The following is a 576,716-nucleotide window of genomic DNA, read 5'->3' as shown; positions in this document are numbered from 1 at the left end:
AAGAGAAGCCTTGGTGAAAAGACAGCTCTATCACACACAAAAAACATGAAAAGCAGCTGGAGGAACTGTATTTTAATATTTAAAAGGTTCCTCCTCTGAATGAAGATTAATTACAAGGCAACATCACACACACACATTGAGACAAAGTCACTTTAGTAAGAGATGGCCTGTTCTTACCCTTGATCTCCATCAGCCATCGTGTTCCCATCAGAAACGCTCTTTATATGATAAGAAGTTCAAAAAATGCAAAGAATTAGATGCAAATCTTCAACCAAATGACAGGCTGTGCTCCTTACACTGGGTTTAACAGAAAATGAATGATAAGGGTTTGAAATACTGTAAGCATAGCCAGGGGAAAGATGCATGAGAAGCACTCTCAGAAATATGAACAGCCTTCATGTTAAGGCTCTCTTTATTCACCTCTGCAGGGAAGAATTGTATGGCTGTCACACCATTTATGGTGTTTTATCCAAACAGCCTGATGTGAATGGCCTGTGTGTAAATTGTCATCAAGTTGCAGCTTTTCATTACCTAAGCAGACAGGATCCTATTACCCTGGACTCTGGAAACACAGGAGCTCTCCCAGCAAAAAGTGACTGCAGCAGGTGCTTGAAATAAAGAGGCAAAGGCAACCAGGCAGGGTGGTGGACACCTTGAGTTCTTGTAGAGCAGAAACAACTCATCTACAGAAATTCACTGATTTAACCTTGGGTTTGGTTTGATATTTTCAATCTAATTTATGGCATTACATACATGGGTTATTATCAAATGTTAAATGCGGTATTAAAATCATTCCTTGTGAGGAAGCAGCAGTGAATTTGGGATATTTATGCTACACCTGTGAAACCTTAGTGTATAAAGTCACCTCCTCTACTATGTGACCTGTTCCTGTGAAGGGTCAGATAAGGGAAGCTTACAGTCAGTTAGAAAGGATGAGGTCGAGCTGCAAGTTTAGATTGGACATTAGGATACATTTCTTCTAAAAAGCAGGTAGATCAGGTGCTTGGGGACATGATTTAGTAGTAGACAGCCACGGCTGGAGTTGATGATCTCTAAGATCTTTTCCAACCTAAAGATTCCATGATTCTATGATAGTGATTATTGAGGTCTGATGGCACTGTCCTCCTGGATGAAAAATATAGTAATCAAGTTTTCTTTCAGAAAGCAAAACCTGTAGAGGTCTCACCATAGTCACACATTTTTTCAGAACTTCTCAGAGTGAATCTGGGCTATAGATCACAGCTGAGACCTCCCCAGCTCCCTGCACAAGGGCTGCAGGATCAGGTCAGGATTTCTGAATTTGAAACTGGTCCAAAACTGCATTTATCAGTTTACATGGCTAATAGTACCATGAGAACTTATGCCTCAGAATATTAAGTATTCTTCAAAGAGAAGTTAGTTAGAACATGTCAGAACTGTTATCTTTCCTCAGTCTTACCCTGATCAGTCAAAATGTAGACTGTCTAAAAAAAAAAAACTTTCGAGTTATTTCCTTAATTTTATGCATTTTGATCATTTTGATTGCAATTATTTTACTGGATTAAAAACCAAATGTGAGTTACTAGCTTAAGTGAAGTTTTGCGCTACCACATCTGAAATGCTTTTCCATTCACGCTACGCAGATTATTAGCAACCATATATTTGACTAGAGTGTATACATACACAAAACCACTTAGCTTTTAACCCCAGCAGTAAGACTGTCTCAGCAGGAAGCTGGGAGGATGGAAACACTGCAGATCTGCAGCATCCATATATTATAGCAGCAAGAGTAATACAAGATTTTTAATAGAGTTTGCTGCCTAGCACCAATATATTTAGCCATTAACTCTGGGAATGCAGTGAGCCCCACAGGTACAGGGCAATGTTTTCAAACCCCTCAAAGTGGTTTAGGAATTCCCACAGGATTTAGGCTGAGTCATTAAGGAGTGTTAAAAATGGCATAAAAAAAAATCAGCCCAGGAGCTTGTTTCCCACACAAAGGTCTTCATCTGGGTTCCAGCCCAGAAAAGACAGAGACAGGAATACAACTTCCAGGAGGAAAGGAACATCTCTCAGAGGAGAAGTGCTTAGATTAACAGAAAGATACTTTTCCCCATCTCAGGAATGAAAAGAGAGACAGTTGGTATATTCAGCTGCATTGTTCACCTTGGTTAATGCAGTTCTTGCTGCAGTGGCCCCAGCGCTCATTGGTTTTCAGTGCCTAGAGGCAAAATCAGCTCTTTTTACAGCTCTTTTAAATGGGTCTGTTATTTTGTTGGTACAAATACCACCATCATGAATATGCATCATGACTCTAGGTGTGCTAATGATCATCTAGGTACTAATAACTGTGATCAGTCGCAGGTGGAATAGAAATCTAGATCTAGATGGTGGAATTCACAGTTAAAAGTGAATATCTGAACAAGGATTTTTTACTTTGATTTGATATTTTGCTTAATCTTAACAGATTAGTGTACCCTTCTGTGAACTGGAGATGTTCTGGGATATCTCTGTGATGTTTGTTATTACCTGCTCTACGGGAGAACTGTCAGTTTTAATCAGTTTATACTTAAATGTTCTGGAGATGTAAATTCTATGTCCAGCCAAAGTACTACTGTTGCTTAACTATTGTAAAGTAGGTGCAGCATTTCAAATCACAGGTGACTAGAAAAGAGCCACTGTATAAAGAAGAACACAAACATTTCATGGTTGGGGCTTCTGCTGCTACACTGTTGTTATCTTCTTCTATTATTTAAATTCAGTGTTGATAAAAAATCGGCTCACATGGGAAATTACTGCTTAATATTTTAGGAACTTCACTTTTTTTCTCTTCTTTTGCTCCTTTGTTTATGTACTTGGAGTAACTGGTTGCTTTTCAAAAGGATGAATTCTTTTAAAATATGAATCATACAGTAATCTTACAAGGAAGGAGAAGAATTAGTCATAAAAACAATTGTGTATTTAAGCACAGAAGAATGCATAGAGCATGACAGTGGGGGGCGGGAGGCTGAGATAGACACAAAGCTGCCATAGCTATTTTAATCAGCAAAAATAATACCGTAGTGGGAAAAAAAAAAAAGCAAAAAAAAAGCTAAGCGATCTTCATAGCCAGCAGAGGGAGCCAGGAAAAACCCTTCGTATGCAATTAGAGACAAACTAAAACGGATGCCCTTTTTTTTCCACATCTTTTCTTCCATCTTCATCTCTTTGTGTTGGAAGTGACACATTCTAGCATTCCCAATACATACTATCAACTTCCACCTCTGAAGAAGCATTCTAAATGCAATGAAGTAGCTTTAAATGTTTCAGCCTTGCTTTCAATTAGAGACCAACAGGATTTACACAATTTTTTGAGAAAATGGAGACCTCTGTGTGGACCTCAATGACTTGGCTGCTGTGTGCTTCAATCCTGATACCAGAGACAAAAGTTCTCCTGCAATATTCTGCAGAGCTGAGCCACCATGAGGATGCATGCACTGATCTATGCCTTGTGCTTCTCCCAAAATACCCATCCACAGATCATTACCTATGAATCAAATAACCGAGACTCAGCACCTGAGCAGAGAAATGACTAATACTGGATCAGCAGTGGACTTGGACATTGCTGTTATTCATCAAATAGGACAGCAGACAATTTGAAGCTTTATTCAGCCAGCAACATAAATGACTGAAAAGTTACTGGATAGATTAATAATATCACATAAATCAACTCTTTTTCTAAGCAAGCAGACTAGATCACCATGAGCTGTAGGAAAACCCAGCCACACTTCTTTCACTGCAAGTTGTCTTGTTTACACAGCCCTGAAAAATCTGACCCAGAACTGGGAAAATGCTGCTTTACAATACAACCCCGAAAACTGGGTGGAGGGGAGGTTCCTTAAACTGAGTCACTTCAACATTTCTTGGGCGCTCATTTTGGTCCCTGCACTTCAGCTACAAAATCACACCGGTACCTTTATTGGAGTATTCCAGAATCTGTATAGTCTGGTCTTTCCAAGAGGTGCATCAGCACTCTTTGCAAGTAGGAAGCAGGACTGACTTTGGGCAAATGGTGCGTATCATCTTTTTTCCACATAAGCAAAATACTTGTTCAGAACATATTAATTTCCATTTAGACCATCAGAATAGCACCACTAGTTCCAGTTTGACTATTGTTTTATCTTGGTTGGTCAAAGATGTAAGGTTTTGCAGGGAACAAGTGATGTCACAGGCATTCTTCAAATCAACTTTTCCAAGGTTTATAAAAACAAGTCTTTGATACTGACAGAAAGCTACATTCACATTCAAAACCCTACAAGCTTACATAAAGTCTTTAGGATGGCATCACTTGAACTATCCCATCTGAAGGACTTGACTGACATTAGGGACTCACAATGCCTTGGCTACACGGAGCCACAGACCAGGATTTTTTTTGGAAACTATTATCTTGTAAACAATCCTGAAGTGCACCTAATATCAAGGAAATGTCAGTCTATTCATGAACAGGCTGTTAACAGAAAAAAAGAAAAAAGTTAAAATATGATAAAGAAAACCCAGCTCTTCCTAAACTAACTATTCTTCTGTGTCCTTCGGACTGCCAGAAAGGAGCAGAAACAGGCATTTCAAAAGTCCATAACTTGGTTATGAGTGCACTTAGGACAAAAATGATTTACTGAAACTTACATCATGTGCTATTATTTTCCACTATGACACAGAATCATAGTTGTTCGTCCCATAACAGTGATATGCAAACATCTTCTGTCCCAAGTATTTGCTCTGTGGCAAGGAATACAGAGCACGTTATGTTCTCAACTCTCACAGTAACGATAGGGGAGTGTTTGACTGGCTGAGCAGAAAAGAAAGGAAGAAATTTATCTTCACCAGCTTATATTTATACAGAGTCTTCTGTAATTTTATAGAAGTTGCATGTTCGGCTGCACACTTTGGACTGCAAATGCTGCTTGACCTACCATATGTATCCTTAATGCAAATGTATTTCACTTGGCCCTTGCTATCACATATTATTATTTCCCTTTGTTGGTTATTTTTTCCTGAATATTACCTGAAAGTCTTGTGAGAATATTTTACAATGCTATAAAAATGGTGATAAAATTAAATTACAAGAAAATACTTAGCAAACAGGTCTGAACTTTCTTTTACAAATTCACTGTTTATAACAGGTCTGGCAGTTTTCCCCTTTGCAAAGTGTGTACCTGTTCCTAAGAGATACTGAGATGTGTGCCTTACCAATGTCTTTATCTTAAAAATAGCATTAGTAACAGACAATATAGCAGTTGCTTTGGTAACTGATTTTTCCCTTTTTAAAGGCTGAATAAATAGTTGTGTAAGACACATGTAAATTATCAGTGGGTATGTGACTGCATTGGGTCTGAAGCAACTTTTAGACTGCAATCTTTTCTGCATTTCCATGAATATGCATAAATGTTGAGGTATGACAAGCTTACTAAGTAAATAACTTGTGTTAACATGGCATGTTGTGATTAAAGGAGAGGATATGGAAACTATAATTTCAAGCAGAAACTGCAAAATTAACAAGTATTATGGGAAATAAAACCTCAGCTATTTTCACTTTATTGGTAATCTTCACCTTAATGAGAGTCCCAACTTGGGGAATGAAATCATTACATCATATGTATTTTGAGCTGATTTCAGTAGCAGAATCCAAGCCTACTGCTTTGTGATTCTGGGGCAAAGCAACAAAAAGAGCCAAGCTTCTTAAACTGCACAAACTATATGTCTGGCCTGCAGTTCACTTGTCTTGCAGACTACTTCTTTTTCAGAGCAGCCATAGTTCCTAGCAGAGCAATCCTGCACTGCACCAGGGCTATGGGACATTTACACTGCAATATCCCAAGAAAGGAGACAAATCTCCCTGCAGTCATAAGACCTGGTGCAAATATAGGGAGCAACTAATGAGGGGCCAAGTAATTCCAACTGACTTCATTACCGAAGTCCAACTGATCTTGGTGGAAGGAAGGAAGACACTGTATGACTCTTGGCAACACGACACACATGACACTAAGCAACAATTCTTCAACTGAGAAAGCATTTGTGACTAATTTAGGAATGTAAATTATTGTTACATGTGTATGGACATAGTTTGACACAGTACAGAAAAACTGAAAAACTGTGCCACTGTGTTACACCTGGAAACAAGATCATTTCTTCCCCCAGGAATAAGTGCAAATATATTTGACCTCAACTATGATAATGATACCTGTTGGATGGACAACACAGCAGGGCATAAGCAACCCATGAGGTTCCTGGAGTGCACTGATGATAACTTCCTTCTCTAAGTGACAGAAGACCCAATGCTGGACTTGTTCTAATCAACAAGGAAGGGCTGGCAGGGAATGTAAAGCTCAAGGAAAGCCTTGGCTGTAGTTCAAGATCCTTAGGGCATCGAGGAGGTCATGCAGCAAACACACTACGCTGGACTTCAGGAGATCAGACTGTGGCCTCTTTGGGATCTGCTTGGAAGAGTACCATGGGATAAAGCCCTGGGGGTGAGAGGGGCACAAGAAAGCTGGTTACTATTCAAGGATCACCTCCTCCAAGCTCAGGAGACAGGTGTCCCAACAAAGAGGAAGTCAGGCAGAAACACCAGGAGACCTGCATATATGGACAAGGAACTCCTGGACAAACGTAAATAGAAAAAGGAAGCCTACAGAGGGTGGAAGCACGGGCAAGTAGCCTGAGAGGAATGCAGATAAATTGTCCAAGCAGCCAGGGATCAGGTTAGGAAAGCTAAAGCCCAGATAGAACTAAATCTGGCCAAGGATTTCAAGGGCAACAAGAAAAGCTTCTATAGGTGTGTCGGTGATAAAAGGAAGATTAGGGAGAATGTGGGCCATGTCCAGAAGGAAATGGGAGACTTGGTTACCAAGGATATGCAGAAAGCTGAGGTACTCAACCACTTTTTTTGCCTCAGACTTCACTGGCAAGGGCTCAAGCCACACCGCCCACATTGCAGAAGAAAAAGGAAGTGACTGGAAAGATGAAGAACCACTCACTGTGGGAGAGGATCATATGCGAGACAATCTAAAGAACCTGAAGTTGCACAAGACCATGATACTTTATAGGATGCATCACAGGTCCTGAGGGAACTGGCAGATAAAGTTGCTAAGACACTATCCATCACATCTGAGAAGTCATGGCAGTCTGGTGAAGCTCCCACTGACTGGAAAAGGGAAAACAGAACGCCCATTTTTAAAAAAGGAAAAAAGGAACTCCAGGCTGGTCAGTCTCACACCTGTGCCCAGCAAGATCATGGAACAGATCGTCCTGGAAACTGTGCTGAGGCACATGGAAAATAAGGAGGTGATTTGTGACAGCCAACATGGCTTCACTAGGGGCAAATCAGGCCCGAATAGATTTGGTGGCCTTTTACAGCAGGACTAGACCATGGGTGGATAAGGGAAGAGTAATTGACATAATCTACCTGGACTTGTACAACGCATTTGACACCGTCCTGCACAACATTGTTGCCTCTGAATTGGAAATACATGGATTTGATGGATGGACCACTTGGTGGATAAGGAATTGGCTGGATGGCCACATTCAAAAGAGTTGTGGTCAATGATACAGTGTTTACGTGGAGAACAGAAAGCTCCAGGGAGCCCTTATAGCAGCCTTCCACTAGTTAAAGGGACCTACAGAAAAGCTGGGGAGGGGCTCTTTATCAGGAAGTGCAGGTACAGGACAAGGAGAAATGGTTTTAAGCTGAAAGAGGGGAGAGTGAGCTTAGATACTAGGAAGAATTTTTTTCCGGTGAGGGTGGGCAGGCACTGGCCCAGGTTGCCCAGGGAAGCTGTGGCTGCCCCATCCCTGGAGATGTTCAAGGCCAGGTCGGATGATGCTTTGTATTTTATAAGAAAAATGTCTGGCAAAGAAGTACTCAATGGATCTTAAGTTTCTAAAACTAGGAGCAAGGACTACCAGCATCAACTGAATGGCTCCCACTATTTTTTGCATTAGGCCCTAAGAAAAGAGGTCACTTTGGAAAAGCAGTGTTCCTGTCTTAAGTATTTCAGAATAGAAGGGCAGTAGTTGAAGCAGCAGCTTCAAAGTTTCAGAGGTCCTTCAAGGGTGACAGCATGGTAAAACAAAAGCATAAAATGGGCACAAAATCAAATATAGAGTTATATAAAAATACTCTGCCTTATCAAAGTCACTAGCAAATTGGACAAAGGTAGTAGCTGATACAGCTGACAGGAGTGACTTTGTGCAGTAGCTCCAGAAAACATTTAATCCTTCTGCATAGTCCAGTATTAAGAATTTACTTTTTTCCTCAACTTCTGAAGAAGATTGCTCCGTTGCCATCTGAAAAGGCAATACTTCAGAATGAAAAATAGCATGCTTTACTGTCTTCAAGTGCATAATCAGATACCGTCAAACTTCATCCTTCCCATGGTCACTTCAGCGGAAATATGCAAATTGGTTTTCAAGGTGCTTAATTTTCGACTTACAGGTCCATGCTGACACCTTGGCCTGCATAAGAATTTAGAAAGAATGTTATTCACTGTCATCAATTATTTCTCTGTGTGTGACAGTGTAGAGATCTAAAACATCTTTCTTTAATTGGTTTCACACTTCCAGGCACCTCCGATAAAGATTTTTATGTTTTCAAACAGCCATTTCATGTCATCTGATGTCTGGTGGGACCTGTGCTCATTTAATGCTTGTTACATGTGACTGTCATGTCTTCTTTACTCCTATTTCTAGCATTCCAAACTAATTTAAAACACACAGTGTCATTAAACTGCTCTGATGCCTCCACGTTAACTAGCAGTTTTACCAAGTGAAGCACTTCCCTTTTATCACTATAGGCAGTGAGTTTCATGTGATCTTATTTTCAACAGCAAATTACTTCCTGTTGTGAGTTCAACTGTTTGAAACACTCTGCAAAGAATCCTACACTGCAGGAAATAGTCCTGTTCTATTTAAATATTTGCTGGTTATATAAATTACTTCCTTTCCAAATTGCATTGCTTTTTTTTACTTTTTAAATTGTTCAGTTTAATTACCAAACTGCTTTCAAGTACAGGGTAGCTTGGATTTTTTTCAGAATACTATTAGTTTTAAGTTATTTCTGTACCTAATACATGTTTTCATTACACGGTTTTCAACTCCCACAAAAGTAATTTGAAAATAACTACAGCATCAGAAGAAGCAACACTGGGATATTTAAAAGATAGTTTAAGTGACAACTAAGCAGTGATATTTCCATTCTGATAAAGAGACCTTATCATTTCAACCCTTAAAAAAATCGAAAGAGCTAAACATTTCTTTTCTTTTTTTTCATGCCAAAACCAAAACATAGTATGCTTTAATTTTAAATCAGAGAGGAGATCATCTCATGTTAGATTCAGAGCATCAAATTAGTACTGGGGATATCTGATCAAGTGTTTTGGAGGCAAATGCACAGGGACATGAGCCTAATGAACTACCAACAGCTCCGATTTGATCCAAATGACCCCACTTTCAGGTTATTTAGACAGGTCATCATAAAAATAACAGTGCATTTTTAGGATTAGCTCTGATACCTGCTTGCTCAGTAGACCAGCACACATCAAGCAATGATAAAACCAGTTTTATGAAAGTTGAGTACTTGTGGCTTAACTCCGTCGTTTACATCAGGATCTAATTATAGAAGGCTGGGTCACGCCGCTGGCTCTGCCTGCTTCCGCCAGCACACCAGCCCGTGCGGCTGAGTCAGTGCGGTGAAGAGGAAGGGAAATCTACCACCGATACACCTGGCAGAGGCTTTGACTCCACTCCTGATCAGAAAACGAGGTCCCTTCATCTCTGACTGCAACCGTTAACATTTCTAATACACCCCTGCTTCAAAAAATGGAAAATAAGGATGGGAAGTGTAACGATCACTCTGCATTATTTTAGTCTTTACCTATTCAAAGCCCTAAACACACTTTGCTCACAAATATCTTTAAAGAAATGCAACTGAATGTGTGAAATAAACTATTTCCATGGTTGCTGCTTTTTTAACATCATCTACTTGATCATTTCATTGCCAAAAAAAAAAAGGAAAAGTCCATGAACAATTTTCATCCACAAAATGTGAATTCTTCGTAGGGGCTAAAAGTTCAGACATCAAGGATGCTTTCTAAATTACACTAAAGTCCTGCATTATTTGTCAACTTACAGGAAATTTGTCTGCTGTGCCATACAATTGAGAAACAACAGAATTGTGTAGGAGGACAGCAGTTTGTAAAAGAGGGGTCTGGCTCTCAGAATTAATATAGAAACCTGCATTTAAGAATGCAGGAAACTCCTTAAGTTTCTTCTGCATAAATTGAAATAATGAATTACAGCTTCTTTAGCAGCCAGCGCCCAAAACGTTGTTGTTAGTAGTGTCAGTACAATTCGCTGACTATTTTTTTATTTGCTAAGCTTCGAAAATTTTGTCTACTCCTGTTAGCTGATCTTTTAACTTCAGTGTATTTACCCTGTTTCAATATTACAAAGAAAGGCTCATAACTTTTGATCGCCAAAGCACTGTGCAGTTTTGGTATCTTTTTTGTAGACATTGCTACTAACCTTTCCCAAGACTATTTGTTCTGGACTTTTGGTATTTCAGTCCTGGGACTTTTACAGTCATGCTAAATGTTGCTTTTTGTATAGCTGTCAGTTACAGATTACAACTGAAACAGTTTCTATAGATGGAACTTGAAGCCAATTCTTCCTTAAGAAAGGCATTTGCAATCCCATCTAGAGGAACGAAGTGTAATGAATTTATAAAATCCATGTTTACTGATGAGTGAGCTCTAGTTCTCACTGTAATGAATAATTCCAGTTTGAAGGAATGGGAAGGGTTACTGAACAGCATAGGTTGCAGGGTGAAAGAAAACACAGTATCTTCATTTTACAAAGGAAAGGGTCCTGAAATTTAAACAGAAGGCCAAGTGCTTACAGTTTTCCTTTTAATTAAGGTGGTAATTTTATATGACTATACAAAAAAACAAAAGAAGGTGCCCAGTCATGGCTGAGAAAATACTGCTTGAAGGTCAAACACCTCTGCAGCTGCATAGAGGTCGCTTGCATCTCACATAAAGGGCAGAACTGGCCCTGTGGTAGGAAAATATGTCTAACATTTAATCTGATTTTTCCTCAGCTTCTAGAAACTTGGTACACGTTTATACTGAAGTTATAATGAAGTTATTCCATAGGTTTATAAATCTGAAGGGCTCAGTCCTCCGGGAGAACTAATATTAAATATAAAAGACAGCAGGCATTTAGAAACCGTAGCAAGGTTTGTCCATACAGATATTTTCTGTCAAGTGAAATTATTTCATTATTTTAAAGTTTGATGAAGTTAAATGATGGCAAAAGCCATGAGATACCTCAAATACATGATTATTCTCCATATGTTTAGTGCAGGATATCATCCCTGCATCAGTCAGGTCTCACAGTGCTGCCAAATTCTTGCAGGTTAACATTTACAACAGCAAAGAGCCATGCAAAAGTATACATCTTCTATTGGTATAAATGATGAGACTGACTCCAAACAAGTCAGTCCTTCAAATGGAGTCATCTCAGTCTGTCGATACCAGGCTGAAATTAAGTCCAACATTTCTTTTTTATGAAGGATATTAAGGCAAGCTTTGCGTCTTTCCCATGTTAATAGTGCAGTAAGAAATCTTAAAGCATGAAGAAACTGGCAGCTTAATACAGGTTGGAAGATTCACATTAATGCTGCTGTTCACAAAATGAGTTCCAGAGAACTTATACCAGTGAAGGAAGGACTTTTTATCTGCTTTAAAAAATACAATAACTAAGTATTTAATAACTAATTACTCTTTAGTTCTATGGGCTGCTAGGTATCTAGCTGAGGGACAGCTTAAAAACAATCCTACCTTGCTGCTTACAATTAACTACTATCCAAAAAATTCTCCAAAAAATACTACGTTGCTTCAGCTTTCTGGGAAGCTGACTGGACATCAATGTCATTAACAGATAATGCAATCTCTCTCATTTATCCAAAAAGCTGCTGAAATGAAATATTTAGACAAACAACTCCATCACTAGTACAAACAGCAGAAACTAGTCTTGCTTCAGTATTTCTAGACATCAGTTTTCATGCACTGAATATAAAGTTTACCTTTGGGGCTTTGTCTCATGCTTCCATATTGCAACTTCACCTCTACACTTTCAGGTCAACATCACTGCCCCTTCCCTGCTCGAGGATCCCATAAATCACCCACAGACAGCTGGATCCCTTTTCTTTTGTTAGCAGCTGCATCCAGTTTATGGGATTCTGGAGCAGGAGGGTGGCCAGAGCAGCACACCCAGGCAGAGTATCGTACCACCTAGCAGTGATGCTGCTGGGATCGTCCTTCCTCGCCGTGCCACCCGGCACAGCCAGGGTTGGTCATGATGTGAGTAAGCGTTGCTGTCACATTATCCAGTGGACTGACACCCTGGGATCCACAACTGCTACATGGTCTGACATGTGAATTGCCATCATTCCAGTGGGGACACTGAATTCTGGTTCCTTAACAGATCTGGGCTTCATTCCAAGTTCTTAATAAATCATAATTAGGAGCTCAGATGTCAGGAATTGGTATGATGATCAGATCCAAGGAGGGAATTTCCTTCCAATCCCCTCACTTCACTGTGCAACTAGAAGAATGACTACCCAGCACTGAGAAAAGCTCTACTTAGCAATGCATATTGCTCAGTTTAACAAAGTGAATTGCACTTAATAATCTTCCACTCTCAGAGCAATCTGTCTGCCGAACAATTCTACTTCATCACAGCGACCTAGTTCAAGAAGAAATTATTTTAACCTTGGCATTAGAATTCTGGATAAGATATTTAATCCTCACAACTGGACAAAGAAATAAGGTCATAGAAGACATACTGTTCTGAACCCTGCTCTTCCCTTTTTATAGATTTGCAGTCGTACTGGAGACCTAGAAACACAGTAAGGAAACTATTAGACAGAAACAGATCCTCTCCTTCATTAGAGCTCTACTTGGTGCAGAAGACAGAGCAGATATTAGTAAGGATAGAGCTCCTGGGCTGAGGTCCAGCTTTGAAGCGCCAGCAGGGAGTACTTCCACAGAACAGGATTTCTCTGCCATCCGGCTGTGGTCAAACCCCGCGCCCTGTGTACAATGGAACACAGAGACCAGAATGTCAGAATCCACTCCAAGAATTGTGCCAGATACCAGTTAACAAGGAGGCTCATTTTTACATGTTTTATAATGCTGATGGCATTTATATGAAGCTTTGGGATTTGCTGGAGAGTACGTATGAAAAAACTCACTTTACTTCCTCCACTGAGGTTGCTTTTCTAGTTCCAAGCAGCAGGACAAAAGAGACGGTCACGCATAGTTAAATATTAATTTCTATCAAGTTTCTAGAAATGACAATAATATTACTCTCAATACGTGTGAGACCACTTCTCTCGAGTGCTTTAGTTATACAAACCCATTAGTGACATATTCAATAATTTAACTTTATTTTCACCTTTTATAATTAAAAGACCATCTACCCAAGATATGATTTTTATTAAGCTAAATATTTTTGCTCACAAAGTTAGCCTAAAATTAAAAGTAATTTTAGACTGGCTGCATATTTTGGGGGAATTGACATTTTCTCTTGGTAACTTTTTTAACAGAATTCCATGTTTGGATGCATTCTGCTAACACTGAAGTCAGTCTGTGTTCTAACACTGACTTAGATGGAGAAAATGAAACCAACCCCAGTATTTTTTGCAAATGCCATCCTCTGTGCTTGGTTTTGAGCAGGCATCTCATTTTGTTATTGGTTATAAACAGCTGTCATATCCAGCAGAATCACATTCCTTGTTGTTAGCCAGCTCTTTAACAGCAAAATATTTGACCACTGCAACATTTTTGTACTGGAGTAGTTCATGGAAACCTTAGTATAGTTCCTATTATGTATTCAAACTGTTTGCCAATTTCCTCTCAGCATGTGAAAACCCTTATTTGTGAGCAATGTCCTTCATATACTGGGAGTATCCCAAGGAAGGCAATTACTGTATAAACTGTGGTTACGGTGTAACGTTCTCCAAAGTATAAAGGCATTAGGCAAACCAGATGAGAACAGCTTTTATTGCTACCAGCGTCTGCAAAGTGAGAGCTGCCCTCGACAAACAACTGTACCAGTGGGTGACCCTTCTTGCAGTAACTCACATTCCAGTTGGCAACACAGAGATTTTATCAAAACACCTTCTGATTTCATAATGAACATCATGTTTTTTTCTGAATTTGCGTGAAGATAAACTCTAAATGCAGGTGTAACATCTCTTTTAGGACATACAGAATGTGGAATGACTTGTTCTTTAAGGTAGAAAAGTAAAGGAACAGATCTGCACATCAGTGATGCCTCCCTAAGTTTTATGGACATCTATTTTTCAAAATACCTAGCAGATGGATCATAAGTTTCCAGAAATGATCATAAAAGTCAAGCTTAGAGGTCAAATCATCTTCTCTGAATATTAATAACAGAAGTAGCTGTTATTAAAAAAAAACCAAAAACCAGCACAGCCCTATTGAAGCACTACAATATAAAAATAACATGGGCAAATTAAAATGCACAAACACCTCCTCAGAATTCAAACTGTTCAGAGAAAGAGTGGAAAAATCCAAACATCATACTAAGGGAAAGGAGATTAGGATTATACAAAAAGGAGTTCAAGAACATTGTTCAAACACCCTTCAAAGTAGGACATGGAACAAAATGGGAAATAAAATGTCCTAGAACACAGTATGATCACCTTGCAAGCTAAAAACATGATGGAAAAATCCGTCTCATATGAGCAATGTTTGTGTGCAAAACCCAGGAGATGACGCTTAAAAAAACTGCATTTATGAATCCTCTAGCACCAAAACTGCACTTTAAATCAAGCCCCAAAACATACTAACAATCATTCCCATCAAACATTGAAAGCAAGATTTTAGAACTCAAGATGAAAATGACCCTTGATGTTTCAAAAGTGTTCTGGATGACCAAACTCTGTAATTCTCTTATAGAAACAACTTCACAAAGCTTCTCAGTTCACCAAAAATCATGCTTGGGTGTAAGGTCAGAGGCAGTTTTCCACACCCAGCTGTGTGATTCATCCCAGCTCCACCAGGCAATAGAAAGTTTTTTGTTTTGCTTTCTTATTCACGTCTTCAGTCCCTCTCATACCACAATGTGCAATATATGGTCAGTAGGAGAGAAGAGATTCTTTATTGTATTAGACTTCAGCTGAGGGGTGGAACACTGATGACTAAACATCACTTTACTGGTAGTCTGCAACATCAAATCCCCCAGCAAAGGAAGACACAGAAGTTTTTCCATCCTTCTTTGGAGCTGACCCTTTCTAGGTAAGTGATTTCCTCACGGTACAGCTCTTTCTTTTCCTATGAAAACCTTACTCCATGAGCAGCTTCTAAGTTATTGCCCCAGTCGTATGTAAAGGTCAGACTGGGTAATGGAATCTTCCTGCGTAGCGGGAAATATCTCAAACAGAAGTGATAAGCATCAAAACGTTTTTCTGAGGGCTCAACTGAAGCCAGAAGTTCGCTCAGCCTTTCAAGCTGGCCACAAGGTGTGGCACCCATTCTGAACTAGCCGGCAATGCTTGGAATGTAAAACTAACTGCGGCAGCCTAAGAGACGCTGTGCGCTACCTGAGTTTTTTTCTATTATAGATCTGACATCTTAATGATAGGTTAGACTCAGATATTCCTGTATGGAAACATTCTTTTGGAAATTAAGAAATGATAGTCTTCTGATGCTCTGAGAGTCTTTTCCACCAAAATCCTACATAATTTTCTAGAAAGTTATATTGTGGCTATACAATTTTATGAGCTATCTCAAACATCTATCTAAGGTATCACTTACTATTTGGTTCGAGGGGTAATTTTAAAAGTTTCCATGGGACTTTATTAAATTCTTGTAGAATCCTACCATTCTTGTTCCCATTAAATTTCATAGCATTTTTCCACAGGGGCTTGCACAGTCTGTTAAAGCAAAAGCCTGGAGTCAGTATAATCTAATTTGGACACCCTGATGAATGAATTTAAAGGGAAAAATTGAGTCATCATTAATTTATAACACATTGCCAGACTTAACGGTAAATACTGATCACGACAGTTCTGGAAATACCTATCACAAGGCTTATGCTCCAAGTCTTTCACTCACCGGTTTGCTAACACAAACAAGCAATCTCAACAATTCTGTGCTGATGTCAGCTAGGTTTTCACTAGATCCTTATTCTTGAAAAGATAATTTTAGAAGTCCAAATAATTTAACTTCTGCCCTCAAATATTCTTATTAAAAAAAACAACAAAAAACCACAAGCAAAGAGAAAACAGTTTACTGTTACAGAATTGGAAATACTTTAGCCTGAAACAAATACATTTTATGACTATCCAGGATGAACAAACAAATTGGGGCAGGGAGCTAATAACTTACGCCAGCATTGCTGCACGCATCAAGGATCTTATATGCTCATGGGAGGGCATTACAAAAATTAGCCTAATGTAGCAGAAAGAATGAGTTTGATCTTCCGTTACAGCATTATTGTATCACCATTGCTTTGCATTTCAGGCAACTTCACAACAAACATCTTCTTAAAGAGTGAAAAAACCCCATACCTACTGATTGGAATTCATTGAGCTTATGTGGGACTGTGGGACTTAAGAAAACTATGTAGCAGGTGAGAAAAGCCTTATTTCCTCTGTGCTTGCTTTCTTTCATGCTGTCTATTTGATGTATTTAAAATCTTCTCCAGCCTCCAATGGTTTTCATCCTATGTTAGTCAGTTTTGCTATGACTCTTTTCAATCCAAAAAGAAAAGCATTGTTTAAAAGTTCATTAAATACTGTATTTTCCATTCAAGCTCCTGTACACAAAAGGAAGGGATTCACAGTAAGGGGAGGAGAACTCCAGCACCTAAGGGATCCTTGTCTCTGGCTGTTTTGCTGTCATTCTACGGGGACTGTATTTACACCACCACCTGCTCTGGGCAACAAACTGCTACTGCTTACTGAGGCCCTAAAAAGCATCTTCCAGCAACACTGGTTGTTTCTTTAGGTTGTAACACAGCTGAAAATACAAATATTTACTGCCAAAAAATAAGTAATTGCAAAAGCACCAAAAATACTAGCAAGTTTTGTTACTATCCAGCTACTGTAGGTAAAACAGCGCTAATTTCTTTTATCAATTAGCCCACATGTTGCAATATCTGATTCTACCACATCCAGTGGCGCAATCTTACTAGAAGGACGAGAACTGAGGTGAGTCATTACAGCGAGATGGGACATGCAGGGGCACTGATGCAACAACAGGGGTTTGTTGTTTTTTTAATTAATGCCGGAGTACCAGAACAGGTCTCAATACTGTCAGCTTTGGTAAATAAGACTCAAAGATATGAGCCTCTCACTCTGAAGAGGCAGTGCTCATCCAGACCCACTGATTAGTGATGCTTCTTCCTCCCTATTCTGGTTTTAAGAATTCCTGGTTTCAAGAAATAGTGATGAGCAGAGCAACATCCTACTGTTTCCTTCCTCCCAATGACACAAAACAGCAGGAAAGCTCAGTCACACAATAGGCAACTGCTGGGTCCTGGGGATCCACATTTTGGTATGAATTCTCTTTCTCTTAAGACTGGAGAGAAGGGTCATGAACTATAATATACACAACCAGATACATAATTGTACATGCATATTACATATTTATTAGACAAAGGGGTAAAAAATCATCAAAATTACAAAATTATCATATATTACAACTACGCTGGAAGTAAAAACAGTAACGGAAAGCACCACTACTCAGACACTCCAGTTTAAAACGTATGCAACAACTACACACAATCATTCATGCAGACTGACATGGGAATCTACATAAAAAATCATTTGAAGAGGATTTTAAAAACTGTAACCCAAGAACTGCTGGAGAGGAAACAATTTCTCTTTTACATATATCTCCAGGAAGATACCTGGCTTGTTAAAAAAAATCTTATGCTTATGGAAGTGTGGGAATGCAAGTGGAAGTCTGGAACATCACCACAATTGAGTTCTTGTGCTTGTTCTGCATGTTGGACAGCAGATACACAAATACAAAGATCTTCTCACACATAAATTCTAGTTTTCTCTCTCTCCTTCCATTTTCATTTGTACGTGGAATTTAAACCTTCAACAGTAAAAAAAACCCACAAAAAACCAAAAATATTGTGTCTAGTGAAACACAAAATCACAGCAAGCATCAAGAGTAATAACATCTTTTTTTCCTATTAATAAAGAAATATAAACTGCTGTTTCTCCTTAATTTATTAATTTATTTAAATGTCTTTTATTCCCAGCACTGGATATAAACTGTAGATTAAAGTTTTCATGCTATTTCAGTACCTATCTCTTTCACTATTTTACAGACTCAGAATTAGTCAAGTTCAGCTATTCCATGATGGACTGTGCAATTTAATATCAGGTGGTTTGGTACAAAGTAAGCACTTCTCATCTGTTTACTTATAGTGGCTTTCTAACAGGCTGTGGAAATGAGATTGATATTGCATTTTTGTGTCATCAAGGAAGCATGAATAAATTAGCTCACAATAAAAATTATATTTAACAATCACATGTTGCTTCTGAATGCAAGGTCACAGCATTTGAAAGCTTTGGCTTCACACTAAGGCAGATGTGTTCGTTAGGGTATCTTCTGTGATTCATTATCAATTCTAGAAAACAGTTTTGTTTCCTGAACAGAACAACATCATTATTCTTTGCTTTTTGCTTCAAAGCACCTTGCTGCTGTTTGCATATGACTGAGTCCTGCTTTGTAATCAAAGGAAAGAAGCAAAAAAGTCATGCAGCATTGTTATTTATGAACACCAGCTCCAACCTTCTCTGCTGAGTACCAAGGCCTTGTAAAAGAGATCTTGGAAAGCTGAGCTGTTCTTTGTGTTCTTCCGCACAGGTAAGACCACGCATCAAAGACAGTCCCATGTCCCAGTGTCTTCTGCTGGAAGAAAAAAATCCTTTCCACACAGAAAAGAACATGGGGAAACTTAAAGCTCAATCATAAAGATGAAAAATCTTCAAGTCAAAGAAGAAGCAAATGCAAGCCTCTGCATCCTCTAAACTCTCCAGCAAAGCTCTGTTCTAACAGCATGAATGGAAGAAGAGGAGGAGTAGACAAATGATGGTAAATCAAATGAAGCAGGAGATTAGAGGGGAATCAAAAAGGTAGTACGTCCCCTGGAAGTAAAATTGCAGGAAAACACCAGAAAGCTGGAAACTGAAAACAGAAGTGGAATGCAACCTTTATACGCTGTGTGAATCACTGTTTGGCTGGAAACCAGGAAATAATTGCTGGAACAGGCAAACAGTGAAAAGCCATTATAAGACCCTCTGCAGGAAACAAGCAAGATGACTTGGGAGAAGCTGCTGGACTGGCTCCGGACAGTTTCCATTGATGATGCAGGTTAACAGAAAACAGCGAAAGCAGGAATTAAGGAGCAGAACCCTGCTGAAGGAGAGACGTAATACTACAACGGTCTGATGAGATCAGCTACAGGAAACACTGCACCTAAGAATCACAAATTAACTTGGTAAGAATGCATCTGCCTAAGTTAAGGGGTGACATTAAAATAACTAGAATGGAAGCAAAAGATTTCTTTCCTCCATCCCTCCATAAAGTGGATGGCTGCATCTGGTTTTAAAAGAAGGGGTTTTTTTTCTGCTAAAAAAAGGTTTTCCGTGAAGTGCTGGCTTTCCTTGGAAAAGTGTTGATTCATATAAACAAAAAAACCCAAAAAACTTATCACTGAGAAATACCCAGAGGGCTTTAAGTTTTATTATGGTTCTGGATCAGAGCTGTAGTCTGAGAGTCTTGTACTTCTGAGAGAGGAAAACTGAAGCGTAATTCAAAGAAGACAATTGCAGAAATAAGGTAACCTGAAAGCATTTCCAAATTCAGAACTTCAGATTTTAAAACAAAGACTTTTGACTGAACGTTTTTGGGTTTTCACTGTTTACGTATTTTTACAAAATAAAATCAAAAAGTATTCCCATTAGCTTTAAAGGCAAACTTTTAGAATAGCTGTCTTCAAACCTAAGTAGATAATTAGCTGGATAATTATGAATACAGTTGAGTAGGACATTTCTTTGGGAAAGAGCAGGAGGATGATTGAATTATACTGAGTTTAGTCAAATAAATGCCATTCCCTCCCACCAGATTATCAGCAGGCTAAAGCTGAATACATTACTCCTCTATATTTACAGAAGTATAAGGGTTAAACATTTGCTGAAAGTATAATTTTTCTGAGGTCAGACAGTAAGTTAGTAGTAGGAAAATGATGCAATTAAGAGCTAGTGCAATGTGAACAAGCAAGCCAGTGCTTCTGCACAGCCTGAGAGCATGCTTCGAGTGAAAAGACAGAGTGACCAAAGGTACATCTGACCCCCTGTGACGATCACCCTAACAGATCCATGACCTTCCTGCGCTGAGCACTCCAGAACAGAACACGGGACTACAGGTGGGGTCTCACAAGAGTTGAGTAGAGGAGCAGAATCCCCTCCCTCGTCCTGCTGGTCACACTTCTGATGCAGCCCAGGACAGGGTTGGCTTTCTGGGCTGCATGCGTACATTGTTGGCTCGTGTTGAGTTTCTCTTCCACCAGCACTCCCAAGCCCTTCTCATCAGGGCTACTCTCGATCCTGCTTCCCTGGGTCCAGTCCTACTCTTCATTCATTCTCCAAGAAAAAGCAGTCTCATTCTTTGATTTGGCGTGCTGTTTCCATGATTTTCCAGCTTCTGGAGTTCTGCATTTCATTTGAAGCCTACAATCAAAACTTTTTATTGAAGTGCATAACATGCAGTGACATTACAGTGCTTTCTGTTTTGTTTATTGTTTTTCCTGATTTTTCTCAATATCTAATTTTCTTTCTTTGTTTTGGACCACTGCTGAGTATTAAGCTGACACAGAGCTGACTGATATTCAGCCGAGCGATATTCTGACCCTGCTTCGAGCAAAGGGATTGGAGCATAATTTCTCCAGACATCTCTTCCAATTTCAACAATTCAGTGAGTCTGTGATTCAGCTTAGAGGACAGCAGATGAAATATTTCTATTTTGCCACTGTACAAGATTCTGGAATCACTCCTGTCCCAGTGTTATGCACAGTCTCCCCAACCCCCATTCAAGAAAAATGAAGGTAAACTGGATCAAGCACAAAAAAAATCATTACTAAGATGAATGGGAAAGGCAGAGCTTATCTTCCACAAGAAAACTAAATGAACTTAGGTTCAGCCTAGCAGACTGAAGCCTGAAATGGTTTATGATTGATGTCTGAACTACATTAGAGAGCTAAATACAGTGAATGTCTATTTAAGCTATATGACAGCACTGAATTAACAACAGACTGTCCAGGTGTATTAACCATTCTTGAAAAAATTCAAGTTAGAAAATAGAAGAAAGATTCTATGAAGGTTTTAAACAACATTTCCATCTGCCAGTGATTCTGGCAGTACCAAAGCCAAAAGCTCATTATATTTCACATGGAGTTCGCTGAGTTTTGACATTTCTGTGAGGTTTTTCTTTCTTGAAACTAAATGATGGGGAAGACAATGCAATTTTTCAGTGTGCTTTACCCTTCATGGAATTTCACACTGTAATGGAATATCACGCTTTAGAAATTCCTCTATCCACGTCTATCTCAAACGCAATATATGCAGTTTGGAACTATTAGCTATAGCAACAAGTAAGAGATAGGCTTTCCACCAATTCTGGATAAAACTCTTCAGAATTTAATGAGGAGAAACTTCAAAACTCTCAGAATCAGAACTCTCAGACCTGTCTATCCTGAAAAAGAAAAGCAAGCCCAGAGAAATACAGCTCTTGGAAAAAGCGATTAATGACTTAGAAATTACAGTTGCTGCAATTTTCCTAAGGAGATGTGACAAAGGTTTACAACGTTACAAGCAGTGGTTGCTGTATTACCTCAAATAAAGTCCCCTATTAATGACTGGAAACACCAACAAATTGCTTGTTTACAGGGTTAGAAAAGTCAAGACAAAAGCTTATCTATTTTGTGATCAAATTAATCAACCTAAACAGGCTTCTAAATTTGCTTTTTAAAACTTAGTGTTCCCTGACCTCTCTGTTCATTACGCATTTAATCTACACAAAGGTTGGGCAAAGTTTGGAAACCTCCTGGTCTCAGCCCTGGATAGATGTTCAGCTGCTGATAGTCAGAAGAACCAGCATGTCAGATTGGATTTGAGCTGCAAAGGGCAATGTGGTAGTTAGAAAGTACAGAGCCTGAGACATTAGACATCTCATAAACTCTTTTAGTCAGAGTATTCTACACAAAAGATCGGAGTCACTGACTTTTTCAGGACTGATTAAAAACACAAAAGCACGCCCAGTGGATTGCTGCTGCAGTGAAAGCTCTGCTGCTCCACTCAGGTGGCTTGTGCCCACTCATAAACAGCTCTGTGTGAGAGCTCCTCTTCGTCTCAGGCACAGGGTCCATTTGGACACGTAAGTACATGACGTTTTGTGGACCATCAAGAGCCATGTAGATTAAAGCAGGAGAGTTGTTGCTTTTCTGCAGAAAAAGCAAGGGAGTCTCTCCAACATTTCACAACTGAAAAAAAGTTCTTTAATTTTAAACAGAGGGAAAGAAATGGTTACTTCTACTTCCAAGAAAGTATCAGTGCCTCTGAAGATCATTTTACTCTACCTTTCCCAGAGCAACGGTTACTACATCATCTCTGGAGAGGACACACACCTCCCTACAATTCACATGTTAATTCTGACTTTAATCACTCTCTCTCACCAGGTCTTCACCTCACTAAGGTTATGAGATTACATCACTGGCCTCAGGGGAGTCAGTTTAAGACACTTTTTTTATACATAAATTATTGCTAGAATATGTATGTAAGACATATAAAAGTGTGTAACAGCTAAATCTTTAATTACTCTTCTTCCAGATTACAGGAATCTCCCTCTTATTAAAATGCTTTAAACAAAATACTCTTGTGTGGTGGAACAGATCACATCTAGCAACAGCCAGTCCACAAATCACCACTCTACTCAGGGAGCAACAGCAATGGCAGCTGCTGGGGAACAGAAAATGTATGAATGGGTTCAAGGTAGGCTCTGCTGTCAGTGTTTGCTTATGGGTCTTTTTTACTGTTTTAATTTTATTGCTCAATAGATTTTTGTTTGAGTGCCTTTTGGATATCTGAACTGATTTAACAGGATAATTTACTTATTTAGACTTTAGTTTTCTGATCAAAGATTTTAATTTGAAGGTGAATACATTTATCCGCCCAAGTATATTTCCATGCCTTTTTCCTGTCTAATTCTCCTGTCACTTACTGAAATTCACTGCTTGAAAAATACACTTAAATATTTCAGCCAAAGGACCTGGCTCAATCTCACCTCATTTGATGGGAAGTCTTTCAAACACCTTCCTGGAAGTGGATGTTTTCCTAACAGTTCCTTGCACCAAGTCTAAGGGGCAGCCTCAGGAATGCCGACAGGCTGGCATTTCACTTTTTTTCACAAATATTTAGCCAAGTACCACTAAATGTTTTATATCCTTCCTCACTGTCAGCAGACCCTGAATAAACAATAACTTTCTACAAACATATATAAGTCTTATACAAGTTAAAGAAAACTTCCTTGCAGTTTCCTGGCATTCTGGATGGAGTGCAGCAGAAGACCTCAGCTCCAGCTTTGTTACGCTGCCACTTTAGCCATTCGTTTTCTTTAACTCAAAGATTTATGATGATCAGAAATTATTCAAAGACCAGAGCTATAATGCACACATAATTCTCAGTAACATATATCTAATAATATAAATATGATTAATCTTAATTAACTTAGATTCTGCAATTTTAATATTCTGCAGCTTAGATTTACTGACATCTTGCAACCATTAACTAGTACTGCTTGTACTAGCCTGTAAGGAACAACGAAGACAAATGACATATTAGCCTTGCCTCTGCAATGTACAAGAACTTCCCATTATACATAAATGAAATCAGCTGGGACTGCATCATCCTCAATACTAAAATAAATGTGGAACTAACACTAGCATCAACATGTAACTCTACATTTGGTTGTATCAATATGTGCCATACACTACTTGGAATAAATAGCTCTTCTCTTTTCATGTGCCACACCTAGAAAGTTCTGGTCTTAGATGAAAAAGCTTATTTAAAAGCTACCAGTTACAGAATATTACTTTACAAAATTAGGTTTTCAGGTTTTGTGTAACTTCCCAAGTTGACTTAAGCATTAATGTATTAAAATGCGACTATGGCAAGATAATTGATCAAAATCTACTTTACCTAAAGATTACTTCCATATAACACAGAATTTTAACTAAGTTTTCATTCAGGTGATCAGAAGTCACAGGACCATAGCTGATGCTGCATCACTCACCTATTTCAGCATCATCGTTTATACCACCAGTCACACCACTTAAGGTCAAACTCTATTAAACATGACAGAGGATCCATTCTGCATAATACAGATCTCTGTAACATAATTTAGACTTACTCTGATACAATATGGTAAATTACTTTCATTTTGTATGTTCAAATAGTAAAATTCATGTAGCTTATAATAGGGTTTGAAATTATTACTCTTATGTTAATATAATATTGAACACATTAAAACACAACAGGAAGCAAAGGCTCAAACTTGTACCACTTCACTTCAGTGGAATTAAGATCTTTGTAACCAACAGGCAGATCAAACTCAAAACATAAATTTTTCTATCTACATAGTTTACATTGTGTAAGACAGGAATAAGCTCAGTAGGGCAAAACAGTATAAAGTAAATTTAGTACTGAAATACGTCTTCCATAGCACAGAGTGACATTTCTTTGAAGATTTGCAAAAGGCACTTTATGACCCATTAGGAATCAAATGTAATATCTGTGGCACAAGTGCATATACTTTAACATTTATTGAGCCTATTTATCTGAGATAAAACACATAGGATACAAAATGTGAAAGCCATTGCAATATTTTGTCCCCATTTATTTACCTGGCCAGGATACACGATTGAATTTCGCAATTCATTTATGACGGAGTCATGGGAATATGGCAATTGCGTAAATAACACCCCAAGTCAAAATGCAAAGCTGTAACCATTGAAAACCTACAATTGCTTTTTATAGCAGTTCTTAATCTGCTCCTTCCTCACGTGGAAATACAACACATTAACCACTTATTGATCTTTCATGTCATCATGTGACCTTTAAAAAGAAAAGGCGTGGACTTAAACAAAAACTCTGTTCCATAACAGATTAATGCACATGGCCTTTCTTGTGACATTGTTATAGCTTCCAGAGCAAGTGTTTATGATGTTGGATGTCAAGCACTATAATTGCAGCATCGCTAAAGGAAAGAAAGGCACCATGGATCCGAATCATTGGTTTAGCCTGCATAATGAGAAGTAACCCTAAACAGAAAATAATAGAATAGATCTGAAATAAATTCTGCCTTTGTTGGAATCAATGATTAAAATACATGAAATTATTCATGAAATTAGTTTTTAACTTCCGACTCGGCCATACTCGTATATACCACATACAAATATATGGCAGTGCACACACATTTCATAGCCAAATCACTTCGAACTCACAGCGCTGGAACCTCCACACACAAGTGGTTAAACTGACAGGCGTGAAATCCATTTGGGTGCACGGGTCTTCCCGTCTCATGCAAACAAATGAACGATGATGCTCACAAATACAGGACTGATATCAGTTTATGAGAAATTGTGTGCGCGAAGGGGGTTGAGCTGTACGGCAGAAATCCGTGCTGCAGGAGGTGTCACTAGAGACTCCAATCACAGATTCAGTGTGGCGAGATCGGAGCCAGGAACATCGAAATAACTGATACCTCTCGGTATTTTGTGAATGCAGAGGAGCTAACAACTTATAGATGACATTTTGCCTGCACTGAGGAAATGAGTACTAATAATGAAGCCATACACTCTCATTTCTGATGCCTTTTCTTGTTAATTGCACCAGTTATGCTAGAATACCCCTAACCAGACAAACTGCTGAGTCATTCAGGATTCACTGCTGACTCATGGCTCTCTCCATTTAGTTCTATGAAAGACAAGCCTGAGAGAAATTGCTTTGGTTAGGTAGCTGCAGTTGAATTAAAATTGTTTATCCCAGTACTACTCACATAAAAATAATGATAATATTTAAGTGTGTAACTTCTTGTCTGGCCAAAAGCTCAATGAGAGATTTACTTGCTAACAGGAAAAAAAAAAAAAAGGAAAGGTATACAGTGTATTCTCAAACAATAGTCTTCTAAACCAGAAAAGGTCAGACAACTAACACTTCCCTTTCTGAAACTGTGAGAAGTTTTGTATCAGGAAACAACCAACGTCTATGATGTATTTGGTCTCAGAACTTTACCACCATGTGGAAGGCTGGAGCAAGTGATGTGGAGAGCTGTTCTTCGGGCTTTAGCATTGCTTCCAGAGGCCTCCCCGGCCTTTACGCTCTCCCCCAACAACTGTACTTGACGTTCTACCTCTTACTTGATATTTCCATGACAGAAGTAACAGGACATATTTTTGCCAGTTAAAATAAGAATAATGTGTGGAGAGACGAGACTCTCAGACAATACAGTGTCAAGTACTTTTCTGCTGCAACGACGTGACCCCACTGTGGCTTTGGGGATAAAAGAAAGGATGGAAATGCAACTACATCATAGGGCAGTTTTTGAATTAAAAGAATACAGTGGAGTACAAGTAACATTATGAGTAACATGTAATTACATTTTAAGGCAGAACTATGAATCAAAATATTAATGGAACCCCTGAATTTATTAGTTTTGCTAAAGAGGTAAGCCACTAAACTGTCTTTGAAGTGGTGTTAATATAAAGGTCAGTCAGTCATTAGCAGCATAAAGCATCCTCCTGCACTTTGGAGAATTCAAACATTTAGTAATGGATGTTAAAAGACAAGCACATTCTTTCAGCACATTTTAGTTGAAAATTGGAATGTTCTTCACATAGAAACATAACATACAAAATCCGTAACCTTTTTAGTGTAGTAAATGCCAGTACTACACTGCAGAACAACATAAACATTAAATTTCTATTGCCTTCTTTAAAATGTGACTTTGTGTTGGCTAACACTGAGCAAGTGTAGACACTCACTACATATTACAAGTACTTTTTACCCTATTTGCTGCAGCTGTAAGGGATTGAAAACTCTCCCAGACAAACTCCACCCGTGAAAACCCAAACAGGAGAGAGCAGAGGCAGGTGGGAAGCCGTATTTTTTCTCTCATGGAAAGTTTTAATTAGACAAAAATATTTTCTGAAAATTGGGAAGGGGGTCTGTATGAAACATGGTTTTGATTAGCAGAATTGAGAACATTTCTATGTTTTTAGATTTTAAGAAGGAAATGTACCAACAAAAGTTCTTCCATCCCAAAGGTGCTATTTAATTGAAAAGCCATTTTCTTTCCAGCAAAACAGAAAAAGTTTCCATGAAAAATGTCCTACTCGCACCTACTGGTTTTAATGTTCAGACCAAGAGTCGGGAAACCATTGACACTGATAAATTTGCTAGCAGTAGCAGAGCAATGCTGCAAGCTTCCTGCAATCTCCAACTCCCTTCAGGGACCCAGAAATAGCTGCTGAAGCCCCAAAGTGGGTTTAGCTGATTCAAGAGAAATGCAATTAGGCCAGGAAGAAAATGCACTGATTAGATATTTCTCAGGTACATTTTGCTGCTAAGATCACAGGTTGGAACAGCAGTCTTGGAGTGGCTTTGGCTTCTAAGAAACTCGGCCAAACTGAAGAGGCAAAACCAACTGTCCTCATTAACTGACTCCTAATCCACAAATATAAAGTAATTTCTATTCTGCTTGAGGGGATTAATCTAGGCCAAAGCCACGGTTTCTAGTGAGCCTAGTGCACAAGAAAATCCCCAATACTGCAAGAGCAACTTGCAAACAGGAACACAGTTTAATACATATCTCCCAGTTTCTGCAGTCTTACTATAGAGTTCTACAGCATTTCCAATCCATAACAAACTGTATGTGCCAATAAAAGAAGTCGGAGCATGGAGAATTTAGATCCTGAACCAATGGTCTGGACCCAGTAATCATAACAAAATTTCTCTGTAAAATATATGCCACATTTTACCAATGAATTAATTTCTTGTCCAATTATGTGTCTCTACAACACTCATGTACCGCACGCGTAACTGCTACAGACCAGTCTTGGTACAAATAATTCACATTAGCACAATAGTTTTCTCTTAAATACATATATATATATTTATATACATATATATACACGCACACATACACCAACCCTTCTCTCCAGACTTGACCAAAATGGAACTTGTGCTTCCTACTCCATCAGGTTTGGGGGAGGATTCAGAAAGTTTTAAAAAGACATTAGTACTAGTGGCCGTTCCCAGGTTTCTAATGTCTAAAACCTCGTATCTTAAAACATTCTTATGACTACTTTGACAACAAACCATGGTTGCTACTGGCTTTTGAAGTGCAGAAGGCAGAATGCTGTTAAGCTAAAAATGTGCCCTTTCTTTATCCTGTTTAATTGTACTCCGGCTGAGCCAAGTTACAAATTGTTTTAAATTGCCATTTTCTTCTTTTCCTTGAATTGCTTAGGAAAATTTAGGAAGACAGGACTGGAAGAGATCTCCTGAGTCACCAGGTGAAGTCTGTAGGCACCTTGTTATACGATCCTTTTCACAGAAATATTCCACCCCACCTTAAAATCAGATGCTCTTTTCCTGAACCTGTCACCTTATTTGTAGGCTTTTCTAGAACCTCACCTAATTAAAATACCTTCTTCTGATTTCAAGCCAGAATATAGTCACAGCCACTTTAGATACATTTTTTTTCTGTCATAAACAAATACTGCCCTTTATCTTAAATAACTCTTTTCATGTCTTGTATTTATTCCCTCATCTATTCATATTGTCTCTCAGTTTTTCTCTTCCTATGCTGAACAAGCCAAGTCTTTTTTAGTTCTTTATCCTAAATTAGGTCCCCCACTCCCTTAATGAACTTAATAAACAAACTGAAAATTGTCCATGGGCGTTGTAAAGGGCCAGGTTTGCATCGCTGCAATAACAAAGTAAAGGCATATGACACACTGGGAACTCCTGGAACCTACTGGGGACGCATGACTAACCTAGAGCTGCCACACCGCTCTTTCCTAATCCACAGCATCCAGCACTTATCAATTATTTCAGTTAAGATAAGGACAAAGCAGAAGTCCTGCAGACACACCTGGTTCTGGAGCTAATGCACCTGGAGGACAGCATTACTGCAAGCTTTGATTTTTATTTTTTCTCATATATTTTTGGAATTGATAACTCTTGAGGTATCAGATCTAAGAACAAAACCAGAAAACATCAGGAAAGGTTCATAAATGTCCAACAAAAAGCCGCTGAGAACAGACTGATTTTTTCAGCAGCTCGCAAAAGACTTTTAACCAAGTCCAATGGGGGTTTAGGCTTTAAAAGTTTAGTGACAGCCTATACAACAGAAGTAATGGGACACATATATTTACAACAACATACATCACAAAGATTGGTGTAATTATACAGCCATGGCCTTCATGATGGATACAATAAACAGACTTCTGCAAAAAGAAGTGGAAAAAATGCAGCATCAATGATGTGAAAGGAAAAAAAACAGAGTATATGATCACATTTCGTGAGTCGATGTTGATTTCGATGCAAAAATCCCACACAAGGAACATTAGCTTGAGTATTAGAGAAAGCTCCTTATTTGCTAGAGCCTGGAAACTGCAAAACAGTGAGTGTGTGAAAGTTAGAAGCACAAAGCATTGGATGAATAAACTAGTGTTGATTTGAGAGAGGGAATTCTAATTCTATACCTTTTCCATGTTTTATTTCTTAGGGTTTGGGGTTGGCTAGGTATTTTTTTGTATTCTACACAATAAATTTCCTTACAAATTCTACCCTGAATTTCTCTCTGTAAAGGAATTTCAGGATGACAGATCAGAAAGGCGCCACATCTTTCTCAAATAGTGAACATATCTGATGCCCTGGAGCAGGGAGAGGAGCCTCAGCACTATTCCACCATTTCTCATCTAAGTCCATTGCTGAGAAGCACTGGAGAAAGACATTAGATGAAGGGAATCTGTGCATTTGCCAACCTGAATGGTGAATACACATCAATAGCATTTATGAACGATTTAGTATTCAGACTGCACTTGGGACTTTCTTGTCATGTCATCTATCATGGACACACACAAAAAAAGACATCTAAAATTGAAAATTAATCCTTTATATCTAGGTTTATCAAGTACAACGTGTCACTGCTGCGGTTCAGCCTAACCTTACAAAATACTTCCTGAACACACCACAGCAGGACAACAGCAATACGTTTTACCTAGGAAGAGACTTGTTGCTTGACAAGTTATGTTCCAGAACCTGACCTAAGTGAAGGATAAGCTTGCTACATCTGTTCAACACATACTCACTTTTCTTCCCTCCTTGGGTAGTTCTGAAATCTGCAGCAATCAACTAATTCTTAATAAAAAAAAAAATAGAAAAAGAGTAATTTCTAATGAAAAGAGAGCTGAGTGTATATAATGAAAATCTTTAAGGCCACTGGGTGTTGCACTGCTTTCAAGACCAATCACAGGTCAAAGGAATAGCTGCTAATGTAGCTGATTAGTCATTTGGTTTAGAAGTCCTCCTGAGTTAGAAGTTTCATCTGTTACTGCTCAATTTTGCTGTAGGCTTTGCTGCTGGTATCTGTAGTCTGTCCTCTGACAAGAAAGAGTTTCTTTTTGTAACTTTACATGTTCTCTGTCCATACATGACATTTCCTCCATGTCTGCCTTCACTCATGCGATACTATTGAGAGAAAAGATTCTTTGATTTTCTAAAGGGAAATTGCTCAATACACCTACTACATTTGAAATTACTCTTCCTCATGTTTTTGCAGAAATAAGTTTTCTAAGTGTCAAGCGGCAACAAGGGTGCCACCTTCCAACACAGTTAAAATCCACAGCATGTCTTCACTGTTCTGTTAAAGCCAGCTCATGAACCGAGTTACTTCTATTAATCCTGTGAAAGTAGGGGCAAGATTTGCCCTGTTAGGAATTTTAGTGTTTGAGAAAAGTGACAGCTAACAACCGTAAGGACTGAGGCATACTCTTGGATTTCTCAAGACCAGACAGCTGATACATGTAACCTTTGGGGTAAGCAGACCACCACTTAAGATGACACAGAAGATTGGGGTTTATATCCACCAGTGTTAGTCTTCTGAGACTGCCAGAAAGAGTGGCTGGCTTTGTGACATGAGTAACACTTCATTTTGACTTGAAACTCAAGACTCCAAACGTATTTCACAGGCATATTTTCCTTTTCTAGTTGGAAGCAAATTACTTTTTTATGAGTCTTCCTCCACATTAACTGCTTTTTCAGTCTTTCAACTGATTGCATCAATAGAGTCAGCAACGAGACAAGCTACTGAGCACGATGGGTTGGACCAGCAGGACGCAAAGGCAGTTTTGTCTCTGCTGCTGTCACCGCCATGTGACATCAGAACCACTGAAGCAATCACATGAGTTAAGAGGAGTCCATGGCCCAGCTTGTCCATGACCTCCAAGAAATATGTCACAGCAGCCAGCACTACGCCCACAGGCATGGTGAGACATACCGGGTGGGTCAGCACAGGATTTACAGAGAGCAGCAAAAGGACGCTACATGTGGACAGAAAATGAGGTGGCTTCAGGTAGATGGTAAGTGCATGAAGAGACAACCAAGTTCTGGCCACGGCTGCTGGACACTGCACAGCTGTGGCCCTGAGCCAGAAGCAAAGCGGCACTTTTGCCATAGGTATGGCTGAATCGGTTCTGGCTCTTGGCATCTGACTACACTCAAACCTTGTGCAGGTGCATGGGAAGGTGGCACACAGTGCAGCACAGGTTGTGTGGAACAGTAAGTCCAGGTCTCAGTTCAAGCACAGTGTCTGCTGCTATGAGGGACCAAGGAAACCACCCCCCCATAACAGGCCTTGAAGACACTTTTGTTCACACTGCAGCTTCTGCTACCCAAACAGCATCACAATTGCTACAGCTGAAAGACTGAGCAGGCATGTTAGCCAACTCCCCCACCTTCTGAATGTCAAATGTTGACAGGTACACACAAGAACCATCAAGCAGCCATCAAACAATCATTTCCTTGGGTTACATCGCCCTGTAATGGATTTGTACTGCTAACGTTCCAGAAAAGTTCAAGAGTCAGACTTTGAAATAGCCAGAAACCTAAATATAAAGGCACGTGGATAAACACAAAGATGTAGAAAACAGACTCTGTCCTCTTAGAAATGACAAATGCCCAACTGCAGGTGTGTTTTACTAGCTGAAAATCCCACTTGAGCAGTACATCAGTATCCCAACAACCACAGGCAGTTCAAGCTTGTCTCTAAGTTGACTTGCTTCCTGCCTTCTTTCAGCTGAAGCTGCAGTGGTACTTGTACACGACACAGTGAAGGAAATGCAGACAGCAATGCAGACAGCAGGAGCTCTAGCACAGGATACATTCTGCTACCACCCTTTTTAATTACTATTTGCAGTTCAAGGCTGCTCAGACTACCTCCACCCACACAAGGTAATTTGAACACTTTGATTTCCTCTAACTGTGTACTGACACGATGTTAACAGTTGCAATATCAAGGAGTAAAATCCTTAGAACTGTAGTAACAGATCAAGCAGAAAAATCTTGGATCCTTCCCTCTGGTTTCATAGAATTACAGCAGAGCAGGAAGAGGACCTCTGGAGGTCATGCAGTCCAACCTCTTTCTCAAAGAAGGGCTAATTTCAAAGTTTCATAAGGCAGCCCAGAACCTTATCCAGTTGAGGCTTGAAAAGCTCTGAAGGTGGAGATTCCACAGCCTCTCTGGGCATCTATTCCAGCGCAGAATTCCTCATTTTAATTTCTTCCCTTCTTTCCAGTCAAAGTTCCCCTTCTTGCAACATGGGACCCCTCATCCTTTTGCTGTGCAAATCTCAGAAAAGTCTGTCTTGTATTCCCTATTACCATGATTATTAGATCCACCTTACACTCTTCTCTGGACTAAATAAACCTTTGGCCCTCAGTGCCTTCTTCCACAAGGTTCTCAGTCCCCCAGCCACCTTAATGGCCCAACTACTATCACACTGTACCCCTTAGCAGTACATACAATGTACTGCTTTGCATCCATGAGGATGAAAGGGCTGAAAATTATCCCTACATAAAGTAGTGACATCAGTTGCGAGGTCCCAGGCTCTAAGTAAAGTCAATTTAAAACCTGCACCAGCCTCAGCAAGGCCAGGTGCTCACCTGCCTTTGCTGCCAGAACAGAACTTGCACTCAGTTCAGGGGACTGACAGAGTAGAGTACACGTGTCAAAGATTTCTGTGCTCGAGAGGAAAAACGAACAGCAACAGTGATAAGGAATTGGATAGTCATTTTCACAGCAATATTTACTTGACACATGCTCTGAAACTGTGTTATTAAAACTAGAACAGAAAATTATATGTTTCGTTACACAGAATTAGAATGAGAATGGACTGGTTTGAGCACAAAAAAAAAGCGTAACTGAGAGGCTGTCCATGATAACAAAAAACAAACCAAGATTGTTATCTGATGATATCAGTACCAACACTCTGCGCTGTGTCTTGTATGAAATATTATCTGCATCCTGTACTCACAAACAATAAACAACACTCAGCTCTTACTTCCATACAGTAAGTTTAGACGGGCTTATATGGTTCGATCCAACTGTTCAACAACAGAAGGGACACAGTAACGCAAGTCAATGAGAATTACAACTACAACTGACCAGAACGTCAAGCTGAAAACAAAAACACAACTTCTGCTTTCAGAAAACTCTGAACCATAAATAACATGTTGCAAAGAGAGCAGATGAAGAAGTAGAATTAATGCATTATTGTAGAACCAAAATAACACAGAGTAAGACTAAGAGGTGAAAGGTGAGCTGGGAGTGAGTCCTTTGGTTCCTGCCAATATGTGATTTACCTGCAGTTAAAGACTCCGGGCCAAAGATTCAGGGAAGGTGAATTGCTGTTGCTATACTGAAGTCATTACTTTAAATTCACTCTAAGTCCAGCTTTCAGGCTGTGGCTTTTCATATGCTCCAATCTGCTTTGTTCTAACTGGACTGTGTAGGAAATTTGAGTTTGAGGGTAGTGGTAGAGACCTCTCTACTTAGGTTTTACATTCCCCGATTTTTCAAGAGCCACTCTCAAATCAGACAGATAAATGAATCAGACTTTCAAATTCATACTAGGCTTTCTCATTTACTTCTTTTAACTCTCAAACTGAGTTGGTCCATTTCTGTTTAAGAAAGCCCTACAACAGAGACTGGGGAGCAGCCCACATCTAACCACACACCGTCTGGTTGTCATCTCTTCTATACTGATACACCCTGTTACAAACACTAAAGAGAAGTTAAATGGTTCATTATTTGTAAATCAGTATTGCAAATGGATTCAAAGTTTTTGAAAGTCACTCTGGTGCAAAACCTAAACAGAGTCAAACTCTTGACAGTTCTAAAGTTGGGAATGTTTTATGTCTACAGTTAAAAACAAGAACATAAAAAACAGTAATACCTAAGGACAAGGCATCACCATTTCACAAGTTCTTTGTTAAAAACCACATATGTCTGCTTTTGAAGCATATTTTTCCCACAAATAAATGCAATGCAAATACTAAGTCCCATAAGGCCTGGTTTATAGCCCTTCCCCTAAAAAGTAGTCCTAAGGATTAGCATAGTTAAGTACGTACTGTAATGTAGAGCCTGTTGTATATTCATTCACCGCGGGTATAATTCTCTTCTTAGAGACATTACCCAGCCCAGCAACAGCCCTTTTATGTTAATGGAGAGAACCACTAGCTTGTATTTGAAGGCATCTATAATAACAAATAATTAACATGCATGACATATTTACATATTTTTTAAAGGGCAGGCTGTACAATATAGCACCACATAACATAAATTATTTCAAAATATAAAACATTTTAGCAAAATAAAATAAGGAAAAATATTCCTTTAAAATGTAGCTTACGTGCTGGTAGACAAACTCCCTATAAACACATAACATCTTTTAACTGTGTGCCATTAGTAACTCCAGCTAACTGGGTGCAGAAGGAACTTCTGAATGCCCACCAGACAAAATTAATGCTACCTCTCCTTGGACTACAATGGGCTTTTGCCATTTTGTCAAGGTCTACAAGGTCTTTGTTTTAAAAGAGGCAAAGAGTAGCTAGTTCATAATACTATTTTGAGCTGTGTTACAATACTCAAATACCATATATGTGCGTTTTATTGAGTGAAACCTAACAGAATTTCCGAGCACCCGAGAATCCTGTAACTACAAAAAGAAGTCTCTCCCTAAAGAATATAATCAGAAACAAAGCCACACATAATCCAACCAATCACTGGAGCAAGGGCCTGAGTGTTGGGATATGGATTTCATCCCTGACTACACAACTCACCATGATTTTGAGAATCATCAAGTCACAACACATTTCAGTTTTTGGATAATCACGCTTAAGATCCTAACATAGTTCTACCAAGCATTTTGAAAATCTCATTAAAAACGAACTGGTTAAATTTAGCTTTGTGAAATCTAATTTAAATATCCATTTAAATGTAAGGAAAGCTTTTTTCACTGTGAGGGTGGTTGAACATTGGAACAGGTTGCTCAGACAGGTTGTGCAATCTCCATCTTCGGAGATAGTCAAAACCAGCTGGAGATGCTCATGAGCAAATATGCTCTCAATGACTTTGCTTTGAGCTGCAGGGCTGGACTAGATGATCTAGAGAGGTCTTCTCCAGCCACCGCTATTCTGTGCTTTTCTCGTTGTATGTATTTCAAAACACTTCCAGTGTGTTACAGGGTTTTTGCCTGTAAGCCCAGTAAAAAGCACTGGGAAGCACCTGCTGGCTTCAGGCTCTCCATCCTCCCAAGTATTGTAAACGTTCTCATAAATAGATCGGCCTCCATATTGTCTCTCACAAGCAAGGAATGGTTCTTTAGTTTTCTGATATGTTCTGTGTCGTTGCATAGTTTCAGAGTTGCTTTTATAATCATGAAGAAACTCCTTTTCAGTGTGCGACCCTCGAAAGGAGCTGAGCTATACAGAGGGTGTTTTGTGAATGGTAAATACAGAGATCCAAGCTGAGCCCATGATTAAGAATCACAAAACACAGTACTGCTCAACACATAAAATTATACATCTAGATGTTAAAACCCTGCATGTTTGTGTATTAGTCGATATCTCTAGTTCAGTGCAGTTTTTATAGAGCAAAGTTTCAGGAAAAAATTCCATTACCTTACTAATGTGCTGTAACACAGTATGATCACTCTGAATATTACATACATTCTATGTGTACACTGTACTTAATTAGTCAGATGTCTTCCCTTAAGTGAATCTTTCAGTTAGGCAAATCTAGTAGTATCATATTGTTATTCTTTACAATGATTCTAATACATCTTGTCTAGATAGTACTAATAAACTTATCCCAACTTCCTTTAATTGGCACTGTGCAAGTTTCAAATCGCGCACTGCATTACAACTTATAACATTTTTAGATGTTTACGCACCGTCATTTATTGCTTAACAGAAGAAAACCACTTGAGCTACCCACTTCACACTTCTATTTCTACCCACATAGAAATAAGGCCATAAACCGAAGTCTCTGATACACAACTCTTACTAGATGTTCAGGTTATGCAGGAATACAAAAAAATAATGCGTGTCATTTGCTTCTGCTTGATGCATATCATGACTTGCTAAATCTGTTGAAAATTCAACTGTTGAGCCATCAATTTTGAAAGCTCTGTATACACAAGAGTTCCCATGTGAAATTAGCTTCCATTTGGTCTACGCTTTCCCCTTTTCATTGCTTTAGTAGGAAAGTCAGCAAATCCTTCAACATGAATGTTTTGGCACCTTTCTATTATCTATGACAACATGTCAGGTGGAAAAACGGCATTTGCAAACAAGAGTGAGCAGAATATGGAAAGATGTTATTTTTGGTGTCATTGGGAGGTACTGGCAAAAGAATCGATATGTTCAGACAAAGACAAAGCTATCTTAATTTTTGACATAAGACAAGACACAATGATTAGCTTCAATCCTTGTTGCCAGACACGGTTCTAGTTTCATAAAATAAGATGGTGAATGATATAACCCTATAGCAAGAGGAACCAGGAAACGCAGAGCTGAACAGGTGTGGAAGGCACTGAAATTCACAGAGGTTAAAAGAACACTTCCACTCATGTCCAAGATTTTTGCATGAGGCTCTACATGACCATTTGTATTCCAGAACAAGCGTGCACCCTGCTAAAGCATCTTCTACAATGGCTGTTATACGGCTGTGAAAATAATCCATGGAAAACATACCTTGGCTGACTCACAGCAGAAACCAATTCTGAGCCACTTCTGTTGGATGCAAAGTCTTACTCACTACCAGGTTTTCTTTGCGGAACACTGCTTGTGCTGGTTTAGGGAAACATCGCTTTGACAGTGAAGCCTCCTCAAGCAAGATAATTCCTGTACTCGCCTTTTTTCTTGCAATGGTGCACACAATCTCTGTTTCCTTCTCCTATGACACACCATTCCATGCTTTAATTAAGGCAGTTTTTTCCTCCATCTCCCTTTCCCATGCAACATCAGTCTGTTAAAATGACTGCAATGAGTTGATCCTAATACTTGCATGGAGATCTGTTAAAATGAATAGATCACATAAATCAGCTCACAGAATGAGGGCACGCATTATAGGTAATGTGAAATATTTCCCATTGACAGTAACTGACAAGCAAATATGCTTGTCTTGGGATTTCCTTATTTTCCAAGTCTAGATGGATAGTGGTAAGTCTACACAACTGCATCATACAGATTCCCACCTGAAATATTACCATAATAATATCTTCCATATATCTTCGCTGGTATCCACATTTTCATGTATCCTTGGTGAAAGTTTCACTTTTCCCCTTCCCAAAATAAGGCAAAATTATACTGGCCATACTTAATAGAACAGCACAGAGTCACAAAGTTGTACGAAGTAAAGACACTTTTCAGAACAGCTGTCATTTAAATATACTTTCAACCCCAGAAGTCTCCTTTTGTGGCATATGCTGTACACCAACAAATAAACATTGCTCTGCTTTCTATACGTTTTTGTTTGTTTCACTACACTGTGGTATTTCCAACTCTATTTCAAATGCTTCCTCTTGATGATATGTAATTGCACGTTAAAACATCCAAAGAAGGGTTTGGAGGAAGACATTAATTTAGCATTAGAATCAAACGATCACAACTCCTTGTTTGCTTTCAAAGACAGCATGGCACAGGGCAAAGTATGCTGGGCTTCTCCCAAGTCTACCTCTTCTTGTCACAAAATAAGGTAAGTCAATTATGTAAAAAAAAATGCGGCAGCTTCCTACTTCCTTTCACGTTCATCTGCTCTCTGATGTTTAGATGCTGTATGTATGCTAAGGACATGCTCATCTTGTTTTGCAACTCCTAATTTACCTTGCATCTTGGATAATTTTTCTGACAAGATTCCCGGGGTACTTTAGCTCTCTCAGCCCTATCAGGTGAGGATACAGCCATCACGGCACCAACCCCTCATCCTGCCTATCATCCAGCCAAGAACAGAGACATCATATGTGACTCTCCTCTTCCTGTTGTAGCTAGTCATCATTTCCTCTCAACTCTTATGAACTCACCTAAGCACTTTCTTTCGTTTTCACACTCTGACTTTTTCCGTGTCCTGGTCATCCTCCTTTCTTTGGTTAGACAAACACCTTGTTCCCTGCTTTCTCTTCCAGTTGCTGCTGCTACATGACTCCCTTTTCGCTCCCATTTATTTCACGCAGCCAAGGCTTTGTACAGCTTTCTCGGTGCATTCACTTTTGGTTCCTTGTCTTTCTCTCCTTCATCTTACTCATGCCTTGTTTTCACCCTTTTCTCATTTAATTTTCATACCTTACTACGGCAATTCTCTCAATTTCTCTATTTACCAAATTATCCTCGCCCATCATCCAGCTTCCTCCCCAAGAGACAACACAGTCCTTCACAGCCACTTTTCACAGAGTTTGCTGCCAAAATGCACTATCTGACTGTACGCTCCTTGGAGGAACCATGTCATTGACTGTACAGTATCTACAGTATTTGCATAGCACTGGACGGACTGACTAAACAATCAATAATGAACCAATGACACAGCTATGACAACTGTATTTTAGCTTTCTGAAATATAATTGTTTCATTTATTCAGTTTATTCAGCCTGAGAGGTAATTCCTATAACTAAGGTACTGGAAACCAGAGCATCCACCAAATCAGAAGAAGTGTTCGAATGTGACGTATTGCACTTGGAATGCCTCCCTTGCTTGCACTGCTCTCTTGGGATGAGAAATAGGAGAAGGTGGCGAAACAATAAGAGTAATGAATAATTACAGATTTAGCAAAAACCTTCAGTTCAGAGTTTGTAATCTGTACAAAAATCTAGATTTCGCAGCAATTTCCTTTCAGAGTGAAGATATTTCCATTTAAAGGCAATTAAAATTGGGAAAATATGTGTTTCCAGAAAAATCTGTTACCAGAAAGTTTTTTTAAAAATGGTAGTAAGTTTAAATAATTCTGGTTTTTCCAAAAGACTCAGCAGTATGACCTGACTAGTTACAACAGACACCTGCTGGGAAAATGAAGGTCACTTGGACTTTTGGAGTACTTCAAACCTTGTTTTGTGCTAAATGACAGGGAAATACATTGAAACCACAATCAACTTTTTCTGGGTTTGACAATTGCAGAAGTCCTCTTTCTGCTCCTCACCATTGACTCACACACCACTGCCTCCCATGGGACCGTGTACTCTAAAACAAGGAATTAGTAATCAGGAAAAAGATGTTTCCCCTCTTCAAAGTATTCACTGAAGCATTCATCCTTTCAGAACTGCTAAACTAATATTTGTTTGGGTTGTAAATCTTACAGCAACAATATTGACAGTGTTAATGTGATCTAAACACTGTACAATGTAAACGGAATTTTCTAAAACATAGACCAGCTCATGGAGATTTCTCTCAACGTGGTGCAGGGTGGGTTGCTCTAATTTAAGCTGCCTCAGAGCAGAACAACAGTGGAGACAAGAAAGAACAGTCTGATTATCAGACCTGTCTCGAAAGAAAAGACGTGTTCTTCTACAGCTTGGGAAGGGACATTTTTTAATTCATTCAAGGCACCTTTGGAGCAACTTGCTACTATGGAGAAAGCCACCAGTGTCAGAGAAGGAATATTTTACAATGCATCTGAAGAATGACTCACTGGATTTGACTGCCATTTTGTTTACTGCTGTGGAAAGCAGCAAAGTAGTAGGTGTAATAAAGCAGACTTTGAAGAGAACTGCATTAAAATGTCTACTTATCGATGGAATATTCTGCTCAATGAGCACTCCAAAGAGCTGATTTGCTACTGTAAACAATAAATGTCACTTTACAATAAGAGAAAGCAGTTGATTTATCAAGAAAAAAATACAGGGTGTGATTATTAAGTAATGCATTTCTTGGGAATGTAAAAATTTTTGCTGCACTAATTACTAAAATTGCTTAAGGCACGGGTAGTTTACAGTATTTCTTAATCCTTTCAATACTTTACTCTTCAAATATCAAATCCCCTCCAGTTGCTTCAGCTAAGATAAAAAAAAAAGCAGTTGTATTTTACGTAAGCAGAGCGGCTTGTCCTTAGGAATTCAACATTATCGCACCACCCAGCAGACCACACAAACCATAAACATCTTTGCACTCCAAACTACCATAAGATAGTTTTTATTGAGCTGTAAGTCAATACTAAGCTGGTTAGCTGGCAAATTCATAATCACCACAGGTAATATTCACAGTTAGGAGATGGGGTCAATCAAGAGCTGGATATGCATGTGTTATTTCCCACTTCCATGATAAAAGGTGAAAATGTTCGAAATACCCGATATTGATGTCTCAAATGGGAATCCTTTCAGTCAGAAAAGTCTTCGGCTTCACCCCACCTGGTCTGTGTCAGGTTTTTCAGTCATAAATGAAAGTTGAGAAATAATTCAGCACTCGGTATCAGTGACATTTATAAACCATGCCTGGACTTACTCTATCACGCTCAATAACCAGCTCCGATCTGCTGCTCAGATAATAGCCTGGGCAGTGCCAAGTCCCACATTAATGTGGAGAGCAGCAGTACACGAAGGACTGAAATCAAGAGATGAAAAATGCCAACACAAGGAAGACGAACAAACGCCACGACCTCAGCACAGCCAAATCGCGCAGCACTCGGTGTCACTCCCAGATTCCAGGGGGATGACTACCAGAGGTTGGTTCTGAGGTGAGAACACGGAGTCTAAAAGCCAGTACTGAGTGCGGCAGGCGGGACACGAAGCCAAGGCATGAAGAGCGCATCTGAGCAAACCCTAATAGCAACCTTCTGTGTCAAGAAAGACAATATCAAGAGGACGCTCAACACTTTACCTGGAGAAAGAAATCCTTCATGGTATGAAGCTGCAGGATCGCTGCTCGAGCCCTTTGCTTTGTGGAGGGTGTGGCATCACGCTAAGGACCCTTTGCCACACAGCAGCTCCTGTCTCCTCAAGATTCCATTGTGGCTGGTGGAACACGTGGCTTCCTCTTGTGATGACTCAGTTCATCTTCACTGAGCTGGTGTAAGGAAACCTCCTTGACCTGGGTACGGCCAAGCAGGAGGTGGGCATGGGCGGGCAGGAGGTGAAAATGCTGCCTGGCATCATCTTCACCAGCAGATGAACTTTACTCATTCAGTGCAGAGGATGCAGTGGCTTCGGGACAACCCTTAGAATCATAGAATCACCAGGCTGGAAAAGACCTCATGGACCGTCGAGTCCAACTGTTCCCATCTGCCACTAAACCATGTCCCAGAGCACCTCACCCGCCCAGCTTTTAAACTCCTCCAGGGATGGTGACTCCACCACCTCCCTGGGCAGCCTCTGCCAGTGCCCCATGACCATTTTGGTGAAAAATTTTTTCCTGATGTTAAGTTTGAACCTCCCCTGGTGGAGCTTGAGGCCATTCCCTCTCGTCCTGTCCCCTGTCCCTTGGGAGAAGAGCCCAGCTCCCTCTTCTCCACAACCTCCTTTCAGGTAGTTCGAGAGAGCAATGAGGTCTCCCCTCAGCCTCCTCTCCTCTAGGCTGAACACCCCCAGCTCCCTCGGCCGCTCCTCGTACAACTTGTTCTCGTCGGAAACACCCAGAAGGCCCCAACCCCTCTGGCGTCGTGCGGCCCCGTGTCCGGCAGCCGCTGCCGGCGGCACGTGGGGACCAGGTGGCCCGTGGGTTCCATTTCCCGGCGAGGGCCGATAATTTGCAAAATGGCTGCAGGGGAGGGGGGCGAGGGGCGAGCGGAGCCCTCAGCCCGAGCCCCGTGCTGCCCGCGGGGACCCGCGCCTCGGCCGGCCGGGCCTCCAACGCCGACCACGCCTCTTTCGTTATTATTGTTGTTATTAATAATTTTTTTTTTAATCTATTTGTATTTATTTATTTAGGCTGCGAAAATTAAAAAAAAAAAAATAGTTTGAAGCGCTGCCGGCTCAGGGCGAGATGGAAGGAGGAGGAGGAGGAAGGGGGTGCGAAGGGGCCGCCCCGGGCTCGGGGGTCCCGTCCCGCTGCCCCCGCGGCGGGCGGGGTCGGGGAGGGGCAGGGGGCGCCGTCCCCGCCGCCGAGGGGAGACGCGGCTCCCGCCGCCGCCGCCGCCGCTGCTGCTGGTGGTGGTTACGCCAGCCCCGCCGCCTGCCTCTCTGCCTCTCCTCGCCTCTGATTCTGCGCACAGGCAGCCCCGGAGCCTGTCATTCTGCAAAACACAGTTTACTCAACAGAGAGGAGCGAGTGGAGCGGGAGTTGGGGGGGGGGGGGTGGGGGGAAAGCGGGAGAGGTGGAGAGAGAGCGAGAGAGCCGGCGCGGTCCCGCACCCCGGCATGGCTTCGGGGGACCTTTACGAGGTAACGGGGGTCGGCGGCGAGGGGGGCGCGGGGGGAGCCGCTCCGGAGCCCCGGCGGTCGCGGGAGAGCGGGCGGAGAGCGGCGAGGGAAGGGCTGCGGCGGGGGGGAGAGGGCTGGCGCGGGGATGGAGCGGCTCCCGTCCCTGCCCGCCGCCCGCCCTCCTTCCCCGGCTGCCCTCGACTTTCCCCGGGGCTCGGGCTCGGCAGGCCTTGCGGGAGAGGGGGGAGGAGAGCGAGAGTTAGCGGTAGGATGGGGAGGCGATCGCGGCGCGAGGAGCCCGGAGAGTGCAGAAAGTCCAGGTAAAGTCACGGGCGCTCTGGGCGGTGCTGAACGTGCAGATTTAGTGCGGAAAAATGCGCCCCGGCGCTGCCGGCAGCCGCAGGGATGGAGGCGGCTCCGCGCCCGCTGTGCAAAGTGCAGGAGCCGGCGCCAGGTTGCTTCACCTCGCCCCGAGCGGCGGGGGGGGGGGGGGGGGCGGCCAACTTCGGCGGGGCCCCCCTTGTCTCCTTGTCCCCTGGCCCCTCACAGTCCCCCGTTCCCGCATCGTCTGCCCCCCTTGTCCTCCAGCCTCCCGTGGGGGGTCCCCTTGCTCCCCAGCACCACATGCTGTGCCCCTCCTTGTCCCCCTGCTCCCCAACACCACATGCTGTGCCCTCCCTTGTCCTCGAGCCCCCCATGCGGGTCCCCCCATGCCCGGCTGCGATGCCCAAGCTGGGACTGAGCGTGGCCACTCGAGCCAGAGAAAGGGGAGGGGGACAGCGGGAGGTGAAAATCGGAAGGACTGGAGCTGAGTGTTGTGAAGTGTCCAGCTCCAGTAAGCGGAACCAGGATGGCAGTCTGCCATCCAAACCAGAGTGGGCATCCAGTGCTCGTTGGGTGGGAGCCGCTCCTCAGGTTCTGCGTTTCCTGGAGAAATGGCCATTTGTGTTGCTGTCGTCCAGTTTCAGGGCTAGGACGGGAACGATCCCTTTGCCAGTTGGAACCTTGTGTCGATGGTTAGACTCTGCTCAACCATCAGGGTGTGCCTGGGTGTGGAATTACTGCTGCGGTTGGTTGGACGTGGTTGGATTTGGTGTCCGATTGATCTTGATGATCAGCTTTAGGGTCTTGACTGCAAGAAGCGGAGGACCTGGCAGGTTTCATGTAGACCGTATTTACTTTGTCGTGGTCTTCAAAGTCTTTAACCAAAGTCGTAGTTAAGAGGTGACATTGCTCTATTAGGACTTTATTTTGCAGAGTGGGACACAGACTGCCTTTCAGGTGAACTGCAGTTACGGTCTCCTACATGGTATCAAATTATGAGAAATATATGATCATTGACCTTTTCTCCACCATTTTGCAATCTCTGTCATATTAGTTTGCGATTTCAAGGATGTTTCATTCAGCTCTATTGCTGTTGTGACTCCAGCATAGCCAGTGGGAGTTCTGTGGAGAACAACTTTGACCCAATAAAGTTAGTGATATGTTTTTGTGTTGGTAACTTCTAGGATGTGTAGAGGATCTTTGTCTGGGCTTGTCTGAGTTTTCTGTAGATATTTGGAGTGGTTCTAAAGAGAAAGAAAACTACTACCTCTTGTGCTAATGGTAGCTATGTTGGTTTAGCTCTTGCTAATCATTAAGAAATTCTGGGGGTTTTTATGATCTTTGCATTGTAAGAAGATGGCATTTGGCAGTTGGACGTGGGCTGGGCATTGAGTCCTGCCGCACAGCATACAAATGATGCCACTCAAGTAGGAACCTGGCATGGAGGTGTCCTGTGAGAGAGCAGACTTATGAACTCGTTTGCAGTCAGATTTAGGCCCAGTCACATTTGTATGGAGGGATGTGAACTGTTGGTACTGTGGCTCGGAGCCTCTGAATCACTTCCTTTCTTTGTTACTCCATTTGAACTACTTTTGCTTATCTTTGTATAATATGGAAGAGCTGTATCTACCCAAACAGGTAAGTGGAATTCTGGCTATTCATTCCTTGGTGTGTGAGGCATTTGGAGTATGACCTTCTCAGCTGGGTATGGTGTAAAGTCTTCATCTACATGTTGGACATTTGGGATGGTCTTTTGTACATGCAGGGTTTTCGTTATCAGTCCATTTACGATGTGCGTCTCCACCATGAAGTTCTCCATGATGGAGGACAGACAAAATGTCCAGAAGGCTGAAGAGTTTGTATGTCTAAGAGGTAGCAAGGGTGTACATAGTAGTAGTTTTATTTATAAAACAACTTGGCTTTGCCTCCATGCTCCTTCCTGTCGCAGAAAACCAACCACATCAAAGGGACTGATCAGAAAGAGGTTCTTACAGGCGTGATACCCCACACCAGTTAGCACATGGGATGAAGGTCTTTGTGCCTTCAGAGGCAACACCTCTGTTCTTGCTTGGATACATCGTTTTTTTCTGTCCTCTGGAACAAGTAACACATTATGAGGATGGCAGGGTGACCGTTAAGCAGTTTCGGGATTTTGGTGTAAATAAATAATTTGGGGCTTGTGGTGACATTCCAAAGGTGCGCTACGTTCCTCATTCCCGTTTGACTCCATTAGTAATGTCCATGTCCTTCAAGGATTCTTACTGAGCTTAGCAAATAAGACAGTAATTACCTCTGCAACTGAGCATGTTTAATTCTGGCTGCTAAATTATTTTTGTTAAAGCCAGTCATGATCAGCACAGCCATGATGAAGCACATTAAGAAGTACAGGGCGTATTACCTATACTAGCTCTCATATTTTGGTGGCACTCATGAAATTTAAGATTGTAAGTTTTGGAAATAGATGCGCATATTTATCCTGTCAGTTCATTCAGTTTTCTATAGTTGTGTTATTTTAAAAGGTTTTGAACCTTTTGAGCATCAAGAAAATTTTAATTAATATCTTAAAAGCAAAATAAGATCACAGTTAAAATGACCTCAGTGTTTGGTTAACTGAGTGTCCTTTTCCAGTTAGAAATGGATTCAATCTCCTGTTATGTTTCTTTGAGGGCTATGAATCAAGTACCAATTTATTCTAGAAGCTAAAGAACCCCCTTTGGGAATTCTGTGTTTACTGGTTGTCAGTTCTAGATTTGTGTATTACAACCAAGACACTTTACATCAAGAGAGCTCCTTCCATTATATGATCAAGGCAGGTGTTAAATTTTGAAGTTTTATTTTTAATATTTTTTTCCTAGAAGAATAGGGAATGCTGTATATATTTTAGTGTAATTCTCAGGCTGTATGAAATACTGGTTTGGTTTTGCTTGACTGGCACGTGCTTATGACTTCAAGCGTTTCTTAGTGGGTGATAGAGTCGTGGTTGGTTTGGGTGTATCTTTTTGCTATTTCGCATAAAAGGTAACCTGTTAAATGTTAAAGAACTGTGTTGCACATTCCTTGGAAATAACAAACTGAAAATAAACAACTTGACAAAAGGGTGTTCACAGTGGCCATCAGTAAGGCAGCCCTATTTTGCTTTATGATTCAAATCCACTGTTGGATGCGATAGGAAATTCTTATTAATTTTGGTAACAAACAAAGGGTATTTACTCCTAAATACCGAGTTTGTTGATTCACATTACAGTTGTTTTCAGTAATTTGAAGTAATATTTTGTAATTTCCTTGTACAATTTTGTTCTCACCTTATCTGAAGCCAAACAGTTCTTTCACAAAGGCTCTCATATTACAAGTATATGAGATGGCTTTAGAGGAGAAAAAAAATCATTGAGAAGAGTGCACCTAACTTTATTTTTTGTAGCACAGAGCATCCAGTTTGCTACAATAAATTCCACTTCGATGATTATAAGATTCCATTATCAGTATCACAGAGATGCAGACTTTGATGCTTTATTTCTTTTTTTATTTAATATTTTGCGGGTTTATGTGCAGTGGTCACAATTAGATGGTCAGGGATGCTGACATTGGAATCTAAAGTCTTATTTTAACATCGTGTCAGATTATATTACACCACCTTAGGTAAGTGATCTAAAGATTATAGCTAAATCTTTGAAGGGGAATTTCACATTCATATATTTCTGGATCACTACAGGAAACTCAGCGGTTTTTGCATTAAAGTGTTGTTCTTTGTGGAACAGTGGCATTTTCAAGAATGGCTTCTTCTCACTTAAGTGATACGGTACGCATGGACAGGAGGCTTGTCCACCATAGTGACAGGTTTCTATTAAAACTTAGCCTGTTTGTGCAGCTGGGTAAGAATGAGCTGCAGTTTATTTTAGCTCATGTGATCCTCCAGAAAGATAATGTATTGCCAGATGAGTTACAACATCTCCCATTTATACCAGCACTCAGGTACCAGCGAAGTCAAAACTTGAAGATAATAATGGCACAGTTTAGCCTGCTGAATCCTTATTGCATGTGGAGACATGCAGATGGAAGAGAACATGGCTCAACTTTTGGATGCTGAGTTTGGTTTGCAGATGCAGAGTTTAGAAAATAAATGTTCTTTTACAAAGTGAGTGGATGCAAGTTTTTGAGCATTGTGGCTGTCCATCCTGCATCACTTTCAACGGAGTCCCTTCTGGGGAGAGATATGTACTTAAAGCTGCTTATTGAACCGGAAAGCAGAAATCTGGTTTTAAAGTGTTTCACACATGTATCTTCTAAGACAGAGGTGACTTGGAAAAGGATGGTGTATTTAAGTAAATGTTTTTATTTCCCAACTTAAATCAGTCTCTTTATTGATATAGCAGTTTCATGGCAAAGAAACAAGGCTTGGTTTCATAAGCAGAAAACTGTGACTTAAATAGGATCAGGGGAATATAGAACAGAGTTAAGCACCTATTCCTTCTGTAGAAAGGTAAGTTAGGGGTTCAGTGCTGATTTCACTAATACCAGGCTTGTTCCCACCAGCTAGGCATCTGGTCATCTGTAAGTGATGCCTTATTTTTTTAGTGGAAAAGTGTTAGTAGCAACTAATTTGAAGAATCAGCTATTTACCTATACGTTATCATTGATCTGTTATCAAAATCAGTATTTAGAAGACAGCTGTCTTCAAAATAAGGTAACTTGCAAGTAGTATAACCCTCAGTCGATAGAAGCCTAGAAGTCTTGTTGCGTGATGGAAGTTAGCAGGACTCTGTTCCAAATTGGATGTGATTTGCAGCGCAGTGTTCTTCAATCCTAAGCTGGGCAATCATCTGGACAGTAGATTAAGCTCAGCTATAAAGCCCACAGCAAAGAGTTAACCTGAGTTCCCTTCTGCCCAGATCTTGTAGTTCTCTAAAGATACCGAGTGAGTTTCAAAAGCGTAACTGGGTAACTCTGGCAATATTCACCATCCTACTGAGTAATTCCAGTGTCAAGACGCACATGGAACATCACAACGCACATAATGACTGTCTTGTTTACCTACAGCGTCACACTTTTACCACGACTCCCAACTTCCTCGTTGCATTGTAAACGGCTCGGCATATCTTGGGATACTGAAAATCAATTGATTTCTTATGCATGTTCAGTTTTGTCACAATATCAATTAATTGTTTTCTCTGGATCAAGTGTAGTTTATCTTAAGGTGCATGTCGTAAGCATACCCCTGGTTGGAAAGACTAGTGAAAACACACTCTATATCACCCTGGAAAGCCTAAACATATGCAGTGAAGATTCTCCCACCACCAAAGATACCGAGCCGAACGTGCATCCCTTAATTATCTAGATTCAATGTTCATACCTCTCCAAACAGTAAAATGACATAAATTTTTGTTATGCTTTCTGAATGACAAATCCAGTGTCTTACTCAGGGTTGGTCTTTGATACAAAATTAAAATCCAGCAATAAACTCTTTGTTTAGTAATTGTTTCTGAAAGTTTAAATGTTTAGAGAGAGACAGTTCAACTAATGGCAAACTTTAAATGTGATCTAATATTGAAAGAAATTGGCTGATTTTTTTTTTAATCAATGGAGTAATTGTGATGGCCAGCTATGCTGTAAATAGCATTTCTTTGTCCATTCATTTGACTTTTAGCAGTATTACAGTTTCTTGGCTCTGTACATTTTCATCAGTGCATTCCTGGTTTGTTGTTCCTCCTCACCCATATATTTTTCAGACAATTTTTGTAGCATGTTTTATCACACTGGCATCTTGACCGTAGGAAAAAAAAATTCATTAAATAGTTAACTGTTACTGGTGTCTGAGCAATATAATACATCAAACACTTTAAAGTGAAATATTTGCAATTTAGGGCAGCTAGTAGTGGGGTTTGTGAATGCTGGCTTGCATTACATTCATGCAAATAAAAATACACTGGTTTTGACAAAAGGAAAATCATCCTTTTGGCCTGTTGAATAATAGTGTCACACTCATTGTTTCTTTGTTTATTGTCAAAACTTCAGACTGCTAAATTGCAAAACTGAGGGGAAATACACTTCAGTCTGGTTTTTTCTATTACACAGAGAAAATGTAGACTCCAATACTATTTCAATACCATCTCATTATCAGCCATAATATAAAATATTGTTGCAAATCTATTAAGTATCTAAAAACTTTCACAATAGGTTGATATGAGTGACTTGTGTTGGAAAAAAATATTCTTGTTGTGGCTTACCAGAGGAGGGAAAATAGGTTGACTCTTGCAGAATCATAAACGGTAGCAGCTTGGTCGGTAGACTACTCAACAAAACACTAAAGCAAAAACAGTACTGAAAACATCTGTCGGAAGGACACTTCTCTTTGAAAATAGCAGTTGAGTTGCTCCACTTGGGCTTCACTGAATTTCTCACAGACCACCCACAAAACTTGCAGCCCATTCCTTCAGAGGGGCTAAACAGGAACAATGAGGATATTTTCTTCCATAAGGTACTTGGCTGCATCTATTTAGATTTTGTGGGGTTTATTTGAAATCATCTTATAATGAGGTAATCCCTTACATCTACTCAGCACCCAATGGATTCAGAAGGGATACAAGGGTCTGCACACCACTAAGGCTGAGCTCCATTGCACGGAGATTAGTAGCACCTATAAAAAGAAATAGAATCAGCAGATAAATGTGAATGTGTCTTGGTTTGGAGAAGAGTTAATATGACTTTTTAGAGGAAAGTCACATCTTGCAGAACTCTTGGTCAGTATGTGGATGAGAATGGTTCTGGCTGGTGTAAATGGATTTTGAAATAACTTTCTGGCAAGATCGGCTGCTACTGAAACGAAGCTGTGGTCCAGAAGGGTTGGACATCTCTTAGACTACTGGGTTGACACAGATGAAGCAATGAAGGGTAAGTTACGGTAGAGTGTCCAGACATCAATACTGGGATCATGTTGTACAATAGAATAATTGATTTGAAAAGAATCGCATTTACTGCTGATAACTAACAGATTATTATTAGCATTGTTAAGAGAAAGGTTGACAGTGATGAGCTGTATGAGAGTAACTGAAATACAGTGTTTATAAATTCAAGTTAATCATCAAAGGAAAGATAATTCTGACTATACATGCATAACAATGAGCCCTGAAGAACCTGTTACTATTCAGGAGAGATCTTGGAATCATTGTGGAAAGATTTTGGGTGTGTCTGCATTGGTATTTTAATTTGGATCAGGTGTGTGCTCTTGAAGTGAATCTCCCTGTAATCCCCATTTATCTCACCTCCATTTACATCACAGAACTGTCTTGGAGAGCAGTGATGCCCTCCTTTTGGATGAGAAAAAAACCCCCCAAGAGAGTGTGTTCCTGCTCCTAATGGGTGTATGGTCCACGGGACCAGACTACTGCTTGGCAGAGGTAAACCTTAGGCAAAGAGAATGTTAAGTGTTAATAAAAAAACAGTTGAGGACAAAACAGAAGACGATCACCATCATGTCACTGGAGAAGATGACCGTCCTTCCACATCTGCAGTACTGCAAGAACAGCACAGACAGAACTAGAAATAATGCAGAGGAAGTGCAGCAGGGTGTTGTGTGGTACAGAAAGGCCATCAGTGAAAAGACACCTTCTGACAACTTTATGGCTGGCAGAAGAAGTGATTGAGGAAGATATGAATGGTATGGAAAAGACAAATGGGAATGATTAGTTAATCCACTGATGAATGCTATTTCTCATTGCACAAGAAAAGGCATGCAGCAAATAAAATGATTAGGCAAATAACAGAGACAAAGGAAGCACTTCACAGTATTTAAATCTTGGAACTCATTGCCGTGGGATATTGTGGAAGTCAGAACTGTAAATGGTTTCAAAGAGCGGTAAACCAGCTTCTTGTAGGATAGATCCTTTTATATCTTTTAGCAGAAAAAAAAATCTTTTAACTGCTAATCACCAGCAGCTCGGCGGGAAGACCTAGGGCAGCACTCACTCAGCAGATGCCTTTTCCTAAGTATCCAGTACTAATTTCTGTCTATTCTGTTAGAATAGACAACATGTTGAGCTACATGGACCTTCAGTCTGACCTCACGTGGCAGTTCTTAGTTTTGTACTTACTACAGTCATTAAACAAACATAGGTATTGACTAAGATGTTGATACGGTCTGCAGAGATCACAAGCATACTTGCCTTACAACTTGTATTCTGTTATTCTAATTGCTAATCATTGTCATTTAGTATCTCTGCAAATTAAAGGACAAATCAGAATAGTGGGTTTAGTTTGCAACAGAGAAAAAGTCAGCCTCTGTTTTAGAGACCTCAGTCCAGAGTCCAGCAAGATGCAACAGGTGGTAGATGCAAACAAAATAGTAGAAGAAGGGAGGAGGCAATGAAGCAACATTGACTCAGACATGCATAATAATGACGTGTTGGCTCATTGCCATAGCTCTGGCTCATAACTGGGGTAAGGGGATAAAGATAAACAATGAAACATTTGAGTAAATGCATGGAATGAGGCAAATGGTGGAGTCCGTATTATTAGAAAGATATATGAGTATAATAAAATGTTTCTAATGAACTAAACCAGCTTTCTCCTGCTTCTAGGAGAAAAGTATTTGAGCATCTAAAAGGTTTTCTCCACAACGTTTCTGTATTAACATTTCTGGATGGTCTAGGTAGGCTTCCTTAATGCTGCACAGGGCTGGTAATCCACATGTATCAATCTTTAAAGGCCTTACCTGAACATACATAAAAATGCTACTAACTTTAGCAAACACATCAGGTTGATACTGTGTTGGGGTTTTTTTCCCATAAATGGTCGTTAATAACATACTGAAATATAAACAGTCAGATTTCTGACTGACCAGCTCATCAATTCTTTTGCAGATACAAAATCAACTTTTTTTGACGTCACTTCACAGTCACTGCGATGAGTAGTGGTTTCATAAGCTATTCTCAGATGTGAGGCTAACTACGAAGGAGAGAGCTTTGCTTATGTATCATCTTATTAGTCTTAGTAGTGAGAGATTACAAAATAAAGTATGATGTTACATAGTTTTTTTGAAGACTACTTAGTAACATTTGTTTGACTATGCTAATGGACTTTCCATTAAATATTATGCAGTTGAAATTTGCTTTAATAGTATTGTCAAAACCATTATAGTGTTTCCCTTTTTTTTGGAGAAGGGACTGTTTTGAAAATGACAAAATCACATTAATACACCTGATGACTTTGTCTTTTAGAAATCTTTCTGTGACAGGTTTCAGGTGGTTTAGCTCAAGAAATCTGACTAGAAAAATACTGGGGAATTCCTGCTAAATACGGCTTATGTGGAAAGAAAACGTGCAGTAATGTTTACTGGGCTCATTAAAGGAATCTGAGACTCTTGGATTGCAAAGTTGTTGAAATAAAGTTTTTTTGTGATTTATGTAAGGAAGCAATAGCGGACCCCAGAGCAAACGTGAATGCGTAAATTTTGGATGACGCAGCATGAGACCTTCTTTGATGAAAAGTGGTTGAACTTACCTTGGAAGAAATAGCAACCTTTTAGGTTCAGCAATGGCATGACATAACAGCATAGCCTCAGATTAAATAGGAACATGTCTCAGAGTCCATACAGGGAGGAGAGTGGAGACTTTCTGGATCCCAAATGAAGTACTAGGAATTACAGGGAAAACTACATTTATGTGCTAAAATGCCTTCACGTGACTCCAGGAGAAATAACCTGCAAGTTCTTGAAGGAATAAATACTCGCTGATGAGGGGCAATTAAAACTTTGTGATTTGACTGCTGTAACTGGAAGTGAGAGTGGAGTAGAGTCTGGGTGCGCAAACAAAGCTTTTCACACTCCAAAGATGTGAAAAGTTGAAAAGCAGCTTCCACTCTTGTGTCATTAGACATTTCTGCTGGTTCATAATTTTCTTCTGTGTTGGAATGTCAGAACCGATGTACTGTAACAGTCAGAAAGGAGATGGTAGAGGCAATGAGGAGTTTGACAATGTTTTTTTCCAAGTAGTCACTATTCTATGCCTAATACTGCTGTGAGCTGCAGATTAATACACAGTAGTCTATGGTACTTGTGTAGTCAGCAAAATACACCATGGAATGGGAACAGCGATAAAAGTAACAGGAAACCGAAAGAAGCAGTAGATGTCAGCTTCAGCAGTTTGGCAGCAGTGGAGGTGATTTTTTTTTTTTTTTACAGTAGAAATGCAAAATGACTGCTTTTCTGTCATATTTAAAAACAAAGTGTGTGACACACATTTAAATAAAAAGTAAACAATTGAGAATGCAGAACTTAGTAACACTGAACGGTCCCATTACTCACCTTTATGGCCTGATAATGCCTGATGTACAACAGAAACCCTGATGGTCTGTGCGCTCATGGTACACAAAAGATGCAACAGAAACCCTGGAGAAAGCCGTGTTTGATAATGTGTTTTTACATATTCCGGGGAAATAGTGGCTCTTTTATTCTACACCCAAGGGAATGCTCATGTTTCTTTATAAAATAAAAAGGGTGAGGCTCTTGGCCAGCTTTTATGGCCTTCTCACTGCTGCATTTTATTTACCTCTGGGTGTCAAGAATGGCAATCATCAATTCATTGCGGGAATGGTGGGTGTTTCGGAGCAGAACTGCTCAGCATTATAGGGGTGAGCAGTGCCTTCAGAGCACAGGTGATCTGGATCAGTTCCCTCCTCTGATTTTCATTTGGCTTAGAACTTGCTGTTTTGTGATGTGAGGGTACCTTTAGGGATGCTGAAGTATAAATACACCATCAGACTATGCAGCAGGCAGGCTGCCCGTGTGACCTGACAGCAGCTAGGGAGCATCGGAGTGCTCTAACCCTCCTGTCTCTTCGGTCAGCAAAGACCATCCAGAAGCCTTTGGACGGAGACTCATCCACTGCCTTCCTGCCATCTTCCCCGCTGTCTTCCCACCAACAGGGAATAACTTCCAGTACCTTCCCCAAGCACTGGCACACGCTTCCATCACAGGACAGATCAAAGCAGGATCAACACGTGGCCTGTTGTAGTTCATAATCTTGTATGAACTGTTGTTCTTGCTGCCTCAGAAAGCTTCAAGGAATTGCCTGAAGAATTGATGGAAGACTGCTGTTTCTACCAGCTGAATAACATGTCCCCTAGCTTCATTGTGAGCACCACAAAGGATGCCGCATCTTTTTCCTGCATTGTTTCACCATCCTACACTTTGACTTTCTACCATGACATTGTTTATAGTCTTTCTAGTGAGTGCCAGTGGTACCACATTTCTTACTCTTAGAAATGGCACCAAATTCTGCAGTGTGTGCATGGTTACCACTTATTGACAAGCTACTGTGGGGTGTGATTTGAAACGTTCTGCAACTGTGCTGCTGTTATGTTTTTGTGCTTCATCCACTCATACCACTGACAGCCTGTCAGGTTTAGAAGGCAAAGGCAGGTCTCCTTTTAATGGGAGCCAGGCCTTCTGTGTGTACCAGGAGTGATGGCATTTTCCTCTCCTGCTGTCAACGGCTGCTCTTGTGCCTATTTAGTATACAGGGAAAAAAGTCTTGCCTATTGATCAATTAGGGCGTATAAACTACTCTTTTACTTTGAGTATGCAGTCTGCAGAATAGACACCCTTTGATTCTCTGCAGACTGTCTCAAGATGTGTCCAAAGTACAGTTCACAAACTGAAGAACATTCTTTAATGCTCTTTTATCCCCAAGCCACAAGGCAAAATTCCTTAGGTAACTGGAATAATTTCTGCCTTAATGTAACACCTCTAGATTCCCTTATTAATTCTAGGCTTTTGTTCAGCTTGGAAGAGCTCTAACAGAACTTTCCCTAAACACCTTTCTTACTTCGTGTCCAGCTGCTTTTGCTCCTATCCTCACCAGAAGGCAGGCATTCCAAGATCACAAACATCTCAAGTAATCAAAAGCTGCAGTCTAATGACAGTTGATCTTTCGCAGTGCAGGGTCGTGCACCGAGGAAGGAGAATAACAGAGATATGGTTTGGATGTGTATTTAAATGAATTCACTTTTACTGGCATCGAGGGTGTATCTGGGGATTGCCTACAGATACTTAGTATTTGATATATCACTTATTCAAGATTTGGAAAGTACCAGAGTAGTAAGCCTCAGGGTTAGCAGAGGAACTGCGTGATCAGCTTTAGATCTCACAGAAAAGCTGATAGCAAGACCCACCTTTTCATTCCCCTTATGATTATACAGTAGCGTAACAGGGCTTTGCAGTGACAAATGCAAGTAACAGAGGGAAGCAACAAGTAACAGGGTGAACCAAGGCTGTTTCACAATCAGTTTGGGGTTTCTTTCCTTTTGAAGTGATTAGTCTTCAGCTCCATTTCTGAGAAGGTTACTTGAACCTCTGACTCAAACAGAGACACCTCTGAATGGGGTAAACGAGTAGCTGCAGTGCTTCTGGGACAGAAACTGCAGACTGTTAGGAGCATGTTCCCCTCTGCAAACATGGTGGCAGCTGCTTTTGATCTGTGGCTTCTCGCTGCTATTGTGTGAGGGAATCACACTCTGAGTTTCAAGAGCCACAACAGAGAGTAAGTAAAGCTGTGGCTCATTTAGGACTGGGTGTTATTTTAATGAGCTTAATAAATCCTGTATAGGACTAAGAGTTTCTTTGGAGTTTTGAGTCCTGCAAAGCAGGGCTCTCAGTCTGACCTTAGAGCCTTGTAGAGCCATTGTAGAGCTCCAAGAACTGCAGCAGTTCTGTGCTACACCAATTTCAGCAACATCAGCAGCCCTGGTTTAAGTAGCTCACCCGCTTTAGCAGCTGTTCTCAGCATCAAGTTGATCAGATTTCTCTGAATGGAGCTTAAATGACATTGTACCACAAATGGCTTCCACTGCCCCGGGTCACCATGTTCGCAGATGTCCAGGAGATCCATAGTCACATTGAAACAAGCTGATTTGCTTCATGAAATAAGTACCCACAGAAGATACGGAGTTGGCATTTTTGTTAAACGAACTCATCATGTGGTTGAAGCTGAAGCTTTAATGAATGTTAATATTGTTCTTGTAAAACATGAATGGCAAGGATTTGTTTAATGTGCTGGATGGACAGTGACCTTCAAAGGGCAAAATTATTTGCAGCGTAATTTATCTCACTTTTAGCAAAGCAAGGTGGAAGGAGGTCTCCTGAGTTACTGACTCTACAGTCATGGTTATCAAGTCCACATCACAGTCAGCCATGTCATATAATCACTGTCGTGAAAAGAAATGGATCACACTGTCTTGCAATGAGCAGGGTTCTCGCCCTCTCCTCCTGAAGTTAAAGGTTGCTTCTGGAAAGGATTTCTAACACCTATCTTCCGTAGTGGTTAGGACTGAAAATGGACTGGAAGAAAGACTCAGCCAGCCAGCAAACTCTCAGGCCTCTGCTGCAGAAAAAACATTCACCATAGAAACCTAAAAATGATTCAGGGTGATGAACTGGTACCATTTTAAAGGAAAAGTACTATCACATCTATTTTCTGGCTACAGTACAGTTTTATTAATGGACATATATTGTAAATTATATATTCTTGGACAGTCAACTCAGGAACACTCAAAAACTGAAAAATTACTTCTATAATATTATTCCAGTGTGCTTTAATACCAAAAGCTAAGAAATATGGTAGACAGACCAAGAAAATGAAAAGCCCTGCAGCTAAATATTTTTACAGAAGTCATTTAAAAAACATAACTTCAACTAACCAAGTTGACCTTGCTCATTACGGTGCTAGAGAGATTTGGTTTTGCATAAATATGAGTATAGCACTGTTTAAATAACATATCAGAATCTACAGTGATGTAATGCTTTGTGACTTCTCCTAAGACATAATCTATGGCTTTTGACTCAGATGATTAGGGGAATGTCCGATATGCTAGGTTCTACCATCACTTACAGGAACATAATTTAAGTATGTTAAAAAAAATAATGCTATGCTACTATTCAGTGAAGCTGTCTTTCCCTTCTTTTTTTTTTATGAAACCTTTTGAAAAGGCTTTCAGGCATCTAAAACCAAAAAATACCTTAGAGTCTGGCCCTTAAGTGAAAATATTCGCAATTTTCTAGAATGTTCATGGTGCGAAAGTCCGTGGCTCTCTTCCAGGAAAGTAAAGGCATCCTAAAGCACAACAGGACTGCTGTACCGTTCTTTGTGATAGACCTGTGCTGCTCTTTTGTGTGTGTGTTAGCTTAAGAAAGGAGTAAATCTTCCATGTGACATGGGGATAAAGGCAGTTGTTCACCAGCATGGACAGTTTAGGCAGTATGTGCAGTGACTTCAAGATCATTCCTAATCCCAAACCACTTGTACTCTGAAAGCTCTAAGGCACTTCCTCTGTGCTTTTCCCGTCCCATCCCATCCTTAGTGGAATTTCCCTGGATGTTTCTGGCCTCATCTTTAGGAAGTCATCTGGCCGCCAACCCATCTCCAGTGCTCTGGCCTCCCACTGCCTCCATCCATAGGAAAGCCTGGAAAGTATGATAGGTTGGCCACAGCCGAGTGCACAGAAAATTTGGCTTCAAAATTAAGCTCAATATGTACAGCTTCTGTGTAGGCTACAAAAGTCCTATAAGGATAGGGAAGTGTGGCTTATATACTTTAATCAGTGAATGAAAATCTCATTCTTACTGGGCTGCCCTGGACCTGTGAGCTCGTGTACCACTGATGTAAAGTACTGGCTGAGTTTTACCCTGTGGAGTTCCCTGCTCTCTGAAATGCAGAACTGGGTTATTTTAGTAGAAATTGATTCACTGGTCATGAATTTCATTTGAGAAAATCATGTACTTTTTGGTTCAGTGTCTGCTCTTTTACATACCCCAACAGTCTCAGCATACGATTCAATCTGTTTGAGGTTGAGAAGAAAATGCTGTTACTTCTTCATTTCTCACCACATGTTTTCTGTGTCTGGTGAATGGTTTCTCAAGGCAGCAAAACCAGCTCCTTCCTTATTTTCGGGCACACATATCCAAAGGATACTAATCCTATCTGAATGCACATTACTATGGTAAAAATATATACAAACTAGCAAACTCAAAAGTATTTAAACTCTTTCCTTACATTTGATTTGTGCTTTACATGCCTGCTTTCAGAATGTTCCTAAAGTATTCTTTTTTAATTAGTTTAATTAGTACTTTTTAATTCATAGTATGTGGTTTTAAAAAACAGAACACTGTAAAATAGTTTCTAAAGGTAGATCATTAATTTTTTAAAGCACGTGTAACTTCCACACCTGACTTCTTTTTAAGATGTTGCATTTGTGTAGTATTATGATTCTAAATAAATTTAAATAAATATTTAGCACTTGAGTTTCCCACAAATGGATGAGAAGAGCGCTGTCCCGTTTCAGAAGGAGCAAGGGGCAGACTTACATGGATGTAAAGCAGTTCGTAGACAGATGTGGGTAATTACAGAGTTGTATGCAATGATCTAGTATAGCACAGAAAACTGTTCGCTGTCCATATGGCTGAACACTTGGGTGCAGTTTTAAAACAATAAGTAGTAAACTTTTTGCATAGCAGTAAGGAAGCTGGGGCACAGAACTGAACACTGCACATCCTCTGTACATTTAATCTCTCCTTTCTCTTTAGTCATCTTTAAGAGATGCATTATTTTTCTAAGTAATAAAACAAGGAAAATAAGTGACTTGTATTGATCCAGTGAATGCTGTTATTACAGTCCTGCACTTCATAAAATTGTTCTCCCTCAAAATTATATGAAATAACGTGAATTTGAACTTTAAACACAAGTGATGAATCCTAACGCTTGTGATGAAGTTTTAGAATACAGCTTCTGAAACAGCTACAGAATTTTAGACAGAGCCATCCATCACATTAGCACCCAAATTTTACGAAATTTAAAGAAATATGGAGACCATCTGTTCAGTTCACTGCAAACCACTTTGCAGGATTTAAGGTTTGGAAAATGAAATAGCTAACAGATATAAAAGGCACCAGTGGCTGAAAATTTACCCTTCATAAATTAGAAATGAGGCGCACTTTTAAACATTAAGGCCGTAGCATTTTATTTATAGCACTTAAAAAGATTCACTAACGGCAATGGTTTACTTGCTGTGAATCACTTCAAATTAAGATGCGATGATTTCCTAATAGATGTAGTTTAACTAAATCAGAATTTGGGTCCTGAAGCAGAACTGCTGAATGAGAAACATTCCCATGTGACCCAAGACAGACAAGATGGGTACAATTGTCCCTCCTGGCCTTCAGATCTGTCAATCTGTGAGCCTGTAAGTAATGCCATGACAGATAAATAACCAAGTCTGGGCCATCATACTGAAAAGGAAGACAGGCTCCTCTTAAATGGAAGTAGCATTGGTACCTCTTCGGTGCCATGGTATAAAAAACTCAATCTAGGTCTGTATTCTACGTTTTTCAATAAGTTATCAGGATGCCACATCCTCAAAAGTTGTATGGCCACAGAATAATCATTTGTCAAAAAAAAAACAACCCAATTGTGACGGCATTGAAAAAAATATTTTGGTGTCACATGTCATTCACTCTGGAAGGCCACTGTTATTGTAAGAATTTTGTATTTTTCGTTTTTAGACTGTAGTACATAATAAACATTTAAAATGTTAGAAAGCTGAAGCTCAAATGTGGAGTCTCTTTCACCGTTATTATTAAAACATCGGATGAACAGGATATTATTAACTTTTTGGTTTAAACCATGGTTAAAACCCTATAATTTTAAGAAAGTCACAGTGAGCAACTGTTTGAGAACAAGTCTTAGTGTCTGAGTAAACTATGGAGTGCATATCAGTCATGTAGCAGAAAATTTCAGAACTTTATACTGTTACAAATAACAAACTATTTCCTCAGTGTACATGCAGCGTATGTAGATTATCACAGGGTGCCATTCATTGAACAGCGCCCATGTAATTAGACTTCATGTGTCTGACTCACGAGTTCTGTAACTAGTTACAGGCACTAGACAGGGGAAACAACCTGGATCCTCATATACAAACTCTGGGGTACAAGAAAGCCTGGAAAATCTCTTTGCTCTCTAAATACCTACCATAAAAAACCTGAAGCCAAATAGATTTTTGTGTTGAAGAAGAAATGCAATCATGTTCCTTACGTAACACTGAAGTGGCTTATCGATTACCTTGGACAGACTCTCCCCTGTTAATACGTATAGTGTTATGAAGGGTTTAAAGAAATAAGGAAGTACGTAACCAAAAAAAATTTCCAACAAGATGTAAGAGATGTACGGGTGGTTCCTATGCTTTGTTCTCCCCGTCTGTCACCATAAGAAGACTCTCCAGCCATTCAGTGAAATTGAAGAACATTCCCCACTCATTTTTCCCCAGTGGCTGTCTTCTAACTAGCATATCCTTACACATGCTATAAAATATCTCAGATTCCCTTTGAAAGTAATTCACAGGTGTAAACTTGCCTTTTGAAATCTGCACTGACTGTTTGTAATTGTGTGCATTAACAGAATCAACAAGGCAGAAATCGTAAAGATAGTGTAGCATACGGTACTGCGTGTGTTGTATTTGCCCTGCACTGCAATGTGCATATTCCAAATGCTGCATGTGACACTCAACAGCCGAGGGCAAGGTCTTTTCCAGAATAACACTGATTTTTTATATTGCAAATCTAACATCTTTGTCTTTGGGGCACGCTGAGCTATCGGTAGCACTGATCTGACAGACACTCCACGCTAGGTTCTGTGATTAACGTATTCTGACCATTTAATTTTAAGAACAAGTAAAACATTATGGCACACCACATATTAAAGACAAGTGCTCACTGCTCCCCGCTCCACCTGTTATGCTGTTAAATAATAGTAATGATCGTTAGTATCCATTGAGTAGGATAGATTTGCATGACGCTTTGTAACTGTGAAAATAATATTTCAGGCTAGTAATTGAGGAAATACATACTCTCCAGGGAAATTCTCTGATTATTTAAAGACACACTGTCAGTTTTTTTCAAATCCTTCATCCATGAGCACCTTGTCTTGTTTCCTTGGAACTGAACTAAAAACTTCAGCCATGCACATATCATCTTGAAATCTTCAAAACCTCAAAACATGAAATACTTTCTTCTTCTTATCTAGAAAGCAAATTTAGTTGTGTTCTATATACCTCATCGAGTTTAGTTAATATCCCTAAAAATATTCTAAAAGGATGAGGTCTATATTCCTTCATTAGGCTACAGGTGACAAGCATAATAAAAGCAATACCTTCCCCAATATTTATCAGTATTTCTGTTGAAGTAGTAAGCTTATCAATACTTGCTCCATCACCTGTGTTACTGTTAATTCTCTATTTTTTTCTTTATGTATACCTTAGTATACAGCCGCTCTTTGGAGAAAAAGACAGGTTGAGGCATAATCAGAAATTCCTGATGTAATTCCAGAGCCATCTAACCCAAATGTATTCTTTTTCCCAGCAATGGGAAGTGTGTATTCATCGTACAAGTGTCTTAAACTTCCCGAATAAGCAAGGAACCCCTTTTCAGGACATTACACAGCATAAGCTACTACAAAACTGCTGAACACAAGCAGCAGCTAGCACAAATACTGAATGCAGATATTCAGCACAAGTTAATCTTGGGGCTTTTTTCCTATTTTTATATTGCTCACTAGGCTTCAAAACAGATTTGCTTCATCAAAATTTTGATTTTGTAGACTGCCGTACATAAAAAATTTCAATGCACCCTTCCCATTCTCAGCACCTGGTTCAAAATCACTTTACAGAGAGGGTGTTCTTTTCAGATAAGGCATATAAAAATGAAGAGAAAGCTGAGGTGGTTGTGAAGAATAGAAACAGGGATTCAGACTTTGAATCCCCACCTAAGCACCCTGTCTTGCAGAGCACTGTAATGATCTCTGCACCTCAGAATAGGTACAAGAACTACAAGTGTAGTTTTATTAGCATGTTTCCTCTTTTATCTTTGTGGTAAATGTATAGTAACTTATTCCTCTTGAATTCAGGCTTTAATTCCTTCATATTGGATGAAGAACAGATATGTAGCTGCTATCATGGAGCATGTTGTATGTTCACACCCCAGCTTAGCACACTCCCTGTTCTGCATATACCATAAATACTGAAAGTTCATACAAACATTGAAAATACACTCACTGATTAGTTCACTGTGTATCTCAGTATTAAAAAATGTTCATTTGTGACCAGCTGACCTTGGTCCTCCAGCCCATCTCTCCCTTGTACATCTCGGAGGGTAGATCGCTCTTGCTATATGACCTGAAAGTCAACAAACCCTGATGGTATCAGGTCAAGGAAAGAAGGAAGTTCAGAGCTGCTTGTGGGAAACTCCTTTCTAGATGCCTAGTAAATCTAAACTGAGCTTAACTGAGTTAGGCCATACACCCAGTTCTACAGACTGTGTAGAACTTCGTTTTCCAAATAGACCTGCTTTTCCAAGTGGAAAAGAATTAATGAAAGATTAGTAAATTATTTATGCGTTGTAGAACCATGGAGTAGTGTAGGTTGGAAGAGACTTTTGGAAATCATCTGATCCAATGTCTTGCTTAAAGGAGCACCAGGTTTATTAGGTTGCTCAGGGTCTTTTTCATCTCCAAGGATGGATATGCCACAGCCTCTCGGAACGTCTGTGCCAGCGTTTGACTGCATGTATAGTTTGTGCCAAGGATGATGGCAAGGACATCAGAAGATTATCATAGACTCATTATAAGACTAATTAGGTGCAAGATTCATAAGAGTCTCTAACAACTTATTAATCATTTGTTAAAATTCATTTTTGTCATTTCATAAATTGCTTGCAAGTGAGATCTTAGTATTAAATGTGACTCAGAGGTTTCTTATACTAAAGTGTAAATTTAAGCTTCCATTCATAAAGTATCTGGAAAAGAGTATGGATGTTGGAGCACCAGCGTGTGTTGATCTCTGCACCAACCCTCAGTTAACAGCGAGCAGACAGCTGCAGCCTTCCACAGCTTCAGCTTGTGACTGGCACAGTGCCACAGGGAGAACATACACTGCTTAATTCCAGTGAGACAAACGTAGGGAATAGATCTCCGAAACCCTACATTTATAAAAATATAGTACCCTGTTCTACAGAGGCACGTGGAATAAAGCCCTTTGCCACATCATTGCTGTAAATGCATCCAGGAGCAGACGAGGTATTAACACATCCACCAAGTCAGGAATCTGACTAACAAATACATGGAAAATTTCCTTAGTAATGTATTCGCTACTTACATATTCAATACTGCTTCGAGCACAGACATTTCTAAATGATTCCTCAGCTTCATCAGAGTTCCAGTCTCACGCTGCCACTGGAGATGTCTGCATCATCCGTATCAACAGAAAGAGAAGGTAGCCGTCAGCACAGAGACGTGGCACGTGCCTCCACATAACCCTTGGCATGATCCAGCAGGCATTTTGAGCAAGATGGCAAGATCTGTACCTCTCCACCAGAGAAACCCCAGTGGTGTTCCTGGGGAACTCCCTGAAAGGAGTAAAGGATTTCAGTCTGTAGCTACCCCTACAGTTGGAAGTACAATCTAAAAGAACTCATCAGTTAACACTTCCTCAGCTTGTGTGAATTGCCAAGGCTGATACAGGACTCAGAGGGGTCAAAGAATGGTAACCACCTGTTGCCAAAGAGCTTTTGAGAGGATCTAGGGACCGAGGACAGCAGAAGAGTAACCTGTGATTGTCTCCTCCACAGCATGCGGCTCTGGTAGCAGCTCCCAGGGAACTCTGCCATCACCAGAGGAGTTTCACGGTAGCGCGCAGCCAGAGCCTGCCAGGCAGTGTGGTGCAGTCACTCTGACTCACTGCAGACATTTGTACATGCACAGATGTGTTAGTGCCTTTCATCCACACTGTAAGCAAACGTCCTCCTCACAGAGTTCATGTAATTGCTCCAAAACACACTCTTAAATTAGTGCGTATGCTTTTATGCCTTTGCATCTCCACGTCTGGAGTGCCATCCCCTCTTTTTAGATGCAGAGATCTAACTAGCTGCACTCAGACCATTTAAAGTGCCTGGAGGAGAGGGACCTGGGGGTGTTGGTTGGCAGCCGACTGAACATGAGCCAGCAGTGGCCCAGGTGGCCAAGAAGGCCAATGGCATCTTGGCTTGTATCAGAAACAGTGTGACCAGCAGGTCCAGGGAGGTTCTTCTCCTCTGGACTCGGCACTGGTGAGACCGCTCCTCGAATCCTGTGTTCAGTTCTGGGCCCCTCACCACAAGAAGGATGTTGAGGCTCTGGAGCGAGTCCAGAGAAGAGCAACGAAGCTGGTGAAGGGGCTGGAGAACAGGCCTTATGAGGAGCGGCTGAGAGAGCTGGGGGTGTTTAGCCTGGAGAAGAGGAGGCTGAGGGGTGACCTCATTGCTCTCTCCAACTACCTGAAAGGAGGTTGTGGAGAGGAGGGTGCTGGCCTCTTCTCCCAAGTGACAGGGTACAGGACAAGAGGGAATGGCCTCAAGCTCCACCAGGGGAGATTTAGGCTGGACATGAGGAAAAAATTCTTCACAGAAAGGGTCATTGGGCACTGGAACAGGCTGCCCAGGGAGGTGCTTGATTCACCTTCCTTGGAGGTGTTTAAGGGACGGGTGGACGAGGTGCTAAGGGACATGGTTTAGTGTTTGATAGGAATGGTTGGACTCGATGATCTGGTGGGTCTCTTCCAATCTGGTTATTCTATGATTCTATATGATGAACACTGACAGCTTTCTTAACTGCCTTTACTACTGTCCTCAAGATGGTTCGTTCCTTCCCAGCACCAGTGGCAAGTTGGTTTTACACTGGACAGAGTTCAAATCTCAAACACAAATTAAATCTGCAGTGAAAACCAATGCAATAATTGAGGACAGAACCTGGCCTACTGACCTTGTTCATCTGAATGCTCTTTCTGAGGGGATAAAGATGTATTATTCTTCCTTTTTTTGACAATTACTCTTTTTACAGATAATTTTTGAGATTTTATGTGCCATTTTTCTGTATTATTGCAGTGGTATCCTGGATACTTACTTAAAAATTCTGTGCTCCTATCATGCCATTATAGTTGCCTAAAGCATGTTTCTTTATTCCTTTTTTCTACTCTACCTTTCTTTTCAGCTTGTTTCTGTATTCTGCCATCACATTAGCTTCATTTGTGTAACCAAGAAAATGGAGAATTCAACTGAATTCTGAAAGAAACCTTTGTGTTCCATGACTTTCCTTCTCTTATCCCCCTACTTTACCAACTGCTACCTCAGCTTCTTATTCAAAGGATCGCCTCTCAACCTTCTGTAATGTACAAAGTTATCTATTCTTAGCCCTTTCCTTCTATTCCTAGTCCTGCACGGTATTATTCACAAATTTGACTGTTACTACCTTTGCTGTGTAGATGCTCAGAACCAATTGCCTCCCATTCTAATTTGGATAGAAAGCATGAAGTGGATATTTGATTTGCCTTTCTGACATTTCCTTGCCCCTGTCCAGCCATTAATATGACATGGACAGAGTTCTTCATTTTCCTTTCATAGAATCATAAAATCATAGAATCATAGAATAACCAGGTTGGAAGAGACCCACCGGATCATTGAGTCCAACCATTCCTATCAATTTCTATCAGAAGTCCTATCTATTTCCCACCTGTCTCCGTGGTGGGGAGACATTACTGCCCTCCTTTACGTTCAGACCCGTGGGCTGGGAGTTCTTTTTGCCTTGTTGCTCTGTCAAGTATGTATTGATCATTGCAGAAATACTTGTCTTTCCCTGTGTACAGCAGCTAGAAAACAGATCTCGTCACTGGATATTCTGTACATCGTACTTAAAAATTGCTGTTCCACATTCCGTATCTTGGAGTGACTACCCAGTACATGCTCTAATTGTCCATTTATCGCATTTTCCAGCACAGAGATTTGATTTCAACCAAGCCATCATTTCAGTGGAGGTTGTGTTCCTTCAGATTCTCTGCAAAGCTGTTACATTGTCCTCTTCCAAAGATCACTAAAATTCACTTCAAAAGCTTTGATAAGGGGAAGATGTGGTACTGTGGCCCCTTAGCTTGACCAGTATTACCTGGTAACCCCTGCAATATCTTGTGTTACCCTATACCCCCCTGTGGTCTCTTATCTTTTCACCTTGCAAATAAGCTTTGTAAAGCCAGCAGGCTGCCCTCGGAAAATTCTCAGTTGTCACCTGATGTTGGTAAAGCCTCTCTGAACTGCTGAAGCTCATGCTCACATTGAAATCCTAAGTCCTCAGCACCTATGGAAACCACCAAGTGACGAACAGCTCTCCAAAAGCTCGCCTTTCACTTCTTTGTGCTCACATTTACCACTTTGCTGTAAAAAGAGCTAAGAAAATATTTTTCTACCTACCACACAAGAACATGTGGTGTGTTTTATGACAGTCGCACCAGTAGCATTTGTAAAGCAATGAGTCACTGAGTGGTAGTGCAGCAGGGTAATTCAAATGTTTATTTATACTGTATCATAGCTGAACCTTTGTGTTTTTTTCATGTGGAATCTTCACTTCTGGCTAAGCTTTGGCGTGGATGTAGAAGTGTTGAAGTGAAGTCCTGGCCTTGCATTGAATCTCAGTGAAGTCAATATGGTGGAGAAAAAGACTGAGTGAATTGTAGAACAGAACACTAAAATAAGCTTGAACTCAAGAAGATAAAGGAGCACAAACTGCAAATGAACATGAAAGAAAAACAACATTATTTTTCCTAATGATTTCAGTTGCCACTTTTATGTAAATTAATAATTACTTCCCGCATTTCTGGACTTGTTTAGTGGTGGTGAAAAGCACCTTTTGTGATAGTCTATTTCTTCTTTTTAAACTACTCCTTAAACATTTCCATCTCTGCTTGGAAATGAGTATTTTTAAGAAATTTCAGGCAGTTTTACTGAAAGAACCGCAATATGTCACATAAACACTGGTTTGTTTAGAAGTCCTTCTCCTGTTCCTATAAACTGCTTTTAAAATAAATGCAGAAAACCTCATGGATTCAATCACAGAGAATCCTACTTTGATTTTACTTGCGTCTAAGTAAACTGGTAACAACTCTGTTGACTTGCAGTACTGTGAAGGAAGTATAAGCAAAATGAGGTCCTTACTCTGTTGTGCTGAACTCTTCCTTTCTGATAAACACACACATTTCCCGTACACCTACTTTTGGATGATATAAAACTTAAGAATCCCGTTGAATTCAGCAGAGAAACATTGGAGGGAATAATCCACAGTATTAGAAAGCAGAGAGCCATACATGTGTCCAAAACTGCCAGCTCTTGGTAGAACTTAGCAAAATATTTTGTCTCTTTGAATTTCGATCTCTCATTCATCTTTTAGTCATCTGTGCTGGTCACAGAAATAGACTCTGCAAGAGCAATTCTGCTTAAAGTAAGCTTCATCCATGTCTCAGTTCTCTTAGATTCACAGCCTACACTAACTGTTTTTAAATCTCTCCTATGATAGTGGAGAGGAACAGCATTTTTGTTTTACTTTGTTGATCTACAAACCAGGAAAATATCTGTTGTTTCTAAATTTAAACTGTGCACTCTAATGTACAAAACAAATTTAGCAGTATAGTAAAAATTACCAGCTGTATTTTAGTACCGAAATAAAAGTAAGCATTTATCATCAAATACAAAAGTTTGTATTTCTTCTGACGAGAAAGCTGCCATAAAGAAATCAAGAGATACGACAAGGGCAGGAAAATGGGTTCTTGTTAGTAGGATCAGCAATGGGAACCGATGGCATCAAGAGGGGAAACACAGCCCTCGTGTGGAACTGGAGATTGGGCAACAGGGCAGTTTTCAAAAGAGCCAGAAATGAGCTGAGAGATCAGACCAGAATTTCAGTTTCTGTGAGACTGAATTTCAGAGAAAGGTGGGACTTCCAAGAAAAACTGCGTGAGGTCATTAGAGATAGGACTCTGCATGGGTGCCGTGTTTGGCTGGTTTTCTGTGAGCTTATCAACCAGGGCTTCATTTGATGTAAACTGGTAGTAAAGGCAAACTCCTTCTGCCAGAAGAACCCTTACACAAAGAGGAAATCATCTGGCTTGCATAAGCACGGATGCCAGGGAAGGTCACTGAAAGGATGTATTTATGGAGGCAAAACACGGGGTCCAGAAAATCCTTAGGAAAGTGAAAACAGAACTTTGAGCAGCAATTTCTAATTGCCACATGACTGCTGTAAAATACAACTGATTTGCAGGGCACTTCTGGCTTTCTGTTCAGACCTGGAACATGGAATCACACAGCAAGAAGCTTCTTCAGTGTTACTGTGTCAGGAGAGGAAGATCAAAGTTGCACGCTTGCATTCAGGGAGCAGCAGCCGTTTTTACAGCCTTTATTTGGTCTGTCATTATATTTTCATATGTGTATGTGGGAGGACACCTATAGCTAATGCAGTGGTTTGCAACCGTTTGTAATGTGAGGCTGATAGGCTTTTTCTAGTGGAAACAGAACTTTTACGATCTCCCTAGCAAGTTTAACACCTCTTCCAAATCTGAGAAGATGGTAGAAAATAAAAAATCCATATGCTTAAAAAGAGAAAAGGGGAAGAGAATAAAAAACAGTGTCTTCCTGGTATTAACAGGATCTTCACTGAATTTCCTGGGAAGATGTCACTTGATGTTTGCCTGTGAATAATTCAGATGAGGAGTATCTTCCCTTTCATTTTATGACTGTTGAGCCCTTTCACTTTCATTTTGACCTTCTGGGTGACTACATAGATTTATTACTGGGGGGTTCATAGCTGGCACATTGATTAGACCTACTCTGGCTTTAAACTGGGGGTCAGATTCTGAAGAGAGACCCAGTATCCATTCCACTATTATTTCTCTAGTGTGAATACTGGCTGCTTCAGAAGATACGGTGCCATTGGTTTTGTACATCTGGAACACAGGCTCCAGTTACCAGATTTTGAGAAACTAAATATAAATACAAGAGAAACAAATAAGTTAAAGATGAAAGCAGAAGTTTTACAACTAATGACATACATTATTTCTTAAAGCAAATATAAATATAGTTCTGTAGTAACATATCCGAACTTCAATTCATCCAGAATTAGCTGGGACAGGGAGTAAGAGAGAGAGAGAGAGAGAGAGAGAGAGAGAGAGTCCAGGCAAGTAGTGGTGTATGTGAGTTCTAGCACTCTCTTAACTGTGATACCCCTGCAGACTTTGTTTAAAGTCATTTCAGTTTTATTAGATCTAACTACTTGGTTTTCCAAACTGATTTCAAGGATTTGACAAATGATAACTCTCAAGGTCACTTTTGGGAAGATGTTATTCAGTTTTCATTAAAGACAGAACTGAGGGGGGAAACGGAAAATCAGACATTGAAGCCGTTGATATTTTCTGCGTATTCTCAGAGCTGTGTAGTGCTTATTGCAGGGAAGGAATGGAAGTGTTATTTCTGTTAATCACTCGCTGTCACAGAATTATTTCTCATTAAGAAAACTAATACGAATTTTTCAAACCTTAAGGAAATGCAGAAATATTTTACATTATATACTACCTATTAAACAATTATACATCATTAAAAAAACCCAAATTTTTGGTGTTTGTTATTACTGTGGACTGTGAATAGAAGGAAAACAGGACCAATAGTACCAAGTGTGGGTAAAACCCTGATATTTATGCCTGCACTGAAGCACTTCACTGTATGCAGGGAAGAATCACAGTGGCACTCTGAAGAAGATAAATATCAATGAAGGCCCAAGAAGAAACGGGACCACATTGAGAAGTCAAGTATGTTTGATGCTACCCTCAAATGCATTCAGTAATGAACTGCATTCAGTACTGAACACTGAGGCAGTAATGAGGATGAGGAAAATACTTACTCAGACTTTTTGTGCATCATTAGTCAAGCCAGTGGGTATGAGGGCTGATCCAAAAAACTCCAGGAAAACAACTAATTTTGCATCAGCCCACATTTTTTCATTCTCTCCTCCACAAAATAATAAATTGAGAAGAGGGTTTAGCAGAAACAAAACATTTTGTCTTCACTTTATTTAGACCCTCTTCATTTTAGTTTTGTTAGTTCAATTGAAGTGAATCATTAATAGTTTTTTTCTGAAAATGCGGTAGTGAAATGATTAATCTTTCCCAAATATATTTGCTTTCTGAATATTTTTTTGAAACCATTTATTAAATTTGACCCAATTTCATAAATTCTCCCTTGATGATGTGTTGAACTGGTTAATCACATTCTTTATTGCTAGTATCATGTTACCCAGGAACAAAAACCACTAATGTTTTTTCCTTTTACCTTCTTAATTGAAATCTATAATGCCTCATTGCCAAAATACTTGATTGTTTCCCATATTTGAAAACACTGTCCAAGAAACCTCTTCCCTTCCCTTCTCCTTCTTGTAGTACAGAAAAGTTGTGAAAATGAGAAATTGGTATAGTTAAATTTAAAGATATGTGCATGATTTTAAAGAAAACCTTTGTTTGTATGTAATTCTGACAACAGCCATAGTCTCTGAGGTTCTTCCTTCAGTGAGCAAGTAGGGGAATGCAAGTGGTGTAATTCCTGAAGAGACAGGCAGAAGTTACTCCAAGGTGGCACCAACCTGACACAGAGTTGGTGTTCCAAAACTGAACTCCTGAAAAAAGAGAGGAGGAATGCATGTATTGTTTAGCTCCTACAGGACAGAATAGCACTAAACCAAATTCTCTGAAGTAATGATAGCTGTGGTCTACTGAGTTTAGCGGCAAGTTAATGTTTTCCCCAGGACATATTTATATATGTGTTTCGCTCTTTGGTACAGGGAGCCACGGTAGTTAAAGTAACAAATCCACAGACATCCCACAGGCCACTCCGGAGTCCCACGGCTCAATGTTCAGTCTTTCTGGCGAGTCCTACATAGGAGGATGAGAAGTATTTTAGAGCCAGGGATAATTTGGGCAACTGCTCTCTACAACAAGATCATAGGAAGTCTGTTAGTTTGACAGTTGAAAGCTTCACATCACAAGTGAGGACAAAAAAAATGACAGTTCATGTTTTTTGTGAGAATTTTTCCTCTTCTGAGACAAATGGTCTCCGGCTTGTGTACACTGAGCTTCCGTTGACTGTTTGGCTGAGCAATCCTGTGGGGACTGTGCTAGATCCAGAGTAAAGAGGATGCCTTGCTTTGTTCCTGCAGTGTCTCAGTGCAAATACTGGATGAGACAGGGCTCAGGAATGAGATTTGGGGACACTGCAGCTGAGTGCCCTGGAGATGGAGGAATGATGTCCACTATGACTCAGACGCAGATATCTTAGCACACTTCCCATGTAAATTAACTGAGATAGAAGTATAATGTTTAGTTGCTAATTGCATTTAGACTCCTTTGGGGAACCCACCAAGATTTCTATGAATGTACAGTTCCAGCCAGTGAGCAGCCAGAATTAATCCATTGGTTTGCTCTAACGGGATCTAAAAAGAACAATTACTAACGCTGCTGTGATTGCCCTTCTTCAAGGGCAAATTCCCAGTACAGATTGCACTGCTTTTCTTCACAAGAGATATTTTTCGTAGAAGAGCAATGAAAACATTAGCTGGGAACTGATTTATTTTTCTAAATAAAAAATAGTGCTTTTGGTTAACAAATACAATATTTTTTTCCATTGATGATGTCTTTATCCCTGAGAAGCCACATTTTTAAAAAATAAAGGAATTACAGAATCAGAAGATAAAACTTAGGAGAGACTTCAGAAGGTTATCTCATCATAACCCGATTTTCCAGCAGTGACTTTTCATGGCAGATGCTTGTTCAACAGAAACCATTTGCTCTAAAAACCCTCCGTACTTTCCCAATGTTACATATTCTAGTGCTTAGTTCTTGCTACCAATGGAACATCTTTCCTAGTGACTTGATCTGAATTTCACTTGATGCAGTTTAAACCCATGACTTGCTGTCCACTGACTGTGCTTGGATTTTCATATGCACTCTCCCTCTAGTTGAGTCCTTGCCAGTGCTGACATAGCACAAAGATTTCTTCAGCTGTACAGCCCATTTTCCACAACAGCACGATACTGTTAATTCACATTCAGCTTCAGTCCCAATACAGTCCTTTATCCCTTGGTGCAGAAACGTCCCTCAGACTGACATTCTCTCACATAGATTCATGAAATTAATTACTTCTATGTAGGAATCCTGCCTTTAAGTCTTTCATTTGCCTTTTTTTAGCTTTAATTGGTGCAGTCACAAATTTTGCATGTTTACTCAAATATTGCGTTTATAAAAAATACAGTTTTTCTATGACAGAAGTAGCAAAGTGGATGTACATTACTGCAAATATTTCTTTGGTATAAAATATTTTAATTTGTTACAATTAATTCTCTGTTGAAGATAGTTTCAAGACATGAAGATGTGTGGGGATGTTTATAGGGACATAATGCGTGTACGGTTTCAGGAGAATGATCAGTAACTGACATATAGCAAAATATGCTTTAGTTAGCTCTTCCAAACAAGAGGCAGCTGAGGAATGTAACAATAGTTGACTCATTTTACAACCAGATTTCCAAAGAATTCATTAACAATATTCTTATTTCTTCACACTGTGGCTGTTGCAGGTTCCCAGATCAGGTTTGGTCAGGTCTACATCTCTTAATGTTTTCAGAAGGGGAAATGGCCTTCCTGTCCTCTGTTGCCAAGGCTGTTCACGGGAATTGTTTTTCGAACAGAAATGTCTAACACTGATTCCTAAATGTACTGTCAAGCGGTTTATACTCACACCGAGTAGGTTCTTATCAGCAGTCAGCGTGGTCTGTATAGGATCCAATGGGAATATAATGTTGGACTGCATGCTATGAAAATAAGGTAAATTTAAAGCTATAATACAGGTTGCTACATTTTGACTGGTTTGGTGGCTTTTTGTATCAAAGTCAGTTCATTAAACACTACATTTTAGGAAAATCTCATTAATACTTACGTGCTTTACAGCATCAAAGAGGCTTTCCTAGCTGTAAACGAAGAACATCATTTTCATGAACAAACTATTTTTCTTTCTAATATGAAACTTTTTTGTTTTTCTTTTAGGTGGAGAGGATTGTTGACAAAAGGAAGAACAAGAAGGGCAAATGGGAGTATCTCATCAGGTGGAAAGGCTACGGAAGCAATGAAGACACCTGGGAACCTGAACATCATCTACTACATTGTGAGGAGTTTATTGATGAGTTCAATGGACTACACATTTCTAGAGAAAAGCGATCAAGACATGGGAAACAGGCCAGCGCTCCAAAATTTTTACGGGAAAGCCGAGGGTCATCTATTGAGAAAATATCACATAGACCTTCTGAATCTGGGAAGTCTAAAGGGTCAACACACAAAAGGAGGAGAATTAATCCATCTCTTCAAAAACAGAAAAGAGGATACACAGCAAAGACAGCAGCTGCTAATGACAGGGCTGCTAAAACTGTGACTTACCGAACTACTCCCAGCGGTTTACAGATTATGCCACTGAAAAAGCCACATAATGGCCTGCAGAATGGAGATGGCAGTCATGAAAAGGATTCTAGACATTTTGGGAATGGCTCACAACAGCAAAATATGGATTTAAATGATCATGAAGGAGAACAAAATTTGCCCAGCATGTTGGAAGTTAGTAATGATTCACCTGTTGTGAATGGAATTGGTATGTGATTTAAACTATAGTCTTTTGAGGGGGGTGGGGTGGTAATTGCAGCAACTGCAGACAGAAGAGTCCACTCATTCAAAAATCATTGTTATGCCACACAAGTGATCTGGTGAGAAGCACGTAAACGTGTTTCATGTTCTTTCCCCGTATCTTATACCATTATTTTGTCAGTTGGCTTCTCTCCTTCTGTTTCCCACGGAGTGAGGCAGTGTGGGCTTTGTTACATGGCTTTGCAGTGTAAAGTTCTTGTGGGGAAATGATGACAAGGCACAGAGTGGGAATGACAGCAGAGGTGTGGATGATGCTGCAGCTCTGGGTTTGTGTATCACCAAGTAACAAGTCACTTCTCAGTTATGTGTGCACAGCCCCAGTGGTCTAGAAAGATTAGGATTGTTTTAGAAACAGAATTAATACCACTTTTGCTAAAGTATCGTGGTAAGCGTGACTGAATAGCGTTCAAGTTTCTCAGTATTAGTGCTCATCATATTCAGGAGTACCCAGAGCTGCCAGGCCTTTGTCTCTGACAGTGACTGGAGGCATCAGAAGTTGGAAGGCACACTTGGCGGGAAGGTACAAACACCCTCGGGAAGAAATAGGAGACATTTTTTTCTAATCCTCATAGTTACTGACCAACTTAGTTCTCAAAGAATAAAGTTTCTGTTCCTTGCAAATACAAAGCTGTTTAATGCAACTGAGTAGGTTCACAGCTATACAGGTCCAATCTTTTCTTATTTTTAAATTCCTATCAAACTTAATGCCTCGATGATGCTTTGTAATATCCAGGAGTTAATAATGAGATGCCCATTTTACTTGATCATTTGGGGGTTTGTTTAGGTGGGGTTTTTTACCTATACTTTCATGGAATAACCTCTGGTCCTTATATTAAATAATAAAGGGGAATATGTCCTGTCAATACGTAGGCAGCCCCAGCCTTTCTAGCCTTCCTTCCACGTGGAAGTCTTTCCATATTTCTGGTAGTTTTCAGTATCCTCTTGTGCCTTTGGTGTGTGGGGTTTTTTTAATACCTTTTGAAAACAGCAGGAGCTGTTCCAAATGATTTCCTACTGCTTACTGATACAGTGGCGATACAACCTTTTGAGAATTATTTTTTCTGCTGTTACACACTGCATAAAGGCTTTCACTGAGTGATACGCAGTTGGTTTTAGTTTTTTTCCCCTTGCTGGTTACACTCAATTTAGAACACAGCTATACGTACAATTCTTTTCATTATGCATTTAATCTGCTTTACTGTTGCCAATTCACCCTTTTCTTACGACTCAGTGAAGCTCCTCAAATTCTTTCCTAGATTTTACTTTACTTATTTTGTATTGTCTTCAAATTTTCCTCTCGCACTTCTCTTCTGAGTTCATTAATACATACATTAAATAAACTAATCCTTCTGCAGGTCCTTGGGGCAGCCAGCTACTAATCATTTGATGTGATGAAAAGTAATCATTTGTTCCAATTATTTCTTTTTATTAGCCACTTTCCGTAGCCCATGATAGCACTCGTTTCCTTAACAGCTTCTTATGAATTGCCCTGCCAAAAACTTTTCAAAAGTCGACGTAAATTGTACCACCCCGCTTTCCATTTTCCACCCTACTGGCAACCTAGCAAATGCTACCTGGCTAGGAGTGTGGAACTGCCCTTGCCTGCTCTTACTAGTTACGTCCTGCAGCTGCTGGGATCGTTCAATCCAGGCATCAAAAATCTTGTTAAAGACTCACAGACCGTCAAAGTGTGTGGTCGGCTTCACATGCGTAGTAGCCCAGATGATGTCAGTGACACTTAAAATTGAGAGTGTAGGCTTCTGTGTTTTGATGAATTTGAGGTCATATAAGACTGCTTCAAAAGTTACCTGCTTCTTTTAATAAGTGTCGCATATCTAATTACATATGCATATAAAGTTATTTTTCTTTGTTTTCTTGATGTTTCTAATGAAGGTTTTTAAGTATTTGCTATATGTTATACATTGAGGAAGTTGTGATATAAAATGAAGAACTAAAGGGCCACAGAGAACTGTAAGGTCAAATAAACCTTTCATTCGTCCCCACAAGAGCTAATGAATGCCATCCACCAGCCTCTGTTTAAGTAATCCCTGTAAGAGGGCTCTATTTCAGTAGAAAGCTGCTTTGCCTAAGCAGCCAGGTGTTCTGCCACGTACAGAGGGCTCCTGGCCTAACATATGCAGCTCCTTTAAAGCATGTCTTTATGGTTTTTTTTCATTCTCCAAATCCATCATTCCTGTTCTGTAATTTGTTCTCTTTTCTCTCTTGCATTGTGACCTTCATGTAGGCAAAAGCATCTTTAAATCTTTAAATCTGTACCTGATTCTCATCTGAAAAACCCATACTCAGCAGAACTCCCAAGGTCAGAAATTCCTCCAGTCTTGTTTTGTGAAACTCAGCGCGTGCATAGTGTAAAAAACTACAAAGGGCGGAGATGAGACTATCAAAGCAGGAGCAGACAAAAACTAGCAAAGAAGGGTCAAAATAAAAATACTAGTTTGTTTTTTCCTAATACCGCCCTACAAGTTTGAGAGAAGCCACATTTCCTGCTACAGTATTTTGCATCATGTGTAATGTTGACTTGAGGAAGCTTACACTACTCTTCAACACGTCCAACACTCTGCTGAACTCGCTCCCTCACTGTTCACTTCCACAGGGAAGCAGCACAGGAGATGCTAGTATGATTCTGTCCTCTTAGTATCACAAACTCATTTTAAACAGGATAGATGTCTACTAAAAAGTGGTCTGAAATTTTACAAATTGCAAAAGAAGAACATTTCAGAGGAAAATGCCAGTTTGTTGAATAACAGAAGTTTTGTTCCAAACATCTTGAGTTTCAAAACTTTCTCCAAATCTGAGCCAACCTCCCAAGGCTTTGTCCCCTGAGACCAGGAGCAATGTGGCAGTGTGCTTGGCAGGACTCCCACGTTTAGCTCGGAGGCAGCCAGCTGTGCCAGAGGTTTCAGGCAGTCTGCCACAGAGTCTGCAAGCCAGGAGCCCAGCGTGCCCCATTAGCGCCCACAGGGCTCCCGGGCACTGTGTGTAGGAAGAGAGGGAGCCTGGAGGGACCTGGGTTTGGCTCCCAGAAGCTGTGGCTCCCAGGCAGCCCTGTGTGGAATCGAATGAAGTAGATATTTGCGTCAGCTTTGAGATTGCCTAATTGAGCTCACCTGAATGTCAGAGTCATTTCATAGCTACACGTAAGAGTGTACAGAAAATGTATATAGAAACTCTAACTTGGTATTGATGTGAAACCTAAATGTAGAAAACTCAAAAGTTCCCCACAGTTTGAAAACCCAGCTCTGCTACCAGTGTTGGCCTATGGTTGAAGGCCTCTAAAACCCATCAACTTGAGCGAGCATTAACTACAGATGTACTGAACCACAGAATATAATTAGTAATTTATATACTACAACTAATGAAAAAATATCTATTTTGTTTGTCTCTAGTATGCCAGTTCTGTTTTAACAATAGGTATTTGAGAACTAGCTTTTGATGATTCTTTGAATGGACTTCCACCAGTGTGTTTGGTTTTGTGTATACAAACACTTGGGTACAAGTGTTTCCTGCCTAACCTATAGATAAAAGCAGTAAGTTATTTATCCCAGAAAGATGACTGTATGTATACACAAAAGATGGCAATGCATGCACAAAGTCATATATGTACCACAGCAGAGGCCTGGAACCTTACTGATGTTGGGACAAACCTTTCTTATCTAAACCTCTCTTCTACCTTCCACACATTCTGTCATAAGGAGAGGAGAACTTTTGTAACTAAGCAACTATTGACAGTTACTTGAGGGTCTACACATTGGAAATGTTGAAAACCTCTATGGGAGAACACCTACTGATGATTCCAGAAGCTAACTATACCGTTCTTTCTGATGACGCTTGTTGTCTTCTGTTATCACATTTCTGTTTCTTTCCAGATATTGCAATTGAAAGTGATTGTTTTGTCAAGTTTCTTGACAGCATCTAAAAACATCCCCTTTTCATTTTCTCTTTCCTTTTTCTACATTGCTGTATTTCTGTACCATCTGCTTAAGAATTTTTGCTTGTCATGTATCACTAACCACTGTTTTTCTCCATTATGAAAATCTTAGTAGTCTCATGGTGCCCTTAATTTAAATACTCTCTATGAACTTAGTCACTGCTTCCTCTTGGTTTTTTTAGCTTGTTCTGTTTTATTTATTCTGGAGCAATACTGGCAGTAAAAGACAACCAAATATGCTTGCTTTCTCAGTTTGGGTTTCTCATTGCTTTTAGATATCTTACAGATGCTCCCTTTGCTGGAGAAGTCTGAAATTATTAGTAAATTATCAACAGAACACTGCTTTAAAGTATGTACAGTATTAACCATTACCCACAAGAAAGACAGAAAGGAGACAGAGAAAGATTGTTGGGAAGACTGAGGAATGCCAGGCTGTTTTACCAGGGAGAATAAGGGAGCATGGTTTATTTCACCTAGAAAAATAAAAGCCCTAGCTCTATGATCCTTGTCATTCAGCACAAATGCATGCTCCTAACAAAAAGAACAGTCCAGCCTTCCTTCCCATGATATCCTGATCACTATTCCCATCCCTTCCCCTACACTGGTTTTGATACTTTTGAGGCTACAAGGTGAACCTGGTCTGTTTGAAAATTAACCATTGTTTTGCTGGATAAGTTTCCAGCCACAACAGTTCACCGGGTTGCATCACAGTATGGCTCCTACCTGCACACTAGCACCAGCACAAGGACCACTTCGGAGGGCAGTGGCATAGAGATGGCGGCATTAAACCAGCTGTAATTAAACATGAAGAAAAGATATATCTGAAAATAACAGTAGCTTGAGGTGTTCTCTTCTACCGGATAGAAGCAGGGGAAGGAGATGGGAAGATCCAAGTCCCCTAAAGCATCAAGTGATCTGAGGCTCATTGCAATATTTTATCTCTTTCTTCTCCTACTCTTTGTCTGCCTCATCTTTTTGGACTATAAATTTCTAATCTGTTTTCTGCTGTGACTCATGTGACGGAGCCCCAGTCTCAGACTCAGTCTGAAGTCATAGGCAGTTTCTAGTACCAACAGCAGCAGCAACATCTTTACATGTTGTTCCCTGTGACAGCAGTGGAGTACCAGAGAAGATGCAGACACAGGCAACTAAAATGAAGAGGATTACAAGAATAAGAGTCTTCAGTTAGGAGAGGGTAAGACTGAGGAGGAATATGATCAAAGTTTACAGAATCATCCAGTCCTCAGATAAAGTAAATGCAGAACTGTTGTTCACTAAATTCTTCAACAGCAGAACTAGGGACTGCTCACTGAAATTGGTGGAACATGAGATAAAAGCACAGATGAAAGAAAATTCTTCTCTGTTAGTGGCTACAAAACTTCTCGTACTCATACCATAGGAGGCTATGAAGACAGCATCAATAGGCTCAAAAGAGGATTAGAGAAATCCATGAAAATGTTCATGAACAAATACTGAAGGAAACAGGAAGGGTTTTCTCATATTGCTATACAAGACTTAGAGATGATACTAGGGGAAAGGACTGCAGAAAGTGGCCAGGCTTGTGTTTTCTCCTTAAATATAGCAGCACTTTTTACTGCCATTCTTGGAGCAGGATTACTTGATGACCAGCGGTCTGGAAATAACTGTAGTTCCCTTAAAAAATATTGAAAGTTCTAAACATCAGTATGTTTTTAGGTATCCACATTTTCTACTACTGATTAAAGACTAGGTAATAGTTAGATCAAACTTCCACTAAAGGAAGGAATATATTCCTCTGTTCAGTTTCCTTTTTGTACTTAGACTGAGCATCAAATACCCACTACCAGTAAACCACATTTAGAGGTACTTAAATCTTTCTTAGTTAATTTGTGACATCCTTAAATCATTTCACACACAGTATAGATTGCTTCGAGAGTTTATCTTTTTTCCTATGTCATGGTCATTTCCTATCATGACACATCAAGGTACTGTTACCCCTGTGTGCATTAAGCAGGTGGTAACTTAACTCTCACGCAGAGGCAGTCAGGATGCTTTAGTGGCTCCAGAACAAACCTTCAGGAGCTCCATCACATCTGTGCAATAGGCCTGCTAAAGTGGCCTGCTTTCACTCGAGGGTTGTCTTTGGATTTTGCTGATCATTTTCCCCAGTTTATCAGATTAAGCAAGATTACAGGGATGCACAGTGTGCGCCGTAACAGCAATTTACTCACTGTATGTTGTTCTATTTCCATTCTTGGAAATGACACTTTTCCATTTATGTTTCAATCCTATTTAACTTAGATCTTTCTTTCCTCTGGTTAAAATTCTGTCAGCTGGCGTGCAGAGAAGTAAAATATTTTAATAAGATTGGTAGTTTCTTATATCATATGTTTAATTTGCAAACTGAATGCATTAGTCAAAGAAGAATACAACAAAAAAAAAAAAATTCTTACTATCAGGCTTTTTGTTGAGCTGGATCATCTGTGTAAATTAATCTTCTACCATTATCTTACCATCTGTATTTAAAATACATGTGGCATAATCTTCAACACTAGATAGGTAATCAGTACAGTTAGTGTGACATGTCTTCCATTCATTTACACCTCTGGTTTTAGAAGTTCTTTACACTTTATTTAGAGATATAACTCTTCTCATCTTAGTGTCCTATTGCTGGGTCAAGCAACATAGTAAGGATTGAATGCAATATTTAGAAGTCTACCTACATCAAATAATTAAGTTGGTTCAGTATGTTATTCCCAGTGCTATTAATTTTCAATCAGTAATTTCACAAGTTGATTTTTGTTTATAAGAATACATGTCAAAATATATGCAGTAGCAAAGCTTTATGAAAAAGAAGAAATACGCCAAAGAAATTATTCATCCCTTTTAAAATTCGAGCACATGGTGATTTCTGCACTTGTAGATAATTCTTGTCAAGAAGACAAATTTCAAATTCTTCTGGTTTCAAATGCTTTTTTTTCAAACTGATAATCAATGTAATTTGTCAGTGTTTGCACTGCATCGTTAAATCCTTTTTGGAGTGCAATACAGGCAATACTTCAGATGGCATCTCTTAATTTAACAATGAAAAAGTTCTATGGTTGACTGAAATAGCAGACTACTTAACAGCTGCGCATTTCTGTGTGCAGATATACATGTGTACACACGGGCACACATTACATGGTGAGCCAAGTGATGCACCAGTTAAATACAATTAAGCACTCTATAGATTTTTAATGTAACATAACCATAACTGCAGGCATTTCACACACTGAACAATTCCACAGGGCACTGACAACTCAGAAGTATCAGACAGTTCAGTCACCTACAGAAATCTCAAGTTGAAACGTAGCTAATCCAAAATGGGGGTGAGTGGCTTTGGTTTTGAGAGTAATATGTCATGAATTCACCACTCAGTTCTGTTCCAAAGGAGTATTTTTATTAGGATAGTGGTTGTTTAAACTATAAATTGTAAATCTGTGCTCTAATATTCACGTCATCTGCTCTTTAAAAATGTCTGGGTATTTTATACCAGAAGCTGAAACAGGTCAGCTTTGGCAGGAGTAAAGAACAGAACAAACAAAGGTGTTTTCATTCAGCTCTTTCTTGGCTTTCCTTAAATATGGCATATTGTGAGCTCGTGTCTGTTTAAACAAAATACACATTTGGAAACTGTTTCAATGAACAGAGTGACTTTAATCTCTGTTCCTCAACAGCCTCTCTCTGCTTTACTTTCGATCATAACAGTGAAATGCCTGCAATTAAAAAAGGAGAATTGCATAAATATCTTGTAAGGATATTTTCAACATTTCGACTCAGCATTTTCACCAATTGTGAGGTTTTGCCCACTGCAGAGCAACTGTACACATAGGCAAAAAGATAGTTTACCATTCATGCACAGTGGAAGGCAGAACAAACTGTCTTTTAAAATTGGCACACTAATACTCTCATCTGTTTTACGGAGAAGCAATAGCTTTCTTGTCATAGTTACGTTTTTTTTCTTACTGCTGGATACCCAAAACCAAAATGTCATCAGCATCAATATTTCCCGTGTATGAATTCAAACATTAATATCATATCTGTTAGTCAAAAGTCAGTAATTATTGTTACTGTAAATGTAGTGAGCAGAAGGTTGGGATCAGAGCAGAGAGGCTGGCTAACCGCTACTTCTAATGCTACCCACAGGGATACACAGAAGACAGTGCCAGTTGTGCCAGCTTAGCAAGTGCTCCTGTAACTTAGAGCCCCATAGAGATGGGCAACAAGTGTCTATTCAGATTGTCATTTGAAACTGGTAATGACTTTTTGGTCACTGTAAAAGCAAGACAACGTAACTTTGAAAGATGAGATTTGGGCTAAACTTGTCCTGTAAGGTTCTTCCAAAGCTGAATTAGAATTTTCCTATGAATTCAAGGAGCACTCCAAATTTATGTGAAAGATTGTGGTACACTAAGTTTCATCTTCAAAGCAGAAATGAATCCCATTAAGGGTACAAGTCCTCCATGCTATATAGTTCTCGGATCTAGACGTTGTCTGGTTAGAGAACAAAAGTACTACATGCTGGAATACAGAATAATGAGAATGGCTTGAGGCCACATTTGACAGGCCAGGCATAGTTTGATTTATCAGATTTACCACGTAGAGGCTACTGTAAATACTGAGGTTTGTTTAAGCTAACAGACAGCATCACTGCATTTCTTTGAAGGCATAGACGTAATTATGCTTTGATTTCTTCCATCTGAAAGGTTCTTCTCTGGCCAATGGAAGCTTGAATCTACACAGCACTGTGAAAAGGAAACTAGATGGAGAGAAAGATTATGTCTTCGATAAGAGACTACGATACAGCGTACGTCAAAATGAAAGTAACTGCCGGTTCAGGGACATTGTAGTCCGAAAAGAAGATGGTTTCACACATATTTTGTTGTCGAGTCAGACCTCAGATAACAATGCACTGACTCCAGAGGTAAGCATGTAGCCTTAAGAGACAAAGAAAGCTATCCTAGTATGTGGGTTATTGTGGAAATGCTGCACTTGAACTGGATTTTATGTATTTTTTAGTATTAATTGATTATCTTAAAAAAGAAATACAGAGTTGAGATATATCTAACTTTTTCACACTTGAGATTCTTATCAAAAAGAGTGCAATGGAAATTAATTTTTAATTTACATGTCTGAAACTGAAAATTAGAAGTAAAGAAAGGAATGGCAGAATCTGCATTTCCTGCATGGAGTTGTAGGAAGCAGTGGTTCCATGTTGAAGCTACTGATACTTACCGTCCTTAGGAGAAATCTGGTCTCTTTCATTTTATTAATTTAAATGGTGCTCCAGTTGTTGCGCACAGAGGAATTTCAGGCTATACCCTGAGATAGTAATTCTAAAAATACACCTTGATCCCTAATTTCTTTTTCTCTAAGTCCTTTTGCGAGTCCTTATTTATGAAATCTTAACCAAATAGGGGCTGTATTGTCAGCTGAATTGCATAAAAACATAGAAATTATTTCAATTAATTCTCTTGTTCCAAACAACTTAGAGTCCAACTTGGACTTGCAGCTTGCACTACTCCAGTACACATACTGGTCACTGGAAGGTCTGAGCTTTTCCTTCCATTCCCCATGGTCCCAGTAGAGTGAGGGGCAGCGACGCCCTGGTTTACCTTTCCCCTGTAAGAACAAAAGGGGTGTCAGTAAATGCCTGCATCAGGATACACGTCCTGGAGGGCAGAGAACGTGCTTGAGCCCTGTTCCAGGCAGGCAATAAAAGCCCAGTGGGAAGGGGTTAGCATAGTTTCCAGAGAAGACAACAGGAGCTGCCTCCCAGCACCACTTTTTGTCATCTGAAGGTTCTAGAACGCAGACAGAGTTCCTCCACGAGGTGCCCACAGTGTGGCAGATCTCTACCTTTTCTGCCCTCCAGACACAGCAGCGCAGCTGTGACAGTATATGAAATACCAGTTTGAACACCATTTGAGAGAAAAGTAGATTGTAGCTTTGAGGTATTATTTTGTTCAATGAGAAACTGAATAACTTTGAAATTCATTACTTGTAAGACATTTCAGATAAAACCACTGGCAGTTACAATGGGCCCTAAATCTGACTCCCCTTCCTTTCTAAAGGCACACTCACATATGGAGATTAATATACAGATACTAAATAGTTAAACCTGTTGGTACATACATTTGTCACTCCTAGATTTTACACTATGTGATATTTTAAAAGACTGTCTTGGTAATTAACACAGAACACCAAACACCTGCTTTTAATATTAATTCCTTAAATAACATTAGTTTGCATCAAATCCATCATCCCATCCATGTATTAATTACCTCTAATTGACACGGCAGGTAGTTTAAACTAATAGCTCAAGGGCCTGAAAAAGTACGAAATCAAGGACTTACTATGTTCATGCTGAACGGATAACACCTTTACAATGCTGGCTGTGCTGTTCCACATCAGCAGTCTTCAAATGCTCCAACCAGTGAATTCATTCAAGCTCTTCAGGTCTGCCAAACCAATCCATTTTATTCTTTGAAGTTTTCACTATGCCAGGAACCCACCTCTGTGGAAAAATAAATAATAAGCATAGGATAATCCTCCTCTTGCATCACCAGCGTAGACTATTTCTGGAACCTTTACTGAAGCTCACTCAAAACCATTTAGAAAACATTTTAGAAAACTACATTACTGGCTAGGATCTGGATGGTCAGGAATTAATCAAGGTAATGAGTTCTCCACATTGAGATTGTCTGTTTAAAACTCATCCAGGCTGAGAGCAATTGAAGGCTCTTGCTCTCTGAAGGCTGCTTGCTGGCAAACATGAAACAACTTGTTTGGCCTCTATCCAGGCTGCAGCCCGTGATCATTCACACCACAAAATCCCGCACCTTCAATATTGGTAATTCCACATCCTTGCCAACAATTACAGCAGAAATCCAAGGAACTGAAAGGAGGAATATGTTGAATGCCCCATCCCTACAGTTTGTTACCCAGAGTCGTAACTGAGACAAACTAACAGGGTATTTTTAGGGATGTTTACAACATCTTGAGTTTTGACTCCTTTTATCACCAGTGAATAAACAGTAAAAACACAAAATACCCACAAAATTAAGAAAGTGTGTTTCACTTTGTCAAAAGAAATGCTAACTTCAGGCTTTATTAGACATTCAGTAAATTATGTTTGTGTAATATCAAATGATTAATTTACTCAGAGCAGGTCTGCTTGATGTGGTCAGAACAGAGCTCTGGATATTCTTAGCCATCCATGTTAGGAAAAAAATAAGGAGTGTGCTGCCCACAGTCATTATAAAATTAAACTTATACAGAACCACTCTCACCCCTCAACAATGCTGCTTCCTTTTTTTTTCTTTATCTTAATCTTCAGATGGTATTTAATAGTCTGTTCAACCATTGGCCTCTGCTACTTATGCCAGTTTACTTAAAATAATGAACTTATCTATACTAAAAAAGAAAACAAAAAGAAAGCACAAGAAAAGCTTGGAGATGTGCTTGTGGTAAGCACATCACACCTGTGGGTTTGTGCAGGTGATTTCAGCACGGAATGTGCCGATGCTTCTTCCAGCAGCATTTGCACTGACTGGTGCCACTCCAGTAACCTGAGTTTTTTCTACAGAAATGTTCAGGGCACTATAGAAATTCCTTGTTATGTTTTACAAGACCTTGCAAAGCCTCCAAGCCAGTGTCATGAAACAGCACAGCTTGTTTGTATTTCTGTGGCTTAGGCTTCCTACTTGTAAAATTCATTTTTACAATAGATATGTAAAATATTTCATCATTATCAATTCCATGTGAGCATTCTCTCATGGGTCTTTTGCTGCTTCTGAAGTTCTTTCTCCAGTGATAATGTTCCTGGTTTAACTCGGCACATTTCAAGGAACCAAATTCTGTGTCAAACAAAATTAAATGGATCCATCTGCCGTTTTAACTCACGCTATTAAACTCCCCTGAATTAAAAGCAAAAATATCCTAAACAGGGGATGTTTTCATTGAAGACTGATAAAATTGCCTCAAGTACCCTTCTCATACAAAAGAACTGGGTTTCAGATTTCTAGGGATGAAAATTACAGGGTTTGAAGTTCTACCAGGTGTGGTTTGGACCACTGGTTTGCCTTCACTTTTCCTCACTTACAGCTTTTTCTAACTTTAAAAGAAAACAGCAGAAAAAGAGGCAGGTACCATTTACTGTTGTCTGTATTTTTTCTCACATGCAAAGACAAACTGTGGGGTTTGGCCAATACTCCTGCCTGAAGCCAGGCCGATAGGTGCTCAAGTCCTTTATTTATCAAAAAGAAAGGACTCAGAATCCATCTGCGCAAGGAGTCAGTCAGTAACAAACCGTGTATTTATGTAAAAACGGTGCAAGCATGGAACAGCTTCTGAGAACAACTCAATGGCTTTAAATTTTGTTTTACTGTAATATTTACAGAATATTTACCTTTAAGAATATCAACAGTGAATCCTTAGAGATTCAGGGAAGTTAACCGTTTAAACTAGCGTTTCTGTTTACGTGAACAAGAGACTTCTGTTCAAGATACTTTCTGCAATTACGGTGATAAATTCTCAGATCTCTGATTTTCCTGGAATGTAAACAATATTGAAAGCAAAGGACAGCCAGTGCCATTCAGAATTTCCTATGTCCAGTGAAAGGCATTAAAATAAGTTCTTAGAAGTTTAATGAAGTTTTCAAACATTTTATGTTTATTTTCCAATAGAAGTTGTCCTAGAAGGTGTCCTGGTAAAGAAGTAACTCACGTTATTTTCTTGACAGGATTAAAAACAGAAGCAACTTCTGAGAAAGAGATAGTTTTATTATATATTTGGGTTTCACTAGAACAGTAAGTGAAGCATCAAGCTGGTCTAAATTTATTATTCAATAGATTAACATAAGCTGAATTACTGGCCTGTGCTGTTTTGTTTATGCTTCCTGAGAAGTTTTAGTCAGATGCGTTCAGGTATACTTGTCCCCACCATGGAAATTAACTAAAAGACCATAGAAAGCAAATTTAAAAAAGCATGGAACCACGCAATACTGCTATAGAGCCCTGAAAATAGCAAGATTAGATCTGGCCCACCAGAGACAGACATTTAAATTTAATTGGAGAAATGCCATAGCTATACCAAAATGAGGGAAGGGTTAAGGACTATGCAAGAGAGGAAAAGAATGTGGAATCTGACAAAGAAATGTAACCAAAGACACCCAGTGTCCTGTATTTGCAAACCGAATCCACTACACCATTAAATGGGAATCTGTGCTTAAAAACAGACAGCAGTTCTCAACTACGATTATATTTACTTCACAGTTCTGCAGCTTAATACACGGTTCTGCAACGCTACAGACAAACCATCTTTTTTATTTATCTTATTGCTAGTAGCTTTCCTATAATCATGTAAACATCTGTAAAGAAATAGGCACACCCTGATAATCAAGGAAAGCCACGATGCCAAGGCACTCAGACATTCAGAAGCAGGAGTAGCAGCTGGCTGGCTGTGACTCGGCCGAGGGAGGAGGTGACCAGGTGAATTTGGACTGAGCCAGCAAAGAAATCACAGCATAGAAGAAGGGAGTGAGAATTTACTTTGCTGGCTTTGGTGTATCCTGGTGTACCTCCAAGCACCTTTTGGTGTAAAATTAATGACAACCTTACAGATACTAAACCTACTTTTTGGAGACTGAAACACCAATACTTTATGGTTTTCTGGTTTCTGATACTGTGGCCTTTTGCTAGAAACCAGTGGAGCTGTGGAATTAAATTTCCATTCCTGCTCAGAAGTACTATCCAAAATGCTGCCAAAGCTTTCCCATTTTCCACTGTACTTGAGAAGTCAGTGCCTAACAGACCTTTAATCACCCTCTCCAGAACATTGAAAAAACAGTGATAGCAGAATATTGTTTTTTATTACAAGTAGGATGACCTCTGCTCAGCCGTTTGGTGTAGTTACGGTTGGGTTTAAGCCATCCAGAGCAGTGAGGGGTGAGGCAAAAAAGAGCGAGGTTTCTAATGGTAATGATGTGTTTGAAGGATGGCAGTGGTAACATCGAAGGGAGGTACAAATGCAAATATCACTGGAGGAAGGGGAATGGTAAAGAAACGTGCTGAATGGAATGTCCTATCACGGCGTCATATTTAAAGCAACACTCCTCATTGTATATAAAAATGCTGGCCTGGTGTTCTGATATTATTTGCATATCCTGCCTAAGAAAGAGCAGATTTTAAGAACGTTTAAAATAAACTAAGAGGACAACCTTGCACTCATATGGAACTAGGAAAGTAAAAATGCATTTCTGTTTTATTCTAACATCTCCCACCTTAAGAAGTTTCTTTTTTAACTTTGAACAGAGGTCTTAGGCATTTTTTTCCTTTGTTTCCCCTTTGCAAAATGTGCAGTTTTGCTGTTTTTACCACCTAAGGGCTGAGGCAGCCTCTGAGACTTTGAGAATGAACAGTACTTGTAAAATCACTGATGACATTTTGTACCTGCACAAGAATTTCCAAGAAGCTTCCAAATTCTGCAGCTTTTAATTACTTCACTTTCATCCACTGTCACATACTAAGTATTACAGGAGTTCTGAAGTGCACTTGTAAAAGTGAAGCACCTAGAAGTTAACCACCTGCTTTCTCGTGTCCCAGTCTCAGTAGCCAGTGAAAATCATTTTCATGCAGACACATGGAAAGCAGGCAGGTAGTGCTGCTCTGCATGGCTTGAATGTACAAGTTCCAGCTTAGTCACACAAGCCGCAGGAGTTCTAATGGTCTGTTCTGTGTTTAGGGACATTTCTTAAGTAAGACACTTCAGAGGTGTAAAGATTTCTTTGAAACAGGAAGCAGTGAATAAAAATAACCAGAAGCTAAAAAACTTGGTTTTCTCTCACATAGAAGCCATATTTAAACCACCAACCACATTTTGCTGTTTATTACCTAAATTTGCACTAACAGCAAATCTTTCAGTTCAAAAGAGAAAAATGTGATGCTATCTGTAGGAAACACTTTGACATGGGATTCTGTTTCAGCAGAGGTGTCATACAATGAAATCATGGGCCTTGAAGTAAGGTACAAATCACTAAAGACGAGTGGGGAATCTGAAATAAATTGCAGCCTGCAAACTACACTGAATTGTGACTAAACATAAAGTTACCCATTATAAGTTTATGAAATAATATTTTCTTTTAAAAGTCATTAGGAAAGCCATTCTGCTCAGATGAAAGGCCATTTTCTTACAATACCAGCTGCTCAATTCTATACAGATTTTTATATGTTTGATTTATGGTGCAATTAATAGCTTGATCCTATTGTAAATTGGTATAAAAATGTCTTTTGACTTTTTTGTTCTAGCTTTTGTAGTCTTTAACAATATCACTGACCGCAGAAAAATGAATAATGTATTTGTCATGTTGATGAGGTTTATGATGTCCTCTTGTCCCTCCTTGTTCCAGTTCAAGTCACATAAACCAGAGAACTTGAAAAACTGAAAACTGGGGTTTATAGATTTTGCTTACAACCTGTTGCAGATAATAGGCTATTGTTGTGATAATCATGTTACTGAGGATACAGTGATGTACGCTGAATATACACAAAGAAAATAAAAAACTGATATTTGAAGTTATTAAATTGGAATCAAATAGCATAAAGCTAGGCTTTCCCATAGAATAAGCAAAGAACAGCCAAGTTCTAAAAAACCTTTGAATTAATAAGCATCTACAAAGCACTTCCAAATATAAAATATTTTGTAAACTCTCAGTGTTATCATTCTAAGTATAGTAAAATCATATTAATATATATAATTGATGTTTAGTATTAATAGTGCCCAAAATGTAAGTCTCTCAAAATCAATAGGTTTGTAAAACTAGGGAAATGATATTGCAACGGCATGCATGTCGAATTGTTTACTTTTCTTTATCCACAGATCATGAAGGAAGTTCGGAGAGCATTGTGCAATGCATCAGCTGATGACAGTAAACTCTTACTTCTCAGCGCAGTGGGAAGTGTATTCTGTAGTGGCCTAGATTACTCATATTTAATTGGCAGGTTATCCAATGACAGAAGAAAGGAAAGCACTAGGATTGCAGAAGCTATAAGGTGACCCAAGCTTACCTATGATCTCTAAATTATGAAATGCAGTGTGTGATTATAACGATATTTATCAGGTCCAAAAATGTTGTATATTTAAGTGTTGATTGCATTCTAATTATAGTCCTACAAATTTGTTTAGTAAGAAGAATGTTGGACCTTAAAAAAGAAGGCACATTTATTCCAGTGCTCATATCCATAGGGATTTATTTTATTCCAATTCTCTGTATTTAATATTTCAAATAATTCCTCCAAATTTAAATACAACTTGTTGTTATTTTTCCAAATTAGCTATCACTTCATGTTCTAAAGTGGTTCCTGAACGGCAGATATTTTACTTGTTTTAATGTTCATCATTGTAATGAATTTCAGTACAAATGGGAATCCATGGCTCACTCTTACTCTGTTGAAATAGCAGTCTGCCGCTGTATTTCAGAACCTTATTAGAAGGGTCTCCACTCTTTTTTCTTACATTTAGATTACTTAATATATATGTAAATGTAATTTTATTTTCATAACTAAAATGTGACTTTCCTTATATATATCACATCACCGTAATAGAAATCCAAGGTTCATAACATGCAGTCCACAAATCAATCTGCACATCACCAAATATTTCGATTATCCACCAGGTACACCTTATACGTATTTGGCAGATCCTTCACTATAAATCAACATTACTCCCCTGAAGCCAATGCTACCTCACCAGTCTGTACTAGGAGAGGGTTTGGTCCCTTTCCACCCCCATCTTCCTAAAAATAAATATTGTTCTTCTGAGAGCTTTAAAACTTTATGCAACAATTCTATGAAGGATTTGTTTTATAACAGATCTTTGGTTTTGATATAGTAGTATAACCTAAGTTCAGGTTTAGTTATTACATGACAAATGTTAAACACCAATTATCTTGGTTAAGACTTCTTCTGATCAGTGTTGATTCTCAGTTTAATACTTTTGAAATTATCATAGTAGTAATTATTTTGAATTTAAAATCTGCTTCTTAAATATAATAAATTATGACCAGTTTTTAAGACCCCAGCTATGCCTGAATATCATGTAGTGATGTTCAGAAAAAGAAAAACCCTTTGGAGGATACATCTTAATTTATTTTTTTAAAATGTGAGGGATTTTTAATAACATGGAACCAAAAAAAAAAAGTCAGGGAGGAAAATCACTGTTCTTGTTTGAAAACACAGGCATGTTTACACCCCATTAGTGGATATAAATTTAGTATTATTCCTGTAAATATTGCGTAGATCAGTATTGTTATATACCTATACATTTATCTACACAGATTTAATATATAGGTATACTTATCAAGTCAACATTTAAATGAGTATAAACCAGACTATGATGCTCAGTTTTTCCATCCTTGGACTCAGAACTCTTGAAATACTGGTACAATGTACCACTCCTTGACAAGAATGTCGACTTCAGGCCCACTGTAAATAGATTTTTATGGTACTTCTGGAAACAATATGCTATGTTTTCCATTTAGCGCTCTCTGTGCTTTCTGTGAACAAAAGACTCAACTCATGGAAAATACACTGAAATAAGAATATACACTTCGCTTTTTCTGTGGTTAGGGTGTCCTGAAACACAGAAATGGATCTCTTCCTCTACTGCTTTACATCAAGTTAGACTTGTACAGAAATGAAATTAAAATCTTGATTACCGTGTGTTTCCACTTTCTAAAATATGGATCTCATACACTGATCACAAGTTAAAACTCAAGTTTAAATGCCGCTTCAGTCTTCTCTCACATGACTTATTTATTTGTTTGGCCCCTGTCCTCATCCACTGTCTTTGGGGCTTGCAACTCAGATCTGTGGCACAGCAGCTTCTCTCCAGGTACTGAACGTAGATCCATCAGCTTGTGCTCCCATCATCCAGACGTGTGTCCAGCATTGCACTCGTGGAGCAGGGAAAAGGCAGACAGACGGACTGCATTGCAACTGTGCCGACAGACCCTGCAATCCAAAGAATCACTGGAAGGCATTCCCAGCATCAGTCTCCTTTGTCACATCGTCAGGCATCGTTATGCGAGCTGATACATAAAATTGTGGGCATGCTCAGAAGAAAACAAAGGACGACTTTACTTGCTCAACGTCTTCATAGCCTTTGACATATTATGACCCTTGATGATGCAGGGGTATCTGAGCATTCCAAAGTGAATTTGATGGTCAACTTGCCAGATCCTCTAGCAAAACTAAGAGTCTTCTACATGTGACACTTTTTCCTCTCTTTTTGCTTCTGGCTCTACTGTGCAGCAACAGTTTGGATTGTAAGTGTTTTTCAAAGCTGTCTTGAACTGGAAACTACATGTGTGAACTTACGGTTCAGAGACATGGAAACATGCCAGGTTCTTGGTACAAAGCTGTCTGAAACAAATATTATACCAGACAGAGAAGACAGATAAGTGGAGTGCTGGACACTGCAGCTTCTATAGACCAATTGCAGACATTTGCTCCACTTGCCAGCTCCCAATATTTTAGCCTTCCAGTTTATCATATAGGTGGGATGTTGCTTACACACCCATTGTACCATCCTCTGTGTTCCTCTTCCTTCCCTCATGACAGAGGCTCATTGTGTCTTCTATGCGTTCTGTTCCACTCTCTCCCCATCTCCAGGTCCTCTATTCCTTGCTCACTCATTTGAAGATTTCACATTTTCTTCAGCCCTTGCCCTCCATTAATGTCTTCTGCTTTGTTCTTTCTCCCCATCTAACCATTTCCTCTACACATCCCTGATAGCTTTTCCATATTTACTTCCAGTCTCGTTTATCAACACATGCTTCCTGCTTTTCCCCACAACACTGTTTTCTTCTGCCTCCACATTATCTTCAGATCTGCTGCCACCATTTATCCACAGTTTTTATCCACAGTCATATCCCCATTCCCATCTGTAGCCCTACTTGGAAGGCTTACTTGCAGAACTCCCTGAGTTCTCAGAATTTTGGAATTAACCACGTGCAGTGACCCACAGTCATTAATCAACCATAAACAGCTAAGAAGTAATGAGACAAGGGAACAGCATTGCTTCTACAAACAAAAATGAACCCCACCTCTCCTTAACCCCTCTATCATCTAGAAATAAATGGTCTTGAACAGACAAATACGATGTTGTTTAGTTCACTGTCTTTGTCTTGCCTCTGATCTAATGCTTTATCGCTCAGTGTGACCAGAGCTGCGTCAATTCCCACAAGTCTCTATTTTCCCATGGCCAAAAATCAACTCCTTGTTTGACAGCCTGAAAAACAGAACTCCTTCATTGAACATCTAATGCTGGGTCACCTTAGACTGTTCGTTTTCATTTAAAATATAGCCAGTGCCCTTGCACTTCAGTGCAATAAAATGCTGATCTTCGGTATGTTTTCCATTTTTTGTCAGATCGGCACTCTGACCCGCGAGGCACAGCTCCTGTTCCTGCATCCAGAAGGCCAGGTCTTTTTGACCTCAGTGGGAGAGCTGTAACTCATCAAAGGGCACATTCAATTAAATGATCTTTCCTAAAATCTGTCAGCAAAGGTGCACCCTGGATCTAATAAACACCCAGTGCAGGAACAGAATCTCTTCTTTTGTTTTGAATTTGATTTATACATGTCTCTTCTCTAATGAAGTAATTGAGCATCTCGTTTGCCTCCATATACCTGCTGTGCACGGAGTTGCTGGAGCCCATAATTTGCTCACAGTTACACTCATGCTTTCACTTAATTGCTGTGTAGACTGTTCCATTCAACAGATGTCTTTCCACAGTTGCTGGCAGGTGACATTTAAAATATCTCCTCATTGCACAGAATTTAACAAGTTCTAGCTCGTTCATCCAGATGAGTCCGATCACATTTACTTGCCCATTACTTCCCATTGCTTCACATTTACTGTTTTAGGCAGGCAAAGGCATCTACTTTATTTTAAAATGTTACTGAAGACGTTTGCAATGAAGACCCAACAGATTGCTCTTCTAATTCTTCCCTGTTCAAAGATTTCTTTCTCTCTCTGACTCCCCTGTGTGGGTCTTGTTCTTTCCACTGGTTTGCCTTAAGCATTTACTGTCTCTCAGCCCGCTGACAGGACTTGCAGCAACCTTTGACATAGGATGTCAAGAGAACTTTTTGAAAAAAATATTCAGCAATCTCCCTATGAGTTTCCTCTCTTTCACACTATAAGGTGTTCATCAGGTTAGCTAAATCAGATCATCAGAATCCATCCTTATCATTGTGGAGCAAACTGAGAAGCACTGTGTGTACAGACTCATGACTTATTGGTCCAGAAGTAAAACTAAACCCAACCAAACCATTCTGCAAAAAGTGCAGCAGTCAGGGGCATTCCAGTTAATCAGTTCACGTACAACATATACAAGACTATTTAGTATCCCAGGTAGTCAGAAAGATTAAATAACAAAATACGAGCAAAATTTTCCAGGTGCAAACTAGAATGTATCTTGCAGTTCTGCCCTCATAGAACTGGGCCATGGCATTTATTGTGTTCATCTTTGGTTATAATTTGTTTTCAGATTAAGTACTTTAGGCTTGGGTATTTATCTAAGTGTTACTTCTGTATTGAAGATCTTTCTTTTATTTTTTATTTTAGGGATTTTGTAAAAGCTTTTATTCAATTTAAGAAACCAATTGTGGTTGCTATCAACGGCCCTGCTCTTGGGTTAGGAGCTTCTATTTTACCACTATGTGATATCGTTTGGGCAAGTGAGAAGGCTTGGTTCCAGACACCGTATGCAACAATCCGACTCACTCCAGCTGGCTGCTCATCATACACATTCCCACAAATTCTGGGTGTTGCACTGGTAAGGTTTTCCACCTCAAACTGCTGAAGAACCTTTCTTAAATTCATGTTCTTCTTTCTCTCTTTAAAAAGTAAAACAGAAAACTGTTTAGTTGTCGTGAATGGAAATTAAATCTGTGGAAAGTTCATCTAATCTAATCCCTACCAATTTCTTACCACAAAATGACCTCAGAATTCAGTATATTACACGTGCTGTACACAAGAAAGATTGAACACAGGTTGAAAACGCAAAGATCATAAGGATTATGGTACGAAGGGGAAGAAATGTTTTAGCAGAATAATATTGCAACATGTTTCTCTGTATTGTGCTAGGATTGTACAGCAGCCGAGCAAGATACTGCTCTCTAAAGACAATCCACAATAATTCCAGTAAGGTTGCTTAGTTTTCACCAGTACAACAAAGTAGAATTTGCCCCTCATATTTCATTTTAGGTTCCACGACTTGGCACAGCATCACTGCATCACTGACAGTTACTCGTGTAAAATCAGCAATACAGATTGATCATGCATGCCAACATGTTTCTCTTAAAAGAAACCTTTGCTGTGCTCTGGCCACCTGCATAATCCTTAAATAGCTACCAAAATTCCTTTTAAAGTATTTTGAATGAAAGATGCAGGAGACCATTTGTAGATTTAAACTTGAAAATGGCAAGCAAGTATAGGAAAATTTTTAAGGGAATGATAACTCAAGGTCACGAGTGATCTTTTGGCTTCACAGGCAAATGAAATGTTGTTCTGTGGGAGAAAGCTGACAGCACAGGAAGCCTGCAGCAGAGGGCTGGTGTCTCAAGTATTTTGGCCAACAACGTTTAGCCAAGAAGTGATGCTGCGAGTGAAAGAAATGGCATCCTGCAGTGCAGTGGTAAGAAATCAACTTATTTGTGATTAAATTATATTTCACAGAGGTTAGGTGTGTTCTTAAGGTTCATCACATGGTGGGTCCTCAGTTGTAAGTAAGTGTAGTAAACACTACCTAGTAATGACTAAAACATGAGTGTGTGATCAACATTATGCTTCTCCTAATTCCAAAGCACAGCACAACACCAGCTACTCGGTAGAAAATTAACTCTATCCCAGCCAAAACCAGGACAAGGGGCCAGTGAGAAAAGATTTGCCGTTGACGTTGTCTTGGCCTACTGTGTTTCAGCTGAGTCTGCCTTCTTTTCTGCACCTGCATAGTTCCTGATTGCTACACAGTGCACCACAAGGGTAGGATGGTGCCAGGTAACCTTTGCTGTAAAGGGGAGGTGAGATCCAGACACAGAGGGATTTGAACACAGTCTGGTCACGATGTGTTGTAACTTTCCTTTTGTGTACATAGAAGTTGAAAGAAAATCTTTGCCTCTTCTTACTTCCTAAGGTTTTTTTCCCTTCAGGCAGATTTATTCCTATTCTGGGCACATCCTTATTTAAAAAAAAAAGTAGTGAAGAAACTGATACTGTCTGCAATAAAATTGCATAAACCAAAGTGTAAATTGTTACAATTTCTTGCTGCGTTTCTTATGCCTGAAACTGTCTTAGTGTCTCTCAGTTTCATTTAAAAGATTCGTTGTAAAAGAGAAGGTAGAGACACGGGAGATTTTTAATTAAATGAATCGTAGATTAGATCTCAGACATTGAGAATGAAACTCTCTGGAAACGTAGCATAAGCTTATTTGATCATGCTGATACAAACTGTATTATATGGGTTGGGAAAAACTCTGGGCTGTATTGTGAATTTTTCCTTCCTCCACGGTTATTGGCTGTCAATGAAATTTTCTCAAGACCTGTTAGAAAGACTGGTGCTATCTTGTGGACAAAGATGAGAGTTAAGACTGTTGAAGGCTAAATTTAATTTCTTGGATCCTAAATGAAAATCAGGCCGAAGTCTCAACAATGAATATGATGAGCTCATCCACGTTCGCTCTGGGTGCTTGTTCATAAACAGTCAAAAAAAACCACACAGGCCCTGCACTTTGCAATTAACACCATATACTTGAGTTAAAGAGAAAAACTACTTTGCAGTAGCAGCGTTGTAACCTAAACCAGATAGGAACTGGGCTTACCATGTAGATGTTGACAAAGCTGAGGGGAGAGTATGCATCTCCCTTAGCATAAACACTGTATTAATAAGTTAAATCTTCTGCCCTCAAAAATGCACAAATGTATGAATTATTAATGGTTTTGTTTGACTCGTTGGGTTCCCTGTGAGACATGTACTGGTGTTAGGTATTTCAAAAAGAAATTTGAAGCATGCAATCTCAATGTTCTTTAAAATTGGTCTGGGGAAAATGAGCTGAACTGTGGGAGCAGCCATGGTCCTGCCATTCCTATCTTTCACAGCTTGCAGCCATTACAGGTAGCCAATATACCATGCCTCAAGTATTTTCATTTCATGGGATCACATTTTCAACAAGAGGGAGCTCAGCTCCCCGTGCTTTGTGACAGACTTTCAATAAACTGAGGTACTTCAAAATCCCTCATTTCTTCTAAAAATGTTGGCTTTAAGGCATAAACCTCAGAAGTCCTAAATTGTTAAAGATGCTGACTATCAGCGAGTGGAGTTACGGCTGTACGTCAAATCTCATCCTGTATCCAAAGGAGTTGTTAAGATTGTAAAATGGAGTCAGTAGAGTAGAAATGCTGTTCATGCCATTATTCAAAATATATTTTTCTGATTCAAAATAAAATACTGAGTGATATTTTGGTTTTAGGTATTAGAAGAGTCCAAATGTCTCGTGCGGAGCTTCCTGAAATCTGGACTTGAAGATGTGAATGAGAAAGAGTGTCAGATGTTAAAGCAGCTGTGGAGTTCTTCCAAAGGATTGGATTCATTATTCAGCTACTTGCAAGACAAAATTTATGAAGTCTGATGTCTTGGCCTGACTTAAAATGAAAATGCTTCACTTGTGAACAGAGTCAAACATTACCTGTGTTTGAAAAGCAGAGGCAATGCATCCTTGAGGAATTTGTGACGGTGTATCCTAATACGTATGGTTGTGTTGATTTCCTTGTGAGCTACACAGCACTGCTTGTAGCTGGTTTGATTTTGTGTAACCGAGACGTAGGCAGGTTTGGTCAGTGCACATAATCTCTACAGAGGGCTGCATCTTTCCCATGCTCATCCAGATAAAAGTATACATTCCATGTGCTGAGAAGCACCACGGAGGCCCAGTGAGGCGCACCATCTGTAACGATTTATTTTGTCTGTCCTTCTTAACTTATTCTTGCTCCTGCAATGCATCTGGGCTGACACGGAGGGCTCAATCTAAAAACTGGGTCAGCACAGTATTTTGTAGACCCAAACACCACACTTTAGAAATATTTTAATTATTTTTTCTAATGGTGTAATAGAAAAATCTGATAATTTATATGTATGATATGTAAAGTTAGTTTTACAAAAACTGCTAGGATTTTTCTCTTTGTTGAATTTATTTAACTTATTTATTTTGTGCTCATATTTAGCTGTTTACGAATCATAGATCTTACTTTCACACTTCCCTTGAATGAATTAATGGCATTGCATGAGAATGCAAACACATTTTTAGCAAGAAAATGTGTAGAAAAATAAAGAATACATAGAAAACAGACAGAATGCTGTGGGCAGTAAAAGAAACAGCCGTGTGCATGCTCCTCTACCATGCAAAATTGTACAAAAGAGTGTATAAAGTAGGTTAATTTGACAGGGTTAAGGATTCTGAAGCAGTGAGTCCCCCTCTAAGTCTCCCTTCACTTTCTGCCTTCCTGAGGAGCACTGAAGGGCTTGCCAATGAGATGCTTTATTTAAGTTTACTATATTCCTGTTAGCCGGATGTCAGTAACAGGGTGCATGGTGCCGTTATGTGGCATCGTACTGTTTTTCAGGTTTAAACATCCCCATTTGGTCTGAAGTCTAAAAGCAAATCCTTTGAGCCTTAGTCTAGTTGCCTGATTCCTCAGGTGTGAGATAATTTCTGCTCTGGAGGCCTTTGGGTGTAGGCCAGCAGTTTATACAAGGTGCTAGGTATTGAACTAAACAGAGGGAGAGGTTTTGTTTTGCCTTTCCCAGCTTTCCACATCTGGCCACCCCACCATCTGTTACAACAACTTATGGCTATCCATAAAAGCAGTCCACAGAAAATGACAAAAATCCAATCTGCTATTTTAGAATGTGATCCTACTACTTTTCAGTGACACTGACCGACTTCTGAACACTGGATCTCCCTCGTTTCTTTCTTGCTAGTAAGGCAATTAATATGGAAATAACACAAGCATGCTCTGTAACGCCACCTGCCATTGTCGTATGCCCAAATTAAAACCTCTTGAAGCAGAAGCTTTGCACATTTGTTTGCTTCGTAATTCATGCACTTGCTCTTCATCCTTGAGCTCAGTGACTTGGTTGTGGTTTAAACCTCTGCAGATGAGGCTGCTAGGTTTTCTCCCTCCTACTGTTTCCATGAAGAGTTTCAACAAAGTCTTTGTAAAGTTAAAGAACAGGTGATTATAGTGTACGGTAGCCTTCAACACATTAATACAACATTGCTTTTCTACAAGTAATTAAAAGTGCTGTTTCTGTGGCTTAATTGTACCAGTGAATTTTAAGAAAATCATTACCCTAAACGAAGAAGTTCTCATCGAAGTTCTTCATTAAAAAGAGAAAATCTAATTTCTCATTAGCCTGTTTAAAATATTTTCAAAAGAAAACTTACCAAGCCAAGTAGCTTATTGTTAAATGTCTGAAACAGAACTCTCTCAGTAACTATTTGCAGTGATAGAAGCACCACTTGTTTTATACCAATACTTGCTTATTTTCAAAACCTGCCAGCAGTGCCGCAGGGCGCGTGTGTCAGGGCTTGGTTGGATCGAGGCTGCAGGAGCCCCGGCTGGGCCAGTGTGCACACGAGCCACCCGTATGGCAGTCCCGGTAGGAGAGGAATTACTCAAGTGTAGACCACTCACATGCAGACATGTTTGCACAATCAGGCATTCTCCATACGGCTTCAGAAAAAAAAAGAAAAGCAATGGAAAGTACCATGATTCCACAATTTTATTTATTTCCTTTATTCCCGTCCAGAGAGCCATAACTCCCAGTCATGTGATAATACAATGTTAGGAAGTTTATTTCAATACTATGCCTGGGTTTTCTAGATAAATATAGAGAAATTGCTCAGCAATGTGAAGGTATGCTTCCCATATGAGATTTTCAAAGAGAAGACTCGTAAGTTGTTAGACCTTTAAATGGCATCATTTCATCTGAATTCTCAGATATCTGTATCTTAGCATTTTTTATGACAAAAGAATGGTTGAAATACATTTTTTCTATACTTATTTTTCCATTAAAGCAAGCACTAACCATAGTTAACATTTTTAATTATTCATATCTATACAGTTAGAATCTAGTTTTCATGGAATCTATTTTCCCTTCAATTAAGAGTAATAACAATGTCAAAAGTTTCTTTTCCAGTATTTAAAGTTCAGAATCAATTTTCTCTTGTGTTTCTGTTCTTACTAGGTATTCAAATATCTAGATGTACTGTACATATTAGTCTGGGTACCTTTACTAATATTCACAGTATTTAAGATTATAAATGCAATTTGTTGTTAAGTATGTTATTTTATTCTTGTGTAAATTGTTTTGTAAAATCTTTAAAAATCTACAGTTTTGCATTTGTAGATATTAAAGGTAAGCGATTTATTTTGTGTTGTCCTGCATGTATATTTTTGCTGTAGATAAGTGTTGCTTAGTTTACTATTTCAGTACATTTCTGTTTAAATGAATAAGCTTACAAACTTTAATACAGTATATATTTTCAAAATATAAACTTTTATATTTCTGTGGTAGGTTAGGGTATGCGTTTTAGGCAATCTTTTTCACTACTATTAACTGTTCTTTTAATCTATAATATAATGGTTTTGTGCCAATAGGTTTTCATTAGAATTAAATGCTCTTTTAATGTTAGGGATAAACAGACAGTTTTGGTTGGGGTTTGTTTTATTTTGTTATTTTTTATTATTATTTGCCAGCCTTTACAGTTTTAAATGTAATTTATAAATGTATTGCATTTGTGAATAAGCCTTACCATTAGGTACAAGAAATCTTTAAAGCTACATGATTTTTTATGTAGTACTAATGACTTCCCCAAATAATTGCTGTAAGAAAGTTAGTAAATCAGAGTGCAAGGCCTTAAGTTTTTCTTGTGAAAAGGATAATACGGGTTGTTTCTTTTGAACAACGTAGGTAGGCTTGTCAGCATGGGCTTTGTTATATATAAACTGTGCATTTGTGCTCCCAACCACAGTAGTTTAATCTCAGGCTTTGTGTGGCTGGGTCTATAAAAGTCAAATCTGGCTAAAGCCAGCGCTCTTTAGGAGACACTAAAGAAGTTTACATAAGAGACTTATAGACAATCTTAATCATAGTACATTTGGGTACTCGGTATCCTAGATGTGTTATCTGTGTCTGCCCAATTAACCATATGTTTTAAGCCATATTAAATCTCTTTACTGCTACTTTAAATACTCCACTGACAGTCATTCACTAGCTTGCTTGCTCACAGACAGGATTTCAATTTTTAGTGAATAAAAATATTTTGCCTTCCATAAAAACAAAGGACCAAAGAGTTGCATGATTCTAACAAAGCATTCGTTCCTTCGCCACTGAACTAGTTTGACATTTGTACCGAAGATCAAATAGTCTCTTTCTGCTTCAAACACTGCATTCTCATCCATGTCAAGTGTAAGGGGAAAAGATGTATCCACTGACCTATTGGGAAAGGAGTGATGTTCAGCCAGGATGGCATGTCTATTGGTAAGGCTTATTACCAAACCTCTGAGATAAAGCAAAGAACCAAAAAAATCACAAGTTATGTCAATGTAAATTTATTTTCAGAACTTGCACAAATAATTAATTGTAGAAGTTTGCAAATTAGGCCCTTAAGTTATTTTATCAGAATGCCATGCAACAGACTAAAACAGTTTCTAATATTTGTACTGATGAGTACATATTATAATATTATAAGGGTACAGGCACCCCTATATCACAGTGTTGTAAATATTTTCTGAAACTGGTACAGTACTGAGGGACTTGTATCTTCTGATATATCAAATATTGACTGTCTAGATCAAAATGTACACAATTTATTTGTTGATGGTCCTGTAACTAGTGTATGGACACATTTCTGGGTGCCTTAGAAGTTGTATTTTTCATGTGTGTTAATATGCAGTATTTATACATTGTGAGAAGCTGCTTTGAATAAAAACATTGAAACTTCATTTCAGCGCAGTGCTTTTCAGTTTTATATAATCAGAACGGATGTGATAAGTAGTAGCCACAGACCCTTGTAATATATGGTAATGTATTATAGATGATAAAGCTATTCATGGACTCCTGCCTTTTAGCAGAAAGCAAGCAGGCATAACGCAGGCTTTTTAAATGAGAAATTAAACTTAAAACTTTTGTTTTCAAATGGCAAAAAACAGAGCACTAGAAGAAACTGCAGTAAGAACTCCCTGCTATCATTCATCATGATCCATCTCATTTATCATTTCATCATCCAGTCCAAAACCACCAAGAACTGTCTTAGAATCACACTTTCAGAATACTTTCTCCACCTTTATCACTCCAGCTGTTTGATATGTGCACGCAGCCTATCTGCCCAGAACCGACTACTGCATACAGTATTTCAGCTCCACATGTGGAAATTTGAAGTGCTATTTGCCAGGGAGGCCAGGATTCATCCCAGCCCTGGTGCTGTGTGAAGCTGGATCACCCTGCAATCTGCCCTCATGGCAGTCCTTCCCTGGGGTCTTTCGTATACAATGTGGTTGTTCAGCTGCAACTTCCATGAATGCTGTTTCCAATCATGTATCTCCCATGATTAGAAAAGCAACTGTAAATTACTTCTGCCTGGAGCAGTGAAGGAAGGATATTTTTACAGGAAGCCAGTGTTACCCAACCCACCTATACAACAAGGTCTGAAAAAATGACCTACACGTGATTCGAAGGACAACAATTGTGTTCTGGCAATTATATTGGTTAGCTTTAAACTGACACACACTGTTAGTAAAAACTGTGGTCAGCTATTTAGAGCAGAGGCTTGAGTAATTTATTCTTGCTTCACCATCAACAAATCCAATTATTTATTACAGTGACTCTTGCAGGAATTAACTTACTGTAGTGTGCACTGGAGTGCAAACAATGTATATTTGATGAACAGAGCGTGACATATTTCTTGTCCAACAGTTCAGCTAAGTTTTGGTTTTAACAAGCTGCCAACATTTGAATTTTATTTTAAATATCTCATTTTTAAAGGAAAGCAAAATAATTTAGAATTTAAAAATCCCTCCAAATATTTTAAGCCAGGGTTTTTTAAAGCAAGATAAATGTTAATCCTTGTTGCTGTAAATGATTATACCAACAAACTATGGAAGAGGAAGCCATTAAGTATATATAAAGAAGGTCTACAAATTTAAGCAGTCAAAAGACTAGTCTATGAATTGCATGTAGAAAGGATGTAACATGTCTATTCCTGACTGATGTCTGACTTATCCTCAGCGCCAGTCAACAGCCATAGCAGGGAGCTTCAAGTTGCTAAGAGAGCCAGAGTAACAACCTACTCTAGAATCCAAACCTTTTGAATTGTGCTAACACCACTTTGCTTCAGTTCATACACTCTCTTTGAATTTACAGAATTTGCTCATTACAGATGTATAGCAAAAACAGAACCATTGACAACTGTGTTGAATTCCAGCTCTTAAGTCCATCTGGCTTGACATAATAATAATCCCCTGGAACTGTTAAAGCTATGGAAGAGAAGGCAATTTTCATTTTCTAAAGGAAAACAGTTCATCATTTAGTAGAGAATAAATTAGTTTACACAGAACATAAACCCAAGACCAGAAATGCACAAGAAACAATGAAGAGGTTTTTCACAAAGCCTACCAGTATAAGAACCAAGTTTCTACTACAACTGGTTACAGAGGAATATCTAAACACATACATAATCTCTAGCCACACATTAGACGGCAGCCCTAATTCTCGGGTGGGGGTGGTATATTTTCATTATCTTAAGCACTACAACAGTTTATTATGACATAATTTACAGAATGTCATCTTTATCAAATTCTTGGCACAAAAATTGTGATGCTACTTAATGAGTCGGGAAGAATCCTAGCAATTAACAATTTCACCTGTCCTTCAGTAAACTTCCATATAATAAGGAAATATTCTCCGTCCAGAAGGGTAAGTCATTAACACCTGTGGTTTGTTCGTGACAGATACAGTCCTGTCAGTGTGACTTCATGTCCCATTCTGAGCAAAAATGGAGTGTCTAGACCCCAAAGAAAACCTGTAACTTAAGCCTCCACAATAAATGAACCACACTTAGCAGAAATCAGTAATGCAGAAGCTAACTTTAAAAGTCCTAAGCTAAACCGTATCACCTTTACTTCATCACTTCCTGGCACTGGTGTCACTGTAACAAAGTGGTTCTAAGTCAAAACTCACTAATGTCAATGGAGATCTTCTTACTGACGACAGTGGCTTCTAGTTCTGTCTCAGTGGGTGACAGATACCACAGCAAACTCCTTCACTGTTATAGTACTGGGAATATCTTGTAGTCACCTTCTTCAAAAAATAATGTAGCACTGATCATAAAGGCATAGTTAGCACAGGAGGCAAGGTTCCATATCTATAGTTCAAAATTTAACAGCACTAAGAAACTTGGAATAAAAGTCAACATTTTCCATATTATCAGTGACTCTTGCTAGCAGAAAGACATGCTCTGCTCTGATTTAGCCTTCCTCTACTCTTCAGTTATGTTTATCAACTGGGATTCTGGGTGGCTATGTAACATCTGTGACATTTATTTTATACACTGGTCATGGACAGCAATATGTTGGCGAGCAACTATAAAGAGAAAAGTGAAAATGCTTTTTGCAACAGAATCATGTTTGAAATGGGCTATTGAACTGCCACTGCCTCCTAAGATGTTAGCTAAAAAGCTGCATCTAACGTTGGAGTTTCTATAGCAAAAAATGATTTAAACACTAAGCGGCAATCTTGACTTGTTAAGATTAAGTTAATTACTATAATCTAGAAATAAGTTATTCACTGTCATCCAGAAATGTGTTTCTGATGTGTCTGTAAATAAGTGCTACAATTTCTATTACTCCAAAAAGATCAGCAACTTCATCCCGCCATCTTCCCAGCCTCTGGTTAGTGACTACATATGCTGCCTACCAGGCTCTAGGGTATTCACTTTCTACAAGAGGTTCATTAAATGGATAAAAGCATTCACATAAAACTCTTCCCATGCCTAATTATTCAAGATCTGCGTTATCTTAGCCTCTCTCTTGTTTATTTTGTATGCAGCTGCAGCAAGTTTTTAGCCAAGGACTCAGACTCCAGCAAACAATTCCCTCCAAGTCCACTTTTTGCCCGTTAGGCTCATTATGAGCAACATCTCAAAACTCCTGCCAGCTGAGCTGCCAAGGGATTCCCTGCTGTTTCAAGGGTAAAGGTCAGATGAGCACGGCTTTGCTGATCATCAGCAGCATGTCCACTGGTTGGAGTGCGGGGTTTGGAGTTGACAATTGCTCAAATCCTCCCTTTATCTCTGAAAGCAAGCCTTAATAATATCAGTGGTCCAGCCTTTTGTGGGTTTTCCTGCCATAATGACCTTTCATCACTCCTTTTCACAGGGTTGCTCCCTCAAATGACATCTGAAGCAGTGTAAGTTATTAACTACAAAGGAACCTGCAAGTTCCTTATGCCAGAGACCAGGCCATTTGAAAAAAAGCAATGGATAAGATGATCATAATCCTCAGACCATCCTTACACCTTCCCCGCACCATGCTGTGCCAAGCTTAATCAGACCAGAAAAACAGGAAATTATATTCCTCATGAATTTACATGTAACAGGATAAAACAGACTTATTTTCCTGGATGCTAATGTGATGCCAATTGGAAAGAAATATCCCAAAACACATTAGAGCTGGTAGGATTCATCTTCCATACACAGCTGTAACTAGTTAGAACACAAAGACACTGTCCCTCTCTAAATGATGTTTCTTAAATAAATTCACTTTCTCTAAAAATCTATTGAAAGATTAAACTGAGCTTTGAATAAACTGAGCTGCAATATAGCTTATGTGAAAGGCTAAAATTTTCCCAACTGTTTGAAGTACACTAAAATCCAGCAGCACTCGGTTTGCGATTCAAGCACTTGGTAAACACTCACAACTGCACCGTGGCTCTGTGCCAACGAAACGGTGAGTCAGCAGGCAGGGTAGGGAATCAAGTGTCAAGAATGCATTTAACCCTCACTCCAAAGAACACTTTTATTATGAACAGAATGAAAACACTCCATAAAAAGAAAAAAACATACTGCATTTTTTTCTCCATTAGTACAGGCAACCATCTCCATTCTCCTTCAATCTACAGAAGCTCTCAAAGTTTAAATTAGGAGAAATGCTTAAGAAAAATAGTAAACTGATGGGAAAGCAGTTCATGAACATGTACGGGTCCAGTCCTATGATCCTTATTCTGACAGAAATCCCACTGACAATCCTGGCAAAGTTGATTGCAGAAGGGTTTCATGAGAGCATTAGAACCAGTAACACCAAGTACTTGCACAGATATAAAAAAAAGAGTATATTTTCCTAATGAAAATACAGTTCAAATGATATTCCCAAAGGAGTATCTGTGCATGCTGCCTTCCTTCACAGTGTTCTTGCAGAGTGTTTGATGAAATCATGAGATTTCCTAAATAATTTTTAAATTAATCCCTCTTAAGAAATTCCCTACCGAAGCATCACTCTGCATGATCACCCTAGATATTCATTTCAGGATAGCTGAAAAGGGTAACGAGATTGAGGATTAAAAAAAATTTAGAAAGATTTGAAAGAGGACCAGTCTTCCACCTGAAAATTTGAACATTAATTTACAAGATCCTTAAAGACTGCCAAACCAGAATGGCAACATTTTATACCTGCTTTCTTACTCACTCTTCACAGGTGTAAATAACCACATTGGACACCTGTGGAGGAGGGAAAAGGAGGGAAAATAAACCAAACAAAGAAGACTAGTTATTATCTTCACAGTGTTAGTTAAGGGTAATTATACACCAGATGTGAACTTACAGCTTACCCCTATTAATGAACAGATACACCTTCCAGCTATGGGGTGAGAACAGCTAGTACTTCCATACTTCCCACTGCTTGATCCTACAAAAGCCTACACAAATGAGTAAATTTTTTTTGGACATCTTGCCCCACTGAACTCTATGGCCTGAGCTGTCTTCTACAGGAACTCAACTTACAACAAGTAACATCCATTTAATGTTAGTTTCCCTACATAGATCTAGGAAAGAATTTTTCTTACATCTAAGAGACCATATGAAGCCTAAGCCCAAAGCTTAGACAAAGTTATCAGCTATGGCATTAAGAGACAAGCCCTGCCAAACGCTGCTGGAGTGGTTGAAAAGACTTCTACCCCAATGTTCAGCACTGTCTTTCTGCCGCATGTTAGCAACTGTAGCAGGGGCTGCATATTAGACAGTGGTATCTGCACCTCATAAAATAAATTAGAGCTGACTATGACCACAAGTGGTTGGCAAAAATCTAGGACCCTTGAAAGGAGGCAACGTCCCACAAAGGAACCCAGCAGCACCAAGGAGGTTATCCCTTCAAACACTTCATTCCCCTCCACCACGTTCTTACACACTGGAAATACAGAAGTATGACCAAAGAGTAACTTTGATGAGAAACCGATGTCACTCACTGTGCACGATGCTGTCATGGTTCGTACTCGGCTTACGCAAGGGTGAGCACAGGATCAAGTCCTGCAGAACTTCAATTTTGAAAGCAAATTTCCATGTATGCTGCTAAATTCCTCCACCTGAAAAGCATAAAGAAAGAGGACTGTCAAAAATTGTCTGCTTGCAGTATTAAGTTTGGTGTTTATGGAAGGAAATCATGACACATTTCCTGTGTGCAGAAAGCTCTAAATAATCTTCCGTCATCATCCCAGCACTAATTCCCAGAAATCTTGCAGTCCCAGAAATCTTCCAGGGCTCCAGAACTCTCTAGAGCTCTGTTTCACACACCCAGCACTCCTCCATCAAAATCAGTCTGGAAAAAAAATTCCAGTTACAAACAGAAAATTATTTGCCCATTCTCGCATTCCCATCCCCAAACATCTTTTTGGTCTTCTGTATGCATGTTGCTGGGAAATGTTAACATCTACAGGTTATACCAGTTACAGTCCTTGCAGCATATGGACAAATTAGGAAAGTAAGCGACCAAACAACATGACACATGCAGTGCACATGCATTGTAACAAAATTATTGCTTTAGCAGCAGAAAAACCTGAAAGCTTTACAACTCCATGGCTCATTGGATATAACCTCTTCATCTATTTGAGAATGTGAATTATTATTGAGAATTTTATTTATATAGTCTGCAATATTTATGCAGAAAGCATAGGCAGAGACTGTTTAATTTCAGATACTCAGCCCTAAATAAGTGGCTCCCTTTCAAGAAACAACCAAGAAAAAACATTCCACAGAATGTCATGTATTCCTTCAAGTGGGGAGTTACATTTCACCAGCGTGGATGCTTAAGTGGAAATAAGTCTCAGTATGGGGACCGTTTTCAGCAATAGTTGTTAATTAAGTAGTAAAGTACTAATAAAATGTTTAATCAGGTTGATAAAATGTTTAATCAGGTTGCGTTTAAATAGCACTATAATGATATATAATTATTAAAAAAGAGTGTAAAACCCATTCTGCAATAGCCTGCATTCAGTTTTCATGAGCTGTGCAAATCCATTTAAAAACAGAAAGGATTCCAATGTCCACTGTACTGGGGCCAGCATACAAGCAAACTATGAAACTTACACTCTAAATCACAGAGGAGGGGCTCTTATTTAAAAACACACTTTAAGTTTCTGTAACAGAAGCTACAGAAGTTAAAATTTAAAAAAAACAAACAACATAATTGAACTATCCAAAGCACAGAAGATCACCACAAGCACAAAACCGTGCCACCATAGTCTGAAATGACATCATAAATAATAATTTTTAAAAATCACATTCTTAACACATAAAAGGCACAAATAAACACAAAGTAGCGGCAACAGCAGCAGCTCTTCTGCACAGTCATAATGAAAAACTACCATGAAAAACAAGGAAGAGCCTGTCAGCAAGCACACAATACACACTGAACACCACGGATGACGGAGCAGAAACCTGCCCCCAACAGGACACAGGAAAGGGTTAGACACTCAATCCAAAAGTCAGCTTGGTGGAAGAGCTACCAAAGTATTTTGCTGCAGCAAGGTACGGTGAAGTGAGTGCAGTTCTGTGTGTGTGTAAGCTAAAAGTGCCATAGGCAAAAGAAACTGAGCATGGCCAGGATGAATTTCAACCAAAAGAAAATGCAAATATTTAAACCTGAAAAATATGTCAATATTAAGATTAAGGGGAAAAAAGCATAATAATGAAGTTGAAATGCAGTCCCACAAAACTACCGTCATAGCAGGAATTAAATAAAATGTACTAGAGAGAAAAATGTTTATAATTTAGATACATTTCTATTATTATCTTTAGAAGATAACAGCCAATAACACCAATTACACACAAATTCTGATTTTCTAACAGCTCCTATTACTAATGACAATTGTTCTCTACTTGTGGTATAAATGCAGCAAGTAGATGACAGCCTAACATGTCCCAAAGTTGCTTGCAGAATTCTTTGTAAATCTTTCTATTCCTCGATCACAGCCATTGGCGTCTTTTAGTCTAAGTAGCGCTCAGCTGCTGTGAACATGAGTCCCAGTTCCAGAAACGGTAACATTCATACAATTACTATAATGACAAATGGTTTATAAATATAAGTAATAATTTTGAAAACTTAATTTAATGCTTACTCTATGTTAAACTAACACCTGGCAGGCCCTTCAAACCTAAATTATTTTATGATTTGCAAACTAACACGATGTACCATTAAAACCCTCAGATTTCCTGAGGCCATAGTCCCACGTGTTTTTAAGATAACTCATGGAATGACTGTACCACACATCACAGCAGCAGCGTGGCTCTTTCCAAGTTAAAGAGAACAGGGCATCTCCTCATGCAATTTTTTCAACATTTGCATCAATGGAAATTGAGTACCACGTTTTACAGAGCTGCTTTGGAGAACCTGTCCTTTGGGTCTTCACTGGCAAGCTTTCTCACAGTACTTAGGCAAAGCCTTCGTCCACTTAGAATTGTGCCAATAATCCATTTTAAAATACAAGAGCCTGCTTTTGTAAGCACTGACTGACTCCAGCGTGGCCACTGAGTAGCATTTTGAGCATGCGCTCAGTAACAGAGCTTTCAGTCATATTCTTCACTTGTGTAACCGTCATAAGTTTAAAAACATTCTTTCTTGAAAATACAGCTTCCTATCACCTTACAAAGCAAAGGTGGGCTGAGATATAGGATTTGCGGAGGCTTAGATTATTTTTGCCTGTGTATTACTTGTATATGTTCTACAACAACACTAAATCACAGTTTTGGTTTTTTAATTAAAGCAGCTGACTACAGGTTATACACATGAAAATAACTGTCTTTTTAAAACAGGAAGGTCTTGTTCATTTGACAAGAAGGGTACATTTTTTAGAGATTTAATTCTTACCACTAGACAAATAGGTCGTCTTCAACTTATATAAAAAGAATTGTAACCAAGAACAAAAAGCCAAACACATCCTTGGGATGAGGTTCTCACCCTAAGTCACTTAATGCTCTAAAATGTTCTCATTTCTATTCTGCAAGGCCTCCCAATTTTTTCTGTGTAAAACCTGTGCTTCAAACATTAAGGAAGATGACATTTATATTATGGGAGCATGATTTGCAGCAGGTTAATGTTCTACTTTCTGAACAGATTACCAAGAAAGAACCTTCCCTTGTCATAAAAGCCACTTTTTTCCTTTGGATTCAGAAAGCTGACTTCACCATGTAACTGAGTCATCAAGGAGACTGCTGAGCAGCAGCACCAGCCAAGAAATAAAGATTAGATGGCATCTGACGCTGCTCAGTTCTGCATCTTGCTTTTGCTCAAAACCATTCGTACTTAGTCACCAGACTAGTCAGGACTCCCCTTGTACAATATGCAAAGCAGCTGGTTTTCCAGACGTTGTGCTGATCTGCAAGGTGACACTGCTGAAGCTGGACAGGAACCTCATTCCCACCCTCCCAAACAAGTGTCCTGACTCACTTATTACAATCAGCACTTTAGAGGGGGGTCTGCGGGATCGATACAAAGCAGGAAGAGACATAGTAAGTTTGTATGAGATTTAGAAGTGGGATTTGAGGCTGGGGATCCAGAGACAATGAGGAAGGACAAGGAGGAAGAAGGACAGGTTAGCAGCTGATATAAATCATTGCAACTCCAAGACAGCTGCGAAACAACTTCATGAACACAGGGCATAGAAACTAACAGTGTAAAGCACAAAAAAAATGAAGAGGATGAAAATACAGCTTTACTACAAGAGAAGAAGATGGCTGAGTGTACTATTTATACAGGTAATTGGAGAAAAAAACATTTGTTTCAAAATTGAGACATGGAATTACTCAATGCAACTATGGATTTGCTGTCAGCCTGCACAGTGAAGGGTATTAGGTAAGAGAGCTTTTAGTGATTTTAGGGAAGTAGGAACTAGTCTAAACACGAGGGATGGAGTAATGCAGTGATTAATTTACACAGAATTTCAAAGTCCATAAACAACAATTGTTAAAATAACCACGGAAATGCAAGGATACCAAGAACTGAGTGTTCTAAGAGCACACAGTGACATTAACAAGGAATCAAACAGTGCATATCACATGACTGATTTTCAAGTTCATTGTCATGAACAATATTTGACTCAAAAAATATAGAGATACTTCCACTGTGACTGATAGCAAGACAAATTAATTAGGGACTGCAAGCCAAAGAGTCTATTTTATCTTAAGAGAAGGGTTGCTTACTCATCTCCAGTCAACAGCCCCTTTCAAAAATACTGGAAGCAATTTTAAAACCCCAAGGAATGATGGTATTTAAATGATTTGTGAGGGTGGAAGACTGAGAGGTTTTCATACATGACCAGTCATTTACCAGAAAAATATCAGATGTTCTACTGTGTTGTTTAATCATGTTTACGAGAAATTTTTTTTTCCCCAAATTAAACTCCAGCCAATACAGCTGAACTCAGATACATCACAGCAGATTGAATTTGGTCTTCCTTCTTTGCAAAGTAAGTTTGTTGCAATTTACTTTTCTCATAGTCATATGTGGATTTCTAAATGAATCAGTACATTCAAATCATTCAAATCAATCAGTTTGTACTTCAAATTAAGTTCAAATGAATTCAAATTAAACAGCCAGCTTAAAGAGAGAAAACAAGAAAACAGGGTGAGGTGGTAGGCTTAACTATATAAAATCCAGGTCAGATTCTCTGCTTCAACAAAACACGCAGTGTGACACAGGTACTGCTTTGGGTCTCAACCTGCAAAGATATTTAGGTACTTTTCACTGAAATCCCCTGAACCAGATTGTACAAATGAAGTACCTGACTCCACCATCTGTTTCCACTTCCATCCAAATAATAACTCCAAAACTCTGCTCAACTGACCAAGTCAATGGAGAGACAATGTAAACATAAACTTCTTTAAAAGCTCAGATAACAGAGGGGAATGGAGATGTATTTTTGCTCTTTACATGCACACCACTCTACACTTTTGTTAAATGTCTTTTTCTGAAACACTAAGGTTCCTCTGAAAAATAAACATTGCACAGACTAACCATTCAGCCATACACAAGGTAAACTCAAATTTCCAGCTCCACGGTTAAGTAAATGTGAAATAAAATCACTACAAAATTAGTCACTGAAGAGGTATTTACATATTTGAAAACAAATAATACCTATTGCACGATTACTGTCAACAAATCTCTCTTTGGAAAGGGCGCAACTCTATATGGGCTGAGGCCAGCGATAAAACACATGCTAATTTCCACAGGTCAGGATTAGAGCCTTGGATCTGCACTTGAGAACCTAGACATGTTAACTTGGACTGGACCAGACTCTCAACGGGTATAGATCATGTAATCTCTACAGGAAAGCTACAAGGATAAGTAGAAAGAAAAATTAGAAAGAAAAGGTACTCCCAAAAGTCTTTTACAGTAAAAGTCAGATCCTATTTGTGGATGGTGAGTGAACCTCAGCATTTAGCTCCAATATAAAGCTGATAGCTGCAAGAGAGTACATACTTCCATCTGGGCACAAGTCCAATTTTATATTAATAAACTGGCTCTTTTTTGTAAACAGAATCAATATCCTGTTTAAAAGTGATTCTCAGAAGAGCAGGAAATTAGGAAATATCAGAACTAAATTAATCAAATTTCTGTTCAAGAAATATTATTAATGTTAATGGATAAATTTATTTTTTTTTTCAACATATATACACATTCACATTGAAAACATTATTGTAAACACATGAATTATGTGCTCATTTGAGATATACAAAAGCTACATATTTTCTTCTTATTAATGGTGATTCCATTAACACTAAATGAGTGGATTTAAAATATGATATAAATTCTTAGGTTGAATCATACAGAACAAGTTTCTTTTTGCTCTTTAGTATTTCTCAACAGTATTGGGTGTGCCTCTAAAAGTAAGGAGAGAACAAAAAAAAAAGCACGAGGAGGCAGAGATTTCCTAAAATGTTTTATTTTATTATTGACATACCAAGTCCCCATTCCCCTTGGGATCAAATGGCATCAGTTACATCATTGAAGACATTCTAGACCTTGGCTTGCATTTTTATATAGCTAAGGAATTTCTCGGCTTTCTACAGTTTTTCTTTTGCAGAAGGGTAAAAACAGTTCCCAGTTCAGAAGAAACTTATCCAAGACAGAAAGAGGCCTCCCTAGGGAAAGAACAAGTAAAGCAGGGACATGGAGGGAGGCCACAAGTGAAAGAGGGTGAAGTCTTGGGGAAAACAATGTCCAAAGAGATCAGTAATGTGGTTTGGCTTGTGACTCTGATGACTATTAAAACCACTCAGAAATTACTACATGGTCTGAATACAGATAAGAAGCATGGATGGTAGAGAGGAAAAGAAAGATTTTGCAGTCTTTCACAGAATCTAAAATCATACACAATCATCTTTGAAGATGAGAAAAAAGAATCTGCGGAAAAGAAATGAGTTTATAAAACAGTCTTAGCGTACAAGTCTAAATTTAGCTATAGTATTCACTACAAAACACACTTTAAAACACAACACAGGCGGGGAAGGTTACTTTTAGAAGAAACTACTTACTCCATCTAGACTGTCATTTTAAACCTCAAAACTGCTTCCTTGTTGCATCAAGCTATTTTAACTCTTGAACTGAAGAGCTTCAGGTTTTTTGGTATGAACTGTGACGGAAGTTACACTTGAGAAGAATAACCTGAAAATATCAGCTGCAGAAAACAAACATTGAATATCTCAACAATTACTTGCAAGACTGAAGGGCCGTTTTATTTACTGAGCTTTCTCCCTTTTGTGTTAGCACATTCCCCATCAGTAACTTTTTATGAGGTCTACTGGAATCCCAGTGCAAGAGTTCACAGTGATGCCTTTGAAGCAACAAGAACATTTTTAACTCTGTGTGCATTAGATTAGCTGTGAACTTCTCATCTACTGCCCTGCAGCTGATATGACTCCTAACGGTCCCTAACACAGGATTCCACATGTTGGAGAGTGGGAGAGAGATATGACAGTTCATTCAGTTACTCATTCATCCCAGCATACACTTGGTCTTTTATTACAACATACATAGTCCACATGGGGGAAATAAAGTAATGCTATTAACATCTTTCAACTTTTCTACCCTTCCAATAACATATTTCAACAACTTCAAATTATCCCTTTTCTCTCTGCTACTTTTAAAAGGTTCAAGTATTCATTACATCAAAGCTGCATGTGTGCCTTCATAACTGGACACACAAATCTTTGAGTTTTAGTTTGCAGCTCCCAACTTACACACACAAGCAGAAATGCCCACAAATTAAAACACAAGGACTACAGATGCTCAACTGTACTTGCACATTTTGCAAGTGCACAAGTAAAGGCGATTTGTTTCAGAAAAGAGAAACAAAAATTGCAGACTGTTTGTTGAATATACTGCAAATGAAACCACAGATCATGGACAAGGTTCTCTTCGACTGTGCTCTACTTTTCATAAGTGTTTTAAAATAAACACTAAATAGTTGCTTAATGCACCTCAAACGTGCCTTTGGGATGCTCTGTGGACAACTGCAGAAAGTCACTTGAGCCACAATACACTCAACATATTTAAAATATTAACTTCCATTAAGACATCATTATTTTCTATTGTTAAATCTGTCAGCAATAATTGGCAAAGGACGTTCATATAGAAAAATTCTCTCTGTGTCACCGATTAAGGCTTCAATACAGCTCCTCAATCGCTGCAATACAGTGGCCGCAGATACACTGTATTTTTTTCTACAGTCACAACCTACAATAATATCTCTGAACGGGTAGAGAACTTGCTGTTAAATAATAAAATTATAGGATGCCTAGTTATTCTTATGCACTGAAGAGAATAGACAGATATAAGCAGAGCCAAAGCTTAAACTAAATTGCCTTATTTTAGACACATATGCAGAGTCAATGTGGTAGCGTATTTTATGTGTATGAGACTATGTACAACAACATATAACCACAGAGACCTGGCAGTGAAGACTGGATTTTTCACATCTTGAAACAAAAATCAAACTTGTCTTCCACACTGTAAGCTACGAGCACCTTTATTTAAGCAGTTAAATGCTCTTGTTCCAGGGCCAGCTGCTAGAACGAGGCATGATCTCACACAGCAAGCCTGTCTGTCAAAGGGGTTTTATCACAAAACATTGTAAGAAGTTACACAAAGCTACTCTGATTCCATTTAGGAACGTCCTCAGACTGATTATTTGCTTTATACTTTAAGTCAACAAATCATTACACATGAAGTCTAACAAAGCCTCTCTCACAAAAACATGTTTGGGCGAAGCATGACAGCAGCTCAGTAAGTTACAGCCATGCTACAGAAATCCTCCTGGCCTTGCATCCCCTCCAAGGTGAAGTCTAGCACAGCAACTCTGCTTCCAGCTGATAATGTCTTTGCCAAACTTTAAACATCCATGCCAGTAGTCTGTCTAGATGCAGGAGAACAGCAGATGAATAGCAAAGAGAAATAAAATACATTTGGCAGTATAAGACTATGCAGGGGGAAGGGAAAGTAAAGAAACTGGGAGGTGCAATGCAAGGTGCCAGCAGAACTAGTATTTGGGGAACATCCCATACATTATGTATCATATGGCCCTTTCCATATTACTCTTTTCCACACTCCCTAGTGCTCAGGACTGATAAATGCTGAAGTTATTGCTCAAGTTCACAAGTACATTTGAAATAAAATGGCAGGCAGTGGGAAGTGAAAGGCAAGACAAAGAAGACACCCTCATGTTACGACACCTGAATATCACATAGTGGAATGGCATTTTATCCCCATCTCTGCTTTGCTTTCTCATAGTTGGAAATTTTTTGAATCAAACTTGTTCCACAATTTCAGAGCTTCTGATTGGAGATCCTTGTGTAGGATGTCTCTGAATACTGACCAGTTGGGATGGAAGCTGTTCCCTGATCACCAAGTGTACGTGCCCAAGTGGTGATTGAAAAGAGGTAACTTAGGCTCTAGGTGTCTCAGTTCAGGCAACCAGCACTAGCATCAACTGCCATTCATTTTCTTTTGCTACAGTTCGTTTTCGGTAAACTGGAGATAACACTCACACAACTCAGACTGTTTTGTAAAAAACTGATGACTACAGAAAAAATATATGATACAAGCAAGTCTCTGAAAGAATTAATGTGCTTGTCTACATGGGTGAGTGTGAATGTTGTCATAAGTCACCTGGAAAAATCAGAAAAGAACACAACACCAAGCTGCTGGCCATGGTAACATACAGGAAGTTCAAACACAAATTTCACTCTTGAAATTGCTGCCTTGCTATCAAGTCTAACAATGCACTTCCAGCAATTTGCATAAAACATTTACAGAAGGGACAGCACACTCAACATTAAACTCAGCTGCCATATAAACCTACAATAAACTAGAAACCAGCAATCAAAATGTCAGCTTTTTGATGGAAGCATGCACATACTAAAATTCACTTATTTTCTGAGCATGGCAAAACAGGCTGCAGAGTATTTTACACAGATCTTCCTCAACGACATTGCTTTTCTTAACACAGCTTATTTTACTATTCCTCTCATTCCGCTACATGGGGAGCAAGAATTACAGATGAATTCTTGATGTTACAGAGAAGACATTAACCATGAAGCAACACTAAAAACTCCAAAAATAACTTGCTCTCTTTGAACTCTGACTCCTTTAGAAAACACACAAACTACCAGATAAGCATGTATTTATTACTGAAAGCGCTAGCTTCCTCACTACAGTCTTCGTACATGGATATTACCAGCATCTGCAAGAATAATTTTGACTACAGCTGAAATGAGGAGAAAGAAGCACAATGTAGAACTGAAAAAGTATGTGCACTTCTTAAGTACATTAAAAACCAGCCATGAATGCATGCATTCATGTGCAAGGATTATGCTAGCAAAGCCTATAACCACAGATAAAATCAAACTGATTTTTCTTTTTAGCCTCTTTCATCCGCATGTAATATAAGTTTTTTACTTTCTGACATGCTCTAAAGATTCCTATATTCTGATCTCATGGTCTTCTCAGCAGCACTTAGAATGAACCCAAAGCCTTTTGTTACAGTCAGTTGCACTTCATCAGATCTACGAGGAGGCACCAATATGCACACGTATTCTGAGAACAATCTAAGCTGTTTGTAGCATTTACAAGATCACAAATGCAGCTCAGTTTACATATGTCGCTTATTTCATTCTTTACTTTTTACCTCATATTTGAGAGGTGGGGTAGATGAGAATGACATTACTGAAGCTGTTCGTATGGTACTTTGACATGACATTTTTTACAACAAAAGCCAAAGCACATCATGTGAAAAAAAAAAACCTGCTAACCCAATTTCTTGTTCCTTACTGATCTGTAAGAAACAACACTAGGTTTTTACCAGTCTGTATCATCAGCCAAAACCAACACTAATCTATCCAACCACACTGACATTTAATATTCTCTTACAGGTGTGAATGAACACAGCAGGAAGCTGAGATCACATCAATATCTCAAACTAGGTTTCTCACTTTTAAAAGCAATACATGATCCCAGCTAAGATTTTTGTCATTTTCATGGTATGAACAAAGCACAAAGCTGAAATACAATACTTGGATTGGCTACTTCTCCTCTCACAAAGTGCTCAAATAATATTTTTCTGGTTGGATTTTTTTAATGTAGATACTTCTGAGTTGTTTCGTTTGCCATGGCTGCAAGAAAGACAAGCATAAATATTCATGGCATCAAATATTGCAAGGAATATTATTCAGAACAAGACCCCCAAGTTGTACATTATATGCCATGATCTACTAAACTCACTGGAACTGTGATAGTTTACATCGATGGAGAATCTTGATCATCATACTTGTACTGAAATATTTTTTCCCTTGGTCGTGACAGAAATATCAAATCTAGGATGTTTTCATTTTAGAAGTCCTCTAGTGTGCATTACACTGCAAAAGGTACCGAACCCTACAAAAACCAAAGCAGATAGATGAATTAGTGTTGCTAATTTCAGAACATGCAGCTGATTTTTATCACACTTCAATAACATTTCTAATCTCCATCGTAAAATATAAACCAGGCTAAATAACCAACTTCAGCTGCTACAATCTGCACAAAAGACTCTAGTAAAATATATTTGCTTCCATAATTCTTAATACTTAAGTTTCTGCTGCACTAGATAATAATTTATCCAAGTTTTCATTTCCAGGCTCTGTGCTGTTGACATTTTACAGTATTTTATGAAAAAGATAATCAAGAAAAAAGCAGTGACAACAAAGAGGACAACAAAGACCTAACAAAATCTGTCAATTTTTTTACCTGCCTTAAGTGTGTTTTACATTGCTTACACTGACCTCTTGCAATGACAATTCTCGTAATAAGAATTTTACAACAGATTGGCTACTGGTTTGCCTTCTAACAGGATCAAGAATTTGAATTTTAAGAAATGCACGCTATATATCCACAGCCCATGTCACACAAAGAAACATGCTTCATTTAGTGCTGTTAAAGGACATTGCTCCCAGTCTTGAAAATGGGAACAGGTGTGTGTGAAAGTGTCACAGGGCTGACAGGGATACCCAGACAGATGTCCAACAACTGCCAATCCAGAGCGGAGGCAAGTGGTAGCTTCACTCAGCTTCTGGTTGAATAGTTCAGTACTGTGGTGGGACTCAGCACTCATTCATACCCAGGTTTTCTCCAAAACTTCATGTGGGAGGACCTGAGAAAAATAAATAAGAGTTCATGCTTGTTATAATTTGAATTCATCTTTCCTGTTAAAACAATGCCGTGGATTCTTAATCAATGATTGATAAAGAATTAAAGACATTGGACTGACAATACGCCAAAACACAACCTCTGCCACCACCTCTTTTCTGCTTTATCTTAGTACAGAGCCTCAGTGGCCTTGATCAAGAGACTGAAAGAGAAGGAAGACGAAGGTCTTCATTCCTGAAGAAATCGGTCCTTCAACTAATGGGAAAACCAGAAAATGGAGAGTAATATATTCTCAAAATTTTCTTGCAACTATAAAGTAAGATCTCTGCCAATCCTTTAGCTGACAGTATGTTCAAATCTATTTTCTTGAGACATATCATAGCAAAACTTCCTTTTGCTCTGTATTTCAATAAACTAAAATTCCGTATCTGCCAAACATTAACAGCTAAGAATTAATAAGAGATAATAAGAAATTAACATGGGGAACTCTCAGCATCAAACGGATATCTAAGGGTTTTACATACAGCCAATCTATTTCACTAGATTCTTAGTTCAGCTCTTGCAGAGAGAAGAAATGAAGGGTGCAGACAAACACCCACCTTGTCAATAACCATGTTGGTGGAAAAGGTTTATTCCCAGATGGCCATGATCAACTCAGCTGCAGAGGGAAATGCTTTCAGAGCAGCTCCCAGCTGTTCACTTTTAACAGGTACCAAAAACACTTCAGCCAAAACAAAATAGATCAGCATAGACCTGCCCTTTTAATGTTATTAGAAAAACGTAGACCAATGAAAGCTGGCAACGTATCCTCTGCCCTTCCCCCTCACATCCACACTTCCTCTCCCTCATGCGAGCAACAACACTTAACTGGCCCCTTTAGGCATCACAGGATACTAAATAGGCAAATAATGACTTTTTATTGAACAGGGGAAAAACCAGGGGAAGGGAGAAGGCCCCCTTCGGCTGCAATCTGGGTTAAAGTAACCAGGAAGCCATGGCTTTACCTTCAGTATATAAATGGGAGAGAGAAGGAAGGTTAATTTATCTCACTTGATGAGAAATAACAGATGAAATACAGAAGTAATAGCCCAGAAAAAAGTAAAGCAAATATATTGTAAGACAGTTTTAAATCATCTCTGATCTTCCTCTTCTTTAGGATCAAGATCTCCTATCCTTCTCATGACAAGAAAATATTTTACTATGCAACCATTTAGAAAGACTACTCAGATTGTTTTACTTTACACTTTGAAACCTGAAATGAATAGTTACAAGAGTGTTCACCCTTCCTATTAGATTTAGAGCCCTCTAGGGCAAGCTGTTTAATTCTTTTCTCCAAGGCTAAAAACTATTTTATCTTCTCAAGAAGCAGCTCAGAGAATGGCATGGGTTTGATCAAGAAAGTCCTGAAATACAGAATAAAAAGAATCCTTCATTATGGGCAGATGCTAGGAATTGCTTCCCCCCACTTCTTTTTGTCTGTCTTTGAGGAAGACAAATTGCTAAAAATTTAGATATATAACAAATACTAGCAGCATCAATGTTGAGGCAATGTATATTTCAACAGCCAACATGTTAGTCAGTTTGGTTTATAGAATCTAAGAAATGATGTTTAACTTTTACTATTGCTTCTGTCAGTGTAGCAAAGATGTAGTTTCTCTGCTTTGAAGAACAACAGATAATACTCTTATGTTCCAAATTACACTTATCGCTTGTGCATTAGATAACTACATTTCTGCTGCATTTAATTTTATATCTGTGTTCCACTGTTAGCTTGGTGGAAGAAAAGGAAGAAAAAACTGTGAGTGTGCATGTGTATTCGTTTATGTAAGAGCATTTAATATGCAACATCTAATTTGTGGAAACAAAACAATGAAAAAAAGGTAGAACAGCTGCATATTTTAGGGAAGGTAATTCAAAAGTACTATAAAACTAATGTAAAAGCTAATTACATCTTAGTTATGGCAGCTGTGTTTCTGCAACACAATGGCAACAAGCTCAGACCAAAACTTTCAGAGCTCTTCACTTTCCTCCTGCCTGCTATGTGGATAACAACCTCACCAAGTGGCACTGGTCTTTTTTTGCAAAACTAACATGTTTTAATGAGTTCTGGGTAACTGTTGCAACGATTAATTTAACCCACTCACTAAAACTGCTCTGTGCAGAACAATTCAAGACTATATTTTATTACAGAAGATGAAGCCTAAGTAATCATCTTTGTCAAAGTCTACAATGGCTAAAGCATCAGGTGTGACATAAGTAGTACTGATGTGAACCGAGAAGGGGTGGCTGATCACTTCCACACTGAGATGTTACATGGAGGTGAATTGCCCCTGCAGCCCATCCCTGTCAGCTCCTTGTACAGCTGTGGTGACTTAGACTAGCAAATAAAGCACTGTATGAAGTCTGTCAAGTGATGTGGTCTACATACAGTGCAAGACGCTCCTTTCCCTCCCGTCGTACCTGGAGTCCAACCTCTTCTCACTCCAGCATAAACATTAATCTTTCCCTTTGGGACCACATACCTAGAATAGCTTAACTTGGTGTCCTAACTCCTGATATACCGTTCCAGAAACATTATTTCATCCACACTCTTTGAAAGTTGGATAGCTAAAAAAATGTTTTAAGTAAGTGCCAAAGCACTACTATTAAGCCAGAAATATATTATTTAGCCAGAAATATATTATTTAGCCAGTCTAACAGTATCTTGAAAGAACATGTACAAGTAGCAGCACAGCAGGATCAATAACATCCAGAGGACAACACATCCCTTAGGCTTAGTTTGCTTGAGCTAACTGGCAATCAACAAAGACTGGATACAACGTGTACCCCTGGCAGTCTAGGCACTTCACAAGCACAGTGCCCTGGAACAACACACGCTTTGACCTTGCTGGAAGTAACCCCTTTAAACAACACTCACTCCCAAAATCCCCACTGCAGATAATCTCACAAATGATTGATCCGATTCCATCTGTTTGAAAAATGATAATAAATACTCATGGGTTCCCATGCTGCCTTATTACTCTGCCTTGTCTACTTCATTGTAAGCTCTCCAGGACAGAAGCTAGTTTTTTTTAATGCCACAGTGAAAAGAACTAAACTAAATACGGCTTTGAGTACTACTTTATTTTCAAAACAATAAAGGTCTATTTTATCCAAACATTGCTTTTTTGGTCAAGAAAAAATAAGCTGTTGAGGACCCTCTCCTTTTCTGCTTCTTTCCTGCAAGATTACTGAAGCTTTCACTGGATTCATCGCTAAAACATGTATTGGATGAAAGCAGGATACCAAATAAAAATTCCTCAAGATGCTACTCTTTCCTACACTTCTATCATTTTCTGTTGCTGACTTTTCCTTGCTTTGCTGACTCCTCCTAATTTCCTTTGTGTGTGTGCATGCTTACGCGTGTGTGTGCGCATTTCCTCCTCTACTCAAGTTCTTCAAAGCCACTGGTGTTTACACCGTACTTCACGATCAACACACAAAAGCAGTAAGAGAAACTAGAAAGACAACCTGACTCAGACTGGTTGTGGAATGATATCAGCTCAGTGGTTCAAATCAGCACCAGCCATTCTCAGTCACTGGCCCCTGCCAGCAGCGAGAGTCATGCTGTAGTTCTACAGAACTAATCGGTCCCTTCCCCCACTGCAAGAAATCCCTCACTAGCCTCCAGCTGCCATATGGAAACGACAGCAAAGGGTCAGATCTTCCTTTGTTACAAACACGCACCTATTGATCTGCATCCCGCCCCCCCCCCCACCTCAGCTCTCAGACCACAAGCTGTTAAAAACTAAAGGTCCTCGAGCAATCAAAACAGTGAAGCCTCATAACTGAGACCACAGTGCATAATACTCCCTTTCCCTTTACTCACCCAGATGTTTTCTTACGTTTACCAATGGATAGCTCTGCACAGCCTTTATACCATGGCTATGAGAGTCAGAGCAAGCTGCGTGGAGGGAAGATGCAAGATGATAAGGTGGCAAAGCATTTCTTAATTTCTTGACAACCTTTCTGATTTAGTGATATTCTACCTGTACTTTGCATAGGTACAACAAATTGACCAAGGTCTTCAACTGCAGCCTAAGCAAGCAGTGCTGCTGCCATGACTCAGTGCCATTCTTTGCCATTCCTTGAAACTACCTAGTCACAAAAACAGTTCATGTGTCTCAAAATCTACTACTTCTGGCTGAAGTAGCTCAATCAGCAGTTATTCTTCTGATTGGACCAGTTATAATGAGAAAGGGTACTCTCAAAAGACCTTTAGGTAGGGATATGTGCTTAACCACTGGCACCTAAGAGAAATTATAAAAAACTTGAAGAATGGTAAGGACTTTGCAGGCATGTGATATCCAATTGTCTCTAAGAAGTAACAACAGCTACAACAGTGAATGCTGAGAAAAATCTACTGTCATTTCAAACATTGTCTTATTTTCATAGAATCATAGAATAACCAGGTTGGAAGAGACCCACCAGATCATCGAGTCCAACCATTCCTATTTTAATACCTTCTTGCTTGTATTTTCACACAGAATCCAGCCTCTTTTCTGCATTGGTAATTTTATGCCTTCCAGAATGCAGTACTGTAAGAAACACTCAACACTGTGATGAACACAAGCCTTGTTCCAAGAACTGGTGATGACATGATATTGTCAGCACCAGTTTTAATACCCATTCAGCCTGGATGCTGAACAGAGCAGGTGACCTTCCTCACAAGACGTACAGAAATAAAAGGCCTCTGTTACTCCTGAAACAACACCAATACACATATTAAAGGAGATTCAAGGAAAAAGTAAGGGGCATTTCAGAAAAGTCAGGTACATTGTTATAACTACCAGGCAGCCTCTTAAACAATACGACAGAAGATGTTGGTGTATCTACGTCCCTCTGACTCCCACCTTTTGTGTATTTCCCATACCGGCAAGCTGCTGCCTTCCAGTCCCACTGTCTTAAACATGAATTCACAGTAATCTGATGACACAGAGAAGTTTTCAGATGGTTTTGGTGGTAAACTTCCTCCCTGAACACCCACATGCAGTGCTTCATGCACATGCTCCTCAGTGCTGTGCACTGCAACCGTCCCCCAAGGAGTGTTCAATGAAAAAGCTGCATGGCAGAATGGCAGCGTATCATGAGGTGACACAGTGAATGCGATTCCTGCCTCTCTCTGTTTTCCTTTTTAAGACTAGAAAATGAGGTTATTATAGACAGCTCAGGTATCTTGTGTCTACAGATGAAGTGGATACTTCTGTGGGGTTTGCACTACCAATTAACTTTCCCAAGTAATGAGGTATAATCCCTCCTGAGAAAGCCTGTTTCATCCATGATATAATCCCTGCAGAAATCTAGCATCCCAGGTTTAGATCCATGAGTTTGTCGGGGTTTTTTTTTAATATTATTTGAGAAGCTATAGGAACAAAAAAACTGATGTGGGAACCCTTCTTCTGTTTCCCTCTCCAGGACAAATACTATATAATCAGTGAAGAATGTTTTAGCATGAAGATAGGTAACAATATTTCATAATCAGTGCCCATATAAAGCTATGTGTATTAAAAATATTCAGCCAACCTCTGTAGAAAACAATGAATATAAACGACTGCTGTGAATTAATTTAGGGCCGATACTATAAGATGTCTCAGTTTCTCACATATTATAGGTAGTAAAATTTATGATTTACTCTGTTTTTTATTCACTGCCACTGTAATAAAAAACTTCAACAATTTGGCAGCAATATAAATGGTTTCCAATCAATATGAATAGTGTCAGTCCATGGACGTGTATGTTTTCACTTGAGCTCAAGTAAATCAGAAGTTAATCACTTCAACGTAAGTCATACTGATACAAGTTTGAGAATGAAGGAATTGGGCCTAGACATCGATTCTGCATGCTCTTTGCTATTGAAACCAGCTCTGCTATTGTTTATACCCTAACCAAATGTGTTCACGATCATTTGGATACAATAAACAGCTCTTGCAGATGGCTGACTGCTAAAGAGGAGAAAAAAAAGAGGTGTATAATGGCCACACTAAAAGGCTTTGATAACAACACATCAACCTCATAAACTTGTGTCCAGCAGTAACACAAGTGAACATTCAGCAGACCACAAGCAACAAAGGAAAATGTGGATGATTTCATCAGCCGTTAAGTCTGCTGTGCCCTGATCTAACAGCATGATTCAAAATTAAAATCAAGGAAATTTGTCAACAAGCATTTCCTCAGCTCAGAAGAATCCTCAATTGTTGTTGCTTTAACTCTGCCATCATTTGAGAGTGTCAAACAGACCATGAATGGGAAGGACACTGGGCAGAACGTCACTGTATTTTACCCATTCCAAATCAACAAAAACAGTCCTTTGAGGCATAGGCTTAGTCTGCAGAAGTTTTACTTTATGCTAGAGACTGAGGATTAGACTGCCTTCACAGTCTAGGAAGGGAAGGAAAATAAGCAGTTTCATCTCTCTCTTCTGCACCCAGACCTCCCAGGCTTGTCCGAAATGAAGCAGAGCAAGCCACTGCAAATCTAAGTCACTTGTCCTAAGGAGTGAAACTCAAAGTGCCTTTTTGCGGCTGCAGAAAGATATTCTTCTGTGATGGGAATTACAATACATAGAGAATCAAGAACAGATTAGATGAATATTCATTATTCAAAAGCAGGATTAAGAAGGAAATGATGGTTTGAGAATCTAATTTATGAGATGGAATGACATAATCCCATACCATTTAAAGAGCAGCTTCTCAAACTGCCCCCATACTTTCACACCCACACTTATTTCCTTCTCTGAAATGTTAAAGCGCTGGGGAACAGGCCTATTGCACAGAAACCACATATGGATATCTACCCATTTTTTCAAGTATTTGTGAAATAAAGCTGAGCTCTGGAATATGCTGAAAAAATATTGCACACACAAAAAATATTACAAGGTATATTTTACCACTCTAGCTGGTAAGAATTTCTAAGTCATACATGGGGCAACATTTGACTTTTTTGATACAGAATCTTCTCATATGAACACAGAAACAGTTATCAATACCAATAAGGGGACTTCATATACATTTTTACCGGCTTCACATTTTGCTTTATCAATGAATTAAATAACTTTTCAGAAATTCATGTGTTGAAATGTTGAATCTCACCAAACAGAGAAGCAAAGAAAGAAGCCAAATTAAAGCACTGAAGTAACTCAAAGCAGTCTACCCATAGCTGGCAACCTCCACTGTACAGATATGGGAAAAGATGCAAAGAAACGGAATTAGTGGATCTAAACGCACATCCAAAGTCAACAGGACAGTCGGGAACAGAATCCTATTTCTACCTCCTAACCTAAGCACCAAGGTACAGTTCTTAGAAATGGCAAAAAAAATACCCCAAAAACATAGTCCTATAAAAGAAAGGGTATAAGAGAACAGTCTCATTGAGGTGAATAGTTGTTCACGGAGATTACTGCCTGTCTCACCAATACCCTGGTGACCACCCTATCTGCACCCATAATTAGGGCAAGCCCCTCTGTAACTGCATGAGGTCATGTTTTTGTTTCAAGCAGCAGTAAATTACCATCCTTGTTATCACTCTTCTATACAGATTCCTTCAAAAATTATATTATCTCCAGGGCATCTTCTGCTTATTTTGTATCACTTTCACTATAGCAGGAAAAAAGGCAAAAAAAACCCCCAAACACCAAACAAAAAAAACTACCAAAAAACCCCCAGCATTTAGAGTTTGAAAAACAAAGATACTGGGGAGGGGTGGGGGTAAGAGTGAAAGAAGATCATCCTGGAACTGCCAATTTTCTGTATCCTTTGAGGATTAGATCCAAGCTTATAATTTCAGTGAGCAATTATCTAGATAGAAATGCTCTAATTGCACTAGGATTGTATTTTCTCTGGAGTGTTATTTCTTTCAAGTATCCTGCTGTTTATTTATATTCAGCTAAATAAAAGGTATGCTGATCTACCCAGCGATTTACACTGCAGTAAGGATGTTACCATTGGTACACAGGAGATTGTCGGTATAGCACAGAAAACCCTCTGGGCAGTTCTAATTTACTAAAACTAAGACCAAACCAGTCTCTGTCTTATAAATTCAGAGTTTAATAAAGAAAACAAAGCAATTCTTCCTGGATGATTGTCAATGAACTGCTTTGTTGCCTCTTGAACCACTGCCAGATCAGGGAGAAATAGGAAAAAAATTAGGAATGATACACAACTATGCATGGCAAACAGTTTACCCAGTTTGGTAGCCCGTGTCTGGAAGCAGCAGATGTGCTAGGGGAGAGATGGTCATGAAGGCAAGACACAGCCACACACATTGTTCCTTCAGTAGCGATGGTAATTTACACAGATCATTTCAACATGCCTCCACGGCTGCTATAATCAATAGGTACACTGGGAAAGAGAACAGCATGAAAACTAACAGCCAAAACACAAAAGACCTAACACATGCTTATTAAAGTTTTGTACCTAGTAAGAGGAGAAATAAGGGTTGGCCTCTATCGTTATGCACCTTACGCACCATTGCACGAGAAAAGTTCTGTCTTAAAGGTTAATAAGCCCCTATGATGTGCACACATTTGAGGGGAAGGCAAAATCTCTTCTTAACAGGAAATAGTGGTGACTAAAAATGGCTCCTATTCCTCCTTCTCCAGAATTATAGCAAAATGCCAGAAGGAAAAGTAGCAAGGGGAAACTCAAAGATTGCGTTCTGCTTGAAAACCAAAATGGATCACATTAGTCTAGAAAGTCTTAGTGGCAACATCACTATGTGGTATATTTTTTTTTAAATGGTTAGGCAGCAGAGGAAGTTTCATATTGCACGTATTAGTATCAAAACCTACTTAATATCTTAATTTGTGTTTGGACACAGTCATAGAGATTCAGAGGAAGGGGAAAGGGCCAAAACTAAAGGAGTTCAGAAAAGCACAAAAATGAGGAGAATGCATGAAAATTAAACAGCTTTAGGGGCACTAAGTATCAAGTCGTGGATAATTCCCTAGAAATGTCACTGCTTTTTCCAAATTCCAATCAAGAGTAATTGCCTTACATTAATAGGAAAGAAACAATTAATGCCATGTTCCTCCTCTTCTTAATGCACCATCACATTAACAGAGAACTTGACAGGAGCAGTAAGTGAAGACAATCTTTGCTTTAATTTTATTTCTGTGTAGAATAAATTGTACAATTCAGTTTAACCATTTTCAAACAGCATGGCAACTTCTAGCATCATAGCTCAGTTAACACAGAAATATGTTAACTAGCTACTAAAACCATAACAGCCAACAAATTCCAGTCATAGACATAGACATATAGCTATTAAATTTATTGCTTTTCTCTACTTATCCAACTTAAGCAAGAACCTTTAGAGCCTGGGACATCCAGCACCAGAACAGACAAGTCCTGCTTAAGCATACAGAGGAAAAAGGGTCTGCAGAAACAGGCCAGATTCAGAACTACTCTTGCGGTAAAAACCCTATGTAACTGACTGGAAGTTTTTCAGGTGCAGTGTTTGTTAACCCATTAAGACCAGGCTTCACTTCAATCATTTAAGAAATATTATTGCCTCAGAATATTACAAAAATTTACACATAAAATGCTCTAAGGATGGTGCATTTTAATGACTAAGCATTTGGGACAAATAAGTCTCTGATGCTTTCTCATTCAAGTTTTCTTCCTTAGCATCATGAACTCAAGAAGGCAAAATCCCCGTGCAGCAGAAGTCCACAATATGAATTAGATATTTTTTCTCCCCAAGAAAGATTAAAGACGGGAAAAAGAGGAAGGGAACACCACGCAGACTGCAAAGGGTCCTGGGCAGCAGAGCACTCAAGAATCCTAGACCATTTTTCAGCTGAAAGGACAAGAATGCACAAGCAAAGAACTCAGTGTCTAGAACACCGCACACATATTTTGGGGCCTACCTTTTTGCAAGTACTGCCTGTTCACCATTGTTTTTCCTCTTGCTCCAGAGGAATTGCAAAACAGTATTCAAAATCAAAGCTTTCCTGGCATTTTAATGATCTGGGAATCCCCAATCGTTTGAAGAAAACCAGAGGTCCATGCATGTCTTTCTTCATGTAGTACTGATGTTTTCTTATTTTCATACAGATATCATAACATTCAGTGGTGGAAAGAAAGCCTTTTTGAAGCATGTGAATTTTTGCCTTGTTCCATCTTCCACAAAATGAATTTTTTACCACCTAGTTTGCAAAATGCAATAACACAATTGTTCTTGCAAATTACAGCAATCACTCAGATTTTCAGAACCCAAGACTATTCAGGAAAAACAGACTTTGAATTGAAAACCTAGAGGATATACAATAAAGCTGTATCTTAAATTCTAAACATAGTTAGTAGCAAACCATAAAACCCAGGCAATATTTTTTCATCATTCGATCTCCACATACAGAAAGACAAAGGACGATTTGTATTTGATTATACAGGGCTCAGTATTTATTATTTATTCTCCATTAAATACAATTATATTGTGATCACTGCCAGTAAGCATTTCTGTGGTAGATTCATTCAGTTAGCCACACTGTTTCAGCAGAGCAAGGATTTTAGGACTGCGTTATTTATCAACTGAATCTGTGAATTTAATATGCTCTAGGATAATTTTACAGTTGGTTACTAACCTCTCTGTTAATATCTTATTGAAAAGATTGAGACAATTGTAACCTATCATAGGCACAATAATGCCAAGTCACCTAATTTCAACAAAAGCATTGGGTTGAACAGTTAGAAATGCCTCCGCACTTCTTTAAGAGAAATTTATTTTTTTCTGAATTAACCTCTCTAGCTCCACTTTCTAAAGGCAAACAGACATTGATATTTCAGCAACTGTTTCTCTGCTTGTCTTCAGACATTCAGTTTGATGCTGTTGCAACAGTTAGGTCACTTTTCACCAAAGAGGAATAAAAAGTGCTTAAATTCTACTTCATCTCTGCTTCATTATCTTCATCTCAGTGGAAGAGTTACATACTGTTTCCTCTGTTCTTACTGGTTGCAGTAGCATTGTATTTCTATTTATTATTAGCATAGTATTCTCTCACCACACATTCTTTTCTAGCTGCTTCAATGCTACTGACTCCCTTAAATATATTCTTTGAACTGTGCTCCCAATTTCCTGTGAATAAGACTCTCTCTTAGCTGCAGCTTGCTTCTAGGATAGGCTTCTCTTTCTCATACATATTCAAATGTCAAATGTATTTCTTCTGCATCTGATTAATTTTTGGATACTAATAAAAAAATCAGGACTTTCAAAGCAAAAACCAAGGCAGTGTTCCAGTCATATTCCTCAAATACACCAGAAGCAGTGGATCAACTGCCTTCCTTGAGGAAATTCACCTTTAATTTGATAACGCTGGTTAATACAACTCAACAGATCAGCACTTGCCACTTTTCACAAAGAACAAAAGCAAATTATTCTGTTTGTTAGTGCTGAAGAAACAGACAAGCTTGAACAGTTATACCACCATAAGAAATTATTCATAGTCTGTGTTTCTAAATATTCCCTCTGCTTATGGAAAAATATTTTCAATCCCATTCAGTGCATTGGCTACCCTAATGAATCAAGGGTACAGGGATGCAAACTGTCTTCACTTTTTTTTCATTATCAGCAATGACTTTTTATCCACGGCAGGCATGTGTGCAAAAGTAAGCAGTGTATTCCCGTTTTATTATTATATATTATACTCTAGAGCAAAAGTAGTTTTTCATTTAATGCAGTGGAAAATATTTGAAGTCTTCACTGTCCTCATGAAGTGTTCCTTTCCAACATAAATGAAGGGAATTATCACGCTGTCCCCAAACTCCATGTCAGTATTACTTGTCTCCTGTCTTAAACCACTCTCTAACTGAAGATGCTTAAGTGCAAATGCAGATTTAGCTATTCTAAGATGGCACTTAAGGCTCTAAAAACATAAAGCACCAGGTATGAAAAATTCACCAGTTTCGAACTGCTAGCAAAGTTTATGAAAAGCAAGCCAAAAAGAGACGCTGAAATTAAATACACAGGAATAACTGAAAGGGTATACTAAATGCATGCACCATGTACCACAAAGCCAAGACGAGTATCAAATGGGTTTGCATTTCAGGAAAAAAAAAACAACAGCATAATTTAGCATATTTGTACTTGGGTCAGATCCAGCTAATTGAATCATAGAATAGTATAAAATCACTTGTTTGGAAAAGACCTTTGAGATCATCAAGTCCAACGGTACCTTTCCACTACTAAACCATATCCCTGAGCACTTCATACATCCATCTTTTAAATACCTCCAAGGATGGTGACTCAACCACCTCCCTGGACAGCCTCTGGCAGTGCCCAATAGCCCTTCTGGTGAAGAAATCTTTTCCTGATGTCCAGTCTGTACCTCCCCTGGCACAACTTGAGGCCATTTCCTCTCATCCTAACACCCATCACTCAAGAGAAGAGACCAGCACCCACCTCACTGCAACCTCTTTTCAAGCAGTTGTAGACAGTGATAAGGTCGCCTTTTCTCTAGGCTAAACAACGCCAGTACCCTCAGCCACTCCTCACAAGACTTGTTCTCCAGCCCCTTCACCAGCTTTGTTGTTCTTCGCTGGATGTGCTCCAGCAACTCAACGTCTTGTAGTGACGGGCCCAAAACTGAACACAGTATTGCACTGGAAAGGATTCTGTTCAAAGGGAAAGGTGTGGAGGAAAGGAGATCAGGAAGGAGGTGGATGTTTGTCATTAAAAAAATAATTTGGGAGACTGCAACGAGTAGCAAATGCATTATCTGGCAGTAAACACTCCAAATATTCAAAAAAACACTATAGCAGTATCTTCATTCCCTTGATTGTTATTAAGTAGAAGGCAAACAAATGTGTTTTTGCAGAAACAGAGTTTGGAGCTCTGCCAGGCACGGTCATATCTAACACACATTACTTATGACTGTATAAAGTGCAAGAATATTAGTCATTTAATGAAGAGCTGAAGGATATCTGTTACAAGACATGAAATTATCACAACTTGTTAAAGTAAAGAACACTAAAAATGGGAATTTCTTCACTTGGGAGCTGTTGTAAGTGCACAACAGTCTCCACCTCACATCTACAAAAACACATGTTCTGGCTTCTTCTACAACAGCCGTCACAGGCATCACTGATGACATTCTTAAATTCAAGACCTAACACTATCTTCTCCTCATCTCTTACAAACCCCCATCAATATCTTTGGCATCACAAATTATCTCTCACTGAAAGTACAGTTTGGTACACAGTTGTAGACTCAGTGGGCTCCCTGCTGTTCTTCTCAGAGCTGCATTCAGCAGCCCTCTCTTCCTTCTCTTCCCTCCATACACTACGGACATTTTCCGAGAGGCTCTTCTCACTCTACCACTGTTTCACATTTCCTACTTTTACACTTTGGTTGATCTCATTCAGTCATGTGATCTCTCCTCAAGCAGGGACTGACAACCCTCTTGCAGATCTCCACCCTGCCACCTTTCTCTCCTCTCACAGATACGACAACACTAAATATAACAATAGAATTACACAGTTATCCCACCTAACCTCATTCCAACCATTGCCCTCCTCTCCAAAATGAATCTTTTGCCCAACCACAGATGAAGGTTTTGAGACAGAGCAGGCATAAGATGTGTGTGTATATATATATAATAATTTATTCTGATATTAAGAAATGCATATTAAAGAAGGGGGAGAAAAGCTCTCTGAGAAGTACAAATTCTCTTTGCATCTGTATTCAAATAAGGAGATGAAACAGGACATAGTGAAACAATAGCTCTTTTGTTATTCAGAAGATACATGAAATTTCATGAATTAGGGAGCTATTTATATACAGAATCTAATTACATAAAGCATTCTCTACCTCTGCCACTGAATTCTGTGAAGCAGCATAGGTTACGGGGTTTGTTGCTTGTATGGTTGAGTTTTTTTATTTAAATTGAGGCTTTACATTATTTTTGCCTCTGTTAAAGTAGCTCCCCGTTTTCCTAAAGATCAGCTGTTTCCAGCCATTGGACTTTGCTACCTCTGTTATAGCAAATTGGCCATGCCTACCTAGCTACTTGCTCAATCTATTTATTCCATTTCCAACACAGCACAGCACAGTATTATCTGGCATCACGTATCATTCATATCGTGCAACAATTCCTCTCAAGCACAATCATGGCTTTTAAAACTCAAACTTTGCCACACAATGACAAGGTCTCCACGTTACCAGATTAACATATCCTCCTCCTCCGCCCTCGCCTCAGCTCCTCATCAGTCTCCAGCATGACTCAACCCAATTGAAAAGCAGTAGGTTTACAAGTCACTTCATTTCTTTTAAGTGAGCTACATCATATGGAGAAAATAAATAAAATGTTCTACAAAAGCTATTTTCAGTGTATGGCCCCGGTGGATAATAGGGTTTATCTGGTTTCATAAGCTGCTTCTAACTGGGAGTTTTTCTACGTTAGTTTTGCCTTAACCATAGTTATATTACCATTCTGAAGCCCACACTATGATGGTGGCAGAACCATGCCCAGTAGCACATCAACATTTCCTTCTAACTCTTTAACATGACAAATGTATTTTGGAATTATTCCTGTTGTTACAATTACTGCCTTATCTCCAAGACTGTGGGCAGGGTAAAAACTGCCTTTGCACAAATGCATTTTTTCTATGATCTTGTGCTGAGGGCCATCTTTTACTTGCCAAAACTCCAGACTTCAGACTCTGAGGTTTTCAACACATTTTTAATGATTTCACTTCAAATAGTAGGCAACTTATTGGCTAGCCATGAGGTGTTTACGTATATGCTCTTCTCTGTCTCTCTCTCACTGGTACATTTTTGGTGTAGCGAGCTGCATTAATGGTTATACAAAACAAAAAGGGGGGAAAAAAAGAAAATTACCATCATCTATCGTTGTGAGGAAAATGAAGTTAAAGTATCTATCTTATTTTCAGTAGTCATGAGGGATTGAAACCAGAAGCAAACGTTTATCTGGATATTGCAGAAACTGATACATCATTATGATTGCAGCTGGTTTTTGTTTTTCCCAGGAGTTCCATGATGTTAAAATTTTGAGTATGAATTATACCAAGTTTTGAGTATCCCCTGCTAGCTGCTACTTGCCCTTACTTCTAGTCAAATTACTTGCACTGATAGCTGTCAGCAGTGTGCAGAATTGAGAGCCCTCTCAGAAAAGCATCCCCAAACCTATAAAAATAACTGCAAAAAAATTAAATGGGGCAGGTGTGAAAAAAGAGCAATGAGGGCTAACAGAGGTGAGATGGTTCATTGAAATGAAAGGGGCCAGGTAGTAGCTGAAATTTCAGTATTATAAATAGGACATTATGTAGCTGAACTAAAAATAGGAGTTTTATTTTTACTTAATGTTCCTCACTGCTGGCTGCTGACCTAGAGAAAAAGGACTCAGAAAGGAGAATTAAACGATTCCCCACAACCATACAAAACAAAACCACTAGTTTGGCTTCAGTATCTATTTGTAAACTAAGAAGAATACCTTTTTTAAAAACAATTTCAAAAGCTGCCTCACTGAAAGAACTCCCTAATGTTGCTGTGAAAAGAATGCAACAGAATACAACAATTTCTGCAAAAATCCAACTCCAATTACAAATTCTCCTCTACATACTTGCTTATAGCAGAAAATCACTGGTGTATCAAATCTGATTCCTTCACACATTTTATATGCATGCAACTATTGTTCTATGCTGTAAGCAGTCTCTGCTCAATAGCAGTAATAGATTATCATTCCACTACTCGGTTTCAAATCAATACTGAGGGGCCTAGCATAGGTTTGGAGGAAAATGCTGTCAACCTGCCACCTGCCAACTGTCTCAGGGCAGCATTTTGTGTTTTTCCCTTTCCTAAGGAGCAATTTTAAACTTAAACTGAGAATCCTAATTTAGCTATGGTAAAACGGCAGCTTATGGGGCCAGCTGCTAAGGTGGCATTCATACTTTTTTCCATTAAAAAAAAAGAAACTAACACAAGCCTAAACCACCAAATCTGGATTTAGTTTCAAGCCCACACATCTAATTCTCAGGACAAAAGAGACTCGAAAGCATGGTTTTGGTTCTGCTTACATAGATAAGAGGAAGCTGTAAAACAAAAACAGATCTGAATCTGAACTAAAGTTCACAGATGTTTAAGTCCACGTCTTTTTTTAGGGGGCTCATCACTAGCTAAAATCTAAATGTCTCAATAGACTTGAAGCTTCCCCATACTATTTTTTGGCTACATCTGCTAACTGGATCTTTGTAATGTACCACAGACCCCAAAGGGCTATGTTGAAGCACTCATTCATCACCACTTTCACAGGATGCTGAAATGAAGATGAGAAAACGGTGATTTAACTTTGGAAAGTTAGCCATAATTACTTAGAAGAGTTGATGGCACCAACAAAACTAACTTGCACTACCTGTTATTGCTGGTCAAGTGGAAATAATGGTATCTATTATAAGATATTATTACCATTGTTTAAGGAAAAACATTTAGCATCTGTGTAGTCTGTATGCAAATCTAATAGCCAGTCCTGCCTTCTCTAGGGTTGAAAAATGGCAGACTCCTTATTTGCTGTGTTTGTACACAATTTGCATCCTTCATTAGTATTAGCAGTGTAATTTGTTTGGGAATGACAAGACTTAGAACATAATTCTGCACTTAGCTTAAATAATTCTAAAATGCAGGTTGCAGAGGCAGATGATAATTCAAAACTTCTTGCTGCTGCTAAGCTATTTTAGCTTCTCTCACTGTCAAAGCGAAGTAAAACACACCAGAAATAAAATGCCTATCTGCAATGTCTCAAAAGACAATAAAAAGATTAATGTATTTTGTTTTCTGTCTTGATTTTAGGTAACATTTTTTCACTTTTCATATTTCAGTACAGCAGGCAGCTTCAGAGGAAAACAAGAATGATGCACCTTCCATATCTGAAACGCTGGCTAAGTTTGCCACTCCTTTTCTTTCACTGTTATACCAATTTTTATACATTTATACATGCACATACATACACACCACTTCAAATGTAGCTTTGGATGCTAATAATAATTTCAACAAACCTATATTGCCGCCTTTACGTTTTTCTCTTCCCTAATAACTCACTCAAATACAATGGGCAAGAATTGCTGTGCAACCTCTAGAACCCTCTTGGCTGCAAGTGGAAGGCAGCACAACCAAGGAAAGGACACACTAGAGACCTAGTTTCAGGTGACCCACGCCTGCCAGGCATGACCTAGGTCTCTAAGCACCATCTTGGATGTTAAGGACATGAGGAAACTTCAATCTAACAGCACCACAACACACTAAAACCAGACAGCTGATCTGTAATCACAAACAATGCAGGCCCTATCACATCACAAATAAAATCCCCCATGAACAGCATCCCAAGCTCTTCCCCGGGTGTTCAACCTACTGAAGCAGAGACATTCTAACAGGGACAAGTTTCCCTTCCTGCTATTCTGCTCCAAGGGAGAATTCTCACTTTGCTTGCAGGCATGGCCTTTCTGATTCCCCAGTATAATGTACAGAACACGACGTCTGTATGAAGCATCTTCCAACATATGGTAAGACCTAATAAGCAATTAAGAGATAATACCATAACACCTCCAGTGAGTACTGGACACCTTCTATTTTATGCACCACTGCCTGCAGTAACATGCAACTTTCCAACTAGGAAATTTAGTTCAACTACGTCATTTGGCCCCTCACCTTGAACACAGACCCAAGTATAGAAAAAGAAGCCCTTGACCAACACAGAAATAAATCAAGGCGGAACGTTTTGTTCTTGTTATACCTAGAAGATTATTTAAGAGCTCCCATTTTGAATACCAAGAGCTCCAGAGGAAAGTTTCAGGTTTCCTTGTTGCTGCCCCCCTTTAGCCCTCATGCTGTCTATTCTTGGCCATCCTGCAAAACAGAACAAACAGCAGCACAGCTGCATCAGAGTAAGGGCAAACTGGTTTTCTGAAGAAAGTTCGAGTATCTAAATATTTTCCTCACACGAAGTATCGTAACTCTATTTTCCAAGTTAAAATAAACTCTCTTATCACAAAAAAGTATCTCAAACCCCAGTCTCCATAGCTGCCATGTGCCGGCTGAATGACGGTGACCAGGTTTTGAACTGTTTGCTGTCATGTACCACACATTTGTATATCCACCTAAATGAAGCCACTGCGGACCAATTATGAAAGATCTGTTATTCCATTTGGAATTACTCATTTGGGAATTTGATTTTTTATTTATTTTCCTCTGAGGTTTTTTAGAAGCACTAGTGGGATGAAGTTTAAATTAAATTGGGACCATCAGCATCCCAAAGACAACTATTCAGTAGCACATATTTAATATTGATTTAATATGACTATGTGGGCTGCTTGTAACCGCAGCTGTCTAACTAACACCATTTATACACAAAGTAGTTTATATATTCATTACCAATAATGTTAGACTACAAAGCAAACCAAAGTACAGCAAAACAATTCACAAAAATATTTAGCTGAGAAAGCTACAGAAAAGCCTAGGAATTAGAAGCTGGAATTTTCAGTTCACAAAGCGAGCTCAGGTGGATTGTTTGATGAATTGCACACAAAAGTCAAAGGTGCCTCTGGATAAATAATTGTAATATTATAGAACATACAAAGCAAGTGACAAACAAAGCACTGTGCTACCCAAAATGAGTCGCTAATAAAATGAAACTGCAACAATGGCAGTTATTTTTGAGGATGACGTCCTACTCCTGGCTGCTTCCAGAGCAAGGCACATCAGACAGTTCAATGTTCTGCTAAATTCTGAGAGAGGAGTTCCTCTATTAGGGCACAGGGTTGCTGTTTCTGAAACACCTATTATAGCAGCAACTTCAAATCTGAGAGTGGGATTGGGAGCGAGATCATCAAATCATAGAATCACTAGACTGGAAAAGATCTTTGAGATCACAAAGCCTAACCATACCTGTTCACTAATATATCGTATCCCTGAGCACTTCATCTACCTGTCTTTTTAATACCTCCAGGGATGGTGACCCAACCACTTCCCTGAGCACCCTCTGTCGGTGCCCGAGAACCTTTTTGGTGAAGGAAGTTTTCCCAATGTCCAATCTGAACCTCCCCCGGTGCAACTTGAAGACACTCCCTCTCATCCTATGACACGGGAGATGTATTCTGTTTTTACAAAACAGCATGGAGAGGTGTATTGACATCAGCATCATTCCCTCCTTGCTTGTGATCACAACTCATTTGGTCATCTTGGGCTCTGCTCAAAGCCGAGCACAGCGAAGTCCAGCCACGTCTGCTGATTTCAACAGCTCTGTTCAGAGTGCAACACTGACTTCATTTACAAAAAAAAAAAAAAAGCGGGCGATAAATAAAGTAGGATTGTGCAAGATAACATGGCATCCACAGGTGATTAGAAGCATCTCTAGGGAGTTTCAGGGCGTGGGGATCATAGATTCTTCGAACGGTTTGGTTTGGAAGGGACCTTAAAAGCCCATCCAGCTCCACCCCCTGCCCTGGGCAGGGACACCTCCCACTGGATCCAATTGCTCAAAGCCCCGTCCAACCTGACCTGGAACACCTCCAGGGATGAGGCAGCCACAGCTTCCCTGGGCAACCTGGGCCAGGGCCTCACCACCCTCATTGTGAAGAATTTATTCCTAATGCCTGATCTAAATCTTCCCCCCTCCATTTTAGACCCGTTCCCCCTTGCCCCATCACTCCATGACCTTGGAAATAAAACCCTCCCCACCTTTCCTGTAGCCCCTTCAGGTACTAGAAGCTGCTCTAAGGTCTCCCCAGAGCCTCCTCCAGGCTGAACAACCCCAACTCTTTCAGCCTGTCCTCACAGCAGAGCTGCTCCGGCCCTCACATCACCTCCTCCTCCTCCTCCCGGCCGGGCTGCAGGACCAGCCCCGTCCAAGATGGCGCCGGGCCCGCAGGGAGCCCCCCCCTCGGCGGGCGGTGCGAGCGGCGCGGGACACCTCCGCGCGCCCAGATGGGCGCCCCGCGGGCTGCGAAGGAGGGGTTTGCGGCCTCAGAGGTCTGGGGTCGCCTCTTGGGCTCGCAAGGCTAAACATCTCTTGGGAAACAGCTCCCAGCTTCATAGAATCATAGAATAGTTTGAGTTGCAAGGGACCTTAAAGCCCACCCAGGTCCAGCCCTCCCTGCCCTGGGCAGGGACACCTCCCACCGGATCAGGCTGCCCAAGGTCCATCCGACCCGGCCTTGGACACTCCCAGGGAGGGGGCAGCCACAGCTCCCCTGGGCAACCGGGGCCAGGGCCTCCCCACCCTCACAGTGAAGAAATTCCTCCTTATGTCCAGTCTAAATCTGCCCTTCTCCGGTTTATTCTCATTGCCCCTCGCCCTATCACTCCAAGCCTTTATGAACAGCCCTTCCTCACCTTTCTTGTGTCCCCTTCAGCTACTGGAAGGTCGCTATAAAGTCCCCTCAGAGCCTTCTCGTCCCCAGGCTGAACAACCCCAACTCTCTCAGCCTGTTCTCATACAAGAGGTCCTCCAGCCCTCGGATCATCTTTGTCACCGGCCATCCTTGTCCAGCAGCTCCATCTCCCTTTTAGCTGAGGATTCCAGAGCCGGACACAATACTCCAGGTGAGGTCTCACAGCGTGCAGTGATGCAAGCATGGGGAATAACCATCTCAGCTAAGTGTTGGACAGACACAGCTTCATGTTTCAGCTTTACTTACAGCCAAACAGTCTAGTATTAGTTACTGGCAATGCCCAAGAACTGCAAATTCATGAAAAGTGAAGCAGTCATTAATAAATAGTTTGTATTTGGAGCACCAATACCATGCTAACAGAACATGTATTTAGTAACCTGTGCCTTCAGCACCTCAATGGCCTCAAGCTCCGCCAGGGGAGATTTATGGCCTCAAGCTCCGCCAGGGGAGATTTATGGCCTCAAGCTCCGCCAGGGGAGATTTAGGCTGGACATTAGAAAAAAATTCTTCACAGAAAGGGCCATTGGGCACTGGCAGAGGCTGAGTGGTTGAGTCACCTTCCCTGGAGGTGTTTAAGGGACGGGTGGACAAGGTGCTAAGGGACATGGTTTAGTGTTTGATAGGAATGGTTGGACTCAATGATCTGCTGGGTCTCTTCCAACCTGGTGATTCTATGATTCTATGATTCAATACTGGGGACGAGATGGTCATGTCTGAGTCCAGTAGTAAACCTGGTTACATACGTCTGTCTTAAGGCATCTGATGTTTTTCCTAAGTCAAACCAAACGCCCAGGTTCTGGATGGTGAGGTCTGTACTGGGGATGAGTCTTGTCAAGCCGTCAGTAAAAATGAATGCTCCAAAACACGTTTCTTTTTAAAATGCATCTTATTTTATCAAGGGTTCTATGTTAAAAAATTGATAGTCTTGCTGGTTAACATGTTGGCTCCATATCAAAGTTCCCAGACTTTAAAACCTCACCAAATAGTTCAAAAGAATAATTAAAAGAATAACCATTCACAAAAACACTTTTAGACTAAATATATGTCATTCCCATTGTGATATTTTTGGTACACAGCAATTTAAATGTGTATGGGGAACCTGATGTGAATTAGTATTCACTTAGAAGTTCTGATTAGTAGACCTTCCTTTGCCATAAAGCACAGTTGATTAGCAGCATGGTTACCACTGAGCCTCAGTTATACCATATGCCTATTTATCTTCAGTAATACAAGCACCTCTATGAAAGAGGACAGACAAGAAGAATTAGAATTGGCAAATTACAAGTGAAAGTCTAGAGAATTTAATGGAAACACTAAAATTTACTTTGTTCATTCACTCCTTCTTAGTGAATGTTAGTAAAATTGAATGCGGAACTCAAGTCTACAGCCCTAAAATCCATTATGTTGTCCGGGAAGAGAATCACCTTTGCTTAAACAGAAGTGTTAATAAATAATTTTCAATTAAACTGTCAGATTCCAATATCATAGTCTTCCTGTTGTTTGTGTCATTTTAGGCATTCCATAAAAATGCGTTTCATCTATATCAGAAGTATTTTATAGTAGATACCATGCATTCTTCTAAAGCACAGGCAACATTAAGGAATGCCTGACTGCTGAAGACAGTTATTCATGTGGTGCAGAGCTGTGGCTAAGTGTATCAACACATGGGAAATATTCATTACAATGATTCACAATTACAGTAGGCACAACTAACTTTTCAGCTGCATATTTCAGTAATAGTTATTCATATTAATCATGCTTGTGGAATGTGTATGAAGACTGCATTTCTGTCTTGGTTTTGGCTGGAATAGAGTTAATATTCTTCCTAACAGAAGAACAAACAAAGCCAAGATGACAACAAATCATTTCCCAGCAAGAGAAAGTACACTACCAATAGTGTAACCAGCTGTTTCTAGTAGAGTTGAAGGGATTTAGCTGGGGATTTCTCACTCCTTGCTCTGTACTCCTCCTGTCTGTCTATTCTACAGACTTTGGTGCGCTTTCATATGGAAAAACCTCACTGTTATGATCAGGTCTGTGTTAGAGCTGCCATTTGCCATTTCTGCTTCTATTTCCCCACTCTTCACTTTCCCATCTGAAGTACCCAGAAGCTTCTCACAAACGAGCTTCTGATACAACAGAAATTTCCATAAAATTTCTTTTTCTCTTCTCTCAAATTTGCTCTTTCAGAAGGAATAATGAGGAAGATGCTTCTTTACACAAATGTTAAATAAAATGTATTCAATGTCATTATAGCTAACGTTTATTTCACCCAACATGTCCCCTACTCACCACTCAGCTCACTTTAGGAAACAAAAAAACCTGCATTCACTATTTGTCCCTTGCCCTCTTTCTCTGTCAGACAAATCTAACTATTATTACACTAGTGTTTCACAGCTTCAAGATCCAATTAGCAAAATGTCCCCTCTCAAAAAACAAAAGGAACAAACCCACAGGAATCAATGGGCAATCTCCTATCACACCACTACCGAGCAATTAGCAAAGAGAAACAGAAGGATGACTGATCATACTTTTGCTAGGTAAACAAAGTTTATCTGTAAATAGATTTATTGCTAAATGTAGTTCAAATTATCAACAGAAATTGTGCATGCCATTTGGTCTTTCATTCATTAAGTACATTGATCTTTGAAAGCACGATTCCGACTAATGAGCTGTGTTGCGTTGCTCTTGGATACTTATTACTATTCCAGTGAAAAACCTGTACTCACTGAGGCTGATGAAAGAAAGAAAAGCTTCAGCTCTTCTGCACTCACATATCAGCTTCTCAACCAAATCTGCAAGACAATTCCCAGTGTATTTACTTAAAGATTACAAGCATCACCAAATCAATCCTATTTAAGAGCTTGCCTGAAGTAGATTTTGTCATCACAGATGGAAGAAGGATCAAGGATGTAGAGTTCCCAGTTAGGGAACTTCACTATAAAGTACTCTTCAGAAGTATTCTGAAGAGTAACAATAAAAAGACTGCACCACTTCTACCCACTCAAGTATTTAATTCAAATAATGCATAATTTACTTGTTCTAAGAAAGCAGAGTGTGTCAAAAGATGCAGAAGCAACTGCTTCAGTTTTTCTCAGAACTTTCACTGAAAACATTTGTGGTTAAGTTTTAACAGTTGAACTGGGTCCATCCAGGCGTTGAAAAATAAGTATAATTATTCTATAATTAATCTTTCAAAATACAGGACAAAACACAGCTTTCTTCCTAAAACATGGCACATGCTGAGTCCTAGTTCCAAGATTCAGTGTTGACGCTGATTCTTACAACAAACTGTAGGATTTGCTGTAAAACAGACACATCATCTTCAAAACGTTTCAAACCAGTTCATATATTTGGCTCAATAAATTATTTTTTTTAATTAGTCTATTGTTGCTAGACAGAACAGAAAAGTCATTTAAAAATAAGGCAAACCCAGCAGACACCCAGAGAAGCAGCTCCATCACTGCACAAACCAACATATGTTTTAAAGTCAAATCTTCTGAATTCAGAGATTCAATGAAGACTTTGGAGTTTCATAGCAAATAAACAGCTCTTGCCAGCTAATAAGGCAGGTTGGTTAACACGATATAAGTTGACTTGCATAAAAGAAAGGCAAGTTACACTTTCTTTCACTTCAACGTGAGTTTTTCCTCCAACAGCAATAGTCATAATTTGACTTCACCAGTGTACCAGCATATGTGGAAGGACTGCTTCACTTGTATTTTTGGCAGCACTCCTCTTCAAAAATCACTCAGCACACATTGATTGTACTCAACAAAAATCAAGGCAATGCTCTGTAAATTCCTGGAAAGTTTCCATTCCGAATTTCTAAAGCTGCCTGCTTTGGGTATGATGAACAAATTGTCTTGCAACAGTCTACACTGTACATATGGTTGGCAGGAAGGATTTTTAATCTTCTTAGTGGAAGATGGAGTTTCATCATTTTAGCTCCAATAAAAATACTAGGACTCCTATTATCACTTGATAGGCAATTTCCAATTTCAAGCCACATCTGTTTAAAGTTTCTTTTTGCTAATTCATTTAAGCAGTGTTATCACAACATTACAAAGGGTGATGGAAAAGCCATTCACCGTTTTGCAAGAAGGAAAAAAACCCAAGAGATGAAAGAAAATCTGCTACACAGAGAGAAATAAATGCAAAACTCAACACGAGGTAGAGAATACAGTGGCCTGGAATACACAATACACACATACGAATTCCTCATTACTTAACAATCATAACAAAACTATGCCAAAACAAAGACTTGCCATAATAAGTTTTCTTTTAGAGGTCAAAAGTTAAGTTGTGAGTGACAATTTATTATATTTATTTTCTTCCACACTGTTTGCCTTGCTGGGAATGATTATGTATTAGTTGCGTTTATTTTTTCACCATTTCACAAACCACAGGCTGAGCATTGGTGATGTGAAATAATTCTGTCAGCTTTCAAGCGAGTGTCCCTATTGAGATGCAGCTGTCCACCTACAGTACAGCTCACTTCTCTGAGTTTTTGCGAGCATTAATTAGCTTCCGTCGAATCTCCTGGTTCCTGACCCTGTTTTCTTCATACTGGAAGACAGATAAGGAAATTAATAGATCAGCTGTTACTATTTAACAGATAAGTAAAATTTAAAAGTGTAGAGAGCATTTATTACTTGGGAACAGAAACAATATCTTTGACAGATGCATTAGAAATGCAGTTCCTGTTAATATCTATATATTGGCTCATTTTTACTTTGAAATTAACATTTATTTGATTAAAATACATGTTTCCAAGTCTGAGGTTATTAAGCTAAAGTGTATTAGAACATTCTAATAAAGAAGATTCAGTTAATCTTATGGAGGAACTTAATTATACAGCCATCTTATGTACAACAGCTGCACTTCACACATGATCGAGGAAAAAGGTAGCATCAGTGCTATTCTGGAGCGCAGGTCAGGCTCTTTTCCTTTTAAAAGATACTGATGAATGTAAGTGTGTCTGCCTTCTGAAACATGAATTTTTCATCATAGACTTGGTCTATTTTTGATCCTGGTCATTAATTATATGCACAGATAAAGTAGTACATCAAGATGAAAAGAATAAAGGCAAGTTTGTGTTGAATGAGGGTAAGGTGTTTGGGGTTTTTTACGGTTTAGAAAAGAAACGCAACACAGATAAGGCTCCAGTTTAAAAAGGAATCAAGAAAGCCTGCATAGTTTAGATACATCCGTAAGACTACCATGCTTTCAAATATACCTCTGCAATAGCAAAAGCCTGAAGACTGAAGAGCTCAGTGTTCTTTCATTGCAGCTGAAAAGGAAATTTTTTCATGGCTCAATGAAATGAAAAATTAAAAATCAATCCCTGATTTGGTATATATTTCATGGGAAGTAAATTATTCTTGGCCTTAAGTTAAAGCATATATTTGTTCAATTTTTTAATAATTGGTACTAAGAATAAAACCCAAGTAACCTACAAATACTCAGTTCTCTACAGACTGTAATAAACTACTAAGATGATTGATTTTGGAAAGGATTTGCAGTTTTTCACTCCTTATGTTGATTGGTTTATAACTGTAATAATGGCCTGCAATTTTACTTAATATTTACAGAATGCTTAACTTTTTCCCATGCCAGTATTTAATTTTTCAATAACCCATTCATGTTTTTACATAGAAGGAGAACAATGGTTCTTGAAAGGTTACATCTGTACCTATTCTATACTTGTGAACAGGCGTTCAGGGTCTTCCTGGTAATGGCTTATCGCTGTTGCCGAATTTTAAGAAGGCAGATAGATACAGCCATCGAGAACTCCCAAGGTTTCAACAGAACAAAGTAAAAGATTACATGGAAAAAAAACTTGTGATGTGTGCTACAATTTTTACAGGAGGTTGAAAAAAATTGGTATTTGACACAGGCAGATGAATTTTTTTTCCCTGTAGACTGACAGAGAGAAGAGAGGGCCCCAGACTGTTCTGGCTGTCATGCACTTGAAGCTTCCTTTTTTTAGACACAATTGTAAAAATTATGTCAAAATCAGTAAGTACGATTTCAAGTTAAAAGGTGTGTGAAAAGTTCATTTATGTGTTCTGCCATGTAGGCATGAAATCACAAATATAAAGACCAGCTGATACTCTTCTGAAAATGTGCCCATTAGGTACTTAATCTACTTCAGCTCCTAGTCTTCCATTCCTGCATATCTGTAGATGTGGTACAGCAATGAGTAGGTCCTAAGCAGCAATATTTTAATTTAGGGCCTAACTAAGCAGCTCATCAAGTAGATTCATTCAGCATAACTGACTGCAGAAATAAGTGTTGCTCATGCAAAAGTGACCATTGCTGCTTTATATTCCATTCTGTGCGTATACCACCACTAAAAAAAAAAGACAAGAAAAAATCAGAAGCAACCTGTGAAGTGTCAGTGTCTATTTGTTTGGTTAAAATGTGTGTTTGCCTGTTTTTGTATATCCAAAAATAGACCTCACCATTTGTTAAAGACAGATTTTACCCAACATATTTATCAAAAAAAGTTTAAATTTCATCTCAAATGCCTACTCCAGAACATGTTTACATTTCAAGGCCTATTTATCAATTTGTACTCTTAGTAAAGAGCAACTTTATTTTTATTTTTTTTTTAAGCATTTAACTTACAGTAAATTCGTCTCTTACCTCTTTCTTCAAGCACTTCCGCATCTCACGGTCAATATCATTGCAATGGCCAAAAAATTTCAAAACGTTGTGCTGATAAGTTAGGGAGAGAAAAAAAAAATAACAATTCAAAGGTTTCTTCCTCTGAAGCTCAAAATTTCTTAGAAGTCACTTGCCTTTTGCAACATTTTCCTTTTCTCTTTTTGAGAAAAGATACTTTGTAACATTTTACTGAGTAGCTGCAAGTTAGAACTACTCCTGAACCTCACTTGAGCCACCCCTGCCTTGCTGAAAGGTGAAGGTACTCCCTGTGTTGTTTATCTAGACTAAAATAGGACACTAAGCTGAGCTATGAAGCCTAAATGTAGAACATATGTGGGGTTTTTTTTGTTCTAGGAATCAGTCTTACAACTTTCACTAACACTAGCTTGAATAATGTACAGAAAAGAGATATTCTGAACTCCAGCTTGTGATACAGAAAGATGTAGGGAGATCTACCAGGTATCCTGGAGGCAGCATCTTCTGTGCTTTAGTTTTCATTACTTTTTCATGACCTAGAGGGGCAAAGGACTTGATGCTACATCATCCCAGCCACATAAAGAATGTAGTATTGGTGCAAAAGCCCAAAATGACTGAAATATCAGAACAAGTATAAAAACCAGGGAATTAAGTTTCTCCAGATCTTGTGGTTAATAAATAACATGCATTTACCATCTTGATAACACAGCACCACTGTGGGCCCTATGCATACTTATGTGTTACTTGGTTTGTGAAAAACTGCAGGTGTTGTCCTTGTGAAGGCATTGCCCAGGTAACCTGATTATCTTCACCATAAAAATCTATCCTCTTAGCCCATATTTCCTGAATATCTTCATATTATCAGCTGTCAAATCACTCTCAGAATGCATTCTTCTAAAAGGACTACTTTTTCAGAATGATGGTTGCTAACATGTCACAGAATCTCTCAGCAGAACCTGGGAGCAGATCATTCCAGCAATTCAGAAGACCTGAAGGAGTACAGGTTTTTAGTAGGTACTTTGCGGTTTACAATCAATAGAGAGAATTCGACCGATCCTGTGAAGAATTAATGAATTTAAAAAAAAAGGCCACGAACAAAGATGTGAATGAAGTCCCTTCTGTATTTCAAAGGGAAATCTATGTGTATTTCTGTAGCTAATAAGCCGCCAGATGGATTTATACAAGTAATACAGGAACTTTATTAAGAATTCAACAGTGGACAAGATTTCAGCCAGTAGAACATGACTGAATGTCAGAGTGGGTTAATAAAGATTATGACAAACACTCAACTACAGCAGTGCTATAATTAGCTTGTTCATACCTCTCTGCTTTATAAAGGGCATCAGATGACACTGAAGTAGTTGCATGTGATAAATGGTCACTTTACTATAAGCTGATGTTGCTTTTACAGCTTTTTCATTGTAGCTAATACATATTCAGTTTTGTATTCTATTTGCACACCTGTATGTTAAATACCAAGCCAAGTGCTCAGATTTCAAGCTAACTCCACTCTTACTAGTGCATAGGGTGAGTTGAATCTGTTTATTTAGCCAGATTCCTAAGCTGTCAACTTTTTGGCTCAGATTCTCAAAAATAGTAATTACCCTTATTACAGTGTCTGTACTGTTGCTGCTCCTAGCCCCTTCAGAAGTCAAACTGGCAATAGATTTCCCTGAATCACCTGCTCCCAAGGAATTCAAGCACACTTCCTAGCTCCAGTTCCCTCTTCAACTCAGGGTACTCTATCAAGCTGCATTACACAACAAGCAGATGATGCTTATCTATTTAGTCAGTTTTACTAAAAAAATAAAAGTTATCAACCATTACACAGAAAACCCAACTATGTTTGTACCAAAAAGCAGGATGAATCTGAGTGTATCTTCTTTCCAGAAGGGTTTTGTTTTCACAATTACAAAAATTAATGAAAACATTTAATTTTATATTGCCTATAGAAGTTACATCCTCCTCTTAACTGACAGTCATTTTATTTAGCAATGCATTTTATACCGTAATAGTTAATGTTCGAAGAGTCTTCCCACTGTAGCTACTGAATGCTTGTAGCTACATTACATAAAGTTGTTTCCAAAAAAACCCCAACCACCACAAGTCAGCAAAAAAAAAGAAAGTCTCTACAATCTCAAATTACCTAAAGCATTCTTAGGCAAATTAAAATCTTAAAACTCAGAAGAAAAGCATAACTCAGACTCAATATGACTTAGTTTTAAAGCTTGGGGATGTTCTGTACAAGAACTTTGTATCTTAGCTTTAAAAAAAATCTAGACATTGCATAGGAACAGACAGGCAATGGTATGGGAAATAACCACATATGAGATGGCATCAACAGATTCCCACGTGCTTACATTTTAGCATATTGCACTGTAAGTGCCGACAAAAACCAATTAAATGTTGCTGAACAAACCCAATACAGTATACACATTGCAAGTGAATTTCGGTATTAAAACTCTGCTCCTTTCATTGCTGTAATTTAGAAATCATAAGAAAGTGTGATATTGCAAAAGTTTTCTTAAGTGTTAGTTTAGCTGCAAAAAAGTTGTTATCCATCCTTCATACAAAACAATCATCTCCGTGTATTATCAGTCCTGGTTTTCTTTCTGTAATGACTTTTGCAAAGAAAAAATTAGAATTCTGCTCAAAGCAGTGAAGTTAACATTTGTATTGTCTTAGAATTTATGGATAACTGCATTACAAAAAATGTATAAACATCACATCTGAACATGGAGATGAAAATATTGTAGACGGCATGTAATAGCGCAAACCATTGTTTTCACATTCATATTCAATATTTAAATATGTTTTTGTCCCAGTGGAAACTTAAACTCAACTTTTAATGCATTAATGCAGAAGTATATCTGTAGAGACCATCTATTTAGTGTATGTGAGAGAACTAGAAAAATAATTAACATTGCAACAATGCTGCAGATGTCATTGCAGGCACTGACTCTACCGCATCTAGGTGTTCACTGCCGAGCAAATAAAAAAAAAAGGTTTTTAAAGGGGTAAGAGAGTAAGATGGAGATTTTATCTTCTTGAAGCCATGAAGGAATCTGAAGACAATTTGGTATTTTACATCCTTGGGTAGGTGCCTATTAAGAAGATGGAATTCTAACAGCAATTTGCATTTAGCTCTTTAAGCATTAAATCTAAGGCACGCTGCATGTCCAGATCCCTGTCAACACATCTGCTTATACAGAGACTGAAACATCTGCCCAGTGGACAGCTGGAATATGAAGATGATGTGAGCATACAAAATTAGGACATTTTAAGTTGCTTCTATTGTTTCTTTTTGGGGGGCACATAGTACTAAAAGGTGCAGAAATGACCTCAAGTCTTAAAATAGGTCCATATTTGTCAAGCTGCAGTACAGAAAATTTTAAGGCATGCTTTATTTCATAATGAAATCATTGGCAAAATATTATACACACTTGTTAGACACCTCCTTGGTGAAAAAGTTCTAGCTACATTCATGTATGTTCTGCCTAGAGGGGCGTTTCCCTCTATGATCACCTAATATTCTCAATAATTCATCTGACACTTATTTTCCCAGCCCACCCACTCTTTTCTATGCTGAAAACTTACCTCCTTGTGACATTTCTTGAGCAGACTGATAATTACGTTACACTCTTCGGTGTGCAGATGAGGAGACAGGTCTGGATGCATCTTTAGTTAGGAGTAAGTTTAGTAATACAAAGACAAGAATCTGAGAAACCTTCCTTCTGCAACATTAAAATATGAAAGTATAACTAAAAGGTTTGAGTTAATCTCTTAAGATACTATCACACAGTATTATTTTAATAAAAAATACTTCAGATCAAAATGCAGATTAATGTGTAATCTATATATAAACACCATTAAAGTACTTTAAAACAGCATGTCTGTTCTACACAGCCCAAATGTTAAGAGTTAACAAGAAGTTTATATTCTTATCTGTTGTATAAGCATGCATTGGGATTTTAATTTTCAGAGACTCCCTAGTAGCATTAATCTTTCTTGAACTGCAGATTATCTTTTCATTTTCCTACCTCAGTTTTCTTCTTTCTAATATTAAAAAAGCTAAGTTTAGGTAATTTTCTCTTTACCTTGTACAAAGATGGATCATAACAGGAAGCACAATGATATTTCATTACAGCACTCTGAGAACTGGAACCTTTTAAAGTCATCTACATGCTTTTTAAAAAATCCAAATTCAAAGCAGAACTTGATGACTGAATCAAAATAGTAATGAGGTTTTCTCATTATGCCCTGTTGGAACATCCCTTCCTGCAGCTTCACATTGTTGCCTCTTACCCTTTCACTGTTCTCCCCTGAAAAGCACCTGAATCTGTCTTCTACATTAATCCCCCACTCCTTCAGGTTGCGGAAGACAGTGTTTATGTTTCCCTCAAGTCTTCTCTTTTGAAGGCTAGAGCAACCTGGCTCCCTTATCTTTGTTGCATATGCCAGCTGTTCCACTCTCCTGACCCTCTTAGTTTCCCCTTTGCTGGGCTTGGTTTTTTATCATCTGTTAGACTGTGAGACCCAAAGATGAACACAGTATTGTAAATGCAGCCTCAAGATTACAAAAAAGAAGGGAATAATAACAGCTTCCCTTGACCACAGCTAAGCTGCTTCTACGGCAGCCCAGTATGCTGTCAGCAATGCAAGGATGTATTGCTAAGTCATATTTTAATTTCATATCAACTAGGACTCCCATGTCCTTTCCTGTAGGATTCTGTGGAGCAGGAGCAAACTTCATTCTAGAAATACATGCTTAGATTACTTCCCCTTAAAAAAAACCCCAAAACTTACAGAAGTAATTTTTTTGAAAAGGATGAAAGCGTCATATGGTAATAGCTGAAATGAGATGATATTTTTGTTGTGGAAGATCACTTCACCAGGGAGGGAAGAAGAAATGTCCAGTTCATACCGCGACAAAATTCTACTTATATGACCCATACTGCCACTGAATTAAAGAAAGACCTTTTTTGTTTGTTTACTTGGTATTTTGTCAATCCCCGTACTCCCAAAAAGATCCCCCTTCTAGCTGCAATCCACCAGGCACTACAACTTGTACTAAGTAGCCATCACTGTTTTACTGTCCAGCTAAACAGACGAGCTAAAATCAGTGGTCAAATTTTGCAAGCATAAAGTCCCAATATCCTGCTGCAGTGCTGGCAGCTACAATATACACTGCTGTTCCTAGAATAGTCAAGTAATATATTCAACTTGAAGAGGGATGTACACTAACTCACCCAGTATTTGCCATCATGTGTTCAGCCTAACAAGTGTTACATTCCCACAAGCAAACAAAATTTTAAAAATCCAAACAGATTTAAAAGCCTCTTGAGACCCACAAGAATACATTCCACATAGCATTGCAAACACGTCGTGATTTCTTTCAAAAATCTCCCCCATACTATCTGGAAGTCTAAGATTACAACATATATACTCTTAGCACAGAAGAAGTTGGAAGCCATACAAATTGTTAAGCATTCTATTCAACAAATTAACAAATGAACCTTTAGAAATATGACAGCAGGAGCACAACTGTAACAGCAAAGTGATTAAGAACCCTGCTGTGTTATTGTCACCAGCTTTTGATTGCATGTCGCACAAAGTCAATATGTTTTAAATTTATCAGCGGATTTTTTTTGATAGCAGTGGAGTTAGTGTTCCCTTGAGAGGGTGACCTTCTCAATGACTGTGAGTTCCTTTAACATGTGTGAACCCAGCTGATTATTAAATCTCTTCATCATTCAGCCTCTGACCGCTCTTCCTAGAGCTGTCATCTGAGCTAGCAGTCTCAGGAGGAGAAAGCAAGACCAGTGCCTTAGTGAAGCAGGCAGCAGGCACGTTGGCACAGCCAGAAAGGCGAAGGGAGCATTTCAAGGAAAGATCCATTCTTTCTAAAGTATGATTTGTAATCACTGCCATTGTTTACAACATTATTCTCAGACGAAGTGGATTAAGCTATCAATGCCACAAATAGACAGGTGACAGTGTACTTCATCAATTAAAAGCCTTCTAACGGCTCAAATGCATTTTCTAGTGGCACCACTTGCAGGACAGATGCTACAAATCAGAGGTCCTAAGCATCAAACCAGCTCATACATCAGTACTCTTGAAATTCAAATAACATTCAATATTAAGATCTTTTGAGTTCAATTACCAGATACAATACTTAGCTCACATTTGCTATGACAGATTAAAGTAACAAAACATCTTACAGTAGTCATGGAAGGCTTAACTGGAGTCTATAAGTGCTCTTGAAGTTCATGACTGTACACTGTTATCAGTGCTCAATATTACAGTTATGTATAAGAGTGTCAGATGAGGCAGTGATCTATAAATGATCAGAGAAAGCTAAATATTTTTGCCAGAGGGGCATGACTGACAGACGAAGGAGTTTCAAGAGTAATAAAAACATGTATGAAAAAAGGACAGGATGAGCTATTGGTTTCCTTAGTTTCTTTTTAATAATATTCTAATCTAAAATAAAGATGAATTCTGGTAAGATGGCAACCTGTTAAATCCACATGGATAGAATTTCATATAGGTGATAGCTGATAAGGAATCTTAAGTATGAAAACATATCAGAAAAAAAATTCACAGAAGAAAATGGGGAATAAGCAATATAAATTGCTCTGAGAAAACCACTAACAAATGCTGGATAAAAAATGTCAAAGTAAACATGCAATTGCAGTGGAAGAAATATTAGCAGTACAATAAAAAAAAAGGATATTAAGAAAATACAGGAATTGCTTTAGGAGGCAAATGGACTGCAAAATGCTAAGCAAACATTAATATCTGAAGAAACTATTTGGAGAGGAATATTTAGATGAACTCTTTACATAAAGGCACTGACATAATTCACTGGGTTGCACAAAAATAGCCTGCCCTTTAATGTGTTCTATATGAGATTCTGAATTCTGTGCAGTTTTTCCTTCCTTGTTAAAAATTACACTACATACGTACCTAAATGATTGGTTGAAATGCCTTAAGAACCAGCTGCAAATTTCTACAAATTATAGCCTCTGAGGGCAGAGGACATGGATAAAGATGACTGATCTTTCAACTTCCTTAACCAGTTTCCAAATCTAAGCTATCCTTCAGGAAAAAAAATAATTTAAAAATTGTCTGGTTCCCATATCAGGTTCCGTTTAGTGTAGCTTAAAGTGGGAAAAACAGAGGATGCTGTAGCTTTATGGTTTCCAACATAAGGCAGATTTAAAAAAAAACCCGAACAACAATTCAGAAATTCTCTGACAATGACACCAAATTCACAATGTTTTTTTTTTAAAAAAACCAAACAAGCCAAACTTAAGATAATCTCTTGCATAAGCAATCCTGGAGGGTAAGCATATAAAATTCCTAAAGATTTCCTTGCAGGAATCAGTATATAAGTTTGATAATTGATATCAAGAAGTGATACTTATCCCTAATCTAAAAACCTATCTAAACACAAGTTCAGTACATTAATTATCTATTACTAATGTGTAAAAGGAACCTACAATTATTATAGAATTCACACTAACACTGCAGATACTTAGCAAGTACACAGAAACAAAAAGGCTGTCCTGAAAGAGCAGGCAAGAACGCTGTACCCATTTCATTCACACTGCTGTCAGACACCAAAATCCAGGATGCAGTGCTTGTTTCTCTCCACGCGCTAGTTTCTCCTCCTGACCTCCTTATAGGAAATAGCAGAAAAAGAACCTAGTTGTGTGGAGAAAGGATTTCATACATTCCCACTTCATTCTTGAATAAAGCATGAGATCAGCATGTCAGGCGTCCAGAGATGTTCCTTATTTTTCTAGAATACCCCATATATACGAACTAAACAGTTCCTTGATGGAGAAGAAAAATAAAATGAGGTTTCTTTAGTCTTGCTGATTAACTTCATGCTTAATATTTCCATGTCTGGGGGACAACAATTGAAGAAAGGTTTAAATCTAGATAACTGTTTTCCTAAGATGCTTTTTTCATACTTCATTAAAACATGTTGGAAGGCTATTCATTAAACCAAGTTTTGCTAGTTTTTACATTTTAAAAAGTTACACAGAAAAGTCTTTTTTTTCCAAGTTTCTAAAGTCAATAGAAAAAGAAAAAATATATATGAATTTGCATAATGACTTCTTGAAGCAAAATTCAAATTCTTGCTTGGCAACCCTGAAAATGAAAAATTGCATCTGAGCATCTACATTGCTAATCATTAAACTTCTTAACCAGCACCAGCTTTCTACAGAAGACACATTTGCTGCAAACACTCAGGTAATGCCCACAAGGCGGCAGTACGGCCACGCAAAGGGGAGCAAGTACGAACAGGAGGAAAGGGCGAATTGATCAGCAAATTCCTATAAAGCCACCGCACCACTCGCCATTCAACATTTTTTTGCACTTCATCTCATTGTCTAATTTTAATAAGACCAGAAAGTTCCGTTTTAAGTTCTCAGTTACATAGTAATGCTCTGTTTGGCTTTGGAGAAAAATAGAATCGTAGAATCACTAGGTTGAAAAGGATTCACTGGATCATCGACTCCAACCATTCCCATCAGTCACTAAACCCTGTCCCTCAGCGCCTCATACACTCGTCCCTTAAACACCACCAGGGAAGGTGACTCAACCACCTCCCTGGGCAGCCTGTTCCAGTGCCCAATGTCCCTTTCTGTGAAATATTTTTTCCTGATGTCCAGCCTGAACCTCCCAAACCAACTAGTTCCTTCTTTACTACTCTGAAGCTTTAACACTAAAAAGGATTAGGCTCCACACCTAACTGGCCGGTATCACCTTCTGATATCATTCATGTCATTTCAGCAGAATTTACACATTCCTAATATCATCTTTCATATACAATTTATAAATATTTTTTATAGCTCAGAAGATCAGTCACTCAGTGGAATGAGAATCACAGTTGATGAACATCATTTCAAAAACCTAGAGAACTCCAAAGACTCCGATTTTAGCTTTCAGTAACATGGTTAACATCTTGTAGAACAGGCTATTTAAAAGTATCATTCTATCCTGTTTTCCTTATGGTTGTGATTAAGCACATTGAGAATGACCTTCAACTTTCCAGCGTTTCCAAGAAATTTAGCCAGAGACCTTCATTTTAATAAACCAAATCTAGCTAATCTTATCAAAATTAGTCACAACTTCTTGAATGCCAATATTGAAAACCCTGCAGTAATTTTCAAATACTACGTATTAGAATGGGGGGAAATAATTTAAATATATATCTATGAAGAATAACGAATAAAGCAAGCTGAATACCAACTTGAATACCAAGTAATTTCTCCATTTATTTCTGACTAAGTAAAGCACAATAGGGCATTTTCTGCCAATTATTTTAGGTTGTAGTCACACAACAAATATCAATAGCTATGGGACAATTAGTGGAATATTTTTATTATAATATGCAGCCCGGTGCACTGCACAATATGACACAGTATCACAAACTGTACTGAGGTACTTTGTTCCTGTGATACCTATGAAGGTGAGAATATAGTCAAGAATGACAGGACTCAGCCAGTTAGGAGCTCACTGAAGGTGAGGCACTATCTTGTTTTGCAAGCTGCTCCTGTACTTCAGCTGCAGCCACCACACCAGGCTGCATTCCATCTCTCTTTCATTAACTTCCCAGTCAAGCAAAGAAGAACACGTTAAAACTAGCACTGCCAGCAGAATGCCCTCACTTACTGTAGAATGGCTTTTCCCCTTCTGAGAGAAGGGGATCAAGAGGATCGCAGTGGAAAACACATGCTCTCCTCCCTGAGCAACAAGACCCCCTGAAGACGTGCACCTGTCAGAAAGCACACACTGTGAGTGTAGCACGGCTTTGCTCTCAGGTGGAAGGAGCTGCTGTGCTGTTACCAGGCCAGGAGAAGAAGCCTGCTGGGCTAAACCTGCGTTGTCTTCAGTCTGTAGCTTCTCCCAGGACTCCTTTATGGAGCGATGGGGCAGATACAGACAGGAGAAAAAGCAAGCTGATGGCATGGAGAAATGGGGCATGGAGAGCCCCGTGGCCACCCTCAGAACAGTCCTTTGCAGACCCTCTGGAGTCCTGCAGAAGGCAAGATCGTAGAATCACCAGGTTGGAAAAGGCCTCTTGGATCATCAAGTCCAACCATTCCCATCTGCCACTAAACCATGTCCCTGAGCACCTCATCCACCCGTCTTTTAAACACCTCCAGGGATGAGGACTCCACCACCTCCCTGGGCAGCCTCTGCCAGTGCCCCATGACCCTTTCTGTGAAAACGTTCTTCCTGATGTCCAGTCTGAACCTCCCCTGGCGCAGCTTGAGGACATTCGCCCTTGTCCCCTGTCACTCAAGGGTCCAGGAGCCGGGCTGGGGCAGCGGGGAGAAGAGGAGGCGACGGGACGGAACGGTTCCCCACACGCCCTTCGGGGCTAGGAAGGAACGGCGCCCCCTCGGGCCTGGCCGAAGCCTCCCCTCTCAACCACTTACGCCAGATCCCGGCCAGGCGAGGCCGGACGGGACGAAGCCCGGTGACCGGGACGGGCCCGACCGGAAGCCGCAGGCAGAGCCCTCAGCGCGCCGGCCCCAGCGCGAGGCGGGGCGGGAGGCGGGGCGCCTTCTGATTGGGCGGCGCGGGGCCACCTCGGCGTCTGATTGGACGGCTCAGGCTCCTCCGCGGCGTCTGATTGGGCGGCTCGGAGACATCGCGGCGTCTGATTGGGCGTTTCGAACGGCGGTTGGCGGGAAGCGGCGGCGGCCAGGGAGGCCACAGGAAGCGTTTGAGCTCGGGGCGCGCCGAGACCCGGGGCCGCGCTGCGCTCGGGAGCGATGGCAGCGTCCCGCTAGCCCGGCCCCGGCTCCCTGCGCCTCCCGCGGCTCCCCTGCCCTGGGCCGAACGGGCTGCCCAGGTGAGAGGGGGCTGCCCCAGCCCCGGGGTTGGGGGGGTGGGGGGGCCGAGGCCGGGTGGGAGGGGGCTCTGAGCGACTGGATCCAGTGGGAGGTGTCCCTGCCCAGGGCAGGGGGCTTGGAACTGGGTGATCTTTAAGGTCCCTTCCAATCCAAACCATTCTGTGATTCTATGATTAGCGGCTTTGTGAGAAACGCTTATTCACTGGTGAAATCCCTGGAGGTGTTCAAGGCCAGGGTGGATGGGGCTTGGGCAGCCTGATCTAGCTAGGAAGTGTCCCTGCCCAGGGCAGGGGGGTTGGAACTAGGTGACCTTTAAGGTTCCTTCCAACCCAAACGATTCTATGATTCTAAACTACTGAAAAGGAGGTTGTGGAGAGGAGGGAGCTGGGCTCTTCTCCCAAGTGACAGGGGACAGGACGAGAGGGAATGGCCTCAAGCTCCGCCAGGAGAGGGTCAGGCTGGACATTAGGAAAAAAATTTCACAGAAAGGGTCATTGGGCACTGGAACAGGCTGCCCAGGGAGGGGGTTGAGTCACCTTCCCTGGAGGGGTTTAAGGCACGGGTGGATGAGGCGCTGAGGGACATGGTTTAGGGTTTGATAGGAATCGTTGGACTCGATCCAGTGAGTCTTTTCCAGCCTAGTGATTCTATGATTCTAAAAGTCTTCAAAGCAAAGACAATAATATTTTTATTTTACAATTAAGCACTGAATCAGATGCCCTTCGAAAAAAGGCATACCAGCTTACAAAAGCAGTGCATGTATAGTTTTAGATAAAGAACTGTGTGAGTCCTCAAAGAATGTTGTGGAGTTTTATAGGTTGCCCAGTCATGTCTGGAGACTTCCTTCAGGTTATTTCCTAATCTAAACCAGCTACATCTTATAAGACAACTAAGCATATCAATACATTTTCACAGCCCTTAGAGAGGTTATCTCTTGACCTAAAACAGCCACATCTTACAAGACAGCTAAGCATACCAATAAATTCTGGCAACTCTAAGAGAGTGTTTATTCTTTCAGGTTATTTATCCGTGTCTGGAGGCTGTGTATTATTTCTTGATGTATGATGGATTTATACAACAAGATATTTAAACATACGAACCAGCTGCAGCAAAACTTATCAATTAATTCTCACACCTTTAATGTTTCAGCTTTTCAGGTGGCTCTGTCATGGATGAATCTGTTGCCGAGTACATCCGGAGAACCGTCCTGAAAATCCCAAGAGATGAAATCAAGATGGTGCTACAGAAATGGGGCTTTCTCTCCGAGGCGCAGCTGCAAACCATAAACTTCCACCAGATAAAGGAAAACATTTCTCTAGAAGTTGTTCAACTCTGTGAGGTAATCCTTTCCCTCAGGAACTGCCTATCAGGGGGGACGCCTGTTGAAGTACCATGAAAAAAACATTCCTGTGAAGAAATAATTTTTTTTTTTTTTTGCCATAACACAGCATCAAATGGCAGATTGTTGTCTGGAAAATGTAAAGCTTAGCTGATAATACTGAGGAGCAGGTCCTGATCTCTTCTCTCTGGTAACCAATGACAGGACCCAAGGGAGTGGCAGGAAGATATGCTGGGAGAAGTTTAGGTTGGACATTAGGGAAAGGTTCCTCACTCAGAGGGCGGTGGAGCACTGGAACAGCTCCCCAGGGAAGCAGTCACGGTGCCAAGCCTGACACTATTCAAGAAGTATTTGGACAATGCCCTCAGACATGGTGCAAATGTTGTCCTGTACAGGGACAGGACTTTGCCTCGATGATTTCTTTAAAATCTTTTCATGCTGTAAAGGTTACATAGGGAGGAACCAAGCATGTTAAAATTCCTGACAGCAAAATATGGGTCAGTGTTGCATGGTGTCACGAATACCCATTAGTTTTATTTTCTGATCGCTTATATGTCATACTGTAAGGACAGCATTCTTGCTGCCTGCGTAGAAACACTTAAACCTTGCTGAAATAGCTTTTGTTGTTGAATTCTCGGAACTGTATTCTGTGCACGTTGGGACTAGGTGTGGTATCTTTGTGGAGAGTTTTCATGCTGTGGACTTTAGTGCAATGTAATTTAAACTACCACTACTGAGATTTTTCACTTACTAAATAGTGTGATGGAGCATTCTGGACCTGCACTTCACCATGCATTGTTATTCTTTCTAGGAGAACTGTGCAAGCATAAAGCAAGCAGCTGTCCTAGACATAATTTGTAAGTAAAAAATTTAAAAAAAAAAACAACCTCTTTTTTTCTGAATAACTTGATAACATCTTTAATTAAATAGCAGTTGCCCTAGTGAGGTACTGATTCATTTGGTATAAACAGATCTCATTTTAGGTGATTAATCTTATTGGATCTGGCCTTTACTAAAAAAAAGCTCAAAATTAACAAAAGCGTGTTTGCTTCTTCTGAGGTCCGAATAGATGTAAGCTGTAGTCAGCCACATCCAGCACATAGTTCTAAATGTAGAGATAAGTTTGTCTTCAGTATGCCTCAAACCCTAAAGTCAGTAATATTGTGCTCCAACAGGGACTGGCATAGGCAGAACTACCGGCAAATAATCCAGGTGGAACTCTGACTCCAAAACTAATTCACAGCTCTATTATATGATAGTTTAAATTCCAAGGTTTCTGTTAACAGTGTACACCTCTTTAGTTGAGTGTAGGCTGAGTTTTGGTCATTTTAGATAAAATCCTTGTTTAAGCATTGCACCTCACAGATACCCTTTATTAGTTGCTTGACTGAATTTAAAAATCTTCCTGTCCTTTAATAAAAAATACTTTGCATTTAGGCTTAAGGTAGTTAAAGAATGCTGAACAAATTATATTGGATTGTCAGGAGTAATCTTTTTGAAATAGCCTGGTCATAAATGTATTGTCAAATTATTTGTTTCTTTAATCACCCCTTGATAATACATGACGTTATTGAGCAATTCCTATTTTTCTCAGACAACCATATCTACCCAAACAAAAGAATGTGGAGCGTTTACCAGATGAGAAAAACAGGTAAAGTGCCTTTCCTCACTGTAACCTCACAGTTCTCAGCAACTTACTGCAGTGCTGCTTCATAAACGTTTTAAACACAAATGTAATCCAGTATGGATTTTTCAACAGAGTTACCTTTGATGTCTTTAGAATACTTTTAATTAACTTCTCAAGCAATCATTAGAAAGTAATAACTACTAATTAAATATTAACCTTTTCTCTATATGGCAATAACGAGGCTCAAATTTAATATACAGCTTTTCCTATAAGGAAGGCTCTGCAACATCAGCTTTTCTGCTTAATTCTCTTTCAGCAAAACTGTAAAAACATCTCTAAACTAGTTTTTGTAAACACAGTTCTCATTTCTTTTTTTTTCTTTCCTATGTAACAGGGGAAGAAATGGAATTTTTTGACTTAGCAGATTTCAAAAGAAAATTTAAGAAACGTCTTCGATCAGCCTTGAACAATGTAAGAGTAAAATCCACTCTAAATTTATTACGCAGCTCTGGTATCAATAGGTTGTTTTCATAACTTCAGCAAGGTATTTTTTTCTTACAGTCTGCATCAAAAATTAAATGGTATTATTCATTTAGGAATGGTAAGAATGGTGTGTGAAATATATCTGTTCTAGCAAATAAAATATAAGTTTGCCTTAAGATATGACAGGCTTCAAGAAAGATAGTATGTTTATGGTTTTGATCAAATTTTTCTGTATTCAAGTGTAGGTAAGTTGATATTGGTTTGTCCTGTTATCCAACAATACACAAACAACAAAAATGTGATCAAATACATTATAGTGGGAATTTTATGTAGCCAGTAAGAAGGACAAGGAGGTTCAGTTATTATTACTTAGATTAGTAGCAATATTGTGTCTGTGTCCATTTTATTCTAGTTTTGGATTTGAAATGATACTTTGATAGCTGTGAGAACTTGGCTCCGGTGTTTCATTACATTATAATAATTGGAAGAGTAATGTCAATAGCAAGAAGCAGTTTTTAGACAGAAATGAGCATGGTAAGAAAAAAATGAAAAGGAAATACAATTGTCTCGCTTTTTAAATTAGTAAGCAATTTTCAGGAGCCTTTTTTTGCTTTGGTTTACCATCCTAACTTTAGGTAATGGAAAATGCTTTTGGCTAGTTAGCTGTGTTACTTTCTGATTCACAAAGGCTTCCCGCTGCCAACAGCAGAGGGCAACAAATACCAATCGGACTAACATGTTAGGCTGTAATTCATACAGCTCCATTATAATAAAGTTTTGCAATATATTCATTTAAAAAAAAAAAAATCCACAAAAGCTTTGAGAAGTGATGTTCATTCATCAATTTAAACAGTTGATGACCTGATTGGACTCAACACTTGACTACATGTGCCTCAGTGAAGAGGAGGGATTTTATTTTTTTTAAGGAATTTTTCCCACTTCTAAGTCATGCAGATTGAGTCAAGGTAAAAAGGAGTAACCAAGGAGCAATCTACAAAAACAGGAGAGGGAATCTTCTTCAAATTTCTGACTGTGTACTCTTGAGCAGTGGTAAATATTATGTTCAGGTGTAAAATCACAAGTTGATGAAAAGTTTAGTTTCTCAAAAATTGGACATATTGGAAATTTTGCTACTAACACTCCATCTGAAGAGACACATTTCTGTTGTGCTCTTATTTTCCCAAAATAGAGAATTAAGTTTTTTTTTTTATAAGCTATTTTTAGTTTTACCCTTCAGAAGAAAATGTTCATCCATAGGAACAAAATGCATAAGTCACATTGGAGTTTGAGAGATGAAATTTTTTTTTTTTTTTAGTTTGTGATGCTATCTTTTTTTCTGTGGAAATTTGATTTAAATGCAATCCTGACCACACTAGTGAGTTTTTTTCTTATTCTACCAGTAGTGTACTAAATTATGTTTGGGTCTAGTGAACACTGGGTTAAGAGATAAAATCTTCCTTGATGCCTGAATGTGCTGATAAATCAAAGCTTTTATTTTCCTATTAGGTCACCATCAACTTTAGAGAATACGAGGATAATGAAATCTGGATTAGAGTTGCCTGGGGAACATCATACACAAAACCAAACCAGTACAAAACCAGCTATGTTGTGTACCGTTCACAGACTTCCTATGTCTTCATTTCTGCCTCAGTGCTGAGGAGCAACTTGCCTCTGCTGTGTCAGGTACAGGATAAATCTGCACAGACCTTGACTTCATCACAGTCGTGTAGAGCTGTAATTGGGTTAGCTTGTAAGAGGATGGGTAAAGATTTGCCACTTAATATAATGTACTCATTTACATAGTTATTTTTTATTTCCTACCTCGTGATAAAAATGGGGCCAAACCAATATCTGACCTTTGGAATGGTGCATTGTAAATAAATTTAGTTTCCTGGGATTTTTGCTCACCTTGAAGTGTTCTAATTTCTTACCCAAGTGTTAGACACTTTTAAGCTAAGTTGAAGAATTGCACATCAACACAGCTAACTTCAAGAACTAAATGTATGAACTCATAAGGGAATGCTATTAATTAGTTTTAAAAGACATTTTCTGTCATCTTGTGGCGATCGGTATTGGGAGTCCTCTACTTTTTTCTCTGTTTAGCAGACTTCTGTACTAGTAATTTAATTATTTTATTAATCTGGGGGGTTTTATTGATTTTTCAGCTGATAAGGCTATAGGGCTGTCAATACTGTGAATGCTTTTACATGTTAATCTAAGCTTAGTAACAGTCTGTTCAAGACTTTTTCAGACATAAAATCCTGCTAGCTAAAGGACAGTTGCTTTTCTTGAAACAAAACCATCTCAATGTCTAGAAATACTGTATTTTTTCCGTATTATAAACACAGTGACAATTAAGACTGATGTTAAAACAATTTCAATTTTTATTTAAAGGCCCTGATTTTTGCTTCCAATTACCATGACATCCGTGAAATGGAGCTTCGAAGTCATTGTTTAAACTCCCTTAAAGATTTTGTGTTTAAGAGATATAGCCAGGTGAGCCACTTCACAAGTACGTCCTAAGATAAGTCTTGCTTTTTGTTTCAGGCCTAGTTCTCACCCCCTAACAAGGGGGAAAATTCACCTCTTCCAAGAGACCATCAAGTTAAAATAATATTGAGCTACTGAGGTGGACAGCCTTTCATTAAGGTAACATTACAATGGGGATGTAATTAATTGGTATCCCACCTACTCTTATGGTTATTCCTAGTGGTTAAATTCAGCCGAGAAATCATATGAACGATTGAGTCCTAGGATTTTTCAGCATCATTTTACTAGGCTTCCTAGAGCAGTGAATTGAAGGCCATTAGAATGGACACTTGGTCTGCTCATCCACATAAAACTTGTGAATAGTGAAATACTCATGAATATCATAAGACAGGAATTCTTTTCTCAAAGTAAAGCTGGACTTTTTGGCTTCTCGCAATTGTCAAAAGTTGGAAGAATACTCACTCTTAGAGTGACAAGTAAAAAGAAATCTGGAAAGTTCTTTTTAGCTGCAGCCTCTATAATTGGATGTGAACTAAAACTCTTTCCCCCCGCCTTTTCTCTCTCTCCATTTAGAACTTCCAAACATATTGTCCAAGACCTCTGCAAGAAAGGAGTGTGGCACCAGAAACTGGTATGTATATTTTAAATTAACAGGCAGTTTGAACGTCATTACCCACTGGCTTATGAAATGAAATTCAAATAGGAAGTGCACAGATGTTACATTCACATTATATTATCCATCCCTGGTGGAGTGCTATAATTCTGGCTGTCACTAGGAGATGTTAACTATTTCCCCATGACTGTCGCTGGACATGGCTTTGAAACCAAAAATACTCAGTACCCAGTACCTTATTTGTTATTAGCTTGAATTTTTCTCGTGGTAAGAACTAAAAATATAAATGATGGAGACAGCTAACCTATGAAAAAAAAAGATCTTGATGAATTCCTTAATATTATTATTTTCAGATTTCTACTGGAATAATCGCCAGATCAGAAAAATAGTATTGTATCAGCTGACAAAGTTGTCTTTCTGTTTGTTTCTCTTCTCTTCCCAACTCCTTTCCCCTGCTTCAGATTTAAGGATAATTCAAGAAAACAGAAGCGAGAAAGAAAGAATACAAAGACTGAATCGGGAAGTTTTTGGTGATGGCCCCCTACCAAAACTTGAATTTGCACAGTATAAGGTAGTAAAACCAATGCATTTTGGAGGAGGCTTATAATTTTAATGTAGTGGTAGCTACATTAAATTGCAAATTGAAGAAATACTAGATTAAAACAAAACAAAAACAACTTTAGGAAGGACTTGTTTAAAATAAATTAGTTAAAAATCTCTTTAAGAAACAGATTTGCATTGAGATGTGGTCATACTACTAGATCGTGTTTCACCCTCGTGAACAAAGCATTTTGACTTGTTTCGGTACTAGAGCTAGACTTACACCAGCAGTGTGTTGAAGCATGAGAATTTAGGGTTATTTGAAGTATACACAAAGCTCAAAAACCAGCATAGTTTAACTTCCTGGATGATGCATGGATTTTATCTGATGAACAAAAATATTGGAAATTCTAAAAGATACTTGATGTCCTACAATATTCCTGAACATGCTGCCTCTTTCGGCAGAAAACTGTTTACCACATGGTGGCACTCTCCAATTTTATTAAATTATTCCTCCAGCTGAAATCATGTTACTATTACAAACAATAGACAAGTAAGATGCAGTCTTATTACGTATTTATTTTTTATTATAATGTTTACATAATAAAATGTAGGTTGAATATATTAATTGCTTATATTCCCCGGTTAAATTTTGTTTTAACAGCTTGAGACAGCATTTAAAAGTGATCCTAAAATGAGTGTTTTGGCTAAAAAAGAACCATTCAGATGTCTGATCAGGTTTTCTAGTCCACATCTTTTAGAATCGCTCAGATCCTTGCCACCGGCAGGTAAGTGTTCCAGCTCTATAAAAAGGAGGGAAAACCTATAGTTAAATATTTTTGTCATCTTACCTTTTGCCTGTGTCTTGCTTAAGGGAGAACCTTCATCATTTACTTAGAAATACATAGAAACTTAGTAGAATAAAAATGTTACCAGTGTAAAATATTATGTCTAAATACATCCCAGTTTGTCCTTGGAATTACCAGTTTGTACAGAGACACTCAAGCTGTGGTTTTATTTTTATAACAGTCATGAAAGTTAAATGTTGATTCAATTAAGCTATAATGATGTGTCTCTCTCTCTCTCTCTCCAGGTATGGCTGATGCACCACTTTCACCACTGCTTACGTGTATCCCACAAAAAGCTAGGAATTATTTTAAAATTAGAGAGAAAAAAGGTATCATTCCAGGAAGCTTTGTAAGCCCTTAATTTAAAACTATTTCATAGAGAAATACACAGCTCATTTATTACTACTATTAATCTTAATCATCATAAATTTTAAAATATATCCTTTGATAATACCTTAAATTTTTTCTAACTTATGGCTTCTTTGAATTATTTTTCCACATTTGCCTTCAACAGAAGAGTTATTTTCATAATTAATAAAAATTATTAGCGGCAAAGTTTAAACCAAGATTGTGGTTATTTTAAATTTAAATGTGATGACTGCTCTTAACTCTATTTTTAAGACTGTTTGTGAGGTTAAACCTAGCTAAAGCTTTGTAAAGATGCAGTAAGATAGCTGTAGCTATTCAGTTTGCTATCACAGCTGTAGATGGGAAAGATATTCCAAATGGCTGCTTTATTTTGGCTCCAGTGCAGCAGTGTCATGGAATATGTGCCCCATTTTGAACACGTGAATAGTCCCGTTCAAGTAAGTGGAACTACCTGTGTCTGCAGGTCAGGCTTGTTTTTATCTTAGATTAAGATTATATTCAAAGACCATTACAGGGCATGGAGAAGAGACTGCAGGACTATAGGCGTCAGTAAGAAGTTTCATCCAGCTTTGGATCTGAATTACATCCACTAAAGTTTTTACTCACAGAGGACAACAGCCGACAACAAATATCGAAATAAAAACAAGAACCATCTGTCTATTGGTATGAATGTCCCATAATATTTTATCTTAGAGGAATGCAATGAAAGAGGTAATAATTCTAAAACATGGACATCCTCAAAGAAGAATATTTCAATTAAGATTTGATCCTTCTGCAGTCCTTGCACATCACCACTTCTTTGTGCAGGGGGACATAAAGACTGGAATTAAGGGGGCAATATTCACTAAAGCAAAAAGATTTGGATTTGCTACATTGTAATTAGCAATTATATAGCTGTTTTATGTAACTTGCTCCATCATTTTTAATTTGAGGTGGATTTGATTTGTAGTTATACTGTACAACTGTTTCTTTTTTTAATTCTGTTACCTGGAAACTTTGTGTTTATGGAATTTCTGATTCCTGTTAGGTATGTCTGCAGAGCTAGTCTTCCTAACTTCATGGCTTGCTGTAGGTATGGGAATGTTTTTGTTTTCAAACTGTAAATAAATGTGTAAAATTTTCTCACAGAAGTTTGTTTGGCCTGACTAGAAACATGATGTAACATATATGGATTTTGTTTAGTTTGTTTTTCAGCATCTCTATGTAACTTGTACATAAATAGAAGTTAGGGAAGATCTGTGTGCTAGTGATATATTATTAGGACTTCCCTCTGCATGATTTAATTTAGTTTGGCAAAATACTTCACATGATGTTAGGATGCTGAAACACTTCTGGAGTTGGTGCGATACCCAAAGTAGGTGACAGACGTGAAGAGCTGGCTCTTGATGCCTCTTGTGCCTTCAGGAGGCTTTCCAGTGGTCAGACCCATCCCCCATGCAGTTCCCTCTCTGCAACTTTTTCTTTCTAATGCTCTCTCCTAAGTAACTTAAATGCCTGAGTGGGGAATGATTTGCCACAAAGGTACAGTTTCAAAATACTCTAAAACGCTGCGAGTATCAGGCCTAGGAGAAGGCAGCCTCCATCTCCTTTTTAACAACCAAAATGTTGCTTTCTTTGGTTTTCAGGTACACATTTCATCTCTAGCCTGTAACTGAGGCTAGGACAGGAACCTCGCAGCAGCTCCAGGCAGGCAGGAGTTGGAGGCTCTCTCAGCTGTTCCTCATAAGGCCTGTTCTCCAGCCCTTTCACCAGCTTTGTTGCTCTTCTCTGGACTCGCTCCAGAGCCTCAACATCCTTCTTGTGGTGAGGGGCCCAGAACTGAAGACGGGATTTGAGGAGCGGTCTCACCAGTGCCGAGTCCAGGGGGAGAATAACCTCTCTGGACCTGCTGGCCACGCCGTTTCTGATCCAAGCCAAGATGCCATTGGCCTTCTTGGCCACCTGGGCTACTGCTGGCTCATGTTCAGTCGCTGTCAACCAACACTCCAAGGTCCTTCTCCTCCAGGCAGCTTTCCAGATGTTTTGTTCAGGGGCTGGACTCGATGATCACAAGGCTCTTTTCCAACCTCAACTATTCAATGATTCTATTTATGAGTAGCGAGCACAGGGGCCGTCCTGGGAGATGCACCCATCACCTCACTGCACAGCGCAGGGTAACGAGCGCTTTTCCCTTTATCCACTCGAGCTATGAGGGAAAAACTCCCGTGTCTGGCCTCGCGGGTGAAGAGGAGGCTGAGGGGAGACCTCATTGCTCTCTATAACTACCTGAAAGGAGGTTGTAGAGAGGAGGGAGCTGGCCTCTTCACCCCAGTGACAGGGGACAGGACGAGAGGGAATGGCCTCAAGCTCCGCCAGGGGAGGTTTAGGCTGGACATTAGGAAAAAATTCTTCACAGAGAGGGTCATTGGGCACTGGAACAGGCTGCCCAGGGAGGGGGTTGAGTCACCTTCCCTGGAGGTGTTTAAGGCACAGGTGGACGAGGTGCTAAGGGGCATGGTTTAGTGTTTGATAGGAACGGTTGGACTCGATGATTTGGTGGGTCTCTTCCAACCTAGTGGTTCTATGATTCTATCATTCCAAGCCCAAGACCCGGGGGGCGCGGCCATGTGGGTGGAGGGGGCGGGGTCAGAGGGAGAAGGGGCGTGTCCTGGCGCGCGGCGCTGAGCGCGCGGCGGCGATTGGTGGCGGCCCCGGAAGCTTCGGCGCGGGCCGCTGACAGCAAGATGGCGGCGGCGGCCGGGCGGCGTGGCGGGGCGCTGGGGCGGCCGCCGGCCCCGCTGCCCGCGGGGGACCCGCCGCCCGCCGGCGAGCTGGTGCGGCCCTCGGTGACGGAGCTGTCGCAAGTGAGGACCAACATCCTGTGCACGGTGCCGGGGTGCGGCAAGGTGCTGCCCAACAGCCCCGCGCTCGACATGCACCTCAGCAAGGCCCACCCGGCGCAGGTACCGCGGGGGCCGCCCCGGCTCCGCGCCCGCCCGGGGCTCGGCGGGGGTGGGGGGGGCCGTGCCCAGGTGGGAATAACGCAGCGTTTCTCGTTGCCTCCTGTTTAAATCTCTCGTGTGAAAAGCGGGTGCGGGTTCCCCTGTGTGATGCTGTGATCGAGAGCAGCCCTGCGGAGAGGGACGTGGGGGGCTGGTGGAGGAGAAGCTCAGCAGGAGCCAGCAATGTGCACTTGTAGCCCAGAAAGGCAGCTCTGCCCTGGGCTGCAGCCAAAGAAATGTGACCAGCAGGGCGAGGGAGGAGATTTCCCCCCTCTACTCCACTCCTATGAGACCTTACCTGGAACCCTGTGTCCCGCTCTGGAATTCTCAGCACAGGAATGACATGGATCTGTTAGAGCGACTTCAGAGGAGGCCATGGAGATGATCAGAAGCTGGAGCACCTCCCCTGTGAGGACAGGCTGGGAGAGTTGGGCTTCTTCAGCCTAGAGAAAAAAAGGCTCTGGGGAGACCTTGTAGCAGCCTCCCAGTACTTAAGGAGGGGCCTACAGGAAGGCTGGGGAGGGGCTTTTCATCAGGGACTTAAGGGGTAGGATGAGGGGGAACAGTTTTAAGCTGAAAGAGGGGAGGTTTAGATTACACACTAGAAAGAAATTTTTTACTGTTAAGGGTGGTGAGGCACTGGCACAGGTTCCCTAGAGAAGTCCTGGAAGCCCCGTCCCTGGAGGCGTCAGTGGGCAAACAGTAAACATCCTTGTTTGGTGAAATGGCTAATTGCTGAATCAAGTGTGTGGTACAGATGATCTTTCATGATGAGCAAAAAGAAGTCTGGAGCGTACGTGTCTCCTATCATTGGTTTATTTCATTTCCTGATACGTGCTAACAACTTGTGTGTGTTATGTATTATCTCCCATGTACGTGTGAGTGGAACTACAACAGAAGCTGAAAATGTTTGTTCAGGCTCAGCAGCCGTTTCAGTTGTGAGCTTGTGCTCTGAGTGTGTGTAGCAGCTGGTAGGGCTGCTGCGAGTGGGTTGTAGAGCTCGTGTTCAGGGTGCGATGTGTGAGGAAATGCTGCTTCCTTTCCAAGAGCCTACACAGCCCTAACTCTTGATGCCTTCTGGAGGTAGAATGTATTTCAGACACCTGATGACTAAATCGTGTCATTGCTCAGATAAATACTGAGACATGGATGGATGCAGATTTTCAGGAACATCTGACTTATTCCAAGGGAGTTGTAACTGAGAATAAAATTATTGAGGATTAAGGGAGCCTAGTTTTTCTGTACTATATCTTAGCTAAAATATTTTTGGTATTATGCACAGCTTGACAATATATCTTGAATGAAAGGAAAAAGAAGTGAAGGTAAAATGATAGAAATCTAGCTGTGTGTTATTCTTCCTTCAGAAAGGAATGGACTAGGACTTGCGTTTTAGTATTACTGTTTCCTTCTAAGGGAGAACTGATTCCCAAGACAAAAAGACTTCAGTAGCTTGCATTTGTTACTGAAACATGAGGAATTAGTGAAGAGGCGGCTTCACAAATGAGATGATGAAAAGCTATTGGGGAAAGAGAGAACAGAGTAGTGCTGAAGAGAAGGGAGATTGACTTTGGAAAATTTTCTTTATTAAAAGTAGCACCAGAAGGATGTTTTGATGCCAAAAACTATGAGGTATCGTTACTTCAGAGGAAGGACGCTTACATAGGAAAGCAAGATTGCCCTGTGAAAGCAGTCGAGTGCAGTAGTATGAGGTTGTAGTTTTGTAGTGAACTGATAACAAAAAATGTGATCGGTCCTGGTTTGTAACAGAAATAACTGAGATGGGAAGTGCTTGGAAAAGCTGCTTGGCCGTACATGTATGAGCATTTAGGGTAATGCTGCTGTGAGAAAGGCAGTTCTGAAGTACGTCAGAAGGATATTCTGTGCCTGGATATACTGCTGCAGAGTCGGAATCTTATTCAAATAATTTCAAATTAACTCAGAAGAGGTGTGGAAAAGAGCTACTAAGGTTGATGAGTGGCTGGTGTGTGTGACAAAGGGAAATTAGAAGAATTTGGCTTGTTTTGCCTAACAAAAGAAAATATCATGAAGTGTTGATATATAAATGTTGATTTTCTGACTCCTGAACTTCACTAAGCCAATAAAAATGAGAACAGGAGGTGTAAACTGGCACAAAATATGTTAGGCTTGATTATTTATTTGTTTTTAAATTCTTTGGTCTTTTGTGTGTATTATTTATGGGGGGGAAGGGGAAGACTTCCATGTAGTTTAAAACTGAAGCTAGAGGAGTTCATGTAAAGGAGAGGGGTGTGTGGTTCCTGTGAGAACGAGGAGGCTGGGTAACTTGCCCAAGTGCAAGTATTACACTGCCACAATAGTCTTTTTAATAAGATTAAATGCAGTTCTCTGTGTTATGTAGTAAAGAAATGCACACTATTCTGGTGCAAAAAATGTTTTAAATAGTTGCTACAGGCTACTGTAACTCATTGTTTGAAATTAATCCTTTGTAGTAAGCTGTTCTGTTGCAGGAAAGCAAGGTGTCACTAGGTTCACTTCGACTAAATCAGTAGCAAGGGTTGTTCCTTCCAATTTTCCATGTTGTTACCACAAGCTCTATCTGAATGTTGGTATTCCCTACAGTGCAGGTGTCTGCACTGTGAGGTGTTAATTGTATAACTATCTGCCAGTAATTGTGGTGGGTGGCTGTTGCAGAAACAGGGAGAGTAAAATCAGCTGTACAAGGAAAGGACTTGTGAGAATGTATAAAATATAACTGGCTACATGGGTTTCTGAGAAGATGTAAGATTAAGCAATTAGAGCCAGGAGGACTTTGAAGATGGTCAAAACAAGATTGCCATCTGGATAGGGCTACTTAAATGTGTAGGATATCTCTCAGCTTGTCATAACTGATCTGTTGTGATCTGTGCCTTGAAAAATCTATGTTCCAGCTGTTAAAAAAGCCTTACCTGTGTTCATATAGCAATTAAACACTTGTTATTCTATACCTTAGTACTTAAGTAGCTTTAAGTAACCTGAGTGTGGTTTACCTGTTAAGTGCCTGAACATAATTCCCATATTGTCTCATCTTTTGTTGGATTGTGACATTAAATATACCACACTGTGAATAACTTCTTACTTAGGAATAAATAACTCTAGTTGATGCTTACTAAGCATATCAATTTTGTCTGCAGTGGAAGAGAACAAAAATAGTTCTGGCTCAACAACAAATCTTTTTTTTCCCTGACGACTTTGAGACTGGCATTTCTTGAAAAGTGTTTCTGGGTAAACTCAGGATTAAAAAGTGTAATTGGTGTAGTGGGGCCGGAACAACAAGATTTCTGAGCTCTGTGGCTGTTTTGGGAAGTGGCTCTAGGAGGTAGTAGAATAATGACAGTAATTATTCAGCAGAGATAAGACACGCCTGTTTATGACTGGTTTGTCTGTGAGGACACTCACAGCTACGCTATCCGTCAAATTTTTAGTAGTTCACTTTTAATTTTTGCTTAGACGCTGAGGCCTGATGTTTCCACTGAGACTCTTTCAGACAGGATATGTCTAGAGGGATATATCTCGTCTGGTTTCCATGGCTGTGTCATCTATAGGAATAGGTTGTGTGGTTGAACAATCTAGTCAATCCCACTGGTGTGTCCTTTTTGTAGTTATTTTTGAGATCCTCTTTTGCTTTCTTCTGTTGTGTAAGTGTGATGGTCAGCAGGGCAGATGATATGGTTCATATGGTTAAGTGAGGCTTGGTTTATGGTCTGAATTAAGCTGGTGGAGTGTTCCTGGCATTTTTCACTCTAAATAGTGCCAACAGAATTCCAGCATCAGGGAAGTGTTGTGTTACACGGTGTGTGACTAATTTTAATGGAGCTTCAAGTGGACTCTGCTGCTAACAAGTAAAGTAACATTGAATTAGCAGTGTAGTGTGGTATCCGTAGGGAAAGCATTTTGGCTCTCATGCAAAAGACGGTTATGATTGGCTTGGGGCAGGGAGTGTCTTGCTAAAAGCAAATAGGACAGCGCTGCAACTCTGTAGATCTTGTTGTAATTTCACTTGGTAATTTTGATTTGCAAAGTAGTATCCACGTAAGTGGAAAAACTGGTTTTGAATTTTCAAATCACTTGGAAAAGTGCCTAAACCCAGTGGGCCAAAGCTGATGTATATTCTGAACGTTGTCTGTGCTGAGCTATAGAACTGTCAACTTCTCAATTGGTTCTTTTTCAGGGCGGAAAACTTAATGCACCAGTAAGGAAGGGTTTGAAAACTTCACAGAAATTCTACTGCTGTCCTATTGAAGGCTGCCCTAGAGGACCAAACAGGCCATTTTCCCAATTTTCTCTTGTAAAACAGGTATTCTTTTTTCCTATGGTACTATTTGCATACTGATATAGTTCTTACCGTCTCTGCTCCAGAGAGTGTACACTTTTGCATTCAGATATGAACAAGGCCTTTCAACCTTATATGCAGAAGCTGGAGAATTGTATGCAGAAATACTCCACATGACCATGTGGTTAATGAATTTGCGTGCTTGCATGTTGATATTAGAGGGCTTGAACCTTTTGATCAGACAGATGCTAGTACGTTCTGCTAAACCAGAAGGTAGCCCCTCTCCGCTAATTAAAAAGATGAAGAAAGATCAAAGTGGGGGGAATCTGAGTAGTAATCAATAAAGGTTTGAAATATGGGTGATGCTTTTAAACTGTTTGTTTAGGTGTTTATGAATTAAGAGATTTTTCTCTGCTTTAGTATCAAAATGTATTTGTTCACTGGTTACTCGTGTAAGAAAACATGTAAGAGTCGCTTCTGCATGAGTGAGTAAAACAAGCGCTCTTCCTCTGTTGGTGACCTGTGATAAGCTGGGGAGAACACAGGAGATGAGAGGCTAGAACTTTGTACCGTAAATGAAAATTAAAAAATCATGTTTGCTCAGAAGTTGACCTGCTTAGATTGAGACTATTTGCTCTACTGTAGACCTTCAGGAGCGTGCACATGTTGCAACATACGTATACTATGTTCTTTGGCAAGACTCACCTGTAGGTTTATTAGTGTCCATAGGAAACAGCCAATAGCATTAGGATACACAAATGTTTAAAATGCCCATAGCACAAGGAGATTTGTAAACTTCAAATTCTTTGTTATTTTATTTAAGCTTATAACTTATTGCTAATGACACTTGTAAAAAAACCAGAAACTTTTAATTCTACTCTTCAGTGCTATTTAACAAATTTAAAAATGCAAATATTAATGTCTCCTCTAAAAATTATTTTCTTTTTTTTCAGTCTTAGCTGAAGGCTAATGGTTACTTTTCATTGTGTGTTCTAGCACTTTATGAAAATGCATGCTGAAAAGAAGCACAAATGTGATAAATGTAGTAACTCCTATGGTACGGAATGGTATTTGAAACGGCATATAGAGGTCTGTGGCAAGACTTTCCAGTGTACTTGTGGGTGCCCTTATGCCAGCAGAACAGCATTACTGTCTCATATTTACAGAACTGGCCATGAAATTCCTGCAGAACACAGGTAAAAGCGAAGCAGTTAAGTAATGATACTTGCATTGATCACTGAGTCCTCTGTTGCCCCTGTACTGCCTTTTTGTCTCCTTTCTGTCGATTAAATTGGAAATAGGCTCACATTGTTCAACTATAAAGCAGTTTGCAGTTTCTTTGTTCTGTTGTTTTTAGTAGTTTCTGTTTTATTGAAGGCACTAATGATTGTCTTATCAATAACATCAGGTTTCCCTGTGTATAAAACAAACTATCCATGATGCTGCACTGCATGGCATAAATGCTAGTGGTTCTTGTTGCCTCTGTTCACAGCTCTGTAAGAGTAGAGATGATTTGGAAATGTTTATAGATGGTGACCGTGGTGTGGAATGCAGTTCAGTTTATTTTCTTTTGTAGCCTAGTTGCCTTCATTAGTCTTAGTGGATTCTATTTATTTTTTTTAAACGCTTGTATATGCATGTTTAGATCTGTAGTAGTCTTAACACGTACGTAGATATGATAGAGGATGATCTGTTTCCTGAGGCCTTGCCGGTCTGTTGGAGATTCAACTGCTGCAAAACTAAGTTTTATGTGTAGGAATGGTAATTATGCCTTCGGTTTCCACAAGAGACATTTACCTGTATGCTAATTTTAAGAGTGCTGTCCTTTCAATGCTCACTCTGAGTTAGCATCAAAGTAACAAATTAAACATGTCTTCAAATAAAAGTGCTTAATGTGCAAGGAGGGAAGAAACCATGTGAACTTTCACCTCTGTTTAGAAATGGGTCTCCATAAAAGCGGTAATCTTTTTTTAAATGGGAAGAGTAAGGAATAATATTTTGCAAAACTGAAGTTCATGGAGTCTTTTTATGTTTTAATCAGGATTGGTTGCCTTCTCATCTCCAACTTTACCTGTGACTTCAGTTTATAATTTCAGTGCAGTGACTCAAAAGAGTGAAGGCAGGTATCTTGTGCTTGAAAGGAGTATAAATTATTGATCTCATGTTCACAGGGATCCTCCTAGTAAGAAAAGGAAAATGGAAGCCTCTGAACATAATCAGCAGCTGGCAGAGAAACCAAATGAAGCGTTCATCAATACACGCAATAATAATCCTGGCACTCAGGAACTGGAGTCCTCTGAAGTGAAGCTAGTGGCCTCTCTTGAAGGCTCCCGGAGTTCTAACTTTGCGAACCAAATGCAGCCAAAATGCACACCGAAGATGCTTTTGCCAAAGCCCAAGGTGGCTTTGGTTAAACTCCCAGTGATGCAGCTTGCTCACTTGCCTATATACGTGTCTGCAACAGACTCTTCTGTCAAACCCGCTGTAGTGGCTGTTGATAATCAAGGGTCAGTTGTAAGTACTGTTCATTTATTGCCTCAGTCTATAGGAATTCTGATTCCAGCACTGGAGGCAGAAACACTTGTATTTAAAGACAGCATGCCTGTTTCAAAAGTGACAAATTCTGGCGATCGCGAGCCAGTAAGTACAGGTGTACAAGTTGAGTTGGGTAAGGTTACATCGAATAACATAGGGCAAGAACTGGGGAATGTTTGTCACAAGAATAAAATTTCTTCAATAAATATACAGACTGACTTATCTTATATTTCACAGAACTTTGTACCAGCTGCAGCCTGGACTCCCAATTCTTCTGTCTCCTCCTGCTCTCAGACAGATCTGTCGTTCAGTTCACAGGTTTCGTTACCCATTAGTGTACAAACACAGACGCTGCTGCCTGCTTCCAAACTGACTTCATCCAAAGCACAGACTGATGCTTTTAGTCAGGTTTGTTTTCCAACGTGTGGTGTTTCTAGAGAGACTCAAACACAGGACTCTGTGGATGGAAGAGTGCAAATGGACCAAGCTGTCATGTGCAGTGACATCTTTGACAATGTTCATTCGTCATATAATGTTTCTTCTCACATTGAACTTCCAGAAAACAATTTAATGCCTGCAAATATAGGTCAAACCTTGCTGCAAAGGGGTAATTGCAAGAGCCTGAACCAAGATACGGTGAAGTCTGAATCCCTTATGAGCTTTAATACACAGACAAATATCCTTCCACCTCAAAATACAACGGATAATCAAACCCAGACAATGGACCTACTAAGTGATCTGGAAAATATCTTTTCAGGAAACATGTCTGGCCAGACATTGGATAATCGTGGCCTTTTGTCTGAGACAAGTTCTAATGCTGACACGCATCTGCCATCTGGTCCGTCACAGAGCACAGGAATAGACTTTGACATTGAAGAGTTCTTTTCAGCATCCAATATTCAAACTCAGACTGAAGAGAGTGAGCTTGGTACCCTGAACTCTGAGCCAGTTTTGGAGTCACTGGACATTGAAACTCAGACTGATTTCCTATTTTCAGATAGTGCCACTCAATCATACAGCTGCCGAGGAAATTCTAACTTTTTAGGCTTGGAGATGTTTGATACACAGACGCAGACAGACTTGAATTTCTTTTTTGACAATAATACCCACCTGCCTTTAGGAAGTATTCTGAAGCAGTCTAGTTTCTCCATGAGTACTGACTCATCTGACACAGAAACCCAGACGGAAGTATATCCAGCTGCTAAAAATACACCTACTCAGAATATTGAAAGCAAAGTCCAGCTCAGTAGCGCTGAAACACAGACTATGGACAGCTGCTTTGAGAATCTAGGGAGTTTATTCCTTACCAGCAATGAGACACAGACAGCAATGGATGACTTCCTTCTGGCTGACTTAGCCTGGAATACAATGGAGTCCCAGTTCAGTTCAGTAGAAACACAGACCTGTGAAGAGCTGTGCTCCTTGTTTCAGAGCTCTGACAAGCCCAGCCATTAAGTACTCTGTGAAATGATTGTTTCCTGTGGTTTGCAATTAAGTTATTGGGGTGGGAGAGATGGATTGACCAAGTTATCCACTTTGCTTTATTGAATGTAGTTGTCGTGAGCAGTTGGCCTAAGAGGCTTTTCATGCAGAAGGTACTTGACAGAACATGTGACTTGACATAGCTGTGTGTGTATAAATGGGGGGGTGGGTAACATAGTAATGTACATTTGAACCTTAAAAAAAAAGTTGTGGTGCCTATGTTTTTCCCTCAGACTTCTTCACAAAGCTGGTACTGCTTTTCTTTAAATGGAAGAACTATCAAAGTAGTTCTTTCTCTACTCCTGGCTTACGTATAGGGTTCCAGTATGCTGGACCAAAACCCTGACCTGTCCAATTCAGGTGGTTCCCTGAACTTGTGGGGGAGGATTCTATTAGTGTAAGCTTCTTCTGTTTACTTTTTTTAGTAGCTTGTATTTTAAATCCGGCGTGAACATAATAAGCCGTATTGTTTTCTTTTACATTATGCCTTCACAGCTCTTTCCCCTGTATGAGTTGGTATTGTCCAAATACCCGTCCAACACACTAGACATAGATAGACTCTTGAATTGTGGAATATATTTATTATTAAATCTATGGAAAGCAGAACTTAATTTCTTTTTCCCGGAGTGGCGCTAATTAATGCCTTTTGAAGGACAGGAAAAGAACCTGGAATACATAATTATAGGGAAAATTAATATGCCATCCTTTTAGCTAGTGTAGTAAATGGGACTAACATTTTAGAGTCTTCAGGAGGGATTTGCTTAGATTATTTCTTACTGTAAGATGCAACTGTTACAATGTGTGTGCCTCAAAGACTGGAATAATTTGTTTCCACTGAAATTCTCTTAGATCCATTAAGATACAAGTTGAAAAATCTTGTGGTGGTTTATGCCTCTATTACTTCAACAGAAATCTTTAAAAAGGGGTAACTACAGAACTGAGAAATTAAGTTCTCTAAAATACTCACTTAGATTCCTGGGTTTGGACTTCCTGCTTCCAGAAACAGTTGGAGCCCTTACCACAGAGCTGGGAGATCAGCTCACAGAAGCCCTTTCAAAACACTTGTGTCTTGCATTTGTGCACTCATCTGCAGCCCTCGGTTCCTTGCAGCTTTTAGAGAATTTTTCTGACTGTGGTCAAACAAACTGCTTTTTTTTCAAAGAAACGTGTGACCTCTTGGATTTATTTATTTTTTTAGTGTTCGTCTTGCCCTTACGCCATTTTTTCATTTACATGCAAAAAAAAAATTAAGCCAGTTGTGAATGTATGTTGGAATTTGGCCTTAACTGATTTTTATCTCTTGGTATATAATACCTGTGAAACCGTGGGCTCTGGTTTTGTCCTGGGCAGGTTTTAGTTTCTGTTACCTTAAACGAAAAGAGAGACCTCTTTGTGTCAAGTTCCTGGGCCTGTAACAGACTTCACTCCTCCGTTGTGGGAGGAGAGGTATTGGCTGTGTATTTACTAAGCAGCCCCTCAGCAAATGTATGTCCAAGCCTTAGTTTCTGAAGACTCGCTATGCTTTGTGCTTCATATCCTCATCTCAAAGATGTGGGAGTCGAGTTACTCATCCACTGTAGCTAGCTTGTTTGGTTGAAAATGAGCAATACCTTTCAATTTTCCTTTCTCTTCCTACCAGTCTTTAAATTGCCATAATTAACTTGATAATGCAGTAAATATCTCTACTTTTACTGGAAATAATCTGTTTAGATTAACCCTGAAACTTGTATTTTCCTCTTGAAGTCACAGCTCTGTGTCTGTTTAATTTTTCATCATTTCTAGGTGCAAATTCAGACACTGCCACTTTTTGGCTGAAGAAACTGCAGAATGGAATCTTGCAGTTCCCCTCAGGAGCGCAGTAACTTTTGCTACGGGGAAAGTCTCCCCAGGTTTCACAGTGTCTAGAGTTCTAATCTTAAATGTGGGATATACTGAAACAAAGGAAAGACTCGCTTATAATTCTGTTTACTCTGAAGATTTGATTGAATCATATTTACCGACTTTGAAATTGAGAAATGACAAAATTAGGTTAATTTATTCCGTTCTGTTCTAGTGTTTTTCTACTAATGTTGCATCTTCAGGTTTTGAAGTGTTTCTCCTTCTCCTCTCTTCCCCCGGCTAGAATACTAGAGAACATTTCTTCATATATAGGCTTCTGTTTTCCATGTGCAAGCTGTCTGTATTGATACATGAAAGAGAAGCAGTTACTACAAATCTGGTTTCTAGCGCACGACTCTAAAGGACTTGACAGTCTGGGAAAACTGCATTTTCCACAGCTGTAGAAGGCAGAAATGAGCAATTTTTTATTACCTCTGAATTTAGAAGGTTGGTCTTAGGTGATGAGCAGATGTGCAGACGGTTTTGAATAGCAGCCATCTGAGAGACCAGCTGGCATTTCAAGAACTTTGAAACTAATTTACAAATCAGAATAAGAATTGCCATGTTCTTATGGTGTAAGCCAAAGCTCTCGACATCAGTGACTATCAGAAAAACCTGAAGTTGTGTGTCTTACAATGTAATCATTGCTCATTTATTGTACTTGGTAATTAGAGGTATTTATGATTTTGTGTGTTTTATTAGAACATGGAAAAAATGTTCCTTTCCCTCTTCTTACACGTTTAAAATAATTTGAACTTTAATTAGGTGAACACAGTACCACCAGATAGAATTATTTATTGAAAGTGCAGCGTTAAGAAATTATTAAATATGTCTGCATTGTCTTAGTGAAGTAGTTCATTCTTTCTTTCAAAATTCACTTCTTTCTTCACAAATTTGATTCTCCATAATTTATTCATAGAAGTCAGAAACTGATTTGGATCCTGTGTTGCTGGCATATGTTGCTCAGTTGGGATTTAGTAAGTATTTCTTTGTGAAAATGTGAAGACTGCAACTGGACTGCATGATTTGCTGAATCCCACAGTAAACCTAATGAAACCTGGTCTGAAATACTGTTGCTGAAGACTACGAATTCTTCAGAATTGAACAAGTTCTTTAAAATAGCTGATTTTCTATTTTGGCCGTTGTTTTAAAAATAAACTTCAGTCAGAATTGTTTCTTAGTACTACTGAAATGACACTTATCTCCCTGTTCTGCAGTTTGTCTGTGATTTTCAAGGCAATCTTGTTTGCTAAGTATTGGTCAGCAGTGACTTATTACTTTGCTTATTCTCTTTTGTATCCTCCACTGACATTTGAACTGCTATACAAGAAGTAACAGCAGATTCTCCATAGCCTCAGTACAAATTTTTAACTAGAAGTGATACTGATGTGACTTGTGCTTACTCTTTACATTTTCTGCTTAATTCTGTTATGCTGAATTACTGAATCTTCATCTGGATGCCTGTGTAATGCTACTCTAAAACTGAATTAGTATTTTTACAGTTTCCCTTGAGCTCATCTTTAGCATATGAAAAATGAAACAAATGAAACTGCAAATTTGGGACACGTTCTATAAGGACATAACCATGAAACAGCGGAAGAATGATGATGTGTCTTATTGGCTTCCACATTCGTTTATCACAGTGTTAAAAATTTGCATGACTGATGTGTGTTGCTTCTACTTTTGGCTTTATTTGCATCTGTTTCAGCTAATGTCCTTGTAAATACTACTTTCTCTTTTGGGCAGGGAGAGAATCCTCCCTGAACTTTTCGTGTCAGCCTAGAGGAATCAGTAGTTTGAAGTCAGAGTTTACTAACCCTACGTATTGTTAGCTATGCAAAGCTGCTTGTGTCTAGAAAACTGTCTTTTCCAAAGGATATGAAATCTTAGAGAAAAACCATACTTGCAGCTGTAAATTAAACAACTGCAAAACAAGCCTTACGAGACCTCCTCTAGTTTTGAACAATTGTCTGTAACTTAATGTGTGTAACTAGCAGTTCTTACAAACATTTCTGCCAAGGCGCACATGCCATAATTTTTTCTGTTGAGAACAAAAGGCTGAGTTTCCCTGTTAGTCATACGTTACCTCAGTTGTGTAGAGGCAACAGAACAAAAAGGTGACTGCTTTCCACTGTTTTAAATCCTTATCCTGCCTGCACGTGCTCATGTGCTTAGTCACATCTTAACTGGGGCTTTTGTGAGGCTCGGTAGAGATGTATGTGTTGGCAGGATTGGGATCTTGGGGTGTTCGGGGTTTTTAATAGCTTTTCAAATCCGGGGTCAGTCAAAGGACTAATGCATACTGAATCAGCATAGGGTGCTGAACTTGCAAAAGGATCTGTTACTGAAATGACAACTCAGAGGTGAACCAAATGTACTTGCCTTTAGCGTTAAGGTTGTACAGCTTCCTTTGCTTTAATGTATTTGACGTGTTTTATTGTAAACGTCATCATAATGTACGATCTGTTCCAAATACATTCACACCAAAATGTTAATGTTCTGGGCCTCGCAAGCTTTTTTATTCATGCTTGGTTCAAGGTGCTGCTGTGCCTGGTAGAACAGGCCTACTGTAAACGGGCTTCCATTAACAACTTATATGAGCCCTGTGGGGTTGTATAATGGCAGGAAGCTTCAATGCACGGTGCAAACGTGCATCATCTTTTTCTTTTGTTAATGTTTTTTAACAGTTGATGTGAATTTAAACGTGTGGCTAGAAGGATTTGCTGCGGAGAGCATGGCTGAATGTTCTTGTTTAAAATGCCGCTGCTATGTAATGGACAGAATTGAGCAACTACATGTTCAGGGCAGCCAGGCTGAGGGTGTGTTTGTATTCGTGTGCGTGATTCTTCCACTTCACCAAAAACATAGTTGGACAGCCTGAAACAGTGGAAAATACTGAAGGAACTGCTGAGTTAAATAACAGAAGTCCTTTACTTCTGATTCTTTTTCATATTCTGGCTTTACAGCAGTATCTTCAACTTAACTAGCAATGGAATATAATAGATGACTTGTGATGATGTAAACTGTACATTTCAGAATAAGATGCTTTACATGCATGCTTCAGGCACTTGCATGCAGAGCTCGACTGACTACTTCTACCTACAGATACTTGCAAGTGTGTCTCTGATAAAGCTAGATATGAAAGATAGCCATATTTTTTTTACAGCTTACAGAATTCAAGACTTGATTGTGACCTAACTTAAGCTTGTAATTATTTGGAATGGATGAGTAATAAAAATCTCATGGGTGAGTCTTTCCCAAAGCATGTGTGAGTTGATCTCGCTAAGGCTGAGAAATATTTTTCTTTTCATCACTGGTGGGATTTTGCTCTAGTGGACAAACTTGGTTTTCAAAGGATGTCCACGTTTAATTCTTGCTATTTAAGTAAGCAAGCAGTAAGCTTGCAGTGAGCAGACAGAAGCAAGCATTCGTTTCTTAGACCTATTTTACAAGTGACAATCCCAAAGAAGGAATGTTGTCCTAGTAATTGTGAAACTTTTAAGTATATTAATGCATGCAGAGAAAACTTTGTGCCAAAATACTGTTTCATATTTCCCTCTGTTGGAAGCTGAAGTGTTATGCAAAACTACTAGTAAGTTATTCAGAAGTATAAAATGTTTTGTTCACAAATGAAGCACCACTTTAGTCCTGTAAATATTTTGGAATAAAGTTAACTTCAATCGATTTTTGTTTCTGTTTTACTGGCTGTGATCTCCTGCCTGCAAGAGGCTTTTGAAGGGGTAGAGATTTTTGTAAATTTGGACTATGTTATGTCAGTCCTTTATTTCCAGAGATGGCAAAAGTTTTCCTGTGTAGTCCTGCTTTTCAGTGAATCCTAGGAAGTATAAACTCACAATACAAATTTAGTCAGAATGTCAAATGTGACATTTCATACACCTGAAACAAACCCATTAGAGAGGTGTTCTGCTACAAGTGAATCTACACATCAACTCCTGTGCTGAATCTCATGCATACTGGCAGGGTCGAGTTCTTCCAACCAGCAGCATCCAGGCTGGCTGCAATAATAGCGCTATTCCCCTTGTAGGAATCATTCTGCTTAGTTCAGGCTGTTATTTCAGGCTTTTCATTATTCAGAACAAATCTGGCCCACGGACATAAGTCAGATACTTGGACTGATCTTCATGAAACTTTCACAAATGGTAGGCAGCCTGAAAGGCAGACCAACTTTAAATCTTGATTGAGAAGAGGATAATGGCTGTTTAGAAGGGAAGCCTCATGTATATTTGAACTACTTTCTTGTTTGCTATGCTGAGAATTCACTTATTACTTCTGGCAGGCAAAGCATCCCTGACCAGTTTGTGTTTAGTTCCTGAACTTCCTTCACTTAAAGAAATTGCGTGCTGACAAGCTGATTGTTTCCCGTCAAAACAATGGAATTAAAGACAGGGGCAATTTTCTGGCTCCAAGATTTGACAGCGAGTCCTCTGGAATCAGCCCTTTGGAAGTTTTGACCTGAAACAAAAGGGGAAAACATGTTGATTTAACTTTCAGGTGTTCCATCATTGTGTTTTACATTGTAGACAACAATGTACCCTTTTCACTTATTTTATTTTGGCATTTGAATACAGGAAGCACTTCTAGCTGATCTAGCCCTTAACTTTTATTTCCTTTCCTTGAACGGGAATGGCTTTATTCTTGAGAGAATTCACACGTAAACAAGAAGCTGCCGTTTCCTGTGGTCAAAGAACCCAGTGGATTCAAGGACACGTAACTTGATTTAAGCTTACCATGGCTTAAGTGTTGTGTATTGGTTTCTTTATGTTCTAGGCCTTTCGTTAGCAGCTTTACTGGTCTTCTGCTGCAAGTCCTGTAGCAATAATCTGTGAGCAGGGGCTGTGTGTGAAGGATGCTGGTTTTGTAGAGCTTGTATTTTATAGCTGAATATGAAAAACGGGATTAGAAAATATATTACCATAGGGGGAAGGGTACAAGAGGGGAGGAGGTGATATGTTGGCAGTGTCAGTTGGGTCAGAATGATGCTTCCCTGATGTAACTGTAGCACCATCACTGAATAGAAGTTAGAACAAATTACTATGACAAGAAAACCTTTGTGTCCTGGAAATTTAAAAACTAAGGTAGAGCTTGACTCCAGTCATTGCCTGAGATGTTCAGATACACAGAGTACTGAGAGAGAGAGAAGATCCATGTAGATTCTGCTATCAGCTATAATGACCTATTTTTTAGTACATCTTTACAACTTTTTACTAGGTTCTTTATAATTTTCCCTCTTCACTTGCAACAAAACACCAAACAAGTACAAAAATTACTACCATTTCAGATGGAAATGTTTCACCTCTGCTCTTTAGGAAGAGTGAAGGGATGAAGAAGACACTGATCTTGTCGGCCCCTGGTGCTGTTTCTGGTGCAGGTGCTGGTTGTGGCTGCTCAGCAGGTGGCATCCTCTCTCCTCTCTCGTCGCCTGAAATATCAAATTCACTGCCAGAAAATGGTGGCCCTGTTCTAACCCCCAGTGCGACAGCTCTCATGCCTGGCACCTCAAGCAGAGATGCTACCCAAAGGTATGCTTCTTAAAGAATCTTAATGTACTTCCTATGCAAACTCGTGACCTAAAAAAATTCCAGATTTCCCCAAGCATTTCCCAGGAAAATTTGTGTTAGGAGACAAAGCAGACTGCTTGGAGCTGTTATGGAACACTAGCACCCAGCTCCAGCATTCTGCAGGTTGCTTCACTTGAGTGTGGGGTGAAGAGATGAAGCTGTGTTTTAAAGGAATAGACGCATAATTATTTAGATACCTAGAATACCTCACCTATTTTACTGAAACTATGTCTCTGTAAGGTGAGGATTCTTTAGCTCTGATGTTGAGATACCTGAAGATGAATACAATTAACAAATTGTTGCTGGGAAACTACAAAAAAATTACATTTATGCACATGTTTATCAGTAAATAAATACATCTAAAAAGACATTAAATTTCCACTTTAAAATGGAAGGAACCATATGCTGGGAGCCTCATACTGCTATTATGTTTCCATATTCCAAACTTTTATCAAAGCATCAAAAGAGGGGAAGGGTAAGTTGCAATGAATCTCTGTCCTGAATGCTGAATTGAATTGTAGTTACTTCTGTACCTAAGGAAAGACTGCTATTTTACTTTGGGTTTTGTTTAACACAAAAGCAAAAGAGAACTTGATCTGAAAGTCCCTCATTTAGCATGAGATGAAACAAGAATAAGTGAATACCAAAGTACGCAGAATACATACTAAACAGAAACAAGCAAAGAACACATTAACAGGATTTAAAAAATTAATCTACTTACAATGAGTAAGAAAGAGTAATTGTAAATAACTGTCAGTCCCACCACTGTCTGCTTTCCAGGTCATTTCCATTTCTTTTAGGTGCCAAATTAGCAAGGAACGTATGCAAATGTTTGTCTGTGAAGCTCAACAGGATTTAGCACTGTTTAAGAATATTATTAAATGCCTTGCAGAGTAGGCACAGATTTAAGAATGTGCCTGAAGTCAGGCATTCTTTGGCGCTCAGCAGCATCAAATACCTAATTACCATGCTAGGCTACTATAGTCATTCAGAGTGAATCTAAATGAAAAGGTTACACTTCATCCCCAGAATAAGCTATTTAAGGCTCTAATGAATCTGTCTTATGGTCAGGAAGAAACCTACATGAAAGTAATTGGCATTCTTCAGCTTATAATGCTATTAATAGCATCTACAAAAAACCCACAAATATCCATATTGCTTACAAGGAATTTTTTTTTTTTTCTCACAGTGTAACAAGCTTTAAAAAAAAGCATGACATTACAATATAGAGGTGTTAGGTCAGTCTGAACGGTGCAGCAGCTCCTGCAGTGTGGCTGACTGATAAGGCAGGCAGTCCAGAAAGCAGCGGAACCTCCAGCGTTTCTGATTTGTTTCCGTCCTTGACCTTAAGTGTACCTTTTCCTGACAATATTGGTTAAAGAGCCCTGGACGTCATTGTGTTTTGTACATTGGTTTTGATCTGTATATGGAATCTGCATACAGGCAATGGTGACTGTTCTTTTTAAAAGCAATAGGATTAGAAATGCTTGCAATGCTTCTGTCTGATGTAAAATCAGTGTCAGTATAAAAGCTCAGGATCTTCTTGCAGGACTGAGACCTTTGTGTGGCTTGAGATGAATGACAATTCATGAATTTCTATTTTTTGTCCCCTCACTTCAGTCACAATGTCAGCTCCTCTTTCACTCTCCTGCTCTGTTGCTCTAGCATCATGACTCCAGGAAGCCGTGTCAGCTGAAGTACCATTGAGCATCTGCTGAGAGATAGTGGCTTTTGTGTATTCTTCCAAGAAGGGTCTGAAGTATTCTTGGGAGTGGCATCTTTCACTAGTGAAAATATTTGTGAAAACTTAAAAAATACTGAGCCATTTGGATCAAGCGTGTCAATCTCTTTATGCCTTACAGCTTCTGGATTTTTCACATCTTCCATGTTTCAAACAGTGTTCTTTTTGTTAGTGGGTTCTTCATTTCACCTTTGAATAGTGTAACTTGTTAAGTATTTCCATTTAATGCCATATGCTGAAGGGGCTACAAGAAAGCTGGAGAGGGGCTGTTCACGAAGGCCTGTAGTGCTAGGGTGAGGGGCAATGGGTGTAAACTGGAGAGGGGCAGATTTAGACTGGACACAAGGAAAAATTTCTTCACCACGAGGGTGGGGAGGCCCTGGCCCAGGTTGCCCAGGGGAGCTGTGGCTGCCCCATCCCTGGAGGTGTCCAAGGCCAGGTTGGATGGGCCTTGGGCAGCCTGATCCGGTGGGCGGTGTCCCTGCCCAGGGCAGGGGGTTGGAACTGGATGGGCTTTCAGGTCCCTTCCAACCCAAACTACTCTATGATTCTATGACTCCTCCATCAGGCCTGTTCCTGAGGGGGAAATGCCTCTACCAGCAGTGGGAGAGCTGCCTGGGGAGTGGGACACTGCAGGGAAACTCTTGATGTTCCTCCTAACCTCAAATTATCCTATGGGTCCTGTCATTTTTGTGGATATGGCAGAGCTTCATATCCAGAAGCTGGCTGTGGGCTGGTGGGGAAGGACTCCGAAGTCTAATGATGGGCTGGCGTCTGGGAACAGTCAGTCCAGGAACGGCAAATGGGAGACGTGACAGAACCAGGCAGCTTGGAAGGAAAAACTGAGGACCATGCTGAAAGGGGCAGACAGAAAGAGAAAGCCTATACAGAGGTTTAAAAACAGGAATAGGAAGGGAGTTCTGCATATGAGAAAAATGGATGTGAACTGACCAAAAAGGAGCAAAAGGAAAGAAAAACTGTGAGGATGGTGAAGAAAAGAACAAATACAAAATGAGGAGGCAAATTGATCTTACAATATAAGGAATTAAATAATGAATCACTGCCTGCCCTGTGGATCTTTAAATATTAAAAAATATAAAAAAGAAAATCAATCATACAATGAGCATATTTTTGTGTTAAAAATCATTAGCTAGCACTACTGAGACCATCTGGAGCTCAGTCTTATGGTTATTTTATAATATGGCATGAAGACTGAGCCACAAGTGCTCTTACCAGAAGGTGGGATTTTAAGGACATCTATTTATTCAGGTATTTGCAGGAAAATCTGTGTTACAATCTGTGTTTGATAGGAGTGGTTGGACTCGATGATCCTGGGGGTCTTTTCCAACCTAGTGATTCTATGATTCTATTCTATGAAAAGTTCAGGGACTGAAAGAGTCCTAGTCTTGTAGGCTGATGTATCTGTTTGTTTGATTTTTTTCTTTTCCACTGTCGTCTTACTTGGGGCTTTTTTTAGCTTATGTTCTCTCTAGAAGTCTTAAGCCAATCACTTAGTCAACAGAGGTGGTTAATGCTTAACTAAAAAAATTGTATGAGAGCTTCATCATATAGTAAGGCAGATTCACAAGGTCATGAACTGAGGTACACTCTTAGAGTTCTATTTTCTTCTTAATATTGCATCTTCATTTGGATCCCAATACTTAAAAAACAAACCCACAAATCAAAACCCAACCTCAAAGCAACCTTTCCAAGTGTTGCATCTCTGTTTAGCAGAATGTGGAAATTATTCACTGATTTTTGTTTGACATAAAATGTCCTTGATACAACCCTGTACAACACACAACTTGCATCTCGATAGATAAAGACTGCGTATCCTGGTTAGGTGAAGATAATATTTGGTACAGATCATCGATACCATTGTTCTTTAACAGATTACTTGATTTTTGATATATACTTCAGGCATATTACCTAATTCTGATCTGGTGCTTCTCTGAGATGCGACTAAGATATTTCTCAGGGAAACAAGTGAAGTCTGAGTTAATTATTAATGTGAAATGGTGTGGGAAGGTATTTTTAAAGTATAAGGGTGCTGAACGAGTGTATCACGCAAGGCTTACAAACTGTCAGTGTAAATACCATTGTCAGATTCATGTAGTCAGATGTGATTATTAAACTCTCCGGTGATATTCTAATGTAACACCTACAGAGTTCATTAGCTTCAGAAAAGCTGCACGGATACAAATAAGTGTAGAAGCTGACCTTTCCAATTCACATTCTGAGTCACAACTTCATCTTGAAAGCTGATGTAATCGTAATGCACTTCGCCTTTACATCCATTTTATCTTCCTACAATTCTTATTACTAAAAATAAACCTGTTCTGGAAAGTTAAAGTGGACATGTGACAGTGGCCACTTTGGATAAGCCCCAGCACTCAGACACTCCTCCCTATTAACGGTTCCATCGTAGTTCTGCCTAATGCCCCGGTGCAGCATCTGCTTTCTCCTAGATTACCTGGCATCGAGACAATTGATAAATGCAGCAGAAGAAAGCTCCCAGTTCATTGCCTGCATTAGTTTTGCCTTTTGCTTTGTGAATCATTTAAATCTTAACAAAAGAGGGGACCAAACATCTCTGCTCAGTTAGTTGGAAATTCTCAGGCATTAGATGGATTTTAAATGTAGTTTGGCAGGGCAGAAATTTCAGGGTCACTCAGTGCTGCATCGGCAGATCGAGAGGCTGTCTTTAAAGGTTTGTATGTCAGCTGGAAGATGCAGAGGTGGGTCAAAAAAAAATGTTATTAGGACTAACTTCTATCCTATGACCATGCTATTTAAATCCGGAAAGGCAGAGGAGTATGTAGGAATGAAAACAATGCCCGAGTGCCATTTCCTAAATCTGTCGGCACCAATTGTAATGTAAGACCTTCTGCTTTACTTATCCTATAATAGAGCTACAACCTGTAGCTCTAGAATTTACACCATGGCTGCTCTCTCCCTGCTGACACCTCCAAAATTATCTTGTCATAAAAATACTGTTTTCCAGTCAAAAGATAATAGTTATGTCTTTAAAGGGGCTAGCTCAGTCAGCACTAATAATTTCTTTATCAGCTTTGTTATCAACGGTGTTATTTAGAAAAGAGCCTTGGATAATGCCCTTAGTATAGCACTGCAAACACACAAACAGATTGGGCTTCTAAACTTACATGTTCAAAATTTTTTGAACCAAATTAAGATAGAGAGGGGGTGGTGCATGGATGCATAACGCTGCATATATTAAGCCGTAGTTTCTGTACGTGTGGCAATGCTTTGCTCGCTTCTAAGGATTTAAGCATTTGCCACGTACAAATATTTACATTGGGCAAAACCAAAAAGAACTTCCTTTTAACAATGGTGTCTGATACTTCCCATTTTGAACTCGCATCACAGTTTCCACATCACCGAAGGATGCATAAGGTTGCAGGCTATTTGAGGGAACATCTGTCTGTAAGTTTGTTAAATTTCAGTGCTCACAACTTTTATTTCATATGTCTTGATAAAAGTTGTGAGCACTGAAATACATCTGTCTTAAAATCATCAGATGAAGACCAGCCTAGTAAGAAGGATTTCCTCAGAGGTGACAGATGTGGTAAGGGTCTCCACAGCTTCACCCCTGGCAAGTGAGCAGGAGAGTAAAAAGAAAGCCGCTTGTGCACTTCCCATGGTAGATTCAGCAAAACATGTCGGGAACATTCAAGATGAAAAAGAGTGAGAAATACCTTTGCTGTGGATCCTGATGAAGTTTACACGGTGACAATGCTCAACAGAGATACAGCTGAGGTGCCCGTGTGTGTGCCAGAACTTGAGGTGTTGGGGGGGAAATTGCAGGCAAAAATTGTTAGCACCTCCAGGATTACCTGGTGAGTTGAAGATTTGACGATTTAAGTCCCATTTAATTCTGATTTTGAAGAAGCCTGTAAATGGCTCTCTTCAGCTCTGCTCTGCAAGAATCATCTGTGAAATTATTTATGGTGGGCATGCATTTTCATCAAGTCTCTTTCTAACCTTTTCTTCACTATCCACATGTCTATACAGTATTGTCATTCTCTTTCAAGGCTAAAGAACCATCAGGCTTCACCTGATGATGGCAAGAGCTGAATTCAACTGAAATTTCTGAACTGCATCCCCCTCGTGTAAATCAGTTTATATAGGTGCTCATCTGCATCTCATACTGCCTTGACCTGGCTAGTCCAAAGCTTATTATGTGGGGTTTTTTTTTTAATTTCTTATCTCAGGAATTTCACTTTTTTTTTTTATGACAGTCTTTTGTTTACTATCTTTGGGGAATCTGTATTTTCAACTTGGTTAAACTCCATTGCCTACAATCACCAGTAAAGGAAGCAGTTGGGGTTTGTTGTTGTTTTTCTGGGAAATATTACCAAGGTTGTGGGAGAAAAGAAGAGGCCTGAAAAAGCCCAAAAGCAAGAGTGTTACACAAGTTTATGAGAAGAAGAAGTAAGGCAACTAAAATTACCAGAAGAGGGGAAGTCAAACTCCACAAGGGCTATTGTGTAAAGTATAATACTTTACTTTACTTTTACTATTGTGTAAAGTATAGCAGAAGCTAAATTACTCTGAATTTGTGTTCCCCACCAAGATATATCCAAAACTGGCTGAATTTCAAACCAATTTAGTTGATCAGTTCTGATAGTTTCACAATAGTTTAAAAATGCAAGGACTTTGCATATTAATGTAAAAAAATCTTACTGTTTACTGGTTTTAAAGTCAAAATAACATCAGCAAACCCAAGTGTTAATGCCTTAGAAAATGTTCATTGTGACAGATGGAAATTACCAAAAAAAAATTCAAAATGTATGTAAGATGTAGCCTTATGGCCTGTTTGAACAACTCTTTGGGTCTGTTCTTTCCAGAGAAGATGAAAACTAAACGTACATTCATGTTATTTCCCTGAAACACTCATTTTTGGGAGGGAGGCACAGGAGAAAGAGACCTGTAGTGCACGTTAAAGGACAAGCGAGACAGTTTTACCATCCTGGGCTAATTAATTCAGATGTAATCCTTTATGTTGTTACTAACTGATTTTTCAAACCCTATCATTATCCTGTGAACATAAAATAACGACATGACAAATCACCGGGAAGCACAATGGGGCCAAATTTAACACTGCTGGGTGTATTTTTTCATTCCCTGGTTACGAACTGTCATTAAAAAGATCTAGAACCCAGCAGCAACAGCACAGGAGTTATTTTCAAACTTATTAATGAAGGAATTAAAGCAGATATTTCTAATAAGAAACAATGGGGTGCTTTTCCCTGTGTTCTGCTGAATGTTTTTTTTTTAACTCTCGGTTCTTACCACGTTTACTTGTCCCATTCTTAATCTCATCAGCCGCATTTCCACTGCCCAGACTTTCAAGGGAACAGCAAGTGCTGCAGATAAAATGGTGAAGGTGTAAAACCTCCTGCTCAGAAGCTAAATCAGAATCACACGTCAACACAGTTCAGGCTCAGGCTCTGGCAGGATGGCCGGATCACTGTTTTTAATGCAATTTACTAATTAAAAACGAGCACCAGATTACGGAAAGTCTGGAACGAAGCGGCTTGCTAAAATAGCGTTCTGGCTGCTTGAACTGCTTGCACCGGAGCCTGCGTTTCATTCAGCTCCAATTCGTTTGAGTATCGCTTGGCGATGATGAATTACTTCTCTGAGAAGCACAGAGCCGTCCTGCCCTCCATCCCTGCTCGGCCTGGGGCCGCTTTTCCCACCGATGGGAACCCGCGGCTGCGCTGCGGCAGGTGGATTTTTTTCAGCAGATGCACTGTAAACGCATTAGAGCAGCTTAGCTGGATTTCTTCCTTCAAATGTACACTGCGAGATCCAACTTGCAAGCCAGCTGTTTCTTATCGGCCCCCTTAATCTGCCGGAGCCCGGCTTTGCTCCTTCCTTTGAGCAGCTATTTCTGGAGCGAGAACAAGAGCGCCGCTCCCAACGCGAATGCGGGTCCCGGGGGGTCCCGGCCGGCCCCCAGCCCCAGCCCAGAGCCGGGACCCGGCCAGGAGGAGGAGGAGAGAAGAAAAAGGAAAAGGAAAAGAAAAAGAAAAAGAAAAAGAAAAAGAAAAAGAAAAAGAAAAAGAAAAAGGAGGAAAGGAAGGAGGAGGAGAAAAAGGAAAAGAAGAAGGAGGAGGGAAAGGAAAAGGAAAAGAAGAAGGAGGAGGAGGAGAAGAAGAAGGAGGAGGAGGAGAAGAAGAAGGAGGAGGAGGAGAAGAAGAAGGAGGAGGAGGAGAAGAAGAAGAAGAAGGAGGAGGAGGAGGAGGAGGAGGAGGAAAAGGAGAAGAAGAAGGAGGAGGAGGAAAAAGAGGAGGAGGAGGAGGAAAAAGAGGAGGAGGAGAAGGAAAAAGAGGAGGAGGAGGAGAAGAAGGAAAAGGAGGAGAAGAGGGAAAAGGAGGAGAAGAAGGAAAAGGAGGAAAAGGAGGAGAAGAAGGAAAAGGAGGAAAAGGAGGAGAAGAAGGAAAAGGAGGAAAAAGAGAAGAAGGAAAAGGAGGAGGAGGAGAAGAAGGAAAAAGAGGAGGAGGAGAAGAAAGAAAAAGAGGAGGAGAAGAAAGAGGAGGAGGAGGAGGAGGAGAAGAAGGAGGGGCCGGAGGAGGAGCGGGCCGGCGTCCCTCGGCGGCGGCCGCCGGGGCTGTCGGGGGGCGGGGGGCCGGGCGGGGGATGCCCCGGGGCAGCAGCGGCGGCTCCGGCGGCGCCGGGAGCCCGCGGGCAGCGCCGGCCCCGCGCTCTCGGCGGCGCTGAGCGCCCATGGAGCAGGCGGGGCGGCCGCGGGGCTCGCCGCCCGCGCCGCGGCTCTACCTGCCGCGCAACTTCAGCTGCGGCGCCTGCCTGTACGGCAGCGCGGCCGAGCCCGACAAGGGCGCCCCGCTCGGCGACGGCGCCGCCCGCCCCGCGGCCGCTCGGGAGGCGCCGGGCGAGCGGCGGAGCTCCCCCCCGCCGCCGCCGCCTCCCCCGCAACAACAACCCCGCGGGCGGGAGCCCTCGGCGCCCGCCGCCCCGCGCAGCCCCGCTCAGCGCCGCCGCGCCAAGTCGCTGCCCACGCCCTGCGAGCGCGGCCTCCGCCCCGCGCCGCCGCCGCCCAGCCCGGCCCGCCGCAAGACCGTGCGCTTCGCCGACTCGCTCGGCTTGGAGCTCGCCTCCGTGCGCCACTTCTGCGAGGCCGACCTGCCGCGGGTGCCGGCGCTCTTCTTCGAGGCTCGCGGGGAGCCGGAGCCGCCGCCCGTCTTCTTCTCCTCGCCGCCCTTCTTCTCGCCGCCGCTGGAGCCGCTGTTCCCGCCGCGGCCCGGCAACGCGCCCGGCTTCGCGGAGCGCGTCCGGCGGCACAAGGTGAGGCTGGAGTGGGTGCGCTCCGAGCCCGCGGGGCTGCGCGGGGCCGTGCGCGTCCTCAACGTCGCCTACGAGAAGGCGGTGTCGGTGCGCTACACGCTGGACGCCTGGGGCAGCTGCGCCGAGCTGCCCGCCGCCTACCAGCCCCCCGCGCCCGCCGGCGGCGACACCGACCGCTTCGCCTTCCTCCTGCCGCTCCCCGCCGCCGCCGCCGCCCTCGAGTTCGCCGTCCGCTACCGCGTGGCCGGCGCCGAGTACTGGGACAACAACGGCGGCGACAACTACCGCCTCCGGGAGCGGCCGCGGCCCCCGCCCGCCCCGCCGCTCGACCCCGACGGCGCCGCCTGGATCCACTTCATATGAACCGGGGAACCGGCGCGGCCTGAGGGAACCCCCGGGCCGCCCCGGAGCTGGGGGGGGGGGGCTGTCTCCGCCGCCGCGGGGCTCGCTCCCAGCCGCTCCTCTGTGAGTTTAATGAGCGTTTTCGCAGCGTTCGAGGATGGTTCGGGTCGGAAGGGGCCTCGAGGCCCTCCCGGTTCCGCGGGCAGGGACGCCTCCCGCCGCCCCCAGGCCCCTCCAGCCCGGCCTCGGACACCTCCAGGGACGGGGCAGCCGCGGCTTCTGGGGGCAGCAGGACTTTTCCCGAGTTCTCTTTGCAGCCGGGTGATCCCCTTTTTCTGTCTCACTAGGGATGTCGGGGGGGAGCCACCCTGCTCCGAGCTGTGGGCGGGGGGGACGGGGGCACCCGGCGTGGGGTCCCTCGGCCTCTCGGTGCCCCAAACCCACCACCCAGCCGGGCTCTGAGCCACAGGGGTATTTTTTTTGCAGGGTTTTTGCAGGGTTTTTGCAGGGTTTTTGCAGGGTTTCCCATCAGGACCAGGGTCCGCGGGCGCAGATGGATGCTCCTGGGTGCGGGAGGTTGGGATCAGCCGCTGTCACCTCTGCGGGGTCAGGGTCAGAGGGCGTCATCCAGCCATCCTGCTTGGCTAATCCTGCTCAAGGAAAGCCCAGCTCCCCAGTGGTGCTGGGTGCGCGCTCGGAGCCCGGCTGACCCGCTCGTCTTCATTTCCCAGCGGGTTTCGGGGACAGACAGCTCAGAACCCTGCGAGGCGGCAGTACAGGTACCCCCAGGTGCAGCCGTGTTCCATCACGCTGTCAAAACGATGGATCACTTTGAAGCAAAGTTATATATTTTTTTACTTTTGAGCTCTGTTGGATACGTTGAAGCATATTTAGAAAGAAAAATAGCGTCACGTACTAATTGCAATGCAGCCCACGGAGAGGTTTGATCAAGTAAAATCCACATGGTGTGTTGCTGGAAAGGTTCGTCGGGATCTGATGGTTGTTCCTGTAGGATTGATCCCATAAAGCTGCTTGTGTTCAGGTCAGCGGGAAAGTCGTGGAATTGGACTGAAGGAACTAGGGATGGCAAGGGTCGAAACCATAATTTTAGTCTGCACCCCAAGCAATGCTTCTGTTTTTATTTCTGTTAACAGTTTAATTACATTTCTTACGCTGAGGTATCGATGCATGAACCTGCTTGTTGAGAAAAAGGTAAAGCTCCAGATTTTCATAATGCTTTCAGTGAGGGGCAGATTTCACAAAGCTGGCTAAATTTAATCAGACAAAATGAGGGAAGTCATATCTTGCCATATAAAGCAGAGGAATGAAAATTACAGAGCGTGCTGACTTCTGCCTTCAGAGGTATGTTTTAAATTATGTTACCAGTAAATGTAGTATTTTCCGTTTTAAACTTACTTTTTCTGGAGTCCAGCAGAATACAGGTTGTGTTGGTGCCAAATCTAGGTGCTAATTTTTCAGGATTTAGGCATGTGTGTGTTTGCTGGAGAGGGACCTCTACAAATACGACTTCTGAGAGTGGTAAAACTGAGGTCAGCATGATCTGATTACTGAGGGCTGTAAGATCCGGCTTTTAATGTTTTGGATCTTCTGTAGATTGTTTAGGAACTAAATGTGGTTTCTAACTGCATTTTTGTGTTCCTTAAAAGGATTAAATGTCCGAAATAGCTTGAGTAATGTCAAGTTCTCACAGAACTTTTTGACTTTGGTGGGAATTGAGAGCACTTTTGTTTCCTGAGGATCTGGTTCAGTCAGAGTAATTAAACTTATAAATTCTGGACAGGGGGAAAGGGTCTGGAAACTTGATGGGAAAAGAGTATTTAATTTCATTTCTTTAGACCACTGTGTCTGATTTATTAGACAGGATAGCCAGAGTAGCCTTTCTGTAGCACTGGTAACTCGGTTTTAGTTTCACAGTCAGTTTTTTAATCCCGGTGTTTTTAATAAAAACAGAGTATACAATAAATGTACTGTCAGCATCTACTGAGTATTTCACATTTTAGAATACTAAGGTCCTGATCTCGTCGTAAAGTCATCCTAAGTATTGTTAGTACTCATTTATAAAGCTAGAATCACAGAACTAGCATCTTAAACTGTTCACAATTAAAGCATATTAAGTGGTGTATTTGATAAAGAAAGCCCAAGTGTCTTTTAGTTAAACTTATTTTTTTTAGAAGAGCCTTAATACTGGAGAGAAGGAAAAGGACTTGTCTCCATTTGAAAGCACTTTGGTGGAAATATAGCCAAACATCTTTCTCTTTGTGTGTAGTAGCTTTCCAAAATGGTTTTTGCTTGGCCTTTTTTACCCAAATAGTGAACCGACAACTGTTTAATGTAGACTTGATGAAAACGCTTGGAGGAAAAAATAGTTCCTATGCATTTTAGAGCAACTGATGCTGCAACTTTGCATATAAATATTTAACAAGATTTCTTGTTTACTGTTCTAATGGCTTTAGAAACATGAAAGGTGCTAAAACCATTTTTAACAGTGAATAACTAACCTTCTAATCTGTTTTGCAGCAAATGGCAGTCTTCATTGTCATTTGATTTATGCAGCATCTACAGGTGTCTCATCGTTTAGAAATCTCCTTATAGCAACTGTAGCTTAAACTCCTTACATTTGGAACCCCTAAATGGATGTATGTGCACCGAGTATACTAGCAAGTTTACTTTTCTTTATGTCTAAGGTGAAATTACTGCTTGCTCTTGGTTGTAGTTTCGTAGTCAGAAGGTGTCTTAATAGACATTTCTCCCTGGCATATGCCAAAGCAGCGCTATGTGGATGAGACGCTTCCACTTCTATCACATTTCTTTATTTCTGAGCAAGATTTATTCAGATTTCCAAAACCACACCCAGTTGCAATGACCACATGTATTTTTATTACTGGCAGTGTTCACGTACAGTTTTCAGTCCTTTAGATTTCAGTCTGATGCGATCTGTGTGTGGCTTGGCTAGAACCACTGTGATAAATGGAGGTGAAATAGAAATCCCAAGTAAGAATTACGTCAATGATGACTTGGAGGAGGAAAAACCTGTGTTGAAGAGGATTAATTTCAACTTGGTGGGGCATCAATCATTTTAATGGGAACAGGAGCAAAGCAAGTTTTAAAAATCATATTTCTAAAGAATATAGTTCCACAAAACGAACTTTCACAGGCAAAGTGAAATATTTGAAATTTTCAAGCCAAGCTTTTTCTGGAAAAAATGTCAGCTGTCTGCATTTTTATTTGCATGAATGGAGCCCACCTTGCCTTCCTTTCCAAATGACACTAGGGTGGTTTGGGCAAGGCAATAATTCTTAGGTTGTGTACTTCACTTTTGCGTGAATTATTCACTGCTTATGTCTCTGCAGATGTACAAATATCTGTCATTTGTTGTGCGCAGTTGTAGCTTTATGAAATGTGCCATGTTATTTTATGTGCAATATAACGATACTTCATACAGCGAGTCAAATTGTACTGGATGTCTGTTTAAGTGGTAGATTTTTGCATGTGGTTCTATGCCTACCATGGCATTACTTTTGGAATCTACCCTCATTATTAGAAATCCTGTCAGGAATCAGAACAATTAAGTGACTGTAAATGGAATTTCAGCTAGCTAAACATATTACTATTTATTAGCGTAAAAGCAGTGGCTGAAACTGTCGTATTCATTTTCAGTGGTTGTACACTATTTCAGGTAAATTAACTTTTTTTTTGTCCTTACACCATTTGCAGGTAGCTTCTTGATGTGAATGCGTGCATCTCGGCATCTCAGTTAACAATGGAATAAGTGCACGCGCTTTGTTTCAGTGCATGTGAGGGGAAAATTTATCACTTGAATGAGCAAATATCTGCTCATGCGTAAGCCTGATCTCTTTACAGATACATGAAACGTTTTTCCATAGCGCCAACAGGCAAACAGCTGCTAATTCTGTATTTTAATGTAAAGTAACCTGCAGAAATACTCAGAATCTGCTTTTGAACGTATTACTAAATATATATTGAATTTTTTATGTGCCTTTCAACATTTCCTAGGAAGAAATCTCGTGTTTCTTTGGTCTCTCACCAAAAGCCCAGTAAATGGCTTTGTCATTAAAATGAAATTTTTACTGAGAATATAATTAATCAGTTCTAACTCCTGGTACATTTTCAGCTGTGCCAGAAATCCCATATCTGTAGCAGCCACAGGAATTTTAATATTTTCCCATACTACAGTGAAAGAAATGGCAGTCACGAAGATGTCTTCCTGATACACCTCTACTGTTACATAGTAAAGTAAAAATAACTGTGACTATAGTTACTATAGCAAAATATATTTATTGTATATATTCACCTCTCGCACAGATATTCTAAATATATATTCTATCTGAAGCCAGAAGTTCTAGTTTTTTATGAAATCTATTCATGAAGACATGGTCTTTTCAGCTTTAACTGTTATTTATCTGATGCTGCATAATGCATATCATTAAAACTTTTGGATCTGTTTAATCTGTCTGCACAGTTTGTATCATGAGATTGAAGCGTTTACTGTAAGGAGCAGCTGAAGAAAATTCCTTTTACCTTCTAATTATACTGCATGGCTTTTTGGCAAATCATTGGGAATTCTGTTTCCTGGATGCGCTTCATGTGTCTGTGTTATAAATATGTGAAAGAATTACTTGCTGAAATGAAAATACTTTTGAGCACTGAAATGAAGGATTTTCAGAAATGTACGTAGTTTAAGGTTGGAAGTAAATGTAGTCAATTTTGCTGTAAAATAAAATCCCCCTAGCCTTATGTAGAGCCGATCAATGTAATTTTTTTTTAATGAAAGCTGGTGACGTTTTACAAAACGAAACAGGTGCAGGGGACCCGAACTGTTTCAATGGGATGATTTTCTCAGGTTCAGCTTCTATGAGAGATTTGCCCTAAAATAGTGAAGTAGTAAATCTTTAAATCTTTAAATCTTTTCTTTAAATCAGTGTACAGACTTGGATGTAGATCTTCCATGAAGAAAGTGACTACTGAGCTATAAACCACAGGCTATTGGTTGGACTCTATCCAACCTATGAATTCAACTTTTAAATTACCTTACAGAGAGGATTTTTGACCCTATCTTATGTGAATAACCTCTTTATGCTGCTATCCTGGCTTTAGTTTGAGCTTTCTGTTGTTGAGAAAGGTCTGATTTTATTTTTAAGCGACATAGGAAGATGATTTTGCATTGTATTTGTTCTGGTGGGGAGGCAGGAAAACTGTTTTCCTTTCAGTGTTAGGTTTTTTTAATTGTAAATAATAGGATGCAGAATAAAAACATGCTTGAAATAATACATGTACCAGTGATTCCAAAGAGTATAGCTAAGAAAAAGGTCCAGTGTGAGATGTGCTTTCTAAAAAACATGCGTGCTTTGATTTAGTAAGGCGGGGAGAAAGTCCTAGTCTCCAGTGGAGTGTATTAATAGCAGGGATTTCTTTCTATGCAATATTATGGTGCACCTGGGTTTCTTAGGGATTAACTTGACTGGTATTGTTGGTGTGTTGTGTATAGAATATTCTGTCAAAAGTGTTATTAGGGAAACTGTGTGTCTTAAATAGAATTATATCTTTTAGGCTCCTTTTTGTCCGATCTGGCTTCACTAAATCACCGTCAGACTCCTTTGAATGATGGTAACAAGACAATATTTCATGAAATTGCCTAATCAAGTCTTACACGTTGTACTTCACTCTCTGTCACTTCTAGGACAAAAAAAGTTGTGTTACTGTTTTAAGTTGTAAAATTTTTGTATTTCTGTATCTTTAAGAAAAAGCCAAATTGTATTATATTTTTAAACTCAAAGAGTTAATATATCTGTCTTTAAAGCGGATCAAAAGTAGTAAAACTGAAATTGGGTGGGATTATTCCTAAATCCAGTTCTAAACCGGTATAATGAATGTTTATGCATCCTGTACCTGGCTTCAGGGAGGGGCACCCTGGCATGAAGTTCATGCATTTTGAGGCTGGTACAAAATGAGCTCTACCTGGGTGCAACACCTGCCTGCATCTGGCCACGAATCCATGTTGTACTGCAGGAAAATTGACTGCTCTGACAGAAAATTACTGTGCTTGGAACGGTTTAAACAAACCTCACTCCTCCCTTAGTGTTACACAGATAATTTCTCTCTGTAACGAGGATGCCGTCTGTTGAAGACGCTGTTCTTTGACGTGTGAGTTTTTATTACTGTTTCTTTCATTTATCTTGACTCTGTTTAAAAAAAAAAAAAAAAAGAAAAAGTTGTTTCTTAACTGTGTATTTAACCGGTAAATTACTTTTGGTTATAGTTTCTTCTGCAATATTTATATTTCACCAAGTAACGTTTGTTTCTAATGTCTGTAAAAGTAATGTAATACCACCAAAAGTTCAAAATCACTGTTTTCTAATAATGCCTTGTAATTTACCTGGCCTTACTGTATTTCTGACAGTTTTCCACCAAACCCACATCTAGTCACTGGTTGTCACAAATATGAAAAATATATATTTATAAACCTGTCGCTTCTAGTTGTCATTAAAGATTAATGATATAAATTGTGAGCACACGATGAATATAAACCTCTTTTTTGAATTGACAAACTACAATTTCCTTTTTTTTGAGGACTGGGGACAGTTATTTTCCGATTCATCTGTGGTGCAGGTGTGAAGGCATGTTTTGATGGACCTGAATATCTGAAAAATGTAATATCTGGGACAGATTTCCCAGCCAACTTACCGGAATTCGTTAGGAGTGTTTCCTGTGGAAGCTGCAGTGATGTGGGCACGTCACGGCGGTAAGCTGGACTTCTGAAGGGTCTTTCAAGAAGATAGGATGAGATTATCGGTTGGCATAAATGTGTGCAGGTGGCTTTAATGTCCGGTATCGTTAACACCATTTTGAACATAGTCTAGCAGTCTGCGGCTCAGAAAGGGATGCCTGTACTTCAGCTGAAACCTCAAGTGCAAGGCAGCATTTAGCTGCCAGAAGCCTGTGCCAGGTGCTAGAAAGTATAGAAACCCTGGCCTTTCAGGAGAGGGAAGATGTGAGATGTGAAAAAAAACCGTGCCTTTTATTTTTTAAAAAAATAACAGTTAAATTTTTTCAGTGCTGAAGGACTGGGCGGTAAGTTTTTAAGCCCCACGTATATTAAGCAGTAGCTGCAGTCAAGCTGTGTCTTTAACCAGCACGTGCCTTTCTTTCCAGTGGTGATGCAGAACTGGGGCTGCCTAGGTGTTACCTCAATGAATCATAGGGACTTTTGCAAATATTCATTCTCTATTAATGGCAGAGTTCAAAATATTTGCTTCTGGAATTGTTAAGATGTGAATATTTTCTCAGTTTCTTACTGTAGACAGCATCTTATCCTACAATGGGAAGAACAGTTTTCAGCTTTTCTTTAACCAATGCTTTTTAAGACGTCTTCATTATAATACAGATAAAAACCATATTGCCCTAAGGAGGAAAAAATGCTACATGTTTATTCTTAGGTAATTAGTACAACTTATTCTTCTATGCCCTGTCAGAAACATCTGATTAGCTGTCTCATTATTGATAGTAATAATAATGAATAATGTTTTCATAATTTTCTTTGGAAGGGCAAAATAATTAAAATATAGCCCCAGATTTCTGTTTTTTCCTAGAGGGAATGCGTTCTGATTTAACATCTTTCTAATCTTTTTGTTCAAGTAAATATAAACTCTTGGCTCACATAAATTACAGAATCCAGAACTGTTTTCTTGAGGTGCCTTTATATAAATATTAGACTGCAGAACAATAGAATGTAATTTCCCTTTTCGTTTTGGTAAGACGTATGCTTTGAGTTTAAAACTGCTGTTGCGCTTGACTGATCGTTAGTTAATGAGATTACAGTTCTGGGTGAAGATCATGATGAAGTCACGGTGCTCCAAAAGGAAGAACAAAGAATAGTTTTGCATTGTTCTTTTGTCTTGGATTAATTTAGCTTTTTGTCAGCTCTTACCTGGGACAAAGTGTGACTATAGTAAGTCATGTATGAATGAGAATTAAAGTAGATAGTCTGATTAATAACGAGTATTAAAATGTATGAAGCATTGATAATATAGTGCTACTACTAATGATGATAACAATCCCTATTTCTTAATGCCTCTTTCTGAGTGCTTCTTGGAATCTAGCGACTATTTTTGGTCTGGCTGATGACTGGAATTGGCCCAGGGGCTACTGAATGCCCTGGCTGTCTCAGATCCAGGAGCCTCTCTCACCAGCAGAGGCGGCAAGAGTGAGGAGGATCAGGTATGGAGAGATGGGAGGAAGCAAAGAGGAGGGAAGGAGGTCAAGAGTCTGGTCTGTCAGCAGCAGGGAACAGATCAGCTTAGGTTCTCATACCTCTTTCCAAGAACTCCTGCTGTTGTAATGATCTAGAGCCATGGTTCCCAGCCCTTTTGGACCTCAGGATGACCGTCTCTTCTTTCTGGCTCCCCATGTATAGAGGGGCAGGTGCAAAGGAGAAACAGGGATTGTCAGTGCTTCCACTGTGGAGTTGCTCTTGGCAAGGCTGTGTTAGATTCCCTATTAGAAATACTACTTTAGGTCACATAGAAGCAGCGGATACGTTAAACAACTGTGTTGTACTTAGTTACTCTGTGAACCCATGGAAGATGTGGGAAGTAGACAAAACAAATCCTATTGAGGTTGTGAACAGCTGAATTTTTTATTTTGTCTAACACGTTTACCAGACCAGCCTGATGTAAGAAATGCCCTTTAGTCTAACAGAAAGCTGCAAAAATGTTGCATTTGTAGATGAGGATGACACGTTGCAGTGTAAAAAGAGCTGTGCAATGGTGACATGACACTGCTTTTATCACTGGCTTTGTCTTTCCCGTTGTGGTGCAAGTCAGGGGTTGTCAGAACAGACAGGAATTGCCAAAAATACTTAATTCTCTGTCATTTTCTCTTGATCTAGACCCTTAGAGGTGTTCTTGGGTCCTAAATGCCTGCTCATCCTGCTATCTTGTGGATTGATTTTCGTGGTCAGAGAAAGGTACCAGTGCTGTACCTCCATTGAAATACATCTCTAAGCAAAATACATTCGATAGCATAAATAATTAAACACACCAAACAAGTGACAGAGAAAACAGCCTAATAGCAGAGGTTGTAGGATGCTTGTACTGCATTAAAATAGATCAGGTCTGAAGTGACTGAATTATGCTTTGTCAGGAAGAGAGGGATATCAATATTGTGAGGCAAACTCTAACCACAGACTGAATTCTACTGCCAGGGACTGTTCCTCTAAGGCTGTGTCTCAACAACCATGGGGGAAGTGGAGAAAATTACACAGAGGACACTCCTGAGCTGCTCTCAGCATTTGTCTGTGCCATCTGCTGCGTATCTGGCTGGTGATTTACACTGATGGGCATTGCTTGGCAGTCTTTTAGTGTTGTTTCCCATCCATGAGGTCTTATTCCCTGGAAATGCCAAAGGATGTTCAGTTTTCCATCAGTCCGGTCACGTTTCACCACATGGGAACAGGTTTGTCAGCAGGAATGGTGCTGTTCTGGGTAGGTGCTTTTGCAGTCTAACACTGATGCAGCTGCATTAACGTGAAAGCTGCTGATGGAAGAATGTTTTTCCCAGAGCTCCCAGGCAGTCTCCATTCTGTTACTGAAAAGCTCCTTTTGACTTAATGGCTGGCATCACATTGGGAGTTTGGGAAGATTTTAGACCATCCACATGCCCCCCCCCCTTCCTATACTGAGGGCTGCAAGGAGGGGAAAGAGGAGACTGTAAGGGGGGGAAGAAAGCTGGCGTTTAGCCTGTTAAACATCTTTGATGAAGCAAGAGATGCTTAATGGTTTTGTGATGGGCTGGGAGGCCGAGCTGCCGCTCCTTGCTCCCCTGGGACCATCCGCGTTGCCTTGGTGCCACCACTGCCTGACAGCCCAGCCCGCCCCGTGGTGAACTCGCACAGTTCGTTAGTTATGCACTGTTCTTCATTTTCTTTTGTTTCTCCAAAACACACAGTGTGGGTCGTGCGATTTCTTTGCCTTTTGTTGTGCTAAGTCTCCCAGCACCCAACCGAACAGCTTTGCGTGCTCTGCTGAGGATCATTCTCAATTGATTTATTGGTGCGGTCCTGTTCAGTCCCCAGACAGATGTTATATCCTTAATGTGTCAGTTTGGTGTATTAAATGGGAGCCATTGCTACAGGAAGATTGTAAATTCCCAACCTATGAGCATAAAGGAAAAGGAAAGAGGGTCCTTATCCACAGAACTGGCTGGGGATACCAGTTAAGGGAGCATTACAAACTGATCTGCAGCACCTCTGCTCACCAGAGCCCCATAGGTCATTGTCTGACGGCTAATTTAATGACGGTGATGCTGACATTGTCCTTATTTTACACTCGTCAAAACACCACCAGCTGTATTTTATGTATTTTTGTTCTTTCATACCATTGACTTTTTCCCTCTGGGGAGAAGTTACACAATTCGTATTTATATACACATGATGGGTCGAGGTTCCCAGGCACCACTTCACTGGTTGAAAAACAGACAAAAATTTAGGTGTTCAATCTTTTCAGGGTTGATATTGATAAAAATCTTGGAACTACTTTTTTAAATCTATATGTAGTTTTCTAAGTTGACCTTTTATTTTTCAATTAGATAATGTGAGAGATAGAGAGGGGTTGGTACTTGTGAAACAGAAAGGAAGCGGTGGCGAGAATAAAGGTGATGATATAATTAACCCCTATGAGATAATTATTGGTTGTGGGTGAATTATGGAAATCATTATTTGCCATAAAAGCAACCTCTCTATAGAGTCTATAATGTTTAGTATCCGGTAATTACGAGTGTTAAGTTCTTAAGCTCAGAATCAAGACTTAACAGGTCACAGAAAAAGTGGTTATTTTGTAAAATATCATCTCCTTTATTTGTTTTCTGTAGGAGCACACACTGATGAGGCAAACAAGTTTGATGTTTTCCCCTACAACTGATACAAAAGCATTTAAAACTGTGTCACAGACCAAAGCTAACACACATTCACTCCATCTTTTTATTTTGATGAAAGGCATTCATTATGGATTCCTGTTGGCAAGGTTTGCATTCATGCTCTTGCAGAGTTTGGCTCCAGCCAGCACACGGTGCTTTGCCTGCGGCTTCTTGGTGCTGCTGAATGTAGTGAAATGATGGGATTGTGTGGAAGCTGGGAGCTCTGCTTGAGTAGCGTCTATCAAACATAGAGAATACATTCTTTTGGCTGCTCAGTTTAGGTGGCTGGGTGAAACGTAGAAAGATACAAAAGCCTTTGCTCCGATAGACATCCTTTAGCCTAAACTGCAGAACGCCAGAGCCCTCAGCATAAAACACACAGGAAAAGTACCCATTTTGTTCCCATTTTAAGGGGAATTGGTAAATATGATAAAATCACTTAAAGGTCATATAAACCCCTGAAAGAACAAAGAATAGAGAGGTTCCTGCTCCTCCTCTTTAAACAAAAGCACATCCATTCTCCACCTGTACACCGTGAAAGAGAGGTTGGAGTCTGTTTCAGTTGGTTTCTCCAGAAAGTTATCATTTATCCATACTTGTGCAATCTTATAAACACTCCTAATACACACAGGAGGACAAAGCTTGAGGAAGACTTGTCAGTTTTTAGGATTCCCTAGGTTCCTTAGAGAATTACAGAAACTACTGTTTCAGATTCCATTGATCAAAAGGAAGGAATACGTTTTAAGGGAAAATTTGTATAAAAATGCATTACAGTGCTCTGGACCAACCTTTAAAGGGAGATCTGCAGGGATCGTATAGTCCATGGCAATGAGTGCAGGGCCTATTATTCTGTATTAAAGTTGGAAAAAAACAGGGTGGAAGAAACAAGTGACAAACTGAAACATTGTCCTGCATTCCTATCTCTATTCCCTGCCCTCATTCAAATTTGAAACAAACTTTCTTTCCCTTTGGAAAGTGCACAGGGAGGTCAAAGATCCAAACTGAAGCGGAAAGTCTGTAAGAAGCCAGGAACAAGCTCCCAGCTCTCTGGGCCCTGAATGTTGTCACAATAAATACTGCATGATACTGTGAATAATGGAGAAGTACTGACAGGTTTTAAAGCATTTACACTGGGTTTACTGGAGCCTTTCATTTATCAACCATTGCCAAGCTAAGGTTCCTGTGGAAGTCAAACCCACTGCTTCCTCTTAGTCACTTTGCCGTTTAACTGCTAGGGAGAAGACAGTTTTATCTTAAACACATAGTGGAGTCTGTCTTGACAGGGCTTTTATCTGTTACTCATGTAGGAAAAATTAGCTCCTAGGATTTAAAAAAACACCAATTACTTTGATAATCCTTCAGATCGTAAAAGAAAGCCCTACATTTTTATACATCAGGAAGCTTTCTGTATCCCCTGCAGGGTATTCCTGCATGTTAGAAAATGAGTATGATTTTTGCCTTCGTCATCATATAAGCATTAAACATCCCCCTTCTTCCTCTTAGATCAACGTACGGATACTCAGTTTTTGTTCCTGTTTAGTGTTTAGCTTCTAATCGGCATTTTAAAATTGTGGAAAGAAGTCTTCTGCTTTCATTTATGCGTTTGCAAAGCAGAAGTTTTAATCTCCACCCTGTGCTGTTGTTAGAACAGTGTGCCTACTCGATCTTAAAGATGGACAAACGTGGCTCCATTATACAGCAAACTATTACTAATCACACAATTTTCACAAGTACCTGCTTTTCTGAAATCCCCACAATTGCTGGGCACAGGTTGTAGAATGCCTTAATTACCTGTGGCATAGTTAGTAAAAAAAAAATACAGCCTAAACAATCCACTTCAGAACCCTGATAAACTATTACTGCACAAGTTTTGCGTACTAAGCAAGCATATAAATCAGAAGACAAGGACCATACCTTCTGCCTCAAAGGCAGGACTAGTTGATTACACAGTAAAATGAAGAAGGAAAACAAGAATTAATATTCTGTAAAGAAGTAAAAATCATTACAAGAGGTAGTTGATATGGCTTCTCCTTTTTTGGTATCACCTTTGCAACTCTAATTAGGAAAAACATTAGGAGGTTATGGAGGCAACAGAAAAGTATTTCAGGTAAAGCTGTAGTCCAGATTACAAGAACAGTCACGTGCCTACCACAGCATTACCACATTAAGGCTGTTACTGCTAAACTTGTCAAATTAATCTTAGGAAGTATATATTTTAGCAAATAAATTGTTTTCCAAAACATTACAGATAATATCCTGAAGTTACATTAATCAGACAACAGAATGAAGAACCCTCGCAGATATGCAGATGTTAAACGCTCTTATCACTGCAACGATTTATGGCCTTGTATATGTGATCAAAAGTGGTATTTTTCAGGTTGCCAAAACTGTATATTCTGTACTTCACTGATTGATGACAAACTACACTGAAATATTTTATACGGATTTATTTCATAATTCCAGCTCAGTCCTCAATGGATTTTATGTATTTCTCATAGGCATCTTCGTTCATCAGTTCATCGAGTTCAGCAGTGTTTTCCACAGTCATCTTGATAAGCCAGCCTTAAGTTAGGAAATTAAAAAAAGAGTTGTTAATAGCCTACGAGAAGGATGCATTCATGTTACTGCTTTAGAGAAGTCCTCCCCTTTAGCACTAGTAGGATCAACAGGATTTCTTGTGCAACCAAAACAATGTTTCAATACTTTAAAAAAGGGACAACCAAAAGCCTGCCCTAAAGAAACAGCCTTGTGAGTCAGAGCAGCTGTCTGATGTAGTGGTGTCTGACAGTGCCGTTAAGGTGATGCTGCCTAGAAAGACTAGAAGAGCCTGAGCTCTTGATACCATGAGCTGTTACAAGATCAAGAAAAGAGAAATGTGATCAAGGGAAATGGATTTAAATTCAACCACAGTCTATGTCTGAGAAGAACATGTTGTAAAGCAGCCGTCAGCACAGACATGACTAAAATAAGACTTTCATGTTAAATTTTGAGTCTTGAACTATATTCAATATATTCCATTCAGCTCTCCACACCATTAAACTGGATGAACTAGGAAGTGCAGAGCCATTTGTTATAGCAAGAATCCAGGTGTTATTCATTATTAAAATAAAAAAATTGACATCTTACCATCTTGATAACAAGATTTATTGACGAGCCCTGGATTATCTGCAAGGGCAGCATTAATCTCAGTCACTTCTCCTGAGAGAGGAGAGTAGAGTTCACTAGCAGCTTTCACACTTTCCAAAGCTCCAAACTCATCTGAAACACAGAATATGATTGAATACTTTTAAGAGGAAAATATGGCACACTAGTTTTTTCAGCCAGACGTTCTGGTGATACCCTGGCCATTGAAGAATTGTCTTGATCCTGAGCAATGAAACTGTCAAGAAACTGAAGTCACCAACTTTATGACAATAACCAGCAGTATTAAGTTTTATATTTATGCCCCTGAGCTGCACTGGGGAGCTTGCAGAACGCTAGAACACAGAAGGGACAGAAATTTCTTATCTTTGGCTAATTCCTCGGCTGACGCCCTATAGCATACGACATGATATCAGGTTAGAAAGAGCCACATTCAGCTCTTGCTGCAAGAGACCTAAGCAAGCCTTTTATTCACAATTTAAGCCTTTTTATACCTGTTAATGCTCACTCTTCTTTAACATGGAAAATTACATAACTGAATGATTAAGAACGTAAGAATTTGTGGTCACTAATAAGCAAAACCCCATGATTACAGCTGATACTCAAAAATTACTGAGTTTGTATATTCATAGAAAAATTAGAGCTTGGTATCAATTAGATGTTTCACATCACGTAACTTGTGAAATACAAAATGGCAGAATTACAAATAAGGCAGCTTAAACACTAGCACGTCCAAATCAAAACATAAATGTTAAAAACAGGACAGAGATAAAATTATTAAGAGAAGACATTTCAAATAGTTTTAAATAAGTGTCTTCACAGTATAATAAGCAGGTGTTTTCTGCTACCATGCATAGTTTGACAGTGAGACTTCAAAATCAAAGCTGTCTCTTGTAGAAATACATGAATTTGGTTTGTGGCCAGAAGATGTATATTACTATTAATGAACATAAAGATTACTTCATAAAATTAATATTTGCAAAGGGAGAGGGGGATGAGTAGAATAGTCAATTCATTAGAAATCAGAGCTGAAACTTACCATTTTTACTCAATTTTGTCCCAACTTCTGGAAGACTACAGTAAACAACATCTCCTAAGGCTTCCTTAAAAAAAAAGCAAAAGCATACACTAAGGAAACTGTACATAGGAGAGATCCAATACAGTAATACTAGAATCACTCTATATAAGTAATCTCAGTCTCTAAATGTAGCTCTCATTCTTTAAGGACTGCATACTTTCATGTTTTCTTTTTAATCATTTAACTTGAAAATCTGTTTTGCTATCATGCGCCAAATTATTGTTTATCTATGACAGCGTTAATAACCCTTAGGCTGAGTTTACATGGTTGCATACAGATTTCTGCAGGCAGAATGAAAAATAACTCTCAGGTAACATCTGCTGATGATCTTAGCATCAGCTACAGTAACAGCCATTTTAAGGGGAACAGTTCCCAATGATTTGAGGGAACTCCGCATGTTACAAAGCACAGAAGATTTACTTCCAGTGCAATTTGAAATAAAGTACCATAATTCCTCCCCAGAGACATGGGCAACTCCAGAGCTGTTAGCATACAATTTGCCCTTACCGAGTTAATAAAGAGCCTTATCACTGTAAGAAGCAGAACAGGCTTCTGCTCTTCACTGACTAATGCACCTCATCTCACAAAAAAACAGGGATCTTGCAGAGCATCAATGTTGTTCACAGAAAACTGAGATTATGGAAAATGCTGCTTGTCCCAAGAAATGTTAATTCCCCTTCACTGACAGCCTCTCATATCAGATTTTCTTAAGTTTCATATGCAGTTGATCTGTATCCTGAAAGTGGCTGTGACTATTCCAAATCAAGTACTTGCACAAGAACAAACAAAAATCCAAAGAAACTCCTGTCCTGGAGTAGGAAATACACGGCACGCTGTACTTCTATTTGCAATTTTTCTTTAGCCAGAGGCATTGCACTATATTCATGTTCAAGGGAAATTTGGCCTATAAAGTGCACGATATCCTCTTCACACAGCCATGAACTCCTCAGGCCTATAGGAATCAAAGTAATAAAGGTTTTAAATTCTGCTGAAACATTAAGTTTCTCATCAGGTTTGGCTCTTATAGGCTCAATCTGAAGTCATATGGAATTTATCAGAATGCTGAATCAGCACTCGCTTCACAAATAACGTGATAGATCCGAGTCCAAAATTCACGCTCATTGTCTAGCATGTGCAATTAGAACAATAAAAAACGAACTGTCCAAAGAGCAAGGACGAGAGCAGGTACGCGTAAATAAATGCTGCAGGCTTGGGTAAGGGGGATCAATACCTGTGCAAAATTGCTGATTCCTACTGTTCCAATGCCATTTTCAACTGATACCCATTCATGCTTGTCTGTGAATTTGCGGGCTAAAATGAAACAAACTTGATATTTCAGAAATACGTGACATGTTGCTCGCTTAAATACAGTTAACACATTTGCAGACTTAAACTCTAGGTTGGTTTTTTTTTTTTACTGAGGTTCAATTTTGTTTGTTTTTCTTGAAAAACAGTTTAAACAGTGCATACAATTTACAGAAGCATTTTGTTCTGCCCATGACATGCTTATTGACACTGTGGAAGCTTGCTAAGGGTTCTGCATTTTCAGTCTGCTTTGTTTTCTTACTTCCATGGTTTCCCCATACATACTTTCTCCCTCCTCCCTTTTCTTTTTTTAAAAAAAAATTAATTTATTTTTAATTTTCACTTGTAGCACCTATCCAACCAGGCAAGAGATGTTGCAGAAGCTGGAGAAGGTAACTTCTTAAACAGAGCTCCCTGGGTGCCAGAGTAGAGCAGGGGAACATTCCTTTTGAGTTCCAAATTCTTCTGTCAGGCTCCTCCTCTGGGCTGGACTCCTTATACTGGCTTCACTTCTGAAAATCCTTCTATATTTGCTAAACTTGAACATGAAGGAAAACAGAAGTTCTCCCTGTAGACCTGCTAAAATCTTTCCACTGTCAGTCCTACTTTAAGGAGTTTCAGTTGTAGTGATCCTCTTATTTCTGTCTGAACACGTGTTAAGAGAAGCAACTCTCAGATAAAACATTTTGTCTTTGAAGACGGCCCAAGTCTTACAGACCTAGGTAGAGCAATGCATGGTTTTCCAAGTACACAAAAAGTTTTGAGCAAAAGGCAAATATGGAGAGGTTTTTTCCATGAATTATCACTCAAAAACAACAGAGTATTTTAGCTGGCGTTATTTATACCTACATTAACCTCTCGGGACACATTCTAATGTAGAGAAGAAATCAAATGTCTTAAATTATTTTAGATCAAGACATTAAACCCATAGGTAATAGGAATTCCATTGGAAATGAGTAATAAACCGTAACAATGGAGAATTACATAGAATCTCAAATACAAGTTGAATGTTTGTGACATTACCCATACCACAAAGAAGCTAACCAGTATGTTTTTATGTTGGATAATAATATCGTATACAAATTATTTATAAAGCAAGGTTAAAAAAAATCCACCGAAAACAAAAGAGAAAATACAAACAATTTCCATGATCGGTTTGGAATGCAACAGCGAAGTGTTCTCAACAGTCAGAAGAGCACATAAGCTTCTTATAGAGGAAAAAAAATGAATAATGATAAATTCTAACCATACAACAAAAACCACTGCAAATAAAGTAAAGGTCAAATTAAAAAGAGTTAATAAGTAATCGCAAAATTTGAACTTTGAGCTTATGTGATCAGCCATTAAATAAATCAAATTAAAGGAATATGAAATGTCAAAGCATACCAAATCTCTTCTGAGCATTCTTTTTCAGAAGAGCAGCTAAATTTACTCTAGCTTTGTTCATTTCAACATGACTTTGGTTTTGGCTTAACTAACACATTCTGAATTCAGACCTTCATTTAGTTTAGCCTGCCTCTATTAAATATTTTGTAAATATATACCTGAAGAATGCAGAAAAACTCACACCTCCACAAAGAGGTATACAAATTTTTTCCTCTCTGCCTAAAACAAAAGCATAATTTATGTTATTCCTTCAAGTTATATCTATAGAAAAACAAGGGGTATATTAAACAGAAAAGTGAAAAAAGCTTAGATCTTGACTCACTTAAGTTGCAAATACTGACTAATGAATGTTATTTCTTTCTCTTCTGGCAAAGGCAGTTAAACAGATAGTCTTTAAAGCTATCTGGAAGGAAATGTGTGACCTCCTCTTTACTTTTATAGAATATTCTTCTCTTCTACATTTTCAACACTTCTGTTTGCTAGAGCAGCACAGATTCCGCTGTTCAGACTTTGGTGGCTAAGTTCCATTCAGAGAGAGCTTTGACAGCAGCAGATAAGTTCAGAATTAACTACACAAAGTGCAAAATCACACCAAGCTCCACTGTGCAAGTTCAGCTCCTGCCTTGGCCCTTCTGTCGCTCTACAGCCAAGCTCCCTCAGCACCAAACAGGCCCTGAAAGCCCAGCTGCCCACACCAACCTCACTGCTGAGGCTGCTGCGGGCCCCATTTCAGCGCTACCAACAAGCTGATCCAGGATGGAAAGTTATCCACTATTTCACTGGGTTTATTTTCTCCATGCTTGGCCCGCTCAGTGAAGCCTCAGGCTGGGGCCAGAGGGGACAGAACCGCAGGATGGAGACCAGGGTCGAAGCTTACTGCCCACTGAGGGAGTGAACCTGCTCCTCGTGGGAGAAGGCATTGAGAGCGGCAGCAGGGAGCCCTGAGAGTAGGGAGGCACCAAGCACCCCCTGCTCCAGCCCACGAGCACCTGCCAGGCTTCAGGCATCTTGGGGGCTTCCCTGGTCCCCACACGGGTCCCATGATGGGAGATGATGCCCCATCTTTGCTCCCCTCAGTCCTACTGCCCTGTCCCCCTTCCCTCCATCCCTGCTCCTTCCAATTCCCATTTCTCCCACTCCTGCTCCCCCAATCCCTCCTGCTCCATCCCCGCTCCCCCAATCCCTCCTGCTCCATTCCCGCTCCCCCCAATCCCTCCTGCTCCATCCCCGCTCCCCCCAATTCTCATTTCTCCCATCCCTGCTCCCCCAATCCCTCCTGCTCCATCTCCGCTCCCCCAATCCCTCCTGCCCCATCCCTTCTCCCCGCTCCCCCATCCCCACTGCCCCAGCCCCGCTCCCCCCGCGCTGCTCTCGCCACTCACCGGCCAGCACGGGCGCGCTGGTGCGCAGCCTGCGGGCCGCGGGCACCCGCAGCAGCGGAGGACGAGGATGAAGAGAAGGCGGCGAGAGGCGGAGGCAGCTCGGCGCCAGGACCGGCCCGACGCGCCTCAGCGCCCTCCACGCCATCTTTGCCGCGGGCGGGCGCGCGGGGAGGGGCGGGGCGGAGGGGGCGGGGCGCGTGGAGCCCCGCCCCTCGCGGGAAGGGCGGGAAGGGAGGGCGGCACGCGCGGGGCTCCGTGAGGGAGGGGGTGAGGGCGGCGGGGGCTGCCGAGGGGAACCGCGTCCCTGAGCAGAAGCCGCGATTGATACTGAAAACGTCTCCAAGTCAGCTCTCTAAGGCTCCTTTTGGAGTTTTAGGAGGCGAGCATCCCTCATCAGCCTGGACAACACAGGGAGTGACCAGCAGGTCCAGGGAGGTTCTTCTCCCTCTGCACTCGGCACTGGTGAGACCGCTCCTCGAATCCTGTGTTCAGTTCTGGGCCCCTCACCACAAGAAGGATGTTGAGGCTCTGGAGCGAGTCCAGAGAAGAGCAAGGAACCTGGTGAGGGGCTGGAGAACAGGCCTGATGAGGAGCGGCTGAGAGAGCTGGGGGTGTTTAGCCTGGAGAAGAGGAGGCTGAGGGGAGGCCTCATTGCTCTCTCCAACTACCTGAAAGGAGGTTGTGGAGAGGAGGGAGCTGGGCTCTTCTCCCAAGTGACAGAGGACAGGACGAGAGGGAATGGCCTCAAGCTCCACCAGGGGAAGTTTAGGCTGGACATTAGGAAAAAAAAATTTCACAGAAAGGGTCATGGGGCACTGGAACAGGCTGCCCAGGGAGGGGGTTGAGTCGCCTTCCCTGGAGGGGTTTAAGGCACAGGTGGACGAGGTGCTGAGGGACAGGGTTTAGTGTTTGATAGGAATGGTTGGACTCGATGATCTGGTGGGTCTCTTCCAACCTGGTTATTCTATGATTCTGTGATCTCCAGCAATCATGTGCAGCGGGACAAGGGCTGGGACACAATGGATTTCCCACTTAGATGCAGACGGATAAACTTTCCCAGAAATCTTATGCATATTTATTACTTTTCAAGGACTAATTTTAATGTTATTATGAACTTAACGACAGTCAGAACCTTTGCTAATTCAGGCTGGCTCCAGCTCTGCCTGCCCTTGTGTTTGTGATAGAGAAACGCTGCAAATGGGTGATTACAGAAGATGTTTCTGTTCAGCACGAACACAAGATGTTATCACTTCCAAAGGAGCCAGGAGTGTAACAGTGTCTGGAAAAGCTCTATTAGAAAAAAAAAAAGCCAAAGAAAAAATAAATGTCACAGAAAAAACATGCAATTAGAGGGACATTCTGTCTAACTTTCAAAAAGTACAGTTACTTGGATGAAAACTTCTGCTTAATTCAATATATCCCACTTTTTGTTATAGTAACTACTTTTTGTATGATGACAACCTAGCCTAACCACTGCACCTGATAGCTAAACAGCAAATCTTTTACCCACAAACTGGCTATTTGTTGTGGTTATGGTTTAATCACCAACAGGTTGTTCCATTTTATTGTTAGTGACTGGCTGCTCTTCCTTCTTGCATTTAATCCCGAAGAAACTGCAAAGTTTCATTAGCATTAGATCAACAATCTCCTCTTCTTCTGAAGCCTGAAATAACAGCGGGAAGCAAGTTACTCAGATGCACTGACCAGAAGCAATACAGTCTCCGCTGGAGCCAGAGAACATTACAAGAGAAAATCACAGAATCATTAAGGTTACAAAAGAGCTGGGGAGGGGCTGTTTTCAAAGGCTTGTGGTGATAGGATGAGGGGGAACGGGTATAAACTGAAGAGGAACAGATTTAGACTGGACATAAGGAGGAATTTCTTCACTGTGAGGCCCTGGAACAGGTTGCCCAGGGAAGCTGTGGCTGCCCCATCCCTGGAGGTGTCCAAGGCCGGGTCGGATGGACCTTGGGCAGCCTGATCCAGTGGGAGGTGTCCCTGCCCAGGGCAGAGGGTGGAGCTGGATGGGCTTTGAGGTCCCTTCCAACCCAAACCATTCTATGATTCTGTGATCCATTCCAACCATCAGCTCACCACTACCATGCCTACTAAGTCATGTCCCAGAGTGCCAGTCTTTACTTGAGGTGAAATAAGATAACTTTCACTCTAAGCAGAGTATGAGTAACTGCCAAAGCAAAACGTGTGAACATTTTTGTCAAGATACACCCAGATGGGCGTGGGTGAGCATGAACATTACAGAAGAAGTTTTGGCTCCGTCAGAGCCCATTGCAATCTTGCCTGGAGTTCACTTGCTACTTTACCATACGGCTAGTGGTATGTACAATGAGCCACTTGCCGTTTCTAGATGAAATAAATGAGAAAAACTAAATTTATCTTGTTTCCTATTGACTGCATTCTTAGATTTCATCTCCTTTGGCTTTATTTAAAACAGGAATGTTGGACAGTACTGCAGCTGGATTTCTCACCATGCTGTCAACAGCTTGAGTGGGTCAGGCACTCACAGTGACGTTTTTAAAAGAGTTGTAAAGTCTTCATGGACTTTAGTAGCACTTTTGGCACTGGTTTCAAGGAGCCAGGCATAAGTCTTAAAGAATAAATCTAGAAAAATATGAAGTGTGCTTTTTGAGAATGGATTGACTATGAGTATGGGTTTTATGTTGACTACTTAAGACTTGGACTGAGTTTACATGGGTTTCATCCTAAATCATAAGTAAGCACTGCACAATAAATGGTAGAAATGGCAGAAGAATTTAGATGAACACACCTGGTAGTGCTTCTGCTCTTCACTAAAAGCAACTAGTATCACTGAAATGAACAGATTCAGTACCACAAACGTCATGAAAATGATGCAGGATCCAATTAAGAAGGAGCCTAAAATTGGATTGTAGTCCAACACCTGTAGGATTTATAAGGTAAGACATCATATTATAATTGTAAAAACAAACAACCAAACCAAACATACAAGCAGTTAAGATGCAATAAGGACCTTGTCTCTTTGAAAATCCTGGTGGTTAATAAATCATGCTATATGTATTATACCTATATATATTTTTTCCTCTAGTCCCTTTCCTATGTTGATTTGATATAGTAGAAAGATGATAAAATATTTTATGAATATAGATAGTCTTTGGGAGAGTTTAGGTATTTGCATTTGATTGTAAAGGTAAGTTTCACGTGAAAGTTGACAAGCTTGGAGGTCTCTTTATCCAGTAAAAGCTGAAACTCCATGATGCCTTGGCTTTCAAGGTATATATAAATCTCTATGCTTTTATTTTATTTTATTATATGGTTTACAAAGAAGTCCAGTCAGACTGTCATGGTCACATACAAACTAAAGGTTGTGTAAAAACCCTAAAACCTAATTCCCGTGTAAGCTATAACACAGGAATATATTTTAACGATTAACAACATGAGTGGGATGTAGAAGTGACAAATTTTGTGCTTGCAAAATTACATCAATGTCTAGCACTAATTGAAAGTCTTTCTATTTGCTGGGTCAAAGTGATAGCCTAGCTGCTAATTATTCAGTGACAAACTTTTAAAATTAGAGGTGATACCTCCTCATAGTTGAAGATTCCCAGCTGAAGACTGACCATGGTCTCTGCTGCATCAAAGAGAGTTTTGTAAGAGGAGAGTTTCCATCCAAATATCAAGTTTGTCTGCAGAGGAAAGAAGGCATATCTTTTGAATTTCCCACATCACTATGCCAGAACATTTACACAAAACATTTCAGCTAAAACAGTAAACGTACATAAATAGTTGCAGTCCAATAATTCTTTAATCTCATTGGAATGAAAATAACATTTTATTTGCCTAATAAGTATTCCTATAATAGGCATAAAAATAATTATTTCCCACTTAAAAACTAGCCAAACAGAAAGTGGCACTTGCTGCACTCTCCCCAGTTTGAACTTTATCCACAAATTTTTTTTCCTGTACTTTGTCACACACAATGCATTCAGAGAACCCATTTTCTTAACTCAGTGCTCAATTTTCGTACCAAATTTCAGCTTGCAAGGAACAGACAGTGTTATTGGAGATATTTTAACTTCTCTTTTGTGTGTACTGAAGAATTGGTCACCAAGCTGCTAACCATGGATTTAGGTAGGCAGCTTTATTCAGTTTTACCTTTCAAAGCTATGTTGATTTCAGCATTCAGAAGTAATTCATTTAACCTGGCAGTACTTGGATGCAGATGGCAGACCACAGAAACCACAGTTGTACTCACAGCAATAGAATAGGCGAGAAACATGATTGCAATTACAGTGATGAATCCAGAGATATCACCCCATGCCCTCCTTAGAGTTGAAGTGATCATGTTTAGTTTAGGATTGAGCCTCAGGAGATGCCACAGTTTCACCGTGGAGAGGAGCACTAGGAATGCAATCAGGTAGCCAAGAACTGCATCAGCTCGTGCTGTTTCATTAAAGCTTACACAGCTGTTAGGAAAACAGAAAAGATATAAGAGACTGTGCACACAGAAGCATTTGAAGTGCATAAATGAGCATGCTGGAAGAGCCAGTCACTCTGTTCTTGTGTTCAGAGTTTTTATATCAGTGTTAGCTAGAGCTGAGGGAGAGTAGAAGCTGCAGCCCAAATGCTCATTTTTAACAGGTTGCTGCTTAAAGGCAGCTAACGCAAACTTAGTATCAAACTCTGACTCTTGTTAAGGAAGACAGGTTCTTTAGTCCATGTGTAGTTGAGAGGATGGGGTTACTGGTGCTGTGCAGGATGCACTGCTGTGACAGGATTAGCTGTTTTCCATAAAGTTGTGTACTGTGAGGAATGAAGGAAAAGTTTGGAGGTCAGAACTGTGATCTGTGACTGAGGCAAGTCAAGTTTTAATGTTAGCTGAAAAAAAAGCTTGGTAATACTTATATTTACCCTTTATAAAGGGAGCATGTTGTTTATACTTACAATTTTGTTTACAGCAGAGGTGACCACAAAAATAAATATAAGTTGTGTATGCTAATATAGCACATGACATACCCCTACTGGTATGACATGTGCTTACTGCATTAGCAAGAACGTTAACTTTTGGGTTAAAGGAATTGCTTGTTCTTGCCTCTCATTCAGCACTTGTGAGGCCTCATCTGGAATATTGAGCCCAGTTTGGGGTTTCCCAGTGCAAGGAGGACATTTTACCACAAAGAGTGAGGCAGGTGATGTACTATCTGGATGGGTGAAAGGCTTGTTGATTCAGAAGAGGGTTATGTGGATAGGGAACTAGAAGGCAGGCTAGGGGACTTGGTGCTCACGTCTGCTCCATTTTGTTAGTGCAGTATCAGCAGAAAATCCTGTGCTGACACACTTCGAAGTCCTGAAAGTACTTAGATGCTTCATGAATATAGCCATGTAGGGCATCGTAATCTAGCACAGAGAAGCTGCTATCTGGGAGAGGAAAAATAGTTTTGTTTCTGCGTAAGCAGCACAAAAAAAAAACTGCACTAGGTAGCATTAGTACTTACGCCTCTTTGTGCTCCTGGTAGTAGCTGATGTCTCGAGTGCCAAGGATTGTCCTCTTCACAAACACTGACAGAGCACTCCAGCTAATCAATATAATGGCCATCTCCAGGAGATTCCACTTGCTGTGGAAGTATCTCCATCTCAGAGTCTTCATCAGTTTTCCCTGTGAAAAGAGGAGTTTTACTGTTTCAGCCTCGTGCCTTTGTATCATACAATACACCTGTAAAGATTAGGGCTATGACCTGTGCAATAAAGCAAACTACTGCACATCAGTAAAACTACATCTTGCACTTACTATTTTTCTTAAAAGAAGCATTAGAGCCAAATGAAATGTTGCCTTCCTCTTATTTAATACAGATACAGTATCTGATTCAGGCTTCCGTTGGTGCAAGTCAGCAGCAGCACTACTGAAATCAAATGTAGTTCTACAGTTTTTCTAAGTGAAATCAAAACCAGACATGGTGATGCTGTCAGCCAGGCTTTCCATTGGGCCTCACCTGAACTATCATGTAGTACGCGATGAAAAGGAAATAAATTACTTCTGCTGCAACCACAAAGATATGAAGACTGTTGGTGTATGTGTACAGCCGGACACTCTGCAGCTCTGCACTTGTGAAGAAGGCCCCTAAAAAAACAGTGTTCATCTCAGTTATCTGTTAACTACATCTTTGTGCTTTCATTCAAAGAAGTCAGTTCACCAGTAAGACTTCCTTACTGGCATTGACATCAACGTGAGACTGAATCCAACTATCAGACTAAGATTTCGACTTGATTATGTGAGTAGCCTTGTAAATGTTCTTTGAAATTTTCCTCAAATAGGAATTTCAGGCAGTTGATGGGTTTTAGAGCACTATTGCTCTCCTGCGATAGTATGATACTAATCCCAGCAGGGATGAGTTTGGGTTGGACTACAAATGCAGAATTGTAGCAGGAGGACCTGGAGATGTGAATCTGAATCTCATTCTAAAAAGAAAATGAGCTGTTTTGTCGTACAGGCATTTTGCAATACTGGGCCAGACCTGTGGGAGGCTGCTTCTCCGATTAGATGTTTCTCTATGGCCTTCAAACCAGAATCTAGTTTCACAATTGTCTTTGTTGTATCCAGATGATGTATCATATGATTACACAGCTATGTATTGGAAGTCTTCGGGAACAAAAAAGACAGGCCGTTATTTGTACTTTTTGTCATAAAATTGTATTGATTAGCTGAAATGATTAAGAAACATATTTTTTCTTGTTTCTGTTGTGTAAATTCTGGAGATGAAGTTTCAGTACCATATTTTCAGCAGATGACCACAGCATAAACAAACATAAGATATTCCATTATGGTCTATATTACTGTGATGCTACATGTTTCCTAAATGGTTTATACATTTTACATTGATTTTATGATGTTTAGATTTACTAAAATGCTTCTGTTTACTGAATAAAGAACTAGGTAGGCACTGACAGCATGTGAATCTGCCCTCTGTAGGTGCATTGCTTGCTGTCTTCAGATATGTGTAACTTTAAAAATATTCTCACCTAAAGCATTGGTTTCAAACATCAGGCTTATAATGCAGAACAGGTTCACATTGGCATTGTAGACTGTAAATTCCACAAACACTGCTCTCGTGAAGGTGTCAAGCCAGATGTTGTTGAAAAGGTACTGGAGAATTCTGCCAAAAAAGTGTACAGCCAGTGATATAACTCATACAGGAAAAAGTATCACATGGAGGATAGGGGTGTTTGGATATTATCATAGAGAAGGAGTAAAGCAGAGGTGATATGTTCAAGAGGACATCTCGTCTGTCAAGACTGCGTGTAGGGGTTATTTTACTATTAGCCTAGGTGCTGAGTTTCTTTTTGGCTTCTCTGGAGAAGCAGTTCTTGGCCAGTGCTAAACCTGAGGTGTCTCAGGTATCTGGTCATTTACCTCATAGAGGATAGGAGAAAAAGGTTCTAATTTTGGATTCTGGTTGTTACCTAGCATGGAGCAAGATGATAGGAACATAAACTACAATGATGGCACCACACTAATACCTACAGTATTCAACACAATACACAGCAGAAAAACTCAGGATGCAATCTGAAATAAACCTTAAATGGGGTAGAGGAAGGAACATCATTGATGCTACAGCACATACACCAATAATGTACAAGAATACAAGTGGTACCTGGAGGTGTTCTTGGGATCAGTCCCCAGGTGAATCACGTATCCCCCTCCCCTGTAGATGGCAAGTTTGCCCCAGCTGGGTTGCCCTCGCAGTTTGGACTGACTCTGATATTGCCATGCTGAGCTTAAGTCAGAGGAGTTATCAAAGACTGAAGTATTCCAGCGTTCTCCGTAAACCGATGTATCTTCTGCTTGTAGAGAATATGGAGCATGGCATTCCTGAATTACATGCTGGAGCTTGGGAGAAATAGGGCAGGTGTCTCCTTTCACTCTTACTTGGCGAATTCGAGCACTACCCACCAGCTTGGAATTGCCATCTGTAATGAATCCTAAACAGGAGATGGAAAAGAGCAGAAGTAGCAACATGACAGAACTAATAATATTCTTAATTTCATTTATGATTCACTGATACATTAATATTTTGCTATGGATTCTTTTCTAAAGAGCAATGTAAGCAAAATAGTCATTAAAATTAAGCCCTCCTATTGATTTGAACTGAGTTCTTAGATAACATCTGTAGAGAGTAGAGTTCAGTGTCACTACCTGTCTGTATCCTATACAGAAGGAAACTGAGGCCTGGAGGAGAAAACTGACTTGCTTTGAGTTATGCAGCAGAGTAGCATTTTGCAGTGTTCATTTGTACACTGTTGGTCAACAGTTCAGGTCATCCAGCGAACAATTCTACTAATATATTTCAATATTTACTCTTAAAGATGAGCTGGAAAACGGTTCATATTTTTTACTGGGTATGGCTAGATAGAAACATGGTGATATTGCATAATTAACCTTCACACTGACCTAGGTCATGATGCAAACAAAGCTTTATAGTGCCGCCTATTTGACACTCTTTGTTTGAATTATGGAAAGGAATTAATGTAAAACTAAAGCATTTGTCTGAATATCTGGAATAAGGAGTGTAAAATGTAAAAAATGTAAAATTACAGTGCGGTGCTTTTAGTTTGTGTTAAATATAAGGAAAATACCAGAGTTCATTGAGCTTAAGATCAAACTATGGGGTTTTTGTTATCCACTAATATTCATATTGTACGAGTCTGTATGAGCCTTATAAACTCCCCTTCTCTTTCTCCAGTCAAATATGCATGTGCAGGTTAGGGGCACGTGTAGTAGATAATGTTTCAGAATCTGGGAAGCCAAAGTCAAAGAATGAGATTGCACCTTTATACGATCCATAAAGATTTTTGACTAGGGTAGTGTTTGCCCACTTGAAAAAGTCCTGGTAACTGTAGATATCGTGGAATCCATCTGTAAAACTGTTCTCAATGTGTTTGTTTAAGTAGTAGGAATTGGGATCTCTCTGCCCATAGGCAACCAGTAACAGCATCCATAAAAACCCCAGATAGGCTGGAAAAACGCAAGAAGAGAGAACACATGTGAGCTCAGAATTAACACTGCTGTCCAAAACAGATTGCATGAAAGGTTATTGCTGTCATCATTTATTAGGTTAAGGAGATGTTTTGCTAGACTCTGACTGACCAGTGCTACTGAATTTACCCAAGCTACTTCAGTGTGCTGTGGGTTAAGTGTATCACATTTGGAATACAAGTAGCAGTTGAGGAAGTAAGTGGTAAGGCTGTTGGACACTGATAATAATTACAGCTCTTATTTAAAAGAGTAGTGTAACTTTGTTCCAAGTGAAGTTGATGTAATTTTTTCCTGTTCTTTTTAGAGGAAATAAAAGGGGGTATAAATAATTACCTGTAGATACTATCTGCTTTTAGAAAGATGGCCTCCTTTTGTTCTTTTGATTTCAGCTTTATCTTTTTATCCTTTCTAAATTTTCTTTAACCTTCTGTGTCTTTAATGTGTTTCTGTACCAAAACATCAAGTCTTCAGCCATACTTTTATCTCTAGCTAACATTCCCACCTCCTTTCAGCTGAACAGCCTTGTCTCTACATGGTAACGGCTGACAGAAAGCTAAAAACATGCTGTAACTTTGTCAGCCAAGAGAATAATATTCTCACTGATGAAAAAGACTGAATTAAAAAAAGATAATCTGCATATGTACAATACCCAGGATTTCTCTGAGGAGGGCAAATGCTTTCTGCTCCTTCATGCAGCTGATTTTCATTTTCTCAACATCAGCCTTAGGAGGTGGCTGGTAAATATTGCTTCTACTGTCCCTTCGGGCTCCAAAAAGAGGGTTTGAATCGCCTGTGTGTGAGAGCAGTAAACCCTGGAATTAGTCAACAGATCATTTATGTCTCACTTTTTGTTTCTTTAAGCATTACAAGGAAACATTTCTGTTTAATAATTTCCCTTAGGAAAACAGGAGATGTGATTTTAACAATTAGTGTAATAAGGCAAATGGTGGGGAGGGAAGGAGCTCACAAACACAGTGTATTAAGTTTAGGCCCAGGTATAGTCCAGGTGTCTCTCTCTAGGCTGAGCATCTCATGAGGTGACGTATTCAGAGCCTGAGTCTGATCAGGAAGGAAGCTGTTGATCAGGATTCTTTGCTGTGCCCTTGGACTCCTGTCTGCTACTATCAGCTTTTTTTAGACATGATTGCGATGGCGGAAGCCGCTATTTGTTTTATGGGAGTAAAAAAGTTAATTGTGGTTGTGGAAAACTATGTACATTGAGGACTTAAATATAATAAGACTTAAAGGAGGTGGAAATTCAGTTATTTAGGTTTGTTTCCACTTTCCCCTTGATCTTGGCAGTGCTGATGGGTAGGCACATAGTCACAGCACTTGGGGATTTAGCGATTTCTGCTAACCCTGTTAGCTAAGATTCAGAATATAAAGATAACCAGTGAAGTTCTCAGTTGGGCTGAGTCACGTATTTGTGCATAAAGCATTTCAAAAGCTTAGAGAATGCTTCCCTTTCTGTAATAATTTTTTACTTTACACACAGTTACCTGGTGCAGATAAAGGCCCATCAATAGCTGTGTTTTCTTCATCCTCATGTTCCACCTTCTTCAGAACCAGAGCAAAAAAAGCAGCAAATCCCAGCACCTGGAAAGAATTAGCTATAGACTCTCTATATGCTCATTTTATATAAAGAAGCTCAGGCTTTGATCACTGTGGATCCAGGCAGTGCAGGAGAACAACTGTGCTCCAGCTTTGTTGAGCTCATGCAGCTGAAGCTCATAAAGAAGAGAACAGTGCACAGCACTGAGGTCCATCCAGCTAAACTGGTTTTGCCATATGACACACCTCCACTGGTCAGAAACCTAAGAAACTCTGACACAACAAGGGAGATGAAACTAATGGAGTTAATGTCAGCAAAAGACAAAAAACCCCAAAAAACCTGCTAGCCTTTGTTTTAAGGACAGCTACTTATCATTTTACCTGTGAAATCCTGTGGTTCTTTAGAACACAAAGAATTTTCTTCCTGAAATGATGGTAGAATGAGTTCTTATTGGCCAGTGGCTGTATTTCTAAGGAGCTCACCTTTAAGGGCTGTGTGATGAAAAGACTTTCCAAGAAGGAGATGACCATGGAGATCAGCCACTTGATGGAATTCTCCTTGCCGTAATGCAGCCCATAGAGCATGGTAAAGAACCCAGATACGCCACTGGTGGCTACAACAAGGAACCAAGCAATGAATACAAACCACCAGGGCAGCCCTTTGGAAGAAGAACTTTTCTTGCTGTCACCAGAGAAGCTTGGAATAAGAGAACACCTTGAGAGTCAACCAGAAAAGAAAAAATCAGTCTGCAGTGGAACAAATGCCAAAATCCCAATGTTTGGGTTCAGAGGCGATAGGCAATATCTTATAATTTAAAATCTCAATCAAAATATTCTGAATTCTTTTAACGAATGCAAGTATATAGGATCTATGGATAGCAAAAAGTACAGTGAGAAAAAATATAAGGAAGTGTGCAGAGATCAGCTAAAATCAAAACAAATATGATGAGCTTATTTACTCTTCAGTTCATGCGTAGCTAAACACCCTGTAGAAATGTTGACAAATAAAACCATGAGAATATTTTAGCTGCTGGATACATCTCTTGTGATCGCCATAAAGGTCAGAGAGATAATTAGTGGAATTGTCTTCAATACATCTAACTTAATTATCAGATTTCACTGAAATATTTTTGCCTGCTTGTTAATTTTTCTTTATCCATACACTTTAAGAGACGTCTGATACTTTGGAACTCAGTAATTATCCGAGTTTACTATCATGTGGCATTGTATTCTAACATTCAATTTTGGAGGCAATAATGACAGAGAGCAATGATCTGTCATTATGGCTTTTGTGTGCAGTTCATCGTGCACTGAAATTTTTTTGTTGCTCCTACTACAGCAGAATAGCAATACTTGTTTCTATAGCTATAATAATGGTTATCTAGCACACAGTAAGCATTAATTATTTGGCCTCTGTCGTCCTGACCAGTTTTGAAGTCATGACCTGAATTTGCTTTATACTACAAATGAGATGAGAACTAGGTTACCTCTCACTCATGAATGCTGATGAGCAGATGTGGCTCTCCAGGAGATTCTTCATGTGCTGAACCTGCTGAACAGCTTGTGTGTAATTCTGAGGCACCTGAAATTTATGGGGCCCGAGTAATTCCAGTTCCATCTCTACATGCTGGAGTTGCACGTACAAGCAGCGGTTGTAATCGCTGTATTTCAGTTGTTCACTCATTCCCTTCTCTGGAGTTGAGCTTCTCATTTTTTCTGCAAGGAAAGAAGTATTTTATTTTTTTCAAGAAAATCAGCATAGTTCTCCCTAGATTAAAATACTGTGCAGTACAAAGGTGAGCAGAACTGGAGCTAAAGCCTATGAGTGTGAAAAAGTGAAGAGTAACATTCAAAAAAGCAGATTTAATATCAGAGTTTTAATGCTCTTCTGCTGGAATAGGCTGGAATTGTTGCCAGGAGGCAACTTAGTAAGACCTCTGTCTTACTTAGTGCACAGTGAAAGGACAAGAGGCACAGACTAAAACATGGGAAATTCTATCTGAACTTAAGGAAAAATTTCTGGTTTGTGAGAGGGGCTGGACACTGGAGCAGGTTGCTCAGAAAATTTGTGGAGTCTCCATCCTTGGAGATACTCAACATCTGACTGGACATGGTCCTGGGCAACCTGCTCCGGCTAATCCTGCTCTGAGTAGGATGGTGGACTAGACAATCTCCAGAGACCTATTCCAACCTCAACTATTCTATGAGTCTGTAATTCCTTTAAGTTAGAATGTAAGAAGAGCTTGGGTCATCATGTCCAGTGTTACTGTCATTTTCACTATGAAGGGTTCAGTAGGCATGCCACATTGTGTTGATTACCTTGCATATCCACAGTGCCTAATGTGACAATTATAGGGTCGTCCTTCTTTTTGCTCTCATCATAAAACTCTTGCCCAGCTCTGTTCTGCTGGCAGATAATGTCCTCAACCAATGCCAAAAGTGTATTGATGTTAGTTGATTTTCCAAGAGCTGATACTGAAGTGACGGCTGGAGTCTTCAGGGCTTTAAAAAGTGAGTTGGCAATTCTTCTTATGTCCTAAAAAACACAGCAGCAATGCAACAGTGACTCTGTCTGCAGTGACTTAAGCTGATGTGATCTGAAGGCACTGCTGTCTGGGAGCTGCACTCATTGCTAAAACCTCCAGAATGGACACGGATGCAGGGCTGGACAGAACAGGCCGATTCAAAAGCGCAGGTTACCTGCCTGAGGACCTAAGCTGAGAAAGATGGGGTCTATGCTACCTTTTATTTTCCTTGCCTTGCTTAATGTTTGCTTTTAACCCCTGAACAGTCATGCACATAAAATTGCGCAAGGGCTGGGATGTACATAGGTAGGTGTTAAGCTGGGGATTCTGTGTAGATGGGTAATCGAGTGCTTTGCACCACTGCGTGATTGGCTTCTCACTTCTGGCAAGCTGAAGGGCATCTGGCATGGAAGATTTCTGCTGTTGAGCTGGGGATGTCGAGTAGTGCATGGCAGCAGAGGGCAGTGCAGGACCCTCTGGGGAGCAGCCCCAGGGACTTGCCTTTATCACTGCCTCTGGAGTGAGTGAGACAGCCTGGGTGACCTGTGGGGTGGGAGGTAGGCTTGGGGACACTCGACCGTTCTTTCCTGGCTTCTTCTCCCTCCCCTTCGTGGCTGGCCAGGGTCGGACATTCCTGAAGATCTGCACAATGAGCAGGTTGATGGGGAACATAAGGAAGGAGCTCTCAAAACCGATCATCACTTCCTGCCACGTGAACTCGATCTTACCTGTCAAGATCAAACAGAGGCGAGGAGTAAAAATAACCCTATGAACAATCAGATCTCTCTTGTGACAAAGCTCATTTGTTTGACTGTCCTGCTTCTAGATTGTGCTATGTCTCTATTCCCCTGCATAAGCAATGATGAGGATTGTTACCCAAATCCATTTTCTGCTCGGCTGGGTCTTTTGGCACTCCCCAGAACATGATGCTGGTCAGCATGGTGCAGAGAAGCAGTGAGAAGCAACACGACACGCGCTGGGCTCGTGTGAAAGAACTTCGTGGAGAGCGGCTGAAAACTGAGTACCAGATGTGCCCATCCTGGAAACCTTTGGAGGTCTTCATGAAAAACAGATTGCTGGGAAGGAGGAGAAGGAAATCAAATGGATGCTTAGACAGGAGAGGGAAGAACAAAGCTGCAGTTCAGGGTTCTGACCTGTTGATACTTCTAGGCACTCTTAGAAGAAATAATAATTATGATAAATTGCCAAATATCATGGCCTGGTTTGTATGGAATGGTTGTAGCTACGTATATCCTTTCCATCTAGCCACACTCTGAAGGGAAAGCTAATAATTAGCAAATTCTATGTAAACTATTAAATAAATTATACATAAGAGAAGGTAAGATGCTTGGGTTGCTGTAGGTCTTGTGAGGCTATCCTTCTTTAACACCAATAATTCCAGTGTGGTATTACTGTTAGGGTAATGATTAGACTTACTTAATCATCCCTCCTCTTTTCTTTGTTCAGAGCCCTTTGAACACAATGGAAAGACCTTCCTTATTTTCATTTTTCTGGAGGATTTTGATATTCCTTTGCAAGCTTGCTTTTCTAGACTGATTGCTATCAAGAGTAAGAAAGTACATGAAACAGAAGGTACCTGAACTGCTTCATGTCTTGTTCTGTAGCTACTGGGAATACTTTGTCAAGGACACATTCTCCAATGTCAACAGCTAGCCAAGAGTTACAGAGGAAGTACCATTTCTGATCCCATGCCAGATCATGGACCAATACTCGATTCACATACCTGTTAGAAAAACACAGAGTGCACATTCACATATAACTGAGTAGTATGAAATTCAAGACTTAACAGGGCTGTGGAAGACAAAGTCTGGCCTTTAGCTTCTTAGGTTGTGTCTAAACTGTAAGGCACAGAACACATCCCATCCTGTATGGGACACAGGGTATGGGAAACGTTCCTGGTCCTGCAGTTTAGACTATGATTTAATCTATTCATCTGCAAAAATGAGAAACTAACACTTCCTTCCTTTCTAGATTTGTAGAAAGGGTAAGTTTCAAGTGCTAGAAAAAGAAATCTGTTATCATTATAAAAAATTTTGATGGTTCTTTACTCTTCAGAATCTCCAGATCTCCACTTACCAGGATGGACTGTCTCCTGAGTTATCATGCCACAATCTAATACTCTGCAGCTCCCCAAGAGGGAAGAAGGTACAGAGAAGGAAAACATCCACTCCTCCACGTTCAAAGACTGGTGTATCAGGATCAGCTAGATGGTGTGGTTCACTCTCTCCTTCCAGTCCATAGAGGGTGAGAGTCACCTGGAAGATAAATTGGCAAAATGAAGACCTGCACACCTCTATCCTATGCACGATTGTTCATCTGACACACTCTTTCTCCTTGCATCAAATCTATGGACTTTTTGGCTTTCTGAGTTTGAGCTGTGTTGTTTAATAGCCTCAGTTCCTCCATTATTCATCTCATTCTCTACAAGGAGTGCATGAACTGTCTTACCCCACACAGTGCCAATGATACCTTGGAGGTTGTGGCTGCCCCGCGCCGGTGTCCTGTAAAAACTGTCACAAGATAACGATATTGAGCAAAGGGGTCATTGTCTTCCAGTACTGTGATTTTCACCTGCAGAGTGACATGATACAAGCGGTATGTTAGCTGTTCTACAAGTGTGGATTCCTTAAAGCTGTGGATAGGAATTTGTAATCTTGTGAGCAATGCATATACTTACCAGGAAACAGAGAGTTATGGGGAAGGTAGGATTGCTTACTAAAGCAAGCTAGGCAGAGTGGGAATTGGCCTAAACACATTCTATCTTTATTAGCTGAAAACTTACTTTGGCATCATCCTGGATGTCTTTCCTTCGAGCCCAAATAACTACAAGCACATATATCAGAAAGATACATCCTACAGTTGTCACCACCACAGGGTTGTCCACAAATGTGCCAAATAGCTCTGCAGTTTTGCTAACATCTATAGCATTGGGTAAGACAAAGAAGGAGCTCCCAAAGAAGGTCAGATGATTGCAGAGGCACTGTGTACTTCTAGGATTTGTTTTTGGTCCTACCTGAAAACCAGAAAAATTACCTGGTGAAACATTAGGCTTCAAAGTATTGAGTAACTTATCAAGAAAATGAAAAGTCAGTGCTGAAACTGGTAAGTTAGTGTTGAGAATTGCTATACAGAAAAGAATTGTTGAAGTTCCAATGGTAATATTGATTCTAATGACTAGCCAGAAACAGGTGTTATAATATAATATGGCCTTGTCAGAACGAATCCATTTCTTCTTCTATAGAAACCCATCCCAAGGAATTGAAATGCAAGCGTCATTTGAAGCTTAGTGTGGTGTGACTAAACTCTGAAAAATTTCAGTTTATTAAAACATCTCAGAGTGATTTTGTTTTGTGGTTTGAGTTCAGTGCTATCACATTACCTCAGGATGGTGGCTATAAGGGCTGTCTTTGAAGTAAATCATATAAACATGGTTTTGTTTTGCTTTACTTACATGACATCCATAGCTGTTCCAGTTCCCCTGGTGCTCATCCCAGAATACACAGCGGGATGCAAAGCAAGTGACAGCTAATGTTACCCTTTCATAAACTGTGGAATCCATTTCCATATCTTGTAAAACCGTGAAATAGTAGGTTCCGTCTCCAAAAATGAGCTCTTCTGGGCTAAGAACCCAGGTGTTTGTCTCACCTTGAACATAAATATTTTAGTTTCAATGTAGATGTAGAAATTCTAATTCAGAAGTAAGCAGTTGTGTTGTGTACAATGCAATCAACAAACTGAACTGACTTATTGTTCAAAGCATCCCACTCTCAGCTCCTGTTGGTGAACGCTGTATGCTAGAGACTGGAACACTGAAGCATGACAGATGGAAACTCCTTTGGTAAGTTTCTTTCCAGTTAGATATCTGAACTCATGGTCCAGGCTCATTCTGTAAATAGATGCATGTGCTGTAAAGCTGTGGATGAGCTCTCCCCAAACTGACTGCCCTTAATTTGCTGTGGGTGGTGAAAGTCTTTTGGTTACATAAGCCCAGAATGCACAAGTTCATGATTCACTAAGAAGTTGTCTTACCTCTACTTGTTTTGTTGTAGAACAGATGATTTTTCATATCATAGTTGGTTTCATTTGGATGATAACCATACCCTAAGTAGAGTATTAGTGGAATGTCGTGTTTGGATTCCAAGTGGATCACTATAGATGTGTTTTCTGAGGTAACATTGAACTGGAAAGTGCTAAAATTGCCCAGATTCAACAGAATCCTATCTTCCTGAGCTGCTGAAAGCCTTGGTAATGTTATCTGGTTTCAGACAGAAAGATATAGCTTTATATACAGCAAAGCATCTCGCGCCTTTTATTCTATAAGCACAATACAGCCACATAGTAGATAACATTTTTTCATTACATAGGGAGAGCACAGTCAGCCAAAAATATTAACTTCCAAGTAATTTTCTTGATACTGTTAGCTACTCTGAAAACTTCATTTGAAACCTGTGTAGACCTATCACAAAGTTTATGACCCTTAGTCCATTTCTGAAGAAAGACCTGAGTTTATAAGTGAAACACAAAGTGCATATATGAATGATTTAGATGTCAGCTGATACACGGTCTAGGAAGCCCAAGAAGTCATAATAGGATCATACAGTTATTTGATGGTGAAATCAGACATTGCACTGTATTTTGGGCTGACTGTAATCTGGAGTAATTTCCATAACGATTAGCATTCTCACATCTGTTTAAATGAAGAACAAGATGCTTCTTTTTAAGAAAAGACATAAATATTTGCAATTTCATTCTTAAGATCACACAAATCCTTCCATCACAAATGCAGACGCCATGATCCCATTATACGCTGTAATGAACACTACCATCACTTGCAGTCACTTCACAGAAGACAGCAAAAATGACGGTTTGTAAAAACAGAAAGGAGAAAAGGAAAACTGAGAGAGTGATGGGAAATAGTGGGTTTACCTCAATCTTTTCTTTGAGATTGTTGACCGGTATGATCGAGCCATCTGGACCAGTAAGACTTAGACCTCCCACTGTTCCACTGATGTCAAAACTAGTGTTGCTGGAGAAAAATGGATTCATGGCAAAGCTCACCATCTATTAGCAAGACATTAGTGAAGAGCTTTGAGCTATTGTTAATATTTTATTATATTCACACTAAATTCCCAAACAGATAAAGTTTAAAATCAGACTCAAACTGTTGTCAAATTTAAAGAAACCTGCATCCTGATTTGAATAAGAAGCTACCTTACCTATAAGGTAGGTCAAAAACAACCCTTGAAAGTGATTTTGATTCTGAAATGTGATATGTGTATAACAATGTATATTGCTTTCCATTAATTGTAACCCTTTCTCCATTTAGACACCAGATACCAAAATGTAATTGCAGAAGACTCTTTCAAAGTAACTGCACCAAAGGGAGACTGTGATACCCCTCTTGGAATTTCTACTGTGACAGCAATGCCCAGAAGAGTATGTTAGAGCCTTTGGTCCAATGAGAGGCTCTCCTAATGCTCAGGTAAGGCAGTGGATGTGTTTCAATTGGTTGCAGCAGATGTGTTTCAATTGGTTTCAGTGGGCTCTGGACATTTTTCAGCAGAGATGGAAAAGACACAATGAAAACATACATACATTTTGCAGGTATTGTAGCGGTTTCCTGAGAGTGTCACATGGAGCAGAGCGGCCTTTAGAAAGTTTATTATAAAAATAAGATAATTATGTGCAAACTATTGTTCTGAGGGAAAAACTAACATGTCCTAAATCAGATGAGTAATCTGTTATCATCAGGACATTCACAGGCTTTTTGTGTCTTGCAGGATCTAGGTTGCTCAAACTTATTTATTTCTAGCTAGGATGAAACAGGGCTGCTGCAGGTTAGTTTTAATGGTGATACGGACTCTGAGCTGTTGCAGTCTCCTCAGAACATTGAATAGATTTATAGATATTGACTCATCCCATTGCCTTCTCTAACCATGCAAGTATGAATCAGGAGTGTATGTGAGGGGCTGATGGGGCCCTTCTTAGCTTGCTGAACCAGCCTCATGCAATTAAGATAAATGAAGGCTTCTTTGACCAAAAATATTTCAAATTATTTTCTAGTCGTGTCAGAAGGGGTGACTTGTGTGCTTGTGTATTCATTGTAAAAGCAAAAAGGTTTCTAAAACCACTCAACCAAGAATGTAAGTTGTATATCAGATTGAGTCAGATTAAAAGCTGTTTACTTGCCCTTATATCCACTGTTTCATCATCAGCTCCTAAAACACTGAGGGAGGATGCAGGTGGGAGTGTAAAGCTGGCAGAGCTGGAACTGGAGATATTAATGGATGTGCCATCTATGTTTTCTGTTTGTAGTCTGTCCAGTTAGGGTTAGACACAAGCAAAACAGAATAAAAGATAAATAGGAAAAAACAAACAAACAAGCAACCCCCCCATCAATAGTGTGAACTTACATCTAGAGAAAAGCTTTCTCACTTCATAGGTACAACTTAGCTGGAAAACTATATCTAACTCTGCTGGTAAATACTTTGTACACTATCTGTCCCTGACGCGGTACTCCACATCACCATAGAATCATAAAAAAAGGGGAGAAATTGGTGTTTCTGGAATTTTTACCCAAATAAGTGTACTGATGTGGAAGACATGCCTGGTTTCTTTGAGAACGCACTCATGATTTGAATGCATAGTTAAATGTGGATGAAAACCTGGCTCTCGAGAAACAATTTAGGGGTGGTTATAGGGAATGGAGAATTCTCATCAGACTCCTCATGATTATATTTGCTTTTCTAAGCTGGTTACTATTTGACATAACATGTCATTATTGGCAACTTGGAAAACAAACCAAAACCCCTTATCTGGCCTGACATGAGTTTTCCACATAATTTCAAAGACGAAGATATTTGTCACTGTTACCTGTGTATATACAGTGAGGCAGAAGGAGTGGTGAGGACAGTTGGTTCATCGTCTGGTTCTTTCCCAAACAGAAGGGCACTCTGTAGATTTTCAACTGTATTCAGGAGTTGGTGTGCCGCTGAACTCTGTAAAAGAATTAGAGGTGGAAACTTGCAATAAAGCTCCTCAGAATCACCAAGTTGCACATTATTTGTCTTTTCTTCCTTTTAGCATCAAATGCTAATTTTCAGTGTCTTATAAAACTGGCAGACTTGATGATGTGTGCTTGTCATCCATTAGAGGTTGCACATGTACACCGATGCTGTGTTCTTCAGTGCTCTGTCCTGTTCTGTTTTAAATGTAATAAATCTAGAGGCTTCTGTCATCTTCCTTAGCAGACCATTCTGTCCAACAGGTCTAACTGGGGAGAAGCTTCCTTTGATATTCAAGTCCATCATGGTGTCACAATGAACCCTGCCCAACACCAGTTTTAAAATATGAATGGCGGTAGAACCCTTAAAATCCTTCAAAGCAAAAGTTCATACACTACAAACTGGACCAAAAGAAAATTACCTGTTCTGCCTCTGGCACTGAAGTGTTCGCACTTCTGATTTCTGCAGAAGCTTTAAGGACATTGCTCACTGCATTAAACAGATAGTTAGCTGCATCTCTTAATTTCTGGTCATCTCTGCTGTCCTCTGTGTTTACACTGAGCAAGGAAGCACTGACATCTTTTAGAGCATTGCTTGCTTCCACCTGCATGGGGAACAAAGGGAAAAGTTTATGTGTTGTTACTGCAAATGACAGAAGTGACACTTGTGTTGTTTACAGAATATTGCAACATAAATAATCTCATGGAAGTAGTTGTGGCTAACGCTGGTTTTACTATAATTATTTGTGCTGGAGTAATACCACAAACGCCAATAAAGATGGTATACTAGATGGTATACTAGCATTTAATATAGACCTGAAAGATGCAGCCTGCTTCTACAGATTTCATCTATAAAAAAGATTAATAGCATCAGAAGGAAGCTTGTCTGTCAAACACTGGGCAAGGATACAGTTTAGATAAAGGTAGTAAATTAGGTTATATTTTTGGGTGGTGTGTACAAAAAATATCATCATATTGTTCAGTCCTTGTGCATTTCAATCTCAATTTCCACAAACCCTATTGGATTGCCAGCAAGTAACACTTTTGGTCTTGTACTGTGCCAAAAGCCAAAGAAGAAAGAGTTTTACAATTTCTGTTTTGTGCCGGAATGCAGCCAGTGATTGCTTTGTGATTGTGAAAGCACTGGCCAAGTTTCAGGCTGGAGTGGTGAGGGAGCAAAGCAAATTCATTGCAAGCTTGAACATATCCACTCCCATAGTCTGCAAACAGTTAGCAGCCTTACTGTTGGGTGAGTGCTGAATCTGAGCCACGTTCTTGGCTTGCCAAAGCTAACCATGTACTGCTGAAATGCTCCCAAGCCATTATCTGGCTGCAACTGTGTAATACATCAGAAATCAGGACAGCTCTTTTTGTTGCTAATGTGTTTGGGAAACTTCCCCAGTGACAGTTTGTTCTGTCCTCCCGTGTGCTCACTCCTTATGCATAAAGAGCATCATCTACTAATAATGTCATGTTGCCAGATAAGATTCAAGAAATACTTTAGTGAGGGTAATCTGAATGTTTGTGCTCAGTTCCTCAGGGTGCTGTCATGTTCCTGCCTCCCTGACAGCCTACCGGCATTTTGTGGCACTGCACGGATCAGGGACCCGTGGATTTGGGCAATTCTAGATAAACCCTCCTGAGCAATTTTTCTTCAGGATTCTAGGAGTGCTTTACAAGGTAAAATATACATCCTAACATACCTCTGAGAAGACGTTACATTTTCCATCTTAAAGATGTGTCATAAAAAGTAACTGGCTAGACAGTCATAAACTGGATTGTGATGGTTGCTGAGACGTTGTCTGTGAGTCCAAATTCACTTGCTCTAAACAGCAAAATGTGTTCCCTTCTGGTCAAAATGCATATGCTGGTACAGTTGAAAAAATGGGTGAAGAACAGGTAACTGTAAGGCACCAAAACTCTTCCAAGATCAGTGGGATGCGGTAGAGTCTACACTACTCGTGTGAGGTGATATAAGATGAATTGCTTCTTACCTGTGCTGAGACAGACAGCTCCTCAGTCTTGTAAGTGATTTCTTTCAACAGTTCTGACATCGTAAGAACTGTCTGCATTGATGTGACATTAACAGCAGAGAGAGTTGTCAGCATCTGCCCTCGGAGCTTGGGATAAAAAAAGATAATTAGGCAAAAGAATAAGATGCTAATTAGGACTGTGCAAGTAGTGCTGTATGTTGACATGCAGGCTTCTTGTAAATTATGCTGTAGAGGAAGACTCCACAAGAAGGATCATTTGAACTGATATTAGGTGTAATGATAAGATGCCACTTGCCTTAGTAACTGTATACTCATCGATTTTATTTTATCTCACGACACAGAGAATTTATACACTTAGCATCAGTTAATAGCAAAGAGAGTTAATTGTGAAAATTTGTACTAGTGTATGTGAATTACTGTGTAAATGCCACTTTCAGAGAAAGCAGAGCCATTTATGATTGATGTTACTCAAATGATGAATCATAATTGAAGGATACATTGCATTTCTCTAGGTGTTTTCATCTTAGGCACTCAAAGCACTGCACAAATATAAGCTTATAACTGAAACATAAACTTGTAGCTGAAATGAGCAATGTAAAATTACCTGTCATCTAGTACTTTTGGGGAGAAATAGATAGGATATTTTTCCCACAGGAGAGGCTATTTTATTTATTCATATTTAAATTGTTTGAGGAAATTCAGATTGATTTTGAGTTTCAAAACACTGTCCAAATTAGTTTAAGTTAACGCAATAACTAATAAGAATTGTTTTACTGGTCGATGATAAAACAAATAATTTAGGTGGGCAAATGGTGAGAAATAACTGAAACCTGTGTGAAGCCAAATGCTAGAAACTTGAAACTTCCATTGATTTCAGGTGGTGACATATGAGATTTTTATTACTTAAGAGCCATCAAAGGATGTGAAGAATCCGTTATTTTGCATGGTACTGCAAGGAAGCAAGTGTCTGGCTGACCTCTTTTCGTGTGTCTGTCGGTAAAGATATATTAAAGCTTCCCCCTTGAGTATCCTGGTTAAGGACTGAGGTCACTGACTTATATAGCTGGAAAAGGCTCATGCTGTTGTTCGCATCTTTTAGGATGGTGTTTGCTTTCTTAGACACAAAAGCCTGCAGAGTCAGGTTACCATCAATCACGTCTGCGTGTCCAACCTAATGAAGAAATCAGATATACTCTTAACATTGCCAACACTGTTATAATTAGCTTTGAACAGCTTCCATGATCATCTTATTGACAGCCTAGCTAAAGTGGGACAGTAAAAAATGTGTTCCCAGTTTTTTTATATTTTATTTTGAGTGGCCTGATAAGGAGCACCTTACTGGGGCACTTGGGCAGAAGCAGGAGTTTTCATAGGGCCTACACAGAATAACTCCTGACTCACGAAGTACAGCGTATGCCACCCAGTGTCCAAATAGATCATCATTTGAACATCTGTGCTAGAAAAAGGGCAGTCAAAGATTCTTATGATTACCTTGAGTCCACAAAGAACAGTCTCTGTCAGATAGGAAAATGGTGATTATGGCACATAGAGAGGGAAGTAATACATATCAAATAGAAAGAAGTTCCAAAGGTCAATCACAGGTCAGGTATTAATTTGAGAGATCTTGAAATAAAGTAATTCTACTGTGTACCTTCACTGAAGCATGAGTTTGAACTGTATCACCAAAGTTGTTGTTAACAGTAATTGTCATATGTAAAATGAAATTATTTTCCTCTTCTCCAAGAGGAAGATAGACTTGAAAGAGTTCAGGATCTGGGCCACAGTGTAGGAGAGAATCTGAAATGGGAAAGAAGGGATCACTGACCAGACACCACATAGATACCTCCTATTCTTAAGAACAAGGTATTCTGGGCTTGCTCTGTGACTCATTTTCAGTCTCCTAGGGGAGCAGAGCTGGTTATGCCTTTACTTGTAGAATCATAGGTCATGTAATTGTTTGGGTTGGAAAAGACCTTCAAGATGATCAGGTCCAAGCTTTAACGTAGCACTGGCAGTCCACCACTAAACCGTGTCCCTAAACACCACGTCTACACATCTTTTAAGTACCTCCAGGGATGGTGACTCAACCACTTCCCTGGGCAGCCTGCTCCACAATCCTTTCCATGAAGAACTTTTTCCTTTTGTTAGCAGCAGTAACAGTGCTAGTTAGAAACACAGAGAAGCAGTTAGCCAAACAGTTCACCTTGGGACTTACTTGATTTCAGGTAGAAGCAGTATGTGAGCTGCCTGTTATGAGTGGATTGACATGAATCTGCCAAGCATGGAGTGCTGCAGGAGACTGTGAATGCGGTGAGCACTGATCCCTGCTTGGGAGATATGGAACAACTGGGGATCTCGGGTGGAGGCACGGTGCTGACAAGGCATGTTTTCTCACCGTAGCTACGCTGAGCCATTGCTAGGAGTGGAGGGAACAGAACGTCAGCACTCATAGTACTGCAGCAGCACTGATCTTCAGACATTAATCTTGGCTAATCTAGCAATGATGCTGTTTGTTCAGGCACCAGAAACATCAGGGTGGGCCTAATCAGAAATCAAATCCCACTAATAAATAAGCCATAGGAGGAAAAGTACTGTTAAAACCATGGTAGTGTTTGCATTATAAAGCAAAGCTGCATTATTTGATCAAGTATTTAACATAAACTCATTTCCAGTTGAGCTTTAACAAAGTTATTAGCAGCTTGGAGTAAGATAAATGAATCTGTCCTCCTGTGCAACCGCCCAGAACAAACTTAGCTCTTAATTAATTTAAGTAACCCGCATATAAAGTAACAGCTCTGAACTTGTGGACTAGTTCAACTTCCTATTTGTCAGTGAGGCTAATGTATCTAACATTAGTGTGATGTCAGGACAGCAGAGACTATCTCAAAGGAGTCTGAAAAACCCTGCTTGCCCCTACCTGTTACTTTAACATGAAAAGCTTCTCCCTGTGTCTGCAAGAAGGAGCTGTTCATTTTCAACAGGGATGTGTTGCTTTGAAGCAAAGTCAAAGAGTTCTGCTGGAAACCAGTCAGGCCACAGGCTAAAGGGAGGGGTGTAGACTGGAAAATCAGAGAAAAGAGAACATGACACTAGGAGCTCTTTGCTGTTATTTCTGTTGTGATTTGTCAGGAGCACAGTGGCAGTTTGGTGCCCTTCATGATAACCATTCCCGAACCACCCCCTTATCTCCGTCTTCACTATTATTTTCAAAGCATCCATTTGACACATTATCACTCTGAGGCCATGTAACTTTCCCTCAGGATGGTTGTCTATTTTTGCATGTGCAGTATTTCTGACGAACCTGATGCTCTCACCTTGCTTTGGAACGTGTTATCTAAATACCAGTTATAATGTATGTCCTGGGAGTCCTTCTGTCCAGAGACACTCAAAACAACTTCATCACTAGCATTCACTGGCTTGCAGTTCGCCTCGCACCTGTAAGGAAATAAGATGGTAGTTGTAGGTAGTAACTGTAAGAGATGTCACAGTCCTTGATGTTGATTGTTTTACTCTCATTTGATGAAAACCTGTAAAAGCCCTGCAATATGAGACAGGTGACATATGACTCACAAATAGTGAAATACTTGATCTTAAAGCAAGAAATTTAGGAAACTTCATCTCCATTTTCAACATGACTTAGGCCCAGAACCCACACAATATTTGCTTTGCAAAACTGATGCAGGTTCTCAAATTAAGCCTGCCTCTACATAAGCTCCTAAAAGGATTATATTAACAGATCTTTGAAATGCCACTGCTCTTTAATGAGGCACTAGGCTCTTGAAGAACAGATTCATTAAGACAGTGATGTGTACCTGGGCGTCTAGCACAAATTTCAGACGTATCTTATGGCATTTATTCCCGTTATTTCAATGAGATTTACATAAGGAAATCACCAACATTGAAAAAATATGGTGGGTTCAAAAACCTAAATGGGTTTGGGAAGAATTTTATTCAGTTTATAGAAGGATTATGTTCAGAAATGTGGACTGGAAAACATAGCAAGACCCATTTTATTTGTAATTCCTATGATGGTAGGGTATAAATTGATTTACAAGTATCTTATCACCTTATTATCATTATTATTGGTAAATAATTACACTATGTTTGTCTAATAATAATATAAACTAGGGTTTAAAACCAGACCTGATTTCCAGCTGCAGTTCTTGTTTTGCAGTCACATAGAGACATTGCTCATCCTGCCTCTCTTCATTGCTGTGGTTTCGGACTGTAACCCTGACAGTCACTGCTGACTTCGGAGGAGGAAGGCAGGAAGGTGGAATTTGCACCTCTGATTGGTTGGTTAGGATTATCTGTTGTTGCACACATTCATTCCACATAGGCCAGCAAGCTCCTGCACAAAGATTTCCTTTATAATTAGAGTACTCATAACAACCCATGTCTCTATAAAAGACTTTCCTGCCATAGTTTCAAAGAGCTTTATAAAGGAAATAAGTTTCTTGAACCCAGTTTTAAAGAGTGGGTAATCACAGTTCAGAGATAAATACAGGGACAAAATACAGATGTCCTGAATCTCAATCCAGTTTTCAGCCATAAATGTTTTTGCATCATCTTTGATGCTAATTATTGCTGGTTTATTGACATATACATATTTGCAAATTGCCTAACTAAATAAATTGCTTTGGATTAATTCTTGGCTATAAGTGTGAGGGCTTAAGGCAAGGCGATCGTGAAAAACTGAAACCTAGGAGTGGCCACCTTTGGGAAATGCCATGTTATGTATCATAATTTGGTGTTAAAATCAGGGTAAGGTAGAAGGACATTATTCATGTACAGTAAGTGGCAAACCTAAAGAGTAAACCATACTTGACAGTGAGTTTCTTACTCCTCAAATAGAAGCTGGTGGAAAAGTTCAGGAAATGCACATACCGCAGGACCAGAGAAAACTGGAATTATTGTTGTTATCTGGCCAGCCAAGCACAACAGTTGTGAAAGGATCCACATGGCGACTTGGTTTAATATATATTTTGCTTTTTCTTTTGTGATCCTAAATTGTAAGTAAATATATCTGTTAAGACAGGAGTGTGTATAAACAGACACATATCTTTCTTCTTTATAATGAAAAAGGTCTGAAAGTTTAGGCCCTAAGTCACTGTATATAGATCTTTAGTTTAAATAGTCTTTTCCTGATGAGTGGTAGTATGGAAGTAGAAGCTGTGGCAATAGAAGCAAATAGCAGAGAAATTGTGTGGCGAAATACTCCCAAATTCATAAGCAGCTTAGAAGCCCAGTTCCCATTTTCAAAACTAATTGCAGGTACTTAGGAAACTAATTCTCTAATTTTCCTCTTCTGGACCAAGATTTTAACCCTTGGACAATTATTTTTCTTCTAATGCATCTTTGAGTACATTCCTTTTTTATCTGAATTAGATACATTACAGCTATAGACAAAGAGAAAAAGAAGGTTGCTGAATTTGTCTTTCTGTGTAACAGGCTGTGAAACACTCAGTTTTGAATTACATTTATATTCCGCTGATGCAATATGTTCTCAGAGGCAATCTGTAAAGTATGATGCCTTCTTGTGAAGTGGCACGTCTCCTGCAGCAGACAACTGTCTGCTAGTGTTAGTTAAAAACTAGGCCTAGAATATTATCTCTGGCAATTTTGTTATCATTTGTTTCTCAGTTTGCCATAAACTGGAAATTTCTTCTTTGCAAACCAACTTAAACATTCCAAGAGAGAAACAGGAACGCCTAGAAACAATATAAAGACATGTTAAACTCTGCTTGAGGGAAAGTTCCTCAAAGAGAGTTTTCCATTAATCAAGTAGTTAATTTAAAAATTCATCTAAGTTCATTTCAACTTCCAAAACTGAATTGTTGGAAAAAGTTAATTTTCTCTAATCTTGTAGTTGTCACTAGCAGGTTGCTGCCTGTAAACACATTTGTCTCAGAGACTTTTGGTGTAGATTTTGTTAAGCCATGTGGGGCACAGAAAATCCAATCCATAATATAGTATGCTACAAATACTTATTTTTAATATCTGTGCAGCACTTTTACTGGTTAGAACAATTTGTAAGTATTTCAATTTTAAAGAAAAATCCTTAAATAATACGTACATTTGTCTTTTGGATATTTGTTTTGGAGACACCTCCTTTCTTAGTAGGATCTGTTGAATACAAAAAAAGAGCTGAATAATTTAGTGCTACCTGTAAAGCTTTCAGACATCCTCAGTGAATGTGACTTAAATACACAAGATTAGACTACCGAGAGCCTGAGAGGTGGGGCTCTAAGAATCAGACTCTAGAACTGTGGTAAACAGTCTAGTTACAGTGGGTAAAATGGTAACAATAAGCTAGTCACACACTATAAAGACGATCCTGATCCTCATCCTGATTCTTCAAACTTAATGGTGTAAAATAAAATAAATTCACAGAAAGTGATGAAAAGAAAAATTGCAGGAAAGAACGGGAATAGTCTCAGTAGAATCATAGAATCATAGAATAACCAGGTTGGAAGAGACCCACCGGATCATGAGTCCAACCATTCCTATCAAACACTAAACCATGCCCCTTAGCACCTCGTCCACCCGTGCCTTAAACACCTCCATTCATACTAAAGTCACTTTTTGTAAATGCAAGGATGAGCCATCTAGAAGCATTTACTGACAGCAGTTTATGAAACTGCTGTTATGCAAATATTCCCTGGCTTCAGAGCTATGTCCTGAGCCACAACCATCAGTAATTCCTAGGACAAGTAGCAAATGTGTGATGTGTAACGTATACAGAGTGGTAATTTATGGGTACTTCAAACCCAGGAAATCTGCCTCATCAGGAAAAGGCCTCCATAATAGTTTTCAGCACTGTCACTGGAAGGAAAGCAATTACTAGATGCAAACCATAAGCACTCCATGGAATGCTCTGATTGCAAAAAGACATTACGTGGTCAAAACCAGCACTGTCAGATTAGTGCAATTACCTTTTCCATAAGAACTGTTTGACAACACAGTGACGAACCCAAGATCCAGACTCATGTTTGAGAAGGCATTCATGGCCACCACTTTCACTAGGAAAGTGCCTAGAGAAGACAAACAACCAATTAAGAATAGCAGTGGGAACCGTCCATCACATTAGAAATATTAAATCCAATTAGTAAAGAAAATCCTATTCTTTTCTTTTAAGAGGGTGTTTTTTCCTGATGAGTTTCCACTGCTGAAAGGCTTCTCAAGAAAAGTTCCTCTCCTTTATTTCAGCTTCTTAATAACTCTGCTGCTTTGTCCTAGCGCTTGCATTACTGGTTTTTGTTGGGTGGCTATGATATTGCAACAGAGGAAACTAGAAGTGTGCTAGTTCTGGAGTCCAAACGAGTTTATGTGTCTTAAGAGAGGAGATGTCTGGTTTGACAATTTCTGCCTGAGAAGAAAGAGATGTTCACATGGGTTTAGGGAGACCCAATAAAACTTCTAGCATTGAATACTTTCAAAACGTAAAATGAAATCATAGTTAGCTTGAAGTGTTCCAGCTTGGGCATGGGATTTGAATAGTTCATAAGAGGAGGAAATGTTTTTGTCTTCTGCCACTGAATTAACTCTTAAGGACAATCTCCCTAATCCCACATTTTAAACTTTTAACTTTATTAAAAGTTGAAAGAAATAGTATTAAAAAGCTTTTCCATAAGTAGATCCAACAAAAGCTATGTGTTGGAGACCAATGCACAGAAAAGCTCCTCTTTTCTTTGTCATCTTTACTGAGAACTCCCCAGATTATTAATTACTGCAGTGTAAAAAGCAGAGAAGTGTAAACTTGAAAAGTTACGCATATAAACAAAAAAGAGGAAGACACTGTGATTCAATAAAATGCCTTCATTTGTACTTGAATCATATCATGTAATGAAAAAACAAACCCTAGTTGACTATGTCTTTTTTACTGCAAATATCATGTGAAGCTTTGCTTTCACTCTCCATGTGAGTATCTATTTGCAAGTTCAATTTCTTTTAGCTTACATACAAGCCAATAAGACTGTGCTATTTCTACTGTTATGCACACCAAGCTTGAGCAGTTAGAAAAGCTACTAAATTCAGCTGTATATTATTGTCCCCTCCCAGGGTGCTATGACTGTTTTTGTAAAATCAGCTGTGTCTTGGAAGTACAGAAGATGTCAGTATGCTGTACCTTCAGACTGCATGGGAATGATGTACATTCGAGGTTCCACATGGGGACCATCTTCTTTGTACGAGTGAGTTTCCTTAGATCCAGTCACTTCAAATATCAGCTTATCTGGGGCACCATGAGACACAGAGACATTTATTTCCAAATTCTTCCTCAGATGCAGACTGTGAGAACCTAGTGTAGCCCGAAGACCAGATATTGGCTCAATCAGGTGAACAGCAATGCTCTTGGAGATCTCTGATGCAGTTGTGTTGCTGGATGCTCGGATTTCCAGTTGATGTATCCCCGGGCCTAGCAGCTCTTGAGAGGCACTGTCAAGTGTCAGATTGTGAGGGACAATTCCTTCCTTTGCACTGGATTCAGTGAGTGTCGTGTTGTTTGCTAGTAGAACGTAGGTCACTCCATTGCCTGCAAAAAGACAGTTCAAAATTCCTCACAGGTTGCATATAACAGGCCAATCAATTCCAGCTGCTTTGTGCAGCATTCAGGCATTTATAAAGGAGTCATAAGAATGCTGCAGCAATACAGGCTTTTGTGCCCCTCTAGGCTCCCTATGGGAATCTACCATCACACGTATTTTCTGCTGGGAATGTCTGGGCAATCAAAAGAACTCAAACATACATCACTGAATTTTGTTTTTAAGGATATACGTGGATCTAGGAATTTAACATGAGCAAGTGTGACCAGGTCAGCATGGAATCCTCTTATCCTCAATCAGAGAAGCATTTCTGTGGATTCCTAACTTCAAATAGGGAAATAATCCTACTGGCTTCATGTGGATTCATGTGACTAAAGTTATGCCCGTGCTTTGTCAGCTTTGTGTAGAGGGAAAAAGTATTTATACTTATGTTTAAGGTGGTATAATAGCTCTGAGAAAGAATCCCTCCAATGGGGCTGAGAGCATTCAGTAGCGGGAATGCAACAATTAGAGGGAAAGCATTCACTAAAATGAAGTATTGTTTTGCATAATGAAAATCCTGCTTCTATGCCATGAGTAGCATAATATTTAGTTTTCCATTTAAATCATACAGAGTGATTACCCTCACCTGCATTGAGTTCAACTTGAATCCACAACAAGTCCCCATACAGTGTGCGGCAGCAAGAGCTGTTCCCAGATTCATACTGGCTATAGCACCCAGTGATGCTTAGTTGATCCATCTTATCTTGAACTGTCACCTGCTTCTGTGCCATCACATGCCATTCACTGGTAGAGCATTCCACAAAAACAGTGAACTCTCCAGGAGATGAATATCTGTATGTGACATTGCTGACCAGTCTAGAATAGAAAGAGAACAGCTGCTTGTTGTGGAAGATTGTCTTGAGAAGTCCTTAGCCTCACGTGGTAACAGTGGTCGCAATTCCCAAGTTTCATACTTGACTCAACTCTCCTGCAATGATTGTAATCTCTTGTTTATTTACATAGAATTTTTAGGGTTGAAGTTTGTTCCTTTGTTCCAGCCACAGTGTCATTAAGAATGTTTATCAAAAGTGGTTATTCTCAAAGTGTATCTACAAGGGTGGATACATTTTGTTGTGAAGTAGGTAGATCTGGTTTGTGACCTGTTGGCTCTGAGCTCAGACGTGTGACTATGCACATTAGAACATGCAACGGTGCCCTTAATTCTCTATATTTTATTCCTGGTTTACCGTCTCTTAGATACTGGAAGCTGAGGCTGCTCAGCATTTTGTCAGAGCACTCCCTTGTTCTTTTTTTTCATGTGCAGCTGCGTCTATACTTGCCCATGATAGGAAAAATGTCTCTTCCCTCCTGGGTCTGGTGCAACTCCACTCATGACAGCAATAGGAGATGGGTGGACGTGAAGAAGTTTGAGGCAGTTACTATTATTACTAACAAGCATAAGGAGATGGTGAAAAGAACCTAAGGATATGCTTCTTGAATAACATGGAAGGGAAACAATAAGTAATATTGCTGACACTGTTCTCCCTAAGCTCTATATTCTTATCACAGTGCCACCTAGCAAATGCAAACAAAGATCAGGACATATCATCCTTGATAATGCATCTTTCATTATCTGTTTTAATGAAGAAAAGGCTTTATTCTAACTGGACTTCAAAAAAAAAGTCAATGACAGGATCAGACCAGAAAAGGCAATTCCTGCGAGAGCAGGTGTCAAACTGGACACAGATAACAGATGATCAGGACTAAGAACCATTTAGTAGGTGAAGTAAAAGGGCTTCCCATAAAAAGTGAGCCTCTGCTTACAGCTAGCAAAAACATTTTACTTAAAGGCTCACTATCAAAGATTTTTTTTTTCAGATTCTTTACAGCTACAGGCCTGTGGTCATAGCTATGAAAGAATATTTACTGTTTCTAGGATGTTACTACTTTTTGGTCTTCATTCTTCTACTCCTGCTTTTCAAGTTGATTCAAGTAGGATTCCACTAGTATAAAAATACATTTCTGCAGCCTTTCTCTGTCATTCCTAGCACAAGATCAAGATCTGTTTTTTAAATCCAGCAGAAAAATGTTGATCTTTAAAAGATGTAATTTTTATGCAATTAAACGAAAAGAAAAAAGCCAGAATGCCACTGTCTTACTCTAAACATTATCAAAAAAACCCCTTTAAACTTAGAAAAATAATTCTTGCCTGTTTATTTGGCAATTACTGACATGTTTTCAGTAATTTTGTGTCTTAGGATCTGGAATAAATTTTTTTAGTCCTAATAGGATTCATGTGTCATAATATGCATAAGAAAGATTGTGTTTGGCTGTTTGACATAAAATTTTGTGTTCATTTCAAAACATGGTTTTGCAGAATCCAAGTGTCTTGTATATATGGTCTATTACTGATCTATTTAATTTTCAACATCTCATTTGAGACACTTGGAACATTCAATAAGATGCAAACTGTGAGATTTACTGGATGTCTGATGATACGTGAAGAACATATCTTACGTTAGAGGGTAGTAAGGATCAATAGTGTGTCCATCTCCAGTGCTAATGATGCAGGAAAGGTTGCCAGAGTACGGAGAGAGCAGCCAGTTCAAACTGACCGTGATATTTTCAAAGACATAGCAAGTTTCTGTTACAACCAGCTGCAGACCTGTAAAAAATAATAACAGAAGTCAATGCCACTGTTTTCTTATGAAATTCAAATACTTTTCATGTTTTGAGAGCAGAGCTTCTCCAGAACAGAGCTGTTACTACTGCTAGTCTGAATGCATTAGTGCTGTGGCAAGGAGCTGGTTCTTTTCCATACCTACTGGTCAAGATTCTTGTTGGGACATAATTTTGTTTGAGTTAGGACAGGGAAACTACATTTTTTTGTGCCTATTTGGCATTATCACCACTCTTCTAGGTTCTTCCCTGAGGATGATAACAGTGATTTTTAAGATAACGGTCACAGTGTTACAGCAAAGAGCAGAGCAGAGCGCCCTCCCACTTACCTTCCTTGCAGTGATACTGAATAGACAAATAGTTTCCTGAAGCTGGACAAGGAAAAACACCAAAGAAAGTGCCATCTGCTGCCACCTGGCAGGCTTGAAGCCCATGACACTGACCTGGAAAGAAAGACTGTTTTATATGAACTTGTGAGTTTTGTCTTTGTCATTACAGCTCAGATGAAAGGTGATTATAGAAACAAAAGTGGTAGAGGGAGCAGTATCATATCACTGATTTCTAGACAAACTTGCACATCACTTTGACTTTACTGTGTTCCTTTTTGCCTGCTATTTCTTAGCACCATTCTACTACATTGGAATAAAGTTGAATTAGAGAGGGAGGCTGGAAAAAGAAGTTCCTTGTTTTGTTTAATTTTGACTGGAAGCCCAAAGAATCACCATGGGCACAGGCCATAGTCGCTGTTTAGTCTGGCAAGCAGCAGAACCCTGCACTCCCAGCAGGCTGTGTATTCAACACAGGGCAGGCAGCAGCATATCCCTCCTGCCCTCATGTCCCCATGGATGCCAGCCTTTTCACTCTCCTGATTTGGAGTTACGTTTGTGCAGATGTGATCTTTTCCATCTCTCTCAAAACTAGTGTCTCCCATCGAGTTCATCAGGGCATTGCCGTGCCCACATATTTTCTTCACATGCTGAGATGAACTGGGTATGCCCCTTCTCTTTCTCTAAATGTTTGCTCTTTGCAAAGTTCCTCCTTTCCATCCAGCCTCTTGTGGGAACATCCTCCATGTGAGAAGTTCTCTGTGATTGCCTTTGTTTTAGGAATAATCCACTTACTCATTCACTAACTCCACTGAAATACAAGAGAAAATATTTTAGGGACTGAGAACAACATAAGATAGTACCTGCTATGTCATCTTTAACACTGATCCAGCTACAGTTTTCATTTGTATCATGCTGGAGACGAGTTTCCGATACACAGTAGTGAGGGGTTTTCCGTCCATAGAAGCTCTCTCCAATCTGAATAACTTGTCCTGATCCGCACTGTACAGTGGCATTGTGATTATCACAAGCAATGCTCTGGCCATATTCTAATAGGAGAAAAGAAATCAGATTTAACTTTATGAATCTCCGAGAAATTCTGCTACAATTCTCGTGCCTATCCTCGGGGATTTTTTGTTGCTTTTTTTCGCCTTTTCTCCTTTTTAAGCCAAACAACTAAGAAAAAGAAAAAAAAGAAGAAAATATTTTCCCCTTTTTTAAATCTGAAAGAGTAGATTTATGGGTTTTACTGCCTTAAACAAAAAGTTGAGAACATTCTTAATAAATAAAAATATTTTAATTTAAAAATAAATATATTTTTGAGAAAAACACTTCGCATTGCTTGACCTGCAATACTAGAAGGTTTAAAGATACTTCTTACTTCTGAAAGAGCCTTGTGGCAATGTGTGATTTGCAAGATATTTAGGTAATTGCTCTGGAAAGCAAGTGTGGGACCAGATCCCATTTCTGCTACAGAAACACCTTTGCTCCTCTGTGATATTTGATTGACTTCATTCAGCAAGACTGCACAAATAAGGCCGTATATCTAAATGAATACACCTCATCCTTTGATTAAGCCAGGACAGTTAGTTGTCTTTCAGAATTCTTAGTATCCTGTAATAATTGGGATACTTAATACCCTGAAGAGGAGGACACAAAGAAAGACTGCTCTCAAATGGGAGTGTTGCAAAAGATTGTTTTTGTTTCAGCTGTCCCAGGTTTAAATACTTTGTCCTCCAGGTGCTGTTTTGAGCATTTCCCTAAGTACTTTGGTTCACAGTGCCAATATGTGCACACTGCAGTAATTGTGTGCTATTGTTATTTAAAGGCTAAATCTAAGCCTGGCTGTAACTATAGCAACATGATCAGTTTACAGATTAGAGCTCTCTAAATAAGCTTGAAAAATAATTTGCTGATAAATTCTAACACGGACTATCATCTCATGCATTGTGTTGTTCTTTACTTTGCGTAGAGAGTTCCCATAGTATTTGCTCTGTCAGAAACTTTTACATGGAAAAATGTACAGCCCCTGGTTTGTGTTCATATGTACAAACCATGGTTCCATACATATAATTTTATTACAATGAATTGCTAACCTAGAGTGCCAAATGGTAGAATAGAAATAATAAGAACCAATAATAAATAAAGTTTTTAATTGCATTGAGAAACACAAATAATGGCAGAGTGGATGACCAAAGAAAGGGTGAAGGCAGGACACTGGCTGGTTGTCAAACGCGTAGTGTACCTGTCTCAAGATGATAAAGTAGGTAAGTTATCAGTTTCATTTGAAGTTTCAAACTCAGTTTTAATGTGAACCAAGCCTCACAGCAGTTGCTTGTGGAGGTGTTAGGTTATTAGGACCGTTTTGCAGAGAGACAAACTTAAGTACTCTCAGGTTATAGGAATATCCAAACTCTCAATTCCCAGGGAAACTAGTGGAAATGCTGCCTCTGTTTCTTTGAGATATTACATCTAACTCCTTGTATGCAAAGCTAGTAAAAGAGGAGTCTGTTATTGAAATGTGTATGTGTATTAATGGACATGGGCTGTAAATAGTGGGAATAAGGCTATAATTGCCTCAATCTGTTCTCAGTTTCCTGAGTAATGGAATAGTGGATGCAGTGTAGCATATTGTCATTCAATAATGCAAATACTCTTTCAATTTAATGGGCTTTAAGTCAGATCCTATGGTAACAGATGTTAGCTTTGCTAAAAACAGACAATTGTCTACTGTGATTGTAATGGAAAAATAGTTTTAGTCTGGTTTTGCAAGGAAAATAAGCTTAAGGAATTGTGCCGCCTGCCAATTTCCTCTCCCTCAATCACTTTTAATGTTAGTCATCTTCAGGCAAATTTGATGTATAGATATAAATCTCAAAACACCCTAAAATTTCATGAAAATCGATGGCTAGGTAGATGATAAAAAGTTATGTCAGTGCCTCTGTTAGGAGTAGGGATTATAACCCAATGTTTATCTGTTCCGGGATGTGGGATTCAACTGGTCAGCCCATACAGCTGGAACTCGGAGGCAGCAGTGTGGAAGAGGAAGGAGAAGGAGCTGAGGGAGGGAAAACTCTTTGCAGAGGAGGAACCTGCTGAGAATATGGGAGTGAACTGGGAGTGCTGAGGAGGAGGATAGGGAGAGATTGTGGCACAGAAAATCAGGATAGGAAACAAAACTCTATGTGGAACGGCTTGTTAATTATGTCAGAAGTAGTACCAGGGCAGTAGCAATTCTAGGGCTTGTGGTAACCTGTACTTGTATACTGGATTTGAAGACTTTTTTTTTTTTATATTAATGAGCTTACAGCCAGTCTCTCCTTCCAGTGTTTGTAACCTAAGTTCTCGCTGCAGTTTAAAATGCTTGCATTATGTGCAAAGTGTGAGGAACAAATTCCCCTCATATCTATATGTTGAGAGAGATGACATTGCCGGTATTCCTTTCCGGGACTGTTTGTTCCAAGTCACAATATAAGGGATACGATGTCTGTAGATTTTCTGTCTAAGCAGTTAAATACCACAAGGAAGTACAGGTTCCTGTCTGCTTCCTTCTCTTGAGGAAGCCCTTGAACTTCATGTGATTGAAGGGTCTGAGAAGAAACGAGAAGAACTTGCTCCTACCTTTGCTTACTCCAGGCTGCTAGGAATGGTGTCTCTGGAAGCCTGGCTGGATTTTTAATTCAGTTACAAATGGAAATTATTTTGGACCATATTTACATGACTAAGAGTATGTTTACAGGGCAACCATGCAGGTCCCACCTGGCTCAGGTCTTGTGGTATGGTGGGAGTTTATTCTTGCAACCATGCTATTATACGCTACTCAAACTGGCTGTAAACTAGGTAGCTTATAGCGCTGTAGGCATGGACTGCTACATGTTTATATTCGCTCTGAGATCCATTTCTATTTTACTAGCCTTCTGTTGAAAACCTGGAGCTAAATGGCTTGTTGCTGAGCACCTACATCTCCCACTGACTTCAGGGTTCTTTCTTTCTTTGGATCAGATCTTACATCAGTGCACTGGATAAAGAACACTTGCTGGCATTAAACCTTTTTTTGCTTATTTGCTTTTAAGAGGCTTTATAAAGTTATTGTGCAGCCACTTTGAAAGCAACAAGGCAATTTATGCACAGTTGTGGACATAGCATGCTCACTTCTCTGTTCCAGCTGTTGTGTATCTTACCAAACTCGCAAATGAAGTCAAACTCCTGGCTGCAATTTTCAGTCACACCCCACTGGTACTTGGCATTCTTCAGGATGTACCCACATGTGGATGAGAAGGAAGATGGCTGATCCTTATACCAGTTACTGTAGCTTATGTTGGAAGTGTCCAGCCAAATCATTGATCCTGTGAACACAGTAATCTTGTTCCAAATGTTTATTTTCTGCAGTAACACAATTACAGAGTCAAAGCCTGCAGAGCAGGACTGTAACCCTGCTCTTACTGAAGCAGAGGTGGTTTAGTCTGCATAGGGATTTTCAATTACATTTTATATTTAACCTGATATAATCACTGAAAGAGACACCACCACTTCCCCCTGTGCTCACAGCCTCAAGATCCCACCATTTCCCTTGCATGAGATCTTGCAGCACTTCCTAGCGTGATGAATTTGCTCAGCCTGCTCTACCACTAGAGAACTAACCCAGCTCATTTTTTTCACTGGGTCAGCAAGCTGATCAAATTCGCCATCACAAGATCTGATGGAAAGGGTGACAAATGCAACTGGGAGGTGAAGAAGGCAATTAAAACATCTTAATACAAATCTGAAGTTACAGCAACAAAAGACTGGCTTTTCAGGAGATGTCTACAGAGGGACTGCTTGCATTTGTTGTCGTGTTAAGTAAGCATCATGGGCTGACACAGTTTTAAAGAAGACATGATTTCAAAATCACCTACCGTCAGTAGTTTCATCCAGCAAGGAGTTTGAGATCATTCCAATCCACCATTCCTGATCCTCAGCAAGATGTTTTTGCAAGAACTCTTGAGTTTCCTCATTTTCGATAAAGACAAGATGCCCGCCTCCTCTCTCACACCAGCTCTGGGCGCTTGTGAAGGTATGATGGAGTCTAACAAGCTCATAACATGAATGGTTGAAAGACAGCTGGTACTTTGAGCATGGAGTTTCTTCATCAATGGCTGCCTCTTCCACAGCCAAACATACAGCGAAAGAAACTAGAAGTGTGATCCCAAGCCACATTCTCAGCTCAGTGCCCTGTGTGGCACTGATCTTGCTTATCATATCACACCTCTTTTTACTGCCTTTTTCAAAAGCTTGAGCTGTCATCCTTGTCATGTCAACAGCATTTCTCTTTCCTTTTTGCTGCTTGTGACAATAGCAGCAATAAAACATGGAACAGATTGCTTCTAATACATAATAGTGATTGCGTCAGAGGATACACACAACAAGTATTGATGCTAAGTCATTGCAACGGCCATTGTGGGGCCTATTATATAAATATCTCATTCCATGTGAAGTCAGTTTGAAGAGAAGACATTTGAGTATTGCTTTCCTCATGAGCAAAGGAGATAAAGTTGATATATGCTGCTATTGGACAAATGGGAAAGTGAGATAAAGCTCCTACATCAAAGGCAAGCTGGAGGTCTTTACAACAACAACAAAGAGATACAATAGTAAGAATGAAAGCGGAATGAGGAAAAAAAGACACACAAGGAATTATGAGGTCGGAAAACACACAGTGCTCCTCTTGATAGGTTTAATAGGTTTGGATTGTTTTATTTTTAATTATTATTTTATTTGAGGTCCTACTTTTGGATGCTAATGCAGTGTCTGTAATTGTTGTGTTGTATTCATCCTGTCCATCTGTTTACACATATGCAGGTTAATCTCAGCTGTCCTGAGTAAGCTTCATTTTGAAGTGTTGTATCTGTTTAGAATTCCATACTCAAAGTAAAATGCTCCCATCATCCCTTAAAAGCTAAGCTGCTTGACTATATAGAGCCTATGGTATTCATACCTGCCAGGAGGTAGAAGGCCAGAAGTTAAAACAGTGATTTAGAAAACATGAAAATATTACCTTAATCATCAGAACTACTTGGGAAGCTTATGTGCACACTCCAAAGGCTGATGGTGGATGTTGGGAAGCCAGACCAGCAACATTTAGGAGCTAAAATCACCAAATGGTGACATTTAGCTATTGTGATCCTCCTGGCATTAACTCCATTGAATCTGATGCAATTATTATTATTTTATACCGCCATAACCACCACTATGCAGGATGTCCTGTTACCCGCTACATTGGAAAATCAAGACTTATCTCAGCTTGGAGCAGATCCCACATTAATTTCTGGCTGATTAATAGGGAGGTCTGATGGAACAGCTGAGAAGTGACTGTTCAGGCTGGGTTTCCCAGCTCTGGGGAGGACAATCCACATTCTAATTTGCTGATGGATCTCGCCCAGTCAGTGCCCAGATAGCCATCCTCTTCCTGGAAGAGACCATAAAACTATGATTATCAGCTGCTTCTGTTGAGCACATCTGCAAATCAGGAGTCCCTTTTGAGGGGGGACTTGCATACAAAACTTCCACAGGCTTCAATTTGGGGACCTGCAACCCAATTGTTTTATATTCAAACTATTGCAAAGGTTGGAGATGAGGGCTCTGCTGTTTGCTTAGTTGGCCACTGTATCTTTTTGTGACATTTACTTCAGAGACTTTGTTTCCTCTTGGGGCAAGCTGGCTTGCCAGGCTTTGGAGAAGCTGACATCCAGCCCATTTTGTCCTCTGAGATGCGAGAAACAGCCTGTTTCTGAAAACATAGAAGTGTGATGAAGGAGACTGTACTTAAATGTACCTCGCTCAGTGATACACGCTGTACATTTCCAGCTGGTGCCGTTGACTCACATTTGTGATGAATGGATTCTGCAGCATCGTCCACTTCTCTCTCTGCAACAGGAAATTTGACTACGTGAACTTACTGCTAAAAATGCCAGAGTTGGGGGATCCACAGGCTGTCCTCCATGAATCTGCTCCAAAGCCATTGAAATTAATGTAAGTCTTGTCTGTGGCTTTGACAGACTTTGAAACAGGCCCTAAAAAGGAACAAATAATGTTTTTAAATCTACAAATAAACCTAAGCTCTCCAAGTGAGTCTGCTGCTGGCAATTTCTACAGGAGTGTGAATTTTTTTCCTAATCTACGGTTGCTATAAGTAACTCTTCAACTGCCTGCAGCAGATGGGGAATGGAAGAAAGACAGCTTCCCTCTTTTGCTGTTTGTTGACTTTGTATGTTTTAGTGCCTGTGAAGCAGTCTGTCAGTTTATTCTGTTTACCACAAGGAAGAGAAAACCATTTACAGCAAAGAAAATACAAATTAAAAAGCATCAAAGTTAGCAACTAAGGTCCTCAGGAAAGGAGAAAATTGCTGAAAGCTCTTTTCCCTCATAACTGAAAAGTGTCTTGATTTCAAATAAACAGCGCTCCTTGAATTTACCCTTTTGTAGGAAGCATGCTTTTTGCATTTTTCCTCAACGGAAAGACATTTTTAAAAATAGCCACAAGTCCACATGGAAACTTCACAGTACAATGGTTTATTAACTTGTTTTTTAATTTTTGCCCTTGTGTAGCTGGCTGCATTGGAATATTTTAAATATTTAAATATTTAATTTAGAAGTGACTTAAATAGTCACATATGCTAGTGAGGAAGAGACAAAATGGTGCGCCTGGCTGTGTAATCTCATCTTGCATGCTTCAACAAGGAGTCTTAGAATCATAGAATCACCAGGTTGGAGAAGACCCATCAGATCATCGAGTCCAACCATAGAAGTGCTTAATTAAGCCTCTGTCATTGTCTCAAAGGGGTGGCTGGCAATTACACTAAATTCTCCTCTGCTGGCTGCCCATGGGAGTCTAACTGACCCCTAACAAGCATTGCAAAGCCACTCTGGTATCTTCAGGGAGGTGTCAAGCATAATGACAGGTGTATGGATTTTGGATACACCAAAACCACTCAGTTGCTGTTTTCTGTCTGCTTTTTGCATAGATCTGAAGAACTGGGCAGACTCACAAAAGAAAAGACTGTACATAAACATTTTTTTTAAGGAACTAAGAGCCTTTCGCATGCAGTCAAGACTTGTTAATCCTTGTTAGGTTATAGCTGTCCGCCTGAAAGGCTGATGTAGCAACCACCCTTACAGCACATGTTATGTACCAGTGACTTAAACTAAAACATATTCACTGACTAAAATAAGGCTTGCAAAGCGATTGTGTTTTGCAAGCTTTGACTAGAAATTAGTGACAAAGCTTTCTCAATATTTTCACACCCTCACTCCAAGCGGCGATAGAACTATGAATAGCTCCTTTGTTTGTGAAGTCTCTTGTGCTTGTTGGAATAAGTCTTTCATTTTTCTCAGAAATGCTTTAGGGGGCCCTGCAGATCTCAGAGTCCTAACGTGCCCTTATGAGTTACACCAGATGGTGGCCATCAAGAGAAAGTTTCTTCAGAAAAGCATTGTGCTATATAAAACACCACAAAAAACGATGATAAAGTTTTTATTTCTGGTTTTCAAATGGATCCTTCAAGGTTTATTTATTTCTTTTATTGTTGTTGGAAGCAGAAGCTGTTGAGTGAAAGAAATCTGAAGCATATATTGTTTATGATGCTGAAAATGTTAATAGGTGTATAAAAACAGTGGCTTATGCTGAGTTTCTGTAAGGGAACTTTCTAGGCAGTGTTCGCCACTCTAAAAAATTGAACTCCTTAAAACCAGCTTATTTTTGGTAGTCCAATCTCAATGTACTCATAATCAGTATTTTTTTTAAATCAAAGCTTATATATGTCAATTATATACCATTTTGGAAAGTTTATATACCTAAATTCTTATGTAACAGGACATGAGCACAGACAATGCTTATGTGTCATAGGTAGGTGTGGTAGGCTTGCCTTTCATGCCCCAAATTAGGCACCAAGCACTGGACCACAATTTTTGGAAAATACAAGCCTAAATTCTTGTTCAGCATAATCAATAGCTCTATAGCTCAGGGCACCTTGAACAAAACTGTAAATTTCTCCATGAGCAACCACTGCTATTATGAGAACACATAATTCACAAGACTCTTCTATTTCTGAACTTTTGTGTCCCAGACCTGAGACAAATTTGTTCCAGAGTTTCACTGGGTTATTGGAGAGCTTGGTGTATAGACAAGGAGGAGAGGTATGGTGCCACCACTGACTTCAGGGTCATCTTTGTTTGTATCCTAGAGCAGATCACAACTGTTATATGACAGCCTAAGAACATCCAGTAATTCAAAAGGCTGTGAAAGTACAGCAGGATAGCTTGACAATCCTTAATAGAGGCCAGAAAATACTGGATATGCAGAGATAAGGAAGTGAAGAGCTGTCAGTGGGAAGGAATCACACCCCCATTCATTCTGGCTGTTGTTCATTTACCTTGAGGAAGAGCAAGTAAATTTACTCTCTATAGAAGGATATTACTATCTTTACATTCCTGAATATTACTGAATATAATGTATAGGTTTTATCAGGAATAGAAATATATCTCTGTTCTATTATTTGAATAACCATGTACATGGGAAATTGATTTCTATTACTCTGGCTTTGAGGTGGACAAAAGATGATTTTCAGGTATCATTAACTTCAGATAAAATCATGAGTGGTCCATTTTAGTGTGTCAAGTGCACTTGCACAGTGTGAAGAATTGCCTCTAAAACATCTCTTTCATTAATCCCCAAACAGGTAGGAAGTACTGAGTGCTGAGCACACTGTCCAAAAAGGGATGGAGAAAAGCCCCTAGATACACCTTCAGCTTCCATCTCCCCAGCTGGCTTTAGAAAAGCACATCTGCCAATTATTTTAAGAAGGCAGGTCACAATCATGCTTCCTTCCTTGCTGCTCTCCTGGGCTGCTTGTCCTGATAGTGAGACCCAGTTGTTTGCTGACTCACAAGGGTTTGTTTTTATTGTTGCTCTACTAATTTTCCATGTGGCAATACAGTGAACTTAGCAGTGAGCCTTGCCGAGTTGCAGTTTTGATGTTATCTTGTTTAAAAAAACAACGGAAAACAATTCTTATCTTTAAAGGGTGCAATAATTAAATTAGACATTCATGCCTGGCATGATGGGGTCAGATAAAGATAAGTAGGTCTACGTTCAGGATTTGCTGAGTTGGACATGATTTCTGTTTATAGGATGTGTATGGTTACCTTCGGGCACAAGCATCACCTGGATAATCCCCTGAGGATCTTCTCCTACGAGTTGTCCCTTCAGAAGCACCTAGTATTGTCTTTGAGCTTGTAGCTTGACTTTCCTCTCCTGTCATACAATTGATACCTCAATAGCTCCCTGTTTCCTGGCTATTTCATATGTTTTATTGCATTCCACAGCAGAACTTCAATTACTGAGAAGAAGAGGATAAGTGTGCCGCGTAAGAACATTAATCGAGCTAGGGTTATCGATGGCTAAGGTTAGCCTCAAATTCATATAGAAGGCAGCAGAACTATCTGAAACATCTGCTGACACCTTGTGTTTTTATAATCATGACTGGCTAAGTGGCCCGATTTAGATATGCCATTACCTTAATATCTTAATAAGAGAACTGTTGTAAGGATTAAAGGTACCCTGTCTGAGTAAAACATTAACTGATAGATACAAATGGACTGAACTTTTAGAGAGGCAAAAATTTGCTTGGGTCTAGATCTACAGCCATCCCAACTCCTCTGGTGTCTCAGCGGTCACTCTAGATTTCTATAAGCATAAGACTGGCCAGATTTCTAAGGCAGTCCAACTTCTTGTTTGTTTTATTCTATTTTGTTACACATTTTTCTTCTGCTTGTTTTGAACTCTTTCTGAACTTGCACAACATGAAAACAGAAAGCAAAAAGCTGAGTTACAAGTTGTTTTCATTAACAATGTCTCTCATCAGTAGATCCAACATCTTACAGAAGAGATAACCTTCACAGTCTCCATAATGAGAAGATGGAAGGTATGGCAGCTTCTTTATAGTTTCTTTTTTATGTTATCCCAAACAAGTACAGTAGGCTAAAACGGTAGCAGCATTCACTGTAAATATCTGTAACACCATTTCTACACTTTCAGTCATGGAAGTGAATGCCAACCTTCAAGTTGTCATTCTGCCCACTTGAAAACACATTACTGAACTGTATAACGCATTATTAAAACATGTAAATAGTCTTGGGATGTTGAAAGCTACAGGTAATGTTATAGAAGTCTCGTGGTGAAGAAGTTTATGAGTCCTGTGGCTGCTTACTTGTTTGAAAGTCTAGTGTCTAAATGGGCAATTAAATTCTTTGGCATTATGATCACTGGGCATGCTCAGTCTACTGGTATGGGTGGGCACCTGGTATGATATGCCTCAGCACTTGAAGAGTTTTAATACTAAATCACATTATCTTTTTATTTAAATGAACGAATCAGTACTTCTGGTGATATCTATTAAGAATATGACCGTAGTAACAGAAAGCAGTATTTTAGCACAGAAAATAGTGAAATCTCATCTCACAAAAAATTGAAATCTCATCAAGAAAATTCAAATCTCACAAAAATAGTTATTTTGATGCAAACAGTACTGATCAAAAGAGTATTTGATTAAAACTGTTTTGATCCAAGCAAAATCTGGTCAGAACAAACCGTATTAGTAGTTTGTATTTGCAATTATATGTGGATGGTGCAAGAGAAGTATTACTAGATAGTGCTGGTGGTATTTCTTTTGAAATGAGCTCATGTTAGCAAGATGGCATTTAAGAAAGATTAGAGCTTGCATCTCCTGGCATAGTGAGGTAGCAATCAGTGCAATTCCAGCAGAAATGACTGTTAAGTTTGTTTTACAGTTGGTGCCTTTATTTGATTATAGATAAGTTGGTAGTTGAAATTTCTTAAAAGTTCTTAGCACAGCTTGAAGTCATATTCAGGTAATTTGACCTTTGTTAATGGAATTAAATTAGAACTCCAATTTTAGAAGATGAAGGTTGAGATTAAAGTATATTAAGTACTTATTTCAATATAGAGATAAGAAATAATATCAGCCTTTCTCCAGTTTATAAGGCAGTGATTTGCTTCTTGTGTAAGTGAACTGAAAGTACACACACAGCAAAACACTTTGTTGTTACATTAGAAATGTAGTTACCCAGCTCCTCTGCCTTGGGAAATTTTATTTCCAGAGATCACACTCCAAAGGTCACCCCCAGTCTTCCGAGGCCACAAGGCAGGGCCAGACAAATGCTGGGCAGGGTAATGCTTTGCTCCAAAGGCATCTTCATGGCCCTTTTTAAGTCTGGGAGAGAAGCTCAAGGCACTTAGAGACTGGAGGGAAGTAAAAGCAAAAAGAACCCACAGGAAACAGCTTGTAGCCTTCACCACAACTGTTGAAAGCAGAAAAAAGTACAGTGAAGGAAATCTGCTTGATGTGGGGAGCTGGTAACTTCAAAAATGTTGTCATGAGGGGTGAACAGAGAGAGGAAACTGTGGGGAGAAAGTCTGGATTTGGTTGGGAGGAAGATTTCTATTCAAAAGGTTCTGCAGCTGGGTAGTGTTTGTAAATAAGGACAAGCATCAGGATAGGCTATTCAAACCATGGGATTGGGTCATTTGAATCAAGACTTATGTTTTCAATATTCCTTGCTAGGAAGAGTGAGACAGCACAGTTTCCCTGAGTCTATAATGTTCCAATAAACATCACAAGGTGTTTGGTAAGCCCAAGACCAAAAAGCTGCAGGCAGTCTCTCCAGAGAGGGTTGCATTTCCTCTATGCACTCCAGAACACAAAATTCTATAACCTTCTCCATTCTCTCCCACCAGATGTGTTTTTACAAAGGGAGATAGTGAACTAATAAAACTAGAAAAGTCACTTAACCCATGTCTACTTCTGCTGATCGTTACACATTAGAATTGTAAATCAATACCTTGATATTTTCCATTTCAATGTAAAATAGGGAAAATTACACAGTTAGAAAGAAAATTCACCTCTCCATACCTCACTAACTGCTTAACGGTCATTAGCATGATGAAAACAAAAAAAATAAGTTGCTTATGGCTGAATGAAGTATTTTTCACTGAAAAACATGAAACATGACCTCTGCAAGGTCTCCTTATTTAAGTTATACAAAATATGGGACAAAAATTTCAGGCATGGACACCTGAAATTAGCTACCAAAACACCTTTGGGTTGATTTCAAAAGTTGTTTGGTATCTGCGGCTTCTTATTCTTCCATTCAGATAACTTTTAACAAGATTTCAAATTGTCTCATCCTAGCTGAAGCTTAACTAGATGAACAGTCATAGTAAAGAAAGGCAAAAGTGGTTCAAATTAATCTTCTTTATTGCTTGCTTGCTCTATGGAAATCTGTTTAGTACTGCTACAGATTAGACCACTCACAGGTTAGATAATTAAAACTGCAGCATTAAGAGCTGTGGCCCTGTCAATAGATGAGGATGCGTTGATGAGAACATATTAAAGCAAAGCAGAAGATCATAGACAGAGAAAAAGTCCCCATGGATTAGTGGATGCAGAGTTAGATGGCTTTGCTTTTTGGTTAGATCCTTTTCAGTCTGTAACACTGCGGGAAAAAGTCCCTTACTTGGCTTAGTGTATACAAATAAGTCTACATCTCAACACACACACACTCTCTCTCTGTATGTATATATGTACAGTGTATGTATATGTTTATGTGTATATATATCTGCATATGTGTATGTATGTGGACTTCGATACCTTTCATCTCCTACAGACATCAGGTTCGATGTGGCTGATTCAAACAAAGCCCATCTATTTTCTTTCTTAATCTGGCTTCTTATTTTGTTATTACCTGTTCCTGCCAGTGCTTTCCAAACAGAGACACAGGTGTGATGTCTGGGTGAGCTACCCAGGGGGAACATTGTCCATCAAGCAGACAATAGGCTGGGAAGAGAGGAGCGATGGAAATGTATAACATGTGTGTTAGAACAGTCACGTGTGGCGAAAATTATCTTTTAAATAAAATAAAATAAAACCATATTTTTTAAACAGATCAGTCAGCCTTAAGAAGTGATGTTAAAACATTTTGGGATCAACAGTGATTTAGTTGAAAAAAATCCGATTTTAGGGTAACCTCATATGAAATTGCATAATATATAATTGTGTAAAGAATCTTTTTATCCATCATGTTCAATGAAGGCTATGATTTGCTATGCAATCACATGCTTTATATTGAAATAATTCTTTTCCCAAAGGATTTTAAATTAAATTGAACTCAGTTAAGTACCTTATCTAGAAACAAAAGCGTGAAGTTAAAAATCCCTCTTATTTTTAATTATTCCTGCCATACTTTCACTGAGTGGATTCAGGTCACATATGAGAGAATATGTTATAGCCTTTGTTTGTGAAAAAGTGTTTTAACTCAAAAATGTGCCTCTCAATTCACTCTGGAGCAGCTTGTGTATAAAGAAATATGATACATGCCTGTGTAGTGATGATATTTTATTAATTGGTAGAATAGCCCGGTTTAAATTTCAGAGAATGGGGGGGAAAAAAAGGATGACACCCTGCTCTGAAATGTCACTCCCAAAGAGCCTAATTCAGGGCAGTGTGTAGAGATTTCTTTTCTTCTTCTATCCCTACCTGCCAAGTGGGGCAAGCACTCCTACGCTGTGTTTGGTGTGCTGAAGGTGATGGTGCAGATTTATTCTACCTGACTCCCTGGGTGTGCTCAGCTGCTTCAGAGAGGTTCTAAGGAGCAAGCATGCAAATTAGTGTTTTTCTTACTTCTGCTTTTAATCAATGAAAGAGTTAATTTTAATGAGAATGTGCAAGAATTATAGTGTATGTGCTAGGGATTAAAGATCATCTATTATAAATTTTCAACCTATAAACCACCAGCCACTAGCTCGCATTGCACTTTGACCTTATCTTTATATGTAACAGGAAGGAGCTGATCTCAGCCCACACAGAAGGGGACCCGCTAGGGCTGCAGGCGCAGCAGGACAGAGGACACGGAAACCGCTTATTACACGGGAACTGCTAATTACATGAGAGATGGATGTGGTATTCAGGGAAACTAAAGAAGAATATCCAGAGCCCATAAAAGCTGAGGTGCAAGGTGAGTGACAGAAAATCTGTGCTAATACCAGTGGTTACTTTGATGTTTTCAAATATGTAAACACTGAGATAGTTGTTCACCCAAATCAGCGCTGAAAGGGGAAACGGAGAAAGCGAGAGAGGTCAGTGAATTTTGTTTAAAGGACTGAGCTCAGATAATATTTATGTCCCAACTTTGGGGGAGTAGTTAATTTTTGTGCACTTTATGAGCATTTCTGTGTACTTTTCCGAAAAGCCAAGTTGAACAGAATCCACTGAAGTTGGCAGTGAGGGAGGAAGCCTTGGGATTTAATCTGGTGACACCCCTCCCCCATGGCTCTGCTCAGGCTTTCGGTTTCTCCTCTCTGTAACCCTTTTCTACCCTTTCTTTGGTTGCTTATGCTCTTCCTTGTCTCCTGGAGAGCGTCACTGAAATTTGGGACTCTTCAAAAACAGTATTTCTAAACAGAAAAGAAGCAGTAATGGATGCCACCATGTACAGGTGGCATTAAAAAGAGGATTCAGAAGTTAATCCAGTAAGAACTGAAGGGTATCCTTCAGAGGGACAGTTTAAAGTGGCTCTCTAGGGATGAACGCTTGATCAATCTTTAATTTTTAGTGCTTTTTTTGCTTTATATAAGAGTTTTTTGCTACAGGTACAGGAGAGGTTTGTTACCGAGACCCCTTGTTTAGCAAATATATGCTGCGTTTTTTGTAATAGGTGGTCTGAGAAATGGTAGGCATCTAATATTGATTTTAAAGTCACTTCCCAAGTACAACACTTAAAAAGACGACAAGGAAAACTTGCGTGATCACATTGTTCAGTTTGGTGGTTGAATTAGAAAAGATGTTTCAAGTCAGACAAAGTGCTTTGTTATAATTTGCAGTGGGTTTACACCTTTAATTTTTTTTTCTCAATATGAAAACTTATTGTTGAAACATTTGATATTACAAAAAAAACTTTTATCAGACTTGATCTGTATTATGGAACGGTTTATTTGAACAAAGACTCCACGTTTCACTAAATAAAACAATGTAAAAAATATTCCATAATTGGTAATGATGATTCAGTATTTACTATTAAGAAATCTAAAGAGAACCTCAGCCTCTTTAAATATTTTGTTATCCCTTTTTTCTGCCAGTATTTTGTCTCCTTGTTACTCAATGCATACACTGTAAATATGACCCTATACTTGTAACATCGGCTGTAATTTAACTCATGCTCTCCTAAACACTGTACAGCTACGTGACTGTACAAGACTCCAGTAAACTTCCAGATATTTGGAGATTTTACTGTGTCACTGTTGTGTCTTCACATGGTACAGAAGGGTATCATTATTTCCACTTCAGACTCAGGTCTAAACCAAAAAAAAATACAAGGCCCAGATTTTTAAAGCTGTTTAAGCATTTTAGGATGCTGATTGGTACCCCGTGTGATTTACAGAAATTCTCAATGCCCATTAAGATGAATTTTCATCAAAACCTCACTAGATGACCCTTTGCTCCATGCTTTTCATACTGGAATTATGCCAGAAATTACACTGAATTACGGCAGAAGTTTCTGGAGGTGCATCAAGGCTACAATGCCTTAAAAAGAAGATCCCCTTTTTTCCCCTGTTCATGTCTTCCAGTGAAATTACCTTATTGGCCTGTCCTGAAATTTTTCAAACATCGTTAATCTGATATAGAGGAATAATCTCTAAACAGAATTTTTAGCCCTATGAGCTGCGAGATGCTCACTGAATTGCAGAAATACCTGTTTTTCTTGAATGGTAGAACCCCAAGCAGATGACAGTATTACTGCATCAAAATACAGTCATAAATGGCATTGGTAGAAGGTAGGAGCCCAACAGATTGTACTTGCTACACTGCAGCTGCCCACGGGACTGGAGAAACAGAAGCGCCTGCAATCTTCTTTTGCCAGATAACAGAGAACTGTAGAAAGGGAAGTAGCAAGAAGAAAATGCTCGTATTTTAGGCATACTAGCACATTAAACTTGTTCCACACTCAATCTTCAGTAGTCAGCCAAACAAAAATTTTGTATCTAATTTGAATATATAGTTTCTTAAGGACATAATCGTGTCCTCTCATTTTCTTCTGCTAACTTGTGATGTCCTCACTGTCCTTCCACCAACTATTTTTAGTTATTCAAGTTTTGTGCAATTATCTATATTACAGATTAAACGTTGTTTATCTTATACAAAAAAAGCATTGTAATTATTGCATTGGAACTAGGCAAGTAATCCTTTGCATTTAGATGTGGTTTTTTTCTTGTGTACTTAATGTCGTTTGTTTGCAGAAATGGAAAATGTCCTTGTTTCCCTTATGTAAGAAGGTCACCACTTAGGAAATGCTATCCTAGAAAGCAGCCAAAGTCCCTTTAGGATCTGTGGGAATATAATGGAAGATTGGTGAGGAGAAATTGTAAAACACACTCCAGTGTCCTTGCAGCTGAGATGTAGAAAAACATAAATCATGCTAATCATTGCTTGGTCCCATGTGCTTGACAAGTAGAACCTTTGTGCTTAGGTAGCATAGGCCTGGGATAAACAAAGGGACATCCCAGAAAACATGCTTGAGATTCCTACCCTGCTGCAAGAAAGATCAAGGCACAGTGGAAAACTGCTATGCCATTTCCCTAATAAATACGGGCAAAGCAGCAGGTTTGGTACTGACATTTTCTAGCAAGGACCAAGCTCTGCAGTCCCTGTGCTCCCTTTTGTGTTCCCTCTGCCCAGGTGCAGTTTCAGAGATACCCTGGTTTGTGAGGTAATGGAAATAAATTTACTCTTTGCATTTCATCTGTGGCTTTGTGGTTGTTCCTGCATTCTGCCTGGGTTCGGCTCATACAGGATCTCAAAAGGTCTAACAGCAAAAAAATTGTTAACTCTCTGCAGCTGCATCAGCTTTGACAGAATTGTTTCCATGGGAGGACATTTCTGTCTGTTGTAGAGGGAGTATTAATAAGGAAAGGTGTCAACATATTCAATATGAAGTCACAGACCAAATGATGAGGAGAATTAAAAGTTCTGAAGGTTTTTATGCAGAGACAATGTTCAGTGCACGCCTTGTGTGGAAAAGCAGTACGGGATCTTAAATATTCCCCTGGGAGGCATGCACACAAAGAAGCAAGTGAAGCTTCTAATTTAATATCTGATATGCTTTTGTTCAGCTCTTTAACCCTAATGACATTCTTTAATTGTTGTTACTCTCTGTGTCAAATGGTAGGTAATGTATTTCTTGCAGTGATTTGATAAGAAACATTTTGTATTTGAATCTCAACAATATTTATGGATTTTCAGGATAATATTCCTACCCTTTATTTGTCTTCAAAGCACCGATATTCTGACTAGTGTCACAAAAGCACTGCCAAAATGACAATACATTATGTTGTGTAATTTAATTAATGCAATTTTTTTTTACTGGAATTCATTTAGCCTGAAGTTTAAATTGATGTGCTGAAGGCCAATACAAGTCATATAACCTATAAAACGTATTTATTTCTGATAAGCTCTAGCTTTTCCTGGAATGAGTGAAAGGGTTTAAATGTATAACTTTAAAATCTGAGTTCAGGAAAGAAAATTTATTTATTTAACTTTATTTCATTCCTGATCTTTAGCAAATTACATTCCAACAATCTCATCATCTTCTAGTAATTTCATATAGCATTAGTGCAGAATATTATTGGTGCCAATTTTTTGAGCGGGTCACATTTTCATTAACCAAAAGTCCAACATATTTATATGCTATTACAAATCTTTGCTTACACCCATAGTCTGTCTGTGCCCTAAGGAAAATTGTCCTGTAATGTACCCCTCACCTAAATGAACAGATACTGTTATCTTCTTTTTGCTCGTAGGTCAGTTACCCACTTGGTTGCAAGGGATACTTCTCCGAAATGGCCCAGGGATGCACACAGTAGGGGACACTAAGTATAACCACTGGTTTGATGGCTTGGCTCTGCTGCACAGCTTTACATTTAAAAATGGTAAGTTGTTGCACATCAGAATAAAAAAGCTCAACAGCTCACATGTTGGTGCCTTACATTGCTGATTCTGTTTTGAGTTTGATTAGTGTTAGAATGTCACAGGTTTTGTGTGCAGGATGGTGTGAGGTGAGGTGGTAATGGCTTTGGGGAAAGTCTCTCCAAACATGTATTCAGACCTCACTCTCCACAGCAGCAGCAGGAGGATCTCTGTTATCAAAGATAGATTAGGTTGTCCTTCTTTCTGGAGTGTCGAAGTTCAATATTGTGTGTTCTGCAGGACAGCCTGCAATGAGTTCTGAGCAGGTCACTGCAGGGCAGCTTTTGCCTTCCACTCAGAGCAAGAAAACCTCCATTGTTTCAAACTGGATCAACCACAAGTACTATATTATCTTGGGAGGGGGGTCCGTTGTGGATGAACAACCTAGTTTCAGGGAAGACTAACATTCCCCTTTGGGGATTTGGTTGCAGCTATAACAGCTGCCAGGATTGAAACTTAGCCTCATTTACATATACTTAACACCCCTACAAGCAGTTCTGTTATTTATCATTCTTGTGGAGGGAAAACAGGTAGCCCTCTATAAAAAAACATTTCATGTTTTTCTTTTCAATTAAAGTATTTTTAGCTGTTCAGCTGTTTTACAGTGTGAGGCAGCATGTTTTGTACCTAGATACTCGCTGCAAAAAGTATACATCTGTAAAAGAACAGAGTTTAACTCATCATCCTCCATTCCTAGTCTGTCTTTTTAGTTTCCACTTCTGTGACCAGAGCTATTTAATCCAACTGCAGGATTTCCTCGCCTGTCCAGCTCTTCATCCTTAACAAAGTAACCCATAAAGAGATGACCAGTGTTTTCAAAATTGCCAGTATATTTTAATTGCCTAAAGCAAACAGAGATATGTTCAAGTTCAGTGATCCATTAAATTGGTTAGGATAGACATTGATTGCTTCAAGCAGTTTGTTACTCTCTTATAACTAAATTTTGCCAATACAGATTTATCACCACTCATGCATTGATGCATAGTTAATAATTTTTACACAGATTGTTTTGTTTACTGGAAGAGTTTATACGATTCCCTCCTTTCCTCTCCCCAGTATCCCAGTATTGTCCAAATGCGTTGGGAATCAAGGACGCCAGACAGATTGTGACCGATCTCAGCAGCCACAAGAGCAGCCCTGGGTTCCTTAGATAGCTGAAAGAGTCTTCCAAACCAGGGATTTAGCAGGACTGTCAGTTTCATTGGAAACTTTTCTTAGCTAAAGGATGTCTGCTTGAGAAACTCTTTCTGTGACTTTACCTATGCTAATTTTCCAAAGAACTCTGTATGAAATGTGATTGAAACCTGTTTGCCTTTGTCAGGTGAAGTTTACTACAGAAGCAAGTATCTCCGAAGTGACACATACAACTGCAATATAGAAGCAAACCGAATCGTGGTGTCTGAGTTTGGAACTATGGCTTATCCAGATCCATGCAAAAACATATTTGCTAAGTAAGTGATGCTTTTGCAACAAGATTCTTCTATCTACTTATCTGTCCAGCACAGATGTCTTTCTGTTTACTCTTGACACACATTTACAGATACAAAATCTTTATTCCCAAAGGGTAAGAGATACATCCAGCACTGTACTCTTCGTTATTCTAAGGCAAATATTTTAATTTCATTTTATCAGCAATATTGGCTGTTTTATTCACTATTACAAGTAGATTTTGTTGTAACTTTGAAAAACCAAATATTTTCTTTTCCAAGTGTCTCACAAAAGTTTATAAAAAATGATATTCTGTAAGGGGAGAAGCAGCAAGAAAGGAAAAGATTAAGACATTGGGAAGGAATTTATGAAAAGTTCATTTAACAGAAAGAAGAAAAGCATCAATAACTGAAATAAATTAGAAAAACTTCTGGATTAAATACTATTTTAAAAAATAAGTAGTTATAAAATTCAATTGTTTCTTGAGTTGTGCAGTGCTTTGAGGGACTGGAGTCATAGGCCTGGGCTTATCTTATGTTCAAAATGAGAACCACTTCAGATCATTGTGATAGCTGCTTTCATACTGCTAGAAAGGATGACAGGCTATATATTGGAAGTGAAGGTGTAAGCCATCATGTTATCACCTGTCTTGTAAAATTAGCTGTGGATATTCCCTGACAAATGCAAGTAGCTTACCCATCTCATCCTTTCTGGACTACCTCTAATGACCTTGCATTTGGTATTTGGTGAGAGCACATGCATGGATAGTCATTGCAAAATAGTTGTGCATTTTTACCCTGACACAGGATGCTTTTCTTCTCTCTTCCAGCAGTAACAGGGTAACAACTGGCATTTTAAGTTCAAAAGGGATGTAAGCAACTTTGTCTTGGTTTTAAGTGAGTATAATAAAATCCTGCACTAATAAGGAAAGCTGTCAAGCCCACATGTGAAGTGGGATCTTCTTTGAAATCATAATTGTGATATAAGATAACACTGGGAACAAAAATATTCCATCAGGGAGTGTATCAATACATTTATTTTAGGAAGGCATACCCTGAAAAACATACCAGCTTTTAGTTAGAAACTGTTAGTCCAATTCTCACAAGGCACGCACAGAGGAGCATGTAATTTGCCCGAGCTGATAAACCAGTGGATACATTGCAGCTGACAGCGGGACTGGACCTGGATGCCCGTTTGCACGTCCCTTACCCTCACCATGGTCAAGGGCGCTGAAGTTCATCTCTGCTTTTCCACTCTTCCCACCGAGGCGGTGCAGGAGAGGGCAGAGAAGGGGAGAGCCAGTGCCCTGGCTCTGCTGTGGCTGTGCAGAGCCCCACAGCTCGAGTGCCTGCTGCTGTTTGTGGGGTGAAAGCAGGTACAGCCTCTGCTGCTCTCACGAACCAGTGCGAAATTTCCCTCTGTACAGGGCATTCTCCTATTTGTCTCACACCATTCCTGAGTTCACAGACAACTGCCTGATCAACATTATGAAAACTGGGGATGATTTTTATGCTACCAGTGAGACTAACTTCATCAGGAAAATTAATCCGCAGACTTTGGAGACATTAGAGAAGGTATAAACTACTGTCTGTCCTTCTGGTTCCTCATCTGTAATGAATACAGTTTCAGGCTGACTCATAAGGTTCCATTCATGTGCAAGACACAGAACAGGAAAGCTACTTCTCTTCTTCTACTATTCCTTTACTTTTGAAATCATGGTAAAGTGAAATAGTGAAAATATCACATCTTCGAATAACTCATGAATTCAAAATTAAATCCTGAATAGAGTGGGAAAAGATGGGCTTTAAGCAATTTTACTTGTGCATAATCTTGCAGGATTGCAGGAATAATACCACGTATCATGCTTATGACATAATTATTTTGGATTATTTCCATTCTTATCCATCTGTAGTTATCAAGTGATTTACATAATTAATGATTCAGTAGGTCAGTTATATGACTACTTTTCAAGTACCTTATGCAAGATATTACTTAATTATTAAAATGAAATCTTTACATATTGAAATATAAAATGAGTTTTGTCTAGCATGCAGTACAGTTTGAGTAATTTCCAAGCTTCAAATTAAACAGAATTGTTTTTGCTGCAGAAGATTGTTAGACTCATATCCCTACTAAATAAACTGCCTTCAGGATGAAATGGGCATTTGCAGAGTAACTTTAGTCAATACTCCCATTGTGTTGCGTGGCTGCAAGGGAGAGGTAAACATTATTCTGATTTTGTAACATGTTTTAGCCTTGAATTAGGAAACCATTTGACTACCTACATAAGTGATTTGTTTAAATGTCAAGGCCTGTTGAAAATAGGGTAACAATGATAGGCTGACAGTGCTAAAATGCTGGTGGATTTGTGGTGTTAGCTGAGATGAATTTTAATTCACTTACATATCACTAAAATTTCCTGTCATGTGATTTTCTAGGTTGACTACAACAAATACATAGCTGTAAATGTGGCAACTTCTCACCCACACTATGACAGTGCTGGAAATACTCTCAACATGGGTACTTCAATAGTCGATAAAGGGAAGACAAAATACATTATGTTTAAGATTCCTCCCTCTGTGCCAGGTAAGATATGCCTTTTATCAGTATTTTCCATAAACTTGTTAGCAATTTCTTTTCTTATGAGGTTAAGGGGTGTTGATACAGCTCTTAGAGAAGCCAATGGCATTCATTATCTTAGTTTTAACTTATTGTGAACTTGATGTTAACTGGTTAGCCTGTCTGGGGATGTGCTCTTACAGAAGTTCGTCTTGAATACTGTATAAACAGGGTATTTCAGTACGAAGAACATTGCTTTTAGAAGAAAGCTACTTTGAATATTGCTAGAGTGAACTAACTCTTTTAGAAGGATTTCCATTCCTTGTATTGTGATATGTAGAGGGAGGATAAACAGAAAAACAAATTTAATGTATAGAGCAGTATATATAATTAATGTTATAAATTTTAGTTCTCTTCATAAATGAAAATGCTTTTAAAATGCTGATAGTGTGATTATAGGAAAGCATAATGCCAAAAAATGTCTAATATGGAATTAATTCCTCTCTAATCTGGCCTACATTAGGCTCCACTTTATTCACAGAGCGAATCACTTGCTCTTTTTCTTTCAAGACAATCTTTTTTTTGTGGTGTTGTTTAAAATCAGCTGCTAGTGTGATGTCTGTCCTTCTGACTGAACAATCAAGAGGCCTTTCACAGCTGAAAGCTTAGTTTGTAATATCTAGCTGGGGCTCAAACAAAGCCACTATAAATCAAACAGGAACATCTCCTTAGAAGTTCAAAAACATGAGGGTATTTCATAGAATCATAGAATCACCAGGTTGGAAGAGACCCACCGGATCATCGAGTCCAACCATTCCTATCAATCACATTTGATCCCTTTATAAAGCTGCTGATTTAATTAAACATCTTTTTCCTCTGTGCTGGAACTTCTGAAGGCAGTAACCAGTGAAATCAAATTGTAAGACAAATGGGCTCTGTCTGAATGGATCCAGCATTGTGATACTGCAGTGCTGCTTCACTCAGATGCACACTTCTGTCTTAATTCTGCAGGAAGAAACAAACCATTTTCTGAACAGGAAAATGCAAATAGAACTGGCAGGAACTGACAGGATTGGAATTTATTATAAATATAATTTTATTTTTTATCATTTATGTTCAGAAACAGAAAAGAAGAAATCTTGTTTCAAACATATGGAAGTGGTATGCTCCATCCCTTCTCGCTCTCTGCTGAACCCAAGCTACTACCATAGCTTTGGAATCACAGAAAATTACATTGTCTTCATAGAACAGCCATTCAAACTAGATATTGTCAAAATGGCAACTGCTTACATCCGAGGTGTGAACTGGGCTTCCTGCCTTGCCTACCATAAGGAAGAGAAGGTATATGTTCTAATGTGGAGCAGCAGAGTCAGGCAGGCCAGTGACCTCTGCCACACTGTTCTGTTTTTCATCTGCTTCATTAATTTCAGTAATCCCTCTTATTTTTTTTCAACCCTTGACTGTCAGGTTGCACATTTTTTTAGAAGCTGCATTTTTCAATACTATATCCCGTCTCCAGAAATTTCACAAATAAACATCTGATGCTGAAGTACTTGAGAAAGAAGATAATTTGGCATTGTTAAAAATATTGTGTGCTAGCAGAAACATTCAAAAGTGCACTAGCATCCCCGACACATGCAGCTGCTCCTGCTCCAAACAAAATACTGTGTATTGTGGATGAGATCCTCTCTAGATCCATTGCATCAAATAGGAGAGCCAGACTGGTGGGAATCCTGCATGCAACGAAAGGAGAGTCCCTCGTTGTGGCACATGAGGAAAACTCTTGTTTTCTGAGGACCTTCTTTCTGTATGCTTTGGCCATTGATAAGTGGGCCATGCTGAGGTAGAGGGCACCAGCACGGAGCACTACAGACACTCTGGACAGAGGCAGATTTATTTAATGTAAAAACAGAGCAGGGTATTTTCCAGATTTTACTGGGAAATCATCATTCCTCAGCCTAGCCCAAACAGTAATTTGCAACAGTAAAATGAGTTTAAAGCACTTCTACACTCATTTTGCTCTTGTATTTTTGGTCTTCAGGTTGGAATGTCTTGTCTTCTAGCAGCAAAACCTGAGTTCTTAATATGCTTCAGTAGAAACAGATGATACATTAGAATGTTGCTGGCTACCATTAGAAAATAGTTTCCTTAACAACTGTTTGCTGATCATTAACAGTTTTAAATAATGTTTCTTATCTTCCAGACTTGGTTTCACTTTGTAGACCGGAAGACTAAAAAAGAAGTATCTACCAAATTTTATACTGATGCTATGGTGATTTTTCACCATATAAATGCTTATGAACAGGATGGCCACGTTATTTTTGATATTATTGCCTATAATGACAATAGCTTATATGATATGTTCTATTTAAAAAATCTAACTAAAGACTTTGAAGAGAAGAACGAGTTTACTTCCGTACCAACCTGCAAACGATTTGTTGTTCCTCTGCAGTATGACAAGGTAGAAAGAAAATGGCTTTTTAATTGGTTGTTTCAGCAGTAATTTAAAATACATCTGTGTGCATAATGAGTGAATTATGAGTTGCCAGCCCTTATGTGCAGATTTCTGATTCTTTAAACAATAACACATAAACAAAATGTGCAGGAGTTCTGTTTTGTGTACGTGTTGTGAAAAGTGGCAATGGGCAGCTGGACATACAGGCACATGGCTCTAGGTACTGATACCATCTCTTATGGAGAGCTGGGCTATTGAGTGTATGTGATTTCCTTACCAGTGAGAGTGTTTGTAAAATGCTATCAAATACGAGCAGATATATCAACTTGGCTGTTGACTGGAAGTGCGTGCATGAGGTTTTGTACAATCTGTTTCTTCCATTTTACTGAAAGCCTATATGTAATACATGAATGCTCCCAACTCTTGCAATGGTTTTATTAAAATTAGAAGATTTCATTTAAGTGGGACATTTACCAGGAAGAGGAAAGATTTTATCTTTCAATTTAATTTAAAACATCATTTTACGTCATTATTTGCAGGGAAGATTTTATACTGCCCAGCAATTTGGGCAATTTTCTGCCTGATACGCTTGGAACAGATAGTACTTTTTCTTTCTGCATACTAGAATCTTGCTGCTTTGTTCATGTCTCAAAAACAGTTATGCAGCAGTGACGAAGGATGCGTTGGATCACCTCAGCTACCCAAACTAGCCTGTAATCTTAAGAATTTGGCAGTAGCATATTAAAAGCAGGAGTGAGTTACACCTGGTTTTGCGCTTGATTTATAGCAGGTGCAAAGAAACTAATCTTGGTGACGTTTAGTGGGTAGATGATACCTAATTCCTTGAAACCCATCTTCATTAATTACATTCACAAACCATGTAATCCAATTATTGTTCTTCTGGAACACAGCCACGTGTATCTCAACCTTTCTAAAGGCTCAGCGTGATTCACAATGATTGCTCCTTGATATATTAAAATCCTCTGAGTATAACAATGAAAAGGTCAGGATCTAACAATACCAGATAAATGCTGTAAGAATTAATTTCTTGAAGCTGGATTATTTGTTCAATCCCCAAGTTGTTTATATTTGTATCAAACCTGATGAAATATCTAGATTATAAGCATATTCTTAGAGACACATGACTTTTTCAGTGTATGTCTCTTTCAGGATGCTGAAGTAGGTTCTAATTTAGTCACAGTTCCATCTACCGCCACTGCTGTAAAAGAGAAAGATGGCAGCATCTATTGTCAGCCTGAAATACTATGTGAAGGTGAGACAAAGCCAATATACAAATCTCTAATATGTTCTCTTACACCCTGATAGGTGCATTCTAATAATGCCTCATGGCTGTTCATATATGTCAGATCTTTATGAAGCTAAGAGGGACAAAACTTTTCATTAATATGTTTAGCATAGTTATTGACAGTATGTTTTTCTTCCTTACCTCCCTCCTGTGGGTCTATCCAGTAATATATGACCCTGATCCCCTCATATATCTATACATTTATCAAGAGTGAAATCCTTTAAACGTTTGAAGTTACATCTTTTATATTAATATAGGATCCCAAGTCTGATCTTGCAACTATTAGTATGACTTGCAAATCCACCTGTTACGAGAGTAGTTTTATTTAAATAGAATCATAGAATAATTTGGCTTGAGGGACCTTAAAACCTATTCAGCTCCAACCCCTGCAATGGCCAGGGACACCTCCCACCGGATCAGGCTGCCCAAGGCCCATCCAACCTGGCCTCAAACACCTCCAGGGATGGGGCAGCCACAGCTTCCCTGGAAAACTGTGCCAGTGCCTCACCACTCTCATAGTGAAGAAATTCCAATAGGTCTGTTATAAATAGTAACACCAGTTATTGATGTATTTTATAAAGATTGCCTTTGAAAGTGGATTTTTCACATTTTTTTCAGGGGATAATAACAGACAGACCTAAAGAGTATATATTTACCTAAAATGAAAGTAATTTCTTAGAATGGTAGCTTCCAATTATATTTCAGAGGTTCACATCTCATGCATTTATGAAGGAAGAAAAAGAAACTCAAACAAAAAAGACACTCATAAGTTTCAGTATAATGAATCCATGAGAATGAAAAATTGTCATGTTTGAACTGATAAATCTGGTTTAATAATTTTGTATTCATGTCCATCCTCAGCTTTTTAAAAATTCAGACATATAAAAAAATCTATGCAACACCTGTCTTAAATATTTTCAAGGTTTTTCACTGGGCAAAACTTCCTGAAGATTGGCATATGTAAATGTACATTTGAGTTATTTCTCTTCTCTTGTTCCTAAGTCTTGAACTTTATTTTACCCAGGGATAGAACTGCCTCGCATCAACTATGACTATAATGGCAAAAAATACAACTACGTCTATGCAACAGGAGTCCAGTGGAGGCCAGTTCCTACCAAGGTACAATTAACATTTACAGAGTCAAGAACTGTACTAACAGAACACAAATCAAATTTAAGCAGTTATAAGTAGACCATGCTTTACTAGTTTGCCCCAAAACATAATCTAATCTGCATTCATACACGCAAATTCAGTTTGTGATTCTGAGGCCAGAAACTGAACGCTTTTCTTCAACGTGAAGTTCAAGCTTCTAAATCGTGACACTGCAGCTGGGCACTATGTTCATAAACTTCAGCACTTTAAAGCAGGGAGGTGAAAAGCTGAACACATTAGCTTACTTGTCTGATTTGAAAAGCCTTGCTGGGCCAAAGTATGGAAACAATACATCTTCATTTTACTATTTAAAAGCCTGGAACATCATTGTCAGCTGTTAAAAACATGTAGTCCCATAGGCAGCAGAACAAATGCTTTCTTACAGACACCTGAGATTCGATTCTCGAGTATTTAAAAGTGTGTTTCTCTCAAAACTTTTCCTGTTGGTGGATCATTCACATGCATAGAAACGCAAAATGCCCGAATTCTTATAAAGGTGAGCTCACGTTGTACCATTTTATTCATAAAGTGTTAGTAAACAGCTTTATATGTCCACAAAGTCTCTTGAACACAATAGTTATTGAGATCCTCACTTTTCTGCACAACTGGGCTGAACTTCTGTAATGTGCTAAGAGCTACAAAGGAGAGAGTAAGAAAAAGAAGTACTAGACAGACATGGATCTGTAGTATATTTTCCCTTTAGGAAGCCTAACTAAAAAATATGTTATTACAACAGTATCCAATTAACCAAAAGTATTAAAACAACATCTAATTTTTCAGAAGGTTTTATGTTTTGCTAGCTAGTTCTGTATTAGAGGGTAGCAAATGTTTCATTTGTGTACACATGATGCCAGCTTTTTAGGAGACACCCTAGAATACAAATAGATGAAGATGAAAAGTAATAATGGTTGAAGGTAAGAGCATTGTACAGGCAAACTCTGTCTTTATAATTCTTGTTCTGTGACTATAAGGCAGCACAATTTGAGTTCACTGTTGGTTCTCATCTATAATTACCACAACTGATTACAAAATAAAGCTGGATTTCTGTATGATGCAAGAAAATTCATTGCAGCACCTCTGACAGTAGCTCAAATAAATCTGCAAGTTTGTGATTCCCAGTGTAGATAATCCCTGCTTCACTTAAATATAATAAGAAATGCTGTTAGAAGATATTTTTTTTCCACATCTGTTGCTCTTTATTGAACACAGGCACAACAAGCATATATAATACTTACATAAAGTCTGTCAGCAAAATTGATGCCATCTTGTTAAAAGGGATAATGCTTCCAAATTCTTCCTCCAGTAATTTGAATAGTTTCATTTTTGTGTAAACACTTTTTTTTACTAAAGGTAAAAAGGAAAAAAATATAACTGCATCTGTATGGGTAGAGAAAAAGCCTTAATAGGATTGAACTGAAAATACTGTGCATCCGCATTGGCAATTGGTTTGATCAGGCACCCATTAATGAGATGAAAATCTGTAGTCTGTTCCTTCAGTAAATACCAGTATCTGTGTGGAATGCTTGTCCCATTGTTTTAATCTTTACACATCCCTATTAATAGCTTTTGTTCTGGCATATATGCCCTACTTAACAACAGAAGGCCCTGAGAAGTATTGAGATACGATAAAAGGAAAATTATTCACACAATTATAAAATGGAAGGTTTAAATCTTGTTTCCTGCTTTACTGTAGAATTGCAGTGGTTTGGCACAAGTCACTTAAATCTTCCGGGCCTTGGACTCTTCCTCTGTAAAGTGAGGGCTTTGTTATAGTGGAGATTCTTTCCTGATCTGCTGGTGTTTGTTAAACACTTCGAACCCGTATGTGAAAGGTGCAATTGTAATCTGATGAAATGAAATTGAATGAACGCTGTGTGATTATGCAGCCACTAAATGTGACTCCAGAGTTTAATGTTTTCCAGGTGTTTCCTTCTTGTAAGGACACATGTCTTGTTGCTCCATAACTCTTAGTATTGGTCCCCCCTGCCAGCAGTCAGTTCATCTTGTACCTTTGGAATAAACCACTGTCTAGGTCACTGATGTTTTTCTTTTCTGGTCACAACAATTTAGATTGTAAAATTTAATATCCAGACAAAGGAGATGCTCCACTGGGGAGAAGACCACTGCTGGCCATCTGAGCCTGTTTTTGTTCCCAGCCCTGATGCAAGAGAAGAGGATGATGGTAAAAGAATTCTGAAAGTTGGGGTTACATGAGTTTTGCACTAAATCTGACAAGTCTCATTGTTCTTAGTCAAGAAATCTGGTTTGATGCCTCCATTGTGAGATTAAAATTAGCACTAGCCGTTTTACTCCTGCAGACAAAAAATCAAAACAACAATGGACCAAAATCTCCTTGTGTAATGTCCCAAGGTAGGCATAAACAACAAAACCAATGCTTAGGACTTCCCAAAGAGCCACTCAGAGCTGGATTCATCAACAGTCTGGGTCAGCTGAAGCTGTGGGAAACCAGTGCTATTACAGATGAGAATGTGAAGTGGCACTGCAAGTATCCCTGTCATCTCAATCCAATTCTGTTCTCAGGTGACTCCTTGCAAAGGCAGAAGGTGGACAGCTGAAAAAATGAGTCAGAAATGCCAGGCACACAATGCAGTGTTGGTTTGGATTATTTCCTTCCCAATGAACAGCAGGCAGACCAGAAAAAAGCACAGAAGAGAAGCATTCATTAGTTTGTTAGCACTCTCAACAGACCTCTTAATCTAGCAAGCACTTTCAGTTGGTATCCTAACAGTGTTGTATTTTCTGCTTGGTATAACTAGTATGTGCTTCTAATTCTTCATTTGTATGTCACAGGCGTTGTTCTGACGTGTGTTGTGACGTCTGATCCAAAGGAAGCACCCTTCCTACTTGTCTTAGATGCTAAAACATTCAAAGAATTGGGCCGAGCCAAAGTCCATGTAGAAATGCATCTGGACCTGCATGGAATGTTTATACCAGAGAAAGATTTGAAGACTGAGACGGAATAAAATGCTATTTATCCTATTACCCAGACTGAGACAACTTGCTACTGAGTGTGGGATAATACCATTCAGGAACAACATTATCGTATAACAAAAAATTACTAAATATAATCTCTTCAATAACTCTATAATAATCTCTTATAAGAGATAGCAGTAACTTTTATTACAAATAATTGTATGCACAACTAGTACATAACTATTCCAAAAGAAGGATGATTGGTATTAAGTGCTAATGCTGTGTACGACTTGTGGGACAGGGAATGAGATAAAGATAACAAAATATGTTTTATTTGAGTACAGTATAGCTTTCTGAGCAAACGAAACACTGTATTTATAGGGTGATGCCCACTATGCATCACATATGTCTGCAGGTCACATAACTTTCATGGACTGTTTCAAGACTGCAGCTCATAATGAAACTTGTCTCCTGCCAGAAAACCTCAGGTTAAACTGTCTGCTGTGACACTAATAGTTCATGGCAATGCATTCTCTTGGTGCTTGGTTTCCTAAAGACCTCTATAACCAAAGTATTACACAGAGGTGCTACAACTTTCCAATTTAGAACCTAAAAAAACCTGCTTTGGTAATAATTTCATAGTGTGTTTTCCCATTTCATGTTGACAAAATGTAATAACTTTAAATAGAATATATGTTTTTGTATAGCATTCAATTACACTTTAGTACTCTTCAGTCTTAAGTATTTTGTATTTAAATCAGTTTTCCTTGAGGAGAGTATCTGACATGACATTTCATGTAATTAGATGATTATATTGCATAAAAGATAACCAAAAATAGTATTTATTAATATTACTAATAGTCTCTGTTAATAACTATATGTATATGAATGAGGGCAGTATATTTCTAGCAGAACTCAGAGCTACATGTTCAACAAATTGTGAGGTGAAAGGCCTAAAGTAGACTTCATCTGAACTACATGGTAGCTGAAACTACAAGCTATTGCTAAGCTAAGGATTTGCTTTATTGTCTGCTTAGGAGCATCCATGTTCTGACATGGCTTTGTCATTGCCTGTAACAGATGCTTCCTAATAAAAGTACACAACTCTCATTTATAGTCACAACTAAAAAGCACATTTCAACACAGAGTTCAAATGCCAAGTATACCATGACTGGTTTTTGTTATAGGACAGCATTTCCTAATGCCCTGAGTGCATTTCTGTTTTCTGATTTGAGGCACTGATTTTTCTTTAAGTGAGAGCTTTTCTTCTTTGAATCATATTTCCGTGTTGTAGCTGCCTTTACTGTTGGAGGCATCCTTACTGATCAAGAAAACTAGGCGTACAGTCCACCCATTTTAGATGTTCATCTGGTCTGTATGTATCACTGAACTACTCTGGTATCTCTCAGTGTTACATATGCACTTTCACAGTGTCTCTGCTGCTCACTGTGTTTTACAGGTAGGAAACAGAATGAAATCATTGTTATTCGCTGCCTCCCCATGACATGAGAATCTGTGCTTTGGTGGCTTGTTCGTGATTACATAAGATGTTTACGGCAGAGCAGGAATTGAAACAACATCATCCACAGTTCTTGTTTGCTCTGTAACTCTTGCGGAGGCACCCACAAAACAGACAATCACTCACTGAAAATAATGAGAGTTTACTCAGCACTCCGACAAACAAAAATAAACCCCAAGTTCAGGCATCAAGAATATTGCTACATAACTAACATAAGAATTCCTAAGTTTTGTGAAGAACCTTTTAGAAGGACGACCCAGTCACTCACTCACAAAAGCAAATCTCTCACTCACGGGTGCCCAGAAGATAGAATCGCTCATCCAAAGGGGTGAGGCCTCACTCAAGGATATATCCAGAATAACTAATTACTCATGAAAAGGAGGGTGAGCGCACTCAATCCCAGGGAAGTTACCCTGGGTGGTGTCACAATTCCAAGGTGGAGAGTCCCAAATGCTGACCCACATCTTTGAGGAGGGACTGGCTCCAGTTAGCTCTCTGGTGGGACCGAATATACAATGAGTTGAATCTAATCTGTGGTCACTCTAGTTGGCTGGAGACCACATATTCCAGGGCTCTGTGCCTGGCAACAGCTCTCTACTCCACTCCTCTCGCCCCAGTGGCATCAGGATGGGTACGGTGGTTTCACCAGCTGGGAAGCCCCAGTCTTTGTGTCTCTGGCAAGACTGGTATTTGGTAGGTCCTCAGCAGTCCCTGATCTTGTCAGGTCCTTGTCAGGGCAGTTGCACCAGTCACAGTAACAACTGCACTTCCCTTTCTCTGTTCCAGTCTTTGTAAGTATAAAGAATATACAGGCTATTTATAATGTAAAAAAAAGTCACTGTGGTTGGATCTAGAGTGAAAATATGCAGTCTGGGGCATTCAAATGTTTTTATATTCCATAAAATGGAAATAAACATTCCAGCAAGCTGCGTCTGCAGAAATAGGCATCTGACATTTTCAAGCTATTTAAGAGAACTTTATCATCTAGAGAAGAAATTGAATTTCATTTTTGTAAGTAATATGGAACCGGTACTGGAAGGGAAGACTGACTTCTGATGTTGGCTAAGAACACCAGCTGTGGGGTTGTTTCTTTGAATCTGAAAGTCTGAATTTAACAAGTCCTGCAAATCTTTCTGGAATCATAAGTTGGCAATGAATCAAAAGTCTAACCATTATTATACATCTCCCTTTAAGAGTTTTTCTCCAGAATTTCTTCTCTAGAACTCATAGTGTTATGTTTTTGAATGATCATGAGTTTGGATATAGGAGTTTACTTGACTTTAGAGGAGCCACTTCTTACTGGCAGACATGACATGATAGGGGAATATTCACTGTGAAAACAATCTGCAGTCTAAGAAATTGTTATTTAACTTCATGTAGAAATAGCACAGAAAATAAACCATAAGAACTTGTCTTGGGTATAAAATTTTAAACAGTGTGCTGTATTCACTTGGTCAGTATTACACAGGATTTGATTAGCATCAAGTTTGTACTTAACCTGAAGAGGAACACAGTGATGTAAATCTGGATTTGCCAGTCCTAGTATCCTCCTCTGGCAGAGACAAGAGGGATAAAAACATAAAGCTAATCACAAATTTGTTCAAGAATGCTTTTAGCAATTGCACTAGGAATCTGATGAAACATTTACCCTAAATATGGTAATAAACTGTATCATTTCCAGACTGACAATTGCAAGGGGAATGTGTACGTGTTTTGCCAAGTGGCTGCAAGGCTTGTGGGTTTTCTCTGTTGTGGTAAGATGGCACACGCTAATGAGTCTGTCGTTTGGTTTGCTTCTCTGACATCCTTCGCTGTGAATGAAATCTTGAGGGACAGAAAGGTTTCATTCTTTTTTTGCACCAAATTAATCATAAATCATAAATCTTTTGCACCAAATCATAAATCATCCCAGTGAAACTAGTGGTGTTATTGTAATGGCATAAAAAAGACTCTAGATTCAGTGACTGCAAATAAAACCAGTAAGGGTAGATAGCTCCATGAAAGGAAAAATCCACAGTTGAGCAAGGGAATCAGGCCACAGGGATGCATACATGTAATTACTTCAAAGATGTTACAAAAGGCCCTCTTATTGGTAGAGTGGTTTGGAGGTGTTTGTTTGGTTTTTTTATCAATGGGTTTCCTTAATGGAACAAATAACAAAGCATAACAATTAATTTATTCTCTGGAGGTGGATATTATCTGTTACACCTTGTCTCATTGCCCCACACACGCGGCAGAAGCAGCAGAAACACTGTTTACTAGGACGAGTTAAAAACCAGATGTACAGCTGTGTTTTCCTGCATAACCATCTATGCAAGAGGCACGGAAACAAACCAATGTTTTTCTTTTTAAATAACCAGGCCACTCAATGACAGCTTTTGCAATAATTTAAACCACTATTCCCGTAGGTATGCAATTACCAAAGTATTAATAACAAGGAAAATACACCCTCACCAGCAAGTGCAAGATGCAGAGAGCTCCCTGCTCTCATTACCCTCAAGGAGAGCTGGGCACGTGTCCTCTGGATCTCTTCTGCTCTTCCTCATTCTACACCTGACATCCTGGATAATTATACCCAAGCCAGAAGAAGTAGCCTTCTAATATTTTTAAATGTGTGTGTTACCACAATAAGTAGTGCAAAGTTGCTGGTGTTTCATGCAGATTAGTATGTTTTCAGGCATTCCATCAAACCAGGATGTAAAGCACATCCTCTGCTTCCATAACTCTTGTTCAAAGCTGCACAACACACCTAGAGAGAGCATGCTACTCCTTTCCTTGCCTGAGCAAGTGTTTAAACTGGCTTAAACTGGGCTATTCACACTCTCCACGAACAGGCACTTGGTGCACTGTTTTGACTGCTGGGGTCTACAAGTGCAGATGTCCCCGCCAAAATCTCCCCCTGAAGAACAAAACATCATTGTGTCTATCTCAGAAAGGACAATGTTGGCTTTGTAAAGTCATGTGGTTCTGTTTCCTGTGGGGACATTTCCAGATAACTTTGTTCTTTCTCCTAGTGGTAAAATGATTCAGAGACATCATCAAACTATGAATGATAAAATAAAATTCAAGTTGTTCGCATTTCAAAGATATGTATTCTTGACATCACTGACTTAGAAGAAATGCAAATAATGAATGCATGTGACCCATCACAGCTTTATCACGTCAGGGCCTCTGAAAATCCTCTTCTCCCTGTGAAAAAAAAAGGGAAGCGTGGTGTCCTTTGGGTGTTCCACAGCCCCAGAAAAACAAGTCTCAAATTGACTGCGAGGGCAGGAGGTTGCTGCGGGTGGCTGTGTTTGCCTGTGTTTGTCAGTGCAGCAGATCACAGCTTTTGAAACACTTCCACTCAGTGCAGAGTTTCACAACTTAAACACTGGATGATGTTAAAGAGAACAGCAGCAGATGGAATCAAGTAATCTCCTAATGTGCAATTAAGCCTGTTAAATATATGGCCTAAAAACTTGTGAAGTGCTGTGAAGAAAATATTTTTTTTTTCCTGAAAAGGGCTTATTTCCAGCTGTCAGCTTGGGAAAATGGCGCCATCCAAAAGCCTCACTGGATTTAATTTTTTTTGGATTTAATTTTAATTTTGTCTCATCCTCCTGCCTACCACTTTCTCCTCCAGGTCAGGTAGGGGAGGGGGAGAAGAACCATAGAATCATAGAATAGTTTGGGTTGCAGGGGACCTTAAAGTTAATCTAGTTCAACCCCCTGCCCTGGGCAGGGACACCTCCCGCTGGATCAGGCTGCCCAACCCCATCCAGCCTGGCCTCGAACACTCCCAGGGAGGGGGCAGCCACAGCTCCCCTGGGCAACCTGGGCCAGGGCCTCACCAGCCTCACAGTGAAGAAATTCCTCTTTATGTCCAGTCTAAATCTGCCCCTCTCCAGTTTATTCCCATTGCCCCTCATCCTGTCACCACAAGCCCTTGTCAGCAGCCCCTCCCCAGCTTTCCTGTAGCCCCTTCAGGCACTGGAAGGTCACCATTAAGTCTCCCAGGAGCCTTCTCTTCCCCAGGCTGTACAACCCCATCCTGTCCTCGCACGGGAGGTGCTCCAGCCCTCGGATCATCTTTGTAGCCTCCTCTGGACCCGTTCCAGCAGCTCCATGTCCTTCTGCTGAGGGCTCCAGAGCACAGACCGCACAGACCCCCCCGCAACAGCGCCGCCCTCGCCCACCCTCTCCCCCTCACCCCCCGCGGCCTTCAGGGCGCCGCTGGCCCCGCCCCCCGTGGAGCGTGGGCGGTGCTGGGGGCGGTGTCGCGGGGCGATGACGTCACGGGCGGGCGGGCGGCCATGGTGTGAGGCGGGCGCAGCGCGGCCGGCCCGGCTCGGCTGGCAGCATGTCGGGCCCGAGCGCCGTGTCCGACCCGCAGCACCCGGCGCGGCTGCTTCGCGCCCTCAGCTCCTTCCGCGAGGAGAGCCGCTTCTGCGACGCGCACCTCGTGCTGGAGGGCGAGGAGATCCCCGTGCAGAAGAACATCCTGGCGGCCGCCAGCCCCTACATCAGGTACGGACGGGCCCGCGGCCGCCGTTACGTAAGGGGCGAGGCTGCCCGGGGGCCGGGGGTGCGGAGGGCGGCGGCCCCGGAGCTGCCGGTGGCTCCCGGAGCTGCTGCCCGACTCCTCCGGAGCTGCCCGGTGCCCCCCGGCGCTGCCGCTGCTCTCCAGTCCTCGGAGCCGCCTCTAACCCGGAGCTGCCCCGGCCCCTCTGGAGCTGCCGCTGCTCTGCAGTCCCCGGAGCTGCCGCCCCCCCTCCCCGCCCCGCTCCGGGAATGCGCCCCCCGCCCGGCTGCCCCGCTCCTTCCCCCCCCGCCCCCCCCATCCGGTGCCGCCGCGTCCTCCGCGTTAAACTGCGGCTGCTTGCGGGTCGGGAGGCTGAGCGAGCGCTACCGAGAGCCCGGCGGAAGCGCCCGACGCGGTAAAGTGAACCCCGGGCAGGGGCAGCGCCCGGTGCCCCCGGGAGCCGCGCAGCGGGGCCTCCCCGGCTCGCGTCCGCCGGGTGTCTCGGGCCCCGGGTGGCCGTAACCCGCTCTGAAGCGCGGCAGCTTTTAAATTAGAAACCGTAGCGGTTCGTCTCCCCGTCCCGTGTCCCCTCGTTCCTGTGCGATGGACGTGGTGGTTTGGCAGCGCCGGGAGAGCTGGATCCTGGCAGCCGGGGCTGGGCAGGACGGGCTGTGTCAGCACAGTCACGGCTCCCGAGCCATCCCGGACTGTGCTCCTGCTGAAGCCCGTTCCCGGGAGGCCTCGCCGCAGCCTCTGGCAGCGATTCCAGCTTCTCCGTAGTGCCAGGGGTGATGAGTCCAATGACATCGAGTTAGAAGAATATACCCTCCATAAGAAGGGGTTTGTAGTATGTATCTACGTGTCAGAGAGGGTAAACACAAGTGGTTAATTCCAGAGGGTTTTTACTCTAAAGTCCTGTAGTTTGCAGGTAACGAAGACACTAATTTTGTCGTGGCCTGTAAAATGGGCGCAGACCCCAGTATCCTTTAAACAAAGGATTGTCCAGGGAGGTTATTCTCCCTCTGTACTCAGCACTGGTGAGACCGCTCCTCGAATCCTGTGTTCAGTTCTGGGCCCCTCACCACAAGAAGGATGTTGAGGCTCTGGAGCGAGTCCAGAGAAGAGCAACAAAGCTGGTGAGGGGGCTGGAGAACAGGCCTTATGAGGAACGGCTGAGAGAGCTGGGGGTGTTCAGCCTGGAGAAGAGGAGGCTGAGGGGAGACCTCATTGCTCTCTACAACTACCTGAAAGGAGGTTGTGGAGAGGAGGGAGCTGGGCTCTTCTCCCAAGTGACGGGGGACAGGACGAGAGGGAATGGCCTCAAGCTCCGCCAGGGGAGGTTTAGGCTGGACGTTAGGAAAAAAATTTTCATGGAAAGGGTCATTGGGCACTGGCAGAGGCTGCCCAGGGAGGGGGTTGAGTCACCTTCCCTGGAGGGATTTAAGGGACGGGTGGACAAGGTGCTGAGGGACATGGTTTAGTGATTGATGGGAATGGTTGGACTCGATGATCTGGTGGGTCTCTTCCAACCTGGTGATTCTATGATTCATAAGTCTGCAACCATTATGTTTTGTAACGGTTGGGCCTTCATTACAGGTGTAACTTTCTGTGAAGTTGTCCTAAAATCCACATAGTTGCACTAGATTTGGGTGGGCAGCCTCTGTGCTGCTCTCCAAAAAAGTGCAACCAGCTTCACTGTCACATCGTCGTCCACTTTTAGACAATGTGCTATTTTGGGTGACCACTGTTGTCAACTTCGACATTCTCAAGTACAAAAGTAAGCTAAAAATAAATCGAATGCGAAGTTGGTAATTAGCTTTTAAATAGGTGTTGATGGTGGACACGCTTAAAGAAACAGTTCTCTGCGTGGGTTGAGCTGGCAGGGGAGGAATATAAAATGAAATAAAACTCACAGATAAGGAAGGTCAACAAGAATTTTCAGAAAAGGCACCACAGAGCCTGTGTACTAATAATAATTTTTCTCACTGCTTGTCTTGGGAAGCAGTTTTGGAAGACTGTGGTGACAGACAAATCAAAGATGTGAAATGGAAATGAGCCATTGATCCAATACTCTTCAAAGCGCTTGGATGTTTTTTAGGTTGCTGCTGCTGATATTTTAGATGACTGTGTGCCATACCTGACACTGAGGTCCAGAATGGTTGCTGTAGGTGGAAAGAGGTCATATTGTTGGAAAAACTTGTTCTACTATACCAGCAAGTTGAGTTTACAGGAAATGTGCAGTTCTTTACTGTAACAAAAAGTGCCTAATTACAAGATATTTTAAATTACTCTGTGGTGAAGTACCTTTTCACAGAATTAATTGAAGTATTGCGTTTTGTTGTTCATCTCTGAAAAATGTACCAGGGAAACATGAGTTAAGCGTGTGTGAGGTGCAAGAGTGCCAGACATAACTACATTAGCAACAAAACTTGTAGTCATTAGAGTTGTGGTTTTTTTAAACTCAAAATCGTTCAGGTTCAAATCCCATGAAGGAACTCATTAGCTATGTGTGAAAGTAGGTTACATGCATTAATATATACATATGATTAAGTTTGGGGGTTTGTTTTTTTTAAGCTTACTCATGTTTTTTCCTTAGGCTTGCAAGATGCAAAGAATCAAAAATACATGTATCTAGTTCTTGTATGGTGCACTAAGAAATATATTTCTTTTAGCTGCCTTTGGAGAGCCTAATTTTTACCTGCTGCCTGTCTCCCTTCTTTTTGTCACCCCAGGATCTCTCTCTCTTACTCCAATGGGTCTTCACATCAGGTAGGATCGGTCAGGTGGGTTGCCAACGGTGGAGCATTACATTTCCAGCCAAAAATGTTTCAATGGCTCTGTTTGGAGATAAAAGTAATCTCCAGCCTGTGCCTAGTCTGTGCAAGCGTTGGTTTTTTTCAAATAATGGGATCAGTTTAACTTTCTACATAAAGAGCTATTGCAGTACACTCAAGAGTTTTATGTCCTTAGATTTTTAAATGTAGACAATTCCAAGGCGTGCTGTGGTACCAGAGGCTGAAACAGCCTCCAAATACCAATTGGTTTGTGTTGCTTTCATTTGAAAAATTCCAATATAAAGCTCGGAAAAATCCACTAATTAATTTCAGAAGTAAAGCTTGGAAGAAAGATGAATGGATATGTGAAACACACTTAGCAGTGAAGCAGTGGAAACCTGAGTTTGTGTGGTGTTTTATGTATCTGGCTGTGTCATTATGTATTCTGGCTGTGGGCAAGTTGGTGGGCAAGCTCAGAAGCTGTGTAGGGTTTGCATGAATGCTTAGTTCAGGGTGTGAGTAGGAAAATAAGCAGCCATGGACTTTTTGAGGGGGTGGTTGGGTGTGAGCAGAGTCTGTGGGTGCTGAAGGATTTGTGCAGAGAGGAGCATTACCTGTTTTTTAGTTTTGCATGAAAGCTGTTTGGTTGACTGGTTATGAGTAGGACACTTGTAAAATTATAGTGATGTGGCTTCCCTCCAGTTATTTGGCAACGGGATTATCCATGCAGCTCAAGAACGGCAGCTTCACTGGGGAGAGGACGAAAGACGAGAAGGGGATGCAGAAACACGTGGAAGTGTTTCTGGTGCCACAGGTCCCATCTGCCATTCTTGTCCATAGGCTAGCATCTGCACATACAGAAAAAAAACCAAAGCCTTTTTTATGAATAAATTTTCAATCTGTGGGACCAGTAAGAATTAATTTTTGTGGTAGTTTGATTCTTGAGGTCTTGCCTCAAGTTGCTTGTAGCTCAGTGAGGTCTAAGTTGGTTGTGTGAATTCCTACGGAATTGCCTTATATATATGAGTTTATCTAATCCCTCTGTGTGCCCCTGGAGCAAATCCTGGCATTTACAAAACACAGAAGTCTTCCTGCACATCTCCAACGTCTTGTGGTGTGTTCCTGATCCTGAGAAAAGGAGGATTCCTCAGGAAGAGACTGCCATAGGACTAAGTGTGGTTTGGCTCAAAGTGGTGTTGCTGTGCATTGTAGAGAAGTTAAAGTTGTGCTTGGTTAGCTCCTAGTTTTGTCTACTGTAACAAATCGGCCAGGAGCTTGCCTGCACTTTTAAAGCATTTTTTTGTTCTGGCAATTGCCCTTATTTTCTTTATTGCCCAAAATAAAAATGTGATATCGAGTTCACATTCTTTTCCATTTACTTGTAAATAGCTGTACTTCTTGTAAATCGATTTTGATCAGAAATAATGTGACAGCATTTGCATCTTCTCACTTGTGCTGCTCAACCTTCTGACATCCCTAAAGCCTTCCAAGGCGCTTGCACAGGCCCAAAACCATAACCTCTCTGCCAGTGCCAAAAAAGACTTCCATGGAGATGCGGTGGGACATATCCCACAATGCTGACCTCCTGTCCTTTCCTCTGTTTGCTGGCACTTGATGCATTCTGAGCTGTCGTGAAAGCTGTGAGAAGGCAGCCTGCTGAAACGTGGTGCTTTTGTGAGTGTGTCAGTGAACATCCCGAGGTGCTGGGGTGAAAAATGGGATGGGACATCTGTCCTGCACCGCACTGGAAAGACGTGACCTGGCAGGTTTTGTCACACTTGTTAGACAACAAATACTGTAGAGCAAGGTGAGGTAGAAGCCAATGTGTGCCAGTAGCTTCTGCTACTTATTTCCTGGTACTGGTTTGTTTTTATTGACATTTACAGAGTTTTTACAGTGTTTTAAAAACATCTGTTTGGGACCGGTACTGAAGTCACAAATATAAACCTTTACTGCTGAATCTGGGAGTTATTTGATTGTCAGGACACTGTGCCTCCAAGTTCTGGTTTAGCTGAATTGGGCTGTCCTTGTGCCACGGCTTGTTCTTTCTTCACTGAGTGTGCAGGGCAGTGTTGTAGTAAGCCCTCTATCAAGGAGGGATCTAAAACCATGCTGTCTTCAAGGGTTTTTATGAAAAGTTTGTTTCTGGCAGTCTCCTGGGAGCTTGACGGGCTGCCCTGGCAGTAGGAAGTCAGGAACAAGTGAGGCCAGAATTTGCTGCCAGGCTTTTGCATCTGTTTTTTAAATTAGGCATAACCTTGTTTTGGTATTTTATTTTTTTTTCAATGAAACTAAAATGTCATCTGGTAATAACAGAGTTGTGAAGTCTGTGTAAGTTTGAGAAGCAGTAAATCAAAATAATTTCCTTGCCCAGAAACTCTCTTTACCTGGTGCAACTCAGGAGAAGTGCCTAAATGCGTGTTGCGTTTGAATAAGTAGCCGAGGAGCAACAGTGATACAGATATGTTAAAAACTTAAGAGTTTAGAAAGGGATTTAAAAGTCACTATACCAGGCTGAATGAGGAGTTGTTATATTCCTGCTTCAACAAGCCCCTAAATGTGGCCTGAAGGGAGGAAGCAATGAGGCTCTTGCCCAGCTCAAAATAGCAAGAAAGTACAGTTGGGCTGCTCCTGTGCGTCAGGCAGAGGGAGAGCTGGAAATCACAGCATCTTGTTTACGCAGGAGAACTTGGCCTTTCTTTATATCTCAAGATGCACAGTTCATCTGCGTGCCTGGTGTAAAAGGCGAGTTGGGGTGGAAGGAGGTGTGGCAGGATGAAGCTGCTTGGCATGCCTGGGTAATTTATACTCTGTAGGTTGTCTTTACACCTGCTTTAATTGCCATGTTTGGCAAAACCTTTTTATTATTAAAAGAACCTTTTTTATTATTAATTTTTCTTGCGTGCTTTAAAATGTATTTTGTGGCTGAAACAGGGCTGTTCTGAAGGTGCCCATGTGTCTGGAGAAACATCTAGAGTTGATGAGTGGAATTCTTGATTTGTATTTTGTTTTGGTTTTTTTTCTCTCTGAACCTGTTTTGTTTGCATTGATCTCTGCTGCACCTACAAAGGAACTTACTCCTCATGTGGGCAGACAAATATGAAAAGTAACTAATGGTTCTAAAGAATTTGTTTCTTCACTCTCTGTTGAGACCTTGTATTTCATATATTGTACGAAGCTTTCTCTCTGTCCTGGTGCTGAGTACCAGCAGAGTGTTACCTGTACATAGGGGAGTCTTCTGTATCATATCTATGTCACTGGTTAACATTTCCAAGAAAAGAACAAAAAAAAAAAAATCACTGTTATGGACATCTCCGAAATCACTCATTGCCTATAAAGGAAGCATGTTCTTAATACCAAATAGTTACTCTGGTTTGTGTCCTCAGGCACATTGGTTTACATCTCCTCTGTGCTTTAAGCTGCCTAGTACAGCTCTTGTTATTATTTATGTCTACAGTTGGTGCTCTGAATTGCAGACTCCTGGCTCTTCCTGCTTGTACGGGTGAAATCCACGCTCCTGGTTCCTTTTTCCTCTTGGCAATGTCAGCACTTTCTGCGATAGTCTTGCAGATCTCTGTTTTCCAGGTTTCACTGTGTGTCTGGAGTTCTGCTGTCTCCCTGTTTGGATTATTAGAGGCACACTCACTACTCAGCATTGCATTTCTTAAAAATATTTATTGTTATTTTAGCAACGTACATATCGTACCGTACTTGTTCCTTCTGGAGAAAGGATTTTAAACACGTTTAAAAGCAGAGTTAATTTGAAAGAAGATTCATTTCATTCTTGGTTTAAAGCTGTATTTGAGAAATGTCTTCCTTTGTATTTCCGAGGAAGCCCTAGTCCTGACTTGCTCTCTAATAGGTGTAACACTGCTGTTCAGTAGAAAGCTAATTTTCAGCGATGTTGAAAATCTTCACTGAGATTTTTCACTGAAAATCACACGAAGCATCTGTTTAGTGAGTGATCTTGTATAATGTGTAGCACGAAAATGGCATATATGTGGTACGGGTTTAGTTTCTTGAGGAGATGCTTTGATGAGCATTCCATGTGAGCTAACCTGCTGCCCATTGAGGAATAAGGATATTTTTTTTCCCCACCTTTTAAAGAACAAGAAAGAAATAAGTCAGACCCCACGTTTTTAGATCCGATGACTGGTATTTCCCATACGGGAAGGTACATAGGAGATCTGTGCTTCCCATGAGAAGATCTGAACATCTAGACACTGGACTACATCTACTCAGCAAAGTGTGTGGCACAAACCATCAGGGCCCAGCAGCCAGCTCATCTGCTTTCATTGTGTTTGGCTTGCTGTTAGCTCAGCTGGTACAGTCTCTTGTTTCTTTCCCAGGCTGGCTAAAATAAACAAAAGTCAGGTGAAATGGCAGGTGCCTCTGCTGCTGAGAAGCTCTCGGAGTCCATTCTGGGGCCTGTGTTTGTCAAGCATGTGTTCTGTCATCTTTGGGCTAACTCGCATGTTCAGGCAAGATGTGCTGGTTGTGAGTAGATTTCCAGTTGCGATTACAGTCTAGCTTTGGATGAGCTCAGTGTAGTCAGAGTAACTTCAGATTTTCAGAGTAAACAAGCTCTTCATTGAGTGAAGCCCATGAGCCCTGTGCTTGTCCCCTGGGTTACTGCTGAAGGGATTGCTTTGTTCTCTTTTTTATGGGGAAGGACTTACATTTTTGCCTGACTTAATTTTTTCGTCTGTTGGAAAGTTTATTCCTAGTTGCTTCCCTTAGACCAAGCAAAGCAGCTCCTGCAGATTTTTGTGCTGAGCTGTTAGGCGGACTCCTTTGCCTTTAGACCTGAAGTTGCAGTTACAGATAATCTTAAGAGAAGAGACATACGAGAGGCATAGCCAAAATCCTCTGAGAGCTGGCACTCTTTGCAGGGTGTGGTAAGACTGTCTTTCATGTGTGCTGCTAAAGGCCAGGGTGCGACCTCAAAGAAAACCTTCTGATTTGGTTGTAAAATACCTTTTTGGAGGATGGTGATGGGTGGAGTGAACTGCTGCATCATGGTTTTGTGTGTGACCTGTTTAATAATGTGATTATTAAGGTTATTTGCACGCAGAGAGACCAGCCTTCATGGGAGAAAATGTTGCAGGGATAAAGGCAGACAGATGAAGAAACTTTGCCATTAAAATGGTCAATCCTAAGTAGGACATAATTAATTTAACGTGGAGAGCCTGTACTTGAAAGTCAAGCCTACATAAGGAAGTCCAGGTCAGGAGGAGTCTAAAATGACCTTATGTTTACATGAAAAGCAGAGTTTTAAAGTTTTCTCCTTACTCAGACAAAATCTCAAAGTACTTGCTTGTCATTTTTGGGACTGACTCATCCTTGTGAGCATGTTTCAGGTTTGGTGCATGTCTTTGCTAGAAACCTCTGTTGGAGGTATAACTTCATTTTAAAGTGCTAACGCTCTCTGGAGAATGCCCAAACACTGGCATAGGCAAAGGATATATCATCAAACCCAAGTTTTATTACTCTTTGTTTTGGAAGGATGGCTTTGCTACCCTTAACACTAAAGTTTGCTGGGGTGGCAATATTGGTGAAGCTTGTGCGGACCAGCCCTTATGGTTAACCTGGAGCAAAATCATTAGTTTAGAAAGACGGCTCCTTTCAAAAAGCAAAGTGTTTCCCTCTTGCCTCCTGCAGTGCTGTTCCTGACACTCTGGTGCAGCTGTGGAAGTAGGTCAGCAGAAGGCATCGCTTGCAGTGCGGTGATGGGAGTGCAGGTAAAAGAGTTGTGTAGCAGAGCATCAAAAACAAAGTGTCTGTCTTTTGTTTCCCAAATTTCCTGATTGTTGGTCACTGTCAATATCACAAACCTGCTTGAAGTGGATGTGGTCCAGAGCATTCTCACTTACAAAGGCAAAGCCTTCTCAGGCAGGTGTTTTCTTTACCTATTTAGGTAACCCTATACCAGCCCTTTAAGGATTAAAGCATTCCAAGAGTTATACTGTTATCTTTATAACTTACGTCACTGTTGTAGAAATACATGATTTATCTTTTCATAATAGTTTACAATTAAGGCAGAGATTCTAAAGATAAAAGTATTCCCACAGAATTATGTCTGATTCAGGAAAGCAGATGAATTTTGGTTTGGCTTTCATTTTGATTGTTGTTGTGTTTGGTTGGGGTTTTTAAAGTTATTCTTCCCTCTCCTGTAAACTGTTAAGGTTTGGAGTATCACTGTTTTTCTTTGGTTTTTGGGTTTTTTTTTTTCCTAATGAGAGGTAATTTGGGAGAACCATCTTAATTTTAACAAGAACCGTGGACTGTCTTAGATAAGTCTTAGATTTTTTTGAATTGAATCTTATTTATGTAATTAGATGTGAATTGTGACTTCTAGCGACATCAGCATTTGTTCTTCAGCTCTTGTTTTTGTGTTAATGATTTACCTTGCTTGTATTGTTGCTTACATATACAGAAGAGGTACTGGATTGTTTTCCTCCGTCTACCTTATGTAGTGTCATTTGAGATGACTCATTAGGATTGTCTTCTTTAAGTGATGTGGAAGAGCAGATTCTAAATTTGTCACACAGACACAGGACATCGAAACACAACATAAACCCAGTTGTTCTTGTACCACTTCCTGAAGGTGCAGCGTGTGCCAAGCAGTTTTCCTCACCAGATACCAGAAGTTGGGGTGAATGTTATGTATTTATAGAATGCTACTTGTGTTACTGGCAACAATTGCAGCTTAAAATGATGATAGTCTTAATTAAAAAATGGAAAACTTTCTTTTAAAATATGTATGGAGTTAAGCTGCTCAAAATTAAATTACTTGAGAAAACAGGATGAAGATGTTGCCTTGTTTTGTTTCCACCAGCACCTTATGTGTATCAGCTGTGCTCTGCACCCAGCTAATGGATGTTCTGGTTGGTGTGTGCGAGTGGGGTGTTTCCTTCTAAATCTTGATATTCTGGTCTTTCATCTGAATTAAGGAAAACTGAGGCAGCCTTTTCTGCTGTGGTTTGGCAACTTAGAGTCCTTTTAAAATAATTAGAAATGTTCTCTGGAGTAGGAAGAACTCATATTCATGTGCTGGAAGCAGCTGGGCTGCAGCTGAGCATGTCCCTGCACCTTGGATGCTGATTCGCACTTCCAGCTTTCTGCCACGTAAATCATAGACTGAATAAATCACTGTGAGGAAGAGCATGGTGGAAAGAAAACATCCGCCTTCATGAGATACCAACAGACTGGAAACCCTCTGCTTAAGCTTAGCTGGAAACACTTTTGTAAAGTGAAATCTGGTGGAGGACATGGGCTACATATTTCACACGGTGCTGTCTGCTGTGTCTTTCTGAACTGGGAACAAAGGTGTTTTGAAACTCTTGTTCTGTCTCTTGCATGTGTTACAACAAGAGTGCCCAGACCTAAGTTTGCAAGTGAGGTGTGAGTGCAGGTAAGAGCTGATGCTGGGTGATGCAAGATGAGGCATGGCTCCTTGCCCTCTGCTTATGTACCTCCTAGGTTTTTCTGATCCTTCTGTTTTTTTCCACTTTAGGCTCAGAACTTTATCTTAAACTTTTCCAGCCCCAGACTTGGTTATAATATGTCTATGCATCATTTTTTAACTTGCCTCATCCAAATAGACAGCAGCCATTGTGCAGTACTTGACGTGAGCAGCAAAAAGTACTTCCAGCTGCTGTTTGGGAGTGGTTATCGTGTCTTAGCTCTGAAATCTTTGTACCAAATAACCTAATAGTTTGTTAACTAACAAATAAAAATTGTGTGATGGATGGATAACTACAGCTTCTCAGGACAGATGACAGGAGCAAAGTTTAGTCTGAATTAGGGTCCGTTTGTGTAAGGTGTATATGTATGAGTGTGTGTAACTTTGAAATCAGTCGATTTGTTCTCAAGGTTACTTTTCTGCTTTGAGTTTCTGTTTTGGGCTTGCATCATTGGTTGGTTTGTTTCTTTTCAAGTTAACAATTGTCTATGCCTAAAGTAGTACACAGTAATTGGAACATCTAGCCTGATAAGACCCACAATCTCTGAACAACACTTTCTTGGTACTAGGAGGTGTCAGTTTGAAGTCCATGCAAGAGGTGATTTAGCTTGGGTGTGAACAGGTGATGCCAAGATGAAAGTTAGTGATAAGTAGCATGAGGCCTTTCCCTAATTTCCTCATTAGTTCTGATGTGCAACATGTTTATTCCGTGCCTGACATCTGTTTTAAGCCTCACAATGTGTTGGACTTCCCAGGTTCTCTGTAGGTATTTGACCACGCCAACTGCTCATAGGTACCTGATACATATGAAACATTGGTACCATCTGATTGTCTCCCTGTTCTGGTGAAGGAAGCCAGACCTGCAAGCCTTTATGTATTTTATGTTAAACCAAAAGAAAACACAGTTTCATCTCAGGGAAACAAGATGTAGCTTTCATTACAAACCAAGAAACCCAAAACTCCAGCATAGTTGGCATAATTAAAATTGAGATAGTTTGGATAGTCTTGAAAATGAGTGTAAAGAAACCTTGGTACTGGGATAGGGTTGAAAACACATGTTCCTCTGTGTATTTTCTCTTTCATTGATTTGGAGTTGTAGGCATGACAAATGCGCATTCCTTGGTGAGGATGGCATGAGTTGGGATGCACGTTGTACGGGATTGCTTAAGCGGTGTATTGGTTTAGAAGTTTTCAACTAACAATTTGCAAATCAGTGTCTGCTATTGCAGCCCATGCTTTGTTGGAAATCACGTAGGCTTATTTTTTCTAATCTCCTTCCAAGTGTTAGGAAGTAAACGATTTCCTAATCCATATTATATTGTTGTTGTTATTTGTATTATAACTTGTGCTAGGTGCTGTAGAAGCACAGAATGAAGCAACTCAGCTCCAGACCTCGTACAGCCGTGCGTACACGTCACAGCAGAATTATCTCTTAGAGTGTTCTGCTCTCTGGCAATGGGTCTCATGCCACAGAAAAACAATGTGAAGATGAAAGCACAAATATGAATAACTTCAGGGCTAAAATGACCATCCTTATTCACACTTAAAAATAACTTCTTATAGGCTGCAATTTTATTTGATGAGAGTTACATCTTATTTTGTGAGGAACTAATATATTCTGATATGAGTATGTGAAGCAGCTCTTAAGCTAAGTCCTATTTGAGTATTTACTTAGAATGAGTGTGGATAGCAAAACACTGACAAACTGGACACTTTGAACTGGGCTGGGCAAAGCCACAGCTTGTCACATTAGGAAACTAATTATTTCTAAGAATAAATTCAAATTAATATGAAAGCTCCCTTTTGAAATTGTCTTTCCTGGAAAAAGCGTTTGCACTAACAGATGATGGAAAGCAGAGCTGTCTCATCTTTTCCCTCAATCCCCCTCTCTTCTGTTCAAAGGCACATCAAAATGTTCCTGGTATATTTAAAGAAATTGCTCATAAGTGAAGTGTCCACTGATGCAGATGAATATTTAAAGCTCGGCTGAGCAGCACATGGGCTATTTCCTTACAACTGTGAGCACATAGTTTGGTACAGTCAGGCATAGCATTGGGCTGATAACATCATAAACTACAGAAAATGATAATGCAATCCAAATATTTGTGCTGCTAGCATTTATTCTGATTGCATCTCCTCACTGTAATTTTTTTCTTGGTAAACTGTTTTTTTAGTTTGGATTTTTTTTGCACCTTTATCAAAGCAAATTTTCGTGTTTCATGTGTTAGCAAAGCCGTTGCTCTGTTTGAAAAACTTCACTCAGAACTTCAATGCTTGTGATGAATGAGCTGGGAAAAATTAGTTTGACTCTTTGATGCCATGGGTGGTTTGCAAGGCTAACGTATTTGTTCTGTTTGGGAATGTGGTGAGCAGTATTAGAGACCATACTGAAATCCTTCTCATGCTAATTCAAGAGGCAGTTTTCACATTATGTTGTAAAGTTTTAACATCTCTGTTATAGCTCAGGTGATCCATAACTAGTGTTTGTTTCCTCAGAAAACTGAGAGCAAGTAATGCCCAGGTTGTGAGCTTTTTGTTTTGTTTTCTCCTCTTTTAGAACAAAACTGAATTATAATCCTCCAAAGGATGATGGCTCGACATACAAGATTGAACTTGAAGGGATATCTGTTGATATCATGAAAGAGATACTAGATTACATCTTCAGTGGGCAGGTATGGTATTAATAGAAACATAAATTGGACTAATTAGCAAAATAATCTGGATTTTAAGACCGCTATCCTGAAAGATAAACCTATTGAGGCCTAAAGACCTGTGATAAAGCTTCCACAAAGCAATATGTATTGCTCTGGGGCTGTGCATGGGAAGTAGAGGCAGTGGGCTCTGGAGGACTTGTCTCTACGCTTCTTGTGCAGTGAGGGAGGACTCCAGAAGAGTCAATGTCACATGTTTGTATTAAAATTTGTGGTTACTGTCAGTAACTTACTTTAAAACATGCAGTCTTTGACAGAACTGTTTTGATAGCAGTAGAAATTGAGACCGCATCATTGAATGTTGCAGTAAATCAGGCATCCTCCCTTCCTGACCCTCATGCCCAGCTCTCCAGCCTCTTTTTGCCGATAGGAGGCCCCTTTGGATCTTTGTGCCAGTAGCCTCAGCAGGACTTTAAGTCGGTGTGCCTGGTTTGGAACCAGATTGAGACTCTTGAACGAGTTTAAGCATTAAAAAGAAAAGGTAGATATGTCTGAGCATACATTTTAAAAAAGTGTTTGTTTATTACAGCAAAACTCATCTAGTTTCCCAGATTAGATGACCAATTTTATGGTTATTTCAGGCACAAAATTTTGCTTGACACCTTCTGTCAAGCAAAAGCCTTTCCATCAGTGTGTTAATTTGTAAATGTGTGGTAGTCATATCAATTTCTCATAGTTTTTACACTGGCATTTGTATTCCATTTTTGCCTACTGAGAATTACTGTAATGAATGCAGACATGTCATGAAAGAAATGAATGATAATAGCTCTAACTTCTAAATTAATTCTTGCAGATCAGGCTAAATGAAGAAACTATCCAAGATGTGGTACAGGCAGCTGATCTCCTGTTGCTTACAGACTTAAAAACTCTCTGCTGTGAGTTTTTAGAAGGTTGTATAGCTGCTGAGAACTGTATCGGTATTCGGGACTTTGCACTGCACTATTGTTTGCATCATGTTCACTACCTTGCCTCAGAGTATCTGGAAACTCACTTTAGAGATGTCAGCAGCACAGAGGAATTCTTGGAACTGACTCCTCAAAAACTGAAAGAAGTGCTGTCGATGGAAAAGCTCAATGTTGGAAATGAAAGATACGTCTTTGAAGCAGTGATTAGGTGGATTTCTCATGATTCAGAATCAAGAAAGGTCAGGACATCTAGTGTTTATATTTTGAATGTGTTCCAAATCAGTGTGTGTGTTCTAATCAGTGCGAACCTAAACAGACGTATTTCTTTCAAGGCTAATCTTGCACTTACACAGTTAGTTAAATTTTGCCTGAAAGGCAGACAGTGGGGTTGCAGTAAAAGGGTGAAAGTTGTGTTGATGATGTGTCTTCCAATACCTTTATTATTAAATAGACCTTAGGAAAAAAAATCTACCTTTCTGACATTTGATGATACAATCTTGTCTCTCTACAGAGAAAGCAAGTAGCGTGTTTGTAGTGAAACTTTGAAGACTTCTTGCATTTTCTTGGTAACATTGTGTTGTGAATTTTGTTTTTACTTCCAAATACCAAATAGGCTCTTCTAAGTTTTTGATAAATATGGAAGTATCTGTATGTACAAGTGCCTTAATACTGCTCTGTAAAGCCTGGGGGATTTTCTGTCCTTTATCTCGTTTTGTAGGTTCACATGAAGGATGTCATGTCAGCAGTGTGGGTTTCGGGCTTAGATGCAGCCTATTTACGTGAGCAGATGATGAGCGACCCACTGGTACGGGAAATTGTCAAAGAGTGCAACAATATTCCCCTCACTCCACCCCAGCAGGGCGAGGCGATGCTGGCCTCCTTCAAGCCCCGGGGTTACTCGGAGTGTATAGTGACTGTTGGTGGAGAAGAACGAGTGTAAGTATGAAGCATCATTGCAGGTCGTTACAGCTGCTAAAACCGCAGGTGTCTGGCATTCATGACACGTCTGAAAACAGTGTGGAGGGATTGTGTGCGCCTAAAGGGCTTATTGCTCTGTCATTTGAGTTTGTTTTTAAGTTGATCAGGCACGCCTGAAATACCTTTGTAAATAATTCAGCAATAAATAGTTGCGATAATTTTTTGACATTCAACACAGGGTAGGATGTGTTGTTTATTCAGTAAGTGTTGGCTGTTGTTTTTCATTAAACTGAATAGACTTTACTCAAAATAAACACAGAATGTTGGAGAAACACTTTTCTAATCATCTGAAGAGCATCTGTAATAAATTTTTTAAAATAACGAACATGTGGTTTAACTGTTTTGTTGGTAGTAGATGTGGTTCCAAAAAATGAGATGCCAGGTGAAAATCCCTATTCCACACAATAATCCGTTTCACTTCTCGAGTACCCTTTGAAGTAGAGGACAGGGTTTTGTCCTTCTCAAATAAGTTTAATGCTTAGATGTTTGCTCTTTATGGAAGTGTAATAAAATACTCAAATAACATTTTGAGCATCAGTTTGTGGATCAGTTTACTCAGACATTATTAATACTCTATGTCAGTTCTTTTTAGTTTGTTCAAAGTTCCTTCATTAAAAATTGTTATAGGCAGATACGATATGAACGAAGTGCATCTGCTTTTGTACAAAAATAAACTTACACACATTTGGTTTGGAGGTCGTCTTACCAGAAAAATGCCACACTTTGTGAATATATATTAAATGATGAGCAAGCAAGTTTCAGACACAAGTTGTTAACAGTGAACTCTTAAAATTCTGTCTCGTCTTTCTGTTTCTGTTTGTTCCCTCCCCACCCTGTGTTCAGATCACGGAAACCAACCTCAGTGATGCGGTGTATGTGTCCTCTTTATGATCCCAATAGACAGCTCTGGATTGAACTTGCTCCTATGAGTATTCCAAGGATCAATCATGGAGTACTGTCAGCAGGTAAAGGGGAACTTTGTATTTGTGAAGTCAATATTATGAAAACTTACCAGTGCCTCAAAATCTGACATATGGTTTATAATAAGATTTTTTTTCTTAAAGATTGACTGCACTGGGGTTATTTCATGCTTCCCCTTTGTCTGCCCAAAACTTTACTTTATTCTGTGAAAATTCCTGTCTTCTGAGTTTCTTAGAATCACTATTCCTGCAATGTTTTCTGGCAGTCTGGTATATCTGTCTCTCCGGGAGTATTTCATGTTTTACATAAATTCTAGCTACTGCATCACTGAATATGTTAATTATCTACAGAGCTAGAATTGAGTCCAGTATAAATTCATGCTTTACTTTCTCCAGTCCAGAGTTTGACTTGCGACTGGTCTGAATCTCTTAATGAATTCCAGGATACAACTTGCCAGTCGTGTTATCTTGCTCAGTGTACAGGTGTGAGTCCTGTTTTTAAGATCATACCATGTTTTGTTTTACAGAAGGATTTTTATTTGTGCTTGGTGGTCAGGATGAAAACAAGGGAACACTAAGCTCTGGAGAGAAATACGATCCAGATACCAATTCATGGAGTTCCTTACCACCAATGAATGAGGCAAGATCACTATCTAACTTGACAAAACATTCCTCTTGTTCTGCAAAATTTCACTTTGAATCTCTGATCGCTTGCATGTTACACATTCAGAATTGTGCTACAGACTGCCTTCTGTTTATATCCTCTTGTTATACTTGTGCTCTGACAATGACTTCTGAATTTGGAAAAACAAAACTATTGGTAACGAGCTAGATGTAAAGCTGAACTACAAAATTTCAGAGTTCAGGGAATCGGTCGTATACTTAAGATTATCCATATGCTTATTTTTAGAAGGCCAGTATGTTTTGTTTGTGTTGGATACAAGAAAGCTCTTACATGGACAAAGGGGTTGGACTGTACAGAAAAGAGGGGCAGAGGACTGGCTGACATACAGAACGTGGCTTGCAGAGACATATTTGTATTCTAGTTTGGTTTAAGTTAATGTTTCCTTCAGATTTGCATTCCATCAAATAATAGTTTATTATTTGTAAACATACATCTTTAGTACACCTGTATTTTTATCTTCTTGGATCAGCGTAGGGTAATTATTAAGAAATTGTTGTTTCCCACAGGCTTTTCCTCATTAGTCTCTGGTTGGCGAAGGCCTGTAGTTTTGGCCACATTTGTGGTTACAGTGCATTACTCTAAATAAGACTGAGGGTAGCTGTGCTCCTACATACAAAATAAAGAGCTGCCTTTTGACAGATAATGGGTCCAAGTTTTGCAACTGTAAAGACCTGAAAGCAACAGCTTCGTTGTATAGAGCACTGCTATGCAAACTGAAATACAGCCAAGCTCTCTTCTTAGATTTCTGTGAGGTCTCTTTTGGTTTTGCTGCTCTGACTTCTTTGAATACCCTTTGTTTTGTTTAGTTGAAGAAGTTTTATCTTATTCTGGAGTTTAAGACTTCACAATTTATAAAACAAAAAGGAAAACCAGACAGAATGCCAATATCCCTTTGCAGATGGGTGTGCTGAAAAACAGATTGTAGTGATTTATTCACAGTAGCAGTTGTGTTTACAATGTTGACTTTATCAATATTCCTTAGGCACGACATAATTTTGGTGTGGTAGAGATTGATGGAATTCTGTATATTCTGGGAGGTGAGGACGGTGAAAGAGAGCTCATCTCTATGGAGAGCTATGATATTTATAGCCGGACCTGGACCAAGCAGCCAGACTTGACCATGGTTAGAAAGGTAAGAATTACATTGTATATTATTGCACTGATTATTGTTGAATAGTTAATGCCAACATATGTACATATTTCAACCTTTTGTTTCATGTAGAAGTTGCAAGATACTCTCAAAACAAAATGGAGAGCAGCTTCTTTATTTATATACCAAACCAAAACTCTAACTGAGAAATTTTTGCAACCCAAATACATACATGTGTGTATGTGTATATAGTTAGTTTTGAGCTTTTGATACTGTGCATTTGTATGTAATTTTAGATGCACTTTTTCTTTTTTTCTACAAGATTGGCTGCTATGCAGCTATGAAGAAGAAAATCTATGCAATGGGTGGAGGCTCCTATGGAAAACTCTTTGAATCTGTTGAGTGTTATGACCCTAGGACTCAGCAGTGGACAGCAATCTGTCCTCTGAAAGAGAGAAGGTGAGTGAAAAAGGAAGGGGGGAACTAGATTGCTGTATGACCTTTAACACTCTGGTGAGAGGAAGTTGTCTTTTCTATGATGAATCATTGAAGATGGCTGTTAGAGAGACCTATGGGTTTAATATGGATTTAATGTTGTCTTTCTGAATCATAGTGGCCTGTAGTTACAATGCCAACGTGTGGCTGAATAAAGATAAGCATCCAAGCAATTAATAAGAATTCTGTAGAAATAAACTCTTGATGTTACGAGCCATACTTCCCTGACGCAAATGAAAACTAGAAGACGATACTTTGGATATTTTTTCTAGAGATAAATACTTTGCTTCTTTGTTCTTTCACATGGTCTGAACTAGGTGCTTGTAATTCATCGTCATGACTCATATTGTTGAACATTTAAGAGTTGTGTGCGTGTGTATAAATTAAAAACAAACAAACAAAAAAAAAAGAAAAATGGATACAGTTCAGAATGAGTGAAATAGTTCTTATCTATTGTAATTTTTTTCTTATTTGAATTCTCAGATTTGGGGCAGTGGCCTGTGGAGTTGCCTCTGAGCTTTACGTATTTGGTGGGGTCAGGAGTCGTGATGACAGTCAAGCCAGTGAGATGGTGACGTGCAAGTCTGAATTTTATCATGATGAGTTTAAAAGGTAAGTACCTACAGCTATAAACATAGCAAATAGGTGCCTTTACACATTTGCCTGTCTACTCCACCCCACCTTCCCACCTCCTTGCTCCAGCACTTCAAAGCATTTTACAACTTTGCCATATATCTGTTACTCATTTTACCTTTTATGATCCAATATGGCTATTACCAAATATCCATCTGCTTCAATGGCTCATCCCTCTAAGATACCAAGCCTTAAGCTGGGCCCCCATGTCAGTCTCCAGTGCCCCTGGGCAGGAGGAAGCCCTTGATCATACCAGTAGTTTGCCTGGTTTTTCTCCTCCTGTGCTGTGCAGTTTCCTCAGGTGCAGGGTGCTGCTGCTTTCCACCTGCACTCGTGCCCTAGATTCTTCATGAGTGCTTGTGGAGGAGTGCAAATATGTACAGGGGTATTTCTCCATGACCTAGCCCTGTCTTCAGGGATTTGCAGCATAGGGAATTCCTAAGCTAGAGCTAAGATATTTAATGTATTTTTCTTCTGAGTATTTACAGCTGATTTGCTTTTGAAAACATGTAGGCTTTTGCCATAGGAAAGACTCTATGGGTGCTGTACGTTCCACAGCCACCTTAACACATTATGCATGGCTGATCTCATTTTGTTTGTTTTGAATCTACTTCTGATGACTTCATCTGTTATCTCTTGGCTCTGGCGTTCAGTTAGGTATCCGCCTTACTACCTGTCATAACTATTCAAAATGTTACGTTAGTCAGAATTTTGTGTGTAGTCATCTAATTCTTCAGTCATAACTGAAGCTTTGGTACCTGCAGTGTTTGCGTTTTTATTTTCTTGCATATAAAATTGGATTGTTCTTTTTTTTCTTATATAAACCAAATTATAAAAAATACTTGTTGACAGTGGAGATGAATACATCTGTATTACAAGATCAAGACTGATTTATGACTGTGAACTGTAAAAAAGGACACAAAAATAAAATAGTAGGTGTAAGTTCATTATATAATTTCACTGCAAGATGTGGCTATAAAGAGACTTCAATTACTGTATGGAGAGGTCTTCTGCATTGTTGAATGTTATGTCCAATCCATGATCAAATTATCCTGGAGAAAAAACACACTTCACAGTGGTTACAGGAGGCAGATAGATAAGAGAGGCTGTTGGTGCTGATGCTCTCTAGCATCTTCTAGTCCTATGGGGGTGTAGGGAGATACTAAAAGCTGTTTAATTTTTTGGCAAGAGAACTTAGAAAAGGAAAGAATTCTTGAAATAATTGCCCCCCTGTCTCCTTGCTATTTTCAGTTGAATTTGCCCGAAATATTTTCATGTTGACTCTGATCTTCAGAAGGCCGTGTACAGTTCATGGTTCCTCACCAGTGACTGTAAACCTGTTTCACTGGTTGCTATGGACTGAGCTTGCATAAATCCGAATTTGAAACAGCTGGGAGGTTCCAGCGCAGGTGCTGCAGGTGAGTCCGTGGTGCCACCTGCTGACTGCAGCACAGATGCCTGTCCACCGGTGTTTCTGATATGTCTCTCTGTGTCTATGCTTGGTGGCATCTCAGAGTTGTTAGTACACAGTTCAAATAAAGTTGTAATAAAAATGCAGTTGCTTCAGCTCTTGTTCTAGCACCTCGTACGTTATGCGAGTGGCACAAGGGCTGTTCTGGTACAGAGGATGGTGAGGCAGCAGTAAATGATCTGTGCCTGGAGTTGCTGGAGGAGGTGTGCGTGATGGCTGCTGAGATAGCCAGAGTTTGCCTTTCTGCTTTGCCACCGCACAGAATTTGAGCTCAAAAACTTATCTGAGCATAAATTTGTGCTTGCACAACAGGTGGCTCACTGGCTGTGTGTATTCCTCTGGAAGTGGAGAGCCATGAAAGAGCAGGACGATCACCACGTCTGCTTCTAGTGCTGCTGGCTGGGGTTCATAGGATCGTAGAATGGTTTGGGTCAGAGGGTCCTTAAAGATCATCCAGCTCCACCCCCCTGCCATGGGCAGGGATGCCTTCCATGGGATCAGGTTGCTTGAGTCTCACTCAACCTGTCCTTGAACTTTTTCAGGGACAGGACATTCACAGTTTCTCTGTGTAACCTGTTCCAGCACCTCACCACCCTCACAGTGAAAAATTTCTTCCTAATATCTAATCTAAATCTCCTCTCTTTCAGCTTAAACCTGTTCCTCCTGGTCCTATCCCTGCACTCTTTAAAGAGTCCATCCACAACTTTCCTGTAGGTCCCTTTAAGTATGAGGAGGCTGCTATGAAGTCTCCTCAGCCATCTTTTCTCCAGGCTGAAATAAGCCAAATTCTCTCAGCCTGTGTTTGTATAGGAGATGCTCCAGCCCTCTGATCATTTTTGTGGCCTCCTGGTGCACCTGCTCTCTGGTTCGGGGAGGCCCCTGGCCCCAGTCCCAGGAGGCAGATAGGGTGTTGCTGGCCAGAAGAGGGGGCAATGCTACTGTTATGTTCCAGCACTCCAGCTCCTGGGGTCTAACAGCTGCCAGGCGGTGTGGGTGCCTCGCAGGGTGGCCGTGGCAGTGAATCTTACACAAATATTGAATAAATAATAAAGACAAGTTGTCCTTGGAAAACATGAGGGTGTTATTTCCTGGACTGGTTCAGAAATAGTAGAACACAAATCTTAAATCACTTTGTTTTAAGTGAAGGATGAAAACTTAAATAATATGCTTCTCTTAAATCTGAAAACCTTGTGCTAAATACTGTGTGTATTTGATGAGTTAAGCAGTTCTGCTTGCATGGGCTACTGTATGCCCTGCTCTTCATCATCACTCGAGAGTAAAGCGTGTGATCCTGTATAACTTACGACAGGTGGACAGTATCTTTCTCCTAATCCTGCAGTGCATATTTAAGGTATTAAATACAAAGGCAGATTCTTCATCTTAAACTTTATGTGGTTGTTACCTGGTGATAAATGTGTAATTGAAAAGTGCACTTATTTCCTGAGCAATAGTTTCTGAAATGAGGGTAATTGGTCCCCCTCAAACTAGCAGCTTCAAACTGCTGTCGTGAAGGATATAGGCACCTTCAGGCTCCACAGTGCATGTTCTTTTTGTAGTTACAGTGTTGGAAAAATATTGAGATTGTCAAAGCTGAAATATCACTTTAGATAGTGCATGAGTATATGACTGACAGAAGTTCAAATGCGTTGGCTTGAGAGATGTGTGGAAAGGAGGAATAGGTTTGCAAGATCATTTAGCCCCAGTGGGTCAAAACCACAGTGTATAAATTCTAGTGGTCTCAAACCAAAATTCACAGTGGGTTTTGGTAGTTACATATCAATACTGCACACCTCACAATGAGCTACAGGCTTTTCTAGCTGTTATTTTCTTCTGGAATAGAAATAGTTCTTTGAATTGTGAGTTGAGCCATCAGATATTGTTGATTTATGGGGATGTGCAGCCATGTGTGGTCTGCATCTTTTTTTTTCATATGTGCTTCAGCTCATTACTTGAGAATACAGGATCTAGCATTATCCTAGGCATCCAGGCTTCACAAGGATCTAAGTTACAGGTTTTACTTAGCGTATATGTCTAAATGTGTACTTGCATCGATATCTAAATACATTAATTCATATAAACCACCATAATTCTGGCTTGAATTGGATTAAAGGACCGAGACTTAACTTGTTTAATATTGCTTTCTTTGACAGTAACTTACTCCAGAATAGCTCACAGTGCACAGTCTTTCTAAATTGTTATTCTTAATCATGACACACTTTTCTAAAGAATAGGGATATGCAGAGATCTTCACGCTAGCAAAAAAATAAACATTGAAACTCCTGCTAAGCTGTACTGTATAAACAAGTAATAAAACAAATGAAGTGAGACAAAATACTAGCATACACATGAAATGAGGACAGAATAATGTAGAAAATAATTCTCATATTTGCAGTGCTTCTGTAACCAAGTTTCAATTAATAAATGTTTTGTCAGGCTGTCTTTCAAGTCATGCATGAATAAATTCGGATGAACTGAAGATAGAAAATACGTTTGTCAGATTGCGGGGTTTTTCAGGATGCAGATTTCTTTTCAAAGGCTATAGATTGAGATTTGTGTACATTGCATCCTGGTTTTGGAAAAATGGATCGAGCTAAAAATAGATTTTTAAAAAATTGTGAGTGGGAAATGTAGCTGTAAGGGTATCCTCTACTCAGTGATCCAGTGCTGGTCTACTCCATAAAAAGCAGGAAATCTTAACTACATCTTAAAAGACCTTGGTGGGTCCGTTTTTCTTTCTGCCAGAGTTCATAATTTGTAATATGCCTTTTTGCATCACATAGGTGTGTGGAGAACTGGTTTATACCCATACACATGGGTTTGTTTGCTTGTTTTTTCCCTTTTCTGTGTGGGTATTTGGAAATATTTAATAGAGCACAAATTGGCTTTAGGATTCTTTGAAAGGGCTGCTGGTGGAGCTCTTGAGCATAGCTGCTGCTGCCTTTCACTGGTGGTCTGTAAGAGGGGAAGGCTTTCTTCCTTCTTCTCACGAGCTCCTGGGTCAAAAGCGTTATCAAAATCTGCAGGTACCGAGGGGGATAGAAGTGAGAGATATTTGTTCATAAGCAATACTTGGTAAAAACTCCTTGAAAGTATTCGTTTTGGAACATTGTAAAAATAAGGAAATGCTGTTAGCAGTAAGTAAGTAGTAAACTAAATAATCTTGTAATGTAGTTTCTGTAATTAGGAAAATTTTCCCGTTCAGTGTGCAGGAATTTCATTAAAAGAAAATGCTTATGCAAATATAATGAGAAAACTAACTGGCTGACGGATAGTGCTGTCAGATGAGAAGAATCCAGAAGATTTTCCCTCATTTGTAGGCTTCATTTCACAGCTTGAGGTGATGTGTCTGGAATATATTGGTTCTGTATGACATCTATTTACTTCCCACTTGGAAAATAAAGCAGTTACCACCCTGCTTATTATTTACAGCAGTATGGATGGCTTATTTTGCTTATATCGCATCAAGACTGAAAACAAAGTCAATATTCCTTCCCTTTTTTTTTTTTTTATATTTGAGTGGGAATGTATTTCAGTTTCAGAGCAATCCTTTCTGTCTGGTTAGAGGTACATGCCTTCTCTTCTGCTACTTTCTGATTTGGTTTAAGTAGAGCCATCCCAGGGAAGTATGCAAGAGTTATGTTCCAAGGAGTGTTTTCAAATTCCTGAAGATGTGATTATTTTTTTTGTCATGGTGTTTTTTCCATACTGTTCAAACAGTAGGCACAACCCAGTTAAGCTGGAGCTTAGTCAAATTCTGATGAAACTTGATCCCTTGCCCTTCCTGTCTTTGTTCCTTCCTAATTTTAACTGCTAAAGCCCTGAAAGTGTTCCTGAAAAGTTGTGCCTGTTTTTTAAAGTATATGTGCAGTAGTAAAGTGCTCAGGCTTCACACGGTGTTGTTTGTGGGGTTTTTTGTTTATTTAAACTCTGCTTAAAGTGAGCATACAGAACTTGTAAGATTATAGTAGAAGCTAGAAAGTGAGCCTGATACGTGATCGGGAAGGTCTGTTTCAATTCTAGGTAATAGACATTTCTTCCCCAAAATCCCTTGCCATTTTGGTTTCCAGGCCTCTATCCCCTATTTGAAGTTTAACATTGCCAAGTGCTACTTTTTTCTTACTGGGCAGGGGATTTTTTGGTGCTGGTGAAGTACAATTAAAGCAGGTGGGGAATTATATGGCAGAAAGCACTGCTTAATAACGAGGCCCTGCTATAGCAATTTATTTCCTGCAGCATGGACTATTAAGACTTGCATGTGTTTATGACTCTACTGATTTTAAGACAAAGCAGCCTAAAATTTTCTCTGTATAAAAGGGTTTCCTATAAGCCTGTTCTCTTCCAGAAGGTCACACTGGGTGGCTGCAAGAATTTATTACAGATGGATTACACAGATGAGTGGAGCAATTCTGAAATAAAGCAACTTCAGGATAAAGCATCCCAAGCTTCCCAAAAAGCAGTTCCAATTGCTTTTGCTGCCTAGGAAAAGCCAGTACTGTCCTCAATTAGACAGTGTTACTAACGGTTTTTACGTAACAAATTAACTTGTATGCTCTGCTTTTGAGTTGAAGATGACGGTTGCAAAAAGAATCTGGGGTTTTTTTTTAATGTGCTTAATAAAATTCACTTACCTTTTTAAAATTATTATTTTTACAGGTGGATTTATCTAAATGACCAGAACCTATGTATCCCAACTAGTTCTTCTTTTGTGTATGGAGCCGTGCCCATTGGAGCCAGCATATATGTGATTGGAGATCTCGATACAGGTCAGCATTAGAACTAATAAACTCCTATTGCTTGTCTTCTTCCAGTCTTTTAAACACTTGGCACTAATGAGTCTGGATTTTTTTAGTATGAAAGGCTGGGGCCGTGTTCTGTTAAGTATTGTGTTCTTCAGGGGAATTATGCTGGACGTACAGAAATGTGCAGGTTGGTTTTGTTCATTGGAACGCTTCAGAAATAAGTTCAGCATTATAAGCACTTGGTTAATTAGCAGTTTGATGATCGGAAGAGATCGAGACTAAGATTTTATTACTGTATTTCTGTAAATATAAGAAAAAATATTAGTGCCTGAAGTTGTTTCTCCCACTTTTGCGGTGGTGAGCAGGTGGGCTCTGCACTTTGAGAGCATCATCCAGTGGTTCATGTGGATATACTGGTGACTCTTGGCTCTAAATCCTAGCAGAATAAATGTGTCCTAAGAAACATTCAGTACTCACCTTTCAGTGTCTGGCCACATACTGTAAAAGACATTTGGAAGACTACTTGTTTTCATGTCTGTATACAAGGTCTGACACAAAAAAAAACCCCAAAACAGTGAGACCAACCATATAGCTCAGGAAGCAGGAGGGGGAGGGGGGAGACAAAGACATGTGCTTGAGTATCCACCCTGTTTGCCAGACCTGGGCTCCCTCTTCTCAAAGATCGAGTTGGTGCCCAAAGGAACCAATTTTATGTCAGTGGAACAAAAATGACAGAGATCCTCAACAGCCTCCAGGAGAGCAATCTGTGGAATTCCTTTGGGGTTGGCAGCATTGTATGCAGCTGTGTGTCAGCTCAGAAGGGAGCTCTTTTGAAGGTGATTGTAGTTGATTTTCTTAATTTGTCAAATACAAAAAGTTACAGGCACAGTCTCGGGTGTTTTTGTCAGACCTCGTATATGTATATGTGTGTGTAGCAGGGCTTTCTACAAATGTAGTGGGCATAATTAGATAAGAAATGTCATGGTAGTTTTCCTTTTGACAGTAATTTCAACCATGTATCCAGAAACTGATTTGAGTTTCTGTGCATGCTCTTGTTTGCATATTTGCCTTATTTAGAGGTTCACCGTGGTGGTAGCTATTGTGTATTTTAAGCATTTTATCTTTTTTTTTTTGTGTGTGTGAATTCAGGTACAAATTATGACTATGTTAGAGAATTTAAAAGGAGCACGGGAACCTGGCAACGCACTAAACCTCTATTTCCATCGGACCTCCGCCGTACAGGCTGCGCAGCTTTGCGGATTGCAAACTGCAAGCTATTTCGACTGCAGCTTCAACAAGGATTATTCCGCATTCGCGTACCTTCTCCGTGATCTGTATGCTGATAGTGGAGGAGACTGGAAGAATTCTGCGCAGTCCACCATAATATAGCTCTATATAAAGGAAAAGCTGAGAAATTACAACTGAAACTTACACTGTATGCTGTGCTTTGGTATGGTAACTGTTTTTGTTTTAAATGCTTAAAAAGCTTGAGTCTCAGTTCTTGTTTCGGGAACAAATAACTTAAGTATACATTAAAAAGAAGAGAGGGAGGAAAATAAAAGGAGGAATCGAGGAAATGCCTTCAGTCGTAACCACCTGGGGTTTAAAACGTGTTATTGAAGGAGGTTTTTTGTGTCTGAAACTGGTGGGAACTGGTATTCCTTTGGTGAAGTTTATTGAAAAGCAAAAATAGATTTAAGATGCGTTTCCCCTGAGGGGAACTGATAAGAATAAATGTGCTATCTTGGACTGGATAGCTATAATACACAGAAGCTATACGATAACCAACGTCCCTGCTGTACTGCAAAGACTGCTGTCTGGCTGTAACGCCGTAGGAGATGTTGGTTGTGGCACCTTTTATTCCTAGTCCTTCCTCAAAAGTTAAGGTCTGTGCCTAAAAATGGTGGAGGTGTGTACATACGGTTTTTCATTCATTTGCAATGTTTTCATTCCTACAAATATTTTTAATATATTTAAAATGGACTAATCTGAAATGAATACAGTATACTACCGAGAAGTAAACTGTTTTTTCTATGCTGTCATTTGAATAGCCTGATGAACTGGTGTACAGGTGGGTGGCATGTGTTTCTGTGTGGGATTTGGTGGCCGTTTCCTTAAAGTAAAAAGGGAAACGGTGTTTGGAACAGTTAATGATGATTGCTGCTTTTGGTAAAAGACAACAAAACTTGACAAATTAAAGGAAATAGCTTGCATTCCTTTATACTTCAGATCACTTGCAAACTAAGAATGGTTTTTAAGGCTGAGGATTATTATGAAAGGTGCATTTTGTCTCTATTAGAATAAAGGTGAACTATGACAAGGTTACTTGTTTTGCAGAAAACGTTATTTTTTGGACTAGAAGTTAAGGAAAATTTGTACAGTGACTTTAAATTGGGATCAAAAGTCGGTTTACTAATGATTTCCATGCTAAGGTACAGAGTCTTGTTTACTGCTGTCTGACTTTGCAAGCTGGGTTTTATGGTGCAGTTATAGTGAAGAATTTAGTATCTTGCATTTTGTTTCTTAGTAAGTCTTGTTCACATCAGTAGTGATATTTAGTTGACTTTTGTTCACAGTCAAGATCAGCTGGTAGAACACTTTTACCTCAATTTTTTTTATTTCATTGTTTTGATGGGTGGGACGTGACCTGTATTTATTTAGAAGGAATAAGATGAGAGAGATGGAAATAGAAATAAGACCTCATGCCCATCAGAAAAAGACTTTGTTTAACCAGTGTTATAACTACATATGATACTTTCCACTCTGCAACAATGTGGACCTCAGACAAGCCAATCTCTGCCCTTGGCTGTGTTGGTGTAAACCTTCATCTTTATTGAATCATCTTGGATCTGCTGAAATACAATCCCAAACTAGTACAAAATAGTTATATTTCACTAGATAGTCCTTGAAGAGACATTCTGAAAGTTACTTCTGCTCAGTCCTTCCCTAGCACTGATGTGTTTTGAGTTGCTGTAATTCTGAGCAAAGTGTTGAGGGGGAAAAGAAGAGGGCAGCAGCCTATCCATTGACTATTATTTATTTATTTTTATTTTTCACAATGCTGAAGTGCTGCAAAACTTGAACTATACACATCAATTTTCTGACCTATTTTATTTGGCATATTAAAAAGTTTATATATTTATGCATTGCAGTAAACTTGGTGTGTGTGTGTGTATATATATATCTTTAGATTTAAAATTTATATATAATGCTTTACTACAGAAATGTGAACCACTATTTCCATCCTTGGCTGTCTTATGAAATAAATCAAGTGCTGTTAGTTTATCTGTAAAACTTCCCTTTTTGAAATCTTTGTTCAATTTTTTTCTTAGACAAAGTGCCAAGATCCCAGATTCAAAAGTGATGAATGTTCCTTGTTGTCCATTTCACTTTTGAGCTCAGTTTTCTAAATGGCTTAGAAAACTTTTGAAAATGTTATTCAGAATATTGCAGGCTGCTACCTCTCGAGTCCCTGTAGCTTCCCAGCACACATGAGGGCATTCAGCATCCAGAAGACCTAAGTAATAAGTGCACATAACAAATCTAAACTGTGTTTACTCTAGCAGTGTTTTGCAGTTAAAGTTATCGAACCAAATGTTTACACTTAAAGTAGGATTAACAGTAGGCATTCTTACTTTTTTAAAAAAGCATAAATAAAACAAACAAATCTGCTGGTAATTGGAGCGTGTTGCAAATGCACTCTGTGAGATTTGGACAAGAAGTTTAAGCCACGTCGGCTGAAATAGTTAAACACTTCTTTTCTTAACAGTCGCGTACCCCTGTTGCTTTCTTGCTCGGTTGGCAGGCAGGGACCGAGTCTCTAGGGATGTTGTCTCCCTGAGTTTTGGCTGCGTGCTCAAGCTGAAGATTTAAGCACTCCTGAGGTCTCAAAATTGGCTTGCTTGCTTCAAGGTGACAGGCATCATTCCCCATCTGCACTGTCTGTGGGGCTGATCCAGGAGATGTTCTAGCCTGTGTGTGTATGGGAAGGGGACTTATCTTTTGGCATCTGACTTGTGTCTGTCTATCTGCCCGGTTCTGATCCTCAAGCCCAGTGGTGAGTGCGTCTCTTGGGATGTGCAATAACCAGGTTCAGTCGCCTCCCAGTATGGAGCAAGGCTGTGAAGCCAAGGCCCTCCTTCCTCCAGGAGGAGCCTGATGTGCAGGTGATGGTTGTGTGAGAGGGACACTGACCTCTGACTGTTCTTTGCAAAGAGATGGTCCATTTCAGCAGAGGAGGGAGCCTTTGATACTTGAGGTGCTGAGTGGAGGAAGGTCACCGGTTTCCTAAGTGTGTTGAACATACCAACAGCTACAGATTTAACTGGGGTCACTGGTACCTGCTGCCACCCCAGGTGTCCCTGCTTTCCTAGCAGCTGTGTACCCCTGTGTACGATGGCTGAACCACATGGAAAGTAACTCATGAGTTTTCTCAGTTTTCAATCCAGGGGTTTTAGACATTTTTGCAGTTTAGAAACTTGTTGTCCTTGCTTGGCACAGTAGCCTTGACAGCCATCTCACCTTAATTCCTTCCAGCTCGTGAATTGTCACTCTTTAAATTTAGCCAGTTCCCCCACAGGTGACTTTTTGAATAATTTTCTTAGCCAGCTGTCTGTGAGTCTGCCAGCTTCCAGGCATTGGGGTTTTAGGCATCTTCTTTGATTTACCGAGCTGGGTGCCTTGTTGGGGTTGTGAATTTGTCACGATGCATACCTGCTCATTTCAAGACCGTTATCTGTGCTTACCACACATCAGGGCAGGGCTGCGTCCTTGGGTGCAGGTCTTGGGAGCTGCATCTTGTGTCAATCCTAGCACAATCCCAGACGAGGACTGGCTGGGTCACGTTGCAAGCCGAGTGACTTGGGTTGGGCCTTGCTGTCCTTTCCTCCCCCCTGCTGTAGAATTGGACCAACCCCAGCCATTGTAGTCAGAAAATCACCAAATATGGGGTAGGGGTTGTGGAAGATGGGAATAGCGGTGGCTTTTTCTTCTCCCCTCACTCCATCTCTTACCACAATCCTCCCCCAAAAAAGTTTCCCCTTCTTTTCCATGTGCCATGGGTTATTTTTGGAAAAACTCTGGAATTTCTCATTTAAGGGCAATGTCAAAGAGACAATACCATAAGCACACGTCCTTTGTGTGTGTTCTACACATGTAGTTTTGTAGCCTCTCTGCACAGCAGAGTGTTGCAGAAGCAGAGGTGTGAAGTGCTGTTGCTCTCTTAAAATACATCTTTTTAGGAGGCACGCACCTGGCCTGGTCTCCGTTTCTTAGCTGGGCTTGAGATGCTCGTGTTCCTAAAGAGTCAGTGCTGGATTTCAAATTCTCACCTTTTCTGTTTTTATAACATGAAAAAAAGCATCCTGAAGAGTCTTCTGGTTTGCTGCACCTCAGCAAGGTCTGATGGTCCTCTGTATTTTATCAGCCATTCCTGAAGTTTTAGTTATTGTGAGAATGCTGGATCAGCTCAGCTGTTCTGGCCAGGTGACTTTCTGTAGCTGTGAGGGTGCCTCCTTTTTAAATTGAAAGCAAATTAATATGAGATTACACAAAAGGATAGCAGTCAATCAGAAAACAAAGGTTAGTTTACAAAATCAGTTCACTTATAACTGTGGGCAGGCTGTATCCCTTTTACTTTTGACTGCACAAAACTTGCATATCACGCAGCCTGCCTCCTTAAGCAGAGTTCTTGCTGAGAAGTTTTTCATTAAAGCTAATGAAGCACCTTGCTTTATGAACTCCCCTTCCAGAAAATATCATGCAACCTGATTTCTTTTTTGAAGTATTTGTTGTGCCTGCCTTACTTGGTAAATGCACAAGTACAAAAGTGAGGGGCTTAGGAAGCACTTTTTCCCTGTTGTAACCACAGTTTCTCCGGTCGGTTCCATAAATACTACGACTGTAGAGCCTGCATGGATTTTGTTAATGCGCATTTGCTGTGTGAAGTGTAGGATGCAATAACAAATGCAAGTTGTTACAAGTGCCAAACTTTTGGTTTCCTCTCTGTGTAACAATAATTCAACTGTTCTCTTAAAATACAGAGATGCTTAAAATTCACTGTGTTCAAAAAAAGAGCGGTGGTTCTTTATTTTTTTAAAAATGAATGCTATTTAAAACACTGTAAATCTTTACTTTTTTTTTTTTTATTACAGTTCTGTGGGTTTGTGCTGCTCTTCACAGCTGCCTTGAGACATCACTCCAAGTGATGCACGTGGACACTCTGCTCTTTATTAGAGCACTAGTGTCATGCAAGTATATAGTAAATAGCAGCTGACCGCAGGTTTTCACATTTAAAATTATAACTGTTTAGCTAAGAGTGCAGTTCATGTGATTTAATCTTATCTGCAGAAGGAAAGCTGTGTCTTGGGAAGTGTGACTACCCACGGACACAGACATGCTGAAAATTGTAGCTAAGGTGTGTTTTGGTGCCACTCGCAGTGATGCTTTCCAAGGAGTTGTGCTTAATTTGGGATATGGATACTTTCTGCCTCTAATGTTAGCATCAAGGTTTGGAGGTTTGTGTTCTCTTAACCCTTTGGAGTATTTAAGTAGGTTCTTCGGGTCGGTAGGAGGGCTGTTAATTATGCACAAGATTGTTTTTCAGTAAGAAGCTACCGTTGCCATGTTAACCTGCGGTATTTCCTTGTACTGTTAAGGAACCGAGTACCAGCCTGCGTTTCAGTGATCAGTGCTGTAGCCTTTTGACCTTTGCCATCTTCTGTTGCTCTTCCTTGTTTGTTATGGGAGGCGAGAGCTGCGTTGGGAGGGTCTGTGATTCGGTGACGTGCCTCTTGTGAGAGAAAAGCGAGGAGATCAGTCTGATCACTTCAGATTGGGAAGGTGAGCTGGTAAAAGCAGACTTGGAGATATTGCCATAAGGCCAGTAAGATCTGGGTGAAGCACTGCTCGTTTTCTGTAGAGGTCACATCTCTGCTCCAAAGTTCATTGACAGATTGGGCTTTTTTTAATGGGAAGTTCCTTACTATAGGAAGGGTTGCAGACAGACTTTAAGGTGACAGCTCTGATCAGCCATGCCCTGTGCGGCTCTTTAGTCTCTCTGCTGTTGTAGTCCAATAATCACTTCTCTCAAATTTTTTATTAGCAGGTAAGCTAAAATAATGGAGTAAAACTATGCAAAATGCTTACCTTGATGAATACCTGCTAAAAGGGATTAAGATGAATAGAAGAATTGAGTTATAAACTGGTACCAGCAGGCAATTGTTCTAAATTTATTTGTGATACAAAATCTTAAAGGTATTTTTAAAAACTGCTTATTCCAGGTAGCTGCTTATTAGTTGTTAAAAAAAAATTTATAACGCGTAAAAGATTTGTTTGGAATAGTATTAGAAGGTTATTTGAAATAATCTAGGGAAATGTCTTGAAAAGTGAGCTGAAAGATTGGAACTTTTCAATATAAAAGATTAAATCTTGTTACCCAGTATTTTTGCAGGGTTTCATGTGAATAGTGAACACCTGCCAGAGCACATCAGTACATGCTCAATGCCATTGCCTACCTGTGCCCTTGAATTTTCATAATGAAATGAGACTGTACTGAGCTCTTGTAAAAGCCGATGGATCTGATTACAATAATAGGATAGAAAGACACATCCCCAGTGCAAGTAACATTATTTTATTGATAAAACATGAAAATGTAATTTTACATTTTTAAATACTAGGTGCTTTTGAATTACCACTGAATGCCCTTGATTTATTTTTCTTTGCCTTTCCTCCTTCCTTTCTTTTCAGTTAATGCTAGACATTCTCTGCTTTGGTCAGGTTTTTTTAATCTGTAGTTCTAAATCCAGTCAGTGCCTGAAAGAAGCTGTTTTAGCAGGCTGTACAGTGGGCTGCTTTTAAAGTTATAATTTCTGTGCATTCTGTTAGCGTGCTGCACCTCTACTCATTTCAGAGTAGAAGAAAAGATGTGGAACAATGTTGCGCCTGATGAATGCAAGACCCATCCTGGAAAGTCTAAATTTCAGTATGCGGTAGGCTTCGTGCTACAAAAACCTTATCCCTGGCTGTTCTTGAGATTCTCACCTTACTGATCTCACCCACTAAAGCTTTGGCTAGGCAGCATCTGTTTTATTAATTTACACATGGTAGCAGGAAAGCATTATCATCCTTGTTGCTCATTGAACTATTTTTAGATCTTAAAAAACAAAATCTGCTAAATTATAAGTAAATGAGTGCACTGGGATATTTGGCAAGGTGAACAGAGCTGACGTTCTTTAAAGTTCTCATTATTGTTAGAGCTTCTTTCTAAAAGAAAGCCAAGGAGTACCCTCTTAAGAAATACTTTCAAACTCTTTCAGAACTAGTCTTAAACTAGTCCGAAGAACTCTTCTAGATTGCTTGTAGAAACTGGGATCTGTTCTAGCTTGTTTTTGTGGGGAAACAGATGCTAAGTCAATTTTACAGGTTTTTTTCTATCTCCCTGACTTCCAAACCCCAATGATTTGCTGCTTGTACTTAAGGGTCTGAGATTGTATTTTGCAGTGTATGGGGACCATTCTATCATATCTTAGTTTAATCAATGTAAACACCAAGCCGTGTTCTGGTGGACTCCTGGAAGGTAGCATTACAGTGCTAAGGGAGGGGGAAAAGTATCAGTAAAATAAGATCCTCCTTATACTGCATGTGGCCTTGCTGTGCGGATCTCATAGGGCAAGAGGCCTGTTTTGGCACAGAGCTTATGTACTTGGTGCCTCTCGCTGCCCTTGGTGTTTGGGAACGTGGCTGGGACATTGTCTGGCTGCGGAGTTGTTGAACCCCAGAGTACTCGCGGCTGTGGCAGGCTGAGAGTTGCCCCCCAAGCCCCCACTGAACCAACAGATGCGGATTTCTGGGCATAACCTGTGCACAGTGCCACTTTCCGCTCTCAGTTGTTGTCTTTTGCTCTTATTAACAAGACTTTGCTTTTACTCTTGTCTCAAATTTACTTCTGAACGCATTGCTTTTGTCGTTGATCACTAGCAAGAGTGTGCGTGGGCTGGAGGACAAATACACAAACTTGATTTTTTTTCTGTGTGCTGTTTTTTTGCACATCTCTACATCTTTTAACTCCGCTCAGTGCATGTGGGCAGAGTGCTTAATACACAATGAAATGACTTTTCATTAAGATTGTAAAACTAATATAATCCGGTTTAGAGATCACCTGAACATCTGTAAGCAATCCTGGAGGTAGAGCATGTGCCGCCCACTTTGTCCGTGGGGAGAACCCTCTATTCCCTGCTACCTCATTTTTTTTTTCTTTGCACTTTGTCAAATCTTTTGTTTTGTTATAAAGTGTGTTCTGTCCTTCAGTAAAAAGCTAAAAGCAGACGAGAAGCAAGGCAGAATGATGCCATTGTCCAAGGACAGTTTAATTTCATTTTAAATGCATCTTTCTGTACAAACAGACCAAGGCTGACCTGCAGCTGCTGTAAAAAGTAAATTAAAATTTATATTACTTGAAAATAACTATTATGCTTGTAAATGAGAGAAGCAATGGAAAGACTGTCCTGATAATTTTTAAATAGGAAAAAATCTGTTTAAAAATTAAGGCTCTGCTCTTTTAAGGACAGATCAAATAGTTTTCTCTCGTCTTCTACTCTGTGCTGTTTTGCCTGTGAACTTGATTTTTCTGTAATATCTTAACCTGATTTTTTTTTTTGGTAGAGGTTCCCCATTTATTCACCTACAGAGAAAAAACTGTCCAAATAAATACCAACTATTTGCCCACTTCCTTGGGATCTTCAAGTATGCAGGGTTTTGCTTACCTTGAAGAATTTTTTTTAAAAAGTGTGTTTTCTTCTGCTTCTAAAGGTGCTATTTTGACATATTTTTTAATTCCTTACACTGTGCTTGACTTCTTCTTAAAGTACCAATGTAGGCTGATAATCAGCTCATGTTGGTTCTCTGGCTTTTGTTTGAGTGTTCAGTCTTTTTTAGAAAACATCCCTTTTCATAAGACAGTTTCCGAACTGTCAAAGGCCTTAATAATATAAAATTTAATGAAAAATTGCTGCCTTTTTTTCTGTCTTTGTAAAGGAAAAACCAAGAAATGCTTCATGGGGAACATTTTCGTCTAAAATTTTAAGTAGCAGCTCCTATTAACTTTGAATTAAATGTAGCAAATATTTTACTGGTCATGCACAAATAGCAGGGATAAAACAAGGAGTTATTCATTTCTCCGCAGACTGTACCAATTAGCTACTAATTCCAGAGCCTTCTTTTGGCATCATGGTGGCTATTCAGTAAATATTAATCTTCTTGGGCTGGATCCCAGGACTCGGCTGTGTGTTGTTCCCTGCTTCTCTGGGACACACTGACCTCTGTGGCTGCTGGAGCATCTGGATGTTGGGCCAGGTATGGGCTGTGCCTCAAACCTCATCTGTTCAGCCCTTGTTTGAGGCACACGTGTACCTGGCCAGGTCTGTTCACCCCAGAGGGTTTAATTGCCCTGTGCCAGGGGTGGTCAGGAGGTAGGAGAAGGGAAGCTACCGACTTCTGCCATCGCTAGAGTGATGTCAGCTTGGTAGGTCTGGGGAGGAGGCTCTCGTAGATGCAAGCCATGGAGCAGAGAGCTGAATTTTAGTCCTATGTAGGAACTTTGTTGTCATCCTTATGCTGTCTTTATATTTTTTGTTTAATCTGTATCATCAGTTTGGTTTAGGGAATTTGGTAGCTTCACGTTGCCATTCTGCGGTGTAAAAAATCGTACTCCAGCCCTGTCTGAAGCAGCAGGAAGGATGAGGAGATTGGTGCTTGAACTTGTCACATCTCCAGACATCGGGTTACTGCCTTTTCATAGGCTTCATGGTCCTAGTGGGGCAGTGTTTCTCAGCCTGTTAATCTAAGAGCCATTTAGCCTTTTGAAAATAGTCCAGGGACTGCTTTGTCCTTCTCCTACTTCACATGTTGGGTGCTGACCTCTAGACCATCTTAAGTCGTCCACACCATCCCTGTCCAGGAGCCACAGGCTGGTGTCCTTCATGAGGAGTTACGTGCAGCACTGTTTGAAAAACAGCCAGTAAACGAGGGACCATGGAGAACTCTACTGAGCTTGAAAATCCTTGATTCTCTTATTTTAGGGAAGGCTAAAGAGCAGCGCTGTTCATTGCCAGGGCTGTGCACAGAGCCTGAGCCCCGCAGCTGCAACCTGGCAGCATGGGTAAGGGTGAGTCTATCCTGTCTCTTAGGGAAGAGTAAGGTATAAAGGGCTGGGATCTAGTATTTTGTATTTGTTTTATTTAAATCTGAAAGTGTTGGAAGCCCTAGAACTATTTCTGCAGGGTGGAACAGCAAGTATTGGCCTAAATAACCAGGGAGTTCCTGGCCACCTGGTTTTCCCTTACACTTTTGGATTTGTTTCTTTTCTTTTTTTTTTTTTGAGAAAACAGAAACGTGTAACTGCTTCCCAGTTTGTATGCTTACTGTTGAAATTGTTTTAATTTTGCCTTCAAGAGGAAAAAGCAAAATCTATTAACGTTAGATGCTCTACCTTCAGAGTTTTCGCTCTGTAAACTGTTTATTTAGTATGTGAATCTTGTAGCATTGGGCTAAAGAATTCAAATACATAATCTATAAATGATGATTAATATACTTAGAGTCTGACTTTGTACTGTACAAATATTCTATTTTAGTGTAAAACTATGAAATAACTGCACTGATTAATCCAATTATGATATCTGTATTCCATGAGCCAGGTAATAGCAGAGTGATGGAACATAACGCCACATTGCTGCAGCTCTCGTAGAGCTTTCAGCCTTCTGTCAAATCTAAGATCTTGATAATTACTGGGATATTGTCAGAATATATTGCTGCTTTTTCTACCAAAAGTACATCAGCATGGTGTGGTAGAAACACTCACCTGGTCTTGTTTACCATCACTGGCATGGATTTTAACAACGAGGTTTATTCCCATCATCCAGCTGTTGTGCTTTGACTTCTGTATTAAAGATGTGTTTACTGTTACAGGCTTTTTATGTGCATGTGTTCTCTGTGGGTCTTGGAGCTTTATGTAGGAATGGAGTTTTTGCTTTTGTTTGTTGATGTGCCCACACCAGAATCTCCCTGTGTTGTTTTAAAATGAATCCATGAATCGCTTGAGGCCAGGCTGTGGAATGCTCTGACCCAAGTATGTTGAGTTACTTCTGTTAAAAAGAGGGAAAAATGAGACATAAATGCTCTTTGGCCTCAATCAATCTATGCAACACCAGAGAGCTGAATTCCTTGTGACACAAGACACATGGCTCTTGTGTCCTTCCAAATCCAGTCCTTGCTCCAAGGTTAGGAGAACTTGTATTCAGTGGCTGCTGAAGAACCTTGCATGAAAATCAGCTCTTGGTCACTGGTTTCCTCCCTCCCCCTGCCTTGCCTGTGAGTTTTAGGTGCTTTGACTTTGAATGACGTGCTGTCAAAGCGTGTCCCTCCTGTCTGTCTCATATGGTTGGACTCGATGATCCGATGGGTCTTTCCAACCTGGTGATTCTATGGTATTGCGGATTGGAGCTTGTCGTGTAAACCCACCAGTATGACTTACTCACTGGAGTACGTTAGGGGCGGCTTCGTTACTTTTGCACCTCTCTGCTCTAGAGTGTCAGGTGTTTAGGTGTAGGTCTTGCTTTTATGTTCCTGTGTTGTTCAGTTGTGGGCCTGGTGCTTACAGTTGACCAATGACATCTCAAATCCAGTCCAAGTAAGTTTTTATTTCCGCTGCTTCTGTGTGTATGTGAGTTTGATTTTGCTGCTTCCATGGCAATTCAGGGATAAATGCCTGTGTGGTCAGGACTGCTGGTAAAGGTTCTTTGTTCTCCCGTTGCTTCATTTTTCCAGTGAAGTTTGTTCCTTGTGTTCCTCTTCTTCCCTGTATTAAATACCAGTAAACCCAGGACACTTTTTTCCCCTAGTTCAGCATCCCACGAGTAGCTCTCTCTACCAGTTGATCGTGTCTTCTCGCCTTTACGTGTGTTCTTCTGAGTAGTTTGCCTCTATTTGTCATGTACTTGTCCCACCTTGTACCTCAGACTGCTTCTCCCTCCTGACTCCTTTTAATATATTGTCTTTCTTTAATTCAGGTCAACCTTGATTGGTTTCTCTGATTTCAGAAAGGGATTTTGGTGCATAACACAGGAAACAAACAGAAAATCTCTGTGCAGATGTCTGTGTATATTCATTCCCTCCCCAGCACATACAGTGTAGGGGGTTCAGCCTATTCTATTCCTAACCCTAGTTTTTCCCTAGTCGTAGGCAGAACAAAGTCTGGAGGTATTTCTTATTACTTTTGGCAATTGAGACTATTTGGAGATTTTCTTCTTCGAAGTAGCCACTGCAGCTGAGCAGCTGGCAATGCGAGAGGGTTGTTATGCTTCCATATTCAGTATTTTTAATTGAGGAACAAATAATTTATTTTGGGGAAAAATGTAAATTTTTTTGTATTTGTATGTCAAAGTGGCCTTTATAGGAAAAGCACATAAAATATTTAGATTAAAATTGCTTAGTTGTGTAATTTTAGTGGGGATTTTTGTATTGACAGGGTTTCTATGCAGTTTTCGAAATATACTTGCTGTTTTGTGTTAGAATTATCGGAAATATTTTTAAAAATCTGTATTACCACATATTCCATGGTTGATCCCTTTACTATCATTCCTTTTGAATACTACAGAGATTCTAATTAACCCTGTATATTAATTTTCCCCCACATATATTTGCATTAAGTCAATATAATGAGTTATAGCGTGGGTATGTAGCTTTAAGGGAATAAGCCTAGTAGTGTAGCTTAATTATGGAGAGATCCTTTTGGAGAAAGGCGGTACACGGTGTTTCAATTGCACTTAGAAGACTAAACTAGCAAATAAAGTTTTTGCTGTACCTCGCTGGGAATTTTTGACTGTTTCCATCCTACAGTGTTTACACTCGAGCGTTATTTTAATATGTACTGTTTGTGCAGTAAGCAATTCTCCTTCGTTCTGTTGGGTTAATGCTAACCGAGAGGACAAGTTTTGGAAAGTGTGTGGTATCCAAATGGATCTGATGTGATTTTGGAGGAGGGAGGAGAGGGTAGTTATATCCATCAGTGTATTTTTGTGTTTAATTATGTACACATTTTCACATTAGGTGAGACTAAAGTAGCTGAACTTAGAATTGGCTTGTAAAATCAGTGGCTGAGGGGGAGGAACAGAGAATGGGTTTGCAGAACTGCAGGCAAAAATACCCTTTAGTTGCTGCAGTGCAATTGCCTTGACTGCCTATGCAAAGTATAACCAGAGGTTCATATATCAGACCCTTCGGTTACTGCTCTGATTTTACTTTCTGTTCTCAAGGTGGTGTTGTAGGGCTCGCTATGTAGAACCTTCCCGGGAATGTTTGTCAACTGGCACTTCAGTTGTATCACTTTATGTTTGTATTTTAATTTTTGTTTCTGTAAGAGATACTGTGTGGTTCGTGGGTTGGTGTAAGGGCAAGCTTTTAGGTGTAGTAACAGAAGAACACGCATGCTACCATGTATTCTCACAATTGAAGAAAAACGTGCAATTTTAATGGCACTTTGACCTATTGCTGAAACATTGGGTTTTGCAATGGAACAAACTCAACAATTGAAAACACTGTGTCTACATTAGATGTTTTGAAAGTGAAGAAAAAGGCAGTTACTCCAATTGTACCCACAGATCATTTGGTGTTGATTTTTTAAATTTTCTTTTTTTAAGAGTTTTTGATCTGGTTTTGGAAAAATACACATTTCTTGGTTTACTTTAGTTGCCACAAATTGCCCAGTGCAGAGTCTGGTCCACTTCCATCCATTTATTTTCGTGGAGTAGTTGCACATAAAATTGTAAGAGCAGAGCAGGAAAGCTGTTGGGTTACTTACCAGTAACCTCCCTTGCAGAATCGCTTTGTGGCTCGTGCGCGATACGGAAGCAGACAAGAGAATTTTCCTGGATTAAGTAGCACTCGCTTCGGTTTACGTGTTCGGTATAATGTTGGGTGACTAAAGGGAGGTTCCCTTTTTAAAGTATTTGACTTGTGCTCTGGGGACTTAGTTGCCACTGTGCAAATTGTGCTGTAATATTGTACCAAGGATCAGTGAAAGTGTTTTATCTTTTTTAATGTCGTTTGTATTTGACCGGGTTTTATAAATGTAAGAAAACAGAGTGTTGTATTTTGATCTGAAATTTGCGTATGGTAAAAGTAACTTTGCTTTATGTATTGGAGGTTTGTTCAGAACTTGAATTATTTTATAGAAGGGTACAGACCAAAATTAATTGTCTTAAAGGTGTTTAATAAACTAACCAAATAAAACATTGATGGTTTGAAAACTTGTTAACTGCTCCTTATGCTTTTTCTTTCCATTTTTAACAGAAAGGAAGAACGTAATTCAAGATTTTCTCCCAAGGTCTTACGAAAAATGAAAAAAAAAAATAGTAGATTTTATAAATATCATCTCCCATGAGTTATCTGTTTTATTATTAAACATTCCTGCATGCCAGAAGTTTAATTAAAGGGGAAAACCCAAAGGAAATAAATGGAGGAGGAAAGGCTAAGGAAATAAAGGAGGCGGGAGCAGTCCCTCTCTGGCTCTGTCCAGGCAGTCAATGTTTACGGCCGCTGGGCCGTGGATGCTGGCAACAGCCACTCCAGGAGAAACGGGAGTGGGAAGGAGGTGTCCTGCTCACCTGCTCACAGCTGTTTGACGGGCTCTGTTCTCCTCTGCAGTCACCTTCACTCATACTGTTCACAAATGCTGCTGCTTTCATGTGACCTTTAAAAGCAAAGGAGAAAAATATGTGAAGCGTAACTGCTCCCAAGGGCGGGTACAAACAGCTCATTCCAGGGCTGCCAGCGACCCTCGCTTGCACCACGGTTTGCATACGAAACCTCCAGTTACGACACCTGGACTTCTTTAAGATGCCAATCAGCTCAAATTAAGCAATATGCTTCCTTCGTGCTGCGTTTCTCCCTGTTCTGATGAACCAGCTGTTACTTCTGCGAGCGCTGCCTCCGCTGAGACACAAGAGCCAGAGTTAAGAGCTTTGGGCTCTTACTAGGAGGGAGACCATCCTCTGTGACTGCACGTGGGGGTGCGACGGCAGCAATAACCTCAGCCACTCCCGTAGTCCTATACCTATTGAACTTCAGGAAAATACATGATTGCATCCAGAGCTCTGTCTACCTTTTCTTAAACAGAAGGACATCGAGGCGAGGCCAATTGTGAAGTAGGATTCGAAGAGCTGAGTTTTGGGGTAGCTTGGTCGAGGGGAGTGAAGGGGGTAGGCACCACAGCGTCAAAGCAGAGTGCAAAACTGGATGCTGTAAATACGTATTCTAAAAGAGACTGTGGGTATTAGGACAGAAAGATAGATATTTGCTGCAATAAAAAACTTTTCTTAGTTCACCAGCCGTACCTAGAGGAGCACAGGCCCTGAGCTGCCAGCCAGGTTGGTGCAGAGAGCTGGAGGCCTCCCATGTAAACATGGACTGATGATAGGGAATCTCGTGTTGATTTACCCTTGTTGCTGGTGTTCCCATGGTTATGGCTGCGTAGATGGGCTCTGCCATATCTCCCCTGTCTTTCTGAGTCTTGGAAACAAAGACAGGAGGGTGAACTTGGATTTATCTTTATTCCACAGCCTGGAATCCTAACAGAAAGGGAAGAGGCCTGCTGCCTGGTTTTCTTTACCTTTTACGCAGAGAGGAAATATAACTTGAAGTTTCCTTTTCTTCCTCTTTTTAACCCTCATTTTTTTCCCTAAATTATCACAGAAGAAATCCAGAAATGGTTCCTTAAGCAGGATTGTCAGCTGAGGCACTCGGCGCTGGGGAGGAAGGCCTCCCTGTGCCTTCTTAAATGCAAGGCACTTGCCAAGAAGGCTGCATACTGAGTTGGTGCCACAGGGCTGATGTCTGTGCTACAGTTGTCCACGAGCTTCTACCCCACCCTGAGAGAAGAGTGCCCCACCAGCTTTTTCCTGGCAGAACGTCCTAGGAGAGGCAATGCAGTTGGCAAAGGCCCCTGCAAGTCGGAGCTCTGCTGGAGGTGTCTTGGGGTGTGAGCAGCTCTGGCTTTGAGGCACCTAGTGCCAGTGCCTCCTTGTTAAAAGGTGGCATCTGGGTCCTTTGCAGAGCCCAGGTCTCAGAGCAGAGTTTCACCAGACTGAGCTTTCCAGGTGAAGGAACAAAACGAGGTGATGTGGGAAGGACAACAAGCTTTTCAGAGCAGGTAAGTGCCTCCTGGCCACCAGAATCTCAATGCAGGCAGCAAGACCCACTTTTTGTTAAGCTCTGTGTTGCTAACTCAGTCCTTTGGCACAACAGTCACTGGAAATAGTAAAATTAACTGAAGAATTAATTGCCATTCAGAATTCAATACAGCCCTCTAATTTTTCTGGAAGCTGTTGCAAAGTCAGTTTCAAAATTGATGCAGAGTCCACAGGGTCCTGGGAAAGGTGCAAGTTATTTGAGATGAATGTTGTTGCCATACAACATATTTTGACTGCCGCTCCAGGTGAAGCCTATGGCTTCAGATCTCTTCTTTCTGCTTTTTCTCCAGTGTATTTGGATGTGCGCAGACCGAGCTCTGTCACGTGTGGTCTCTAAGGAATTGTGAACCCCAACACCGTGGGCTGGGCTGAAGGAGTTGGCTAATGGAGAACTTACGGTAAGAGCAAAATGTATTTTTAACCACCAGGATATGCTTATCGTCAGGAAAGGGCAAGCAGCACTCCTATCTCTCCAGGGAAAGGGAAGTGTTGACTGTGACTTTAGTTTTGTCCAACTCCTTTCCAAACTATGGAAGTTTTTTTTTCTTGCTGAGACTTGTTGTTGGATTAAATCAGGGAGTTAAATAGACATCAGTCCTGGGTCACAGGTGAAAAATATTAAATGCCAGGCATGTGTTGTTTTTCCATTGCAAGTCATGTACGTTCAGGAAAGACCTTTGGAAAGAGCGCTTTGAAATGGCTCTGGTTTGCTTTTTTAAACATACTAAGAGCCCGTCCAGAAGCTTTTAATTTTTCACGGTAACTTTGATGTTTTCTGTCTTGAAGAGGAAAACAGATTCCCCTTGCAGTCCTTTTCCCCACCCTGCTGCCTCTGGAACACTCAGCACGTCGTGTCCTGTGATCTTGCGCTGCATTCTGGCTTGGGTGCTTTGCTCAGGAGGCTGGATACATCCTCTTGCTGCCACGGTGCCCGTTGAACGCTCTGCCACCCGGGGTGAGTGGCTGCTGGATGCAGGCGGCCGGTCTCTGCTCCCTCCGTACCTGCACCCAGGGGTGTCCGGCCTTGAGACGAGAGTGCAGGGTTCACTGTACCAGCAGCAGGGCCCTGACGTTTTCCACAGCCTGCTCTGCTCCCCTGTTCCTTAATCCTGATCCTGCCCCAGGACTAGAAAGGCGTTTGTGAGACATGTTTCAGGACAGATGATAAGGTGCCTTTCAGGACACCTCGACAGGAGGGGTTTTGCTGATCCTGTAAATACAGGCTTCCCTGTTTCAGTCAGTGGCGGGATTCACAAAGAAAAGAACCGCTTTGAAATGCTAAAAGCTGCCTGACCAAAGAGACAGGGTGTCACCACGGTCCCTGGCAACATCCCCACCTGCCAGCAGCGCTGCTGCCCACCTCCTCAAAACCAGCCTCCCGTCATCTTCTGCTGCAAGACCTTCCTCTCCCTCCCTCCCATCAGGCTCCCTTCTGCCCTTCCCCAGTGGCCCCTTCACTAAGGATTGTTGAGTCTCTAATACTCACGCTCTTTGCGGTCTCAGATTTAAAAGCTGTAGCCCATACACTGAAATAATTGCACGGTGCCGCAGCACCGGCTGCGCTCTCCTCGCAAAGAGACGGCCGGGCAGCGGGTTCACTGTGACCCCGTGGCCTGCTATCCAGCCCGCTTACGGTTCACCTCGGTTTTTCTTTCATCACTGGATGCGGTGACCCTAGAGGAATGGGGAAGGCTACGCTGTGCTGCTCCTCCCCACGGAGTGGGTTTGTCCTAGATTTATTCTCCTTGATGTTCTTGTGTCTGAGTGTGAGTCAGCCCGGGGACTGCTCGGTCTGGGATCTGAATGTCTCCTTGGAAAGGGCCTCTCTGTTCCCACCAGCTGCCCGGGTTGCTCTCTGTGAAGGGCTTTGACATCAGGTGGGGCGATTCTTTGCTTTTTGCTATCTGTGCTTCAGCAAGTTTCCCTGATTTGCAATTAAATCTTCTTTCATGTTGGTTTTAATTGCTCTCTGTTCCCCGTGCTACAGAGTAATGCTGAAGAATCCGTTTTCGGCCTCTGGTCTCCTCATTTCAACAGTGTCTGTGCTATTCTCCTTGCTGTCATAGTGTGAAATATTCAGGGAGAAATGTGAAATTCCCTCATCTGAAAGTCACGTACCACATCTTAGAGCTTGCCATGAGGCATGGGAACGTTCCTGGCTCTACCTGCTTTGAAGAGCAAACAAAGGAAAGTTGCAAGCTGTCTGGTCTTGGCAGATGCTTTGGACACCAGCCAATTTTCATGGAATTAGGTTGTTACTGTTAGTTTATTTTTTGTCAGGAATTGAGCGATTCCTCAATCATTTTTCCATTTTCCTAGAGCAGCTTGTGAATCACACGCAACTAAAACGAAGGAGTGCTGCTTCCCTTTGATGTACGGTAATCTAGCCTCATTTTTGTTATTGCTCCCTGGAATTTTCCATTTTATTTTGCATATTTCAATGAAAGTTGGAAAAGAACCCTCCCAGTGCCTTGTACTGGTTTAAAGAGAACAGGAAGGTTGTGACAGCTAAAATGAAAACAAAACTGTTTTGCAGCTGAATGCTTGTGTAACTCGTGTTAAGAAAGGAGTCAAGGAAAGGGCTGAGGAAGAACATCCTGACATGAACCCTTCAGGTGAGGGGCAGTGACTAAGGTTAAACAGTCCCTGCCCAGAGAAATGTGCTGGATTTACTGCTTGGTATGGGAACAGCGTTATGGCATTGTATTTATTTTCTTAAGTCAGAAAAGTGGCTTTAAAGGCAGGCACGTTCCGTTTGTCGCCATTCAGAGACGTAGTGTCAGCATCAGAGCCAAGAGCGCCACTACTCAGTTCAATGTTCACAGCATTTCCCAACTTTGTGTCCATGCTGAATGGCATTTTAGATGCTCCAGGTATTACTCTGGTGATTGACATAACCCAAAATCTTACAGTTTCCTGCTACCTACTATTAACTGCCCAGTTCAGCTTTCTAGGCTCCATTTTTTCCTTTAATCTAGCCTGTTCCTAGGAGCTGGTGTAATTAAAATGGCACCACCCTTGGACCTTGCTCTGAGATGACAAATGCTCCTTGGGTTTGCTCTTCATTGTACAAACACATTGTTATAAAGCCCCTAGAGATGAACTTTTTCTTGCCTGTGTGAATGCTGAGAATAATTTAGGGGTAGCATAGCTGTTACTTTATCCTTGAGTTTGAAAAGGGAGTTATATTATTATTATGGTTTTTTCATACCTGTAGAAGTTAATCTGATCTAGAAGTCTTCTGTTTCCTCTCTTTCATTGTCATTGGCAGTGTGGTGAGAGAACACCTTCCTAGAGGGTTTCTCTGGGACATCCAGTTCTGTTTATGTACTTCAGATCTGTGGTGAAATAAACAGAAATGTCCTCTTTTTATGGTTGCATTTAACCATTTGGAAAGGAATATTATCTGGGTCAGAGAACACAGGAATACCACAGTTTAATAGAGGAAACAGCCACGATCACAGCCACAGGCATCTATAATCCTGTGCGGTTTCTAGAGAAACCTGGAAGGAAGGAATCTTCCATAAAATTACTTGGGCTGGATCAACACCCTGTTTCTAACACGTGATGTCAGCATTACTCTTGGGGTTGACCCTGAATTATAAGCAGCACTAACATTGCAAAGTAAGGCCCAAATCTGACAAATATTTAGAGCTATGCTTAGGTTTTGTATTTGCAAAGTCTACGGTCTGACTTTGCGAGGCCCCTGTGAACACAGCAGGCTGCTAGACAGGGAGGTGTCGCTTGGACCTGGAGTGATACAAGGTTGAAAGCAGAACAGACGGGGAAACCTGAAAATTTGGACTACCAAGGGAGTGCTTTCTCAGCAGAGCTTCTCCCAGGTTCTTCCACCACTCCCCCACTGTACCAGTTTATTAAAGAGACCTGAAAAAAGAAAACTAGTTCCTGCCAGCCTGGGTGACTCCTATCACAGCTATGACAGGTTTATTCCATTTGCAAGTCAAAACAAGTTTCTTCTTTCTCTTGAAGGTACGTAATTATCAAGATCATCCTTTATTGCTACATCCGTTACCATTGCATGTAATCTTTGGGTATTTGCACTTTCCTGGCACAGTCCTGATTGGCAAAACAAAGCTGGCGTGTGAGATAAGTTTAGCGTAAGAGACTCTTCTCACTAACGCTGGATGCCATGAATCAGAATGAATAAATTATTTGTCCAAAGCACAAAGTAGATTTAGTGTTTCTGCACTGCAGTCCTACTAAATCAGGAATGTCACCAAATTCACAGATATTGCCTAAAAATATTAAATTACCATCTCATAAATATGATCTGCTTCTATTTGTATGGCAGGCCTCAAACCTTAACCATTAATTTTTTTCTATAAACAAAAAAACTCCTAGAAAAATTGAAATTATGGGAGTTTAAATTTTTTTCCATGCTAAAAACATGTCACAAAGGTAGTAGTTCTGATTGGACAATATATTGTTTGGAGCCAGAAAAGCATCTACAATTTCAGCTGCTTCCCTCAGTTAATTGTTGTTTTTTATTTGTCCAACTGCAAGTAACCTACCTGCTGGTTATCAGTGAGTGAACTGCAGGTAGCAGTTAGGACTGATAACACTGGTGAACTGTTACAAGAAGCTCAACAGAGATGAAGACAAATGTCCAGCAATGAGGACAAAGGTGTGTCTGGTGGCCCTGGTTCTGGTCCTTGCCCTTCTTGGCACCATCTGTGTGACTGATAGGCTAGAGAGAGGCAGATCTTTGGACGTGCCAGAAAGTCATTCAGGATCATCCTCTGAGATGTCTTGACTTCAAAGTCAGCTCATACCTTGGAGGAGGTGCTTCCATCTTGTTCCCTGTTCTCTGACAGGAGAAAGAGAACTGACTGGTCTGCAGTGCTAACCTGCGATGTCCGAGAAGCTCTCACCCCTGACAGCAGGGCCTGTTCAACACACGTGGTAGCTCCAGATGATATTTGGGGAGCAGAGCCAGCACAACAGGGTGTAGACTAGGGGAAAGGAGGAAAGGCTGCCCATACAGGTGGCTGATACCATCACAATTGAAAGGACTTTATTTATACCTTCTGACACACAGAAGAGCCTGCTCTCAGCTGACTTCTGAGAGATAAGTGTAATTTTTTGCACTGCTGCTCTGAAACTCTCGTGTAGCTGCAGGGGTATCTCCTTTTGCCATAGGGCATAGCAAGATGCAAAGAGATCTTGCCTTTAATGCTTCAGTGCACAGTGATGCTGCTGGAAGGAGGAAGTATGAACAAGACGAAACTGCTCCAGCACCTTTAGCTCTCCCTGCTCACTCTCTTTGCTTTTCCTGTCATCTTAGTTCTCTTCTACTGCTCATCAGAAATGTGCAGTGCTCTCCAGGGAGATGAGCTTCCTGTGAATGGCCCCTGATGGCTCGGGACAGCTGAGTCCTTTCCCTGAGAAATTTAAACAAGCCTTTTCGGTAGATTCACGCATTTCAGTTGGCTTTCACAAGGCTAGCTGGTGACAAGTGATGTCATAAGCTTCCTCTGAGACTTCTCAACCAAAGTATTATGCAAATTGTATGTAAACTTGTTCTCACCATGTGAGGTAAGTCATGCCTGAATGCCATTTTTGTTGATGGATGTCCTGGGGCTCAGAGTGCCATGTCCTACCAGGTGTCCCCTGAGGCACACACCAACCCCTGACCATCCCCCAGGCAGTGGAGAATTCAGGAACACTGGTGGCTCACGAAACCTCCAGGGCTCAAGCTTACACTTGGAAAACCCTCCTGCTGCAGCATCCAACCCTCCCACGCGGCAGTGGGGTTCTTGTGCCACATCAGCATCTTTGTAGCTCTGCACATAAAGGAGCTGCTCTCACTCAGGCCACAGGGAAACCCACAGCAGCCGTTCAGTGGGAGAAGCTCTGTATGTGGCCACCATTGCAGGCAGAGATGGACTCACACCCAAAACGGAGGATAGAGAGCTGCCTGGGTGGGCCGTGCGAGCAGCCCCACGCGTCCTTTCTCTCAGGGGCTGGTGGGTGGTGCTGGCCAAGCCCCAGCCTGCACCCCACAGCTAACACAGCCAGGGCCAGAGCTTCCTGGGGATGCCGTGGTGCTGCAAACACACACGGCCTTGGTCATGTACCATGGACTGACCACATCCGGCTCTCCGCCACTTGCACACGGTGCCAAGTCCCACTTCCTCTGATGCTCTTTCAGTATTAGCACGGCAGGTCATATGTCTGATGGGTGCAGGGACAGGGAAGTCTGATCAAAGCCTTTTGACTTGTTTGCGTCTGGCTGGGGTCTGCTCCCTTTCTGTTGCTCCTCCTGAGCCCTCTTCTAGTCTTCCTTTCATTTGTTTTTCCTCCCCTGAAAGGGCTTGGCAAAGCTGTGCCTACAAACTGCCACCAGTAAGCCCCCCCTGGGAGTGCCTCTCTCTTTGCTTCCTCTAAGATCATGGCTGTTTGGTTTGCCAGCTGGAGAAGGAGACCATGGTATCACCAAGACCTGTGACTTTGGGGTATAAAGCATACTTTATTGTGATTTATAGCCTAAGCCCTAAATAACAGGACCTGAATTCATGCCTCATTCATGCCAATTCACAGCCTGGTGGCTTACACTGAGAGTTCTGTGAAGGCTACTTTGGTCTTGTTTTTTCATCCCAGATTTGGTGTAGCTTTCACATTGCTTCATGCAACCATGCCCGCAGAGAAAGGCTGGAGAGCTTGGAGAGCTGAGGAAGGTTTCCTTCTCCAGTTTCTTTTATGGAGGCCGTAACTATCGCAAGGGGTGAGGGAACAGGCAGCAACATCTGCAGTCACTGCTTATGCCAAAGTGTCAGGCCATGGGGAGAAGTAGGAAGCAGCTGTGCCAGCTCCCCAGCCACTGGGGGCCTCTGCTCTCAAGCAGCCAGAAAAGCCACTGGCAATTCTCATCTACTACTCTGCGAACAACTGGGCTGTTTATGCTACTTGTCTGGAATGGATTTACATACCATGCATTCAAACCTTGGTTTGCTCTGTACCAGCCTCCCTGTGCAAGCAATCCCTAAGTAACCATCTTACCCAAAGTGACGTGCCCACTTGAATTTGGATAAGTATGTGCTTTCCCAATGCTTTCCCAGCTGGTTCATTGTTCTGCTGCTAAATATTGCTCTGTTATCCTAGCCATGCCAAGCTGGATTTTTATCTGTGGATTCAGCAAGGCAAGCTGTGGAATGCAAATTATTCCAGTCTATTTGCAGGTCTGTGCTAAGGAAAAGATCACTGGAGCTTGATCCTTCTGTTCCCCAATGACTCATTGTTGTTATGTAGGTTGTATTGCCCCACTACTTTGGGATATGAAACACTAGGGGTTTGCAGGTCATTCTTCTTTTGTAAAAGAACATAGGGTCACAAACCCACATTCCAGTGGTGATCACAGCTACTCTTGTATGCAAAGCTTCCTTCCAAAATCTCACCCAAAATCTGTCTCTAGGCAAAGGTGGTGTCGCCTCAAGCACTTCACGGTGCTCAAGTGCTTAGAGAAGGAACTCTGACTGCAGACACCAACTGTTAGCATAGCAAAGTCTAAATGCAAGGCAGGCAGCTTTCTGTCTCAGGTGGGCAGTGTAATCCTTTGCTTTCACATCATAACCCCACCAACAAAGAAGAGGTGGGGGGATCATTTGCTAATTAGAGGTTCATTTGATAAGGTGCACTTAAATGACTGCAAGTCCTTGCAAATTTTAATAACTCCTTAAGTTATGCTCCAGTTGCTCTAGTTAGATGTCCTTTCTGCTCTACTGCTGAACAAAGGAAGCAACTTTATCAGCTGTCTCAGTGAGAGAGATTTTGTGGCTTCCTTCTGCAGAACAAGGCAAAGAATAGGTTAAAAAGTCTTGCCTCATGCAGTTGCTTCTTCTCAAACAGCCAGCTATCTCTCTGCAGTCAGGATGGGTGGATTAGCTGCTGTGCCAGGAAAGAATGATGATCCTTCTGCAGCACCCATTCGCCCCGTGGGAAGGGATGACCCAGAAGGGAGCTGGGAAGAGGGTAGGAAACCTTGGTGAAAGGAGGCGCCGATGTCTTATGAGCAAATTAGTGTGTTTGATCACTGGATGGATCTGGCATCCTCACAAAGCTCAGCCCTGCATGTAAAGTCTTACAGATTAAACAAATGTCTGGATCCAGGGATCTGAAACCTTACGGCTGCCTCATCCTTGCTTAGCGCAAAGGTTTTGGGGCTGTTCTGGAGATCCAAACCAGGAGGTTTAGGTGATTTCAGCAGAACGTAGCCCAGCATTTGACTTTAGGTACCTTTTCTTGCTGTCATAACTAGTTTTAAAAAAAAAATGTTGGTAATGAACAGCAAAATGTTGCTCACTTTAGCAAATGCAAAACCCATCTTGAATACGTGCTCTCTCTTTTCTCTGTTTGTTGTTCTCTGTGTGACAGTGGTTTCTGACTGACTTCCAGCAAGGCAATACTCAACCTGACTAGTATTTGTCACCTCATATGCGCTAAATATAATACGGATTTTATTTACTTCATAGTATTTCTCTAACAAGTTCTCTGATGTGAATTCTTCCTGGAAAAAAGAATTCCCCACATTGCTGTCCTTACGCAAAATAAATAAAATCTTTGTCTTCTTGCCACATTTAGATCTATATATAACCCTGGTACACAGAGGAGATATCAGCTTGGGAATTGGCACGCTGAGGGTAAATAAATGAATTTACAGTAAAGCCTGGTTATTGTTTGTAAAGACCTATTGAAAGCAGAAGACTGTTCTTAATTTTCTCTCGTAATCTCATTTCAAGATGTTTAGCTTCTAAAGGTTTGTCAGAACGTGAGGCCTGGACTTTTATCTTCACTCTCCAGTTGAGAACCTGGAGGACGCTCTGGTTTTTCACTTCTGACCATGGTCAGGAGGAGAGGCCGTGGCCAATATGGGATGGAATCCCGTGGGCCACCGCGGTGTCCAGAAGTGAAAAGAGCTGTTAATCCTGCCTTGTTTGCTTTGTACGCCACACCCCTGCTTATTGCCCACGATCTAAATTACAGAGGCAGCTAAACTTGCTTCCTGTTAAAAACAATAGCCCTGGCTGACACATGGGCTTGAAACGCACGGAGCGGAGTGAAGCGCGGGCTGGGACAGCTGAGTGGGTTTTATGGGCAGATGGGCCCCATGGCCAGGGTGCCAGTGCTTCTGGCCCCGCTGGTGGTCCCTGCGGTGGGCTCGCTGCCTGTGCCCTCTCCAGCAGGGCTGGAGAAACACGCAGGGGCTGCTGGTAGCGTGCGGAGGGAAGAAATTACTTTACGGAGGATGTTAATGGAAACGTACCAGAGAACATGGGGAAATCTTCCTGAAAAGAACAAGCATGAACAGGCTCACCAAAGTTTCATGAATTTAGTGGGAATTTCTATAAGGAAGCTAGTTTCTAAGTGTCCGGTTGTCTCAAAATCTGAGTCATGCTTTTCTCTGGAAGAAGGAGGATATTGTTTTGTTGCAGAAAATATTTGCATTAAGTAGTCTTCATTTGAAGGATTTTACACGGGGATATAAGACCTAATTTCCTCAGTTTCTTTTACCTCTTCCAGGAAATGCCTGCAGCAGTCAGAGCTGATGTTGTTTGAGTCTAATAGCACTGTTGGGAAGAGTTGTGCTGCGTAGGAGTCCCTCTGCAAACAGAGGCTTTGTAGAAAATGTCCCAGGTATTTCTCAGGAACTATACTGGGTTGCAGCCAAAATGTCATGGAGGACGTAGGCAACAGACCCAGCACTTCCATGTACAAACATTTGTGTTCACTGTGTCTGACTAACAAAGGCCAACACAAGGTGTTGAGAGCAGATTTGCTGTCCAATGAATACCTGGCCACCAATGGCAAAAATTTCTGATTCTGATATATGAAGAAATATTCAGTGACTGTGTCTGTGGTCTTAGGATGTGTACCGGCTTCCAAAATAGGAATTACCTTTCTTTTGTTTGAAATGGAGAATGTCGCTTGCTTACAGGGCCACTACTGCTTCCCCGTGTTTACCCTGGTGAGGTGCCACTGGCTCCAGTTGTTTACGCTACAGCTGACCTGGCCGAACGGTGCAGTGAAGGGGTGGTGAGTCAGGCCCACAATTGTTCAAGTGCAGGAAAACAAGTGGTGTGTGCAAAGCAATCTGGGCACTGGAGCTGGAAAATCTGTCTGAATCCTTTTGCTGTTGGTTTGAGGAGACCTGTGTTATGAAATTGTTCCTGGGCCATTATTAAGAATTATTTTTCAAGGGATGCTGGTGTGTTGGGAAACTTTACACTTATTTCAATTTTACTGTTCTTTTGTTCTGCATTCTGACGCAAAATAATATGTTTACCTGTGAGCCGGAATTACAGCTGGAACTGGGTAATGGGTTCAAAGTTAATCCGGTATCCCAGAGATCTACCCCAGTGATGGTTTTTAGAAATAATTTTCCCTATCTCTACCTACAATTTCTCTGCTTACAGTCTCTGACAGAATCCTGGGCATACCTTTGCAAGGTTCTCTCTCCCTGTTTTCATCCTTGCTCTGGGATTAGATGACATCTGGCTCCATTGCTTTGTCAGCCTTTAGATAATTTACTTTGTCCGTCTCTCTTCCAGCATGATCTATACAATCTTCCCCTGAGACATTGTAATGTCTGGAATGAACTCCCCCATCTTCTCTGGTGAACACTGAGGCAGATGATTAACTGTAGTCAAATCTACCCCTTTTTCTCTGTAAATTATCCCTTACTGTCTCCTCCTTCCTTTCCTTGGTTTTAACTAACAACCTCATGAAATGTCTGACTGCTTGGTTTTTCTAGGAAAAAATTTTAAACAAAACCACATTCAGACACACAGACATACACACACAAAACGCGAACAATGAGCACTCACAGACAACCGACAGCATGCTCACAGAGGCATGCTTATATAGAGATACAATGACGTAAATCAACACCCAGAAGCATTTATTAAATTACCCAGATATATACACAGAGGGACAGGCAGATGGGTTAGGGCTGCATTTTTACTGGTGGATAAATGAAAACATCACTTTAGTGCCCACAGGAGAATATTTTGGAAAAGTGGTGGCAGTAACCACACCAGATATTAAAGGTGATAATGTCTCTTTATTCACCCTTTCAGACTAATTGGCTTATCCTAGGAAATGGTAACTGCTGCTGCATAGCAAGCATGAATCCATGCACTTTCATCATCAACATCAGTGTGAAAACAGCACAGCAGTCTTTCCTGAAATCATTCCCTGTTCCTAGGCAAAGAATGATTCCTGGAACTTGCATCGCTAAACTCCCTCTTTTGATTGCTCTGGGCAGCCCTGTCTTCCTTTTTTAATTTCTAAAAGCTATGAAAGCAAACTGAATTCCCTGCATACAATCATGGGAAGAATTATTCCCAGCTACACAACTCCTAATGTATTAAATAGACATTTTCCTGAATGCCCACTGTCCACGGAGTGCGGGGCATTAGGAAACACTGTAGTTCATTAGCAGCTGGTAGTTGGCTACTCCCACACCCACTTAAGGAGGCATTTTAACCACAGATATAAGTTAACTGAAACAGCTGCATGAAGTAAACCAGATGAAGGTCTTTCTTTCCTGGCCCGTATGCAGGTTTTCTCATTAAAAATTGCTGCTAAACTAACTGTAACCTCCTAAGATGTCCTTGAACCATGGGATTCACTGGTGTCTCCAATATGGTTATACTGAGTTATATGGTATAAGTGTATATAAGCATGTTAAACCAGCCTCATGATCCCTACTTGCACCTTTCTACCCAGTGCCCCAGTCTGGCTAACTTCACCCAACATTTTTTTTATTTCTTGTTTAACTGTTCAAATTTAGATAGTGCTTAGAACTGTAATGATCTTCTTTGCTCTTGATTACAGGACCAACAAGAGGCCAAACCCCAGCTGTCTGTACTTACAAGTGAGGCTTGATGCAGACAGAATACCTTTATTCTGCTGGTGTCGATAATGATAACCCAGCCCAACTCCACTCTGCCCCCCTCACATCCACGCACTGGGGCAGCTCCTCCCATCACCTGTGTGGATGTGGTAAACAAATGTAAATTGATATCCACAGTGGTGCAATTTGCTGATGGAGTTAACCATTTCACAAGTTGTTCTTAACTAACCGCTGTACCATCCCTAACACTCCCAGGGTCTTACTAACAGCTTCAGGAGCTGGTGCCAGATAGGTGGCTGTTCCTACAATGTCCTGTTCTGCGTTTGTATCTTAAAGCTTTCCATAGCGTCAAAGAAAAGCTCAATCAAGATCTGCTCTTTCTAGTTCTTTTAGATATTATGGGAAAATAGACTTTGATACTGAAAGCCAATTCTATATATTGAAGAAAATTCCTCCATTTTGCAATACTGTGATAGCTCAGAAACTCTGATTTCTGTGGTCAGTTATGGCCTTGGGCACTATCAAAGCTATATGCATGATTTTTTTCTTTTCCCTCCCCTCCCCCCCCCCCCAGTTATGAAGTGTGGTGCGTTTCTTCCAGGTATATGGTACAATCCATCCATGTGGGTGAAATCTACCATCACTGACCAACTGTTCTTTTCAGAGAGTTCTCTTGAATTTATTGTCATCATCTTGCTCTGTTGCGTGTCAGCTGGGGACTGCCCATGAGATGCCACCATTCTCTTCTTTTCTGTTTCCCTTTGGATTGTAAAGCCTCCAAGGATACTATACTTTCAAGAAATCAGCTATGCTTAGCTCATGGACAGGTAAAAATTACAAGGTATGTAATTATCAAAGTACATCCAAACACCTGATTTCCTGAGTTGTATTTGAGTATATATAAATGGTGAAAGATAACTATGTTAAATTGACGCTTCTCTCTGTCCTTTATATTTGTTTCTTAGGCTTAGGTGAGGACTTAGAAGGTTGGGAGTTGCTACTTTGCTTTATAGCTGCTCATATTAAGGTAATGCGAGGAAGGGACGGAGGACAAGTTGGAGAGTTTTAGCTGCCTTTTGTGTAATATTGTTTTGAAATGATTGCAACATGGTAGTTTAATAATTAAAACAATAATTAAGGAATTTTTTGTCTTCTCTTTTTTCCTCTATGACACCTCTTCAATAGAAAATCTGTGGATACTAATCCTGCTAATACTTGATGCTCTTTCCCATTCTGCTTTTTTTCTCCCCTGGTTTTTCAAAAAATAACCCAAGTCTTTCAGCACTTCATCCACTTCTGATTTCACTTCCCCAGTGTGTTGATTCAGTGGCTGAAGATATACTTCCCTAATCAGTGGACTACCTTTTTCTTTCTTAGTTTGCCTTCCTCTGCTTTGGGGAAACTTCACCTTACTGTGATGAGCTCACAGCTCTGTATCACATCCCGCTTCCCTTTGACTTTTAATACTTACTTGTGTTACAGTGATGTTTGATAAATGTTAGAGCTAATAGAGTATTTCAGACTAACGAGCAGTTGCAACTTAGAATGGGTGGTAGGATGTAGCCTACTGATGAAATAGGAAATATTAGCTGGGGGTGGGAACAATAGTGCAGAAACGGAAATGGTGACTTTTCACCACGTCCTGCCAAATGACAGTTTTTTACATACATCTTGATGGCAGTAAGCCCTAAAAGAAAAATAGAGGGAAACCTGATGAAATCTGTTGGAAGTAGTTCTTTTTCCAGGGCTTTTTTCCATTCCTAGGTGTGTGGGTGGCCCTGGAAGAAGGTACAGGCTCGTAGGGAAAAAGTTTACCACTTAGTGCTGCTCTGTGACTTAGAAGGCTGAATGTAGGGGAAGGATAACCGATACCTTAGCTGCACTATCTGATGCAGCAAAGCAGAAAAGACATTTCAGGCTCTTCCCCCTTTTCTTTGTATCTTCTGCTTATTTCCTTCCTATCTACTCATTTGTTTATTTTAGTTGCTTCTTTGTTTCTGTTTGTCCAACTCAGATTTAGACCTGAGATTATAGATTTGAGACTTCCTCTTTCCACTTAAATAAATTCCTTCACCACAGCAAATCTGTTAATGCTGCTTCTGTTCAGACATATTTTACCTTCTTTGTCTGGTGCACTATCCTACTAATGTCAGATCAGGTAAAAGTTAGACTGGTGTGCTGTTCAGATCAGCAGATGGCAGACTCCTTCTAGCAATTGATGCCACCAGCTTCATCCTTCTTCCCCCTCTACACCCGAACATCTGATGATGACAGGCAGAAAGAATTGTTTTCTGCATCATGCACTCAAAATTTTGCATTATGTCAGTGAGGAGTCAAAGATATATTTTTTACCAGAGACTGTTAGCCTGTTAGTGCATCACCTGGGAAAACAAGAGCACCGGGAGTGAGTAAACCTGAAAACAGTAGAAATCTGAATGTCAGAGAGTTACAAGTTCACATCAGAGTCTGACTTCCTTCTTGCTGCTCCACCTGTGAGGTGCCCTCCAAAATTAGCCACTCAGAAGTGGTGGGCAATGAGAAATTCAGGGAAAAGAAAGAGATGCTTGAAATGCAAGCTTTATTTCATGGATCTGTGATCAATGGCATCCCCAATCAAGCCCTTCCTTCCCTTAGGGGCAACTACAGAACTGGAAGGAGTTTCTTTAATCTTTATCTAGTTAGGCTTTAAAAGACCATCACTCCTTTTGGGAAACAGTTCTGTTTCCCCAAAGTTTTATGACTTGCTGAATCCTTTTAACACCACTATGCTGATTAATTTAAACAAACTTCAAATGCAGGCCTTTTAGCATTACTGATACAGCATCTCTTTTATGTTTTGTGTGTTTGCTTGAATGTGTTGTATTCCCCAGTTTCACTAAAGAATGGTTTAAAAGTATTTTTTAACAATAAAGCATTGTTATGAAAATGAGCTGACTAGTGAGCGTGATAGCAGGAATTTGCTCTGAGTCAACACTGGCAATTTGCAGGCATTGACTAATGAATTCCATAATCCACTAGCACCTCTATGAGTAAGGGAAGAAAGCTCCATTATCTCTAATATCGAGGTTTCAAACATGAGAGGGACAGCTGCTGTGTAAGAGTCTAAACGGAGACTGAATACAAGTTGGGAATTCCTGGTGCTTGCTTCTCTGCTTGGAAAAACTGTATCTCAACCCTGTGCAGACAGCTCTCAGGGGTATGTTAGGAAAGGAGGGTTTTTTTAGAGAAAGCATGAATGTAGTAAAACTTTACAGCCTCTAACAGAAACTTTCAGTGAGAGATAGTAAAAGGAGATTTTTTTTATTATAATTTCTCTCTTTGACTGGGAAAAGAGTTTGCCAAAACATCTATTAATACCGTAACATTCTGTAAAATAAATTAGGAGTAACTAAAAGGTGGAGTAAGGGCTTATTTTATTCCTTTTTCTTGTTTTCCCTTTGAAACTGTACTACAAATTCAGCAAAGCCCCTTTGGGGACTGTGCTTCCCCGCCTCCCCAGGTAAGCACATACCCTGTTAAGCACATACCCTGTTGAGGCACCTCAGTGTTTACATCTGGCCCTCAGAATCATGGAATCTCTCAAGTTGGAAGGGACCCATAAGGATCATCCAGTCTATGTTCCTCACAGTGCTGCCTAAGCCAGCTCCTCATTTACTCCCCGCCCCCAGCTTGCCACAGAAAGCCATTGCACAGATTTACTCTCAAGCAAGGTGCCTTTAGGCAATATTTTTTTCCTGCATAGTTTTGGCATCTCCAGTGTTTTCTCATGGGTTTTCCAAGCCCCCCACTGCTATGCAACCTGTGTTATTGGCACTGAGCACTACTTGCAAACTGCAGTCTTCTTTGGCTTCAGAAGATCATATTGGTTTTGTTTTAACACATGGTTACCGAGCTTAAGAAGCTATGTCACAACAGTGCTTCTGTTTTGGCACCCAGGAATGACCTCTGCAGATCACTTGATGGAGTTGAGCATAGACAGGCAAGAGACCAAATGCTGGAAATATATGACAAGCGTTTGTTCTTAAGATTGGAGTCCCACCTGGAATTTGCAAATGATTGTGTTTATGGGCCTTCCTGGTTTTATGGGCACGTAACTGAGCAGATAAATATTTTGAATAATACAGATCACAACCAAATTACTTTTGAAGAACAGAAAAAGTCTGAATTTGTCCCTCTGTTGCCTACCCAGAATTCTGTCTGTCTTAAAATGCATAGTGGGTATATCCTAGTTTTCCAGGCTACTGTGCTTTTTAGGAAGTGATGCTTCTGTTTACAAAGCCAGTGAATAATATAATAATAGGTACAAAGAAGTACAAATGAAAGGGCAGAGCTCAGGAGCAAGGCACAGGACTGGCAGGTGGATCCAAATTGTCCTTCTGCTACTGACCTCTCATCCTTACCTCTGCCTGCTTCTCTGCCGGCTCCATTCTTGTTTTGGCACTGATGTTTCTGCAGAGTAGGATAAGTCTCTCTAACTTTCTCTTTTCCCCTTCACATTTGATCTGTACCTACTTTAAAAAGCTTCTACTTGGTAGTAATATCAAAGATAATAAATACTCAAATTGTATTTCCAAAGCCTGCGTTTCCATTCTAGCAGAGAAATTAAGTATTTCATAGAAGACCTTGCGCATTCTTGAATTATTCAAAACTGGTAGCATACCCATAAGCACCTTGTGAGTAGCTAGAGGTACTTTTTCACTGATGTTCTATTTATTATGAATTATTTGCTTGGTGTTTATTATATGAATTAATGATTTGTGTCTCACTTTTCTGATAAAATCCTAGTTGGATTTGCTCATAAAAATTAGATTATGGGGAGAAACCCAAAATATACAGCAATCCTCGAATGCTACCTTGAAATACTGCCAAGCATGTATACCTGAGATGTCAGCTGGTCTACATGGAGCCAGAAGAATAAGTCTGGAAAAACACAAAGCTGGGAATGCAATTCATCCAAACTCTGCTCGGTATAATTTAGAAGGGACATGAGAAGGGGTGTTAGTTTTTTACATACACAGCCTTGGGTCACATACCAGCCATTTACTGCAGGCTGGATGGATAATGTGTGTTTCAGCAAGCTGCGCAGCAAGCAGCGTGTTTCAATTTCACTTGTCTAGACAGGGTTTTGGGTTGTCCCGTTCTGGCAGGCAATGTGAGATTTCATACCTTGATCTTATCATTCTGTGCTGAATTTACTTCAGAGAGAACACCTGCAGCCTGAGAGCGTCGATTCAGTGGGAGCTGCAAATGCGGCGCTTGCCTGATGAATTGTGCTTGTGCAATATCTCAATGGATTGCAACGGTTTTGAACAGTGGTTTTCCAGCAGAGGCTTGGATCCTTTCAGGTAACTCGGGAGTTGATTGCTAAAGACCAGCCTTGCATTTTTTTGCTACCTTCTGTGGAACATGAGTGGAAAACATCTGCTCTAATTTGCCAGGAAATTCACTGAAGAACACCATACCCCTTACGTATCATCCTCCCATTGCCGAGCAGCTCTCAGAGACGACAATTACAGTAGATTTAAAGCAGTGGTTTGAGCAGGTGGCTAGTTTGCACAGACTTTCACCAAAATAGTCACACTGGTTGCAGTTCTCGCTGACTGAAGTGTTGATGCAGTGAATGTATGTGAATAGTCTCAGTATTGATACTATTATTGTTTGTACCAGAACAGTGCCTCAGGTCAAACAACAGGTCTCCCTTGTACCAGCCCCCTAGAAACTCCTAAAAACTGACAGTTCCTGTGCTAAAAGGCTTACATATAAAAAGTTTCCTTTTAAAATTTTGTTTGCAAGTCTTCTTTATATGATTACTATTTTTATTGCAGATTCATGCATACTGACAGGTATGAGTAGATATGGATCTGGCTTTATTTCAGTGTAAATGCTTGCATCGCTCATCCCTAGCAGTCTGTGGTACACAAGGCTCTGTGGGAACCGCCTGTAAAGTTTAGTGCATCTTGACCAGTCAGTGTGTTTAATTTCAGGAGGTAAGTAATTACTAAGGCCATGGGATACTGACAATGTGAACCTCTATAAAAGAGATTTTTGTCTAGCTGTTGGTTGTATTATCCATGCCATTAAATTAATATCTTTCTTCTAACCTTAGCCAAATTGCATAACTCAGTGCACCGTTCTATCAACTAGCACACAGGAGAACCCCAGGGACTTCCTAGCTTTTTATAAATAATTTTGATGCTAACATGCAACAAAAGTATCCCTCGAATTTGCTAGTAATTGATAGGTTACAAAAACCTTCTCTCCTGAAAGCGTTTGAACAGCAATTCTCCCATCAAATGCAAGCCTATTTCAACACAACAGCTGTATAATAACACACGTGATGGATACGCTCACAGTAATTGTGGTCCAGCCAGTCATATATTGTCTTTGACAGCAGCCACTACAAAAGGCTTTATGGCAAAGCCTCCCAAACCCTTCCAGTTGCAGCTTGCCTCTCCAACAGATAATCTGTGCGACTCGTGATGCGAACATGTCAGATGAAAGAGCTTTCTGCTGGGCGGGCTCCTGATGCTGCTCGTAACTGCTGGCACCTCACTTGGCATGGTGACCTTTCATTTGAGAACTATTGCACTAGGAGATGCCACCAGAAACGCAGCTGCAGGTTTATGTGCTGTGAAATAACTGGCTTGTCACAGGGCAGATTGTCCCTTTCCCAACCTCCCTCAACTGAGAGGAGTTTAAACTTTTAAACATGAAAGTTTATACTTTCTCCAAATATTTTGCTAGTGTTAAGTAAAACAGCCCTGTAAATTCCTTCTAAGTTCTGGAACTCAGCAATACCCAGATTGGTTTCACAATTTAATGGCAGGTGCACACATTACGTGAAATGTAATTATTTTGTTGGTCCTAAACTGGTTGTTCAAATGAGGAAATTGGAAACGAGATCTGCTTTCTACCATTACTTTTTAAACTGCTGAGAAAAAATAGGTATTTATCATGGTACTGTTTCTCTTGACATGGCATCCTTGCTGCAGGCGGCATTACTGAGCTGTTACGCAGGTCTGAGAAGGGAGTTAATTTTTTTCATTAGGGCTTTTTTGAGGGGGCAAACAATTGTTCAGTGATCAGAGGGCCTCGACACCCTGCTCAGCACCTGCAAGGTGCACACCAACCCCTGCCATTAATGGCTTTAAATTGGAGAAGATTTAGACTGGACACAAGGAGGAATTCCTTCACCATGAGAGCAGTGAGGCCCTGGCCCAGGTTGCCCAGGGAAGCTGTGGCTGCCCCATCCCTGGAGGTGTCCAAGGCCAGGGTGGATGGGGCTTTGAGCAGCCGGATCCAGCGAGAGGTGTCCCTGCCCAGGGCAGGGGGTGGCGCTGGATGGGCTTTATGGTCCCTTCCAACCCAAACGACTCTATGATTCTAGGATTCCCTGCTGATCCCAGTGTGTTCAGTTCTGGGCCCCTCACCACAAGAAGGATGTTGAGGCTCTGGAGCGAGTCCAGAGAAGAGCAACGAAGCTGGTGAGGGGGCTGGAGAGCAGGTCGTAGGAGGAACGGCTGAGAGAGCTGGGGGTGTTTAGCCTGGAGAAGAGGAGGCTGAGGGGAGACCTCATTGCTCTCTCCAACTACCTGAAAGGAGGTTGTGGAGAGGAGGGAGCTGGGCTCTTCTCCCAAGTGACAGGGGACAGGACGAGAGGGAATGGCCTCAAGCTCCACCAGGGGACGTTTAGGCTGGACATTAGGAAAAAATTCTTCACAGAGAGGGTCATTGGGCACTGGCAGAGGCTGCCCAGGGAGGGGGTTGAGTCACCTTCCCTGGAGGGGTTTAAGGGACGGGTGGACGAGGTGCTAAGGGACATGGGTTAGTGTTTGATGGGAATGGTTGGACTCGATGATCAGGTGGGTCTCTTCCAACCTGGTGATTCTATGATTCTACAAAGCCAGAGGAAAAGGAACACGGGTGGTGAAGCTCACAGCCGCCAGGCTTGGGGCTCTCCCTCGCTGTTCTCCGGGGTGGTTGCCCTCGATGCCGGAGCGAAGCCGCTCGAAACCCCAACCTGTAACGCGCCGTCCTCCCTTCCCTTTCCCCTCAGAGCCGCGGCAGAGAAGGGCACCCGCCCGGGGCTGAAGGCGGCGGGGATTCACCGCGCCGACCCCCGCACCGGCGGCGCTGAGGGATCCCCCGAGGGCGGGGGGACCGGCTCGTGTGCCCCCCCACCAGCGACTCGAGGGCGGGAGGAGGCGCGGAGGCGCCCCTCGCCCGCTGCGGCTCCGCGGCCGCTGACGTCAGGGCGGGGTCACGTGACGGCGCGGGGGCCAATCGGGCGGAGCCGCTCCGGCGAGGGGCCGCCGGGCAGCGCTCGCTGCTCTCGCCTCCTCCTCCTCCTCCTCCTCCCGCGGCGGCGCGCGTGGGGACACACACACACACACACACACACACACACACGGCCTCGCACAGACGCGCGCGCGCGCGCGGACCCACGCGCCCCCCTCCTCATGCACGCGCGCCGCCGCCGCGCACGCGCCCCGCGGGGGAGAGGAAGGAGCCGCGGCCGGACGCCCCGCAGCCCGCGGAGCCCCCGCGCTCCGCCCGCCGCCGCCGGCATGGACGCGGCGCTCTGAGAGCCGCGGGGCTCCCGTAAGGATTTCCCTCTCCCTCCGCGCTCAGCCCCTTCCTCCATCCTCCTTTAGTTTTGTGTTGCCTTATTTTATTTTATTTTTCCTCCCCCAGCTTTTTTTTTTTTAACCTCCGCGCGGGGGTTGGATTTTTTTTTTTTTTTATTATTTTATTTTTTTTTTTCTCTTAATTATTCTGTGCGTGGCTCGGTCCCCCCGCCCGGCGCCGCCCCCCAGGCGCGGGGCTGCCATGGAGCGCGGGGGCGGCGAGCGCCGGCAGCCCGAGGAGAGCCGGGCGCTGCTGGGCGAGATGTCCGCTCCCGACGGGAATAAAATGGGGGCCGCGCCGTGCCGGAGAGCCCTGCTGCACTGCAACGGCATGAGGTACAAGCTGCTGCAGGAGGGGGACATCCAGGTGTGTGTCATCCGGCACCCCCGGACGTTTCTCAGCAAGATCCTCACCTCCAAGTTCCTGCGGCGGTGGGAGCCGCACCACTTGACGCTGGCGGACAACAGCGTCGCCTCGGCCACGGTGAGAGCGTGGGGGGTGTCTGTGAGCGGGGTGTCTGCGCCTCTGTATGTACGTGTGTCTGTCTCTACGCGTGTGTCTGTGTGTGTCTCTATGTGTGGATGTCGCTGTGTGCGTCTGTGTGTGTGTCCCTGTGTGTGTCTGTGTGTGTGTCCCTGTGTGTGTGTCCCTGTGCCTGTCTGTGTCTCCCTGTGTGTGTCTCCTTGTATATATGTCTGTGTGTCTCCCTGTGTGTGTTTCCCTGTGCCTGTCTGTGTGTCTCTCTATATGTCTGTGTGTCTCCCTGTGTGTGTGTGTGTCTGTCTCCCTGTGTCTCCCTGCCTGTGCCTGTGTCTGTGTCTCCCTGTGCCTGTCTATGTATCTCTCTGTATATGTGTGTGTCTCCCTGTATATGTCTGTGTATCTGTCTCTCTGTGCCTGTCTGTGTGTCTGTGCGAGGGCTTCTCTGCCCTCGTGCATCCCCGAATGCCTTGCTTGGGCTTATTCTTCCCGTCTTTGTAACCCTCGAGGTATCCCGGTGGTTTATTTTCCAAGCGAGTCCAGTTTTCCTCCAATATTATTGTTAGTATTGCTTGTTTGGGGGTTTTTTTTTGCCATTTTATTTGTATTCGCCCCCGTCTCCTCAACCCGACGGTGACTCGGAGTCGCTGCCCCTGCGATCTGCTGGCACGGGAGGCGAGGGAGGTGGAAGATGCTTTTAATTCAGGAGCGAAGGCTCCGGGCTGCACAGTTCCTCTCGGCTTTGTTTCAGGCCTGGGTTTGGGGATCTGATTTGGTGGCCACATACCCTGCCCAGGCGCGGGCAGTGCGGTTGTAAAACAAGGAGATTTCTTCAGGGTTTTCTTCCTGATGGAAAATGATGCAAGAGAAAAATGCGAGGTGGTGATGTCGAGAGTACAAAAGATGTGTTATAAAGGGATGCGGTCTTTAAATATACGATTAATAAGTCTAAATACACATAGAACTTAAAATTTTATGGCCAGTATTATTTGAACATTCGTACTGTTTGTGATGTGACTACACCCGGATTTTGTCTAATAGCGATTAACACAGCTCGCTAAACGTGCTTTACACTGATTTTTAATCATTCAGAGCTTCGATCATGCCTTATTGTGATTTATATATAAATGCTTCATTTTTCTCAATGGCTTCGTTCTGGCCTTCCTATAGGACACTGGAGACAGGAGAGAGTGGATTGGCTTTTGTGTAGATTTCTATTAATGATGTCTTTAAATGGGATTCATCCAGTCTGTGCGGTGCTTGGAGGTTGGATTTTTTCACACTTTGGTGCGCAGACACCGTGTGTTTGAGTGCCTCTCCTGCATTGTGCTCTGCTGTGGAGTATTCAGAGCAGGTTTTCAGCGGGAGCTGCTTTAACCTTCAGACGCGCCAGCTGCCTGTTCTCGCGGAGCTTTTTTTTTTTTGTGCCACAGTGACATCTCTGCTTAACATTTCCACCGGGCTGTCGAGGATGTTTCCAAGGGAATATTATTTTTTCTTTGATAGAGCTGCTGTGTCGAGGGAGAAGGAAAACTCAGTCGAGCGTGGCTGGAGGAAATCCCCAAAAGACAGGAGCACTGGGAGTTCTTGCAGTTCTTCATTTTAGTAAGATAGCATCAGCCTCGAGGGGAAGCTGAATATCAGTGGAGATGAAGCATTTTCGTGACAGTATCCGTAGCTGATTATTTCTGAGCAAAGGAGAAGGACACTGGTAGGGAGAGGCATGGTCATGATTCAGACGTTTCTCCCTGCACTGTGGCGATACAGGGCATGAAGTTGTATTTGTTCAGGGGATGTCAAACTCTGCTTGCTGGCAAAGCTGTTGCCCAAGACACCATCTCTGAGAAAATTTAGTCTAAAGTCCTGTGGGGTTGTGCTTTAATTAACGTTGAGACGTTCTCGTTCCTAATTATTTTATGTATATAAATAGCAAGAAGATACTACAACATGGTATGTGCCATTGCAGGCTCCATTTTGTTAACCAGTGCTCTTCATGCTTGGTCTTGCGCCTTATCATTTTTTTCCAGCGCTAACTCACCAAGTAAATAGTGTTGCTCATAGAAATATCTGTGCTTTATTATTTCAAGTCGCGTCTTTGGTTTACAGGGAGTAATTAGGGCTCTAGCATAAGATTTGTGTTCACTTGTTGCCTGAATGTACATTTAGCAGGTATTTTTCAGACGGTGGTTCTGTGATATCTGGATTTTACTCTTTGATTTGAGCTGAAAAGATGTGATTTATGCAAAAAATGTGGTAGCTTAACCTCTGCCCCCTATGGCAGTGGGGTGCAGGCACAATGCCAAAACCTCCCGAAACTATAGGTAGATATTTAAATGCAACTAATTCAGTTTTCGAGAGGTGTAGAAAAATATCCACATTGAAAGTGGGCATTGGGAACACTCAACAGCTTTGATAACAAGGTCATTTTTACACATATGGTTTTCCACAGGCAGGGTGCTTTATGAACAGCCACTAATTAATCTTCACATCATCTCTTTGCAAATCCTCTGACATGACGAGTTCTACTGCATTCTATATAACATGAATAAAATTGAGCAGGAAAATAACATCACTTTGTTCTGCGTTTGAAAGCAAAAGTTGTAATGACAGCTAATTCCAGATCTGGTCAATTACATCCTTGAGTAAAGATGATAACTTATTTGTTGATTCTAGGCACTTTCTATCCTTTTTATTGACACTCGGACCTACATTTGAATTACAGTGTTCTCAAAATGAGCTCTTATCTGTCAATGCCTGGGCTGAAATACAGGAGTCAGCATTGGTTTGTGTATGGATTATTAATCTGCATTTTTTTCCATAGGTAGACACTGTATGAACCTACATATAAAGCTGAATAATGAGACCCTACTTACAGTTTTTTTGCAAGAGCTGACTACTTGCATTGTTTAATTAGGCAGTTACATGTTTTGTGCTGACGAGATAGCTTTCTGTAGCAGAATCACTATGCAAGAATGTAATGGAACAAGTGTTAGGTCATCTTATTTTCACAAAATTTAGGGAGAAAAAGAAAAATGTTCTCTAAAAAGTGCTTTTTCTGACGTTATCACAAGTGGCTGTTTCAATTACCAATCATGTTCATAGTAATAATCGTATTCTGAATTGGTATGTGTGCTTGGCTCACAAATGGAAAAGGTATCAGCTTGTGGAGAGGAGGGGCCAGTAGGTCTCTGCAGGTGCTGGGACTTTATCTGATTTACATGCTGTTTCCATTGTTTGCTTCATGTTTCTCATTTCTCAAAGAATGAGTTAAACATAGTACAGTTTCACTGTTAGTTTCACTCGCATCATATCCAGGCTTTCAGGCTTTCATTCTGGTTAAGGATTTTTGGGTGAAAGTAAATATAGATCTATAACTTCCTTTTTTTTTTTTTTTTTTTTTTTGAATGTAAATGCTAAAGTACCAGTAGGAAATTTTGATACTTACAAACTTTGTTTGGGAAACAAACAGCTTGCCTGGGGATGAATCTGACTTTTTCCCTCATGGGAGGAATAATGTTTATTTTATAAACACCTAGCAAACTCAAATGTATCGCCCTTTCTAATTCTTTTCCTAGGGAGATCTGTCCTTGCACAGTTTAAAGGGCAGTGATAATAAAAAACAAAGACAACAATAAAATAAAATTTTATATTCCTTGTGTTTTTTTGTTTTTTTTTTTTTGAGGAGGGTTGAAGAGTATACCTATGGCTATCTTCAGCAGAAATGTTAAAATTTAATTTTCAGTAGTTTATAGGTAGCCATGATAACTGAACTTGCATGCCTTTAATATCCTTCTGCCTCGTTCCTTTTATATCTCTGCCCTGCTTTTCTCTTTCTTGCACTATTAGGGAATAGATGTTTAGGACAATGAGTCTTAAAGAACTGGGTTGCAAGAAAGACTTGTGATGCATATGTATGTGCAGCAGACAAGGAAAGAATAAATAAGCAATTCATTTTCGCTAACTAGGGATGACCTCTAATTTCCATCTGGGAAGATAAGGCATTATTGAAACCATGAAGTTACTCATTAATATCCCCCAAGGAGGTGGAAACTTTGGCTTTTCATGCCCATTTCACATTTCTTGGTTTCACCTTGGCAGGTAAGTTGAGCGTAATGTAGTGTTATATTCAAAGCTGGTGACAATCCTGAAAAGCTTTGAGTGTCTTTTAAACTTTTTTCTGTACAAGAGTGATGCATGAAGACAATAGTTTATTGACCAGCCGGCTAATCAGAAATACATTTGCAACAAGAACGTAAGTGGATTAGGGAATTGCATTTATATTTTCTTCTAGAGATAGAAGCATGCCCAATTAATATTAAATGAGGCAGGGCCTGATGATCTGCTTCAAATAGAAGTGGAGTAGAAAATTGTCTCCTGATTGTTTTTTGAAATTCAACAATTCTGCTCCTGGGTATGTTTCAGCATGCTATTACATGTCTTTCCTTCCTTCTTTTGGTAAAGATAGAACAAAAATTTGTATGAAGCCAGAGTCATTGTTTGCTTTAGCACAGGTTCCCATTAGTTAGAAAAACATGCTTTTAAAAATTAGATTTCCCTTGAAAAACAATAAGCTCAAGTTGTAAGTATTATGTAGAGCCTAGAAGTTTGAAAACAATCTTACAAGAAGAATTTCTGTAAAGCTTTCCTGGAAAATGAATATTATAGCACTAGTCAGGTTACAAAGTGAATTACGAATTATTATAGATTAGCTGTAATAATAATACAAAGAAAAGTAAACAATCTGTTCGCTAAAACAAGTGCTGTCCTTAAGTCCAGTGGCTCTATGAATGGGACATAAAACTAGCTTGATGGGCCTGCCATCATTAAGCGTATAAACAAATAACACATAAATAACAAAACAATTTAAGAGATTTTTTTAAATTGTAGCAACAACAAAATGCTAAATTACTATTTAAATTAAATAATTCTCATTGTTTACTGTTGCAAATGATTGTTTTCATTTGACAAGAAGCAGTACCTGTGGGTTTTGAGTGTGTGTGTTTTTGCATATTCTAGGTTACCCTGTTGCTCTCTGTCAGATATTTTCTTCAGGAACGTCAGAAAAAGCATTGAATCTCATTATTTGCACACAACCTCAGATAATTTAGAATTCTCTGCAAATTGAGAACAAATTGCTCCATGTTATCTATTTTGGTGAAATTGAGATTCTGTTTCAGAAGTGAAGGAAAGCATGTGCCTGCATTAATGAGATCCAAATTCTTCCAAAGACTCGGTGATTTAATGGAGTATTACTCTGTTGTTGCAAACTTATTTTATTGCTCTATTAGTTTGTAGCTCGGCGTAAGAAAAAGCTAAAATGATATTTCTGTAAAGCTGTTTAATGCATATCAAACATACCTTTGAATATATAGTTCCTACAGTGGTTAAAACCCATATTTATAAGTCTGTAATGTTAAGGTATGTGTTTATATGTCACAGAGCTTATATAAAATACGGAAACAGAAGCTATATTCATTGATAGAGTGAGAGCTCTTAAGGCTATTAGCGTTAACACCCAGCCAGTAAATTTTACATGTTTAGGAGCATAAATATAAAGGATAATCGGAAATACTTCTGCCTCGTTTTTCGTTTTGGCTGGGGAGTAAAGATGTGGTGCTAGTGACTCTGTGGTGGTAATAGTCCCCCAGAGGAAGCTTGGAAATTGCCTCTGGTCCTCAATGGGGACCTGATCCTGCATCAGAGCAGGGACTGGAGGAGCTCAGCCCCCTCATGGGGCATCCCTCTGTGGAGCTGTGAGATCATCTTTATTTTTTTGTAGTGGGACATTATAACTCATGATGAGAAGAGTCTGCTTGATCATGGAAGTTGGGATGTGGTCCTTATAGGAGAGGACCTACAGCCCAGAGAAGCTGTGCATGCCCGATGATTGGAAGTGCTGATGGATGGGACTTTGAGCAACCTTATGTAGTGAAAAATGTCTATGCCTATGGCAGAGGGGTTGGACTAGGTGGTCCTAAAAGGTCCCTTCTGACCCAGACCTTTTTACAATTCTGTGATTCTGTGAAACGCAAGAAAGATGTTGAGTTTTTCAGAGGCAAAAGGCTAGATTGCAAGTCCTATTTGCATCACTGTTCCAGTTTGCACGCTTAGGTTTGTATTAGTAGCAAGAGTTGGAGAACAGAGGCTGAAGCCTTGGTCCGACCAAAATCGTTGGCGGAACTGTCTACACTGAGGGGTGTTTTTGGAGGAAAAAGATGGTGGGTTTAGTACATAGTGAGGAGTGATTTATTTACTATGTATAATTTCTTCATACCTTTGAAGTTCCTAAATAACAGGTGAGTTTTAATGTGATACAATAAAATGGCTTCTCTCATTTCCTCCTATGTTAGTAAGCGTGGCTGGGGTAGTAGGGTTTTACTCATCTCCCACATAGGATTTATGAAAGAAGAGACCTACCTCAAATAGTTCAAGCCTTTGGGATTCTTTAGAAGTAATTAGACCGTGGGTTGCATGGGTAGATTGTGGCTTGTTTATTAGTGTTTTGAGCAGTTCTAGTTGCATCAGTTTTGTTGTGCTTCGGTGTGTGTTTGTAGATATGTAGTGTTTAACTCCATAAACAATTGCGTGTTTGAAGATGATTGATACTTTGGCATGTATCATCCCTGCAGAGTGCTCGTGCAGGTATGTGCACTCAATAAAATGCTTGCAGTGTCTGTCTTAGGTAGTCCTGGCCTGTGCCATTCTTTTCTGCATCTGTGCCATACCGCTTTAATCTGTCTTTTGTACGTGCTTAACTGTTTGCAGGGTCAAGTTGAGAAAATCTGTGTGAACTGACTGGTGAACATTCTCTCTGTTTGAACCTTTTGCAGTTTTGTTGTCTTTTAACTGGATGAGGGAACTGATCTGTTTCAGCGTAACAGTCTGCCAGACTGTTGAGGAAGAAGAGATAGGGAAACATGGTAGGCTGGAATTGCTGCCAAAAACAATGTATTATTAAAGCATTGCGTAAAATTTTCCTGTTTTGCACAATATTTAAGAATGCAGGAGCAATACCAGGAAAGGGAAAAGACAATTGAAAAGCATACATTGTAACCGAGCACGTCAGTGTGAGCAAAGTTTTAGCTCTTGTGGTTGTGGAGGAAATCATGGAGAAGTCAAAACCAGATGCTAAATTAAAAGGCCTTCACTTTATGGGCTCAAGTAGGAGAATTAAACAATACTCTCCATGTTTTGGAGGAGGAGGTCTTGGTTCAGGGTCTGTGGGCATTTGATGTTAGCAGTACTGACATTTCTTGACTTTGCCTCTTGAGTTGTCCCACGACTGATGATACAGGGCCAATAGAGTGGGAAAGAGAAAAGTAGGTAACGTGGCAGGTTGCAGACTATGGTGCCCAGGGCATGATTTTATGGGGAAGACTGTTTCTTTCTACTTTAATCTGATTTTTGCAGTATCTTTTAAAATAATTTTAAGTATTTTTCCTTTTTTCTGAGAAACTTGGTGGGGGGGAAGGCATCTGTTAATTACTGGATTTGAGTGTGTCTGCGAGATGTGTGTCTGTTGCTAATTGAGCTCAAGAAACTTGTCAAGTTTCAGTGACTAAAATCTGAACTGGAAGTACACTTGGTCACGTACATTCTTGGTCTCACTCTGCTGAAATCAGTAGGGTAACTTGAGGAGGGGGATTACCATTCATTGGTTGTAACGTGAATGGCAGGATGTGCTGTTCAGAAACACAGAAAGGTTCAGCGAAAGATCACTCTGCAGCTTTCAGGTTGGTTGCTGTCTGGGAGAGATGGCTGACTGCTCTTAAGCTTGTCCAGCTCTCTACAAAACAGAGCCCCATTTTATTTTCTTTTGTTGGCAGATCTCGAGGTGTTGAGCAGCCTGCACTAGGAGGAGTGGTTTTTTTACGAGTAAGAGGCTTGCTTGAAAGTTCCCTGTTAGACAGAATCGTTACAGAAGCTGTTGCGTTTTATTCCCGATGTTTAGACAGCACTGTGCTGGTGGAAAGTTAGTTTGTGATGTTACTTTCTTTTATGGGGAAAATTAGGGCTAAGGACAGAGGAGTGAAGGAGAATTGTGCACCACAGTCTTAACACTGTGGCAAAGGCAGCAATGAACATCTTAAGGGTGTGACAGACCATGGGACCAAGTGCTTCCTCTGCACCTTCATATCCCACAAAGCTGGAGAAAACCCATGTGATTTGCTGCAGTATATTAATGTTTAATTATTCAGTAGGGTTGTGGTGGATCAGCAAATGTAGTTACTGACAGGGCAAGCTTTTTTAGTGCTTTTTTTTTTTTCAATTCTCATCTATGTAGCTGAAAAGTCAAGTTACCATGGGAGGACAGTGAGCTCTACATGTGGTACAATAAATATTGCCAGATGAAAGCTGAGATTAAGCTAAATGAGAGGGTTTTTTTGAGAATACGTAATTTTATTCCCAAATATAATTATTTCAGGTTTATATTTCATATAGGATTTTTCTTAGGCCTAAAGGGAAATTGTTTGGGAGTGATAAGCAGAAATGAATTTTTTTGTCTTAGAAATAAGTTGTATATATTTTTGAAGTGTACAGATGTCTAGGCATCTTTTATAGGTGAGATAGGCAAAAATTTTGTAAACAAAAAGGTCACCTCATTCTTTATTTGAGTATAGACAATTAACATCTAAATGAGGAAAATTAGGTGATTGCGTGTGCAGGTAGACAGTTTGGATAATTTTTAATGAAATTCTCTTTTCTTAAACCTCCTGAAGATAACCATGGTGTTCCCAACAGTGTTTTTCAAATAATACAGAGCAGATGTTTCTCAATGGTAAAGTTGTGATATTGCTATTTTTTACATAGCAGTGGCCCTCTCCTCCCAGTCTTTGGCCGTTTTGGCTATGTGAATACAAGCTTTTGGAATCGGCAGATGTCTCTTCCCATGTCTGGTTCCTGTTGTAATGGGGTTCTGTTGTGCCACAGAGTTTTTTGTTTGCTACTGTAACGCAATTAGCGTGTATTGTGAGCAGGCTGTGTTTTTGCTCTGTCTGTGCAAGAACCTAAAATAAGACTGAATGGCTTTGTTGTCCGTTTTCAGGGATGGGCATTATTAATAGTAAAGTAGAAACTGCTTTGAAAAAAAAAAGTTTCTGAAACTTGCCAAATGGAATCCAACTTTTAAATCAAAATACTAAGGATGTGTATGTTTTTTCCGTAAAATGTGAGTGTCTGTTTGACCTTCTGTGAAAAAAAGAAAAAAGAGAGATTATTTTTGGCCTTTAAAATCATCAGAAAAAAGATTTTTGGATGACAGTATAATGTCTATAAGTCCTTCAGTTTCAACTTCACTGTGCTTTAACTGTCTCGATGTGCTTTATGGTCGGTGTTCTTATACGTGGGGAAAACAGAAAGATAAAAATCTCTGAAAGTCTGATCTACATGCCTCCTACTGTTGGTTCATGCTTAATTTGTATTTCCTTCTCAGTATATGCATCTATGGTTCACTATGGAGTATCATATGTTGGACACCAAGAATGAGTAGCGTGTTTTGCCCTGCCCTGCCCTGCCCTCATGTTCACGATAAATCAGTGGTAGGAGATGGAGCAGAAATGGAGTTTCTCTGCTTTGGCTGCCAGGCTGCATCTTCCCTCCTGATTTTGATGGCTATTCATTTTCTTAGTAGTTGTAAATCTCATTAAAAAATCAGTGAAATGTGGGAGAGTGACAGCAGAATGTGGCTCCGGGTGTTGTGCTCATCTTACTACCCTTCAATCTTCCTGCTAAGAAAATATCTGTCAGGGAACCAGGTGCCAATCAGTTCAAGTCTCTTGCTTTCTGTGGTGTGCGTGCTTTGTATAGTCTCCTAATCAGCCCTTCTGACAACCTACCACTTTGCTTTTTGAATTCAGAAGTAGACGGCACTGAAATTTTCAGGATGAGAGTGATCTTGCAAAATTACTATAGAAGCAGGGTGTTGTGATCCATTTTCGAAAAAAAAGATCAGCAGTTCTCTCTCCCTTCTCATATCTTGGATTTCCTATACAGACTTTTTGATGTTGAGCTCTTAAATTTTAGGAATCACTTAAGAATGTGATTGCAGAGGCATGTCAAAGTGCCACATTTCTCTCTACTACAATGCATGCACTAAGAAGGTAGGAAACTGAAAGCAGAGAGGTACATGGGCTCAAATAGTGTATGAGCCATTGGTATAAGTTGATGCAGCTCTGCATGGTTTTTTTCTGGTAACTATACAGTTATGCTAGTTGAGGATCTGAGTGTTGAGTTATTCCTGGCAGCTTGAAAAGACAGGTGAACAACAGTTGTTTTCTTACTGGCTGTCGCAATGCTAGACTAGACGTTGGATGTCAGTGATTAAGAGTTGTGAGTTGAATGCTCTCTCTGTGATGCTCTGCCTATAGGTGAGGTGTGTTGTCATCAGAACACTTTGCTTAATATCTTACCTCTGGAGGGGACCAGTGAAAGGCCCAGTGATTTTTTGAAGAACAGCAGTTACTTCTGCGGTACAGGAGAGGTCTACTTTGATGGGCTATGTTGAATGAGATCCACCTGCGTCCTTGTCTTACTTCTCAGTAAGAAAGTTACCACTTTCCCTTTGGAGCCCAATATTTTTCTGAGGACTGTAGTGTTGTCTTCCTCTCAGGTTTATGGTGAAAAAATTCTTGCCATTGAGAAATATTGCTAATGGCCTGTCTCCTAGCACTAACTTACGCTTCTTTTGGTGCTACGTCACTGCCTCCCTTGAAAATAATCTCGTCTGATTTATTGTAAGTTATTTCCCCAGTGGCTTGGGTTGACTACTGTACTTTAAATCTGGTGAAACAAAATCTGTCGTGGGAGTTGACCGTGTGTAAAGCTTCTCCATCGTGGAGGCAGTAAACATGGGAAAGTACTGATTCCTCCTTGCTCAAATATAGGACTGATCTTCTGTTGGGTTAAACCTGTTTGTTAGCTGGTTGATTTTAGACCTTGGGTGAGTTGAGAGTGAGTCAGCACTAACTACATGCATTATCTATGTCCTCTGCAGGCTGTCTGCATTGCTCGTGGTACTGTGTGCCCTGAGTGGACTTGAAGGGGAACAGGAAAGAAAGGAAGTGATGTTACGAAAAATGTAAACAAAGGAGTTTCCAGATAGAGATCGGATCTTTGTGCTCCAGCCGAAAAGGGAAGTCTCTGAGTTAGTGACTGCAGTGTGCTCATGACTGGAGCTTTTTCACTGATCTTGAAGTGATGTAGTCCACATCACTGTAGTGTAGCTTCTTAATATGAGGTTGAAGATGGCCTTCTGCGGCAGCCTGCAGCATGTGAGGCCTATGCCACTGTATCTTCCCTTTTGAAGGCAGTTTAAACATAATGGAAATGTTTAAATTTGGTGGATTGTATGTTCATCTTCATTTATCATGCTTGCTTTAACTGAGATAGAGATACACTGCTCTCTGTTACATTATCAAGCTTTGGGAGGTTGCGTCCCTTTACTTGTCAGATTTTCTTGGCAGAAATAGAAGAAAAAAAAAATCCTACTGCATGCATCTTCTTGCCTGTACAGTCTGCACCTGGAGATCTTTTTCAGAACTGCGATGTTGATACCCTTGTGTCTAATCTAAGAGTCTTGCTGTGCTTGAATTTTGTGTTACCTGATTTTTTTTTCCTCTTGGATTTTTAAGAAAAGCTTGTACAAACTTGTACAAATGCTGTGCTGTTTCCAAACGCAGTGAAGTTTTCCCCTTTGCTTCCTGTTTTTGTAGTGTGCTTGTGAAAAGACCTTGTCTTCTTTGCACTGGAGTTAGCGTTAACGTAAATGAATTCAGCGTTAGCTACTGTGTGTTCCAGCACATAGGGACTCAAGTTTCTCTTCAGCAAGCAGTATTACTCTTTATTTATGGTAAGACTAGATTAAAAGACTCTTGTGCATGTAAAAATGAAAGCACAGGCAGTGTTAAATTGTCATGAGCTTGTTATTTCCCCTCCCCCCAAGCATGCAAGCCAGTTAGTAACCTAGTGATCTATACATGAGGCTTTAATTGGATATATGCCCAGAGTGCAGATTAATATGGAAAAGCTATAAAGGCATGGGTTCACAAACTTTATTTGACCACAAGAGGACCGTCTGCGTGATCCCATGTGGAATGTGTGAGGGATTCTCAAAACAAAGAAATACCTTCATGTATTTGAGCAGATCTGCGTGTAAACCATGGGACACAGAGGTGATGTCTTTGCGTTAAAGCCAGTGGACTGTTGATTGAATAGGACTTCCTCAGCCTGGTATACACTGCATGTTTCTTAGGAGTACTTCGGGGAGAGCAGAGCTGTCTCTGTGGCTTCTGTGTAATTTACGTGACTTTTTAAGTTCTAGTTTTGAAATTGTTGAAGTTTTCTTTTTACAATTGGATATAATCTTGGCTGCCTTTGGAGGTAAAATCTCCCCTCCTTTGGAGGCAAATCTCCCTGTAGTGAAATGAAAACAAGCAGCTGTCTTGACTACAGCTGGCTCGAGATGAATCATTTCATGTAAACTCGCCTGGACAACACGATCTTATTCCTCTATAAACCTATACTCCAGAGGGAAGGGAGAATCCCCATTAGTCAATGACACCCTCCTGGCCTCAGATTCCAGTGTTCCTGGTTTGCACATCGCATGAAGAACATACAGACTACTAGCTGTATTCAGCAAAAGCTTTCTCAAGTTAGAAAACACTTTTAACTCGGATTTTGTGTCTCTTCTGGGATTTTCTTTTCTCTAAATGAGAATTACAGTGTCCTTAAATGTGTAAAACCAGCTACAGTCACACCTCTGTGTCTCCCAGATCAGTTTAATAATGATAAAATATATTTTAAATTGACATAGTATTGTAGTAAAGGGTTTAGTGGCTTAGGAGGGCTCTGCTACAGGCATAGCCGACCTTTGTGACCCTTCATATGATGCAGAGCATCAAGGCATACCACCTGTCTCAAAACTCTCTTCTCTCCCCTTCCCCATGACATTCTGGAAAGGGCTAGTGTGTTCAGAAGTAACAGTGGTGGCCCTGGATCTCACTGTGGAATGGTACTGAGCTTGGTCATGCATCTGTGTCCCAGAGTAATCTACCAACGTTTTCTTCAGCCTCTGATGTCCCATTTCCTCCTGTAACAGAGTCCTGTGCCAGGAAAGCTTTGCTGTTGATTTGTAATGTAGCTCGTCATTGGAAATGTGCTACTTGCAAGCCTTCTGCAGTTGAGGCTATCTTGGTACTGGTGTGTATTCTCTTTGCTGTCTTCTGCATGGTTGTGTGGCACTCTTTTGTTGTTCCCTGAAGATGGTGGGATGCAAAAGTGATCTCCTTTAGCATAAGTCCTGATCAGCATGAAGAGTGGGAAGCTGACAGTAACTATGCTTAAATAGTTGCAGAAAATAAGGTAACCTTAGATAAAGTTCTGTGCAGGTAGTTTCAGCATTGGATTCCAGCTATTTGTCTGACTAACGAAGATGAGGAACAGTCCTTAGCTCTCTGCCTGCAGCAAGAATATGGGAATTCAAGTGACTCATTCTCAGGGACATGGCAGTGGGAACGAGGCACTGCTGTGGTTGCAGATAATTTCTTGGAAGTCTCCGTTGTGCAGAATGCGTTAATTGAAGAGATTCATGAGCTGCCTAATGTCACATCACTTCATTTCCTCACCAGGGAACTGGAAGTCTCATCTGTATAGCAATAAAAAAAAAAAAAAAGTAACTCTCTGGGTTTGAGTAAATCTTAAACTTTGTAAAAAGAGATTGCATGTGTTGTCCGGCATGTTGTCCTGTATTGTCATCCATCCTATCAGGTGTGGGGACAGAGGCAGCAGTATAGCAACATGCATTTCAGTGCACACAGGTGAGCAGTGGAGAAGCGAAGGGAACTGTTTGCTGATGGTTTCTTCGGTAGAGTGCAGCAGGAGGATGTTTCTTCCTGTTTCTCCCTGATCGCCATCTGCGACGATTGCATTGGTCTCAGAAGTGGCATATCTTTATATTTCAGAGAGAGGACGTGGCATAGGATACCTCTGCGGAGAGCTGGAAATACAGTGTGATACTGTGTGGTCTTTGCCTGTTCCGGGGTGGATGGGAGCATATGTATCTCTGGGGAACATACTCCTGCAGATAGTAACATTTTCCTAGTAGGCAGATCTGGTGCATTGTGTAGGGAGCAGAAAATAAACAGTGCAGCCCACCGTTTGCAGATTTAAACTGGAGAAGGGAATGTGCTGCACTTAAGGAAATCGGCCTTGCCACATGTGATATTTCAGTTTTCAGAATGAGATGTACTCTAGTTCTGATTTTCCCAAGTGCCTGTATTTCTGACTGTCTTGCCCATTGCAGGTCCAGGTGAGAGCTAGTACCGAATGAGTCTTATGTCATTTGCCATAGTTTATCCCATGGCATCTGAAGACACTGCTACAGCCTGAGTTTTTATCCCTGTATTAGTTTTGTGACCTGGGAAACATTGCACAGAAAAATATGGTTTAACACTTTAATAGCTACTTGTTAAAAAAAAAAAAAGCAGCCTGTATTTTTCTTACGTTTTTGACAAGAAATTAGTAAAAATAAAGATTTGTGCATCATGGTTGAATTCTTAATTGTGATGCTTTTCTGAAGGTGATTGTACCTTACAGCTTTTGATCTGATACTTGAACAAGGAGAGTTGGTCAGTGAGAGGAAATGCCCTTTCCTGTGGCTTTATGTGCCAATGCTATCCTGAGTTTTGGGAGAATTGATAAGACTTTGGGTCTGGAATTGAACACCTTTTGCCAGGAGTTTACAGTAGTTTCAGTTGCACGATTCAAGCTCCTGTCTGCCAGGAACAGCCATAATGCCCTAGCTATGCTCTTTGTCTGTGGCAAGCTGGTTAAGTGGTAAGAAGTACCTTTTAGATCCACTAATAACTGAGTTTTCCTTCATCTGTGCCTTTGGGAATGTTTCTGTACTTTGCCTGGCAGTGTATCACTGCTCTGAGTCGTGTGTGGAAAAATTTCTGAAGCAAATTAAACAAAATGACTTGTGAGTAAACAATCAAGTCAAAACACTGTTGAGATGAGAATCATTGAGTTGATGAGTGCAACTGGGAAAGCTTTAGTGATGCCAGGAGAGAAAAAATTGACCATTGTAGACAAAGCTGCACTTGAGGTTTCTGTGACTTAAAAAAACCAAACCCCAAACCTCTTTATTTCTGTGATTTATTATTTCTATGGTCACGTGACATGAGCTGTTGTGAACACTGGGAGTCTTAGCAGAAGATCCAACGGGTTGCCTATTTCAGCAAAGTGTGGGTTGAGACTAAATCTCAAAAAATTAAAGTGGAGGAAATAGGAGTGAAAAAGAATGTTATTATCCTGACATTATATTTGTGGCTTGGCACGTCTAGATCCTGTGAGTCCATTCCATTGTTTTTACTCATAGCATCTTTCTCTCTTGTTGGGAATCACTACGAGTGATTTGGCATCTGTACCACACTAGTAAAACCAATCTTGACTGCTTACAATTAATGAATTGTGTAAGTTGACAGTCACTGATTTGAGGGGATGGAATAACAAACATTAGAACAGCATGAATTCTGCAGTGACTGTCAATGTATGTCAGAGAAAGAGCTGATTTATTTATCTGGTCCTGAATTGCTTTAGTGTGTGGACTTTTCAATAAGCACTGCTTTAAGGAAGTGTGTCAGTTGCTTGAGCTAAAGCTGAAAAGATGGTATGATTTTATATCATCCTCTGTGTCATGACATGACATCATTGTGAAGAGGAGATGCTGTCATGTTTTCCCTGATGTATTTATCTGGTTTTATTAGGTGGGAAAATAAACCACTGACCTGAACTAGTTATACTGAAATGATCTTCCTGTGCTCATTTTTTTTTTCTCCTTAAATTAGGATAACTTTGTGAGGAAACAAAAAAGCCAAACTGAGATCCAGCAAGTGAAAAAGTGATAGGTTTCAAATGGTGACACTTGTTTCTGTGTTTTGTTGTTCTTGACGGAGAGAAAACAGTACTTTTATTTGTTTATCGAGAATTTATCTGCAGCAAGATATTTAAGCAAAACAAGATGCGTGGACTAATTTTTGAAGAAAGTATTTTTTTTGGTACGTTTTATTGGTTCAGACTTGTATGGTTCCCCTTTGGACTATTTCGTTAGGCTGTATGTGTATGTCTAATTCAGTCAAGAGCTAGATAAGATAGTAATCCCCTTACTTTGAATATTTTAGGTTTTTTAGCATTTCTTCCCACATCAAAACCTTACAAAATGCCTGTTTCCCTATGGAAAGACAACCATTTAGGGAGAGTTGATGTTCTGGGCAATACATCCAAGATGACTATGGATGCTAGATGAAGAGAAAGCAGCCTCAGAAACAATAGGGAGACTCTAAAAAGCTGTTTAATTTGTGCCAAGCTGCTACTTTTTTGGGGGATTTTTTTTTGGTTGTCATAGAAACGTGCCAGTCCGTGTCTCTCACAGATGAGCTCACTAAATGAATGGCTGTGCAGGACGAGTCTGGTTTCAATGAAGATATTTATACTTGAACACAGATGGACTTAAACCACAGCCCAGAATCTAAACACCCCATAGCTCCTGGGGGAGGAGAGTGATAGGAAATGAAATCTGGATTTTATAGCCCATGCCTGCATCTGTCCTCCTTGATTTGGCTTTCTGAGTTATTATGGGAAAATAGGAGAGGAACAATATCTGCAGTAAGAAAGGTTTGTTTGGTGTTGGGTTTTGGGGGCGAGGAGGATTTTATATTTGTTCCAACTCCATTGGATTGGAAGAACTTTCCTATCTAGATTTCTTTGCAGGACTGTCACAGCTGAGGTTAATGGGTTTTAGAGATGTTACTCTAACGTGTAGTCTTTAACAGGTAATTTTTCTGTCATTCCTATACTTCTGTTACTCTGTCTTTTGAAATTAAATATTTTGAATGAGAACTGACAATGTTATCTCCTGCGCTGCATGTAAAGTGCTGTGATACAGGTTTGGTAGAAGCTTACACTTAAATTTTGCTGGTGCAAATGGCTGCGAGTGCTAGAAGCAGCATCAGACCTATGAAATACTGAAGAGGTTGCAGACGACACGACTAATAATCTTCGATGAGGTCTGTCATTGAGCAGTGAACAGATGTAATGCAGTCAACAAACACAGTGTACTATGTTGAATGGGGTGGTGTTCAGCACGGGCAAAAATGTCCTTTGCAGGATTTAGTCTCTGTTTGCTTATGAGCATAATTCTATGAATTCTTTTTGCTTCCAAGAAACCCATTAATTCTTTATTTTCATCTACACTTGGCACTGTCAGAATGCCACAAAGGAGCTTAGATGTAAAATGACAATAGCTACAGTAATCTCCAGGGTTTTCAGGTATCCAAATGATTTGTTTATCTGGCTGTCTTGCTTTCCTTGGTTTTCTATTCCTGGAGCTGGACTGCTAGAAATGATGCATGTTGCTGAATGCAGAATAGTCCTTGCTGTGCCAAGGCATGTACTTGGAAGAATGGGATACTCTGTCCTATTAATTGGTATAAATAATCAAGAATATGGAGTAAATGAAATACTCTCTCTCTCTCTTTTTTTTTTTTTTAAGAGGGGGAAAAAAAAAAGGAAAGCATTCCCAACAAGTGGAAGGTAGCATCTTTTTAAATGAAATCTGCCCTTACCAGAAGTTTTCACTATTGGAGGTTGGAGAATACTTTAAGGACTTCCCATTCAACCTGTTTGAGTGTATTTGAGCCTTGACTTTGATCAGAGTTGAGTTCAGCTTTGCAGACTCTTCTGCAGACTTAGTTTTTGCTTGTTATTCACTCTTAAATGTCCTGCTTGAACTTGTATTGGAAGACAGGTTGGGCTAGAATTGCCTTGCCTTTTAGTGGAAAATACTCATTTCAAGGTAGGATGAATTCTTCACATGTAACAGGCTTCGGGAAGCGCAGTTTCTATGCAAAGAAATTCCTCATCTGCTAGCCTCCAGTGTTTTGTGGGATCTGAGAAGATCCCATTGCTCTAATAAAGACTCATTCATTGTAGTGGAGGCACAGTTTCATGCAGACGATGACACTATGTGTGTGTCGTGTGCTGTGCACTTCACTGGTGTTAGATCTCATGCAGCTCCAGCCAGTTAGGGAAGCTGCTGGTGAGGAAAGTTGAATAAAAACAAAACAGTTGACCTATTTGAGGTAAGTAAAATGCCAGAGTTGGGGTGTCCGTTTCTCACTTCTCACAAAGGGGATGGTCAGCTTGGCAGAGGTCATGGAGTCAGGAATTCCTGTGCTTTTCCAGCTCTACTACTGACTCTCAGGCAAAGTGGAGCTCTGCGTGCCTTCCTATTCTAGAGATGGTGTTGATAGGCTTCTTTAGTGTAGATATTTATTTTAAGGCTTAATCAATTAAGTTAAGCATTATCAACTGGAATTGCTGAGACAAATAATTTATAAAACTACTCAGTTTTCTGATAGAGCTCTTCTGTATTTCTTCTAGTTTTGTAATAAATACCCAAAATTGACAATAGGTTTTTCTTCTCCAAAATCCACCTCCTTCATTCAGTTTTGTAAGGGCCTTCCTGGAAAGGGAGCTCACAACTGATTACATTGTACTTAAGGAACTACAAAGTAATCAGCATGACTGCTGCCAAATGCGTGGAATTAAGATGGAAACAATTAAATGACCATTTTAATTTTTTTTTTTTTAAATTATATCCTAGAACCCAGACCACATGGAAATGGTTCAGTGGTGCATGTAGCAAATCAATAATGACTTCAGTGTGGTGCTTGCTTTTTCAGAAGGTACTGGTGCACCGTCAGGCGGAAGCCCCGCCTGATGTTTAAGCCTGGGAAGTGCCCTGCAGCACAGCAACAATTGTGACAGTAAAATAGAAGTGGAAAGATGAGGTGGGGTATCCATTCACTGGTGAACCTTACCTCCAGCCAGCATCATCTGGCCTGTGTCCAGAAGCACTGCCAGATCAGGGGTGGGATCTGGGCTGGAGGCAGCTTTTAAGGGGTGGAGAAAAGCTGGGTGAATTGTTCTTCAAATCCTGGACTAGAATCCTGTAAAGGAAATGGAAGATATTTCTTTTTTTCAGGGCCAGTCATTTTTATGGAATGATAAAATAGGCTGCCGTCTTAGGTCTGTTTTAGGTCAACTCTAAGTTTACTACAAGGAGGGCTTTCAGAGATACCCCAATCCTGCTGGGAATAGCCCCGCTCCTGGTGTGGTGGCTGTGGGCTCTGCACGATGTGGGGAGCAGGGGCTGTGGGCTGGGGGGAGAGGAGAGTAAGGAGAGAGGGGAGAAAAGAAAAGAAAGCTCCTTTTTTAAGTAGAGAAAAGAAAGGTAAAAGACGACTCTTTTTTTGAAGAAAGGAGTAGTAGGCACCCTATTTGGTAGAAACACAGCTAGGAAGATTTACTTGCCTGACTCTGTTACATATTATCTGGGCCAGGAAGACATTTATTTTTATTAATCAGTTTCGTTCCCTCTGATCATCAAGCCAGAATGTATCTTTCTGACTGGGTTCTGTATAAACATGAAATGGGTAACTGATAGATCCTTCCTTGGTTCCAGAGAGCACAAAATTTACCTTTCAGAAGTAGCCAGAACACTCACGTGCATAAAAATAATTAATGATTTTCATGGTGAACTCTCTAACTTGAGCTAAATGTTCACCAGCACGTTCACATTCTAAGTGGAAGCCGTTGGACGTGTAATTGCACAGTTGTTATGCAACATTGAATACCAGGGACATCAGTAAATGAGTTCTTCTACAGAGAAATGCCATAAAAAAGAAAGATTTCAGCCCTGGTGCGTCTTGTAATTCTTTCATCACTTAGCAGAGCTTTTGTGTACACATGACTTCACGTTTCCTGTGAGATGGCGTGTTTGGTGCTCATTTCTTGGATGTTCAGGACTGTTTTGCTTTCCGTGTGGAACATCAGGCATGCACTGACCAATCACTCTAAGTTTCCTTTGCTTGTGCACTGTGTAGAGATTTTTCGCCTGAGTGTGAACCTTGTCTGAACATCATGCCAGAACCTCTCTGCTCTGTGTGTTGGCTCCTTGCACGGGGGCTGGACCTGGTTGTTTTGAAGTGACCTTTCTGACAGGGCTGACATGGTGAGCTTGCTGACATGGGATCAGCAAAGTGATTCCTGACTCAGTTCAGTCTTCTGCTGCTGGTAAATTGTTGTATCACCCTCAGCCTAAACATTTTGATCTACCTGATATACCCCAGCCCAGAAATTACCTGGGTGTGTGAAAACAGGTTCCCTTGTCACATCAGGAAGGACCTAAAGGTGAAAAAAAGTGGGTTTGTGCTCTTCCCTGGAGAAACTGGGAATCAGCCTGCCAAGAGCAGGAGTTATGTGTGTTAGAGTCACGGGAGGCTTTCTTCAGTGTAGCTCAGAGCTTCTTGCTGCAAATGACTTAGCAGAGATGCTGGGAGAAAGGCTGCAGCAGGCTCAACCTTCATATGTGTATTTGCAGATAGATAAAAGCTGCTCAGGAGATCTTATGGTTGGAAAAAGGGATGGTAGGAGATAAAGCTCTGTCAGGGGACAATGATAAAAGAACTGAGACTGAAAATGAAAGAGCTGTTGGGTGATAAGAGGAAGCTTCTCTGTTTTGAGAGCTGGACTTCAGCAAGATAAAAAATCTTAAAAGCCCAGTTCAGATCAGCAGAATAATGGCCTTACATAGGTTTAGCTAAATTTTCCTCTGCTACCCAGGCTGTAGGAAGCAGTTTTCCTACTTCCTTGGCAGCAAGATTTTTGAATGTGGGAAACCTGATAGTGTGTCTGCTTAACTACCAGATTTTGGCCTGGTGCCCTTCCTGGTTTCCTTATGGAGTAAGTGCAGTGATGGGAAGAATGTGCTTCTTACACATGTAGTCATCGTGGTGATAGTAAACTGTAACACTGATACCCTGTTTAGCCTACCTCTGCCTGCAGAGACATCGCTGCTGTAACATGGGGGTCACTGACGGGATAACAAGAAGTCAGCTTTAGATTCTGAGTACAGAAGAGAATATAGAAGTGAAATTAACTTTATTTTCGGTCTGATTTTTTTTTGGGGAAACTAGATGGTTGTTCTAAACTGTTGACCTAGTGCGCATTAGTCTACTTTCCTGAATGACTTGCTGTAGATGTATACAAAAAAAAAACACCATGAATTTTGGAGGGTTCTCTTTACAATTTTACTTTTGTAAAATTGGTTTTGTATCATTTTTCATGATGTTCAGGTCAATAGAAGGGAATATGAATAATACAAGTAAGAACAGCTACCTGCTGAGAAGCCCCAGTCTGCATATATGACTGATGGCTTACCAAATTGAATTTGTAAAGCCTGCCAAACAAAAGCAAAATGTTTTGAATTATAGAAATGTAAACTGAAACTATGAAGGCCATCAGTTTGTGCTAGAGACAGAAGACGCTGCTGAAAATACGATGAAATGGTTTTGCTTTATTTGAATGTTAATGTTTGTATTTTGTTTGGTTTTGATTGGGCTATGTGTTTAGAACATCAGTGTGCTGAAGATGTGTGTCAATTTTGGACTTTCTGGCTGTCCCAAGAGAAGGTGAAACTGTAGGTGTCAAGCATGCTAAAAATGAATTTAAGATCCTGAGGAATCTATAGCTAGGACTTGTAGGTCTTGGTGCTGCAAAACACTGCATGCTCTGAAATCTTGTTGGAGATGGAGTGCTCTGCAATGTGCAGAATTGAAGCCAAGAAGCCATCAAGCCAGGTAGACGTGCACTGGGAAGTGATTTGGCAAACACTTGTTTCATTATGACAGAGCTATTTGTGATGGTAGATGCTTGCAGGATCCTTATGGCTGGGTTCTGAGCTACAGCCATGCAGAACTGTAGTGTAGAAGCCTGATGTGAAGCCTCATTAAATTGAGTAATGTTTGAATTGGCTACACTGCTTTTGAATTAAAATTTGAGACTTTAGTTCTGAAGAATACTTTTACTTAATGTATAAGAACCATATACACTAAGGAGCATAGTTTCTAACAGTTGTTATTATTGGAGACTTCTTTGATTTTTTGCTGGGAAGTGTAATTTACAAGGAAGAATAGTTCTAAAATATTTTCAGAGCTTTGCATATGACCTGTCAAGTGGCGAACTGCTTATTGGTGAGGTGTCATACAAAGGAATGGTTGTTAGTACTCATTAAGGTTGTCTGGTGATGTTCTGCCAGTTCTTAAGATACCGATTGTGGACTGTTACCCCAGTAATACCTGTGTGTATTTAGTGGGGAATCAGAGACATATATGCTTGTCCAAAAGCAAATCCAAAGTCTGTTTCAGAGCAATAACTAGAAGGATTTCCAAAGCTTAAGTTAGACAATGAAACTGAATAAATATTTGAAAAAAAAAAGATTGTCTCATACGCAGGCATTTCTAACCCTGATACAGCCTTTTTGTAATGTGATAAGCCAGCTGTCATTATTGCTAACACCTTTGATTATTAAAGTTTTTCAAGTAAAATTGAGTTTTACAAAGATAAAAAAGCAGCTGATGAACTGTTCCTGAAAAGGTATTCCCTCCTGGAAATGCTCAAGAAATTGTACAGAATTGTTTCACCACACACACTGCCACCACACCCTTCATAAAGTTTTTTTGAGAAATGATGTTTCTAATAGTTGGTGACAGGTTTATATCTTCAAATACCAGTACAAATGTGAAATAAAGCATTTAACTATGTGCTACTGGAAAATAAGGTTCAGTGTTCAGCTGTAGTGCCTCATTCAGCCTTTTCTCTTTCCAGTTTCAAAGAATTTCTAATACAAGGATATTTCTTAGTCCTGGGTGACTTGTTCTGTGGTAGTGAAGGTTTTCTGATCCTCTGCCTGTTTCTTATGTGGCATTATTAATCTGTTTTCCCAGTCATATGTATGAATGCATAATAAAAGCTAGGAAAAGTAGGTCAGCATCAGTGATGCTCACTATGTCTCCAGTACTGCTAAAACACCACACTTGTCAGTTCCTACATTTTATAACTTTCTTGTTGCTCTTGTTAATTTTTTCTCTATTCTGAAGGCCAGAAATGAATTTTAGAAAGAAGGTTTTCAGCTTATCTTATAAATATGTTATTATTAATTTCCATATGGTAGCAGACAAGTGTTTCTTCCATTTCATTAGCATTGTTGTTGACTACCCTAAAGAGTTGTACTGGTAAGTTTGCTTTTCTGTCTCCTGGGGAATGAATTGGAAACCCCTTAGTTTACCCTTGAGGGGAAATTTCTATCGTATCTTCCCCGTGTTGGAGGGAGAGTGAGAAAGCAAGTGCTGCAGATTTACCTGACATCACCTGGTTAGGAAGGACCGCTGCAGGGAATGAAAGTGAAGAGAGTAATTCTGGTTGGAAAAGTTGCTTTAACTTGCAGGATGAACGTGATGTCAGACATGATGTTTTCTCCATTTCAGTGAGTCAGATTTTTGTTCTGTTTGTCTGGGTCTTTCAAACAGCAGCAGAGGAATGATAAACACTGGGACTGGAACCTTCCAAAAACGAAGCCATTTTTTCCTCAGGAAAAATTTTACTGCATGTGGGAAACTTGCTCTGACCGCAACTGCAGACATTCAACAGCACTGTATTATTTAAAGAATTGAGGGCATTCATTCTCTTTTACCCTAAGCAGGGTTTTGCTGTACTTGTGGTCATCCTGAGCAAATCCTTGTATCTTTATTTGCCTGTTTTTTTTTACTGCATTAGGCCAGTAGCATTCAATAAACAATGTTAAATTTATGTAGCTGTTAAATGCACTGACCTTTGGTATTGGTTTGCAGAAGCCATGCACAATGTGAGTACCACTGAAATACCATGTCTGATTTAAGCAAATTGCTGTGCTGCAATCAAAATATAACATTTCTATTACTGAGCAGATGCTTCATCAGTGAGAGTGCCACTATTTCCCAGAACTGATTCTCTCCATTTTTTCAGCTTTGGTGTTGGAACCATTTCTCTTTCAGTCTCTTGTTTCCTCACCTGAAAAATAGAAATATAAATTCTTTGTCCACGGGAATAACCAAGTTAATGTTTGCTGAGTGCTTTGGAGCTGTATGGTCCCATGATACCCTGTATGGGGTCAACGTGACTATTGCTAAATCACACTCCAGTCAGAATTACAGTCATTAATAGCTCTGAGTCTGGGGAAGGAGTCACTGCAAATACTGTAACAGCTACTTCAACTGTTTCCTTTTAAGCAAACAAAACCTCTTGATGTTTCTGCTGAGCAAGTTATAATGGCTTAACTTATTAAAATGCAGTAGAGTATGTTGTTCCTTACTGGCCACAGTAGCCTTTTTTCTTTTCATCGAACCAACTGATGAGTGAAATTCCACCAAAAATGATGGCTGTTCTTCAGCTCAGTGGGTTTGGAGAATGGCTTTCTTGCTGTTACTCAAATCTGTGCCCTGAGAACACGCAAGCTACAGTAATTCAGCAACAGGAGAAAAGGGGAACCTAGAATCAGTGACGCACATAATTCTACTTCCCATTCCCAGTGTCTTGGCCTTGGATTTTCAGCACATTAATCAGCTTTGTGGAGGGAAATGCTCTGTTTTAATACAGTTTAACTCTGTGTTTCCTTGTGGGTTGATGCTACTGTACCAGGTATCCTTTGAGAGATCAGGAATGGGGAGAGACTGATTGCTGGTGGGATACAGACAGCTGTACTAGAGGCTCAGTTTCACCATGACAGGTACCATAGAAGAGGTGTGTTTTCCGTCAGGACCTCCATGTACAATATGATTTATGCCTATTTGAGCTGGGAAGAGGGATGCCACATGGGCCTTAGCACTCTGCAAGGTGAATGGGAAAAAAAAATGGGAGAGAGGGCAGCCACAAGATCCAAGGAGTTCTTTGCTATAAAAAATGACTTAACATAAACTTGTAATATCTTGGATTTGCCACCTGTAAAATGGAGGCAATTTCTTCATGCTTAATCACCTAATGATAGTGATGGAATACTGGAAAAAACAAAAGGAAAACCAGCCCTGGAAGTAGTAGAGCAAAGTGAGGTTGGAGAAGCTGTTAAGCTTTCTTGGAGGTATGAACTGGGTAGGTAATTGTTCAATCTTTTCCTTTTCTTTTTACAAAATAAAAAGTGTTTCTAGAGGGAAAATGAATGAAGCTATTGCAACTAAAAATGTAGTACTAGAAGAAAGAACTGAAATATTCTAAGTTAATTAAAAGCTGTGTGAAAGTGTCGGATTATGTTTGAATTTCTGGACAACTGAGAAAACAAGGCTGGTTGCCAGTTGACTGTGTGTTTGGGTAAGCATGTGCTTCGAAGTGAGAGATCTCAGGAGAGAGGAAGTGGCTTAGTCCTTTCATATAATTCTCATTTTGTATGTCTGCTTTCTGTTTTATGAACTATTATGTAAGATATGCAAGGTGAAAGGTTTAGTAGTTGAAAGATTCAGGAAGTAGGTTCCAACCATGAGAATTAACTTTGACCATATTCCCATCTTTCTTTTTCACTGAGTTAAGAACAAAAAGTACAAAAAAAAAAAAAAAAAGGGTGCTATTTCATAGTTTGATTAAAGCCAGACTTAATTTGTACTTGAAATACAAGTTTGGAGGTTGTCTCCTCCAAAATTGTCATGCAGTCCCATCTCTCTTGTGTCTCTTGACTTGTGCAGCTGCAAAGTTGGATTAAGGATGAGGCTGACCTGCAGATTTTTTATTGTTTTATTTATTGTAGGGCTAACTTTTAGACCTGAGTTCCAAATTTAAACTGCAAAATTTGTCTTTCAAATTCTCTTGTGAGTGGGTAGGAGTTGAGGGTTTGCAGCCTTTACGAGAAGCCCTTGGTGTTTTGCAGGATTAGACCACAAAGTGCTGTGGTGATTTGCACAGCGTACGTTATTTAGATCAGCCTGAGATATTTTGGGTAAAAGATTATTTGAGGAAAAGTGGGGGAGTTTCTGCTTTTCTGGTACAGAAAAAATTCAAATAATTTCTCATAACTTCAGGCTGTGAAGGGTCTGGTTTAGCAGTTTGCATGTGATGGGCGTATCCTGTGAGGAAAGAAATGGTGTTTATCTAAGGTGCGTGGCAGTGAATGACAGGACAAAGGTCAGGTGTGTGTTGAAAAGGCTGGGCATCGATTTCCTAAAGATTTTTTTGAAAGCTATAGCTGTTAGGGAATGGAGACCTCACTCTACACAATTAGGGATGCTTTGATCAAAAGTTATGAAAAAAGGTATGTCAGTCTTGCCCTTGATCTCTTACGCAGAGATGGTAAGACTCAGCTTTCTCATGCCTTACTGAAATAGTGTGTTGTGTTACAGTCTGGCTCAGTGATTTTGCATGGACTTCACCCCCTATTTAAGATAAGTGCTGCAATATATTTATGCCTGAGAATAAATTGATTTCTGAATGGCATAATTATTTCTTCACTGCTTATCAAACTGGTCTCTCCAGGCAGCTTGTTTAAAGACCAGATCTTTTACACTCATGGGGGCACTGTCGGAGGGTTTGTTGATGGTTTGGTAAACAATTAAAAAATCCAAGATCAGAAGATGCTGGGCTTCATGAAACAGAGCCTGGTAGGCATTTAGTTTGGTTTTAGGTTTAGGTTTAACTAAGCTTTGTGTTCCCTTAATTTTTATATATAATGCATTCTTACGTGGTAACCTAAGAGCATTTTAATATACTTTTAGCAATTCTGTGCTCAGCATCTGCACGAGGTAGTCACTACTCACTGTGGCAAAAATACCCGATCGTTTGTTCTTGCTAAATAGCCCTGGTATCCCTCTGCTTTGTCTGTATGTTTCATTCTGGGCTTACTGAACTGCCTTTGATAAAAACAAAAGCAAAGGAGGGAGAACCAAGAAGTGGATCTGTTGACAGCTATGACAGAGATCAAATTCCAAGCCAGGCCACGGGATTCTTGAGAAGGGGCTACTTAAACAGGACTCTCCTTTGATTAATTGGAGATAGGGTGACACCTCAGACGTCAGAACTGTATTTGAGTTCGGAATCAGACGCAGAGGGTCAAAGAGATGAGACGCTTCAGGGCTGAAATGTGATCCCTGCCGCTTCCCTCCCTCCCTTCTCCTCTTTCTGGCTGCTGTGCAGACCTGCAGGTCCTACTCATGTGGCTTTGTTTTATGTTCAGCACTAGCTCTGCTAATCATGAGTTCAGAAACTTGTGGCAGAATTGGTTGCTTTGCTGCGCTATGCAGTGTTTTCTGGAATTGCCACCCTAGAAATCAAACTTCTTTACAGCCTTGCAACCAACCCTCTTGGTTCAGAACTAGCCTTACAAGACTTGGTTTTTTTCCCCAAGCAAGTCTCTCATCAAGGACAATGTTTTTTGAGTGGTTAATCACTTCTGCTTATCTTCTCTAACAGCAATTCTTTTACATTTTTTTCCCCCAAGTGCACATTGCCAATACTGAAAAAAGAGAGAAAGAAAGGAAGGTCTACAGGAATAAAGATTTATTGTCCTCCGTGCCTTACTAGTGGGTACTGTGGAGAAATGCAAGGAAATAATCTACAGTGTAAATGCAAATTCGGCTGAAAAATTAAAAATCAGGCATTTATGGAGCATGGATGTTTTCCGACGGTGCAGGTTATAGTGAGACTACAGTGCTGTAGCCATTTTGTGAGGTCTTTGGGTTAGTCCCAACTGTATGTAATCTATAGATTGAGATGCTACAGGCTTTTTTGACTGGACCTGTATGTTGAGTTCCCTTTGCCCCCAGTGCAGGAACATCACCTGTGTGGTTACAGGTTTGGAATCACTTTGCTGTCTATAAATGCTTGGGGATAGCAGGCAGCACCTGCAACTGTCTTGGGAGGCTTGGCTATATTTTTGTTTACAGAAAAATTATCAATCTAGTTCTATGCTAAACTTAATCAAAAGGCTGAGAAGTGAATAGTGGTGCTCCTTTAACTTAGTGTCATTAAACAATGGTGTACTTTCAGCAAATTCAAGTGACCCTGCTTTAAAGGGTAGTTCTTAACTTGAGTGGTCCTGTGTTAAAAAGTGTCAAAGACAAAACATCTCTTTGGAAAAAAGAGACAAGCAGGCTTTGTGTTGTGCCAGAAGGGCTCTCTTTACGAAAGTGCAGTCTTTACGAAAGAAATAATTAAGCAAAAACACATGTTAAGAACAACATGGTTGAGGAATTTGATTCATTACCTGAGCCTAATGACCAAATTTTGAACCCAACGTGCAACCAGGAGCCCATTTAAAACAATTACATTTTTTAAATGGAGAGACTTAAAAGGCAGCAGAAGCGTAACTTTCCTTGTAGTTTCCCTGTGGACACAGGCCTTTTCGGCTTTCTGCATGGGATAAAGGAGGTATCCTGGAAAGGACACAGGGTTTTCCCTGTCACCAGCAATCTTGAAAAGCCCATCCCAAACTCTAAAAGCTCATTCCAGACTTTTATTAGTCAGTTTACAGCCTTTGTTTTGGTGGGGTTTAAACCTGACCAGAGAAAGGATGAGATCCTGCCTGTTATGTGATATGAGTCGTCTGCTGCTGCTGCTGTTCTCGGAGGTATGGCAGATGACCAAGGATCTTAGCAGGAGGTTGCATTTGTGTGTATTGACCATGAGAACAGATTATTAACTCCATAAGCTTATTAGTTGTTCTGTTTTGAAGAAGCATTACAGTTTTCATTGATGGTGCTAAACAATATGAAGTTGTCTGGTTCTGGACTTTGTTGGTTTTATTTTTTTCTTTATTTCCTTTCTTTGTCTTCATGGGTTTTGAGACTGGCCTTAGAATAAGCCTTGAGTGGCTGCTCTTTTTGTGGCTGGATCATTATTTGTGATAATAAGCGGTACTGCAGAGTTACCATGGAAGCCATGCAAATGGAATTTCTGGAGCACAAGTTGCAGTGACAGGGAGACAAGACTTTTTAAAATAAAAGCATGTTTTTAGCTGCTCTTCCTTGTTTGTAAATGTTGTCATTTTGTTTTTATAAATGATTTACATACATAATCCTTTCATCTATGTTCTGTACATTGAGCAATCTATTTGACAGGCAGTTAAAAATTTAACTTATTCATTAGTTGGGGTTTTTTGGCTGTTGGGAAGACCTCAAAACTAGAGTTTTTTCATAATCCCTCAGCCTCCCACAAAATTATTCTACTAAAGCTTTGCCTTTCTATAATGTATGGTTTTCAAGGTTGGTGGCAGAGTTGTGCTTTTGTTGTTCAACTCATGCAACAACAGATGCATGACTTGCATGCTAGAAATAACTAACTTAGTTGTTTCTGGAGCCTTTGAGATCTTCATGCACTTCTGAGACAGGGTAACTTGTCTTCAGTACTGTAAACAAGACTGTTCCATCTATTTCTGTTTGTATTCTCTATGCCATGGGGTGTGTGTGAACCCCACTTCTGGGGCTGGTGGCTGTAAAGGTGCAGAGCACAAGGATGGCCTCTGTCAGGAGCTTTGCAGTCAGAGAGGTGGGTGATGCCTCAGACAGTTCAAGCCAGCAGTCACAGGGAAGTTTTTGACCTAGTCCCTTGTGAGTGATCAGTCTGATACAATGGCCTTGTAGTTTTTTTTCAACATTATTTTAATCTTGCTTCTCCTTCTCACTACATTTTTTGACAACACTGAGTAGAGCTTTTCTTCAGATGCTCACTGTAACTTCCAGAGTCTGTTCTGAATGGTCATCATTTGCTTCAGGTGTTATATTTTTGGAAAGACATGAAAAAACCCTTGAAGATGGTAGTGCTGTTGGAAGAGTGTGCTTGCCCGTTTCTTCCCTTTATCCTAGGACAGCAATAGACCTTGGGTGGGCGTCTTCCCATTTTTAGGTGAGCTGGTGTGGTAATTACACAGTATAGGTGTATCCTAGTTGGAAATAATGTATTACCTAATATAGTCTAGTTCAGGATGCTGACATTGCATTTTCTCCACTTCTGTTTTGAGGTTGGGTGTTTCCTTCTAGAGGGATAGGTGTTCTTGGATAAAGTTGTTTGTGCCACATAAATGATCAAGTGTTTCAACTTCTGGGATTATTCTCTGATCAGAAAGGGAGGTAATTCAGGTTATTCCTTTTTTACTGGAAAAGCAGCACCAACTTACATCACTTTATCGTTAGTAAGCCAGCCTGTGAAATGAAGAGACTTTTTTTTTTTTGTATGAGGAATAACCACAAGACTGCTAAATCTTTTTAAGGCATATTGTATTCCTGTATTGTATTGACTACTAACCAGGTTTTACCTGACATCTCAGAATGTGATTCATATTGATATTGACCTGCCCGGGAACTTGGCAAGAGGTTGAAAAACAAACAGACAATATTGCCTGGGCCCCCATCCCTACCATCTCAGATCTTTCCCTCTGCAATCCAAATTCTGACTCTTCAGGGCTGGCGCTCGCTGAGCATTGTGTTTTCCTCTTAAATTAGCCTTTTGTATAAGTGATGCTTACGAAGAGTGCAGTTTGGTCCTGAAAAACTCCAGCCTTGCAGTTGCTTTGGACTCCGGCTCATGCTTCTCGGGTCATGAAGGATTTATAACAGACACATGTTCCCTATTTTCCTGCTTGATTTAGTTTTAGGTGAACCAGGAACGGGGTATGATTTCAATGAAAAGCAATGCCAGAGGGGTGAAGAAAGTGTTGTTGAGATGCTTGAGGGGAAAACAATGTTGTACCAAGTCCTCAGTACGTAAGAAGAATTAGTCATGGTTCCTCAAAAAATAGGCAGTGACTCTGTTCACCCAATTAATTCATTTTAGGTTAATCAGTTATTAATTCTGCTTGAACATGAAACCTTTGAGTAGAAGTTTACTTTTGGTCACTTGCAGTTGATTTCTTAGAATGTAAGTAATGCTCACGTGTCTTTTGATAATAACTTTGTTTAGCTGAGTGATAGACTGGGAATTTCTGATCTGCTACTGACCCTGTACGTACTAGTCAGAATGGTATTTATTTTCTCTTTCCACCTTAGTTTCTTTTCCTGTAAAACAGTATTAATCTTTAACTCTTTGCACAGTAGATTGTAAAAGTATTAATCATCTAAAGTCTTGCAGTGGGCTTCTCTTCAATGCAATAGTCACTCCTGTTGTAGTACTTGGATGAAGAAAGGAGTGACTGTGGTGTGAGACATCAGGACCCGTGTGAGGGAGCTGGCTGAGCAGGAAGTGGTTGATGAGTTACTAGCGTTATGGAGCGAAGATGAAATTTGAGTTACAGTTTGAGCTTGCGAATATGATTGAGGAAAGTCTTTACAGGTGGAATTGTAGCGTTATTTATTTTTATTCCACAGAACTTGTCTTGTCCCTGTCTTCAAAATCAGTGCTGATGTGAAATGTAATAATGTAGTCAGCTGTTCCTAAGTTAACTTTCAAGGAGGAAAGGCAATTAAAAAAACTCAAGGAAACAGCAAACACAGAAATTGATAAAAATTTGTATTAAAACCAGCATCACTTGGTCAGTATTCACGTATTATTTGAAATCTGCCACTCCAAGCAAGAAGCCCCATGCTGGGAGAGAAATATTGAAGCAAAGTGGTCACTTTTCATGTGCTGTCTAAAATCTTTCAATAGATGTGGCCTCTTCCTTTGACTGCATGGTACACAATTTCCAGGTCGTGCCAGGATTATTTTAGTTCTGGCCTTGAAGATGGTTTTACTGTGGAAGGAGGAATAAGCACCTTACAACTGGAGTATAACAGAAGTCTGCTTAAAGCTGAAAACTTGCTTTTTGGACCTTGATTTTTATTGCCAACTTATTTGTTTGGATATTATTTTTATTTTAATCTAGTTCAAGAGATTTCATAGTTGAATTGATCTACATGGTTCTTTCTTTCCCTTCTGAGGAGCTATTGAGTTGCTACAAGCTGGAAAAGTATTACTGGAGTCATCACTGTTTCCCTGCTCTTAGATACTGCACTTGAGGTACATTGATGGACAGAGCTGGAAGTACTCTGCACGGGAGTAATGGGAGGCAATTCCGGCAGTGTATGCTGAGAAAGATATGATTTCGAAAGAGTATTTAGTTTGATCAGGGTATTGTTGTGGACTGAGAGAGACTGGGTTTTGAGTCTCTGCTCTGAGGACATTGCTACATAGATAAGTTATTGCAGGGTAAGCAGCAGTGAGGAAGTGCAGTTAATTAGCTCCTACTGTATGATCTCATTTGTGCACTAATAAAAGCTTCGTATAAAAACCAGTAAATTGGAGAGAAAACAAAGCTTGAACCTGAATCTCCATGTTTTCACCTGAAAACTCTGACATTATAGCTGTGTAGGGCTTGCTTGTGTTCTTTTCACCAGAGTTTGAGAAAGGGAAACCTAGATTGCATGTTCTTTAGCTCTTCTATTTATCTTATTTTATTTGTATCTATTTGGAACACAAAAAGTTTACCACAGAATAGTTTGAAAATGAAAAATGGAATTGTTTGCAGTGAAAATAGTATTGCTTGTACCTCTGAATTAAGTACCTCTGAATTAAAATTTCATGGATGAATCAAAGTTCTCCTCGAGGATAAGAACAAGAAACGAACAAACAAAAAATCCTTAGATAAGTACAGGGAGGAGGAAGGTGAAAGGAGAATTACGGGGAGGTACTGGCTCATAACACAAAACTCAGTTTTAACTTGGAGATTCTTCTGCTAGTAAAACAGTTGCCAATCTTTTGATCCAGATGGAGTCCTGACAGTAATTACTTGTACGTATGGTACAATCATTGCTACTGCTCTCACAGCTATTCTTGAAGAGGGCTGGGTGGTTTTGTGTTAGATATCTATTACTGCTCTCTCTGCTTTCTAGGCATAGCATAACACTATTTTGTGGGAGTATTGATCTCTACTGGCATTAATAGTGCCTGTCTGGCTTCTAGCGCATCTCAGGATCCAGCAAAGTTGGTTGTTAACTTTGGACAACTGAATTACATCTTTTGGATTTTTTTCCTTTTTATTTATACTCTCTCTCTGTAACTACCCGGAGGATGTTAAAAGCGTCAAGGGTGTAAGTGAATTAACCGATTTTGCAGGAAAACTACCAGCATAGTAGTTTGCATCTGTGCATTTTAGGTCAGAGCTGATGTAGGCTTTGTCCTCTCTAGAAATGCCTCTTCCTCCCACAGGCACATTTTGGTGAGAGGATTGTGCTATGACAGTGTCTTGCGCTGGTGCTGTGTGCATTTTGTGGGCAAGCTACGCACCTTGTGTCACCTCTGTCCCTTGGTGAATCTGTCTCCAAGTATTTGTGCCATCTAAATATTCAAACAAGATGTCAGATAACAGTGGTTCCACAGCAACTATCAGTATTCTTGCTAAAGGACTTAGATCAGAGGCCAACGAACAAACTCGTGATGGAGGTTCAAATATCACGGCTTCTTGGATGCCAGACTCAGTCCAGACCTAACTGAAGGATGTGAGTTGTACTGCTGTGTTAGTGGGTGCTCTGGGGTGAAACAGGGTGGTGACCTCATCGTGACGCCTTTCACCTGCTCATATCTGTTGTTCAAGTTCACCTTTGAAACCAAGTCACTAGTCTGAATTCTGCTGTGACAACTGGAGTGCAAACAGGCCTTGTTAATCTGTATTCAATAGGGATGCCGGATGGCTCTTTGATGTCCATAGGGATTGTTTAACAGCTTCTTTCTTACTTTTTTTTCAAAGTATGGTGCAAATCAAGTACAGCAAAGTTCATAAGCAGTTCAGCAGCTAAAGAGGCCAGAGGAAGAGCCTACGTGACAAGAGTTTTAGGTACCCTCTCTGTCCAGTATTACCAGTGGAGCTTATCCATGGAGAGAATATCGGCAATTTGCCTTGGGCTGTGTTAGGTGAACAGCTGAGTCAAGAGCTGTTTATGCTCTGGGACTTTGTCTAAAAGGTGGGGACACAGCTGTGTAAGCCAAAAGAAGTGAATGAAAAGCTGTAGTTGGGAAAAGAAATATTTCAGAAACTGAGCTGTGATGATAGCTGTCTCTTCTCCTCCCCCTTCCTTGCCCTCACAGAAGAAATGTAAAAGAAGGGTTTTATAAAACCTTAGGGCAAAATAATTGCATGAAAAGACAGTTTAAATAAAACTGTGAGTAATTTTAAGTGTGTTTAATTAAATACTATGCTGAGTAGTGTGCTGAAATTGAGCCATTTTGAGCAGAAACACAGAATACCGGAATAATACATGGGCCTATAAAAAGTTGGTTGTGTTGTAGATACTCAGGGGATGCCAAAACATGGCAGTCTGTCACTTGCCACCTGCCATTGAAATTAGTTGCAAAAGACCCTGAGACATAAAGTTTTATGAGGACTGAACTGTCAAAACTGCTACACTCCATGCTATTACCCATTTAGTGCTTGTTATTCTCTGCCTTCCTGTAATATACTCCTGCAGCTTGTGAGCTACAAAGTCTTTCACCACCTTGACCTCAAAAAATTATATTTGAACTAATTTTACAACTGGGGTCAAAAATACACTGAACTCTGCATCCATTGTCAGTTTATTGTGATCATCATAAACAGTAAAATGTGTGCAAATTGTGCCCTCTGAGGGCCCTTTATACACGTGACCGAAGTTTATGTAAGTGCTGCCACTGAAGTCAAGAAGAACATCCTTTTTAATAACTTGGGTCCTCATTTCTTTGGTTTGATTTGTCCAACCATGACCAGAGGGAAGTTTCACTCTAGTTTCTTTACATTGTAGGCTTGCAGTGTAGCTAGCAATTGATCTTACATTTCCAATTTAAAATAACAGATCTTAAAATACTCCCATTTCCCCATCTCTCCCGCTTAGCTCTCTTTTGGAAAGATACTTCTAAGTGTCAGTATCTGATTTATGCAGTGGAGAGGTTACTTGTTTTAAATCAAAACACTAAAATGAGTTTATAGAGTTATGTGCCAGCAGAAACTGAAATACTGGTTTGCTGCTGTTGTGGTATTTGCAGCTAATTGAGTTGTGGATACTAAGAAATGAGTAGCTCAGTTTGACTTCTTGGCATGCAGAATTTTTACCCTGGTTAGTAATTTTGAAAACTTGCTTACAAACAATAGTTCAGTGGATGCACTCACAAAATTGTGTGGGTAGTGGTGTCAGAAAAATTTACCAGCTGTATGTTACCCAGAAACTTAAATCTTCTGCCTCAAAAATGCAAAGAGAATAGGAATAAGAAGTTAAGTGGTGTATGGGCTTTGTAAGAATGCTAGTTAGGAGAAACTGAAGGAGATAGCAATTAGATTTTTTGCTAATGGTAGAAAATGCAGTGATTTGATGTATTTTAATAGTTCTCTAAGTCTTGACCAGCACATTATATTCTATGAAAAGGACATTTGAAATGATTTGGTTTGCCATTATGTTCTATAAATTTGCGTATGTACCCTAGCAGTTAGCTAACACAAATAAAATAGATAATACAGTAGTAAAATGCTAGTAAAACCATTGCCAAAGGAAAAACAGAAGGAAAAGTTATAATTTGAAGTAAATAGCTTTAAAGGTACTAGGAGCTATTATCTTCAAATGAACTGCTTTCCTTTCCCCCCTCTTTAGAAGTGTCTTACCTCAAAGGTAATTTGTTTCATGCTCATCCAACATTAATGGTATTCATTTTTAATTAATTTAACAGTAGCATTGTCCATCTGTTAGTGCAAACCTAATCTGTTAAACAGATAAAATCAACATGCCTGCAAGTTCATTGTAGGTCGGCAAGCAACAGTTGTGTATATGCATTCAGGGTTCTTTGTTAAATAATAGAAAGACTTTTATACAAATACACAAGCGGAGAGTTTTGAAACTGAGTGTGCTTGGATGTGCTGGTACAGAATGGCAGAAAAAGTGTCCTAGCTCATGGTTCAAGCATACCTAAAGCTGGTAATTTCCTCGGCCAAAGTCTGCATTTACTGTCTTACACAAATGCGCAGTTTTTTGATTGAGTGGAGCCCTTTGAAGATTCTGATGAAGAACGCTTCAAAATGCTGTCTTTTAAATTTGGCCTCTAGTTCACCATACATATATGGAAACCCCATGTGTACTGCTGTCTAAATTTGGATTGCAAAAAGTATTCTGAATGGAAACTACTGCTGGATGTGCTTTGTTTTAGCGCTTTTTAAAGTTGGCTGTGCAGTTGAGAATAGAGGTGCGTGTCTGTGCATCTGTGATAACACTCAACTTTTAATGAAAATGTTACTTGGGTTACTAGAGTTTGAGAACTACTCTCTGTTAAAAGAGTTTCAATACCTCAGAAGACACTTTTATTCCACTTTCCTGTTTGAATGCTAAAATGTGCTTTTGAACAACAATTAAATTTAACAGTGTGTTTTTGGTTTGGACAGAGATAAGCATCGGCAGCAAGGGAGGGCAGTTTTCTTTGCTACTCTTCAAACAGTGTCTAAATGGTCTTTAAGAAATACCAGGTAGTGTGTCTGTTCTGTACACAGGTACCTGACTGGTGGGAGCCAGAGCAGTGCTGTCTCTAAAAAGTAGGCAGATAGGAGCATTGATTCCACTGGAATTCTTACTTCAGCAATAACCTGCTCCAATAGCAGTTTAAAGTGGTCTCTTGAGTCTCACTGCCCTCCTCCAGATTTGAACTGTGTTGATTAACCCAGTGATCCTTGGATAGGGCGTTTACTATCTTTATCACTTGAGTGGCACAGGCCCTGTGTTCTCAGCTGTTGGACTTGGAAAGGATAAAACTCTTTCACAGCCCTAAATGAAAACAACTGCTTTTCCACATGTTGTATGGACTCTCTGCTTTGTTTTGACTTTAACTTGTTTTTCATTGTTTACCTAAGCAAGGCATTTGAGTGTTAGAAGTAGCAGACTGACAGTGCTGAATGGCATGGGATACCCTGATGCTAATTCCTTTTTGTGCTTCTGCATATATCTGAGCTTGGTGTGTTTGCATTTCTTCCCAGTCTTTGAATTGGGATTCTGAAGTAAAGAAAACACTGTAGCCAACTGGAGTTGGTAACTGCTGGGCAGTTTTGAATATGTAGTCCTGCATATAGAGAAATCCAATGTATATGTATTTGGCTGTTCATTCTTCTCTAAATCTGTGCTCAGGGGAAAATACTCGGTGCCATTCTTAACACAGTGCGAGGATGGATGCTGCAGGTCACAGTACTTCAACCCTTTCTTGGCTAACCAGTTGTGTATGTGAAGCCAAGTAAAATGCTTGAAAATCAAGTGCTTTATAAAAAAAGTACTGGACTATAAATAGAAATGAATTCTCTGCAGTATAAATTTGAGTAAAGAAATAAGTTTAAAAGTAAAGTAGAATCAGGTTTTAGAAAAGGAAATGTGTGATTGTAGGGGGTCTCCTTGTCTCTAGAGGAGGGTACTGTGATAGGAAAGATGTGTTTCTGAGCTGGTGGAAAGGACCATCACTGCACTGACAAAAGCTGAGAAGTTGTCTCTGTGTAAGTGCTGGCTGAAGCTCTTCTGTCTGGTCATTCCCACCCCCAACGCCATCCTTTCTTGGGTGGTCCAGCTGTTTACAGGCAGCCTGGTGAGTGAGGTCAAGAAATTCATCAGGGCTGGAAAAAAAGGAGGGGGGATTATTTTTGGCCTGGATCCGTTCCCTGATCCCATTTACCTTCCAGGCCTCCAAGTGGTTGGACTAGCTCAGTTGAGGGAGCGATGGTAAAGCAGAAATGGGATGCAGGAGAATGGAAAGTGTTAGATCATGACTCCGCCCAAGAAAAATAGTCCGTTTTCACTGGTTAAATAAAGAACTTTAAGGTTGGCTTCTCAAGCAGAAGTTTATTTGATGTTGTGCTGGCTTATGTAGCTGTAGAAGTAGCTCAATCGCATTCGTTTTCCTAGCACTATGTTGTCTTGAAGAATAAAACTGATTTGGTCATCCCAGTGAATTTCAGTGCTAAGCTTTTTGGAAAGGATAGGGCTTTGGCTAACTAGTATTCACCCAGTTCTGGTTCTGTAAGGACAAATTCAACGTCATGAACTTCAGTACAGGTATATGTTCCTGTCACGCTGTTCCTGTAGAGATTATAGATTAACTACAGTTCTGTGATAGCTATGGTTTTAGTATTGGGAATTTTAAAACTAAAGCAGGAGGTTCTGCTCTGTGCTGTCACTTCTTCTGCCTTTTGACAAGGGATCCAAATAACAATGAAAGTTGTGGAACTGGCAAGCCACCTCCCAGCATACTCCAGAAATGCATGACTTGTCACTTGCATGCTGAAACGCCAGGTTCATTAAAGTGCAGGTCTCCTCCCGGCACCTTACTGCTGGGAAAGGTGTGGTGCAGTCTGTGTGCGTGTGAGCAGGTTTTTTTTCTTTTCTCTTCATCATGTAGTATATTAAATTTTGGAGGCAGCGCTGCAATTAGAGAGGATTAACTTGTTGATGTCAGATCAGCTTTCAGGGTTGCTCTTTTGTCAAGCCTTGAGTTATGAAAGTAAAATGTAAAGGTGGGTCGATGACCTTGTATCCCAGGGAACATCTCCCTGAGCTCATGTCAGGTTACACATTCCTCTCTGGACTGCAGAGGAGAAAAGCAGATTCTAACTGCCTCTGTAGCTACAAATCATACTGCCAGTTGTAGATTCAACCTAAAGTACTCTACACAATGCCTAAGACCAGCTGGCATGTTGTAATAGCCTTTTAGCTAAAAAGCTGAAGTTTTGGTTTTAAAGTCTCTGATTTTCTTAACCAATGGCATTGCCAGACACTGCTAGCTAGCTCTGTTTCTTTTTCCAGTTTCTGGAGTGGTGGTGACTCTAACTTCAGCAGAAGGAGTTGCTTTCCACCATTCATTATTTGGAAACCAGTAATTCATTATTGCATACTCCACTGAGACTACCTACACTGAGACCAGCAAAGTTTCACTAATATGCAAGTCTGACACAAATAATATATTTGAGCTGACTAACTTGCTAAGATGCATCCTATATTGCCTTTCCAAGCCTGGTGCCATGTACCACCCAAGGGTTTGCAAATTTTTACCTTTAGTAGGTAAATGGTTGGCCAGTCAAAGCATGCTGAGAAGGGAAATTTTCTTGTTGGTTTTCCACAACTGGCTATTGTTGCCAGTTGAGAGGGCTCTGCAGATAGTTATGGAATTTGGGTCCCAAACTGGCCCATATTCTTGATCAGCCAGTATAAATATCTGTGGTTGTGTGAAAGGAGAATATGTGGTGGATCTCCCCCTAGACCAGTGTATGTGATGATTTTGAAGATTAGTGCAAAGAGAAGTGATGTTACTTATTTTCTAAAAGTGCTCTGCTAAGGTGAAATAGTTTGACTGGTGGCAGTAGACCTGTGGTGGGAAGAGTCCTCACACAGGAACGTTCAGAGGAAGACAGCTCAATTTATCTCGCTTTACTCTCACCATCTTTCAGTGAGCTGAGAAATTGGCATCTGTAGTTATTGCTTTCAGCAAATGCTTTCAGCATTGGCTTCCAGGAACTGCTGCCTTGCTGGGTAGGGCTCTCTGATGAGTGGAAAACCGAAGAAGCACAGAAGAGTTGTTAATTAGTGCAGATAGACAAATCAGCTTCTGAAGGACCACCTGAGGCCTCAGCATACTAGTAAAGATATGCTTGGGCAGGGAGTATTTCACTGTGTCTTTGACCCTATCTAGGCACATGAGCAGACTTCTTGGGCGTTCTTGACATGCTAACATGTCTGATTCATCTTCTGGGAACTCTGTGAAACCTTTCCCTTGAAATAAGAGCAGAAAATTTGTTTTACATACTTCAGTATCTGCTGGACTATAGATGTATTCACAATCTCTTCAGCACTGTGTGACGTACTCAGTTTTTGAGACAGAGAGGAAAAGAGAACGGACCTGATGTGAATGCTGCAATGTGGTGTGGCATTCTGACATTCGCATAAAATGGCTTTTGATAAAAGTCTGGGCTAATGAAGGTCACAACCTGCGTAATGGATCTCCCAGCAAACTCATGTACTATTACACTCCTCCATCAACTACATTGAAAATACCACTCTGCATTGCTGTCAGTCCAGTCCCTTCCTCCGTCTTTGCTCACTTTGCATCACACACCATTAACCAGTTCAGGGCAGGTGGAGATGAATTCGGGTATTGTACTCTGGATATGCCCATGTTAAGGGAGGTTCTTGGATCTGCACAAAGTTTGCACACAAACCACAAGTTAGGATATTTTTTAGGAATGCTACTTGCTGTTCCAGCTTATGGATTATGTTCGACTGCAGCTACTAACTCATGTGAACGACCTGCAAAGTACTAAGCAAAGAGTAGAGAAGATTGAAGAGCATAGGTGGAAATGCAGAGTATTCTCTATGGTTGCTGGAGACATCATTTGCTCAAGTCTGTCAGGAAATTTGATGGTTGTAATTTTTGTCAGTCATTAAGAGTCAGTGTTAGCGTTTTAGGAGTAGGCGTGTTTTGCAGCAAATATGATAGGAAAGTACATTTGCTGCAGGAGAAAGAAGTACTTTTAAGATAGCTGGGAACATACTGAATTCAGTCCTTTGAAGTACAAGAAATTGTTGTGAGGTGTATTTTACAAAAATAGATCTATTTAATAATTTATTTTCACATCTCTTTCATGTATCACCAGTGGTGATTTTTGTGAATTACACTTTGCAAAGTGCACTTCTGATTAAAAAAAGTCCATATTTATACCATCTCCACTAGCCTTTATCCAGTTCTGAACATTAACTCTGAACAAATTATATTTGAAATAAATTTGGGAAGAACGTTCCAGTATTTTGCACACACCTGGGATGCATGGCCTTTATTATGACGTGTTACCAATACAGGAGTTGGGTGGAGACCATAATCATTTTACTGTTTAGTATATAAATAATAATTACAAATAGAACTTGAACATCTGCTAATTTCTAACAGTATTTGACTAAGAGTAATCTCTGTGTTTATGATTGTAAGGATGGAAACTGTGCTCTGAAGATCTTCTCTCCTTCCAGAATCCTTTGTGCATGTCTGTGTATATATGCATGAATACTTGGTCTGTCTAAGTAGGAGAGAAAATTGCTCACTGAGGTCTAATCTTATGTTCTTCGTGTAAATATTCGTGTACTCTCGCTTCCTTCATTGTTTTGCTAACAGCTGCCATCCTCTGAGAAAGGAGCACTGGAGCAAGACGGGAAATAGGAGGAGGGGGAATCTCCCATGCTGCGTGCAAATATACCATAATTGTTTACGTTCATTTTTGGTTCAGTTGTGAGTGCAAATCTTGTAACTCTTAACATATGCTTTGGGCATTTTCGTCCAAGGATGTGACAAAACTTTAATGAATAGCCCCTTTTACAGTTAAGTTTTAATGACCTGGTTTAATTGAGGGGAAACTGATAGGCTGAAAGATAAGCTCTGAAATCAATTGGCTGGTTGGATGAGTCCAGCTTTGGGTGACTGGGTTAAGATACACGTAAGCCAGTTTTGGAGGAGCTACATTTCTGCTGCTAAAGCTAATTGTGATAGGGATTTTGGGAGTTTGGATCCTAGATGGCTAGGTCCTGTTGGTTGAAATGAGAATGAATGTCTAGTCACCAAGAATCATTGGGAAATTTCAGAAATATTTGGTTGCAACAGACTTGGTTCATATCTCAAGTATTTGATAGATCAGAGTGTGGAACACAGCTCTGCACATTAATACAAGTGAGTCTTTCTGCTTTCTGTTTGAGTTTTTAAATTTTTTTTAAATCAGTTTAACTAGCTGTTCCCCCTGAGGTTTTTCCTTTATTGTTCATATGCATACATGCTCTACTTACCTTTTATTCTTATTTTCTTCTTTTGCAGGCTCGTGGGAGTTTTTCTGACCAAAGTTAATTTATGAGTTGTGATGAGGTTTTGGTTAATTGCAGACCTAGAAATCTGGTGTCCTGAGATGTCTAATCTGTCTGTGTCACACTCATAGCTCATTTGATTGTTCTTCATCAAAACCTTGTCGTTCCTACTTGGATTTTTGACACAAGGAATTTGAACCCATTTATCTTTCACACAGAAAACTTAGTTGACATTTTGCTAGAGGCTGATAGCAAGGACAACAACAGAAATAATCTCCAATCAACAACTTTTACAACCAGTTGGGCAGGAAGCAACACCCATGCTGCGCATTTATGGAATAGCTTTGGGACTGGGTATGCAGCCATTTCCAATCATGCAGCAATCCATTTTTGTTAGAGGCAGAAGCTGCGTGCAGATGGGAACCCTAATAAATGTCTCTCTGTCCTGGCATAGGTCTCTCTTTGCTTGTGGACTTACAGGCAGAGCCGAGCTTCAGATAATTTCTCTCCTCTTGATGCTGACCTCTTAGGACAACAGTGATTCATGATACAGGCATCCCAGAAATGTGGAGCTAGATGTAAAAGTGTATTGCCCATGTTTAAGGCCCAAATCTTTTCTGAGGGAAAGGACGATTTCTTAGGACAATTGGTGGGATTTGGCTGTTAACCTGTTGACCTCTGCTCCATGCACACCATGGTGCCTATTCTTGTAGTTGACATGGTGAAGACTTTCTTGGTGAGACTTTCTTTAGGTTTCTATTTATTTAACATATCTTTGCTGTGGTGCTTCTGCCTGTGGGTACTTTGTACTTTTAAAAACTGAAGCAAACATACCATGTTAGCTACAGTGGGTAAAGCAACTATGTAAATATACAGTGACCACACTTTTGAGGCCCTTTGTTGGAACAGCCACGTTTATGAATGTATCCTGTGTTCCTCAGCAACCAGCCGTGGCATGGGAGATCCACCTTTTTGTTGTGCTTGCAGGCCCAGCTCTGCCTTTCTGGCTCAGGCTTCCTGACTATGGAAGGAGAAGAGGTCTGTGCCCTCTATTTACTTTCCTTTCTCAGATAAAAAGATTTCTTGGTTGATCTTTGTAGATGAGAATTGGATAGTGGGAAAGCATGCCATCCTTGTGGTGTGCACCCTCAAATCTGCTAGTTCAGATGCACGTGGCGATGGTCAGAGGCACTTCCTTGCTATATCTGTAGGCTCATCTGCTGGTCCTTCCCAGTTCTGTAGTTTTGCTTTTCAGGCTTGTCTTTTTGGTACACAAATAAAGGTCTAGCAGAGGCAGGAGTCTTGGGTTGCAGGCTCGGCGTTGATGATTTGCATGGATGCAGGAAGCCCTTTTGATGTACTCTTTTTTTTTTTTTTCAATTAAAACAATGTTTATGATGTGAGATAGCTTTCTTAAGTATTAATCAAGGTGAGACAGCAATGTTGCTGCAACTTTCCCTGATAGTGTACTGATGCCGTGCCTCTGTCTGGGTTAGCCAGTCACTGGTGTAAATGGCAGCAAATCAATAAGTCTCGCGCTTTGCTCTGAGTCAGGAGGCATTAAGAGAGAACACTGGTTTGGCTGTGTACGAAGCACAGTACCACCTTTATTGCCTGCTGACTCCTGGGACCAAGCCGCAGTGAGCTGTACCGCAGACTCCAGCACACAGAGGGAAGCTGCTGAGCTCCCTTGGGATAGTGGAGACTTCTTGATGTTTGAGCTCTTTGGAGTAGCTGGTCTTGCGTGTTGCTTTCAGATTGCAGCCTAGTGCCTTTTCATCTCCTCCACAAGGAATGTGTAAGTTCACCACAGCCACACACATGATAATGTGTTGGTTGCCCATGTTTGCAAGAGCTGCAAATTTTTTGTTGTTGTTTCTCATATAAATACTAACAGATGTAACCAGTGGACTCCATGAAAGATTGGCATAGGGACGGGAGCATTTGCATTTAAAGCCCTTCTAAATATATCAACACAAATAAACATTTTAACGAGAGGCAGGCCATAAACAGCATTGGGAGAGTGCTCTGTCCTTCAAAAACTCTGCTTTTTATTTTCTCTATTTTGTTCTCTGACAGATGCCAAACATAGAAAAGGAGAATTTCAATGGTGGTTTGTGCAGCTGGCGTACACAACTGCATCTCTTAACAGGTTATTTTTCGTTTCCCCAGTGCCAGACCCTTAAGGGAAGCCTTGTTCTGTCACCTTCATTTTAGTTTAATGTTCTTTAGAGTTTAATGGTATTGAAACAGGGAGGAGAGAAGAGGGAAGTGCAGTCTTACAGTTATATAACTTTTTGTGGAACAGTAGTTAAAAAGGATGTGATTGTTACTGTACTTGAGTGAGGGGCCATTTATATACTTAAAGATATCTAGGACATACACAGACCGGCAGTTGCGACAACCTGCAATAGACCTTAGCCCTTCTGCAGAGGTCACTGGATCCTGCTGTGTCCCAAATGGTACCAGACATCTGGGCTGTTGGAGGAAAAAAGTTTTGGGAAAAGTTCTTGCAGCATCTTGGGCACCTGTGGGCAAGGAATCCTTTCAGCCTCCTTATGGATTTGCTGTGTAAGGAAAGATGACTGGTTTGTGCCTTGATTTTCCTGTCAAAAAAGCAGAGGTGGTACCACGACTCATCAGAGTTGCTACCAGGCAAGCTCACGTGGATCAGAAGTGAGACAAACCGTTTTCTGTTTTGTCTGGATTTATGTAGTCTCTGTCCTTCCTGTGAGGGGAAATTAGGTTTGCTCTGATAATTTAAAGTGGTTGGCAGGATTTGCACCTCATTGCAAATCATAAAATAAATTCCCTTGTGGTTATGGTTTTTTTTTTTTTACTTGAATGCTCTTCTACTGCCATTTAACCAATAAATTCCAGTAACAGCTGACATATTTGAGATAGAGGAGAAAAAAACCTTTAGCATTTAGGACTCTGGCAGAGACTTCTGCATAGCCTTTTCATTTTGACTATATAATTTTGATGTCATTGGACATCATCCAAACTAACATTAACCCATTGGGTAGCAGGAAAGATCGTGCAGTTATTTGTGTCCATTTTCCTACATTTTCACCATATTGCTAGCCTGTGAAATGTCTTTACCTATGGTTTTGTCTGTATAATAGATGAAAAGAAGAGCTTTGGGTGAATGTTTCATCACAGTTTTTTTTGGAGTGGGTTTTGTGTGTCCACCTCACTCCCCACCCCTTCAAAAAGTCAGCCCACTGAAATAAGTAACTTCTGGGAGGATTTACTGATATTTACTTTCTTTGCGTTTTAAATTGTTGTCTAGAAACATAGCTTGTACCATGCTGCCAGTGCTAAGACCAGCTTTAAAAAAAGAAAGATACTAACATCTCTCCGTTCCAATTGTTATGTCGAGTCCTGCAATCTGGGGACCCAGGAAGGAAAAACAGATGAGGGGAACCATCTCTTTCGCAGAAGCATGGGTGAAGCAACAGTTGCCTTTGCAAGTGGCTGCATTTCTTGGTCAGTTCCTGACCAGAAGCTGCCAGCCCCCATCATGCCTCTGGCAAGCAACCAGAGACCCCTTTGTAAACATACTCCATGCAAAGGTATGCAAGTAGAGCAGACTTCCCCAGCTAAGCTCTCCTGTCCCCTCATCCAGGAGCCAAGGCTGCCTCTGTTTATCTGCACCCTCCTCACACAGTGAAAAAGCCCTGGGCTTTGGTTTCCACTTCAAAGGCGGTGTTGGCTGCTGTGTTGGAGATGGAGCCTGATAATTTTGGTTATGAGTAACTGGTATGTTCCTACGGCTGGAATTACTGCTGGTGAAGGCGCTTTGCAGGCAGCCTTGCCAAGTGATATCATCTGCGTGTAGTGAGGGCAGAGGGCTGGGGAAAAATGTTTCCTTGTGGTGCTCTGCCCTTGTGGTGAGACCACCTCTAAGAGATCGCGTGCCAATATTTCTGGGCTTCTCCACAGACTCTCTTTGAAAAGATGCCAGCTGCTGCCAACTGTGATGGTGGTTTTTGTACTATGACTACTGGTAATTGAAATTGGGGAAGCCTGTGGGATTTAGTTCTTTAAGAAGAGAAAGGAACAAATACGTATGTTGCATTATCAGTGCATGCCCCTGTAAAACCAATAGCTTGCATGCATCTTTCAGGAGAAAGCATTTGGCCCAGTCTAACTGGTACATGCATCCATATTTTTAGATTTACGGTGAGATACCACTGGAAGAAACTTATAACTTGGGTTTGGGGTTTTGAGTGTTGTAGGTAGTGGCTTGTGCAGTAGTACAGCTACTCGGAGGATCTCTTGAAGTGTAACTGTGCTTGCTCATTTGGTGGTTAGAGTACAGGAAGTTTGTGTTGGGGTGTGTGTGTTGTTTTTTTTAAAGCTTTTGGTAAAGTAATAGATAGGTCATAGGAAATGACGCAGCTGCTAGCTAATCCCTAGTTTTGTCTTCTGTTTCTACTAAACAGCAGTATTTACTTTAAAAAATTGTTATACAACTATACAAATCAAAGTGCAAATGTATGCCTTGTATTTTAGAGTCAAAACTACCTTGTCTTATTTTGAACCTTTGAGAAAAGTGATCTAGAATTTTAATTACACTTCCCAGCCATGTAAATTGCAGAGATAATTGTAGACATCAGCATTGTCTGACCTAGTTCTACAGCCATGCCTTTCATCTGTGGATCTCCAAGTGCCTTGCAAAGAAAATTCCTTCCTGTTAGAAGATGGGGAACCTGGGGCACAGAGAAGCAAAATGACTATCCAGCCTGACAGTGACTAAACCCCATGGGTTAGCAAGGTCTTTTTAACCCCAGCAGACTAAGCAGCACTTATTCTCTATACAAGTGCTCACCATGACTAGCTACTTGCATACCCTTGCACTACACGGTGCGTCACTGCACACCCATCTTTTTCTAGAAGATTTGTCTTGCATTACTTCTAACTGAATGAATGCCATATGTAATTTCCTTCTAAGCATCTTGGATTTTGTTGCAGTTTGTGGTTCTGGCGATTGCTGCTAGGTGTGTATTTTCTGTTGGGTTTTATATTTCCTTTGATGCCTGTGACACCTCCCATTTTCTCTAGAGTTGGCAGTAGGATAGCAGGGGAGCAAAGAGAGTCATATTGCATTTAGTTTTCTGCAGCAGTAGCTTTTTTCTGATGTCTTTTTTTTAAGAAAACAGCTGCTGAAATAGTGGTTTCACTGGCTCACAGATATGTGACGTGGGTAAATAATCCCACATATGGTTAGCCAATGCTTTGCTTGTCTAAGTGGAGAGTGTTTTTTAGCTGCAACTCTATTTTGCAGTGTGTAAGCTGATCTTTCTCTGAATTTGAAATCAAAAGGGCACTTTCTGATAGGGATCAGTGGCAGTTGCACATTGCTCTGAAATGTAGCAGTTTTAGCCCTGATGAAAGATGTTTGTTTATCTGCTGTGAGAATCAAATCTTTCTGTTTATCTACGGAGCTGGAGTATCAACAATGCAGTCTCCCACTACTACACATCCCATCCCTTGCTCAGTGAGGACAGCACGCAAGGTCAGAGGTGCTTCGACACTCCTGACCCAGTTTTTATTTTGGCTTTCGTTCTGACTTTGCTCATCACTGACAGTCCGTGTCAAGCGCAGTTGTGCTAGGTAGTGGTTGTTACTAGTCTCTTTGCTATAGAGGCAAATACGTGGTGGCTTTGCATTTGCTGTGTTCCAAGATTTTAGCACAAGGAAATTAAGTGGGATAGACAAAGAGATTTTGAGGCTGAATGACGTTACTTTCCTTCTGTCCGTTTATAGCCAGCTGTCACTTTGCAAAGCCCTAGTGTTGCATTGGTAACGAGCTTTCAGATCAAGAGCAGGAATGAGAATGTTGTCCTCAGTTCCAGGGGGTACTTTTCTCCCTAATTTCCCCAGCACTTTATGTAACTCTCAGTGAAACATCCTTTGTGCTCTTGCTGTGTGAAGCACCCATGGTCAGTACTGCCATGCATGTTGTTATTGGTGTATCTTCTATGGTCCAACGATGTAGTAGCCTGTGCTTCGTCAAAAACTGACACCAGTACTGTTTGTGGACTGATCGCTGTTGAATTAAATGAACTAGTAACATTGTTTGAACTCATTTGCACTTCGGTCTGTTGGTTACTTGGTCAAAACCAACTGGTCAACCAACTGGTTACTTGGTCAACCAAACTCATGCTGGCATGAGGTAGTAAGTGGCCTACAGGAACATTAGCAGTAGTGGCATGTGGGGGGAGAAAGGGGATAAGCTGGGTGCCCTACGTTCAGGATATTGCTGGACTCTGTCTCTTAGTAACCAGGCTGTGCTCCGACAGTGTGCTGCTCTCGTAGGGAGAGCTGAGCCCAGCAGCTTTTGTAACTTTTTCTAAGGAAATGTTCTCTTTGCTGGTAAATGGACAATATTAGTTGAGAAGCTGAGAGTCAGCTGGGCCTGTAAGGATGTGGAACTTAAAGGCTGGGCAGTTGCTTTGTAAAAGTGGCACATAGTGTAAGCTTGTACGATACCACATTATGAGTGGTGCTGTCCTTGCTTTTGCCGAGTTAGTTTAGGCAGTTTAAGAAAACAAACTAAGCTCAGCTGTTGTGTGCTACTTTGCGATAAGGCGTCTTACGTATGAAGTGATTTTATTTTGACAGACTTTTCAAGTTTAGGGCTGTACCTTTTTCACTATTTTATACAAAATAAAGACAAAGTGGCTATCTCTCTGTGACAGCAAATGGGTTTAGGTTTATTTTTTGTATTTGACAAACTCTTGTTTCCTTTGGATGGGAATAAAAGTAACTTTCTGAAGAGGGAAGGCGGATTTTGTGTCTGAGATGTTTCAAAATGAGCGAAGCAAGAAAGTCTATGGGTAGCCTGTGATACAGCCTAAGGCATGGCCTGAAGGAAGGCACATGAAACCTAAAAACCCTCAGGAGCCTTAAAGGTGAAAGCAGCCTGTTAAAATCAGCAGGATAGATTGGTGGAAGCTGAGGCAAAGCTGCCAGAAATGCAATAACGTGCTGGTCAGGCTCAGCAGCTGATGGATTCCTCTCCGTTGTCATGCTTCTGATTTTTCAGGTGTGGTAGTTTAAAAGGTCTATCTCTCCCCCTGGGCTGAGTTCAGCTGCAGATGTTTGTGAGATGACAGTAGCACTCTCTGTACACTCAATGACTGTGCTTGCTGGAGTAACCCTTGCTGATCCCCGGTCAGGCAGTGCAGCTTGCTGGGTACAAGGTCAGTCTTTATCTTATTTGTGTGGCTGGCCAAATATCAGGCACTTTAACACCAAACCTGAAATCAGAAGCTTGCTCTCTGTGGATTTTTCTCTGCTTTCTCAGGGAATTAAGGAGCAGAAAGTCCAGTTGCTGACGTCTTTAGCTTCTGCTGAAGCAATTAGGGACTGCTAGCTGCAGGGCTTGGCTCTCCCCTTGCTGGTGCGGGAAGGCCATGTGAGGGAGGAAGCTCTTTGGTTGAAAGTGGTTTCATAATTTTCAGTGGGAAGGCAGACCGCGTCACTGCAAAGAAACGTCTTCAAAAGTTGCACATCACACTGCTGATACAGAGGTGTAAATACGAAGCCGCCCTGCACCCGTGGCCCCGTTGTTGGTGTGGGAGCAGATATTGCTAGAATGCAGAGACTTGGCGGGTGTGTAACGTGTACAGGACCTACTCCTGGAGGGGGCTTTGCCTCTGGGGCTGAGCGCTGCATGGAGCATCTGCGTGTCGCTGAGGCTGTCCCTGCTCTGACACACAGTGGTACCTGGCAGCCAGGGCCTTGCTGGCGCCTGAGCTCGACAAGGCAGTCAGAAGCTGAAGGCACACAGCCAGCTGCTGTTACACCCCAGAGGAAGCATGAGGCACCTCTTGTCCTGAACCAGATTGTCAACCATACAGGCTTCGTCGGATAATAAGTAGATAATGAAAAAAATCCACCTTGCCTTCCGAGGGAGATGGATTGCAGCCATATGTGGAAATTGCATGACTACATTCTCTCCCTCAGTGCAAGCATAAGTGGTTCTTTTTGCGTTATGTGTTCTTTATGTAAGCTTTTTTTTCCTTATCATTTCAGTCTCAAAACCAAGATCTATGTGTCATCAGAGCTTACTGTCCAAAAAATGAACATTATGCTACCTGCTGTCGTTGCTTTTGTGGAACACAGCACAAAGTTGAGGAATAACATGAATGAGAGTTAGTGAACCAAAGCGGTAAAGACAAAATACTACTCCTGAGAATGATTAGTGCCTGTTGTAAGGATTTGTCCTTCCCTCATGTTGAAAGAGAAATAGATTTCAGGATTCAGAAAAAAAGCTTTTATTTAACAAAAATAAGGCTACTGTTTAAGTGTTAGTTTTAAATGGGAAGCAAAGCATGAAACCACAGGCCATTTGTGTGTGCACAGTGCTGGAAAAAACACAAAAGAGACTGCCAAGCACAGCAAACCTGAGATTAAGAAGTGAGTGTTCAGAAAGACTGTTCAAAAATGTACAGTGAAATCTGAAAAGTGTACTATGCTTTTTTTCTCTTACTATTTTTAAGCATATAGAGAGTGGGTGCTAAACTCCTCTTATTTGTGTTTCAGGTCATTGTCTCCAACTCACACTCTTGTGTACAGGCACATTCTGGTTAGAAGTGGAAGCACTTACTGGAATGCATTCAGAGAGCCCAGATCCTGACTGGGTGTTGCTGAAATTCTTGCTGTTTTATAAGCAGTTGTTCGTCAGTGCAAATGAAGATCTGTAGTTACTTGTCTTTTGACATTGTAGACATCAAACTTCAAAGGCTTGCTTGACTGCCAGATAAAATATTGGCATCCTTTTATTTCTAATAGTCTCTAAAATGAAAGAGTGCTACAGGTTCTCAGCTGGAAGGAGTAAGTCTTGATCACATTGGAGTACAACTGGAATGAGAAGTCTTATTTGCTCTTTGAGAATAATTTATAAAGAAGTTGAATGGAGCAGGAGAGATGGCTGGTTTTCTGTTTTGCAGTACTCATAATTAGCTCATAATTGAGAAGGGAGCTTGATTCTACAGACACATAATTTCTTATTTAGCATAATACAAACACCGTGTTTTAACAGAAGAGGATTAAAACATCTAGCAAGGGAATATTTTCAGTTCTTCTCCTTGTCACCATATGGTGGTTTTACTTTTCAGTTTCTGTGAATGTGAGTTATGCACATGTGAATGAAGATACACATTGTAGAATGAGAGCACAACAAACCTGCCATTATGTTTGCCAGATCAGAGGTTTCAGTTTTTCAGTGTTCTTGTCCTGTTCAGGAATTTAAGGCTTATATTTGAGCAGTGGCTGTAGAAAATTGTCCTAGATTACCTCTTTGTATTAGGAGAGATATTGTTGTATATTTTTGATGAATTCTTGCCAGCATCGGAGAAGGCTCAATTTCTCATCAGTCCCACTGGATTTGCAAATGTACTGTTCCATTCGCTGGAGATGTACATTGCTAGAAAAGAAGAACAAAAGAACAACATGGCAATTTTTTTATTGGATTGAGGATTTTCCGTCTGGGCTTGGTTTTGGCAACAGGGTGAGATGCCAGGAGTGGAACATAGTACAGAACCAGGGCACCTGATTTGGGATCTTAGCATCTGATTCACTGGGGGACGAATTTTCCTGGGAACTGGAGAAATGAAGACTCATGTAAGCTTATGACAATCTTAGGTTTCTTATATGGTTTAAATGATACCCTTAGATCATTTGGGGCCATTCAGGAGTAAAAGGAAGATGCAGGGGAGTGTACTGTTTATTTTCCATAGCACAGTTGTATGTGGCCATACTAGATTTACTCTACTTTTGTATTTACATAACTCATATTGGAGTCTTTGAGCTTTTTGGATTCTTTCTGTAGTCTGAATTCACATCTTTGATGCTTTACTTATGGAAAGCATTAGAATTCGTAACAGCTCAACACGGAAGTGTCAGTCTCTGATTAGTCACACAGAGCATCACTTGAGTCATCTCCATCCTTAGCCTGGTTCAGTCTCAGCCTTTTTGAAGCTAAGCTGATAGTTGAACTGCTGATTTCTGTTTCTGGATAATGTCAGTGCGTATTAAAGAATGTAATTAATTGATTAAAATGGTCCATGAGACAACTAAGATTTCAAGGGATCCAAACTTTAAGTATAGTGATGTAGAAATTGCTGATCATCTGTGTCTGACTTTGGTAGTGGCTGGAGTAATATCTGGGAATGGTCTGACAACTTGTATCCAAGATTCCCGTAGAACTGTAATTTCAAAGGCATTTTGATTAGGTCTTGTGGAGAGTAATTGTGTGATGTAGATTACTAGGGGAAAAAATAAATTCCAAAAAGCTTCAGTCACTGTGGGTTTTCTGTTTTCCCTTAGACCTTCAGCAACTGTGATCTGGATCAGGATACTCAAAACAAGTTTGAATGCTGTGAAGAGGAGAAACAAAGTCAAGGGTAGCATTTGTCCTGCAGAGACTAGTGAAATGTATTTTTGTGTGCGTGCACACCTTAAACACAATTTTTTTGGCAGTGGAGATGTCATCTTCAGCTTTCCTCATCCATCATTTTGATGGTCTGGCATGACTATTTATGCTTTTGTGTCTGGTAAGGCTGATGGACAGCTCTCATAACGTGCTTGTCAATAGCTCTGCGTGTTTGTCCTGGCAGTGTTGAGGGCCTGTGGTACTTAGCGCTCTGGAAGGACAATACAGTTGCCATTCTTCTTTGTCCTAGTATTGTTTTTTACTGCTAGGAAAACAGAGCGTATGCAGCATTAGTCAAGGACCGTAGTTTTTAACGCCTGAGAAGAAACATTGTGATGGTCTAGTCTGACGTCTTCAAAACCTCATTCAGTGAGTTTTGCATTGAGTTGTAATTTGCAGTTCACTAGCTATTTATTCTGTTCATGAAAGTGCGACGGAGTAGGTGAAGTTTAGGGTTCTCAGTTCTTTACTGGTGAAGGTTGTTGCAACCACTGGTTGCTTGTCTCAAAATGTGTATGCAGGACCTGGACTGCTAAATGAAGGGCACTTACAGTTTCCTAATGACTTGCTCAAGCTCCTCTTAGTTACTGAAGGACATAGTTGTGTCTCACTTTGTTCACGAGTAAAGCCTAGTGTAGTCACTGAAAGAACTGATTTGGTGCTTCATGATATCAGCTATAGTTCCTGAAAGTACTAAGGCCTCATGTTCATCCCAAATGATGAATAGAGCTCCATGCAGTGCTGTTGAATATCATGTGCATCTGCAGCTGTACATTTAGAGGATGGTAGAATACTTCTGGTCTGACAACAATATATTTAGTCTAACGCTAGATTACTGCCAGGATTACGTGTGTAGGCTGTGTTTTAAGAAGTGCTGTTAGAATTCAGTGACATCTACAGTACATCTGCTGCCATTGAGGCATTACTGCTGCGTCCCTGCCTCTTGCAGGGGTCACAGAAGCAGGCTGGAACATTGTGTTTCCAGCTGCGTGTCATAGCCTCCCAAATGAATGATATACTGGATAGTAACTGAAAATATTTATGAAAATATTATTAAAAATAAAATAATAGAGGGAGAAGTGACTACGTATATCTTCCTTGTAACTGGGCGTGTGGCGACAGCATGCTTAGATGAGATAAAAAAGAAAATTGGAGACAAGAATTTTGGAGGGGTGGTTTGTCTGGCACTGGTGTTTGTGACTGTACTTGTAATAGTCTGATATGCACAAGGTAGGCTTATAGGCAGTTGCACCCTTGAAAATATACTCTTTCTTCATACTTAATCCTTGCATCACAGGAATCGCCTTAAATGTACAGGAAAGTCTTTGATCTTTACTTGGAGAGAGGTATTGGCAGAAACTGAGTAGAACTGGCTGCAGAGGTGTTAGGATGTGGGCCAAGCTGAGACTTTCTATTGTTACTTTGGATCCCAATCTGATTTTTTTTTTTATTTTGCAAAGAAGAGGATTTGAGATTAAAAGTCTGAACCTAAAACTACAACAGACAAGCATATTCCTTGGTAGTTCTCTGAACTTTTGAGTAGGGTTTAGTGATCCAGAATCTTGCTAAATATAGGAGTGTTTGGAAATAATCTGCTACAGTGTTTTATAGTGTGGAATTTGGTTTTGGTTTCTGTTTTATTAATTTCCAGTAAGAGCTGGTAATGTGTTGGAAGGAAACAAGAAGAGAGTCTGATTTGGAATTCAAAGCTGCATATTTTTAAATTCTGTGTTTTCAGAAACAAAGGTCTTTCTCAGCATGATGAAAGCTGGAGAAGAAGGCAGAGGTTACTTTATTATGCAGGCTTTATAATTCCTTTCCAGTCATAATACTTCCCTAAAATGCCTTGATAACTTGTAGTTGAAGCTGGCTGATCACTTAGGACTTTTTCTGAGGTTAATGTGGATGCTGCTGTACCTTATTTTAAGATGCTTTGCATTTAGTGTGTTTTTGTCAATGTGATTGATAAACAATCTTTCTATTAAGCGTTCATCTGTAAATGTTATCTGGGAAGAAGTAAGTAGGAAAACGGAGTTGTTACATTCTTGGTGCTTAACCCTTCCTACTCATTCTGTTCTGGTTGTTTTTCTGATAAGCCAGGTTTTTTTTCTCCATAGTTGCAAACATGGTAGTGCCGTAAGATTGGGTTAATGCTGTAGTAGTAACATGTAGTTAAAGCAAAGAGAAGGAAGACAGCTGATTTCAACAATAAGTTCATTTATACCTTCTGTTCAGCCATGTTTAGTGAGAGTTGGGTTTATTAAAAAAAAATGCTAAGAAACTAAAAGCTGAGAGACAAAGCCATGCACAGTTCAGTGCGGGTGACTGGTTCTGCTTCATGGCTGGCCTGTTGTGTTGTTCATCCTCTGCTGTTAGGGGAAGCAGGATAGATAGGTGTGTAATGCAAGGCTGTCCTCAGCTGGAGGGAGACTAATGTGTTGGGTTAGAGGGAGCAGAACTTTTCCTTGGTCATCGTTACAGTTCTGTGCTGTGCAGCAGCAGTGTCATACAGTGACGTGGTAGTATTTGTGGATTTTAATTACATAGAGCAGGGCAGGAACGGTTATCCTTTTTTTCCGTTCCTGCCTTGGGTAAAGCTGATGCAACCAGAAGTGGGCAAACCCTGTGGTATTTGTTCAGGTATATAGTTCAAACATACCTCTAATTTGGGAGCATTTTTATTCTGCTAAACAAAACTGCCATAAAGGGGAAGCAAGTCGTGTTTTCATCAATGTTTGGAGTCCACGTCACAACAGTGAGCGGTAGTTCTAAGTCCATGGTTGTTTGGATTCAGATTTGCCATTAAATGTTAACGTACTTTGGTAGTATTGACTTTCTGTTGGAAGGCCTGTGGCTAAGCTAATGTTGGGCAAACAGCTCACTACAGACCGTTCAGCTTTCCTTGTCGATATTTCTTGGTCTAATAGTAATAACTCTTCTGTTGCTTGGGTCAAAATTCTGAAACAGTACGCCCTCTTGCTCTTTCCTCCCTGAGTGGAAAACACAGTCTACAAAGTTGTGTTTGCAGCATTTAAGGTTTTGTAAAAATGAGCTATTTCCTGTAAACAGTGAATAATTCAATAAAGAAATCTTGACAGAGGGCAAGGATGTGCACAGGAAAGCTGATTTGAACTTGAAATTTGAAACACGATTGCCAAGGATGAGAGTGAAACCTGCAGCCATTGTGCTAATGCAGCCTGAAGGTCTGGCCTTTCTAAAAGTCCAGAATTATTTTAAGGCAGATTTTGATATGAAACTAGAAGGGAGGAGGTGTGAGTCAACCTAGTCTAGTATGCAAAGCTGCTTTGTTGGGAGGGTATTTTCACTGAACATGTGACTATCAAGTGATACTGTATAAGCCATCTCTGTGCTGAGAGTGTGCCACGTGATTTTTCCCTTTAAATGCATTGTGGTCATCTTTATGGTCCAAGAAGATAAATAAGGCCAAGTAAATAGGCAGAGGAAATCCATAAAGGTGTGATTTTTCCCGCACTAGCTGCTGGCTGGGGAAGTAGCCGTTTTCTTCCAAGATTGCACCACCTAGAGAAGCACCTGCATTGTCTGGTTTGTTGTGTTGTGTGAGCCCCTGCCTGGACTCTTTGAAACAGTAGCAGGGAGGGCATGTACCTCAGTTTCTTTGCCCATGTGTGATCCCTGTATTGGAGGATACAGAGTAGGTATCTTAAGTGTGTCATCTTGAGCGCTAAATCATCCAGTTGGAACAGAAAACGTATACTATTGGAAGATTGGGGTGGTTTACTTTTTGAAAAAAAAAGAGTGAGAGGGAAGAGTGGTGCATGATGCATTACCTTCTGATAAACAAGGCTTCTCTGGAAACTGCATGGTCTCGATCCCTGGGGGAATTAGTGCAATTCCTTGGAATTCTTCTCCAGCCTTTCAGGAGCTGCCCAGATAAAAGGGTTTGCCAGTTTCACAGCACCTGATGGTGGGGTTGCTCTTTATTCTGCTTTTCAAAGTGTGTCTGTTGAGATGATGATGATGACAGCTGTCATAAGCAGGTGCTTCTGCTTCACTTTAGGCACTCTTATTCAGCTATTTTGAAAAATAACTTGCTAGGCTAATAAATGTGGTATTGAAACAAAGTTTTCTAGTCGGGCATGCCAGTTTCATACAGCTTCATTCTCTGTAAGCACAATGCCTTTATGATTTTAGCTAAATACTTGTTTATTTTTTTAAGCCAAAGAGAAAGCATCACTTCAAATACTTCAGTGTGACCTTTTGCATAGTAAGGAAGCTTATGAAGGTAATTCAGGTTCTAACTGGTGCTCTGTGTCCTCTCCATTATGCATTTACCAGTCAACTGATACTCTTCTCAAATATTTACTCTGATATTTCACTGCAGTTGCCCTCTCCTCCTCCATTCCCTCACCATCTCCCTTCCACAGAGGTATCGCACATATTTCAGTTACCCTCTATTTAAATAGCAACACTCCCTTCCAATACAAACAATCAGTCAGTCATTAAACAATGAGGAAGACCAACAGTGGAGGAGTTTATAGGTGGGGCCAGGAGTGTGCAAGCGTGATTTTGTGTAGGACTTCCTGCTGAGGAGAAGAAAAGGACGCTTCCCGTTAGTGTTGCGGTGTCATTCTGTAATGCCGAGAGACAAAATCAAGAGATCACTGCTGCAGACATAAGAGCGGGATCTCACTTAAAATTGTGCAGAAATATCCGAATTATTGTTGAAGGAAAGTAATGTGAAACTAAACACTGGGACTTTAACCATATTTTCCCACCTCCTCCTGTAGCAGAACATGGTTCCGAGTGGCTGTGACTCATGCTCAGGAGGTCCCCAGCAAGAGTTTAGTGAGACTGTCCTTAAGAGAGTATCTACAGCTTTTCTGAAGGTTCTTCTACACATCATTTCTTTTATGTAATGTACAGCAGAGAGCAGTATTAGTATTTTGCTCAGAACTCAAGAGCTGATCATGTTTTCTCCAAAAAGAAGACAGAATAGGGCGCTCCCTGTTGGGAATTCAGGAGTGTAGTTGGGTTACTGAACTCCATCTTGTGTTTGTTCATTAGATAGAGATTGGATGTCACATCCTGGGAACCGCAGGTTTAAAAATACATTAAAGACAAGGGAAAAAAATGATTAATGGAAACTATTTGACTGCTGCAATGTCTAAGGGTAAAAGGCATGGGCATGATAACTAGTGTTGGAGAATGTTTGTTAAAATGAAGAACAGAAAGTTAGTATATGTATATATAACGTATTTATGCTATGTTTAGCTTTGCATCAATTTAATTTCTAGCTCTTGTAAATAAATTGTAGTAAGAAATGAGCTGGGATGTGAAGGTGGTAAGAACTGTTGGGATTGTGGGGTCTGTGTGTGTAACTGTACATTTATAATGGGACATGGGATCCTGAATAGTTCAGTTTCTTACCAATTCAGCATTTTATACTTGGATCACCTTTCAAATGGGACTTCACATGCACAGGCAACAGGGCTGAACGTGTTGCATCCCTTGCAGCCACCTCGGCCTTCTCAGTTTTTAAAATCCTAAAATTTTCCATGGGAGGTGTGGATCCTTGTGCAGTGGATGTGACCCTACTGATAACAAATGCAGTTTCCTTTGCCTTTTGTTGACCTACTAGGCATTTGGAGATCTGCAAACCAGAAGTAAAAACCACTCTAAGTGGAAGGACAATATGCATTAGAAGCATGCTATTGCTGTTACCTAAGCCAATTCTGAAAAAAACACAACTGAACAGTGATCTCCTGTTTGTAGTACATGTCAGTTTGGCCACATTTCTAGTTATTTTACATACATTGTTTTCCAGGTGTCAACTTTGTATTTGGAATCAGCTGATGATCTTTCATTTCCAGCTCTCAGGGCTGCCCCTGGTTAAAGAGGCATTGAAGGGTAACATTTTAGTGTAACGTGCATTGTATCTGGCTTTGTGCAACCCTTTCTCCTCTCTCTGATTTATCAGCATTTGATACATTTCATGCTGTGTAAAGTAGCTAATTTATTGAAAGAGGCTTGAAAATAGAGAACAGCCTTGACTCAAGATGTGGATGTAGTATTGTTTTCTGTCACATCATGGTTGCTATGGTGACTTAGCAAGAACCTGTTTAGCAGTTGCTAGATGTTTCATGTTCTGGGCAAAAGTTTAGGATTTGCCTGTATTCCTCTGACAGTTGTTTTACAGAAGCAGGTGTGGAGAGTGTGTTGTGCAATAAGTTCCTACTACTCTTGTTACGTGTTGCTGCTTCTTTGAAAAGTTGTACACCTGCTGTGTTTTGGCTGTTGGTGTCCCTGAAGGAACTTCAAGGAAGGTGGATAAACAATCTGCCTGTCCTCTCAAGGCTGTCAAGTATTTCCTCCCCAGGAGAGATGTCATGGACTGCAGTGGGAAATGCAGAGGGCTAGAAAACATGAATGCTGCTAAGGAATGGTCCTTCTTAGGAATCAGTTATGCAGTTTTGAGGAGGAGGTCGTGTTTGGAGCTGATTCATGTGGTTGGAGTCAGGAAGTATGAGCTCGGTTCCCACATCTCTCAGGCTTTTCCTGTCACCTACGACATGATCAAGAGTGTCACGCAGCTACAACCATAACTGAGATTTTCGTCTTCAAGGTTGGTATATGGGGATAGTAATTCTTCTGTTCAGGTTCCCCATGTTCATTGCGAGGAGTTTAATGAAGGCTGCAGCACATACGTGGAGAATTACTGGTCCAAGTAGAGGCTCTCCACCTGGCAGGCAAGTTGGGCCAGTGTTTGTGAAATTCATGCTGTGTCTGGCAGATTGCATCAAACACAGCTCTCTCCCCTTCCTGCTTCCCATTGCTGGCCTGGGAGCAGCCTTTCTGCCCCATGGCAGTGATCTGGCAGATTTGGTCACATCTCAGTGGTAAAATAAGCTGAGCACCAATTTCAGGGACTTTGTAGCTTATGTGTCTTAATGTCGAGACAAGTGTTTTTTTCTTGTGAGCTTTTTAATGAACAGTTTTGTCCCATCCATTTTCTGTAGCTCCACAGAGCTGATACTTCAGCCTCTCTGCGGAATGGAGCTGAAGGGTTTTTTTTCTGCACAGTCTGGGCTAATTTTTTTCCTACTGGCAGCTCTTAGGTTTTTATTAGTTTTGTAAGGTTAATGAATACAACAACCTCCAGTCCCAGTTGTCTTAAATATTTAGAAGAAAGAAAGAGATTTATGCACATTTTTGCTGCAAAGCTAGATTTAGTTGAATTTCCATTGAATTTCTGAGTTAGATTCCCAGTTGGTATAAATCAGTGAAGTTTTGCTGAAGTCTTCGAGATGATCAGCTCAGCTAAGGATCTGTCCTTTCTCAGTTAAATCATGTCACTTACTGAGGTTGAGATACTTTGCACTGAGCATATGACAGTTGTTGCTGTATTTTTGTGCCGGGAAATACGGGATATGTTTCTACTACCTTTTATCTCTGTGTAGCTATAGTGACAGACAGGAGTGTATGTGAATGGTTATACACATACATACTCACATGGATGTTTATACACCCATTCCACACACAAACAAACAAATGTGGTAGGAAAACCTTTCTCTCTTTTTCCTATCATTAATTATGTTTTAGTACATCCTAGGCTTTCACTGACATGGATGAGTAGAGCCTCACCGAAGATTGGAGCCACTGTGTCCAGATTTATTTCCATGTATCAAAAAGCTCCAAACCCAAAACCTCACCAAGCATCCCTAGCAAACTTGGAGACACTTGGGAGCAAAGCAGCTCCAAGCAGAAATAGTTTAGATTCATCCGATGGAGAGTTCCCTCCCTACGGGTCCCTGGATTAAGCACCCATTTCACCCAGTGTAGGCCTACTCCCAATGCACAGAGCAAGTGAGGCTCTTCTTATAGAATCATAGAGTAACCAGGTTGGAAGAGACCCACTGGATCATTGAGTCCAACCATTCCTATCAAACATTAAACCATGTCCCTTAGCACCTCGTCCACCTGTGCCTTAAACACCTCCAGGGAAGGTGACTCAACCCCCTCCCTGGGCAGCCTGTTCCAGTGCCCAATGACCCTTTCTGTGAAAAATTTTTTCCTAATGTCCAGCCTAAACCTCCCCTGGTGGAGCTTGAGGCCATTCCCTCTTGTCCTGTCCCCTGTCACTTGGGAGAAGAGGCCAGCACCCTCCTCTCCACAACGTCCTTTCAGGTAGTTGTAGAGAGCAATGAGGTCTCCCCTCAGCCTCCTCCAGGCTAAACACCCCCAGCTCTCTCAGCCGTTCCTCATAAGGCCTGTTCTCCAGCCCCCTCACCAGCTTCGTTGCTCTTCTCTGGACTCGCTCCAGAGCCTCAACATCCTTCTTGTGGTGAGGGGCCCAGAACTGAACACAGGATTCGAGGAGCGGTCTCACCAGTGCCGAGTACAGAGGGAGAGCCAATACATGATTCCTCATACTCATCCAGAGGGGTGGGAAGAGAATGGTGGTGATGGTCAGGCTAGGGGTCTGGGAAGTGTGATGGATTAGATGACAGTGTTGTTCCCAGGAAGCTCAGAAATTCCTTTGTGTGGCTTTGGGGCAGAATTGGATGTCTCCCTGCTGTTAAGTCTTTCTGTCTGTTTTCTTATCACGTTTATCTCTGTGAGATTAACATTGACTTTAAACTCTTTCAAGTCATTATGACAAGTGAGCATGGCAGTAAATTCTTCCATGTCAAGAGTGAGACAAATTGTACTGCACTTCATATTATGGCATAGTACCACTAATTGCTTAACTTGATAAATGTCTTCTGATAGGTTATATAGTTAATGAACAAAGATGTTAATTGCTCTTATCTGAAATAGCTGCATTTGCAGGGGCGTTCTCTGGAGCCATGGATGTCTCCTAACAAAGATTTATTTTAAATTATCCATTGTTTTCAGCAGTTTCAGAGTCCATTACCCTTCAGTGTGCCAACTGAATAGTCTCCACCCCTGTCAGAGTTTCGAGAGCAATCAACTTTTCCTACATGTTACTCAGCAGGGCTGAATCTTACTTGGGTATAGCAGACTTATATGTAATACGTCACGGGCCACAGCAGCTTGGCTCATTCATAAGAGCAGCCAAGAGAGAAAGGAGCACCTGACAGTGCAAGAACAAGGGTCTGGAATAGCCCTGTTCCCCCCACGTCATCCGAAGGATTTGATTTGAAAAATCATTCTTCATTGTTGTTGTGGTAGGAGTTGTCAGTCTAAATATGTTTTTAATGCAAATAACCCATCTCCATTTGTAGAACTCCTCTAGACACTTTCTTTTGAAAATATGCAGCTGAAGGTCTTAGTACGTTATTATATGAGTAAGTGCATGCAAGCCTCATATTAACAATGGACGTCATGTTTATTCTTTCCCTTTTAGAATTTCCCATAAAAACAAGAGGGCAGATTTTTGCATTATCGAGTAGTCTGCTGCTGCTGCCTTTTCTCAGAAACAATGAGAGAAAAGTAGCCTTACTTGGGAGCCTGCATGTTCTTCCAGTTTTGGGAGCACTGGATTCCCCTAAGATTTGATTTATAGTAGATTTTGGTTTGTGACTATTCTGGTACAAAGTTATTTCAAAGCTGTATGTTTAATAAATCTTTATGGAACTGAAAAAAGACAAAGTTCTCACTGAAGTTAAAAGATACCTGATTTCCCAGTGGAGAAGTTGCATGTTTCAATAGGAGGCTAAAGGCTAATGTGAAGAGAAAAATGTTTCCTTGATTTAGGATTTTTGTTTGTTGTAATAAATTTCTTTTTCATTTATGAGTCTCTTAGTCTTTCAGAATTTGTTCAGCAGCAAATAGCCAGAAGTTAAAAACTGTAACTGTAAATCTATAAGCTGACATATGTAGATTCTCTGGCCAAAGTTTCCTAAGTCAGGATTAATTTTGTAGAGTGAATGAGAAAAGTGCATTATCTTACTTAGTTTGATAGATTTCAGGCTTTGCCAAGAAGTATAAATCTCCTTTCAAAAACGACAGCTATAAAAATAAGAGTTATTATTTTCTTAAATGAAAGCATTTTCAACTGAATTTGATGTATTACTTACTGCTCAAAGATACTGTGGCTTTAGACTGTCTCATGCCAGTAAATAGACTGAAATAGTGAGGTCCTCACCGCGCACTCCCTTCCCCATGATACGCTGCCCCCTGAGTTATGTTAACACAGTAGTTTCTGTTTCATGTTAGAAATGGGGCCAAAGGAGCTAGAAAGTAGTCTGGCTGGGTTCCTTGATCTTCCTGACACCACTGCCAGACAAATATTTGTAGGGGTAGAGGCAAAGGGAGTACGTAGAGGTAGGAATGCTGCACAAGACTAGTGTTGAGGCCAGATGCTTCGTGGTGACCCACTGAAGATTGATCTCACTTTAGATATGTTTGAATCTCTGAGGCCACATTTCTGGTCTTGGATGTTAATTTGAATTTACCATGAGTGACCCGGGGGTATGGATGCAGCTTCTGGGGTTGTGTACAAGCAAGACCAAGTGAAACATGAGAATGTGTAACACTTGCACTGCTTATTTACCAACCACAACGATTCACCATGAGTGACGCTGGCATACCTGAATGTCAAAATAGCTTGTGTTTTAAGAGGAACTGGTGACTCAGGCTGTGGTTTTGCCTCAGGCCAGTTCCTGATAAACGGCTGAACTGTGCTTGGGCTTGTGAACACAGAACCAAGGAGCACTCCTCTGTCCTCACATCTGCATGTGTGCAGGGATTAGGGAAAGGACTGCTTTGTGTGGGGCTGACCTTCACCTCATTCCTGCCCTGGTCTCTCTGTGAGGAGCACCGTAGCCTTGTGAGGTCCTGGAAACCTCAGGTCAGAGGAGAAGTCCCTTTCAGTGCTTCTTTAGAGCATTTCTGCACAGACCTAATGTGGGAGTGTGTGCAGTGTTAGCGTCTGCAAGCACAGTTTCAAGGAGCTCTGCACAGTGAAAAATCACTTTGCTTTAGACTCTTCCCCTTGCGAAACAGACATGAAGCTGCCTATAGCTGGTGTTTTCAGAGCTGAAAATATTTCACTTGCTAGAACACAGTATTTTTAATGAAAACAGAAACAGTGTCAATGGCATTGCGTTATAGGGATTAAAGTAGATTTGGGCTATTCTTTTTTGAGTAAGATAGCAGACAACTATAGTAAAGCTTTGTGTGTGGTATGGCTAGATAGAATGTATGAAGCGGGATCATATGAAAGCTATATAGACCACCTTATTGGCATAACACTTTCATTTGGCGAGATTAACCATCTGTGTAATTGCACATCATAGTTCAGGTAGTCTTTCCATCCTTTGCACACCACAGAACTTTGTGTTCCTCCATCGTCCATAACGAAAAGGACTGTCCTATGAGAAGAGGTTTATGCCTTGGCATGAAATCACTCGTGCATGACTCCAGAGCTGTAACTGAACTGGATCATTTGTCTTTAATGCTGTTTAAATGGATGGTTTAAGGTATAGAAGAGGTTTCTCTTGGGAACAGATTCTGTGAGAATTCTTCAAATCCTCTTTGAAGTTAATGGAGGGTATTAAGGGCAGTCAGCACCTTCTTAGGAGAGAAATTTAAATCACTTTGATTCATTTCAGTTTTTTATTTGCATCAGCTGGTTCTGGATTTCTCTCTTCTCTAGTCTTTCAGAGCTTGTTTTTGATAACTTTGCCTCCTGAGCATACTAGATTTTATGCTGCTGTTTTCATATTTTTCCCTGAGTGTTGTAATGCTGATTACTGAAGGATCTTGGGCCTTTGGCTTCCTGTGAGAACGAGATAATTACTCTCAAATCGGCAACGCATGACGTATAGTATCAGCGTTAAGCCACTGGGATTCCAGTCACTAGTGTAGAACAATATTGTGGGTAAATGAATAAGCAGAAGTTTATCATACTTCCTGCATAACAAGGTTTTTGTTAAAGAGACAGGAAAATTGTTTTCAGTGACGGCTCATGTAAAATGAACAGTGCTGCAACAGACGTTACTGAGAAATGGATCGCAGTTCAGTTCTCTGGCTTGCTGGGGTTTTCTTGTTGAAAAGACGATTGACTTTTCATAACAGCAAAGGTGGATGGCAGGGCTATCAGCTGCGTTTTGACAGGTGATGTTTATGGCCTTATGAAGATGTATGAAGTGTCTAACTTCAAAGTATGACTTCCAGATGCACTGCCTACTTAATGTACAGGAGAAGGTTGTACCAATAAGAAGCAGAGACCTTCCAAATGCAGTCTGCTTATTTCACACTCGCCCCCAAGAATCCTCTGTTATGATTTTAAGAGTTGTTCCAATTTGACCCTGAAATAGATGTGGTTTCTCCCTTGCCTTCTTTATTTTAAGACGGTTGGTTAAAAATAACTTATGCAGAGTACAGTTGGAGTAAATTGGAGAAGTTTAAGTTAGATGTAAACCAGTAATAGTGAGAAAATAATTCATAAATGTAATGAATTCTGTTCTCTTGCATGATGAGGCCAACCAAAGGATTTATTCACGTGGTGGGATTAATCAGTAGTTGTGTATGAAAATGGTTACACTGTCATAGCAATACTGACCAGTTTGTTTACACTGTTGCAAAGCAAAATAAATGACATCTATAAGTACCTCTGCTAAATACACAAATTAATTAGACAACGTGAAGAGTTGCATAAAGTTTGCTGTATGTATGCATACTCAATAGATACACAGCTGTATCTCTGTATATTTACGTGTAGGACATAATTTTACTTGTTCTTATAGATATACATTCATATTTTGGCTTATCTCAGAGATAATTGTACTTCTGTAGTGCTTAAGAGTTATGGATATACTAATAACAACTTTCATGTTCGACTTTGTTTCCTTGCTCCTGTCAATTTACGTTGTGTGTGTAATTGCATAGTGCACTTTATTTATTTATGTTTTAATTGTGACTTTCACTTTAAATTGGTCATTAGTAGTTTGTGCAGAAAACCAGTACTTAGGTATAAGCTGAGATAAGTAGGTTGGTTGCTTTGCTTTCGCTTGAGTCTAAAAGCTGAGGGCTGAGTCTCTGAAGCCCCGGGAACCACTGTCCAGTGTCTAGGGTTCGATATGCTTCATCAACCTTGTAGCCAGTGAGGAGAACAAGAGTGCATGGAGTAAAACTACCTTAATATAGTACACTGCTGTTCTGCCTGCGACTGAGATGCTTCTTCCTATGTTTATAGCATGTGTATGGCCAAATGCCTGCATACCTCAGTTCAACTTGAGGTTAGATTCCATTGAGTTTTGGGCCTGAACAAGTGCAGTTTGACGTTTTCATATGTCAGGTACCTAGGTCTAGCCTGGTTTTGGTTTTATGTGGGTGTTCTTAACACTTGAGCATATTGGATGAAGGTGGCTGGATAGATCTCTCTGTTGAAAGGCATGTGTAGGAATTTTGCTTTCCAATTAGATGTTTTGCAGATATTTTCAACAGCAAGAGTAATTTTGATAGTGTGGTTGCTACTTTGAAATTGTGAAACTTCCGATGACTAAGTAAACACTTTTTTTCCCTCTCCTTTGTTTTCTTGCAGCCGACCGGGTACATGGAAAACTCCATTTCCTACAGTGCTATTGAAGATGTTCAACTGCTCTCCTGGGAGAATGCCCCTAAGTACTGTTTACAGCTCACAATCCCAGGGGGTACTGTCTTACTGCAGGTACCGTGAACACAGAAGCACAGTTTTCTTTCTCTTATACTATGAATCTTTAAATTTCTGTTTGCTATGCGCGAAGTCTTAATTAGATGGACTTGGAAAAGACAGAGAACTTGGTGCTGTTCAATTGTCTTAACACCAGAAAATTTGCTTCCGATGAAAGCTCTGAAACAGAGGCATATGTACATGTCTCTGCTCAGTGCCTAGCCGATTTCTGTGGCTCAAAATGACTTACTGATTTAGGTGTTACTGGGGAGGGTAGGGAGTCTAAATTTCAGACAGGCTGCTGCAAGTTCACTTATGGACTTGTTTTGGAAGGCCGCTGCTATGCGTGACATTGGGGAAGGCAGGAAGATGAGCCAGGGTTTCCCAAGAGCTAGATTAGGGTCCTCATTATTGGTGAAATCTTCCTTGCCTAATCCATTAATTGACTTAATTAGAAAGAAACTCATTTGTCAAGCTGGATGGTTTTGATTTTTTTCTTGTGACAATTTTGACTCTGTTTTTTTTCCATGAGTTTCCTTAATGGTGCTAGCATTTATGTTTATAGGTAGAATAGTTATGTATTTCTTTAAAAATTCTGTTTCTAAGTCTTTGGTTCATGGCAGATGCCTTTACGGGCCTGCTTGGTAGGAAGCAAGACAAAGTCTGAATCTGCAGCTCCCTGCTGCGCTTAAAGAAAATTGGTAGAGCATGCAGACTTTAATCTGGCGCAGCCTGCCATTTGGTACTTTAAAAAAATCCCAGTAATCCAAACATACAAATAATTACATTTATAAGAAAATAACATCTTAATGTGGGTGCTTTGGTATTTTCTTCCAAAAGATCAGTGTCTTTATGTAACCTCATAGGAACTGATAAAGAAGTGGAGTGAGCTGGGCTTCTGTTATGTTTACTGCTGACTGGCTGAGCAGGCTGGATCGGATTTCATTATAACTCTATGGGAATTTCAACATAATTGAAAATACAAACTTTAAAAATGTTTTTGGTATGCCTTGGCCCTTGGTGGTGTCTTGCTTCATCCAGTGTGGCCAGATCGGAGTGAGTGTAAAAATAGATTTTCCTTATACAGTTGTACAGTGTATTCACAAATGCTAAACAGTCAGTAAGAAAAGTTATGTTTAGTAAACTTAAAAATCAAGAAGCAAAACCTGGTTTTATCTATAGCAGTTGAGTTCAGCAGAAATTTTTTGGTGTATGTCACAAAGAATCTTGAGTATCCAAAATACACATTCACTGAGGTGCTGGGAAACAGAAATGCTGAGAAATTAATCCTTGTGTACTTAGTTATTTCCACATTTCCGGGAGAGTTCAATACATTTGCGGGGAATTGGGACTTCTGATCTTTTATAAAATCATTCTGCCCTGGTAGTCAGAGCAGCGACATGCTCTGATGTAATTTCCAACTCTGGTATCAGGAAGTGTATGATATTGGAACAAGTAAAACTAGTCCAAAACATGTTCCCGGTACTGTTTTGGGTGGTTTTTTTTCTGAAGTACACTTTTGGTGAAATCTGGTTTTGTTTTGGTTTTTTTTTCTTTCCCAAAGACTGTGGAAAAGTGATTAAATGAACTGGTTTAATTACTCCCCCATTTACTCAGTATTTCTGATTAATTTCAGTTTTATATTTTGACCTAAGTTTTTACACATACTGTATTTTAAATTCTTTAATACTAGGAGATACTATGACTTATTTTGATGTAAAATCATGCATTTTCTTGTTCTGAATCAGAGACTTTCCTGATTTTTCATTTTGCATAAAGCTTTAAAATTCCAACTTCTGCTTCTCTGATTTGAAGCAGAAGCAAATTTCGGATGACTGGCATTTCCCACTGATGGAAATGCATTTCCAGCAATCCTTGTGTCAGCATGTGGTGTTAGAGCATCCCTCATGTATTTGTCTGTTAGGCATGACAAATGCCACGAGAGAGTCCAAGTCTCTGTTCAAGTTCTCATTCTCCCTGTCTGCTGTCACCAAGGTCTATTTTTGGCTTGTTACTGCACAGTAATGAGTCAGAGAAGGAAGAGTGCCATTACCTTCCTTACATCATCCTGATGTCCTCCCATAGCAATACTGACCCATCCCAACCTGTATTAACACAGGAAATCTGACAAAGCAGTGCCAGAGGTGATGCAGCTGCTCTCATGAAATCGCATCATGGTAACAGGACATGTCTACCTGAGTTTCAGAGGAGGGTTTGGTTCTCAGGCAGCAAACAGCTTAGTCTGGGCTGAGATCACATTGAAAAGTTGTCTTTGTGTGTGTGCTTCCCGCTCAGTGTTTGTTGTATAAGCACAACTGTGTGCAGGCATGTTTCACCCCCTGGCTTTTGGGGATTCTCATCATCCCTTGTGGGAGTCTTGGACAGATGGTTTTCTGGAAGTCACAGACAGTCAGTTTTCTAGACAGTGCTGGTGGCTTGTGTTTCCTTTGTTCCTGACAAATGGTGTGGTCCCTCGTCCTTCTGGTGAGCAGCAATCAACACTTGCACAGTTTTTTTTCTTTCCTGCTCTTGGGATAGCAGATGTGCAACAAGGTGGGTCTCTTCCAACCTGGTTATTCTATGATTCTATGATGCTGGCTTATAGGCCACAAACACTTCAGGCCAGGAAATGAGAGCTAAATTTAGCCTTTAAGAAGTGTGAGCTTTTTAGTATCAAGGCCGTTTTCTGCTGGGCTAAACTTCTGCTCCTCTGCTGTCTGCCTGTAAAGCACAATTGCCAGTTAGGGTATCGTGCAGATAATTATGATGGGTGTGCTGCTATTGATAGTGAAATAACAGGAATAGCCTTTTGAGAGAGACTGTTAAAAAACTTAAGAGTATATTTTCACAAGCTGCTTAGCACCAAATGTCAGAAGAGACTCAGAAAAAAGGCTTTGGTGTGTCAGTCATGACAGCACTACCTGCTTTCCCATGATGTCCTTTCTTTTTGATGGGTCCTAAATGCCTTAAAGGCAACCCTTCTGTCCCTACCACCAGTGGTGTTTTACTCATGCTTTGGCAATCAAGTGTGGTCAGAAGGGAAACCAAACAGAATGGGAGGCCCTGACAAGCCCAACAGTCACATGTTGTTCAGCTCAGTGCTTGAACATGCTCTTTTTGCTAGGGAGTCCCCATGGTAAATGTTTTTGCTAGATTTTTAGTAACATTTTATTTTAGCCTCCTCAGAGAACCTGGGTTTTGTTTGAAGTGCAAGTCCAGCTGATACTGCTGGTGTGGAGAGGTCATGCTAGGACTAGAATCCAGTGGAGACAGGAATGTTTTCAGGAGGAAAACAGCATTTCTAGCAATTGGCAGCAGCTCTGTCTGTACCTTGCATTAATCCAGGAAAGTAGCAGGTTTCACTTACCCACTTGCCCATGTTGTGGAGTTGCAAGGCTGGGGTGTGCATCGGCAGCGTAAAGGTTTTGTACAATCTCCGTGAGGCAGCAGCATGTGCCATGGGGGCTCCATGTCCTGCAGCGCTGAGCTGCTCTGCTCTGCTGTTCCTCTGGATGATGATAAATTGGTGCAGAGAAGCCTGCAATGTTTTATGAATCTAAGTAATGAGAATCAGCTGGAGGAAAGCGTAACAAAACCCCATCCTGCTGACCAGGGAGCAAGCTAGGGAGAGAAAGAAACACAGAATAAAACCAGAAAGAGTTAAAACCAGAATCTGGATCATCACAATCCACTTATTGCCATATCTGTTCAGATGGTAAAATCCCTTAGGAGGGTATGTGTGAAGCATGCTGTTGTAAGGAAAAATGTGGGAACTTTTTGCTACATGGGCAAGCCTGTTCTTGCATTCTTCTGAGTAACACACGTGCTAGTGAAAAGGGATCTGTAGTGCCGACTTACTGTTAAAGGAACTTGGGAGTGTGGCATGTGTGGTGTGGTGGAAATGACAGGTTTTCTGCTCATACTTGTTGCTCTAGACATACTGGTATCACTGGAGCTATTAGCTAAAGGTCTTCACCATAATTTCTGGAGTGGTTGGTTTCTTGCGGGGTGTCAAGTGTTCCTCAGTAGTACGCTGGTTTCTATTTTGTCTCCTCCTTGCTTGGGTGGAAATTACTGTAACACTGGTGTGGAACAAGTGCTCAGTTTCCTATTTTTGTGGGGAAAAAAAAAGAATCTACTTTTAAGAAATCCACTACTTTAAGTGAAAACGTATATTCCTATTCATTGACTAAGGAACCAAGTGGTTTGGGTGCAAAGAAAAATGCTTGTCTTTTTGAGCAGAGATGTAAATTTACTTATGTTGACCAAAGCTTTGTATATGCAGGCATTTAATCTGTTGCACAGTTTTCCTCCTGCAAGCAGTCTTCTTGAAGCTGATGAGAATAATCTTATGGTTAAAGTTTGTGTTGCAGCTGATCCCATGTGGCTTTTACTGTCAGACTGAACATTTACACCCCAAAAACTAGAATATAAAATCTGTCAGAATACAGTTCCAGGATCTTAAGAAAAAAAGTGCTGCCTACAGTGGGCATTTTGAAGTTAGATGTTCTTCCTCCTCATTGGAAAAATTATATATAAGTTACAAGTAGTTGGAATCTTCTTGCACCAGCTAAGTTTTACTGCTTTTTCTAAAGTACTTTTCTACTGTGTTGTGGTTGTGCAAAAAGCAGTGGAAGGCTTTGATTGTGCAAGAAGCTCCGATCATTTGGACCACGTGCCACCCACAACCCTGCAGTTGACAACAAAATTCGTAGTGGAGTTGAGGCCTAAACATACCAAACACAGGGGGCCTAAACTGTTATTTTATATACATAGGCTATAAAATCTCCACAGTACTTCATTGGTTTCTCATTGACTATTTGGAACAACAGCAAGTTATACATTTCCAGGTTGAATCTCCTTTTCCTGACTTGGAAAGGTAGCTGTAAGATTAGTAGTGTAGAACTGGACTTGCCATGCAGGCAGGGGTGAGTGTAAGAGAAATTTTCCCGATGTGCTCAGAATGCCAAAGAAAGGTCTGTTTTAGTCCTTTGTGTCTCATTTTCTCCTCTTTATTGTACCCTAGAGGTGAATAAATATAGTAGGTTATGCTCTCAACTGGAGTAAAAAAAAAGTAGGTCTCAGTTCTTGGGAAGTGGTGACTTCAGTGCAGAAGTGCTGGACTCCAGGAATGCACATCAGATAAAACTAAATGTGTATGTACAGCACCTGTGAATGAATTGCAGTTTCCTCCACTGCTTTGCATTTTTGATGCTCCTTTGCATTTTCCTTGCTCCAAACTTTAGGCATTTTATGCACAATAACCTGTATGCTGGAGTAAGTCAGTATGTGACGAGGTGTCCATTGGCTATCTGGATGAGCACTAACTAGCTCGGTGGCTCTTCTGTCATCCTGGCATACTATGAAGCTCTCAGTTCTTTTGGTAAGAACTAAATATTCTCTGTAGTAGTCCCTTTCTCAACGTAAGCCTGAAAAAGGAGGGAGGAACAAAGGATGCTGTGCAAGAGTGAGCTCTTCATTGTCCTCTGCAAAAGATCCAGCATTTCCTGCACATCACTGTGGTTTTGCAGCTTGCTGAAGTCATGCAGGAGGAAGGGTGTGCTGGAAGGATTAGTCTGTGCTGCCTGGGAGAGGTGGGAAATGCTGGCGTCAGGCAGCTCTGTCCGGATAACAGGGCTGGGTTAAATGCATTCAGTCTATCTGTATTGAACACTGTGGAAAAGCACTGGTGAAATGACCGCTGACTTTTCAAATTCCTCTTACCTTCAAGTCCTGATCGTTAATAGAAGTGTGGGGATTCCCTACAGGTTTGGTTTTCCACTTTTGCCTTCTTCTTTGCCTTCTTCTTTGCCTTCTTCTTTGCCTTCATTTTTGTTGGAGGTGGTCTTGGATGACAGCTGGAGCTCTCAGGATCAAACTGTGATCCTGAATGGTTCAAACTCCTCACCTAGATCCAGATGCAAGTTTTCTCAATCACTTCTCCTCTACAGTAGCTAACACTACATATAGACAGTGCTTGATCCCACACTTGGCACTTGGTCGCTTTGCTGATTTTACTTTTTAAATGCTTTCTGTATTTTACTGCTGTCAAGTTAAACCATTCTTTCCTTTGGCTGTTTTGGTTTTGCCTTTTGTAGCATTTTTTGTTTGCTTTCTCCCCCAGTATTCACAGTCCACTTGTGTCTCGACCTCTGCCTGATGTTGTTGTCCTCATTAATAGTTTCTGTCGTCCAGTTTATGTAAGGCTCCAGTCAGTTTGGCAGTCTATCTATACATAGTATTTTCTGCTTCTTTGTAGTGGTTTTACAATCTGTAGCTACTAACATCCTGAAAGTAGAAGCATAATTAACAATTCTCAACAGTTCCCATTTTTAGGGCTTTAGAACTTGCCTTTACTGTAGACTTGAGTGCATTTTTGGTTCAGGTCATGTAATGGTCAGGCCACGGCTGAATCAGGTTGGCATTTTGCCTGTTTGAAAGAAGTACTTAATCTCCCTAGAATATTTTGGATTTTATCAGTTTAAGTAGCAGTATCATAGCTTGCATTGCTAGTTTGCATTGCTCCTATATACTCAGTGCATATGTTTTTTATGGAAGTAATGGATGTGTAACCTGCAATATTATTAGTGCTGTTGCTTAGCGTGCATACTCAAGCCTATAAAAACTTACAATTTTACTTAGTCTTTAAAGGGCTTTGACACTAATGTTTGAAATGAAGGTTTTTCATTCTCCTCCATGAAACAATTTTCTCCTTAAAAAGAAAAAGAAAAAAGTTTTTATTTCAAATTGAACCTTTCAAAGAAATGTGGTGAGTTGTGAAAGTGTTTTGTCTGGAGAAAGATAAGAAGAACCAAAGCATATGAGCATATGTACTTCATGCTTCTAATTATGTTAAAAATGTTCTTCAGACTTTTTTATGGCCAATTATTATTGACTATTTTGTTATATTAAAATAGAGTAGAAATTATATCAATTTGCAATTCAATATAGGTAAAATGCCTATCTTATCCTATGTTATAATGCATATACATAAAGTACTGTGTAAATAACAGAAAGAAAATTATTCTATATTGGCAAACTAAAATGTCCTGAAGACCTGCATTCTAAATGTTTTTACAATTTTTCATTGCATGCAAAGACTAAAAAAAAAGAAAAAAAGTAAAGGAAATGGTGCTTTTTGTTTCCAATTTTTAGAAATGAATATTCTAATATGTCAGCATCCTTCATGAAATGGAAGGTTTGGTTTTGATACTCTGTGGTCAGCCAGGATTACTTATGATAGATTTGTTCTGCTTTATTGCCTAGAGATCTATTGGAGAAGCAATCAATTCTCATTACTATATAAATAAATAATATGTAATACATATATAGAACAACATTAGTCCATTAATTCCCAGAAATCAGTCCATGACAGCAGCACCTGACCTTGAGATTCAATGCCGTTTTGGTAACTGTGCACAATTTTTACTTCCAATATTCTTGCTATTATCAGTGAACTGAACCAGTGTCAAGAAATTAAATTCATTCTGTGGTGTGGATTTCGCATAATTACCTGGAAAGGTATTGAGGAGTGAAATTTTTTGAATGTTGCTTTAATTTGCAAGTAATATCTGGCTTTTAGTGTCTGAAGAATCTCACCTTTTTTTTTTTTAAACATGGATTTGTAGGCTATTCTGTAATTTTCTCTGATTGTGTAAAACATTTTGAATTGTATGTAAAAATTGCCTATTGGCAGTGATGAGAGAGAGCTGGAAAAGCCAAAGGGCATCTCTACGCGTTCAGATATTTCAAACTTATGTCACCTTGTTAAGGCATGCATATTTACGTCACTGTAGATGCTTTTATAATTTTTGATACTGAGCCTTTTGACCTTTGGGAGTGTTGAACAGTTCCTTCATTGGCTACGAACCTGGCTTCACACTGAGGATTTCTGGCAGCTCTGCTTAATACGAACGAAAACGAGTGATCACTGGGAGCAATTATTGCAGTATTTATGCTGTTCCTGCTAACATTCTGTGCATGTGTCTGCACGTCTGTGTGTGTTATGCTTTTTACTCTGATTTAATATTGCTGAAAGAGCTAACATGTTATTTGAATTGCTTTGGGGCCAGCTGAGAAAGAGGACAAAAAGGAAAACTGGAGTATGGAAAAAACCCACCACTCCTAGTAAAATGTCAACCTGGCTTCTTACTCTGCTCCCGATGATTAATGGCAAAGGCAAATGTCCTACAGACATTAAAGATCTGACCAAAACCTGATTGTAACTAGAGAGGACTTTTCACTGTCTTTGGGTTGGACAATGTTTCACAGGACGTTAATATATTGTACGGTTTTGGTTCAGTGTTTTACATTTTCATCAAGGTCTTCCTGTCACTTCTTTTTGTGAAAACAAATTGGTTATAATGTAAAGCTGTAGCTTCGAGCGTAGTTTCCCTTGCTCTGACAAGGCTGGGGGTGAACTTAGCCAGGGTCATAAAGTTCAGAACAGTATGGTGAGTGCAGCCTTACTAGTTTTACGGTAAACATAGGTTATGTGCATAGTTTTGGATGAAACACTGGTAGAAACTAATGATTCTGTTTGTAACTTTTGTTTATTGCAGGCTGCAAACAGTTACCTGAGGGATCAGTGGTTCCATTCTTTGCAGTGGAAGGTAAGTTCTGCACTTCGCTGTCTGTCTTGTCTGCCTCTAAGAATACTTTTTAGCATTCCCTATTTCTTCATTGTAAGAGCCCTGAATGGATGAAGTCTTTTTCTTACAGAAAACCTAAATCAGAACATGTATGCAGTTTCAACTTGTGCATATAGTGAATGAAGTGAAAAATGAACTTGTTACGTGGTCCAGCTTTATTAGCATGTGATTGGGTTGAAAAAGTAGATAGCCAGTAAGTTCACACTTAAGCAGTATAGAGCCTGGTTTTGGTTCTGTACTGTGAAGCTTACTCCGTTACAGAATGACTACAGCTTAATTGGGCGCTCTGTGCTCTTGGATTACTTGGGGTTTTTTTTGTTCCTTTCTTAGTGTCAGAAACTAGGGAGAAGGGGTGTCTTTTAGAGTTGCTTATTGTAAGTAGCATTAATTTATTATGCATCACTCTGTGTTTATGCTTTAGGATGGTTTGGATTGAAAGGCAGTTTCCATTTCAGAGATCTTGAGCTGTTTCTCATTTTCAGTGAGAACAATTGTCTGATTGCCCAGAGTAGGGGAAGTGGATCACAGTGAGAACATTGTCTCTCAAAAGCAGCACATTCCTCATCGAAAACTGTAGCTGGTGACCTTTGGATGGAATCTATATGGATCTTTGGTGCAGCTAGAAACAAGTTGTGGCCAGATGCTGAGTTCGGTTGTCCTCTCTTTTCTTGCGGTGGGAAACACAAGCAGTAGCTTTTCAGCTCAGGACTTGTCTTGGCAGGGTTTCAGTGAAGTCAGCCAGGTTGGCAGTGTAGCTTATCAAGATTTCAGCCTGCTGACAGCAACCACATGTGAAAATATAAGGAAGTCCCTCCCACCAAACTGGTTTTGTTGTAGGTGTGTTTGGTAGTTGCAAAATAGTTGTGTGGCAAAACTGCAGTATTGGTGCGCTTTGTATAGCAATCAGCATCTGGCAGAATCATATTCTTAGTGGATCCATATTCTTATTAGAAAGATCCGAGTGTTGAGATCTCCTTTTCCAGACCACTGCCATATCCTCCAGCCTGTTACCCTGATTACCTAAATGGGTGTGGGACAGTAGTGCTCATAGCAGAAAGCTGGGCTGTGGTGTGGCGCTTCATTTCAGCCTCTTGACGGTATCATTAATACAGTGCCTAGCCAATCTCGGGTTTTTTGCAACTCCTGAGGATAACAAAGAGCTTAAAGTGTGCAGAGACAGTATCTCCATGTGGCCATTATTTTTCCTCCTGCTTTGGCCAGCTGGGATGATCAGAGAAAGCATGGACTGAAATGATGATGGAATTACTTTTTATACCTCCCCCCAGCCAGGATGGCTCTGGTACTAATGTGCTGGTGGCATGTGCCCACTTTGCTCCCACAGAGAGGAGAAAAATTGGGGTTGGAGGTGCAACTCTGAAAAACAAGGAAGGAGTGGTAAAGATGCAACCTGGCTCCACCACCACCCACATCATCAATTAAATTATAGAGGCGGGGGGTGGGGGGGTTGGGGGGAAGCGCCTAGATCCTAGACAGAATGACTTGGCTTGCTCACATGCCTTTCAGTCATGGAGAGGGAGCTTTGCTCTGTGGGAGTTGTTTTTAAAGGAGTATTTCTTAAACTTTCCGATGCTTCTGACCAAGCATCTCATTTTGGGAAACTCTGAGTAATTTAACTTGTTGCAAAGTAGAATTTATTTTTGCTTCCTTGCTTCCCTCCCTACCCCCATTAAGTTCATTTCTGAAATACAAGTGAAACATTATCTTGATTTGAAAGACCTTCCCATTACCAAGAATAGCAAGCAACTTTTTCCCATAAGAACAGTTTAGTCAGTGCCCAGGTACTTAACGACTTGTAAACTCCTCTTTGCTAAAATGAAAATAGTTTGATGAGTTTTGTTGCTTAGTAAGTTGGAGGAAGAGCACCTGGTAACTTTCTGCTCTTTACTTTTGTTGTTATTTGGCAGATTTAAGTGAGGTCAGAACAGAACTAAGAGGAAAGACAAACGGTGTTACCTAGAACAGGAGCAGAAAGAGCTGCTTTGGTGAAGTTTTATCAGTTTACTTGCACTGTAGCCTATGACTTTAAGAGCTTGGTGCCAAGGTTCATCTCACTCCATATTTTGTATGGTTTGATGATTAAGCAGGTAGTGAGGGAACCCACAAAAAAACAGGAAGCCTGTTCTTCTGGAATGGGTCATTTACACAAAGCACCAGCTGGCAGAGAGATCGCTGCAGCTGTATTATAATTGGATGGTTGTGCTGATGAATGATATATTTGTCCAGTGGTCTTACAAATAATAGGTCAAAACATTTCTGTGGGCATGTAGAACACAGATGCAAACTGGTGCAGACAGCTGAAGCAGTTATTCTGGGGAAGATGTTCAACAGAGTTGAGATTGCTGTTATTTGTACTCATGTGGTAGAAGAATTTAGGTGGTCCAGCTGAACCTAGACCCTGCTATGTTAGGCAATGGATACAGGTGGAGCAGAAGACCTTCTCTTTGTCCTGCCCAGTCAGGGCTGGAGGAACCCATTTTACAAATGACAAATGGATACAAATGGATATTCTGAGAGTTTCCAGCAATGGGAATTACGTACCTTGTTCTTAAAACAGGAATGACTTGAATTACAGTTATGGGAGCAGATTCGTATTCTGCCGGTATCCTGGCTCCTTTTCCTGTGCTTCAAGCCTTGGGAGTCAGATGCTGCATGTGATCTGAGCTACCTGGAAAATGGCTAGGTCCAGTGAACAGCTGTAGTGTTAAACTTGGGGGAGCTCTTTAAGTTCAGTCATACAAGGTCCAACACCAAAAAAAAAAAAAAAATTAGACTAACCCTCTATCTCGGGAACCAAGAGTGGGAAGGGAGAGACAAAGAGGTGATTACAGAACATATTCTAACCTGTCACGGTAAGATAAGGCTCACATCAATCACTTCACTCAGTATGAGTGGACATGTGTTCAAATATAAATGTTTTCTTACCCTTGGTCAGAAAATGTTGGTGTGTGCCAGCCCACAACGCTTTGTCTGTAAAGCAGTTTTTAGCCAATAGAAACATTGCTGTGCTTGTGCATCTACCCTGTTCACTAGACCTGGGCTCTCTCTTCCCGAAGAACCCTTTTTATGTCGGTAGAAGTTGTGAAAGCAAAAATGATGGAGATCCTCAATAGCCTTTCAGAAAATGACCTGCAGAACTGCTTTGAGCGTTGGCAGTGTCGTATGCAGCTGTGTGTCAGTTCAGAAGGGAACTCTTTTGAAGGTGATCGTAGTTAATTTTTGTAACTTGATAAAAAGAGTTACAGGCATAATGTCTAGTTTTTTCCCCAGACTTCATATACTGGTTATCCTTTGGTATTGTACGAAGGTGCTAAGTCTGCGAGAGAGCTTTTATGTGGTGCAGTTTTAAGGATTAACACACTTAAGAAATTCAATTTGCCAAACACCACCCTGGAAATAATTTTTGTTCTAGAGACAAACATTGAAATAAAAATCAAGAGTAATTTCTTCCTGCAGCCTTGAGAATAATAAAAGAGATGCTACAGATATACAGAAATAAAAGAAAACCAAACACATAATTATCCTTGTTTTAGATCCAGCTCCAAGAGGTTTTATGTGTCATCCAACTAACTAGCTGTCAAGATGCTTACACAGCTTTTTAGATGTGACTTTCTCCTTGAATACTGTGCTCATTGAAGAGAACATGGGTGTAGGGACGGACTGTTCCTTATGTAGTAATTTTCTCTTTGGGTTTTCCAGTTCACAAGCTCCCACTAAGAGCTGCTCATAATTCTTCATTTAATCTGGATATCAGTGTATCAGAATTCTGAAAGGATTATTGGCCACCTCAGCGTATTAGAAATCATGACTTCCCTCGGGTTGTAGCTAAGCCAAACTATCTTTGTCCAGAGAATAAACAGAACATGTTAACAAATGTCCAGATCCTCAAACATAAACAAATCATTAATCCATTGTGTAAGGAATGTTCCTTTCAACCAAGGAGGTTGGATTGAAACCATGATATGTAATCTTTTGTGTTTGGAAGCTGATAAGTCATAACAGTGTATCAATAAAGATAACAACACTTTCTGTGAATATACAGAAGAAAATAACACATGCTGTTCATTGCCCTTTCTGGATGTGGGCTAGGTCCAGAGGTAACGAACCATATCTGTAGGGGATGGATACAGCTAAGCTTGGCTTTGAAAGGGAACTGTGGCTGGTAGTTTTGACACACACAGAAATAAGCAAGTATGTACCCTTGGCATTCTCCCAGACAGCATCCATCTACTTTCTTGCATGTTTATATCTTGCCATCTTTAGACTAAGGACTTCTGTATATTTGTGTAGTGCCGAGCACATAGATGTACCACCCTCTGTAGGAAAAGTTAACCCCTACATGCTTAAAGTAGTAGTCATTAAATACCTGCTTAACTAATTTAGTACCACGTTGTACTTGAATAAAAAAAAAAGACATCAGTGAGGTCTTTTCTGGGGATCATTAGGTCTTCTTTTGCAAATCTATACCTCTACTCTGTATCACATTTGTTGGGGGGGAATACACCTAAGGTTGTACAGGGCATGTTGCATTTTTTTAGCGGGCTTGTTAGTAATGTCTGAACACTGCCCTCATTGTGGGGTGTGCGTTGCTTGTGTTTTCTAGTTATCTGAATGATGCAGCAATGAAACATGTCAGTTGAGAGCCTTTGGGGGAATGTCCTGAATTGACACAATACGGAAAGAACAGACCTAGCTCTGCAGTAAAGCGTGAAGCATGACTCAAGCTGAGTTTTGTGCACCTCTGACCTGGATGTTCTGGAAAGGCTTGCCTATACCATGTCTTTCCTACTAATGCTAATGACCAGTCCTTGGCTGTCCCCTAATGAATGGTGCTGCTTGGTTGGGGGGTTTTACCCATGTGTTTGCACAGAGTGTAAATGCATTAATTGTAGAATTGTGTAGGTTGGAAGACATCTTTGAACATCATCTGATCCTCTCTGCACCCATGCTGCCCTTTTCTTCACTCAATGCAGTGTATGCTTTGAAGTTGTCGGAGGTCACTGAGAGCCTGTGAAGCTCGGCACAAGGCACAGTGTTGATGTGTGGTCTCACAAGTGCTGAGCTGGAGGGAGCAGTCACCTCCTTTGTCCTGTTGTCTGTGCTTGTGCATGTGCAGCCCACTGTGTGTGTGCGGCCGTGGCTTGCAGTCAACAGTCACGTTACCTTTGTTTTAAAATTTGTCTTTTATGCAGACACCATGTTTTGATTCCCATGAATTGGGAAACTGGAACGATGCTGTCATTTGGGATTTGCAAACATTATGCATCGAATGCTAAACTAAGTAATGTTGGCCTTCATTCAAAAACTTTAATTTTGGATTGATATTTCCCTGGTTCTCATAAGGATTGTTGTATCTGTGTCTTCAGGAAATAGATATTTTCATGCACAAGCAGTCCTGTTAGTTGCAAAAGGATTGATTGTCATATAAAGTCATACTTGGCCTGAATAGTGGTATGCTCTCTGGTCTTTACTGTGTCCAGGTTATGAATTCATTGTCCATTAGAAGTGAATTATATGAATATTATACAAGAAATATGGATGAGTATCACTTTTTGTAGCTAATGGTGAAAGTTCAAAGAGAGTTATTTTTCTGTGCTTTACAACTGCAAAAAATCTAAGTGGAGAGAAACTGTTCTCAAAGAGGGGTAAAGACTTCCTTGTGTAAAGCACCTTTATGGTTTTGTCACCATGGTAATGATTAAAAATAGTGCTGATACAGGAGTGGGGTTTATATAGAATTTAAATGATGACATTAAAGAAATTTATAGCCTTAAATTTTGGTAAATCATGCCTTAAAACTATGAGATCAGGAAAAAAATCACATTGGTTATGGCTTAAAAGGCCTATGTCTGTCATTTGTATTTAATCAATTTATGATTCTAGAGAGAGGAAGCTTTGGTGCCCTGTGACGATTCAATAGCCCCGTGCTGTACTGCATAGTAGAAGTATTGCTCAGAGCTCAGCAGTTCTTTGGAGTGGTAGTTCCTGGATTTCAACTCTCAGTGGTGGTTACACAGCACACGCAACTGTAATTGTCTTGGCTGTTTCTTTGCTTTCTTTATCTGAATATGTGAGGTATTTTCAGAGAACACAGAAGTTTACTTTTTTTGTTATTTTAAGTTGAAACAGTAAACAATTATCATACAATTAGGCCAAAGACAGCCTTTTTTTTTTCCCCTTTTTCATTTTGTGTCTGCATATGAGTCAATAATACATTGATGGGAACTTAAGCTGTGGAATTAAATTGTGCCTTTCAAAGCCTCAGGGATTTGAAAACTTTGTGGGCTTTGATGACAGAGACGTTGTGGAAGAGCGAGTTTCTTGCTTTGGTAGATAAAAGGCAAGCCACAAGGTTTGGCTGGTGGTTTTATTCTTCCCATGGAATGCATGGGTGCAAGTTGTGGGAGACCATGAGTGTGTTTTTAAGATAGCCAAAGCCTCTCCACTGCAGGACTTCAAGCATCCTGATGGAGTTTCAGACTGGACTTTAAACTCTGTAGGGAACAGATGCAGGGTCCAAGTGGTGTGTGGATGCATCTATGCTGCCAAGAAGAGAAGGTGGTAATAATTAGAGCTTTCTGGTGAACTTAGTGGTACTAAAAACATATCTTGACATTTTTCAGTTCCTGATGCACCCTCTCGTGGTTAGGTTGATTCTTATTGCCAAAGTTTGTTCTTTTGTATTTGGAAGGTTTATAGTCTGGACAACCTCCTTGCAAATTCAGGAGCTACATCATGGAAATCTTGTCATACTTACAGCCTTTTATTTCTATAATGTTTATTTTTTTTGTATTTAAGTATTCTCCCCTACAGATTTGTTTTCTTTTTTTTTGATTTTTTTACTTAGGACATCTTCATAAGCATGTGAAGTCCATTGGTTCCCTCATTTCCCTGTGTGAGTTTGGTCAGTCTTAGGCCATCTGTTATCAGAAGTCACTTGAAAAATCTTGGCCTTCTTTTCTGTTTCTGAGATCTCAGTTTGCTAGAGGTAACTGTCTTCTATCACAGCGGAAGGGCATTAATCTCACTTTGGGAAGTGGAAATGAATAGAGGAAAACCATAGAAGATGTTGACAGAACTGGATCTAGATAGAGATTTTTCTTTTATTTTTTTATGATTCACTGGTGATGTTTTAAGAACTGGAACAGGTAGAATGGTTAGGGGTTTTTTTAAGCTTTCACTGCCTTTGCCTTGGGAAAATACCTCTGTTTCTGGGGGACATTGGAGCAGGGTCCTCCTGTAAGGTATGTCTGCAGCAGCAGTAGCTGATCTGTGCTCTGAGCTGGCTTAGCACGAATCAGTTTAAATCTCGGAGCTGCATATCTATGTCAGCAGAGCACTTTGTCCAGCCAAAAGAGACTCTCAGCAACATGCTGAGATGCCTGACTGGATCTGAGCTGCTGCTCTGAGCTGTTCTGCCCTCACCCAGCCATACACACGCATAGTTTGTATATCCATAGCTGCCTCTTGCATTGCCAAAACAGGCTTTTCTAAGGAGACAGAACTCAAGCGAGTTAATGGCCCAGTGGTGAAATCTGAGTAGAAACTAGATAGTTATTTTCTATCTTGCTTTAGCTAAGTCAGGACCAGCACTAAATCTTCCCCTCTAGACTTGGATGCTATCCTATTCAAACTAATATTAGGTCTGAAGATAGAGGGGTGTCAAAAACAGCTGAATAAACAGGTCAGCTTGTTATTGTGTACTTAGGTCTCGGCTCTGAAGAGGAGTAAATACAATTGCTGGCGTATGTTACTTCTCAGGAATGCTGAGCTGCTGGCCAAGAGGGATCCTCAGTTTTTGTCCTGGCAAATTGCTTCTCCACATTATTCCAGGGCTGGCCTTATGACTAATTCTTTGTAATTCAGGACTTCCAGATCATGGTGACCACTAGTTTCACCAATTTACAACTTTTCCTCTATAGCTGTTACAATATAGAGATGCACCAAAATTAGTGCCTTGTTCAGGCTCTTGGATGTAGAAAAATCTGGTTTTAGGAGATCTCTTATGAAGACAGGGCAAGACTGGTACCTTTCCCAGGAGTGTAATTATCCTCCTCTCATGATGCATTGAGTGTTAAAGCCTAACTCTGGGAGTTGACACACACCAAATACCTTGTTAAGCTGGTATCCTGAGGCCTAATACTGCATTATGGATGTTATAAGGACTTAGTGTTAGAAGACCTTTGTGAGCCTAAAGAAGCAAAGTGGATCTAGGTGTGGTTTTATATTTCTCTTTCCTTTCTTGATTAGTTTTGTCCTTGTGTTTATTTCTTCCAATATAATTAGTGTGTTGAGTGCATCATACTATACGTAATGTATTAGAGAATTATAAAACTACTGCTCGTATCTACACAAAACCTCAAACAGTATGTTCCAAGTGTCAGAGCCTGGATCATGCCCTAGCTCTTGTCTGTCATACCTCCTTGTCTTCTTTTTCCTCTAGAATAGTGATTGTTTCCAAATTAGAGAAAAGTATCAGAAAACAGTGCTAGTAACAGTATGCCCTTCATTCCCTTGTCTTCATTCAGAAGTCATCGCATCACAGCTATTTATTGTAGCCTGGTCTCTTGTCACCTCCCACTGGATCAGGCTGCCCAAGACCCTATCTAACCTGGCCTTGAACACCTCCAGGGATGGGGCATCCATAACTTCCTTGGCAACCTGTTCCAGTGTCTCACCACTCCCATGATGAAGAAATTCTTCCTTATATCAAGCCTAAATCTGCCCCTCTCCAGTTTATACCCATTGTCCCTCGTCCTATCACCACAAGCCTTTATGAATAGTCCCTCTACAGCTTTCTTGTAGGTCCCTTTCAGGTACTGGAAGGTCACTGCAAGATCTCCTCAGAGCCTTCTCTTCTCCAGGCTGAACAACCGCAACTCTCTCAGCCTGTCCTTGTATGGGAGGTGTTCAGCCCTCAGATCATCTTTGTAGCCCTTTTCTGGACCCGTTCCAACAGTGAACTGCAGAAATTCAGGGGTATTTTGGTAGGCTAAAGAGTTGTAGGAGATTTGGAGTTTTGTACTGATGTGGTGTGATAAGATGTGATATAAAAACATGGAACAAAGTGATGAGGCTGTTTCAGATGCAGATGCTGCTCTGAAATCTGGTATCTCCCTGTGAAAACCTGGCAATTTTAGAGCTCCAAAGCCCAGTAGTCTGAAGACAGAAATACCCTGCTTTTCTCAAGTCCCTTTTAAGATGCTTGCAAGTATCGCATCAGTATCCAGTATCCGTGCTCTCCCCAAGGCTCTGCAGCAGCTTTCTGACACAAACACGTTCCTCTAGCCGTGCACATGTCTCTTGCTGACGACATTGATGATGCAGGTGCACAAGAGAGAAGCCAATTTCAAAGCCATTTATGGTGTTGAAGTGCTAGAAACCCAGCTAAATAATACATTTGCCAAGGAGGAGAAAGCAAAACAGGTGGGTAAACCTCCATTTGGAAGGTTTTGCTGACAGGCGAGAGGGGAGGACTGCAGTAAAAGCCAACGGTGCCCACTGCTAGCAGCGGAGAGTAATAAGGAAAAGAGATGACGTGGCTTTTTATTCCAGTTTGTATATCTGAGAAAAAATAATTGCTTAGTGTACTACTCAGTGCTACCTAATCTTACTGGCTTTCCTGGAAAATAGAAGGGGGTGAATCTTTCAGAGATTATCTTTTGTTAGCAGTTACTGCAATGTGTAGCATTAGTAACTGCTTAATCCCGATTTGAGGTAGTTTCTCAGGTGGCAAGTTCTTCCAGTCAGAGTTCTTGCGTGCCTGAGATTACTGGCATATGTTTTGCAGCCTTGCAGATGAGGTAGCATCGTATTTTCCCTCTTAGGCCTTAGTGGGCTTTGAAGAATGTAGTGTCAGAGTGGGGGCAGTTCTGCACAGCAGGCATGCTGTCTGGCTATTCTCCATGGTGGCCTTGCACACAGCTTTTTCTTTGGCAGACCTGGGCAAAGTGCAATGATGATAAGATTGTGCATGTTCTTTTTTTCCTACACACTATCTCCTTTCTGCAGTAGCAAAGTAATTTATTCCCACTGCAGGCTGAGCGCTGGTGGTTGTCAAGGACTAGGCTCTGCAAGACCCCACCATCATGTGTGGAATATAAAGCGCCTGTATCTAAAGGTATTAGGAACCTGGATCAGCTCAGCTTAGTGTCAGAGGCATTCTGTAACGCAGCCAGTAATATTAGGTCTCTACACAGACAATCGCATAGTACAGGCCACATCTAGGTGGTAGTTCATGTGAGAGTATTTTCTATCTTCTGCTTTCTGTTTGATGCATGCTAAACTCCACAGTCATACAGCAGCTGCTATAGCTTCTTTAATGCTATTCTCTCTTCCACCCTGCCATGCACTGCAATGCAGTTAGTCCACTGAAGGTTTTGGAAAGTGTGGAGTGTATATGGTACATGTATCCCTGCTTTTCATCTAATAGTCTGCGCTTGTTTGGTTTTTTGTTTGTTTTTTTTTAATGGAACATGATTTTGCTGACTCCAGCTCATACTGCATAATCTCAAATACATGAGCACGTCAGACTCACACCCCTCTGGAAACTGTGGATTGCACCAGAACACTGAGATCCCGATGTCCAGACAGTGTTTGTATGGCACATTTTCTGCGCTGGGGAAAAGTACCAAAAATGCTGCAGCAGGCAGCAGTGAAGTCCTGCAACAGGAGGAGGTTGTTGTGCCTAAACATGTTTGAAACCTTCCCTCTGATGATGAGTCAGAGGCTGAGTGCTGTGGATGAAGCAGGGTGTCTGGCTCCTGTCCTAATTGTGTGAGCCCAGCAACCTCTATGTGAAGGTTTTTCTCGCTCATTCTGCATAAGAGTTTAAAGCGGCTCAGGAGGGTTTGTAGACCCTACCAGCCTGCAGTTAGGGCAGATCTTTTCCTGTACATATTGTTCAGCTGTATTGATGTTGTTGGAGATTTTTCTCTTGCCCAGGATCAGAAGGAAAAGGTGTTGTGTGACTTCTGTTTTTTTAAAAAAAACACAAAACACAACCCCCCAAAAATCCGGCTGAAACACCCATGGCCAACATATTTTAAAATATTTCTTTTACAGAGATGTTACATGGGATTTGCAACCCAAGATCACAGCTGGGTCTCTGCTGATGCTTTTTGCAAGTAAGGAGTGGCTTGTGCTTCTGCTAGAAACGTATCTGCAGTCATAGTGAAATTCCGCATAGCCGAAGCAACATTAAAAACAAACCCCAGCTTGGCTCTGGTTCGAAAAATATGGAACAGCAGTTGCTGTGTGCAAGATGAAAGCTGATGTTTTGCCAACGTGAAGTGTAAAGCTGGTGCTGGAACTGGGGCCTGAAGAATGGGAGAGTTTGCCAAAAGGAAATGGAAGCAGGGATGGAGGGTTTCGGAGAATGCATCAAAGTCAGCTGTGCCAAACAAGGTCTCCCCTGTGGACTAGTCTGATTACGATAGTAACCGCGTTATCCCATGCAAAGTGCAGCTGGAGCCACAGTTGGCCTTCTATGTTTTCTAGCTGGGGAAATGGCATCTCAAATGCATGGCCAAGGCAGAGAGAGATATGGATCGACCGGCCAGCTGTGTTCCTGCATCTTAGTGACCGAAGGGCTGTATGCAGGGATTTGAGAGAAAGACAAGATGCCAACAAAAACAAAGCCATTTCCCTGCTTGGTAATGGGAATGTCTACCAAAGACAACCTCTTCCCTTCCCACTTACAGGGCCAGAAGGAAGCCACAATTTTTGTGTTGCTTTCAGTTTTTGAGGACACACACTGTATCTGCATGCAGGTTTGTCTTCAATGGAACCCATAAATTTAAGATCTGCTTGCCCAGCGCTTTCAGTTTGCATTATTACCTTGGTTAGAATATCCTTCTATTCCAGTCCTCTCATCCCCCCTTGTTGCAGAAGGGTATCTTTGGAATAGTCTTGAGCACATCAGAGAGCAGAAGCCCAGAGAGGTGGTCAGTCATGTGACAGCGATGTGTGAAGGAGGTGGAGATAGATACATACATACATACGTACATACATACATAATACACTTTGGGAGCAAGTTCTTCGGTCCAGTAATGTCACAGCTGCTTAGTGTCATGCTGGGAGGTGAGCTGAGCAAGGAGATTGCCCTGTGAGCCCCCTGCTCCCACTTTCTCTTTGCACTTTTCTTGGTCCAAGCAGACGTGTTTCATCCTTTTAAAATTTTGTTTATTTCAGCATTCTTTTACTTTGCAGTTGTACTGTCCAAGTGGTATCTGAGCAAAGGACAAACTCTATGCCTGTGGGAAGTGTCTGAGTGGTTGTTCCAGCTTGTGCATTAGTAACAGCTGAACCCACGTCACCACTTACTGAACCCATTGAACTTTGTTGGCTGTGAAAGAGCAGGGATCTGAGGGTTTGGGGTTTTTTGCCTGGATTAGCTGAGATCTGGAGTAAGGTGGTAGACTGGTGGGAAAAAAAACAGGTGAACGAATGTAGACTGAAAAAGAAGTGGGGGAAGATGTTGTGATGGGGAGCACAGCAACAGCATATCAACTTGCAGCTTGCTTGCAGCCCCTGTGCATGCCAGTGGTGCTTTTACTTGGAGGTGCCGTGATCTAGCAATTAGTGTTGAGGGCTGAGGATCATAAGACCACAGTTCTGCTCTGGTCCTGGCTTGATATATGAGCTCAAGGAAATCGCCTTGGTTTTCTTGCTCAGTTTCTCCTTCTTGCCTTTAATCAAGACCATGAGCTGCTCAGGATAGAGACTGTCTTTTGATGTATTTATTCAGAGTATAGATTCATGGGTGCCAATCTCAATGCAATAAATGTTGGTGATTTCATCGGGATCTTTTTTGTATGAATTGGCAAAAACGAGGTGTTACTTAGACTTTAACTGGGTGATAATCAGGAAGTGTCTAATAAATTATAACGCTTTCCTCCAGTTCTCTGGCCTGTGGCAAGGAGCTTGTGGGCAAGTGAGCATTCAGAAGCAGAGAAGTTGATGCACTTCAGCATTTAGCACTAGGTAGAATGAAAAATGCAGAAAATGTCTTAGCCTGAGAACATAGTAAAGTGCAAAAGTTTGCTGCTGCTGTTTTGCAGCTATTTTAGAGAACAAGCACGTTAGTCTTTCTGTATAAAACCTTCAGAAGGTTGTGAAGAGTTTGCAGCGTGAGTACTCTCAAGTCCCCGGTTTGGAAAAATTCCTATAATCTCATCCTAGCCCCAGCTGTTTGCCTGGAATGGGACTTTTTATAGGCGTAGTCTTTTCAGGTAAGTTGGTTTTTTCCTTTATATTGATAAATGTAGCTTGTAGGAACTTAGTTCAGAAGGCTTTCAGTGGATCTACCTGTTGATTTAAGCCCCTCTCTGGCTACCAGGGAAATTTCTGTTAGCAATAAGTTATTCTTATGCATTTTCCAGAATAACACGAAGTAAGTGATGCCTGCTAGTGTTAAAAGCAGTGTATGGATTTATCTGAGTTCTGGGGATGCCATGCCATCGTTGTTGTCGTGAAGGTAACAAGTTAGTAGACAAAATGCCAGCAGGTGGTGCCCAAGAATACGGTACTGCGCCTGGGCTTTGTGGGACAAGCTAAGTGTGTGTGTTGAACATCTCAAGCAACTGTTCCTGTTTGTTGTTATGCAGCTTTTTAACAAAATGTTCTGCTGCAGTGGAGAAAAGTGTTCCAGTGTCTGCTCTTTGCATTTCTTTTTCTTAGCAAGAGACACCTCTATTTTACACAAGTGCTGTCAACATTAAACTGTAACACTAGCTTGGCTCAGCCATCCCCACAATGGGCTGGGGAGGACCTCTGTGCGGGAGGTTGACCTTTTCCCTTTTGCTGGAACTGCCCTCGTTGCTCAGCAAGAAATAAACAATTGCTGGCACATGCAACCCTCAAAGTCTGTGTATGTTACTGCAGTAGCTCTAGCCTCTCCAATAAAGAAGTGATTAGTTGCATACTGGTGTGCAGTAAAGGGCTGAAGAGCAGAGAGCTAGAATTTAGCAAGCTATTCTGGATTAGGGTTGGCAATTAATTTTTTTAATGTAAGGAAGATGGTATTTGCTAATGGGAAGACGAGTTCCCAAGAGTACAGAACGTTTCCTGGCCACTAGTAATAAAGCTGGGACGAACTTCAGTCATCAAGAAGACTAACTTCATCTCGCCCTCTTTTGGGTGATTGTGTGCCTACTGCTTTAAGATGTTCCTAATATGAAAGGCTGAAAAAGGCAGTTGTTGCATGCCCTCCGATTTGTGTCCTTTTTCTTGGATGTCAGCTACATTGGTATTATCATTCTTGTCCAAGGAAATGGTGTATGAGCAAAGGCTACAGGATGAGGCCATTATGGGATAGAAAACCACATCAAGATGTTACTTAAAAAAGCTGAAAGTTTTGTAGGCTCTTCTGAACTTTTTGTTCACATTAATTCTTAGGAGCTTTTGAGCACTGATAGTAAAACCTGCTGCTTAACGTATTTCTGTCACATTCTGTGGTTTAATAGCACTGGAAAAGTAATTTTTCACATGTGGACTTCAATCCCTTCTTCTCCTCAAAAAGAGGATTGAGACTTAGATCTTTGGATTTCTGCAAGACTATAATTAATTAGAGTGATTTGAGAATGACAGATGCCCTGCCACTGTCACTTATTCCCCATGCTGCTGCCTCTGGGTACTTATTAAATTCAGTGGTTTTGCTTTTAAAGTCAGCATAGCAAGATTTTCAAATGACACGAGCTGCATGGTTCTGGCTGGTCAGTAACTAGAGGGTCAAATTCCAAGTTGGCATATGTTATTTTCACTCATAAATTGTCGTAGGAGCTGCTGCTTTTAGTGAAATCTCAGTGAAACTGGATTCCCACTCCAGTATTTTTCTTGTACATGCTATTAATGATGAATATTGTGTGAGTATTTTCAGCAACTGAAGGCATCTTTTACACCTACATCCAGAGGGAACAAACTCCTTGCATGTGTTGACGTGCCTGTTCTCCAAGATGGGTCTTTACCAGGTAGCTTTGTTTTTAAGCTCATGAGTGATTATTTCTCCTTGCTCTAAAGTCAGCACAGGTAGAATAGAGCAGATGGCTCAGTGTTGGCTAAGTGCTTGCTGATACACAGCAAATTGCTTCTGTAACTGAGTGATAGGTTTCAAGCTTTAATTGAGGCTTTCAACAAGGCGCTCAACAGTGAAAAGCATTCTGCTGAGAAAAACAGCAGTGTAGCCATGGGCAAAGGTTCAGGGTAGCAGAGTTCAGCCCTCTTGGGGATGGCTTCTCAATTTATTTATTTTCTGCTGCTTTCCCACCATCATTCAAGACTTCTGTAATGTTGCTTGCAGACTACAACTCAGTGTACCAGTACGGTAAACCGTATGTGCTAAAAACGTGAAGCAGACACTGATAAGTTTGGGGTTTCTGCTTGCAGTGGGCTCAGAATGTCTGCAGAGGTAGTTGTCCCCTGATGCTCCCTTTGAGCCATTGTCTGCCTGATCTGAGCTGCAGCTTTTGTAGGTCTCCATTGTGTAGCAGGGAGTACAGCTCCTGCTGCCTTTTCTCTTATGTATGTCAGCGTCATTAGAATTTCAATTTTTAATGGACATCTCTAAAAGGGAAAAGAAGCCTCCCTTGCTCCTCCCTCCTCCCAAGCAAGAGTGGATTTGACAGCAGAAGAAAGGTATTTGTGGTGGGGTTGTCTGAGCAGCGTCCTGTTGGGCAAGAGGGTTTCTTTCAGCAGCTGTTCCTTAGGTTGAAGGAGCTGCTGTCTGACGTCTCCTTGTAACTCGACCAAGTAATGGGCAGCCCAGAGCAGGCAGGGATACAATAACCCTGTGGTCTAGGTCTTGTGCTCCCCTCACCCGCACTTTTTATCCTGGTTTGAACTCTGCTTTGAATTTGATTTCTTCATAGTCTGGGACCAGGAATAAGTACCAGCAGGGAAGATGTACATGTTGAACTAGGTTTGTTTAGTGTCCTCAGTTAGGCAGAAAGGAGTTGCTTGAAGTTATGAGGCTGGCTGGTGGGCCTTGAAGTTTAGATTTTATTTAGTGCTGGAGTGGGTCTAACAGAAAGTCCATTAAAAAAGGCAGTACATGAATAAGAGAACTTAAACTATGATTCAAGTTTCCTACAGTCCAAGTAATCTGTGATGATGGTAGAAGTAGTGCTGGTAGCTTAAAAGCACTGGCGGACCTTCTATGCCCCAAGGAGCTTAGAAGTACAAAGATTTTTACTCAGTTCTGAAATCCCAAACTCATTTGATAGTGCCCACAGCATGTGTTTCTATGTTCCTTTAGCTTTTCAGTGGCTTAAAATGTACTGAAAGTGTAGCTACTGCCAGTGTGCCTTTGTACTTGCATGAATTTAATTAAAAAGGTAATTGGATTGCTTTATCAGGCTTCACTGTCAGCACAGTGCCACCTTCTTCTCCCCCGTCTAACAACGTTGACAAACCTAAGGCATCTGAAATCTGTATTGTCCTGTGTTCTCGTCTGTTGTGTTTCGGATAGAGTACAGAGGTGACTGTGCTTTCTGTTGAGCACTAGATCTGCTGCCACAGTGGGAAGGAAGTGACTGATAAGCCGAGAGGCAGCCTCTTCAGATGGTTCCTGCAGGGGCTGCCCTGTGTGAGTGGAGGGGGAAATGCCGTGTAGTGGCAAAACTCCAAACCATAACAAAACAAAGCAGACTGACTCTTTGTGAAGTCCTCTCTCTTTATTACACTGACCATGTATAGCCCAGAACGGGCAGCTGAATCTGTGAGCTGCGCAATGTGAACAGTTCTTGCAATTTCTCTGGAAGTGCTGCCGAGGAACGCAAGATCCATTTTTAGTGCAGAACACTGATGTTTTCATGTAAACAAAGAAGTGCTCAGCCTGTGCTGTTTAATAAACCTGAGGATGTATCCAGACTTCCTGACATCCCTCTGACAAGTGGACCAGATTCGCACACAGAGAGGAGCGGAAGGGCATATGACCTGAACAACATGCTGTGGTCCTGGCACTTGCTTTCCATCAGCCATTAGAGCTCCTTCCCTGCCAGCTCCGGGGCTGTGCGCTGCCTCCAGCGCTGCCTGCTTTGGCAAGCCTCGCCTGGCTCTGGTACATGCTTCGTGCTGTCGTTGGGAGTGGCATTTTAATGCTCCTCGTCGTTTCCTTCAACTTCTAGAGTTTCATCAAGCCACCTCTGGGAATTCGGGAGGGTGGGTTTTCTCTAAAGAATACTATTTATAATACGAAGCAGCCTTAGTTTCAGTCATTTGTGGCAACATGGCTGCTGAGGAGGTAAGAACAGTCTTTTGCTTATCCAGCTGATCTACAGATGGAGTGGTTGGTGAAATAGGTTGGGCACGGGCAGAAGTAACACACGGGCATGCAGAGGACTGGGGCAGGTGGGAAGCAGTTTAAAGCAGTCAGCATTAAGCAGTCAGGAATGTTTTTCTTGAGAGTGGAAATGCTGTTGTGTGGAAGATTTGGAGACTTCATGAGTTAATTTCTGTTACTTTTCAGTAACCTTCAAGACAGAAAGAAAAACCTGTGGGTCTACTGGAATTTTTCACTTTAATGAAATTGATTTAGCTCATACTGAATGTGAATTCACCTATTAGCAATGTAGAATAAAGTACCTGTAGAATGATGTTTTGATGGCCTCTCTCCCCCATTCTTAATGACTAACTCCCTTTAAAAGCCTCTACAGCTTTGGAAACAATGTAATAGCAGTTATCTGTTATTAGCCTTAGGAAAAAAGTGTTTACAAGAGCAGATGATGGAAAGAAAGATGGTCTGGAATTCAAAACCTTATTTTATAATTAAAAGAAAGAGTCAGTTTTTCATTGCTTCCACAGAAGAAATTGGTTTAGACATGTGAGATCTGCAAACAGAAAAGGCAAAAGTCTTAACTACAAAGCAGCCCATTTGAAGTTGCTTGTAGGAATCACAAATCCAGTCAGTTTTTTCAAGGGATTTATGATGGTGTCAGTGTGACCCTTTTGTTTATCCTACAGAAAAAGATTTACAAGTACAAGAAGGTGCTCAGTAACCCCAGCCGCTGGGAGGTGGTGTTGAAGGAGATCAGGACGCTGGTGGACATGGCGCTGACCTCTCCGCTTCAGGATGACTCTATTCACCAAGCACCACTGGAGATTGTCTCAAAACTGCTCTCAGAGGTATGACCTCAGTAGTGCTTCTGCAAGACTCTGTCACATTTAGACAAGAGACAAACTGTTAAAGTTTGTGGGTGGGTTTTATTTTAACTTGGGCAATCAAAATTCTGCTTTTGCGTCTGCTTGTGATTTCTGCTGACTTGAGTGGAATTTGTACTTGCTGGGGAGAAAGAGAATTTGACCCATGTTATCTAGATTTCTAGAAAAAAACCCACATTTCTCTTTAGTTTTGTTGATTATTTATGGCAAATTTGTTATGGGTCTGATACGTCTTATTTCAAGTCAGTGGGAAAACTCTTTTTGACTTCTATCCCGTTGGCTTTCTTTGCATGACTGATAATTCTTGTAGCAATATGTATATACCAATAAATTAATTGTACACTTCCTGTATTATTACTAATTCTGTCAAAGAAAAGTATTCTATTTCTTCAGAAGTACCTATCCTCCTTTGATAGCACCTATTTCAAATAGCTAACTGTTCATGGGCCGGAAATGTAACGCCAAGCAGGTTTTTCATGTCTTAGTTCTGATGTGCAAAGATTTGTCATATGCAAAAAAAAATTCCTAGCTATTTTATCATGCAGTAGGCAAAGATCTTAGCAACTCACAACTTCGTAAGCTCTGAATGGATCATGCTGCTGAGAAAGCTAAAAGCAAACTCTTTTGCATAGGTGGTAGCTTACAAGACTTCCAGTAAGTGTGTTGGCTTTTACTGGTTCCATGTTTGAAGAAAGAATTTCAGGAAAACTGCAGCAGTTAGTTTACTGGCAGACAGATGTTATACAACACCACAACAATCCTTTTATTAATTTTCACAGAAACATAAAGCCTGTCTTAAGAAAGCACTTCTAAGAAATTTATTCCTAGCTTTAGTTTTCCCACTGATTGAGACCTACTCTGTCATCCCGGTTGTGTCCTCAGCTTTCACGGCTGGAGTGCTTAAATCTGAAGGTGCTGAGGGAGAAATAGAAGCTTGCACAACCCCTTGGAGCATATTTTAATTTGTTTAATTTTATTCTAAAAATAAGCAATTGCATTTTTGACCCTTTCTGCTTTTGTCGGGTGGTAGCTATGAGTACACTCTGTGCCGGTGTGCCAACTCGAAGTACTCTCTGCTCATTCATGTCTTCTATTCAACTCTTTCAGAACAACAACTTAACCACTCAAGACCATGAGAGCATTATTGTGGTGAGTAGCTTTCTGTCAAAATCTGAGGACAAAGATGTATTGTTTGATAACACTTCTGTTAATGCTTGCCTCTATCCCACTGCAGTTGGGTAAATATGAAAGTATTTCCACCAATGCTGGTGAACTTAGACAGGACCAAGCCCATTTATTCTACTGCTTTTTATGTGGTTGTGTCATTCCTCTTTTCTTGTTTCATAGATGAGCAACAATAGTTTCCTTATCAACTTATCTGAAACAGCACAGCATGTTGAGGGTTAATCATCTCCCCAAATGACCTCCTTACTATGTTACACAGTGCCATGTTCATCTCTATAGATAATTATAAAAAATAAATAATAAAAAACCCATCATTTCCAGATGTGTCCTATAAAACCCTTAGGCTTACTATATGTGTCACTGCAGTTTAACCCCGTGCTTGCTTGATTTGTAAAAATATCTTTCTTCAACCTTTTTCTTTTCTGTAGGTTGTATTTTTTTAGACATAGAAATAAGTGAATCAAATGGCAGTCTTTCCTTGTGCAACAAAATACAAAATCTCAACAATATATTGGAGAGGTAAACTTGGTTCCCCATCGCTGTGATTTAATTTCAGTCAGTAGCAATTTCCAGATTTTCCCAGTAATCCAATTTAGAACCTCACCACCACCCAGTTGTATCAGGTCTTGATGACTCTTCCTGCAAAATGACATGGTGGCATGTAGCTGCCAGTTAGGTGTGAATTGTGTTTAACTGCTGTTTAAGGTACCATTTTACCTGGAATCAGCCACGAAGATTGGTTTCTGAAGTGACTTTTATTTGTTTTTTGAGATCTTCTATAACTTTCATTTTTCTCTAGGGGCAAGTGTAATCCAGCCCTCCAGTTACAACTGGTTGTTTAGGGGGAAGGATTTTAATATCAAAGATGTAAAGTGACCCTGCCGTGAGCATGGAAGTTGGAGGTGGCCTCCAAAGGTCCTTTCATCTGACATTCGGCACTTCTGGGTGGTGGCTTCTTCAGTTCAAGTTGTGCCCTTCTGCAGGTTGTGCCCGAACCATTAAAGAGCTGGCAGTTTCTGGGCATTCAGAGCTCGCTGCTGTTACAGGGCTAACCTGCACTATTCTTAAGAAGTATTGCTAATGCTGTGTATTTCTGTAGTGTCTTAAAAGTACTTGGTGATATGCCATGCGGGTGGAACTGGCTTTCTTTCTGTAGATGGTTCTGGAACAGATGAATATTACAACTGACTCCCTGCCCAGTAAGGAAGGGGAAGCACAAGTTGCCATAACTGAGCAACGCAAGACAGAACATTAATGCTTTTAACCACAGCACACTTAAGGAAAATACAGCCTGTTTTCATGCTGACAGTGCAGGCAGGGCTGTGACCAGCATGATAGAGTCAGTTGTGGTTGTTCCATACATTTAGGAAGGACTGGCTTGAAACAGTAAAGCTGATATTTCTTAGGCTAGTGACATCTCTGATGCAGTGATCCTCTGATAGCTGCAGCACAGGTATAAACACTTGCTGATTTTGCAATATGAGACTCCTGTGATATAGTAAACACTCTAAAAGATTGGTTCAAGGAAGATCTTTAGCTCGGGTGTTGGATGGTTAGCAAATATATTCTAGTCTCACTGTATTTGTCGCATTCTCCATCAGTCTGCTGTTGCTGCAGCAGCAGAGGGAGAGTGAACAGTTGCAGAAGGATGGCACACCATAATCAACAGAAACATCATAAATGTTATGTGTACCCAAAGCCAGATCTTTGCAGATGTATTTGGGTTTCATTGTTGAAGTTCACGTTAATTTTGACCTGCTAGTGTGTGCAAGCAGACTGACCGGGGCTGGAATCCTTAAGGAGATGAGAGGGAGAACAAAAACCAAAGCAGGCTGCCATAATAAAGCTCTAGATGCCATCTGAATAAAATATCTGGTGTTCAGTTGCTTAATACAAAATGTCCTAGCTGCTCTTTTTAGAGTACTTTTAAATGGGTACTGGGAATCCCTTTAGCTCAAGACTGGAAAAGCCCGAGGGCACCATTGCATAGAGAGAATGCCTTGTTCTAGTACCATTTCCTAATTTGCAAAGAAAGTAACAGCAACATAAGCTCATTACACCCTCGGTGGCAGGTATGACCTCTAATGTATTTACCAAGCATAAGCACATTGGTTTGCACAGCAACAAAGGAGGAATGGTTGATCTCAACTTTCACAAATTTAGATGCCTGATTTCAATGAACGGGATCCTTCAATGGAAGAATAATGCTATGTAACTTTTAGTGAGTTATTTCTCACAAAAAGAGCTTGAGCCGTCCTATAAAGGGTTTGTGTGTGTTTGTGGTGTTTTTCAGATTTTTCTTTTAGGGAGATGTTCTAACTGAAACAGTGAGCCAGATTCATCCTTGTTATTTTACATCCTAAAACACTTGGTCTGCTTCTGTTTTCATTTAAACCATTATAAAAATAATACTCCTTTGCTGTATTTTATGTATTTACACTGTTGTAGTTAAAAGCAAAATTTTACAGAAGATACATAGCAAAGGTGTGCTTGAGCTTGCACATAGAATAAACACACAGCCCACCTCTAATTTCTCTATTGTTGCTTTTGTGATGCTTAATTCCTTCCTTTTTAAAAGTAAGTTTCGCCCCTTGCCCCTGAAAAATATTTCCCTGCAAAATGCTTACTCCATTTGCAGTCCTTTAAGTAAATTCCTCTCTCTCTTTTTGAAGGCAATTGCACCTTTGCTGGAAAACAACCATCCTCCTCCTGACCTCTGTGAATTCTTCTGCAAGGTATCAGAACAGCTTTGCTTTCTGCAATGTCATAGTTGCATATGACTGAAGTTCTTCAAGGGGATTGTTGGTTTTTTTACTCCTTACCTCAAGTCCAAATTGTTTTCAGTTTTTGTTCAACAACCAATGATGTTGAAATAGTTAACAGCACCATTATGATAAATAGATCCATGTCTTCAGTACATCACACTGCATAGTCCCGATACTCCATGAGAGTTAAAATCTTCAGACTCCCACAGCCCAGTCTGGGTACAAGAGATGTCCTGCTGCGTGTTCTATTTAGCTAATGCAAAAATCATTGGAGTCGCTGTGTTCAGATGAGTTGGTAATGTGGTGCACAACTCAGCCCTAATGGTATTATATAATTGCTAATGGCAGCAGGAAGATCGTAAGGACCCATCCTCTTTCCTCAGAAGTCCACGTTTGTGCTACATTTTGCATCTTTCCCATAAACTTCTGGGTATTTTGGATTGCAGAGCTTCTGTATTTCAGAATACTACTTTTCCTCTAGGCACGTTTGTGTTTCAGTTCCAAGTCTGCTTAAATTTGCTTAGTGATGAGTGGGTCTACCTTTGTCAAATGTTCTGGGTGCTGCTTATAATTCTTATCCAGAGTTATTTGTTAGCACCTTCTTCCTACAGAAATTAAGTCAAGTTTCAGAAACTTCTCTGACTGTTTCATTTTTATAAGCCAGTCACTTTTATTCCTGTGGGGTTTTGCCTTTGGTCTGCATCAGAGGTGGGCACCTAGTTATTTTCAGATGTGTGGGGTGGGCTGCGTATAATTGCAGGAAGGGAAATGGAGTTTTCCTCCTTAGAGATACTCAGAACTGAAAATGGACAAGGCTGATGAGAGGCTAATGTACCTTCAAAACTGACCCTGCCTGGAATGGTGGCGTTGGACCAGATGACCTCCAAAGGACCTTCACAACCTATATTATCTGGCTGATACATTATGATTATATGTTTTAGCTTGTGATGGGAGAGTGGCTTGTTGATCCCTAAGAAAGGAAGTCTGTGCCATTACACTGCCCGTGTCTACATATCTTTTTGTTATCCACAATGCCTTTACTTTTAAAACTGTTGGCAAGTTTCAACTGAATTTTTCAAAAGGGGTAGAGGTCTCAAAATTACTACATTCCAGTGAGTTTTGTGAAGAAGAGGCAGTAGGTAAAGGAACTTGTATAATTCATGAGCTCCCATGGTAATCTGCTATTAAATGACAGCAAATACATAGGAGAAAGCAGTGTTATCAGTACTCTAATCCCTGGAAAGATTAATTTAGGCCTTGGATCTTCTTAATCTTGGGGTAATCTGTGCATGGGGTGTGAAGCCAGAGAAGACCCGTCTTCATAATTTCTGCAGCTCACAAAATGACTTGTTTGTTACAGCACTGCCGAGAGCGCCCACGGTCCATGGTTGTGATAGAAGTGTTCACACCGGTGGTACAGAGGATTCTCAAACACAACATGGTGAGTGCATGTTGTGGAATTTGGTCAGTTGGGGAAGTTTTACTGAGGTACCTTTCATAATTAGCAGTTGCTTTATTGCCTGTAGTGCATAAAGCACTGTGATATCTAAATATAATCCCCTGAACTGTGGATGCTGCATGTAACCATGTGTTTTTTTTATGAATGCAAAACTAATAAGCACCCAGTGGGAGTTTTAAAAGCATCTAAGCAAACCCATGATTTGAGAAATGTGTCTTTTGACAGCAGTGCCAGCGTATGCAGCTCCAGTTCTTTCCCACCTGGCTCTTGGTTCCTTATTTGCTCCCTGCATGTCCTTGTTGTAGTTATAATAGTTTAAAATCAATTAAATAACAAAGTCAGAATAGAGACTTTGCTGACTTTGAGCTGAGACCCTCAACATTTTTTCTTTAAGAAACCCCTAGCTCTTTGGATTTCCATTTCTCTTTAAACTCATGTCTAATGAATTCTTACCTAGGTTTCCTGAATTTCCTTAAGCTTTTCTGCTATTTGTTTTCCTTCAAATTCCAGGAATTGTGTACTCTGTCATTTTATGATTGTTCTCTCCTAGACACTCTCTCTTCTTATTGCCAGTCAATTCCATACTAGTGATTGAAATAAATGCTAGGAAGCTGCCCTGCCAACTCTGCTCTTTTCATGCCTTATACCAGTTTCTCTCCCCTGACTGAAGATATTCTTACATGATCCATGCTCCTTTCCGAAGTGAGGTCTGAGCGAGATTACCAGCCCTCTATCCTTTGTGGTATATTATGTTTCCTGCCACATTTTTTAAGTTGCACAAAGAAATTTTACTCACAATGCTGTGGCAGAGTAACAAATACACAAAATATTTAAGACAGTTGGCTGTGATTTCAGGGATGGGTTTTATACCTCTGTAACTAGAGTCAACTTCTTTTCACTAGCTAGTATAATTTTAAAGACCATACGCTGTCCTGTGTACAGCGTGAACCCAGTTCATATATCTTATTTTTACAACAGTATTATTATTTAACTTGAGCTTACAGAACTAGGTAGAAAGCCCAAGATGGTGAAAAGGTCGTATTCCTGGCTCTGTGCCTGCACTCTGCAGACATGTAAACATTTTTGAATATTCTGTAGTGTTCAATGAAATATTCTGTAAATGTTATTCTTGGATTCCAGACTCATTTTTTAAAGCATCCAGAGCTCTTGAGGGGTCTCAAATGAAATCTAACTGCATAGTGTAATGCTTGTATTTGGTTAGCTTCAGAGAATTGGGTATATTTACCATACTTAACATTTGCAGATTGAAAATCAACATGTCTGTACCGCAGTGTGTAGTCAGAGAATTTATGGTGTCATATATTAATTGGAGTGGATTTGGGCACTTTACTGCTCTCCAGGGACTTCTGTACTGAATAGTCTTTTAGAGAATGTGTGTGTGTGCCCATAAATAAAGTTATCCTTTAGGGGGACAGTGTTGTTGGCAGTAAACTTCATAACCTTAGGAGGCCCCATGTAATACAGCACGCTTACAGCAGGAGACCAAGCTCTGTTCCCTCCTTTGCTGCTAATTCACTCTGTGGTCTTTGATAAGTTCATGACTGATTTTGTTCCACAGTTACCCACCTATAAAGTGAGGAAAGAGTGCTTCATTTATCTACCATTTTGAAATCGCAAAAAAACCTGAGAGTAGCTTTTTCTCTTACTGATGCTAAGTTATGTACAGGACTGGAGACTACTGTATGCTGAGTTTTTTGGGGAGTGCTCAGCAACCTTTCAGTACCTTTGGATTTCAGCTGTTTGTAGGCTCAGTCAGAATGTTTGAGTATAAGCACTATTGTTTGTTTTTAGGGGGAGAGCAAACAGTATTGATTGTGTATAGTTCTGTACCTGGAATGGTGACAGGGTGTCATATTGTGTTCAGAGAGGTATTTTATTTTAGAGCAGTCGGCAACAACATCCTTTTTATTATCTCTTGGACTTTCATTCTAACTTCAGTTAGGACACCTACCCAGGTTGAAAAATTTCATCAACAAATCAGAGCTGCAAAAGCTGTCTTGCAAGGAGTGTTCATGAAATTAAACAGCACCAAATAATAGATGAAGTACACATGGTCTCATGCCCTTGAACCAAGTATACGTGCACCTGCCGGAAAGAGCTGTTAAAAGTTTAGTGATTTTAATTATAATACCAACTGTGGAATCGCCCACAGTCCCTTTGCTGCGTTAAGTTACCAAGTGCCCATTCAATACTAATGAAGAGTGCCACTAACAGTTAGGCTTGAAGGAGACGTTGTTCCATTATTTTGTGAACCCATGAGATCTTAACATCAGTTGAGCTATAGAAGTACCTGAAACCAAAATAAGTAGCAGGAGGTTTCAGTGCTTTGGGAGTGTATCTTCCCTTTTACAGACCACCACTTCTTTACCACTTGTGGTATTTCTTTAACATTTCAGTTGCCATTTATTTTTGCAGGATTACTCTTCTTCCACAGCCATCTGCTTGAGGGATTAGTAGGAGGGCTTGTTTCGCCTCAGTGCGCCTTGTTCGCTGCATGGAAGTTTAGCTTTGTAGTTCTGTAACACCTGTGTAATAAGGTTACACCTGTGTAAATGTGAAGAAATGTACTGTGGAATAACACTCACTAGACAGCAGATTTTACTCCTTTCACATCTAAAAATAGCAGGTGATGTGAGGGGATGCAGGATTTCAGTTAGCAGGTGCCTTTCTGACTGCAGGATTTGAAGAAGGTGACTGTTGAGCTCACTTCTCAAATTCACATTGTAGCTGAAGTAAAATCCCTAGAGGAAAAACTGATCTCTGGTTTTATACTTTATCACTTATTGATTGCATGTCAAAAGGATTTACTTGAAAATCAGAATAGCTATTATGTCAAACATGGAAGTAAAAAATTGTGTGTTGCATTTCTAAAAAAACTGCAGTTATGAGTGGAAGCAAAAATGCAAACCAACAAAAATTAAAGGTATAAAGTGGAGTGTATGAAAAAATCTAAGTGCGGGGAGGTTTGGGTTTTTTTATTAAATACGCCTATTATTTCAAGATGGGTATGGGCAAAAGAGGAGAATTAGAAAGCATGTCATTATTAGTGGGAAGCATGCAGCGATAATGTGCTCTTGAAGCTGTCAGCATTGAAGTGAAATTGGTTGTGTTTGAGTTGTTTTCTTTTGAACACCTACCGTTGCAATGTACGTTGCAGATGTGTTTCACTGTCTTCACTGAATCTCTCTTTTTTGGACAGGATTTTGGGAAGTGCCCTCGGTTGCGACTGTTTACTCAGGAGTATATTCTGGCTTTGAATGAGCTGAATGCTGGAATGGAAGTGGTGAAGAAGTTTATTCATAGGTTAGTTACATCTAATTTATGGTGTGTTTCCAGTGCTGTGTTACTTCTCCCAGCCCTGTTTATCTCTCTACTGGCTCTTAAGAGTAGCTGGCGCTTTTTGGTACTGGAAAACAGCAAATAAATTAGAAGAGACCGTGAGACAATGTTGCTGAAGTCTCTTTTTTTAAATAAAACAAACTCATTCTCAAATATGGCTGTGGTTTTCTGCCTAGTTACACAATGGAAGCAAATGGGCTTTGCTATGCTTACATTGGTTTTATACATTTGCACTGGAAGCCTCTACAGAGAGATTCCTATTAACTTTAGATCACATAATGCTTGAGGGACTGTAGAGATACCGTATCAAAGAAACTGAGGATGCAACATAGCCTTATTCATAAATAAGGACCATTGTGTATGGATTTACCGGGCTGAAATAGCACTCTGCTATGGCCCTTCGGAAAATTTCCCGAAGCTGTCTGTCCAGTTCTGGCACCCTCTTCTACCTGACTGCTTATGCCCACAGAGATCTTCCTCACAATGATGTCATTTTGGTTTTTTGTTTTTCAGCATGCATGGTCCAACTGGACAATGCCCCCATCCCAGGGTCCTGCCAAATCTTGTAGCTGTCTGCTTAGCAGCCATTTATTCATGTTATGAGGAGTTTATCAACAGGTTAGTATTATGAATTCCCAGCTGACTGCATGTTACTCCCTTCCAAATGCATGGTGTCTGTAAACGAGATAGGCATGAGCATGGGTATGTGACAGCAAGTCTTTATTCTCACTCTGCTTGTTGCTAGAGTTACATGTGGGAGTTCTGGTCAATCATGTCCATGTTTTTGTGGATAAATGACTGTATTTATTACTGCTTATGTGCTTAGTAACCTAAAAGATGCTGACCCTTCATTCACTTGTACTCACTGTTGCATGTTTTGAGGCAGTAAGCGTGGCAATCTGGTATTGCACATCTTTGTCTCCATGCTTGAAAGTGGGGGCAGTGCCGGTGATGCAAGGAGCTTGGCAGTTCCCAGTACAGAAGTGCTGCAAGCTGCAGTAACTTCCAAGAGGAAGCTCAACAGCCAGCTGCATGCTGATCATGGCCACTGTTGGGATATTCCTCTAAGGCAGATTGAAGATGCAACCAGCCTCTCTAGGCCAGCAAAACATCAGTGGTCCACAAGAATCTCTGGAAATTAAGCACTACCCAGAGCAGTGCCACTTGTGATCCCTTTCTGGCACATAAAGCGTGTGTTACACCTAAAGCAAAGGGAAGGGTGAGATCTTGAAGAAGGGGCTGTGTGTAAATCTCTGTGTATCTATGGCTTTGAACCTGAGCTGGTTTCACAGTTCTGTCTCCATTATAGTGGAAAATTTTTATTCCTGCTTACTGCAAAATGGTTGCCACAGTTCTTGACATGTGAGCCAGTTTCCAGTAGGCACTGAGGGTTCCCTTCTGCTGTGTTTCCTATTTGTTGATGCCCATCTGACTTTCCTTGAGGTAGAGTGCAGACAGGGGCAGTTGTGTCCAACAAAAATTCCAGACGCAAGGGCTGCAGACAAATGTCTGGGCATGTACTGTAGCCAGATACATACTTGGGCATGGATTCTGTTACAGCTTTGCACAACTTGGATGGGGAAGTTTACCTTTATACTAAACTGGCATGTCAAACATAGTAAAGAAAAGCTTGAATCTTTGTAGAACAGAGGCTACGGAAGAATCCTGTTGGAGCCTTTTAATGTTTTTAATTGATTTCAGTAATCTGATTACACAGGAGAAAGCAGTCTGGTGGGCTGGGGTGAAATGCAGTGGGAAATTGCAAAAGATCTTGGCTTTTCATGTTGCAGTCTTTCTCCTGCTCTCTGCTGTTATGTCTACTGAAATTACATTTTTATTTTTAAAATTCAGTCGAGACAATTCGCCAAGCCTGAAGGAAATTCGGAACGGCTGCCAGCAGCAGTGTGACCGAAAGCCTAATCTCCCCCTCCGCCTTCTTCACACAAGTCCTGACCTGGTCTCTCAAGAGGCCACCTTGACTGAATCCCGTCTCAAACCAGTCATTGTCACTGCAAGTGAGATCCACGTGGAGGTGGAACGCAACAACACAGCTAATCAGAAGATGACAGCTAATGTTGGCAATGACAGCGAGCCCAACCTGATTGACTGCTTGATGGTCAGTCCTACCTGCAGCACCATGAGCATTGAACTGAGTGCCCAGGCAGACAGGATCCTTGGCTGTTATGTTGAAATACTCAAGATGCTGTAAGTAACTATTTTAAACAACTTCTTGAACAATATCATCTTAACAGTTGGGGGCTTTTCGCCCAGGCCTGTCATCTTCAACATCTGTGTGCAGCAAGCACATGGTTATAAATCTACCTCCAGCTCTAGAGCCCAGCCTCTGACAGAGACATCTGGCACTGCCAATATGTTCTAAAAATAGCAATAGGAAAATGAAAACGGAAAGCTTATTTGCACAGTGAGCCTCGGGCATATTAGAGAAGACAGGATGTTGTTGCCAGTGGTTTTTCTTTTGTTCTTGCCCACCAGAAAAGAAGTAATTCCATTTGTGTCCTCTGGGGCTCTTGGGATGTCCCAGACAGAGCTAGAAAAGACAGGTCTGTGCTGGGCTCAGTGCTTGCACTGTGATAGGCAGCGCTGCTCCTCTGGCTTCAGCGGGAGTTGGATGAGATTAGTGTCTTTCACTTAGGTGTTCTTCCGTCACATGTTTGTAGGCATTTTATGACTTGTTCAGATTTACTTTTATTAGAGTGGAGCCAGTTGTCAACCAGTTGCTTTGGTATACTGAACCTGTGTTAGAACGAATAGCCTTTACGAAATGGTGGCTCCATGGTTTCCAGGGAGACAAATCCTCTGAATATCTTCAAGAGGAGTATAAAATAAGAAGTTATTTAGGAAAAGCTTTTTTTTCTCCTGGATAAATAAATAAATGGAGTAACACAAAAGATGGACTATGGAATAGAAATTTATAGTAGAAGTGTAGTAAAACAACCCAAATGAACTGTGTTGACTTTGGCTGTCAGCTCTGCTGCTGAGTAGCAGTGTGTCCTTGGGCAAATAGTTATATTTCTACATTAATTATTTGTAAACAGTGTAAGGCTTAATGTAGTAATCTTTGAGTTTTTTAGAATACAAGAGACAGTGGGTGAAGTTTGGGCTCTGCTGTAAACTGTGAGCATGTGGCTACACTGAAGTCAGATGTAAATCAGGGTGTGCAGTCTTGTTGAATTAAAGGAAATCCAACTGCCGTGATGGAGGATTTTGTGAAAGTTTCATCCCACATTTTAATTTTTTTCAAAATACGTAGTACCAGTTTTCAATGTAATTCCTTCATTCACTGCAGACATGGCTTGCAAATATTTACATAAGCATACACTCAGAACTAGAGGCAGGACAGATGAATCCAAGATACTGTTCCAATATGCCTTTGCTTCATCTGGTGGCTTCTAAGTGTTCACGCACCCAGGTGCTACTTTAAATACATTGTGTATTTATTCCCGTCCCCTTGACTCTAGATGTTTCCCATAAACACTGCTCACTCTTTCTCGGTCCTGATGCTGGCTTGGATGCTGACTCACTAAGCGTTGACAGTTTTTGTTTCATCATGCAGCTGACACACACCTATAAACAAATTCACGAATGGGCATGTTCTTCTTTGCTCTCTCCACATTTTAAATATTTGATATGCCAGGTCTCAATTCCCACATTGTTTCTTACATAAAGGACTCTCTATTTCAACCTGTACCTTGAAATAATGTATTTTTTTGCTGTCTTTTAAAAATCAAGCTCTTAGTGAAAACTTAGAAACAGTGAAGAAGAGTGCCTGTTACTGCTGTTGCACAGATGGTGGGGCGTGTGACAGCTTTGTGCCCTTTTTCAGCTTGAACGGTGGTAATTCTGAAGGGTGAAACCCACAGGATGTGTGTATAGTAAAGAGCCAGCGACACAACAAAACTAGAACAACTCTGCTCAGATTGCCTTGCCAGAGTCCACGTTCTGCTTGAGAAATCACAAGCTATGAGAATATAAGACTGTTTCTAAGCAGAGCCATGGCTCTAATTTGGGTTCTCTTCCATTCCTGTTCATCCTTTGATTTTTTTTTTTCTGGACCTGAAAGTGTTAATACAGAAATTAGTTTTGTTCCTGATTCTGCCACTAGCTAACTCTAGTTTTAGACAAGTTGCTTCTTTTTGCACTTCAGTTTGCTATTTGTAAAATACAGGTAAAGATTTTGAATGTTGTTTTTTGGACTGAAACCAGGGATGGAAAAGCATTGTAGAAGGGCTAGTAGTTATTAATGAAAATGAGGGATAATGCTGTTGTGATGCTGATTCCTTGCATGCTCAAGCTTTTCTTGAACAAAGGCTTTCTGATGCACAAAAAACTATTACTGTACTTTGGAAAACGAAGACTATGAAGAAAAAGAGTTGAAGAACATGCCAGTAGGAAGCAAACATTAATTATAAAACAACTGCTATCCAGGAGCTGAGCTCTCAGAGGGCAGTCAATAAAATAATGTTCTTATTAATGAAGTGGTAAGCCAAACACAAATAAGTTGCTTAGCACTGAATTTAATTGTTCTTTTAGGTGTCTGACTCAATATCATCATCAAAACAAGAGTCTCCAACAATGATATCTTTTCTTACATAATTAATTTAGGGAAGCAGGGAGTGATTTATCTAGGCAGATTTTAATTATTGGAAGTCTAGCAAATAAAAATTCTTAACAGTATCTTCAGCAGAGGACATTTTATTGTTCACCTAATTCCTACACAATATTTACTTTTTTGGGGAAAAACCCACTTCTAATATTGATAGAAATGTAGCAGAAATTATTTAATAATCTCTGTAATACTTCACTTTTTGCACTGAAGGCTAACTGTGCCAGTTAGAAAGTTAATCTGTGGGGCTATCATAGCACCAAGAACATCTTTGACCCCTTTTCTAATGTGGTTGAGTAACAGAACACAACTATTGCATACTAATGGAAAACAGAAAATAGTGGTTTTAAAGGTGTTGGCAAATGACCCAGAGCCTGGGCAGATTATAAAGGAGAGACAGTCTCCAGTGGAACGTGCTATTTTTGTCCTGCACTCAAAAGTGGATCAAACTTCTGTGTCAACATTCTCTAATGCATTCTGGACTCTGATAGTGTTATTGATGCCAGTCAGTGCCTCCTGAATACTACAAGTCTTAAACTGGTGCATAGAAAATACACTAAATTAATTGAAACCTTTCTGTTCATATTAAATTAGATGCTTTAAGAGCTGCTTAGTGTTGTCCAGCTCCAACTTGCATGTTAATGTTTCCATGCATTAGAGTATTTCTTGTACAGCCAAACTTAGGCTTGAACAGAACAACTGTGGTTAGAGAAATTTGCAGTAAAAGGGTCTACATGTCCTCTTCCTAGGACTGGAGAACTTCCAAGTCTGTGTGTCACCTGAAGGAGCCTACTGATTCCTCTGGCCAGTGTATAGGGGGGACACTTAAACTGTGCCTGTAGTGAAATACAGATCAACAAATAGCAAACAAAACTGGCTGCAAGAATAGACACATCTTAGTGAGGCTGTGGCTGGGATGTTGAATTGTAGGCTGTCCCCCTTCACCTGTGTTATTTTCTGTTTCCATGGTTGCCCGCAGTGGCAAGGGTCCTTCCAGATGCCTGGACATTTGCAGCCGTCTCTGGCACCAGGGTAGAGTTTGCTCCTTCGGACAAACCTCCGTTGCTGTTTCCTGGTGCTACCATGCCAGCTGAGAGCAGTGTAGGCCTTTTCTGTTCTCACCAGCCGGGACAGAACCTTTCTAGAGCCTTTCAAAGGTATCAAATGTTCTTCTTCTGAAAAAAAATCAAACAAGCCCAGTTCAGAAGAAAGCTGAACATGAAAAGGTACCTCATTGTTTTGCGAATAGTTTTGTTCCTTATGTGATAAGGGGCTGTTGGAGGGACTTTTTCTCAGCCTGTGTGGAGCCCAGAGCTAAACCTTGTGTCATACAATTCAGAGGAGTTGGATTTCTGATCTTGTCAAGCTGCTCAGTCTGGAGAAACGAGCTGCTTCCAAGTAGTTGCTCCTGCCTCTTTATTATCCCCTAAATACGGAGGGCTTGGGGGTGCAGTCTCTCAGTGATAAGACTGAGAGCTTTCCAGACGCAAGCACCCACTGGAACTTCCCCTGCCTTCTCTGCATTCCCCAACAGGTCAGTGACATGCTTTGAATATCCCAAGTGGATTCTCTTATGTCATGTTTATCAGGGTTGCCCTGGGCTGCTAATATGTTTTGGATTGTTTGTGCCGCACATGACATATGGGCAGGTTTTCATTTTGGTGAAAGGTGATCCTGGGGAAGGAAAATGTATTATGTTGGCAGACCAATAGTGACAACGGCCCAAAGGCAAAGTCTCTGCAGTCAGTGATTATTTAATTCTGTGGTTGGCCAATGTTCTGGCCCATCCCCTCAAAAAGTTTCTGGTTAAGTAAAGCTGCGTGCAATAGCAGTCAGCTGCTCTGACAGACTTCACCTGCTTGGCAGCCTGACCTACAGACCAGCACACTCTTCCCAGGGCCAGAGATTGGGCTACAGGCTGACTGCTGTGCTGCTCGCCTGCACTTGCAAACCCTGCAAAAATCAGAGCCTGTGGATTCATCAGGGAGTCCTTCTGCCCCTCTACTTTTGTAAGGCCCATCCTGAGATTTAAGCTGTTTGATGAGGATGAGCTAGAGCACAGCACCCTTTGAAGAGCTCCAAAGGGAGTTTGTCACAGGTGCTCTCCTGAGATCTCCCTATAGCTCTCAGCTCCCTCCTCCTCCCGGCATGGCCTCTTTGTCTGGCTCATTGCAGTGGTTCTTAACTGCAGCCAGAGCTAATCTATCTCCCTTTCTTTCCCTACTTCAAACATTTCTGCCTTGTGTTAGAGCTTTGAATTGGACCAAAAGAAAAAAAATGAAAGCAACTGTTGGAAATGAAAGCAGAGTGCAGATGAGATGAGCACAGACAGAAGGAAAATGTTTTTGAAAAGGAAATAGGTGGGAGGAGGAGAAACACCGTAGGCTTTTAATAAGTAGTTCAGTTTTATTCTTGTGCTGTGTTTGTTTCGAGTTTCCTAGCTCAGATTGGAGGGATTACAGGTTGTGTAGATTTTCTCTTCAGGTCCCACTCATGACCAAATTCTGTATATTTCACAGGAGGCAGTTTTCTCTCTTTCTTCTCCTCCTAGGGAGTCAGACTGTGGTTTATTTTCAATGCCCTCTCACAGACCTGCTCTGCAAGTGGATGCAGTACATAACCTGCAACTTCAAGAAAAGTCAGTGATACTGTGCTAGTCTGTCTGCAGTGTATCACTTGGTGTTAGTCTGCTACAAAGCAGCTTTTTTCTTTCTCTTGCTGTTTTCTTTGAAGATCAGCCATTAAAAATTGATTGGTCCACATTATTATTAATCACAACTCTCCACATTGCTCGTGGAGGAATTTTAGTGGTGTAACACCTAGCTTGAGGTGTCATGGGAACTAAGCTTCCAAGTGGGTGTCAGCTTTTAAGCTTCTGTTAGGAAAGATTTGTAGTTGCTTTATCTCATGTGATGTGAAACATCTTTTAACACCTTTGAATTTCCTAACTCAACCTGTTGACTTCTGGGTCTCTTCAGCTCAAAAATCTGCTCCTAAAGTTGGTTGCATCTACCACTAAAAATGTGCTGGGTTTAGAGTAAAACCATCTAATGGTTTAGTAGGAATTTCCGGAGGGTATGTATATTTAAAAAACAAACAAACAAACCAGAAGAAATATGGCTCATTAGACTTGTCAGTTCTTTGAGGACACAGGTGCAGGCACTGAGTTGTATGAGCTCTCCAGGGCCGGTGTTCTTGCTTGCGAGAAGCAGGGCTGTGATGTGGAGGGTGAGTTGAGTCTTGGCCCAAGAGTACAGCACTGCAGGACTTTACTTCTGGGGATGTCACTAGTAACAGGAGGAGCACACAACATCTTGAGTGCAGAGATTGATGTTTGTGTGGAAGTATGGTGCCAGCTCCAAGTCAGACTACTTCTTGCGGTCTGGACTATTTTCTCACGCCTAACAAACATAGTGACGCTCAGGCCGTGTGGATCAGAAACCTCTGACAATTCTCATGGCGACAGCTGTGGATATGTTGCATCGTCTATCTCTACAGAGACCTGGTCGGTAAACAGGAGACTTTCAGATGAATCTGAACACAGGTCAGAGTTCTGTGTCACTGACCCATTCAATTTGTCATAGGTCAGAAATAACAAGTAGTCTTGTAGACAGCCTTGACTTACTTCAGTTTATATGACAAGCCGTGTCCTCGGGTGTTTCACCATATTCACTTTACAGAGATAAAGTAGAAAGACAACCCCTTGCAGTGAAGTCCTGCTTCATGACTTGCTCTTCTGAGGCAGTAAACAAAGTTGGTCATCTTCTTTATTTGCGTAGTGTGTAAGTAGGTAAGGAGTTTTTGTTTCTGGAAAGAACCTTCTGAAAAGGTGATCACAAAATGCTCTGTCTGCAAGGGACTCATGCTTGCTTTAGGTTAATGTAACACCCTTTATCTCAGAGTTGCTCCTAATTTAGAGTAGAGAACAGAATTCTAGATGGAGGAGAAAATTTCACTCAATAGCTTCTAGTACAACTGGCATGGGCATTTCCTTTTGGATTTCTGTAGCTTCACACACTCTGTGCTTTATGCCTCAAGTGCTAAAGATAACAAGAGGAAAATAAACAAGCTGTGTTTATTAGGGGTCATAGCCAAGACTCTCAAGTGTTACATTCGGTGTTTTGAAGACAACCAGCACTGAGATTTTTGCCTGGCCAGTGCCACCTTGGTTGCTGAACTACCTGCCCTAAAGCCCCAGCCTTATACCTAAGCGCTTTTATGGCTGTTTAACAGCTGTAGGTGGGAGAGGAGACATCTCCCTGAACTCAACACAATGTTGTGATCATAGAATCATAGAATAGTTTGGGTTGTCTCGTGGCAGAGGGACTTCAGGAAATGACTGGGAAATACGTGCTACAATTATCTGGTAATGCACCCATGAAAAGGGCAGGACTGCTTGCTGAAGTTGCCTACCGAAGTTAGAGACGCATAGTTTTGTGTGCTAGGTTGTATCTGGCATGGGAAAGAAAAGTATCTGTATTGAACTTGAACCTTTTGCCCGTTAATATGGAAGAAGGGCTACTAACCCCTCCCACAGTGCTTTTGTATGGCATTCGTCAGTTTTTTTAATATGTTAAGTCACTATCAGATCACAGTTGTGGATTGGTTACTTACATGAGATATTATATTCTATATATTTGTAACCTGAACTTATACTACTCTTGGTCAAGTGGTAACTGCCTTCTTGGTTGATTTGTACATCATGATTATCCCTTCAATTAAAATTTCTATGCATGTTGCTTCTTACAAATATGCATATGCATATAAGTTTTCTTCATGTTTGTGAACATGCCTTTGTGGACTGCCACTTGTATTATTAAATTACAGATATCTCTGGTTTATCTAGTTCAAAAAAATGGATGAGACTTTTGGAAATGCATCCGCCTTTGATTTCTCTGGGCTAGAACTTCCTCTTTGCAAAAAAGTGCATTATTTTGGAATGCATCCTGTGCATATGTTGTCTCTTTCTAATGCTGTCAGTAGGTACTGTCCGCTTGAGAACATTACGCTTCGTTCCTTCCTAAAGAAACATCATACTTTTGTGCCAAGTTTGTATTAAGCTGCAGCCAATAATCTGCCTTCTAAAACTGATGTTCAAAGGGTAGCAGCACTCTTCTCCATTGTCTTCTACAGACATCCCAAGGTGTTTAACCCTGTATGGGGTTTACTACGCTTACTCATGTGTGTGCTTATTGGTATTAATGGAGTAAGAGTGGCCTAGCAGGCAGGCAGTGCCAGGATCTGGGCTCTGGCTGGTGGGTTCTGTGCCCTGTTTTGATGCTGACTTGCCAGATTCTCTCATCTTCTGTGTACTTCACTTCATCCATCTTATAATTACTGTATCTTTTGTGCAGTCCATTGCTATGGCAATTGATTCGCGCTAACTAACCACTAAGTGTTTAAGATCATTTGAAGGAGAGGGGTGGCAGTGTGCAAAATGCCATTTCTACGTGAGAAGCCATACCTGCTTCACCACATGTGCTTGAGCAGCTGGCATTTTGCAGGTAGATTGAGATGATGTGCTGCCAGATAAGTTTGCACAGACCAGTGCATGCTGTAAGGCTAAGTATTCTCTTTGTCTTAGTTGGCGTGAGCATGGATGGCTCCTCATAAAAGGACAGTTCTGTATAATTACAGCAGAGATGAAAACAATCTGGGAGCTGTGGTGCTAACACAACAGAGAGGAGGCACTTCTCACAGGGTGCACTGGCTTCAGCTCTCAATTCAGATCATCCTCATCTGTCCTCTTTCACTCTTAATAATTTTGACAGAACTTCCTTCTTTATTCTCTTTCCTCATAAGCTAAGAGCTTTGTGCTATTTAAACTGACCCGTTCCTTTGTGTCCGGCTCAGAAGTAGTGGTGGGGGTGTCTGTTTCTACAAATGGGTTTATGTCTTACAGAAAAGAAATAATTCCAATTAACTGCTGAGCAGAGCTGTAAATAGCAATGGCCTGGTAATTGCTGTACCAACTTAGATGAAAGTATTACTTAGTGATTAAATGTCAACAGGTTTAATAAACAGCAAATGTCTTTAAGTTGACATAAAGAAGGCCTCTCTGGGGATCATTGTAAATGCCAGATTTATTGTGCCTCAGTGGAGAATGTGCTGAATATGGAAAGGGAAATGTCACTGTAGGTCTTTAGAGTGTCTCAGTAAAACAGAAGGGTTGTTGGTGCCTGCAGTAAAAAGCTTTTGACTCGAACTAACTGTTGACAAACCGTATTCAATACTTCATAGCCTATTAATAAAATGTTCGTTTTTCAGGTCAGACTATGATGACTGGAGACCGGCACTGGCCAGCTTGCTTCAACCTATCCCATTTCCCAAGGAGTAAGTTTGCACTTAGTATTTACTGGGTTATTGTTGATACCTTTATTTTATGGGGAAATACAGTGTCAGCTAAAAACTGATGGTAATAGAAGCCTTGTGCCTCTGGTATTGATTTAGAATTTAGAGTTGATTTTGACTGGTGCAGAGGAATGCAAAGACTTCCCTATCTTCATCTTCCTGAATCTGAAGAGAAAAACGGTTAACTAGAGACAGGTAGACAAGAAAGAAAGGAAAGCTGCTAAGAAGGAGAGTAAAATAAGAAATTTAGTGGAGGAGAATGCTTTACTGGCATCACAGCGACTCACATAATTTATATTTTGTATTAAATGAAGAAGCTAACCTGCGGATCAGCCAGGCTCCCTTGGAAACCTGTTAACGAACAGTAGTGTTTATAAAATGCACACCTCCACGGACAAACATTGCAACCTATAATTGTACAATTTGCTAGCTTATCACATCCCCTAATGACTTGACATCTTGAATCAGAGAGGTCTAATCCTCCATGCCGCGTTACCTGGGCTACAGTGAAAGCCTGGAGATGGACAACAGAGACATTGTTTACCCAAGTCAAACTTGAGTCCTGGAAGAGGTGTAAACCATACCATGTTGCAAGGCTTTTCGCAGAATGACTGTTAATTGCTTTACTGATGTATGATATTAATTAGTTGCGACTGTACCTAAATTGCATTGCAATTAAAGAATTTACCTGGCTTTCAGATGTAGCCAAAATTCTGGTTTTAATTATATAACGGTATTATAGGTCTTTTACTTACTGTCTTCTGACCTTAAATTCCCACTGACGTTAGTCAGAGCCTTGTCTAAGGCTGGACTCAGAAAAGCTACAAGATTCCTTCCAAGTGATTTTTTTCTTCCTCCTTCATTTCTGCTCCTCTCTAGATTAATTTACCTGATCTATTTTGGAAATATTATTCTTTTTGTCTTGTGGGCTGCAGTTGGCTAGCAAATACTTAGAACTGGCTTTTGATGTGTTCTGTCCCCATTCCCCCGTCCTTGTCCCCCTTCTCTCAGATCCTCATATTCTTCTGTTTTAAATTTCAGGGCTCTTGCACATGAGAAGTTCACAAAGTAAGTTTGTGGGGCTTGTTTGTTTCATTAAAGTGGGTAATTGCTTAAAATACTTGTACTAGTCAACAATAGCAGTGATGCATTATTCAGTATTGTGCCTCTAATGTTTTTTGTATCTGTGAGAGGCTGTGGGCATGTTCTGTTAGCAATAAAAAGATGTAGTTTTCTTTCTAATTTACTGTGACGGCAGGAACCCAAGGACTAAAGACACTGGATGCTGATAGAATTTACAAACTAGTTCATCACTGTGCATCTCTGAAAACTTTTCTAGACTGCTGTGAATAGGCACTGTCCTTGGCAATCACTTTTAGACTTCGCATTTCCTTCCTGTGGAAGCAATTCAACTTGTTTCTTTCTGAAGTGCATGAATATATATAATTTAAAGTGTAATCCAAGAAAAATGTGACAGTTGTGTGAACATTGCAACCAGCAACTGCTTATTCTTATCCTTTTAACTTTTTTTTTCAGGGAGCTGAAATATGTGATTCAGAGATTTGCAGAAGACCCAAGGCAAGAAGTGAGTTTATTGCCAGTTTACAGAGTACTAATTGAAGGGGTGGCAAGTATACTTGTTCAGAAGATGTCTCCTTAAGAAGTTTGTTTCAAAATATGGTGCCATTTGCTGTGCTCAAGTCACTTAGGGAGTAATAGCCACTCAGGTCACACAGTCTTAGTATGGATGGTTTCTTGCAAATGTATAAACATGTGTTGTGACCTCTTTGTCTGGCATCAGTTGATGTCCTTGCTCTGCAGTAAGCTGCTACCAGTAAGATTTTCCATTCTGAATCTCTCAGAGCTTTTAATCTTCTATACAAAAATAGGGAAGCAAAATCAATGGATCCATACGGCTTAAAAAATAGCAGGTTTTATTTAGCTGCATTTCAGTTACATTGTGTGCAAATGACCATAATTCTCATGAATTAGCAGGAGAAAGGAGGTGGGAGGTGTGTTACTGGAATGAATGCATAGCTGTAGCCTCATGGTGGCTGACGGCTTCATAGCTGCACGTGGAGCTTGTTCAACATCATCAGCTTTGGCTGAGTCAGAGGGACTCCCTGTTAATTTTTGATATTGGCATAAAGGGAGGAAAGCTCCCCCAGACTCTGTATGAGGAGGCTGTGTTGTCATCACTGTTGCTGAGAACTCCTGGTTTTCATGGTTTTAGCCTTTGTAAGCACTAATCACCCTTGAAAGGTGAGAGATATTTTGTCTTCAAGTGGAACCAGGATTTCACCTGTCACTAGTGTTAAATGCCCAAAGGAAAGAACGTGGACTTTACCTCCCTCCACCTTGAAATTTGAAATAGAACATCTGTCTCTTCAGGGAAGAACAAAAAAAGGAAAAAAAAAAGTTTAATTATTACTGTTCTATTAAACTGTGGTACTAGATATAGTAATCTCTACAGTGAGCAAAATTTAGGCTAATGGTTGCTCACTGGTGCCAGTTAATCTGTGCAACTTCTGTCTTACACATTCCTGTTGAATTTTCCTTGCAGTCTTCCTTCACTCTGAGTGGAATTCTATTATAGCAGGTGTAGTAAGAATTTGTGATGGTTGGAATGATCAATCCATCAGCCACTGCATTTGATATGTAGATCACATCAGAAGCATAGACACACATGCTGGGAGGATAGAGGGGAAATGGCAGAAGTTCAGTAATTTGTGTCTCTTTTATGTTGTTTTCTGGGGGAAGGGGTTGGGGGGTGGTTTTCGGTTTTTGGGGGGGGGTTAGGTTTTTTCTTTCCCAAATGAAAGGAACTGTTCTAGATTACAACCATTTGGGGTTTAATTTGTGTAAAGGGAATGAAAAAGGTCGTGCGATTAGTGATGATACAGCTTCTTTCCTCATTTATACTGAAAACTGGGTTCTATGAGTGGAGATTTGCCTGCAGCTCTGTAGATGGGAATCTTAACCATGGAATTTCCAGCAGTCCCCAGTTTTGCACTTCTTTTGGCCCTGCGTGGGAAACTGTGGTGATTATTGGCAGGAACTGTAACCTTCACAATGTCTTCACTTTTTGGCAGGTCCACTCATGTTTACTGAGTGTGAGGGCTGGCAAAGACGGCTGGTTCCAGCTCTACAGCCCTGGAGGTGTGGCGTGTGATGATGATGGAGAGCTGTTTGCCAGTATGGTACGTGTCTGCAATAATGTGAGTTTAGTAACTTCTTTGTAGTAAGTAGCTAATGTGTAGTTGGCAGTAATGAGATTTACTTGCTTTTGTCAAAAAAAAAATACCAAAATCATGGTTATGTAAACCATGGGAAAGCTAAATCTTTGTATCACCAAATCCACTGAACGTCCTTGCTGTTGCAGTTTGGTTAACACGTTAGCTTTCTCTTTTTGAATTTGAACATGCTTTTTCACTGGGAGTGTAATGCACAAAACCACACATGTGTATATGTATTTGCACATGTATGTATGTATTTTGTGTCTATAAACGTGTGTTTGTGTGTCTGTATAAAAAACTCACAGGTAATATGGAGTACTGGGAGGCGGGGAGACAGACTGTTCTGTATGTGATTTTCATTTATAGGCTACCCTGGAATTTAAAAACACCAGTAGCATTCAGTTAATCAAAGGATAGATAGATAGGTATCAAAATGCATTAGGAGTTTCTCTACCCAATTACATTGTTGTGGGGACATATAATTAGAAACCAGTATTCCTTTTCCTGCAGTTATTTCTTTTGTAACTCTTAGAAGGACTAGACAGAAAATAACAGGTTTTAGTCACTGGTGCTGACACTGTCTTCCTCTGCAACCTGGATCAAGTCACGTAGGCCTCACTCTGTATTAATTCTCCGTATAGCAAGTAAGGTGGAAATGATATTACTTCCTTTCCCTGGTAAAGGGGAAAACATCTGTTGAAATTGGCTGTTGGCTATAGAGTGAAGTGACTTTCAGGAGGATCTACACTTTATGCTTCTCCCACATGCTGAACGTTTTGGATCTTAAAGAACATGTATGTTTGTCTATACTCTAACTTAAATTCAGATGGATCAGATACCTTTGAAACATATAATGTGACAGCGACTGCTTACAAAAGGTTTCATCCCTCTTCACTGATTCTGTCTTTTATGTTGGAAAATTTCTGCAGAACTGTATCATTTCTCCTGAGAGCTTTTGTGGTCCAAGATATCTATGAGCATCAGGAGATGGCGTGCATGAGAAAGCACAATGCTAACACGCATTATGTGCAGTACTCTCTGCCCTTTGAAAGATGTTGATAAATACTTAAAGAGCTGTTAACGACTAACCATAAAGTTTGAAAAACATCCTGTTCTAAGATGGACCTTACATTAATGTTAACATCGGTATTTTCTGTTCTGTAAGAAAACTCCCTCAGGAAGCCTAATGATAACTGCATGAAGTGAAGTCCTTTTTGGCTTGAAGTTTACTATTTTTAAAAGTCACCTGAGGTGATGGATACTTTAGAAAAAAAGGCCTTGCTGGTAACGAAACCATGAAGAATTGCATGGTAGCATGGGATCTGCATAGAATTGACCCCATCATAGCGTAGTTGCAATATTTTTGACAGTATTGAATGTAGTCCTGGTGATACCATGAACTAGAGGGACCACAGAACATATTTACAAGCTTATTGTAGAGTAGTGCTTATGTCGAGTCTACGTAATGGAGCTCTCACTGCCCAGATTATTGGAAATGACAAATTCTCACGTAGTGCTCTGCTAGCAGGCTGGTGAATCAGCCGTCTGGGACACAGAAGAAAGCTTTTAGCCAGGAAACCAAAATTCTCTGCAGCTAACCTCTAAAGGTTTTAAATGGGAAAGAATATTGCCAACTTTTTTGTGAGAACATGCTCTTCGATTTGATTTGTACAAGTGGCTTTGTGTTTCTTTCATAGGTGTTACTGTGGGATGTCATTTAATGCTTTCTGGAGCTAGGAGAGAGTCTGCAGGACACTTCTAGTGGACTCGAAGGAGTCTTATTCTCAGGCAATGTTCTCAGCATTCCTTTCCTTTCAGGGAAAACTGAGTAAAAGGAAAAGCAAGATAAAGACCCAAAAGCATGAAAGTATATGAAGTCATCTAAGACTTAGGGCTCAGGACTGCTGGATTTTCTTGAGGCACTCCTCCTTTTCCCAACAGTTCCTGTCTGTTCATTCTAAACAGGTGATTTTGTTGGGCACCAGCCCTTAACCAGGGCTTGTGTTCAGTCTGCAGATTGCCAGTAACAGTACCTTTTACCTAGACATCCAGCCCACACAACCCTTGCTCACCAGCTGGCATTTCCAGAGAAACTGAACTGCAAACAGATGTGAAAGCAAAATTTCCTGTGGTTCCCCTGAGGCTGGGTTCATTGTGTTACTAGGGATGGGGGCAATTGTACAGCTGCTCTGGTGTTTCCTGGGGAGCATATATTAGGCCTCTGGGCTGTCAGCTGACATCTTTTATGGAGGAAAACTATGTGCTCCCTCAGATCTCACTAGGCATCACCTTTTTCAAGAAGTCACTTACAAAGAGCAATAAAGCGGTTGAAACTGCAACTGTAATTATAATGAGGGCCTCCTTTTCTTTAGGTTTGTTGCTAATACTTCCATTTGTTTGTGTAACAATGTTCCTTCCAGAGGTATATGTGTTTCTTAGGCTTACGTCTCTAATTTTAGCTCTGTTTCTCAAATAGGTTCATATTTTAATGGGATCCTGCTATAAAACCAAGAAGTTCCTGCTTTCACTGGCTGAAAATAAGTTAGGACCTTGCATGCTACTGGCTTTGAGGGGTAACCAGACAATGGTAGAGGTAAGCCCTAAACATATGTAGTCATGTAGGTTTCTGAGCAGTATTGAAATTTGATTTCACATTGCCTTGCCCGGAATTAGATCTCGTAGAACAAAAGAAGCTGAGTTCAGGTTTGTGTCATATCAAACACTAGCAGCGGGCAGCTGTGTTTCTCTTGATTAAGTGGAACAGAATGTTGTTGTTCTGCAGGTGTGAGTGTGAGTTATCTGAAAGGTGCATGCAAGAACTTTTGGAGGGAGAGATTGTTCCTTGTGATTCAGAGAGGCTAAGATGGGAAATAAATGGCTGTGGTGAGGGGTCAGAATTCAGAACCACAATGTTTTTCCATGATTAAGTGCCTGATGTTTGTCTTGCCACCTGCAAAATGAGCACTGCACAAGAAGTGCATTTTCAGAAGCTTATTTAGTTGCATTAATACACATTTTTTTGTGTTTATGACTGATTATTTTTGTTGCACTGATCATTTATACATATTTTTCTGGGTAACTTTAGAGAATTTTCTTGATAAATGTCATCATATGTTTTAAATGGAAATAGGGGGTGGTTAAATTGGTGGAAGGAGCAACAATTTTTCATTGGCCTAGATCTGTGCATGCTAATTTGATCCAGTAAATAAAAGCGTGTTGCACAAATTTGAATATAATATTGCTTTATTTTTTTTTTTCATTAAAAATAATTAAAATTATGGAGGGAATAAAAACTTTGCATTTTAACTGCAATGGCATGATGTGTAGCTGAAAAGGAAAGGTGGCTTGGAGGGGGTAGCTTGTGTGCTAAGCCCATGTGATCCACTGGAATCAACCCCTGGTGTCTACCTTGCTCCTGGCAGCCCCTTGCCCACGAGTGAGTCAAGTGTGTTCCAGATGAGGTGGAGGGTGTCCTGGCCACAGCAGTGAGCTTGCAGAATTATCTTCTCTAACAGCCTCTCTGGCCTTTCCCCGTCCTGCCTCATAGACTGGATACACTTCGCTTGCATTCTGCTTGCACAGAAGCCCCAGCACTTAGGGACAGGAAATCCAGCACTTAGGGGACTGCTTGGTTCTGCTGTTCATGTGCAGTGTCCCAAGTCTGCCCATCTGCAATCTAGCCAGTGTACCTGGGAATTACTGGATCGATTGTACCTGTTCTGAAGAGGGCTGTGGCATGAATCCATCTTCCAGGACTGACGCAAAGTAATTGCACCTCTCAGTCAGAAAGAATGAACACTAACACAAGATTGGGTAGATAGACTGACTTCCAGAGATCAGAGTTCATTCTTTACGAATAAAGAATTGGTTTCCTGTTTTGGAAGGCCAGTAAATGCTGCTACGGTTCTCTAATCTAGGCTGCATAATGCATGCTGTAAAACTGTACCCAGTAATTTAAACTAGCATGTCGAATATAAGTAGGATATTTGTAAGAAATTGAATGTAAGCACTGCAATGACCACTCTTCTTTCATTCTACCGCTAGATTTTGTGTTTAATGCTGGAATACAACATCATTGATAATAATGACACCCAGCTCCAGATCATCTCTACCCTGGAAAGCACAGACGTGGGAAAGAGAATGTATGAACAGCTGTGTGACAGGCAGAGGGAGTTAAAAGAGCTGGTATGTGGCCCTGCATGCAGTATTGCCATAGCACACTGTGGTCTGTACTCTCCAGAAATGGAGATACAAAAGAAAGACAAGCAGGGTGTGAAATTCCCGGTTAACAACAGGATGGGAGCAGTATTTGGAGGGTTATACTGTGAATATATATCCTGTGTGATATTTACTGAAGTGTCTAATCCCGTACTATGTTTATGAATGATATTCAATAACCTGCATAGAATCCGTGAGAAGGAATAAAGGTGAAATCCTGCTGTCTTAAGATCTTACAAGTGAGCTTGTCAAATTCTGCCACCTTTTGACATATGAGCAGCAAATGGCTCTAGTACTGGCCAGCATTTCTTAATGCTTTTGCATTCACAACATTTCACTGAGGTGGTCTAGTTCTCAGAGCTACAGCTGTGCTGTGAGGAAAAGACTTTTTTCCTGCTTTTAATGACAGGATCTACAGATTGAAGATAGATCCGCACTCATTAGCACTTTTTCACCTATGCAAACATATCCACAGTCTTCCTGTTCCCCCCGTTTGTTTGTGTTCCTTAACCCCTACTCCCAGCCTGAAAAGTACATACTTTTTTTGAAGTCACACACACGCACTCACTTGCTATTTTAGTCCAGCATTTTAGGGCTTTTTCCTTTAAATTGAAAGTAACCAAATAGTGGCAGGCTGAATCAGACAACATGCTGACCCATGGCATGAAGACCACTGGCTGTGGTTCATGCACGTCCCCTGGGTAGCAACAGGCCTGCATCTAGCACACTCAGAAAAAAACTGTCAGTGCAGAAAAAGCAGGGAAGAGGTGGAAGGGCTGGCAGGGAGCTTTGAAACTGGAGCAGGGTTGACTCTAGCGAAGAGTTTGCTGTTCTGAAATGTAGAATGGAAGCTTGTTTGACCAAAATATCTTCTCTATTACAGCAAAGAAAAGGTGGTCCCACAAGGTTAACACTGCCGTCCAAGTCCACAGTAAGTTAATCATGTTGATAGAAAAACAAGCTTTGTCTTTCCATATTTAAACATTTGATTTATGTTTGCCATGTGGCACAGTGGTTTTGGTCAGTCGAGAGGCAAGCCATTCCACTTGCTCTGTCAACACAATTGGAGTTTACACAAGTAAGGGCACATTTCTGCTCTTGGGTCTCTGCAGCAGTTCCCAATGCCACTACAAGCACCACACTGTCAGATTTATGCTGATGCACAGATTTGGAATTTACAGTGGGATCTAATGGTAGGTTTAGGGACAGAATATTGCATTAAAAATGCAATGGCTGGTTCAGACGTGAAAGTCTGAAAGAGACCCGCCACTGTTGCAGTTAAGCGTGGTACAAACACAGAGTAACTTCACTGAGGCCAGGGAAACAGTCTTGAACACAGTTTGGATTTAGAACTTGCAGTGAAATCTTCATTAAGTTAAAAGATCAGTCTTCACCGTCTGTTCTAACACTGAAGCCTTCATGTCTCGTAAGGATACACACGCAAAGCAAATTTTTGTCCTGGTGTCTGGATACGTTTTTCCCAGGGTATGTGAAGCAACACTGCCACAAGAGCCCAGCTGCTTGCCAAACAAACAGAAACTTCTCTGTGTGGTTCTCTGTTACCGTAAACAAGTGGTATAATTGTGCAACCATTGCTGGTTAACAGCATCAGTGACAGTACTGCAGATGATTGCAGGCTGATGATTGTGGGCTGAGCAGTCAATACTCTTGCTTATCAATCTGTTGTTTGCTTTCAGGATGCAGACCTGGCCCGCCTGCTAAGCTCAGGGTCTTTTGGAAATTTGGAAAACCTCAGCCTGGCCTTTACCAATGTGACAAGTGCTTGTGCTGAGCACCTCATTAAACTGCCTTCGCTCAAGCAGCTGAACCTGTGGTCAACTCAGGTAAGTGCTTTGCAGACTGAAACTCGGAGCTGACTAATTCTGAAATTTCACATTACGTCAGCACAAGAAGAGTGTGTGAAGAGCTTGCTTAGAATAAGTTTGTCCTTATGCTATTTTTATAGGGCCTGTCTATGGTCTAGCTCATCTTGGAGGCTGATTTTTCTTTTTTCTTCCTTTTTTTCTTCCTTTTTTTCTTCCTTTTTTTCTTCCTTTTTTTCTTCCTTTTTTTCTCCCTTTTTTTCTCCCTTTTTTTCTCCCTTTTTTTCTCCCTTTCCTTTTCCTTTTTATTTTTTCTTTTTTTTGTTGTTGTTTTTTTTTCTTCTTTTAAATTTTTTTATTTTTAATTCTAAAATGGATCCTGCTATCTTGGATTGAATGTTCCTGTTTGTACATTGTTGATACTGTGTGCTTTGCAGTACATGTGCTGCTGTTCATCTGAGAAGCACTCATATTTTCAGCAATTTAGGATGAAAAAAATGTTGCTGTGCAGCTCATCTGGTTAAGCAAAACATAAAGTCTGTGCAGTGTAGGCAGTGAATTTCTCTGAATGCTGATCATCCAGAATTTCTTTAAAAACAACAGCAACAAAAAGAAACTCAAATAATGAAAAAATAGAGGGAAACTGTCATGAGAAGGTGGTTATTTTGTAAGCAAAAAGAGACCAAGTTAACTGAATAAATTACTCAGATGTTAATTGAAAGAGCTTTTAAAATTAAGTTTTTCTTCTACATTTCCCTGCTGGATTTGGTCTCTGAGGTTCTCCACTGAATACTTTTTCCCATTTTGTGTTAGCACCTGTTTGTAGTGCTTGCTGAAAATACGATTATTCTCAGTGTAACCACAAAAAGCAGTGTAATTTCCCTTCAAGTATCATGTAAATATCTTGCTTTGTTTTTCTAACTTCTTTTGTATCCAAGAAATTTCCTCTTTTTGTGTGGCAAATATAAATCTGATTGCTTACTTGTTTGAAGACTGCCTTGTATCTCCTCCAGATTTGTCCTAACAATGTAACTTTTGGATTTGAAAACTTTGATGGTTCTTGCTCAAAATGAGTTTGATTTCACTGGACAAAAAGCCTGTTTTTTATATGTTTGGGGTTTTTTTAAATTAAAACAAAAAATTACTTCAGATTCCATTTTATTTTGTGATGTCTTGGGTTCCATTAATCTAGAATTTAGAAACAGCAGAAATGAAATGGGTCAATGGAACAATTACCAATCAATAGTACATTGTTCATCAGACCAAAATAGCTAATTAATACCACTTGCATTATGCTTATTTTTTTGTGATGTGGTTCAGAACTGGCTGAGACTGCCATAACCATCTTGCATAGCCTGGGTGGGAGATTTCTCATACAAAGTCCGTATTTCAGATGAACCATTTTAATTAAATGATGGCTTGTGGTTAATTGCGCACAAGTCACTTTAATTTTTCTGTTCCCCATCTGCAAAATAGGGATAAAACTACTTGCTTTCTCTCCTGTCATTTGAGATCATGGTGAACAATGTGAGTGTGGATTTGAGGGCTCATCTGCAGCCTTCTTTTAATGTGCCCTGTTTGCTCTGAGGCGTTTGCACATGGTGCTGATGCAACAAGCTGAATACAATTTGCTTGTGCCCCGCAGTTTGGAGACGCGGGGTTGCGGCTTCTGTCCGAACACCTCACGATGCTACAAGTGCTCAACCTGTGCGAGACCCCTGTCACGGATGCTGGACTGCTGGCACTGAGTTGTAAGTGACCAAATAAGCTACAGAGTGAAACTATGTGGGTTCAGAGGAATTCACGTGGGTTCAGACGGAAGATTGATTTCTTGGCTGCCACAGTGCTGCTTCCGCAGGGATTTAGGACAGGCTGTGGTTGTGTTTGGGTTTAAACTTGCCTCTCCCCTGCCCACTCAAGCGGCTGTTCAGCGTCAGGCCAGGGAAGCGGGACATGATCTAAGCCAAGGCCTACACTTGCTGGCCTCATGTGGGCTTTGTTCTCCCAGACTGTACTCTCGCTCTTGCCTCTGGCTTTACTGATAGCACTTGTCTGGATCTCGCGTGGTGACCCGTTGCCCTGGGACTTCCCAGCTTTTGTCACACACCCTCCTCTGGGTGTCCGCGCTGGGTGGGAGTCTGACCTTGTGCTGCAGGAGGGAAAGATTGCAAAGCCATGTAGCAACTTATTAGTGAGTTTAGCAACCATGCACAGTTTTCATACTCTCTGTGACATTTTTTGTTCCTTCTTTTTTGAGGAGGTGAAACTCTCGCTGTTCTTACTTAAGTAGGGCAAGGCAGAGTGGTGGGGCCTCTAAGCAGCATTAAAGATTCCCCTGTGCACTGAGAGCTGCTCAACATGCCAGAATGAGACCCTTTCCTACCCCCAACAGTGTGTTATAAACCTTGCCCATTGGGTTTAAAGGGTTCCTTTAATAGGCTTGATCCTACACAGACATGCCAGACAGGCCAGTAGTTATGGATCATCTTAGGAAACTATTCTGCTAAGTACTGGAGCCTAAAATGGAAATGGAGAGGAGAGGGAGGACTGCTGGATCAGCGTGGCCCCTGAGTGCACCATGCAGAGCACTGAGAACGCGTACTGTCCAGAGTAATGTGCAGGAAACTGATTATGAGAAGTTGCCTGAACTCCTTTGAAGTCAGCGGATTTAAGCATATGCTTAATGGCCCTTCCTTAATAGGGACTTTTTCCTGGATGGGGGCCCAAACAGCTGTTTATCCATTCGTACTTCTACATTTTATGCTATTCAGCTTTTTCCTGAGAGTGCTGCACATAGGCATGCCTTGTTTATGCTTTGGCCTACTGCAAACTTGGTATTTTAAGAAAATGTAGCATGATTGTAAATATCTGTGTTTTCTGTCTTAGCCATGAAGAGCCTGTGTAGTTTAAATATGAACAGCACCAAACTTTCAGCAGATACCTACGAAGATCTCAAGGTATTTCTTAATTGCATTTGCTAAAGATGAGAAGTAGCAGGCACTTGTTGATAGTGCCTAGTGCTAGTCCTAGCCCCGTGGAGTGAGTAACATGTAATTCATCTGAAGTGGGTGAAATGGATTGTTTTGGGGAAATAATGACCGGAAACAGCATTCTCGGATTACTGGCTTTGATGGACTTAAGAAAACATTTAATATGCTGAATGGGCAAGTATGAGATGGGATCGGAACCTGAAACTTTTTGCCAGTTTTATCAGGAGTAAAGGTTCCATAAACAGGTCAATATTGGTTGTTTCCAGTGATGATACATAGACAGGTAAAATCCAGCGTACACTGCTAAAGCTGTGCCCTGTACTGTTTTCAGGACCAAAACTAATGTGGGTGAACAGCATTATGGAGCTTTGATTCAGGATGCAAAGGGAAAATTAAAAGCATTGAGGAAGGTCAAGTTTATCTTGATACCTCTTGGACTGGTGCTGGGCTTTAAACAGAAATGCCTGCACTGATGCCTGGTTCCTGAGTTTGACGTGTGAGATGTCTGGGGTTACCACTTCTACTGTGTATTTACAACCACTTGAGCAAAATGATATAAAGAACTGGAATGTAGCTGTGGGAGGGGAACAGCCCCAGGTTGTTTCAGACAAAGACTGCCTGAGATGTGTTGGCTTTCATGACTTCACGTGGACTTCATTTTCAGTCTGCTGTTGTGTGAGTCACATTTCCCAAAGTCTTACCTTAAAAACCCAACTGCTCAAGGTGAAACTCAACATCATGTTGTCTTGTGTTTTGAAACCTTAGATTGTGCTAGATTCACTCAAAAAGGTCACAACCTTGGGTTGAGTTTCGAACTTCAGGCAAGTCATGAAACTCTTCTGCTTACAAAACTCACTGCCAGCTGCATATCTTCAGTTCTGATTGTGGAGCCAGGGCTCCCTCAGGGACTCAGTTGCAATGCTGCTAGCATGGATTTTTCAAGATCGAGTTTTCTAAACTTGTGTCACAATTGTATATGCAAAGAAGTTGTCCTTGGAATTAACAGCTGGTTTGCAGATGGGTTCATACAATGGAGCTTGTTTCAGGCCCCAAGCATTTACAGACAATCAAGGTCAATGCTGTATTTGGCCCGGGGCTCTGAAATTTAGTCTGTTGAAAGGCTTCTCCAGTCCTACCCCTGTTTCTAAGCCCCTTTGCCACTACATACCAAACCTCGTATTTTCCTAACCAGTTCCCTCTGCTCTGGTATTGCATTAACAGTCCTTAGCAGCAGCACAAGAAAGTGACTTGCCAGGGCAAACAGCAAAACTGGCTGTGGGCAAAGTCCCGATGACTGCAGAAAATTAAAAACACCAAGAACACAGGCACATGTCACTTTTTCCCCTCTCACCTCTTTCACTGAGATTTATCTTGGTGGCCATTATTTTACAGCTCTGTGTGTGTGTGTGTTTTCAAAGGGAAGGTAATAGTTTCTTTCCCTGGAGCACATGGTTGTAGGTCTGTTGAGAACAACTTAGACTTCAAAGAACGTACTTTTGATAGCAATCTTTCCTTCTTTTCCCCTTGGTCTACAAGAGCATTTGGGGCACAAGCCAGTGATGACGTTTCCTCTCTCTCTGCTCCATCCCCCACCCCACTAAACACGCTTGCACACACACAGACACCCACATATGTACCAGGCAGGCTGAACCAGACAATAAATAAACACCCACCACTGAAGTCATTATTGCCTAACTGAAAAATTATTTGCTGGCAATGTCTGTAGGATTATGACTAGCTCTTATCAAAATATGCGCGCACATAAATCAAGGAGTGAGGTAATAATGACTCTTAGAAACTTCCAGCTCCTCAATTATGCTGTAGCCTAATTAAATGTGTTTATTTGTTTTGAGAGAATTAGCCATACAATTATAGTCAGAGAGAATGGAAATGGGATCAACAAGTAGGAACAGTGCAAACAGCCGATGCCCATTTGGCTCGTGCGGAGTAATTCAGGAACAATATGTCCAAATGCAGAGAAGTTATGGAAAGGAGACCACAAAGACACCGAAAACTGCTAACGGTCTCCACATTTTTTTAATACATGAAGGGAAACATCAAGTAATGACTTAGTGTGGAGGCCAAAGAAGGAATGTGTGGCTGGTTGCTGCAGTTTGTCCACTGCCTTCACAACTGGAGTTTTACAAACAAATTTTGCTAAGCGCTTGTGTAAAAAAAACCTAACAAACAAACAAAAAAACTGAGGTCTGATGTGGACCTGATAGCTGGTGCATGGTTTTTCCTAGATCCGCTCGTTTGTGCTGCAGGTGGGACTTAGTCTGTAAAGGCTCAGCATCTTGTTCCTTCATTAACACCTGTAATGCTTCAGCTCGCTGCTGAACTCAGCACTGGTACCTGACAGCACAGTTGAGGTCGTAGTGCATCGTCCTGCAGTTTGTGGCCGATAGATTGATCCTTCAGCTTGCTGACGGCACAGATTTGATGGGAACTTTTTTCTTGAGTCCTGAACGTGTCATTAATTCTGAAATTTTCCTACCCTCCCCACAGGCTAAACTACCCAATCTGAAGGAAGTGGATGTCCGCTACACTGAAGCATGGTGAACTCTCCCTGCCTCTGACTCTTCTCTTTTGCTTCTCATGAGAAGGAAAAGATTTTTAAAAGAAACAAAGAAAAACAAACCGGAAAATAACTTTTGGTTAATTCCTGTAGAGCAGTGAGTCCTGGGACTTGGTGGTAGGAGTCGTGGTTGTGGGGTAAAGGAGTGACGTGGTGTGTGTTGGGGGGATACGTGGCAAGCCTGGACCTGGCAGGATTCTTTCAACTTTGTGATTTTGGAATCAACATAATTTAAATTGAAAAGGAGAAAGAAAACAAAAACAAAAGGACAAAAAGACTTTGTAGCAGCAAGAGGATTATAAAGAGGAAAAAAACAACCTTTGTGGATTTTATTTGCCTTTGTGTTTTATGCCGTGTGGAGAAAAAAACAATATATTCATTTGTCATTATTTACCTGGGTTTCTTTGGCTGGCACCCATCCAGTCTGAACTCCTCTTTCACCAGTTTTGCTCCAGAAAATCAAACTTACAAAAATTTCAAGAGAAGAAAACCAAAACCAATATGATTTTCACCTCCCCCTGTGTCCTTGCAGTTGTTATGCAAAATAATTTTGTTGTACATAAGATTTACATAATGCACCTATTTAAGAAAATGGTTCACAAATATCAGGTCTGGGACCTGTCTTTTATTTATGAATTGTTAATTCTTTTACCCTTTTTTTTTTGCGTATAGTACTGTATAAACTAGTTTGCTGTCTTGTTGTTATTATTTTTTTTAAAGGAAATGCCCTCCTTGAAGAATTGCCTTTTAGTAATGCATATTGTATTATAGTCCCTCTCTGTCACATCATTCATCGTGTTGTCTTTTTGATTTCAAAATGCCTCAAACGTTATCAAATAGGAAGGAAAATCTCTCCAAGGGGGTCTGGTTATGAGGGAGGGGGTGCAGAGATTAATAAAAGCCACATTTCCTTCTGAAGTCTGAAAGCTTTCTTTAGTCTTTCAAACCATGTCAGGTTTAAACAGGGGAGATGGGGAAAAGTTGTTTATTCTGCCAATGGGGTATTCGCAAAGCTCTGTAGATTTTACAAGTTGCCTCGGTTGCTTTCTGTTTACGTCCAATATTTCAAAAAGAGAAAAAAAGCTCTCCTTACATTTTGTGCATCAGCTTTTTCTAATTTTTTTCTCCCTCTTCTTCCCCACCCTCTCCTCCCTCCCCCACCTGTTCTGTGCACGCATTGTTCTGCATGTTCCTCTGGGGAGACTGAAAAATACTGTTGTTGCTGATCCGATAGCTCTGACCTGTCTGTAAATGTGACTGCTACATTTTTCAAATTCCACAATTGCTTAGAAGATGATTTTTTAAAAATTGTGGTTTCTTTTATAACTATGCTGTTGACCTTTTTTTCATAATGAGCCTTCATTGTACAGAGCTGCTTATTTAAAAAAAAAACAACAAAAAAAGAAAAATAATTTTTCCTCTGTTTAACACCTTTATTTTATTCTTCAGCACCTCAAGGTTTCACATACAGCCAATGTAATTTTTTATATATAAATATATATATATATTTAATCTTATTCAATGGAAGCCAAGCTTTTGGTTTTTGTTTTGTTGGATTTTTTTTTTGTTTTTTCTTTTTTAAACTTTGTTGCTATGTAGACAGCCCCCTCCCCAAATCATGTTTGTTTTTGTTTTTTTTTTTTAATAAATGAAACAGAAATTGAGTCTTAACTCATGTAGTGTGCCAGGTTTTTTTTCCTCTTCAAATCCCAAACTGTATGCGGATGCAGTATGGGAAGAAAGAAGAAAAAAAAAAAAAAGAAGAAAAATTATGCCAACATTTTCCTTAGCACTGTTGCTTTTACCAATGGTTTACTACTACTGTTCTGTAGCTGTGTACAAAGAGATGTGAAATAATTTCAGGCAAAAATAAACTGTAAGTGAATATCTTTTAGCTGCGTGCTTTGTGTTTTCTTTGAAGGAAGCTGGCCCGATGACGCAGGGATGCTGTGGGAGGTGCAGAGCTGCTGGAGGATGAAGGTTTACTGAGGACGGTGTCTCAAAGAGCCGTGCCCTCGCAGCTTGCTCTGTGCCACTGCTCCACTTGGCGCTCAGTGCCTTGGTGCTGCCCCTTTCCTGTGATCGCAAAGCGAAGGGACCAGCAGGCGGCCGTGACACGTGTTTTCCACCAGCCACCAGGTTTTGAGGCACCGTCACCCAGAATGGATGAGGAGGAGGACGACAGCTGAGTCTTTGCACATCTGGTTCTTGTATCTCTTCCCCAAGACTGTTAGTTTCTGCACCGTTCCTAACCCTTCACAGGCTCAAAGAATACTTGCACTGGGCATCTAAAGTGTTTCATTTATGGGTTTGGTTTTTTTGCACTGGTTGCCTGAAGCAGACAGTACTGGAAGTGCTGGGGCATTTCCAGACTCTAGAGGGGTTTATGTATATTAAGGTGCATTTCAGGACAGCGTTCAAGTGGAGGGATCTGCTGCATTTGTGTTTTGCTCACTGTCCTTGATAAAGCATGATGGTTTGTGGGCTGGAGGCCAGCAGAAAATCCAGCTGGAGCTTCACAACTCCGATCATCTGGACAATTACTGAACTTTTTTAGCTTTTAGGCAAATGGACCCCACTTGAAACCAATTCTTGCAGATGTTCTGAGAGTTGCCTTCATCACCTATATTACTTACCTCCTGTATTCTCATTTTTATCTGAATTTTTGGTCTACTCTACAAAACAGATGATAGGACACGAAGAAACACAAGTGTTTATACTGTGTTTCCAGCCACGGCAAAAAGTGGCCCCTTGATAAAGAATTATATTTGTCTTTATTTTTTTCCCCTCACTGAACCAAGACGGCTGTAACTGAGGCTGTCGAGCTTTTAGAGTCTTTCCCTTGAGCTGTCATTGCTGCATATGGACTGTCCTCCCCTGGCAATGGAAGGGACTTCACAAAGCCTTTCTGCACCCTTAACAGCCATAACTACTCTCATCATGTTGCATGAGAGACTGAGAAATTACCCAGGGAAGGAGAGCTTCAGGCCTTGGCAAAACACAGGTACGTGTTTGACACAGCTTCTCTTCCTCTCATGGGCAATGACCTGCTCCCCGGCTGCTCCTCAGGCTTTGCCTTCTGGGGGATCAGTGGCGGCAGCTGAGTTTCTGCAACCTCAACTGGATCCTCAACAGTGGAAGAAGCTTGAACATCCATGGTGCACCAGTTTTGTTCTAATGCCGTGCAGGTGACTTGGAGTGAGCAAGGAAAGGGTGCGTGTGAGATCCTCCTCCAACACTTACCCCAGTCCTGCCTTCTGCAAGGACCTCCAGCAAATCTGTGCTTTGTGCTTCGTTCCCTCTCCTGAACCAGCAAATACTCATCAGTGTGATGGCAGCAAGCTGAACAAAATGAGTGAGCTCAGTGTGTTGTTAAAAATGGTACTTGCAGTCTGTCTCACCCTGCAGGACCCGTCTCTGTCAGGGCAGGTGCCTCTGGCATCCAGCCTGCAGCAATTACAGAGTAGCATTGTTAGAAATTTTGAAGGATTGCAGTGGCTCAGGGATTCTCGGTAACAAAAGGGGAGGATTAGACATGGCATAATAAGAGATGCTTTATCTCAGTTTGCTCTTAGAAAGGGTTTTCTGAGTTCTTTACTGCAGCACTGGGGTTTGTAGAGGGCCCTGGTGGTTTCACCTGGATAATGATGCCTTTCTGCCTGCCTTTCAGCTGCTGCTTCTGATAATACGAGCCATTAAAAAGCTACCTGATTTCATCTGGGAGGTTACTGCAGCCCATCTTCCCAGGGACTGTGAATACCAGGGGTTTGTCTAACCTACAGCTTTCGGCTTTCAACCCAAACTAGAGCAATGGCTTTTATGCAAGTCCAAAAAGCAAAAAGCCACAGTGCTGCCTTGTTTCAGCAGCAATTTTCTCATGTTCTTGTTAAAACCCTTTGGTTGTCCTACCTTGCTATTGCTTCTTCCACTACTCACAGCTACGTTTTGAGTTTCAGAGGACCAAATGCAGAGATGAATCTCACGAAGTACTAGTTTCCCAGCTACACAGATACAGCTTGTTCATTGCCTGAAGAATAAAATGTGTGCCTAAAATCCCAAAGCGTGGGTTTGCTTAGAGGGGAGTGCTGGAACAGCTGCTGACCTGAAGAGTTCTCTGGTGGTATTTTTACCAGGTAAGAGTTTGATATGCCATATTCGTGGAATCATAGAGTGGTTTGGGTTGTAAGGGACCTTAAAACTCATCCAATTCCAACTCCCCTGCCATGGTCAGGGACACTTTCCACTGGATCAGGTGGCTCAAAGCCTCGTGCAGCCTGGCCTTGAACACCTACAGGGATGGGGCTTCCACGTCTTCTCTGGAGAACCTGTTCCAGTGCCTCACCACTCACACAGGAAAACATTTCTTCCTGATACCTAATCTAAATCTTCCCTCTTTTAGCTTAAGAACATTCCTCCTCATCCTATTCCTGCACTGCCTGATAAAAAGCTCCTGCCCAGCTTTCCTGTAGGCCCCTTTTGAAGTACTGTAAAGGTGCTGTACAGTCTCTTTGGATCCTTCTCTTCATGTGTTTGTATAGCTTTTCTCTGCGAGGAAGGACCTGAGGCTATCTGCCTGACACTGGTTGTGGGACCTCGTGGGCAGATGTGGTAGGTGGTGGCATCAGGGTGTGCGAAGATCTGCAGGTTGCTCAGTGCCCCCTTGATGTCTGTGGGTGTCCTGATCTCCTGAGAGCTATCTGTGTGCTCAAAAGGTAATGATGTGCTCAAAAGCAAAGCACAGGTGCAAACTCCTCACGAGCCTGCTGTCTTCTGGACAACAGCAGGAGCTGGCGTTGTTGCTGTCTTTGGGATTTCCATTCCCCTGGTGGCTGGGAGCAGGAGGAAACTCATGTCTCATATGTACAAGGATTTCTAATCTGGAAAAGAACTCCCTGAAACTTTCTACACATCTATAAGCAATAATATAGTAGTGCTACCATCATTCTTAGGCTAACGGCAGTGCTGACCTCTCCCAGCCTCTGTAAAGCAAACCAGCTGTACCTACTAGAACATGTCAGTCAACTCAATTGCTGTCTTGAATTTTTAATGATTTTTTTCCAGCTAAAGAGAGTACATGCATCAAAATATTTGTTTTAAGTGGATGTTGCCATCCAGTATTTTCCATTTTCTTTTCTACTGAGTGGGGAACATCTTAAATAAATACTTGAGATAAGCAATTTTTATTAATAACAGATCTTGGAATATGCTTTATGCCAGTAATATTAAACATGCAGGAGTTTTTCCTGCTAGCCTCGTACATGTATTTTTGGTTTAGGCATTTTCACTTTCATGCTTTTTGCCAACAAACTAGAATGTGTACTGTAATCTCTTTGTAATTTTAAAAAAGGTCCTATCGGACTTTATAAATATTTATATATGCAAACTTTGCAGAACTTCACTGGTTGTGAATGAATCTGGTTGATGTAGCCAAGGTAAATATATGTCCTTTTCCTACCAGTCTCTACAAAGAACAAAACAGGGGTCTGTGTATCAGAATACAGCTCGCAGCTCGTGTTCAGTTTGTTGCTAGCATTAAGTTGATCTCAACACCTAAATTAACCAGTTTGCTTCACAGATCTGGCAGTTGATATAGTAACCAGCTTCTTGTTAATTTTTGTTCCAGCTGAGATATAATATCAAACATTAATCCTTTAATTTTAAGGCAGCATGCAACCTCAATGAGGTTGAATTGTCCACAGTAGCTGAGATGCTTCTAAATTTTAGCAGAGCCTCCCTCACCCATTTGCCTTTACTATAATATTGGTGCCTTTGCACTAAATTACCTCAAGTTATTTTTTAAAGTTTGCTTTGAATATGGGGTCAGAAACCTGCCAACTGTCTCACTTTAATAAAACTGTTGCTGGTGTCTTTGGTATGCAGTATACGTCACTCTATTTAAAATACAGCAACCTTGGCTTAGGGGTACTTCTCTTTCCATATTTTACCAGTTACGATGACATTAAGGATAACTAATGTTACTGACTCATTTGCAGGTGCTTTGAGATCTTGGAGCTAGGTTTTGTTGTTTATTACCACACTGAGCTGCAGGGCTGTGAACCTTGAAGGTTGCAGAAACACATTTATCAGGAATGCTTTGAATTTCAGTTTAAGCATCAGAATGATAGAGAGAGGAAGTTTTGATTGTTTGTTGTTTATAAAAGCAGAAAAGTATTGTAGAAGTCTGGTGACTAGGATTTTGTCTTGTTCTCTGACCCTGTTCTACCAGCTGCTTCCATTCCACATGGTGCTTTCTCCAGTCCTGACGGAGAGGATGGAGAGGATGAGCGTGGTGGGGTTAGGTAAGAATCCCCATGCCCACATGCCTGGGGCCGGGCAGATAAGGCTCATCAAGGTCTCCTTCCTGGTAAGGAAAAGAGCAGATCCTGCTCACTCTGCACCATGAGCTAATGTAGAAGCAGGATTTGTCCAGCATAATGACAACAAAAAAAAAATCGAACTTTTATAAGAATCCCAGCCATAGCTAAAAAAAATTCCCCATGACCGCAGGAGAAGGTCTGTGTATGAAAGGGGCAGTTGGGAAAGCTCAGCTGTAATGTTCCTACTGCCCTGTTGGTGAGGTGAAATGTTTAATGTTGCTGTGAACTGGGTAACTCACAGCACATATTTGGCTGGAGCAGCCTGACCCAGGTTCCTGCAATGATTCGCTGTCAGCACCAGAAGCCCTGAGAGGTGGAAGTTAAAGGGGGCTTGCGGGGAGTAAGGGATTTATCAAACAGGATTATTTCCATCCCTGGAACAGGGTCTGCCCGAGGTCTGAGTCTCTTTGCTTGAGCCCAGTGAAGAAGCCAGGTTTCACTGCCTCACATTCTTTTCTTCAAAGAGTATGCTGGGTGTCATCTGAAGAGGCAATTTTATTTCAGTGCCAGGGGGGACACCATGCTGGCATGTGCTGGGAGTTCACCCCAATGCCACGGGGAGAGCTCAGCCTCCACTACGTAGCTAGAGCCTCACACAGCCATCAGATGCTCATGTTGGGCATTAGGTCCCTCGCAGAGACGTGGGTTTTCTGCCTCAGTGCATTTTGTCTGACTCCTCCTGACGGGAAAGCGAGCGGCAGCAGCTCTGGCGTAATGCAGTGCGACAGCGAGCCTGTTGCGTTCCTGTGTGGCGAGAGCGGGTCTGCCAGCGTGAGGCATCTCCTCAGGTGCAAAGCCTCAGGCCCTTCATGATTTGGGAGCTTCCAAACTGTCTTCCTTGGAAATCTTGTCGGTTTACGAGGGTAGGGGAAGTGAGTCAGCATGTGTAGGGCAGAGCGCGGTCCTGATGGCTCCATTTCTGAAATAGGGCCACATCCCATGGCTACCAGTGACAGGACTCGCCGCCACCACCAGATGACCGAGGAGGGGCCTGGGGCTGGCGGACTTTCATCGATGCTGCTGTGGGCCTCAGCGGCAGGGTCACCTCCTGAGAGAAACGATCAAACCAATGAACACAAACCCCAACCAAGGCGAGGGGGATGGGGGGAAGAAAAAAAAAGTTGCAGTTGAGGTTAACACCGCTCTCCGCTGCAGAGCTGATGACATCAATGTTGCCACGGCAACAAAATCTTCACTTAGGTATGGTGAGCGCCCTGAGCTTGTGGCTGCCAAGGAAACCCGCCTGAGCTTCGGCACACAGCCATTGCGGCAGCCCTGGGGCCTTCCTCTGCCTCCTCCTCCTCCTCCTGGTCCTGCCCCTGCTGTCCGAGGGGCTCTGGGCTGCGCCCTGCTCCTTGCCTCTCATGGAAGTTACGCGGCAAAATCTTCCACTTTTGTCCCTGCTGCTGTCCCGGCAGCTCCAGTCTGTCCTGAAGATGATGAGGGATAACTGCTGCCAGTAGAGATGTGGGGACACGGCAGCTCGGTGCCTGCCCGTCACTGGCACCGTGAGTCACCTCCTGTCCTGCGATGGACTCCAACGACTTCGCAGAGACTCCAATCTATTGGCCTCCACTCGCCCATGAGTGAAGTGACTTTGGTTTTTGGGGAACAGTTTGGTCCGACGCCAGGCTCGGGGGCCTTAGGGAGCCCAGATTTGCGCAGGGCCCCTTTCTTTCCCAGTCAAGTGCCAGCCACAAGGCATGGTGGGGCACGGCCCCATCCCCGGGGCAGCTCCACGGAGGAGCAGATGGGTGGGACATTTCACATTCCCCCGTGGATTGAGGCACAGCACCAAGCGAACTCGTCTGCAGCTATTTCTTTACTGCGAGCCGTGCCACCATGCCACAGGCTGGTTCTGTGTCATTTTTTTTTTCCCTGTGATTCAGATTAAAAGCCTATGAATGCCATCAGCATCAGGGGCCACTCTCCGAAGGAGAATTAGGGGAATTCATGAGATGAAGCAACAGTGTTTATCCTCCTCCCCCTTCTGCTTCTCACCCCTTGTCATCAGTACAAATGAGAAACTCCCCCTAAAGTTTGTTTTTTCTCCTCATAATCCACTGATTTCAGGCAAGAGCAGTCTTTAGTCACCCGGGTAAACCCATGGGCTAACGAGCAGCAGTTGAAGTGAGGAAAAATACTTGGCAAGCTGTTTGGGTCTGAATAAAGCCCTGATTTCAGTGCTGTGCTCAGCTGAAGGCAGGCCAGAGCCTGGCCAAGCGTGAGCACCCTGACCACTGCTCCCACAGCAGCTTTGCCAGCCCGAAAGGATCCCAAAGGCCTCTTCGGCATCTTGGAAGATCATTTAGTGGCTGCTGACTGGGAAGTCTGCCCTGCCATGAATTTGCCTTCAATGAAAAAATATAATCCATATCCCACCAAAGCTGATGGAAAAGGTCGTTTTTTTAGCGCATTTTTAAAGCAGGCCTGAGTGGTTATTAAGCAATCTGAGGATTTTTGCTTGGTTTTGGTTTTTTAAGTGGATATTGAGTACAGGCTTATAAGTTTCAGTGGCAAACAAGGTGATTTACAGTGGCAAATAATGCAACTGCATGGCTTCAGACAGGGCAGTGGCCAGCCCTGTGTGAATCTAGCCACGACCCTCTGGTTGCCTGTCTCCGCGCTGAGGTACTGCTCTAGCTTCGAATTTAGAAGTTGGGGGTTGGGTATTGGTCACGCTGTTGTTATTTCAGAAAGAAGTAAAAAGAAATGAGTTAAAAAAAAAGAAAAAGAATGGATCTGTCTAAAAGAGAAACAACTGCTGGCACGCGAGGCTGCTGGCTTTCAGGCTTTGGGGTCTGTGACTAATCAGGCTCTGAGTCGTGCCGCTGCTGGTTGTTGGAAAGGGAAGGAAAGGAAAAGCTCGGCGCGGTACGGCAGAGCTGCCAAATCCCACACGGCAGGTGGGAGCCTGCCTGTCGGTGAGGGTAGCCCCCACCGAGGATGCGCTGCGGCGGCTGCACAGCGAGCGCCCGAGGGTTAGCATTGCCTGACCCCAGTTTTATTTTGGGGAAGGAAATTGCAGTTTGCTGGGAGGCAGAACTATGATTCAAGGAAAGCCTGACCTGCTGCTTGAACTCTGAAAGGTGCTTTAAAAAAACGTAACACTTCTGCAGTAGCATTATTCAGTTTTATTATACAGCTGTGGTAGGAGCAAAGGCGATTAACTAATAGTAAATCACTGGAGAAAATGAAGGGGTTTTTTTTTTAGGCCTGAATTTTTGAGACTAATTATTGAATTATTGAAATTCTTTCAAAATAATTATGAATTTTACACAGTACCACATCTCTGCTATCTGATTTCTGGTCACAAGAGAAGAGTATAGTCAAGGGGAAGTGACTCATGGCTGCCTGTGGTTGAAATTAATGAGATATTTATCTGGAAATATTCCTGTCGGTGGCTTTTATTTGTAGTTCGAGTCAGGACGATGGCATGGGAATCATCACTGAGGACAGCGGTGCCCTTGCTGTGATGTTGCAGGAACTGGAGGATCAGCTCTGGTAAGCATGGGATCAGCTGAGTGATGGGCTTTAAGGCCAAAACCACTCATTCTGAATGTTCAAGTGGACATGCAGCCCCATTTTACTCCCTATCTCCTGCCATAACCCCACAAGCGGTATTTACTGAGGAGAGAAGGGAAAAAAGAGGTGATGAAGGAGAAATAAATCAGACATAGAAAACCGTTTCACATCCCACATTATCTTTCCCCTAACCAAGAGCTCTTCCAGGACAGCCTGGCTTTCAATATATGCGGAAGAGAAATCCTTCCCCAGCCTGTCACCTTCCCGGATTAAAACAGCGGTGACCGTGCAAGCAGAAAGCTCTTGTCTCCTGGACTGTTTCAAAGCCCTGCCCTGCCAGCCAGATTATTGATCAAGAGGAAGTGTCGGCATTTCAGAAGCTTCCCCAAAAAGGCATGGAGGCTGCTTGGCTCCCGTGCGTCACTGGGGCTGTTTTTATCCATGGATTTGCCGGCGTGCTTAGCAGAGCTGGGTCGCCCAGGAGGGACCCTGGCAGAATCTCCCTGCTAAGTGACTCATGCTCACACATCATGGGAATACAGGCTGGCTTCAACATACTGCACTTTTCAACTCTGATTCATGCAACCCCAGGAGAGTAAATAAGGCAACTCTACACGCATCTCTGCTGTGATGAGGTGCCTTCCCACTGAAAAGGTGTTGGGGCAAACAGCACTACCGATGAACAGTGTCACCTATAACTTAGCCAGCAGTCTCCTAAATGGGACAAAATATTTCTGTGGAGGCATATGATGAAGCTTATTGCAGACCAGGATAACTGCTGACTTGCGTGTTGCAGGAGGTCTTTACTAAACAAAAGATGTTGGGCTAATTTCAGTGATCTTTGTAGCAGGTTTGCTAAAGCCCGGGAACATTTGTTAGCAATCTGGGCTTATCTCTTTTCAGGCAGATCATTTCTCTGCAGATCGCTTCAAAGGGGTGATTCAAAGAAGCAAAAAGCCTCATTTGTCTGGATGATTCCCAAAAGCAGGGCAAGCAGGGTCACTGCTGCAGAAGGTGTTACTTGATATTCATGTGCTTAGCACTATAGAGACAAAAATCAGGAGCAGATTTTTTTTAACAGGATCTAAACAAATTGCATATTTGAAATCAGTTGTTTGGGGAAAAACTCCAGCTGTCATTACTGGTACCTGCATGGTGGTGAGTCACCAAATTACATCCTTGTGTTGGGGAAATGTGTAGCTGGATAGCTAGATGTCTAGTTGCTCGCTAAGCCAGTGAAGAAATTCAGCTAAAAAGCCTCATGTGATGTTCAGATGATTTCTTAGGTACAATTTCCCTCCAATCCTGGCTTGTGGCTTTGGCCAAGAAAGCCCAAGGAAAGCATCCAGGCGCTCCTTACACCTCACGCTGGGGCTCCTCAGCCAGGAATCACAGGCAGAGGACAGCCCCTGCTCTGGGTTAGCTCTCGCAGCTTCTGCTAGCATATGACACTGCAAACCCAGTGACTCAGCAGGAATATCTCTGCAGAATTCATGAAAAGAAGGAAGCCTTAGATGTTTCATGATGTCGGTCTGTGAATTTGTGCTTTTTATTTAGCCTAATCTCTGATTAAGGAGACCATGTGGATATCGGTCTGGATTAAGCGTGATTTTTCTGACTGCAGGTTGCTGATGCAACAGTGCTGAATGTGTTATGCAGGTTAGCAAAACAGAGGGACAAAAGCTATTGAATAAGTAGTAAATTAATTGTGTGCTTGATTCTCAATGAATGCCAGCTCCTCCAGTTCTTTGCTCCCTTGGGCTTCAACAAAAAAAAATTCAGTCATCTTCAAACCTGCAAGAGAGAAATATAGATGGCAGCATAATTAGTGCATGCTATGCCACCTCTTATGTTTTTGTAATATAGTCTTTCATTCAAAATAAAGAAAGAAAGACACCCCCCTCATTTGATTACATGTTCTGTTCTTTCCTTCAGGCTTGTCAACACGAAGCACAGAGATTGCCTAATCTGTTCTTGTTATTTAATTACGTGACCATGGTGCGCTGCTCTGGCTTCTGTCCATAGCCCATCACAACTGGCACTGCATTCCTGCCCAGCCTCCAAGTACTTCAAACACCAGTGGCTAAGGGAAGCATTTCTCTAGTTCTCTGCCTGTTGGGTGCTGTGAGTGGTTAGCAAACACTGGAGTAAGGACATGACCTGAATTCAGCTGAGGGATCAGTGAGTGACGTGCTGGGTCCCCAGAATCCAGGCTTGTGGCCCCAGGGGAACTTCAGCCAAGCCCTTGAGGAGGAGGCAGGTGGAGGCACTGGGTGTCCACACCCTCCTTGGCATGCCCGCTCCCTGGGTACGCAAGCTGGGATTTGTATTCTGGTGTTCTTGTTGTGCTCCCAGTAATCCTTCTGGCCTTGAAGTGTGGGATGAGCCAGGTTCAAGGTGTGCTGGGCCTGGGTCCCTCTGCAGGATGCTGGCAGCTCCTGGTGGGAGCCAAGATCCAGACCTTGCATAAGTCCTCTGCTGCCAACACGGGAGATCTGCAGCCTGTGTGTGTGTTTGAGAGCAATGTCTTAACCCAGATGATTAAAAAAACCCCAAAATAAATGTCCTTCTGCTGAAGTGCTGTTCCAGGAAGGACAGAGAAGCCCAGCTGTATGGCTCAACAACATGGAAGAGAGGTGAGGTTCAGTGATGTTATATTAGATGAATTTATTCTCTCAGCCTTAGTCAAACTGTCTGCATACCTGGTCCCTAACTCATTGTCTACATTGTCTTGATATTTATTCTGTCTCCCTCACAGAGCTATTAAAGCCTTGGGCTTAAGAAAGTAGAATGTTTCTTCATGACTGCATCAGTGCCCTCTGCTGCTGACAGTGTCCCCGCATATGACCCTCAGCAGTGTTGCTGTGTATGCCAAAGAAGAAAATAAGAAGAATTTGGTCCCCACTGGCTTAAGACACGAGGTGCTTTTCTTCCTTTGTCTCTTGCAAGGAAATAGATTACCATCAGGACAGCAAGCAGCCCAAAAATAAGGTCTTCTGCATGAGGTGCATGTAGCTCCTGGAAACGGTCCTTCACGGAGGGATGGAGGTAGGACAGATGACTTAGAAAGAACCACCAGGATCAATATCTTTGCACAAGTACTTTGATCCTTTGCAATTTTTATTAGGTGAACACCTGCATAGGCATAGAGTGATGTATTTTCCACTGAGTCAGTCCCATTTGCCTGTATCTAAGCAGCTTTGCCTTGGGGGTAATGTGGACTTTGTGGGGCTCCTGCATTGATGCTGACTTCGTCCAGTCCCAGGACCATAACACATATGTGGGAGAGCTTTGAAAAATAAGGGATTTCAACTGGAATTTGGCACTTATGTTTCTTAGGGTTTGGGCATCCCCACCTAAATTCATGGGGTGGCTGGTAAAGGATGAAGTGCCTGTTTTCCTGTGCTTTCATTTCATTTCACTTGCTTCGTTTGGGTCCCATCATAGCAGTTCTTGGGCCCAGGCCCAGCACTTAGCAGCAGTAGCACAGGAACTGATTTCAGCAGAGGCAGACAATTCCCTAAATTATTAATGTTAAAAGTGTGTAGACCACAAGACATAAGCACAATTATACAGAAGATAATGCTGGAGAAAAGCAAGAGGATGGCAGCTGGAACCATCAGGGTCATGAGAGGCAGAACTGGGATGGAGAGAGGTGTCCAAGGTGATGGGGACCAAGACAGTACAAGCAAAGATTTTGGGCAAATCCGAAAGCAAAGTAATGCACCCCTTGGAGGTGTTCCTAGATGCTATAGGTATGCGTACTGTTATCTATCAGAGCTTTATAACCAGCAACAAACAGCTCACATGCAGAATTTCCTGTATGGCAAAAGATGTGTGCTCCATGCCTCTATTAAAAAACTGCTGGGGGGGCAGGGGACATTGCTATGTTGTTCCCCACCCCCTGCATGGAATTGGCCCTTGAGGTTGTGTGGTCCCTACGACACTGGGTGGCTGGTTGGCAGCCTGCCTGGCACGTCCTAGTTGTGTTTCTCAGAACTCTTCTGTTTTTTCAGCTGATTTGCTTTGACATCAGCAGCCGGCAAGAAGTTCTCCGTGTCGGGGTGTGTGGGAGTGCTATATGACACCTTAATCATGCTAAACAGGAACACACATTCAGATTTCCTCGGTGTTTCAAAGAAATGTGATTTCCTTTGTGCTGCAAAGAAAGAGTTGACTTGATTGCAGTTCTCTGTGGAGATCAGCTCCAGTGCCTGTGAATTAGGGTGCCCGGATCTCATTCTGGGAGAAAAAGGGAGATAAAACATACCAGGGTTTTGAGCTACAACCAGCAGGGTTAGGTTTCTCACTGATAACTGGGAGTCATTTTAATGACAACCCTTTAATTTAATTGGCCAATATATCAAGAAATCAGGTTTTCTTTTTCAAAAATATATATAAATATAAAAATCTGTAAAGAGTCAAAGTACCAGCAAACATCATAATAAATCTCAACTTGGGAAACAGTCATTAGTCATTTAGCACAGGAATTAGAAACCAATTCAAAGTCTAAAAGAGTGATTAACTTGTTAATTATTTCTCCTCCCTGTATGGGTGACAAATGTTTTAAATCTGAGTGGAAACTCAACTAGTGATTGTTACGTACAGAATTACCTGAACATTCCCTGGCCTGGATGAATTGAAATAATGGCAGAGAAGAGTTGTGAGACACCTGCTAGCACAGGGACTGGCAAAGAGTGATACATGACGTAGGGTGGGATTTTATAGGTGGTGTGATATGTGGCAAGGCCGATGGATTTGCTGGTCTGCTGGCAACCTCACTCACTCAGCCTTGCTCTTCCAGAGGCACAGGACTGCTTGGATCCCCAGCATGAAAATGCGTTTCATTTTTTTGTGATTTATGAGATAATATTAAAAACTCCATATTTGGTAAGTTACCATGCATAGTAATAAGAAAAACTTCTGTTGGATCTGGTAAACAAATTTGAATGATTATGTTTCATTTTTAAAATGACTGTGTTCTTGCTAGATATTTACGCAAAACATATCTGAAATGGAATAGCATCCACTGACACTGTCATGGGGCACTGAGGTTTTCGTTAGGTTCATCAGTTGTGATAACTGTTGCTGCCCAACTGTTTGATTTTTCAGCACTGAACTTAATATTGCCTAACCTCATTCACATAGCAGGCAAAAAAAAAAGTAGGTCACTCAAGACAGCAGGTATTTCTGGGCTTGGAAATCCACTTCTGCGTGATCACCATTCAGCAGCTCCTCTAGAGGAAGGATTACATCCATTGTCACAAGGCTCCTACCCTAGCTGCCTCTTCAAAAGAGCAGCAACCTGTGTTCTTCCCCCCAGTGCTGCGTGAGGGTGCTTTTCCTTTTCCAGCTGGACTGCTCTGAGAAAGGGTATGTCCCTTTCCGTCTTCTGTGGTAATTATCTTTCTGTTTTGATTGAGAGCTAACGATAAATTTGCCTTGCTGTCTGAATCAAGGTCTGGACTTGCAGCTCAGAGCAGGAAGTGACGTCTCTGCTGCAAGGGGAAGCTGAACGAAGGATGAATTTCTCGTCCCTTCCCTTGGTCTGCTGTTTCTCTGTGGTGTTGCAAAACGCAGGTTCTGCCTAGGAGCAGGATGAGCACTGCTTCCTGAGGCTGCTGAGGGCCACCGAGGAACACGGTGGTGTCCAGGACCCAGGGACAGCAGGATAGTCACCCTGGAGAAGGCCCAAGAATGGAATGCTGGTAGAGTAGCGCTGCCCTGGACAGCAGGATAGTATGAACCAGCACAAGCAGGGTGGGCTTGTCCTGTGAGCCTCTTAAGAGGAGTTCAGCATTAGATTGACAATGTTGGATGCTTGTCTGCGACAAGCTGCTCTTTCCCACGGTGCTCAGGCATTCTCCTTCGCCTTGCTCAGGGGATTTAAGGCAGTTTGCATGATCAGCTCTTGGCACTCAACCTACCTAATACTTTGTGCTCTGAATCCTGCCTGCTGGGCTGGGGTTAAATAGCCTGATCATCTGCAGGAAAGCAGACCTGGGCAGGAGCTTTCCACAGCTCCCTTGCAGCTCTGTTGCCACCCAGTCCCTCACCCAAACGGGCTTTCTGTCACCTCCTGCTCTTGTCTTATTTAAGCTCTCTAAGTTGCATGCCTGTCTGCTGGCCTGTATGGCAGGAGGCAGAGCTGTGATGGCACATTTCAGTATAGTTGCAAATGGCGAAGTGTTTTTACTCCCTCAGCTAAAATATATCTGCTCGCATCTCTATATGGATTGAAGAGTGGCACTGGCATCACGCCAGCGTCCATCACTGCTCTTGCTCTCTGGGTAGAGCAAGGGGCTTTCCCACTATACGTTTGTCAGAGCTTGGGGATTGATGTCATTTTAGAGCTGTGGTTAAGCAGTTATGCAAAACTACCTGCGTAAAAGTACAGCGCAGGGAATGTTAGCTAAGCTTCACTTAGATCACTGCAGATGTGTTATTTTGGGAGAGCATTCATACTCTGCAGTCCTTATTTAGGCAAAACTGCAATTGACGTAATTTTTTCCATAATGTTTCTTTTATTTGAAATCATATCTATACATCTAGTACAAATCAAACTAATAAGAAGCATTTCCATCACAGACTCTACTTATGGATTAATTCTGGAATTTAGTTTATAGACATCATTTGACTGCAGTGGGATTTATGTCCCTAAAAGGACTGTAGCAACAGGGGACAAATGCTAGAAAGTGGCTTTTTGTCTATAATTCAACACATTTGTTTGTGGAACCCTGAACACAGATGTGAAAACTGCCTTATCGCCTTTTGATTTACAGCTTTTTCTTTTGCCTTTCCTCTCTACGACTCAGTTGGTATTTCTTACAAGGCAGGTATTGTCAAATCTCTTCCTTCAAACATATAATAAGTACCTTTTGTATTGAACAGGCATATAAATTACTCAGCTTATATGACAGAACAGAAAATAGAGTTGAGTATCTGGCAGAGATGCCAAAGAGTGATGCTATTATAACCTTACTTTGAAAGATTTGCCAACAGAAAGTTACATATAAGTGAGGTAACCAATGGCAATATTTCCTTTATTACACCAAATATTCAAAAATGTAATTATGTGGTGTATTTCCAGCCAAATAACACCTCTCTTACCAGGAAGTTCAATAGCCATCCTTGTGCATAACAGATGGGATTTACAGCTTAAATAGACCCCAGATATTGAAAGACATACAATCACATGGTTTCATAGAATCATAGAATCACCAGGTTGGAAAAAACCCATCAGATCATCAAGTCCAACCATACCTATCAAACACTAAACCATGTTCCTCAGCACCTCATCCACCTACACCTTTCAGTATCACAATCTTGTTATTCAGACCTTCTTGGGAATTTTTCCAAGATGTTTGGTTTTAAGTGGAAAATAGTGTTCCTGCAAAATTAAAATCTTGCAGGTTTTCAACTTTTCTTCGTAAGAATTATACCAGAAAATGAATAACTATTTCATGGTGGAGTGGTTCAAATGAAACTAAATCACAATGCTTTATTTGGAGCAGTTTATAACATCCACCCATCCTTGCTGCCGTCAGACATATGGGTTTTTTGTTCGGATGCTTTGTCCAGTTTCTGCAAACAGGCTTTGCTTCCCAAGGCATCTGTAGTCATCTTCTGGGTGGAGCAATGCAACCTGCCCTGGCAGCCAGCACACACGGTATCCCTTGGGCACAGAGGTAAAAAGCAGCACATTGTAATCTTGTAGGAAAAGCTGAAGATTTCAGTTTATAGGGGAAAAGAAGATTAGAGGGCTGAGAGGCAGCTTAGATAAAAGTACCTGTAGCTGCCTCTCCAAGTTAGGGTTTATCCAGTCACGACTTGTATGACCTTTTTTTTAAGCCTCAGAATAAAGTGGCCTTTCAAAGGGTAATCAGGACAGTGCACCACAGCCACTGAAACAGAAACGTAAACCACTATCTCATCAGCTCTGTTCTTGGTGGCTTCTGCATCCCGAGTCAACCCTGTTACCTACTGACTCGGATGGGAACAACTAACGTTCTCCTGCATAGCGCCTGTAGCCCAGATCAATAACGAGCAGCGTTATCATCAGCGCTTTCTGCTTGATTTATCGGTGCTTGTCAGCAATCAGCTGACCTTGGATGGAGACTTCGGCTCAGCCTGCCTGATGGGAGGGAAAAAAAAGAGCTAGAAGCCCTTGGTAGCCGGTTAGTCGGCTGGGCTTTGGTGCATGGCTCCACCTCATGGCAACTGCAGAAGTATGCAAGGACAGAATTAGAGCTGTGGTTTGGCCTCATGGGATGATGAATGACACCATTGCCTTCTCTGTAACATAATCACCGAGCCAGCCTTAATCAAAACTCTGGAAATCAAAGTCAGGTGATGCCGAAATCTTGATGTTGAACTTTTTCGACTGAAGGCATGAAAGTAGCACACAGGCTTTGGCTGCTTTGTATTGTTTCCCTTCACTGCCTTATAGGTGGGGTGAGTGATGCTGCCCACCACGAAGGGCACCCAGTATTTCATAGAATCATAGAATCGTAGAATAACCAGGTTGGAAGAGACCCACCGGATCATCGAGTCCAACCATTCCCGTCAAACACTAAACCATGCCCCTTAGCACCTCGTCCACCCCTGCCTTAAACACCTCCAGGGAAGGTGACCCAACCCCCTTCCTGGGCAGCCTCTGCCAGTGCCCAATGACCCTTTCTGTGAAGAATTTTTTCCTAATGTCCAGCCTAAATCTCCCCTGGTGGAGCTTGAGGCCATTCCCTCTTGTCCTGTCCCCCATTTCCCATTATCCTACTCTGTTTTCATATATTTGCAAATGTTTGTTTGCAGTTTGTTTACAAATTTTTGAGAGGCTGAGTATTTGCAGGCTCAGTGTCTGCTTTGGAGAAACTTGCTGCTGAAGTAAACTATGAAACAATCTTCCGAAACTTCATTATTTTCCTTTTCAACTGTTTTTGTGCTGTTTTTTGTTTCCAGCTTTGGAACATGACATTTACTGGCTCGAGGCGGAGTGCGTGCTTCTTGCTGTTCCCACCAGAACTAAAGAAAAAAAACATTAGAAGTTTAAAATGTTGTGGCCTCAGTACAGACTTTTTAATCATCTGATTCTCCAGATGCCAGCTGCAGTTCCTCACATCTTCTGCATCCAATAAAATGTCCAGCACAGACGGCAGGACACCTCCCAGCTTGTCCCCAGCAGGCACAAAGGCAGCCAAGGCTGGAGTCAGGGTTGCCGGTGACACCACCCTGGTCAGAGCCACCTCTGCCACCAGAGCCCCGCACAGCAGCTCCCCATTTCACAATCTCTGCTGCCCTCACATGGCACATCTAGGAAAGCCAGCAAGCCTTTGGGTGCATTCAAAGTCATGGTTTGAACATGACATCTTTCATTTGCGAATGCTCACACAGCCTCACAGGCAGTTTGGCAAAGGCTAATGTAACCTTTTCCTTGGTAATAATACCGAAAATTGATCCTCACTGGACTTTGGCACATTCAAAGCTGTGTTCAGTAAACCTGAGCTTCTCTTGAAATACAAACCTAACAATCCAACCTAGCAGTCTGTGCTTGTCCAGGCAGGGAGTCCTTGACTGCTCTTTGGTAAGTCGTTTTTTTCTTTTATAATGTCATTTTGCTCTTCGCTAATGCTCTCCATCCAAGGTTATCAGGAAGCTAATCAGCTAGACCTCCCAAGGGCAAATCGTTACCGAGGAAGATATTACTCATCCTGAAGACTAAGTGCAGCCTTGAGTCCTGCTTTGAACAGATATAAAAGAAGAATGTTCTAACCTGATGGTAATAGCAGAAGTTTTGTTTGCTTTATGGTCTTCCTGCTGTTACTAGTAAACACTGTATTATATAAAAGTATCAAATTATAAATCTAACTATCAAGAAAGCCTGAATCCAACCTGCTTTTCAGCTATGAGGAATTCTGAATGTGGTTAGTATGGTAACCTGCATCCATTTCTAGTTATAACTAAGTAGGCTTTTGCTTCCATTTTAGTTAAGCTTAATAGAAGCACAAATTTGTTCTTACCGTTTGCCTCCCTGTTTTTAAATCCCAAGATAATACTTACAATAAGATGCACAGCTATGTGTGTGCTCTTGTAGCAATTACCAAAACCAAAGGAAGCTTGTACTACAATGGCTAGTAACATACAGCATGCAAAGGACTAAAACTGCTGTATCACGGGATATGTGCTATATTCATGTACAGGTCACATGTGTGAGAGCAGATTTGAGAAGATAAGCTGCTAAACTGGCCTGTCTCTGGGAGAAAGTCAAGCTGATAGACTGAAACAGCTGAGCTAATAGCTAAGTTGATCTTTAATCCATCTTTGTTGTAAGCTATCTAGAAAGAGATCACTAGGCAGTAAGTAGTCTATGTGGATGAGTTGAATGATAAAACCTGAGAAAAATCACTGTGAAAGTCAAGATTTTGATTCATAAAAACTACTGTAATGATGTAATTGTATAAAGTGCAAGGCAGAAGAAAGGCAGACCTCTTTTTCTTGGTGCCAGGCAAAAAAGACATCACTGGTATTACTCTGGATTAGCACCTTGATTTGTTTTATCACGTGTCCATGCAAATACAGCGCCCTTGGAAAGAACAGATCTAACTGGTGAAGGTGGGATGAAAACATTTGGTCATGTCGTGCAATTTCATTTCTCTGGATGGATGAAAGGCACAGAGAGCACCTCTCCTGGTTGTTGTAAGGTTTTATAACTGTTAGAGGGCTGAAGTAGACCTTGTGCAGGTGGCTATTGGGGTGTCTGGAGGTGACTTTGCTGATGAAGTTATTTAGCTGCCAAATTATGCTTCACCCTTGAAAGACACAGTCAAAAGGATCCATTGGATGTGCAGCACAAAGAAAGGTGCTTAGGAGCCAAGTCAGAAACTTGCATGCTTCTGCTGAGGTAGCAACATGTCTACTAAATGAATCCTGAGCAGAAATTCTGCTAATACTGGATGCAGGCAGTGAGTGGCATTGTGGTATCACAGAAGCAGTAGCAGAACAGAAACTGAAGATGTTTAGACACAGCAGAGAGACACATAAGAGGCATAGGAGGGGTGATTCTCAGGGTGGGGATCCTACCTGTATTTGTGTCCTGTTCATATGCCCATGCACGATAAGCTGTATACCCTGCAGTTTATGGAAATTAAGTCATTTGCCATAGGAGTTTGGGGTGCTCCTTCCTGTCTGCCCTGCAGCACCCAGCAATAAGACAAGCAGTCATGCCTGTCCTCTCCCCTTGTGAACTGATGTGCCTTCTTCATGGCCCATAAAAGTGCACAGAATAATAAATAACAGATCTTGATGATGGAAACACCTGGTATGTTTGGGCTCATTGAGCCATTACTAGTTTACCATTAAAAGGGCGGGTGGCGCAGATGGTGCTAGAAGGTCATGAATCCTGGTATGTGTAACAAAAGAAGTGTCAGAGTGCTCAGATGATATTTTAACCCCCAGGAGAAGAGAACTTTAGGGATCTGATTAACGCAAAGGTGCTCACTGGTGTTTCTGGGTCATTGGCTTGAAACTATGGCAGCCAGAATCTCAGGGAAGGCTTCCTGGATATTCATAACTGAGAACTGGAACTGGAGCTGGAGCAAGTTTGCTGACTGAGGCTTACACTCCGCACACCACAGCCCTCCAGCTTGAGGAAATGCAGCGTAAGGGACATATAAATGTGACGTATATGAACACAAATATTACTTTGGCAATCTGCTCCTGCATTATATTCTCAGTGGCAGCACCTATAAATCATCTGTTTTATTACTTGTAAGTCCATAGTAGAACCAGTATTGTTTTAAAAGTCAATTTATCATGCTAATTTCAAATCCCAGTCCTGTAATATTAACTTTCTTTTTATTACATAATCCTTTCCCTTCAGGAAACCAGTAGAAAAGATGTTAAATTTGCCGCAAACAACTGATGTTTTGAAGAGTGGTTTGCCCAAAGTCACCAAGGAGCAGTTGTAGAGCTGAGGAGACAAGAGCGCAGCTGTGACTGAGATCCCAGGAGGAAGCCTGCCCTGACATGCAAAACCGATGCTGTGCAGGCCATCTGCACGCAGGCAGGGGCTCTGGTGAGGTAACTGGGAAGGTTGTGTGGCAATGTGATGTTTTGAATCCCTTGAAAAAGGCTCACCATCTTTTTGAGTGCTGCTGTTGTCTCAGGGTGCCTATGCAATATGTTCTGCAGAAAGCTGTCCCTCTCTGCTGTACCAGCCTCCATCATATTCACTGTCCAAACAATCTGGGGGCAAATAAGGAAAGAATATGAAGTGCCAGCTGCTTTCCATAAAGTATGCTGGTTTCTCCTGGGTGCTTTGCAAGGGTTTTGTTTAGCCCTACTCTGACTTCCACCCATAATGGCATGAACAAACAAATGAGCTACCTACCACCGTTCTTGTGGGAATATAAATGACCTGACAGCAGTCACACAACAGGAGCACATCAGGTGGTGGTGTCTGAAATGTGGCCCGATGCTACAAAACCACAGCACAGCCTCAGTCCTGTCCTTTGTTTTATTGTTATGCTCTTTGTTCTCGAGGGCCTGTGGCAAACCCAACAGAAGTAGCGAGTGTCTGTGCCTGGGATTTTAGGGTATTTTTTTTAATAAGTTGTTGCAAATCAGCTGCTAAAAATGTGCTTGTAATTTCTTAAAAAAAAAATTCCTGTAAAATCAACTAGGATTGTCACCCTGTCTGGGGCTTTCTTCTTCTTTTGCAATAACTATGCACTTCTGTACAAGAAGTACAGCCGTTTTTCCCTTGTCTTTTTTTTCAACTAAAATATAACCAGAAAGACTGCTGGCCTTCTCCATTTCAAGGGAAGACTAATTAGAAAACACCCTCATTATGCTATCAGCCTATCCACAAAACATTAATCTTTCCTTCAAACAGTAAAAATGAAAAGAAGGTATGGTCAAAACAGTGTGATGCAGGAGTGCCCCATACACTGAGGAGCAACTGCAGCTTGTTTTATCTTCAGCTGATCCAAATTTTTCGGCAGAGCCTTATTTTTGATAGAATGATTTAACACCAGTTTTGAACAGGCCTGAGAAAGCAGCAAATTTGTTCTCAGCACAGATATAAATAAAGCCATGATGTTTGAAGGCCTAAAAAAAATTGTAAAAGGTAGATCAGCAAGAAATACTATTTCCAAGGCAGCTCTACTCTTAACTTATCTGCTTGAATATTTCAACAGAAATTATAAGTTCAGATTTTTTTTTCAGTCATCATGGAGGTTTTCACAAAACTTGGTGATTCTTTTTTCTGTTTGCAAAATGCTGTTTTTTCATTGACAAATTGCTTACACAATTTTATTTTATTTTTTTCCCCCGAATTGACTGTGATAGGTCTTATTGTATTTTAAGGTATTCATAGATGTCAAGACAATAGACTTTTTGTTTTCTCTTTGTCCTCACAAGAATCAGTCAATTGCTAGCTGGGTGGATTTTTTATTAACAAATTGCAAAACACAGAATGCTTTGCTTAATTACAGGGTCACATTTTTCAGCTTGTTCATCAGAAGACAGATGTAACTATGCAACATGCAGATCAAATTCCAGGTATTTCAGCCAACTATGCTGTTCAAAGACTATTGTTGTGAGCTTCTGAATGTTTTTGCTGGATAAAGATGTATGTGAAACTTCAGCTTTAAACTGATTGTGCCTCAGCTCTTCACTTATAGGATTAGAGTTAATAATCTCTCATTGTTTTTCTGTCCTGCTTTCTGCTATTGTCTGTTCTATGATGCAAAGAAGCACTGGTTTTAGCCATAATACTTGCTAATAATAATTCTATAATAATTGCAGCTACAGATGCAAAGTATTCCACTTGAATTGGCGTTCTTTGGTGTGAGACATGATGTCCACTGATAACTTAGCTAATGATAGGTGAACTCAAACTTTGCATTTTTTAGCTAAAAAAAATAATTTCTATTCTATTTTCTTTTCTCTGAGGAAAACACAAAACAAAAAATACCTGTCTTTTAAATACCGAGCCCCACACTTCCTGACTGACCCAGTATAAACCACTGTTGCTCTGCACACATTTCCTCTCTTTGAAAAAAAAAAATTCTAATAAAATTAGCCACAGTCTGGCAATAACTTGCTTTCCCATTGACCTTATCTCATCTTCTGGGGGTAGTTGCCCTTCACAAGAAGATAAGCTAAAGACAGATGTCACCAGGATTCCTGTGTTCAATTCTAGAGTCTTCAGCATAGGAAGGACATGTATCTGCTAGAGTGAGTCTGGAGGAGGCCACAAATATGGTCAGAAGCTGGAGCAACTCCCATATGTGGATAGGCTGAGAGATGCTTGTTCAGCCTGGAGAAGAGAAGGCTCTGGGGAGACCTTACAGCAGCCTTCCAATACTTAAAGGGGGCCTACAGGAAACCTGGGGATGGGCTCTTTATCATGGAGTGAAGTGAAAGGATGAGGGGTAATGGTTTTAAGCTGAAAGATGGGAGATTTAGATTAGACATTAGGAAGAAATATTTTACTGTGAGGCATTGGAACAGATTGTCCAGAGAGTTATGGATGCCTCATCTGTGGAGGTGTTTAAGGCCAGGTTGTATGAGGCTTTGAACAACCTGACCTAGTAGAAGGGCTTTAGAACTGGATGAACTTTGAGGTCCCTTCCAACCCAAAATGTACAATGATTCTACGATTCTTTTACATTGTTTATTTTTTTTTTTCACTTTGGCTAATTTCTTAGCAAAATATATCCGTTCTGCAACCGTAGCTATTGCAATGCCAAGTGCTGAAGTCCAGCTATTTTTAGACCACAGAAACCATCAAAAAGCAACTTCAGCTTTTGTTGCTGCTTTGTAACTGAGTCTTTCCTTCCACAGAAGTAGCTCAGGTCCCTTTGTCCTTCTGAAGACTTCTTTTATCAAGTCAGAAGCTCTGCATGTTACCTCGATATATGCTGCCAGACCAGTGGGAACTGGTGCCTTTTGCATACAATGTGCAGGTTTTTCTTACTTCTCTTTAGTAATCCTATATGGAGCCTTATCTCCAGTTATATTTCTGCTTTTTTTTTTTTTTTGAGTTTCGTTTGTTTTCTTTTTGATCAAGTGGTGTCATGTTTTTCTTGGCTTTCATAAAATACTTTGAAAAATGTCTTGCCACATTTGAACACTGTTTTGATATAAATATTTGGATTTTGTTTTAATATGTTAAAATTATATTTATGAATAGATGTATCTATAGATCTATTTATAAATTATGATTATTATTTGAGAATAAATCAATAGAAAACTGGTATTATTCAGCTTCAATATTTTCATTTTTTAAAGAATAAACGATAAAATTGGTGCAAATTATCAGTTGTTAATCTGTTTCCCTCCAGGCTAATAAACCAGGAGCTGTCTTCTGGTCTGACTTTCAAATACTCTGTTGCAAGTGGAAGCCATTTTTGTCCTGACAGCAAATGGCTTAATACAGGTTGTATATATATTATAAATGCCTCTCTCAAAACAGAAGTAAGTCCTTTCAGTTCTCATGAAGGAGACTCTTACCATTTGCCAAAAAAGTAAATTATGAACTCCCTTGGTTACAAAGAAAACTCAAAAACAGGAAGAGAAGACATCCCAAAGGTTTAGAAAGTAAAGAATTCAAAATTTGCCTAAGACAAACTAGAAACTATAACAATTGTTGTGTTGATCTCAGGAAGGGGTATTCTTAATGCATTACTGCATTTTTAATGCATGATGCAAGTGGCAGAGCATGAAAAGAGCTCAGCCCATGAAAACGGTAACAGAGGAGAGAGTCTTGCTGGCTGGAAGTGACATATTTCAGAATTTGTTTCCACTTTCTTTCTTATGACTTCCTTTTTTTTATTCCCCCCTCCCTGTTAACAACAGCCATAACAAAATCTGTCCTTGTGAAGGAGAAGGGAGTGTCATCAAAGGCAACAGCTTTTTAAGCAATTTTAAATTAGCTAAAAGGCCCAAGCTGCTGAAAACTGGATAAGAAATTTTGTATGCTTAAGGGATCTTAACAGTGCGCTTTTACCCAGGTGGAATCGGAGTACAAGGAGGAAGAAATGTCCATTTGACACTGCCTTGCTAATCTCAGCAGTATATCGTTCATTATTCCACACAGGATTAAAGGTAAGCTCTGTATTGCTGCCTTTGAGACACAGCAGGGCAGCTTTCCTTTGTAGAAATGGGGTTAAATAATTCCTTATGTGTGGCAGAAAGGATCTGGAGAGAAAACAGTTGGGTTTAAATTACCTGGCAGTGTGTTCTGTGTTCTAGCTTTTGTCTTCTCTCCCATAAAACAAAATATTCTGTAGTTTAACTCCAGAATAAAAGGGCTTTCTTAATCGTAAAGGAAATGTAAAAAGCATTTTATTTGAAAGAGGAACGGTATCTTAAAATTGCTAGTCCAGTCTAAGAAAAAAAAAAGAGGAGGAAACATTTTTGTGCGTGTGTGCATGAAATTTTTAATGTCATGAACACACAAATAAGGCTTAGATGCTCATCTGAAGATAGTAAGCTGGTTTAAATTCATTCCAGTTTGGAGATCAGGCTAAATAAGCATTTGCAAATTCACATTGCTAGGTTCTTTCTTTATTGCAGACATTGTTAAATGAGAGACATGTTAGAGTTTTTCCTTTGAACGAAGGGTGGTTGTTTTTTCATGTTTTGTCTCTGTTGGAAAAGTTCAGATTTAATGTTTGTTTTTTAAACAGCTCATACAGGGCATAAGCTCATATTTTCAGTCATATTTTCAAATTCAGTCAAATTTTCAGTCACAGCTGCTCTGATTTCTTCTGCAAGCTAGAAGGCAGTTTGAGAGACTAAAAACTTAAAAAGCCTATCCCGAATATATGTTTTTTTCAGGACTTCAGTATATATATTATCTAAATTTTTCCCCTTAATTTTTTAATAAATATGTTAATAAGATTGGGCCCCTATGCCAGGGTCTGTCATGCCTCACCCAATACCAACTCCTACCTCGATCTGTTGACGCACAGGGTCCCCAACACTGTATGTTAAAAAGATGCTTATCATACAAAGTAGAACAGAAGGTTTTGACCCTTTTATGTGACTCATTCAGTTATGACTACAGAGCATAAAGATAACAGCAGTTGCAACAGCGATTTGCATTCTATACAAATATGCTGATCTAAGAGATACACCAGATGGACGCTTTTCCAAGGCACAGGCATGTGCAATACATATCCCAGAAGAGCAGAGTAGCTCTCATTCTACTCCTATTCAGAAATTCTCTCTCAAGTACATCATTAATTTTTCAATCATATTTTGATTTTAGTGAGATTTTGACATGTTTTTATGTGATTATATGCTTATCTGTATTAGGACCAGTGTGCTTTCTCAATTTCCAGCTAATTCCAGTGCTTTGATTAGCTAGAGGGCTTTTGTAAACTTTTCTGATGTAGCATGTGATGGATTATAGCTGATTTTTGCATGGGCGAGCACAGATGCAAGAACTTCTCCTCCCTTCCTGTGTGCCCTGAGGGAAAGTCTTAGACAATAATAAATCCCTGCAATCAGCCATGGATAACAGTGCAAAAGACCGGGATTATGTTTAATAGTCCCAGAAGATCTACCACCAGTGGTAGCGAAGTCAACATTGAGAAGATGTCAGAATGGGAGGAATATGGGAAATGACCAGCCGAAGAGCACGTTGCAGCAGTGCTCGGGGTGTGTTCTTACTGTCAGCGCACACTGTAAGATCTCACCATGGCTTCCTGTGGCGAGTTCGAGCGCTGGCTAAACACACCAGTCCAGCCTTGCTCATCACTGTGCCCAGCTTGCCTTAAATTATCCTTTTTTTATGTCTCTCAGAGCTCACAAGGATAATGCGTGAGAGCAGGAGGCCAAAGCAGGCATTAACAGAGCGCTTTTCTCTCCTAAACTCACCCATGGTGCTACTCTGTAGTGGGAAAGAAATGAAAGGCTGAAAGGTAACTGGAGGAAAAACCTGGACTTTTTCTTGCTGAGTTGCAACTCACTTCATTCAGAACTATAGTTAAATAATACGGTTCTTTTCAGTGCTTCTCACTTGCAATCACATTGTTTTTATGAAAGATTTTCATTTTATTGGCTTAAAAGGCACAGGAGAAAAGTCATCCTGGTTCCCTGCAGTGTCTCCTGCAGTTTCCCTGTTCTGCTGAGGCCTTGGTAACACTGAATTTCTCAGTGTTGATAGTGCTGGTATTGAGCGGCTGGCATTTTACCACTGTTGCTGCAGTGACTGTAGTATTTTACATTTCATTTGGAGGTGTGATTGCAGGCCCTTTAAATAAACTGGTGTCTAGTGCAACCGACAAAACTGGCCCAAGACACTGAGTGAATAGCTAGTTAGTATGTCTATAAAAACCCACACTTTGATGCTTAGTTCAAATGTTCTCGCACATATTTTGAGGTTTTTCTTGGTCTTCCCAAATTACACAGCAGAGTTGCTGATCAGCTGAAAGGTCAAAAAAAAAAAAAAAAAAAGAAAATTTAGCTTTGCAATGAGGAATTACCATACCTAGGGCAGGACACCAGTATAAAACCTGGAAGACATTCTGCCCAAGGTGTGCCACTGCTGTGGAGATGTCTGGTCAATCTCCTCAGTCTCTAGGCCTGATGCCATTGAAAATGTGAAGTAATGATTTCCGTTATTTTTTTTTTAAATTGTTTTGACATCTACAAATGAAAATTGTTACAGAAATTGTAAGGTATAGTACTGTATTTTGTGTACGAGGACAGAAAGCAGTAACACCTCAGAAGGTTGGGTTTTTTTTTAAATGCAGTGCTTGCAAATAACAAGGGACAGGGTGATTGAACTGTGGAGTAGCTGAATGTTTTAGGACTCAGACAAACATCACAGCAGGCAACAGGCCAGCCGAATAAAAATACAACCAACTCTCCTTCATGTCAGCTTTTCTGCCAGTGACTTAAGTAGTTTACTTTAGACCAATATTTACTTTAAATATTATGATTAAGTGACAATAATGTACCAAGATTAAAATGAAACTCTGATAAGAATGGAGCCAATTATACAGTAGAACATTTTTTACAAGACATACCCTTTGCCAGGTGCCTGAACTCCATTATGCTGAGATGTACTGAGGGTGTTGGACCTGTCTTGCAGTATGATCATGTTTGAAGGTGGATCCCCTATAAAGTTCATTATTTGAGTGGTGCCGCTACAGCAGGACAATATTCTCAAATGTCAGCTTCATGCTGTGAAGGCCCTTTTAAAACACTAAAGAGGTCATTAAAATCCCATCAAGTCTTCACAGTGTAGCTGAAGCTACTGCCGTGGGAAGACAGGATGGTACAGGACCGTTCTGCCAGTGGCAGCAGCCACTCAAGTCCTTCCCCACCTCGCTCCAGCCTGCAGCAGTTGCTGCCACTTCAGCTCCATAGTAGGGCAAGAGGCCAATGGTTGCTGGGCCATTGCATGCAGCCTTAAGCCTAGGACTAGCCTGGATTACCACGTCTTGTACACACGCAATTTAATTTTCTTTGGCAAGGGAAGAACTTTGACACAACAAGAGTTTTTGCATAAAAGCTGTAAAAAAAGTGACATGTTCTTTGCATTCACTGGCCTCTGGAATCCCAGCAGCCAAACAGTTCATGTGGATGTGTGTGCGAGTACCCTCTCATAAATCCACCCAGAAACCAGTAAACAGTTCTACAAAGGTAATATCACTCCACTTACAGCAACTGTCTTCAGTCAGACCTGAGACCTGAGATATTTCCCTCAAATTGGCACTTGCTTCCTGAGAGGAAATTGAGTTGACACCTAATCCTGAGAAGGCAGTATGCAAGTTCTCTTGACAATGAGTGTAAAACTTGCTTCAGAATCCTACAGATTAAAAATTCACAAAAGGAAAGCTTGAAAATAAAGTATTCTCTATGAAACTTCTCCTTATAGCTTTGCAGTTCTAACCAGGAAATCTAGCTGTCCTAATGTACCTCTTGCTAAGGAGTGGTGATGCTGTGATGGTGTAGCAAGAACTTGCCTCCTGCCTAATGACTCTAATATTTCTTACAATAGATGGGACAAAGATATTCTGCTTCTGTATTCTATATAAAAGCTGTATTTTCTTCATAGTTCCTGTGAGGAGGTGGCATCAGTTTTGTCACCATTATTTATTATATTCATGAGGCTGCTTAGCCAGTCCCGTGATTCTCTTCCATGCCTTGCTTTATTCTTCAGGGGAAGTAATCAGCACTTCATTACCAAATATGACAATAACAGAGCTGAATTTCTAATCCTGTAATTAAGGAAGTGTCAGTGTCAACACTATAAATTCCCTTTTTGAGGATTTATGACTGAAATGTAAAAATGTACTCCCAGCTGAAAAACATGCTTTTCAGATCTTATAGTACGAATTGTGATTGTATTTTTTAACAATACAAAGAGCATTTAAAAATTATAAGAAAATTAAACTGGGGAATAAAAAAGAAAAAAGGCAGGAAGATTTTATTCTAGTGGCTAACCTCCTTCTCCTCTTTAAATGTGCAGGCTTTGCTGAGGCCAGATTCTTCAACTCAAGAGAACTAATTTCCCCACATCTATCCTTGGCACACTTACCCAGGCAGTTTTGCTACGAAGAAGACTGAACATGTCACCTGATAATTATCTGTGACTGTGAGTTCCATACTCTTTATAGCAAGTTGTGTTTTCTTCCCCATACATATTTTCTTTGACTATATAATAACTCTTCAGCTTTAAGAGAGAGAGTTTTATCAGGTAAGTCTACAGTTGTGCAAGAAATTTTGGGAACTGGTAGGTTTGAGTCTTTCTTCCAGGACACCACTGAGGTACAACCGCACTGAAGTATGTCTAGACTGAAGTCCAGTACACTTTGCAGCAGTGCTTAACTTTTGCAGCAAAGTCTCTGAGTATCATAATTCCGTGCCTGTGCAGCTTGCGGGTTGTTCGAGGATGGTTCCTGTGCTGCAGCTGTGTCATATGACTGCTGAAGAGGCTGTTGGTACCTGGCCAAGTGAAGCAGAACCAGGCGGGGCTGCTGAGGTTGATATTTGCTGGAACTTGGATTCACTGTCAACATACCCAGACGAATCCGGGATCTGAGAGCTGGGAGTCAGAGAATCCTGTTATCTCCTGCTTGTAAAATTCCTGGAATCACCTGCATCCTTCCACTCTCTGTGGCGCGTGGTATGCACCTTGTGGCTTTGACCATATGAATGTTTTGGTATTAGCTTTTGCAGCTGGGGAAGTTGGCTGCTCAGTGCTAGCATATTGTCACCATTCAAATAATTTCAAAGGCAGGCAGCTTCAATGTAATTGAAGGCTTTAAAGATGAAGAGCTAAAAATAAAGTATGGGAGAGACAACTTGATATGACTGATACACATTCTGCTATTCTCCCTCTTTTACTATCATGTCTCCTGTAAGATGTTCTGTGAATTTTTAAGTGTCATACATTATGAAGAGGGAAATTTTGCCAGGTTTGGCATCCAGAAAAATGTGAAGAGTTTTTAGAAAGATGGTTCATGAAATGGTGAACAATGTTGAGATTGTAATGGTCATCGTTTTATTTTGCAGGTATTGGGGTTTAGGCTTTTTTTCCTTTTGACGTGATGTATTTTGAAGGGACTACACAGTTCTGTTCCTGATAAGTCATACGCATTTGAAACTCTCTGGTGCTTTTAACAATGATAAAGGCTTGTTAGTTTGCTTTGGGAAAGAGTTTCCCAAATTGCTTCTACAGCTTTTGTTGTATACAGTGGACATTTTTCTTCTCTTTCTAGGTAGATAGATAGTATTGTTGCCGGTGTTTATTGCAGAACTTGTTGCTACCCCATTACAGGTATCATTTTGTTTCAGTAGTTTCTGCATGTATAGGGTAAAACAATTAGCACAAAATAATGTTAGACTACTGTTCAGCCGCTTATAAAGCTGACTGATTTATGGCAAACTTTTCCTCTCGGTAGAGTAGATTAGATTCTATCCTTTTAAAAGGCACGTCCTTTCCACTCCTTTGTGTCAGTTACTGGTGCTGGAAGGAGAGGAGATGAAGACATATCTTTGCCAGACCTAACTCCAATGTCTGGAAATCAGTACTTGGAATACAAGTTTTTCTGTTGTAACGTGGAGTGGCCCTAGCAAAATTAGCCAAGAGCTTCCTTGCAGCTTCCTCTGCATGAGAAGTGTTCCTTGCAAACACTGTACCATCTCTGGCTTTGGTTTCTAGGCATTTGTTTTGTAGTTTTCTGAACTGGCATGACTCGCCTCCTGTGATGGCTTCATTATTCTGCCTACAGACTTAGGACTTTTCTCCATCTTTAGCAAATAGGCCTGGGGCAAGACTGATTCTTCAAATTTCATGGCAGCGTCGGGGCTTGACCTGAAAACAGTAATTCCTGACCTATCACTACTATTCTGAATCCCAAACTCGGAAATGCTCTGTGCTGGCGATGGAAAGCCCAGGCTGCTGCCATAGGAAGGTGTGGTGGATCATTTAAAGCGAGTCAGTTTCAGCTTGAAAACCCCAGTGATGGTCAGTTTCACAGCTCAAGGCACCATCCAATCAGCCACCAGTGGGGCACTGGGGGAGCTATGGGGGGCACAGGGTGGGGAGGGCTATGAGGAGCAATGGGGAGCTCTGAGAGGGGCACTTGGGGGTGCTGAGGGGCATGAGAAGCAATGGGAGGGCAATGGTAAGCGCTGGGGGGGCTATATCAGGGGTGCTGGGAGGCAATGGGGGTGCTGGGGAAGCACTGAGGGGCACTGAGGGGCAACTGGGGGACGCTGGGGGGCAATTGGGGGTGCTATGAGAGTTGCTGAGGTGCAATGGAGGGACTATCAGGGGGCTGGGAGGTAATGGGGAGCGCTGGGGAGGCTATAAGGGGTGCTGGGGAAGAACTGAGGGGCACTGAGGGGCAACTGGGGAATGCTGGGGGGCAATTGGGGGCACTATGAGGGGTGCAGAGGGGCAATGGAGGGACTATGGGGGGCACTGGGGTGCTATGGGGGACGCTGGGAGGTAATGGGGAGCGCTGGGGGGGCAATGAAGGGTGCTGAGAGGCAATTGAGGCGCTGAGGGGCATGAGGGGCAATGGGAGGGCAATGGAGAGCGCTGGGGGACTATGAGGGGCGCTGTGAGGCAATGGGGGAGCTGGGAGGGGGGCAGTGAAGGCTGTTGAGAGGCAATCGGGGGCGCTGAGAGGCAATCAGGGGCGCTGAGGGGTAATTGGGGCGCTGGGGGGCATGAGGGGCAATGGGAGGGCAATGGGGAGCGCTGGGGGGCTATGAGGGGCGCTGTGAGGCAATGGAGGAGCTGGGGGGGGAATGAAGGGTGCTGAGAGAAAACTGGGGGTGCTCGGGGGCAACTGGGGGCGCTATGGGGGGGGTGGGGGACACCGGGGGGCAGCGCCACTCCCGCCGCCCGTCCCCGCGCGCCAGGAGGTGGCGGGGCGGGGGGGTCGGTTGATGTGCCCCGCCCCTTCCCGGCCGCGGCAGGAGCGGAGCGGGAGCCCCGGCGGCCCCGCAGGTGAGGGCTGAGGGCGGCCCCGGGGGGCGCGGGGGGGACCGGGACCCGCCTGCAGCTCGGCCCGGGGCGGGGGGTGGCGGGGAGCGCGCCCTCTCCTCCCTCTCCCCTCCGGGGCTGCGGTTGCGCTGCGGAGCCGTGTCGGTGGCTGTTAATGGTTAGCGCCGTGGGGCCGAGCCGGCGGTGGGTGCTCGTGCTGGTGGGGGCGGCGGCTCTCGTGGAAGCGGAGGCGGCGGTGCCTGCAGCCCGGGGCAAAAAGTCAGGGACGGAGCGGAGTCGCGCCTCGGGTCGCCCCGCTCGGTGGGGGTTGAGTGCGGGAAAGCGCCTCCGCGTTACGGGGTGAAGTTGGAACGGAGGAGGCGGGGGGTGCTTAGCCGAGCTGTTCTTTGCTAGCCTGTGCCCCTGTAGCTTGCCTTTAGTACAGTTTTTCCTCTTTCTTTTATCGCAAAGAGTTAAAACTATAGTAAAGGCAAACTATAAGGGTTATCTCTCTTTGTTTTATCACAGAGGGAGGTGAGAGTTGCAGGCTGATCTTAAGATAAGAAGGGTTTCTTTTAGACACTCTGAAGTACTGAAATGAAGCTAAAATAAATAAGATCTTTTAAATAGACTCAGTATTTTTTTTCTGTGTCCATGTTCACTTGGTTACTTGCAATGAGTCTGACTTTTTGTCCAAATTGGTCAGACTCTTCAATAAAAAACAATATAGTAACTATACAGGCCTTATGAGGAGCCGCTGAGAGAGCTGGGGGTGTTCAGCCTGGAGAAGAGGAGGGTGAGGGGAGACCTCATTGCTCTCTACAACTCCCTGAAAGGAGGTTGTGGAGAGGAGGGAGCTGGGCTCTTCTCCCAAGGGACAGGGGACAGGAGGAGAGGGAATGGCCTCAAGCTCCACCAGGGGAGGTTCAGGCTGAACATTAGGAAAAAATTCTTCACAGAAAGGGTCATTGGGCACTGGAACAGGCTGCCCAGGGAGGGGGTTGATTCACCTTCCCTGGAGGTGTTTAAAGCATGGGTAGGTGAGGTGCTAAGGGGCATGGTTTAGTGTTTGATAGGAATGGTTGGACTTGATGATCTGGTGGGTCTCTTCCAACCCGGTGATTCTATGATTCTATTTCTAGCCCAACAGTAAGAAATCGTTCTACTTCATGGTGTGGTATGGGACACCATCAATGCCTACAGTCAAGGGGAAGGACTCCATCATCGATATCTCTGTCTAAACTAGAACTTACGATCTGTTTCTCTGGCTGTTAATTCACATCTTGACTTCTATAAGTAATGCTGGACCTTCCTACTTTACACTTCAATAACTCTTTGGTTGAAGAACAGTAATGTTTCTATTGCACGCAAGCGTATTTTGTAGCTCATGCGCCACTGGTTTAGAGGTATCCAGATAATAGGGTAATGAGGATCATGACAGAGTTCTGCTGCATGCATGGGTAGAAATATTGTTGATCCAAATAGTTGTGCGGTGATAGGCTGAGGGACACCTGCGGGTGGGTGTAAGGAGGCTGTTATTATTAAAAAGATTAGGTCTAATATCAAGGGCTTCCTAGTGGAAGCTCTTCTTTATGGAACACTCTTTGAGGAGCTGTGATGTGTTTTACAATGTCTCTGTGACATTCTTAAACTGGAGCAGGTAGCCAAAACAGTATAGGAACTGTCAGTTAGATTCAAATATTACGTTGTTCTTTCACCCTTTGCAGATGAAGTAGATATTTTCAGCTACAGTATTGTTTCATAGTAAGTTAAAAACTTGTCTTGTGACTTAGGATTTAAGTTTGACTAAAACTGCTGTTTGCTCTGTTTTTGGAAGAAAGAGCTACTTTAAAAGGGGAAGTCCAGTGTATTTTATTCAGCGGAAACAGTTTACGAAGCCACCTCTGAGAAGCAGTTCCTTTGTATGAAGGGACTAATCTCTCAAAAAAACCTGCGGCGTTACCTTTTATTAAATGGCTGTATTTAGAAACTCCTTTTTTATGTTGTTCTAAGTAATATTTCACTTTACAGCTATACCTTGTACTGCAAAATGCAGAGCAGGTGCATATTTTGTTATTAACCCCTGAAAAAATATATAATTTAAAAGTTGAGGTATTTATTATTGCAGTATGATTTTCGTAAAAAGGTTAAACCTTGTTCCAAATTATGGCATGTTTTTTTTATTACATTTTTTAATGAAAAGAGCAAAGTGGGAAAACAGGGTTTTTTTTTTTTGTCAGAAACCCAGACACTATACAAAGATGTTTAATTTAGTTTTATTTTTTATTTTACATTCTTTTAATTTATTTTATTACAAGTCATTGTAGCAAGACCAGATGACTACAGCTGTCTTGTTAGATGCTAGCCCATGATAATTAAAATGATTATCTGATTAGTTCTGGGGAGTCCAAAAGGATCAGTTACATTCTGGCTAAAATCTGCCATTGCTTTCTACTACCTTAGAAGCTGTCTGCTTCCTCTCAGTTGAAGGATGGGGGTATATATTTTTTTTCAGCTTTATAAGAACAGTCTACTCCATTTTCTTAATACAATATAAAGCTTATAGATATTAAACACCATGTAATCTGTATAATGCTTTGCAAAACACAGTGTGAGACATGGTCCCCGCTCTAGAGCACTTCAGGTTCACTGTGTGAACAGGCCACCCTGCAGGTAAAAAGGGGCTGTTTGCTTCTCTATTACCTTTAAAAAAAAAAAAGGTGTTAATTGAAGTGGTGGAATTTACAAAGGGATTGGAATGATTGCACCAGACAGCTTTAAAGTTGGACAGATTGTACCAAAAATAGTTCTTGATATGATGTTGAAAGACAGTTTTATCGTATTGATGAGAGAGTGGGCAAAAAAGAGCGCTCTTTAGTGAAGAGCAGGTCAGGAGACAGTGACATGGGGTGAGGGGGAGGAGGGTTGGAAGAAGTTGCGAAGGGGAAGCGAGAAGTGGCATGGTCGAATTAGCTATCAACACGGAAACTGAAACTGCTTGTGATGGAGAGTAGTGGACTGAAGAGAGAGGAAGAGAACCAGAGGAGACGCTGTGGCTGTGGCTGCATGTGCCCAGAGATTCTTTAAACCTGTCCTGCTCAGGGATGTGGTTAAAGGGGATGGTTGGGAACTGTGCAGCTTCTGCTACTTGTATGAGCATTGTATGCTTTCTTCCTTCTTTGTGCATGGATGAATGAGCAGGTTCCAGGGCATCCCATTTGTAAACAACCTTGCTGAGGATTAATCAAGCTTGTAATTAGCTGGTTAATGCAATGGTCTGTGGGAGACCAAAGCACAGAAATTTGCTAATATTTGAGAGCTGCTGCATGTGCATCTCTCTCTCATCTGCTTTGTGCCAAAATGTCTCCTGAGTATATGTACACAAATACCTCCTGCCTGACCGGGGCGTAAGGAAGAGTAAAACTATGTAGGAGAAACAGGCGTGAAGTTTTAGCAGTGCATAAACTGAGGCTTTTTAAACACAGCCAACATTTGTTTGAGTGTTTATATTTACTCATATTTTCCCCTCATTTTCCTTGCAGTTTGCAGAAGGACAGTTAACTAGTTTAAATTCTTGTATAGGTTGAAGTGTAAGAGTTCACACAAGCTGATAACACAAGAAATAATGATGTCTTGTCATTGGATTACTCGGCTTCAGTCATTGTAGCCTCTCTTAATGTTATTATCAAGAAGATGGCAACACTGGCTGTGGATCTGTTTACGCTTCTCAGATTTCAGAGTTCTCTCCAGGCAGCAAATTGATGCTTCTTTATTATACAGAGCAAGCAGAACAAACCTGTTGCAGTTCACCATGGGTTGAGCATTTGGTTATCTGAAGATAGCCCTCAGAATGTTAAAAAAAAATTAATCCTGGGAGAGTAGAAAGGTTTTAAGTGTGATTCAGATTTGTTGGAAATACCTTTTTTATTGTGTTGGTTGGCAATATTGGGACAAAATGGATTTCCAGATACTTCTTACAGTTGTGGAAATTAAATTATCCTCAGTTTCAGGAATGAAAGAGTTAACTTCCAGCTTATATAGGACTTATGAGGTTTTTATGGAACATAATTCTACAAATACCCTAAAATAATAAGGCAATACCTATAGGAATGGTGATTTCTCATAAGAGCTGCTTCTGTCTCTATGTCAATTAGGGAAAATCTTTGTAAGCAGAAGTATTTCACTGTATAAAATAACAGGCTCTGGAGTGAGTCCAGAGAAGAGCAACAAAGCTGGTGAGGGGGCTGGAGAACAGGTCTTACGAGGAGCGGCTGAGAGAGCTGGGGTTGTTTAGCCTGGAGAAGAGGAGGCTGAGGGGAGACCTCATTGCTCTCTACAACTACCTGAAAGGAGGTTGTAGAGAGGAGGGTGCTGGCCTCTTCTCCCAAGTGACGGGGGACAGGACAAGAGGGAATGGCCTCAAGCTCCGCCAGGGGAGGTTTAGGCTGAACATTAGGAAAAAATTTTTCACAGAAAGGGTCACTGGGAACTGGAACAGGCTGCCCAGGGAGGTGGTTGATTCACCTTCCCTGGAGGTGTTTAAGGCACGGGTGGACGAGGTGCTAAGGGACATGGTTTAGTGTTTGATAGGAATGGTTGGACTCGATGATCTGGTGGGTCTCTTCCAACCTGGTTATTCTGTGATTCTATAATTAAAAGCAGATCTGATGCTTGAAAGGGATTTGATTGGGGTTATGGCTTTAAACCATAAAAGGGGAGAAGTTTAGACTAGATATTACGAAGAAAATTTTTATACTGAGGGTGATGAAACACTGGAACAGGTTGTCCAGAGAGGGGGTAGATGCAACATTCAAGGTCAGGCTGGATGGGGGACTCTGCACAACCTGATCGAGTTGAAGATGTCTCTGCACACTGCAGGGGTGGTTGGACTAGGTGACCTTCGTGGTCCCTTCCAACCCAAACCATTCTATGGGTCAAAGTGTACATTTTTTTTTCATGTCTTGGGAAATTCCTGAAGTCATCAAATCAAGATAAATGTAGTCAGGGTTTGAACTTTGTTTACGCAAGTCTGTCTTCAGACCTACCAGTAAAAGTTGCCATTTTCTGGGGTAAAAGCATTATTGCTATTTGAAGGCTTCAGAGATGCTTAATTCTTGATGCTATGAAATGCTGTTTTGGTAAAAGTGCTTTTGGACAGAATATATGGTGTGTTATACCTACCTTTAGCATTTGATGTGCATGCATACTTTGTAAGTAGTATACTTACTACAGAAAACCTGTTAGATATTGCAGAAGAGAGTTCTGTTCATAATTGTACTAGGTACCATTTTTTGCTATCTAGTCAAGAGTCACTTGTGTAGCCATCCAGGAAATAATTCTTCCTTGGCTACTTATACTTACTGTTATACTGGCAAAAGAAGTCGGAGGCTTAGTAAGTGAAATAAACTGCCATGGTCAAAGCAATTTCTGCAGTGTAATTGCAATTACACTATATTTTGGTTAGGAGAAGGTGTAGAAAATGGGGCAGAAAATGCTACAGAGATACCAAATAGTGCTTCTTTAGAACAGGTTTTTAACATAGTTTCGCTTCAACTTACACAAATACTATTTTTAAAGAAACAAAAATGCTGTTTTAAATAATGAATTTTCTCTTTTTTTTTTTTTTTCTTTTCAGGACACTGAAAACCATAAAACTTAGATTAAAAAAAAAATGCTTCGAAAGAGCATCAACTATGGAGTGTTGCCAGAGTATGAAAAAAGCCAGATCAAAAGGAACTTGGAGTTGGGAACTGTTATGACAATATTCAGTCTTAAGAAGAGTAGTCCAGAAAGGAGGACTGTTCAGGTCATAATGGAAACCCGTCAGGTAGCATGGAGCAAGACAGCTGACAAGATTGAAGGTTTCTGTGAGTATTTGCAAAGTGTACCTGAACTTGGAGTCACTAATAAATTGATGTAATTGTCAAATACTAATTTATTGAGCCTTTCTTAACATAGTGAGGTTTTTGGCTGAAAAGAGTTCGGTAATTTGCTGAGAATATTCTGAATTCTTGCAGTGTGGGTGAAGAAACTTGTGGAGCTTGTTATTTAGGTTATTTACCCTAGGTGCTGTTCTCAAAATTTTCATCTTTGAATATGGTGGTGCTTGTGTTCTCAGTGATATGTTACTATATGACAGTTGTTTTCCATCATTAAGCATAAAGGTGTCTTGTAAATTGAAGCGATTAGTACTTCTTTACCCATTCTCTCTTCAAAAAAGGAAAAAAATTCGAATACAAGTAAATTGGATTCAAATTTGTGTTTTCTTAGAGAATTTGCTCTTTCAGCATAGAGGCCATTATTGGAAAGTACCAATGGCTTAGGAGGATAGAGTGGTAGATTTAAGAGCTGATTTCAATGTCCTGAGTTCAAGTGGGCTCTTAAATTATTATTTGGATTGACTAAACCCACTGTTTCTAACAAGGTCAGGAAGTAGAAGGGGAGTGTAAAGCTACATAGGACTGCAAAAGCTATGGTAGAAGAATAAATCAAGACTGACTTTCAGTTCTTATTGAACAAATCTGGTGTCAACCAAGGTCAGCCTGTGCTTTTCGGGATTTGCGTAGCTCCTGTTATAATGTAATAACGGTGCTTGCACGGTGTGGCAAGCAGAAGCTAATTTATGCATGGTAAATACATGACTGCGAAGCTGTGACTTATCAGCGTGATTTATTGCAGTGTGTTGTTCAGCATGTCACTTCCTTATGGTTCTGCTGGGTATTTTCATTGTGTGTTTACCCTTTACAACTGTGCGTGGGCCTGCTTGGTGGCCCTTGGATCACACACACACTGTGTTGTTTCTCCCCACTTCAAGCTGTCCCAGGCTGGCCACACAATGGATGTGTGCGGTGCACCCCCGCGGTATCTGGGGGTCACTTCTGCCTCCCCATCAGCTACTCTGCTGCTCTGTTTCTTTCCTGGGATAGCAAATGGCCCACAAACAAGTGTCCTGTTATAGCTGAGATAGTGGTGGAGGGAACTACTGGACAGCAGAGAAAGGCAAAGGGGAAGGAAGAGCTGGCCAAGAGTGAGAAGAGCTTGTCAATGCTCTGCTAAGGGATGTGTCTGTGGGACCGGCACCTGAGGTTAGCTGACTCAGTACTTTTCTGAAATATCAAGTAAAGCCTTCCGAATTTCCTCATACTGTGGTATACGCATTCACACTCACACCAATAAATTAGGGCCCAAAGGAATTATGGTATTTAAGCTTGTAGAGCAAGCGGGTGGCAAGGTGTAAGTCTTCAGGAAACTGATCCATAATGGGTTTTTCGTTCTTTATCTGATGTGGAGTGCTTTAAGGACAATTATTAAGGGAAAGTTTGTGGCTACTGCAGTTTGATTAGTCACTGGAAAATTTGCGAGTTTCTGCATACTCTTCCATGAATCCTTGTGTTAAGTGATGATTCACAGACAGGAGTGTTTATGTTCTGAGAAATCTGTGGAGCCTTCCTTGAATATGCAAGTGTGTAATACAAGCATACACATTTCAAGGAAGATTTTGTTGAGGACATAAGATGGTTCCTCTTTTTTGATTACCTAGGAGTTTTTTTTTTTAAATATGTGAACAGCTGACTTTTTTTTTTGTAAATTAATTTAAACAATATTTTAATCCTTTAACCTTTGGATAAGAAAGTTCACCTATCTTTTTTTTTTTAATATACTTGATTTATTGCAAAATACTCAAGGAAAAAAAAAATCTAGTGTCTAGAAAGCTGCCTGGAGGAGAGGGACCTGGGGGTGTTGGTTGACAGCCGACTGAACATGAGCCAGCAGTGGCCCAGGTGGCCAAGAAGGCCAATGGCATCTTGGCTTGGATCAGAAACGGCGTGACCAGCAGGTCCAGGGAGGTTCTTCTCCCTCTGTACTCGGCACTGGTGAGACCGCTCCTCGAATACTGTGTTCAGTTCTGGGCTCCTCACCACAAGAAGGATGTTGAGGCTCTGGAGCGAGTCCAGAGAAGAGCAACGAAGCTGGTGAAGGGGCTGGAGAACAGGCCTTATGAGGAACGGCTGAGAGAGCTGGGGGTGTTTAGCCTGGAGAAGAGGAGGCTGAGGGGAGACCTCATTGCTCTCTCCAACTACCTGAAAGGAGGTTGTGGAGAGGAGGGAGCTGGGCTCTTCTCCCAAGTGACAGGGGACAGGACAAGAGGGAATGGCCTCAAGCTCCACCAGGGGAGGTTTAGGCTGGACATTAGGAAAAAATTTTTCACAGAAAGGGTCATTGGGCGCTGGAACAGGCTGCCCAGGGAGGGGGTTGATTCGCCTTCCCTGGAGGTGTTTAAGGCACAGGTGGACGAGGTGCTAAGGGGCATGGTTTAGTGTTTGATAAGAATGGCTGGACTCGATGATCTGGTGGGTCTCTTCCAACCTGGTTATTCTATGATTCTGTGATTCTATGATTTAGTTGTGTAAGCACATGACAAGAAGTAAGCTTAAAACATTGGAGGGCCATACTTAGAAAATATATATCATTTTTGACAGAAAGATATGACCAACAATGCATAACATTTTATTTTAGGATTAACATGGGCTGATGATTTCACATTGTCTCTCTTCTCCTGTTTTTTTCTGTAGTATTTTTCCAGAGTTTGTAGACCAAAATTCATGTGGCCCACTTTTTTAATATGTTTAACATATCAGGTTCATTTGATATTACTGATCTTTCATCTAACCTATGAGAAGGAATTATTGAAGATTAATAAGATCACTTGAGATTTTCCTCCTGCTCTAAAGAGGAGATTTTACAGAATTTGTCCTCTAGAATATGTTTTTTTAAAAAAACTTCAAAACAAGTTGAATTTTCATATTTCACAGGTTAAGAAAGGGAGTGAATGAAAACAAAGAACTGACAGTATACTCATGTTACACGTAGAATTAGAACCTGTAGGTGGGAGCTGCTCTCTTTTTTTCTTTTTTCCTTTTGTGATCTGCAAGATTGCACTGTGTGTGTTTTCAGATTGTGTTATGTTGCCAAGCAGAAATCGCTACTTTCTGCAAAATGGTGCACCTGGATTCCTAATGATTAAAGCTTATTCCAGAAATGGTGCATCTAAAATATAGTCCTGTGGGTAACAGGACCAGATCAGGCCACACACAATTACAGGGTGAGGTGAAATGCAGGGATGTATAATTTAATGTAATGGCAATCTTGTGTGTGTTGCCACAGGGGTGGAGTACTAGCTAAGAAGGGTTTTTTACTTAATCTTCATTGTTGTAGTTTGTGAATTTTGTCCTGCAGCATGTTTGCCCTGAAATCAAATGTAGCTAGTTTTGCTTTTGAAATCTTTGCTAAAATGACCTGCCAAAGAGAGCAAATATGGTTCCATGCATCCTTTTGGCTGTCAGATACATTTGGGAAACTTACAAAACTAACAACTAAGAGATAATTTATGCAAGTGGCTTACGTGCTTAAACTTACATGAGGGTCCCCCCCCCCCCGCCAAGGTTAAACAGCTAAGTCATTTAACTAGTAGAATTGTTAATGCCAATGTGTACTCCCTCTATAGTGGAAAACTTTTGTTTTATGTACCTTTCTGGGAGGAATGATGAGTATCTGCATATGCTGCTGAGGTTGTGAATTGACTGCTTCGTTTGGCTTGAATGTAAGAATTGTTAGAATTGACCCTGCTAGTTTCTTGTAGTGACATTTTTTTTCCTACTGTTATCAGAATTTCTTTCTGTCTGAATTTCCTTACTGTTTCAGACATAAAGGAATAAATTAACTTGTGTTGAAAACCTCAAGTCCATATTCTGTCACTTTCTTTCTGTTTTATATTCTGAATACTGTTAAAAATGTGTCATTGCAAAAGTGAATCCAATTCTTGCTCTTGATGGAATATCTTTTCAAAGGAACATTAAAATTCACTTTTTTTCTGTTTTGAAATTGCTGTGTTTCAGTTGCTACCCAGGGGATCTTTGTATAAGGCTTCAGCTAAGTATTTAGAGCTTGGTTTCTGTGGTCAAATGAAAAAATGAACATGTGTAGCCTTTAGCTGTTTTCAGATCATTCCTTCCCTTTAGCAGCTCAGTTCTGCAGTGTTTAACACTAACTTAAAACAAGCAGACTTCCTGTCATGGCCAGCCAGTGAAAGAAGGATGGAGTGAGCTTCATAGACCTGAGCACCTCTAATGTGATTCATCACATTTTTGTTACTGTACATGACAACTGTTTGTGACCTGATTTACAGTTTAAATTAAACTGTTTAAAACCCTGTGGGTTTAAAAGGTGCACTTCTATAAGGCTTATGTGAGTCACGCAGCTAAATCCCCAGAGAACCCCTTGGAAAGGTAGTTGTATGCTTTCTCAAAATGCACTGCAGTTTCTCATGTTCTGTTGTAACTGTGTTTTCAGATAATTTTGTTGCTTACCTGTAATGACTTCCTTGGGCCACTGACTGTCCCACTAAATCTCACTGTTTATATGAGCTGCATTACTTTTCATGGCACATCTGTACTGCCATGCTGCAGGAGATTTCTGCCCTCATATGACTTTGTCTTTCTCTGAAAGAAGCCTCACCTTGTTCCCTTTAGATTTGCACAAGGTCTGTGTTTCATTACTGCTCTGAATAAAACCAGCTGTTAAGACACACCTTGTATAGTTAATCTTTAATTCTGCAGAAGTGAGAACAAATCCATTGTCCTCACTAACCATCGTGAAGTGCATTTGCAAAAGGATACTAAAGGCTTTATTCATTCACTGGGCATTCATTTGCACATACCCTGTGTTGCAGGAAGCAGTTTCTACCTTTCTCAAATGAAACTTTCTTTGGAATATTTTGTAATGCAAATTGTTGAAAAAAATATGTGGATTTGGCGAACTGGTTCTTAAGTGCAGTGTGTTGCTATACACTTATATATATACACACAGGAAAATGTGCATATATTCACACAGAGAATGCTCACTGTGCCTCGATCTGCAGCACTTAGGTGATCAGAGTCCCTTGCTGTCCCCTCTGAAATACTGCCAGTAGCTTCCCTTTAGCCTTCTTGAGACTTATAGAAAATATCTGCTGAAGTAAATAATGCTCATGTCCCAATTTCTGACTCTGTAAGCCTCCTTTGAATTTCTCTGTAGGCTTTTTTCTTCTCCTATATAAGGTACGTAACTCTGAGCTCAGATCCAAGCATTTTTTGTGGCCACAGACAATGAAAGACTCCTGGAAACTTTGACTCAGGAGCCCTATCTTATGAGACTGTAGTCCATAAAGCCAGTCTCAGTTGAACTTTTGCACTGTTAATCAAGGCTTTTCTGTCAAGGACACCTTGCTAGGTTGACAAACTCTAAGTTTTTTTGACTTAGTTCATTTTTGTACAACCTATCTGACTTCCCAGCCTAAAATTACCTGACCAAAGCTGATCCGTGCAAATATCCCTTCCTGCAGTAAACTTAGATGGGCACTTCAAGCTAACGTAAAGTGTTATTTGCATTGGTTGGTTTTAAGCAGAATCCATTCCCTATTCCAGTTGTCTGTTTGGGTGCTGAACAGTTGCACTCCCAACTGTTCGAGTGTTGTGTGAGCACAGGACGGACAGAGGCAGAAGTTCTCCCTTTGAATAGCAGTGCTGATTCCCTTCTTCTAGGATGTGGAGTGGTGTTATTGTGTACGATGTAATGTTTTGCAGTTCTGCTTATGTTATTTCCTACTTGTGCTTACCTTACGTCTTGCCTTCTGTTCAGCTTGCACAGCACCTGCTGTTGAGGAATCCAAGTTCTATTTTACTGTCTGCCTCAAAGTTTAACTGAAGGAAAGGTAATGGCAATTCATACCTCTGTGTGTGACTAAACGTGATCGCTGCTGCCAGGTTATTTGAATGGAGATCAGTAGAGATGTTGAGGATCAAAAGTTTGTGGCAGTAAAGACCTCTAGCAGGTGCTCTGGAAGGCACTGAGCAATTAATCCACTCAGACTTTGGAAAGCAGCTATGTAGTAGTGTAATGATCCATTGAATAAACTGATTTGCCAAACAACACGCAACAGCAGGAGCTGAAGCTTGGCAGCTTCAGGCTTTGAGCTGCCACAAATAACTGCATGTCCAGTTCAGAGCCTGAAACAGGATGGTAATTGAAGGTGCCTTGGAGTCCAGTATTGTTAAAGAGCCACTTGAGGGAGTTGTCAGAATCAATAGGTGACTGATAGGGCTGCCAAGGAGATCCTTTTAACTTGTGGAAATAACCACATAAACGAATGGATAAAATGTAGACTAGTGTTGTAGGGCTCTTAGAGAAGCACTGGACTTCTTTACTATTTGGCTGGGGACTGAGTGCTTTGGGAGTGTCCTCCTTGTCTTGCTGGGTGTGAATCAACTTCTCTAGAAGGAATACATTGATTTATGTTTCCTTGGGAAATAGATTTTTTTTTTTTGCAGTAATTTATGGAAATTGCCTGCAAGCCTGTTGGATTTGCACTGCAAGCTGCTTGTGCCCAGGTCTGTGATTTTTCAGGTGTATCAGCCCCCAGGAGTATCTGTCTGTGAAGCTGGGTTGGAATATGGCCCTCCAGTTTGCACATGGGATTGAGGAGGAGGAAGTTTTCACTGCTTCAGGCCAGTAAGGAGATGGAGAGTCCGAGGTGCAGAGCATGGAGTTACATTTTAATTGTTCAGTGACAGATTGTGCCAAAAAAAGTTCACAGTAACTGTGTACCAGCCAAATTGTTACAGTTGATTTACTAATCAGACTCTGAAGCATGTTGCAGCTTTTCCTGGCCTGTTTATTTCTTGGTTTAGTTGGGATCAGCCGCTCTGGACTTAGCAGGCATTATGTGGAGGGTGCCAGGTGACTCCAACCTGCCTCGGGAGATAGCAGAGCTTAGTGTGAGACCAAAATTTATGCTAGCAGTGCTTGTCTCTCTTTTCCCTCCTCTGATTTTCTGCCTTGGAGTTTCTTTTGGTAGTACAGAATAATGCATCCTAAACCACACTATAAAATGTCATTAAAAATGGGCAGGTAGTTTCTATTAATTTTCTGAACCTATAACATGCATTGAATCTTTCTTTCTCTCTCTAGAACTTTGAAGAATATTTAATAAAACTTGTGCTTTGTACATCTCTTTCATGTATTATTTAAGTAAATGTGATGGTATCTTGCCAGGATTTTGTAAGATATATATAATATGTTGCCTGAAAAGTACAGGAATGTAAAATGCTTAGTTTGAGGGTATTTAAATATAAATCTCTCCACTCCCCCATTTTCTTCTCTTACTGATGCATTCCTCTGTTTACTGAATGTGTAGCAATTGGGGTATAGTAATCTCTTCACAAGGGCCAGCTGGAGAAACAATAATACAGTTACCTGTGTGAAACTCTGCATGCAAAAATGGTTATGCCTGTATCTCTCTCTCTCTACGCGTGCATTCCCAAAAGAGAATGGGATGGTAGGCTTGAAAGGTTACAATGCAAGTCTAAGACGTGTAGTGAGTATAGTAACTGAGGGAGACATTGAGTAAGTTTCTGTTTGTTTCAGGGGTCAGTATGAGGTAAGAGCCACTAGAAATGACAACAGTGCAGGTTGTGAAATCTGTTTTATCACTGCTTATAGTTTATATTTTGAGGATGTCTTCATTGCAGTGTTTCATATGTGTGGATTTATGAGTCTGAAATGAAAGGTGTGCTTCTCTTTGAAGTTAAAACTGTGTTTTCCAGCAGGGTTTTGTTGAGTGAAGGGGAAGCAGAAGAAGTGACTGGAGTTTCTCTTGCCCGTGATCAGAGCAAGCCAGCATGGTTTACAGTCCAAAGGCAATTACTGCAGCTATACAACCTCCTTCCCTCTCCATTTGGGTACTTTATATCTCTGCATCCTGATTCTTTTCTGCTGATGCTAATGTGAATTGGTGTGCTTAGATCACCATTTTTTTTGGATAGTGGAATTTTAGAACTGATAATCAGTTACACCGTTGGGGATCTAAGTGAGACTCTGGGATGGGAAGGGAGTCAAAGCCATCACTAGGAGGCTTTGGATTGCTGTGAATTTATTTTAGAAGTTTGCATCTAAATTTAGGGGCCTTGGCCAATCAGATATGCAGATCTTAGGAGATGTTTTCATAGTTCATTTTATTGATGAACTTCCTTGCTTGTCTGTCTCTCCTTTCCATGTTGGCATCGTAGAAACCTAGTGTTACACAGGCTGAAGCTTTAACTAGTGTTCAGTTCCCCTTCTGTCTGCAGCAGAGTTGCTTTTTCATTATGTTTTTAACCATGTCCTGTTACTGATGAGGTGCTCAGTTAAAATAGTGGTTTTATATTGCAGTGTTCTTAAATGCATGGACGGAATCCCTCACATATTTTCCTTGGATCTTGCTAGGTCTGAAAAACACATTTCAATAGCAGTCATGAAGTGGTTTTTTCACTTTTCATCCTCATAAGTCAAGACTGTCCAGAAGTGTGGTGAGCTGTTTATTTGTCTGGTCTGCAGGCAGAACAAAACCACTTCCTCAGTTTTCTAATAAGTATCTTATCTTGAGAGTGCACATATTTCTATTTCAGTGCTGTCTCACTACTGTTATGCAGGCCCCTATAGCAAGAGTTTGATAGAAAGGGAGGTGTCATGAGAAAATGTGTGCTTGTGCAGTGTTCCTGTTCTGCTATGCTCTAATATCTACCTGGCTTCTGTAGAAAGCAGAAAGTTAACAGTGATACAATTGGTTATGTTAAATGACAGAACTCTTTGGAGCTGACCAGGAAAAAGCTTTCAAACATTCTCATTATTAGACTGGATTTTCTTTTTCCATTCCTGTTCTAAATATTCTTCTTACAACTACCAGTGGCTGTACTAGCCAACTAGCTGACAAGGCTAGCTGACTAGCTAAGATCTGATAATATTTTTGGGTGAGTCAGTTAGAAGTTCTATTTTTTCTTTTTTTGTCTCTTAACAGTTGTCATGGCAATTGGAGATTTCTTGCCTTGACTAAATGCCATTTGTGAAATCATGTCTTCTGTACCCCAAAGGGGCTATGTGTATACACTTTGTCCGTGGACAATCAGTGATAGTGAAATGATAAAAAGAGGATGCTATTTTTCTTCATCTTTTGGTCCTTCTCTACTGTTGACTGTTAGTTGGTAATATGGTTAGTTGTGGCTTTGTGGATTGCAAGCTGGTGCAATTTGCATTTCTTGCCCAATAAACATCTGTAAGGTTATTTATACAGGTATTTTACGTATGTATGCATGCTTTGAGTTGTTCATGTTATTGTCTGAGGCTCTGCTGAAATGTAAGTGCAATTGTACTGATAGAATGTTGTTTCATTTCAGTGGATCTGATGGAAATAAAAGAAATCCGCCCAGGAAAGAATTCAAAGGACTTTGAGCGTTGCAAAGCAAAGCAACGAGAAGAACACTGCTTTACTATTTTTTATGGTTCTCAGTTTATCCTCAACACCTTAAGCTTAGCAGGTACTTTTTTTCTTCTTTGTTTCTTCTTTAAACCTACAGATTAGACAAGTCAAATGCATTGATGGAACGGTGATGCAAAGAACACTGTAGTTTTGAGTTCTGCAGTTCAGGCGTCCACCAGTTGCTTAAAATCTGGAGATAGACCTTTTACTCAGCCCTTCGTGTCTGTGAACTGCTGCATTTGTAATGTTTTGCTTTCAAATGGAGTATCATGTGAATGTAATTTCTGCTTTGCTCAGTCATTTATAGCAAGATAGGCTTTTGCTGGTTAAATATTTCTTGTAAAGACTTCAACACTAAAGAGCAGAAGTGAAATTGTTCTCTAAAGCAGCAAATGATTTGCTTTTGTCTTCAGTGGTAGCCAGAATATAACCCTGACATTTTTAGTCTGGACAAAATGATTCTGGAAACAATAGGCATAAAGAGTTAGGCTACAGCTGTATCACAGAAACGTTCCTATCACTGATGAGCAGTTACAGACTAATTTGGAAAAATGAAGTTCTAGTCCGTGTTGTGTATGTGCCTATCACCTGATAACACTAAGCCTCTTCTGAAGAAACAGTAGAGGACTGTATACAACACTGGAAGGTGATAAATTGAAAATTAAGAGGTCCATGTGAAACAGAAGGAAGTGGTATCCTGTATTTGTGCAAGGGTTTGGAGCATTTCTGTTTTCAGGTGAGATTATCCAGGGTTGCAAACCCAAAGATTTTGCAATGAAAAGGATATAAATTCTTGCAGTGCAGACTTAATAGTTTTCTAACTAATGGAGTTTGCAAGAAACGTATCTCCTAAATATTTTGTGATAGTTCCTTGGATTGGAATCATACAGATGATTTATTTGGAGTAAGAGTTCTCTCTGCCCTGTGTAGGAATGTGCTTGTCCATTTAAATCATTAAATGAATTGTAAAATCTTAATGGGACAAAGAGGAACGCTTTGTAAGGATTGTAACTCTAACTCTAACAGTATGGTTGGTTTTTGGGTTTTTTTTTCAGTCTGATGCACTGGAAGTTAAAGACTGCTTGTGACTAATCCATTGTTATAGGCTTTTAACTTAACTAAGAGTTACCATTGTTTCAAGTCTGTGAAAATTTTGAGTAAGTGTCTGTGCTTAAGTGCAGCTGTGCCAGGTATTTCAGATTGATTTCCTCTAGCAAACCCCTCCCCATCCCTCCTCCACAACAGTTCTTGAAACCAGGTCTTTGCCTGGCTGAAAACATGCAGTACCATGAGATACGTTTCCATAATGCTGAACTGCAGAACAACATGATATAACTTTCAGTTAAGGGGAAATCCTTTTCCTTGTTTAAGCACTTTGTTGTGGCTTCTTAAAACAATATAAAATAATTGTTACTTAAAGCGAATGGTAGCTGTCATAAAGGGCCGAATTGTCTTGGGAGAAGAATTGGTTTGGCAGTGGTAGTGGGTGTTCTTTCTGAAATTGTAACTAATTGAAAAACATTTCCATGGGGAGCTAAGGCTGGGCTCTAGCTTAATCCTTAGGGAATAAAGCATTGTTTGAAACTGTTTTGCTTTGAAGGCAGTTAAGAGAATTTGCACAGATTAGAGCTCCTGTATGGTTTAATTGAACAATGCCTTCAGGAAATTTCAGAACCAGCATGCTAAAGCAAATGGATTTGTCCAGCTAAAGGCTGTAATGATAGCATCTTGTCCAAGGCCCAAAAAATTGGTTTCATCTTAACTGGTATTCTGTAGGGAAGGCTATATTCAGCATGCAGCTCATCATCTTGCTTCTGTTGGGTTGAAGCATTACCAAATGTGATGATGTTAAATGATGAGGAGGACTCTTCTGTTTTGGGAAATGGAAATGCAAACTAAGTTTAAAAGAAAACAAGGCAGCGATAAACCAACTTGTAAGGTTGGGAGGAAAATGTACCTGGCTTCTAGTGTCAAGACATGTGGGGAATTTTAGACTTTTTTGAACTTAACTTGTATTGAAACGTATTCTGTCTAAGTTGCACCAGTTTTGTATGTTGCTTCCTTCCTCTTCCTCTAGCTTAAGTCAAGTCTGGAACAATCTGTTTAGAGGCACAGTTAGGACAGACAGAAGTGATTACATTCATCATAAGGCAGTACTTCACAATTTTCTTATAGATGCATAGAATCATAGAATAGTTTGTGTTGGAAGGGACCTTGAAGGTCATCTAGTTCCAAGCCCCCTGCAATAGGCAGGAACACCTCCCACTAGATCAGGCTGCTCAAGGCACCATCCAACCTGGCCTTGAACTTACTTTTTGTAAGTTTCTTGAAATGTAATGAGCTGCCTTTATGTTGTAACATACTGAATTCTCTTTTTTTTGGCGCTCTTCAAGTTGCTCTAGATTTAGGTCCCTGGGCTTTTGCCACTTCTGTGATAGAAGATAAGAAAATGAAGTTTGATTGTGTGAGTTCAGTAGTAGTTTCATAGTCTTTCTGTTGAGATGTTTCATAGACTTTCTGTTGAGGTATTGAAACTTGCTGATAAGCAGACTCTAAAATGATGTGGTTTTGGACAGAGCTTCCAGAATTAACTCTCCCGCTCCTGAATTTATGCTGGTTTTTTTTTTTTAGTTTTATTATTTGCAGCATGAAGCTATGCAATGAGATTTCTCAAAGAGAAAGTTTAATCTGCAGCTTTCTATAGAAGGGTTTATATAAACATCACAAATTATGTCTTGGTTTTGTGTTGATTTTGTTTTGGTTTTTCTCATGGCACATTTTTTTTTCAGCTGACTCTAAAGATGATGCTGATAAATGGTTGTGTGGCTTGAATATCTTGTATCAAGAGGTCATGAGTGCTCCCACACCTGCAATCACAGAGAGGTAGGTGGACATATTTTCTTGTGAGACTTTGCGTATCTTTGGAACTCAAAATGGAAAATCTGAAAGGAATTTTTAATGTGCAGCAAATGGTTCCTGCCAGTTACCTTAAGAACAACTGCTCTCTCTGTATGATACAGAAAGTTCACATGGCAATTACTTATGTCTGTTGTGCTGTACACATATTCTGGAATTGCACACTGTTGCTTCCACTACTGCGGACTTGCATTTTCATTGTTCTGTATACCAAAAAAAACCCACTCAACCCCAACTCTTAATGAGGCCAAAATAACAGTTGGTGCAATTGTGTGTTGGCTTTTTTGAAAAGTCAAATATCTTATGCAGTCACAGTAGGCTTGCTCTAATAGATATCCCTGTGTCCCAATAATTCTGAGATGCGCTTTCGCAGTTTCTCCTCTTTATTGGACCCATTGCATTATATGGCAATGGGACTGAAGGCACAGCAAAGGTGATCTCTGAGTCAGGCTGAAAATGAACATTTTTAAGGATTACTTCTTGGTAGCGAGCCATATGATGGTGAAACTGCACCCGTAATGCTCCTGAGGATGTTGTGTGCGAAACTACTCATGCTCCAAATACCAGCTTTGTTGACAAGCTTTTAACACTGTCTCTGTACCTGATTGCTTTTCAGAGCTTCTGGCATTTTTGTTTGTGGTGAGTCACTGCTGTTGGCTGTTGTGAGGCTATACCCTATCCTTTCTTCCTACCTGACCAGTTTATAGCTTTGATGCTTATGGTGTCCTTACCTACTTGCTGTTCCAGTTGGGGAGAAAGCATTCTTATCTATTTTTATCTACATTTGTGCAGCAGACTGATGCCCATAGAGACTGAGGATAAGGTTAATAATGACTGTGTTCATCCTTTAGATCAAAATTGTGTGTGTATATTTATTATTAATGCTGCTAATAGTATTTTGCTGTGCACCTAAAATGGATGTGCACTTTAATGAGTATTTTCTATAAAATTCTCTAAACTACCTCCTCCACCCCCTTAGTGTTATGCATCTAATAAATCTAATAGATAGAGTGACTTAATAGAGTTACTCTAGCTTAGATTAGCTGAAGTTTTGACTCACTTTGTCCACTTGCATTTATACAGCTTATGGTTTTTCATGCTTTTCTGTCCTGCCCACCCTTCCCCTTCCTGTGTTGTTTATATGGCTTTCAAATGCAGTATTAAGCAGCAGAAAATTATTTATTTACAAGTAGTTACAAAACTGTCTGAATCCTTACATGCTGCACTGGAAATGTTTTTGCTTTATTAAAAGAGGTGTATCTTACAGCTTTTAGATATTTCTGTTGAATGTTATTGGCAGTGTTTTCTTTATAATTCTTAAGAGTAAACCTTTTTTTTTTTTCCTTTTTTTTCTCTCTTTTTTTTCCATAAGCTGGCTGAGAAAGCAGATCTATTCCGTTGACCAGACTAGAAGAAATAGGTAAGAACTTCTCTCCTTGTTCACTTTGTTTTTAGTGAACTTTGTTGCAGATTTTAACATGATGAAAAGAAATAAATACTACGTTGTCCAAGATGTAAAATATGACACCCCTGGAAACAGCATTTGCTCTTGCTTTAAGAACTTGAGTTTTGCCTTCTGCTAAACACAGCATATTCATAGCACTCACTCATGTTCATGTACAAGGTATAACGAGGAAGCGAATGATAGATTTGCTTTTAGCCTAGAATCACCTTGCTAGAATGGGGCAAAGGAGTTGTCATCTTCCAGTCTTGCTGTAGAGATTCAGCTCAGCTCTGCAGGTATATTAGGCTGCTTGCTTTATAAAGGTCTTTGCCCTTTCACAGCCAAGTTGGGAGTCCAGGAGCCTGGACTGTGTAACCCGCTGTGAGCTTTGCCATGTAGCTATGACACCAGTTCTTCCTTCATTGTTGTTTGGGTATTAGTAACAATGAAGCTGCATAAACAGAGTTCAACGTGGGCTGCTGAAGATCTAGGGCAGATGTTTAAGCATTTAGCCTTCCCTTGATTCAGTTCTGATGGGGCCTGAACATGGCTAAAATGCGTGGTTATCTAGTTTGAAACTAGTCGTAGTGGCAGTGTCAGATATATATCCAGAGACAGGGTTGTCCCAGCAATAAAATGAATTCTTTCCTGCAGCCATCAGAGCTGTGAGGACAGAACAGAATATTAAGAGTAAAAAGAGATGAGAGATACCTGAGTATATTAAGGGAGAGGAGGAGGAAGACTCTGGTATGACAGAATAGTCCTGTGGGAAAAGGGAAGATACTCTTGAGGGTGGATAAAGGAAGCCAAGTTAGTAGTTTGGACTTTTTATTTTTTTTTATTTTTGAGCAATTGGCTTGATTACATGGGCTTGGCTCTGCCATGTGTTCAAATAGTGCTTCTTATGTGGAAGAAATCCCACGAATTGTAGCTCCCATTGTGCTGTGTAACTTTGTATGTTTGAGTTTCAGTAGTTCATTTCAGGTCTATGCGTGATGTGGGCTTGTAGCTTTTGCACAACAAAGGAGACTTTATTCTTTGTAATTCAGTTGCATACTTCTCCTTAGAGTTGTCAGAAATCATGCGATGCTGAGAAGAACGTTAACCCCTCCTCCCCCACATCTGTTACTTTACGGTGTTTTTGGTCTTTGTCTGGAACACGCATTTTGTTCTCAGGTGTAATTCAGTGTCAAAAAGTACATGCATTTCCTCTTATTTAGGCATTTTCCTAAATGCAAAATAGTGTGGTGTTTCATAGTGTGAATGAGACTGTTATTGCAGGAAGTAACACCATTCTGCAGACTGGCTGTGGCAAAGTGAGCTGAGATGCCATTTCAAAACTGTGTTTCCTAAGTTGGCCAGAATGGTGAAGGGGAAACTACCATCCTTTACTGGATATTGGCTTATACCTCCTGATGTATTTTGAAAAACTAGCCCTGCAATTGGTGGAGATTGTGAAGCAAAAGTTAGGATAGAGAAGCTGTGGTGTTGCTGTATGTCCGCTGTCATTTGCTGCTTTACGGCTGTTTCACAGCTACAAGGCAGTCTGGTTAGGTTCAAGGGGATTTCCACTACGGAGAGGAGAGTTTCTGTTCCCTTGATGGATGATTCCTGCTTTTAGAAAAATTCAGGAAAGGAGTACGAACTGAGTATCATTGTGTTTAGTTTTGCAGTTTCTGGGGAGATTAATTGTAAAGGTTAGGCTTGCAGGCAAGTCCTGTTTCACTGGTTGAGTGTTTTCCAGTGGTAATGAAGTCCCAGCTCTTTGTTTTGGCTTGCATTTGTCTGGCCAGAGGAAATTGCTTCTGCTTGGTGTTTAGGATACAAACAGAGTGCTCATTCTTGCTCTTAAAAGAAGTGTTTTTTTCCAGAGGTCTGGCGACAAGGCGGAAAGCCAGGAATTTCCTGAGTTCTAATCTGGCTTTGGCCTGGATTTTGGCTAAGTTCCTTCTTGCTTTGCCTCTTTCTCTCTTTACACAATGGAGATGAGAATATCTTGTGGTGTAGCTGTTGGTATGGACACTATAGAATAGAAGTGTTGCAGAAGGGGAGTCTTGCTGCTGTGAATCAATTTTACCATTCAAGTGAGTAACAACTGGAGAAAAAGGCTATAATGGTAGTGAAAACTGGGCCTTTTCCTCTTCTGTTCCTGCTCATCTGTTTGGTATATCCTTTGAATGTTTTCTGTGTCTATATACCAGTTTCAGTGGGACTGGAACAATGGAAGAAAGGCTGCAGTTCATCTGATCATTTAGATCTGATTAATTGTTGGTGGAGACAAATGGGTATCTCTGCAGCTAGGTTCTTTTCACCCTGATGTGGATGCTCAAATTAACTGAAATACCTGTTTCTCCCCACCAACTAGAAAACATGTCTAGCTTGGTCACGTGTAAATGTTATGTTCATTGAAGTTTACAGTTATGTGGGATGAGCTCTATCCAAAACGTTTAATTAGTCACATTTCTGTTTTGATAGAAAAGACATCAGTCGCTGACTAGATACAACAGAACTGTGAACTGTGGAGTTTCTGATGCCTTTTTTTGTTTTCTTCCACCGCCAGCATCAGTCTTAGAGAGCTGAAAACTGTCCTTCCCCAAGTAAACTTCAAAGTGAGCAGCATGAAGTTCTTGAAGGATAAATTTGCGGTAATTACCTGATAACTTGTATCTGTTTGGTATTATCTGATAGGTGTTGTTACTTGTTTTCAGAATACTGCCTGTGGTTTTGCTTCTTACTGTGTATAGTTAAATAAATTAACTGATATAATTTCTCAGCTTAGCTTCACCAGTATCTAAGGCCATAAGAAAATACAGACATAAATGCTCCTTTTCATTGTGCAGTTGACCAAAGCCAACATTGAGTTTTGAGTTCCGGTGCTGGTACTCTGCAGGTGCATGAGGAAACTGTTTCATCTTTGAGATAAAATTGAGATATAAGAAAAAGAATGTTTTTTGCAATAATAATCTGTTCACTCCAACTTGTGCTAATGCTAATTTCTGAAGGCTGTTTCCATTCCTACAGGAATTATAAATATCCCCACCTTTTCCTGCTTTCTAGCTCTCCACCCTTAAAGCATACATTCTTACTTCTGTTTTTCCCACTAACAATGACCAAATCAGGCACTACTTCACTCTCAGTAACATAGTGGAAATGGAGTCAGTGTACAAAATGCAAAGCCAGATGTGTGGGCTAGGAGCACTGTGTCACAAACCAAGAATCTATTTAGTTGTTTGTATTCATAAGTAAATAAATTTTAAAAATCCTAACAGCTTAAAACAAATGAAGTTGGAGTAGAACAGAGTGTGTGAGAGGGTGGCAGCTGGAGTAAGAGTAACTTATTTGCTGTGCAAACATAATTCAGGGAATTCTAAATTCACTGCATGCTAATTTCTATTGTAGGAAATAGGTGCTCACAAAGAAGAGCTTTGTTTTGAACAATTTCATTTGTTCTACAAGAAAATCATGTTTGAACAACAGAAATCGGTAAGCTTGTTCATAAGTGATCTTTGTACTGTTAAACTGCTTGATCAGAAAAAAGAGTGTATGCTGCTAATTTTTTTGTTTGTTTGTTACTATTTCCACCATCCCCCCTCCCATTCTTGTGACAGAAAAAGGGTGCAGTACAGGACTTGTGTAGGTAACAGTCACCATCAGCCATTAGCTTAAGAAGATAAGTCATTCGTGTTGCTTCTTGTGTGTTGGTAGTAGAGATGTGCACAGATAAAATGGGATTTCTAGGAAGAACTTTTTGTGGGGGTTTGTTTAGGATGTATTATATCTTTTCATTAGGCTTGGCTGATCTCTTTAGTGATAGGAACAAGGCTTATCCATGCTTTATATTAATCTTTGATTACTAAGAGCATTCTGTCAATCATGGGGATGTATCCTGAGCATCAAATAACATTGGTTATTCTCATTGTCTCTCATGCTTTGAAATTATTGGTAGTGTGTCCATTACAAGACAGGTATCAGATGGTCCTTGAGAGCTGTGAATGTCGCAGGAAAACACTTTAACTGATTTATATGGGCAGCTGCCTGACTACTGTTTCCATGTTTTCAATTGCACAGATTCATGAAGCTGGTGGAAAATGCACACATTTAGTGACTCTGAAAGCTAGGAACCCATTAATGCTGTGAGAAAGCTCGTAGTTTGAAATTACTTTGTTTACAATGCATTTACTGCTGATTCAACTTGCAGTTGCTAAAATAGAAGCTTTGATAGTCAAACTCAGTGTTGTTTCTTAAGGCAATAGAGCTTTCTTGTGCCATTTAAAAGTGATGTTGAAATTATTGTGAAGTAATAAAGAATCTCCATTAACTGACAGGGTCTTACTTTTGATGATGAAAATCTAGTTAATTAGCTCGAGCAGAAGGTTAAAGAATAAAACACAGAATAAGGAGGCTCTCTGACTTCCTAAAACTCTCCTTATCACCCCTTGTGGATAATTCCAAGGGAACTCCACAGTTTGCTCAATAATTCCTTTGGGTCAGTTGATAAGTTTCCTGCAATCTGTAACTATGCTTCTCCAACCTAGAAGACATTTAGATTTTATATTCACCTGCATAAATGTGATGGATGATATGGAATTGTAATTTTCCTGGGATATCAAAGAATACAAGCTTCCCACAAACTTGACTGATTGTGTGAATAAGGTACCTTATTGATAGCAAGTTTATTGCCTGAGAATTGTATGTGTTCCCCCTGAAAGACCTGAAATGCAGTTGCCAGCCTTAGCAGTATATTTTGTCTCATGCATTTAATTCAAAACGTGTCTTGCCAACATGTTTTTGCAGCTTCTCTAGAGCAGCAATGCATGTATTTTCCCTTCCCAAACTAATGAATGTTATTAGATAGAATTATATAGAAAATTGCATGTTCTTTTATTACTTATGTTTTCCCCTTTTTGCATTTTTTGTTTGTTTGTCTTTGTTTTGTATTAAGATTCTTGATGAATTCAAAAAGGATTCCTCTGTGTTCATTCTTGGGTGAGACTCTTCATTTGTATTATTTTTTCGTGTTTCCATATGGTTGTAGTGCTGCAGAGTTGTTTTTTAATTACATGACCTTTTTTGCTGTGTAAAGAAATTGTACATTTTTTTCATTCAGAAAGATGAATTTATAATGGAATTAAGTCCTAAATATAATTTCATAAAAATTTTTTACCTTCTGACTACCAAAATGGTATAGGCTTGAACAAGCAAGTTTGCTTGTCCTCTGATTTTACAAAGAGCTGAACAGAACTATTGAAGGACAATTTGATGGAGAAGTTTTAGCTTCAGACTGGAGGGTGGGGTGGGGCACAGGCTTTGCCTCGACCTGAACAGAGTGCTGGTAGTAACAGTTTCTGCATCTTTCATTGGTGGACTTAAAAATTTAAGAAAGATGTGTAGAGCATGAAAGGGAAGGCCACAGGCATTGCTAAGAGGTTGACTACAAATTAAACTAGTTTATCTTGGTTTTGAGTATTATGCTAACAGGTTAAGGTTAAAAAGTCTGCTATGAGCGTACTGCATATTTCCTTAGCCCTTGGTCATGTCATATGAATTAAACTTTGTGAGACTGCTTTAAAGTACAGATTTATGAAGAATGGGTAGGTTATAATACCTTCTTGGTACCAGACGATGTGGCATGTGTGTCCTACAACACAGTTGTGTCACTTTGGTGCAGCTGCATCTTGCCTTTCAGGAGGTTTTGATCTATCACAGTAGATCATCTGAATAATACATGGGAGGAGTTACTTGTGGAAGTGTGGCTCTATGACAATTTAGAAGAACAGTGTCTTGCTATGCCTCAGTTAAGGTTAAAAACAGTCCTGTCAAGTGAATGCTGCTTGTTTGCCACACAGCAATGAGTAAAGATCTGGTACTTTTCTCAGTGAGTCACTATTGAAAATGCATCAGGAATCCTGGAGGCTTTATTTAAAGGCTCAAAAATACAGTGATTACATAATATGCTGTTACAAGCCTAATCTAAATTCCATTGAAGTTATAGAAAGTTTCTTGGTGGTGGCAGCACATTAATACTGTAAGTCCCAGATACAAACTGATGTAATTTTCTGCTCTAATATCTGATGACACTTGCTTTAGTTTGACTTTACCTTTCTTTGTTTTTTTAAAGAAATACTGACCGTCCAGATGCTTCAGCAGTTCATCTCCATGACTTTCAGAGATTCCTGCTACACGAGCAGCAGGTGGGAAGGTTGCAGAAATTTTTAGTTCTTTTTCTTGAGATTGTCTTGCAGAATTCAGTGCTCATTAAAAAGAAATGTGATGTGTTAGAATATAATTGATGTCATAGGTCTTGAAAAGATTTCTCCTTGTTTGTTGCCATTGATGTTTATGAGAACTACTGCTTTTCATCTATTTAAAAAGTCTGAAGGTGCACCAGAGTATGAGAGGGTGGACAAAGTAAATAAGGTTTTAACGGGTCTCCATTTAGTCATGTAGATGAGCAGTCATGGTTAGAAATAAACCCTGTTTGAATGTCAAAAATGATAGTCTGGCCACGTTACAGCTGTAACAGCTCAGTACATCTGGGGTAATGCCTTGGCTCTGGCTCCATTCTAGCAGCTTTCATGTAAAAAGCTGAGCTGACTGCCTCAATTGAGTCAAAGGTAATTTTCTATTGAATGGAGCCAGTTTGATGTTCCATACCAGCAAGCAGATAATGATGGAGGCAGGGATTCAAACAGTGTGTTCATGGTCTTCTATAATGTTATTTAGCACAATCACCACGGGGAAAAAAAGTGTGTGATATTTGCTAGGCACTGCTAAGCTCCAGGTTTGCAAATATGATTAAAAAGTGAGACCTGCACTTCCTGTATAGGTTTGCTACTTTCTTTTCCTCGCTGTTTCATTTTGTTAAAAGGATATGCAGATTGCACCTTGAAAAGAGAGAAATTATAGTTAAGGCATATCCTTCAAGGATGCCAGCTTTTTTTCTGTGTGTGTGCTTGCATATGTGTATGTATGTGGTATGTATCTTGTGGGCCTTCAATCTGCATAAAGGTACTTAGATGGAGAACCCTTAGACATCATAGATGAAAGTCTTAAAATATATGGGTACAATAAAATATATTGGCAGTAAACTAACCAGTTGAGAGAGAAGTAAATCACATCTGTAGGTCTCTCTGTTCTTTATTTCATTTTATATAGCATAACACCACTCTAAATTTTTTTCTTCTATATTATTATTATCTGAAGGAATCTTGGGCACAAGATCTCAGTAAAGTCCGAGAACGAATGACAAAGTTTATTGATGACACTATGAGAGAAACTGCTGAGCCCTTCCTCTTTGTGGATGAGGTAGGGTAATGATACTTTCTAATAGTTCCTCTGGGACATCTTCCACTTCCTAGTTTGTTAATTGTTTGGCAGATCCTCTAGGCTTCTCTTGCTACCTTGCTAGATTTCTTTTGGTCTTGCATGGTAAAGACATTTTAATTCAGTCTCTGTCTTTGTGTTGTAGTTCCTCACTTACCTTTTTGCAAAAGAAAATGGTATTTGGGATGAGAAATATGATTCAATAGATGCACAGGACATGAATAATCCTTTGTCTCACTACTGGATTTCTTCTTCTCATAACACGTAAGTTACCAGAAGTCCATTGTCTATATCTGTTGAAACAGACCTAGCACATGTTGGGAGAACAATACTGTATGCCAGAAATATACTGTGTGAGTGAGTGAAACTTTTCTGAAGTGTGATGTAAATGTGGCCAATACAGTTTGTGGGACTTCTTTTCCCCCTGCTGTTATGATCGTAAGGTTTTGAGATATAAGCAAGCTCAGCTGCCAGAAAACCCAGTCTCTGAGTCCTGTTAAAAAAATGTAAAAAAGTCTTGAGTTGAAACTGTTCCAGCCTCTCTGCTTTCAGAAATGAAAGTTATTGAAGAAGCTTCTGTTTTTTTCCAAGCACCAACAGCCTCATTGAGCTAGTTTTCATTTTAATTGTACCAGAACATAAGAATGCCTTAAGGATCCTACTTGTCCCGTGGGAAAATCCCATACTATCAATGTGATCTGAAGGGCACTGGATTTGTTGCCTTGGAAAGGAGGCAGTGCTGTGCACTATTGATAAATTCTCTCGCAGTTTACAGTGTCACAAAGTCAAAAAGATTTTGTCCCAAGTAGGACAGGAATATGGAGACCTTAAATTCGGCTATCTGATGATCGTGACTTGGCTGTTCATGGTCTTTACCTGGGTGACAAGGATTAAAGCACATGAAGGTGCTTGAGGAAAAGGAGGAGTACAGTTTGCTGTCCATACTTTTCTTTATTAGTTTGAGTTTATTTTATAGCCAGAACTTTGAAGGCCCAGGGACTGTACTTTTGTTGTTACTGGTTTTAAAATTTCATGCTTGGTATCTTGCTGATTTCTGTAGTCTGTGCTCAGGTATCCTGTCCAACCCTTTTCCTTGACAGTCTGTGGTATGCAAGCTCTTTTGCCCAAGTACAAACCTATGTGGCAATGAGTTTGAACTGTCTTCAAATGAAGGAGGTTTGTTCACCTGGCACTGTAATGAAAAGAAAGAAGGTATAAAGAGAAGGGAGAAGAGATGAACAAATGAAATATTGCGGGGAATGAAGTAAAGTGGATCTGGATATAGCTTAGAAGTATATTTTGAAGTAGAGGGTGTGATATCTACTCTAAATACCCTCCACATCTCTCCAACATGAATATTCCTCAGCTTGATGAGGTTTAGGAGTGTTTCAAAGCTTATGATTTGCTTTCCAGAAAGATGTGAGAGTTGGTTAATGTTTAGATTGAGCCTTAACTCATGCATTCAAAAATGTCATAGCATCAGGTTTAGCAGAGTCTGGCTCTTCCATCACAAGTTGAAAACAAAAAAATCAATGTACAATCTCCACGACAAGAGAAAAAATGTCACCCAGTGAGTGAGTGGGAAATGGTTGAAACTGACTGCCTTTTACAATTTCCATTTACTCCTTAGATATCTGACAGGAGACCAGCTTCGAAGTGAATCCTCCACAGAAGCTTACATCAGGTGCCTTAGAATGGGATGTCGATGTATTGAGTGTGAGTAAAAAGTTTGTGGAGTGGTTTGTATCGTGCTCTCCATATAAGTAGAGTTTCCCCTGTTTACCAAGAGAAAAAAAAAGAACTGAAACAAAGAACTAGTTTGTTTTCTGAAGGTGAAGTTAGTCATGTCAAAAATACTGATTCCCTACATTGTTTTTCCTATGCCTCACTATGGCGGTGTTCTCTTTTTCTGATTCTTGTTCCCCTGAAATTTTAAGATCTTTCTAAGTTGCATCTCACTGTACATCAAAGAATCAGTCTTGAATCTACTATATGAAAGCATAGGGTTTAATTTGGAATCACTTCTGTCATGTAGACAGATATATAGATAGTTTATTTACTGTCACTGTAATACAGACAAGTTTAAGGCACAGAGGTTTTTGTAATATAGTGCTACTTGTCATTCTCTTTAACTTGCTTGTAAATCAGTTGATGTCTTTGTGCATTTGTTCTCAACTGTGTATGTCTTCATCCCTGTGCTTGTGTACCTTAGTGAAAAGTTTGACTTTAATTTCATGTTATTTCACAATTTCCTTCATAAAACTAGTTGCTACCACCTGTTCAAATTAGGTAATGCGAAATGTATCTCAAATTAGAGTTTCAGGGTTGAAATCAACAGGATGAGCTGTCAAATTGCCACTTGTTGGAGTGTGTTTATCCCTGGAAAATTGTTGTAAACTAGTAGACTGACAATATAACTGCCTGAATTCCTTAGTCCCAGATTCCCACATGTTAAGCTTTGGGAAAATTTTACTTTGTATTTTATTTGTATTGTTCTTACTTAAGTGATCTTAATTTCCCCTATGAAAGAGTTAAATTTGTATAATAAAATGTTTTATTAGAACATTAATCTGTGACTCAGTACATTGAAAACTGAAGATTTGAATGTAGTTGTTCTACTAGAGTTGTTGCTTGATCTTTTCCTTTTTGTATTGCTTGTCTTACCTAGTGGATTGCTGGGATGGTCCTGATGGGAAGCCCATAATTTACCATGGATGGACACGGACAACAAAGATCAAATTTGATGATGTAGTACAGGCAATCAAAGATCATGCCTTTGTTGCATCTGAGTAAGCTGTACTTTTTGTCTTCTTGTTTGCTTTAAATATTTTCTTTGATCTGGGGGGCAAGGGAGGGTGCTGTTTACCTTGCCTTGTCAGTTGTAGTGATAAGACATTGTCTTAATTCACCCTGGTTTTCTCCATCAAAGATACCCCGTGATTCTGTCAATTGAAGAGCACTGCAGTGTGGAGCAGCAGCGACACATGGCCAGAGTGTTCAAGGAGGTATTTGGGGAACAGCTTTTAACGAAGCCTGTTGAAGCCAGTGCAGATCAGTTGCCGTCACCAACACAACTGAAAGGAAAAATCATCATCAAGGTAGGCTTGCTTTGTGTGATGGTCGATAAAATAGGAAAACAAGAGCAAGAGCCAGAAATACTACTTCTGGCTTTGCGGCTTAGCTGTTAGTTTCTGTTGAGAGACAAAAATACCCCATGCTTGAAGTGTGTACTAGTAACATTTTGAGATATTGTATGGAGTTTTGTAACACTACCTCTTAGAGTCCTTGCTATTGTTTTTCTTTGCAATAAGTCTTGCTAGTTCAAGCTCTGTTCTGAGATCTTCCAGCTCCTAAAAGGTCACTGCTAAATTTCAGTAAGGGTTCAATGCTGCAGATGCTTGTCATAGACTTCTTACGCAATGTGGCCTGCTTAAAAATGATTATGTTTTTGAATAGAAAGTTAGATTAGTGTTACTAACTTGTTTGCAAGCAAAACCTAAAGTACTTGCAGGCTGCCTACTTAAATTGTTAAAATTACTTGCAAACTGCAAAAGCTTATGGGTATTTACTAACTCAGTGTGATTTACATATGCAGTTTAATGAGCCATTTGTGAAATGCAGAGGTGCTTCTATCACAAGGCAGTCATTGTTAGGGGTCTTACCTTCTGGGCTGTACAGACTCGTTACTGTGCAACAACACGAGGCAGAGAGCTGAAATAAGACTTCTCAGATTGAAACTGCAGTAGGGCTTTTTGAAAGACAAAACTAGGTGTAGGATATGAGGGCTACTCATGATTTTTTTAGTACAACAGGAATTACTTTTGTCCTTGCCTCAGTTTTTCAGCTCTTGTGACAGTATTGCATCCTATGGATTAAAATTCTGAACAGAAGAAACAAGGCTAGGTAGATATAAGCATACAGCTCTTGAATGTAAGACTGGAAATAACAGCACGTGTTTTTATTCCTCCAAAGTGTCTGTTGTTACCTTGCAGGCATAGAGGGGGGTTGAGGAGACATATAACAACAACATGACATATCTGATTATTTAAAGGGTATTATAAAACAGTGTTAAAGAGTCTTTGAATAGATCAGCACCTGCCAGTGAGCTAGTTGTGTTATTTGGCTTTTGTTTGGTCAGTGTTGTCAGTAAACAGTCAGAGGCAACTGCTACTTCAGGGGGCCTGTGGGATTTTTCAGATAAGGCTGTCAAGCTGAAAGCTACCTACAGTAGGCTGAGCAGAACTGAGTGTAGTTGACAACTACTAGATATGAGATGATTAATGCAATCATGAACTGCAGTAAAGTATTTATTGTTACCAGTAGCCCCTTGAGACCTCTTTTTTATGAGCAGTCTCAAGAAGGTAGAACTTATCCCTTCTTTTCAGAAAAGATTTTTCTTCTGCTCATTTTTCTTGTAAATGAGTGAATTCTCCTTAATTTTATTTCTTTATAATTTTGTTTAGTTTTTTTTCTTGTTCCTTATGTCCTGCTGTCTGCAGACAGATCCTTCTTTTATCCTTGTTTCATGATAATGTGCCACTTAATGTTTTCTGTCCTCTAAAGAATGGTGAGCTCTTATCAGACAAATTGTTTCTTCATTGCTCCACTGATACCTCTACTCATTTTTTAACATTTATTATGAGATATAAATTTTAAACAAAGAAATTCCAGCCCTGTTGCATAAAGACTCATGGAACAGCTGTGGTTATGGTAGTGACAGAAGAAGGCTGAGTGATGGAGGGAAATACTACCAGTAATACTGAGTGTGCTGAAATATTATGATCAATTTTGTATATGATTCTATATTAGTGTATGAATGTGGCGGGTTGTTTTTTGTTTTTTAAGCACAAAAAACTAGGTCCAAAGGGAGACATTGATGTGAACTTGGAAGACAAGAAAGAAGAAAAAAACCAACAAGGAGAACTTTACATGTGGGACACAATAGAACAGGTATCATTTATGTGACATTTGCTACAGTTCGTTGCTAGCTTGTGTAATACTGGAAATTTACATGAATTTCTTCGATATTTTTTTAAGTAATATTGTCAGTTAAGTAGATGTGAATGAGGGGAAGGTAGCATTTGTTTATTGTTACACCGTGTTTGGAAATTGTGGTTAGTGAGTTTGCCTCTGTCTTGTTAATGGTTTTAACGTCTCTCAACTTTTAGAAATGGACTCGGCACTACTGTGCTATTGCTGATGAAAAGCTTTCATTCAGTGATGATATAGAACAGAATGCTGATGAAGATTCATCAAAGGTGATGGCTATGTTTTGTCATTTAAGCATGTTCTTTTTCTCTCAGATTATTTCACTGTCTAAAGATGTGTAATTTTTATGCTGATGTTAAAATTGTAGAGGATCCGTGTCAGATAACAAATGTGTCTGCAGAGAAGAAATTTTAAGGGTCTTTGCCAAGGTACTTTTAATGAAGTAGTGTTTTCTCTTGGCTAACTGAGGATTTGCAAAGAGGAGTACAAAGACAATGAAATATAATTTTGGTACTTAAATGCTAATGCTGATGTGTGCGCTGACAATCAAAGTCTTTATATGCCTTTGGCTAAATAATATTGCTACTCTCAAGCTAGACAGTATGAATTACACAACACAACTCTGCGCAGTTTATGTTGTTCATTTCATATTTGGAGAGTGTCACGGATGAGCATGTATTACTAGTCTGTTGTGCACGGTAAAGCAGAAATATGAGGCTTACTGAGCATTGCAATAGCAGTGATGTTCATCGTGGTTTCTTGTTCTGACCTTTCAGGTTTCCATGCACGATCTTTTGTTGCTAAAATGTGTGTGCATGGTTTGGAGATCTCTGCACAGCCAGATCTTCTGCATAGGCAGAATGTTTTACCCATTCACCTAGATGTTAATGTCATTAATATGTGAAGAAGAACACAGACGAATCCTGGAGAAAGCTGATTAGAAACTCTGTGATTAGCAGTAGGGTGTTTTGCCTTGAAATAGAAATCAGTGTTTGCACTGCTGCATTCTTTCACTTTCTATTACACATTTGAACAAGGCTGAAGCTGATCACTGCTCCAGGGAAATGGCTTGATGGGAGAGGAAGGTCAAGGGTGACTATAAAGGTGATTTGGTTGTTTGTGGAAGGAGAATTCAAGGCTAGGAAGATATGAAATCCTGAAATAGTAGATTGTTATGTCAGTAGCAAGTCCTTTACTTCAAAATGATAAAATTCTTACTTTCTGGTCTAGGAGGTGAAGCGTACTGAACTGCACTTAAAAGAAAAATGGTACCATGGGAAAATGAAAGAGGGGAGAACAACTGCTGAGAAACTGCTCCAGGAATATTGTGCTGAAATGGGTGGCAAGGATGGGACATTCCTAGTTAGGGAAAGTGAGGCTTTCCCTGATGATTGCACCTTGTCGTTCTGGTATGGCGATTGCCCTAATAATTTTATATAGGTTTTGTTTGTTCTATGACGTTGCCATGTGATGTGTGTAATTTTTAAGAATACATTTATAGCTGAGAGGAAATAGGAATAAGGATTTGCTATAATAACTAGAATGTTATTGATGGGATCATGAAAGACTACTTTCTAAATTACAGTGTAGCATAATGCTTTTTGGCAGAATAGCCTTTATTTGAAGTGTTACAATTTTTAATAGACGTTTGATTCCCTGCCCTTCCCCAGCCTCCCTCAACTTTTCAAGTGTTCTGGCAGGATTTAGGATTTGTTTGCCAGGATTTAAACTGTTGTGGGTTGAAAAGTATTATCTTATTTATCACAACTTTTGTTACTGTTCTTTGGTGATGATAGAGATAATACAGATTTCTTGCCTCTTTACAGACTCACCGAGTAGTTAACTAGAAATGGGTGAGGAAAAGCATCAAAAGAAGAAAACCCATTATAAAACTTTTCTTTTTCTCATGCCCCTCTTCATTTCTTCAGGAGATCAGGTAAAGTCCAACACTGCAGGATCCGTTCTTCAAGTGATGGAGACACTGTGAAATACTACCTGACGGACAACCTCACTTTTGATAGCATCTATGATCTCATTCAACACTACAAGGAGACCCATTTGCGCTGTGCTGGATTTGACCTGCGTCTGACTGATGCTGTGCCTAATCCCAGTCCTCATGAGAATAAAGAGTACGTACAGGAGAAGGCAAGCACCAGGGTTGTTATATCAGTGTCCTTTGTGTTGTTTTAGATAGTCTTGGATTTTTGCATAGAAAATTCCCTGGATTCAGGATCGTGCCCAAGTGTTGCATACCCATGGATGTCACAGAAATAGGCTTCCCTGAAAGATGCTGAGTAAGCTCAGTGACTTTTTGAGAACCTGATACAACAGAGAGCAGTCACTGGGAAAGTAATTTACTAGCAGCAGCTAAGAAAATTACTGAGAACTGTAATGCTGTGGAAGTGTGCCAATTCCTTTTTTTTCCTCTTTGGTGTTTTACAACACCCAGTGGATTGGATTAGATATTTAGTAGTTGGCTGTGATCTGGCAACTAAGTGGTCATAGTCTGTGCCATCTGGAAACTCTGTTACTGGGGCAGTGAACCCAAACAGTTATGTTTTCCTAATCCCATGATCCACCTCACCCCTGTCAGAGTTGGTTAGGCTGACTTCCCCCCATGCTGATAAGAAGTAGTATAGCTTTGTGTTTATTTCCAGTTGGTATTTGCCTGCTGTAGATCCTGGGCATTGCTTGCTCTTGTTTGCTGGCAAAACACTGTCATCACTGCCCTTCGTACTGTTTTCTTTGCAGTGAGAAAAAGTAAATCTCCTTTGCATGTGTAGTATTGATCTGTGACTTCTTATTTTGCTCACCCCAGGCTCTGGGAGTCACTGACCACCCATAGATGGTTCTGCAAGCCAGTGAGAAGGAGGAGTAGAGTTTAAGGTTTAGTCTTCCCTGCCTTTCTGTATAAGGTGGAGATGTACTGCCAGCCTAAGTGGCCACAGCTTCACTGAAGGCACATGAGAGCCAAGATAGGCCCATACTTAAAGGGAAAGGTAAAATCAAGCTCTAAATGCAAGAAATCAAAAGAAATCAAATGCCTGATGTTTTTCTTAAATCTGCTATGTCAAAATCCTGAATAAACTACTGAAAACTGAATGGCAGACTAGAAGCAGGATCCAGTGCCTTTGTTTCAGGAGGAAATGCAGATTTATGTTTTATCATTTCAGACAGACAAGATGTTCTGATATGTTCTTGATGCTTTCATCCAAAATAAGCTGCTATGTTACAATGTTTTGTAATAAGCTGCTGTCATAGGTGGCAAGATGGAGAGAGTCTAATGCATATTTTTTCTTGTAACGTTTGAAACTCTATTGTTAATAATGCTGCCTTTTATTCTTACTGAATGACATTTGACAAGCTTTGTAATCCTTTGTCCGTTCTGATTTTTAACTGTCACAGCTGGTATTATAACAACTTGAGTCGGGGAGAGGCAGAAGACATGCTGATGCGAATTCCTCGAGATGGGGCCTTTCTGATTAGGAAGAGAGAAGAGCCTGATTCATTTGCTATGACTTTCAGGTAAAAAATGACAGTACCTTGTAGCCCAATAATGTTTGCTTTTTCTTATTTAAAAATGCAGTTGTGTATACATTCTTGCTTTCAGAGTTTGAGTAATTAAAATGGTTGATTTGTACAGCAGGTCCATGCATAAGAATGTAAACAAGAGTTAATTTGTGACTGGAATAAATGTTTATGCTTTCATAAAGAACATTTGGGCACCAACTGTCCACTTCTTCCCATGCAGAACTTTGCATGGACCTTCTTCAATTCCTTGATACTCCTTCCTACAGAGTACTATTTTGAAGTTTTTCTTGGTGCTGGTTCAGCAATGATTCTACGTTCTTATCCCCTGTAAATCCTGCCCTGTCATATATCTGACTGAAATGAAATGTAAAAATGAAACTGTCAGCTTTTTTTTTGGCTAGGGAAAATATTTTTGAAACTGTTTCTTGCGACATTAATAAAGTGTATGGAATTGTGGTATTCTCCATTGTGCCTTCAAATCAAATTGCATTTCTCTGAAAAAAACATATTTCAGCAACATATAAAGTTGATTTGGAAAAACAAATACTTGTTTTCCTCTTATTTACATGCCTTACTGTGTATTGAAGATGTCTAGAATTCCCCAGTCTCTTGTGTGCTTTGGCTTTAAGCTTTCTGCTGTTACCAAGGTGGATATTGAAGCAACTTGAGTTGCAGTGTCCTAATAAAACTATTTCACAGTACGGAAAACAAGTACCAAAGCTTCACCAGCTTGAAAAAGATGCAGGGGTCATCTGTGGGTGGGATGGTTGCTGGTGGATAGTTTTACTCTTACCAATGCAAGCACAAACCTTGTGTTCAAGCACAAGAGACATTTTTCTTTCACAATCGATTCCTGTAGTTATCAAAATGAGTATAGGGAAGAGACAGCTACTAATTTTGAGAGGAGTGTGTCTTTCGCTTAGGGACAGTGGCAGATCAGCAAGAGCAGATGCCAGAAGGACTCTTAGTCTGATCAGAGGCATTTGTGTTAGTATGAAGATATGACAGAATACCTATCTTCAGAGGAAAAAATAGGGAAATTTAATGTAAACAAAAACATGGGTTTGTCCCAAGGCTCTAGACATGATAGAAAAGTGAGAATGTCTCTTTGTGAATTCAATCAGGCGACTGGAATTCAATTTGAATAAAAGGTTTTGGAAGTGTGGGGAAGTATTTCATACGATTAAGATGCTCTAATCGGTTTTGGTCCAGTTTACAGCACTGGTGCTCTCTCTCTGCAATTGCCAATATCTCTTAAAGCACCTGCACTTGTTTCACAGAGCGGAGGGGAAAGTGAAGCACTTCCGAATTCAGCAAGAAGGTCGACATTTTGTGCTTGGAACCTCAGCCTATTTTGAGAGTTTAGTTGAGCTGGTAACATACTATGAGAAGCATCCACTGTACAGGAAAATGAAATTGCGTTACCCAGTGACTGAGGAGCTGCTGGAGCGATACAGCATGGTGAGTGATAATCTTTGTGTGAGTGCTGGTTGCTGTAGCGGATGAGCCCCAGATCTACACCCTTGGGTGCTGAGTTTGGTTCTGACTGTGGTAGATGACCTTCAGGGGAGGTTAGGCAGGCAGTTTTCTTACCTGTGAAACTGAGATGGTTATGCTGACTTCTCTCACAAAGGTTTTGAGATATGGGAAGGAAATAGCTTCATCTTTGATTAAAGGTCAACTCTTGCCTTCCTTATGATTTGATTAAAAAGCTGCTCTGTAATGTGAGTGATTGTTGCTCTGCTAAAATGAGGTTTTGCCAATAGCCTTGCCTGTATTTGGCCCTCTTTTCTATTGTTAGAGTGGGCAGATATCTTAAAATGATTGTGCAGATGCCAATAGATGGCTATAGAAATGAGCATAACATAGATGACTGGCTTCCTTCCTCTTCTGTTTGCCTGTGTATTGTCAGGTGATTTCAGCAGTGAACGTTCTATTAACATCAAATACTTTTATAATTTTTGATTCCTATAACTTCATTATATTTTTTCCCTTCTTCCTGTTTTTAGGAAAAAGATATTAACTCCCTCTATGATGTCAAGATGTATGTGGAACCAAGTGAAATCACCCCTACAGTGGTATGCTTAAACTGTAGACAAAAAATCTTTTTTGCACTTACTGTAGACTTCTGAAAATTTTAAGACTTCTGTGTTGATTTCCTGTTAGCAGTAACAAAAAGGATAATTGAAAGCATTGAGCTGCTTGATTTATGGGAGAATAGACAGCAGAAAATTAAAGAGTGTAACTTTTTTCTAGTATCTCCTTAAAATTTGTACTTGCAGTTTCTTGTATGCAAATCCTATATTGATTCATCCATACTGAGAAACTGGGCACTTCTTGCTATTGAGTCTGTGGAGCGATTTGATTTGACATGCATGCTTATACAGGCTTGCCCCCAAATTAAGTAAACTATAAGATGGTTCAATATGAGAAGGCCAAATCGTCATGGAAATAAAGTATGACATGTAAACCGCAAATGTATGTGAGTCTGTGTGTTTATGAGCACTGTTATTGGTGCACAAAATTATCACAGTTCCGTTAGCAAACATGGCCTGCTTGCACAAATAGGTGCAGTTTATTTATGTGCTTTCTATATAAAAATGGTGTCTTTGGTTTATTAACGAGTAATTAAAATTTGTCTTCTTTTAAGGTACATGTGTTAAAAACAAGTGGGCCAGCAAACATGTACTTATCTCTAATTCTTGTTAGGGCCTGCCTGTTTGTAAATGCTCATAAAAATTCAGCTGCTTGTAAATTTTGTGGCTATAATTCTTTGTCACCTTTCGGGCCAAGGAGTTTCCATTGCTGCTGAAGAATTTGGGTGGTAGTAAATTCAAGATAAAGAAATTGCTTGTCCTGCTAAAACTGGATGTCTTCCTAAAGGAAACATGACCAGCAGGATCGCTGATGCAGTTTTGAAGTGCAGGCTTGGTAGGCATCTAAGCCCACAAACTCCAACTGCATATGAATATATGTCATTAAGATAGAGGATTGTTATTTTGCTGTGTGATTTTTCTTTTCTTTTCTTTTTTTTTTTTTTAATTTCTCCAGTAATTGTGCTAGAGCATCTGTTAAAAAAAGATTTTTTTTTTCCTTTTTCCAAGCTCATACCTGAAGATAGCAGTTAAGTAGCATCACTTGCTTCCACCAATAGATGTCACTCTGGAACTTCAGTATTATGTTTTCTAAGCTTCGTGATAATAATAATTAAAAAAAGGATCAAATCACCCCTTTTTTTTTTAAGATTGCATTATTGATCATTTTATGACCTGTCCCTCTAGATGACCCTTTTGCTCTCTTTCTTTTAAAGCCTCAGAGAACAGTGAAAGCCTTGTATGACTACAGAGCCAAAAGAAGTGATGAATTGAGCTTCTGTCGAGGAGCTTTAATTCATAATGTCACAAAGGAAACTGGAGGCTGGTAAGGACAATATTCCTCATAGGACAACTTCTAGATGGAGGAAAAAAATGAGCTTCGGGTAGTAGTTTTTAAAAACTTTGCCTGATGTCTGGTTGCTGCTTATTAACTGTGGCCTAATAAATCTTAATGCCAATATATTAAAAAAAAGCAAAGCAAACCAAACCACCTCATCCTCAAGTCTACTTTTGTGTCTCTTCCATTTTTCTATCCTATAGCAGTTGCCTGCAGATCCTCCATAGTCCTGTGTATCCAGTATTTTTCCTCTACTACATTCACCCTTTCTGAACACTTTTGTGTGTTCTGGGAAGTCATGCATCTATTGTCATCATTGCTCTGCTAAGTATTTCTCAGGAATCAAACCCAGCTTTTTTAGTTATCTGTAGAATTTCCTTTCATAAAAGAGGATTTATTTCTTAGCTGGCTTGTAAATTGCTTGGAAAGCTTGGGAATCTAATCTTTCCCTGTAGTTTCTGCAGGGTAATCAACCACATAATAGTATTTTTAGTCCTGGAGGGGGAAAAAGCCTCTTAAGTCATTAAATGCAGGTTACGGTAACTGTAATCCCTCTGAAATCATCTGTTACTACAGTTAATGATCACTTTGTTAGAGATTTTAGCTACTTCATCACTTATATTTTGGTGTTAGCCAACTAGACAAGCTACTATGGGGTATTAATGCTCAGTTATTTATTTCATTAATGGGCCATTGAAGCTATTTTTTTCTCCTTTTCTCTTTAAATTCAGGTGGAAGGGGGATTATGGAGAAAAAATCCAACACTATTTTCCATCTAATTATGTTGAAGACTTGTCATCTAATAACTCTGCTGAGCTTGAGAGCCAGGTGAGGGTTAAAGTTTATCTGCTATGTTTCCCTCGAAGATACTGCCTGCTGGAAGTGAAAGTCTAGTTTATGGAATTACGACTCTGCATGCTGTGCTTGAGATGGCACAGAATAGAGAAATGAATGCATTCTTCATTGTTCTCTGCTGCTGAATATTTTTGTCAGGACATTCCTCAGAGAAAACTAGTATAAGGAGAGAGCTGACTTGGTGGGTTTATAGGCTTTTCTAATGTGTACCTGCTAATAAAAATCATAGCAGTTAGATTTTTCAGATCATTTGGCTAAACAATACTGTGTCTGACACTTATAACTCGTTTCGCTATATAATTACTGTCTTCATATTTGCAACTAAGAAAACTGTGCGTGCAAACACATCTTACTAGCTATTTCACACTCCACTATTAAGTCTAAATGCATAACTAACCCTAGACTGTTTGTCCAAAGTGCCTAAAAATCTAGTCCAGAGTCTTGGACAAAGAGCTCTTCAACAGAAGAAAGCAAAGCTCTGTAGTAAACAATGTTGACATTTTTCAGTTTTAAAAATAAAAAGTTGAATTCTGTTGTTGTTCTTAAGCACTTTCAATGCTATGCTAGGAGTCTTTGTAGGAAAACACATGTATTAGATTTCCCTCTCCAGTCACTGCAGTTTGCAAAATAGGCAGTTGTGTCAGGACAGGAACTACACTCCTCATTTTGACTGTCACTGGAGAGATTCTCATGTGTTTCTCAAAATGAGAAATTTTTGATATTGGAAACAGGCTTTTAAACATTACAGTGGGCATGCCTTCAGTGAAACTGAGGTTAGATTTAATAATGCATGTTTATTATTTGTTAATGTCCTGTGCATAATCACTCAAGAGAAGATTCATGGTCTAATTTAACTCATGCTTTTCAGATTATCGAGGACAATCCGTTAGGCTCTTTGTGCCGTGGCATACTGGTACTCAATAAATACAATGTTGGTAGGTATTTTCTGATATTTACACATGGAATTCTGAGCTTTCTGTGTTGAATAGACTCTTTTAAATTTATCGGGAAAGTTTTGTTTTGCTTTTTAAAAAACGCACTTACTTATATTCATATAAATGTAAAATTAATATGATGAAACTTTCTGATACTAGCTGTTGCAATAAATCATCAATGACAGTTTAGAAGAACAGTTCTTGGATTTTAATATAAATGTCTTGTTACTGTGTTGCCTAACAGTGAAAATGCCACAAGGGAAACACAAAAAACCTTTTGTCTTCATTCTGGAACCTAAGGATCCAGAAGATCCATGTGTAGAGTTTGCAACGGATAAAGTAGAAGAACTTTTTGAATGGTACCAAAGCATCCGGGAAATCACATGGAAAACTGCAGAAGAGGTATTGATAAAAATGTATCCTTTTTTATAATATACTGCTGTAGATTTACAGTAGGATTTGTCTTCAGTGGCCACACACTGCTCAACTTTGCTAACAGCTGATCCTTCACTCATGCATATTGCTGTTTTTTCACTTTATTGATGCTGTGAATCTTGTTGCCTCAACACTTTTGGGAATGCTACACAAATCAGCAGAACACCAGTCATCAGAGTGTTGTTTTTATGTTTTTATGTTAACATGAGTTTTTCTGCAAAGTACTGTCTGTTTTGCACTCTGCACCTCAGTGGAGAAGTGTGCTCAATAGTACAAAGTAGATACCATGCCTAAACTCTTCGTAGTCCTGTTTACTAAGTCTGCTTTCCAGTGAATGCAGTGGCACTGATAGGGAATTGTTTAGCTAATACTTTATTTATTTGTAACTAATGGGCACATTTCAGCTTTACCAGATTTTCAATAGCAGTATTTTCAAGAAATCATGCATAAGTATTGAAGGATTCTGCCTAAGTTTAGCTTCTACATCCCTTTATGAGTTCTGCCACTTAAATACATTCCTCTAGACTTGCTTTTCCTGTTCTGAGGAATTAATTTACCTCCCTGTCATCTTTTCTAGTATTTAAGAAGTCTTTGACATGACCAAAAATTCCTTACAGTGACTATGTTTAAGTATAGTCATCGCTTTTGGTCACTTTTTATTTTTAAGTGGGTGATAAGAGTGATGAAAAATGTGTTTCAGTGTCATGTTGGCTCAGGCTGTTTATCTGTTGTCTGGAATGGTAAAGCATGCTGAGGGTCATCATAATCCTATTTATGACAGGCAAGTTGGTCTGTCAAGCAGAGGACTGCAAATTCAGCAAGGGAAGAAGCAACAGGAGCTGTTGACTTATTGTTGGGGGAGGAAAGATACAATTCTTATGCCAAGCTGTTGTTTAGAAATAAAAATGAGGAAAAGAGAAACAAGTCCTAGAATAAGTGTCTCTAAATGAAATATTTTTTTATGGTACATCAATGGCTCTTCAGGAGCTTGGCAGCTATTTCTCCCTCTGTACAGTTGGAGAAGTATTAAACAATCTGTGTTCAGAGATGCTTTAAAACTCATTTCTGTCAATCAGGAGGCTTTTCTCCCAGTGTGGCCTCTAGAAAATTCACATGATAGACTGCTGCATGGAGAGGAGAAAAAGGTGAGAGGAGGCCCTTTTTGTCAGTACAGTTAACAGGCTGAATTTTGAGGAAGGAAAAAGCATACTGAATCAGCACTATGCTACAATAAGATACAGCTGTTTTATGAGTTTATTTTTGGGCTGTGTCCATTATATGCAAACAGTAAAACTAAGCTTCTGGTATCTTGTCATCTCTATTTAATGCTGATGCTTGCCGAGCTGCTAGGAACAGTTGTTCAGTGCCAGCTCTCCTGCTTGGGTACCACTAGGGGAGTTATGTCTAAAGATCGGCTTGTGGTATCTAGAAATGCTCCTTTGCTATTTGGAGCTCTGGTTACTGTTGAGCGGTGTCTGTGAAACTGTGCTATGTCACTAAATATAATGAGGTTTGTACAGGTTTTTCCCAAGTTTTTTTCCAGCTCTAAATGCCATATTCCTCTTTCTTTTTCTTAGAGGTGTAGTCTCTGGTTCAGTGAAACATCATAAACATCCCTGGCTCTCCAACTCTGATTTGCATTCCTCTTTCGTTTGTGTTCTGTAGGGAATTCTTTTGGAAGCCTTCCTAATTGCTGCTACTTCATAATGTCTTGTACCAAAGCTAATTGCTGTTCAGTATGGGACTCTTCTAACACATTTTGTCCTGTAATTGCTTCTTATGTCTGGAGAGCCTCCAGACCAAATGTCTCAAGACAAGTCTTGCTGTTTTCTGCAGCTTCCAGTCTCTGGTTGCAGGGACCATTGCTCAGCTTCTGCAGAACAGGTGCTTGCAAACGTGAAGCAGATAGTGGGTTTATTACTGATGATGCCTATGTGATTGCACATGGTTTTCCATATGTAACACTACTGGTTTGTTGCACAAATAGTAAAGTACAGGAATGATCCTCATAGGTTTTGAATTTAGCTGTCTGGAAGTTACGAACAAGACTTAAGTCCTACTCAGTATTGTAAATAAATACACTTCACTACCCTTTACATTTTTTCTGCATACATTTGCATTTATATGAGATACAGAGTTGAGAGTGTAACTGACATCGAAGAGCCACATTAAAAGAAAAAAATTGTTGCCAGGATTCTGAGTGGGACTGATCAGGGAGGACTGAAACACTTGCTTAAAGGACCAACCAAACAACACAATCACTTCCCCTCAAACACCACTCCCAGCTAAAACCCAAACCCACTTGGTTAGCCTGTTCTCTCTATTGGGTCTTAGAGTACATTGTATATCTATGCAAGTGTCTAAAGTATCAGATAGGTATCTGGGCAACAAAGACTGCTTCAACTTTGTCATTTCATTACGCTATACCCTGGAGTTACTGTGTCATAATACCAACTGCATCTGTAATCTAAGACTTTGTTATGTTTTACAGGAGAACAGGAGGAAATACTGGGAAAAGAATCAGTTGATTGCTATTGAATTGTCTGATCTGGTAATCTACTGCAAGCCAACAAGCAAAACCAAGGACGATTTAGGTATTTCCTTTACTATTACACCTGAATTCTACTTTTTCTACTATTTTTAGAGACATTAGTTAAAATTTTAGAACTGAAGATAACATCTATTCCTTCTGTACTGGAAAACAAAGTTCTGCCTCACCCATGCAGTTTTCAGTGGCCCTCTGAAATTGTACACTAGGGAACTTGATGCTATTCAACTGCTGCAAAAAAACTGTCACAAATTTCTAGCTAGTTAACTAGAGACATTCTCTCGTAGGTGTCTTTCAAGGGGTGGCTCTCTAGTTACGTGTTAATTTGACTGATTTGAGATCAAAAACTCTGACCAAACACTTGTGATATGTTTGTAAAAACATTCAAAATGGATTTGTTGTGCATTATGTCTTTACTGCAAGAATCCATTTGCCACATACATCAGCTATTGGAGTGGCTCCATAATGTAAGTGAGATCTAGGGCCTATGTAAGTGCAGGTGTGGAATCCGACACTGAAGTATGTACTACTTATTCCAATATTTTGTCATTGCTTCTGGAGAAGCTGGAAAATGCGCCCTTCTTCCTTAAGTTTCTTTGCAAACATTTTTAATAAGATATCAGTGTGGTTCAGACATTGTAATTAAAGTCAATGTTTGAAGCAGTGGCTAACCCTGGCATTTGAATATGTGGTCTAGTGGTCAGAAGTGCAGTATTAGCAATGATGAGATGAGAAAATTACTATAGACTCCTCTCTGCCCTGCTGCAAAACATGTGGCAGTAGAGTAATTTTAACTTTCAGACTTGATGCTCAACCACTTTGCTGTGTCTGCATGAAAACTGTGCCAATTATTGTATTAAAGGTCAAAGTAAAACAAAGCATTAGTAGAAATGCAGTATAAACATTGACTTCTTTATTCCCTTAGTAACCACTCTTTTTCCTCCCTGTCCTGTGTAGAAAATCCTGATTTCAAAGAAATCCGTTCTTTTGTGGAAACCAAGGCAGAGAGCATTGTTAAGCAAAAGCCAGTTGAGTTGTTGAAATACAACCTAAAGGGACTGACACGTGTCTATCCTAAAGGACAGAGGGTTGACTCATCCAACTATGACCCATTTCGTCTCTGGCTTTGTGGCTCCCAAATGGTGGCTCTCAACTTCCAAACTCCAGGTAATATTCTCTTTAAAAAGTGATCTAATTCTCTTTCCATTTCACCATAAACAAGCCCATTTCTGGACCCTTTGCCATTCTAGTCACTGTGGCAGTCCTATTTATTTGTACTCCCAGCAAGATGAGATATGCAAGAACTGAAATTTGGTTTTGAATGTGTGACACCGGATAGATCTGGTCCCCCAAAATTGGTCTTCAAAAGCCATGTCTCTGAGTCTAACTTGTCCCAAAATTGAAAAGGTTTTTTCTTTGCTATCTTTGTGATATGCATTGATATTTACAGTAAATTTCAGGTAGATGAACAGTCCCAGGGAAGGTTGTACTCAACTTCCTGTTAGGGGCCAGCCAACCTATGACACATCTATAGGAAACTAATTGTGAACGGAGATGGGTTTATGTGGATTAAAATTGGTGAGAAAGGGCCTATCATATTCAGTTACCGAAGGGAATTGAGTCTTCCAACTTATCTTTCCAGCTCTTTCTGATAAAGTGGTGACCAGAAAGAATTACAGAGAGGAGCCATTAGTCTGGTATTTCCTTAGCATTATTCAAATAGGGTTCTTCTTTTATGACTGTTTAACTCTCTCCCTAGATAAATACATGCAATTGAACCATGCCTTGTTTTCACTTAATGGACGCACTGGCTATGTTCTGCAGCCAGAGAGCATGCGAAATGAAGACTATGACCCAATGCCAAATGACTCGAAGAGGAAATTGCAGATGATTATGACAGTGAGGGTAAATCTCTTTTGTAAATTATGTATTTTACAAGTCATAAATCTCTATAAAACTAAAAATAAGGCTATTATTTTTTCAGAGCAAGATCTGACAGATTGTCAAAATACTGTTTTTAAATGTCAGTGTGTTTGAGAATTTAACTAATTCCACTGGTTCCTGAAAAGAAATATCTATCTTTGTCATGCTAATGAAGCACATGCTATCCGATTGAAAACCCAATCCTGGGATAATTTTATATAATTGCTAGTGAAATTTCCAAATGAACTAACATGCATTTCCGATCTAATGACTTCTCAATAGAAAGGCCCTATTGGAGATTGGTTAGCAGCAGGCTGATTAGTTCAGAGATATTCCAGTGTGGAAGAAAGATATTTATAATGGAATATAGAAACTAAGCAGAAAAAATAAGCTGATTGCCCTCCTTCATCACATTTAGTACACTGTGACTTAATCAGAATTTCATTCTCATTTTTCATGGAGAGATTGGTTTATCATTTGAAAATTATGCCATGTTGTCTTTAGGTGCCAAACAAGAATTGAACTTGTTTCTGTTCTCAGCAAAATATGTTTTCTGAGAAAGCAGGAACACATTAACTGGTTTTCAATACAGTTTAGAGAAGAAGTAAACAAGGGCTGTGAACATGAAGCAGGAATGTCTTAAAACAGATATGTAATAAACACTTGTAATAAAGACTGAGGAAAGATAACAAAACTTATGTTACAAGCCTGTGCTGAAACTGCACACCATGTGTTACCAATGTCAACTACAGTGTTTTACAATGAAAATCAATGTATTTTTGCATGTTCTTCTGGATGTGGTTTTTTTTTTTTTACCCCTATAGTTCTGTAGGAAGAAACCTCTGTAGAGAAATAATGGTGCCAAGTTGCCTTTGGAGGTGGTTATAATTTCTGGTTGTTTTTACAGGTTTTAGGTGCTCGTCATCTCCCTAAACCCGGTAGAAGCATTGCTTGTCCATTTGTAGAGGTAGAAATTTGTGGGGCTGAATATGATAATAACAAATTCAAGACAACAGTTGTGAGTGAGTATTTGCAGTCTTCTGTGTTGTGAGGTTATACTTCCAGTGTGCTTAAATAAGATGAGTAGAGGATGACCATGAATTTGTTATCAGTAATTGACCAGCAACCTATATAGGGAGGAACATGTTAACTGTTGCTCTGGACTGATGAGTTGTACAGTATTATTCTCTTGCTTTCCTCGGGACCAGTTAATTTCAGAAACTTCAGTGTATATCAATTTTAGAGAAAAAAGTACTGTTGCAATTTGTTAATAGAAAAAAGTCTTAGTTCTGTGGTGTTTTTGCATATGCATAAGTTTGTGCATTTGCATATTTTTAAAAATTGCTGTCTTGAAAGTGCCTTCAACAGTGCTATTCAGCTCCCAAAAGTCTGGCCCAAATGGGGAGTTGCTACTGTGAGATCCAGACTGTGTTTATTTAAACTTGGGTGCTAAGACTGGCATCCCTTTGGAGAAAGCTTGGGAGCATATGGCTGAAAAGTCTTATAGCTTGCAACACTATAGAAGTTTGATCAAAGCTCACTCCTAGTGACTGTTTGAGTTTGTGTGCATGTTTGTATGTACACGACCTTCATTAAGGGCACTCAAATGGGGCGATATCTCAGCCACAGCCAAACAGCATCCAGGATTTTGAATGTAAGAAGATAACACAGAACAGCCATTAATAAATGACTGTCTATCTCTTCACCATTTAATATTTCTGGATGCAGCAGTGTTCCTCTAGTAGACAAAAGGCTTTGTTTCCAGGAGTGAAAGATAACACAGAATGAGGAGCAGAAAGTGTATCAAGGCTCTTCAGTACTTCAGAGAAGAGGATTATGATTTTAACTTTTTATGGAAAGTGACCAAGACTCTAGAGAGCAAATGTCCTGGCCTTTGGGCCACTGTATGGTGGTCTTCCCAGTGTTTTTCATGCTTTTACTCTGATACGGAGCATGAGGCTTACAAATATGAGCTATGAATTACCTTTTTTTTTTTTTTAACAAATACTTGTTCAGGGAGGTTTTATGTGTTTAAATACAAATAATAGCTTTTATTCATGGATTACCATCCCTGCCAAGTTTCCTTCTATCTTCCCCCACAAATAAACAAATACAAACCTTCTGAAGCAAGGTTACAACAGGAGGCAGATGGTAAATAGGATTTTTGGGCCTTTGTATCCCCAGAAAATGTCCTGGGAGACATACCCATATGTGAATGAAGTGGAATTATTGCTTCATACTGCAAATGTTTCCTTTTCATTACAGACGACAATGGCCTTAATCCAGTTTGGGCACCCTGTTCAGAGCAAGTGAAATTTGAAATTTATGATCCAAATCTAGCATTTCTACGGTTTGTTGTTTATGAGGAGGATATGTTCAGTGATCCCAATTTCTTAGCACATGCCACTTTTCCCATTAAAGGAATCAAATCAGGTAAGATCAGTGGGTGTACTAAAGGGCTAACTCAGAAAGATGCTGTTCAGCATTGTCATATCGTGACTTTGCTCTCAATAGCAGCTACAGCGTGACTAAGGACAAGTGCTCCTTTGATCTGAGTTCTTTTAATCCATTGTTTGTTATGATACTGGGTGTGTAGCATGTAAGTATTTAAAATAATCTTCTCCCCCTCTTGAAATTTCTTGTTTTTGATGGAGATAAAGAAGCATTATGTAAAATAACTTGTGCTGTCTTTAACACACACTCCATTTCAGCCACAGGATACTACAAGTAAAATTTGGGAAGATTCTTTTTCTGTTTTGGTATCAATGCATTTATTTAGTCAATTATCTTAAATGTGGACATCTGTAGAGTAAGTTTTCTGCTTTCCTCTGCTTCTGGCTTTGATTTTCAAGAGCATGTGAAATCATGCATTTCTCAATTTTGCCATTCTTGCGTTTTGCTTTCCTGTAATTGTCATCCATATGACTGCTCTCAGCAGTGGAGTGTTTGAGCAGTGAAGAATCTGTTAGCTCTCAGGATTATGTGCACCATTTTTGTGACTGCAGGTAACCCTTTGCCTTGTTTCTAATTGTCCTTTGTATATATTGCATCTTTCCCCTCCACCCCAGGTTTTAGATCAGTTCCTCTCAAGAACGGATATAGTGAAGATATAGAGCTGGCTTCACTTCTGGTTCACTGTGAAATGCAACAAGTTCTGGTGAGAACCACTGGGAATTTTTTTGTGTGCTTAGAGTGTGTTATCAGTTCTTTTTGGAAATCAGGAAACGAGGATTTAGCTTTCAGTTCTGTGTCTGATGTGCTGTTGCCAAGCATTACTTCTGTAGGTACTGGGCAGGACCAATAAAGCAAATTGATTTACTCTCCCTCCGGGTGGACAGATTATGTAGTGGTGAAATGAAATTGTACTAACATAGCCTCATTACCTCTCTTTTTTAAAGGTCCTACATAAAAGAATTCACTTTAGAAAGAGATGATAGTACTTTCTCCTAGTATTTCATTAAAATAAGCAATCCATCAGTGGAAGACACGTTCCAGTTCCTACAGAAGCGCTAATCTGCTTCTTTTAAGTCTCTCCAGAACTCGTCATCGAAGTGCTAGTATTTTAAAACGTGCAGGAGAAAAAACAATGATGCATCCTTGCTCATGAAACCCAGCATTAAAGTGACTGATCTGTGAACAGCATTTGTGGGTGTTACAAAGGTGCTGCTGTATATGTTGATTTGAAGCAGGATTATTCTCAGACTCTCACTGTCTCAGTAATATTTTATGTAATTTAAATATACTGGTGTAGAGGCCCTAAGATGAAACTTTAAAGATGCTTCTGGGAAGTGGGTGTTTCGAGGTGTTTTGCAGTACCTTTCAGATTCACAGAAAACCAAAAAAAGAGTCCCAACTCCTTATTTGTAGTCTTTTACAGCCATTCAGTTCACACCAGCATATATTATTTTTCCTGATTAAAACACGAGCTTCTGCTGACTGTAAGTCATTATGCCTCTGGAGGGATTGTGCCTGCAGATGCGTACACCGAAATGGAAATTACTAAATTCAGTCACATTCTTCTTCACAATGAACTGGCAGCCTTTTTCAGGCATCCTTTGTCAAGGTTTTTACAAAGCCACCTTGTAACACATGATGTAAAATGGCTGTGTGTAATGACAGTGTTTGGCTGCCATAGTAGGTACCTTCTGTTGGCTAGCAAAGAGTCATGAGAGCAGGGGAAGGCTGGAAGCTGAGACCAAGAGCGTGTGTGTGTGTGTGTGTAAACAAAAGAGACCTATGTCCTTTGAAGATAACATTTACTACCTTGTATTCCATGGACACGAGTCTGACAGAGGAGGCCAGATAAACTGCTATTTTTTGGCTTGCTGCCTTTGAGAAAGCTGGCAGCAACTCACCGTTGCCTGATATGTTGAGTAAGGACAGAACTTGTAGGTATATTGCGAATTCTTCCTGCTGTGGTTTCTCTTTGGAAATTCAGATCATGATTTGCCTGGGGCAGGAGTATCTCTTACAGTGTTGTTCATATCAGCAGTATGCCTCCCAATCTGTTAGCAGCAAGTCCTTTGACAAGAGCACATTTCGCACTTTTGAAGCCCCTTCTGCTTGTTAAGCCAAATGAAGATGCAGCACAGCTCTGTTTTTTTTACAATGTCTGATGTCTCTGGGTGGTAATGCAGTGGCAGGACAACTTCCAAAAATTTTCCCTTTTGTTTGGCAGTCTGCAGCAAACCAAGACTTGCCATAGTTAATCAACTTGTAGAACTTCTGCCAGATCATTCAAGAAGCATCAGAAAAGATCAAGGCTATCTCCATCTGTTCTTCTGCCCCTTTTTTAAAATGATGACCCTCCATAAAATGATATAATTTAATAACAGGCCTGTTTATATACAGAACCCATCTGTGTACTCTTGGAGATGAAATACAAACTTATAAAGGGGAATTACAGATGGCTGTGGAATAGTGAAGCAAGAATATTGTAGATGTAAGCATGCACATTTGTCAATTATTATGTGAGGCCTTACACAGTTTCTGCTGAACTTAACCAGTTTTCTTGATATTGTAGGAATTGTACTATACTGAGGTTGTTGTTACATTTAAAAGCATGTTTAATTGGCTCGAAAATTGATTTATTTGCTTCAGAAAGTGTGTGTATCTCTTAAGCATTTTCTGATTATGATTGACCTCGATGGTGTATATAATAACTTAAAGATAGAAGTAGAAATTCTTAAATGGGTTTTTAAAGTCTACCTTTGTGGATGCATTTATTCACAATAACAAATAGCAGTACATATGCATCTTGATGATAACACCTGCAAATTGGTAATTGGCAGTCTGCTTTCGCTTTTGTGATTTGGGAATGCCAAGTTTCCTTCCCCTTTAAAAAGAAAAATACTTTTTAAAATTGCTTTTCAAATCTTAATTAGTAGCATAGCACTGAGGCTGTTTCAGATGCTTCAACCTATACTTGAGAGCTCTGGGAATACTTTTTGGTAGAAAAAAGGTTTAGGAAAGTATCTTGTTGCTCCAACTGAAGCTGCTTGTGTATGTTACTAACCTGTCAGTTTTCTTAGATCTGAACTGAGTGCAAAAATGAGGTGCTTTTATTAGTATGCTGCCTCTGAAAAGGTTTAGATTTATTGCATTTGTCGATTGCATGTCATTTTGTGTAAGAAGAATATCTTTTTTTGCTGCTGATGTGAAACTTAAGACTTCAGTCCTGCCAGTACTATTCCCTGCTAGTAACTCTATAAAGGAGACAGCTTTTGCATTCAAAGTTTTGAAGTGTTAAAGTAATTTGAAGTCATAAAGGGAATTATGATGATTATTTTATGTTTGTGGAGTACTTTGTAAGTATTGAATTGTTGTAGTTCCTTAGAAACACAGGATCTGTCCTTTTTACACCACCTGAGTACTTTTGCTGCTCTTGGGGGTCCTATTTACTAGTTAGTATTTGCACCTTTAGTTTAGATTTCGATAGTATTTTATAAAAACATTTTACATCAAGCTAATGGAATGTGTTTAGGAAAACAAAATAATTGCCCAATGTTGATTCTGCGTAACTTTGGGTGTGTATGTTTTACAAATTACATTGATTTCCAATATTCTTTCAAAGGAAAGTGAAGAAGAGCTTTATTCCTCATGTCGGCAACTTCGAAAGCGCCAGGAGGAGCTTAATAACCAGCTGTTTCTTTACGACACCCATACAAATTTAAGGAATCCTGCCAGAGATGCTATATTAAAAGAATTCAATGTGAATGAGCACAAACTGCATCTATATCAAGAGACTTGCAATCGCAGGTGAGTTGATAATCACTCTTCTTTCCAAGGCAACTCTATCTAGATATGATTTATGGTAAGGAAATCTCAAAATTATCAAACCAAACATCTAAAGAATGAGCATGTCTGAGGCAGGGAGGGGCTCCAGTGAAGAAAAGCTGGGCTGCAAACCACTAGAGGCCAGCAGATGCTGTAAAATGTCTGCTCAGTGAAATCTCACTTTCAGTAATTGAAGAGAAACCTGCAATCCTATGAGTTTATGTTCCTGTCTTCCAGGCTTTCCTCCTGGAAATCAGGAGGAGTATTTACAGCCAAATAATTAAACAACCTTGCTCTTCCTACACTATCAAAGTTATGTCCCTGGAAGTGTTGTTAGCACATTATAATAGGTATGTGGAAACAGAACATGCTTACAGATACACAAACCACAGAAGATAAAAACAGCCTTGAGTAGTAACACCATAGAAGTGTCAGTTAACTGTTAGTACATTATCCAAAGCTTAGGGGAAGCTGCCACCTTTGGGCTTTGTATGAGAGTGACAGACAGAGGCCTCATGCACCAAAAGGAAGTCTTTAGTAGATATCAAAATAGGATGGGAGGAACACTCTTCTTTAAATATTTGTACCCTTTTTTATGATCACTGGTTTACTCTGGCTTATTGAGGAAAGAACTGCAATGCTTGTTGCTGATACATTAGTCGCCGCTCATATCGTGAACTTTGGTAGACTGTTTTCCTCTGAGAAATTCCTATTAGACTTGACTTTTTGTTTTTCTTTCCCTTAAAGATTAAAGGAGAAGAAAGTCAGTAACAGCAAATTCTACTCTTAAAGCAATCGCTCTTTGATGTGTGCTTTGTGGTGCAATTCATGAAGAGATGTTAATTTATCCTGAACATCCTATTCAACGATGGTCTCATCAGACTGAATAACTGGAAGAAGAGGAGGAAAGATGGGTTTCCTTAATAATTTCTTCTTACAAGAAAAACTGTTTTACTTCCTAATAATTTATATTCTACACAAAGCATACCCTCTGTGCAGGCCAGCTCTTCTGCATATTCAAGATTTTTAAAATTTGAGGGCATGTAGTTGGATAGACTGCACTTGTCATTATCAATACCTGAAGTACAGGTATAAATAATCTACTGTATTTGTGTATGCAGGCTATAGATAAGACATTCACAACTATTTGCATGCATGAAAACCACACCACTTTAACAACTTGGCCCCTTCAGATTAACTGGTAGTAAGTTTTTAATTTATTAAATGCTATAAAAGCACTTCTACACCAGGATTGTCATGTCATGTATGTTAACAGTACCCAAGTCAGCAGATTGTACTTATGATACTGTATAAAATATTTTGGGCAGCTGATAGCTCATACTGTATTGTCTCTTGCTAAAAGTTTTCTATTATGTTTTTGAGAAATAGATAATATGTTAATTTTGTTGGAACCAAATATCCCCTGCAACTGTAGTTGTGTTTTTCCCCTTGAATTCTCTGTTAAGGTTTAAGAAAGGAACAATGTGTGAACCTATATTCATAGCCTCTGTGAACCTATGTTCACAACCGCAAGCACTGTTTGTTTGTGGAAAGGAGAGATATTTCAAATTCTGAAAAGCACTTACTTTGGTATAGTATCATTTTGCAAATCCTTTCAGCTGCTAATGTGCTTAGAAATGAGTTCTTTAATGAACTGTCAATTTTTAATCTTGCAATCCTACTTAGACAATAGCGTCAAATGATAGTGTTCTGTAAATGTAGACCATTTTCACAAAATGTATCTAACTGAATAATGATCATATGCACAAATATAGAGGTACATTGTACTTACAGCTTTAATCAAACAAAGAACATGGAGCTACAGATGAGAAAACTTGTTATATTAGCAAGTGTTTTCCTGCCAGAGCAGAACCAAAGTCTTTTGGTGTCATATTTGACACCAGTTGTTGTAATTTCTGTATTTGCTGGTTCTTTGTGCTAGCACTATGTTATTGCTGTCAAATTCCTAGTTGCTTTATCTCTACCTGGGTGGAGTTTTGCTGTCTATATGCTTGACTTTAACTTTCAAATGTGCACAGAGGAGTTACAGTTTTGTGTCTTAAGTGACTGCCTGAGGCATAAAACACTGCATACATAGTGCTGTATTTCTGATCACAGAAAAGTTGCATGGACTTGGGATTCGTGGCCTGATGAATCGGTCTCAGCAATTTGCAGTTTCTCTTGCTTCCCATGCTGTGACTTCTGTTGTTTCAAGAGGCACTTAATTGATGCCATTGTACCTTCACAGATGACGGTTTCAGGAACCCCCTTAAAGTTTTAGTTATTCTCTAAAGACAGTCTTGTCTCAAAGATGAAAGTGCTGTAGAAGAGTGTTCCATAGTGTGATGGCTTCTGTAAATTTTTTATGATAAAGAAATTAATTACTAATCACCCAGCTGAAAAGGAGAAGAGGGCAAAGTTAAAGGCAATACTTTGCATTTCTTCCTCGTGCCTGAAATCTCTTCAGTACCCAGTAGTGATTGACCTGCTCAAGGATTAGATGGATTCTGACTCCCCTCAAACAAAGACAAAAATCACATCAACTGTGGATTTGTGAGGTTGAGCTGTAACCTAGACTACTGTATAAAGCTGGGCTTATCTGCAGTATCCAGGTGGAATGGGATAATCTGTTTGCTGTTCCTTAAGGGGAGAACCTTTGGTGTGTGTTCCAGAACGTGGTTAGTTCATGATATGATCAGTCCCTGTGCTATGCATTTCATTTCACAGCCTACATGATTCCCATTTAATATTATGAGAAAACTGTTGATCTTGGGACAAGGTGGCCCAAAGGCTTGTCGGGAAGGTCTTGAGGTTGTTGCTACAGGTGGGACAGGATTCATAGGCAGCTGAGCACCAGCTAGATTTAGACTGATCACAAAAAATAGGAGATTACAGGATGCTAGGGCTTGGAGGGATAAAACCCTAGAGCTTGAGGCTGTTGCTGTGGTGGGTTTTTTGTTTTATTTTGTGAGGATTTTATTTAAGCTCAGTTCCAGAGCTGACATAACCAAATTGTCCATTTTTCCGGGCTTCTTCTCTTGGTATGTATATTCTGGGCACAGGACAGCCATTGTATGATGAACACAGGAGTTCCTTGAGCTGCTGCTGTGCCGATATTTAAGTATTAGCACATTTTATAGTGCTTTGAAGAGTCTTGTGCACATTCTTCACACATGTAATGTCAAAAGATATGAGGCACTCCCTTGGTATTTATGAAAATGCATTTCATTTTACAGTGTGACTTTCCCTAGAGTATAATATGATACTGTATTCAGAAGGAAAATACTGCATTGACTGTTTTGTTGACTTGCAAGCAATAGGCAAGGCTGTGTACTAATGCTTCTCTTGTTTCTGGAATTCTGTGTTTTAACTCCAAAACTTCACCTCTCAGTTCTTTATCAGAAAAGACTCTGTAGCAACTATTTCACAGTTGCAACTGTTTTAATATGAAAGTAGGTTGAATGTATGTGCTAATTTTATAATCGAGGAGGAAAAACATTTATAAATTTTTTGAAGTTAACAATATCTGTTAAATTGTTATATTCTTATAGAAATTGTTTCAAATCCTTAAAATAACTTATTTTTAATAAATAATTTTGTATATCTCAGCAGTGATATGAATGATACCAGATGCTTCTTTAAGCATCACTCATTGGAAGTAATGAATTGTGTGAGTCGTCTGAGGCAGTATGAGTGAGTTCTTGTTAAAAAGTCACCTGCTGGTGTGTTATGGTGTGTTCTGCTAGAGGCTGGAGGAAGGGCGTTTCTATGTTTTTAAGATGAACTGACTATTGATTGTTTCCGTAGACATGGTTGTTATTGCACTTCATCTGACTGCAAACCAACAGGGCAGAAGGAAAAGGTCAAAGACCATGTTTAACTTGCAGCTCCTGACTGACCATTTTCAGTGGTAGGTAGATAAATGCTTCAGATTTGGATCAATTCAAACCATGAAGTCTAAATAAAGCAGAGATGAGTTTGTAGTAATTTGGAAGCACAGTAATCTTGATGTTCACCATAAAATTATATCTGCGTTATTTCTGCCCACAAGGTTGCCTTAATTGCATGGGCAGAAGTGCTGCTGGGTGAGTGTGTGCTGTCTTTATGTTGAGATTTTTTTTTTTCATTGTTGGGAGTCTTGGGAACAATTTTTTCTCTTTTTGTAAGAATTTTATACATATTGAGCAGGAATCATGAGGTATCTGCAGCCTAGGTCTTCTAGGAGGTCATTAGATGAGCCAAAATGGCCTTTATCACCTTTGAATTTGTGAATATTGGTATGCATGAGTTCTAAGTCCAAAAGATTGCTTCATTCAGCAGTTTTGTTGCCTATGCTCTCACTGTCTTCCACCCCAATGCATCTATAAGTTTCTCTGTTGCAAATATTTTAGTGTTGCAGTTCTCAAACTGACCGCCTATATGGTGAGATGACGTTAGCTGCTACCAAAGATGATCTTTCAATTCTCCAAACCCTTTGTAAAAATATGAATATGATATATATAGTCTCGTGTCAGCATTTCCAAGTACAGTCCAACTAGTTAACTTAGTTCCAGACTGGAATTCCACATACACCAATAGAAACAGAAAGTACATACAATGAAAATTAACCTTCAGAACCCGTTACGATCCAAATTTATCTTCTGCTTCCTATGAACATGTCCAGCTATTAGTTTCAAAAGAACTTAAAGTGCAGTTTCATTCATTGCTAGTTTATGTTCTTAGTTGTTATTTCATCAAAATAGGGAACCGTGAACTTGACTGAAATAAAGAAGTAGTAGTTCCCTTAACACTTGTGCACTCCTGAATTGCAATTTAACCTGAATTTACCATATGTGTAAATTATTAGTGTTCAGGACACTTTAATGTGAAGATCACGTCAGAAATTATTAAATATGCCACTGTATTGTTGAAAACGTGTAAATTAGTAATAAATAGTAATGAAAGACAATTTTGTTTGGGTCACTTAGGAGAAGACACTATGAAAATCTGGTCTACATTAAGGATGATATTTAAGATTCTAAAATAAATATATTTATATATGTATTAGAAGTATAAGTTGTTCCTGTGTGTCTGGCAAAGTTTTACCTTGACCAAAGATTCTTAAACTATTCACTTAAAACATCAACATCATTCTTTACAGTGAGGCATCTATCAGTCCTGAAATGATTTTGAGGACTAGGAAAAATTGAAGCTGTGCTATATTTTCAGTTCTGCTTTTTCAGATTTTAGCTGCATTTCTGGTAATTCACTTTCAGGAAAACAGGTAATAGATTGAAATTGGGAATCAGACACAACACTTGAATTAATTGCACTAATTTACACCGTGCTGCATGCAAGAGTAGTAGTAACAAATAAAAAACAGGAAGGAGGAGAAAGAATTCTTATTGAAAAGTACTTTAAAATAGAGCAGCTGTGACTGGCTTTATATATACTTAATTTTCAAGCATTTTTTTTAGAGTATCTCCTTGAGCCACAGATTTCCTGTTTTCATTTTGTAAAGGGTAAAGTATCCTTCACCTCTTCTGTAGTCAGGACTTTGCTTTTTTTACTAGATGGGGCTGAATGACAGGGAATTAATGTATGTACTGATGTGGTCTAGGGTGGCCATTGCCAAACCGATGACTGTTTCTCCTAACAAGTACCTGATTTAGTATGTTAGGCTTAAGCAAATCGTGAGCTGTTAGGACAAAACAATGCCTCCTGTTCTGTTATCAGTGAAAAGTTCTGTCCTTGACTCCAGACAAATGAAAAGGTTCATGTGTTCAGATCAACTTCTGCAGGAGTTTTGGTATTTGTCGGGGTGTTTTTTGTCTGCTCAGGATCTTCCATTTCTGTTGTACCTCAAAAGCTATCCAGGGCTTTAACCAAAGCCAGCATTAACAGTGTGGGTTTAAGTCTCATGAGCTCAGGACGCTTCCATAGATTTTTCCACCAAGCCCACCACTGAGATAATTATGAATGGCAGTTGCTGAGTTTTGCTAATAAAAATAGGAATAGCAGAAGAAATTCCTCTGGGCAGAAGAGTTACGTTCCATATCTTAAAAAAAATCTTCTCACAAGACTTAGCATGAAATACTGATGCTATGGCTCTGTGCAACAGGCTTGTGCATTTTCTCATACATTTCGGTTTTGTCTATTGATTCTGCTGGCACGGAAACTTCTTAATCTATTTCTGATAACTTTGTGTCAAAACCAGAGAAATTAAAGGGGAAAATGAGCAAGTGGTTTTCACTTGATAAACAGGCCCTGTTGGAAAGAGAACAGCGGTCCAATGCTCTCACGAGGTCACGACTGTCTTTTTGCTGTTTTATTAAAAAGAAAGTTTCTTCTTTCTGCAGACTTAGGATGATGAATATTAATGACTTCTGGAAAAATGGCCCTTCTGCCATCAGCTCTCTGTCAGAGGCACATAAACTCTTCATAAGGGAGTGCAGCACTCCTACAGGAACGCTGCTGCCCCAGGCCCCCTCAGTTTACTTGCAATTACGATGGGGACTAGGTGGAAAGTTGAGTTCTCTTTTGAGCTGTCCTGCAAGCTAAGCCTTAAATTTAATTTCTTTCATGGTGTACATATTGTACAGGAATAAAGAAGAAGAAAAGTCAGATTTCAAGCAAAACAAAGCATCTAGTGACCAGTAGTGATTTTTTTTTACAGGTAAACTTATCAGGAAAAGAAGTCAACATTCCAGAAATAATGCTGTCGTAAGTCAGCACTAACTACAAAAATCTCCATCTTCTAAACATGGGTGGCACTGAACTTTTGTTTTGGTTTCTCTATTTAGGCAATTTTGTTTTCTGCGAATCCTTTAACAATGCAGTAGAAATGCTGTCTCTCTTAACTTCCTTATTTAAATCATGTTAGAGTTCAGCAGAACTGAACTAACTGGAACTTAGACAAAATAAAGATATGTGTAATATTCACTGGAAAAGCTAAATTTTAAAGGGAAGTGTGAAGTTCTTGAAGGACTGTCCTTTTATCAGAAAGTACTGAAATGGCAACGCTGATGGGTTAAGGGAAAACAACTTTGTCATTTGACATTTTGATGTGAAGTTTCTCAGGATCTCTTCCTGTATTAAACTGACAGAGATGAGGGAGCTGCTAGAGACAATAGTGACCTGTACTTAACACAGTCTTATTTCATTTCCTAAATATTCACAGAATTATGAATTGCACTGTATCGGGTATTTTTCATCCTACTGCAAAGATGAAATTATATTCAAATGGTGTCAGGTATTAAACAAATATTGTTGAAGGCTAAATTATAAAGAGTAGAATGTGAATGTGATCACGTACCAAATGTCTTTGATGGATTATTTGTTTAACCATTCAATAATGCTGGGAAAAATCATAGGTTTTATTTATGAAAACACTTTAGGTAGCTCATTCATTTTAAACAGGCATATTTTACTGTTAGGAAAATCTACAGATCTGTGCTGCTTTGAGCACTTTGCTGTAACTTAGATTAACCGTTGTGCATTTTCCAGAAATGTCATTAGATATCCCAGAGTTAGGTCAGAAAAGCATACCAGAATGTATTAATTTAAAAAAGCATTTATTTATTGACTAGCAGTTTATCAGTTCATCTTGGTTAGGCATATATATGTCCAGGCTGGAAAGAAGAATTTTGTTTTGGAATGTGATCAAAGAATAAGATTATTCTCCTCTGGATCAGGTAGCACAAACTCTTCAGGAATATAGGGCAGGGATACAGAGTATAATCCCTTTAGGGAGAAGAAAGGTCAGCCTAAGGACATTTGTTCCATTCACCATAGCATGCTGTTGCACGTGAAATTAAAATGCTGTTTGCAGCAATACTGGGCTTCATCTTGTTAGCGATCTAATCATTTTACTTTGAAGAGGAATCACATATAAAAATTTACATGTTTTTACTCAGCAGTTCTGTTCCTTGGGGATAAAACTGTTACAAATATTTACCCAAATGTGTATTTTCATCTTTTTATTAGTTTTGCTATTACCTGTCTGTCAAAACCAAGTACTCAGAGAAAATACCTACATCATAACTAAATTCTGCTCTCCATACTCAGTGTTTCATCTCTCAGAGTGAAAATGTAAGTGCAGATGGAAGCCACGAGACCATCACAGCAACCAGCAGCAAGAGCAATCCTCCATCCCTAACAAGATGCATAATGGTGTACGTTCTGGGCTTTGGTCCACATCCCCGACATCTAAACCACTCAACCACTTCATTCAGGCTGTACTGCTGAGGCTCATACCCCAGCTCTTTTCTGGCCTTCTCCATGCTAAAATAATGCGTGACACCAGTTTTGTAAACCTCTGTGCGAGTGAGGAGAGGCTGAAAATTATAAATGTGACCGACAAGAAAATGAACTATTTCAGTAAGGAATGCAAAAAAATAGACAAGGGAGAGAGGAAGACGGCAGGTTGGGAATTGGTAACCCAAACCTTCCACTAATGGTCGGAAAAATTCGAAGTTATTTACAGGCCTGCCATCTGAAATAAAATAGGCTTGGCCTGCAGCTATGTGCTTTTTGTTGGCTTTGAGGGCCTCAGAAGCAAGGATATGAGCCTGAACTAGATTGTTTACATGTACAAATTCTACTAAACTAAGAGGATCTCCATATACAAATTTAAACAGTCCCCTTTCAAGGTAACTAACTATTCTTGGAAGATGTCTTTGCTCTCCAGGCCCATAGATGCCTGCTGGTCGGAGAGCACAAGTCCTTAACACACCTTTCCCATTTCCAAGCTCAGCACCGTTTGCCTCCAGCACCTTCATTTCAGCTAAAGATTTGGTCCGGGAGTAGTGATCCGGATGAAGATGAAGAGGTAGATAAGGCAGAGATTCATCTCCATTTTCTACGACCTGGCCTCCAAATACGACATTATATGTGCTCGTATAAACCAGACTCAACACTCCAGTGCTCTTGCAGGCTTGGATGACATTTTCTGTTCCTTTCACATTAACGTCTTCTATAAGTTTTCGGTTCAGCTGCTCCCTGCCAGACATTCCATAGGAAGCAATATGGAATACGCAGGTTACATCTATAAGAGCCTCTTCAACTTCAGACAGGCAACAGACATCCCCTTGCAGGAACTTTATTCCATCTGGCACGGCTGGAAATGGCTTCGTGACATCAAAGAGAATCACATCAACTCCCTTTTGGTATATGGCACAACCTAACCTAAAACATGATAGAAACCGTATGTTACTAGTCATAGCATAATGATGCATGAAACATTTCACCTGGAGGTAAGAGACAACTATTACATTTTTTAATACTGTGCAGTTTATTTTGTGTTTTGCCTTTTTTTTTTTTTCCTGATGGGAGTCTTAAATATTCAGTCATCTACATAGGGAAGATTCTACATAGGGAAGATTCAACTGTAATACTTCAGGTACTAAAGTAATTTTTCATGCTTCCTCAATATTTTGGAGGAGAAAAAAAAAAAGGAGGGAAAAAAGAAGCAGAAGTACTTTAAAGTAAAATTCAGAACAGATATAAATGGAGTGATTCCAGTAGCCTTTAGGAAGAACCCAGCTATTACTGTGCTTCTGCCCCCTACAGATCAGCAATAGCAAACCTTCAGATGTAAACCTGTAGCCAAAAGTTAATTTTTTAAAATTGTACTGGTTTTATCTTATGGCTTTTGTGCCATTCCACTTCAGTCAGAACAATGGGTTAGTCTTTGCCATTGTGTTTGAAAATTATGGAGAAGAGGAATGAGTGAGATGCTTCTAAGCTGGTATGAATACTTTGCCACATACCTACATTTTACTTTAAGTCACAGGTATAAACACAGATGTCGACACAGTATAAACCTGATATTCCTCTCTTCCTTTCCTACAACTGTTGTATTTCTGGGAGAAATACAACAAAGGGAGAGACAGTGGAAGAAAAAGCCAAGCAGAAGTCAGATCAGTATCTTCTGATAGTTTATTTTTTCCCTTTGCTTGAAATTTACTTTTTGGTCACGACTATAATCTCTCACCTATACAAGCAGCTGTAACTCTGAAGGTAATCTGGAAGATAGTCTAGGGCTCAAAATAGGATTTTTTTCTTTACGTGGCCTGCAGAGCCATCTACACTGAAAGGAAATGGATTTCACTGACGTAAGTATCTTATTAACAACCTTAATCACTGTCCATAAAAATACATTCTTGAGTGTAGAGAGTAGCTGAAATAGTTAATCTATATAGCTAAGCATGCATTAACTACTTGCAAGCCATCATGTACTGTCAAAAAGATGATCCGCTACCACTGTAGGCTTGCTCTTGAGAGCAGGCTGAAAGGCAGTGGTCTAAATTCCTGTTACAAAGGGGAACTGACAGATAAAATGTCTGCAAATCAGTTGATGCTTTACATTTGGAAACAGAACCGCGTATTTGCTTAAAACAGTTAGAAACAGAATGTTTGTTCTGTTGAACTTGATGGTAGAACTGGGTTAGGCATCTCAGGCCTCCAGTTTCCCCCTTTTACAGATGATGTTGCCTTGCGAGCAGCAACCTGTTGCAAAATTTTCTCTTTCCTCACAAGGAGGTGGTGAAACGCTGGCACAGGTTGCTCAGGAAAGCTGTGGATGCCACCTCTCTGGAGGTGTTCAGTGTCAGGTTGGACAGGTCTTTGAGCAACAGGATGCAGTGGGAGGTGTCGCTGCCTGTGGCAGGGGGGTGGAACTGGATGATCTTTAAGGTCCCTCTGACCCAAACCATTCTGTGATTCTATGATTAGTTCTTGTACATAGTAAGTATTTAATGCACCAACCGGAAGCCAAAATACCCGCCTCCTCCTGTGATGAGGACTGTGTCCTTGGCAGCATGTGCTGGTTCCATCCTCTTTCCTTTGGCACTATTTAAGGAAGCTGACCTATAAAACACATTGTAAACATACACATTAAAATCAGCCGGAGCTTTAACATCACTACACGTTTAGTTATACAAAGTTCTATTTTGTGTTTTAACTGAGGCCCCTCATTTCCCCGTCTCCTTGGCAAGGCAGAACTGTCCTCTGCCCTGGTGTCCCTCAAGAGAGAGGGTGCACTTGGAGAGAAAAAAATGACTGGTGTGAAAGAAGGACAAGGGGCAATGGCTACAAATTGGAGAGGGGCAGATTTAGAATCACAGAATAGTTTGGGTTGGAAGGGGCCTTAAAGATCATCTAGTTACAACCCCCCTGCCCTGGGCAGGGACACCTCCCACTGGATCAGGCTGCTCAAGGTCCATCCAACCTGGCCTCGAACACCTCCAGGGATGGGGCAGCCACAGCTCCCCTGGGCAACTGTGCCAGCACCTCACCACTCTCATGGTAAAGAAATTCCTCCTTATATCCAGCCTAAATCTGCCCCTCTCCATTTTATACCCATTGCCCCTCGCCCTATCACCACAAGCCTTTGTGAACAGCCCCTCCCCAGCTTTATCATAGCCCCTTCAGGCACTGGAAGGTCACTATAAAGTCTCCCTGGAGCCTTCTCTTCTCCAGGCTGAACAACCCAAACTCTCTCAGCCTGTCCTCGCACGGGAGGTGCTCCAGCCCTCCCGATCATCTTTGCAGCCTCCTCTGGACCCGCTCCAGCAGCTCCATCTCCTTCTTATGCTGAGGATTCCAGAGCTGGACACAATACTGCAGATGAGGTCTCACGGGAGAGGAACAGAGGGGCAGAATCCCCTCCCTCGACCTGCCGGACATGGGGAATTTCTTCACCATGAGGGTGGGGAGGCCCTGGCCCAGGCTGCCCAGGGGAGCTGTGGCTGCCCCATCCCTGGCGGCGTTCCAGGCCAGGCTGGATGGGGCTTGGGCGGCCTGGTCCAGTGGGAGGTGTCCCTGCCCAGGGCAGGGGGTGGAGCTGGATGGGCTTTAAGATCCCCTCCAACCCAAACGAACCTCTGATTCTCTGAAAGAAGCCAACGCGCAGCTGCCGCCGGCCGGAGCGCAGCCTCCCTCCTCGGCTCCCGCGGCCGCCGCGCCCCCAGCACCGCCCAGGGAGAGGCGGCTCCGGGGCGGGGCCGGGGGTTTGGCCTGTGCGGGGCCGGGTGTGCCCGGGGCCGGCTGCCCGGGGAATCCGTCGGTGCCCCGGATGCCGTGGGAGGTGCCCCTGCCCGTGGCAGGGGAGTTGGAACTAATGATCTCCAAGGTCCCTTCCAACCCAAGCCATTTTATGATTCTGTGGTCCTTGTGGGTCCTTTCTAACTAGGGTCATTCAGTGAGGGTCACGGTGGGGAGAGCTGGGTGGGAAGGGTGATCTAGGCACGAGTCAGTCCTTGGAGGTCAAGTGTTGCTGCAGTGGATGCCGCGTAGTTGGGGTTTGCCGTGTTGTGCCAGTTTGTGTGTCCTGATGTTGTTTTTTCCCCTTCCCTTCCCCAGCGACACCTGACCAGAGCATGGCTCTCGGCCCAAGGTGCTGGAAAACGGAGAATCTCCCATAGTCTCCGAAATCGGAGCCCTTTCCCGCTGTGTCACAGCACAATCATTGCTTCTCTGGGCAACCTGTTCCAGTGCCTCACTCATTGTGAAGAAACTCCTCCTTATATCTAGTCTAAATCTGCCCCTCTCCAGTTTATAGCCATCCCCCCTAGTCCTATCCCTGTATGTCTTTTTACAAAGTCCCTCCCTAGGTTTTTTCTACACAATGTTTGTATTTTTCCCTCAGCGAGTGACTGTGAGCACCAGCCCAGGGCTGCAAGGCTCTGCACGGATCTAAAAGGCTTGAGAGACTGAAGTGGCTGAGAAGCCCTTTCAGGTATTGTGGGTGGATTGGGAGAGTTCTGGCCTTGCTGCTGAACTGAATGATTTGAAGACGCTGTGGCCACCTTCGAATAACCCACCATGCCTGGGAGCTGTGCCCTCGCAGCATCTCGAGGCGTGAGTGTGGCAGTCCTGCATCCTGGGACATCTGTTGTGTGCCTGGACCACACAGCACGCTGAGAGGAGCCTGCTGGCCTCAGCAGAGGCTGGAATGCTTTCCGCAGCAGGAAAACAATGTGCAGCAGCGACTGACCGCAGCAGAACCGCTCCCGAGTCAAACATCACCAATCCACTGGGAGCTGTCTGCAAGACATGGAGAATTAAACTATCAAAATCTGCTTTATGGTATTTTCCCTTTTTTGTTTGCAGAAGTTTGAGTCACTGGGGAATGTTAGAAAGAACTCAGAATCATAGAATCACCAGGTTGGAAAAGACCCATCGGGTCATCGAGTCCAACCGTTCCTATCAATCACTAAACCCTGTCCCTCAGCGCATCGTCCACCTGTGCCTTAAACCCCTCCAGGGAAGGTGACTCAACCCCCTCCCTGGGCAGCCTCTGCCAGTGCCCAATGACCCTTTCTGTGAGAAATCTTTTTCTAATGTTCAGTAGGTTCAATGTTAAAACTACTTAAAATATGCAAAGTTCTGTTTGGGAAAACCTTGATAGAAGTAAATGCATAACGCTGTGTTTTCATTTTGGTTGGTGACTGTCAAGAATTAAAACTAAGCAGATTCTAAAAAGAATACTGTGAGCATTAAATATATGTCTTTTAGCAATGATTTCTTGCTGGTGAACCTCTGTGACTTTTAAAGCATTGAGCTTGTGGTTTGCATCCTGACCATGCGGAGCTGCTGCATCTGTGTAGATGTGCAGAGTATCTAGTTTGGAGGGTGTCCTTCCACCACAGGTGATTCCTGTCCGTGGGGCAGATGAGTCGGTTTGAGGCAGCTTTGAAGCATCTCTTGAAATGCCATGCAGGTGCATTCTCTGATGTGCGGGCAAATCCTTGTATTTGACTAAGAATCACAGAATTCACTAAGAATCACTAGGTTGGAAAAGACCCACCGGATCGTCGAGTCCAACCATTCCTATCAACCATTAAACTAAGCAGCTGTTATCCTCAGGATGACATTTTGTCCTCTGGGCTTTGTGGTAGGTCCATGCAGGACAGTTTGCAGAACTGAGACCTCTTTCTTTCTGTATTCTGGCTTTCCTTGCTTTCTGCCTGGTACAGTATCTACAGGGAATGAATTGTGTTGTGCTATGCCATAATTAGAATAAATATTATGCATTATAATTAGAGTAAATACTATGTATGTAATAAAGCTGTAGATAAGATGCTGTAAAATTTCTGCTCTTAAACCACTATCAGTTTTGTTTCTCACTATTATAAGTAGTCCCTTTTTTTTTGGCTTCAGAGACCAGTAAGGAGCATTCATTCCTTAAAGACGGTGGCATCTGTGTGAAAGCTGCGGGTAAATATTGTTCTCATTTTACAGTGACAGATTTGACTTTAGGGTTTGACACTCTCAGATCTCATCGCTTTGTGCAACCTATTTGTTCATGCTCTCATTCCTTATGAGACCCTGCTTTTCCTAAGACTTTATGGATGTTCTGAATAGATCATAAATTCTGTATTGCCAGCAAATAAATGGAGTACCAGTTTTACTTTGTATATATGTTTGCCCTGGGATTGTTTATTTTTTTTAAAAAAGACATGTAAACCTGATCTCCAGTACCAATTATCACTTTAAAGAACCAGTTATTTCAGAGCCTTGTCATGCTGTAGCATGCCTTGCAAATATCCAAGCACGCAGAGAATCAGACTATGTTACAGACACCTGAAGAGATCCCATCGATACGTGGAATTGTGTGCTGGGGTATGATGTGTCAGGAGAGAACCATTTGCAGTGCACATAGTATGTTATCTGTCACAACCTGAGTTGAAATGGAACTGAGTTGAAATAGGCTGTAAAGAAATCCTTAAATTGGCAGCTGAACAGAGCAAAAGAAGCTGCTGTAGTGAACAATGCAAGTTAGAAGGAATGAGCAATGAAAACATTAATTATTCTTTCATAGCATGTTAGTTTACCTGCTTCCCTTTGCAATTTAAAATACTTAGCTAGTAAAATTATTTTTGTTGTCAAAATACAAGACGTGCCAACAACACTGTCATAGGAACCAGGGCAATATTTCATCTGGGGAAAGAAACCTTAGTCTACTGCTTTTGCATGGTTTGATTAATTTTTGTATTATTTCATTTCTTTTTGGTATTAATTAATTGTACTTTTTTTATTGAGAAAATGAGACTTAAAACTAGCTCAGAACCAACAACATTGGTGGTTTTACTAAAACATATAAAGACATTTGGTCAGAGTTGTACTAAAAAGGTGAAAGGTAAAAATGATAGTCTGTATTTTATTCTTGACTTTGTTGTGGGTTTCCTGAGTGATCTTCAGAAAATTGATTTCTGTTCTGCAACAAAAGTAATGTCCTTCTTCACTTCCCAAGGTTGTGGCGGTGCTTATTTCATTTGTGTTTCTGAAGCTCAAAATTGAGGTGCTGTACAAACAGTCATAAATCAGGATATCAAAAAAAGTGCTCAAATTTTGACTCTTCTCACCCCAAAAGATCAGGTTGGGTGGAAATACCAAGCAGTTGCCAATTGAATCATCTCCTTTACACATTTGGATAATTTCTTTTGCACTTCTCTGTTCTTCAGTGTTACCTGAGAGAGGGTGCTGTTATATTGTAGTGCTAATGTAGCACCAATATCCAATATAATTAATATCAACATAATATTTGATGTTGTGGTACCAGATCTTATGGCCTAGTTACCAGGTAGGTATTTCATGCAACGTATGTGCACAGTATCTTTTTAACAAGAGGATTATGCAAGTCAGCTTTCTTTCCAGATTGCTGTTCACAAGTCAGAACAATCTAGGCTCAGTAGTCATGCCTCGATTATCTTGAATTTTATGGGTGGGTTTTACTGTGTTTCACATCTTTGGTGCATTAATTATGAAAATTCATTAGTATGAAAGACACTGAAAATGCTTTGAATTACTTTTGCAAGGATTCTTATAGAACAAGCTTGATTCTGAGGTGTCTATTCAGCATTATGAAGTGATGCCTGCATTCTGTGAAGTCATCAGAAATGAACATCTTTTATCATCTATAATGCTTCAAAAATGTAGTTTATTATATTTTTTAAAGTAACATTTAGCTATTTATCCTATTAGGGAGGGAAGAAAGAAAGCTTACGTATTTTAGGATAAGTGAATGGTGAGAGCACAGGATGGAGAGTAACCTGTGTTCTCACTTTTTTATGTTAATAACAAATAGCTCTTTTTGGTCTATGTGTCTCTGAGTACTTGACAGGGCACATCGACAGCTCAGTTTTCAAAATGAGTGGATATTAGTCTTAACCTCCGTGGAGCTCAACAGAGTCTCAAGGGACTCTTTACAGCCAGTCCTAAGCATTTCAGTCTAGGTATCTAAACTAAGTGGTTGCTCCAACAATATTGATCTGAAACTCCCTTAAGCCTAAGGATTTTTTTAAGTTGTAATTTCACCTGATGTAATACCTGATGTTCTGGAGTGCTAATACCTGTTTGCAAAATGTGTTACAAACTTATTTGCACTTAACAGAATAAAAGGCTGTAATCCAAGGTAACTGTATCACCTTAGAGGTAAAAAGCAAAATTTTAGCCCATTGTGTGACTTCATGGATAATTTTAGTAATGCACAGAGGGACACAGGACTGCAAGGGCTAGAGGACTGAGTCTCTTTGTACCTGAAAGGATTCTGTGCTTTAAAAGTTAGTACATTAAGAAACGCTTATGAAAAGACTAGCAAAATAGTCATGAAAAGACTTTCGCAGATGTTTTTGCTCTCCAAGTGAGGGAGGACAGGTTTTGAAATGTAATGCTGAATGTCTTTGATTCAGTTACTCAAAGCAAACCTTCTCATAAGTTTAAATAGGCAACAATTTCAGAAGATAATAATATACTTATGTTTCAGTAATTGTCTGATTTAGTTTCAGGTGTGATTGATGTGCATCCAGCTACTCCTGTTTACCACAGTGATAACGAGGGACGGCTTCCATGTTGTAGTAACTTGTAATTTCATTTGTCTCTCCATAGGTTTAGGTTTACAGAAATTTTACCCTTTTATCTAGCAAAACCAAGATGAGGTCAGTCTGCTGTGAATCATTGACACTAATAACTGAACATCCAGTTGATGGTTGAAGATGGACTACTTTGATCTTTTGGAAGGATCTAAAGGGTCTTTTAGCTTCACAGGCAGCTAATCATGTGCTTTGCCATATGTAGAACAGGCTAGAGGCAAAATGTGTTCTTTAATCTGTATTTTGTACTGTGTTAATTTTCTGCCTGTGAATAAGGAATCCTAAGGTATTGGTGGTGAGGATGACAAGAGATGTGCCAGCAGGAACAACAAAGCCTGAATTTGTTGCAGAATTTCTGTGGGTTTCTCAGTGGAAGCTGTATTTACTGGGGTGAATGGAAACAAATTTGTTGAGGAAATGTCATTCATCTTCACACTTATTTCTGGTGCTTTCATATTCATGGTACTGTCTTCAGAGTCTAGGTAGGGATCTCCCATTTTCAGGCACTTAGAATAGCAAGAATGCAGAACAAACTGGCTTAAAAGCGGTACTACCCATTTTAGTTCTGTAATTCCCCTGAAAAACATTGCAAAAAATTACATAATTTTGCAGAGGAAGGATTAGGTAAGAGTTGGAACATGTAAGTAGAGGAAAACAACTTCTTGCTTCAGCTGTGTTTAAATTAGATAACTTCTATAAGGCTTACTTAATTATATCTTGGTATTTACAACAGCACAGTGTTCTTATGTATTTATGATGGTATTCATTCTGTTCTGCAAAACTGATGACTGTAGAATTCAGAATTCGTAAGTATTCTATCATGGCCTGATGTGTGACCTATTTCAAATCAAATGGTTTTGACACAAACCGGAGTTTTCCTTTGAATGGATTTCTTCAGAACCAAAAATTTTGCAGGTTGAAGGCAC

General features: G+C 40.5%; 12 protein-coding genes across 16 annotated transcripts; 8 read left to right on the top strand and 4 right to left on the bottom strand.

Moving 5' to 3' along the window:
* The first annotated feature begins 42,952 nt into the window (after positions 1-42,952).
* On the top strand, positions 42,953-101,997 carry CDYL2 (chromodomain Y like 2). Its single transcript, XM_069868599.1, has 7 exons — positions 42,953-43,044; positions 73,315-73,909; positions 82,636-82,853; positions 89,807-89,979; positions 94,558-94,768; positions 95,486-95,629; positions 97,461-101,997. Exons 1-7 carry the CDS (start codon positions 43,021-43,023, stop codon positions 97,617-97,619), a joined length of 1,524 nt encoding a protein of 507 aa, XP_069724700.1. The 5' UTR covers positions 42,953-43,020; the 3' UTR covers positions 97,620-101,997.
* Positions 101,998-142,174: 40,177 nt separating this feature from the next.
* Positions 142,175-156,842, bottom strand: CMC2 (C-X9-C motif containing 2). Of its 2 annotated transcripts, none has more exons than XM_069868520.1 (4): positions 156,755-156,842; positions 149,889-150,025; positions 146,295-146,366; positions 142,175-144,212 (listed from the first exon to the last, which is right to left on the bottom strand). In XM_069868520.1, exons 2-4 carry the CDS (start codon positions 149,967-149,969, stop codon positions 144,138-144,140), a joined length of 228 nt encoding a protein of 75 aa, XP_069724621.1. In that variant the 5' UTR covers positions 149,970-150,025; positions 156,755-156,842; the 3' UTR covers positions 142,175-144,137. The 2 variants fall into 2 exon arrangements, with proteins under 2 accessions (XP_069724621.1, XP_069724622.1); XM_069868521.1 differs by lacking the exon at positions 156,755-156,842 and adding an exon at positions 151,098-151,187.
* A 212-nt stretch (positions 156,843-157,054) lies between these two features.
* CENPN (centromere protein N) lies at positions 157,055-166,604 on the top strand. The gene is made up of 11 exons (XM_069868595.1): positions 157,055-157,173; positions 158,324-158,513; positions 159,325-159,370; positions 160,108-160,164; positions 160,535-160,611; positions 162,130-162,306; positions 163,018-163,119; positions 163,687-163,744; positions 164,188-164,297; positions 164,931-165,054; positions 165,360-166,604. Exons 2-11 carry the CDS (start codon positions 158,343-158,345, stop codon positions 165,473-165,475), a joined length of 1,038 nt encoding a protein of 345 aa, XP_069724696.1. The 5' UTR covers positions 157,055-157,173; positions 158,324-158,342; the 3' UTR covers positions 165,476-166,604.
* Positions 166,605-168,193: 1,589 nt separating this feature from the next.
* On the top strand, positions 168,194-182,321 carry ATMIN (ATM interactor). 2 transcript variants are annotated; one of them, XM_069868855.1, is made up of 5 exons: positions 168,194-168,425; positions 172,651-172,776; positions 173,749-173,948; positions 174,924-175,266; positions 175,525-182,321. In XM_069868855.1, exons 1-5 carry the CDS (start codon positions 168,207-168,209, stop codon positions 176,740-176,742), a joined length of 2,106 nt encoding a protein of 701 aa, XP_069724956.1. In that variant the 5' UTR covers positions 168,194-168,206; the 3' UTR covers positions 176,743-182,321. The 2 variants fall into 2 exon arrangements, with proteins under 2 accessions (XP_069724956.1, XP_069724955.1); XM_069868854.1 differs by having other exon boundaries at positions 174,924-182,321.
* A 10,399-nt stretch (positions 182,322-192,720) lies between these two features.
* LOC138726447 (protein phosphatase 1 regulatory subunit 3E-like) lies at positions 192,721-194,852 on the top strand. The gene has a single exon (XM_069868193.1). It carries the CDS (start codon positions 192,721-192,723, stop codon positions 193,660-193,662), a length of 942 nt encoding a protein of 313 aa, XP_069724294.1. The 3' UTR covers positions 193,663-194,852.
* Positions 194,853-204,505: 9,653 nt separating this feature from the next.
* Positions 204,506-213,056, bottom strand: GCSH (glycine cleavage system protein H). The gene is made up of 5 exons (XM_069868730.1): positions 212,884-213,056; positions 210,042-210,121; positions 208,772-208,835; positions 207,718-207,849; positions 204,506-207,153 (listed from the first exon to the last, which is right to left on the bottom strand). The coding sequence occupies exons 1-5, from the start codon at positions 213,026-213,028 to the stop codon at positions 207,056-207,058; spliced, it is 519 nt and encodes a 172-aa protein (XP_069724831.1). The 5' UTR covers positions 213,029-213,056; the 3' UTR covers positions 204,506-207,055.
* Positions 213,057-213,991: 935 nt separating this feature from the next.
* On the bottom strand, positions 213,992-251,881 carry PKD1L3 (polycystin 1 like 3, transient receptor potential channel interacting). The gene is made up of 43 exons (XM_069868727.1): positions 251,428-251,881; positions 250,714-250,878; positions 247,396-247,581; positions 246,536-246,649; positions 246,045-246,192; positions 244,174-244,403; positions 243,131-243,535; positions 241,938-242,036; positions 241,079-241,128; positions 239,890-240,007; positions 239,146-239,353; positions 238,317-238,437; positions 237,920-238,061; positions 237,218-237,418; positions 236,654-236,799; positions 235,979-236,173; positions 235,003-235,128; positions 233,431-233,613; positions 232,879-233,003; positions 232,195-232,321; positions 230,932-231,066; positions 230,035-230,260; positions 229,457-229,650; positions 228,788-229,018; positions 228,475-228,576; positions 228,082-228,260; positions 227,582-227,728; positions 226,861-227,060; positions 226,486-226,712; positions 225,779-225,995; positions 224,947-225,175; positions 223,943-224,174; positions 223,408-223,504; positions 222,558-222,698; positions 221,702-221,887; positions 220,527-220,854; positions 219,895-220,028; positions 218,868-218,995; positions 218,373-218,533; positions 217,133-217,343; positions 216,462-216,563; positions 215,669-215,800; positions 213,992-214,546 (listed from the first exon to the last, which is right to left on the bottom strand). The coding sequence occupies exons 1-43, from the start codon at positions 251,879-251,881 to the stop codon at positions 214,421-214,423; spliced, it is 7,608 nt and encodes a 2,535-aa protein (XP_069724828.1). The 3' UTR covers positions 213,992-214,420.
* A 9,567-nt stretch (positions 251,882-261,448) lies between these two features.
* On the top strand, positions 261,449-277,511 carry BCO1 (beta-carotene oxygenase 1). Its single transcript, XM_069868728.1, has 11 exons — positions 261,449-261,598; positions 265,437-265,565; positions 266,924-267,053; positions 268,457-268,604; positions 269,469-269,616; positions 270,710-270,930; positions 271,793-272,050; positions 273,215-273,317; positions 274,375-274,469; positions 276,573-276,684; positions 277,314-277,511. The coding sequence occupies exons 1-11, from the start codon at positions 261,535-261,537 to the stop codon at positions 277,484-277,486; spliced, it is 1,581 nt and encodes a 526-aa protein (XP_069724829.1). The 5' UTR covers positions 261,449-261,534; the 3' UTR covers positions 277,487-277,511.
* Positions 277,512-283,246: 5,735 nt separating this feature from the next.
* Positions 283,247-310,650, top strand: GAN (gigaxonin). Its single transcript, XM_069868395.1, has 11 exons — positions 283,247-283,464; positions 296,256-296,370; positions 297,203-297,553; positions 298,033-298,250; positions 299,136-299,257; positions 299,740-299,852; positions 300,880-301,029; positions 301,310-301,446; positions 301,966-302,094; positions 308,240-308,349; positions 309,475-310,650. The coding sequence occupies exons 1-11, from the start codon at positions 283,298-283,300 to the stop codon at positions 309,654-309,656; spliced, it is 1,794 nt and encodes a 597-aa protein (XP_069724496.1). The 5' UTR covers positions 283,247-283,297; the 3' UTR covers positions 309,657-310,650.
* A 35,508-nt stretch (positions 310,651-346,158) lies between these two features.
* On the top strand, positions 346,159-475,536 carry CMIP (c-Maf inducing protein). 3 transcript variants are annotated; one of them, XM_069868615.1, is made up of 21 exons: positions 346,159-346,548; positions 412,121-412,246; positions 420,790-420,840; positions 438,856-439,017; positions 440,161-440,202; positions 442,911-442,973; positions 444,364-444,444; positions 447,683-447,786; positions 448,336-448,440; positions 449,674-450,027; positions 458,714-458,779; positions 459,839-459,865; positions 460,334-460,382; positions 461,890-461,997; positions 464,510-464,626; positions 466,078-466,218; positions 467,135-467,182; positions 467,949-468,095; positions 469,720-469,825; positions 470,961-471,031; positions 473,573-475,536. In XM_069868615.1, the coding sequence occupies exons 1-21, from the start codon at positions 346,267-346,269 to the stop codon at positions 473,624-473,626; spliced, it is 2,304 nt and encodes a 767-aa protein (XP_069724716.1). In that variant the 5' UTR covers positions 346,159-346,266; the 3' UTR covers positions 473,627-475,536. The 3 variants fall into 3 exon arrangements, with proteins under 3 accessions (XP_069724716.1, XP_069724719.1, XP_069724718.1); XM_069868618.1 differs by having other exon boundaries at positions 346,162-346,548; positions 461,890-462,015; XM_069868617.1 differs by lacking the exons at positions 346,159-346,548; positions 412,121-412,246; positions 420,790-420,840 and adding an exon at positions 438,018-438,136 and having other exon boundaries at positions 461,890-462,015.
* A 37,120-nt stretch (positions 475,537-512,656) lies between these two features.
* On the top strand, positions 512,657-564,228 carry PLCG2 (phospholipase C gamma 2). The gene is made up of 32 exons (XM_069868614.1): positions 512,657-512,869; positions 522,248-522,388; positions 525,120-525,213; positions 526,619-526,666; positions 529,251-529,335; positions 530,090-530,173; positions 531,633-531,676; positions 532,809-532,881; positions 533,894-533,995; positions 534,159-534,277; positions 535,644-535,729; positions 536,682-536,802; positions 536,943-537,111; positions 538,859-538,963; positions 539,182-539,271; positions 540,233-540,411; positions 540,931-541,131; positions 542,408-542,527; positions 543,814-543,994; positions 544,543-544,611; positions 545,844-545,953; positions 546,697-546,793; positions 547,689-547,755; positions 548,000-548,157; positions 550,682-550,784; positions 551,696-551,905; positions 552,498-552,643; positions 553,569-553,683; positions 554,927-555,094; positions 555,730-555,818; positions 558,735-558,919; positions 559,685-564,228. Exons 1-32 carry the CDS (start codon positions 512,674-512,676, stop codon positions 559,725-559,727), a joined length of 3,798 nt encoding a protein of 1,265 aa, XP_069724715.1. The 5' UTR covers positions 512,657-512,673; the 3' UTR covers positions 559,728-564,228.
* Positions 564,229-566,334: 2,106 nt separating this feature from the next.
* On the bottom strand, positions 566,335-569,811 carry SDR42E1 (short chain dehydrogenase/reductase family 42E, member 1). Its single transcript, XM_069868142.1, has 2 exons — positions 569,684-569,811; positions 566,335-568,102 (listed from the first exon to the last, which is right to left on the bottom strand). Exons 1-2 carry the CDS (start codon positions 569,749-569,751, stop codon positions 566,995-566,997), a joined length of 1,176 nt encoding a protein of 391 aa, XP_069724243.1. The 5' UTR covers positions 569,752-569,811; the 3' UTR covers positions 566,335-566,994.
* Positions 569,812-576,716: the final 6,905 nt, after the last annotated feature.

The sequence above is a fragment of the Phaenicophaeus curvirostris genome, chromosome 14 (genome assembly GCF_032191515.1).
Source record: "Phaenicophaeus curvirostris isolate KB17595 chromosome 14, BPBGC_Pcur_1.0, whole genome shotgun sequence".
Taxonomy (NCBI): domain Eukaryota; kingdom Metazoa; phylum Chordata; class Aves; order Cuculiformes; family Cuculidae; genus Phaenicophaeus; species Phaenicophaeus curvirostris.
This window is presented reverse-complemented; position numbering and strand designations above follow the sequence as displayed.

What these genes read in the sequence shown, in the direction of transcription:
- CDYL2 (XM_069868599.1), top strand. Translation starts at nt 43,021, where the DNA reads ATGGCTTCGGGGGACCTTTACGAG. An exon ending in CTTCGGGGGACCTTTACGAG is followed by an intron (nt 43,045 to 73,314) that starts GTAACGGGGGTC and finishes TTTTTCTTTTAG; the next exon opens with GTGGAGAGGATTGTTGACAA. An exon ending in ACCTGTTGTGAATGGAATTG is followed by an intron (nt 73,910 to 82,635) that starts GTATGTGATTTA and finishes TCCATCTGAAAG; the next exon opens with GTTCTTCTCTGGCCAATGGA.
- CMC2 (XM_069868520.1), bottom strand. Translation starts at nt 149,969, where the DNA reads ATGCATCCAGACCTGTCTCCTCATCTGCACACCGAAGAGTGTAACGTA. An exon ending in TCAAGAAATGTCACAAGGAG is followed by an intron (nt 146,367 to 149,888) that starts GTAAGTTTTCAG and finishes CTAACTTATCAG; the next exon opens with CACAACGTTTTGAAATTTTT. An exon ending in GGAAGTGCTTGAAGAAAGAG is followed by an intron (nt 144,213 to 146,294) that starts GTAAGAGACGAA and finishes TCTGTCTTCCAG; the next exon opens with TATGAAGAAAACAGGGTCAG.
- CENPN (XM_069868595.1), top strand. Translation starts at nt 158,343, where the DNA reads ATGGATGAATCTGTTGCCGAGTACATCCGGAGAACCGTCCTGAAAATC. An exon ending in AAGTTGTTCAACTCTGTGAG is followed by an intron (nt 158,514 to 159,324) that starts GTAATCCTTTCC and finishes TATTCTTTCTAG; the next exon opens with GAGAACTGTGCAAGCATAAA. An exon ending in CAGATCCTTGCCACCGGCAG is followed by an intron (nt 165,055 to 165,359) that starts GTAAGTGTTCCA and finishes CTCTCTCTCCAG; the next exon opens with GTATGGCTGATGCACCACTT.
- ATMIN (XM_069868854.1), top strand. Translation starts at nt 168,207, where the DNA reads ATGGCGGCGGCGGCCGGGCGGCGTGGCGGGGCGCTGGGGCGGCCGCCG. An exon ending in GCAAGGCCCACCCGGCGCAG is followed by an intron (nt 168,426 to 172,650) that starts GTACCGCGGGGG and finishes GTTCTTTTTCAG; the next exon opens with GGCGGAAAACTTAATGCACC. An exon ending in GAAATTCCTGCAGAACACAG is followed by an intron (nt 173,949 to 174,923) that starts GTAAAAGCGAAG and finishes TCATGTTCACAG; the next exon opens with GGATCCTCCTAGTAAGAAAA.
- LOC138726447 (XM_069868193.1), top strand. Translation starts at nt 192,721, where the DNA reads ATGGAGCAGGCGGGGCGGCCGCGGGGCTCGCCGCCCGCGCCGCGGCTC.
- GCSH (XM_069868730.1), bottom strand. Translation starts at nt 213,028, where the DNA reads ATGGCGTGGAGGGCGCTGAGGCGCGTCGGGCCGGTCCTGGCGCCGAGC. An exon ending in GAATCAGCAATTTTGCACAG is followed by an intron (nt 208,836 to 210,041) that starts GTATTGATCCCC and finishes TTTTTTTTTAAG; the next exon opens with GAAGCCTTAGGAGATGTTGT. An exon ending in GACAAAATTGAGTAAAAATG is followed by an intron (nt 207,850 to 208,771) that starts GTAAGTTTCAGC and finishes TCTGTGTTTCAG; the next exon opens with ATGAGTTTGGAGCTTTGGAA.
- PKD1L3 (XM_069868727.1), bottom strand. Translation starts at nt 251,881, where the DNA reads ATGTTTTATTGCTGCTATTGTCACAAGCAGCAAAAAGGAAAGAGAAAT. An exon ending in CAGTTTTCTCTGGTCCTGCG is followed by an intron (nt 239,354 to 239,889) that starts GTATGTGCATTT and finishes ATCTTTGTGCAG; the next exon opens with GAGCTTGCTGGCCTATGTGG. An exon ending in CTACAACAAAACAAGTAGAG is followed by an intron (nt 229,651 to 230,034) that starts GTAAGACAACTT and finishes TTTATGTTCAAG; the next exon opens with GTGAGACAAACACCTGGGTT.
- BCO1 (XM_069868728.1), top strand. Translation starts at nt 261,535, where the DNA reads ATGGATGTGGTATTCAGGGAAACTAAAGAAGAATATCCAGAGCCCATA. An exon ending in CATAAAAGCTGAGGTGCAAG is followed by an intron (nt 261,599 to 265,436) that starts GTGAGTGACAGA and finishes TTTTGCTCGTAG; the next exon opens with GTCAGTTACCCACTTGGTTG. An exon ending in GCCTGAAATACTATGTGAAG is followed by an intron (nt 273,318 to 274,374) that starts GTGAGACAAAGC and finishes TATTTTACCCAG; the next exon opens with GGATAGAACTGCCTCGCATC.
- GAN (XM_069868395.1), top strand. Translation starts at nt 283,298, where the DNA reads ATGTCGGGCCCGAGCGCCGTGTCCGACCCGCAGCACCCGGCGCGGCTG. An exon ending in TCATGGAGTACTGTCAGCAG is followed by an intron (nt 299,258 to 299,739) that starts GTAAAGGGGAAC and finishes TTTGTTTTACAG; the next exon opens with AAGGATTTTTATTTGTGCTT. An exon ending in ACTTGACCATGGTTAGAAAG is followed by an intron (nt 301,030 to 301,309) that starts GTAAGAATTACA and finishes TTTTTCTACAAG; the next exon opens with ATTGGCTGCTATGCAGCTAT.
- CMIP (XM_069868618.1), top strand. Translation starts at nt 346,267, where the DNA reads ATGGAGCGCGGGGGCGGCGAGCGCCGGCAGCCCGAGGAGAGCCGGGCG. An exon ending in GCACATGAGAAGTTCACAAA is followed by an intron (nt 459,866 to 460,333) that starts GTAAGTTTGTGG and finishes TTTTTTTTTCAG; the next exon opens with GGAGCTGAAATATGTGATTC. An exon ending in AGAGGGAGTTAAAAGAGCTG is followed by an intron (nt 466,219 to 467,134) that starts GTATGTGGCCCT and finishes TCTCTATTACAG; the next exon opens with CAAAGAAAAGGTGGTCCCAC.
- PLCG2 (XM_069868614.1), top strand. Translation starts at nt 512,674, where the DNA reads ATGCTTCGAAAGAGCATCAACTATGGAGTGTTGCCAGAGTATGAAAAA. An exon ending in CAAAACCAAGGACGATTTAG is followed by an intron (nt 550,785 to 551,695) that starts GTATTTCCTTTA and finishes TGTCCTGTGTAG; the next exon opens with AAAATCCTGATTTCAAAGAA. An exon ending in ATTCAAGACAACAGTTGTGA is followed by an intron (nt 553,684 to 554,926) that starts GTGAGTATTTGC and finishes TTTTCATTACAG; the next exon opens with ACGACAATGGCCTTAATCCA.
- SDR42E1 (XM_069868142.1), bottom strand. Translation starts at nt 569,751, where the DNA reads ATGGAACCAGCACATGCTGCCAAGGACACAGTCCTCATCACAGGAGGA. An exon ending in GGCGGGTATTTTGGCTTCCG is followed by an intron (nt 568,103 to 569,683) that starts GTTGGTGCATTA and finishes ATCATGTTTTAG; the next exon opens with GTTAGGTTGTGCCATATACC.